Source organism: Mugil cephalus, chromosome 4 (assembly GCF_022458985.1).
Source record: "Mugil cephalus isolate CIBA_MC_2020 chromosome 4, CIBA_Mcephalus_1.1, whole genome shotgun sequence".
In the NCBI taxonomy this organism is placed as follows: domain Eukaryota; kingdom Metazoa; phylum Chordata; class Actinopteri; order Mugiliformes; family Mugilidae; genus Mugil; species Mugil cephalus.
Genome location: NC_061773.1, coordinates 22,601,841 through 23,086,056, shown reverse-complemented (window position 1 = coordinate 23,086,056; position 484,216 = coordinate 22,601,841). Strand labels below are relative to the sequence as shown.

Genomic DNA, 484,216 nt, shown 5'->3' with positions numbered 1-484,216 from the left:
CATACAGCACTGCGACCTAAACTATACAGAATTTTTTCTTCGTTAAATGTAAACATTTGTATAATGTACTTCCTTGCACTCAAACATGGGTCTTCAACAGGGGGTCCGCGGACGTACTGCAGGGAGGTCGCAAAATCTTTGGTTGATTAGACATTTATATATATATATTTCTTTTAATTTTCGCCCACAAATTTAAATTTCTTTAAATATACATGAACATGAATGCAGCATATTTTAGTTAAGGGATAAATGAAGGGTGAAGACGTCATCTTTCTGTACTTTACTCATTCAGCGATGCAGGAACTGTCTCAACAGTGACCTCTAAAAGCCTCCTGTGCACAGTAGGCCCCGCCCCTATCGCTGCTGAGCCAATCATGAGGCCGCATATTACCCTGACTCTGTCAGGTTCCCTGCAATTGGCCGAGAGCCTGTTCAGTCCCCTTGTGAAATCCAGAAGCAATATTAGCAGAAGAGAAACTAACTGCAACTCGCTTTCATCAGTCAACTAGTGAGGCCAAAATGGATTTAATAATTTATTTAACACAGTCCTTCACATAGGTGAAAATGCAATACTGCCCCCTACCGGACTGGAGAGTGGATCAGTAGATCAGTAAAACAACTCAAGGAGAAAAACGCATTTATCCATCTATATATACATACAGTTATATGTATGTTTATGCCAGTTGCACGGCCACCATACTATTGCATGTTTTAAATAAACCAAATGAATATTTGAACCAGTGTATTATTTCATTAGCTTAATATTGAATGCAAAATGACAACAAATAATGTATATTTATAAATAGCATTAGGCCTAGTTTAATATAGAACACATATAGCGGGTAGGGAGTCCCTGCTTAATCTCCATAAGTCTGTGGTCCTTGACCTGTAAAACGTTGAAGACCCCTGCACTAAAACAAAGAGAAACATTTGTAATTGTCATTATTTATATGTTAATACGTCGTTGTGTTACTGATTCGGCCACCATGAGATCAAACTCACTGTATGTGGCCCCACTGAACTAAAATGAGTTTGACACCCCTGGTCTAATCTGTCCTTGGCAGGAATTTGCAAAATGGGAATATTACATAGAAGATTGCAATTTTTCAGAATAACTCCCTTTCCTAATCTGTCAGATAAGTGGACAGAACACAACACTGAGACCCAGGACTAATCAGCAGAAAGCAATGTGCCCAAAGGATAATTTATTAAATGTAAACATTCTTCTAATTCACTTGGTATTCTTGGCACTTAAACAAGGAGTTTGTCATTACTTATCGGTTATTATTCTGTTATCTTACCGGTTCAGCCCACTTGAGATCAAATTTGTTCTGTATGTGGCCCCCAAACTAAAATGCGTTTGACAATCCTGGTGTATTATATCTGAGTACTTACAATCAGTAACTTTTTCATACTTCAAATTTCAAATTTAAATGGTCCTTACTGATACAGTACAAGTACAGTTTTCAGCCATTCATTTGGGGGCCACTAGAATATGTTTGTTCTTGGAAACCTTCCATGTGTCATTACGGTGTGACAAGTTGCTCCAATTTGATTACACTGGCAGGTCAAAGAAACCTTATCGGTCGGTCTGACTTTTGCAAGTAAATGCTGAGAAAAAAAAAAACTCTCCCACTGTGGTTCAAACTTTCACATTATAGCATGAGAAGCATCGGATCAGTATACATGAAATGATGAAATCAAAGAATGTGGGCTCAATTTAGCAGCTTTCTGTTTCAATGTTCTGGTTTTAAAGGTGTTGAGTCACGATCACACTGACATTACTTTCTTAAACAGAGCTATCATCCGCATTATTCATAGCACCTTTTGAAAAGAATTAACAGTCACTCTGAAACCTGCCAGAGCATAAATGCATAAAAGCATTAAATGTCTATACAGTAAGTTTATTTTTAAACTGTTTGTGAGAAGGGGAGAGATTAAGTAGGATCCCCTTATCTACTATATGTGTTCATATTAAACTCAGTCTAGTGCTATTTATAAAAACACATCATTTTCATTTTGCATTCAATATTAAGCTATTCAAATAATACACAGGTCCAAATATATATGTATTTTTTTTTATTTCAAACGTGAAACAGTAGGGTGGCTGTGCTGGAAATTTAAAAAAAGTATAATTAATGTGTTATTAACTCAATATTTTTGCGACCCTCCCTGCAGTACCTACATGGACCCCCTGTTGAAGACCTATGGACTAAAAGGAAGCAGAAGCCACCAATAACCTACGGCATGTATGAAAAAAAGCAGAGATTTTATTGGATGACATGGAGACGCACATAAAACTCAACATGCTTCACCAGATGATGCTTGTTGGGGAACACGAAAATAAATATGTGGCAAGCTGAGCTTGGCGGAAGTCCAAAAGTTGACATCAGCAGCCACATGCGGTGCCCACCATGAAGCATGCCGGGGCAGAATCTTGCCGTGGGGATTTCTCTGGGGGGTTTTCTGTAGCGGACTTTCGGAAGGCGCGAGTGGTGAAAATGATAGCTGCTGTATTTTGTTGGTATACTCTGACATGAGACCTGTGTTGCTACAGAAATAGCCTAAAACTTTAAAATATGTATATATATAGAAACCAGTCTTTTGTAGAAGTGGAGTTTGAAATTTTGTCAACACTGGTGCAACATCATCTACTTGGTGAATGGAGGAGGGAGAGAACGGTGTGAAGTGGTCACAACTCCAGCTACATCAATAATAAATGGCACAATTTTAGGAAAACACAGCCCAATAAAGTTTCTCCAGTGTTGCTGGAGTTTTGACCACGTCAGTTCTGTCTTTTATAACTTAAAACAAGTATGAAAACAGCTTGTGACTTCAGGAAGCTCAAGTTGGTTTGAACTACCTAGATGAGTAATGCTAATCAACATGTATCCCCATACAAGACTTGGATCATCTTATAGGCCATCGAAATTATCTAAAGCCAAAACTATGAAACTCTTGAAAGAGTCCGAACTGAATGTTTTATATGCACTGAAACTTAGGTCGTACATAAAGACAAAAACCACAGACACTGTATGATCAACATTTTAGTCAAAATTGCATCGCATCCCCTCCAAAAAAAAAAAAAACCAACCATTTCTTCTTTTAATAATACAAATAATGTCTCAGAATTAAAGTCAGGATAACAGTACGCATTAGATAAAATGGCAAGAGAAGCACCGTCCCTGTTTAGCATTGGTTTTAAAATCCAAGACGTCCAATTTCCTCGACTGAAGTTATTACTCTCGTCTCTGTGACACAGTCCTGACGGAACTTTCTGACTTGCCGTTCAATAAAAACATGTTATCTGTTGTACGTTTGGATGACAAAATATATACAACATACCCCTGTACAAAATGTGAAATTCAAATCTAAAAAAAAAAAAAAAAAAGCTTAAGAGATGACAGACAGCACTGTTAAGGAAAGAAAATAGTGTACACAAGGACACCTTTATATATTAGCTTTGTTCATCTTTCCCTCCACCATTCAAAGAAGAAAATAGCACAGCTGGGAGCAGGTTGGACCAAACATGAACTATAGCAAATCTGTATAATTTTTTTTCCACACATATATACAAGCTAGGCTAATATTGTGTCATATACACATATATGGTATAATGCACGCACTGCCCTTTGATTTTCTGCATCCTTCAATATAAATTATGTGGTGTGGAAGGACAACAAACGGTATTGATCAACAACAGAATGACGACATGTTAACCGGGTGGTTCTCTCCGTCGTGGGCTGCGGAGTAGATTTACGATGCCCTTCAAGTCTGTAGTGCACACGTGTTATTAAAGAAGGAGTAATGCACCCACACATCGAATGGGGGCAGCACTGGCTTGGCTTTCGCATTGGGTTCACACAGGCCCAGTGGGGTTTCATCCATCACATAATCCAAGTGGTGTCCCGCAACGAGGATTAACGTGTGGCAACGTAGGTGAGTCCATCCACCGCCCGCGCCCATCCGGTCCCCTCGAGGTCCAGTCCGACTCTCATTTCAAGAAGACGACGTAGAAGGCCATGGTCAAGCAGGACACGGCCACGGGGATGTGAAGCCTCGTCCCAATTATTGCAGCTAAGCGGGAGAGATGAGGTGAAGGTTACAGGTCAATAATATTATGAACAGATGTGTAACACTTTTGTAATTTATGCAACGTTCTCTTCCAAAGTTTGTCTCTACTCCAGGGAAGGACAGAAAATCAGTAAACAATATATAATTAATTAACTAAGTCGTATCAAAGACCACATTCCTCGTGAGAATTATGCATTTTTCCATTTTCACATGTGCAGTGAAATTTCCCTTTTTATTTAATATTAACATGGGAGCTCAGTAGTGCAGCTGAACGAAAGTGACACGTAGTATTTCATAGTAGTTTTTGCATAAACTACTTCATATATGCAAATGACTTCTTCTTGTCTGAGACGGCCGTTAAAAATTAATGAGATTAAATAATTAGGGAACCACATAACCAGCGATCTTTAAGATGATGATGATATTTAGAGACAGTCCTGCAAGCTACTGTATATGCACATCAAATATGTAGGTCTGTGCCTTAAATTTACTATGTGTAAAGTGACTGAAGACCTCTCCATCTAAAGGTCTCTGCAGACCCCTTTATTCTGCCCACCAGTGACATTCCTACAAAATAAAGTGCAGCTTCCAATGAAGAGTAACTACTGGAAGGCCCCAGAGGCTGCAGCACAAGAACAGATGGTTGTTAGTGTGGGTGTACCCATCTGCTCTGCTGCAAGACAAAACCGTATCTGTATATACACCGATCAGGTATAACATTATGACCGCCTTCCTATTATTGTGTAGGTCTTTATCCAAACCAGTTGTGACTCATCAGAGAATGGACATGGGCCGTTCTGAGGGCGTCCTGTGGTGTCTGGTAACAGGATGTTGTTAGTGGGGGTCTAAGTAACATCCACACACATAAATGCCAGGTCCAAAAGTTTCCCAGCAAAAAACTGAATTGAATTCACAAGATAGGCTGCATTTTATGTATGAAAAGTGCTCTATAAATATTGATTGACTGATTGATTAGCATTCGTGTCCATATGCAAATGCCTGATCACTTTTTTTCAGTCATGAGCTGCGACCATAAAAACTCTGATTCTGAAGAAAGATAAGAAAACAGAGAAGTTTCTGAGAGCCAAACAGCACCAAAGGTTCTCGACTGAGCATGTGTTTGACTTGATAAAGCTTAATTTACATTTATGTGAAAACTATTTGGTTCTGCACGACTGAGTCAATAAATATTCCCCAATAATACACGGGTGGGGATTTCAAATTTTTCTATGACATCATACCAGAACTAGACGGTAGCTCGGTGACAAACTTCTGCTCTGTGTGACATTAACTGCCCCCTGAATCTGAATTTTGAATCTGCGGTTCATTCTGTACTATATCTGTATCTGCACATATTAGACATATACAACGTCATATTTGGTGACATGTTGGGAACCACGCCGGTGTCAACATTACTTTACACTTACCTTTGTAGAAGACGCCCCACACTCCTTTCTTCTCTGATAGCAGCCAGTTGTTGAGGCGAGGCACCTTTTTGAGGTATGCACAAGTGCAGATGAACAGCAGCCCGAACACCAGGATGCCATCGAACGAGTACACTATTAAAAGAGGATGAATGTCTGTCACTTAGTGGCACTTAGCTCACTCAACTTTTTCAAACATGCTCACCAGTCCAGGGTGCGAATCTAAATGTATGAGACAGCATGGACTCATCCTGCTGTAGTGTAGCACAGGTTCATATTTACAGTGCCAAGACGATGATGGTATTAAAATAATATTTGTACACGTCTTCATCTCATGGTAATTTAAACATGAGCGTCATGTGTACGTTTGTAGAAGACACCGGACACTAGTTTCAATCTACACTTTCTCCAAAACAGAGATAATGAGATCATGAGAGATCATGTCTATCTACCTGCTGCCACAGATTAAGTCATGATGCTTGGAGTGAGACAGCGGTGATAGTGATGGATAAATAGGGGAAAAGAACAAGTACTCAACCTAAACTGGGTCCTGGAGAAAGTTCTGACCCAGATGAAGGAAAAAGCAAAAAAAAAAAGCTGAGCTCAAGACAATAAAATGAAAGTTCTCTTTCCTTTGGATTTACTTTTACTGGGGAACCAACCGAGCTGACTCCATTATGCTTGGTGTGTGGGGAAAAGCTGTCTAACAAATGTTTAATCTCTAAACAAAACACCCGTAGATGATGGGTACATGATCATTATGTCATGAAACATACTTTTTGTGACATTTTTTTGTCTCATATATAAAATATGTGCCACGGCTCAAGAAAAGCTGGGAAACACTGCTCTAAAATAATGACATCATCAGTTTATGTCAGTGCTGTCTAACTTTGAGACAAATATTCACGGAAGTGCTGCTTTAAGTCCGATATTTAAATGAATTTAAACAGCAGCCTACTCTGTGATGGTGAACTTCCCCTATATATACAAATATAAACAAACACAGGCTGTGCTGTTGACTCTGGTAGGTAAATCATTTCATGCACTTGCAGAAATGTCAAGAATCTGAAGCTGGTGTCTTGAAATAAGCAGTGGTATGAGAAAACGAGTTGGGTGGATGTGTTAAGGACTAACTTCTGGTTTGCCTGAATATTTAGCCACCCGAGGCAAAGCTAGTTAGCAGAAACAAAAACAGGAGTATGGAGAGTTTTACGCCAATTACGGCACAAAAAAAATGCTCGTGAATCCGTTCTCACAACAAACAAATAATGTTATGTTGTTAGAAGGCGTGAAGCACTTGTTTATGTGGTGACAGATCGAGAGTGGTGCCTAGGGCCACGTCTACAGCTAGCCTAGCCTCCACTAGCCTTCCTTCCTACAAGTAGCCTAACTTACATGTTCCGGTTTCAGCCCGTGGGGAAACGCAGCAAACTTACCATTTGTCATCTTCGCAGTTTGCTCTTTGGCGACGTTATGCGACGGTTTCTTCCTCTACATCAGTAATTCATGCTAAATTTCGAAGTAAAGACAGATCTCAGATCTCGATTCGCTTCGCAGTCACTCGGCTGACATTTCTTCTTCTACGCTTTATTTTTTTGTTGTCGCCCAGCGACCGCTACTGCCTCCCACTGGAGCGAGGCATGTGCAGCACCCCCAAGAATCAGAAGATAACGACATTTTGCAGAGACTCCTCGCACATATATAATACACTTAAATAAAACACCCCCAGAAAAAATACAGAGAAAGTGAATAAGGTTTAAATAAGGTGCAGCTTAGAGCAAGTCCTAGTCTGTGAAATGTTGCCAGAGTGTCGTTGTTTTTTTCCTGCTCTCTCTCTCTCTCTCTCTCTCTCTCTCCCTCCCTCTCTCTCCCTCCCTCTCTCTCTCTCTTTTCTTTTATCATGGCAAGGGAAATTGCTTGGTCACAGTAGCTTAGTTGCGCATAACAAACTCATACCAAACACTCTTACACTCTACAAGTAAAAAAAGTAAGAAAAGATTTAAAAAAAATAAGATTAGAAAATGAGGTAAGGGAACAATCTAGTAAAATAAAATAAAAATGGTAAAAGTAAAACAGAATTAGCATGCAAATGTACAAGAAATAGAGACAGAAGCATATATATTATATACATAGGGATAATAGTAAGGTGCAATAGTGTACATTAAAGTGAATAACATGGAGTTGTCTAAGTTGGATGGAGTGGGGTATGAAAGACGTCCTGAAGTGTTGAATCAGTCTGATGGAGAATGAGCTCTGCTGCCCCTCGATAGTCTGATGTAGTGGATGAGATGGATTGTCCATGATGGACGATCCGTGATGGATCCAGCGACACAAAGTCTCCAACTCACTGCCAATAACGTGTCCAGCCTTTCGATACAATATTTTCAGTGCAACGCAGCCAAGAGAAAAAAACTAAGATGTGTCCGTAAACATGACCTTGTGGTTTGCTTTTAGATGCCATTTCTCCATAAGCTCACCACGAATCAGAAACGCGTTGTGTGCAGCCAGCGCCCGTGGGCCGAATTAACAAACTGTTTCAAAATACTGTCTGCGCCGCTGCAGCCCTGAACCTGGCCACGCATCAGGCAGCAGCAGAGGGAAGGATGAGGATTAAAGTGAGCTTCCACCTACACCACAATGAGCTGACACCGTTACACAGCTGAGCCACCCCCACCTTGTTCCCAGGGGGGGGGCCTGATGGAACAAACCGCCTGGCCACAAAAAAAAAATAAAAAAGCCCAGACAGTCATATATTGCTTCAGAGTCCTTTATAGATTTTTAAACAAGTTCTTTTATTGTTCAGGCCTGTGTTTGATAAACCACAACACATTCAAATGATACAGTGAACTACAAGATGAGAAGAGAGGTAAAGATATGAGTAAATACTGGAGAGTTATTGGCAGGGGCAAACAATAGGCTTTTCATCCATTCATTCATTAATTTTCTGTAACCGCTTGTCCCCTGGAGGGTCGTGAGGGGAAACAACCACATTCACACCTATGGCCAATTTAGCATCACTGATTAACCAAACAACATCATGATGTCATTAGAGGCACAGTGAGATTGGTTCAGAGGAACGTAATTACTTTAGTCATCAGTGACAAAACAGATGTTTCAATAACAATGTAATGCACATAATATATTTCAGATACAACTCTGATATACTGAGTTGTGAAATGTACACACATAATCTCTATATTTCTACTTCTTCAAGGCAAAATGTCATGCCACTATTTCAGATTTTTAATATATTGGGTAACAGACGTGCAACTTCACAACCGAGAATAATCTAAAAGATCATCCACAGGCAGATGGATTTAACCATGAAGCGAACAAACACCGTATCTGTTTGGTTATCACTTGGCTCCTTCCTGTGGCATTAGCCTAAATCTCTGCATATGCCGCTCGCAGACAACAGAAGTTTCTCTCCTGGGAGGAAACAAATGTGGAAGAAAGGATCTTGGCGCAGGTAATGAGATTTGATCGCAGGATGGTGCGGCACACCTGTCGTGATCCGGCACGACGCAGCTCAGCGTGCACGTCGACAACAACGGAGAGCTTCCCTCGTCTCTGTGGGGACAGACTTCAGCATCTCTCTCTTCGGCAATGCGACTCTACAAGTGCACGCAGGTAAGAGCAGGCAAATTATCCTCATCTTACACACGAAACACAGCACATGTGTTAAAATGTGTCCAGATAACCAGGGTTTGATTGTCCGCGCCTCTGCCTGGATTTAAACTCTAAACTTATTATTGTTATTAAATTAATAGTAAGTTTACTTTTTATTTACTGTATGTATTTGGAATTACAAATGTTATATGCTGTCACTTACTTTATTTGGGAATTTTGTTCTTCTTGTTGCTCTGACATGAATGAGCAGAAGAGAAATAAAATCCATAAAGGCTCATTTTAAGCATGTAGTCCAGTAATCCAGCTACTGATTTTCATTTGAATTATTTGAAGATATGCTGTTTAACAGAAGGCACAACTAATACTGTACTAATACAATACAATAATACAATACATTTAATACTAATGCAAAGAAAGCGCTGAATACCTTTTAATTTTATCTGCATAAAAGCATCAGTGTACAACATGGATACTTAAATGTGCTTATGACTGAATATATATGCATACACATTGTGTCTATTTGCACATTTTTGTATAGAAGTGCAACTGATTTACTTCTGCTCTTCCTTCAGGTATCACAAAAAATGGGCCTTCGAAACCGAAGAGGTAAGATGGGAGCAGAAAATAAGTCAAAGTTCATGTCGCTTCAGTGAATTTAAATAAATAAACTGACAAGAAGTCTTAATCCGTCCCATCAAAAGCTGCTGTCATGATTATTATCTGAATTTATTTGAGCCGATGACGATCTTTTTTCTGCGAGCGTGAGCTCCGGTTACTGAGATACGCCGGGTTTTATTCATGTGTATCAGACAGACACCACGGCTGGATGCTCCCATGTCGCCAGGTGATGGAAAATCAACAACAGGAGGATGCTGACCTCATCAAACCCAGGAAGCTTCCAAATCCCGTCCTGGCGTCCCACCAACGCCGGGCTCTTCATGAAGAGCTGCTGTTCTGTCACAGGCGGTGAGAAAACACAGAGTTCTGTACCTGTTAGTCCGTGATCAGGTCACAAAAAGCTGCAGGGGGCACACACGTGACATTAGCAGGAAGTTAAATGTCTGAGAATCTTTCTTTATTTACTAGTTCTATTTTATTTTTTTATTTTTTTGTTTGTTTTTCGGGGGGAAAGTATGTGTAGTAAATTTCCCTCAGAAAGAGGAAATATTTCTCCAGGTCAGCATTTGAATTGTCCCCTTACTCAGTCGCTGAATCCTCTTAGGATTCAGCAATGCTGTTGACCTGGGAGGTGGCCGGGGATAAGCAACATGCTTGGGTCGTGTTTAACACTAATCGAGTTAAAGGCACAACACCCGACTGGAGATCACTACTGATCTCTCAACAGGGGAGTTTTGTCACTCTCGTGGCTGAGAAAGCAGAAATTATGTTTACAACTACAACACGGTCAAAGGAACTTTATACAGAAGCAAAACAATCAATGATCTTTCAGGTCAAGAACCCCAAACTGATGAGAGATTAAGTAGGAACCCCCTATCTATACATTATGATTATCATATTTGCATTCAATATTAAACTATTCAAATAATACACAGGTTCAAATATTCATTTTTTTTAAAATTTATTTTGAACATGTGCAACAGTATGGTGGCCGTGCAACTTCTGTAAACCTAAAAATACCTGTGTATTTAAACAGTGTGGTCTGTGATTTCACCTGGAGACTGAATAGGATATCAGCCAGTTGTGCAGAACCTGACAGAGTCAGCATGTAATAGGTATAATGTAATATGCTTACTAAAATATGTTGTTTCCATGTTAATGTGTATTTCAAGGAATGGAAATTAAAAGACCTCCAGTTGAAGGCCCATGTTCTAATCTATGTGCATTTCTCGGCGGAGAGCACTCCAAGGAACTTGTTTTATTTTATGGTTTTATCGTATTTTCTTGTGTCCTTAGTGGTGTGCTGCCACGACGAAAGCCAGAGCTACAGAGTGTCCTGGAACACAAACAGAGGGAGCTGCACAAGCGGAGGGAGCTGGCTCTGCTCCCTCCCTCTGACCTAGAGCTGAAGCTACGCACAAGGCAGCAGAGAATACAAGTTGTAAGCACATGAGTTAAAAAAACAAACAAAAAAAAACCTGCAGCTTGTCGTGCCTGAACATGGATGTCTTCTATGTTTCAGTACGAGCTGGAGGAGAAGAAGAGGAGTGAGCGTCTGAAGAATGTACCGGAGTTTGTCCGGGTGAGACAAACCCTGAGGCATATCTCAAATTCCTCCTCGTGATGGCTACAGCAAAAGGTGCAAATATTAACACAGTCCACGAGTTCCTTCTGGGCGCCGCTGTCGGTCGTACATTATTTTGAGAGTAATGTTTGAGTGTGATTCAGGTAAATTCAGGAGGCAGTTTGGGAGATTAAAGGCTTCATATAAGCCTCGACTAAACTGTTGACCTCATTTTCTTGCAGCAAATATTCGGGACCGAACTGGGAATTACTAACACAACTCATGAAATATTGTACCCATGAAATCAAATATATTGGTGTATATTGCTTTCGATGTATTATACATCTGTATGTTGCTTTCTTTTTTACATGTCACCTACCGTATATGACGCTGTACAACATATTTATAAAACTAAAAGGTGTTTTGTGTTGTGTAATACCCATGTAAGAGATTTTGGAGTTCATAATGTCCTGGAATACATTCTGATGACTCATCCTGCACAAGGGGGCGTATAGTAATTTAGTAGCCAATGGCGTGCTAGCTTGAATTCTTATGTCCCTCCCTCTATTAACAGACAAACAACATCATGTATTTTTAAAACCAAACTGATGGAGAGATTAAGTAGGGACCCCCTCCCCACTATATGTGTTCTATATTAAACTCGGCTTAGAGCTATTTATAAATATACATTATTATTAAAATTTTGCATTCAATTTTAAGCTATCCCTTATCCTTTTACTAAAATATGTTATACATTAATATGTATTTCAAGATTAAAGTATTTAAATTTGTGGGGGAAAATTAAAAAAAAAGTATAAAAAATGTCTAATCAACCAAAGATTTTGCGACCCCCCTGCAGTACCTCTGCAGACCCCCTAGGGGTCGCAGACCCCCTGTTGAAGACCTATGTTTTAAACAATTAACTCAAGCAATTATTTGGGATGAGAATACATTTAAGATTTTTAATAAAACATCCAGGGCGGCAGACAACGTATGTAAAAACAATGGAAGTCGCATTAAATCAGAATCCGCTAGCGATGACAGTGAGAAACGAGTCACAGAAATGTAACAGCAGTCATAAAAACAAACGTGGATGTCGCTCATGAATTCTTTTCAGCTTCCATTGTATAATACCCCTTTAAACAAAGCTGCTCTAAAAAACAAAAAAAATAATAATTCAGAAGTTTTTGGGACACAGTTGGTGACTTCACAGTGATGGAAATCCTCAAGTCAGAGAAATCAAATGATCGCTGGTAAATGATTAATAAACTTAATCTAGAAGAAATGTTGGGTTTCTCGCTTTAAAAAAAAAAAAGAAAAAAAAAGTGACCAAGTGCCAGTCTAGTTTTATTTTGACCTCAACGTTAGAGTGGGACTGTTGTATAGACATGTATAGGCTCCAGTTTGAGGAAAAAGAAGGCCTGTAGAAACAAAAGACATTCATTCATTTTCTCTTACACATTCTTTGCACCTCCACATTTAAACTTACACACCATGGAAACCATGAACAAAAGTGAACATTACGGCAAATTACACTAATTTCTTCCAACGTGTCCATAAATACAAACTGCATCCAGAAGCAGCCACCACATCCACCGCAATCCGTCCCAAGTCATTACCAGTGTGTTGTGTGTTGGCTGCAGAATAAATTAACAATAAATAAAATACAAAAAAAAAAATAAAATTTGTAGACATCATGGCAGGTTAATTATCTCCTGTCTGTGTCCCTATTACATTGAAATAACTTTAATATACGTCTCTTAGTGTTAGACTTAGCACAAAGTACAGCAGAAAAAGCACAGACAGAGGAGGAGGCCACCAAAGTGGTAAACTTGCAATACGGAAAGCACTGAAAACATGATGAAGGATCTGGAGAACAAAAAATGAGAACTTAAGTGGGCTACTGATTCAACAGGTGACGGAAAATATTTTCCAGCCAATTCGTATCTGTGTTTTGTTTTTTTTTTCCTCCACTCAGGAACTGGGAACAGCTAGGATGAGGAGCACATGTTTACAGGAATATCCTCCTACTTTTCCTTTTCAGATCCTACACCAACGCCTCCTGCAACCAGAATGTAAAGAAAGCTGTGGAGCACCCTACAAGTGCCTGTAGTGAAAGGAAAAAATAAAAAGCCCATTGGCATTTGACATCATAAAATACGCTAAGGCTCTGTTTGAAACTTTTTGTAATTGTGAAAACAGAAAAATAGCGGCTCAGGGTTTCCTTCCACTACATTACACCAGGGTACTGGTAAAATTACACAATTCTGATCCACCAACACTAGTGGCTGCCACTCATTAGACCCAATAAATATACTGATGGCTTCTATCCGACAATAGTATTGAAGTACTTGAAAAATAAAAGACCGTGTGTATATGTGTGCTTGAAATGTGTACCATGTTGTATTCATGGTTTGAAAAGTTGCGGTGGCCAAGAGGCTGATCACTGAGAGCGAGTACGCCGTTGTGGACGTGATTTTTGAGTGTGACCTGCTTTAACCTCCTGAGACTCGAGCTTTTATTTGGTCTTATTTGTTTTTTCATTTCCCTAAGGTATTTGGGATCAGTAGGACCTAAGATGTATAAAAACTAATTATCATCTTTGAACAGGAAGTAGCAGTTTTTGAAAAATCCTCATATGTGGAGACTGAGATTATTTCATTATTAATGTTATAATAACGTCACCCAATGTGTGAGAAAATATAAAAATGTACTGGACATTATAGCTTATTGCTGTTGATAAAATTTCCACATCATATCTATCTACAAATGTTGTTAAGAATAAATAAATAATTTTCAACCGTGAAATTCAATGTTTTCTACCTCGTCCACTTTTGTTCTGTGATCATCTGTAGAATGAATCATGTTTTTACACCGACTAGTGTATTGACCCTTTGCTACCATTAGACTAAAGCGTCCACTAATGAGGACAACGGGTTTAAATGAAGCAGAATAAGCTGCGATAAAACCTTATGTCCCCATATGAGGACCCGGGGTCTCAGGAGGTTAAGTGGAGGAAAAGCAGTGATGTAGTCGCCTTTTTTCTGTTTTCACAAGAAGTTTCAAAAATGTAAATTTCTGAAACTTAACTACATCCTGTATCAGTTTCAGAGCTTTAAATGGTCTAACAATGGAGATTTAGAGGAAAAAATATCCTTTCACATTCCTGACTTGGATAATAAGAATATATATTATGAAAGTAAACTTCAGGCGTGTTAAAAAGGACAGAAGTTATGGAATCCCATCTTTTCTTTGGCAGCACTGTGAAGGTGGCACACTCCAGTCATATATGTAGGACAATCGCAGCTTCACTTCCTCCTTGCAGAGTCTCCCGTCACGTTGCAGAGTCTGGTGTTTCTCCAGCATGTCCTCCAGGCTCTGCTTATGCGTCACCAAGTATTTGTTGTTGCAGCCGCGCGATTTGTACTCCGTGTCGAAGCGCGGATCGTGCGTCCGCCGGACGTCGACAGGTGCGAGCCAGGCGCCCAGTGACACATCCTCACTCTGCCAAGTCTTGAAGTAGCCTGCGTTGAGATGCACGTAACGCACCAGGTCGGCGGAAAGCACGTAGCCGCCGCCCAGAGCGTAGGGCAGGTAGTAGTCGCAGAGCTCCCAGGAGCTTTCGCGCCACTTCCCGGCTGTTTTCACTCGGCCTCTCCCCGAGAAGAACCCCCAGTACAGATGGTTGGGCTCTTTCCCCTTCAGCTCTTCTTTCAGGAGGTCCAAGCGGGCGAATGTGTCATCGTCTGCTTTAAGGACAAACTTGAACTCCACATTCTGGTCCAGCCAGGAGTACATGTGCAGCAGCTTGAGGGTCAAGTTCTCGTAAGAGTCTCTCAAATCAGGCAGTAAGAGCAAGTCCTTGTGCCGCCCTTGCTCTGTGTTGAGGTTGTCAAGGTCCTCGCTGGAAAGGCCCTGAGTTCCTACAACAAACATGGCCAGAACGTCGGAGTCCCGCTTGGCAAGCCAGGTGCTCCGGATAATGCTCCTGCGTTCTGTGTACTTAGGTCCCGTTGTGATGAGGACCACAAGGAACGCTGACAAGTCTTTGGATGTCGAGGGGGGATTATGCTGGTCTGGACGGGACTGCAAAGCGTTGGCACGGGGGGCCAGGCCCGGGGGATCCGGATGACCCTGCTTCAGTGTTTCTGAGGTACATTTGGCCAAGAAGACGAGGACTACAGCAAAACTACAAACGGTGCCAATGACCAGAGCGGTCTTGTGACGGCAGATCAGGCGGAACAGATTCATGGTGCTGGATCTGGGGTAAAAAAGAAAAAAAAAATGTGAAAGATTGTTAATAATAATGTAAATTATGACATGGGTTTTATTCCATGTCCAAATTATACTCCACAACCATTGAACGCATCATCAGAAACCGTGCATTACATTTTACAACACTGCTTTTTACAAACTTTTGCTACAGTGTCTGTTGCTGCGGCGTTCACGGACATCACACACGTAAGCAAACATTTAAGAGCATTACAAAAGCGAACATTTCTGCAGCTCGAGCAGCAGCTCGCCAGCGGTTTTGCAGCAGCACCACCTCCCTGCCGAGATTTGCAGCTGAACTGAACTGTGCGCCGCAGAAACGTGCCAGAGGAGGAAGCCTGTGGGAACCGACGAACTGAAGAGGACTTGTTCATTTACCTTCAGCCGAATGAGAAGATGAAGAAACACAGCCACAGCGGGCCACTGAATGCAGCTTTGCGCAGCTAGCCTTAGCTACCGAGATGAAACCATCTGCGCACTTCGAGAGCTCACTCCGCTGAATGCAAACGCGCACAGCCTGGTCATATTTATCTAAACAAAAAACAAAAAAACAGTGGGTTTAATGAACTCGCCCAGGCAGGTTATAGCACACACGTCAAGTCGCTATAGCTGTGTGATCCTGACCGGGTATCAATGGATTCATTTTCTGCCTCCTAGTGTAAAGCCCGTGAGAGAGGGAGAGGAAAAAAACGAATCTGTTCTGGGTGGCCGTGACGAGGAGGAAACGGAAGAAGAGCCCCCGAGAGAGCGGAAAAACAACTACACAAAAGAAAACATTGATTTGGACAAATATTTTATTGGTGTTGTCGTTATTGTTGAACGGCTTCACCATGATTAGCGACACGGATGAACAAACACCGAAAGATATTTGCACACGTATTGATTTGACGCTGCAATTACGCATAGAGAAACGGAACAGCCGTGTGAACCACCTTCTTCCACGGGCCACATTTTAACACGTGTAATAATAAATAAATAAATAAGTTACTAAATAAATAAAGTTACCAAAAAAATGGAAATTAAATTGACAGGGAACAACTGCTGGCCGGAGCATGCGTATTAGCCACTTTTCCCGATCGTTGCCAATCCTGCCAGGAAAAAAATCACCGGATGTCCGGGTGCTTTTTTTTTCTTTTCAAAATTAAAGCACCATTCGGCTTGACTGCAGTAATTTAAATGGACTTAAGAAGATATCCACAACTCTGACATGTTTTTTGATGGTATTTTGAGCTCAGCTGATGCCAGACGTTGATGTGGTATTCATAAATCTTCATAAAAGACTTTAACCATATGTTTGCAAATAGACTTGGTACTTTATATGCACATCTTTTGGAGGTAAACTGTAAACAGCATGTCTTTCTGCAGTGGGTCAGCTGTCTTACACATGTTAACGGCATGGTGTAAAGATGCTTTATGGAGAGCCTGATATTCCTTTAATTTTCTGCCAGGGCTCATTTGTTTTGGGGTTTTTTTTGTTTGTTTTTTGGAATGAAACTTAAAGCCAAATGTGGAATTTGTCCATATACAGTAAATAGCAACATAAATGAACTGTTGATGACTTAATTCAAATCGTATCACATCAAATCGAGCTTTACTGTAATTTTCACATAGATATAACTGTAATAAAGCCAGAATGAAATTGCATTTCTCTCAGAGATCTGTGCAGACTCAGCAAAAATAGGTAAAAGCCACAGTTCAAATCAATTAAATGACTCGCGTAAGTTAAAATAAAATAGAAATAAAAAGTAAAGTGCAAAACAACATTACAGAAGGAAGCTATATGTTATGAAGCTGTGGTGGCCTGATAAATCCAACATTCAAACTCCTTCATGCACTGATTTGATCTTTAAGACAAATACAGTTAGTTGGATGCACCTTGCCAGTTTGTTGTGATTCAATGCAACAAATTTAATTGAAATTTAATCATAGGTGAAGCCAATTATTCCAGTATTGGGCTGTGTGTGATTGAATACTACAGTATATTTGTCATTGAGTTCTTTACCAGGTAAATGCTCTTACTGCACAGGTGTCAAACATATGGCCCGCGGGCCAAAAGGCAACCCACCAGAGGGTCTAATCTGGCAAAAATTACACAGAAGACGGCAATTTTTCATTGCTAATTTGTCCACTGTTTCAGTAAGAGAAAATAAGAGACCCAGGACTAAACAGCAGCAACTAAATAAAATGGAAAAAGTCTGGAGTTGTTCTTACTTATAGGTTATTATGCTGTTATGTTACTTCTCCAGGCCCTTTCGTATCAGATTGGGTTGGCACCCCTGCTCTACTGTGTTAGTTTCTACATTTTTAATTCAGCACCAATTCATCTCAAGCATTCGTAGGTAAATTAATAATAAAGGAAACATTTAGGAGTAGTTTATTTTGAAAGTGAGATGTGGAAGTTTCGTGTGTTACCGGCAAATGACTCCGACGGTTCGCCAATGTCCAACATTTGCTGGAGAAGTAATGGCCTCGTCGAGATAAAACACCAGTATGTCGTCTATTTTTAAACGCAGCAGTCAAGTAGCTGACAGACCCGAACATGTAAGCTCCTAGCTTGAATAAACTAGTCCCCCTCTAAATATCTTTTTTTTTTTTTTTTTTTTTTTTTTTTTTGTTGCGGTGACAGTGGATGATAACGATGACGGCAAAGCGCACCAGCCGGGTTCCTCGGACCTGTCCATCTTTGCTCGCCATCTTTCTACTAACGCTGAGCGTGCATCTTGCAAAAACGACATTCGAGTATGACCCGTATAAAATCCTGGGTGTCAGCAGGAGTGCAAGTCAACCAGAAATCAAAAGGGCCTACAAGAACCTGGTCAGAGTGTGGTGAGTGACTGCAGCCATTCACATCTCCTTCACTTCCCTGTGGAAGACCAGGTCTACCCAGTGAACAGTGCACATTTGACACCTGGCCTTTGTGTTAACTCATCTCCTACCTGCCAAAAGCTGGTGTGATGCAAAATGTTATTAAAAAGAGAGAAAGCCTTTTCCTCACCCTGCGTTAACCTACTTCAGTAGTAATTACTCTATAAATTACTACCGTGGTCTTTTTTTAGGCATCCAGATAAGAACAAGGACCCCAAAGCTGAGGACATGTTCATCAAGATTTCCAAGTCATACGAGGTGGGTAAAAAAAAAAAAGAAAGAAAAGCTTCACAGCACATGTACTATATTTTATACAGACGATCGGTTAGTGTTAGTAATTCAGTGGGTTTCGCTTTCACTCTTAGTCTTACGATAAGATAGTACTTTATTGATCTCCATTGGATTTCCCCAATTAGTCCATATCTTAGTCCATATCCTAAAATTTAACATCAACTGCTGTGTTGCAAGATTTAATTATTTCCATCCGGTGTTGCATTCACTTTTCACCAAGATCTTATACTCATTGGCAATCACTTGGGCATTGAAGCGATGTGCTGGGGCTAAGATGTGGATGAGCCTGTGTGGTGGACAGCTTCTCTTCTCTTTGCTGTTGTTTAACTCTGGCCACCAGGAGGAGATCTTCTTCATGGAGGGTGGCTCCTTCATGTAGAGTTTTCCTCCAAGTCAGTCATTCTCTGGGTGTAACGTTGCTGAACCTAGACCTGAGCAACTGCAGCAACTGCAGCAACCCCAGATCATAGCACTGCCCGCACAGCGTTGCACAGTAGGCACTAGGCTCTTCTTCCGTTATTTTAACATTAACTTCAGAGCTTCCTCTGCCCACAGATCCTGTCTAACGAGGAGCGGAGGTCCAACTTCGACCGTTACGGGCAGATGGATGAAAACAGCCACGCGCAGCATCCTGGTTTCCGCAACTTCCACAGGAGCTTCTACTTCGATGAGTCCTTTTTCCATTTCCCCAGGTACATTACGCTGTTCGCAGCGTGTCTCTTAGTGCGGAGAAATTCAAGAATTAATGTGTTGATTGTCATTTACAAGGAAGCATGGTCCAGTTCTTCCTCCCTCAAACTGAAAATGTAATCAGTCTTTGAGGACGACTGTATGGCAGTACGAACAACAACATCAGACATCCACCTGTCACCTGTGACTTTAAAACCCTCCCTGTTGTCCTTCCGACTCTCCTCCAGGTCCAGGGACTTTTCCGACAGCAAGTACATGCTGCACCATGCACAGTTCAACAGCGACGTCCTTCCAGACAGCCACAAGAGGCCGTACCTGATAAAAGTGACCTCTGAGTGGTGCTTTGCATGCATACACATCGAGCCTGTGTGGAAGGAGACCGTGCAGGAGCTGGAGCCTCTGGGTGAGTCTGTGGTCAGAGGGCTCCTCTTAATCTGGCCCAACTCGCCCTCAGGAAAAGGGCCGATTTTCCTGCAGAGTTGCAGATCATTAGGAGAAAATGTAACGCAAGTGTTGAGATGCTTTCTTTAATTATTCATTAGGACTTATTTGTTTTTTTGGAACAAAGCTTAAAGCCAGGGATGGAATTCATCCATATCCAGTAAATGGCAACATAAATGAACTGTTGTTGCCGTAATTCAGGCCTTAATATCTTGCATATTTGTGTAACGCATTGATCTTTACTAAAACTAGTTTCAGTTCTCCTTTTCATCCTGGCAAATCGCAGTCTCATTTTCTCTGTCGCTGTGGTGTACAGAATACAGAAGCAGGATTATACGGGAGACTAAAAGCAGATGCATGCATCTTTTATGAACCCTGTCACCAGGCCGTCCCTCTATAATGACGCAAGTTAAAATCCCAGACGAGAGTGAGACGGCTTCTTCTTTTTAGAAAAAAACATAAATAAATCTCTTCTCCTTGAGCTTCCCACTGGTTGTTTAAGTGAGAATCTCAGATTAATATAAACAGCAACTCTGTCTGAATTCACATTCAGGCAAACTCAACATAATTATATCCTGGCTTCAGTTTTAGCACAATTACACCAACTTTCGATTAAGACTTTTACTCATCGCATTTTACTCGTTTTTTGTTTGTTTTTTTTTAATCACGCCCTCTTGTTGTTGTCACACCAGGCGTGGGCATTGGGATAGTGGACCTCGGCTACGAGCGCCGCCTGGCAAACCAGCTGGGAGCTCACCGCGCTCCCTCCATCATCGGGCTGGTGAACGGCAGAGTGACCTTCTTCCATCAGGCGGTGGTACGGGAGCACCTGAGGCAGTTTATTGAAGATCTGCTGCCACATAAGCTGGTGGAGAAGGTAACAACAGCTCGCATACAGTTAAAAAAAATATAAAAAATACCACTACTTCATTTAATAGGGATCCGACTCACCCCTAACCATGATGGTATAATTCATTAAACTTACTTATATTGTTTGTTTGTTTTTTCAGATCACAGACCAGAACTACCTTTCCTTTCTTGATAGTTGGCAGACGGAAAACAAGCCCAGCCTTCTCTTATTTGACCAAGTCCCCGTCGTTCCCCTAATGTACAAGGTAAGAGATGCACCTCACATTGTTACTTATGGGCAGTGATGATGCCGCTAACACGTTACCTAGTAATTTAGTTGCTTAGTAACGCGTTACCTAGTAACTGCTCTAATCTGACTACTTTTTTACTGTAACGAGTAATCTAACACATTACTATTTCCAAACCGGTAATCAGATTAGAGTTACTTCCAAGTTACTGTTGGGGGCGTTACTTTCCCCCCATTTTATTTTTTTGCTTTCCTCTTGCGTCTCTCGTTGGTGACGACATGTATGCTACGAGTCACGTTTTCAGCACGAGGAGAATTCACGTGTAATAACCACGTTTACGGCGACAGAACCGTAAACTACGGTGGAGGGAGGAGAGGGACGAGGGTTTTCGAGCTGGAAATACCGCTACTATTTTGAGTTTGTGCCAGCTAAAGAAAAAACAATATCAAGTTTCGCCGTCCGCTCTGTGGCTTGGAAGCCGAAGGGTCAGAGGTTTGCCTCCCCCCATTCTCTCCCTCAGTGCGACTTTTTTTTTTATATAAAAAACATGTATTTTATTTATTTTTTGTAACTAATAAAGTGACTTTAAATCAAACTTTGATTTTTTTGAAATCAAGTAACTATGTTACCTTTTAAAGGAGTAATCAGATTACTTTTTCAAGGTGGCAGCACTGCTCATGTGAAACCATGTTGTTCAGTCTGAGTCCGGTCTTTCCTTCTGATCCTGATGTAGAGGTCTCTTTTATTTGGTCTTCGGTGTATCTGTTTGAACAGATATAGATACGTCTTCTAATATATTTTCTCCTGTATTACATGGACCCTTTGTTGGCCTTTCTGATTGATGTGATGACCACCAACCAGAAGGCATCTAATCTTTGTCAAGTCCTCACATCCTATATTATCGTTGCTAGGTTGCATAAACAATAGCAGTGTAAGAGTCAATAAAAAAGAAAAACTGAAACTCTGTAATAATGGAGTCGAGAGTTAATGTGGGGAGGAGGCAGCTAACGTTAGCAGCCGCGCTAACGCTGACAGACATTGCGAAATGACTCGTCTTTTCACCAGTTTTCAGTCTATTATTTCCTCCACAGTTGTCGACTGTGTTTGAAGAATCCCATTTAAAGTTTCACTTCTAACTCAGTCTAAATACTTCAGTCTTTTTTTATTGCTTATGTAACAGGAAGTTGTCGCGTAACAAAAGGCAGGAGCTCCCTTGTTTGTGGTCAGAAGACCAACAAAGAGATCAGTGAATATGTTGAGTTCCTTCGTTAGTTCCAACTAATTCAATGTGAGGGCGTCTTTTAGTTTGTGTTGTATGCGTTTTTCTGGCCTCTCATTTTCCCGCTCCTCTCTCCAGTTAACAGCGTTCGCCTTCAGAGACTACGTTCGGTTCGGCTTTGTGGTCCAGGACGACACACACAGCGCTAAGCTCCTGCGACAGTTCAACATAAACAACTACGCTCCCACCATGCTGCTGTTCAAGGAGGACACCGAGAAGCCTGTGGACGTCATCCAGGTGCACACCGCATGGCCTCCAGCCTACACCTGCTCCTCTGTTGGAACAGCAGTAACACGTCACCTCCGTCATGTCGGAGCAAAGCGGCTCGTTTTAATCCTTGCTCTATTCTTTTTTTCTCAGGCCAGAGGGATGAAGCGACAGATCATGGATGAGTTTGTCTCCAACAACAAGTTCCTCCAGGTGCCGCGGCTGGTCAGCCAGCAGCTTTTTGACGAGCTGTGTCCCGTCAAGCAATTCCACCGACGGAGGAAGTAAGACATTTCATGAGCGTTTTATGAGTGGCCGATGAGCAGCGTCTTAATATGTTTAAATTGGGCTCTTGTGTAATCACATTTGGTCAGAGTAGGCGTCTTTATTTTCTCATGTCTTCTTCTTGTCCACTTGTACTGGAGTGGTGTACTGGAGGACATGTGACATTTTTAAGAAGCTGAAGTCCTAACAGAATAACTGCACACATGTTACAATTGTGTTCACTGTGAATTGATTCAGATTTGAGCGATGAAGCCCATGTTGAAGTGCAAAAAATTGCGGTTCATCGAGTGGCTAGTTGAGGCAAATCCCCATAGACCCCCATGTTAAAAAGCCCAACTTCACAGCATTATTTAACATGTTTACATCCTGGTACAAAAAACGTTGTGTTAAGGTTTAAATTTCTGCCTAATTAAGGGCGTTCCCTCTTTGAGTGACAGGCGGTAGCTTGAGCTAACAGGTAGCGGAGAGTTATGTGGGCGGGTCTCAACGTCCAGGCTGCTTTAGCTCCACCCCAACATGACCGCCACGCCCATATTTGGAGTATCCGAGTGTGGGCGGAGTAAAAGCTCATCCAACATGGCGACCACAGGCTCCGCCCACTTCAGGCTTTAGTTTTTGAGTTTCAGGATCCAATAGGTGGCGTCACGATGGGTTTGTTCGTAAACATACTTGACGTAAACATATCTATATGCACTGTTAGCTTCTCTTCTGCTAATGTTGCACCGTACACCTGGGATTTCCCCCTGGGGACTGAATAGGCTCTCAGCCAATTACGGGGAACCTGACAGAGTCGGCGTGTAATATGTGGCCTTGTGATTGGATCGGCAGCAATAGGGGCGGGGCCTACTCTGTACAGGTGGCTTAGATTGACAGGTCTAGGCTAGCGAAGGCGCTCTGTGTGAAACAGGTTCTGTATCAATGAATGAGCGACTGGAAGATAACGTCTTCTGCCTCCATTTAGCCCTTTAACAAAATATGTTGAATTCATGTTAATGTGTATTTAAAGAAATTTAAATTTGTGTGAAAATAGAAAAAAAATGTCTAATCAACCAAAGATTTTGCGACACCTCTGGTTTCGCTTACTGGGATTTTATCTTATTTTTTATTTTTTTTTTCGCAGGTACTGCGTGCTGCTAATCACAGGGGAGGATCAAGCCTTTATTCCAGGCAACAAAGCCTTCCTGGAGTTTGCCTCGGTTAACAGAAAAGATGTGCTGCGGTTCGCGTACGTCTACCAGCGCCAACAGCAGCCTCTTTGTCAGGCGCTGCTCCCCAACCAAGCTGCACTCTCACCTCAGGTCAGGGATCATATTAAAAAAATAATAATAATAATAATTTGAAATCAAAATGTTCTATCTATAAACTTTGAGGATTAGCCGCACATTTTTTTTTTTTACAAAGTACAAAGGGTACAGAGAGAAACGGAGGTCGTATCAGATTTAACACGTGTCAGGTTACCGGGTGTGTGCAGTCTTAGACGCTGCGAGGCCTCACTCTACAGTAAAAGTGCTCTGTAATAACGGCGACAGGTGGTGATTCTTGAGAGGAGGAGCCAGGCTGGCAAGGTCCTGTACCGCTCTGTGAGTGGTGGCTGGAATGGCAGCGAAGAGGACAAGTACCGCCTCCACGAACAGCTGGAGCTCCTTCAGAAAGACCCCACCTACCTGAGCTCCGATGCCACTTTGCCAGAACTCAACAACGAGATGGCCCCCGTAAGTTACACACACACACACACACACACACACACATATCTTAGTTTTGAGACTCCTCTTCTAACTCAAACACTTTTTTTTTTAAACTACTTTCCAGATTTTTATCATTCAGTGGATGAATGCTGCATATGATTACATCGTCCAAATATATGACGACCTTCTCTACTCAAACTGGTAAGACGATACTCTTGAAGTCTGCAGATTGTGCAGAAGCTACAGCGCCGTATGCGGATATTTTTTTTATATTGATTTAGAAGCTGAATCGTGTGTCCGCATCAGGATCGGTGTGTGTGTACTTGGTGGGGGCTCCGAAAAATACGTACTTAGCGATGCTCCTCTGATAGATTAAATGCAGGTAGAGGTTAAAAGAGGTTAAATTAAAGTGGAAACTGCAAACTACGGTAGTATTTTCACCTGTCTCAGTAATATCGTGTTTTGTGTTTTGAAGGCGAGAGATGATGCCCATCCTGTCCTTGATCTTCTCTGCTCTCTTCATTCTTTTTGGCACCGTCATCATTCAGGCCTTCAGGTGAGAGGAGCTTGATCCTTTTTTTTATTTTTTTTTTCCTGCATTTTAATCAAGTGCCTGAGCATTTACTAAGCATTCAAGGATTTTTATTCGTTATTCGCAACCATACAGGAGCAGGAGATGGAACAAAATTATGCACTCGGGTCCTTTTTATTTCTCATAAGTAACTATAGTATATAGGCACTAGCATCTGCTTCCTATTTTACTGACTTCTTTCCTTTCCGTGACGCACAATCAGCGAGCCAGGTGAGACCAAACCCAGAAAACCGAAGCCGAAGGAGCAGCCGCAAACTGAGGACGATGCGTCGAGCAGAGCGAGTTCCTGGAGGTAATGTAGTGGCTTCAAACAGACACAAGATGGAGACAGAGCACTAAATCTGACTAAATCTGTCACGTGCGGATGTTTGTCTTCTGCGAGAAAAGCTGAGGTTGTTTCTGGGAAATCGAAACTATGTTCTGTGGTTTACAAACCGTGTCTTCTCTCAGTGTTTTCTGAAACTTTGAATAAAAACAAAATTCAAATATTTCCAGAAAACTGTAATGCAGCCACGTTTATGCACATCCATAGTGTTTTACTGTGAAGATTAGATTTTCTGCTCGTTACATATCATTTAAAACTCTATATTTTTGTTCACTTAACTCTATTAAGTTCATGTATCTTTAAGACATTGTGTTTTTTTTTTTTTTTTTGGATATTTTCAATTTTATTGAGTGAATGAACTTTACCTGCTGCAGATACAACATAATCTTCTGACAGTCGCTGTTTGTTTATATAATATGGATGGGCCATAGTTCTCGGCCCAGTTCATCTGGGTCTGTGTTTCTTTTCAGTATTCCATTCATGGGTGTTTTAGACAAATTATTCAACATCAGAAAAGGGTTGACAATACAAAAGTTTAGTGTAATTTCTGGCGTATTGTCTGATATGATATAAATACAATAGATAACGTGCAAAAAACAACAGAGAGAAACACAAACACAATGCACAGAAACTAATTGGATGCAAAAACACAGCATTTCAGAAGCCTGTTTAATATTATATGGAGGATTGTGGCATCCCTCGTATGTACACATCGTTTTAAGTGATGGACACATGCGGCTGTGGACGCTTCACGTCGTATATAAAACACTGTGTGACGCATTGAACACTGTGCATTTTGTGTGTACTCCGCAGAAACAGAATTCACGCTTCTCTTTTCTTTCCTCCTCTCTCGTCTTTCCCATTGTTTGACGCAGCCGTCCTCCAAAGAAGGACTTCGTGGAAGTGACGGAGCTGACAGACATAACGTACACCAGTAACCTGGTCAAGCTGAGGCCCGGTCACGTCAACGTCGTCCTGGTGCTCACCAATGCCTCCAAGAACGCTTTGCTCAGGAAGTTTGCCAAGGAGGTTTTCTCTTTCTCTGGGTGGGTATATTTGAAGACTTGGTTTTGTTACTTCTTCTTCTGATTTTGAGAAAATCTATCTTTTAAACACCTTTGTGTTCTTGTGTCTGACGTTTTGGTCAATATGGACTGATACGGTCTTTCTGAAGGCGCTTGTTTCGCCCATTTAAGTCCTAAACCTCTCTTCTACTTTCCTTCAGGACTCAGACCCTCCACTTTTCCTTCCTCAACGCCGACAAGCACCGTCACTGGATGCCGTCTCTCCTGCGCTCGGCCAGTGATGCCGCATGGAGTGCGAACCACTCGGACGAGGACGAGGAGTCCTCGGACTACTCCGGCCACGTCCTGGCCCTCAACGGCCACAAGAAATACTTCTGCCTCTTCAGGCCCGTCTTCACGGGAGACGATCCCAACGACTCCTCGTCCGAGGCCTCGTTCTCCTCCGACACCAGGAGAAAGTCCCGGTCCAGGTCCAGGTCCAGCTCCCACTCTCGGTCCAGGTCCCACTCCAGGGAAGACGGAGCCGGCTCCCGGAGAGGCTCCGGCAGGGCCACCAGCATAGACGTCCACCACAAGCTTGACAGGCTGGGACTGTGGATGGAGAGGCTGATGGAGGGGACCCTGCCCCGATTACACGTCCCCACGTGGCCCACGCTCGACGACACTACCTCCAAAGAGAGCTGAGGTCGACGCGACAAAGTTACGCCACGTGGTCTTGCGGCCTCTTGAGGAAAATACTTTAGCGAGGAAACCTGCAGACCAGCTGCGGTTTGTCAAATAATTATCTTAAGTTCCCCTTCTCAGATGTATGTTGCCGCCGAAACCGCCGCAACCTGTTTGCAGAATGTCTTATTTTCACGTCGAGCAGATGGAAATTGACGACTTGGAGAGAAGTCGGCACGGGCCTACACAGTCGAGCTTCACACACACACAACACAGATGGTGGGTGCTGTTGGCAAGCAACACCTTTCACATGAGTGTTACGGTTGCACAATGCAAATTTTCATATTGCTTTATCTGCTCACATGAACACATAAACAGAGTCTGAATGCATGGCGGCACAGGCGTCAGCTCTAGCTAGCTGTGTGCATGCACTGTGCGCTCAAAGTGACACCAAGTCGACCTCTCCTTTAACTTCTGCCTCTGTCATACAACCTGGGAACATGAAGTTATGTTATTTTAGCTCCACTCCACAAGATTTGATGAGATTGATGAAGAATTATAAGATTGATGAAGAATTCTCCTCCCCTCGATCACACCTCCACACGGGCTTTTCGTCAGCTAACAGCTAGCAAACTCAGCCCGTCGCACTGAATTGTTTCCTCCCGTGAGGTTTAAGGAGCCTTCGGTTGAACGTGATTATTGACCTTTGTTTGTTATTAATAATCGTGACGCAGCTTTGTAATGACTCATGTACTAACAGTCAGCTCAATACCATTTACATGTGATTCTTCCCGGTGTTTTGAGTTTGGTTTAAGTCGCCGCGTCTCGCTGCTATTTCGTTAAGGGATTTAATTGGTACTTACTGCCTTTTTTTTTTTTTTGTCTTGCTTGTTGCTTCTTGTTTAGAGTGGATTTCACATTTTCTTCAATTCTTCTCAGGGAGAAATGATAAATCCTACCATAATAGACTTTTCTTTTTTTTTTTTTTTTTAGGTCTGTGCCCTTAAATCACAGCAATGCATGAGTAGACAGATCACTAATAAATGAGTAGCAAATATCCACTGGAAACTCCTTTTCACCCCTTCTGCTGTCTAATTTTACTTTAATCACTCGCTGCTCAAGAAATAATATATGCAGTACACTGCGACTTAAAATGATTTTTGTTTTTCTTGTTTGTCTATATCTAACTGTCAGAAACCAAGTGTAACTTTTTAAAATGGTTTATTTATTAAAGTGTGTGGAAAGGTAAAAACATGCTTTTTAATTTCATTTCTTTCATGCACCTTTAAACCAATACATATTGTTATCTCCAACTCCATGTTACCCGTATATATATATCCACGATCAGCCACAACATTAAAACCAGCAACAAAGTGAGTAACGTCGATCAGTTTTAGTTCCCTCTCTTTAGCCTTTTTTCCCCCTGAGTCTGTCAATATGTTGAATCAGTCGGGGTCTTAAGGGTCCCCTGAGACCGGGGTGTTGAATAATTGTCAGTCTTTGTCTGATGTCATATTGTGTAGTGTTCTTTTGTTATGAGAAGACACATTTCAGGAGGACTTCCGATCAATAGAGTTATCAATCAGTCAATTTTGCTGCAAGGCAGTGTTCTGCTCGGAAAACTGGCATTCATGTGCATTTTACCACCCATATAACAATACCCATCCCCCCTAAACGTTGTTGGACAAGCTGCGGCAAAGAGAAACAGAAACTCAGAGTTGAGTCATTGACTAAACTGATTGCGTAGCTGCAGGACGTGCTTGAAGAAGCCTCGTCCATGTCCACACACACCCAACATCCTGATTAAAATGAACGCGGCCAATTCCTAGAACCACTTTGGAGGTGGTTTCAGTGTTGTGATTGATCACTAGTTAAGGCACGGTTAATCCTCTAGTCTGGTTTACCCAGACTTAGAGTTTGTTAGCATCAAAGTGTAAATAGAGTCAGTTTAAATACATTGTTTACGATTGGCGGATAATACAAGAACAAATGGTTACTATAAAAATAGCTGCTGCAGAAAGGAAAAAAAAAAAAAACGTGCGCATGCATACATGGCACGTACATTAAGCACAGTGCAACAAGTCATGGCGGTTCGAGGATAGCGGCCCCCCCGATGGTCAGTGCTCTTCAGCTCTTCACACTTTCTCCTGGCTCAGGTCGTCGGGGCCGAAGGAGACGGGCAGCAGCTCCTCCACGGTCATCTTCTGGTACGTGCCGTCCGCCCTCGACATGTACACATCCCACTTCACCCCAAACTGGAAAAACGAAAAAACGAAAAAAGTTTATGGAAGTTTTGTTCTTTGCTCGTTTTTTGACACATTAACAAGTTTAGTCACGGACCGTCAACTGAAGTTTGCCATAAAACCACTAAAAAAATACTAAAACCCTGACGAGCAGAAATAATCAACCACGGTACCTCTCTCATGAACTGCCTGCAGCCTCCACACGGTGAGATAAACTGGTCACTCATGTCACTGCAAAGAAGGTAGAAAGAGAAATGTCTCAGGTGGTTAATGTTTGAACTGAGGTCAAACCGATTGATCTTTGTAGCCTCTGCCTCTTATATCATTTCATTATGACTTCTCCAGCTGCTTATGCTGATATTCCAGCCACCGCCCAAGACATTAACGAAAGGTTTTCACGATAACCTGTTCTTGCCTCATCTGATGACCACACAAAAATGTTGTGCCAGTCAGAGGTTACCTGGCTATGGCGATGGCCTGGAAACGGCTGTGGCCTTCGGACACGGCCTTTGCCATGGCGTTCCTTTCAGCGCACACTCCCAGATTGTAGCAGGCGTTCTCCACGTTGCAGCCTGCCAAAGACGCAAAAGCGAAAGTGAAAAAAAGTGAACATTTCAATCCTTAAAGGATTTCTCACAACTGTTTGCCCCTCAAAACAGTTTTTTTTTTTTGTATTGTTTGTTTGTTTTCTACAGCATCCTAACGCCGACGGGACAGTTGGTGTATTTGCTTTACTTCTGGCAATGATTAGACAAACTTGTCTACAGTACGGTGCTGTTGACACAAGTGATGCAACAGCAAAAACTTCCACCGAGAGCACAGGAAAGTTACGACTTCCCCCATCCTGAGGAGGGATGTGTTAGGGTTCGGCACATAAACACATGGTGGGCGTTACAGCGTCGTAGACCAAAACTAAACCGTGCAATATAAACTCTCATGTATAATTTAAAAAAAAATAAATAAATAAAATAAAATGGCTCAGATGAATAAAATTGGTTGATTATTTCACGAGAGGGTTTAAAAACAGATCTGACTCATTTTCAAGTTATAAGGTAATATTTTTAGCTGTAATAGTTTTCATGATGTCCCTGGTTTCAGTGTTATTGATACTCAAAGCGCTTTAAAATATCCATGCCCAGCGCTGGTGTGTGTTGAGCGCGTTTGTCTGAACCAGTGAGTAGATGTTCTCACTGTGTGATATTTACCAGAGTTTCATATGTAACTCACCTGTATACACAAGGCCGTCCACAGTCCGTAGAGCAGCCCCCACTCTGAATTTGCTGTAAGGACAATAAGCCTGCTCCTTTGCCTTCTGGGCCTTATCAATCAGTTCTTTTACTTCTTGGGGCTGCATTGCATCCATACTTGCTCCTGGGGTTCGCAAGGTTATTTGTGAGCCTGTTAATGAGTTGTTGTGGCTTTAAATATGAAGGATGCAGTATGAAAGGGGAGAGGACCCGGTCAAAGCCAATCACCGAGCAGGAGGCTGACACACTGCTTTGAAGAAGGAGGACGGGGCGGTTTTTATTGTAACGGTTGGTGAACATTTTATGCAGACGTGGCATTAAAGGGGTGTGTCACCTAAACATTTGTGAAACTGAAACAAAACCAGATAGGTTTCGATTGTTGCCCCGATCGATTCAAAATAAAATTAAATAAAAACAACAAAGAGGACAGTCTGAGAAAATACGCATCTTTATTTTTTAAGTCCATAGTTTTTATTTTTTATTATTGTGTTTGTAGAGAAACTGATGTTTCAAATGGTAAATAGTCCCAGAAATAAATGTAGTCCAAAATCTGGATTTCTTTTTATGTTACATCCTCGAACCCCTACACTGGGGTGTGACAATATATTTATTGATCCATCCGAGGTAGTTTCTGGTCTTAGTGTAGACACCTGGGTAGAAAGCGTAGGCGCAGCCGATGCCCCAGGACACAATGCCCTCAAATTTACCGTTACACATGAGAGGTCCTCCTGAGTCACCCTGAGGAGGGAAAAGTCACATCTGGGTAAGTGGTGGCTTGATCAAAACTGAAGATTTGTGCTGCTAAATTGACGGCGCAAACGCATTAAAGCTGTAATGAAACTCTATTTTTTGTATTCTCAACAATATAAAATGAGTTGCTTCTACTGAAAATGTGAGAGAATTATCACAAACCTGCATTTTATCATGCCTGCTTGAAAATAACTATTTAATAGCCCTTTTTTAAAAATAAAAATATTTAACAGGTAGCTGAAGCATTTGGTTTCTAATCAAAAAAGAAAGAACATCACTATCCCCTACAAAGCTGATGTATCAGAGAAACTAAGGAGAATTTTTGGTAAACACCGCATCGCAGTTTATTTCAAACCTGGAAACACACTAAGACAGAAACTGGTCCAATCCCAAAGACAAAACACTTAGACAGAAACAGAGCAATGTAGTGTATGCGGTTCAGTGTAGCGAGGAATGTACAGACTTGTACATTGGGGAAACCAAACAACCCATCCACAAACGCATGGCCCAACACAGGAGAATCAGCTCATCAGGAATATATATGATATATGAGGATAACAACGTCAAAGTCCTGGCCAGAGAGGACAGATGGTTTGAGAGAGGAGTTAAGGAAGCCATCTATGTCAAAGTGGAGACACCTTCTCTAAACAGAGGAGGTGGGCTGAGATTTAATTTACTAACTATTTATAATTCAGTTTTGACTTCTGTCCACCAAGAAGTTTCAACAACATTCACACATTGAGCCTCCAGGTTTCCATGGACAATGGCCTCGTTAGAGCTCTATTCATAGGATAAGTTAGCCTAGGCACACAGTTCCCCCCATTCAAGGACAGGTAAGTATCAGCCATTATGGTAATTAGTGACCACAGTTTCTGGTCAAGCAAGTTCCTGGTGGGTGCTACCCACAGAGTTTATTCCTATTTAAACCTCAATTTCCCACTAGTTTATCAGAACTGAAGAAGCCACTCGGATGAGTGGCGAAACGTCTTCAAGAAATTCTACAAGTCCAGCTGACCTTATTCAACGCTTTTTTGGATTACCATGACCTGGATGACTGAGAACCTTCACAGACATTTGGTTTCTAAAGATGTTTTTTTCAGGCTTTTCAGAGTTAAATTTTTCAGGCAGACAGTCCTCCAAATAAATACCATCGCTAGTCTTTCCTAACATATTTACCTACGTCATATAAAACCTGACCTGTTTGTTTACAGTTTGTTACTTTGCTCCCGTGTGCCTTAAAAAATCAATAAATTCACCTTAAACGGTTAAACAACTAAACAACACATGGCCTCTTCCTCGCACGTGACTTTACGGCTCACCTGACAGGAGTCTTTCCCACCATAAATTGATCCCGCGCACATCATGTTCTGCGTGATCCTGAAGGGATAATAGCTCCAGCAGTCCAAGAAGAAGTCCACGTCCACGGACTTCAGCTCAGATGAAAGGCTTTGACCGTAGAGCCAGGTCACGCCCCAGCCGCTGACCGTGCACCGGGCAAAGTTTTGCAGGGGGGGTGTGTCCTTGTCGGGTAAGGTGGCTGGTTCGACCATGGAGTTGATGACGGCTGGATGCTCCAGCTGACGCACAGAGAACACATCCTCCGGTTAGACTACAGCAAAGTCTTATGTCTGTTTTTGATTCACAGGAGGCCTGGCGGCTGATTCAGTCTACCAGCTACAATCTAACACCAGTGGGAACCTGTTAATATTTTGTTTGTGTCACACATGCATGCGTGCGTTCGGGGGTGAAAGGTGATAGCATGCTCGGCTCTCCCTCAGGTGCATAGTTAATGTGACTAACAGGATGCCTTTGTGTGTGTGTGTGCGTTTTATGTGTTTGTGACAGTGGTGGTGAGGAAGATGCCTTGCACAAAACTGTACGCACAATGCAGACACAGTAAAGTGCTGCACGTGTCACCGTAAGAGCGGTCAGAAGACAGAGGGGCTGGTTTACCCGTATGCACACTTTTGTGTTCGTGTAAAAACACTCGGCTGGTTTGATATTCAGGTTCACATTGTGTTGACAGTTTACGACAACGCATGAAAAATAAAAGTGAAAATGACCAGATTGCGGGGCAGCACTGCCAGCGAGAAGGTCCAGGTTCGGGTCCAGCTCGGGCCTTTCCAGGTTTCCTCCCACCTCCAAAGATATGCTCGTTAGGCTAATTGGTGATTCTATTAGTGTGAGTATGAAAGGTTGTTTGTCTCTGTATTAGCCCTGCAATGGACGGGCGACCTGTCCAGGGTGTAAACCGCCTCTCGTCCACTGACAGGTGGGATAGGCTCCAGCAAATCCTGCAGGATAAGAGGTAGTAGAAGAAGATGGTTGCATTACATTCAGAGAATATAAAAATTCTGAGACTTCTTCTGATATTTGTAATTTTCAGCCGTTTTTTCTTCTGTTACATTTTGACTTACTGTGGTCTCATTTTTTATTGTAATATAAAGTCCTGCGCGTCTATAGGTCAGAACAAGCCCGGCTACAGGCTGATATAACTCAATAATGTCTCCGAAGAAGTATAAAACAATCAGAATGTAAGAAAACGTTCTTTCACACTTCGAGGGTTGTTTATTCCCTGTAACTTGCATTATAAGGCACTGAGGGCCGGCAAACGGAGCCTGATCATTGGTTCTGAGCGGCTCTGACCCGGATGTCGCGTCTGTAAGGCATCACCCAGGGAAGAAAGGTTCAGCCAATTGTTGAGCGATCACAGGCTGTATGCAAATTATTCAGGGCTCGCTGGAAGCAGGAAAGACCGTAGAGTTTATGCCTTTTTACAGAATTAATCTAGAGCAAAGGGTTAATTTTCTGCGGATTTTTAAAGATGACGTTATACCGAAGCGATGTTGATGAAATTTCGTAAAATTGGTCCGTTTTCTCCGTAAAGTTTCGATATTTTAATGACTTCGCCTCTGAGGTATTCAGGTACCCTCGGAAACTTCAGGCTCGCGATTGCGCCAGTCTTTACAGCTTTCAGATCGGACAAAGGGTTTGTAAATACGAGTAGTTTAAAAAATAGTAGTTTTTGAGCCCGCGGGCGGGCTTGGGATTCAGAGGGTTCAAAAAAAAAAATATTTAACAGGTAGCTGAAGCATTTGGTTTCTAAATATGTTTTTTTCAGGCTTTTCAGAGTTAAATTCTTCCGGCGGACAGTCCTCCAAATAAATACCATCTTTAGTCTTTCCTAACATATTTACCTCCGTTATATAAAACCTGACCTGTTTGATTACAGTGTGTTACTTTGCTCCCGTGTGCCTTAAAAAATCAATAAATTCACCTTTAACCGTTAAACAACTAAACAACACATGGCCTCTTCCTCGCACGTGACTTCATGGCTCACCTGACAGGAGTCTTTCCCACCATAAATTGATCCCGCGCACATCATGTTCTGCGTGATCCTGAAGGGATAGTAGCTCCAGCAGTCCAAGAAGAAGTCCACGTCCACGGACTTCAGCTCAGATGAAAGGCTTTGGCCGTAGAGCCAGGTCACGCCCCAGCCGCTGACCGTGCACCGGGCAAAGTTTTGCAGGGGGGGGGGGGTGTGTCCTTGTCAGGTAAGGTGGCTGGCTCGACCATGGAGTTGATGACGGCTGGATGCTCCAGCTGACGCACAGAGAACACATCCTCCGGTTAGACTACAGCAAAGTCTTATGTCTGTATGTGATTCACAGGAGGCCTGGCGGCTGATTCAGTCTACCAGCTACAATCTAACACCAGTGGGAACCAGTTAATATTTTGCTTGTGTCACACATGGATGCGTGCGTTCTGACTGTTTTGAGAGTTGTTGTGATCTAAGTCAGTGTTCCACTCAGCTGTTTGTGCAGATTACACAATAGGGATCAAAGTTGTAGGTTGTGTCAATTTGGTTAATGTGAATGGTGCAGTGTCAAAGGGGAGAGGGCCCAGACACACACACTGCCATGGAGGAAGTGGCGGTTTTTGTTGTTGTCACGGTCGGTGAACATTTTGTGCAGACTTGGCATTAAAGGGGTGTGTCACCTAAACATTTGTGGAACTGAAAACAAATCCAGATAGCTTTGGATTGTTGCCCCGATCGATTCAAAATAAAATAAAATAAAAACAACAAAGAGGACAGTCTGAGAAAATACGCATCTTTATTTTTAAGTCCATAGTTTTTATTTTTTATTATTGTGTTTGTGGAGAAACTGATGTTTCAAATGGTAAATAGTCCCAGAAATAAATGTAGTCCAAAATCTGGATTTCTTTTTATGTTACATCCTCGAACCCCTACACTGGGGCGTGACAATATATTTATATATATGTAATTAATATTCTGCACTTTCAGGTTATACTAAATCTGTGAGAAAAAGAGTACATGGGGTGTCGGTTCCAGGCAACTTTTTACAAATAAATTCATAATTGATATAAAAGATAAAAAAATATATATATCCATTAGGATCCATTCAAATATTTATACCATAGCATAGTCTTCTGTGAGAGAGTCAGTATCATTAGCTGTTCTGGATGACCCAGTTGATCCATCCGAGGTAGTTTCTGGTCTTAGTGTAGACACCTGGGTAGAAAGCGTAGGCGCAGCCGATGCCCCAGGACACAATGCCCTCAAATTTACCGTTACACATGAGAGGTCCTCCTGAGTCACCCTGAGGAGGGAAAAGTCACATCTGGGTAAGTGGTGGCTTGATCAAAACTGAAGATTTGTGCTGCTAAATTGACGGCGCAAACGCATTAAAGCTGTAATGAAACTCTATTTTTTGTATTCTCAACAATATAAAATGAGTTGCTTCTACTGAAAATGTGAGAGAATTTTCACAAACCTGCATTTTATCATGCCTGCTTGAAAATAACTATTTAATAGCCCTTTTTTAAAAATAAAAATATTTAACAGGTAGCTGAAGCATTTGGTTTCTAATCAAAAAAGAAAGAACATCACTATCCCCTACATAGCTGATGTATTAGAGAAACTAAGGAGAATTTTTGGTAAACACCGCATCCCAGTTTATTTCAAACCTGGAAACACACTAAGACAGAAACTGGTCCACCCCAAAGTCAAAACACCTAGACAGAAACAGAGCAATGTAGTGTACGCGGTTCAGTGTAGCGAGGAATGTACAGACTTGTACATTGGGGAAACCAAACAACCCATACACAAGCGCATGGCCCAACACAGGAGAGCCAGCTCATCAGGAAACGACTCAGCAGTCCACCTCCACCTGAAGGACAAAGGACGCTCCTTTGAAGATGACAACGTCAAAGTCCTGGCCAGAGAGGACAGATGGTTTGAGAGAGGAGTTAAGGAAGCCATCTATGTCAAAGTGGAGAAACCTTCTCTAAACAGAGGAGGTGGACTGAGATTTAATTTGCCAACTATTTATAATTCAGTTTTGACTTCTGTCCCCAAGAAGTTTCAACAACATTCACACATTGAGCCTCCAGGTTCCCATGGACAATAGCCTCGTTAGTGCTCTATTCATAGTAAGTTAGCCTAGGCACACAGTTCCCCCCATTCAAGGACAGGTAAGTATCAGCCATTATGGTAATTATTGACCCCAGTTTCTGGTCAAGCAAGTTCCTGGTGGGTGTTACCCACAGAGTTTATTCCTATTTAAACCTCAATTTCCCACTAGTTTATCAGAACTGAAGAAGCCACTCGGATGAGTGGCGAAACGTCTTCAAGAAATTCTACAAGTCCAGCTGACCTTATTCAACGCTTTTTTGGATTACCATGACCTGGATGACTGAGAACCTTCACAGACATTTGGTTTCTAAAGATGTTCTTTTCAGGCTTTTCAGAGTTAAATTCTTCCGGCGGACACTCCTCCATATAAATACCATCGCTAGTCTTTCCTAACCTATTTACCTACGTTATATAAAACTTGACCTGTTTGTTTACAGTGTGTTACTTTGCTCCCGTGTGCCTTAAGAAATCAATAAATTCACCTTTAACGGTTAAACAACTAAACAACACATGGCCTCTTCCTCGCACGTGACTTTACGGCTCACCTGACAGGAGTCTTTCCCACCATAAATTGATCCCGCTCACATCATGTTCTGCGTGATCCTGAAGGGATAGTAGCTCCAGCAGTCCAAGAAGAAATCCACGTCCACGGACTTCACCTCAGATGAAAGGCTTTGGCCGTAGAGCCAGGTCACGCCCCAGCCGCTGACCGTGCACCGGGCAAAGTTTTGCAGGGGGGGGGTGTGTCCTTGTTAGGTAAGGTGGCTGGCTCGACCATGGAGTTGATGACGGCTGGATGCTCCAGCTGATGCACAGAGAACACATCCTCCGGTTAGACTACAGCAAAGTCTTATGTCTGTATATGATTCACAGGAGGCCTGGCGGCTGATTCAGTCTACCAGCTACAATCTAACACCAGTGGGAACCAGTTAATATTTTGCTTGTGTCACACATGGATGCGTGCGTTCTGACTGTTTTGAAAGTTGTTGTGATCCAAGTCAGTGTTCCACTCAGCTGTTTGTGCAGATTACACAATAGGGATCAAAGTTGTAGGTTATGTCAATTTGTTACATGTGAATGGTACAGTGTCAAAGGGGAGAGGGCCCGGTCACAGCCAATCACCGAGCAGGAGGCTGACACACTGCCATGGAGGAAGTAGCGGTTTTTGTTGTTGTCACGGTTGGTGAACATTTTGTGCAGACGTGGCATTAAAGGGGTGTGTCACCTAAACATTTGTGGAACTGAAAACAAATCCAGATAGCTTTGGATTGTTGCCCCAATCGATTCAAAATAAAATAAAATAAAAACAACAAAGAGGACAGTCTGAGAAAATACGCATCTTTATTTTTAAGTCCATAGTTTTTATTTTTTATTATTGTGTTTGTGGAGAAACTGATGTTTCAAATGGTAAATAGTCCCAGAAATAAATGTAGTCCAAAATCTGGATTTTTTTTTATGTTACATCCTCGAACCCCTACACTGGGGCGTGACAATATATTTATATATATGTAATTAATATTCTGCACTTTCAGGTTATACTAAATCTGTGAGAAAAAGAGTACATGGGGTGTCGGTTCCAGGCAACTTACTTTTTACAAATAAATTCATAATTGATATAAAAGACAAAAACAAAAAAAATATATCCATTAGGATCCATTCAAATATTTATACCATAGCATAGTCTTCTGTGAGAGAGTCAGTATCATTAGCTGTTCTGGATGACCCAGTTGATCCATCCGAGGTAGTTTCTGGTCTTAGTGTAGACACCTGGGTAGAAAGCGTAGGCGCAGCCGATGCCCCAGGACACAATGCCCTCAAATTTACCGTTACACATGAGAGGTCCTCCTGAGTCACCCTGAGGAGGAAAAGTCACATCTGGGTAAGTGGTGGCTTGATCAAAACTGAAGATTTGTGCTGCTAAATTGACGGCGCAAACGCATTAAAGCTGTAATGAAACTCTATTTTTTGTATTCTCAACAATATAAAATGAGTTGCTTCTACTGAAAATGTGAGAGAATTATCACAAACCTGCATTTTATTATGCCTGCTTGAAGTAACTATTTAATAGCCCTTTTTAAAAAAAAAATATATATATATATATATTTAACAGGTAGCTGAAGCATTTGGTTTCTAAAGATGTTTTTTTCAGGCTTTTCAGAGTTAAATTCTTCCGGCGGACACTCCTCCAAATAAATACCATCGCTAGTCTTTCCTAACATATTTAGCTACGTTATATAAAACCTGACCTGTTTGATTACAGTGTGTTACTTTGCTCCCGTGTTCCTTAATAAATTAATAAATTCACCTTTAACGGTTAAACAACTAAACAACACATGGCCTCTTCCTCGCACGTGACTTCATGGCTCACCTGACAGGAGTCTTTCCCACCATAAATTGATCCCGCGCACATCATGTTCTGCGTGATCCTGAAGGGATAGTAGCTCCAGCAGTCCAAGAAGAAGTCCACGTCCACGGACTTCAGCTCAGATGAAAGGCTTTGGCCGTAGAGCCAGGTCACGCCCCAGCCGCTGACCGTGCACCGGGCAAAGTTTTGCAGGGGGGGTGTGTCCTTGTCGGGTAAGGTGGCTGGCTCGACCATGGAGTTGATGACGGCTGGACGCTCCAGCTGACGCACAGAGAACACATCCTCCGGTCAGACTACAGCAAAGTCTTATGTCTGTATGTGATTCACAGGAGGCCTGGCGGCTGATTCAGTCTACCAGCTACAATCTAACACCAGTGGGAACCAGTTAATATTTTGTTTGTGTCACACATGCATGTTTGCATTCTGACTGTTTTCAAAGTTGTTGTGATCTGAGTCAGTGCTCAGCTGTTTGTGCAGACTACACAACAGGGATCAAAGTTGTAGGTTATGTCAATTTGGTGGCATCTCAAATAAACAGCTCAGTCAGTGAAAATAACCCACATTATGATCGGTGATTCCACCGGAGGCTGCAACTAAACAGCAGCATTGTGGGAAATGTAGGACACGTACTGGGCGAGTGTTCCCAGTGTGATGCTTGATATTTGGCTTACGTGTCCCTTTCAGCTTTCAGAAATCTCATCTGTCCCTTGAGGAGCATTGCAGAGGTGGAACATGACAAACCGGTCTTCATTCAACCTGATCTAAATCAACCTGGTGTCACATTCCCAAGACGAGCTTTACCTTTAGCAGCATGATATCGTTGTCGAGCATCCAGTAACTGTACTGGTAGTGTTTGATGACCAAGGAGACGTTAAACATCTGCTCATATCCCTCCTCCTCGACGAGGTTGTGCTCGCTCAGGACCACCTGGATCATGTGACTCCTGCGAGAAGGCGAAAAGAAAAGAGTCTGAAGCAAATCTGGTTCTTAGGTTGTGGAGGGTTGCAGGTGTAAAGCAGCAGTGACTTACGGCCTCCAGCAGTGGGCAGCAGACACCACCCACTGAGGGTGGATGAGGGTGCCTCCACAGAAGTGGGAGTTGCTGTACAAAAGGGAAGCCTGATACTTGATGGAGTAAGGTTTTACCACCGTGCCCCCGATGATTCGGTCCCCGTACACACCTTAAGGGAAGACGAAAAGTTTAAATACGCGGACGGCGAGATGTCGAGGGTCATATTCTTTAGTTATTTAGTCTTTAATTAGCTTTAAATTTAACATGAAGCCAGTTGCATGTACCAAAAATGTTATTTTATTGCATTCTTTGCAGTCAGTGCCGCTGTACCTCACCTGTCAGGTTAACAACAAGCAGGAGGACCAGTAAGAGGTGACAGGATACGGCCAGGTTCATCATAGTAGCAGCTGTAAAGTAATAAATAAAGAAACGGTTAACGGAGTTAATCGGTATCGCAGGTCTGGAAATGTAAAAATTAACCAAATTACTTTTTATATTCTTGTACATTAACAATCATGACCAAAACAAGTAAAAGTCGAAATTCTCTCTCATATATAAATCCTTGCACACAGCATAAATAAATACTGGATTCTTGTTTTAATTCGAAATATCCTGTATCTCAGAGCGCAGGATAAATCAGTGCTATAGGGCAAAATGACACTTAAACGCTTCATGAAACACAGAAGATTTCTGGTAAAAAAAAACATCCAATCTACCGGTGAGAAAGCGAGGAAAACGTTCTGTTTGTTGCATTATTTCTTACCAGTCACTTGAAAAAAGAAAAAAGTGGTTTGAATAGTTTCAATTGACTCATTTGAATTTTAAATAAATATGCTAAATAAAGCTTTTACACAGTGCCTCACCTTATCAAGAGTCAAGTAAGAATCAGTCCAGCATCCACACCCCGGCGCACACACTCTGACACGATCCTCTCATCCCAGGACGCGCTTGAGAACTCTCAGGCCTTTTATACTGTGTCCATGGCTGCCACTCTTATTATTCCCGTCCATTATCCACCATTTAGCGAAACGTCTCTCACACGAAGAAAGGAAAGAGTCTGACCTAGTACAGGAAAAAGAAAAAAAAAAAAAAAAAACAGCAGCAGCCTTCTCTTTCATTACACCTTTCTTTCAAGGGCCTTTGTTCTCGTCGCTTCAGCCTATTGTGCCGCTCGGAGACAAAGTAAATCTTTACAGAGATGAAACCCAACAAGCCAGAGAAATGATAGAATATACTTGCCAGACATGTTGTTGGTATATCCAATGATGTTAGAGAGCGAGGGACAAAAGCACGAGGCATGATGTCTGAGTGTGATATATTTGCCCTGTAGCATTTATTAATACCTCGGACAAGGAAAAAAAATATTCTCAGAGAGCATGTTAGGGCAGGAGTGTTTGAAAATGTCTTTTATTTTCTAGTCTTGTTTTTTCGATTCGACCTGAATGAAGTCGTGTTTGAGGGAGGAACGGTGCTAAAGCTGCGCTACGTCCTGGTCTGTGTTGATAAGCCTGATGCTGCAGGGGCGCACCGCGGTGTAACCGCTGCCTTCAGTGTGTTTCCTCTCCTCTCCCGGCCTCCTCCATCTCCCCAGGTGTCAAACGCATTTCGGTTCCCACACATGGGGGGCGTTTGTAACTCATAGCCTCCGTATAGAATCTAGTGTCAGGGCAACTGTGAGGGCGAAAGGTGATAGCATGCTCGGCTCTCCCTCAGGTGCATAGTTAATGTGACTAACAGGATGCCTTTGTGTGTGTGTGCGTTTTATGTGTTTGTGTTTGACAGTGGTGGTGAGGAAGATGCCTTGCACAAAACTGTACGCACAATGCAGACACAGTAAAGTGCTGCACGTGTCACCGTAAGAGCGGTCAGAAGACAGAGGGGCTGGTTTACCCGTATGCACACTTTTGTGTTCGTGTAAAAACACTCGGCTGGTTTGTTATTCGGGTTCACGTTGTGTTGACGGTTTACGACAACGCATGAAAAATAAAAGTGAAAATGACCAGATTGCGGGGCAGCACCGCCAGCGAGAAGGTCCAGGTTCGGGTCCAGCTCGGGCCTTTCCGGGTTTCCTCCCACCTCCAAAGACATGCTCGTTAGGCTAATTGGTGATTCTATTAGTGTGAGTATGAAAGGTTGTTTGTCTCTGTATTAGCCCTGCAATGGACGGGCGACCTGTCCAGGGTGTAAACCGCCTCTCGCCCACTGACAGGTGGGATAGGCTCCAGGAAACCCCGCAACCCTAGTGAGGATAAGCAGTAGTAAAAGAAGATGAGATGAGATGACCAGATTGTATGTGCTGTACACATTTCACTGCCAGGAACAGCGACTTCCTGGAGTCATGACTTAGGAATTTGAGAGGGGCATTCATTTTCTCACGGCTCTGTTCAAGAAAGTGAGTCTTCCCAAAATATATCAGCATTGTTTTGGTGCTTCGGTGAGGAAAAGCTGATTGAAACATTTGTGACATAAATGTAGCACAATAAAAGACAGAACCGGGACATGAAACAGACACGCAATCTGAAATTTACGCAAAAAACAGTTGAGTAAATAGAAATAAGGTGCACATTAAATTAAATCCACGGGTCCAGGAACATGCCTTCCCTGAACAAAGCTTTCAGAGTCACGAGAAGTAAGAGGTGTGTCTCAGTACATCTCATACCTTTCTAATGCGACAGCACCAAGCTCCTGTCTTCTAATTTCTTATATCATTTCATGGCCAGTCTTCATGGCCTCCTGCGGTTATCCACTCCTACTTGAATGAACAATTCTCCAACCTGCCCACTTCCTACATTTTCAAATTGTCATAACATCTTATATCTTGTATCTGTATCATCACCAGATTCTGCATGTTTGCTTTTTGTTTTTTTGGTTTCTTCCTGTGCCAGGATCGCCTTCAGGTGATGGGTGTTTCAGAGCGGATTTCGTAAAGTGTCTTGTATTGTTATTGACGATATAAATAAAGTTGAATTGAAATAAAATTTATTTCTATTGTACTTCCAATTAACAGCAAATTTCCTTGTGTTAATCATTCCTTTAACAGCGCCTTTGTATTGACATTGTAAAGACCACCTTTAGGTTATAAATTAAAATATACGGCACACCACCTGTCAAAAGTTTTAGAACTGCATGCAGTGTCCTCTGGTGTCGTCGTCGTCGTCCCCCCCCAACATACTGTGGATGATGCTGACTTGCCTGAAGTCCGATGATAATAATGATGATGATGAGTTATTATCATTGCTGACATTGGATACAGTAATGGCTGTCACTCACACAGAGAAACGCTTGTGTGTAGAACGCACGGCAACAAACACACAGTCGGCCACTGAGACATTTCAACGGGGATAAGCCCGGATGATGACACAGACAGAGCGCGCTGATACAGTATAAATGAACCTTCCCCGGCACAGTACCGCCGCAACCACCCCCCGCGTTGCCACGGCAACAGCGTAAGGCCTTTCGACAAGTCGGGATGGTCAGAAGAGAGAGTTGTGATACTCCCTGAATGTGAACTTTGTTGCCGTCTCTCCCTCTCTTTCCTTCTCAATCAATGCCACGGCGCTCGGCTTGTGCTCCTGCACCAAGATGAAATTAAAAACTTGCCTGTTTTTTTTTTTTCTTCCAGAGGAAACTTGAGGATAAAGGTTGATGTGACTGACTCCCACTATTCCCACAGAGGGATGAACGCCCGGGCTGGACCGTCAGAGGATACAGGTCGTCAGGCTGGAGAGGTTTCGCTGCTGGTCTGCTGCTATGATGAACTTGCTCAAGTGTTTGTGTTGTGTGCTCCTGGATCTCTTGGCGGTGCGCGGTGAGTACAGATTTTTTAGATTTATCTAACAAAAGATGTACAGTTTTAAATGTTGCGTTAATGCCCTTGGCAGTGACAAATGTAAAAGCAGTCAGTTTCATGGTTTTGCTTATTGGGTTATGATATGTCTATGTATTAATTTTACAAAAAAACACTCACTGGGTCAAAATAAAAAGTTATTTCTATGCAAATTCTCATGTCTGTAGGTAAATATGAAGCTGCCGCCAGTATCTGGTTAGTTAAACATGAAGCCTGGTAACAAGTTTCACCTACTAGCACTTTAAGTGTGTTGTGTCTTATTTGTTTTCCGGTACAAAAGCATCAGTATTAACAATAGCGAGAATCATAAAGGGGCCATGCTGTGAATGGCATGGATGGTTTCATCTAACGGTCAACAGAAACCACCTTCACATTTGCCGAGATGTTGCACTATTCCTTGAAATGGCTTCCCTCTAATTTACAGTATCAACTGTTACACTTGCGAGGAAAACGTTCTTAGTTTTCCCACCGCGTCTCCGACTGCGCAGCCTAAGGCCAGGGTACAGTAGTTGAGTGGTTGCATAAGGCAGACGGGAAGAGTCCCCACTCTAATGTTTCAGGGCCCAGAGTGAGGTGGTGACACTAGAAGGTCAGGCAATATTGTGTTACCTTCATTACGCAGTGGCCTCCCAGGTGACAGAAAACCACTAACTGTTCGGGTCAAGGTCAGTGGGATGTTTTTGTTCTGTGAGGGCCCTCTGTGGTTTATGGACTTCTTAAGAAGTGTTACCATACACGCAGATGCAGGACATCAGTTAAGAGAAGAGCATGAAAGAAATGCTACGGAAATTGGGAGTGTTTGCGGAGAAACATTTGTCACAGGCCGCTCCACGGCTCGGATCAAATGTCAGTGCGTTCCAGGAAATCAGAGCGGAACAAGCTTTTCAGATGTCAAATGAAGACGTCCTCAGGACTCTACGATGTCACTGACAAGAGTTGATATGAAACCACAAGTAAATCTTCAAAGGCAAACTTGTCACAGCCCATTTTACCTCCTCACCGATATTTGTGTCCCCGCACAGGCCGCGTGCTCCCGCACAGCCGTATAGTTGGCGGCTACCCCGCTGCACCGAACTCCATCAAATACATCGTGTCGCTGCAAAGCACCAGCGGCCAACACTTCTGTGGAGGATCGCTGGTTCACAGGTACTGGGTGCTCACCGCAGCACACTGTAACATCGGGTAAGGCTGATCAGTCTCTGACGTCAATAATCATTAACCTTTGTCCTGTGCATTGTTTGCAGGATCTTACAATTGCATGTCTCTCGCTTCTTGCATCAAGGGGATCTACATTAAAAATGCCTTAGGAACAACCATGAGGCTACAAAAATATGTTTTTTATTTTTAGTTTACTGGATTGGAACATTGCACATTAATCAACATTGGTGCATTCACTGAAAAAAAAAAAATGCAGTGCTCCTTTTACTTAAAAGTTGCTTACTTTTTGTAAGGCAACTTTTTGCATCATTTTTTCCCATAGATCAAACCAGAGTTGTCTTTGTTGGTACAACATTAATTCTCTAAGTAAAGTCAATTTAATTTTGCAGAAGACACTGAGACACTTTGGGACTGACACTTTAAAATGTCTCTATATCTAATGTCTGTACATAAATGCCTTATATTCCAGGTAAATGGGACTGTAGATTGGACTGTATATTTTTTGTAATTCTTACTACCTCATTCTTATTCTATTTGTTAAGATTATTTTGTTTCATTTTTATTTTTGACTCTTATTCTTATGTCTGGTACACATATGTTCTTTGTTACCTTGAAACTCTTGGACAAAACAATTTCCCTGTAGGGATCAATAAAGTGATCTTTAATCTTTAATGTTGAGATTCTACAAATTGACTTTGCTCACAAAAGTGAGTTGAAAAACTTACTTTTAAGAGTAAAGTCAATTTGTAAAAGTAAGCTGATATCATAGTAAATGTATTTTAATGTATTTTTATCACTGCATGGCCGACTTACAGCTAAAACCCCTTGCTAACGGTGTTAGCTAACGGCTAACTTGTCTTAGCTAACGGCTAACCGGTGTTAGCTCCGTAAGCTAACGTCACATAGAGGGAAAAAAACACATATTTGCTTACTTCTTACTTTAAATTATAGTCATTTTGTAAACGTTAGCTTGAAAATAAATTTGAATCAAGTATTTTAAAGTATTTTTTACATTAGTTTCATATAAAAAGTCTTTTGAGGCCACTTGCTATCGTTAAGCTTCCAGTTATTTTGTTTCTACAACAATATAAAACCAATATATACCAACTTAACTCAACTTAATTCTTACTGTAAAGTCCAGTCTCCCACTTTTTCCATGTTCTTCTTTTGCAGAGCTGGTTAGTTGGTAGCATTTGCCCAGAATTCAACATGCAAATTGAGTGTCTTCATAAGATTTGTTGAGCCACTTACATACAGCTTGTTAATGAAAAAAAAACTATTATATTAAGTCAAGAGACAGACTTTTTTATTGTTACTATCACAGGCTTACTTTAAATTAGTTAAAATTACATATTCTTAGATCACCAGGGTAAATGCAGCGTACTTAGCACAAATGAGTCCCAAGGCAGGTACTTACTCAACACAAACACAGAAGACTTTAAAGACCTCACAGTCTCAGATCTATGCTAATGCTTTTGATTTCACTTGAGTTCTTTTTAAGTTTAATCTTCTAGCAGCTTAACCACAAGCTTTCTTGTTCCCCAGTTTATGAAACCTAAAAACTTGGTTAACCACTTCAGCACTGTCACCATATTCTGTCTACATTTTCACTTTGGCTTCTGACAAAATACTTGCTAAAAAATTGCCATCAGCACGCTATCTGATGGCAACTTAGGATCTCAGATCTTGCTCGTAATGATATACTTCGCTTTCAAACCATTTGGAAAAGTGTTCGCGGCAGTTCCAGAGTGAAACGCTATCATCTTGTACCACACGGAAAGTCACACAAAAAAAGCTGCATAAAGAAATAAGAAGATAGCTGTAGAGACAGACGTTCAAACACCACTTACATTCTCACCTCCGATTGTGGTGTGAAGTAGGTGTGAACGTTACATAAAATCACAGAAAGCATACTGCTCTTGGTCGACATATTACCCTTGCATTTTCACCAAATTTCCATAAGATGTCATCTGTGCCTAATTACATCCACTAGAATAAATGTAGCCTGTCTTTTATGAACCCAAAACCAGTTGGTTATAGATTTTTTCTTGCATACCTCCCTCATAAATGTAAAGTGTTGAGCACCGTTGTGCTCAAGCTAAAGATCACATTGTCTCTGAAATGTATGAACTGATCCTCACGTTGCTGAGGCATTTTTCAATCTATTAGAGGTCGATGTATATAATAAGGTAACTTGGTGTAACGTTATGTCAAGATACACCTAAAACCAAGCAACCAGTCTGTGCACGGCTAAGCAAAAGGAGCCTGATCTCAATTTATAGTGAATCTCTACGCAGGCCATTGGGAAGTCAAGGAGCACACAGATGCAGTTGAGTCAGCCGACCTTGGCGTATCATCAGTGTGAGTGTGGGGGCGGGGGGGTGAAACAGAGAGAGAGAGAGAGACGGTGAAGTGTGATCTTGTCTGAATCCAGGAAATTGGCCATATTTCTGCTCTACTGTCCCAGCCCTGCCAGCTCACAGTAAGCCATTGTTCCCCGGCAGACAAATAGTCACTCCACAGTGGTCCGTATAAACCTCTGCACACACTCTGGCCTTGTCAATGCCTCCTGTGTGTCATTCAGCACTTTAACAAACTACACATGTAGCGGGTCTGTTTGGTGCTGCATCTGTCAGTGAGTGTGATGGAAAAATGGAAATGCTTCGTCTTTTAGGGCAGAGCAGATCATGATAGTGGCGGGGGACTACAGAGTAAACTACTTCGAGGGCACTGAGCAGTACGCTAAACCCAACAGGCTGGTCACCCATCCGCTGTACAACAGGAGCACCAACAACGCAGACATCATGCTCATCAAGGTACTGCAGAAACAGTGCAGAGATTTAGCTACACAGTAATCCTATCACTGTCAATACTATAATGTTATTATATGGTATAATTAGAGTATAATATGGTTGCTAGATTTATCTGCAAGCTGCTACTGGTCAGGTAGTGTACAGTGACCGAGAGAATCTGGCAAACTTGATTCATGGGCGCCATGTTTGCTACCTCGGAGAGAAGATTCTACAGTGTAACCCTATGGGGCAGACGTGCTATGCTGAAATAAATGTCTTATTTTCACCATTAACGTGCCTATAAATGTTATTGCCAACATCTGTCAATAACCAATTTTTTTTTAAAAAGGGTTAGGGTTAGGGTTAGGGACAGGGTTAGGGACCTGGGGAACAAAGATATGCTCCCCTTATTGTTATTTAGTGTTATCATTATAACATTAGCACGCTAACCATAAGAACTTAGGCAACCGAGGCAAAGTTACATTTTAATTAAATTACATGCACACATGGGTTTCACAGTATATATGATGGTAGCTGTTATTTTGCTAAGCCTTTAGTCTAGATAACTAGCTAGCATGAGGCTAGTATAAGGCTTGGTTAACTTCAAACTTAAATAACTTGTAAAGAGAGTCATTGACATTTACCTCGCATAAGGGGGAGAAATCAGTTGGCATCCAGTTCTTCCTTTTAATCTTCTTCTCTCATAACTTTTTCCGTTTTTGTTCACTGCCGAAACAGTGGAGTTTCCCATGGGTTTTCCTGATCCCGTGCTGTAGCCGTAGGTTGAGCACTGTGGAATATTTTAATTTTTAATCCAGTTTTATTCCCTGTTATTGCCACTTCTCTATGGGTGAATGTTGATTACATGTATTTAACATGGCGCCCACAGAACACGTGACCAGAACCAGTCAGGATCCAAAATGAATTAAAATATATTGCACTGTGCTTTTTGTTCTCTCACTTTCTGTCCAGTTGCGGGCCCCAATGGTCCTGAACAAATACGTGTCACTGGCGCCTCTTCCCAGGCAGGGGACAGGTTTGTTCGAAGGTCACGTGTGTCGGGTGTCTGGGTGGGGCTACAACAGTCTGGGTGGAGGCCAGGTCCCTGTCACACTCAGGACAGTCGCGGTGCCCATTGTTTCAACCGCAAGGTGCAACAGCAGCGACTCCTTCGATGGTAACATCACAGCAAACATGATCTGCGCCGGCTACAGGACCGGGGGGAAAGATGCGTGCAAGGTACAGGAGACGAACGGACCTTCTTCTGCAAAGAGGTGTAAAATAAGTCGTGCAAAGGCTGTTCAGTCTCGCACATGACAAGCGTGATTATTTAATCAAGAAATACATTTTTGAAATGATAAATTCTCCAAGGTACCGACCTTGGTTCCCAATGTATATCAGATAACGTGAGCTACTAATCCTCTCTTGATCATCTTACATCAGAGCCAAACAATAACACAGTTTTGGGAAGTTCATCCCCCCTGATAGGATGCAGTTCATGGTGTCTGTATTGGGTCGACTACGAGCTTTTATTAAGCAGGCGTGGCAGTCCATCCTCAACAAGGATATTAGTTATGAGAGCTGCAGCGGAGGAAGAACAGCAACCCAAAAATAGCGCCGGGACTGAAAACCTTACTGTAATTTTGAGGTAAACACGTTCGTAGCAGCATGCTTGGATAGATGAAATTCAATGTGTGATATACCAGTAGGCTACATTTCGCCTAGGGTAAAGAACCGAATGACTAATTAAAAAGTGCTATATTTAACGCTGCAGTAGGCAACTTTGCGTGTTGGCTTTTACAGGCATGGGGAAAGATTCCATGGGAACCTGATTTGAAATCATGAAACCGTTTGTGAGCTTTAAATCTCACGTTTCTCACGGCAGTTCTCTTATATTTGCTTTGTGTAAGAGCAAACAGCTTCAGGAAACGACGCTTCGCGTCTGACACGTCTACGTAGCAGTTTTTCACATCACCTCAACTTACAACGATAAAGGCGCATGTTTTCTGGCTATATGTAAAATATAGCAGTTCACATCTGAAATGCAACTTTAAAAACATTTATTTCAAGGACGTTAGGAAGTAAGGAAGACTGTGTATCAATACGATGGTCTTGGGAAAACTCAATAACTTTATATTGTTAAATCCTTAAAAGAAAAAACATGTTATTGTGCTTTGAGATACTACTGCAATATCTTTTAATTGTTCTGACTTATAGAGAACAAAGAAGAAACCTTAAATTGCCGGGATATATGATCTACAAGAACAGTAAAAGATAGCTGCCTCCGAGGCCCGAGTCCTCCGAGTCTTTGTATAATCCTGTAACACCAACCAAGTGCATTAAAAACAGCCGTACAGTAGCATTACATGAAACTGAAAGCTTTCCCATGAGGCACATTGTCACATGGTAACTGATAGAAGGTGCGGCCTTGTCCTTGCAGGGGGACTCCGGCGGGCCCCTGGTGTGTGCGGGACGGGTCTATGGCGTGGTCTCCTGGGGCAACGGCTGCGGTGATGCGAGGTTTCCTGGAGTCTACACGGCCGTGTCCAGATTCCGTCGGTGGATTGATCAAACCATCTACGGGTCATTCCTACGTTGCTCCAGACAATGACGACGCTAATGACGGGATGATGAAAAGAATCACTGACGAGGTTTTAATCAGAGGTAGTTCTGTTGAAAACCTGAGGAGTTCTGTTTTTACTACTAATTAAATCGTGATGCAGTTTATAATCTCACATGATCTAGCTGTGAATGAACTGGCTAGCTCCTGTAGCTGTGGGATCCTCAGCAGTTGTACACTTTATACTGTGCATGCAATTCCAATAAAACTTCATAAATGAAATGACCATTTTATCAAAATAAATGTAATGATTTAGAGTTGTGTCAGAATTGCGAATATCTAGAATTTTTACTTTTGCAGGACATATAAAAACGATTCATTTTCCGTTTTGGGAAGCTGTGCATTTGTTAATTTAAATATGACGACATATTTTAAGCTAAAGAAAAACAGAATGGCTCAGCTGGAAAAGGGGAATGTTACTTTCATGCAAAAAAATTCATTGCATGAAACACATGGGCTTAATTACATTAACAGGCCTCTGTCATTTTATTTCCTTTTTCATTTAATTTATTTGGCACCTTTTAAATTACGTTAAAGCACAACACGCCATCAAACTGGTCCAACAAAGCCAGATTAATGGTCATGAATATTTAAAGTTGCAAAGAAACATTACAGATCACTTGGTATACTGCATAGGTCTTCAATAGAGGGTCCGCGACCCCTAGGGTCATCCGGACATTTTTTAGACATTTCTTTCAAACATTTTTCCCCACAATTTTCCGAAAAGTTCAATATATAACACATATAGTGGGTAGGGGGTCCCTATTTAGTCTCTTCACCAGTTTGGTGGACCTTGGGCTGAAAAAGGTTGAAGATCCCCGATATACTGTATATACATATATGTGTCCAAAGACATTATGCACGAGTCTTAAACCTGCAAGTCCACCCATGTATGCAAGTACTGCAGCTATTAAAGAAAAATAAAACAGTCCATTCATCATCCTTGGACACTTCTAGTAACGCCCACTAACCTTTATTAGCAATTAGCTCGTGTTTGCAGTCTTTATGCAGCATAAGTACAGTATGAATAGCACAACTGAGTCAAACTGTCCTCCACTGGCTGCTGTTATTGTACATTTGATTAATTCTCCCCTTTGGCTGCAGTATAAACACAGTTGTACTAATCTTCAATGCTCACTAGCTCAAAACCCACAAACCACTTCAGATGACACCAAAACAGCAGAAGCGAACGAGCTGCTATTGGGAAATAAAAGGTGGCTCCTGTGATAAAAATCATGGCTGCCTTAAGTCTAATGGGAGTAGGTTAGGTGTGTCATGAATGCGCCTCTTCTGTGAATAGTTGACAGCAAATAAAAGTTAGCTCTGCTGCAGGCTCACGTATCATCTTTCATTTCATTGTCCGTGTAACGATATTTGGTAAAGTTCCTCTGAGAGATGATAGTCCATGTCAAGATACCCGTCTCCAGGCACGTACCTGTTTTGTTCAGATGTCCCTTTGTGATGTGCTCTAGAGGACAGATTGATGTAAACATTGGAGAATTAATTTCATCCATTTACACAAACCCCAGCGGGATATGTTTGAGCAAACCAGTGTTAATACCCCTCACTGATCTTGAAACTTTACACCTTTTGTGCAAACTTTACACCAAAATGTTCTCGAAGTTGCACCCTGTAACCCGGCCTGTGGTGACATTATCAAAATAGCCCTGTTATAATCTCATAATCTGCTTCGTGTGTTTCTGTCACGTTTTTTGAAGGGTCCATCTAATATTTAACTAGAGTCTGAATCCGATGACAACAACCGATGAGAAAACCTGGAACCTCGTCCAGTCTGGAGCATGGATTGCACTTTAAAGCGCACCTACTCCGTGCTTTACGCAGTGAAAGGCACATTCAGTCAGACCAAATGATTGTATGCAGTTTTCCAGAAACTACTGAAAACAGCGCGGAACTGAAAGTGCGCCACGGGGCCAGAAGTCACGTCTCAGCCCATGAAAATACTGCCATCATCCGGCGAGCTCTGTCTCGGCGAATAGGCAACTTCAAAACCCCACCAATGCGTCGTAAATTTGGTGGAACTGTCAAGAGAGGAGCCCGATCAGTTAATATCATTGACTCGTCGAGTGGTGGCGCGAAAGCAACGTTTTGTCCTCCCCCCCCCCCCTCTCCCAGAGATCTGAATTGGCTGGCGTCTATGTGCCATCTTAGAATTTAAAATCGCCGTTTGTTTGATTGGTTCTAGATCCCAGAGAGTGAGGCATTGGAGCATCGCCACTACTCCAGCAGGACGCGTCTCTGGGCTGCACCAGAAAACCCCCCGTACAGCTCCCTCGCCTGGTCTCCCCGGGATCCGTGTTTTGCATCGCTCCTCAATTTGCATTTCTTCCTCAGATTTTCCGTGCGACGGGTTCAGCTGCTCGAAAACCAGCGGGCGCTTCACGGCTCTATTCTACGTGCGCCTCCATTTCCAAAGCAATACGCGCACAGGGGGAAAAACCTAAACTACAAAAAAAAAAAAAAAAAACCTCTGGATTTTTATTTTTATTTTTAATAATGTTGCCGAAGCTCCACGAACGGGGAAATTGAGGACATTTTGATTTATTGTTATTTCTGTTGCGTACCTACGGAGACAGACACGTGTCTTCGGGGTAAACAGAAAGGGCTAGGTCGTGCCAGCAGATTGCATTGTTTCTCTCCCCCCCCACCACCACCTTTTGTTTGGTACAGACGACCAGGTTCAAGCTTGGCGACGAGCTATACATTTCAGTTTGTGCGCCTTGTTGATAAAGACGCATTTGGAGATGTCGGAAGTGCTGCCTTTCACCGAAGAAAAAATGAGTCATTATGGAAATGAGGGCGACGAGGGACACCTTTCCTTCACCTGTCGTCTTCAAGACACCAACAACTTCTTCAACGGCTCACAGAATAAACGTCCGCCGAAACTCGGACAAATAGGCAGGAGCAAACGGGGTAATTATGTAATTAAGGCGTTTTCACTTGTATGGTAATGTGGCGAATGCGCACGTAGGGTTACCAGTGTACCACAATTAAGACTATATATCCTTGAGAAGCCAGATCGGCGACGCTGTTGCCTTGACCTGGTCTTCAGTAGAGCGTGAGATCGGATGAAAAGTCTATTGTTTGCATGCGTGTGTAATGTATGGGGTTTTAAATATTCTATTCGCATTGCAACACAAGTTGGATGCGCAGTGCGTGCCTTCTGAATGTTAAATGCCTGAATGTTGCTCAACAGAGTTGTACTGAATGCCCCCTCCCCAATGGATGGATGGATGGATGCATGGTTGCTTGCTTGCTTGCTGTGTTATTCAGATTTATTTATTTATTTTGGTTTGCATGATAAATTCAGGTTGGTGGTGCTGTCCTCTCTGTGCGCCCTGCCTTAATGAGAACACCCAGGGGCTTTAAAATGTAAGATTTGCAAATACGTGTACAAACAAAGCTGCATGTGCAGAGGAGCACAGACGTGGATGAACATGGCAAACAGGCAGACGTGTAAGGGTTACACCTGTGGGTGCACTGGATATTCACACATGCACGTTCCCAAATGCGCATCTGATGCACAGACACACACACACGGTGTCTCTCATGGTTGTCTCCTTATATGCATTGGCTGTATGTCTCATGCGTACACACACATCACTTCTGCTCACATAGTGCAGCGCTAATGGCTCTGGGCTTAAATGCCCTCCTGTCAGTCGTTTGTGAATTTTCAAGACGCCACACCAACATGAGTCCCCCCTCCCACCTCCCACCCCCCCCTTCATTAACTCTCTCCTGTCATCCACAGTTGTGATCGAGGATGAGAACGGTGACGACGGAGCGCTGAAAAATGGAACAGAGAAGACCCCGGCTGAGGCTTAGAGCGCTCTGGCTCACCAACCCCCCTCCCTCCCCCCCTCCCAAAAGACACTCTTGAAATTTTTTATGGCGATATTTACCAGTTTTAATCCAAAGACACTGTATATAAGCACTTTCTCTCATGTGGCAGCAAGCAGCACTTCCACACCCTCCTCTCCCAGTCGGTCATGGCCGTACGGATGACACCACACTGGCAGGGGTGGGAGATGGCAGCAGAGGAGACCCCCAGGTGGACCCCCCCCCAACACACAAACACACACACACACACACACACACATACACACACAAACAGAAAAACGCACAAACAAACACACCCTCGATTACAGGGTTTCGCCATAAATCCAAATGTAGGAGAAGACAACGAGGAGGGGGGTGTGAGGTGAAGGAAGAAGGCGATGCTGTCGAAATGCAGAAATCAGGGACAGGAAACCGAAATAAATCTAATATAGAAACTAAAGCACACACTTCTCCTATATCTATCTTATGAATCAAACCTGCCGTACCATTCTTTCTGCTCTTCATTTTGATCGAAGACAATTGAATATCAGAGTCTGTAAATATGGAAAGGGTAGCCCATATTTTCTTGCACAAAGTGGGAATTGGTAAACTGGTTCGTTCTGTGTTGAAGACTTTATTTATTGATCCTTTGGAATACAGTATGTCTTTTGCAGTGACTCAAGGGAGCCTGAGGGAGTGTTTTGTTTTTTGTTTTTGTATGTTGAGAAAACTGAGCAAATGAGTGATGTTTTTTTTCACTTAAAAATTCTTGATGTTGCCTGAGTGTTTTTTGTTACCATACTTTGCAGCTAACGAGTCATTTATATACAGTGTACCTCTCACCTGTTTGTAAGCTTCCCAGGCTTTCACCTGGATTGGTTGATACTGTAACTTGACTGTACACACCCTATTGATAAATCTATTTATATTGCATTGTGCATTATCGTGTGTGCCAAAATCTCATGAGGGATATACTGTACCGGACTAATTGTTCTTTTTTGTGCTTTATACATTTACTCATTCAGTTCAGCTGTTTTGTTGGGTTGCCATTTTTTAGGGCTCTTTCTTAAAACATGGAAATACAAACTCATGCATGGCAAATATGAAATCATGCATGCATGGCAGAATTTCTGGAAACTCTTGTGTATTCTTGAAGCACCTCGTATACAGCTTTGAATGACAAACCTCGAGAAACAGTCTTAATTCTGCGTTGTACTGTACGATTCTCACTGATTTGTACAGTGGCCTAATATCTTGTAATAAAGATTATGACAAAGTACTATTTACTGTTAGTGTTGATTGTGGTTTACAAAAAGGAATGATGTACTTGATGTTGCTTTTTTTTTTTTTTTTTTAATGTTTTGAATCTGTAGCAAAAACACAAAAATATAGTTTTGTATCGGAAAGATGAAGACAATAGCGGATAGCTTGGCTTCCTTTAGGACATGTTCCTTGTACAGTTTCTCCTGTTGTTGTTGGGTCGCTTGTCTGGCTGCCAAGGAAGGTCAAGTCAGCATTTTCCACTGTGAGGAAGTAGCATCCCGTTCCTTGGGCAGATCAGACGCGGAAGGAGGCCGAGGTGGAAATGCCATCGAGAATCTGAGACGCGCACTTTGTCCCGATTTGTTTAAATGAAAGTTGAGGCACTCGGCACGGACAACCGCACAACAGACTATGATCTTATTAAGTGCTACAGTACTGCAAATTCTTTTGTGGGGAAAATGTACACCACTGCTTCCCAATGCAATAAATGTCTGTTTGCATTTAAAATCTCAGCTTCTCTCTTTAATCAAATCTGCCCTTACACTCCATTGCCAGGGATGTAAATGGTGCAGGGGCACCAAGGCGTGGGGAACGCTGATGAGACGTGACATTTCCAGCTCTGCTGTGGTGACTAAATGATTCATGTTGTGTGACGAGCCTCTGTCAGCGTGCCGCATCTCAAACCTGGATCACCTGGACGTGTGCTTGGGGACGCATGCATGCAGGTCCAAGAGCGCGCACGCAAAGGCGCCCGGCACGTCCGTTTTCAGCTCCAACTGCAGGCGAGACTAACATATTGCTAGTCTCTCCTCCCTCCCGTCTTGACAGACATGAAAGGGGTCTGCCTGCGCCGGGTACCATGGCAACAGATGCACCTTGCACTCGACGGGTGCTGCGGTGGGCTTCGGTGCAGAATAGTCTTCCCTGAGCCTCAGCTTGATACCATCGCTAGCTTTAATGGAATGTTCTCCGTTCTCTTATCTCTGCCCTCTTCTCTCAAGACCCCCTATTCACTCAGTGGCGTGACCGCATTATCCTGCCAAAATAGTCCCTTCTTCCAAGATGGCAGTCAACCATGACAGCGGTGCTTACCGCAGTAACAGCCTCGCACAGGATCAGAGAACGTTACATTTAGGGAGTAATGGTTCATGATTCGTCCGACCCGTTCATCCAAAGTCAGCGAGGGAAAGCTGGATGCGAGGAGCGCACTCGACACAGACCCCCACGCTATTACCATCCAACCACGACATAGGCTGCATACAGAATATGAACCAAACCTGCAGGGCTAATGAGTTAAGCTGCAATTCAAGGCCACAACTTCAACAGGACTGAGGGAAATAAATGGATGAGATGAGAGGGGTCAAATGCGGAGACGGAGGATGGTCTTGAGACGTGGAGGAACACAGGGAATGAGAGTCAGGGTGGGGGCTCGTCACAGGAAGAACCGGCTCCTCGTCCTCCAGGATGTTGTGAAGAAAGATGGAAGAAGGAAGGGTTAGGCACACTGTCGTAGATAATCACGGGAAATACTTAAGATGTAATAATTTATGCTACGTGCAGTCCAAATATACGGTGTATTGCTCTTTTTGTGTGTGTGTTTGAAGTTATGCACCACGAGTTTCTGAAAATGTTCTCCTTCCCACTTATTGAATTTTGCAGTGGTTGCAACAGATAAACCGGCAACACAGACGATGAGCGCTTATCGTAAATTGCACCTACAAAGGCAGCTACGCCTGTGACTCATCTGAAGAACACCAATTACAAACGTGTGTGTACTTTAGCAGGAGTCAGGAGAGGACTCGGACTTTCCGCAGCGATTTGAGGCGGTCAGCAGAATTACAAAAATGCCAAAGAGTCACGATCTGAGCTTCTGAATTGTAGGTGCACTGGTTTAAACAAAAAAAAAAAGAGAAGAAAAAACAGCAAAAATTACAGCACATCTCAGTAGCCATGACAACAAAGTGTCTGATGCAGAGAGTCTACACGAGCAAAGAAGGATCAGGTGTCACATTTGAACCACAAAAATAATAGGATGTTTTCCTCAAACTCAGGCATCAAAAACAACCGCCAGCACTTTTGACATTTTCATCAAACATTGTTTGATCCAAGTTCAGAGTTATACAATGTCAAGATTCTCCTCCTCTAACCTACTATATCATTTCGCTGACATGTCTGATAATACAGCTATTTGTTTTCAAAAACACAAACCAGTCGGTCTCTTCTGATTAGTGGATTATTATTCATTTAAACGAAATGAATTAAATGAAATGAAGTTAACAGCAGTCAAGCTAACTTATACCTGGTTAACTCTGTCAGCCCTGTTTGTCTCCTCCTACTCAGCCTCCCCTCAACATCCATTCATCCCTTTATATTCCTACCTCTTATCCATTCATCCTCTATTCCCTCTGTGCCTTTTTCTTTTCTGTTTAGGCATCATCTGGGGTCCCAAATTTGCTCATCTAAGCAACGCTAGAGTCTGTACCCCAACACTGGGTCTCCTCCCCTCTGACCACTGATGCCAAACTGCAGCTAAAATGTCCCAGCTGCCTAGACCCCTTCACAGTTTGTAAACAGTGTGACGTTTTTTGAGAGGCGGGGCTTAGCTGGAGGTAAAATATCTCTAACACTACAGCTTGTAAACGGCGGTTAGCATATTTCAACTTTTTTTGTTTGACAAGAAAAGGTGTGGAAAACACATATTTTAGAGAATATACAAATACGTTATTTTAAAAAGACTCTAACTGATGGGACTATGTTCACCGACCCCTTCACTTACTGGATGGACGATTTGACCAAAGGAGGACACAGAGGGGACAAAGTCAGGTCTGTCTTTATCAAAGCCTCTCCTACAAAGATATTGCAAGAAGTAAGTGGAACCACTGTGGAGGGTAATGTAGTAAATACAACTAATGCTAATGTTGCCTTAACTAGTGGTTAGCATTAGCATTAACGTAACAATCCCCCAAATACTGATTAACTTTATGTGATTTGTCAAATCATCCATCACTCAGTGGATGGACGTTCGTAGCCTAGGTCGCTAATAGGAGACAACCCCTCACTGAAACGTTGATCAGTTAACTATACAAATAAAAATGTTTAATCTCATCTCCTGTGTGACTGGGAAAATGCTACAACATGCGGCATAAAATTTATCAAGAAGCGTCCAAAAGTCTATTTCTGTCTTATTCTCTTTGCAATATGTCTCTGACAAGTATTTTGATGTACATGAATATTAAGATACTGGATGAGTCAGTATTTATCATTTCACAACTGACGACCTCAGCGTGTCTGTCAGACTCAGAATCACAACCAGCTTTATTGGCCAAGTGTGTCAGCACATACAAGGAATTTGACTCGGATAAGTTTTGCTCTCGTACAAAAACATAGAAATTAAATAAGTGTATTTAAATCCTGTGTGTCATCTCAGTAGATATCGGTGTATATTGAGCTAATTAAGTTAACAGCGTTTTGTTTCCCATCTTAAGACCTTAACAGCATAGCTTGTTTATTGTATTTCGGCTTTAGTACTTCCGGCTGCTTCTCCTTCTCCGTCTATGTGCCACCGTTCTCTAAAAGAGCCTTTAATAGTGTCTCACCCCCGCCTTCCACAGTCACTCACTCACCACATGCCGCTGCAAACGAGTGGCTTGTGGCCACCCCTCACACCCCTCAGAGGCGTCAGTATGTCAGGCTGGGCAGCTCCACATCTGGGACTATCATCAGCAGCACTGGAGCACCACAGGGGCCCGAGCTCTCCCCTGAACCATTCAGACTGAACGCCTGGGACTTCAAGTACAATGCAGAGTCACGTCACAGGGATGGACAGGAGCAGGAGTACAAGAATCTAGTGATCATGTCGTGGTGCTTCTGATTAATGCAGCTAAAACCAAGGAGATAGTAGTGGATTTGTTGAGGTCCAGGCCCCACCTGCAGTCTGTCACCATCAATGGGGAGTGTGTAGGGACCTTTGAGTACCAGCTACCTGCAGCTTATCATGTCATAAACTGGACTGGTCGGCTCAGTATACAAGTATATACGTTGGCCGGAAGCTGCTGGACATGTTTTACCAGACTATCATTGTGCTTTGTTGCACATCCTTTATTGCCAACCATATTTCCTCCTGTTTCTGCTAGTGGACACCGGATATCTATCCATCTATCTATGCTGCTCAATTCAGAGTCAAACTCAGATTAGGTTTCTCAAAATTAAACCTAATATTAAACAGATCGGCCATTACTGCAGTGGGAAGTGTCATTTGTTCAGGTACCATTTGTTATGTTACTGTGGCAAATGGGTTTTACAGTAGTGAGCGCTCATGAGAAAGTAATCACCAGCGCTGTGAAAGGAGGCAGTCAGGAGAAAGTCAATCTCTGGATAGCAGGTTACATAAGCTCTGATAGGTGTAGAAGACGAGGGAGAAAGAGCCAGAGTGCCGTGAAGGATTGAAAAAAAAAAAAGGCAAGTGTTCAAGCAGGGAAGACGCCGCACAAACCTGCACAGACACTCTGTCCTGACAGATTCTCACATGGGTGTCCCTGCGGAAACCCAGCGCCGGGCTCCTCTCCACTGGACTCCTGCATCTGACCTTTGTCTCTGCAGGGAAATACCGGCCTCTCATGCAGAACCACTCACTGGAAAACTCACCGTCTCTCTTTCTAGGTGTGAATCAATGGCCTTTGTATGGCGCAGTGATGGAACGCACACGGCATGCAAATGCCCGAGGCAACATTTGCATTTATGTGCGTTTATTCCAATTTCTCCCTGGTTTTTGAGTGCGCGCAGTAAAGGTACCTGTGTGTGGATGTGCCTGTGTGGCGGCGGCGGCGGCGGCAGCCTCATTTGGCATTGGGATCAGGTATTCTCTCGCTGATTGAGACTCTGCTGGGGATTCACAAGGACGACTGCTGATAAGAGGGAAAAGGGAAATGCAGTCCTGGTCGGGAAAATGAATAAATATCCCGTTAGACGCCACACCAGAATGTTCTGTTACATCACATTTTGGCGGGGGGAGCTCTAGCCCTTACTAAAATCATTTTGGTTGCATTTAAATCGTGATTAGAGATGACGTCAACCTTTCAAGCAAGTTTCCCCTCAGATGTCCTTCCAGCTTTCTCTCAACCCCCCCAACCCCTCCAAAAAAAAAAAGTCCTGTTCAGTTTCTGGCACTGTGGATGTTGCCTTGTTTGGAAAAGAAAGAAGGTCCAGGTTTAACGGGCCGGAGCGACACAAAATGGACAGACGACCAAAAAAAAAGAGGGAGATAGATAGAGGGGCCGCTCCGCATTAACATTAAACACCCTCTTTTCAGTGTTTCAGTGTTTCAGTGCGACGATGGTGAGGCGAGATGGAGAAGGGAGGAGGAAGGAAGGACGGCAGGCACGGAGGAGAGAGTGGAAGAGCGGCACGAGATGAAGATGAGGAGATAAGAGAGATTGAGAGCCAGGAGAGGAGGAGGAAAAAGAGGGGGATAAACAAAACTGAGAGCGGAGGAAGAGAGAGGAAGAGAGACAGGGGCTCAATATGATGAAATGAATGCCAGGGAGAAACAGTTCAGACCCACCAGATGGTTACTATAGCAACCACATTCCCCAGTCTCCCTCCTCTCTCACTCTCTCTCTCTCTCTCCCTCTCTCTGTCTCCCTGTCTAGTTGCTTTGTTGCTGCTTTAAGTACGTGGAGAGAAACCAACGGCTGAGAGAGACAGCTTTCTACATTTTGGTGCAGTGGCATCATAAAGCTTTAAAAACCAACTTCACGCGCTCGTGTTCCCGCTTGTTTGCTCGGTTTCATTCCTACGCTGGCTCCGTTTTTTGATAACCGATTTCTGTCTGAAACACCAACTTGCGCCAGGGGTTTCCTGGGCGTAGGCGCAAACCCTCCCCGCAAACGCTGGTGCACGTTTAAGAGCCGGAAAATGATTAGCGATGCTCGACTGCGCAGCGCACCGGGGTTCAGGGTCAGGAACAGTTCAAGAATAAGACAACCTCGGGGTGTCTCTTTTGGCCTTAATAAGCGCCGCGTTGCACCTCTGACCCCTACGTGCTCGCCAACGCACCGGATTCTACTGTGCGTTCAAGGGTGGAGGGTGTGGATTGCAAAGCGCGCGTTGCTGTAAACACCGCAGGCGGATTGCGATGCTATGGGTGTTATCCTCAAGCTCAGCAGCAGCAGCAGAGCACTACAGTTTCATACACAGAATGGGCATCGGATGTCTCCATCGAGATCGTGTTCGCCTCTGCATTGAGCAAAAAAACAACAAGAAAAAAAAATAAAAAAATGTTAAACACGCTCTCTCAAACACAAACACATGCACGCGCGCATGCACACATGCAGCCTGGCACCGCAACACGCACGCCACGCTCACCACGCTCACAGACACCATCCGGGGAAATATCCAAACTGGGATACACAACAAAGGAAAGAGCTTGCGGGCCCCCCAGCTAATCTCATGCATGGAGATCATTTTCAAAACAGAACAAAATGGTGGGCCATCGCTCAGTGGCAGAGTGGGTCTCTGCAGGGCCCCCGGGGCAGGATGGCATGTAACTGTGTACGCGTGCCTCCTGAATAAAAGATGCTGACCTAGATGGAAATACGCCATTGGTCACTTAATTTGTCCTACATGTGAGATTGGCCCGTGCCCAAATACACAATATAGATATCGAACCCACCGAGAGCTATAGCGATCATGTATGTTCACGCAATTTTGCACGGGAATATTGTCCTAAAGACAGAACGTTTTAAGAAATTTTTAAGAAAATATATTATTATTTTAGCTTATGTCCGTTTATTAGCTCAACAATTAGTCCTTGTTCTTCAAATAAACGCCTTTATCCATTTTCAAAGGGGTGAGAAACCCTATTTTTAAGTATTTTTAAACTCTATCAACACATAAGAGGATGATCACTGTTGCAGATCGTATTCAATGTGCCCGCGCTGGACCACGTGGGACCAAACATAGTACTTTTGTCTGCAGGTCTGTGAGCATGAATGGGCCTGACTGAAAGGGTATTTTGTGTCAACATTGTACTGAGGCCTTCTACATTATTGATATGCAATTTGACTGCTCGCCATCGATAAATTATTAAGGAATCGAAAATTGTTGAGCCGGGGCTTGACAGCCCCGAAGCTTTTTGGCCCCTGTAGATGAATGAACATTCCTGCATGATCGCCAGTGACTGTTGAACTCCAAATTGCTCGAGCGAATGAGAAATCGGCTCAATGTTTTCTCCGGGTTTTTTCAAAGAACTCGGGGCTATTTAGCCCCTCTCCCTGTTCTCTGTGATAATCCAGCTGTTTATTGAGTGAACTGGTTGGGTTCAGCATCTGTATTTTCATATGAAAAGATGCTGGTCTGATCGGTTACTGGTTCGGATGGTCTGCCTTATCTTGGTATTTACGTGCCAAACCAGAATCGGGGACTTATAATAACTTGTCCTACTCAGTGCGTTTTGCACAAGACAGAAGACGGACATTTTTCAGTCTACTGAAAACCTTTAACACTCCGTTTCCCCCCATTAGTTTATTTCAAGAAGCTTAAAACTTCGTCTCATTCTGCTCTGTCAGACAATGTCATACCTTGTGCTGGAGTTCTTTCAACTCCTCAAAGATTCATTCATTCATTCGTTCATTCAATACACAAATCAAAGACTTCTTACCTCTGCCTGAAGGGAGTTGACCAGCCTCAACATTAAAACCACTGACAGGAAAAGTAACTCCTGTTAAGAAACCTTTGTACTTGACATTCGTGCGGATGGTACTTAGAAATGTACCACTCAAGAGAAAGAAAGACTTACACTGTGTCCAGGAAACGCATGCCAAGCCCCAATAATGTTTTGAATATCATTAAAGAAATAGAAAGTGGGCCGTGAATGGTCGTGAATGGTTTAATAGTCTCTAGATATATTTAAAATGTGTCATGATGACATCCATAGTAATCTGACTGCATTTTAATTGATCAAACAATAGTTTGCAGAGCAGCCAGGCCTGACATAAAGGCTGTGACAACAGCAAGCCATTGTATCCACATTGAAATTCCTTGGTGATGTCCACTCTGCACCATCAGCCTCTCTGGCTAAGCCTCAGGAATACCAACCAGCTGAAAGCCCCCCTCACTTTCTCTCTGTCTCTCCCTCCCTTCTTTCTCACCCTATCTCATGCTATCTCACGTTCTCTGTCTTTTTCAGTACGCTCCCTCTTGTTGACAGAAAACAAGTGCTGCATCACCATTTTAATTCTGGTGTGGGTGTGCAGGTTCGGATTTTTATTTATTTTCTCCTTGCTCGAGATGCATAGAGCGGGCAGCGAAGAGCCGCACAGAGCAAAAAAAGATCAGGGGTATGAATCTTAATGACTTCGACCAGAAGAAAGTGGGAGGAATCTGCCCTTAATCTCTCTTTCTCCGTTCTCTGCTTGTATTTCTCACCTATGGGCCCGTGCTTACAGCTTGTCTATATTTACAGGATTTGTCTGCCTTTGATTCTGATTAATTAGCTGCTAATAGAAAAGCAAGAATCCGAATGCCGAATGAAGACAAAGAGAGCGAAGCAGAGGAGACAGATTCCTCTCTGGTGCATAGTTTTAGATGTGTAGTTGTCTTTTCTACAAAGTAGTTTCACAGCCAGCCCTTTTTGTCAATAGCTGTTTTCAGTGTTGTAGGTATAAATTAGACATCTTTTAAAGGAAAACTTGATACTCCCACTGCTTAATACGATATTTTTGACACTAGGTTGCTTTCAACACCTCACTGCACAAAGCCTGGTAAATAAAGACCATGGTGGAGGAACTGGACCATCCTGCACAGAGCCCTGAGCTCAAGTCCCTCCAGCACATTTATAATGGGCAGGAATGCTAAAGGAGAGGTGGACTTTAACATGGAAGCACATAGACCTCTTACCAGTTTGTAAACAGTGTGACATTTTTTGAGGGGCGGGGCTGCACACTGTAGCTTGTAAATGTCAGGTAGCATATTTCATTGAGAAACCGAGCATCTACATGAAAGAAAAATTGAAGACATACAAACTTCTAGACACCTATAACAATGTCGTGAATGGACACGTGCAAGATTTGCAATAGAAGAATTTGAAGGATGAATTTTGTCCATACGAGGGTCTGTCTTTAAAGAAGTGGAACCACTGTGGAGGGTAACATAGCAAATGCAACTACAGCTTGGACACCCCTGAAACACACAACTAACGTTGTGTTAGCTAGCAGTTAGCATTAGCATTAATCTGTAACAAGAATTCCTGAAATAAGGACGTAATAATAGTAATGTAATTTCAGTCACAATTTAGTCTAACGCATAACATTATTCAAGCTGAAACTGATGATGCATTATCATCTTGTCTGATATGAAGTGTACTCATTGGTGATTGTATCACTCCAATCCTTAATCAACAAACTAAAGTTGTCTATGACTGGCAGGGGCTGGTATGTGATGCAACTTCAATTTTGGGGGGGTTGTCTCCAAAAATACAGCAAGACGACATTTTTAAGGTTGACAGTAACAGTGTTCGCCTCAAGCTTCCCCCTGTTTTGCCTCCAGCTAATGCTGTGATGTCACAGTGACGTAGACCATGAAGGGGTCTATATAGTAGTAGTTATTTCACCCTATATAGTAGTAGATGTTTCACCCGATCAAAGGCCCAAACCCAAAGATATCTGATTTACGAAACATGTTTTAAATTGGGAGCATGTAGATTGGACCTGGTTGAACAAAATACAGCGCTGCATAATGTTGCTAGCATCTGTGTAAACATTAATAGCCCAGCTAGATGCAAACGTTTTTGAGGCAAATGGAAACCTACTTTACAGTATCCTGTCTTTTCAGAGTTTCACAGACTCAGTATGCATACTGTAGAAGATACAGCTACTTTCACCAACATTGGTTGTAGCTGAGTTGATTCAAGCCTGACACCTCTTTTTTGGTTCTGCATGTCTGTGCTTGTCACAGCTTCATCATTAACATTTGTGTTTTACATTACACGCTAAACAGTTTGTTAGGCACACAACTAAACAAAATCTATTATAATATCATAGTTGAAACAGCATAAACATGTGGTGATTCAACTGTATGACCATTATGGGGGAATGTATTTTGTGATGCTGTTTATTGGAATGAATTAATTCCTGTTACTTATCCCAGACCGCTGCCTCAAAAATGAAAACACAGTTGAATCAACCTGCTCTCTCAGTTATTTCAGTGTACCTAATGAACTGGCAAGGGAGTGTAAATCAAATGTGAGTCATCTCCTGTGCCCCTCCAGTAGCCTCCTGAGACCCCGCGACCTCATATAGTGACATTAAGTCTTATTCTGCTTCATTTAAACCTGTTGTCCTCATTGGTGGACGCTTTGCTCTGCCATTTTGTGGTAGCAAAGGTTAAAACTTATGTGCTTATGTAACTTGTTTATGTTTAAACTTTTCTAGTTTGATATTACGGACACAATTAACAAATTTTATCAATAGTAATGAGCTACAACGTCGCTAATAACGCTTTATTGTTTACAATCCTGTCTTTGCTCAGTCATAGATTTACATTTTGTCATACATTGGGTGACTTCATTATAAATAAATAATGAAATAATCCCAGTGTCCACATATGAGTACATTGTTTTTTTTTGACAACTACTACTTCCTGTTCAAAGACGATGCTTAGTTTTTTAACTCAGGTCCTACTAATCCCAAATACATTGGAGAAATTAATAATACAGACCACATAAAAGGTCTCAGGAGGATAGTTTCGGTAATGGATAAGTCATTTTGTTTCATTTGTGGTAAATTTTATCTAACTTTTTTTGTATTCTTTGTCATTTTTGGGTATTCAGAATATCACTTGACAATCACATGACACAATCCCGCACATTAACATTCACCTCCAAATCAGATGAGGCCACTTCCTTGTTCACCCTTTCACAGTTTGGAAACACAGTGAGGCTGTGTGTGCATGATTAAATGAACAACTGAATAAATGTTTTATTTTTGTGTCACATCACCGAAACGGACCGTCTCACTTGGGATTACATAACTAGCCTGATAATACCACATGGAAATAAACACTCCCAGCAGCTGACATTCATCCTCCTGCTGAATACCCCATCATTTGAATTTTACATTTACGATTTTTTTTTTTTTCTTTTTGGTGAAAGCAACAACACTTAGCTACACCCATACAGTATAAAATACCTATGTAATACAGGTTTTCCGATGCAGTGACTAGCAGTCTTTTGAGTTTTCCACTAATGCTTTTATATATATATATATATATATATTTCATACTTAACTGGAGGCAGATCTCCTTTTACCCAAGGGTAAGTGTTGACACATTGCTGAAGTGTCCCTGTTTAAATTCATGGAGAGCATATGAGTGTACATTACACAGTATATACAGCCTACGTGAACACACTGGCACACTGGAAATGTGCGGAGCAGCGTTCGAGTGATCCTACCGTTGTGTATTTGTGGGTTTATCTTTCCTCAGATTATTCACACTGCGGCCACTCTACAGTACTTTGATGTTCTTTCTGTCATATTCAGCGCTTCAAATGAGCCCTTCTGTAGCAATACAAAGTCCTTCTCTCTGTCTCTCCCAAATTCTCCGGAGACCTCAAACCTTACTTTTACTCTTTCAGTTGCCATGGATACCTCCGGCAAGGCAGCTGATTGGAGGCAACAATAAACTCTGCTCTTTCAAGCCTTTCACAAATTTGTCTCCAAACTGACTATCTTGAGAGGCTCTCCGCGTCCTCTCCCCGCTACCGCATGCACACACACACACACACACACACACACACACACACACACACACACACACACACACACACACACACACACACACACACACATGTTAAACTTCAGAGCGGTGAAGTGACCGTTGGATGACGGCGACACAGAGATCAATGTAATCTCCTTCAGCACAGTCCAAAGCCACTGTCATCATCTATCTATCTATCCCGGTGGAGCAGACGAAATGTGTGAAATCAATTCTGCATTCAATTAAGGAGCAGCCAGCCACAGCAGTCCTGCTCCAGAGGTGACCCCGAGTGCTCCTGCATGGTCCTTAGTGGAGGACAACGCTGGTTAATAGCCTAGTTTCCACTGAAGCACCAAACTGGGATGGAGCTACAGCACTATACATAATTGTGTAATAAAGAGAACGTGTCATGACTGAAAAGTTAGTCCCACTGGACCGGAAGAGGAGTAACGTCCATTCTGTGCCTAAACAAATAAAAAAGAAAATAAACCAGTTTCAGATCAATAAGACAGAACCTCTCATCTAATACGAAGCTACAGCCAAAATCAGAGTTAGCTTAGCGCAAAGGATGAAAGAGGCCAACTAGACTTCCTTCTGTGCTTGAATCTCTTCAGTGTGTCTTTCTGACTTTTGTGTAGGTTGAAGCTCAGTTAAATTCTTTATACCTAATCTGTTTAATTGTTTCAGGAACCAAAGTGGAACCAAAAATGCTGCCGGTTATGGTTAAACAAATCACGAAATGTTGCCTTAATTAAGCACTGATGAAGTTATTACCATTTAGTTTTTGCAAAGTGTTGTTTCTTTCCTGTCTGTATCTTTGTGTGAAACTTACCTTCGTTTATAAGACAAATATTAAGACATAAGACATAAGACAGCATTTAGGAAATTACCTTGTCACAGTAGCACAAAATTAGTTAAGAAATATACACAAAAAACAATAAAAAACAACATCAACATATACAAGAATATAACAGCACTCTGACATTAAGTATATACAGTGTGGTCTTGGAATAAAAAAATGCTACAATTGGAATATAATTGCAAAGATATTAAACGTGGACTCAATTGTCCTAAAGCTCACGCTGCTACATCCTTAAACTACATCAAAATCCTAATACAGTTGGAGTCCTTCCTTGAAAACTGACTGTTTAAAAACACAATAAATCAGGTTAATCCCGTGTGTCTCCGTCTTAATATACCCAATGTACCCAGTCATTAAAGTATTTCGGGACCATAATAGACCACCAAAATAAAAACTGCTGCGGTCAGAATCAATCTGCAAAACCCTAAACTTTCCAGGGGAGTTTGTTTTAAATATAGTTTCTCTCAGTGGTTGCATCACGGCCATTCATTCATGGTTCTGGCGTTCTTGATTAGGCAGTCTTGGTATCTGGGGTATCCTCCCTGTTTATTCCAATAAGGCTGCCTATAATGAACCTGACTCAGTTTGATGAACACAGCCAAATCAGGGATAATAAATCTTTTTTTTTTTTTTTTAGATTAAAGGAGCTACTGTGATGGGAATCACTTTATTTTGGAAAGATAGACATGGTTTTAGCAATCAACAGTAGATATACAGATAGAAATGTGTACTTTATGTCCATACACCACAGGGAAACTATATTAAAATCCAGCACCAGTCTGGTTTTAAGAGCTCCAGGGAACTGTTGTTCCCATTGTTCCTGTTCAGGTCGAAGGCACATTCCAATGAAAAATGTAGACACTGTGAATCACCAAATAAATGCAAATTTAAATGTACTGGGATACAGAAGAAAGGGAGACTGCTGCCTTTGGGCTCCAGTGGGTTGGATTACAAATAAAAAGACACCACAATGACTCTGTTGTCAGTATATGATCTTGTCGTTATTAAGTTGTGGTTGTTCTGTCTTACAATGAATATGTAATGTGTTCTAGGGACATTTTGTCATGGTGGGTTCCCGTTTTGCTGCTGTTTTTCCCTGGCACGTTGAGAAGTATTAAACAGGAGCGGAGCTATGGAGATTGTTTTCATGCTTTGGCTCCCTCCACAGGTTCAACAGAGCCGTATGTCTATTAATTCAACCTCCAGACGGTGATTTTCAGCGAAATAGTCGAAGACTATGTGCTTTAGGGATTCATCACAGTTAATTAATTCATCAGAGCACATGTTGAATATGAGATTAATGCACCCAGCACTCTTGTCCCAGCACCCGTAAGCCTTCAAAAGAAATACTAAGACGTCTTCTTACTATCTAAAAATCATTTATTGATATACTCTTGTATATATGCATATATGTATATATTATATATAATGTAAAGATTATAGTTATTACTATTATGCTGACAGGAAGAAAAGAATACAATTATTATTGATCTATTCAGAAGGGATGGGATAAAATAAGTCTATACTTCCTTCCACTCCTTTTCAGACATGTGGAAGATAGAATATTTAGTTTATGTTTACTTTATTTTTTTTCATTTTCTGTTATTTATATTCATTGTGTCCATTACTGTATGTATTACAGTATTGCATACTGTATTATCTTGTTTGTATTATTTTGTTTGCTTTTTTACGTTTTCGAACTAAACTAAACTAAACTAAACTAAACTAAACTAAACTAAACTAAACTTTAATATAGTTCTCACACACCACTAAAATAATATATATATTTTTAAAAGTATTTATTTTTAAAAAAAGGTTTGTATGATAGAATGGTGTTTTCTTCTATCTTTATTGACGTTCATAACTTTTAATTTGTTTTGAACTTATTGTTCCTACCTCGTCTCGCTCTCATTTAAATACAATTTATTTTATTTTATTTTATTTTTTAACCAAGTGATAGCTTTGTGCCACCATCCCCAAAGCTCTGACCCCCAGAATCGGCCCCGTTAGGCGGGAACTTTCAATTACATAGGAACTATTATTTGGGAGGCTCTTGTATTCCACCCGGCGTCGTAAGCGGTTACACACTCGTCCAGAATCTGGATCTGCACGCCATTGTAGGAAATAGTTACTTTCTCATTGTCGCCCATTCAGTTTGAAGTAGCTATCCCAGTTGGCTTTTTCCAGAGTTTAATAACTACAGAAGAGACTGTCACACGATGGCTACGGACTCCTGGGCCCAGGCGGTGGACGAGCAAGAAGCCGCGGCGGAATCTGTAAGCGTGAACTTACGCAATGCGAGCTAACCTGTAGTTAGCCTGTTGAGAGGATGCTATGCTGTGGCCTGGTCTGGTACAGTGCTGGTGGAAAATTAGGGTGCACATGTTTAACGCGGAGAGTTAAAATTGTTAAGTGTCAGTGAATGAAGTGGCTCGTATGGTCGTCTGTCTTTCATAAGGTTTCCGCTTGAAAGCACCGGCTTGTCGTCAGGGCTAATTTGGATTAGCCGAGGTGCTGTGTGCTACCTCATTGACCGGCTTTAGCTGCTAGCAGGCAAACCATAGACATAAATACAAACTCAGCTCTATTCACTAGGGATATGCGACACCATTATGTTTCCTTTCTACCCGATACCAAGGCTAATATCCCGATGCTTTTAGACGTCTACCTGTGTATGTGATTTTTACAATGAACATTTGTGAATGTAATTATGAAAAAATGTGTTTTATTCACCTCCGTGTACGAAGTTAACAAGCTGCTAAATGGCAGACTTCTCTTTAATCAGAGCAATTAAAGACAGTCTGTACAAATCAACATGTCGACTAAAAATCTTAGCAAATCACATTTAAAAGAAAAAAAGACAAAAAATAAAATAAGAACAGTCGCTCTGATTTGGATATATCTTATCTTATATCTTATATATCTTTTTGGACCAGACAGACTGGTCTTCAGGCTATAACTTGACAGAACTTTGACAACAAAGGTCTCATTCTACATCTGTCATTTATATGATTTTGTTAAGAAACAACAGCATATTGACATGTCATATTACCTTCCTCTCTCTCTAGAGGTCTGTTCACCTCCTCTCTCTCACACATTTGTAGTCATGAAAGTATTAATATTTCTTGTGGAAAAACGACTCGCTATCAATGTTTTGATATGAAGATCGATTCTAAAAAACACGTCTAGATCGGAAGTATCGATATTTCTGGATCAATACGCCCGTCCCTACTGTTTACACATATAAATATCATACTGTGCTTATTAGACTACATTCAATTTATTGTGTTCATCCTTTCAGATCGGCAGCCTTCAAATAAAAGATAAACCAGAGGAAAATGGTAGGTACACGCAATTGAATTTGGGCGGGGGGGTAAGGTGGCGTTTTGTGATAACCAGCGAAACCACAAAATAATCATTAGAGTACTTTACTTTAGGTCGGGCGGCAAACGCAACGGACTCCACCAGTGCAGCTGCAAAGTCAGAAGGAGATAAACCTGCAGATGAAGACGACAAAGGTGGCTGTTTATTAATTTATGCAGAAATATTGATCGTTTCTCGTTGACTTTCAGTGAAATGCACGTCTGCCCCTGGAGTTGTTTTGACGCTTTGCTTCGTAACTTGTTATTTCAGACGACAAAGCGGCACAGTCGTTGTTAAACAAGCTGATACGAAATAATCTCGTCAATACAACAAATCAAGTGGAAGTCCTTCAGAAGGATCCCAACTCCCCGCTCTACTCGGTCAAGTCCTTTGAAGAGCTGCGGCTGTAAGTGACTCCTCACGTATATAAACCTTTTTTCTGATCCAAGGTTGAACTCGTCTGTTGATTCTTTTAGTAGAAACTCTGTTAAGAAACGTGTAAACACCCGAATCCAAAACGAGTTCACTCAAGCGGAAAGATCTTCTAGCCCAAAACTGAATATTTAACTGTTTTCTTCTTTCTTTGTGCAGCAAACCGCAGCTGCTTCAGGGAGTGTACGGCATGGGTTTCAACCGGCCCTCCAAAATCCAGGAAACTGCCTTACCTATGATGCTGGCTGAGCCGTGAGTGTACTTCATGTGTGAATATGTGAATAGTGCTGTTTCTGAGCTCTCCCACATTGAGGAGCTTTAGAAAAGTTTCACTGCTTGCACCTGTCTGTGCTCTAATCCTCTGTCTTTCCCGTAGTCCACAGAATCTGATTGCTCAGTCGCAGTCAGGAACAGGGAAAACCGCTGCCTTTGTCCTGGCCATGCTCAGCCACGTAGACCCCAACAACAGATACCCCCAGGTTTGTATTCTCTGCCCTCACAACTCCGGAAAATTTATATTTTTAATGCTCGTACTTTGAATTAAATACGGTAATTTATCTCCACCTAAAACTGTTTTTGTTTTCTTTTCTCCATCAGTGCCTGTGTGTGTCACCCACTTATGAGCTGGCGCTTCAGACTGGCAAGGTGATCGAGCAGATGGGCAAACATTATCCCGAGGTCCAGCTAGTCTACGCCATTAGAGGAAACAAATGTAAGGCTTCGCTACTTTCTGCTTGGGCTGCAAGACCCTCGCTCAGTGATCGGGTTGTTGATGTCGACGGCTTGGCGTGATTGTGATTGTTTGTTTCTTCTGCTCCAGTGCAGCGGGGAATGAAACTGCAGGAACAGATAGTTATTGGCACACCTGGCACCATGCTGGACTGGTGCAGTAAATTCAAGTTTATAGACCCCAAGAAGGTCAAAGTCTTTGTGCTGGATGAGGCTGACGTCATGATCGCCACACAGGGCCACCAGGACCAGAGTATCCGCATCCAAAGGTTAGTCGAGACGAACCGAATTAAAAATAGTCTTGTAAAAGTCTTTGCAGGCACCTCCAAAAAAAAAAATGGCTGACCTTTCACTTTCTCGCTTCCTTTTTTTTTTTCCAAACACAGGATGCTGCCAAAAAACTGCCAGATGTTGCTGTTCTCAGCCACGTTTGAAGAGTCGGTGTGGAACTTTGCTCAGCGCATTGTGCCTGATCCCAACATCATCAAGCTGAAGAGAGAGGAGGAGACTCTGGACACCATCAAACAGTACTATGTGCTGTGCAACTGCAAGGAGGAGAAGTTCCAAGCCCTGTGTAACATCTACGGAGCCATCACCATTGCCCAGGCCATGATCTTCTGCCATGTGAGTTCATTTTTTTAAATTATATATATATATATATATTTCCACTAGGATTGGTCATCGATCATGTTGATTTAAATGTTCATTGTAATACAATTTATCGCAGTGTTAATTAACTAAAAAAAACTCTTCATCCAAACGTCCAAAGTGAGGAAATAAATTAAACTGAGAGCCAGACGCTTGATAGATGTTTCTCGTTCATACGACGAAAACGACGACAAAAGTTGCACATTTACTTAATTTAAACGACTCTCAACTGTAGCGGAGTCACTTGCATTTAGACTGTTACAGTGAATTCAGACTGATTGTTAGTTGGGGGTCAGAGCCCAGCGGTTCGTTCATGTTCATGTACCTTGTTGTGTGGAAGTCGGCTCTGGGAATGGTGTCACACCTGAGTTATCGGCGTTCCAGTTACAGAAGTCGAAAAACACGATGGACGGGTCCATGAAAGCTCTTGTCTTGTCTGAATATAACTTGGTGGAAACTTGGTGTGTTCAGTATTTGGATTTTTCAAGTGTAAAGCGAAATGAAATTTTATTTAAAAAGAAATTCTTGATATTAACTAGATAGATGGATAGGTACTTTATTCATCTCTCTAATATTATTATTGCTATAATGTTAAACTACATTTAGGTTATTTAAGTTACATGAATTGTAAATCGAACTTGAACCAACTCATGAGCTTTTTTGCTAGAATTATTTCCAGTAATGAAATCTACAAGACCACACGAGGCAGACATTTATATAAAAAAAAAAAATTGAATTGTTTAATATAAATGTAGAGAAAAATACACTATTAAGCTCAATGGTGTTTCACACTGTCTTGGTTTTACCAGGTTATTGTTTTTAGCCGTTGTTAGTGCGACATGGGCTTGTAGTTCCCATATAACACATGAAAAACTATAATGGTAAAAAAACAGTAGCATTTCAACATATGTGTGTGGAAAAATACTGTCTGTACAACCAATTTAATGCAACAAAAACTAATCAGAAGTGCTAATAAATGGAATATTACAGGAGCTTCTAATTACTGTTTACACACGGGACGGACTGAACTCAGGGGATAGTGTGGATCCTACGACTTTCTGAGTAAAAAAATCCAACTTTGGGGAACGTTCCAGTTGAAAATTCTGACTTCTGAGTACAAATAACGCACCATGTACCAGTTAGTTTTAAGAGAAGAACTCAACAGAGACTCAAGAGCTGATGCTAATCACGTCAGCGCACAAGCAGAATGTTTCTGCACATGTGGACCTCTAAAACTGAACGACGTAAACATCCCGTGGGTGTCGACCACCTTTAGCTGATGTTATCGTCACAGCATGAAGGTTTTTCTTTATGAAGTTTCCATGTTTTCCCCGTGTCTGTTTCCTCTCAAGTTGATTAATGTTAGTATGAATGGTGACGCTCTACTACATGATAATGCCAACACATTTCCTATTACGATCAGTACAGTCAGTATTAAACTAACTAATGACTGAATGTAGTAAAAACATAACAAATTACTCTCAATAAGTCTGAACCATTGTTGTATACAGTCATTTCGGAAAACTTCAAGTTTAAAAGGCTCTTCATCCATAGATATTGTGTTTAAATATGTTGTCATTATGTTTGAATTACATCTATTAGGATTTAGGTTTAGGTACATTTAAATACTACAATCAACTACTGACGAAAAACTGGACAGATTAGTTATTTACAGATGAATTGATTGAAAAAAAAAGTGTTTCCTGCATCTTAAATGACTCATATATCAGGATTAGGACTAGGATATTAAAAACAGCGACTCCCACTTTGACCCTGTAGATGCACAAATTCCTTTTGACGTTCATCAGACCGAAAAAAATAAAAATAAAAATAACCTGGCAACGTTGGTCTTCAGTCACACATCACTGCCGGTCTTTGTTTTCTTTAATACGCTGCCTCATCTTGTGAATAAGATGCCGCGTTCAGGTTGTCATTGTCACAGTTGATCCATTATTACACAAACCTCCTAGTTGGTTGGTAAAGTTGGTACAACGCACTGTTTCCTCCTGTGTGATCCAGACAAGGAAGACTGCAGGCTGGCTGGCTGGGGAGCTGTCCAGAGAAGGCCACCAGGTGGCGCTGCTCAGCGGAGAGATGCAGGTGGAGCAGAGGGCCGCCGTCATCGAGCGCTTCAGAGATGGAAAGGAGAAGGTCCTGGTCACTACGAATGTTTGTGCTCGAGGTAATGATGGTGTTGAGTTGGACTTCAGCTGTTACATGTGCACTTAGGGAAAAAACAACAACACAGTTTTTAACTTGGGATGTCCTCACAAATTTAGAGCAGCATGTGGGCAATGTGCAAACTTAAAATTATGTAAGATATTCAGATTTTATTTGAAGAAAAAAGCTACGTTGATATTAAAAGTCGTATTTGTTTTAAGAAGAAATCTGTGAAGACAAGCATCTTCATCTATACAAAACTGGAGCAGATATCACACGATCATTCACATATACTGTGCACGCACAGTCTAGTGTTGCTAGTCCAAGTAGGGCAGACGATACTAACTTGATAACTCGTCTCCTCCCCATAAATACAGAATTTAACTAAAACACAACTGCTTGTTTAGTCAATGATGTCTGCAACGTAGTAAAGTTGATGTCTGTGTTTTCTTCCGGGGGAATAAAAAAAACATGTGATCCAATTAAAAGTGGACCGTAGTGTTCAAACAGGTTCTGAGGCAGCATTTCCAAAAGTCTCTAGTGTGGTTAAGTAAGAAATTCTGCAAAAAAATGTTTGTTTTCCATTTCAGAAACAAAGTGTGTTGACATGTTAAATCAGCCAAAGATGGTTGCTGTGATGACTCGATTCCGTTTTTTTTTTAAACATCTGTTGTTTATTTGGTCTATGCTTTAACTTCAGAGTACAATGAGACAACTACATTTGGATTAAATTCCTAAAGTAAATTCCAAGTACACTGCAGTTAAAGTTGTTGCCTCTACTCCAGGGGTTTGTAGTTGCTGGAGAACTGTTGCATTCATGTTGAATCTGTGTAGGAATTTTTGCCTCTTTGTCTACAAAGAGCCACAGTTTCTTTCTGGTTCAGTTCATTTGCACAGAAACACATTTAAATGAACTCCATACTTCTCTTTTACTTTTTAAATACAGGAATATAGAGTTAATTTCTCTGTTTGTGGTGCATTTGAAGTGAGCTTAAATAATTTGGAAAACAAAATGGACAATGTTCTATACCGACACAGGCATTTCCTTATATTTCAAACGAAATTCTTATTTTACAAAGGAATAAAATGTGAATTGTACTGCGGTTAAAATGAAGACGCCGCTTAACTTTTCCCCTCCCGTTTCGCATCCAGGCATCGACGTGGAGCAGGTTTCCGTGGTGATCAACTTTGACCTGCCGGTCGACAAGGACGGTAACCCTGACAACGAGACGTACCTGCACAGGATCGGACGCACGGGCCGATTCGGGAAAAGGGGCCTGGCCATCAACATGGTGGACAGCAAGATGAGCATGAACATCCTAAACAGGATCCAGGAGCATTTCAGTGAGTTCAGAATCAAGTCTCTCGTTGGCAAAGTTTAAATATTTAACCATGTACTTACTAATTCAGAAAGATGCCGGCTTCCAGTAAGCATCCCTCCTAACGACCCACCAACCCTTTTTTCTTTTTTTATATCCTATGATCTCTTCCTCTGCAGATAAAAAAATCGAAAAACTAGACACAGATGATCTGGATGAAATTGAGAAAATTGCCAGCTAAAGGAAACGACGTGATCGCACGAAGGAAGATGGCCCAGCGTCCCCTTCCCTTCTTCGCTTTCTAAGGACTGTACGCTCCTACAGTGTTTTATGCTTTTATTTTTATTTTTTAGCTGTTGGAGAAAAGAGCAAAACCACAGACACAGCATATGTTTACATGTGGATATGTCTCCTCTCAGACAAGTGTTTTTTGTAAGTCTCTGGAACGTGACCCAATTTCACCTCTTTGTACCTCTTTAAATAAAGTCTATGAGTTCACTGCTGTGTGCTGTGATGCAGCAAAAGCTGACATTTTTAAAAGCGTCGGCTGCCAACGGCGGCATGATACTGAACAGTTTGCAAAGAGATTCACAAAGACCCTAAAAATAGAAAAAAAAATAAAAATAAAATAACCATTTATGTGCCACAAAGTTTTTCATTTTAAAAGACACAAAGTATCACTGAATGTAACCGTATCATGTGGACCGTTGCAGCTTTTAATGTTACTACTACCAAAATGAATTCAAAGGGTGAAGTTGGGTTTCTCTGTTCCGAGTTGGTAGTTTATTCATTGAGATGCGTATGTTTTTGAAATGGTGATGATTTGGGGTTCAAGGGTCTATGCAAAACTTATCAACCTGTGATAGCTATTGTCAAATACTATCAAACATATATTCACATGGGAAATAATAATAATTAATCCTGAAATAACCTCAGTTTTTAGCATCAGGGTGTGTAGTCAAATGCCAAAAAAAAAAAAAAAAAAAGGCTGCCTAGAGTGATAATACACTAACTCCGAGTCATTGACATTTAGATGTTTCTGTGTTTAGCCAGTAAAAGCAATCATCAGCCGACAACACGTCTCACACGCATGCTATTAATATCATTTTAAAAAACACCACAATGACCATTATCAGGGCGGGCTTGGCGCTACGGCTGAGCATTAATCATTCATCTTTTTTCTTTTTTTTTCTCCCCCTTTCTCCTTCATATTCCTCATAAAATCTAATTTTAATTCAAAAAATGTGGCCGTTACGGTCCGATGTGATCTGTTTTCTTTTTGTCTCGCTGTCCCACACAATCTTTTCAATCAGGGTCTCCGGTTTGAATTTTTTTTTTTTTTTTTTTTAGCTCAGCTGCATTCTTCACCCAGACTGTGCTGTTATTATAAGGATTGTGAGTTGTAAAAAACAAAAACAACAAAAAAAAAGAAACACATGCCTTCCTCAAGTGCATTATATATATATATATACATACGATTTTGTTATTGATATGCTAAGACATTGGGCTTAACATTCTGACTAACACTTGAAATTTTGATGATATATTGAACAATGGGCGTCTCTAGGATGTGTGAATTCTCTTTTGAAACCAAATGGTGAATTGACTTGAGGACCTATGCTAATCAGATTCACTGTGTTGCTCCAACATGGTCGCGTGAATAGTGAAAACATGTACTTGTGTACATATTTAAAATTTTATGTTAAAGAAATAGTACTGAATTATTGAGTTTGTCACTTCTAAGAAGTGCAAAAAAAAAAAAAAAAAGAAGAAAAAAAAAAACATTCCTCATGAGGTTCAATTGTGACACGCAGCACTTCTAATACAGACGAGATGAAATCCGCTAACCTCGCATCAGTTGGGTGACTGCACAACAAAATCACGGAAAGCGTGCGGTGTCTTGATATTCGATCGGGGCGCTGGGGCATCAAAACCAGCGACTGGTCAGCCTGAACCTCCTTCAAACCTCATCTGGCTCCCAGCGGCACAGACGACGAGCCTGCCGGTGGTTGTCCAGGTTTTAAATGGACTGTTTATGGACAAGCTTGCTGAAAATTACTCCGTGAACAGATGCAGCCAAATTAGTAAGCAAGTGACATTGTGCAGAGAATCCACAAGGACAGTCTGTGAGGACTTTTGGGTAAAGAGGCGGTGTATGCAGTTTTATTTGGATGTATACGTTTTATCAGTGAGAGCGTGTGCACTTTGTTGATCCATAATGTAACGCCACTGTACGAGCGCCGTGGACACAAAGCAGTTTTTTTTTTTTGGCTCTGGAACTTGCCACTCTTTCCCCACATGTTGTATACCCCCGTCTGATGATTTTAAGAACCTACAGAATCCAGTTCATAAATGTATACATTGCCTATTAAGATTTAAAGCAAGTTGTCTGTTGTAACCTGAAGGTCATGTGTAGACAATGATAGGCTCAAAGTGTGTGATCTTCTGTAGCTGAGCTGCGTTCATGGACACAGTTATGTATTCTTAATATGTTGAATTAAAAGAACATGTAGATGTTCATCTGTATGTGGTTCAATGATTATTTGTACACACGTGAAAACGAGGTCATGTTTAAACAAAAAAAAGAACTTTATTAGAATCATTTCACACAGTCGTTTGGAAACATATCAACATGAATGGACTTATTCAAGTGACATTAGCCTTCTGAGTTCCTGGTGGAGGAAAGCTGCTCCTCTGACAGTTGTGGTGAAAACTGTAGGTCTGTAGGAAGCAGAAACAAAGAGCGTAGTCAGAGCTGTCCTGGTACAGCGTGACATCCTTAAAAAAAAGATGAAGATTTAAGACGACAGCTGCCCAATGATTCACAGATTCAAGCTCAGACGTTACCTTATGTCAGGAACACTGTCCCACACTCCTTACACAGCAAAAGTCTAATCAAAAGTGTCTGTGGGATGATCCACAGAGGCCCCTCCCCTCAACCCATAGGACCCAAAGACCCCCACTAATTATGTCCCGGTTCTACCACAGGACAGGGTGAAGAGTGCGTAAAGGCTGTTTCACTCTGGTCAACTCAACTTCAAATATCTAAGAAGAGTAATGTTCCCTTCCCATGAAAACAGAGATTATTTGCTTCTTTGACTTCTTACCAGCAACATTAACGCTTTGTCATGTGACCCACAGGGAGACATGACATGGATGATTTTAACTTTAATACTTTCAACTTTAGTATTAGACTTACTTTGTGTGTTACTTTAATAAGTAATTATTGTGATAATAATAAAGAATTAACATAATAAAGCAATGTGACCACAGACACCAACTTCAAAACAATGAAAATACATAAATACTGCATGCAATGTCTGCTTTGATCAGTGGGCCGCACTCGCCTTTGTGTTACCTGATTCTGCAATAGATTCAGTGATTTAACAAACATTTATTTATATGGGGGAAAAAAAAAATCAAGACAGCCACTTTAACTATGATCGTGTTTGTTATAGCAATGCAACATGAAAGCCTGAACACATTCAGGTTACAGTTATATAGTGGATACAAGTTTAAAGTGCAGTGACTGTCAGATTCAGTTTGAGAGTTTTTACATTTAAACCAGAGGAAAAGTGCACGAACAATCAGCACGTTTATACAAAGTCCCCTATTTTAAGTTCACTTGGGAAGTGATTATGATCGTAATGGTCGTGGTGTTATAGCTGATCGAGGTTCATAATAATGTGATACAGTTTGATAATATCACCGCTAGTATAGTGCACTGAGTAAACAAGGGTGCCACTGTTAACTATGCTAACACACTGACTCAAAATGTTTTCCCAGAAGTAACCGATGAGCTAAATTCTACTTCCTCTCAGTCCTCACAATTAAAGCTGGTTCTTATTCAGTCCTCACTCACCCGTCTCGTTGTAGTCCACCCTGGTGAGGAAGAGGCCGAAGGGTGGAGCAGTCAGGCCCTGTGGATAGGCCAGACTGTCCCGAGCCTCCAATACTTCTTTGAACTGAGGCACAGACAGTCGCCCCTGTCCCACTGCCACTATGGCCCCCGTCATCCTCCGCACCTGGGGGGGCCAGAGCAACGACGTTTCACTCTTATGCTTACTGGAAATATCACACAAACTTATGCAATCATTTACAATGCTTTATTATCTGTTTATCTGTTCTATAGACCACTTCACGGTTTGTAAACAATGTGACATTTTTTTTTCGGGGGCGGGGCTTAACTGGATGCAAAACACCTCAAACACTATGGCATATATATATATAGCATACACATTGTAAACAATGTGACATTTTTTTTCGGGGGCGGGGCTTAACTGGATGCAAAACACCTCAAACACTATAGCATACATATATAGCATACACATTGTAAACAATGGTTTGCATATTTTAATGGACTGTTCGGGCAAGAACGGACGAGGAAAACGTATATTTTAGAGAATATACTAATACACTCACTCTCCGGGACCGTGGGTGTTATTTCAGAAAGTTGACATATACCAACACTACACCTGGAAGGAGGATTTGACCAAAGGAGGACACAGAGGGGACAAAGTCTGGTCTGTCTTTACCAAGTGAAGCCTCTCCAACAAAGACATTACAAGTAGTAAGTGGAGCCACTGTGGAGAGTAAACTAGTAAACGCAACTTTAGCTTGGACGCCCCTGAAAAACGCAGCTAACGTTGCGTTAGCTCGCGGTTAGCATTAGCATTAACATATAGCAAGAATCCCCCAAATAATACTGACTAACTTAACGTAATTTCAGTCACAATTTCAATTTATTCTAACCTATAACCCATTGTCTCACCCCAATTGTTTATTTTAATCGCCAAAGCCAAACCAAAGTTGTTTACAACTGGCAGTGGCTGGTATGTGATAAAACTTGATTTTTTTGGTTTTGGCCCCTTAAAATAGAGCAAAACGACATTTTCATGGTTGAAAGTCACAGTGTTCGCATTGTGTAACATTGTGAGTCACTATGCCACAAGGCCATGATGGGGTCTATTTATCCATGGGATTTTTAAGTTATTTATTGGATTTTTGTTACTGATTTTATTTATCTTAATCAGCACTGATTTTATGGTCGATCATAATGTGCCCACGCAGTTATTGTTTCCTTGGCTTGTTTGCTTAATTAACTGTGTGTGGGATGCATGTGGAAAAGCTGCAAATGAATTGCCCTGTTTGTGATAATCAAAGTAATCTGAATCTGAATCTGAAGGCGCAGGTTTCCATCAACGCCACCAGATGGCGCTGCTCACACACAATGGACACAATGACACCTACAGTACATTTTAAAGAGATCACAAGGAACAAACCTGCTTATAGAGAAAAGATCTGCTGGTAAACGTCAGCTCCAACATTGGTACGTCTCTGGAAAATAAAAGAAATCAAGCGTTATCTCTTTATGGAACGGACGGAAGTCTTTAAGGCACATTGGAATTACATTAATAACAGCTCTACGTGAGGGCAGATCAACTTATTTCATGAAACATAACAAATTTAATTATTCTTTGACATCTCTTCTGTGTAAGCGTCCCTCCTTTATCTCTCCTTTGTTACACATTTCAATGCTCTCTCCGTCTGTGTGGACAGAGCTGGAGGCAGATGTGACTTTCATGCCAGACATCAGATAGAGCCGGGGTACTCTCCTCGTGCACAGATCTACTTAAATGTCACACACTGAACGCTGCAGCTGCAGGATTATGTATAAGGCCACACAAAGAATTTTGACCTGCAGTGTATTTTCACTATGTTTATTAATTCAGCATTTAAGTCATAGCTGACTTCTTATTTTGGGGAGGAAAGAGTGAAGTGAGGACAAGTGGAGAATTAGGTCAAATGCAAATTTGACACAGTGCTCGCTGTCTGATTATATTTAACATTTAGAGTAAGAAATGCAGAGGCAGATTTATAAGGCAAGAGTGTCAGCAGAAGAGGACTGTGTCCAGATGTGAATAAGGCACTGACTTAACAAACAGACACAGGTGTAAACCTTAAAGTTTGACACACTGTTTCCTAAGAGACTCCGGTCTCGGCCTGAACCTAAACTGATCAAGTATCTGTGGAATAATCCACAGAGGCCCCATCCCCTTAACATCATAGGACCCAAAGGCCTCCACTACCAACATCCTGTTTCCAGACACCACAGGACACCCTGAGAAAACCCATGTTCATTCACTAATGAGCCACATCTATTTTGGAGACACGAGGGAGCCATACATAATATTAACGTGGTCATAATGTTATGCCAAACTTTGTGATATTGCACTGAAACAGCAAGAAATTGCGTGTAAGTTCATCGCAGGCTCAGTCATCATTGTATTATCTTATTTGGAGATGGTGACCGAACGAGTATTTATTCAAATTAAAATCTTGGAGAGTGTATTGTCATGGCAGCAGCTGTCTGAGGTTGCACGCTTCACGTTAAAAGCTAACACGGGCGTGATTCCAACAAATACATGCAGTTATTAGCCAAACCACTGTATAAATACGTCACTACAGGATACGATAAAGCATCCGATTTCCATAACAATCTGTCTAATAGCTGTTGAGGTGTTTATAACAGAAATTTCAACCTCATGGAGACACGAGAGAAAATGTCAGTGGCTCAGCAAAGACGTCCTCTAGGATCCGTGGCCACTGGATTCAAGATACAGACGTGGCTTAAATTAACAGGAAACAAGCAGAAAATAATGCCAAGATGCAGCTACAGAAAGAAAGACAGACAGTCGGTGCTATTTTAATCTTATTTCCTACTACAAAGTATTTACAGTACATAGTAGGACTCATGCCACCCAGACAGACAATTCATTCCTACTCAATGACTTCTCCTAGTCACCAGATTAGTTTAATAATAAATACAAACCCAACGTGAACACGTTTTGACAGTATGGCCCCAACAAATCTCTTTGAATGAAACATAGATAAACTATTGGGACAATAAAAATGTCTTCTGTGTCAAACGGAGTCCAAAGAACTCAGCCTCACAAACCACATCTCCCTGTTTTAGGATCAAAAATTTAGTTCAACCTTTGGCTTCTTGATAATTCATGCCTCTGCTACTTCCCGTTTTAACTCTGTTACTTATAATAGTGACACTCATCAAATAGTAAACACACGGCTACGCTGCAGGCTTTCGGTCGGACTAATGTTGAAACACACCGAGTCGTCTGTGGGAATTCTGTCGAGTAAAAAAAAAACAAAAAAAGGGTCACAGGTACAGTCACAGATCTGTGACCCTGGTGCTGACAGCATGCGAGTGCACCACATGTGTTGGGGTTCCTGGAGCTGTGTGACATTTGGGAGCTGCTAACAGTCTGTACATGTCCATATTGTGCACCATATTTTCAGGGCAAATAATTAATGTCCATGAAAGTGGTATTTGGCATGAACGTGTAATCTCCCATAGCCCACATGGCCCCTCTCTGCCTCTCATTCTCTGTCTCCACTCTGAATTATGATGAATCCTCAACATCTAAAGTACGTTAACCTGCTTGACATATAATAGCATCTCAGTCAGTTTCCTATTTCCTCATATTATATTACACATTATTACAGATTTTGTTGTTTTAAATTGCTTTATTAGATATAATTCTATTAGAATAAGTTCAGTTGATATGCAGATTTTAGCTAGCCTCTGTGCTAAGCTACTGCAGCTCCAGCTACATATTTACATATTTTCTCATCTTCCTCTCCTCAAAAACATTTTCCAAAATATCAAATCAGCACCTTAAAGAACCAACGAATGAGTTGTGAACACATCATTTACATCATCCACTTTATGTTAATAATGGCAGCTCTGTCCCTGTTGCTGTCACACAGTTGAACAAGCTCTAGAAATATTAAGTTTTAGATTTTATCACAGCTTATTCTTCTTCATTTAAACCCCTTGTCCTCATTCATGGACACTTTAGTGGTAGCAAAGGGTCAATGCAGTAGTCGGTGTAAAACATGATGGCGGATTCATTCTACAGACGATTGCAAGACAAAAGTTGATGAGGTAGAAAACATTTTAGTTTTCTTGGTTGTAACTTATTTATTTATTCTTATTAATGTTTCTAGTTCGTTATGACGCGCAAACTTAACAAATTTTATCAATAGCAACGAGCTACAACGTAACTAATTAGCAGGTACTCGTTTGAGGACATTGGGACTTCATCGTTCTGTCTTTGCTCAGCCGTGTTCAGGTATTAAAATTAACAGTTTTATATTTTCTCACACATTTGGTGACTTTATTATAATATAAATAACAAAATAATCCTAGTGTCCCCATATGAGGACATGCTTTTTTGTTTTGTTTTTTCAAAAACTACTACTTCCTGTTCAAAGATGATGCTTAATGTTTTATATATCTTAGGTCCTACTGATCCCAAATACGATGGAGAAATTAAAAACGCAGACCACATAAAAGCTCAGGAGGTTAAACTTCTTTTATCACAGCTGTTCCTTTACGTATTTTATTCACCTTTTTATATACTTATTAGTGGAGCCTATACTTGTAATATTTTTTTGTACTCCACCAACTCCTGAGGGAGGTGTTTTTTGTCCCCAAAGTATTCAGTCACTGCATTGAAATACAAATTGTTCATGTTCATGGTGCTGGTTGCCAATGTGACCTGAATATATACTGTAGTCTACCTGTGGAAGTGTGCACTTGCGAAGGAGTTTCCCGGTTTTACGGAGACGACGTCCATAGTCTTCACCGGGTCTTTAAAAGGCATGTCGGAGCTGACTGCCCTGAAGGTGCTGAAGTCATGAGTCCCAACCAGCAGATCTGCAGCCTCGTGCATGGATTTCACATCCAGCTCCCTGATGACACAGATTTTTTTTTTTTAATAAGAATCAATAAAAACTGTATATTTCTTGTTAAAAAAAAGGAAAATTATGAACAAACTTCCAAAATCAGCACCCTGAGCCAAAAGTGACCTGCCTGGCAGAAGGTCACGCATTTAATGTGATGTGTGCTCCCAAGATTCAGGTTTCAAAAGAGAATTATTCATCGTCAGACTTACATAATCTGAAAAATCTTGACGTACATTCCACGTGAGAGAGCAAAGCGTGGGCCCTGCTACTGTCACTGTCACGTAAATATGATCTGAGAGAGAGAGGTGGTGGGGAAATGATAGACTACACCGAGTGACTCACTCATTTTGGTGCAACTAACTCTTGCACCAATTTAAAATTTTGAATCTGAACGCCCTTTTATTTAATTCCTGTATTAGGTTTTTATTTCCCCTTCCCATGTAGATGCAACTGCCAGAAACATAAACATACCTACATAACGTAGCTAAACATAGCTAAATTATTTAAACATTGCTAAATTATTGACAGTTCCAGGATTTAACTTTAAACATAGCTAAATGTCGTAGGGACCCAGGTCATTTTGGCGTCAGTAGTTGGCCGATAGGAGTGATGTGCACTGTTAGCTTCTCTGCTGCTAATATTTCACCCCGGGGACTGAACAGGCTCTCGACCTGACAGAATCAGCGTGTAATATGCAGCCTCGTGATTTGCTCATTAGCGATAGGGGGCGGAGCCTACTGCGTACAGGAGGCTTAGATTGACAGGTCTCGGCTAGTGTGGCGCTCTATATGAAACAGTGTATCACTGACTGAAAGATAACATCTTCTTCCTCCATTTATCCTTTTACTAAAATATGTTGGATTCCTGTTAATGTGTATTTAAAGAAATTTAAGACATTGTGTAATTCAGGGGAGTCAAACAAGCTAAAGCTTGAGGGCTGCATACCCCCCAATTTGATATCGGTAACAGAATATGATATTAACCAGACTAAAGAAGTACAAGTATGCTATAAAAGTGTTTATATTTGTACATTTCTTAAGAAAAAGTGTAATTTCTGAATAGTTCTAGGTCAGTTTTCTGTCATGGCCACAGCTTTTACGAACAGCAGTTGATTTCTTCAATGTAATTTTTGCTCTTGATGAATTCATCCCGTGGGCCAGATGGCCTGCAAGCCATATGTTTGACACCTGTGGTGTTATTCATAGCACAAACCAGGAAGGATTAAGAAAATATTTGTTTCTTGCCACTGACTGTCATGCATATTTTATCCCAAAATAAAGGTGTGGGGCGGGGGCTCGGGTGGCCGGTGATGGGCAGATGATTTGTTCAATCAGCAGCCAAGAATTTTTTGAGCGTTTTCCCAGGCTTGGTGCGACAAACCATCTGGTGACTCAGGCTAATACGCATCAACCTGAGATGACGAATGCGGCAGATATTAGAGCTGCTGAACATTAGTGTGTTAAAGCGATAAAGATAAACCAAGCAAATGCGGTAGAGAAGAAAACGCTGCTTTAATGTAACATTTTGTCCCTGTTTAATTAAAGTTCTCATTTTGTATTTTACATTTTTGTCAAAACAATTAACTGAAGCATTTCTCTGCGTTAGTTACACAAAACAAGTGACTCAAAATAATTTAGTCTTTTCTGACACTAAAGAACATTTTTTCCTCTTTTTCTAAGTTTAAAACCCCGACATTAATTTATTCTTAGAAATCTGCGAATAGACTGCTTAAATTATGCAATCAGTCTTTTGGTAATTTCTAAAAAACCCGGCAGCAGCAGCGTGATCTGAATTTCAACATTAAAGCATCAGCAATCATGAAAAAGTAAAATAATCTCTCCGCTCTTCTTTTTTTGCAGTGGGATGGTGAGATGGGAGGAAGATCAAACAGAGAGAGAGAGAGACGCTGCTGAGGCAGAGACGCTCAGGGGCGGAAAAGAGATGAACGCCAAACATGAGAGAGAGGATAACGAAGAAGCGGAGGCGCCACAGAGAGAGAGACAAACTAGGGAGGGAAGGAGAATGGAAAGAGATGGTGAGAAAAATAAACACGGCGGAGACGAGGAGAAAGGAAGGGAGAGGAAAGGTAGAGCAGGAAAAAAAAAAAAAACAGGCAGGGTAAAATGCGTGGGTGTTGTTCTGCATGTGTATAAGCCCGCAGCTTATCTTGCCCTACTTTTGCCCAAAAAGAAAAAAAAAAAGCAGACAAATGCTCAAACATACACTCTCTGAAACGTACCTCCCTTCAATCATAGCTGAAAGGCCGTTTCATTCATTTCCCTCCTTTTAAAACGCGTCCACCCGTCTCTTCTCTCTCCCTCCCTCCCTCCTCCTCCTCCTCCTTTCTTTGTTTGTTCTTGGGATGTCAGCTCAGATAAAACACTTCCTCCCAAATCTGCGGTTTTCGGCGTGGCGCAATGTGGATTATTCATGTGTTTAATGTGGTCTTGTTTCTGCTTGACATGAGCTTACCGAGACGCCCCGCGTTTGTTCATGTGTGGCTTTCGGCCCGAGCTTTCATGTGAGGGAAGGAGGATAAACGGATGGATGAATGAATGAGTGAGTGAGTGAAGGGGAGGGCTGGCGTATGAACTGGGATGACTCACGTGTTGGGGAGGCTCCAGCACAGATAGCTGTCCGGGAGGGGAAGCATGGAGCTTCTGCCGAACCCCAGCGCCAGCCTGTAGACGTAGGTTCGCGACTGGGCACGGAAACGGGCGCTGAAGTCGTTTGGAACACGGCGCGCGTGGGTGATCCTGGAAAAGGAAGCGAAAGAGAAAGAGTTGGGAGTTAAAGCCACGAGCCCGAAAAAGCTGGAAACTCGCGGTCTGGAGCAACAACAGGGAGTAATTTCTAATTTATAGTGCTCATTAATACAACATGCAGCACATGTTCGACCACAGAGTCTCCTGTTACATTACCCTGGTTATTTAAATAGCTCAAAAGTAAACATTTAAGCTCAGCTCCACATAAAAAAACATGTTTTGGTCGACGTTCACACGCTTCACTGGACAGAAAAGATGTTTGTGCACAAAAAGTGTTTTAAAATTTATCTGCTCACAGTGGATTTGTGACCTCGTACACGAGCACGATGTTGAAACCTGAAGCCTGCGATGCTCAGTCACTGAAACTGTGCAGTGATATATAAAGATATGGTTCAGATAACAGGTCTTCAACCCCTAGTGGCCTGCAGAGGTACTGCAGGGGGGGGGGGCTGTAAAACCTTTGGTTGATTAGACATTTTTTATATATATATATTTTTTATTTTCCCCTACAAATTTAAATTTCTTTAAATACACATTAACATGAATCCAACATATTTTAGTAAGGCACAATATATAATGTATATTTTACAGCAGTTGCATACCCACCCTACTGTTGTGCATATTTGAAATAAGAAAATTAATATTTGAACCTGTATATAATTTGAATAGCTTAATTGTGAATGCAAAAATGATAATAATGATATATATTTATGAATAGCACTAGACCAAGTTTAATATAGATCACATATAGTAGGTAGGGGGTCCCTACTTAATCTCTCCATCAGTTTGACCCCTGACTTAGATCCTGAATTTGCCAGGAAGGCGTGAGACGTATAGTAGAAGCCATTTCAAGAATTACTAACCCAATCAAGAGGGTTTATTATGGAATCACATCAGACAGAAACTATTTTTCAAAGCAGAGTATTTTTATGCATCTCAGAACGAGCCTGGAGGGGGACTTTAGACACTCAGTGTCCGGTGGATGATCTTTTGTTTCTTACGTCCCCAAACACAGTTGGAGTTAATACTCTCATTTGTACTGCCAGCAAGAAAAACTGTGTATAACTCATTGTCCAAAATGCCAACATTGCAGCTTTTTTTTTGTACAAAGGCACAGTCTCTGTCAGAGATTCCTAAAAGGGCAGCCAAGAGCCCTGAAAAGCAGAGCTTATGGTAACACAGTTAGCCCCACAACAGACTCCCAGGCCGAGGCTCTTTGATGTGATTCCAGATTCCGGATAACACGGGCCACTTCCTGTGTATCTGTGCACAGAGGCAGGGATGGAGGCAATAACTCTAATGCATTCTTATTGATTCATGACACTGTGTGAGACGTCGGAGCAGAATGAAGGAGGACATTTCTGGTAAAAGCTCCGCGCTTTAATCGACCGCCGGCAAACAGTGAACCAAACTGTGCCGATGTAATAAAACATCAAAGACCTAAAGGCAACGAGAACAAAAGGAGCTTTAAATATTTTTGGCTTTTTTGATTTTTTTTATGGTTTCAGGCAACTAATAATAAGATAATTGAAAGAAAGTGATTGAAGGAGAAGTCCAGCTGCCAGTAGATGTGTGACGCTACAGTAATTATTGAAAATGTTTGAGTCTGTGCATGTCTGAGAATGTACCAGACTGCAAGATCCTATCTATCTATCTATCTATCTATCTATCTATCTATCTATCTATCTATCTATCTATCTATCTATCTATCTGTAATGTGTTACTACACAGCACAGATCGCTCCTTCTAGGCTTCACTCCAACATCAGAGTCAGTTATGAGCTCGGCTACTGCGTTTGCAACGAAATTAAATCAAATGTAGCAGTGCTAACATTAGCCTGCTAACCTGCCCCAAGGTACCGTTGATATTTTGATGTTTAACAGATGCTACGCTCACCAGATTCACCAATTCAGATGCTGTATTGGAATGTTAGCATTTGCCTTTTTGCACTAAATGCAGAGTACATTTAAGTCGGATTGCATTCATTTTGCATTAATTTCTGACGTGATTATAACACTAGCTGCAGTGTTATCACTCTGAGGTTGTTATAAAGGTCTGTATCAAATCTTAAATTAGTCCATTCTGTATTTGATAACATGTTTAAGTCTCAGCCTGACAACACGAGAAGCACGGCTAAAAAAAGCTAAATTAAAGCTGCGTTGACACTTAATGATAAACTAAACATGCTTAATATTACAGTAAGGCCACATAAATTGAAAATATATATTCACTTCCCTGCCATTAATCGAACTCCCAAAGAGGATAAGAAGGAAGTGTAATGATACATGAAATAATGATGATATGTTATCTTTAAAAATGATTAAAAAACAAAACTTGTCACTGTGCTTAATGTAAACTAAAAGAGTCAGATGCAGCAGTATAGTCGTGAGTGCACAAAACACACCCTACGGTGTCGTCCACACGTTTGTGCCTGCACACAGAGTATGAATTCAGTGCAGTCATGCGTGTGTCTGGTGATAGAATAAAAAAAAAAAAGGCAAGTGGTGAAGGTGGTGGTGGCATGTAAGCATGCCGGAGTTTAAGGAACAATGGAGATCATGTACACACATGTTTGTGCATGTGGTGTCTGTGCACGGTCTAGAGAAACTAGGTTACGTTTCCAGGGGAGGAGACTGGGTGTGACACGTGGCAGAGGAACCCCTCGCGTCTGCTTTCAGCCGCTGCTCAGATGCGAAGTGACAGCGTTCACCCGGCCTCCAAACCACACACCCATAAAATTTTCATAGGCGGCGCGCGAAGCACGGCCTCACACATTTGGGAACTGGAGCATTGTTTGGCACGGCGTCGTTTTGCTGTTCGGCAGTTTCCTCTTATGGGAAAGGAGCCGTTCGGTTTAGGCTAATTGGGGCCCGTTTTCACAGCGCCACAGAAGAGGAGACATTTTTTACAGTGTGCAGTCTATGTTTAAATCTTGCCTTGGCTCGTTGTCTCCGGGGGGCAGCAGACCAAAGCTACGAGCCAGGAGACATATTGCGATTGTTGCAAAAGAAAATCCTCTTGATTACAACTTTCCTCTGTGACGGATGTGAAAAGATAGTTCGGGATGCCAGATCTGACAATCTGAAAAGATCAAGAATAAAAAAAAAAAAAAAAGTGACGTTTGTGCATAAAACACTGCTGATGGTTGAATATTTCAGCAGCCTCTGTGTAAAGCAGTTAAGAGGCGATAGATATTGGTGTTTTGTGAAGGGCGCATAGATGAGTGTGTGTGTATTAATAGATGCTATAGAGCAAAAAGGAGATCAGGGATAATCCTTTCTAACGTACTCTCTGCAGGTTTTGGGGATTAGCGGGATGCTGGGAGCTTCCCTTTCCCCCCCTCCTCTCTCTTTTCTGTGCGTTTCCCCAAATGGCTTGTTCTGTTTCACACTCACACATTTGTCTTTCGGCACCTTCTCTCACTGACACCGACTCCCTCCATCCCTCGCCATCTCCACCTCCATCTATCCATGTTTCTCGAATTCGCTTTTTGTTTCTTTTCTCTCTTTTCTGCTGCTGACTAAATCAACACGCACGTGACAGCAGCTTTGACCAATGTAGTTAAACGGCTCTGAATGATGCATATGTGTAACAAAGGGATTACGAACGGGGGGAGACGGGGACAGGACAGAGAGGAGGTCAAATCCTCTATCTGAAGATGCACGTTTTCCTTTAAACACTCAACAGGTGAACTTTTGGCATTTCCTCAATGATATGCGTCGTGCTGTTTAGGCCACCTGTTGGAGCACATGCTAACCTTAGTCATGATTTTTGCGTTGTGATTTATTCAAAAAGAACATGTCCTCAGGAGGCGCCTTCAATAAATGTATGCATGCATGTTATTTTATTGCCTGTGGCCTCGGGGTTCTTTACATCGCAGCTCCCTTGTGATTTGGCTGCAATGAGAAATTCCATTTCACACCGTTTTATGAATGAGATCCGACACTGTTGTTGCATTGTACATCGTCCATATGGTGGTATGGAAGAAACACTTCATCACGGCGCGTAACTCGAGCTATTGTTTTATGTCTTCTGTGTGAATGAATTTCTGTCAGGTATTTCTAATGAATGTCATACAGATCAATATAGATAAATCACAATTGAAACTTAAAGTGCCTAAACTCTGGCAGAGAAACTGACAGCGAGCTTTCAGACGCAAATACTTTTTAACTCATCACAATTTGTGTTTCAGCACATTCGATCTGAAATAAAAAGACGGATGCAACATTTAATCGCCAGGTGTGTGAGTATAACACATAGTGTCCAAATTGCCAGGGTTCAAAAAGTAATTAAACAGTTACTCACAGCTATTTAGGTATTTAACCTGCTGAGACCCTGCGTCCTCATATGGGGACGTTAAATTTTAGGTTTTATTGCAGCTTTTTCTGCATCATTTAAACCCACTGTCCTCATTAGTGGACACTTTAGTCTGCCATCTAGTGGTAGCAAAGGATAAGTATTCAGGTACACATTTGAGGACAGCCACGTTTACGTATTAAAATAAACAGTTTTATAATTTATCACACATTGGTGATTTTATTATAATTTAAATGATGAAATAATCCCAGTGTCCACATATGAGGACATTAGGCTAAAATAGAAGGTTATATACACTTGGATGGATCACAGTTTGACGAGAAAGATAAGAGAATTTAGAAATTCAAGTGCATGTTGAAGAGAAAAGTGCTTTAATTTTAACAGAGCAACCTTTACACATGAACTTAAAATAGGAAAAAATATTTGTGGTTTCTGAAGATTTTCAGATTATTGTGGCAGGAGAACGTAGACGGCCCTCTCGGCTCTACCCATTGAACATTTTGGATTATGTCTCACCTGACGTGCTCCGTCATTAGATGGTCATTGAGAGCCTTAACGAGGATGTCTTCAGTAAATGGCACCTTGTCGTCTTTGCGCTGGAGGTCAAAGTGGGCCGTGTTGCAAAGAGCGTGGACGCCCGTGTCTGTCCTGCTGGAGATCCACAGACGCACCGGGTTGACCGGCTTCAGCCTCTGGATCGCATCCTGCACAAAGACAGAGACGGAGAGATAAAAAGTTTGGGGTGGACATTCTGTATAAAAAATTAAATATATATAATATATAATAAAAAACACTAACGATGCAGTATTAGGTGCTACTGAAAAGATATTAGGACTCTATGGCATTAAGACATGATCATTTTGTTTTTCAGTCCATCGTGTCACAAGGTTACCAACATGCTGAATAATGCACTGTAACAACTGAACACAGGTTGTCTACAGCAGTGATTTGTGTTGTCGTTTGTGTCTTAAGAAAAATATGTGCAATTTGGGCACATTGCTGTCTGCTGTTTAGTCTCAGTGAACTGTGTTCAGTCCACTTCTCTTTTTATAACAGTGGACAATTTAGGAATAGCAGTTATTTTCATTGAAAAAAAAAAATTACAAATTCAAGAGTCAGGTTTGACCCTTCGAAAAGCAGGCTGCTTTTGGCATAGTCATAAATAAAGTATTTATCTATCTATCTGTAGTGGCTATTTGTCCCAAACTAATAACAAAACAAAACAAAACAAAAAAACTACTTCGTAAACGAACCAAATTAAGATCAAACTGCCATTGGGGCACTCTGGGATTTAGATCATGCATGGATTGAGAGAAAAAAAGTGCAAAAAATGACAATTGGTGTGGTTTATTTAGGCAGGCAAAGAAAAAAAAAACATACATTAACACAAACATAATGCCTTCAAAATAAAAGCACTAACAAATAATCAAAATAAACAGAAATGCTAATGTATTTATAAACCTACTCATCTACGCTTGAAAAACAAAATAAAGCAAATGACTAATATTTAAACAAGATTTCAAAAGAATAACAAACTGCTCCAAGACTATCATCCCTTTCCCCGTTTTCATTTGTGTACCTAATGAACTGGCAAGTGCTTGTAGATAAGTGACACGGAGGAGAATAAACATATTCAGCCACTCACACGGACTCGGAGCAGATTACAGTATGTGATTGCATGATACAGGTCTCCAGACACTTATGTGTGTAATAACAAACGAAAAAACAACAACAACAAATAAACGTACCTCCAGGTGGTTCTGCACCCCGGTCTTGCCGACTTCATGTGGAGGGATTTTTATTACACCTCTGCAGAAATGATTAAATAATCTGGTAAGAATGTAAACAGCTAAATGGATTAAAATGCAACAATAGCCCGTAACCTACTTGTATTTGGTTCCAATGTACTGGAAGAAGATGAGGTAACGTGCACAGTTGTGCATGGTGTTGAACTTTCATGACACTGCTTCAAAAGAAAGACACGACTCAGTGAAGAATCATTTTTACGGGCCAAGCGTGGACAAAACTAACAAAGAACCCTTTACTTGACTGACGTTTTAACCTTTAAAGCGTGAGTAAAAACCTTGACAGACCTGACAGACCCAAGTCAGAACATGTTTGGTACTGCACTGCAGACAGACAGACAGGACCTTCACCTCCGTTTGTAGTCCGGAAGTAGAGCGGAGAGGAGCACTGTTGTGTTTATAAGATTAGTATTAATTCGATAAAATACTTTATTGACCGTATCGTGTCAAATACACGCGCCGTGACAGGTAGGGTGTCACAAATAAAAACCGCACGTGCATATATCCCTCTTCTATCTATCTCAGGGGACACGTTTGTCCGCGCGCACACAGTATAATTTATATGCTATCTGTTTAGATATGTTGAACACACGCATTAAAAGAAATACAAAAGAAAGAATTAAGCGGAGGCAAAAAAAAAATACCCTTAACGCCTGTGCGTCCCCTGCTGTACTCGACTCTCGTCGGTCGCTTTTTGATTGCGTCATAGTCAGCCGCAACATCTCCGTTCAACTCATCGAGACCAGAGACTTTACACAATGGTGAGACGGCTCAGCTGCAGGTGGATAAAGTCCGTCAACAGAAGCAACCGCCTCAACGTTAGTGGGGTGAAGGATGAAAACGAGTCAAGCAAGAAGGGTTAGAAATAAAAGAATAATCCAGACAATGGCGAAGATTTCTCTCTTTTCGTCTTTTATTTCTCTTCATCATGGATAAATACGCAGTCAAAACGATATAAAAATAAAAAAGAAATCTCTGATTTTCTCGAAATCAATATTACGTTCACTATGCTCAGCTCTTACATTTCTATTTTACATTTCTATTTTAATGTGTGGGGAAATTGAGGAAGTAGCCAACACTGGAGCTGAGATTATTGAGTTTTTCTATTTATTATAGTCAAAGTTTTGACATATATGTGTGTTATTATTGTTAGTAGTAGTAGTAGTAGTAGTAGATTTATTCTTGTATGAAACCTTGTACTTAAGCCTGGTTCCCCATACTCCACTACAGTTAAATAACCTAGTTCCTACATTAGGGATGAAAAAGCTACTAATCTAATTTAGTTCACATTAATACACTTTTGGAGACGAGCATCATAACCTTTATAAAAAGGTTTTTAGAAGAGACTTAAGATCACTGTAAACAATAACAAATAAGTAATAATAATAATATATTATGACTTGAATATGAAATTAATAAACTGTTTTACAGTGGCCCTAATCCTCTTCCAAGGGCGTACTAACGTGAAACGAGGAAGAAGTTCCCATTTCCCATGATTCCATGTGTTCCTGTGGGTTGTTACTCTGGGTTGTGTCTAGTCGCCGCTCTCCTTTCCCTCTTGAAGCTCCGCTGTGCAGCTACGCCTCTCGCCTGTCTGTCGGTGTAGTAGTAACTATAACCCGCCCGCCGCGCGCTCAGCTCGCATTTTGTGTCACGGTGCCACCGGGAGAGGTGCGACAGACTGCTGCGCGTCAAGGAATACCAGTCACCATCCGCACAGTTCAAGCGACATCCCGCCGCGGGCAATGACATTGGCAGACTGAAGTGGGAATACACGAGTAAACGCAAAAATGACGGTGGACTTTGAAGAATGTATAAAAGATTCACCCCGATTCAGGTAAGGCTGTTCCTCTCAGGCACATCACATCACAGCGGTGCGCAAAAAAAAATGGCACACCTTCTCTGACATGATTTTTTATTTATTTATTTATTTATTTATTTATATTTAGACGGGAAACAGCAGGCTTCCCTCATGCGCAATTTGAAGCGGCATCAACTGTGTGAATTAAAACATGTGGCGTTTAAAGCCTGATTCGCTCATGTGTTCAGCAGCGGGATGACGTTTGTCTGTCTGTCTGTCTGTCTTTTTCCCCCCCAATTCTTATTCATATTTTCAGTCATTGCTGAGATTTTATTTCACGTGTCAACATCTGGATGTTTATTAGCGCTTTTATTTGCTGGAAGACCATGAGTGGTTTATGTGCGTCGGTTTGATTTATTTTTTTTTTCTTAACGTGGGTTGTGAAATTAGTGCATGTGAGAGGAGGGACACACCGCCACGCACAGTGAGGATCCATTTTGCTTGAATCTAAAATGATTCATTTTTGGTCCTGGCATCAGGACTAAAATCAGTTCGTAGAATGGCATTCTTGTGTGTGTGTGTGTGTGTGTGTGTGCGCGTGTTGCAGCTTGACACATGGGTGCAGTCCATTCATTTGGCTGTAGAGAAAGGCCTGCGGTCACCCAGTGTGTCCCTGTGTGCACACTGTAGAGAAGATGTCCTTGCAGCAGAAGCAGAAGCAGCAGCGGCAGCAGTGTAACCCGCTGGAAAAGAGGCAGCAGGGAGAGGAGAGGAGTACTCGCTCTCTGCGGGATGGGAGCTTGTATCCTGGACAAAGATCCAGCTGTTTGGCGCCTCGCCTGCTCGCTGGAGGGTTGTAGCTTTACTAAGTCCACGTGCCAGTCTGGCTGCACTCCTGCCGGCCAGTTGGCAAAAATCCCACACCATGTAGGCCAGGCTCTACTTCAGTATTTAGACAAAGGCATGACATGTTTCTCCATGTCAGCGTCTGCTGCCTCTTTGCTCTCCGTCACATTGTTGCTTCCCTCTTCCTCTCGGCTTCTCATCTCATCACGTTTGCGCGATGTTGCCTACATCCACGGGCTGACAGGTTGTCGTTTGAGTGAGCAAACACAACGTAAAAGAAAGAGAGCGTGGCACCCAGAGACGGACGACCTGCCCCTTAAAATCCCCACGTTAATGATGATGGGCGGCAAAGACGAAAGGTCACGAAGAGACAAGAGAAGCGGGACGCGTTCAGACACTTCCCCTTTTTCCTCTCCGCGTTCACTTTAGCTTAGATTTACGATGAACGTCATGTGAAACATTCCACCACAGCTGAGGAAGCTGATGTTAATGTTTGAATGCATAGGAAACAAGTGATGTACAATACAATTATGATGAAGGAGGTTCTGATAAGGGCGTTTTACATACATATCATCAGGTGCTTTCATGATACTGTAAAGTCACTTTGAGCATATTTCAGACATGGTGACCTCTACACGGAGCAGGGGAGGTCTTATTGCTAGATGTCAGATGTCTGATTGTAGTTTGCAACCAGAGCCGAGTGTCATATTACGATATAGTGATGCAACCTGTAAGGACTACTGAAAAATCCAGGCAACATCATCCATGTGACAAAAACTGTCAAAGTGAAGACAGTGACAATGCTCTCCGAGGACACCGTGAACCATCGTGGGCGTGTGTGGCGCTCCTTTTAAATAGCTGCCTAATCCTAATAAAAACTGAACCCCGGCGTGTTTTTAAATGAGCGGTTCAGGTCTTTAGTCAGTGTTGAGCAGGTAATTACACACAGTCATTGTAGATTTTTCCATGGTACTGGATTGTGCTGTAATCCAGCCAAAGAGCAGAAATCCCGTCCTGTCTGCCTTCCCACACACACACACACAAAGCAAGTAAACAGACTCCCTGCTCTCTGCAGGTCTTAACCTGCACCGAGTCCTGTATTGTGTACGCGTGAATGGGTCAGCGTGAAAGAATTTTTAAAGGTTTACCTGCGGAGCTGTAACGCACACCGTTCAGTTCAACCTTTTCTCCGAGCCTGCTGCACTCGAAAGCACGTGACGACGCCTGAGCAGTGTGGACATGCCAGCGGGTCCTTGGTTTAAATGGGTGTAATCTGATTTGCATGAGACAACGCTTAGCTTGTTTGCGCTTTCACTTGGTTCACTGAGCAAAATTTTGTGTTTAAGGAAAGTTATGACACGATGTTGTGATAAGCCGTCGCAGTCGGAGCACGTTGCCAAACGAACACACGTGACCGCGTAACGTATTCGGATACTGGTTTTGATTTCTGTGAATCAAACTCCCCTGGAAACGGCTTTGTTTTGTACCAAGTCTTCACTGGTTATATAACTAGATCCTTTTTTTTTTTTTTTTACAGCTTAAATTTAGCCTTCTATTCATTGATTGCATATAGGTGGATATGGGTGGGCGTGAGCTGTTGCCTAGCAACACTTGATGTAAGAGAGCTGGGAGAAATAAGGACAGAAAATTTAAGAATGGAGGATGGAGTGGGCACTCTGAAAAGACATCGTCATTATTATTATTTAGAATTTTAACTCGAAGAGAATAATTTGATCGGGACGAGTATTTTCTCCTGTTGCCTTCCACTCACAAAGAAATCTGAGAAGGTTGAGAAGGTGTCTCTCTGAAACATTACTGAAAGTAATCAGTCACATAATTAGATTTCTTTCTGTAAAGTGGAGTTATTCTAAGTGTGGCTGTCGGTCTAGTGCCCGAGTCTCCTGCTGAAACCCGCTTAGAGGTAATATGGAGCCTACAGCTGTTGTGTCCGTCTCATATGTAAACCAATGAGAGCCGCCTGCACCTGTTTGCCTCCCGCTCTCAGTCTGATTCCTCCTGTCTTTCTCTGTGCCACCCCCGTGATGCATCATGAGGCGGTCCCGACAGGTTGAGTGAATGAGTCAGCAACGTTTAGAAAGTGTCGGGATGAGTGGACATGGCAGATGGACTTGTTCTTTTGCAAAAGCGTCGTGCGATTTCACTGCTTTCTGCTTTATAAGCTCCTCATGTAAAATACCCTACACAGTCTTCAGGTGAACACCGTATGCAGCCAGAAGTTAATTAATTAACTTATTCTGCTATCATATTTATTCTGATGGCACGTGTTTGGAGCGTCCTTTTTGTGCTCCACCTGTTTTGAATCTGCTCTGTGGCTGGTTGCTACGGTTACCTGCAGGAATAATAGGCGAGGGGTCACAACCCCATATTCTGTGAGGAAAAATACGTGGCGCGATTGTTTGTGCCGCTGTGCTGTTTTAGGTTCTCCATAGGTGTTGAGTTAACATCAGTGCTCGTCTTGTGTAATAAAATGAACGGTACATTATATGAGATTTCCCACATTGCCTTAAAAGCATATCTCCATTTATTGGCACATTAAAGTGTCCTGGTTTCTTTTAACTGGATTTTTGGTCCCTTACCTGCGTCATCGTCGCCACATCATCACTCGAGCATCACATTAGATCATGAAGTCCTATTGGTCTGCCTCCTGTGAAAGGTGTAAATAAGGGAAATTGTTGTACTTTTGGTAACAGGAACTTTCTTTCCCTCTGTTTTACTCAAGGGTAAAGAGAGAGACTCTTATCTGTTGTATTCCACAAGAAAACGCAGCGTCAGCCGCCAGTGGAGAGAGTGTAGCCATGTTACCTGCAGAGTAAATGGTAAACAGAAACTTCTACAGTGCGGATGAATTTAAAGTGGGGGATGAAATCTGTTAAAGTGCTGAATAAGATTACCTGTGGCCAAAGTAGGTTGACACTGATGACACTGCGCCTTGGCTAAAGCACTGCTGCATGGGAAGTGTCCCAGCGTGATGGCGTGGAAGTAGGAGAGGCAGGGGTGGGTACTGGCAACGACTTCACACATATCATGATACTTGAGTCACGATACGATACGTTATTGCAGTATTACGATATATTGCAAAATTCACTGAGAAACTTTAAACGCAGCTTAAAGTACATGTTGTATTTATGTACATTAGATGACAGTGATAATTCATTGCACTTTTTCTTCTTTTTTTTTTAAATCGGTATTGTATTGGAATAAAAAGTATCGCGATATATTACCATATCGATATTTTTTTTCCACCCCTAAGTAGAGGTTCCCAGCTTTTAACTGTACACCTTGTCTATCTGTATCTTATTTCACCGAAAACATCTTATGTGACCCTTAAAACTGCATCATCAAGTGTAGAGAAAGACTCCAAAGAGAGGGAATGGCCAACTGGGCTGGAGTCCCTATCCTCTTAACCTCTCTCTATATATTTATTCATTTTAAACTTCTATCAGTCGTATTTATTGCTATACTAAAGGCAAGTATTCTCCTTTTTTCCTCTAAACCGCTCAGTCCCAGTGCGTCCAGCTGCGTTTATTGGCAAACACCATGAAATGGCAAGCAAATCTCCTGCCTTCGACCCTAATCTTGAGGGATTTGCTCTCTAAGGCAGTGGGGTTTCATTTGAAGGTATAGAAGGTCAGGGACCAACGTACTAACCCTTGACTTGGGGACAATCTATTTATGTAGGTTTAACATCTATATTGTGGCTCTAATATATGAGCGTTTTTAATCTTTATGTTGTAGTTAACTGCAATTTGACCTCAAGTTGCATTGTTTTTTCCACTCTGAGCTGCAGCGTGATTCTCTTGTGCAATGTGAATATTGCATGGCTGGATTTCCTGTCTGAAACTGTAAAACCTGAATTATTCACAAGTGTCTAATGCAGTCCTTTTATTTTAAGCTTTGCTAACCGTTTCACACTCTTATGTAGTTTACAGGGGGGGAAGCGGTCTGAACGGTTCGGCCGTAACAAAGTGGGGATTGTGAAACGGCGAGCGACTGTTTTTCTTACAATAATGTTACAGATGAGATCAGAAACTGCTCCCTGGGATTCAAGCATTTAACTTCCCATTGACCTTTCAACTGCTTTTAACCTGCGAGTGTCACAAAAAGACAATGCAGGCCACCAGGGACCGTTAAAAATACCCAACGTCCGCCGCGAGTTCAAATAAATATTTTAGTTCCTACTGCGTATGTGTAAAGGTAGAGGCCTTGGTGGATGCTCCAACTGTGAACTGCAAAAAAAAACAAGCCTGTCATCTCAGAAGCATGAAAAATTGCGGTTACTTCAAAGCAGTGTAGATGTGGTGTGGGAAGGGTCGGGGAGCGGGTCGCGTTGGTGCAGCAGCATCACTGCGTCGTCTAAAGATCTAATGTAGAGTTGTTGGTTTTTTTGCCACAACAAAGGAAAGTCGCCATAAAAAAGACGGTGGATCAGGTGAACAAAGCAGGCAGATGTTTGTTTTGCGCTGAATTATGCCCTTACGTAATACAAAATAAAAGGAGCACACTCCTTCTGTAAATTAGAGGATGACAAAATGCGGCAGCAGAGGTTGAACTCTGTGTGCAGAGGAAGCAGTAATACTTTTTCAGGAAGTATTATAAGTAATTGAAAGTCTCAGACGTCACCAGAGGTTGGAAGCTACATGTTTGCTCACATATATATTTTAGATATCACACTCAGATAACCTACCAAGAGAATATATATTGGTAAAGGATTTTGAATTATTCTGATCCAAATCTTATCCTATGACACTGTTTATGCACCTTAAAAATAAAAAACTAATTTAGCTACTCTTTGAAAGGAACAGATCCACAAGATCCGCCTCCCTTCAAAGAGCCGTACATCTCATCTCTTATCACACAGCATCTTACCGGCTGTTAAACTGAACACTTCAACCCTACTTCTGTGTTTCATGTGGCGCATTCACACAGGATAAACACACTCTACTCTTTAGTCGAATTTACATTGCGTTGTTGTGGCTCTGCTACTTTCCATCATGTTCCATTGCATGTCAGAGACAATTTTTATTTCCTTGGATAATAAAAATATATTTTTGATACTATTTATCACGGGGAAGAATTTACCAACGACTTGGTGGTATTTTAATCAGAGACACCTTTGCTGATGAACACATTAATGGTTGATTTAATGATTTCATCAGATCTAAACCAGTGAACAGTTGATCTCGACTTCACACTCTAATATCTGTCCAAACTTTGAATGACAAAACATTTTATTTATAATTCTTAAGTGACGAGAGGCAGAAAAAGTTGCGAAAAAGTAAAAACTCGCCCATAAATCACAGAGATATCGCTTTGCTCTGGATTGGTATTATCAGAGGACCTCTGTGTTATGAGAATAATGGTTATAATCACGGACATGGACAATTCACATGGGATTAAGATCACAGACGACCTCCGTGATTATTAGAAATCACCGGAGGTCCCCAGGTAAAACTAATCCCGTGCAAATAGGGTTTCGTTTCCTTGGAAACATGATGTGTGCAGATCACAGTTGCTTCTCTGCTCACAAATCCGGTGTTTCCACCTGCTTGCCTGCACTTCTCACAAATCAGACTTCCCATTTCAAACGAATGTTAAAGGAAATAAATCTGTGATAAATTGATAATGATGGTTTCGGTAATTGACTCATAATGTGGTTTTAATTGTTCCTATCTGATTTGCATGTGCGCCACGTGCGTGCTCTTGCCTGCTGGCTAGCGCGTAGGCGAATCATGTTCTCATTTTGCTCTCTGCACCGGCTTGTTCGGGGGAAATGGTAGTTCGGCGCGTTCACGTTCATTTCGGCACGTGGACACTGAGTCCGCGGCGAAGCAGATTTTCTGCCGCTCTGCCGCACGTGCTGCCCGGGGACCCATATATGAAATAGGATTATCAGGGACCGCGCTCTGATTAAATCAAGTGGATAGCCTACACACCCTATTAAAGCTCACACACTGTCAGCCTCTTACCCCGAGAGCCTCAATGCAATTTCTATAGTGTGTAGGACATAGAATTAATAATAAAAAAAAAGGGTTTAACTCACGTTTACGTATGAGTGGAGTTCAAAAGGACGTGTGGGGACCTCTGTGCTCGTTGACAAATGTAAAATATTTTAACATTTAACGTGTATTTGCTGTGGCTTTGTGGTCCAACCTTTAACCTGTCTAGTCTCTTGGTTAAGTTGATTTAATACCTAAAATATTGTAATATAATAAAATGGTAAAACCTAATAATATAATGTTTTACCAGGATTATTCATGATCTAATACAAGTGCAGCAAGGCTGTAGTTTTAATACAAATGCCCTAAAATTGCGTATTAGCTATATTAGGGCTTATTGCAGCTAATACAGCTAGTATGCTAATGCTGCCTAAATGCCAATATGATTAGCCAATGTAAAGCCAAAGCTGGTAAAACGGCAGGACAAAATCACACAATACACACTTATTTAGTGTCTCGCCTTGGCTCAAACACATTGGACGTGTCACCAACGAGTCGTTACGTCTTAATCCATTAATAAAATGATTTCTTTCGCTTGGCTTTGGAAGTAACTCTGGGTAATCTACCGCCACTCCACGCACAATGCGCGGCCGGAGAGCAGGGAGATTAAAGTTCATTTGTGTGTGTGAAACCAGCACAACCAGAAGTTTCACGGCGACTGGATTCCAGTTTGGACAAGAGAGCGCGATGGGTCTTGGCAGTTATGACTGAACTAACAATATTTCATGGGCGAGGTTTAGCAAATGGTTTGTTTAATCACGCACTTTCTGAAGTTAGTTATTTTAGTGATTGGTGGTGTCTAGGTAGGCAAAAAGGCACATATTTAAAACTCAAAATGAAAGACAATCAGAAGGTGTGCAAAGGGAAGCTCAAGTGTTTGTGGCTAATCTTCCTCTTCTCCACTTGGGGACATCCGATAATGGTGTCGGATATTATTTTAAAAGGGCCCAGTTGTGGTTTGTGATGGAGATACAGTATCTTTGAGGAGATTCCTCATAGCGGGAAGACTCAGAATGGATTCAGTCGTGATTTACAAGAGCGAAGAATGCGGCACAAATCGACCCACCTCACATCTTCCGTGCTGTCTTGTAGTACATAGTAAATAACTTCTCTGCGCAATCGTTCATCCCCCAACCGAGCTCAGCGTTCGGTTAAAATCCTGCCAAGGCTTGTTGAAACTCGAATCAGAACTATTAAGTAAATTGCCTGCGTCTTGTTTCTGCTTTCTTCATCTTGGCAGCGCGCGGTATTTTCTCAGCGAGAAACATTTGTCTATTTTTGGGGTTCCTGTCCAGTGTCGAGTGTTGTGTTTGCCTTGACTCGACTGCAGATTTCAAGGCTTTTCTGCTGCAGGATACCCAGCCTCGTTACAGGTTTGTTGAGTTGTTGCAGTTGTACCTTTTACCAGGGCCGCTGACGGGGACGACCCAGCAGACGGACTTTAGATGGAACTTTCAAGAAGGAGGCCGTGTTTGAACTGCGAAAGAGTTCAATCCCCAGGAAGTCGTTAAATCACACGAGGGGGAAACCAGCCAGACTGGCCGGTGTGTAGTGTGTGGAATGCATCTGTGGTGGCCAGACCTCAGTGCTGACTGCCACTCTTTTAGGCATGCATGGATAAAGCCTCAAGATGTTAGTGTGTGTACGCACACATGCATGAAGCTGTTAACATGTAGCAACATCTGTGCGTGAAGAATGACTGGCGGGCGACATATGGCGACGCATTGCGACATGACCAAGGTGAAGGGTCGATCCGTCGGCTTCCCGGAAGAAAAAATAATCCCACAGCAGTGAGGTTTATGTCAGCAAGAATGAACTTTTAACTCCACTTTGGCTTTTTTTTAATTGTTTTTGGTGTTTCATACACAATTTAGTGTTTTTCATATATATATATAGTTGAAAGAGGATCTCATCCTGAAGCATTTCCCGGTAAACCACTTAAAAAACGAAACCAGTCCATGAAATATCAACCATAGTCCCCAGTGTTTACATCCTGTTCAGGAGACTAACGTCAAAACCCAAGTGCATTAGGGCTAGCCTGTTCCACAAGGCTGTCAAACTCACACCCAAACACGCACATAGACATTCTTCCGTTGTTTATCTAAACATAATTCAAGACCATGGCCAGTGAAATAAATCCCCTCCTTTGACGTTGGTATGAGTAATAGTCGTGTTCCTGTAAAAAGAGACATTTAAGCCCCGAGTGGATGTTTGTCATCTATACACAATGTGGGAATTATGTGGTGCTGCTGTTTGCTTTCAAAAGACAACCCAACTGGTTTAACCGAGTGGCAGAGGAAAGAAAAAAAAAAAACCCAGAGACATAGAGAGAGACGGAAAGACTGAGATGTCTTTTGTGTCAACATCCGCCATGTCAGTGATCTCTTTTGTCGAGGCAGTTGCACGCATCTGTCACAGGTTTTCTGTCATGTCGTTTTGCTTGTCTTTCTCTTCCACACGCTGCTTTTATCTGTACTTGGGAAAGCAGGTGTGGGGTGGATCTGAATCGCAGCGGCTGCAGCAGTAAAGGAGTTTCAGTAGCTGAGTGGGTCGGTGTGTTTTTTGAACTCGGTGCAGTCAGGAGACTGCAGGAAGTGGCGCGGCTGTGGGGATGATGGATGGCTAACGGGAACGCAGAGACGATTGACGGACAGATGTCTGTGGGTGAGAGCGGGCGTGCAGAGAGGAAGATGCACTGGTCCGAGACGTAGGACGTCGAGGTCAGAGGAAGGAAGATAGAAAAAGAAAAAAAAGGAAGAAGAATTAGGGCTGAGCAGTATGACTGAAAATGTACCAGGGTATTTTTCAAAATTCTGACGGTATCACGGTATATTAGGGTATTTTTTTCATGCATAACAACGTGTTTACAACATTTTCTACTGGTTTTACTGTGAGGATGAGTAAATTTTGTAGAATAATCCCACACTAGTAGTAAAACATGGCCCTGTGTTAGAACTGCCTGCTGATGTGGAAATCTGGAGACATCCAGATTACAGCTCGGACATAAAAACAAACAAAAAAAAATGTTATCAAGAAGAAATAAAGAAATAGGGACAATTACGGTTTCATTTACTTTGACATTTTTATTCACATTTATTCATCTTTAAACTGCTATATCTGAAATGTCAATAGCAGTAGCGACCGGTTACCGTAATAACTGTAGTCCGCGCGCAACATATTTTTTTCTCATTTACAAAAAGCTAAAATCGGGGACATTTTTGAAGACCGCTATAGCCAGGGGACAGGTCATCCAAAACAGGGACTGTCCCCAGAAATCTGGGACATCTGGTCCCCTTAAAAAAAAAACAAATAATCGACACGGTATCTTTTTTTCACCATGTGTGTTTCGAAGCGTTATATTGAAAATGGTCAGTGTCTCACAGCGCAGCGTTCTGAACGTTGTTTAATATTAAAAATTCATATTAGGATTACTAGGATGAATAGTCCCCATCGTTACCGCCGTGTGCTGGAGTCCTGCTAACCTGTTTTATATTTCGTACAATAATACGCTGCATGCGTCATGATTTATGCTCCGGACTGACCACACACCCAAGCAGCTAAGCATGAATGAATGAAAACACGTGAAAACACAAATTTTTTTCTCCCCGAGAATAATGTCACAAAGACACAGAAGACAGAGCTGGAGTCCAGGGGAGGAAGTGGACGGCCGCCTTGTCGAATGGCGGACGCTGCTCTGACACAGCTTCCCCCGAGGTGACAAATGAAATAGTCATGCGGTTCACGCTTGGCTCGCAGCCACCTCATGCGAAGCCGGGCGAAGGAGACGGTGTGTGTTTATGCGTGTGTCTTGACTCTCGCTCTTTCTCTCTCTCACATCTGGGATCCACTTGAGCAGCTGGTTCAGATTTGGACTTTCTCCGCCTTTGTTTCGATGTGTTCCCCTGGTTTCAGGAACCGTTGTTTTCCTTTACATCTTTTCATTATTCTCAGCTTTAATTTGCAGTTTGTTCTTCCTGTTTACTCTTCTGCCTTCCTCAGCTTTCCCTCTCCTCCACCTACCTTCCTGTTGTCTCCTGCCGAATGGATGAGTCTAAGCCAGTTTGCGTCACACTACTCAAAAATCTGCCCCTGTAATCTCGGCCACATTGCAGTGAGGCACTTCACCCTCCTCGTTCCCTCGCAGGTTGTTGACACAGGCTCGCTGTGCGTTTGGCAGCACACCAGCCCTGATCACCTCTGAATCCAAACACCCCTGCGCCGCGGGAAAGCACAAGCGTGATTGACAATCTCTCGCAACGAGATACGAGCACTGATTGCCCTCTTTAGAAACCGGTGGATTTCCCCTCTTTACGCCGCTCAGCCGGCGTCCCTCCTTCGGATCCCAGCGGAATTCCATGTAAGCAAAACGAAAACATTCCCATCTGCCTTGTCAGCAGTCCCGCACTTTCCTGAATCCATCATTCCCGCCCCCGCAAAGTCACCCACACGTTCGCTCTTTCACAAGGATTTGATACATGGAAAAAAAGAAAAAATCAGAACAGCTGAACCGCAGTCACGGGGAGATAATGGTCAATATGTCAGAACATGAGCAGGAAGGAAGGATGGCTGTGTTTTATATATATATATACATACCATTGCTTTGGAACGTGGGTGTAGAGACGTTGTTGCGGGAATTACTGAGTGGAAGTGTGTGCATGTGCCATTACAGACAGATGCAGCTCGCCGAACAGGGAGGTTCTGTAAAATGAAATTTTGGCTGGCGAGAAGGGAGATTAAGAGTCAACGGTACGTGGAACGAGCAATTTTGACGGTGACTGGTGAGGTCTACTGTGGAAAAGACATTATTAAACCAGAGCGTGGGCACTTAAGGCTCCACTCAAGTGTTATTTTTTTTTTTACGTTTTTACAGAGAAGTGTTTGCCTTGCAACTTTGAAGCGTGCAGTGGAATTTCATAAATGTTGAGTCACATCACGTCCTGCAATTGAAATGCTACCGCCATGTCAAGAGCAGCGGATGGCACGGACGGAGCGGACGCAGCAAACGGCCGTGACTGCACACAAGCTAACTGCTAAATGCTAACTGTCCATAAAACAAGCTGCGTTTGAAGTAGTTAGTTTTAAATGTCCTCTTTACAGTAACAGTAACTAGTCATGTGTTCGATACCACCGATTTCCTTTCCGATCCGATACTGAGTAAAATTACCGATACTTATACTGATACTCATGCTTTGTGTAAATATATCCTAATGTGGTAAAAAAAAAAAAAAAAAAAGTAGTGTATTTCAAATCATGGCTTCATAAACAATAGAAGACGTCAGAGAGACACAATCATACAAAATGTGTGAAAAAGAAAATAAGTGAAATGATAAGAGCATTAGAATAAACGATTGTTTAACTATTAATAACAACTATAACTATTATAATCACTGTAATTCTGTCCTCCTCATCATATTCTGTGTTGTTGTTAAACCTGAGGTGTTTCACGAGGTTTGTTGCGTTGACAGAACTCAGTAGTTTAGTTAATTTCCACTGTGTTTCTACATTAACCTCGAATGACTGAAGTATCAAAAATAATGATATAATAAAGACCTGGTATCGGAAGTATCGATATTTCAGTATCAATCTGCTCATCATTAGCGGTTACGTCAGACGACGATTTCATTTTCCCAATTCCCCAGAAATGAAGCAATGACTAACATGTAATTCAGAGGAACGACTGATGTAATCGAGATGTGATGAGGTGGAAAATCAGGAGCTTTTCAGATATACGTGATAAATCAATAATAATTGGCTTTAAGTTGATGTATTACTTATTTAGTCTGTTTAGAACTTCATTAGCACCTTATTATGCAGGTATACAACAACTAAAATTAATATCTTCGCCCATGTTCCCCCTCCAGGCTCTTTCTGTTTCATTTCCTTAGCTGTGCGAGTGTGCAGGGGTCTTGCGTAACACCGCTTCTTGTTAATATAAACCTGTCTTTCACAACCCCTGGATTGTCCCTCCACTTTGATTCCACTTCCATTTCTTTCCCACCGCAGCAGCATGCATTATCCCATGTCACAATTCTTGGCACATTCACGCTACATGTCGTAGCATGTATGCTTGGTAGCTGTCATAGTCTGACTGAGCAAAATACTTTAAGAGGTTCGGGTTTAGAAATGAGAGCCTGGTCAAATAGTCCCATCACTGCCTCCCAGTCAACCAACAGATTGACATATACAATGATGGAAATTGCTGCATGGACCCCTTGTTCATTAGATGTATAAATGTTTATCCCAGGCTAAAATTGCCTGCTCTGTGAGCTCACATTGTCTCTGCATGGCCTCTTCAGCAGATTCCATTTCCTTCCTTATCTCAGAAACAAGGGACCGAGCGCCGGAGAGAAAGACATCCATTCAAATGTGTCCTGATTAAACATGTCACTTTAGGATTTTGAGGATTTGAGGATATATTCACTGGAATCGAGAATGTTTGTTTTGCCGACAAAAACGGGGGGTAACTGTGTGGGTTTTCAGAAATGTAGGTAATGAGGTATTGTTCCGTATTTTCTGTGAATTTCAAAACTAATGTCACTGTTGACGCCAAGCTACAACCTACAAATGTAGCCAACACTGAGGTGCGGTTCTTCTAACGTCCGCCTAAGGCCTGTTTAAAATGCATTTAAACCTCCCTCAGACCTTCATTTTTAAGGCCCAACATTACTGCTGAAATAAACTAATTCACAGCTTGGTACAAAAAAAAGGATTTTGCCAATGGCTACCGTAATAACCGTTGTTGTGGTCTGCACGGAACATTTTGTTCGTTCTCATTGATAAAACGCTAAAATTGAGAACATTTTCCTGTACAGCTTTAGCCGGGGAACAGGTCATACAAAACGATCCCACTGGGAGGATGTGGCTGCTTTCTCATGACGCATTTGTTGGCTCTTGTTGTACTCCGGCTTGTGGTTGTACTTCAGGTGGTGGAATACATTTGTTGTTTTGCTATCCTTAGCCATTATTGTTTTTTACAAACCTTGCATGTGGGACATATGATATCCAAATCAGTTCCATGTTATTGATGAGGAGCCTTGTTAGCCGTTAGCAATAGCTACAAGTTAGCTATGTTGAGTACGTTGCACAAGCCTACGTCATCAACTTCAAGGCCATCAATGCTAAAAGTTAGGTTAGGCATAATTATCTTTGGGAATCCTATAGGTGACATCTTTACATACAGTTCATGATTTACCTTCAGTGTAACAATGAAACATTTGCGGTTGTGTTGTCTGAGAGTTCAGGATTAGATCCCATTATAGCAAGAACTACACCGATGCATGTTGACACGTGTGGAGAAGCAGCAACTGGTCGAAATCCAGTCCAGATGGTTTTTGCCGTGAAGAAACAATTCATCCATTTTCTAAGCTCCAACACATTAACAACAGACTGGAGAAAATCAGTGCATCAGTAGCTCTGTTTCCATTACAGCTTTTTGCGAAATAAAAGCGATATTTCAGAAATTTCATTCAAGTGCAATTGCTCATTGTACGTGTTTCCATTGAAAAGTGTTTTGCGAATGAGCTGTGACTAAATTTTCATGGAGGCTTCACTTTGAGGAAGAAGGACTTAAAATGAACTGGTCGCATGACCCCCTGCGTCATCTCCAGTGACGCCGGTGACGGGGAAGTGTCTCCATTGCACTTTTACAATAAACGTTCATATCAATACATCTGAAAAACCACCTCATTTCCATTACCATTTTTTTTATTGCAGTATTTAGGTTTTGCGCATTTCTAGGAGTCAAAATCAACCTGATCTGACCTCATGTGGGTCCAAGAGCATTTCTTTGACGTTGACTCAAGCGACTTTCAATACATTAAGAAATATATGCAGGCAGTAAATGATACTTCCTGCCATGTGTAGAGGTGACCAGACAGTATTTTTTTGAATGGAGTTATTCTGTGACACTCGCGTGCGTTCATTTGCGATTCCTGTCTTGTATATTCGAAACATCAGTATTCCACAGCCAAAGCCAGCTAAACTAAAACCAGACCTCGGGATGCTTCTTTGGCCAAGAGCTGCTCACTTTGCGTGAGTGAGATGTCCATGATCGGATGATTACTGCCAACCTTCGCAGCGAGTTTGGCGTTGACGGCCTATTCTTAGAGGGATAAAAGTGTAAATCTGTGGTTGTTTCCTCTTTGGCAGATCTCACTGTGGTGTCAGCAGGAGGCTCGTTGTGCTGATGTTCGGCGAGCGCTGCCAAAGATAACAGGAGGGAAGCGGTCTCTGGTGCGCAACTCACCTCATCTCTCTTCTGGTGCACAGCTGGTTGAAGGCAGCAGCTCTCCTCTTTCATGCTTTAAAACGCACACGCTCGCATGTGCGCACGGCCATAAATAAATAAACGCATAAATCTGCTCCCGTCGGTCAGTGTGAGCGGAGAGACGTCATCAAATATTAACACACGATGTCACGCTGCTTTACCTTACAGCTGACTCCAATGTGACAAACCTCAACACCTCGGAGGATCCCTGGCAAGAAATCTCTGGTTTGAATCAGACTAGAGACCAGTCTCTCACTTCCTGTGTCCCTAAATTGTATTGCATTGTCGAATCAAGTCAAACTAGCATCAATGATGTCCACTTATGTAGAAATATAAACAGCAAAATTGATTTACGGCTAAAACACGTCCGCTGCGGGGACATATCTGATGTCCTGTAGTTGTCACCAGGGATCAGATTTCTAACCCTGACATTCAGCCAGGTGTGTGTCTGTGTGCAAGGAAATAGGCGGTTTATACTTCTGGGTTAAGTTGACTACGCAGAGACTATGGCGACAACGCGCAAGAGCTGTGATTGGTCCGCTTGGTATTAGCGTGTTTCCACTTTTTCATTTCCAAGTTTTTCCTCATCTCCTTATTTTTTGAATTGATTGTTTAGGATCAAGAAAGAATCAGAAACGTTAACTGGGAAGGTTTGGGGATACAAATGTGACTTGTGGTAAGTGAAAGTTTCGGCAAAATGAAAGTTTCAGTCGCCATTGTGAAAAGTGAAGCAGGAAGTGGATCCAAATAACAACTGATTGGCAAAAAAAGACACAGCGCCTTTGGGTGGCCTTGTTACAGATTGAGCCCGACTGATGAGTGCACAAGTATATAAGTACTATAAAAAACGCCTTCAGTGTGTTAATGCAGTACATACTGTTTGCTTAACCATACAGGCATATAGGCATGTGTGTGGGTGAAACAAAAGGAACGCCTTATCTGCGCCAGACATTCTTTAAGAAAGAAGTCATGCTCTGTTCCTCTTAAGAGAAACAGTAGCTCCTTGTGCCCAGCTAATTCCAAGGAATGTGCATGTATCTCACCTGTGGATCTGTCTTGTGTTAGCCCTTTTGATATCCGTATCGCTTCCTCCTCCGTCAAACCTGGACGTTTTACCGAGGAGTCGGGGAACGAGCGACGATGACAGATCGCAGATAGAAGCTGCAGATAGGACAGTTTCGACTTCCTGTGCGGATATTTGATGATACAAAATGTTAACAGGTGCTTTGTAGGCGTGGCATGAGTCCAGACTTTCTGTAAACTTCAGACAAGCTGGCGGCTGACTACTGTTGCCTTCGGTTTCCCGCTGCCGTCTCAGTGGCCTGAAAATCAAATTTTAGTGGAAAGGAACGGGCTGGAAAATCCTCAAGCACAACATGCGCTTTCATTCTGATTTTAATTGCTCTTTCTTTCTCTTTCTCGGCTCAAGGCGTGATACTGGTTAGTCATTGGCGTCTGTTGATGCTGTATGGTGAGAATATTGGGTCGTATTACATTATATAACTGTGCCTCTTAGAGGATGTTACTCCTTAAAACAGAAACCAATCAAGCTACATATGAGTAAATACAACAATAAGAACTGACTTCGTCTTCCAATGTGTAGATGCACGTTCAAAATGTGTAGATACACGTGGCTCAATGCCAGTCTTTTCCTATAGCTGACACAACTGTGTATATAGATACTGTTCTTTCATAGGATTACTGAGCCGCTTGTTCGTTTTTCTACAGTGAATAATAGGGAGCTACTATATTCCCTGAATACTGCCTGTCTGAGGAAAAAAAGCCTTCTAAGAAATCCTTACATTTATCACACTCTGCCCGCGTCCATCCCCTCCCAGACAAATAGCCCCACAGATAGATGATGTAAATATTTAGCCGCGGTCTTAACACACGACTCGAGATACTGTGCAGGCCGTCGTAGCTGTCTGACTCACGCCTCGCCCGTTATTTGTGACTCTGCTGTAGAGAGACTAAACAGGTATCGGTTTTGGTTTGATATGATCTTTCGGCGTGGCCATCTACTCTCGCGCTTCTCCCTCCCGTCATCAGCTGCCAGCTGGCTCTGTGTGGGATAGATGCAAAGAGGTCAGAAGCAACAGTGTCCTGGGAACAAAATGCGTACACACCACAGGGGTCTTCTTCCTCCTCTGCGTTTCTCATGCAAGCTGCATCTGTGTGTGTGTGTGTGTGTGTCGGCCGGCCGCTGCTCACTCCCCACTGGGAGATCAGCCGAGGTTAAGGAGGTTACAGATTTTGTGTGAGCCGTGCAGTCCCAATTTTTTTTACTGTTGTTTTCAGGCCTCTGCTGATTTCACTGGGATGTGGGATGTCTGCTGTAGGGGTGAAGGGGTATCGGCAAGGACTTCACATACGATACGTATCGCGATACTTGATTCGATACGTGATATGATACATTATTGCGATATTATGATATTGCAATATTCTACGTAGTTCACTGAGAAATTTTAAGTGCAGCTTAACCCTTGAAGACCTGAACATCCGCCTGTGCATAAAAAAAAAAGAAAAAAAAGCCTGTGGTATTTGAATTAGCGTAACTCGCAGATGGAGACTAAGAAGTTTCGCTTTTTGGGGGGGAAAAAAGCTGCTATTACAGTAATGATGATGCACCATTGCTGATGGCTGCAGGTTGGGGAGTGACGCAAGACCGGAGAGCCCCAGGAAGAGAGAGTTGTTTGGAGGAATTTGTTGGTTAAAAACGAGGTTAGTTAACCTTTGAGATGTGTGATGGAAAATTACATTTTTATTCTTAGTTCTGTGAGCTTTTAGTCTATGTGAGGTCATAACAAGTTAAAATAAGTTCAGCAGAAGTTCACCGAAAGTTCATAATAAGTGTGACGTTATGTTATATTTTTCATGCGTATATGTTTAGACGTAAGACCTCTAACTGTCTTGTTTGATTTCGCTTCCACTTCCTCTTGATCTTCTCACCTCCTGTCTAAGGAGAAGTAAGACTCGAGAAGTGGAGAGTTCATGGAGAGGATGCGCTCACATGTTCCGTATAATCATCATTTGAAGATGCTTTTGCACTACTACAAAGAGACGTCAATACGGAGGAGAGACAGAGTTGTTTCCTGTTGTACAGAGAGCTGCTCTCAATGGGTGAGAATAAACCCAGAACAACTGACTGGACAGCCGTCATTTGAACAACACTTTATTGAGGAAAACCAGAATTGCCATCACAGATGTCACGAAGGTCTTCCAGACAATAGCACACAAAGTGGTGGTGGAGGTGTTCACAACTGGCCCAAAATGTGACCTTTTCTTTTTCTTTTAAAATCAATATTAAGAAATTTGGAAGAAAAAGTGATAAAATCGTGATATATTTCCATATCGATGTCTGATGTGTCTGTTTTGCAGAGCTCTGCCACCGCCGTTTCTCAAAACACAAACCCCATAGGGCTGGTTCGTACCTTATTAGACTCTTTAATGCACGGAGCGTGTTGCTGCCATTTGTGTAATCAACCAACGTTCGCGTGGGTGATCACAGAAGTCCGCTCATCTCCGTCTTAATTCGAGGAGACGGGCTGTCATTTACAGTATTTGGGTAGGGAGTCGGTAAATGCGCATTCCTCTGTGAGTGTGTGTGTGGAACATGATCAAACTTGCCGAATGGTTCACCACCGAAACTGGGTCAGAGGGCTGACTTGTGCCATCTTTTGGCTAACTTCACGGTTGTCAGGGTGTTGGCGTGTGCTGTCGTCAGTTGTGTTTTCATAAGGCTTTTAAGGTTGCGTATCATGTCTTTGTGGTCACTTCTGTTCTTCCATTCTTTCCACCCTTTATAAATGAAACTTTCTGGTCATAGAGTAATTGGCTAAATCTACATCCATTTCCCTGGTAAATAATCAGGAAATGCACTTTCACGACCTTCTGTTTCTTTCTTTCACACAGGTTAGAGCAATTAGTGTCACTTGATGATGATGATGATGATGTAACACGTGTTGCGTTTCTCCAAGTCAGCAGAGTGGTGGCTTCCTGTGGGAAAACTCTTGCCCAGTTCTCCCTATTTTACCCTCTTTCTCCCACAGCAGGAAAAAAAAAAAACCCTCCAAGAAATAGGAGTTCCACCTGGTTTGAGTTGCGGTTACAATACATTAGAGAAAAAATATTTCTGTCTGCTCCGTGCTCCGGCTTGAGAAGCTTTCCAGCGCACTTCCTGCTGGCCTGCAGCTGGAATGTACTCTGGAATGAAATAATGACGTTTCGACATCGCAGGCCGCTCCACCGGAGATATTTGGAAATGCACTTTGTTGTGTTACAGTGGGTGGCGTGGAGAGCGACTGCTCGTGAGTAATGATAACAGAGATTTCATTTTATTTGGACCAATAGTGCGCTTTAGCTGGGCCAGCGGGCAGGTGGTCCGACAGCTGGTGGGAAGCAGAGAAAGTTTCTCTCTTGGAGTGAGTTGAATCAAGCAGCTATTACACGGACTGACCCTGCATCAAGGAGTAAGATCCTACCGCCATAAAAACGTTCCCACAAGTTCAGTAAAAGACAGATGAGGAAATATTAATTTGACAAATGGTGTCAAAGGATACGAATTTCATGAAGGAAACTGTAATGTTTGTTGTTTTTAATCAATAGTAGATGCTTTTGGACACACCTCTTAAGCTCATTATTAATATCATGTCTAATTTCTGTAAACCATGAATCAGAAATCATAGAAATTATGTGGTGTTTTTATTCTAGGTTGCATTAATTACAGTTTTTTGTAGGTGGTATTAACCTCCTGAGACCCTGCGTCCTCATATGGGGACGTTAATTTTTAGGTTTGTGGCAGCTTCTTATCCTGCTTCATTTAAACTTTTATCCTCATAACTAGATAGATAGTTGGTGTAAAAACATGATAGCGGTCACATAACAAAAGTGGACAGTTTGTTTATGATTATTAATGTTTCTAGTTTAATATGACACAAATTCTATCAATAGTAACTTGCTATAAGTTCGCTTATTAGCAAGTACTCGATTGAGGACGTTGGGACTTCATTATTTGCAGTTCTGCATGACATGAAAATGAACTGAATGTTTTATGTTTTATTAGACATTGGTGACTTTAATATTGATATTAATAATATTATATAAAATAATCCCGGTGTCCACACATGAGGACATATTTTTTTCCACAATCTTCTTCTTGTTCAAAGACGACACTTAGTTTTTATAGTTCTTAGGTCCAACTAAAAACTAAAAATACAAACCGATGAAAAGCTCAGGTCTCAGAACGTTAAAATCTATAATTATCTGGTCTTTTTACAGATACTGTTTTTGTCTTCAGAGCTGTTAGTACACTTATTTTGGACAGAGACAAGCTGTTTGTCTCTGTGTTATGTCTTTATGAGATTAGAGAAATGTGTCAGACGTTTTTTTTTTTTTTGCCTAAATCTCAGCAAACAAGCACTAAAGCACACAACATAAAATGCTGAATTATGTCTTTTTGTTCCTAGAGGAACAGTTCAACGAAATGCATCCTGCTCTCAGTCGTCTCTTTTTTTTCTGCCAGTCCTGCCAAACTCGAGCTTCAAGGCTGCGAGTAATGGCCGTCCTTTTTGTCAGCATCGTGTTTGGTCTCTTTGTCTCGCCGGCCATCGGCGCAGTCAAATGTTTTTTCAGGGAATGAGTGTGATACTTGTTGTGTGTTTGGAGGTGGGTTTAACGGGGAAGCAGTGAAGGCATCTTTGTTCGCCGCACATAAGATACTAGTGTTTGGCTTGGCTGGTTATTGGTGTGAAAAGGCGGTCTGTTTAGACACGTGTGTGTCTGTGTGTGTGTTTTTTGTGCGGGGATCATTCACTGGAGGCTCTTTTAATTGAGTCTCAACGCGTGTGAGAGCCTGGTGTCAGGAGTCACACTGGACTTTGTGTGACTGCACGGATTTTCAAACGGCGTCATGAAAAGTGAGCTTTTTATTTTTGTAGATTTAATCATAGTTTGCACGCATAAATATATATATATAAATATATATAAATATCTTTATTACCTTTTGTTATATTTTTTTTTTCTCAAATCTTAAAACACACAGAGCTGCTCAGACATAAAGGGGAAAAAACAGCGTGAAGTAAGCAGGTAAATAGGAAATAACTATGAAAATAAAAATAAATGACAGTGACGACAATCTCCACCCCACTACCTCCCTATCAATCTCCTGCAACAAGACAAAGCAAAATCCAGATAACAATTGATACAGAGCATACAAACATAAGGTTGGAAGGGGCACCTAAAACAAAGACAGGCTTGACTGATATGGGAAATTCACAAAATAAGGAGGAAGAGGGCGTGGGCCCAATATGCTGCAACTCCCAGACCTTAAAGAACATAGATCTTCAACACGAGGTCTGTGACCCCTAGGGATCCGTGGAGGTACTGCAGGAGGGTCGCAAAGTCTTTGGTTGATTAGACATTTTATATGTATATAATCTTTCAGTCAGAACTTCACTCATTCAGCGATACAGGAGCTGTCTCAACAGCTGTACATCAGACTGTACCTCCTGTACACATTAGGCCCCGCCCCTATACCTGCTGAGCCAATCACAAGACCACATATTACACGCTGACTCAGGTTCCCCATTATTGGTCGAAAGCCTATTCAGTCCCCAGGCGAAGCAATATTTGCAGAAGCAGCTATATATAAAAATTAATATTTGAACCAGTGTATGATTTTCACAGCTAATAATTTAATGAAAAATGTTAATAATAAGATATATTTCTAAATAGCACTAGTTTGATATAGAACACATATGGTAGGTAGAGGGTCCCTACTTAATCTCTCCAATAGTTTGGGGTCCTTGGCCAGAAGAACATTGAAGACCCATGTTCTATGTTATAGAAACCGTCAACTTTGGAGTGAAGCATGCATGTTATGTAGTCACTAGGAATGTAGTCCATAATAATGTTGTGCCATGATTTTATTTATTTTTTTGGAGCAACGTCCTTGATCCAGAAGAGTAGAGTGTTCTTTCTGGCAGCTAAAGTCAGTACATTGAAAAGACTATCGTCTTGCATCCTTGACGCCTTCCTGAATACACAAAAGAAACGCACACCGCCTTCGTCTTTGTGCCATCAGCTAATGAAGGAGTGTTACAGACGGACAGGCAGATTGTCAGCTGGACAGAAGGAGGCGTGCACACATGAAACAAAGAGAGGAAGGGGACTATGATTACTTCGTGAGGGAGGGAAGGGGGGGGCGTATAGCCATGGAGGAAAATTTGAGCAGGGGATGGGCTGCAGCTACTGTCCCCACCCCCCCCAAAAAAAGAGTCTGCTCACCATCAAGAGACAAAGAAAATTACACTGTACTGACAAATAATCTCATTTTAGGATCTCTTCGAAATTTTAATTAGTATAAGAGATATTTTATGACCCTATAAAAGTAAAAAGAAAGAACCCACACTGACAGTTTGTAGAGAGCAGGACTGCCCACAGAGAGAATGAGAGGGTATCCTTTACAGAATAAGTATGCTACTCAAGGGCACTTTGCCTGTGGCGGCGGGCACAGCAGATGCGCCACAAGACCACACTGCAGCCACTCGCTGACCACTAGCTCGCCACTGCTGAAGATCATATGATTTTCTCTGAGGAGGAGAAGATGCCCATGTATGAGCGCATATCGGTAGATAATGTGCAATTTTAGGAAAAGCAGAAGAAGAAGGAGGAAGGAAAACGACGGGGTGCAGACGTACAAGGACCAGGGACATCAGACAAAGAGGAAACTGATCAGTAAAGGCAAAAAAAAAAAGAAAAAAAAAAGAAAGCGTGAGTAATGCTGATGCCTGTTGCCATGGTGATTGGGGTCAATGGACGGTTGCCATGGAGCTTGCTACTTGGAATTCTGGGAAGGGATATTTTGACGCGTGTCTGTGTGTGAAACATGAACCCGTCGGTGGAGGATAATAAAAGCAGATTCGTAATAGAAGGTGCTACGGAGCAACACGTCACAAGCAATCCTGCACTTCATACGTCTGGACCGTCGCTAAAACGTGTACCTGGATAAAGAGTGGGAATAACTTGTGGCATCATTTTTGTCAGAATTTTAAATTTTCTTTTCAGCCTCTTGAAAGTTAGAGATTTACAGTCGGTATGAAATGGTTTTAATTCATTATGTCTTCTATCGTGCACACAGTACATTGTGCAGTATGGTAAATGCATGGTAAATCATATTTTTTGCTTTATCATGACACAGTAAATTTACAGCCTCTAACATACTTCTCGCAGATGTTACACACATTGACCTAATAGAAACATCAACTCGGCGGCTGCCACGGCGTAAATATCATGTAAAAATTTCTCACGGCTGACAAATTTGCATGTATCTACATATCATCCACAGCCACTATAGCGTGTGAGGGTGTGCCATGTCTGACATGTCTATTCCCACTGTCATGCTAATTAGTTTCTCGTGAGACCATGAGGGCTGAGCACAATAAAGCATCCACCTCTAGCTATGATGATGTCATTTATTCATTTTTTTTTTTAGGCCTGAAATTGTTGCTTTATTTGAATGTTTCACCTTTTCGGCAAACAATTTTTCACATAACAGTAAGAGCCCCATCACATATTCATCCTAAATATTTATTTAGTAGAAATTTAGGAACCTGCATTTGTGAATAAAAAAAAAAACGAATTTGTCAGGTTAAGATTTATGCCTGATTTTGGCATTTGAGTTTTCTGACGAAGCCTCGTACTTGGTATGTTTTTGGGTCACTGCGAGTATTTTTCAGTTCTCATATACTTGTGACTCATTTGTTTAATCCCATTTGCCTACTTTTTGTGTGTGCATGCTTTGTCAGTCACGTTTCATTCATTGCATTTCCAATTATCTGAGTGAGCGTGTGCACCGTGGATTTGTTTTCTACACCTGATGTCAGTCGAAAATTTAGGTCATCGCCCATCACGGCCCTACTCGCTGAGTCAGCTCGCAAATAATCTAGCAAATAAAATCTGTGTCAAACTGCTGATGATTGCTTGTCATGTATTGCTAAAATATTTTGTGCTTGAATGTGAGTAAAATAAGTGGAACAGTTGTCATGCAGATGCACAGATGCACAGACACGCATGGATTTTAGGTCAGTAGCTTAGATAAGGAGGTTGCCCAGGTTGACCTTAGATTAAGATTCAACCGGGACACAAATTCATGCACAGATGTCCTGTTAGACTGGATAAGATTCTGCATTTTCATCATGCAACGCTTGTTTATCAGGTTAACCTTTTGTGCCTCACTCTACGTTTGTTTTCCTGAGAGCTCGTAATATGAGACCCACGTCGTTCCAGAGAACATATCTGTTAATGTCTAGTTGGAGTAGTTTACATATTACATACTGCCCCTCTGGTCCTTGAAATGATCCTGATGTGCTTATGATGCCATGTGGCACATTGAGTCTGGAAGACATGCTGGCTGGGGGGCTCGGACGTGTTTTACATATAGACTGTGTATGAACAGCGTGTCCCCACTTCCTTGCTTTGGAAAAACTGACGCTATTTTCCTGGGGATACGGGTGGGGCCATATTGCGATTTTGGAGCCAGAGTCGCAGAGCCGGCATATCTTTCACCCGACCACACTTCGCCAGATTCACTTTTCATTTAATTAATACTACGCTCTGCTCTGTGTCCAACAGTTGTAAGGAAATGTTGGATTATATACTGTGATTATGTTTTTCATTTGACCTATTCTGCCTGTTCTACTTTCTTTGGCTTCACTTTTTTGGGGAGCAGTTCCTCCGTCCATCTTTACACTGACTATGGTTTTACACCATTGGAGTGGGGACATTTGTGCTAGGTGATGACATTTTGGCTGGTTCTCACTTTTTTTAAGGATGTTTGAGGGTTAAGATTTGGTTTTAGGACAAAGGGTACTATTATGTTATGGTTATGGTCGATTCTAGCGTTTACGTGCACATGAAAAAAACAAAACAAATTATTGCCTTAATACGACTTTAACGGGACAACTTAAGTGCATGTAAACACATTACTCCGACTAAAATCTGAGTTCTCTTTATCTGATTAAGACGCCCAGATAATGTGATTGGGAATTGATTTTCTGGAACAAAAACATCCTAGAAAGCCAGTCGCAGAAGATCAAGGTGAACAGAGCCGGTAGAAGAACCGCCATCTTGTCTGCACCATAAGTAGCATGCACATTACGTATGACATTAAAAAGTTGTACTATTATCCATCTGGTTGTTGTTTGAAATGCCATTCTGCCGCATGAACGTTTCTTGTTTATTATATATGACGTAATAGGTCAACTGGCCATAACATGGTATTAACACGCTGAAAAGACACGTATCGCCACCTAGTGTGGAGGAGGAGGACATGTTCCCGTTAGTTATTCGTTTTTCTCCGTTGCATGTAAATTGGTACAAGGACCACATTCAGAAAGTTGAATTTCGAACATAGCTTGATCAAGCTGTGCATGTAAACGCACCGACTGAATATCCTCACAAACATGAGTGTGTGCACTCGCATCTCAGGGGAAGAGATGCGAGACGATAGCGAGGCATGCTTCATTGCTAAGGTACACCCACTGTGTGGGGGACAAGAATAGGCTCTGCACACTAGTGTAGATAGTTGTCGGGCCTGATGGGAGTGCATGTGCAGCCCGTGCACGTGAAGTTCCCCTCCCCCCTTTGCTGGTGATGTCAGACCACGTACAGTATGTTACCAATGGCAGCTCATACGAGCCCATCCCCCCCTGTTCTGACTGCGCTGCATCATCAGCGGAGCTGCTTTGGGCTGTTGCTTCAGTGTTTACACGCACACACTTGGAAGAAAGTGTTGGGATACAATCCTGAAAAACGCACATACATTTTATATGCATACCTTGCATTTTCATGTAGGCGTCATGCTTTTGCAGCAGTGGCCATAATCCTTCGTCTTACTCAGTTTCACTATAATCCCCCAAGTGATGCATTCAGTTAGTGGAAAAGCATTAATAGCAAAGATACTGCAGGGAAGGGGCTAAATAAGGACAAGCATACAATGTGCTTGCAATCTTCTGGAAGCAAACTGTCCAAAAAAATCTCTCCAAAGCTTCTCCATCCATATCAGTAAACATGTACAAACACGTGTGTGAAAAGAATGCTGGAAAAAAAACGAATATCAGCAACACAAAGCAGATCTTGTGCTGAACTTGAACACCCAACAGCGCATCGAACGCTGCTCCATTCGTCCTCATCTATGGATCATCATCAGATGTCAGTCAGTGCTTATTGGCGGCGCGTGTCGCCAGAGACACAACGCTCTAGTAATGAGCTTATCCTCTGGATTTGAACAGCTGTTTGACATTGAATGTGTTCGGTTGAGAGCGACTTAATGGGGAACGCGGATTTGACTGCAAGGTTGGAGCTGACATCCAGCAAAACGAATGCGCGCCAGATTTCTTTCCTCACGTGCAACAAATTACACTGAATGTAAAGTCTCATCCCTTTTTTTTTTTTTCCAACGTAAACGCACAGTATGGATCAGCTGCCAGCGCAGACCACACACGCACGCCCGTTTGCCGTTCGAGAGGCATGTTGTGACGGAGAAAAGTTCAATCCTGTATAAACATCGCGAGACAAGTGCACGACAGGCGCGAGTCAAGAATTAGCGTCTCCTAGCATTGTTGCAAATCTCGGGAGCAGAAAGGAATTCTGGGAATGTCGTTGTGTGGAGCAGGTGCTGCTTAAGCCGCAAACCTACTAACCCCCTGCCAACCCTTCCGCCCTCCCTGCGGTGTGTGCGCCGTTCCCTCCGCAGCAGACACAGGTGAAGTTGCAACATTTAAAAAAAAAAAGAAGAATAAGAAACTGGCTGGGCAGGTGCTGCTCGCCCTGTCTGCTCTGCATCTCCTGTATGATGCATGAGATCAGCTGTCAGGGTGAAAAAGAGTTGAGGGTGGGGTTGAGCTTGTGCGGTGAGATCACCATCTCCCAAGGCTTATAGCTGGCGTGTTGCAGCACATGCAGGGTGTGACGCTGATTTTTTTTTTTTTTTTTTTTTTTTTGGCTTGATCGCGCTATGCAAACAAGCTTTAGCTAGAACTTGACGACTGGGAGAAAATGATTAGATTAGATTTGTTTATTTGAGGAGTTGTTTCCTTCCTTTTCTTTTACATATTGGCCTATTCTCCTTTTTTGTTTGGTGCATGTAGAGCTCCGTCTCAGAAATAAGAGCCAAAACATTCGGTATAGTGAGACCTTAAGTCAGCATGTGGCCTACATGCAGGGAATAAAAACTGACCCTCTGCATGTGGTCATGGGTGTGTGTTTGTGTGTGTGTGTTTGTATGTACTTGCACACTAATGGAAGAAGACCCCCAGGGGAAGGATGATGAAGGCTCCTCTTTGCCGACCCAAACCACCTGACACACACCCATTATCCATTACCTTCATATCTCATGTGCATTAACAGAACTTTCTTACAACTTGGCATCGTTTTTTTATTTATTTTTTATTAAATGCTAAATTTCTGATATTGAAACGCGTTGCCTCTGCCTCTTTAATCAGCCGGCCTCATGGTTACTTGGGCGCCGGCCTGCGTGCCTCTGCTTGATGTCATCCATTGATTCTGCAGCTCGGCCGTCGCCACAAATCTTCCAGAGCGATGCCTTTGTCAATCTCATCATCAGGATTAATGGTTGAGCCTGCGAGGCTATGATGTGTGGTTACTGATTGCAGCTTAATTTGCTGTGAAGTAAAAACACGGGAGGCTGTAAATGTTACGACGCTGCTCGAGTACATTCTGCCGTAAACTCACGCAGTGGGTCATTCTTCTCCTTTTACCTCCGGTCCATCCCTTCTCTTCCATTTACTCCCCACACGATTGTTTTAAGACTGACCCAATTTCCGTGTTGTTCTTATTAGTCACCGTGATATCGTGGTTTACCGCCAAACCCAGGAATCCCTTCAAAACAAGAGTTTGAATCTCGTTCTGACTGTGATGTTTTTCATGTGGTTCCTCTTCTCAGACATGTCATTACTGGGGAGCAGATCTAATTAACTGTGTGGCTGTCTCTGTTCTCTCTGCAGGGCCGGTATCGATGATGTGGAGACGGATGTGGTTGAAATTGAAGCAAAGCTTGACAAGGTATGAATCATGCCTTGTTGATGTTATTTCCGTAAACTCTGCTGTCAGATCGGAACAATCAATCCCTTATAGGCAGTTTATACCTCTGTGTTAAGTTGACGCAAAGCCTACAGCGATAACACAGACCCCTACACCGAGCCTATGCAGACCTAGGGCCATAAACATTGTCTGTATAAGGACAAACCCATCGTGATGTCACCAATTGGATTCTGAACCTCGAAAATGAAGCCCGAGGTGGTCGGAGCTTTACTCTACCGGATAGTCACTCAAAGCGGGAACGCCCTTAATTATGCAAGATTTTAGACCTTAATAAAAAATAAATACATCCATTTAAAAAAAAGAATTGACCCCCTGTACACTTGTCATGAATAGTGATATAAACTATTAAGACCAAATTTGTTTTTTGTACCAGGCTATAAACATTTTTAATAATGCTGTAAATTTGGGCTTTTTTAACATGGGGCTCTATGAGGATTTGCTCTCTTTTGGAGCCTCAAGTGGCCACTCGATGAACTGCAGCCTGGAGGTTGCCGCCTGGCCGTAACCGACACCTGCAACGCAGAACGCAACAGCTGTGATCGGTCCACTTAGTAGCGTGTTTCCGCTTTATTTATTTCCGGCTGCTTCTCCATCTCCCCATTTATTTATTGGATGAATAAAAAAATCGGTACGTTTAACTGAGGAGGTGTGGAGATACAGACTCGTATTTCAGCTGACATTTCGGAGAAAGTTTTAGTCATCGTTGTTGAAAAACGCATCACCTGCCGGTGTTTGGGTGGGGTTGTTACAGAGTGAGCCAGACAGATGAGAGTGCATGCATAAATGTCTCGCTAAATTATTGTGATTATTTACGGAGACAAGGTCCCACATTGCTTTATCCTTATAATATTTTGATCTGTCTTTCTTGCATAGAATTTTTCACTTATTATTATTATTATTGTTAATTCTTCTTATTTCTTGCTCATAATTGCAGTCCTTAAAAAAAGCAGAAGTATTATTTTTGAGTGACATAGTTTGCATGCAAAATGCCTGCACATGTCAGAAGTAGAGGTTGTCTATGAGCTATAAACTCTCTGTGTGGTTGTATTCATTTCCTTTGTCCTCTGTCACAATGCAATCTAAATGTCAGTGCTGTTTGAACCAAGAAAAAACGGGCAGACCGGGGTTATTATATTTAATAGGTTCATGCACCGCTAGATAACACACACACACACACTCATACTGCATATACTGTATGTGGGTGTTGGTATAATAAGGACTCTTATCAAACACTGATTAATATCATTGAGGAAGCTTTAAAATATGCGGTATGAAAGCATCGCACAGGACAGTCTGTTATCTGAGCGTGCGACGGCTGCGATGCACCAGCACTTTATTTGCGAGCTATAAATGGATGCGATATGAAGCACTTCAATTCCCCATACACACCTTACAGTACCTGTGAACGTCTGTCTGCTCTCATTGCACCTGGTTCATTTTCACTAACAGTCTTATTTTTAAAAGTGGCCACCGTTACCAAAAAAAGACGAGTCTCATTTCTTTGTTAGTGCGCGTGTGACAGCCGGTTCATATTCGTGCGTCCTTCACCTGGTCGTGATCTAGAGCTGTTTGAACAGTGGGAGGTGAGTGGTTTTGAGTTGGTCACGGTTAGAACTGTTATTGATGAAGTGGCTGTGGTGAACTGAGCTGAACCTTTTTTTCTAAAACGTTGGTTTTGTTTAGAGACAGGCAGTAAAGGATGGAGGTGCCTAGAGGGAGAGAGCTGAGATAAAGCAGCTTCTGATGAAAGAACAGACTCGTAAGTCACAGGGAGTTTAGATGAAGACGCAGTGTTAGCTCTGGTTTTTCTTCTACATGAAGACTTCAAATGGAACTTGTAACTGGTGTTTAAGTCATGATAAGTCATGTACATATAGATATATAGAAAATATACATATATAGAAAATGTCAACTTAGCTCTTCAATGGGGGTACGCGACCCCTAGGGGGTCCGCAGAGGTACTGCAGGTGGGATTGAAAAATCTTTGGTTGATTTGACATTTATTATATATATAAATTTAAATTTCCCCACAAATTTCTTTAACTACACCTGATTCACTGCCCCTACTACATTTAGCCATGTTTAAAGTTAAAACCCGAATCTGTCAGTTATTTTCTTTATCTGTCTGTTATATATACACACACATACCAGTTAAAAATGAGTATTTGAACCTGTGTATTATTTGAATAGCTTAACATTGAATGCAAAATGATAATAATTATGTAAATTTATTAATGCTACTAGGCCGAGTTTAATATAAAACACATATAGTAGGTAGGGGGTCTCTACTTAATCTTGACATCTGTTTAAAAACCATTGAAGACCCCTGACTTAGGAGTTACCAGAAGCTCATTCATAGTTTACTTGTGAACAAGGGAAACACCATTTAAAGGAAGCAAGCGTCTATAACTAGGTCTGTTAAAACTGAGGAAGCCACCATGAAGCACTTGGATATCTCAAACAAATACCAGTGCCCCCCTCCCCATCATACAGAGACCCTTAGATTGGCCCTGCCCCCAACAGGTCATGACCCTCCATTGAACTATGATTGAACTATGTGATTAGTTCTGTCCAGCGGGGGTCCTCAGACTGCTCCGTCAGGCTGATCTGAACACTTCTGAAGGGGAACATTTATGTGACAAGTGTGAAAACAATCAGTGTTTTCCATCTTAATGTCTTACACTTATGGAAATACAGTTGTTTTGCAGTTCATTACCATTTGTGTATTTCTTCTTTGTGAAGACGAGCAAAACACCAGCACTGCCAGACACCGTCTTATAATTAGACATTAAATGTTGCACCTCATTTCCCAGGAATTGGAATCGTTTTGGTCCAATAAAACATCTGTCGTTTGGTGCCACATGTGGGATTTTGACTCCAAGTACACCCCCGCTGTTGTTCCAGTCCATTTCTAAAGAGTATCCCGACACATACGGGCCTCCGCCGGCCATGCACAGTCAAGTCCTCCGCTTCACGAGATCGGATTTCTCATACGAGCTGTTTTATTGACGCACGTTTTGTCGGAGCAGTCTGGGGGAGCGCCGCGCTTCCTCGTGTTATCTGCGAATGCAAATGTGAGCATTAATACTGTATGATGCACTTCAGTAGACGCGGCGACATGTGGAGCCCGTACACACTAATATATATGTGTGTGTGTGTGTGTGTGTGTGTTCGCGCTGGTCGCAGATTGAAAAGCAGTAGAGGACTTACTGTCAGCCGCCCAGTAAACCGCACTCATAGCGACAACCTTGGGAACCTCGGCACCAAATGAGATAATTAAAGGTTTACTGTACTTTCTCTTCTGCACATCCCCCCCATACCACCATCCCTCGCCGGCACGCACACACACACACACACACACGTACTGATCCTGACGTACACACAAGCGAGCATAAGTGCGATGGTAATGACAGTGTACCACTCTGTGGCTTATCATATTACCCGTAAAGTGGGGAAGTGAGGCGGTCGCCAGCTCATGTGGTGTTTAAAAGCGTACATACCGTCACTGTGAACTGTCTGCACCTGGTAATATGCATACACTATTAGGTTTTTTTTACTCTCACGGCTGAAATTACAATTTGTGCGCCCAAATGCCCCGGTGTTAAATGCGCGGGGCACGTGGCGTCCCGTCATGCTCTGCGGTCAGCCCGTCGGTCGAACGATCCTCTGCAGAAATATCTCAATAACCATTACGTGGCTTTCATTGAAAGTTTATGCAGACATTCATGAGACCTTTTTTTTTTTTTCCATTTTTGAGAACATTTCGCAGAGAACGTTGCGCCCAAACCGCAAAACCTCAACCAGTGGCAAACAAGGTGGAAATGGTGAAAGAAACGTTTGTGTTTTTACATGTGGGGAAACTGTTCTAATGGGATAATCAGACGGTTATCTAATAGATGTGACAAATGCAAATGTTATGATAATGGGTTTAAAATGATCAGTTAATAAACGTATGTAAAAGTATGTAATTCTTTAGCTTACACCGATCAGCCACAACATTAAAACCACTGACGAGAGACTTAAATAACATGGACCGACCTGACATTCCTGTGGATGTTACTTGACCAGACCAGGCACCCCCCCACCCCATAGCAGTGACTCTCCTGGATGATGCAGGATGCAGCCTGACACGTTTAAAAAATGTTTAGGAACGACTAAAAATACATGAAGAGCAGCACAACGTGTTGACCTGGCCTCCAAATTCACTGGATCCCAAACTGATCCAGTATCTGTGGGATGATCCATCCGTGAGGCCCCTCCCCTTCAACCCATAGGACCCATTTTTTTGTCTTCATACTCTAAAATAAACCCCCCCGCTTTAATAGTCAGTTTTATTAGAATTAGAAAAACCTTTATTTGTTGCATAATGGTGAAATTGCATTTTATGTCATAATAACAATAATAATAACAATAAAAATTGATTCATATTGCACCTCTTGAGACACACAGAGGAAACAAATTAGACAGAACAGCACAGGGTGATTCACCGCATCCTCCGTGCTGCTTTTAACTGAAATCATAGCGATGACTCATACATACGATATATTTACAGTCTCAGTATTAGACTATATACTACATAGGGAGTTGAGGTGGGTGTGATTCATTTTAAATGCAGCTATAGTCATACCTATGTAGCTACTGTATGTACCTCCGATCATTCACCTGCACATTTTAATTTGCACTTTTGTTCACATTCTTAACGAGCCTCTCTTTCGGATTCTGGACACAGCAGCTTCGGTCACTTGCCTCGGTGCAAAACTGAGGATTATTCTCATGTCGAGTGCCGTCTCAAATTGTGCGACTTTGAATCATTTTAAGCTCCATTTGATTTGCGTCATCGCCACGTCTATTAATATCTCCGCAGAGCATCGATGAAAACATTTGAATCTTTAAATAGACGTGCATTAAAAGCGATGTTTTTTTTCTTCTTCTTCTTCTTCCTCTTCTTCTTCTTCTTCTTCTTCTTCTTCTTCTTCTCCCTATTAGCTGGTGAAGCTGTGCAGCGGGATGATTGACGCCGGCCGGGCCTACGTCAGCGCCAACAAGCTCTTCGTTAACGGCATCAAAGACCTGTCCCAGCAGTGCAAGAAGGAGGAGATGATATCGGTGAGGAGAAGCGACGGTGGCTTCAAAAAGCCGAGCTGTAGATCCGCGGAGGAATGTCCGCCCCTCAGCGAATGCCCGCTCGTCTGTCTTCGCTGGGACATTCCAGCGATTCCCCACATGAGTAGTTACAGTAAAGCAATGTAAACAGAATTTCACAGACGCAGCCGTCCAGCTGTTGCGAGCACGAGAGAAGTGGCCACATGCTGACAGGAGATGTTTATGCCGGTAGTTTACCGTGGCTGCGAGCAGAGAAATACGAGACCTGCTTTATATTTTTCTCTGGCAAAACATTCGGACTGGATTTCCTGTCAGCATGTGTGTGTGTGTGTGTGTGTGTTTGTCACCCTGGCTGCAGAGAACAGAGTCTCCAGAATAAATGCTTTGCACGTTTTAAGTGAAGGGCACAGACAGCTTCAAATCTTCTTAATGTGAAAGTGTGTGTTCATATGGAGGCCCACACTCACTCAGTACGTCCACATTGCAGGAATGCCTTGAAAAGTGTGGAGAGAGCCTCCAGGAGATCGTCAACTACCACATGGTAAGACAGTTTTACACACACACACACACAGTTTTAGCCAGAGGCGAGAGGTCGAGGTAAGAGGGGGCTTTCGTCCACGCCCAGGTCTTCCTGGCATGTTAACATCAGGCTTTATAGACGCACACTTAACACTCACTCTGCTATAGTGATTGTCCTCCACGGCCAGTGATTCAAACCACGTGCTTCACCAGATGGAAGCTATATTGTACAAATATTCACTCATATACAAAGCACACATACACAAACACTCATGACTCATGACTTGGTGTCACCAGTCCACTGAGATGCTGATGGAAGTTCGGGACGCCCGCAGGCAAATCGGGATTTAAAGAGACAGTATGACATGTTTAGAAGTGAAGATTTAAAAAAAAAAAAACAAGAACAAGAGCATAACAAGAAAAGAGTTGGTCTGAAATCGGTGGTTGTCACTTTGAGGAAGGATTCGAGGGAGGAATGGACAAAGAGATTCAGGATTTACAACTGGAATCGTTTATGAGCTTGGACGTGCAGTCATAGATGGATGAATGAGGATATTTAAAATTCACCACAGTTAGATGAACTATAGCTGATGTTCCTGTTGCTGTCCTGAAACTTGTTGTGCTGTAGTCATACCAGAGACCGACCTTCATTCATCTTCCCCATTTCACGCCTTTATTGCGCTCTGACTTCCTCAGACTCTTCTGCTTTTTTTTTTCACATTGTCCTGCCTCGTTTCATTACTTACTGTTTGCATGCTTTTAAAAGTCGTTACCTGAATTTTATTGAGGTTTCACTGAAGGTTTATACTTTCCCCTTAAAGCGTTTACACAGTTAAACTCTAAAACAGCTTCAATTTATTTTAACGATTGGAAACGGATCACATATATGTATATTTAATGGTCGCAGTCAGTCTCTACTAGAACACAGTTGACAGTTTAATGAAAGTGTGATTTATTTATTTATTTTTTGTCAATTTTGGTTAAAATTAAGGTTAAAACCCCCACAGCCGCTAAACTCAAGATGTCATGAATCATGCTCATCTCAGGAAAAAAAAAATAAAGTGAGACAATGATTTCATTAACACTTATTAATTTGAATGCATATGAGGCACAGACCTTTCAACCATGAGTTGTCCTTGGAACAAAAGACAAAAGACATCCCTCTCTTTTGAGAATTCTGTCCAACGTCGTGTCCTCTTGGGCCTTGTAACATATATAACCGCCATCCTGTCCCCTGGTTTCCCTGGGTTTCCGGGGTTGTAAAGATGGGGAAGTTGATCCTACACGGTGCTGCCAACCAACAGGTCTTGATTCCCACTTGTCACATCTAACGATCCTTGAGAAAACATGAAAATCTCTGACTCCTTTCTATCGACTCCCCCTCTTGACCTGTAGACACCAGCTAGGATGAGGTTGCATCGTGTCCACCTCTTTCCTCCGGTCGCTGAAAACATGTCTCAGGATTGGTCAGAATAATTTTGGACATGGACAACACTGGACACGGCTAAAGCTCATCCTGTCATATAATCCTTCTTCTCTGGTTTCACTCCACCAACTTTAAGCCTGTTTAACCTTCCTAAATCAAATCAGAGCACTACGCTAGACATCCTCTCCTCTGTCTTTTTCTATGTCCACCCATTACACGTACTAACATATTCGTCCATTTCTGCTGTGCTGACTTTTCTTATCACATAGCCATCCACCTCCGAAGAGTCCAGGCAGTTGAAGTTTTTGCCTGGCTGATTGGCTAAATCGCGTCGGCCATTGTCACCAACCTGTTTCTCTTCCTCGGCCTATCAACTCGTCCTCCCTCTCGTTCCCTTTTTCTTCTTACTCACCCTTCACCGGAGGTGTCCCAGTCCTCCACTCTAACACCCAGGAATTACACTAATAGCTTGTCTGGCAGACGGTATGAATGGAGGCCTGGAGCAGAGGGAGGGATGGGCACAGGGAAGGGAAATCTGTCTTTGTTCGAGCTCCCGCTGACGCCTGTTTCTGCAGCTTTTCTCGTCAGATAGGGAAGGAGGCAGTCGACCCGAGTGCCTCCCAGTAAATTACATGATGAGCGAATGTGTTTATTTTCTATCTTGCATAAATCCCATCTGGTATCAGGTAGATGTTTTTTTTTTCCATGTATATCCGGCGTGTTATACAAAGTGTTAAATCTAAATTTACACAACATAAATACACATTTTCCATCTTTCCATCTTATGATGATGGAATCAAACCTTGTGACTGGTTACTAAAAGAGTAATACTTTATTTTATAGGCCTAACTGGTTATTTCCTCTTCTTTTTTTTATTCTTAATCATTTTGCTCGCCACACTTTACTTTTACTTTTTGAGTGTAATTTTCTGACAAGTTACAGGCCGAGAGCTGAGAATTTAATTGTGACCTCTCACGTATTCTTTATTTCTAAGTATTGTTAAGAGTACAAAGCTGAACGTTGGGTCTATATTTCTTGCAATTAATGCAACGTTTTATAGTTCTTTGCAGGAAAAAAGTCCATCTTTACGAACTCATAAGGTGCGACCAGTAAAAGGAGACATTTTTTGTCTCATTTGAACTTGATATCTTTTGATAAAATATCGGGAATGAACAAAATGTGATAGACAACAACTTCTATACATTAAGAATATACTCCATTTGCAGCGTGCACATGTAGACATGTACAGGCTCAAGCAACACATCTTAGAGCCAAGACCTGATCCATCGATGTCGCCAGGCTCAGCGGAGACCTCCTGTGGATGGAGGCTTATACATAAGCCTGTAATCCTCAGCATGTATGTTTATGAACGAGGAATTGCTATAGAAAGGTTAATCCACAAACGGGAAATAATGATTGATGTATGCATTGTGCGTATGATTATGAAGCAATCGCAATCTAAATGTGTGTGTCATGTTTAATAACATAGATGGACGCCCTGTTTACCAGCAGCCGCCGTGTTTTCACTATAAACCAGGAATATGGAAAAGGAAGAAAGACCTCTCCCACATGGGGAGAGGAGTGGCTCGTGATGCAAAAGACATGGAGGGGAGATGCATAGAGGGAAAGAGCTGGAGGACATGCATGGAGGAGGAGGGAGGAGGAGGAGGAGGAGGGGGAGAGAGGAGAGGATGTGGATCTTGTAGTTAACAGGAAGAGAAATGTGGGATGGTGTAGGGCTAAAAATCTGTTGAGGCAGCAGCTGAGTGTGTGTGTGTGTGTGTGTGTGTGTGTGTGTGTGTGTGTGTGTGTGTGTGTGTGTGTGTGTGTGTGTGTGTCCTCCCCCTCCTTCCTCTGCCTGTGGGAGAGTCTGTCACCGTTGGTACATGAAAGGGTCTGTGTCGCCATCTTGTGGCGAGATCTCGCAACTACATATGTGACAACTTACCTGAGTGAGGACAACGGGGAATAAAACTGCTTTACAAGGCTAAAATAACACGGAGATATGGGTCAATGTATAATTTTTGAGTTTAACATAGTTGACAGGTATCATAGTTGATCACATTTCTGCTGTTTTCAGGCCTAAAATTCAACATAACCAATCACCATCATCTTCTAAATATTATATACACAATTGAGAAAAATTGAAATTAAAAGTTATTTATGAATATATCGAAGTAACACTGTTGACATGCAATGAATCCACACTTGACTCACACACTTCTTTATATTACATAACTAAGAGGAGGAAGAACATACTTTGGAGCAGGTAATTTAACGCACTTCCTTGAGAGGTGTAATGTAATATGTTTGTGATGTGTAACATAGTTGAAAGTGATTTCTCAGACACAGATGCAATTTGTTACTTTCCATATAAAATTTGAACTATTGCCAAAAAATAAAAGAAATATCTGTCGTGATTATCTCAAGTTGACCAAAATCAAAACTAATTTTGAATAAGCTCGTTTTATTTTTGTTTAGCTAATTAGAAGGTGGTTCTTATTAAATCCAGACGCTTATTTAGTGACGTTTTAGTGATGTCTAGTCATTTTTTAATTAATAAGTGATTGTTGCCATATCAAAAAATTATGTGTTTTGTAAGATATGATCATAATGAACATAAATGATTAATAAAAATGTATGGAAGACATATCCCAAGGACTTCAAAAGTCCCTCAGTTACATATTGACCCATATAAACAAGCATTCATGCTCACATTCACACACTAGTGTATACATGTATTTAACAGCACCTGTAAAAATCCCTGCACCATTGCCCCACCATGCTTAATCTTATACGATATGCCCTTGTTTTCACCTCTCCTGCCTTCTCTGCCCACAGATTTTGTTTGACCAGGCTCAGAGGTCAATCAAACAGCAGCTTCATACCTTCATTAAAGAGTGAGTATTTCATCGCACTTGAAAATGGACTTCTCAGGGGAATTAAACTACCGCACTTTCACTACGATATTGTGCCATTCTACCAAAAACATAATGTTTACATACTGTTTCAAACCGTTTGCTGATGTCTGTGTATGAATTACATTTGAGATGGTCTGGATGCTCTCATAATTTGGCGCCTCTTTCTCTCCGTTTGACTCCGCCTCCGCCTCCGCCTCCACCAGGGATGTTCGTAAGTTCAAGGACACCAAGAAGCAGTTTGACCGCGTGCGCGAGGACATGGAGCTGGCCCAGGTGAAGAACGCTCAGGCGCCCAGGAACAAGGTGCACGAGGCGGAAGAGGCAACGCAGGCCCTCATCCTCAGCCGCAAAGCCTTCAGGCACCTGGCCCTGGACTACGTGCTGCAGGTGAGAGACACACTCCAGGTTTAATTACCAGCTTTGTCCGACAGGTGGCACCGACACTCAACAGTTGCTGAGTACTTGGCTCCTTAAGATCAGTCAAGTTAATGCGGCCTAAAGTCAAGGATTTGCTTTTTCTCTTTTCGTTTTTGTCAGATTAATGTGCTTCAGGCCAGGAAGAAGTTTGAGATCCTGGACGCAGTGAGTAACTCACATTCATCCCCTTTATCTTTGCACGAACATCTGGACATAGTCAGACATGTCCTGTGTGTGTGCGCGTATACGTCCCCCCCTCAGTGTGTTTGGACAGGGGTTAGGGGCACAGTCAGTCGTATCACCGTTTTGTTTTCTCCTGCAGATGCTGTCCTTCATGCGGGCCCAGTACACTCTGTTCCAGCAAGGCTTCAACATCTTGGATGAAATTGACCCCTACATGAAAAAACTGGCTGCACAGGTAGGACGCAACTAACAGACCCAGGACGTGAGGACAGTTTATATGTTTGCTCTCGAGTCTCATTAAACTCCTGAGAGCCGAGCTTTTGTTTGGTATCCATGTTTAATTATTACCTAAGACGTGTAAAAACGAAGCATCATCTTTCGACGGGGAGAAGTAGTTTTTGAAAACAACGATGCCCTCATATGTGGACACTGGGATTATTTCATTATTTATATTATAATAAGGTCACCTAATGTGTGACAAAATATAACACTGTTTATTTTAATACCCGAGTATAGTTCTCACCTCCTCAAACGAGCACAAGTGCTAATTAGCGAGGCTGTAGCTCGTTGCTATTGATAAAATTTGTTAAATTTGAACATCATATCAAACTAGAAATGGTGATAAGCATAAATTAGTTTTAACCGCACAGTTTGATGGGGGTTTCTTCCTCGTCCACTTTTCCTGTCCTGTGATCTTCTGTAGAATGAAAGCACTTTCGTGATTTTACCGACTAGTGTATTGACCCTTTGCTCCCACTAGATGGCAGACTAAAGTGTCCACTCACGAGGGCAATGAGTTTAAATGAAGCAGGATAAGCTGCAATAAAACCTAAAACTTAACGTCCCTTTTTTTTTTTTTTTTTAATCTAAATAGCTGAACCAGATGCTTTGACTTTCATCTCAGTTTTCCTACTTCTTGTTGTTGTGTCTTTTTTATCTCGTGCTCCCTTCACTGACTGCTGCTCCTCGGTGCTCTTGTCTTCTGTTGCGCGCAGCTGGATCAGCTGGTCATCGACTCGGCCATGGAGAAGAGGGAGCTGGAGCACAAGCACGCCCTCATCCAGCAGAGAGTGAGACGACACTCGCACTTTCATAACGCTCCTTCTCCTCAGGGGGAAATAACAGCACAAATTTACTTTCCTTTTTCCGTCCTTTCCTTTTTACTTACTGCTACTCATGAAAGCAGTTGCAACAAAAGCAGGCTCTGGAATACATTATTTTTGTTGCACATTAATAAAACTACTTTGAAGGCTGCAGCATGTTGTTGCTGTTTATAAACCTCAGCCTTTTTTTCTTAAATGCGCACTGCTTGCTCTTGCTCCACTTGTTTTGCTTTGCTCATGCAAATGAGAAATTAGATAAGTTTCTCCTAAAGCTGCTTAACTACATTTTTCTGACAACATTTTTCAGTCACGCCAGCTGTGACAAGCTCCTCCTATTTCAGTAGAAGCTCAAGATAAATGCCGGTTTGAAGTAGCTATGTCTGGAATTTGAATAGGAACCTTGTAACAACAGAAGAACAGAGGACTTATCACACCATGGCATCAAAAGCATTGTTGGGAGTAAAAATAATGCTTTCCAGTGGCCTTTGATGTATTTTTATCTTGTCTTTTCCATGACTTGAGCTCATGTGTATTTTGTTGTTTTTATGGAATCCGCTGAAGCACTAAGAACTAAGGGGAAGAATTAATATTTTTTTTCCTTCCTGCTAAAATTAGGAGTTAAAAGAGCATGGCTGGTTGACATAGTTATTCTGCAGACCACTCGGCTGAATAAAAACAAATGCATCAACCCCCTCGCGTCCGTCCTCCGCACTAATGCACAGATGCACAAAAAATCATCCATCTGTTGCAGGGAGACAGGCCAAAAAGATGTCTGCCATGTTTTCTGCCTGACTTTGCGCTTGGCTTCGCTCTGATCGATTTAGTTAGTAGCCAAGTGCGGGCATCCTGCCAGACTCCTGCAAAACACCCTAATGGCCTTTCAGCTATGCTTTCTCTTGAATCTGCAAAACCTGCTCCGACCGACGCTGCTCTACTCAATTTCTGATTGTTCCAAACTCAAACAACAACGTAAACACACTTCACGTCTTATGTGCTACGGCAAAAACATCAAAGTAATGAGATGGGAGTACTCACTGATATTTTAAGCTAATTTAGTTGCATTTGGTGAAATAAATGCAATTATGATCTTTTATTAATACATTTCTCTCCCTCTCTTCACTGTACCTTTGGGTGACCCCCGTCCTCCTCATCAGACTCTGATGCAGGTGAGTTTTTTTTTGTTGTTGTTGTTATTTGCTAACTGAGGCATTACATTCATCAGCAGCTTCCTGGTGTTTTCCAACTTCAGGCCCTTATTTTTACCTGACCCGCATTGGTTATTAGCGTTGGGTTTATTTAAGCGGCTTAGATCAGATGTTTTCCACTGAATTCTCCATCACAATGTCTGCACAGCAGAACTTTGTATATTTATTTACAGCCAATGAAAGCCACGAAGCCGTAAGTTTGTTGACATAAAAATTTAAGCTTCCACGTGCACATAAAATGGTGCCCCGTGACATGGATGTGAAGCAGCAGAGGCGGAAGTGTCAGCCATCATGTGTCTGTGAGTGAGTGTGTGCATAGCAGGTTGGTAAAACAAATGGTGTGGCTGAGCACTGTTTTTGTGTAAGTGTAGACTGATTTTGCTTTAAATCGCCTTTGTCTGGATCATTGAAAGTATATAAAGAACTGGTGTCAAACATACGGCCAGTGGACCAAAAGCGGCCGACCGGAGCACCTAATCTGGCCTGCGGCATTTCCAAAGTGCGGAAATTGCACAGAAGACATTAACTGCAATTTTTCCAATAAATTTATTGTTAGTAGCTATTTTGAGGTTTCACACTGTGTTAGTGAGAGTTGTGGACACGACACAACAGTCAGTACGTTTACATGCACGTGAAAAAAACAAATTGCCTTACTCCGACTTTAACTGGACAGCTTAAGTGCATGTGAACACGTTACTCCCAACTAAAATCGGAGTTGTCCTTAACTGATTTAGACACCCAGATAATACGATTGGAAATCAGTTTTCTCCGGCATGTATACGCTTAATCGGACTTTAACTGGACAACACGGGTGTGCATGTGCCACAGCCAATGTGCTGGTGTATGACCCCCGGATCAAAAACATCCAAGAAAGCCGGTCACAGAAGAAGAAGGTAAACAGAGCCAGTAGAAGAACCACCTGAGGGATAGCGCTCATCTTAACTGCACCATAAGTAGCGCACACACCACATACGAGTTAAAAAAGCTGTACTATTATCCATTTGGTTGTTATTTGAAATGTTGGTCTGCCGCATGAGCGACTCTTGTTTATTATATGACATAATAGATCAACCTGAAAGGGCACCGTATTAACGTGGTATTAATCGCTGAAAAGACGCTAGTGTGGAGGAGGAGGAGGACATGTTCCTGTCAGTTATTCGTTTTCTCCGTTGCATGTAAACTGAGACAAGGGCCACATTCAGAAAGTCGAATTTCAAGCATAGCTTGATTAAGACCTAAAGCTACCAAAAAAAGAAAATCAATGAAAACAACTGCTATTTTTTTGAGAAAGTTTTTTCCTAATTTACTTCTTCTTTGCATTGAAACAAATGGAAAAAAAATCCTGAGTTGTCATTAGGTAATTATGTGTTTATCGTACTGGTCTGGCCCTCTTGACATCAAATTGGGCTGTATGTGGCCCCCCGAACTAAAAAGAGTTTGACGCCCCTGATATAAAGGCTCAACTTGTTGAATTCTGCTCATGTTTGTGTAGACGGCTCAGCAGGAGTATACCTACGCACAATAGTGTTACTACAACTGGTCTTTGCTTCAGCCGCTATAAAAATGGATTAATGCAATAAAATTAGTGTTCATAAACAGCTGCATAACAGCTGGCTCGGTCCTCTAAAGTCGCCCTCCACTGTCGTTCCTTCTCTGGTTAACACTGATGTTAGCACTGATGTTAATCTGATAATGTGTCACCGTGGTTGAAGGGATCTGACTGAACATGTTGGCGGCATCCAGCCGCTTCCTCTTCCTTGCAATCCCAGCTCCAGCCAAAGTCAGCAGAAGGCATTACGGCACACAGCAAGAGGCTTGAATGTGACAGTGAGTGGCAGAGCAAAAAGATAAAAAAGATAAGGACACATAATTAGAGGGAAAGCTTTAAAGATTCAGACACGTATTGAGCATGAAGGAGAATAAAACTGGAGAGGAAGCAGTTACACATCAAGCAAGGAAATTTCCTTAAAATCTGTGAAACAAGGTGTTGATCATGTGACGTAAGATAATTTAATGACTATTACAGCAAATGCCATAATAATCCATATATAATAATATTCTTCTGCCGTTTTGTTTTGTAATTCCTTCTATAAAAATAGATCTCATGATAATACAGAATAGACAATAAGACAGAAAAGGCTCATAGCCTGAAGAGATTAAAGAGATTTTCTGATTGTATTTTTTCCATTCACATGCAAATGTCATGGTGCAGGACACAAAGCCATGAGGCATCAAAGGGTATTGATAGTAGACGGTACATATTCTTCATTAATAGTCCATTAAATAACTGCTGTAGACACTCTGAGTAGAAAATAAGAAGTTTAGACTAAACTAGATTCGGCGTTTTAGCCAGTCATCGGTTAAGAACTTTAAAAACAGTGACGCATTCTTGTGAACCTAAAACTCTTATCTCTTATCTGATGTCTTCGCTGAGAAGCCAATGATTACATCTCTGCACTTTCAAATCTGCGTGTTTTTTTTTCCCCCTCCACGTTCTTTTGTCCATCTCACCCATCCTGTCTTTGTCACACCACAGATCTGGCTCTACCTCCTCTTTTCATTCTTTCGCAGCAGTCCTTTCTGTGTGCAGGACTTCGCCGCGGCTCTCAGGGGAACCATTGTTACAGCTGTTGACGGCCGTGCAACATTTTAAGCCCGGGAGGGGGGGTAAACAGAAGGAATCTGTAAATTACGGGGTACATTTTATTGCTGTGTGCCTGTTCCACTACAGCGCCGTTAGCTTAATCTGCACTGTTCTACACAAATCACAGACACTTCACAGATTTCATCCATCTCCACTGTCAAACTAGAGTAAGGGAAATATATATGTAAATAAATGCTTACAAACTGAGGCTTCTTAGTATCCTAAGAGAAGAGTCAGCAGACGGCCTCCCCTCCCACAAAAAACATTCAGAAAGACAGCATCTGTTTATTTGTATTCTCTACACTTCGCAAGAATCTTATTGTGATACTTGCCAAGAACCTATTGTGTTCACGTGTGTGGGCTTGTATTAACACGTTACACTCTGTTTGACAGGTGATAGTTTAACCCCTTCACAGAGGAAGGTTTTGTGATACAACAAACAGGTGCATGATGTGTTTCTCTTCCCATAGACAATTATAGACACACCCTTCGCCATAAAAACAAGTCCTCACGTGCAGACTAAGGCTCAAGAAAGGACACTGACCCACATGCTATTATTGATGCACCTTATTGCAGAACAGGTTCCCCAACACTGTACCAAGGAATCGAGCATGTTTGCCGTAATCTCACTGTTGTGTTGCCGTATACTCCCGCTTTAGATCAAGGTCGATTTGCGGTCTCTCGTGCCTTGGGGCACTTGTGCGCCGCATTCTTGCACAAACCCGGCAGATTTAAGGTGGGAAGGGGGTATCCGGGCTGGTGTTAGGGGAGCAATAATGTCAGCTTGATTAAGCAGGAACAGTTTTCCGAGCCACAGACAGATGGAAAGCTGACTCTCCCAGAAAAGCCGGGGTTTCGGAATGGTCGCGGGGGTTAGAGGGGAGCCTTAAATCCTGGGATGTGGTGCGAGGGGGAGGGGAGGAGAGGGGCGCGTCCTGCACATGCCACCGGCCCCCGCTGTAAAAATGAAATGTTTGATCTCCGGCAGCAGGGACCGGGGTCAGCGGGGCACGGGGACACCGTGACAGCTGTATGGTAATGAGCGCTCGCGCCACCTCCACGCGGCCGGGGCATTGTGCAGGTGGTGGGGACCGGAGGAACGGCACGAGCCTGCTCCGGTTCACTGACAGTCTCTCATCCGGACTCGCGTGGGAATGGTCGTCGCTCCGCCGCGTCCTGTGGGATTTTAGAGACGCGCTTATTTCATTTTACTTCTAAGTTATTTATTATTTTATTGTCAAACTCAGAATGTTGTTGGATGTCAGTGTGGTGAAGATGAAGATATTTGGCAGGCTGCACTATACACTGGTGAGGCGTTATTTCCTTACACTTTGGTGTTTGCTTTTGCGTTTTTTTCTGTTTTGTTTTTGTTTTTTGTTTTTTTATAACCCTGACGCCACTTTTCTGAATACATTGCGTCCCTCGCGTGACAATATCTCTAAAACACAGCTGTCAAACATACGGCCTGTGAAGTGGGAAAATTACTTAAAGCCTGCAATTTTTCGATGAAAAAAACTGTTGTCCCGTATTTATCAACTGTTTTACTAACAGAGATGAACAGGACGAAACACAAGCTGTGTTTCCGTCGCACTTTTTCGCGAAATAAAAGCGACATATTTGAAATTTCGATAAAGCGCAGCTTTGTACGTGTTTCCATTGAAAGGTGTTTTGCAAATGAGCTGTGACCGTCGTAAAGTCTTATTGGCCAGGTATGTGAACACATACAAGGAACTTGACTCCGGTCATTTTGCTCAACGGTACAACAAAGTAAACAAAGTGATACCCCATAATTCTTGTAAATTCTCATCTTGCAGACTTCCCTTAGAGGAAATGAACTTCAAATTAACTGGTTACACAGGGAGTTGCGAAAGGAGTGTTTCCATTGCATGTTTGCAATGAGTCAGAATAAATCACCTCACGAGATCATAAAAGTGATTTAGCAATATGTGAGCGCTTTTTTGATAGTTTATTAAATGTAAACATTTTCCTAATTTACTTGTTCTTATTTGCACTGAAACTAAGGGGAAAAAAATGAGTTTGGCACCCCTGCTCTAAAGTTTTTACATCGATAATCAGACTCAGACCAGTACAGAAGTTCAAATGCAAGTAGTGTGGGCCAACAGATGTTCATAGGCCAATATTGCACCTCATATGCTGCATCCTTCTGCTTCTTTTTCCACCACAGAGTGGGTGAAAATGAGCCCCCGCTTGTGTGCATATGTACACACAGGGCCCTTGTGATTGAAAACACCTCCTGCATTTAATGCCTCAGCGGAGGCAGCGGAGAGACAAGCTGTTGTTGTTGTGTCACATCCCAGCATGTTTTTTTCTTCACGCACCCTGAAGGTTTCCCCCCTAAACTGAGAAAAATAACACCTCTTGTTACTGGAGACCAACATGTCAGTTTTATTCTAGTATATGTCTCGTACAATGTGCCGTCTCTTTCTCTTTTTTTCTTAACCACCAAATAATCTAATTGTCACGTTTGGGATGATCAATGAAAAGCCCTCAGTTCTTTTTACACAGTCAGATATCAACAAAGGGGCAGAGTGTCGTCTTTGTTATCATCTAATGATAGAGTTTGGACAGATTTCTGGGGTGGAGGGTGTGTGTGTAGTTGGCTGCCTACATGTGCTGCTTACCATATGCCCAATGTTACCTTAGCGCATGCAGAAAACCCTTCAGACAATAGTGGAATGTAACCTCAGCCTCAGCTTTCAGTGCAGACTCTACTTATCTTTCACTTGGCAGAGCCGATGGCATCTGTCTTTAAATGACTTTTGTGAGAAATCAAAGAAGTTAGGAGAGGTTTTAGCTGATAGGTAAAGAGGTGGAGAACAATTAATATGACATTTAAATGTATAACTGTTGTAAAGAAGATAATCCTATTGTGAAGAAAACAAAGGCAGATTTCTGTGGAAGTACACACGTGCTGATAAGGCCCTGTCTCATGTTTCCTGTTATGTTCAGGTGGACTTTCATTCATTCTCTCACCATGTCGTCTGACGTAATTGTTTTTGCAGTGGATTCACTGAGGCTTTCCAGCTCTGAGGGATTTTGTCACTAGTTAAAGCTAATAGAGTTGTATAATTCTGGCTGTTTTTGGTTGTGACTAAAGGTTGACGCTGAGTTAAATTTACGTCGCTGGTTCAGTGACGGCCAGACCCTAAAATTTCTTTAATTTATTCTCTCTGCAGGACTTTTCCTATGATGACCCGAAGCTGGAGTTCAACGTGGATGCACCCAATGGTGTGGTCATGGAGGGCTACCTATTCAAGAGGGCTAGCAATGCTTTCAAGACCTGGAACAGGTAAAATGAAAAGTGATAACTACATAATTAAAGTGGATAATTTAACAGTTTTATTAGTCTCCAACTGACTTAGACCTTGGTTAGGTTTCCAGACTTTTCACCTCACTTTTGCGTGCCCTGATGTTTGCGTAAAAGATCCTACAGCTTAAAAAGTGGTTTGTCTAAGAGGGAAGACTTTGTACCTTTGGCCTTCCAATATTCATCCAGTTTCCAATACTCATCCAGTTTCATAGAGTTCTTAAACACCATGTGTCTCTGTCACAAAACATCTAATTTCGTACTTTCTGCCCCCTCCAGGCGGTGGTTTTCTATACAAAACAGCCAGCTGGTCTACCAAAAGAAACTCAAGGTACCTTTTGATTGTTGTGTGCTCCATTGTTACGCCCTTGTTTCACAGTTTAGTGTTTTTTTTTTTTTTTTAATCTATCTTTTGCATATTGGCAGAGAAGAAATGGGCGTGAGCAGTCTTGTTGTTTTTGTCACTAATGAGTATAGGTTCTAATGTGTTTACTCTAATCAGGTCAGTCTAAACACACAGCCCTCTCTTCTCATGACAGGACTCGTTGACAGTGGTGGTTGAAGATCTGAGGCTTTGCTCGGTCAAACCGTGTGAGGACAATGAAAGGAGGTTCTGCTTTGAAGTGGTTTCACCCACTAAGTAAGTGTGCTTGTCCTGCCAAAATAAACCTCGCTGATGGCATGAGGCAGCGCTGACATTTTCTGCCTCCTGTAAACCTGTAGGAGCTGTATGCTGCAGGCTGAGTCTGAGAAGCTGCGCCAGGCTTGGATCCAGGCGGTCCAGGCTAGCATCGCTTCTGCTTATAAAGACATCACAGACAACTATTACATTGAGGTACACGCAGCCGCAGCCTTAGGATTCTGTAGCACAGTTATTCCGTTTGTTTTCTGGCGCGTCAGTTCTCCAAATCTAACCCGTCTCTGAATCTTTGCAGCGTTTGGACCGGACTGCATCGCCCTCCACCAGCAGCATTGACTCTGCTAGTGAGCCCAGAGAGAAGGGGTCTGAGAGGGGAGTTCGGGGAGGAGGAGGAGGAGGAGGAGGAGGAGAGAGCCTCCTCCAGCGGGTACAGAGCCTTCCAGGCAATGACCTGTGCAGTGACTGCGGCCAAACGGCTCCCTGCTGGGCTTCGATCAACCTGGGGGTGCTGCTCTGCATTGAGTGCTCGGGGATCCACAGGTAACTGCTAGAAGAACGAGTGAGCTGATGAACTATGTATAGCCATACTGGTTTTGTTTGTAATCCGTAGCAAGATCTTCCAGGAAATTAGCCGTCTAAAAACATCAAATACGTTTTTCCTACGTGAAAACAAAACAACAACAAAAGTTTGTCATACCTTCCAGATAAACAAAAGGGAGATTCCTATTTACACAAGTCATGGCCTTCATGAGAAACATGGTTCCTGTTCAAGAACACACAAGCGACCTGCATTAGCATGTCACTTTATTATTACTAATAATAATAATAATAATGATAATAATAATTATAATGCATTGATTTTACATAGCGGCTTATTATAAGTATATAATAAGTATATTATATAGTATATTGACACTCAAAGCGCTTTAAAAGTTCACACTGGGAGCGAGGTGGACACTTTCACTTTTAACTAAGGCTCTGCCGAGGACAGGGTATAAAATTAAAAATTTGACCTACTTGCAGTGGGAAGTGTTGAAGTGAAGTAACTATTTGATCATTAGTTCAAAAACAATGGTTTCAATCACAAAGATATTGTTTCTGTCTGGCTTATTATCCTCTTCTTCATGATTTACTGGAAACAAGTTCCTTACATGTAAGAGGAGACACCGACTTAGTGTTTGACGTCATAAAAGGAGTCATGTATTATCACAACAGGAAACAGAAAACGTGTAGGTGCTGACATGTTGTAATGATCTCTTATTGTGCAATATGCTCTTTCAGTTTCGTGTGATTGTTTATGTGTTCAGAGTTCTATCGTTTATTCAACTTCCACCACAGAAGCATTGCTGTTGGCTTTCTAACGTCACTTTTAAACATTTTTTCTTCTTCTTCTGTCTGACAGATGTTGATGTTGGATTTGAAGTCTCACTAATGTGTTTTTTAGGCTAAGCTTAAAAGACTTTTTCCAGAGTCTCTTGAATGTAGAAGAACACTGAGTTTGCCTCAAGTTCTAAAGGGAGTTTAAATAGCAAATGTGAAAGTGAGCAAAATTAAACCGTCAACACACCTGCTTTATAACGTGTCTTTGTCTTGTTTCCTCCAGGAGTTTAGGCGTCCATTGCTCTAAAGTTCGTTCACTGACATTAGACTCATGGGAGCCAGAGTTACTCAAGGTGCGTCTCTTGCGCTGAAGGAATATCAAAGCAAAATGAACTGCGCAGCTTTAATATAAACGTGCTCCCTTATCTCTCTCCTCTCCGTCTCCTTTCTTGTGACATTCAGCTGATGTGTGAATTGGGGAACACTGTGATCAACCAGATTTATGAGGGAGGCTGCGAGGAACTAGGAGCCAAAAAACCGAGTCCCTCCAGTTCAAGGTAATTGTTATTCCGCCATTGTTCGACTACTGGGATGCACTGAGGAAGCCGTCTGATTATGTCACCTCTCCAATTCTTATCTCCGTTCAGACAGGAGAAGGAGGCCTGGATCAAGTCTAAATACGTAGAGAAGCGCTTCCTGAAGAAGATGAGTGGGAGCGACGCGTTGGTGGAGGGGGAGAGGAAGTCTCGCACCTGGATAGTGAAGAAGTGCCATCGACACAACAGCTCGATTCGAGCCCCCAACAAGGCCCGTAGGAAATACCACCGCTATGAGCCTGGCAGCGCCTCGCCTGCAAACCTCTCAGCAGGTCAGTGCAGAACTAACTTCTCTGAATTTATAACACCCACATAGAGATCACATTAGTTTACTCCGAAACACGAACTGGAATCTCGTTCTGATCTTTCTGCAGCAGCCGCCGCAAAGTTTCGCCGGGACTCCTTGTTCTGCCCAGATGAGCTGGACTCGCTATTTTCCTACTTCGACACCGGCTCCGGGCCTCGCAGTAAGTCCTCTACACAGTCAGCTGTTACGAGTACAACGCGCATTAATTGTATTACTGCGAGAGTTTCTTTTGAAGCTCCTGTTGCAGTTTCTCTAACGGTGGTGTAATGATTAACGTGTCCGTGGCTTGGCGATGCTTGGCCCCGCAGGTCTCAGCAGTGACAGTGGCCTGGGAGGAAGCACCGACGGCAGCACAGACATACTAGTTTTTGGCTCAGTGGTGGACAGTGTGACAGAGGAAGGTAGGTGTGCTTTGAGATGATTCGGATTCAGGTTTGGGCAAGTTTATTAATCCCACCAGGGACAGTTGGTTGGAATCAGTGGTCAGTAATAGAATAAATAGACTAAACTAACTAAAAAAGTGCCAAAGCCAAAGGATTGTATAGACATTAATAGATTAGAGTGAATGCAACAAAAAGATATGGGAAGCCAAAAAACAATTATCATAAAGAACCCTGGTATTATCCTCTTAAATTAAATCCTCCTCAAGAGAGTTTCGCAAGTCTAAAAAATGTTCCATTGTTCTGTAACTTTTCTTATCCGCAGAAGAGGAGTCAGAGGAGTCCTCCAGCGGGGAGGTGGAGATTGAGCAGGAAGTGTCTTCAGACCCCGAAGACCCGAGGGAGCTCCACCCCGGGGCGCTGCTCTACCGGTCCTCTCGTCTGCACAACCTGCCGCTCATGGCGGAGGCGCTGGCGCACGGTGCCGACGTGCACGCCGCCAGCGAGGAGGAGGAGGGCAAAACGCCTCTCATTCAGGCCGTCATCGGGGTGAGGAGCTTTGATTTGAATTTATTGTTGTTCAATGACGGTAAAGTGTGTTGGGTTCAAGCTTTTAACTGATAACACGCTGAAGGTGCTATGTGCGCGTACTGCCAGTCATAAAATCTAAACCTAAGCTTCTGGTTTTTTTTTTTTCTTTAACTGCACGCTTCTCATCCACTTGAGATGGAAATGTTAAACCAATGAAGAGGCAATACATTTTTAATTGGAGTCATTAAATAACCGAGAATTGAACAACCCTTTCTTTGTGTGTGCGCGTGTCTCTCTGTCAGGGCTCGCTGATAGCCTGTGAGTTCTTGCTGCAGAACGGGGCTGACGTAAACCAGAGAGACATGAGAGGCAGAGGACCGCTGCACCACGCTACCTACCTGGGGCACACTGGGTAAGGAGGGGGGAGGACGAGGGGGGGGGGGGTGGGGGGGACAACTTGCAAGTTGTTCCTGTTAATGTTCCATAGTACGAATGACGCAGTGTAAGTAAAAATACCTCGTGCTGATGCTTCTTCCTGCCAAACCGTTTGTTGAGTAATCTCTACAACTGGAAATTCAGTGGAAATAGTAACAGGTTGACACAGTTAAACATTTTTCTTTGTTATTTTAACCCATTAATTCTCTCATTCTCTTAGACTTTTTATCCTGTTTCAGGTGCTATTGACATGAGCATTAAGCTCTTTCTTTTCTGTCTTCGCCTTGTTTGTACAGTCAGGTGTGTCTGTTCCTCAAGAGAGGAGCATCACAGACGGAGGTGGACGAGCAGGGCCATGACCCACTTAGTATCGCTGTCCAGGCTGCCAACGCGGACATCGTCACCCTGTAAGATTATCTCACTTTTTCTAGGTCACAAAATGTTTGATTGACATTCACACACTCGTCAGTTTAAGTTAGTGGGACCAAGTATTATCCTTATTTGTATACGTGCTTTAATCCACGTATTTACTTTCTTTTTTCACCTCTGGTCCAAAAAGATTCTTTGGAATAACAAACACTGTGCCCTGTCACAACTATTCATAAATGTGATTTACAGCGGATAAAATAAATATTGAACACGTCACGTCAAATTTTTCATAGTAAACCTATTTCTGAAGGTGCTATTGACATGAACATTTTCATCACTTGTTGGTAACAACCCAAGTAAATCATGCATAGAAAGAAACCAAAACAAATAAGTTCATAAAGTAAGTTATAGTAATAATATAAAATAACTGATATTTATTTAATACTTAAAAGCCCTTGTTGGTAATGACAGCTTCAAGACGCCTCCTGTATGGAGAAACTAGTCGCATGCATTGCACATGAACAGTCTTTAAATCTTGAATTTTACGTGGGCCTCTTCTATGAACTCAGATCTTTAGTTCTTTCCATAGATTTTTTAATTGGATTCAAGTCAGGGCCATTCTAGCAGCTTTATTTTCTTTCTCTGAAGCCAGTTGAAAGTTTCCTTGATTCTGTGTTTGGGATCAATGTCTTGCTGAAGTGTCCACCCTCCTTTCATCTTCATTTAGTCTGGTAGACGGCAGCAGATGTTTTTCGAGAATGTCTGTACATGTTTGCATTTATCCTCCCCTCAATTATATGAAGTTTGCCAGTAGCTACCATATGCAGAAAAACAGCCCCACACCACGATGTTCCCACCTCCAAACTTCACCAACACCTGGTGAAAATTTCATGTCAATAGCACCTTTGGAAATATGTTTACTATGAAAAACTGTGATTTGTTCAATACTTATTTTACCCACTGCATAATATGATGTCTGCTAACAAGGATTTAGTAGCACATAAAAACCTTTATTTAGTTGAACTTGCATGCTCCAACTGTTAGGATTTAGTTTTTTTTTTTATTATTATTATTATGAAAGCTGACGACTTTGGTGGTGAATTAATTTTGCCCTTACTCTCTGTTTCCCTTTTCCCTCCTATTTCATTCTCCCATCGCCATCGTCACCTCCTCCCCTCACCTCCTTTCACCCCTGTGTATGTCCTTCCTCCTCACTTCCTTCCTTCCTCCCTCCAGGCTGCGTCTAGCGCGGATGAACGAGGAGATGCGGGAAGCGGAGGTTCCACTGGGTCAACCAGGTCAATACCACAGCAGCAGCCCCACTGAGCAGCAGTATAGGAAATGCATCCAGGAATTCATCTGCCTCACCATAGACGAGTGCTAGTGTTCAGACCCGGGAGCGTAGCTCGTTGCTCTATTTATATATCTTTTCCTCCTGACTGAGAACCCAATGCAGTCGTGTGGAAGTTGCCCCTAGACTTTGATCTCAAGTCTGTTACTTCCGTAGATCTAGGCTTACCGGCAACTTCTTGTAAACAGGACGTCTGAGGAGAAAGACGACTTTGGGACGCGCCGCGTCATAGGGAGACCCCTGATGGACCTAATAACTCTACTGACGATACAGTCGCCACCTCCATTTTTCCTGCATCGCCGCTACGTTTCTGCTTGTCATTACTTGACGCCGCCCATGCTAAGCTAGCTTCACAACACACACACACATGCACACACAGTCTAATGACATCTGCCTCTTGGTGTTTTGCTAACAGGGTTATCCGCTAACTCATCACGATGCGGCGTGACCTCTCGTACGAGGGAGCGGGTTCGTCGTTGCCTAACAGCTCTTACCTCTGGAGATTTTCGCTGCATTAACCCTCTACACTTTATATCTATCCAGACCATCTGTGCGACATCCAGCGGCTTTACCCATCTCTTCCTGACCAGAGATGTAAATATACATATTTAGAAGTTTAGAAACTGTGTACTGTGGCATGAGGTGAAAAAAAAAAAAAAAACTGGTATTTGTTCCATTACTAAAAGATAAAGAGTAACTGACAAGCTACAACAGGAAAGGTGGTCGTTTGCTGAGTTTGAAGAGGGGTCAGAAAGGGAAGTTTAATGTAAAACTGTGACAAAAAAAAAAAAAAATAAAAAAAGCCTGACTTGTAAGATACTTAGTGATGAGTGAGTGAGTGAACAGGAGCGTTAATGAGCGCATGTGTCAAAGAATACTGAGAGAGTTAAATAATATGATATGGTACATTATGTAAAGTAAAAAAAGAAGAAGAAAAAAAAAAGAAACTGTGCACTTTTCCCATATACAGTATTATAATTTTGTTTATTTTCAGCTAGTGTGTGCATCGGTCTTGTCCAGTTACTGTCTATTTTATATATTAATTCTGTCTTTTTTATTTATGTTAATCTCCCCAGAGGACCAGTGCAATGCATTCCTTGATGCAGTTTTTATTTTTATTATTGTTTTTTTAATCTACATATATGTTGATGATTGTCATTTTGAAACTAAAAGCAGTACATTGAATTTGACCCGTTTGTTGGAATATTATCAGTCATATCAGATATTGCTTTGGAAAGGCCTTAGATTGCAACTGTTCTTGCAGGATTTTACATGATTATGTCGGGAAATTGTAGTTGCAGTAAAGAGATGAATTTGCAGGAAATCACTGACCCACTTATTGCAGACAAAACCGGTGTAGCTTGTCGTCTTGCAGTGCAGTGAGAGGTTATACAGAACTTGATTTACGTCTCACTGGTCACGTCTTTTATTCACTGATTTACAAAAAACAGGTGACTCATGACAGGCACCTCCAGTTTTATTTAGAACTCACCCAGATAACTGGTGAGATCATAGGGCACATTCCTTCTTACAGTTTACACACGTGCATGGTTAATAGCCTTATGATAACTTAATCGCAATAGCTTCCGCTGTGTGGTTTCCCCAGAATCGTTAATTGGTATTTTTGGGAAGTTCAGCATTGTTTGCATCCTGAGCATGACGACGTACTTTTCCATTGTTTGACCAACATTGTGCAGTGCCGTTCTGTGGAATAAGCATGTACCGATGTGACCCCTTTGGTGCCAGACGTGTATGCACCTCTGTGCCGTTCTTCAAACGTCTTCATTTCCTCATTTCAATTATTATATATATATTTTTTTTTAACGTCGTCGTTTTATTTTCCTCTGCCAAAGATTTTTTTTTTTTAAAGGGAAAGTGTCTGACACTGTTGTATAACATCACTTTTTTTTTTTCTTTTTTAAATGGAAACTGTTCCGAGTAGATACAGCATAGTCTTAACAATCCTTTCTGCAGTGACAGAGTGGTGGTGGTAGAAACACTGTTGGTGTACTCACGCGCTCACAAGAGGTCACGGAGCTGTGCCTCACCTGATATGTTTCGATATGACAGACGATGATTCTGCGGTGGTTTGATGTGCTGCAAGTAGAACCAGTCTAGGGGGTGACGTGACGCTGCTGTGACCAAACTGTTCCGGGCCGTAGCCCTCGCGAGAAGTATTAAATGTTGTGTCCATTATGTGTGTGTTGACATGAGAGTGGTTCAAGGTGCCGTTCAAAGCAAACATGTTGTAAATAGTACACTTGTGTAATTTTAACTCGACGCCTACTGCCTGCCGGTCAGCATTCAGTCACGGATCCTGACTGTATGGTCTGTTTTATGTTTGTCATTTTAATTCTCTTCCAAAAAACAAAAAAACAAATCAAAAAAAAAAAAAAACAGCCTGTCAGGCAGAACTGATTCACAGTTCTGGACTATTTCAAGGTGTTCTTCTGTTTACTGGCATACATTTGGATATCTTTGGAATACTTTCCTCTTTGTCTTTAGAAGCACTAAGGGAAAAAAAAAAGCAAACAAAATACATACAATAAAACTGAGAAACTCTTGATGAACTAACCCTGCTTCCTGCTTGTTGCTCTCATTACTGGTCTCTGTCTCATCTCTTCTGTGTAACATTCTCCCAACATTTCAGTGAACTGGCAAACAACTATTATATGTGTTCTATAGTGCTATTTATAAATATACATTTATCATTTTTCATTCAATATTAAGATGTCCCCTATCCCTTTACTGAAGTACATTGGGTTCATATTAATGTGTATTTAAAGAAATTTAAATTTATGGGTGGAAATAAAAAAAATATACAAAAAATGTCTAATCAACCAAAGATGTTGTGACCCCCTGCAGTACCTCATGTTGAAGACCTATGCTCTAAACTATTCATTTGATATGATAGTGGTAGTTTTGATTCATAAATTCCTAGATGTTGGGAGAATGTCAGATCTGCTGTGTCTTTTTGGTGACTGAATAACTTTTGGGTAGCACTTGGCTTATTCAAAGCAAACCACATATAAACAGACAACACACTGTCAGGGTTTGGGGTCTTACGTGTATTTAATAGTACTTCAGTCCCAGAGCAGCAGCTCTGTGCCTTGAATAATTCAGTGCGTCCAGGATGCATAACATTATCTTACCACAAAACATGTCTTCACATGTCAGAAATTCCTAATACCTCAACTTACAAGTCGAACAAAGACAAAATAAACCGCTGACTGACATATCATTGCTTCTGTCACCACAGGGGTTGCCACCGGCAGCAGGAGAGCTAAACCCAAGGATGTTCGGGATAGAGTGAGTGAAGCATCCTGGGTCGTCTTACTAGCGGGTTCTCTCTCTGCTCTGGTGGCTGCGTTCATATCGAAGGTGTCTTGGTCTGTCGCGCTTGCGGCCAGGCTTACTTTCTGCAAAAAAATGTTTGGAGCTGTGTTCATTTTCTTTTTGAATCTCTTAACATCTCTTTTTTTCCTGAATGAGACATTTCAAAGTAAAACTTCTTTTTAGAATTGTTTTCTTTTCGTGGAGGATGCATGCAGTGTCTACATACAGTTTAAAATATGAAGATTAATGAGGTTAATGAGACTAAGTAAGTTAAAAAGTTGAGTTCATATTATGAAATGGACAGGGTGGAAAAAATTGAAAGACGGTTAATTGTATGTGTCCTACCACCTTCTACTGAGGTTTTTTTTTTTTTTTTTTTTTTTTTTGCACTATTACGAGGCTTTGGGGGCTTTGTTCTTTCATGGGTTCATGTTGCAAAGCTTTACGTGCTCTTTCACCCTGAAACACTGGACTGCGGGTTGTTGGAGACGGCAGGTATTTCCCCCGACTCTCCTGTAATAAAAAAAAAAAGGCTCAACTCGCAGACCGGTCCAGTCTCCAGTCCCCTTGACTTCAGTGTTCCCTGTTGCAGGTGGCATCTCCTGTGTTGATGTCTTTCGCCAGTTTTCTGTCCTCGCGTCTCTCCAGCCCGAGAAGTTGAGGAGAAGGAGCATTCAGTTCAGCCGCTGCGAGAAGCCGTAGGGACCACAGCCGAGCAGCACCTCGTCTTGATCGCCCTGCGGTCAATAAGGGCACGAAAGAGGCGGCTGCACGCTGATGAAAAAGACGCTTTGATGCTGGGGAGTTAGTGCTGGAGCTACATAACACCCAGCGAGCACTAGTTAAAACTAGGCTTGTCATTATTTGTAGTTGCTCTTGTCTTGTTCAAACGGCGCCATTGCACATTTGTCGTGTGTCAGAAGATCTGTTGACAAGCAGTAAATGGAAAATCTTTTTATTTTTAAATGCAAATGTTTCCACAGTCTTAATCATACTCTCCGTGATGAGTAAACTGAACTTGGTGTTTTAAATCAGTGAAGTAACCCTTTGATGTTTGTTCATAATTTAATTTTTTTTTTTTTTTTTTGACAAAATTTGTCGTTAAAAATCTTTCTATGAATTTTGCAGGTGGTGGCGTAAATAAAATATCCTGAAGTTGGGAAGAAAAAGCCTTGTGGAATGTTTTTGTCTTGTGTACGTTTAGCTAACAAACATGGCAACAACACATGCTTCATAGAGATAAAGGGACTTCACAGTGGACACTTTGGAGCGTGTCAGGTCTGATCTGGTGATAAACCTAAAAGCAGGGGATTGAGTTGATAAAGAAATATTTTATATGTCGCATTTATTAGATATCACTTGACTATTATGGAGGATTATAATTGGTTATAATATTCCAGATCCAGAGGTGGGAAGTACAAATACCTGGTTACTGTATTAAGTAGATTTTTCAGGTATCTGTACTTTACTCAAGTATTTATTTTTAACTTTTAGTCCCTACGTTTGTACACAAATATCTGCGATTTCCACTCCTTACACTGGTAAAACAGACTTGTTTATTTTTTTAACCTCCACGGATGACATGATGACATGATCAGGCATGACTACATCACTGAAGTAGAGGGAAACTGCGGAAAGGTGTTGAGTGAGTGGAGAGTGTACTCATCCAAGAACTTCTTTCAGTTTGCAAGATTATCACCGGCTGTATTGTTTCATTACTGGAAAAGAGAAATAATCTTTACTTTTTACTGAAGTACATTTCAGAGCCTGTACTTTCTTACTTTTACTTAGACTTAGACAGAGTTTAATGATCCTCTAGGGAAATTAATAGTAGTAGCTCACAGTAGCTCAATTGTCACAAAAATATGAGCTGTTATACAGCTGGGTGTAGTATTTTTTCCTCAGGTATCCGTGCTTTCACTTAATCAATCTTAATTTCTTTTTATAGAGTGGTATCAGATAAAACTAACAACAGCGTGGTAAAAAATCAGTCAATAAATAGAGACTCCAAATTGGTAGAAATGGACATAACAGACCAAAAAAACTGACTAAAAAGAGAGATAAGATTATAAAATTATGCTAATAACGGAAAAACTACCAAAACAAAACAAAACAACACAACACAACACAAAACAACACAACATATTCTTATGTACAGAATGTGAATACTTTTGCCACCTCTGTCCAGATCAACTGGTGACAGTAAAGCGCCCTCAAAGCCATTAATTCATCTGCTACGGCACCCACGAAGAAGAAACCAGGAAGTGTTATGTTTCTTCCTGCTGGCGATTGCTAAAAAAAAAAAAAAAAAAAAAAAGAAGCTACGTTGGTGGTGTCATCGTCTTATCCGTTTTGGGTTTGACAACAGAAACAACAACCCAATTTCGTGTTCAGCCACGAATACTTATTCTCACTGGGGTCTCTGGAGAGGTACGTCCATACTACACGGCCGTGAATTAATAACTGTTCCGCTCTCAGACATGGACAGACATGTTAGCAGCTTTAGCACTGGCCTCCGCGTTGCTAACTTCGACTTCGATGGACTTTAATGATCCACGAGCCGATCGGACTGTGATATAAGCATCGCGTGATTTGAATGTGGCCCGTGGTGTTTGTTTCCAGGCAGTTGTTGAGTATTTTGAAGGACACGGAGCTCGCTAATGTATCGATCTGTTCGGTCGGTAGCTTCAACATTAGCCTAGCTGAGCCCAGTAGCGGATTATTAGCCTCCACTCAGTAAGTTGCGCTAAGTAGCCTCTTGTGTATTAGGAAGTGACACATTTCAACACAGTTTCGGTCCACGCACTACTCGTTACATGTCAGCTGTCCTACACGTGACAGGAGGTCAGTGAGCAGAGGTGCAGTTTCCTCCTTTCGACTTCAGTGGAATCCGGGAGTGTTGCACGTACAAAATATTACTGTTTGCCTTTTCCCTTCACACGTGATAGTTTGAACCCCAACCAGTCAGTGACTGCAGCTTTGAATGGAAAGAAGACCAGTCACAACACTGATGTCATAAGACGGCACCTAATTACAGTTTCGTTATTTGTTTGTGGTGTTGTAATATTGTGTAGTACTTGATGACGTCCTGTTACAGGGAAGCTTTTAATCCCCTTGTATGCACACCCTCTTCTGTTATATTGTATATTATGTCAGAACCACGTTATTCACGTTTCAAATATTATGTTCTGGTTAATGTTTTGGGGACATGTAAACAAAGCTTTTCAAATGTCTAAGCAGAATTATATCACTAGACTTGAGGAAGTATTGACCACGGCCACTGACTCACATCATTGTATATTTGGAGCCGTTGGGGAAATTATGTATGAAGTAATAACAAGCAGATTGTCAGTCAAATGAATGTAGTGCGACAGTGATTTTAAATCATCGCTGATGCCAAAATTAATTTCTCCAATTTGCATGTGCTCCCTATCTTCAGATGAACAACAACGGGAATAAGAGAGCTCCAACTACAGCCACTCAGCGTCTTAAGCAGGATTACCTCAGGATTAAGAAAGACCCTGTGCCTTACATCTGTGCAGAACCTCTTCCCTCCAACATCCTAGAATGGTAAGGTCCAAAACCGGTCCAGAAACTGGAAACGAAATGGTCTGCGTTTCAGCTCTCTGGTTTGGAATGAAACTCTAAATCCACAATAATAACATGTGGATCTTTAGCGAATATAGAAATAGTCGACGTTTTTACGGGAGCAAAATTGCAAGTGATGAATGTTTGCAGTCCAACCGTCACTACAGTAATGAACCTGGACGCACTCTTAACTTAACAGTCCAGTTTTAAATGTTAGCGCCATAAAGTTTATAGTGTTTAGTATTAGTTCAAAAATATCTGACAGCTGTTGATTCAGCAGTGTTTCCATTTTGGAGGCTGTGTTGTTGCCGGACTATTGACAGTCCAGTTTTAGTCGGTGGAATGGGCTGAATAACAGAAACACTTAGTTTAACAGACCCACAAACAACATCCTTCTAAATGATCGCACAGCTGAGACGAGTTCCGCTTTTTATTCCGCCTTGGCCTGTCACGGTGACAAATTTTGCTGAATGATGCATCGTCCCACAAATTAACATTATTTTGAGATGGTGTTTGTCACGAATGTAACGATAATATGGCAAAGGTAGTGCAAGTACACCCTTTCAAAAGCAATAAACCTTTATTTCTCTTAAGTATTTGACATTGTAATCAGACTGGACCCCACCACCCCTGAGTCAAAGAGGCTGGATGACTGACAGGAGGGTTCACTCCATTCATTCCTCTGCGAACCAATGCGCCCAGTTGCTGAGACCAATGCACAGAGTGAACCCTCTTGTCATCCAGCGTCTTCGGTAGAAAGAGAGAGCAAAAAAAAACACACATGCACATGGCAGTCTTTCCAGGCCAGCAAAATTGCCATGTTTTCATTTATCGTGCGATTAATTCATCTAATGCTGCCCTGTTTCAACACATCTCATTGTGAGACTGAAATGAGAAACCGCATCACTGAACAACTGTCATCAGCTCATCAGGGCTCATCAGTTGAAAAACTGTGTGTTTTATGGGGATTACTTTCTTGAAAGACAAGCACCTTTGCTAACTTTATTACTGGTTGTTGTAATTTTTTTTTTATTGTCGTGACTAAGTTGTTTTGTGCAGAGGTGGTTAAGTAAAAACCCCATTAAAAACCTAAATGGCTTGATAGGCACAAGCACAGGGGGGTGGAGGTGCTGTTCACGTATATGACGGCCATGTTTGATAACCGCCAGTTCCATGGAAGCTTGTATACCCCTGGCATGCGCACCGTGTCACAATCATAACATAACAAAGCAGTTTTCACAATCTTATTTTCACTTTAATCACAGACATAAATTAATATTTACCAGATAGGCACAAGTCCATGAATGTATAACTGCTTATAATAGTAAAAGCCGGTTCTGTTGGCTGAAGGCTTTTATTTCTGTTGAGTTATCAAACAAAGGTCGAAAGTTTTCTTGAAAACAAATCGTGGAGGATGAAAGCAGCGACCGAGCTGTGTCTGTACTGATGCAAGCTCATTGAAATTAAATCTACCTGCTCGTTTCATAGCTCTCAGCATTTCATACCGTGTATATTCATGCACTGTCACAAATGCACAAATATTCTGCCTTTTATCTTTTTATTTCAGATCATTTTGGACTCTTAATATATGTACATCACAGTATTTTTTTTCAAAATTCTGACTGCATCACGGTATAGAGGGTTTGCACGTGACGTCACAGCAAGCGGAGGTCTCCATGGTTACGGCCACTGAGTTGCAAAAAGTGACAATTGAACATGGAGATTAGCAGCATTAGTTTGAATCAAAGGCTTTAATAGCGTCTAAATTGTAAAATGAATTTAAAAAAAAAATTGACCGGCCGACAGTAACTGTTTCAGTTCCAACAGAACAAGCAATCTTTCATTGTCACTGTCAGAGTAAAACAAGGAAATTTTGTTTGGAACATTCATCCGCTGCACAGCATGTCATGTAATAACGTGCACACATCCTTCACCCTGAGGCGTTAATCCTGAAACCTCGTCACATGCGCACTCATGTGTGTTGACTTTGGCTGTTTGGAGATCATCGCGATAAAGACTTATTTCACCATAGTCGACCAGTTGAGTGGGTAATCTGTGCCAAGATGGCAGAAAACATCGCGGCAATCAGGATGGAGCAAAAAGTGACTGTCCCGCTGTCTTGAAGCTGGACTGGCTTTTCCCATTATTTTAAATGTCACACAGTCAAATTATTTAAAAAGAGTAAAAATTGCATGTACACACGTGAGGAGCAAATTGTTTTATTGCACTTTTATTTACACAGGTGAGTGAGTTGGCAGTTTGCAATTACGACCTGGGCGAGCGGCAGTACACATGGACACACAAAATTGTCAACCTTTTTTTTTTTTTTTAAATGATGTTCTCCAACTGCTTTGCACAGCTCAGACGCGTTGCAGGTTACAGGTTACAGGTTACGGCCTGAAAATAGAAATTGGGTGAAGGAATGTCTTTGATATGCACCTGGAAAGTGGATGGCATCAAAAAGCTCCTGTTATTTTTATACGTGGTATTACAATCTAGTCCCTAACTTTTTGTTTTCTCTAGGCACTATGTCGTCAGAGGTCCTGAGAAAACTCCATATGAAGGTCAGTGATGCTGACAGTTGACCCACATTCACTACGTTGGAAAACATTAGGACACACCTTCTCACTGAAATACATGAAAACTGAATATAATGGATGCTTCACAAGTAGCTCGTGTTCGTGGGCACGTACTGATCTGATGACGTGACATAGTGTGATTCATGTTTTCTGAGCTTTACCAAGTTACCAAGATTTGTTTTGTTTTTTTAGGAGGATATTATCATGGAAAACTCATATTTCCCAGAGAATTTCCCTTTAAACCACCTAGTATCTATATGATAACGCCCAACGGGAGATTTAAGTGCAACACAAGGTAAGAATCTTGTTTCTTATTGCTCAGATGATTGTTAATTTTTACAGATTTTTTACAAACTTTGTTCTGTCTTTTTTTTTTTTTGCTCCCCACAGGTTATGTTTGTCCATCACAGACTTCCACCCGGACACGTGGAACCCCGCGTGGTCCGTCTCCACCATCCTCACAGGTTTGCTCAGCTTCATGGTGGAGAAAGGACCCACCCTGGGCAGCATTGAGACGTCCGACTACACGGTGAGGAAACCGGACAGAGCGGCGCAAGTCGCGCGAACGAGCCGAGAGTCACCAAATTGCTCGATTAACTTTTTATTGTCTTTCCAGAAAAGACAGCTGTCAGCCCAAAGTCTGGCCTTCAACCTCAAAGACAAAGTGTTCTGCGAGCTGTTTCCTGATGTAGTTGATGTAAGTCGATCGCTTATGCTACTGAGCTTGTAGGATTTGCGCAGTGATTATTTGGCATTTGCTGTTAGCAATTTCCCAATACAATTTTGGAAAATGTGGGCCGTCCTTCCCCGCTGACGATTTACGATTGAACGCACAAGAACACTTGAAAGAGAAAACATATTCTAGACGTCTATACTAGTGGTTTACAGGAAGAGATCACATGGGGTGGATGCATGGATGCACCTGTTACCTGTTTCACCAGTCATCAGTTTTTAACCAGTGGGTCTCCCTACATGTACAATATGCATGATCGTGATCTTAAAAACAAATAAAAAACAAATGTTGATGCAGGATATTGTCAGGTTCAAGCAGTCGATTGAGTTCGCCCAACAGTGGAATGACAATAACGCAGCTTTCACTCTCTAACTAGCATCGCTAGCCGATCAGAAGTTGGGTGGGGTGGGTCTTGGAAAGTATGATTGAGATCCAGCTGCAGATGATGCTGCATTCAAGACAACTTGGGGAAATATGATCTCTGAGTTGTCAAACTCAGAAATGACTGCCTCCGAAATAAAATAAAGTAGCTGCTTCACATTTTTTAATAATTAGCAAACAGCGACAATATACCAAACTTATTTTTTCTCCTCCTGGAACCTGCAAAATGAATGTTATGATATTGGAAGTCTGACATTTCCGCCTTATTGTGAAGGCATCATCTAAGCCAACGATTTTTCCATGGAAGTCACTATCTGTTGAGAGCAGATGTATTAAGCTAGTAGAATGTGTCCTAACTACAAAAAGGGGCTTAAAAATAGTAATAATAATAATAATAGCTAATATTAAATATTAGGATGTAAATTTTGCAATTTAGAGTTGGAATATGATCTACAGTTGTTTTTGTGTAAATCGATAAACCCTGAATGTGTTAGGATTTTGGAAACCACCGCTCTAGGCTAACAATAGCTAGCATACTGCTGTCGAGTAAACCATAAATGTCGCCTCAAGACTGAATATCCCAACAATTACTCATCTACAGCGGTTGAGATCTGATTATTTTTTTTCTTGCCACAAAGTGTTACAAACCTGCAGTCATTTTTTTCATTGTACGGTTAAATTTGCCGTATAATATAGTGGGAGAAGCATGTTCCTCTGCCACCTTCCTGTCTGGAGCGTGGATCAGTAGATTTACAAACTTTCTTCACTGTACTTTGCAAGAGTTTGGATTTTTAAACCCCTGTACACTGGGGCTGCACGATAAATCGTTAAAAAAAATCGTGATTTCGATTTACACATATACGTGATCTCATTTCGAAACACAACCATTCGTAAGCGTTTTATTTCATGGGCGGCATCACAAACAAATGCTCCCATTTGTTCCCGGATTTTTTTCGAGCGCCCCTAAAGGCAGCACTGCCGCTGACTCCTCCCTCGACCTATGGTAAAGCGTCTTTATACCACGTGACTCTGTCAGTGGAGGAGCCGCCGGCAGTTGAGTGTGTGGAAACAGTGAGATAGAGTTAAATGGCGAAGAAACCCCAGGTGTTGGTGGCGAGAGTCACTCACAGAGTTGAAGTTCATCAGTGCACTAAACATTTTATAAAAAAATAAATAATAATAATCAAAGAATCGTGATCTCAATTCTAAACAAACAAATCGTGATTCACGTTTTTTTTCCAGAATCGTACTCTGAGCCTAATTATAAAAACGATGAGTGCCACATTTGTGGCTTGGACGTATGTGAAGCTGTGCCAGATATCGCTGCTCACCTTTGACCTAATATTCTCCCACCGTGTTCCTTCCCTCTCCTCCCCCCTCCAGGAGATGAAGCAGAAACAGAAAGCCCAGGAGGAGTTAAGCGCCCGCACCCAGCCCCTCCCGCTGCCCGACGTGGTGCCGGACGGCGACCCTCAGCACGCCCACTACGGCCTCCCGGTCCTCAACGGGGGCGCCGTGCCGTTAGGCGGCGCCAACCCCGCCCCCGGCCTGCAGCAGGCCAACCGCAACCATGGACTTCTCGGCGGGGCCCTAGCCAATCTGTTTGTGATTGTAGGCTTCGCAGCATTTGCCTACACAGTCAAATACGTGCTGAGGAGCATAGCCCAGGAGTGAGAGGAGCCGGGCGTCGTAGGGGCCATGTAGTGGACTCCACATTCTACAAACACACTACGTGGGGGGGGGATGTTCAGTCCTGGCTTAAAACCCGTCCACGACCACCACCACCACCACCACCACTACCACAACCACCATGGACTTTGGAAGACAGATACTCAAAGCCCACCCACCCAGAAAGGACTGAGAGGAGGAGCGGGGAGGTGGGGGAGTGGACATGAGTGGCAGCGGGGGCCGGGGGGGGTTGAAGGGGGTTTATTAAAACGGTTGTGATCCACTTCTGTGCTTTCAGTGGTTTATATCACTTAGAGAATCAAACTTGGCTCATGGGTTGTGGATAAATGTAAAACTGTTCACATGCAAATAGGTAATAGTGTGTCTCACTGTGCCTGAGGGTGATTCCAGACGGTCACATGTTTTATAAAAATACCGCCGACGTTGTGTAACTCAAACTTTATGCAACTAAGGGACTCACTTGTCATGTAAGTTGATCATCCGTCCCGTCTCCCACATAGTTTTTCTCCCCCGTCGGGTTATTTCTAATAATTCACGTGATCACATTACTCAGGGCGTGGATTGTTGCTTAATGGTGATAAAAATAAAAAATAATAATGATTAAAAAAAAAGAAAACGACCCACGTCTGCCTTTAACATTCGGGACTGTGAACATTTGAAGCCTTTAAATCAACTTCAACAGCTTTAGTTTTGTTTTCGTGTTTAACAATGAAAGGCGCTCGAGGGCGTTTGGTGTCACTGGTCCTTGACTCCAGAACCGGTTTGTCCTTCATTTATTTCCATGACCCTGCGCAGGAAAAATATTAGAATATGTGAGTCAACGAATGTGTGCTCTTTTTTTTTTCTTCTTTTTTTTTTTACCCCACACAGGAAACAATAGCAGACCAACAGACAAACGCCTGCAAGACTAAATATATTCTAAAGTATTACGGTGACACACAGAAACGTGGTGGAAGTTAGGATTCCACGGCCACGTCATGCACTTGTCAGTACTTGTGCGTCTCATCTTCTGTTTTCTGCAGCTGGAATGAGACCTGCATGTCTCTTCAAATGTCGATAAACCGCATCAAAGCGTAACACGTGAGCCCCCCCCCCCCGAGTTTTTTCCCATTAACCCATGAGCCAAGCGGTGTCTGCACAGACACGAAGAGACCTGTCCCTTTTTTTAAAATTGGCTTCGTAGACCAGTGTGGCACCAGTCCATGTAGGTCACCACAAAGACACACATAAAGAGAACCAAGTTTGTTTTTGTTTTTTTTTTCTTTTTCTGTACATTACAAATTTTCTTTTTGATATATATATACATATTTTCTTTGTGTTTTTGTTCTCTTTATTTATAGAAACAGCCGGCTTGCCTGTTGTGTTTGCTAAGCAGGTCAGTGCAGGTGAACACACACACGTACAGGCAGACAGACAAACAGACAATGGCCCCGGCTCAAATAATTGCTGGTAATTTACTGTCGTGCATTGCATTTAGTAAAGATGGTTCCACTCTGTATCTAATGTTGTAACAACGGCCTGAAAGCAGCAGATATTTCTTGTCTTTTGCTCTTCGTGTCTTTTCTCTGCACCATCTCCAAAAATGTGGGAAGGAGGGAGGGAGGGGGTTTAAGAAAAGGAAAAAAAAAAATGATGCTGATGATCTGATGATGGGGAGCGTTTGTGCGATTGTACAGCAAATCCCCCCAGTTTCCATGCTTCAGTTAATCTTGTGTGACATTGTATGTTTTCATAGTAAATGCTAAATAAATTCCTCTGCGCAGCAGGGCATTTAATAAATCCGTTCCTTTCCGCATATTTAAACGCGTCCAATACCTTGTGTCAATTTTATTTCTCTCCTATGAATGCGGGACAACTGAAGGGTGCGCTGCATGTCTATGCGCACAAGAGGAATTCCGCAGAAACTTGTTTTCCTGATAGCGGCGCTTCCTCAGAATCCCACGTGTGACTGCACTCGCGTGGGAGTGTGCATTTAATAGGGCACCGACTAGTAGGCAAGCCATCACAGTAAACCTGACAGTCCAACAGCAAACTCGCAGAGTTCACAGCTCTCTGAAACAAGTGAGTATCTCAGTAGCTGCGTTTGGAGCTTTTACCGGCTTCACTTGTCATTCGTGGATGTTTGAGTTGACTGAACTGTTACCGTCATTTTCTTTTTAATTTATTCATTTATTTATTTTTTCCCCTGTAGCAAATCCTCGGAGCTCGCTCGTCCTTACACTACGGAGATCACCATGTCTGCAACCGAAGAGCTCGAGTGCGTCATCTGCTGCAACGAGTACTCCCGCACCGACCGCATCCCGCGGGTGCTCCACTGCAACCATACCTTCTGCGCCCCGTGCCTGGAGAGGATGTCCCAGCTGTCGGGCGCCATCTGCACCGTCTCCTGCCCCCTGTGCCGCTGGATTACCTGCACGCGGGCCAGCCTGACGCTGCCCGGGGCCCTGTGGGTCAACACGGACATCTGGGATCAGATCGCGGAGGAGCGGGTGAGCCGCGACGATTCCGCGGAGGAGTGGAAAACTACTCAACAACAGGACAGCTCGACGATGTGAGTAGCTTATTCAGTCAAAGCTGCGCGTTTATTAATATTGTTGATAATATTTCATTCGTTCAAAAACGAAGCAATGCGCGCCTGATGACTAATGAAAATATCTTTTTGTGCGTCTTTTCTGCAGGTTCGTGCCAAGGCGCCCGGGTGTCCCGCACATTTTACTAAAAATCGTGCAGTGCCTGCTGCCGCCAAGAGAAAACATGGAGGCCTGCTGAGGGATTAAAACTGCACAAACATTTGTCGTTGCACTTTTGTCTCCGCATTTACGCGCCTGGAGAAGGAGCCTCTGAGACTTTTGCACTGTCCAGTTAAGGACAAGAAGACGGCGCCCGGCCTCGGCGTCCGTGTCCCGTCTGGAGCGAAGGGTTGAGGAGAAGGTTCCTGGAGTGTCTGGAGTCCTTTTTTTTTTATATTACTATCCGTGGGACCTTAAAACGACACCTCCGACCTGAAGCTCGCGCGCTTGGATCTGTGAATATTTTCTAGAGCACTGGTTTGTCCCGTATCCATCAGTAGAACGAATCGTCTTCAAATCTGTAAATATGTCGCGATTTCGAAGCTGGAAGTGAAAGGGGTTATTCTTGTACATTAAGTTATATGTTGTAAATTATTAGCAGATTTTGATTTTTTATTTTCTTCTTCTAGGTGTCACTAACATGAAGGATTTAAATCCTCGGAGTTGCTCCAGATGTATTTATTTGACATGAATTACACTTATCAAGTGTCTGGATCACTATCTAAGAAAAGAAATTCTTAATATTTATTATTTATCGCTGTAGATCGACTTAATCTGTGAACTAAGCGCATCTGTTGTGGAAATACTGGTGGCATTTTAATAAAGTTTTTAACAAGAAACTGAAGCTGTGCAGCTGATGACTGGCTGGTTTTATTTATGGTTGCAGTTCTAACCAGACTTTAACCAGGACGTTTGCTTTAAATTGACTCTAGTAATGAAAATCAGGAGGCCGGACGGGCCTTTTATTTATATATTCAAAACAGATTTTATATTTATGTTCCAGTGTGATGGAAATACGTTACACTGATTAAATTCCTGCTATTTGTTTAAATAGTATAGAGTATTTTAATAGTACAGTAAAAGAGGAGACCTAGAGGTTTTTATTAGTTTAGATTAGATACTTAATTTATCCCCCGTGGGAAATTCGGTGTCCAGCAGCTCCATCGCATAGAAGCAGTCTAGATATAAAGATATTTAAGTTATATAATAATATATAATTCTGCGTGAAAAATACAAATTACTGGAAGCAATCGAAAATATGTAGATTTGTGTGATTTATTTAAGCATAAAGATAGTTGATCATTAATGGTAATGATCTTTTTTTTTATTGTGCTTTTTAAACACATTAATTTGTGTAAGTGTAGATAGTTAGATGTGGGGGTTTTTTATTGTCCAACAAAATTTGTTGACAATAAACAACCAACTAAACTATATAAAAAATGAAAATTCAGTATTTCCGTCACCTAACATATAGATTTTCTTGAATTTTTTTTAGTTTCTTGTTTGTGTGTAGTCTCCTAAAGTTGACATTTGGTCTCGTGGCTGCACAGGATCCTGCACAGTCCTGATTTCAGGTGAAAGTGGTGGAGGAGATATTGCTCTTTTGCATTTTTCATTCATTGTGTGTAACCACTGGAGCTACACCACAGCTGTGACCGGGCATAGAGGTGCACCCTGGACAGGGTTGTGTTACGACAGAAATTCATCCACATTTAGAACCACTTATGAACCTAACGAGCTCGTCTTTGGACACACACATACAGTGGTGCATGCATTCGTGAAATGTTGCATTAAGAATCACTCTTAGGTCTTCGAGTGCAATTTCTTTTAGTGCAATCACAGACGAGATACAAAAGAAATATATATATATATATATATATATATATATATATGTCATTTAAAACTTTATACTGATCAGGTCCATAAAAATACATGAGCATTGGGTGATCTTTTACCAGTGATCCACTAATGAAAGTCACGCTTCTTATGGCGGATGTTGTGTATTCAGTTTGAAACAATAAAATAATAAATAGAACAAAAACTTTGACCCACGGACCATCGTACACGTCCTGGATTGTTTTGTTGACTCCAAACATTATTGCAGATCTTTTTATATTCCTCTGCAAAGCTTACGACTCTGTAAATGTTCAGTTGGCGCACATGTCAGCAGCCACTGTAAAAATCCGAGAGGAACAGTTTCCCTGCAGTTCGGCTTCTCGTCGAAGCCAAAATCCACACATAGAAAACAAAGCGAGCCGCCGTGTGTTTGTGGTTATTTTATTGGAAAACAGTGACAGTGGATTATTGGAGCTGAAACCTTTTTCCCTGAATTAGTTCTACCGAATAGCCTCTTAACTATACTATGTTAAGATGAAATACAGTTAAATATTCAGACAATACAACACAAAACTGATGCAAACACAAGGAAGGGTGTAAAAAAAAAAAACAACGAAAACAAAATGCTTTCATGAACCCCCCAAGAAACCATCCGGAGATGAACCTGCTTTCAATGAAAGGCAGGAACAGGTACAAGTCTGTTCAGGCCTCGAACGGAGGAGCACCTCCGACTGGCACGGATACAACACTCGACGATGACAAGGATTTGCATACGAATCTGCCCTCGAGCAGCACAGTGGGTAGTTTAGTACAGCCTCCTCGCGAGCGTTTCCAAAAAAAAAAAAGAGAGAACGTGGGACAAATTTCAAACAAAACTGGCCAGAAATTCAATTTAATATGAGCAGGTCCTACACAATCAGGATTCACATATTCATGTATATAGAGTTTTTTTTTCAGTCCATATGAAACTGATTTTTTTTTCTTTTTTTTTCATATTTTGAAAAGGAGAGAACAGGGGAGGGGTTTTTTTTTTTTTACCTTTAAAAACAAAAGCTTTTCATTCCTCAGGATCCCACTCTGAACTTCATAAATACATTCAGCACTCAGTTGTTGTAGTATTTAACAAAAAAAAAAAAAGGTTCTATTGCATAAGGAACATGGTCGATCGTGCCTAAACACTGTCACTACATTAACAGACTATCACATGTGCACTTAAATTAACATGTATCCATCACAGTTTTCACCACATTTCTTTTCCACATCTTCTTTTGTGAGCGTTCCTCTTCCTACCTCACACACGAAACATAATTTAAAAACAGTTAAAAGACATAAGTGAGAGTAAACAGACATGGGTAAGGTACAGTCATTATTATGGTCACTAAAAACGCCTCGGTGGGAGGGGGGCCTCAGTGGGTTAGTGTGAATACTTTGTGAGTAAGGCTCGTGACAAACAAAGAACTTTCAGCTTCTCTAGTAACGTAGAAGCTCACCTGAAGTTTGACAGGGCTGAAATCTCTCTTCGCACAAAACCTCAAGATAAACAGGTGGAAAAAACACATTTACCACGACGCCGTAATCAGGGTACGATGTGGGGAGGAGGGGGGGGTGGGGGCAGAACGTGGGCCACGGACGAAGTTTTTAGGAGAAAAATCATAACATGATACGTCACAAATAATACGAACAAACAATTCAAAAACAGTCCAAAGGAGCATATAAATGAGCTAGAGGTGAAATGCTTTCTTGTAGTTAAAAGAAGCAACTAAAAAGTGACTGACAGTTACAGTTTAAATGTCCCTTTGTGATAGTATGCCGGGAAGTAGATTCTTTTTTTTTTATTATTCTTTCCTCTTCCTACAAGTAGGGGTACTGCGTGAGGCGCCGAGGGCTAAGCTGGTAGGCGGTGTAGGCCTCGGCGCGCGGGGTCACACTGACGTAGGGAGAACCAGTGGCGAACTGATGCTGGTAGGCCGCGGGGAGGCCGTGCAGCAGACTACTGACTGAATCCTTCCGACTGGCCGAGTCTCTCCTGGAGGAGGAGGATGAGGTGTACGTTGCTGCATAGGCGGAGGGGGAGTGTCCGTGGCTGCCGTGGCCGCGGCCCAGCAGCTGCTCCATGGCCTGAGAAGCTGAGGAGAGGGCGGTGGAGGCCGGGTAGGTGTAGAGGCCCGCGGCCGAGCCCGACGCCAGGGCGGACACCTCGGGGAAGCTGTAGTGAGAGGCCGAGACGGCCGGGGGGAACGTCTGCTGGCGGCGCAGAGACGAGTCGCCGTGGGACGCCCCCGAACGCTCCTGAGATGAAGAAACCACCGGCTGGACCTGGGAAGAGATGACGCATTAGACCGACTTCTGCTTTTAGATCAGACAACTCACGTCAGCCATGCAGTGCTCATGACAATAGCTAGGGCGGCGCAGTGCACCGGTTCATATAATTATGTTATGATGTGATTTTTTAACCCTTTAAGACCTGAACATCCACCTACGCATTAAAAAAAAAAAACAAAAAACCTTGCAGTATTTGAATTACCGTAACTCACCAATGGACAAAATTCAAAGTGTGGCTGAACACTGGGAAGTTGACACAAGATCGAGGAAGAGAGAGAGTTGTTTGGAGGAATTTGTTCCTCAAAAACGAAGTTACTTAAACGCTTGAGATGTCACGAAGATCTTCCCGACAAAAGCACAACTTCCTAGTGTGCCACACTCTGAATTTTGTCAATAGAGCAATTTACTGTGTGTGCCACTGCGAGGCTGGTGAAGAGGGAAAGGTGATCAGACCTTCCTGATTTCTGGGGACATGCCCCTGTTTTGGACGACCCGTCCCTGAAAATGTCCCCAATTTTAGCCGTTTGTCAATGAGAAAAACAATGTTGCACGCAGACTACACTTATTACGGTTGTCGGGCACACTGCTGCTGATGTTATAGACATGGCAGTTGAAATATGTTTAATTATGAACAAATGTGTAAATTAATAAATTAATAAATAACGAAAGAAAGGCATCAGCTACAGGCCGAAGGATTTCAGTGTCAGTCCAGCCACCGTCGCCCTCACGCTTGCTCTGGAGGTTGCAGGCTGGTTTTTGCGAAGCGTCTTGAGATGATTTGTATTGTTATTGGCGCTATATAAATAAAACTGAATTGAATTGAATTGACAATACAATGTTTCCACAAACATTCGTGAGAATATGCTTATGTAAGATCGAGTACAGTATCGGGGAGTGAATCTAATTTATAGTAAACAGGGTTTCTTTCAGGAGGAACTGGAAAAACAGCTCGAGCATAAGATAGTCGGTGAGCGCAGCGTCGTTTGAAACAAACATACAGAAATATTTCCGTTTTCGTTAACGAAACGTTATGGCGGAGTAAATCAGAACCTGGGTGGGCTGCCATGGTATTTACATGGTGCATGGTATGGGAAGCACTGCACACAAATTAAAGTATGAAGACAATTATACCATGTGTCCAGCAGGGGGCAGTTTCTAATCAGCAATAATAAATTCAAACCAGGGTTTAAAAATCAGAAAATGTTTTAAGATTAAAAGCAGGAAACAAACCTTATGACTGGTGCTGCTCTGAGTCTGCATACGTTAACATACTTTTTTTGTTTTTAAGCTTTTCTAACCTTATTGGAACTCTCTTTGTTTTCTCGTGTTGCTGACATCAGATTGTTTAGCAGCAAAGCTGCAACCGATGAGTCAAATATAATTATTCATCAGCATGTTGAGTTATTCAAAATACTTTTGTGGGATTTTCTTTTTTATATATATTGGGAGAGCGAAGCATAAACTGAAGGCAAGATTAAGTTAATTTCTGGGAATGTTAACCTCAAGTCAACAGCCTCATTTAACTTGATCTGACTAAAAGACGGAGGCATCTTTACCTGGCTGAGGTTTAAGGGGTGCGACTGGCTCGCCACCAGTCCGTGACGCTCCACGCTCTCCCCCGAGCTGCAGGGCTGTCGGTTAGATGACCTCTTAGGCTTCACGTAGTTCACTGCAGAGTTAAAGGCGGTAAGCTTTAATAGATGACTTCACACCAAACACGACACTCGTTAGCGACCGGACAAACAAAGCCGACTCTCACCGGTCTCTTGGCGCCCACGTGAGAGCGCGCCCCTCTCGGACGCCTGCGTTTTGACGGAAGGAGCCACCACGGCCAGAGACTTGGCCTGACGGGAGGAGATGCTGCTCGCAGGGTTGAACGTGCGGGGGAGAGGGGTCAGGGGGCTGGCTGTAGAGGAGTCCGAGTCGTGCACCGTCACACAGCTGATAACGTTGGTGCGCTGGCTCAACCCAACACTGTGTGAACGGAGAAAAGGGTCATTTCCCAGAAAGCTAAATGTGTAGATGAAGCCCTCCAGCAGAAAATATGTACAGTAGCACTAGTATTTGAAAGGGGTGGAAACACTTAATATGTTTATTAAATCCCAATAACCATCGTGTAAACACTGGGGTCTGAACCCAAGTAAATCTATTCCGATTTAGTTTTGATTAATTTTAATCACATCATGAAATACTGTCCGTGTTAATCCGGTGATGTCTCAAAGATGATTTGAAATAACAGAGTAAAGAGAGGCTCAGTAATCCAGGAATGAATTCATTTTTTAGCCTTTTTTGTAATAGTCTTTTGTATGCATTTCTTACTGAATTCTGCGCTACTGTGACAAAGTAACTTCCCATACATGGGATAAATAAACGTTTTCCTATGTCTTGCTCTCACCTGGCCGGATGAAACTTGCGCTCGTCCTCGGTGTCGGTGTCGCTGTGAATAGTGATGATGCTGACCGCTGGGCTGGGCGTGTCGGAGATGATGATGGGCTGAGACAAGGTGGCGCTGGAGCTCGGTGGCGTCACGCCGCTGCTGCTGAGTAATGAGGCGGTGGATAGACCCCTACGCAGAGAAGCACAAAATTTAGTGGGATTTTTTTTTAGCTGGGGTATAACGAACAAAATGAGGAAAGAAGACTATTCTAGTAATCTAGAAAATGCACCAACAAAGGGTTCTTTAAATAACTTTATTGAGATTATTTGCACAGACGACTTCTCTTTTTACCCAACTATAAACAGACGAGAGCTTAAATCTTGACAAAATCCATCTTAGATAAAAATAAGTAACTCACCTGTTCCTGTTCTCTCCACGTCGGGGTTTCACCTTCTTCCTCTCCTGCTGAGTCCTGGTCTGAGTTATGCTCCTGTATGGGTCAAAGGTCAAACCAGTCAGTGGTGAAGACAACAGGGAAAAAGAAAACATGATGAATTTTCTATCCTGAAGCTGTGTTGGAGGTGATCACAAGGGTATTTGCCGTTTTACTTGAACTTTTGTCTGGGTTGTATCTTCCTCCCGTCAATGATCAGGTTTGAACTTTAGTTCAACCGACAACAAACTTCAGTATTAAAAGCCCTTATTTTTATGGCTTCATTTATTTGTATGTAATTTGGAACTAATGAGATGATCTTTTAAAGTCATTAGACATAAATACTGATGAAAAGGAGTATTTTTCATCAGGGACGGGCACCGACAACATCGCGTGACGACGAGGAAGACGTGATGGCAGAGAGACTGAAACAGTCGTTAATGTGGTTTCCCTTCTCCAGAAGAAACTGTAACAGCGCAACGTGCTATCAAGCAACGGCTGCAACTCCAGCAACAAGCTGAAGCATTTGTTTGACGACGCACGGCATTAAATACCGAAAGTGCCACGTGTTCAACGATCTCCAGTCAATGAGTGCAGCTATTGCTAAGTCTCAGCAGAGCAGTGCTAGTGATTTCCTATTTGTTTTCTTACATGAACTCTTATCTCTTGTTTACACGAATCCATGAACGCCTATTTTTTGTAGAGCCAAAAAAATCACAGTAGGAATTGATAAGGGAATCGATAGAGAATCAGATCAATTAGCAGATAATGGCCTCGGTATCAATAAACATCGTATCGATGCCCATCCCTAAAAATACGACGGAAGATTCTCAAACTGCGCCGCTACGCTCCTCCAGAACACTACAGCCAGTGTGTCGGCATGCGCCTGGATGCTGCCGATTGACCCACCGCCAGCTGTGTCCCTGCTGCATGGCAGCGTCCGAGTGAACCGCTTCCAGGGGCGATTCATTGATATTCGACTGATGGGCAGAGCTGTGGATGGCCACACCTGGGACCTGCTGCCATGACGACGGTATGAGGATTTGTTGGGTACCAGTGGGCCAGGCCTGCTGAGGAGAAAGAAAGAAAAAAGAAAAAATAACACACTTCAGCAAGTGTAAAAGAGGATTGACACCGTAAAACTATCTGACTGCTGGAACGGGCCACACAGATTGAGCCATGCCGAGAAATAAATCCAAAGACCGAGTACAAAAGAGGCAAGCCAATGGCCGATCTCTTCTACAGGCAAAAGCACAAAGCTAGATAAGCGAGCAACCCTTCCCAAAGCCATTCCTTTATTATAGCATTGCCCTGCAACAGATCCACAAGATGATGTCATGCAAAGCACAAACAATGAAGGACTGTAAACAGTCGGATCAGGTATAAAGACAGAACCGTGGTGCCTGTTAAAGGAGAAACGCTTAAAGAGATTAGTTTTATTTCCCTGATGCCAGCCAAACAGTCTGCTGATAATGCGTCTTGGGGGAAAAGGCATGCCACATGTTCTGGGGCTGAAACAAAAGATGTGTGTCAGAGAGTCAGGCGGGCTGCCGGGGAGGGGGTTTCCCCTCCGCTCTGCGGCTTCAACCTCCTGAAACCAAGGAAGGACAGGACGAGAAAAAGCTGCAAGCAAAGCGCAGACAATTCAGCAACACATGCGCTCCATGCCTTCAGCACACCTATGGGGGGAAAGACTGGGGGATGAAAGTGTGTGACCGGTGAAGGGAGAGCGTGTCCCTGGGAGTAGAAAGAGAATGGAAAAGTTTGCCAATTGTTACCAAATGTCAGTAATAATAATACTGAGAAGGACAAAGATGCTGCCAGACCAAAATACAGTTTGGTTTCCTTACAAAAAAAAAATAAGCACTGACCGACCATGATTCTCACAACCATGACAAGTCTACAAGTGAAAGGGGGGAAAATGTTGAAATACGATGCGTAAAACGAGGCTAGCCCCATACGACGTGTGGCACAGAGGGAGCAGGAAACTTGCAAACGAATGAAGAGAAGAGGGAGAGTGGGGCAGGAGAGAGAGATGGCGTTGTTAGTGGTAGAGGGAGAGTGCATGTGCATGTCCGTCTTCACGGATGTGATCGTTGCTTTACCAGCACTGTGGCTGTGTGCTCCAGTAGGGTGGGCCGACCCACCCCGGCGCCCAGCCCAAGGGGCAGAGAATACTGGGAGGCTAAGCCTGCTGGGGGTGGGTGCAGGGTGGCCACCATCAGGGGTGTACAGGAACCCTGGAGGGAGGGAGGGAGGGAGGGAGGATAGGGGAGGGCAGTGTTAGGTCATGATGAAAAGTAATGCCCCTTCCAGGCTGATCTAGATTAAAAAAAAAAAAAAAAAAAAGGGACAGAGCAGATACAACCAGCTGCCCCCACCGGCCCTCAGGAAAACCCGACTTCTGCAGCGCGTGGCAATTGTTCCTCATATTAGCAAACAGCAAAGAAAAAGCCCTCGCTACGAACGTGACGTATGAAGAGACTGAGGGGATAAGAGGCCCGATCCAATCAGAGCGGAAAGTAAATCTGAGGCGAGGTGCAGAAAACAGGAGGAAGATCACGGACACATCTTCTGTTATTTTACCATTCGTTTGATGTAAAGGTGCATCAACCAACATCTCTACTGAAAGCAAAACTTTTTTTTTTTTTTTTTTTTTTTTTTTAAATAATCTACTCCACCCTTCTCCCAGCAGCAGCTCTACAGGCAGAATGGAGGGCAGCATGAAAGGAGAGAACCTCAGCATGGAGCCTTTGGATGCACTCGGTGGATTATCTCCATGAATGAGTAAAGTTCTCCAGCAACACAGAGCAGTTATTAAGTTATAAAATGGCACATCATGTGCACTGTGTCCACATTTTAGCATTGACTTCCATCTTTAATTTGAATCAGTACATTAACCATGATCACGACTAAGATGTTTTTGAAAAATAGTCGTTCTATTGTCCATAACAATCCAAACCAATGTGACTGGTAACGTCTTTCCATTTGAAACGACAGACAATGAGAACGTCTCCAAACGTCTGTCAATATTCTGACAGACAAAAAGGCAGAAGTGTAGTTCCAGAGAAACTTAACTGAGGTTAATTTCCAGTTAGACTTGACTTGACGCTCTCCAAGCGTTTGCCCCTTCTGACTTTGTGTGTGCTTATTGGATTAAAAAAAGGGTTCCTGCAAGTCTTTATTCGCACACAAAGAGCAGCATCATTCCCGAGTAAAACCTGCTCATTTTGCCCCCAAGGCCACAGGCCACAGGCAGGAACACTCATCCAACATGACAACGGGGATAAAGAGCAGGCAAACACACCACACCGTGTGGTCTTGTTGGATATTGACAACCACAAGAAGTAACTGGTGCGTTCATTACATAAAAACTATTAGGAAGAATGAGTCATTTCATGACAATGCGACAACGCGTACAAGCACGCCTCGCTGCCTCTTACCTGTGTGAGCATACTTGGCTGGAGCTGCAGAGGCTGTGCAGACTGGTTCTGAGGTACTATGGGCACAGAGTTCTCCACCCTCACGGGAAAACTCGAACTCTTACTGGTTGGCTGCAGCCCTGGAAGACAAAGGAAAGACAACTTTGATGAGTTGCTCATTCGTCAGGTATCTATTAATTATCAAGATCTAATTAACGAAAAACATTTAGGCAACGGTGTCGCGTATAAATGCCAACAACTGGTTCCAAATAGTTTTTTTGTACGAGCACAGATATGCATTTGATTGTTGGATGAAAGGGATAACCCGACATGAACCCTCTGGAGTCAACTAGTGCTAGGGCGCATCCAAATCACACAACTAATTTAAGACGAGGTAGCAGCAAGACGCAGCGTCACTGAATCTCCGTTTCAACTTTTAGAGAAACTGCTAACTTCAACCTATATATCAGTTTTGAAATTGTGCCGATAGGCCAAGTAAAACTAGACTTATTAAAAATATGTCACGCCTCACTTTTTCGCCGTCATGTTGGTAGGCGTCTGGTGCACAGAGAAACAGTAAAAAGCAAAACGCTAGAAAGCAGAGATTGCTAGAAAGCTTTGAATGCTAGAAAGCAAAAAAAAGCAAACAAACAAAAAAAAACATGACATCCCCTTTCCTATTGATGGAAAAATGCATCTCATCAACCAATCAGGAAATGATGGTTGCTAAGAAAGAGGAGTGATGTCTATGGAGTGACTGCAGCCAGAGACTTTTAGATATTATCACTTATTGTTACGCCTGATAGTTTTGTAAATACTTGTGTGATGCATTTTGGTTGTAAATAGCCTGGTTGTTTGCTAAATTTGTACGTGAGCTTTTGAAATTTACACTTTAGATTTAGACATTCCAAGTTATATTAAACACGTTTGTGGTTTTCAGTTCGGTTTTATAGTTTCAGTGTAGTTTTAGGTCCAACGTGTTAATACAGTTGCCCAAAATTAATTGTAAAATGACACACGAGAGGTTATGCTGATAAGAATGACACCAAACAAGGCAAAGTAAACCGGTTTTTCAGATGAAATATAAAAGTAAAAGCAATTACTTTAACAGCCAATTATACTCTAGACTCAGAGGGTTAAAGGTTTAATTAAAACAAATCACAGCACAAACCACCTTTTGTGTCGTTTCTAAATGTTTTCATTCTGTACCTTGAAGCGTGGAGGGTGGGCAGACGATGAGGGTCTGCTGGAAGGGTTCAGTCTGGCTACACAGCCCAGCAGGGCGCGTTGGAATTGGGACACTCTGTTGAGTCAGCCCGGGAATGTTGATGGTCGCCTGCTGGTACAGAGCTGGCTGATAGTTTAGCAAAGGCACAGCGCCCCCTGCAGAAGGCACCTGTTAAAATAACAAAAAAAAAGTGATCAGCACTGGGCCGGAGAACTCGCCTGTAAATGTGTGTGAGAACTTACGGCGAACGTGCAGGTCGTACCTGGTTATGCTGGTTGAGTTGGCTACTGAAGGTAACGGTGAGGTTGCCCGCGGCGGCGCTGGGGACCGCGTTGGTGGAGTACAGGGACTTGCCGCTGTCGTAGGCGCTCCGGCGCTTGCAGATCTCCATGTTCTGGAAGCACGACTTCACGCTAGAGAGGATTGAACGGCAGCGTTTCAGTAATTGCATTTACAGTCTCAGGCCAATCTGACAAACGTGCACGCCGTCGCGCACTCACTGGGAGCTGTGGGGATAATCCATAAGGTGGCTCATCGTGACAAAGGGGTGACCCAGGGTTTTTGTAGGCGTGATCCTTTTGTCAGCATCCAGACGGAGCATTCGTTTCAACAGGTCTATAAACTCTCGTCTGTCAGCTTTCTCGGCCAGCATGTCCGTGCCCTCCAAATGAGAAGACAGGTTGACCTGGAACGCACAAAATGCACAAATGGTCAAGAAAACCACACGTGCTACAGTTAAAGTGACTGCCTGGGTTGTGCGCTTGTTGCCACGTACCTGCATCATGTCATCTAGACAGTTGAAGATGTACTTCCTGGCCTCCTTGGATTTGATGCCCATCTCCATTTCATGCTCTGACGGGGTCTGGAAAAAGAACACAATCTCTCTTTATCCTTCAACCATTCTCCTAAAACTTAAATTAAATGCACCAATGCTTGCTTATAGTTTAACAAATTCGGCTATTTTAATACAGCCTGGCTAATGCCTTACAAGCCTGCTTAATAAGCAGACACCCAGCAGGATTTTATCTGAGCGTATATATTAACCTTAAGCCTCCACAGTGGGTAGCTGGAGTCGGAGCCGCGGTTGAAGAAGCGGCTCGTCTTGGTGCCGGCGCTCAGTAGGTACTCGGCTGGCAGGCCTTGTGTCTGAGAAATGTAACGGATCTGGACAACGGGGGGGGGGGATAGAAAGGGTGAAAAACCAGGATGAGACAAAACAGTGAGTGTCTTATAGAGTGGATTCATAGGGTGTTGTCAGGCCTCTTCACCTACTGCATTTAGTTTCAATACAAATACAAAATGTGTTCATATATTTGCAAATTTACTGAAGTAAAGTGGCAACAAACAAAACAAGACACATTTGATTGATAGTACTGAGGCTGCTTTGCTTGGAGAAGACAGGTAAAGGCCTCTGAGAACATGAAGAAACTTTGCCTGATTCTAAGATGTGATGAGAAAAATGAGTGTATAATCCATACAGTGACAGGTCATAGAGCAGGGGTGTCAAACTCATGTTGGTTCAGGGGCCACGTACAGAAACAATATGATCTCAAAGGGGCCAGAACTTCAAATGTTTCCCTTTGTTTTAGCACAAACAAGTACATTATGAAAGTGTTTACATTTAATGAACTATTACAAAATCTTTTATGAACAACCAGATGTTTCTGCAATTTCTGTACGTCTCCGTGTTGTGTTATGTCCACAGCTCTCTCTAAAATTGTGTGAAACCAAGGAAAAGTAGTTACTTTCATTGGAAAATTTGCAGTTAATGTCTTCAGTGTAATTTTTGCACTTTGCAAATTCATCTCGCGGGCCAGATCAGACCCTCTGACGGGCCACTTTTGGCCCGCGGGCCGTATGTTTGACACCCGTGTCATAGAGTGTAGGTGAAATGACATTTTTATACATTCACCATCAAAAGGTGTAAAAAATAGCACTGACCTGGTCGTACTCCGAGGCTCCAGGGTAGAGAGGCCAACCCAGAAACAGCTCAGCGATCACACAGCCTAAAGACCACATGTCAATGGCCTCACAGAAGGGGAGGCCCAAAATGATCTCCGGAGCCCTGCGCGGTAAAGATAAGTTTACAGGGCATGTCCATTCGTCACCACTCGTCTTAACGGGATTACAAAGAAATGTGCGTATCAAACGGCCACAGCGCTTGCCACCCACCTGTAGTAGCGAGACTGTAAGTAGGTTGAGCACACCGCTTTGGACACGTGACTTGCCGAGCCGAAGTCAATCACCTTCACCCTGTAGGGCTGTCGGTGAGGGTCCACCAGCATGATGTTTTCAGGTTTTAGGTCTGCGTGGATCAAGCCCAGGCTCTTCAGTTTCATCAGTGCTGTGGCCACCTGAACATACAAACACGCAATTATTAGTCTACAAATAAAAATGAGAACGAAATCAGGGAAGTGCCTGCTTTTAACAGTGTATCGTGCGCCAACCTGCTGCAGGATGGGTCGGATGTGTCGTAGTGGGAGGGGGCTGAACTTGCTGTGCTTGAGGAAATCGTACAGATTCTGCTCTAGCATTTCGAACACCAAGCAGGTGTGACCCTTGTGTTGGAAGCATTCGTACGAACGCACAAAGTTATATTCATCTGCGTTCTCTGCGCTCAGTCGGTTCAGGATGCCCACCTGTATAAAGAAATAATAAAAACAATGAACAACTCCATATTAATTATTAATAAAAGCTGGTTTGCTCTTGTTCCATTATGAAGGAAATGAAAGTGAATTTTAGTTAACAGTAATTCTGATTTGTATGATCTACAATTACAATAATTACAAGTTTAATACTGTATTAATTTATTCTAAGATAATGAATACTGCTGGGAGACAGAAGTAGAACTATTGCAAAAAGCTTCTGCTACAACTACTGAGAGGGGAACATCATCATTTCCCATTTTTTGATCTCAATATGATTCCTTTAGATTACACATCATTAAACATTCATATAGAACACATTTGCAAAAATTGCGTCTGTTCACCTCAATTTGACCCTGGCGAGCATACGACGGGTGGTTTTTCAGAATCTTGATCGCTACAATCTCATTGGTGCCCCTCTTCCAGCACTTGGCCACTTGTCCGAACGTGCCCCTTCCCAGGAACTCCAGCACTTCATAGCTGCAGGACACGGAGCAGAGGATCTCGTGCTGCACAAGCTGATAATCCCCTTCCCCGTTGGAGCTGCTGCTCTTGGTGGTTGGAGCCGAGTGAGGTATAGACTGGCCCGTGCCCCCTCCTCCGCCGCCCCCGGTACGGGTGGAATAAGCTGCTGCGGGAGCCGAGAGCTCCTCCAGTATCTGAACGCTGCCGCAACCACTCCCGCTGCCCTCGCTGGCCTCCTCGATCTTCCTCTTCTGCCCGTGTCTGTGCCCCCTCGTTTCGGAGGACGTTTCGTGGGCGTAGGAGGAGGATATCGCCTGCTCGGTGACGCGTCGGCTGGACCCCCGGGGAAGACTGCCGGTGCTGTCGGCCGCCCTCACCACCACCTGACCCCGGGAGCCGGGCGCTGCGGGAGGGAAGACGAGGGACGGCGCAAAGGGCGGCACGGCCATGGCGGGGGTGAACGTGTACGCCGACTGGCCTGCTATGGAGCTGTAAGCTTCAGTGGTGGACACGTCCCAAACATTGCTCTCCACCTTGAGCTTTTTGACGCGGCAAAAGGCACTGGAGGAGATCGATGGGGGCGAGAAGACCTGCAGCTGAGAACTCATAGCTGAAAAGAAATTAAGGAGGATTAAGTATATGGATACAAAACATCTTGTATTATAATACATCATTAGAATAGGTTTTAATATATTGTTAATGTACACAGCATACAGCTCATTAAAGGTAATGCAACTGTACAAGAATAATCAATAAATAATAAGCAGACCCACTAATAATGTCATTCATAGTTAGTTGCAGTCTTACGCTGGTATTATAAGTAATAAAGACTGGGGCCATTGTATCATAATGCATTTGGTTTAGTAAGTACTGGTAGTACATCTCAGTGCTGGCAACGGAGTGAAAAAAATCTAAAACATTATCAGATCCACAACCACCAAGATACATTAAACTGAATTTCGCAACTGTGATTTTATACTAATTAAAACACTTAAAACGAAACACATCAACGATGAGCACGGGACATGAAAATGTTCTCGAAACGCACAAGCAAAGTGTTGACAAGGAAGCGCGGCGAATATCTACGATCTCCCAGGACTCAAGTTTGTTTTCTTGCTATTTTTTGCTTGTGTAAGGGTGGAGTGGTAATGTGAGGAAGTTCTGTGTTTGGAAATAGGCTGTGTGTGTTTTTTTTTTCTTTCCATGTTGTCAAGGGGTGTCATAATATTTCACAAGGAAATCAAGCAAGCCTTTAAAAAAAAAAAAAAAAAAAATGAAACCAAGTAAACAAACAATCTCTCAATTATCTGAAAGCGCAATCTGGACGGCTCAACCACTAATAGCATGCAAGTACAAACCGAAGATCTTAACATTTAAAGGGGGGATGTTTACCCCTTTATGGGGCAAGGCATCCTGTACGTTAACATGTTTGCATGTCTGTCCCTCCCAGTGAGGTTTAGGAGGCATCACCCAGCCAATCAGTAAAGATCAATGAAACATTTCCAGGCCAAATCCTTGGCAAACGTGATCTGCTGAGTCCACTCCTGCATGAACACTGGGCATAACCGCTTTATTAGGTACCATAAAGAAGTGGCCCAGTGTTTTCTAACGTGATAAGGCATGTGTTGACAAATGCCTGATGGTCTAGACACGTGTTTACATTTGTGCACCACTTTAGGAACCTTATATATTCAATCATCTTGAGTTTCTCCATGAAAATGAGTAAATTCTCAAAAGTAAAAAAAAACAAAAAGAAAACTTGCGATGCCCTACAATAACACACTGGGGCCGAAACTTTGAATTTACAAGTATATCAATGAGTGTAAAGGGTTAAGAGAGTTTAACCAAATTACTGAGCAACATTTTCCAAAAAAAAAAAAGTTTTGACACAAGAGCTGACAGGATATATGTTGTGTAACTTGTGTTTGGAGCAGCGATTGTCTCCGATGTGGAAAAATACCCACATCGCTCTCAGAATAGGCATTTTAGTCACCAGCCTGGTCGTCTCTAGCCATTCACGTTTTAACAATCTGAACAAACGAAGCAGACTTTTAAGATCTAAATCAACAGGGCAGGATTAAATAACTCGCTGGTGTGGCTAACATGCTAATTTCTGAAATTATAAACGGATTCTTCAACACAACAAAGGTCGGTCAGGGACATGACGCACAAAGGGAAACACACAATCGACAAACGTTTATAACGTACCGCATTTGGTGTTATTTCAGCTTCGGAAACACGGCTTCGTCCGAGGTTTAAATCCCACTCTCGCAGTCTGCAGGAGCAGCGTTATCCGATGGTGAACTAAGGCTGAATGCTACCTAGGCCTGCATTGTTTCTTCAGGCGGTGGCGAGCCGTTACAGTGCCGAGTATTTAGAGTAAAAACGCAACGGTCTCATTGTATTCACAAATGAAACCGTCTAGTGCTAAAATATGTACATTTGTTGCCTAAAACATGATAAAAACCTACTCTAAAAACCGTCTATCTCGGAGCGGCCAAATCCACTTTTCACCGGAACAAACCACGTCCTTATATCAGCTGCGAGGCCTACGTCACTTCCGGGTTCTACCGTAATTACCAGGAAATGAGAAAGGCACACTGAGGGGGAAAAAGGGGGATTAGCGCTGTCTTTTTAAGAATACTGACAAATATCATGCGTTTACCGATATGATTGGACTCCAATCGTGTTAAGGTTGGTCTGTGATCGGAAAAAATGGCCCCCCTTGTATCATTTTAGCCATCAAGGAAAAAAGGTAAGCGACAAGTTTACGGTAAAAAGAAATTTGCGTGACGTAGTGTAGAACATGCTGGTAATTTTCTGGTAATTTTCCGGTAGGAGCAGATGAGCCACACATGTAAATTGTCTAACCTTGAATCTGCACGTGAATCATTCAGTTTAAATTTGTTTAAAGATGTTTGGAGCTTCGAGTTTCCTGGAAACGACTGCAAGTCAATGTAAACAAGTTTAATGCAATAGATATGTGATCGTTTGTGTTGTTCATTTAATGTTTCCACTTGATGTGAAACTTTTATTTTGCAGGTGCACTTGTACCACTTCAGTTTACTTTATTTCATTATTGTAGTATTACTTGTAACAAGCCAACATAAAACACATACTAAATAACAAACATGCCAGAGGACTTCATAGTCCAGATGCTTTATTATTATAATTATTATAAATTGAAGGTCTGCATGAAGTTTTCCATGTATTCCATTAAAGTGCCATAATGCTTTCTATAGAAGCTAAAATATATTTTAAAATAAAAATATTTTAATCATCCATGATGTTACATTCATAAACATATTTTGCGTTCTTCACACTGGCATACAAATACACTGTATTGCCAAAGTATTCACTCACCTGCCTTTATATGCATATCCTATCCCATTCACATCCCATTCTTAATCCACAGGCTTCAATATGACATCACCACCCTTTGCAGCTATAGCAGCTTCAACTCTTCTGGGAAGACTTTACACAAGGTTTAGGAGTGTGTTTATGGGAATTTTTGACTATTCTTCCAGAAGCGCTTTTGTGAGGTCAGATACCGATGGCTTGGCGTGGCTCGCAGTCTTCATCTAATTCTTCCCAAAGGGCTGTTCTATCGGGCTGAGGTCAGGACTCTGTGCAGGCCAGTCAAGTTCTTCCACACCAAACTCACTCATCCGTGTCTTTATGGACCGGGGCTCAGTCATGTAGGAGTAGGAAGGGGTTCATCCCCAAACTGTTGCCACAAAGTTGGGAGCAAAATCTCTTGGTATGCTTAGTTTCCCTGGAACTAAGTGGCCAAACCCACACCATAACCACCAAACTTCACACTTGGCACAATGCAGTCAGACAAGTGCCATTCTCCTGGCAACCACCAAACTCAGATTGGTCCATCAGATTGCCAGATTTGCACCACTGCATCTAATGCTTTGCATTGCACTTTGTGACGTATGGCTAGGATGCAGCTGCTCAGCCGTGGAAACCCATTCCATGAAGCTCTGTACGGACTGTTCTTGAGCTAATCATAAACAGCTCAAACTCTGCAGAGTTGGGTGTATTAGAGACTGAGGTGGAGTACAGGACACTGATCAGAGACTTTGCCGAGTGAGCTCAGACAAACCATCCTGCTCCTGAATTGGGACAAGACCGTGGAGGCGGTCCGGTCGTCAGAGAGTTGGAGATAAATGTGTCTCCATTATGGACAATCCACCCCATCCACTACATAAAACTATAAAGGAACAGCGGAGCTCATTCTCCAGCAGACTCAACCAGCTCCGTTCCCACAATGAACACTACAGGACTTCATTCATAACATTCTCAGTCCAGATGTACAAAAACTCACCGTCATTATAATGCACATTAATGCACCTTATTAATCCTCCCCAAGTGTGTAATATATATTTACTTCTTACATTTTAACATTAACCTGTATGAATACTTTTTAATAAGTACAGTCCACTTACCTACCCTACTGACCTACATACAAAATACTATTAGTCATGGCATTAAATCCACAAATATCACGTATTTCAAAGTGCAAATTTTTTTACATAACACACGTTTTTTCAAGGCATATCTGCAGAAACTGTTCTCAAAAGAAACTGTACGTCTGTTAAAGTTGCAAAGTTTGCAGTTTTCCACTCATCACCAGGAACCCAGGGGGGGGAATAAACACGAGGCAGAGAATAAGTTAAAGTGCAAATTTTCTTTTTATTCTGATTTCATTTTACAGCAGAAATTATGTAAAGCATTCAGAAGACATTTTTCCACATATAAGGGCAATATTCAAAACACTTTGCATGGCCTCAGCAACAAAATATTCTTTTTAAAAACATCAACAATTTTAGTGATGCTTGTGCATGCATGTTCGTAAAACAAAAGAAGTAAAAACTAGGCTACAAAACAAAAAAAGAGGAATGAGAGACTGAGATAGGCATGGAGAACACAACAGCAGGCAAGGTGGGAAGTACAGCAGGAAATGAGGGGAGGGTGGGGGGTCGGGGGTGGGGGAGGCGGTTTTGAAAGAAGAGGAAGGCAAGGAGAGGTTTAGCCATAGATTATCTATAAGGGTCTACCATTCTAGCATGCAGTGTGGTGTTTGGCCACGCCCTCTCGAAACAAGGCCTGAAAGGTTGTACCATTCATTTTTAGGCGGACTTATGAGAACAGAGGCCATCTCTGCGCATGTCTACCAGCTGTCTACTATGGCAACGCTTCTTTATTATTATCATTATTATTATTGTTATTCTCTTTTTCTTTTTTTTTTCTTCTACTCTACATACTCTTTTTACAGTCGCCATCTTCTCCAAAAACATGACAGATTTTCAGCAGTCTGTGTGTTTCGTTTTGCGTGTTTGAGTCCATAAGTGCGAGCATTTGGATGCTGGTGTGTGTGTGTGTGTGTGTGAGTACGGTATTAAACTGGGTTCGGAGGAGCAGTTTTCTTTAATTGTGCTGACGTGAGAGAGAAAGGGGCAGTTCGAGAAGAGGTTCGAGCAATACCGCAGCATTAATGCTCCTGACAGCACTGCCCTAACCGTAGCTAGATAGATCCAATTGCAGATCTTTCAATCTACTATCGCTCTTAACTTTTGTTGATAAGATGGAGGGTGGTGTTTTTAAAATACTTATGAATCGCTATACTGGCTCGTTACTTGCTTTTAATATTAATTTTTATCAATTTTATAAAATAAGATTTAGTTGCTTTTTTTTTTCCTCGTAGAAAAATCGACGAAGCAAAAAGATCAAATTGGCTGCTTCACAAAAACAGGACTGGAATATTAGAAAGACGACGTCAATCGAAAAAACTGCCTAAAGGTCTGCGGATGCTAACTAGTGAATGAACGGCCGGAGTATCCCCGAAACGCACACACGAATATGTGCACGCAACATGTGCAGACGCACACACGGACACCAGTAGTGGTACAACCCTGTGCCAGCAGTCGTTACATTCCACATGCCATCTCCCTGTTCTTCAACCCTGAGTAAAATCTAAGGGAGAGATTTCATTGTTCCCAAAGACATAAGCACAGAGAGAAAGAGTGTGGCCGCTTGTTTTGTGTGTGTGTGTGTGTATTTGTGTTTGTGTGTGTTCACATGTGTGCCCATATCCGTGTGAGACAGTGAGTGAAAGACAAAGAAAGAAAGCACGTATGAACGTTTTTTTTTTTTTGTTGTTTGTTTTTTTTGTCCTCTGAAAAACTGCCCAGTTACGCTGCGTTCACTTAAATGCTGCAAAATCATTTTCTGGAAAGAGACAGACACACACATCCCCCTCCCTCCCTCCCCCCCTCCACATCCCGACAGCGACACTGGGGGCAGTGAATAGACCGGTGACAGTGCCTTTCACACACATAAGCTGAATTCGATGGTTTTCTTCGTTCTGACACACAAAAGTGGGGTATAGAGTGATACTGTAATTATCGGTTTGTCTCATAAAGCAACACATAGCATCAACCAGGCCATGATCATCCATTCATACCACTGACAAATCAGAGCTTCTAACTCAGACTCAGATCAACCTGACAGATCAACACGGTCAAGTCTGTTTTTTTTTTTTTTTTTAACACACAATTTAGGAAAATAAACAGGTAACCCGGAAACCTTTTTTTTTTTTTTTTTGGAGGACATACAATAGATATTTCCTGATATTAGTTTGCACTTTTCTGTTATTGAGCAGGCACTTTCTAAACAGAGCTTTCCAGAAGTCTAAAGTACATGTCGTATAATTATGGCAGTGACAATGAGGAGAAAAGAAGAAAAAAAGAAATCAATCAAATGAAATGTAAAAAAAAAAAAAAAGTGGGGGAGGAGACATTCCTTTTTAAAGATGGAAAGCTTTGACTGGAGGCCAGGCTGGATCCGCTGCAGGTAGGTGTGATTAATGGTCTTAATAAAAGCTAGTATGTTGCTGAAGCTCAATCACATGTAAAGAATGTAGCACCCTCTTCCCTTTTCGGGTCACCAGTCATTGCAGTCACATTTAAACCATCATCATCATCATCACCATTAGAATCATTTTCACACCTGCATCATCACCAATACCATCATCACATCTTCAGAACTTGTAGGAGGTCTACGGCTGAGTTAGTACTAGATCTCTTCTACTGGTTATCGTGTGTGTGTGTATGTGTGTGTCTGTGTGTGTGCGTGCGTTGCCTCTGTGGATCTTGCTGATATCTTTTGGGTGTTGGGTTCCCCAACGTAACATATTGTTAGGCAAAATAGCATTCATAATAATTGGCACTACTGGCAAAAAGGGTTTAATTTTTGCTAGCCAAGAAACAAAAACACAAAGTGTAAATGTTTTGTCTGAAAGGTCGTTGTTTCAGCTAACGTTTGTTTTTCCCACTTAAAATTCTAACATTAGGTTTTTCAGTTGCATGCTTTAACAAAATGTTCTTTTCAGTAATACTTATACTGGATACTCTTAAAGTGAAGCAGTTAAAATCCTCTCACAGTCCATAGCCACTAACATGTTCTTTTTGCTGTTTCTTTGTCTTAAATCTCATGCACATTACTCCGTTTGTAATATCTACATTATTTACAAGCATAACAGCCATCCTGTGTACCCAGGTCTCTGTCTTAAGTTCTCATTATGGGAGTAAAATAATTTATAATCTTAAATACAGTCCTCTTATGAAAAAGTTTCAGGGTCCTCATATCCCCTTACCTCGTAAGTTTATATACAGGAATATGCAATAGTCCAAAATATGGATTTGATCGCCCGTATGGGCTAATATGGGGACCAATGCCCTGTATAGGGGCAGGTATAGGACCCATGTCCTGTACAGAGCAAGCATAGAGACCTCTCAGAGTCAAGAAGAAGTCAAGGCAATGGTATGTGACTCTCTCCTCAAAACCACAGGTGGGATTTAGAGGTTCACGCAAAGAACAAACTAACAGAGACATTTAACCATTAGAACATGTCATAGTTTATCACACGGGGGGGAGAAAGCAGTCTCAAGCTAAACCACCCTTGAGCCAATTTAAATAAATAATCAGACCCTTAAATAAATAAAATTTAAAAAAAGAAAAAGAAGAAGGAAAAAAAAAAGCACCCAAAATAAGTTATTTGTCCTTACACAGTTCACATTACACAGGGCAAGGATAAGTTGATGAGGACGTAAGTGAGACACAATTACACATAGAAATACAAAAGAAACAACACTAAAGCAGTTTGGCAAGCATGCAGGAGCCCGTAGCTCAAACACATGCATTGAATTGAACAAACACGGACACACCACATCAGGCGAGCAAAGTGCTGCCTCTGAGAACGACTCCATACAAAGTCCATGTAACAAATTAAGACATCGTTATTCAGACCCCATCCCTTTATCTAACAATGCCCCTCTTACATTCAAGTGCAGTTCCTCCCCTTTTGATTGGGTGACTGATTAATAGGTTTGTAAGCCTGTGAGTCATATTGGTTGGTGACGTCGTGATATACTGAATCAGCAGAATGATTTTTGCCACTGTAGTTCTTCAGGATGATGGAGAGGAGGAGTACGTGAAAAAAAAAAAAAAAAAACTCTTGCATGCAAATGCAACATAGAAAGAAGTGAGTTTTTTGGTTTATGTTTTTCTTATTCTTTCATGGATCTCTGTTTGGATGTAAAACCCAACAGGTTTTTTTTGTGTATTTTCTGCATGTGAAAGTAGCCTTTCTCTTGAGCCGGCCGTTCGTCACGGGAAGCCTTTTCGTCACATCCGGGGGGCCGCTGACCTAAACGGCAGGGTGCCGTCGCCGGGGGCGCTTCCTTCGATTTCTCGAGTTTGACTCGTCGACTTGCTCTTGCAAAGAAACATACCCATGAAGAGTGCAAAGAATGCCATGAGGTTAATGTGATGGCCTCCCAGTGAAACTGTGGAGGAGGATCAGTGCTGTGGGCAGAGCCAGGTCCCTGGGCTCTGCCCAGCAGTCTGTCTGTCTGAGCTGCCATGATGGACACCTATCCTGTCCTCAGTCTGTCTGGGAAGAGTTTTCTCCCTCTTGAGACAAGAGGGGAGAGAAAGTGAGAGAGAAGGAGGGGGGGGGGGGAGGAAAGGAAAGGAAAGGAAAGGAAAGGAAAGGAGAGGAGAGGGCGGGAGGAGGAGCTGGCGAATGGATAGGGAGGGGGGTTTGGGGAAGATGAATGAGAGGAGAAAGAAAAAGGAGAAGATGGAGGGGAGAGGGTGTATAGATTGCTCACAGGCTGAGGGGGCTGTGTGCGGGGCCTGACGGAGGGCTCTCAGGACCCCTGGCCTTTCTCTGCTCTCTGGCCCTGTGAAAGACCAAATAAGAGTTTAGAGAGAGCCACTCGGAAAGATTTGTGTTTGAATTTGTGCGTATGTAACTTTGAACTTCCATTTTTAAACCCAAAGGCCGTAGGAAAGTTACTCACACACGCACACACACACACTCTCACCATCCTGTTATCCTCCCCCACCCCAACGAGACACAAAAAAAAAAAAAAAAAAAGAGAGAGAGAGAGAAAGGCAGGCCAAGCAAGACACTTAAAAGTTCCTGTGGTGACAGTCAGAACATGCCTCTCAGAAAAACCGTACGCAGGTTTGGCTCCTCTATCTATTTGTCAGTCATGCACGAGTACTGACATCATTCAGCAGTCCTCAGAGGGAGACAGAGAGAGAGAGAGACAAGGAGAGAGGTGGGAAGAAGAGAGAGAGAGAGAGAGAGAGAACGAGAGGGGAGGATGATAATCTCCTCTCTCCCTCCCTCTGCCGACATGCAAAACAGGCATCAGCCATTGGGAGGGAGGGAGAGAGGAGACAGTGAGAGAAGACTCACCCGTTTCAGAGGCCTATGGTCCATCAAGGGGCTTCACAGGAACAGTAAAACAACACCAACTATTAGCACCGGTGAAGTGTGTGCACGTGCGGCAGTGGGTTGTGTGTGTGTGTGTGTGTGTGTGTGACGTGTGTGTTTCCTTAGATGTGTGTGCAGTTATGTGTCACGGTCGTAGGCCTCACCTGTGGCGGCATCGGAGCAGGAACCTCAGGATCTTGCGAGCGGCCTGGTTCTGTTTTTTAGTCAGGAGGTTGCTGTGAGCAAAGACATGAGTATGACACATGTCTGTAATGAGTTTTGTGTGAGTTTTTTTTTTTTTTAAACAGGAAAGTGAAGTCTGTGTGTGTTCTTGTACAGCCGACTTTTCGAGGACCAGTTTGAGTTTTACACCATCGGTGGGGGGATTTTAGCTGGTCCTCACTTCTTTACAAGGCTGTTTGAGGGTTAAGACTCAGTTTTAAGGTAAAGGTTACTATTACATTATGGCCAGAGTTAGGTTAGGGTTAGGGTTAGGCATTTAGTTGAGATGGTTAGGGTTAGGGTTAGGGGTTAGGTCCTAGGGAATGCATTATGCCAATACGTGCCTCTACAAAGACAGCCATATAAACATGTGTGTGTGTAAGAAGTACCTGAGGGAGTGTCTGTAGGAGCGGTAGTATTGCTGGATGAGGACCGCTGCTCTACGACTCTGCTGGAACTTCCTCTGTTCGTGGAAACTCCGGAAACGACTCTGGATCAGGATGGCTGCCAGGGTCATCCTCTTATAAAGTGCATACTGAGAAAGAAGACAGTGGCAGCTTAAATCCTCTCTGACAACAGTATGTAATGTTGAATTTTGCGGTTGTAAAAGTCCTTCGGCAGTTTAATATTAGTACAGACTCAGACTCATTACGGCCCAAAAGAACATTCATCATTCACAGTTTTGCTAGTTAACGTCCATAATCCATGTGAATCACTTTCAGACTTTCCACAATAAACAGAATATACGTTTGGAGCAACTTTGATGCTTCCTGCTACTATAGAAGCACAAGGGTGACATGATTACATTAGGCCGAATTACTTAATTATAGATTACGGCTCTCAGACAGAGTGGCTAATGCCATTACAAGAAAGAACAGTAGTACACAATGTGTATAAGTAGCTTAAGTGTGTAAGTGTGTCACCATATTTCAGAGAACTGAAATCGACACAGTAAAGATTCAACTGCGCTTTAGGCTACGTGTCTAAAAGAAACACCTATGTTGTCGCTGTCTTCATCCTCAGCACTGAATTGTCGGGCTGCTTGGGGTCACTTAACTCTTACCTGCTTATATCTCTTATAACAGCGTTGAATCACTGCTGCAATCTCTTTGCGTTGTTCCTGAATGGGACCCTGCGGTGGGCAACAGTGAGAGTTTGTCAAAATATTGTACGGTATATGTGAAATGATACGTGGAAACAATGAGCTTCCTCAACTAACTGTGGACAATGCAAGGAAACAACATGAAGGGAGAATAAAAGGAGCCACTGCTGGAAGCCATCTCTCTATAGGTAACCTGTTTGTTTTTGTAAAGCTCGTGCTTGCCTTATGTTTTCTGAGGGAGTGCAGAGCTAGCCTGATGGTCTCATACAGCTCGCCCTGCTCTGCCTCAGTCATGGCTAGACAGGAGGAGTCTGTTTTCAACCTCTCCTCTTTCATAGCTGCGCAGAGGAAGGAGCTCCACTCCAGCGGGGAGGGTGGGGCCAGTTTAGCCTGAGGACTCTGCGTATCCTCTGGCCCTGAGAGAGAGTTTGGTTTGGGGCTAGGAATCAGGGGCTTGGACTTCAGAAACCTGAAGATAGTGAGACAGTGAGAAAACAAACCAAAAGGAGTTAAAATAAAATAAAAAAAATAGGTAGTTAAATGTGTGAGTTTTAAGTCGTGTGGTTAAAGTCTTTAACTAACCTCTCAACTTCACCGAGATAACCAGACAGTAACCTGACATCACTGCTGATCCCCACCTTCCCGGAGTCTATTTCAGTCTCCATAGCTTCCTGCTTAACCCTACCATTCGAAGTCTCCATGATGTGATCGGCGAGCATTGTAATATCCATCTGCAACACAAATAAAGCAGGCACCAGCTGAATATTAACAACACTCATTGCCATTTAAACAAAAATGTACCTTTAATTTTGGTTTTAATCTTATCTTAATTAATCCCTCTCCATTACAAACAACATGTCTTCAGTTCATACAAAGTAAATGATCTCCTGGGAAGAGAATAAGAGCAAAACTGTGCCCACACCTGCAAGTCTTCTGCGTTATCCTGATAGGTCAACAGTTCGGTCTCCTCTCCCCTGTCGGACAGCACACTTTGGCGCAGATGGATGGCCAATCGTTCCTTTCCTAGAATCCTCCTGGCTAAGCTTCGCTGCCCCAGACTCTGTCTCAGACTCCACCTGGTGCCCCCTCCAGACCCCCCTATCCTGGCCTGCAGGTGGGAGAATTGGGCACTGGGGAGCTGAGGCTGGCCGGGGCTGGAGCTGGGAAGAGGTGTGTTCTGACAGCTGACGCCGGAGGGCTGAGTTTGTAGGGTCTTGGGGAGGACAGAACTCTGAGGATTAGGATTTGGAGGAGAGGTGATGCTGTTGGTGCCAGGGCTCGAGTTAGCTAGCTGTTGCTGGGTGTCGGGGCTGGGTTTGAGTCTCTTGGCTGGAGGTGGGCCCCCCTGCTCTCCCTGGGTTCCCTGTGAGGCTCTGTGTCCAGTTTGGCTCCAGTTCTGGTTCTGGTTGCCTGGTTGGCTGTCTGCCCTGGTCCTTCGCAGCTCTGTAGAGAAAATATAACGTTGAATAAGTACAAGTCTAACAACGATGGGTCATGCATTCCCCAGTTATAACTAGAAATACGCCCTACTAATAATTTCAGTTTATTTTTATTTGCCTTCTTGTCGACAAGGTGTGAGCTCATCTGTCCAGTAAATACAGCACGTAGCTGGAGCCCGGAGCTAGTTACCTTAGCTCAGCAAAAAAGCAACAAAAGACAAGAAGCTCGGCCTTCCAGCAACTTTAAATCCATACAAAAACCTGAACAGCAAAAGCAAGTTTTTATGAGGTTTTATTGAGTTGGTGCGCTGAGGTAGCTACTGAATATGTCTCACTATTCTCTCCTATCCTCTATCTGTACTTGTCACTTTGCAACATGCCAGTTATTATCGGCATGTTCGGTCGGGCTATTATTATTGTTCCCTCAGGTCTCAACTGCTGAGTGTACAGTTGTAAATAGTAATTTAAGTTTTTTTTAAAGTCTATTTTAAGTATTTTTAGTAGTCTACCTTATTTTTAGACTGTTCTGTCTATCTATCTATAGTTCTTTTTATGTTTCGGTTTAAACAAACAAGATATAATCTATTCACTAGTGAGCTTTATATACGGTTATATATGCTAGTAGTTGCATCTTGTCTTCTTAATATAATTACCAGTCTCTATGCTAAATTAAAGTAACAAGTCATACGTTAAATCATTCACTAACCACATTGAAAAGAAATGAATGAAACTCATGTGCTTCCATAATTATAATTTGGAGTTTCAATCATAAGTCAAACATGGAAATTAATTCAACTAAATCTACCGGCCTGGTTACAAACCCTGAGGGTAAGAGAGAAACTCATTTGTGATTTGACGATAAACACAAAATGGAACGCCTTTGCACCTGAATTTGGGTTAGGGGTGGGGCTGTTGCTTATCCCGCTGTTCTGCGACTCCCCTCTCCATCTGTCCATCCAGGTGTCCACAGGCTGGCCCTGAGTTTGAGGACTCTGTTGCAGCTGCTCGAGAAGCTCAGCCAATCGGGTGTGGCCTCGGGATCGGGCTATGTTCAGCGGCAAGCGCCCTAGTGAGTCAGGAATAGCTAGGGCTCTCGGGTCCCACTGGTAAAGCACCAACGCTGCCTCGGTATGACCAAGAGCACATGCCCACATCTGTGGAGAGCAAAAGACAACAAATGTCACACGCCCACAAATGGGCACAAAGACACATCTGTGTGTTGTAGTATTGATTGCTCACCAGTGGAGTGCAGGAGAAGTGGTCCACATTGAGAGGATCCACCTCCAGCTCGAGGTCAATACTGTCGGCATGCTTTGTACTGTAGAGGAAGGACCGCGAAAGTGAGAGTCTGGCACGGCCCGTGTCTTCACAGTGATTTCAGTGCCACGTTTACGTGTAACTCACCGCCAGCGGATGAGCGTCTGAATGAGCCCTGCGTAGCCCTGAGCTGCAGCCAGATGTAGTAAAGTCATTCCCCTGGAGTTCTTACTGTGGACGAGCTGATTGGAGGAAGCCCAGCAAGGCTGAGACATCATTTTCTCACACACAACCACCACACGACCCTCGAATGAACCCTGATCGGGAGAGATCTGGTAGATGCAAAAAGAAAAGGACAATCTCGTGAAGATGTGCCAATATATTCTACACAGTTACCGTTAAAATGTATATAATGGTTTCATTAACTTCAGCTTTAATGAGAAAATGTTGAATTTTCAGAAACATCACAGAGCCTTTGACCTCTCGCATAGCACCATGTACAAAAGCCCTGCAACAAATATATATCTGGCAGCTTTTTTGAAAATAAAATAAAATTACTATTTTAGTTTAATTTTTGCTGTAAAGGAAAATTCCCCCCCAAACAGAATCACTGCCTTACTTGAGACTGCTGATCAGCTGTTCCTCCTCCTCCTCCACCACCTCCTCCTCCTCCTCCTCCTCCTCCTCCTCCCTCCACTCCTCCCCCCTTGGTTGCCATGGCTTCAGAGCTGGGGTTCTGATTGGTTATTTCAGCCATTCTCTGCTCCATCTGCTCCAGACGCTCCAAGATGGACATCCTGAACTGGGTATCTACAGAAACGGAGGTGGGACATGTAAAGCTGCAGGTGCTGGCTAGTTGTTTGCTGCTTTTAAGCCAATCAGCATTGTGTTTCAGTAAATCCTACTTAGAGAGGCTTAAAAAGGGGAAGCTCGTGCAAGCAGCTCTACACTGGAGCCTTAACCGAGGCTGAAATCCAATAAATCAGCTTTCTAACAGAGTGGGCAAGGGAGGAGAAGTGTAAAGTGCGCGTGCTGGTGAACGCGTGTGTGTGAGAATTTCGCGTCTAGTGACACATGTAGATGCACCTCTGTGGCACGGCCGCACGTGATTGTGACCCTTTGTTTCAGTGCTGCTGCAGTTTTTGCTGCAGTGCACATTATGTCATCCCACCTGCTGCTCTCTCACTCAGTCCCTCTATTTTTCTCTCCTCTGATTTCACTCCTATTTTTCTTTCTTGCTGTCTGCAGCAGGCAGACCGAGCAGAAAGGGCGGCGCCACGGCGGTGACACGGAGGCGCAGGCTCCTCCCTTTCCACTCCTCCAATCAGAGGGGGAGTTTCCCAGAACACCTCAGCTGAGGCAAAACAATCCACTATTTTAGCCACCAAACACAAAGGAAGCAGATGTGTTCAAATGTTTCAGATGAAAATGCAGCGTGTTAATTAGGAAACACTCATAAACACACGGTCAGGAAAAGTGAAGAAGATTCCTGGTCACACAAAAACACCCGCAAGTCAGTGCAACAGAAGCTGCCATCTGCCACTCAATTAATAATAGATAGATATATCAGTAGAAAGTCAGCAAATATCCATATAGGGAGACGTGCCGTTTAATTACTGTTTAATTACCTTTATTGAGTAAGAAATTCATTATTAAATTTGGCATCTTTATGTCTTATCACAATTAATTTATTGATCTGCCATCCAATAGATGTGTGAATTAGAATATGGAGCCCATATAAGAAGGGCCAGCTGAACACAGGAAAATTAAAACTGATTATTAAACCACTTCCTTTATTTGATTTGTACAATAACAATAACCAATATTAAGGGAATGCAAGTGTAAGATAAGATTACTTATTTACTGATCTCCATTGGGGGAAATTAAAATGCTGGCAGCATCCACAAAGGGTCAAAAGATTACACATTGTCCTCCCTTTGAATGCAAATTCAGCCTTTGTTTGTTTATATATCTAATCTGGATTTACTTTTTTTGTTTTTGTTTTTAAGTTTCTTTTACACCAAGTAATGCCACTGTCCCATCACAAGGCTTTCTATAGTAAAATCACCAAACTCTAATAGCACATGATTGCATTTCAAACCTACATTTCCCTGCATTTTTAAGCAAAAAGCAGCAACACATACTTGAGACTGTAAGTTTGCAAAGGTAACAATGACTTATTTAATTTCAAGTATTTCATATTGACTGTTCTATTTTACTGTTTTCTTTAATTCAGATCAGAAGTTCTACTCAAATTCTTTTGGAAATTATTCATTAAAACACAAACACTTGGCAAGTGATCAATCTAAAGTAAGGTACAGTAGTAAATACATCTACAAAACATAGAAATGCAGAATATACAGCATCTGTATTAAAGCATCCTCGCATGTCTCAACGTGTCTTGTTATTAACTGGGCCCCCAGGCACCATGCATTTGTTGTTATTGAGTTCACAATCCTCTCCTGGAGGTGCTGAAACTGAACAAGCCAAACCAAGAACGCACAAACGAGCTCAATCATCAGGTCTGCAACAAAAAAACGAGGATAAGGCTCCAGCGTCTTCCACTTCAGGTATCTGACACGCACAACACAAACAACGCGATGACTTGTGGCATTTCCCTGGCCCCTTTGTTTGAAATCGACCGGCTCAGCAAAGCGCGTATCGCAAATATTTAGACAGAAACGTGGAAAGCAAGAGGAGCCCGAGCACGGCAACTGTGACTACGTGAAACACGTTTGTGTCCATCCACGGCAACACGACAAACACAACTGCAAACAACACAAAATCGATACAAGAAGTTACCGTCGGGTTAAAATCAAATAAGCTACGAACCCAAAGTGCGCGCGTCTCTATCTGCCGCTCGCTTTGCTCCCGTTCGCGTTTCTGCTCAACCCCGTTAGTTTGAAGTGTGCGAATTGCTACTCCATCCGTGCAAAACACAACTAAGTGCAGAGAAAGAGAGCGAGAGGGAGAGCGGGGGGGGGGGGGGAAGGGGGGAGAGGGGGGGGGAGAGGTCCACTTGTGTCTGGAGACGTCTTCAACCCCGAGTTTGAGTGCAAGTGCTCTCATCTGCAAAGACAGCACAACAAAGCAAACGGAGCGGAGGAGGTGGGAGGGGGGGGGTAGGGAAAAAGGAGCGGAAGGCGTGGTGCTCGTGAAAGTCAAGTTTTGAGTCAGAGCGGCTGCAATCCACCCGCCAGACTTTGAGCTGCAGGAGGCTCGCTCGTCATCTGCACAACGGACAGCAACAACAAAGCTAAACTGGAGCCGTGGCACAGTGACAAAGTCGTCCCCCGGTTCGCGTTTGATTCAAACGTTCCCTATTTTGTCAAATATGGCGCGCTCGGGTCTTCATTTGAGGCCAAACAAAGGAGCGGAAAATGAGCACGTGCGAATCAAAGTCTCCCTACTGAAAGTCAAAGCCTATATATAGAGTCTACGGGGCTGCACTGCACACTGCCAAGCATTGTGACTGTCAAACGGCGGTTTGTGCCACGCGCGGTGCCCTTGCGCCTCATTCCAGCGAGCAGCCAGCCTGCTGTGACTGGAGAGCCGCATTGCCGCATTGCGCAACGCAGAGACGGGGGCGAACGCAGACACCCAGGACATGCCTCGCCGAGGAGAAGAGAGGAGACCCGTGTGTTTCCGAGCCGCAGTTGCATCAGGAGATATATTTGAACACATGCGCCAACCTTCCTGGAGCTGTGCTGACATTTTCAGATAGTCCCCCGGATCGTAATTAACTGCATTTTGTCTTAGTTTTAGGTTGATTCATTCACACATCTCCAGCTGTAATTAACTTCCCCGCATGCAAACCCCACAATAAACAGTTGTCCCTCTAAATTAGTCTAACAAATCCACTCAAAAGTCTTTATAAAGATATGCTCATCCCGACAAAGCGCAAGGAATCAAAAGAGTTAAAGAGCTTAGATCCTTTCTGAATAAATTTGTATGCAGGCAGAGTTCGACACTTTCGACACACACCTGCACATGCAGACAAAATATATCACAACATGAAATGAGAATCGAGAAGAACAGAGCAGAGCAGCAACACACACATCAACAGGTTTCCTCACATTTTCAACTAATTAAATGACGGAGGACTGCATATAAAGAGGGAAATGGACATAGCAACAAAAAAAGAAATGCATATTTTTTTATGATCTCAAAAAAATCAGGTTTATATTCAGTATTCACGGAGCCACTTGCGCATCTTACTCTCCACTGAGTACAAAACCACATGGCCATAAGGTGGCTGTCACCATGCTGCTGCTGTCTGATCAAAGCTCAAACGTAACTGCTCTCACCATCCAGGGACAGCCAGTCGTGCTGAGAGGACGGCAGGGCAGGAAGGTCACGGGCTTTGTATTCAAACACCACAGAGGAAGAGATGACCTCACCGCCCATAGCCACCTGCAGCATCACCAGTCCTGTGTCATGGGCTGGAAACAGACAGATGTGCAGAAAGGAATAAGTGACGGTGATTGCATGTATACTGTATTAATCTTTCGTTGAAAATAAAGACAAAATAATTTCAGGTAATTCTATAAAGTTTCCCTCTGATCACACTTTGCAGGAGTTGAGTATTACTATAGCACACTATAAAAAAGCCTAAGCAGGACAGTGATTCAGAGAACATTGTTATATTACTTCTGTAATGAAGACAAACTTGTGTGTGAACTTGTGTGCATCGTGTGCATCCGCAGGTGTGTTACCTGGACAGTAGCAGCGCAGCACCCCAGGCTGGATGAGGGCAGCGGGGACACTGATGTGGTCGAAGAGACAGCTGTACTCACTGCTGGACTCTAACCACGGACCCGTGATCAGCACCTTCACTCCACCCTGCGGCACACAAACGGAGGCCTCAGTTTAACATCTCGCCGTTCTTTATCTGCCGGAAGATACTACTGAGCACAAGTTTATTTACAGCTGGAAAAAGAGGTAAAGAAGTGATAATGAGACACATCAATGAATGGATACTACAAAGTCATAAAAGGAAAACTTATGAAGATGTGTGTGTGTGCTAAATGTCTCAAAGTAACAAGTGCAACAAAGACATATGACGGAGACACAGTGACCTAAATATATTATATATGTGTTATATAATGTAAACTGATGGGGGGTATAGCTGGCTTCATTTGCAAATCCACAAGTGTAAAAGGAGCATTAGCATCCCCTAGAGGCCGAGCTTCTCCACACATCCGAATAGAACAGTAGTTTGAACAGCTCTAATCACACACTAAAAATATTTAAGTTATTGTCCCAGCAAATAATGTGTCATTGACTTAGAAAATGCAACAGCAAAAAGTTTCTTTATTTATTTTGTCATTTGCCGTTAATCTGAAAATTAAACCTTGAGCCATTTTCCTACAAACATAAAACCTGGTGTCTGACATAGTAGAAGTGGTGCATGAATTTATGAGGCCACCCGGGAGAATCGGTGAAATATTGAAATTTCATTAAACCCCAGTCAGCGGAGTTTGAAATATTTGGGCTCCTTTAAGACCACACAACCGGGCCGGCAGTACAAATTGTGCCGAGCTCGATTTGAGTGTTTAACGTCGATGCGAGCCACCGTCAATCATGTGGTGCGATGACTAATTTTACTGAAGGGAACCGTGATGAATAAATAATGATAATCATGCTGTGTACACTAACCTCTGGATAAGACCACTCTGGGGAGTAGTCCGTCACACCGAACAGCCTCCCAGTCTCCTGGAGCAGCCCCAGTGCTCCCTGCTCCACCTCGGAGCCCTGCAGATGGCCCGCTCCTGCTCCCTGCTCCTCTCCCGCTGCCCCCTCCTGGGGCATCAGAACCCCGGTCACTGCCGCACCCACCCCGCCCCCAGACCCCTCGACTGAGATGAAATCATTGATGAGATCAGAGAACTGGCTCCCAAATGAAGCCTCAAAGCCTTCCAGACTGATGGCTGCGCCTCCTGCCCCAGCTGTTGCGGCTGCCACCCCTCCACCTTGCTGAGGAAGCGGAGAGCTGTAGAGCGCCCCCTCCATGTTCGCACCGGTAGCCATTGACTGGGGACTGGTCACCACTGAACCGTTGGCCCCTGGCAAGCTTACACCGTTACAGAGAATCTCATTTTCCCCTCCTCCACCTGCACCACTCCCTCTACCTTCCTCTCCTCCTCCTCCTCCTCCTCCTCCTCCGTTGTTGTCTGTTGGCTGGAGGTAATGTTCTGAGTCGGCGCTCGCGTAAGCCTCGTGAGGATTCCCGTTCTCAGGAGGTTTGTCTAAGCCGCCAACCTCTTGATGCGCCCTGCTGACTGACTGGTTGACGGTCGCGTCCTGTGGCGTCAGGGGAAAAGAGCCCATCGGCGCCCCTTGCCCGTTCCTTGCGCACAGGGCCTGCTGGTCTGCGCTGGCTTGGTGGAGGTGTGTATGTGAGTCTCCATTGGTGACTGGAGAGTCTGTTGGCACCGTGGGCAGGCCTGCGTAAGCCTGGGCCTCGCCGGACTCCTGGGTCGCCTCAGCACCGTTGGTCTGCAGCTGCGAGGGCTGGCTGTTCTGGGGGGAGGCCTGGAGAAAGAGGCTCGGAGAAGGGTGGTGCGCGGGCTGGGTCAAACTCGGGACGCAGGCCGACGACATGACAGCGCTGAAGTCCATCTGCTCCAGGGTGGTGCTGGGGCTCAGGCCAGCTCCTTCACCCACGTAGCTGCTCTGAGAGGCCAGCGGCTGTTCCAGGGGCGTCGCTTCTGTCTTGATGTTGTTGACGAGAGCCGGGTTGTAGACAAAGCCGTTGGAGGAGCAGTGGAGTCCTCCGTCATCGCCGTTGCACCCCTCGGTCTTCCCTCCGCCTCCTCCGTAAGTCTGGCCTTGCTTGGGGTTGTTGAGGAAGCAATCTGGATCAAAGGTCATGGTGGTCTCAGGAAGGCTGACTCCTCCACCAGAATCTAAAGAGCTAGACAGAACCAACTCCCCTCCCTCCCCTAGGCCTACTCCACTTGGAAACGATGCGAACCGCTGGTTTTCGGGGGCGACGGCCAGCAGGATGCCAGCAGTGGTACTCTCGTGGGCGGACGCCAGCAGGTGTGTGTGACCGGAGGAGTAAACCGAATCCCCGGTCAGCGTGGTGACCTCAGACATGAACACAGCTGTGCTTTGCGATAAGCCAGCCCCAATGGCGAGAGCGGGACTGTCAGCCATGTCGCTGGTGATTGACAATGGGGAGCTCTGGGTGGTGTCGGGGACCTCCACCTGGTGGGTGGAAGTAGAAGAAGACACCTCCATGCTGCTCTGTGGGAGTAAGGAGGGTTTGGCTATCCTGCCATTCCTCCTTTCTCCTCCACCTGCCCTGCTCCTGCCCCCTCCAGGACTGGGCTCTGTCTTGCCCTCTGATACATCACTGTTCTGGACCTCTGCGCCATCTGCTTCCTCAGCTCTCTGGCCTGCTGCTACCCCAGCACCGACTGCCGTTCCCCCTCCTGCTGCTGCACCTGACTCCTGCTTGGATGAGATGATGCGCTGCTTGACACTGGAACATTTTTGGTGCAGGCTGCTTCCAGCACCTGGCACAGAGGAACACCAAAATAGAAAAGAGAAAGCATCTACAGTTACTGTATGACATTGCCATCAGATGTTGCCCTTTCATTTTCTCGGGCATTACCTCACATAGGTTTCGGTGTGTAATGGCACCCTCCAGTGGCCAGAAACTATACCGAACTCATGAATAATTTGATATGACTACAACAGATGCATGAGCACACACAGGGAAATATGCAATTTAATTCAAATATCCAAAGGTGTTTTCAGTTTCTAAACTTTAGGACTCAGCAACTTTACTTTCAGAGACAATAAAAACTAGTTTTAGTTTAAGTGTCACAGGCCTAAAGCCTCCTGAACCCTTTGTGATCGCATAGGGATCAAGACAGAAGTGCTGAGCAAAAAAAGCAAGCGAGGTGTGAGGACAAACAGGACATGGGGAGTCAGAGTGAGAGTGACAAGTAGTATTTAAGTCAGCGAGCCACTTTGTTTTGGGGAACCATCCTCAGTTGTCCTACCAAACCAGATCAAAATGTGTGATGTGTGTGTGTGCATGTGAGTGTGGAGTTATCAACTCCCTGATGCTCATTTATGAATGACACACGTTGGATGTTCTGTCATGTAGCATCATCAGATTCTACTTGTACACTATAGTCAGATGTGTATTTATCTAATTTCTCCTGCTGTTCTCTCCTCTTTCTGTTTCTGTCTCTACCTATCTGGTCTCAGATGGGTCCCTCCATATGAAATTAAGGTTCTGCTCAAGGTTTCTTACCATGAAAAGGGAGTTTTTCTTGCCACCGTCGCCTTCATGCTTACCCTAAGGGTTTCAGACCGGATCATGTAAAGCATCTTGAGACAATTTGTATTGTTATTGATGCTATATAAATAAAACAGATGGACTGAATTGATACTTCAGGCATGGGCAGCACAGCTGTGCGGTGGTTAGCACTGATGCCTCACAGCAAGAAGGTTCTGGGTTTGAACCAGTCTGTCGACTGGGGCCTTTCTGGGCAGAGTTTGCGTGTTCTCTGTGTGTCTGCGTGGGTTCTCTCCAAGTACTCCGGTTTCCTCCCACCGTCCAAAGACACGCTCGTTAGGTGAATTGGTGATTCTAAATTGTCTGCCTGTGTTAGCCCTGCGATAGACTGACAACCTGTCCAGGGTGTACCCCTCTCGCCCATTGACATCTGGGATAGGTTCCAGCCCCCTCACACACAGCCCTCCAGAGGAGAAGCAGTTACAGGAAACGAATGATTCAATGAAACTTCAGGCACTTCTGTCTTCATTCCCTTTATCTAACCCTTTGCTAGTTGTAATTTGTATCGTCCTCTAGGTGGCAGCATAGCCTGGCTGAACGGTACTGAACGCCTCTTAAGAAGGTGCCTATTTAAAGAATGATGCTGACTTTTAATGTGTCACCACTTTGTGATGTGATGTGTTCTTATCACTTCATGTTGACAGAGAACATGTATCATAATTTTCACAATTTTACCAGTAATAAAGCCACTGTTTATACGTCTCCTGGCAAGTCCACTTTTCCATTTTGTCTTAATGATTTACCTTTGCATTCAGCGACAAAGCAAAGAGATATCTGGGTGAGATTAGATATTTCATTTATGAGATTAAATTTTAATATGATTGCCTCTGAACCGCTGGAAGCGACTGTCTCATTTGATAACGGATAGAGTGTCAGTACTTCAGACCGGGACACGTTCTGCTGCCAAACCTAAAAAACAAGCCAGTGAAATAAATTAACTGTGCTCGAGATGCTACGCTAACTTCCTACAGATTCATTTCGAAGCTTGGCGAGGTTCTCGAACATCTTTTTTTTGTTGTTGTTGTTGTTGTTGTTGTCATTACTATGACAAGCCGTTGACCCAATGTGACTCATATTCTCACAGAGGAAAGCTTGAGGCTTGAAACACGAGAAGGAGGAAAGGAGATTTAACTCACACATGGGTTTGAGTTGCCCGATGAGCTCCTCCTTGCTCCACTTGGCCCACTCCTTCCGATCCGTGTTGATGGAGCAGAGGACGGGACCGCATGGCTTCCCGCTATCGTCCACTGCTGGTACATTCAGGTAGTGCACCAGCACAATGTCTGGGTTCTAGACAACAAGGACACAGCAACACAGATGTGCACACATGGTGATAGTTTAATGTGAAATTTGTCCATTAACTCATGATTTTGTTTGTTTGTTTGTTTTTTTTTACCACATAAGGGAAAGAAAAAAAAAACGATATTTACAAAAGGAACGGAGGAAAGAAAACTGAGAGGGAGAGGGAGAGAGTGGAGGGCAGGGAGAAGGTCGGACTTAGCGTGTCAGATACGATTCTTTCACCTGCCCATAAAAGATTTAACAGCTTGAGCCCACTCATCACTCTCTCTACCCCTGCAGTGTCTGCATGCGAGTCTGTGTGAATCTGTCTATATATATACACTACCAGTCAAAAGTTTGGACACACGCTTCTCGCTGAATTGAATGAGAGGGATGGGAGCGAGCGGCGGACCGGCTCTCACTATAGCGCAGGTCACCAGAAGACCTATGGAATTTCTGTCGCATGAATGATTCAACAAGTGTGCTCGTGTGCACGTGTCAGTGTGTGTGTGCGCATGTATATGTGTGTGTGTGTGTGTGTGTGTGTGTGAGAGAGAGAAGCTCCTCTTGATGAAAGATTCAGTAGACAGACTCAGGTGAGGGGGAGGACCTGCTGAGGTGGAACACTTTTCTCTCCAAAAGAGGATAGCACTGTGGGCTGCTGCAGCCCCACGCTGTGCAACACTCACCAGACTGATTTATGATCATATTCACTGATGTGTTCTGATGTACGCGTACATAGCATAAAATGGCACGTTACAGATAAAGCAAGTCCAATTCCCAGTCATGACTTCAACGGTCTAATGCAGCGGTGGGCCGCGCTGAAAAAAAGAGAATAGTTCACGGCGAATTATGCAGGGGGGCTCTGGCGACGAATATATAAACATGTGTTCATTACCATATTTCCGTCGCACACATAGGCACAGGCGTTCAACATTTCCTTTGAGATGAGCACACGGGGGACGGAGGGAGGGAGGCGCGGCGTGAGTGCACGCGGACGCATTTAAGATTCGTCATGTCACCTGTCTGAAGATGATGAGGTCCTGGTGACCATGTCTCGCATGGTCAACAGAGGGAGAGTGTGTGTGTCTGTGTGTGTGTGCGCGCACTGCTCTTTGTTGTCTCTCACATGAGCAGCAGAGTGAGTCCAACATTTCTATGAAAAGCAACATGTTTCCATACACCTGAGACACCTGCGCACGTGCATGCGTGTGCGTATTAGGTGTGTGTGTGTGTGTGTGTTTGTGAGGGGCATGTTGTGCGTGTGCTGTTTGTAGCTTCGGGGTGTTTTCTTGGAGAGGGCCACATAGAGAGAAGAGCCTTGATGCTCAACATACGCATTGAGAGTGCGAGTTAGATAACACGCCGTGTTCAGGAAGTTACAGCCAACTTTGGCAACTACCCCGTACAGTATAGCGTTGTGTAACCTATACGTCTATACGTATACGTCTATATATACGTTTCCATGCTCTGAATGTGAACCCAACCGTCGGCTAAACAACATAAAGTTTCATTGTGAGCCCAGGTTTTCTGGGATCTTCAGTCGTCTGCCTCATTAATTTAAGAAGAGGAGGGTTTTTATTGCGGGTTTATGGTTCAGCTCGGTGTTTTATTTTTGAACGGTTAACAGCTGAGGCTTTGTGTAAAACTAGCAACATGCTATATAATTTCCGTCTGCCCTGTTTTTGGGCAGAATGTTAAATAAAGCCCAACACAGCTGAAATAAAATGTCACGGAATGGCCGTAACGCGAGGGAAAATGACAGCGCCGCGGCGCTTTAAATGACATCTAATGACGCGCCACCGGCTCCCTGTAAATTCTGTTGGAATCCTGCTTCGTGAAAACGTGTAAAAAGTGCGTGAGAAAAAGGCAAGTCGGAAGAGGGTGGCGGGCTTACCTGCAGCAGCCAATAGCATCTACGATGGAAGGTGGGGATGATGGAGGAGTGGACGTAGCAGCCATACAGACACTAGAGAGAGGAGAGGAGAGGCGAGGAGAGGAGGGGGGGGGGAGATTGCCATGGTTAACGAGAAAAGAAAAAGGGAGGAAGAAAGACAAAAAGGGAAAAAGGAGAAGAGGACAGGGGAGGAGAACTTAGGTTATACCCACTTAGGTTGTATTGATTGCGGCGCTAAAACTGAATTGCAAACATGCTGTATGCGGTTTTATTTATTTATTTATAACGTATTTTCTCAAATAACCTAAATCAGATGTTGACAATTACAGTAGGAGAGATCGTGAAATTTACTGCCTCTGCAGGACTAGACATCACCCACTTGGAATTCACAAAAAGTTAGAGACAGCTTACAGACATCACAAGAAAAATCAGTAAAGAGGACGAGGAGGAGGAGGAGGAGGAGGAGGAGGAGGAAGAAAAAGGCAAGGAAAGCACAGAGTGAAATAGGAGCGTGGACAAGGTGATAAAAAGGAGGTTCACTATGGACTTCATCCAGCACAGGATATGTGTGTGCGCGTGTGTGTGTGTGTACTTGTACAGCCATCTTTGCGAGAACCAATTTAAGTTTTATACCATCAGACTGAGGACGTTTTGGCCGGTCCTCACTTTTTGGCTGTGTTGAGGTTAAAGCTCAGTTACAATTAGGTTAGGGTTAGGGTTAGGGTTAGGCATTTAGTTGAGATGGTTAGGGTTAGGGTAAGGGGCTAGGGAATGCGTTATACCAAATAGTGTCCTCACAAAGATGGTCATACAAGAATGTGAGTGTGTCAACCAACTATATGATTATAATGACTGACACGCTGTGCAGCTTTGCAAAAATCAAAACGTTGTTGCGTGAAGTATTGGATAAACAATACTTATACCAGAGTTGAATTAATACCAAGGCTAAATGATTTTTCAACACTTGGTTTCATGGAGGGTTACGGTAGATTGTGTACAGTAGGGAAACACGAGTCCAGTCAAGTTTTTTAACATTGTGTGCCATGAAAATGTATTAAAGTTTGAAAACCGGGCCCTAATGAAGTGAGTTTTTGTTGTGTGCGACAAGCAATAATGGGATGATGAGAGAAAAAGCCTTCTACCAAGGTCACCGCTGCCACTTTTTGTCGAAATGCTGCGAAATCAATAACCACACGCAAGACACATTCACGCGCGCAAAGTGGCTGTTTTGAAAGAAAAACATTGCAAATACTCAACAATCAAGGCAGTGTGTGTAATCTACACTTAAAACTCGCCCTGTTTTCTTTCTCACCCCCACTCACGCGCACTTATATTTTCTCGCCATTTTGCCTCTTCTCAGAAGTAGCCCGCCCTCTATCTAAAGTGTGTTTTGCCAAAGGCAGAGTGCATTTCCATATATTTCCATTCGATATGAGGAGGCTCTCCATCCAGGGTTATGTTTTTCTCTCATGCTTCCTGCCTCTCCCCGTCCTCCTTCTCTCCCTCTGCTCATCTAGCTGCTCTGCTCATTCCCAACCGCTGCTTTACACACTGCTTACTTGCTCGCTCGCTTGCTTGAGGGGTCCAGGGAAGAAGAGGTGACACAAACAATTACTGACCAAGTACCAAGGAGAGGAACATTTGCCTTTATACGTGTGCGCGTGTTTGTGTGTGTGTGTGTGTGTGTGTCCATGCACAATTGCAGAAAATTGCAAGAGGAGATGAATGTCAATGTGAGTGCGGGGTTGTAAATAATAGACGTGCAGATGGGAATACTTGATCTCAATTATTCCCTTTACGTCTGTGTCTCTCTCTCTTTTTTTTTATTTTTTTTTATTTTGCCCGTCTCCAGCTCACCTTTAATGCAAACTACCGAGCCCTCGGTAAACATCCGTGTGCCTCCTCGCAGGCTCTCCTTCGCCCTCCTTTCCACCTCATTCTTTCTGTTTCTGACACTCGTATGCTCGCTCCTCTCACCTCTTGCTATATTCCTGCTGAATAATCAATTTTTGAGCTGGCTGATGTGACTCAAGCACGCTCGCTCTTACGCGCGCGCACACACACACACACACATGCACAGACGCTGCCTTGAGACTGGATCGATACCCCTCTCTGTTCTGCTGAAGGAGGCATTGACATCATTCCTGGCCTGAGGCCAAACACACTCTTATCCTTCAGAAAGAGAGAGAGACGGAGACAGAGAGAGGAAGGGGAAGAAAGAGGGGCACCACTCACTCTTAGGTCACAAATTGGCCCGTAGCTTCAGCGTGTGTGTGTGTGTTTGCGTGGTCATTCGTCTCACATGTGTGTCTCCTCAGAGCGTAGGGTAGAGTAATTTAAGGACAAGATTGGCAGTGAAATCATACTCAGCGGCGAACTAGATCATCGACTTGTTTTTCCAGTGCAGCCTCTCACCTCAACTCCCTGGACTTTCAGCTTCATGTGATCCTCTCGGGTGGTCTTCCCGTCTTTCCTTTTCTTCCAGCAATAGCCATCTTTCCTGTACTTCACCTTTTTACGGTTGTAGAGGATCATAGAGCCATTCTGAGGCCTGGCGGAGCACAAGATAAACAGACACGCACCGTTATGCTGATGACGCATGATGTTGATTATGCAGAATAAATGTGATAATGTCTTTGAAAGTGAGAGGCGGGCGGCCCGCGGAGACCGGGGGTTTTTGAAGGCTGCTGTTGTCGAGCAAGCGCCCGAAAAACTCTCCCGCACCGCTCGTTTTTAAACAAGCGCAGACATGTTCTTGGGTTTTTACGCGGTGACGTCACTGGTTGCTCAAACAGTCGAGTTCCACGCGCGCCCCCCACCCTCCCTGCCCTCACGCACACATAGACTCGCTCTCCCACATGTTAATATTTTAGTAGGGTGATTTATTGACACAGCAGGAACATGGGCCTCTAAGCTCCCATTCTACACGCTCCTGGTGGGACGGACATGCACGCACACACACACACACACACACACAAGCATGCAGACGCACACCAGGAGCTATACAATGTACAAAGACAAGAGATGCTACAGCGATATCGGAGGATGGCAGGACCTACTGCCGCGTGTTCTCTGGGCTCAATGTCAACCCTGCTGCTCAGCAATCAATCACTGCACTTTAAAACGTTACGGACAGGTGTATGTATGCGCGTGATTGTGTGTGTGTGTGTGCGTGTGTGTGTGTGTGTGAGAGGGAGAGAGGAGGGAAGGAAAAATGCTTCCCTGCCTTATCTCGTGACAACAGAAAGAGAGCAGACCTGTTAACAATCAATAAACTAACATATACTCACAAATGCTCTCTCCGTCTCACACAGTCCCGCTCATGCGTGCGCACACTCACAAAAACAAAACACGTTCAAACACACACCCCCTCCCGCTGTCCTCTTCCTGATCACACCCCGGTCTTTATCCCTCTTATCGCACTACTTCATTTTTTCCCCCTTTACCGCTTCTCCACCACTTCCACTCTCCCCACTCTCCTCCTCTCCTTTACAAATTTGACATAGACACGTCTGTATGGACTGAGATGATTGCAATTTACCCAGAACGCCGTGTGTAGTGAAATTGAATTTACTTTGAGCTGATTTTCTTTGACACCTTAAATCTGTTCTGTTTTTTTGGGGGTTGCGAGCCTTGCCAGTTTCTCGGCGGAGTGGAGACCCCCACCCCTCCGATCAAAGCCGAGTTTAGTCTCCGTCTCGAGCTGCGTGAGTCATCTTCGGAGCTGCTGATTCTAATTATGTTATGGAGAAGATGGATGAGATCAGATGTGCGCTCGCGTGTGTGTGCGTGGGCGGGCGAATAATAGCGTGTGCGTGGTGGGACGCGCGCACACGCGTGCGGTGCCCATGTTCCTCTGATTCAAGCAGACATAAACGCTATTGATTGTAACTAGGCTGTGATGTGTGGGTTATAAAAAGCTTTTCCACCGTTCCACAGTGCAGCAGAGCAAAAAAAAAGAAAAAAAAAAAGAAGAAAAACAGAGAAGGGAACGGGAGGAGAGCGGGAAAGAAAAAAGACAAGAAGGCAAGAAGATAAAGAGACGGAGCGGTGGGTGAGTGACTGAGTGAGTCCGGTAAGGGAGGAGAGAAGGAGGAGTAAGTGAGCAGAGATAGAGAGGAGGAGGTAACGGTCATTAGTTTGAACTGATGAGGTATTTCAGTCAGGGGAGAAATGAAGGTCATTGATTGTTATCTCAACATTGCCCCAAATGTGCGACCGCACGGGAACATGTGGCATACGAAGGTAAATGTCGCCGGCTCCGTTAGCTGAGCTCCTTTCCATCTGATGGGATTATGTGTAATCTGTTCTAATCGTGCCTCGTGTCATGTGTAAATGGGATTATATCTAACTGCTGCTCAATAACACCAATATGACTGCTGCTGCTGCTGCCGCCGCCGCCACCGCTGCCGCCGCCGCCGCCACCGCTGCTGCTGCTGCTGGGAGGCCGAGGCTGTACAGCAGCACAACCAATCAATGAGAAATCCATCCACAACATAAACTGTGCTGCTGGCCTCCGGCTGCTCCTGAGAAGAGTCCTTCAGCTCGCACAATAGGAGAGCCGAGGCATCACTTGGGGCTTTCAGCAATGTCAGTAATCAGAAATGGGGCCACGAGGTGACCGCTTCACTTTACTTTACTTTTCTTTCTTTCTTCTTTTCAGTTTCATTTTTTTTTTTTTTTTACTACAACTGTATTAACTAAAGAAAATGTCAATAAGGTGATTTATCAATTATTCACGCTGCCCTTCTCTCCAGTCTTCTTAGATTTTCCCTTCTCCCTCTTCCCACCTTCATTCCTGGCCACAGCCTCTCTCCGTTCTAGGAAAAGAGCTACTTATGGCTCATTCGGATCGATGAATATTCAGTTCTGGCATGTGAATCTCTGTTCGCACCCCATCTTATATATACACATACCCTACCCCCGCCTTCCTTTAAACCACCCCCCCGTGCCTCCCCTCCTCCTCACCCCTTCCACGTCTGAATTATACATCACTTATCCTAATACATTTACATTCATTAATACTCCATTTCCAGCTGACGAGGTGCTTTACAGTCCGACCATGTTCCAGAGTGTTCTCCACATGTGGAGTGGGCCGTCAGCGGGACCCTTTGGAGACGGCCGACGTACATCGCTAATGTTTTAATCAAACACGGGGCGCTGCGTCGTCGAGATAAACCAATGTGAGTCGCTAACTGATTAAGCGATAGCGTTGTGCTTGTGCGTGCGGGGGGGAAATTATCGTCTGCTCTCTCCTCACCTGGTTTTTGGCGATGTCGTCAGCCACTCATCATGCTTCTCGAACGTGATGAGATACGCCGCAATCTCCTGGAGATAGCAAGACAAGACAGAAAGGTTATATTGGTGTTTGTGCATCAGCGTGCGTGCTTGTGTGTTTGTGTCTGTGTGTGTGTGTGTCACGGGGAGATAAAACATAACAGGTATTTCCAGATGACCTGCCGATGCCCACGGAGAGTGTGTCACTATCTGATTGCCACGGTGAGGTCCGGGCACTCGATTGGTCACAGAGCAGCCAGTCAGGAGGCAGATATAGAGGACGGACCCTCAGGGCCAACAACCAATCACGCTCACCGACACACTGATGTCTCCCTCCGCTAGGGAGGAAAAGCTATCTCCTAAATACACACACACACACACACACGCGCCAACGTAAACACACACACACCCATACACACACACACACACACGGGGGGGGGGTGGAAACCTATACACTTGCCAAGAGAGTGCACTGATAGGAAAAGTTTTCTCGTACTTTGCAGTTTCATAGTTTCTCTCTCGTCAGATAAAGCCTAACTTGATTCTTAATTCCTCCGGCTCTCTTTTCATCTCCTCGGCTCCGCTCCACACTCCTTCTATTCTTCTCAATCGAATGGGGAAGCTGGAATCGTACAGGTGCATTCCAGCAAAGAGCAAAAGGAAAACAAAACGTCCATGTACAAGCGCAGACGGAGACACTCAGAAAATGCAGCTAGGAGAGACTATTGTTTATACCTTTTTTTATAGTCCCGCTACCTTTTCCCTTTTGCTCTGTGAACCCCCTCACCTCTGGCTTCCTTGAAACATCGTTCTCTCTGTACCTATCGCCGACTCCCATCTCACTTGTTGTGAAAGACTATGAAATGTAAATTGTCCTCTTAAGGCAATCAGCGTTTGAAATGTGGCACAAAGAAATAGTGAAGAAGACATCAACACTCCAGCGCTCCTTCATCTGCCCCCTCAGATCAACAGTCTCTTCTACCTCTTTTCCCTCTCTGGGTCTTTCTCTGTGTGTGTGTGTGCGCGCTGTGCGTGGTGTGTGTGTGTGTGTTTTAGGTATTTGTCCCAGTTTGGCATGAGAGCACTCCAGCTTCACGCCGATCAGACGAGACGGAGGGACAAAGAGGGTAGATGGGAAGAAAGGCCGGTCGAGACGAAACGAGAGAGCAGCTGGAGGGTGCTGGCACTTAACTGGATTGTTTTTTTAGTATCCTCCATTCGATCCTCACGTCCCAACCCCCCCGCTGTCTCGTCCAGCATTTTTATGTGTGTTTATATATATATATATATATTTATATATATATGTGTGTGTGTGTGTGTGTGTGTGTGTGTGTGTATGCGTGGGAGGGACTGTTATCACACCCTTAATAATTATCGCTGTCAAGCTGGCCGCTATTAATGTCTGTCTGTCTAAGGCAAATAAAACAGCTCAGAGGCGTACTCGCAGGCACAATTTTTAGCCATAGCTTGGCACAACACACACGCACATGCACAGACACACACACACACACACACACACCGGAGAGCCTCATTCATTTATGCATCTATTCATTAGCTGTGACAGGCAGCCACCTCTCCTCCTCCCAAACCACTCCGCAGCAAGTCAATATCCTATACGGCCTCCACAGCTTTGGCCAGGCACTCGGGCTCCCCTAGTGACTGTCAGCCAGTGGGAGGAGGAGGAAAGAGGAGAGGAGAGGAGAGGAGAGGAAAAAAAAAAAAAAGGAGACCAGGGGCTGGGAGAGACAGAAGGATGGGAGGATTAAGAAGGAGGGAGAGAGACTTGCAATTAAAGGCCTGCCCCATAAGAGCCATTAAAAAGCCAGAAACAGAAGAGTCAGCTGAAAAGGCAGGCCTGACACACACACTCTACAATACACCCACACACATTCGCGCTGTGCGCACACATACACACACACACACACACTGCTGCCCGTTCCCTCACTAGCACATACGCACGCCCATGCGAAGAGTGACAGAAGTGAGATGGTGAAGGTCGATCCTCAGGAAGTCACAGTTATTGTCCCAGCGGAAAGTAGTGATGGAGTGCTTTGAGCATGCCTGGCGACACACTGACCCTTCAGGAATACCGCGTGTGTGTGTGTGTCTGTGTGCGTGCCTCTCTGTGTGTGTGTGCGTTTCTGCGCGTGTTGTGCGAGACACATGGACAGGGACACAAGCATCTTTCTCCGGGGATCTACTCCAGAAACCCAGACGTTCTGCATGTCTGCGTGAGTCCACGTAATAATACGTTACGACAGGCCCGGCTGACTGCGAACACACACTTTTTTTTTCTTTTTTTTTTCCCGGCCGCACACCTATCCCTGTCAGTCTGCGTGCGAGGGGAAAAGCGAAGGAGGGTTACTTAAGAGATATCTAACAAAGCAGAGGGTGCGAGTGGGAAGTTAGACCGGAGTGAGCGTTGCATTTGGGGAAATCAGCCTCCCACTCACGCATCACCGAGACCATCTCCCTAAAAAGAAAGCGGTGGCATGCACAGGAAAGTAGACACACACGTACTGTATATATATATATATATATATATATATACAGGCTAACACATGCAAACACACTCAAAGGCCTCGGGGAGACTTCCAAAGGAGGGAGGGGAGAACACTGAAACAGACTTATCCAGGAGCTTTCCCCAGGGAGATTCCCTTATAGGGTCTGGCCACAGGCTAGTACGTGTGTGTGTGTGTGTGTCTGTGTGTGTCTGTGTGTGTGTCTGTGTGTGTGCGTGCGTGCACGTTTGAAGTCTAATGATGAGCATCACCCCGACAGAGATCTGGGGGAAAACAGAGCCGTCTGTAAACTGGAACTGTCACATGCATTTGAAGTGCCTCAAATGAAGGCTGCTGCCGCTGGTTCTCACCACAGAAATCATTTGGCATTGAGCGGTTTATTTTGTCAGCGCAGGACGCAACAAACTCAAGTGTCCTTTTCAAGCGCGGAATCCGTATCTGCAAGTCTTCTCGTACGCGCATACATGGCGGTGGTGGTGGTGGTGGTGGTGGGGGCTGCATTAGCATTACCACGAGAGGTCTGTCGATGCTGTAATTTGTTCCCAAGCACCTCTGCCGGTTCTCTCCTTCCCAGAACAACCCTATCAGTGTCTGATGTTGATAGACACTACATCCAAATGTGCCTCCTGTTATTATTTCTGGCTCCTCGCTGCTGTTTTATTTTTATTTTTTTTTTATTATTTGAGATACAGAAAACAACACTTTAATGATGATCCACTCTTTCGCGCGCCTCCTTCGACGTCTCACCGTGTAAATTAAACACAACAATGGCAGTTTTATGTTGAACCCGCGTTGTAAATATAATTTAATTGGAACGCTAATGATCAATAATCCGATATAATTGAAAGGTGCCCGTGGGTATGTCATTATCCGGAGTCGTTGGCGGATATGTGACAGGCCGATCCCTCTGCAGCCCTCTTAGTTGTATTTTAACAGCTCAGGCCGACCTCTAAAATAACCAATGTCAAGGAGCCGTGGCTGCTTTTCCTGAACACAGCCGAGCCGGAGATTATGTCACACAAAGAGACCCCCTGAACACAGACAAAGTTGCGTTTCGCTTTAAGCTGACATAAATGATGTGAAGTCTATTGTAAACCAGACTAATAACGTCTTGTTTGCACTATGTTCCTCTAACCTGGCTAATTAAAATGTGTAGCCCTCAACACGGAGGCAGACAATGAGTTATGACAAGGATAATTTCGTTCTGTTCTAGCCACACAATAAAATTTCATCAAGTCTATTGTAAACCAGAGCAATAATGTGTAGTTTGTATTATATTCCCAAACTGCCTCGCTCCCCACTGCGTGTTACTTTCAACAGCCTTTATATTACCTCCACTGGCTAATACAACTGCTTAATGCTGTTTCCATAACAACTGTTGCAAAGCCCCTGATCAGAATTCCTCTCAAGCTCGCCTTGTGTTTATCATATAAACACCTCGTCACACACCGAGCAACACACATGCACGGGCGTGGACATAAAAGACTTGTACACACACACACACACACACACACACACACACACACACACACACACACACACACACACACACACGTGCATACAAATGGGGCGCTAATACACAAAGTCACTTGTGACTGGGGGGAAAAAATAAATAAATTAATAAATAAATAAAAACTTTATCCTGGCTTTCTACCCTGTCCCTCTTCTCTTCCTCGCAGCCTGCTGGACAAACACGCTGGTAGGCAAACACACACACACACACACACAGGCTAATGCTGGTCTGTCATTGGAGGATAAGGTCTGACCTTCAGCGGGGACCCGCTCCTGTCACCTGGTTTGGAAAGGAGACATGTGCATCACATTCATCTCCGTCCCGCCGCATCCCTCACAGTATTATGCACACTCAAGACACAGATGCACACAACGTGTACCTCCCATGTCGCGAGATTATGCATGGTAGGATGCCCCGGCATGAACGAGCGTATGTACACACACACACACACACACACACACAGAACCAGAGAGGCTTGGTCTCTGAAGAGTCTACGTGGTGGCTGCTGCCCATGTGAGTGATGGCTTTATAATGAAATAGTCACTCTCCCCTCTCCTTCACTCCTTCTCCTTTTGGTCTGACCTCTTTACATTCCCTCCCCTCCTCCACCTCACCCACTTCCCTTTTTTTTTTTTTTTTCTGTCTCATTTCACTCTCATCTCCCTTGTGCCAATTTACAGAGGTCCAAGCGGTGAAGGTGACGCGCACGTGCACACGCGCACACGGCAGGTAGCACAAACTCTTTTGGCAGAGACCCGAGAGCGGGGAAGAGTCGGCCTCGATCCGCTGGGGAAACATCAATCACATATTTCTAAGACTCCCCCTCTCTCTTGCGTACTTCACCTGTCCTCTTCCTCCTGCCTTGTATTTGCATTTGAGGAGACGCCCCCCCCCCTCTCTCTCTCAGCTGTGGAGGGGGGAGTGAACACATCAAAGACACCAACAGGTGTGTGGTGTCAAACACAATGCTGGGACCCCTGCCGCGCTGGGTCGTCTCGGATAAAGCCCGTCAAGAGTCCTCAAAAAACTTTGAGAAAGTGAACCAGGAAAAGTAAAAGGGTGCTCTCTCTCTCTCACACACACACACACACACAGACACACACGTATAAGCATATATATTTGAAATTTCTGACGATGTTTGCAAGCAGAGGGAGACACAGACGGCGGCGGCGGGAGAAGCACTGTCTGCGTCTCCGTGTGTGTTTGCGTGCGTGTCTCAATGAAGGACTGATTGTGTTAACCCCTGATTCCTCATTTCGCTGTGAGTCACTCTGCCCTCGGAGGCTCATCTCTGCTCCGCTATTGTTGATGTTATTGTTATTGAGGAGGTCTGGTATGCCGAGGAGAAAGAGCAAGAGGGAGAGAGACACTGAAAGACCGAGAAGGAGTGGGTGGGGGGCAAAGGAGAGCGTGTGCCACCTCTCATTGGCATAAATACTTGTTTACAACGAGACATAAATTGGCACCCTGTCAGTCAGCCTCTCTACTCCTCTACCCTCTAACTCCCTTACTCTATTTCCCTCTCAGTCTCTCTCTTCTTCTTCTCTCCCTCCGTGCTGCTAAGCGTATTATAACACTCCCTGGTTCAGCCCTCTCTCATTACCATATTCTAATTACATTCGTTAAGGGGAGCATTTGGGAGTTTAATGAATAAATTTGAAAGATGGGTCTCTGTGGCGATCTTTAGGTTTGTCTCCTCCTCAACCAAATAAAGATGGGAACACGTGTGTGTGCGCGCATGTGTGTGTGTGTGTTTGCGCACCTGTTTAGTGCATGCTCTCAGTAAATATCACTGTAGCTCAATTTCAGGAGAAACAAACAAATCTAGTTAACTCCCGAAGCTTATGTGAAGGCCTCTCTCTCTAAAAAAAAAAAAAAAAAATCAATTCAGAATTCAGTTTGTTTCTGCCAAATAAAGATTTCATGTCATTTGTTTGTTGTTCTGGAAAGAAAAAAAAATATATAATAAAATAAAAATAAAAAAAACGCAGAGCCACCCATGTCGGAGCCATGCATATTTAACTCTCCTCAAGCCTCAAAAACAAGACAGCCGAAAACAACCATCAATTTACAAATGTACAAATTGTCTGCAATCTCGGGCGTAGCTTTTCCGTTGACGGGCAGACCCGGAGGCTTCATTCGGAGGAGGGGAGAGGGAGGCAGGTGGAGTTGGAACGCTCATAAGCAAAAGTAAACATTAAAGGTTCTCAACCCTGCTACCGGTGACTGGCTTCCGCTGTTGTGCAGTTTGATCTGTCTCTGCCTAGGACGGAGCCTTGGGCTGTGGACCTGCACTCGCTCTTCTAGGGGTGTTGCGGGAAAAAAGAAAAAAAGAAAAAAAAAAGCGATACACCTTTCACATGGTTTAATAAAACAGCCCCAAATGCCTTCGCAATTCTGACGATTGCTAGCTTGCGTGCTCCAAGGAAGGTGAAGGATGAATAAGCAAACGTTACCTCTTGCTAAGAAATGCCAAAAGATGCACTTTTACTTGGACTAGTGCTCGTATTTAATGATAATTAAACGCAACCACAAGCAACAGAATAAGTTTTGCATTTTACTGCAACTGTACGTGATTATTGCTATTACTTATTTAACACTCAGAAATAGTTTATTTGTTTTCTTATTTACTCGAACAGAGGCCTAACCGCATGGTAGTCAGCAGCCTGTGCAGGGGCTGGAAATTCTTCATTGCATCTTGTGGTAAAAAGTATGGATTTGAATCATTCCGAATTCAGCTCGATCCTTGGGCCGATCCTTTTCTGAAATTTTCTGCAGAATTTTTTATCTGACTGAAACCGGTGCGTGAAGGACAGCCTGCACCTATCTGTGTATGACAAAATGCGTGAGCTGCGAGATGCCGTAAGTGATAATATTTGACGAGCGTATACTTTGCCCTGAATGCTGTAATAAAAAAAGAGTGCCGTGTAGCCTAACAGTCGATCCAAAGGGGCTCCTCTTTGCAGTATATTTGCAGTGATGATGCACAGGGTAGAGCCCAGTGTCATCACCTTCTCTTCAAGTACTGTGAGTCATGCAGTGGGCGCCCAACAATGTTTGCTATCTTTAACTTTTGCTTCTATATGATCTTGAATAAATGCATACAAAAAAATAAATAAATAAGAGAAGGGGATACATTTTTATGTGTTAGATTAGCAGCAGGCATATCCACTCCCCCTATGGGAGATGTTTAATTTGCTGTCCGTTTTCGTCGATTAATTGCGCACAGTTGTTAATTTAATGCACTTTTAGAGATCGAAAACGGAGACAGACATACGTCATTGCCTTCCAGACCTGTCCTGGTAACTTTCCACCTCATGTGAACTGTAATGGACTGTGACTTTCTAGCTCAACATGCAATGACACCTTAGAGTGAGCAGGGACTGTAACCTGGAGTCTCGCTGGGGAAAGTGATGCTGATGCTGTGTATTGGACAAAGTTAAGACTTTCTAGCTGGCAAGCCACCTCTAAACATATTGCCAAAATGTATATACTGCCAACAAGAGGTAATTGTGCAGTTAAGGCTTCACACCAGATAATACCTGTTTGGGGGCTGGGAAATCTTCCTGCTGCCATGTTTTCCCTGAGGTAGTAGTAGCAGTAGTAGTAGAGTAGTGAGGGAATACTTGCAATCGGTAATAATAACATTTTAGGGATTTTGCACCAAGTGTTAACCTGCAATATTGTTAGTAACTTTAGCCTGTCAAACATCCTGATCTCACCTGGAAAGGATGCAACGCTCCGCCCGCACTCATCACTTTATTCTGTACACAAAAAACAATTAAATACATGCTCTGCTGGTATGCAAATACAGCCTCGCTATTCCATATATAGTTGCCTCCTCAGAGTACAAGATGATGGATGATGTATTACAGCTGAGCTGGTCTTAGACTAATGACACAGCTGCATTACAATACACAACTTAGTGCGCAGCTAATATTGTGTACGCAGACGGAACACGCGCGCGCGGACACACAAATGCCACCTTGTTTAATCCCCCAGGAATCAGTGAAATTTGATTACCATGACTTTCACAAACACACTCCATATGAGAGTAGACATTCTATACATCAATGAGGGTGAGGAGGGAGAAGGGGGGGAGGACGGGGGGAGGACGGGGATAGAGACAGGGAGACGGAGGAATAAGTGAAGCGAAATCGAACTGCAGCTTGATAGGAGAAAAGACCGGACTCATGCCGCGGGCTCCTGAATGGAATAGCTCGTATATCGTAACTTATGCTTTAAGTGCAACATACACGCACAAGATTGCTCACACTGTGTAACAGTAAATGCGGGAAACCTTATATTTACCGCTAAAGGTATACCTGTCCCAGGGTAAATCTTGTCAGGGTGTACATTTCCAAGATAATGTTAGTGGAAAAGGCTAGTCACAACACCGTGAGATTTACAGTTCTCTAATTGCACCGCGTGTGTGATCATTATATGTTTCTTGTGGGTAAAAACGGGAGAATAATCTAATGCGCATTTACAAAATTGCAAAAAACACACATTGAAATTTAAAAAAGCGTTTCTGAAACAAACAAAAACCCGCAATGAACACTGCTCTCAGGTTGCAGTAAACATGGCAGGAGATGGCAAGACTTCTCAACTCATTAACAATGTATCGCGCACACTGACACGTTATCTTGACAAATAACTACCAGAGAGTGTTAAACATTAACCACCTGTGTGGTTTTTAAGTCACTCGAGCAACTAAATATTCATATTAACCACCATCCAACACACATCTCAATAATTAAGCTAAATAAGCTACAAGCAAAAGATAAGGAATAAATTAAAGTGTTCTGAATGCATTGCAGCAATGTGACGTTTTTATTAATATGTTGGGTTTTTTGCGCCGCTCTCAATAATAACATTGATCTCAAGTTGGCAGTCAACTCAACAACAACAACACAATCTCGGCCGTTATAATTAAAAGCAGCGCTGCCTCCTGCAAGCGGCCATTAGTGGGTTAAAACTTATGAAGCCAACACAGTGAGATCCATATCGTGTCATATTGACAAATCTGACAATTTGACCGCTCTGCAGCTGCAGATAAGACGGACAAATATGCTCGGCCGCCCCTTCCAATCACAGCTTTATAGAGGGTATGCAGTGATGTCACTGCCGCCCGGGGCCACGCCCCCCTGACTGGCAAAAACATGGTGAAATGTATCAGTAAATACAGAGAGACCAGGCAAAAATGTGGATTATCGGATCAAAATAAGGACGACTGGACTCGATAATGATCCATACATGTATACGTGGATTAGCCTCAGTTTGAGTTAGTTTCAGTTGGTTTTAGGCCATTTCAGTTATGATAAATGTAGCTGAATAAAATAAGTTAACGCTAAGAGCTTTACTGAGAAGTAAAGTTAGGCATATAATACTGTAGCGTCTGACATTAAAAGGGTAATGAGGAGTGATCACAAATATTCTGTTTATTGTTTTATTGTTATTTATTGTTGGAACTAAAATAGTTACTGTCAGCTGTAACTACACCACGTCGACAAACTTATCCGACAGCCCTCCAGAACGCAACTTAAGAAGTACCTTAAGGTATGACTTCATCAAACAAACACAGCATAAATTAATATTACCTGACACTACATGTGCCTGGATTCCAGTTGTTTCTTCGTAATGCAGCGATCCATTTACTTCAGGCTTTCAGGAGCCTGTAAAAATATATCTCTGACTGCTTTTCAAATCTGTTGGTACAGCACAACAGCTCTTCACCATTTTTTAAATTCATTTCACAATTTAGACGCTACTAAAGCCTATGGTTCAAACTAATGCTGCTAATCTCCATGTTCAACACTTTTTGCCACTCAGTGGAGGCCATAACCGTGGAGGCTTCAGCTAGTTGTGACGTCACGTGCGTACCCTCTATTCTTCTTAGATGTTGTGGGTAAAATTTTGCCAACACCATCACAGATATTTCTGCAAATTCGCTAACATCAGACACACACACACACACAAAAAAAATGCAGTAATAGAAACATGACTGTAATCTGTATCTGTCCAAACGAGAGGTGCGGAAAATCTGCAGAGACTAAATTAACATTTTGCCAGAAATGGCAAATCTGCAGATAGTCACTACAAGTGCAAGAAATGAACCTGGCGAAATGCACGGCGAGGGAAAGAAATTAAAGACGAGGCGCTTACTGATCCATATGTTGTTTTGGGTATAGCACGAATGTCTGGCTGATGTATTTTCAGAAAAGCCTGGCTGAGAAGTCGGAGAGAGATATTTTAAATATATCAGCCAAATGTGTGACATAATATAAGAAAAAAAAAAAAAAAAGCTGTTGACCGGTTTGAACAGAAGGTAGGTCACAGTTTAGCACGTATCTATCCTTTATTTTTACACAGCTCCAGTCCACTACCGCCGAACACCTCCATAATTGTTACACAATGAGGAAAGAGTGTTAAATGTTGGTAAAAAACAAAACAAAAAAAAAACTCTCAAATGACTCATGTGAGACTCATGCAGTCTTAGATGCTCGGTGCATGTGAATTTACAATAGATTATTGCTGAATAATTGTGAGCATCAGCAAAAAAGTGGGCAGGGTAGCACCACCTTGTAGCTATGGATCTGCAGACCATAACATATGTACCGTATGTAGATATGCCAAGAAGCACTGATTTATTTTTATTGCTCATTCATGTAGATATCATTTTATGCATTCTAGATTTTGCAGCGCTATTGACATCAAACCTGAGAATATGTTGAGTCAAATCTGTCTTGGTAAACATGAGCAAACAGTATGAAATATGTATTGACTTCAGAACTCCTGAACCAGGCATATTTCTTACAAGTCCTATAAGCTCCAGATATAACCGAGCTGACAGATAAAACAGAAAGTCATGAAAAATGAAAGGGTTTCAGCGCCCGTGCTGCTTAATTTGCAGTGTGATTTTTTTTGTTGTTTTGGCTTCTCGCTATTATTTGGGAATGTAAACACTCAAAATTAAAGTTAGATAAAGTTATGTAGTAGACAAAACTTTAAACATTCAGAGCGAGTTCTCGAAATAGGAGCACGGGGACCGTGTTGGCGCGCACGCACATGCCCACACGTACACATTTTAATGCTTTATCTGTCTCCAATGAATTAAATCTAATTTGTACGAGACTCCAATATTACGGAGGGTCTGCGCGGGGATATTTAAGGATACAAAAAGTATTGTCTCCGCTGCGCAGGCTGGCTGCTTATTGCAGCAGACACTGTTGGTCATTCAGTTCGTTTTGGTTGGGCTCGTAATCTAACAGGAAGTTAAAACTCAAAGACACGCGCGCAGACACACAGCCCAGGCACGTACACAACACCCCCACACTCGCAGTCGCACAATCCCACTGTTTAATATATTTCTGTGTCTCCAGTTAACAATATTTTGTGTCAAATTATAGTGGGCAAGATAAATAGTGGGTCTGTGCAACATGGAGAAAATAGAACGGAGGGAAAATGCGGGGCTTCCAGTTGGGTAGGAGGAGGATGGAGGAGAGGAGAGGAGAGGAGAGGAGAGGAGAGGAGAGGAGAGGAGAGGAGAGGAGACTTGGTGAATCCCAGCTCCTTGTAAACCGAGTGTGCTGACCCATATCGATACGACGGAAACTTGCCGACACACTGCTCCCAACAATCAAAGAAGCGTGAACGCATGCGTCCAATTTGCGGTGCACGGTCCTGTTTGCGAATGAAAAGCTTGCTGTATAATTACGTTTATCAAGAGGGAAAGTACATCTATGAATAGACGAAGTCTAATTAATTCCCTGCATTTCTTTTCATTTTGTCAATATTGCCAGTCTGGTCAGTATAGATGTCTCGGATGTGAGTCGAAACGCACACACAAAATGACGCTGGGTGTTAATTGGGCTGCTCTTGGCTCGAGAGATAGACAAAGAGGAGGAGAATAAGAGACAGAGAGAGGGAGAAAGAGGAAAGAGAGAGCCTCGAGGACTAATTAGTGATTATAACTTGGCGCTCTCCAAACATAAAATATTTCTCAACCCAAAAGACAGAGGAATGATTAAAAATAAAAGAATAGGAATCAAACAGAAGGAACCGCGAAACACTCCCCTAGTACCGCGCGTGCGTGTATACACATGTTCTGCATGCATGCATGTGTGAGTGTGCACATTGGTTTCTTTGCCCCCTCATTAAACTGTGCTTTACTCTGGTAAACGGCAACAGCACAGAGCTCAATGTCAACCAGAGAGGTTACAGCCATAGGCAGGCTCTGGGACAAACACACACACACACATACACACACACACACTGGCACGGTCCTTCTCCAACATGTTATCTAACAAATGAACACCCATTTCATTTAAAAAAAAAAAAAAAAACTTTCAAAAAGTTTGCAATAGCATGCTACATTTGTCTCTGTTTGAGTATGAGCCTCTATCAGAGTCGTGCCAGTGCACGCCGGACATTAGCAATTCACACATCAAAGTCATAAATCAAGGGCACCCATCGCCACGGTGTAATTCCTGCAACTGGTTGGTTGTCTGCTAACTGTACCACACAGGGAATCCACCCATGATGGATTCGTAGTATTTTTTTTAATATAGTCTGGTAAGTGACATTTAACGCCATTCCCTTGTGCAAATTGTCTCCCAAATGGTTCTACCTACATGAAAAATATCTCCACAAAAAAAGGAGGAATACTGTGCGTGCATATTTAATCCGATGTCTTTGCTTAATGGCTCACAAACAACAGTAATGACATGAATAATATATTAAACAAGCACGCACACTCAAACACACTCACGCGGGGCTTTTGTTTTTAGTCTGAGAAGTCTGGCTCCCACAAGCTGAGACACTACGGCACGCACAGGTGAGTGCGAGCGGGTTCTTGACATTTTTGTTTTTTTGTTTTTTTATCGGAGATTCAGAGCTTTTGTCCTTCGCCAATTGTTCTTGTTTTTATCCGTCATACACGATCGGTATCGCAAGCCGACACAACAATTGCCACCTCTCTCTTATCTCCTTCAGTGTGCTGAAAAATCATGAATGGCATTTTGTGTCAACACGTGCGCCATCGATCATGCCATTAGCACGCACAAGCGCGCGCACGCAAATCTGTTACCATGGCAACTACTCCTGATGAACGTACACACAAGGAAGCAAGCCGGGGCAGCGGTGTGAAATGTATATGAATTCTGACCCATCTCTCACTCAACCGGTCGCGTTAGTGTCGTGCAGCAGGACGAGCAGACAACGAGCGTGCGTGAACTGCCAACTAGCCTGCCGTCACTGCCTTCGCTGCCTCCGCTGCCTTCACGCCACGCAGCTACCGACCAAACCGCCGCGTGATGAGACGAGAGCGCCACAATAAAACACTGCATGTTTCATTGCCGTGGTGTTTCATATCATTAATACCAAAATAATACCAGCTTCTCACGTTCGCCCCTCATTCAGTCGAGCAACACGCCGAGCGGCGTCAAAATGTAGACACGAATGCTGCCTCGTGTGTGTGTGTGTGTGTGTGTGTGTGATGTGCTGAAGTCTGTACGAAGCCATCTGACAGTTGCATCATTTGAATGGTGGTGGGGGAGATGCTCTGATGTAGAAGCCTTTAAAACGCACATTAGACCACATAATGACATGCACATTCACACAGCGTTGCGCGTGCGTCGCGTTTTGTAGTTTGAATTCAGGCTTTCAAAAAGACATTTGACTCAGTATTCAACTCAGTCTGGCTTCTTAAAATATGAGTGAACCGTATCATTTCAGGAGGCCCGCATCCCTCGACCAGACTCTAAACTTTGTCCGCATTTTGGAAAAAAGTTTGATAGCGGATAGCCCTGACAATTTTGCTGAAACCGAACTAGGAATTTCGTATGGGTGGGTGACACAGGTTCTACCATGAGTCTGTTATCTAAAACTAGTCTATAGTCTAATACCATGGACAGATACACATACACCCCCAATCTATTATTGAACAAAAGGCTCACGCCTCCGCTCAGACCTTCGGGGAGGAATCCATCCCTCCATCCCAGAATAATTTCACACATCAGTAGATGCACAAAAGAGAACGGAGAGGGAGGGAGGGAGGGAGGGAGGAAGGGAAGGAAGAGAGGAAAGGACAGGGAAGAGGAGCGGATGGGTTAAAAATGTATGGGGTCACAGCTCAGTGCTTGTGAGAGGCCAAGGTGTCAGGGGGAGCCATGCGTGACAAAACAGAGATCAGAGGATCATATGCAATCTCACACACACACACACACACACACACACACACACACACACACACACACACACACACACACACGCGCGCGCGCGCAAGAGAGCAAACCCACACACTTGGGCCGACACACAAATGCCAAGGAAAAGGTGAGACTAAGGACACATCAGGTGAAAGCTTGTGAAGGCTGAGCCCGACTTAATCAGCGCCATTTCCATCCATACGCTGAATGTTAATCTCTTTATCAATCACACTCTGTTTATTCACACAATCGCGCACACTATATACAAACCGAAAATCCCAGCCAGCGAGGATGAGGAAACACCAAATAAATTCTTGATTTGCTTTTGGGTAAGTATATAGAAGAAAAAAAAAAATCAATAGAAGCCAACAATGCAAATGCGTCTACACACTGAATAATTAGTGGGTATCTTCAACATTTGTCAATAGCACTTTGCCACACTCCATGAGCAACATCTGGACCAGAACAGTATATTATTAAAAGCTAATGCGCATACACAAACATACACTCAATTGCCACTTTATTAGGTACACTTGTTCAATCGCTTTTTAACACAAATAGCTAATCAGCCAATCACATGGCTGCCATTCAATGCATTTCGGCATGTAGAGGTGATCAAGACAACTTGCTGAAGTTAAAACTGAGCATCAGAATGGAGAAAAATGTGGATTTAAGTGACTTTAAACTTGGTGTGGTTGTTGGTGCCAGACAGGCTGATGGTCTGAGTATTTCAGAAACAGCTGATCTACTGGGATTTTCACGAACAACCATCCCTAGGGTTCACAGATAATGGTCCAAAAAACAGAAAATATCCAGTGAGTGGCAGTTGTGTGGATGAAAACACCTTGTTGATGTGAGAGGTCAGAGGAGAATTGGCAGACTGATTTAAGTTGATAGAAAGACAACGGTAACTCAAATAACCACTGGTTACAACCAAGGAATGCAGAATACCATCTCTGAACGCACAACACGTCCAACATTGAAGAAGATGGGCTACAGCAGCAGAAGACCACACAGGGTGTCACTCCTGTCAGCTAAGAACAGGAAACTGAGACTACTGCACACACAGACTCAGCAACACTGGACAATAGAAGATCGTAAAAACGTTGCCTGGTCTGATGAGTCTCGATTTCAGCTGAACATGAAAGCATGGATCCATCCTGCCTTGTATCAACGGTTCAGGCTGGTGGTGGTGTAATGGTGTGGGGGACATTTTCTTGGCTCACTTTGGGCCCCTTAGCACAAATTGAGCATGGTTTAAATGCTCACAGTGAGTATTGTTGCTGACCATGTCCATCCCTTTATGACTACAGTGTAACCATCTTCTGACGGCTACTTCCAGCAGGATAATGCACCATGTCACAAAGCTCATATCATCTATAAACTGGTTTCTGGAACATGACACTGAGTTCACTGTACTCCAATGGCCTCCACAGTCACCAGATCTCAATCCGACAGAGCACCTTTGGAATGTGGTGGAACGGGAGATTCTCATCACAGATGTGCAGATGACAAATCTGCAGCAAATGCGTGATGCTATTATCTCAACATGGACCAAAATCTCAGAGGAATGTTTCCAACACCTTGTTAAAAGTATGCCATGAAGACGTAAGGCAGTTCTGAAGGCAAAAGGGGGTCCAACCTTTTACTAGCAAGGTGGATAAATAAACTGAAAGCGTCAAATTTGACAGCTGACACCTGATCGACCAGGAAATCCCACGCCTACCAACGTCTTACACTACAGCCTGTGGTGGACACAGAAATTCGATATGAATATAAACTTTGATTACAGTGATAATTTTCTATATCCTGCTCGTGAGCACAAGAAGAGGTTACAACACGTACAGTTCTGGCTCTGATTGCGATAATCCAGGGTTCTGCATGTCCTGAACTCACAGGACCGTAGGCAGAAACACAAGCACTCACCAGGCCCACAACGAGCGTGCACATGTCTCCCGCTAAGAAAGCACCAAGCAAGCAGAGCTGCCGACACAATGAAGTGTTTAAGTATGCGTCAAACTTTATGGCTGTGCGGAAGAGGAGCTTTGAAGGAATCCGCTGAGGGACACCCAACCTCCTCCTGAACTGAGCCTGTACCTCCTCATCAGAAAGAGACAGCCGTGGAGAGGTTGGGGTGTGTATTTGTGTAGGTGTGCTCTCTACGGTAGAGAAGGCTAGAGAGGAGTAGATCGTACGTTGGAAGGGAGATTGATGGAGAGAATGAGGAGGAAGGGGAGCAACAACATATTCATGTCTGTTCCTTGAACCTTGTTCGCAACAGTGCTTGGTTATAGGCTGATGTGTGGAAGTCCCTAACCGGCAGCGGTCACACACAAATACTGAGATACACACACACACACACACACACACACACACACTGCCTATTCATGTGAACACACTGTTCAGTAGGCACCGTGCTTAACTCCCAGTATGACCTTCATTGAGATGGATTGCATGAAAAATGTAATGACTTTCCTGAGAGAAAAACCACAAGCCAAATCAGCTTTGCATTGCATAATAATGCTAGACTTGGTAATCAATAACACAAACACACAAACACACATTCATAATGGAGTGCACAGCCTGCACATGGAGAAAATGTCTCAGCAGAGGCCAACCACATCACAATGGATGGAACAAACCACCAGTGGAGAGCTGTGCAATGCATAAACAAGGCGCTATCGACGATAAATGCCTACATCCATTTCCACCCATCAAATACTTTCCTAAGCTAACCGCTTAAGCCTGAAAGAACATGCAAAAGCTTTTCACACCCCAAATGTTTAGCTCGTGGCCATTTTTGGACTCGAGTAAAGAGATGCCCCGAGATAATTTGGCCCCAATTACACTGTACTATGTTGCTCGCAGTCAAGCTTAGGTTATCTGTTGTACAGGCTGCAAATACGATGCTAATTTGGCTGAGAGTAGGGCAGTCTTTATTAATGAGTGGTAGCCAAGCGTTTGTGGAAAAACTTCCAAGTTCTAAAATTTGGTGTAAACTGCAAAAGCCCTTAGGTTACTTAGATTTAAGTCACTTTAATGATCAAAAACCTTCTGGGTGCATGGCCACAGCTTATGTTGTTTAAACCGCACAAAGAAAGCTTTTCAGTTTATCTACACAGCAAATAAAGCATAATTGCCACATAAAATGCACAGTGGAAAAGGCAAAGAGGAATGGAAATATGCCACAGACTGAACAGGTTTCTCAGGTCGTACAGCAACAATGTTGGGATCAGCTAACCATCTTTATCCTTCTGACCACAGATTTCTTTCAACCCACCTACACGTAGCTGTGGAAATATTCAATCTGTAGCCTCATTCCTTGCTTCTTGGCCTCTGTATAACTTGTTTTAGACCCAGGAGCCCATGATTCATAAGCCTTAACCCAGAGTTGTTTCGATTACAAAGGGGAAATTGACAGCAACATGCCAAATTGAACATATAGTGGGAGTCAGTGGGACTTTGGCTATGGGCTCGGATTGTTGATTTTTTTTATTTTTTTTTATTTATAAGTGTCAGAGATTTAGGGTCCCACAATATAAAAAAGCTGCCATTGTGTTTGTTTACCTCCTCTTCATCTCTCAGTGTGACATTAGTTCAAGATGAGTCACCAGCACAAAAACAGTCTCACTGTCACAGATATTTCCCTCTCGAGTGTGTCTCATTCTCACCTCGTTGGTGTTCCAGCGATGGCGCTCCTTGGGCAGAGAGGAACATTTTGGTAGACACTCCAGCAGCTTCTTAGGAAGGTAGATCTTCAGCTGGCCCGGCTCATCTGGAGGGGAAGGGGACGCGGGGGGGAGGAAAGAGACCATAAGGGAAGATAAATGAGGGACCAGCAGGAAGAGGAAAGAAAATTCACATCAGAGAGACACCGTGAGTGGAGAATACCAAACCTCTGGAGCCTGGCTGAACAAAATCATGTCGAAATTTTACTGTGTTGCAATTTGAATGTCTTGATGTGACCTTAAGCAAGGGAATTTGCTTTGTTGTCTGAAAGTTTTGTTCAGGTCTATGAAAGACATAAGCTTTAATACATTTTTTGTCCATCTAGTACTTCAGTGATTTATCAAGAACAGAATCCTTGGCATTGCCACAAAAAAGAGATTAAAGTGCAAATGGCCTGGAAAGTTTGTTATTTCTAATAAATGAAACGCAAGAAAGTTAGCACATAGCATATTATGTTTTGCTTAGATGCGTCGTAACATTTCTCAGCTGTGGGACAAGGAACGTTGATAATTTTGTCAATCGAGGTACAAATTATGGTTCACAATAGTGGACACTATGCGGAGGGAGGGCAGCACACTTACGTTTAGACAGCAGGTGAAGGTGCACCTGGGGCTCACCCAGAAGCATATTTGGATTAAGAAAAATCCATTATCATACATTATTACTGCATTTGGGATTGGTAAAAATCTCAGTCAATCACCTGGGCATTACTTATCCCCTTTAAAAGCAATGCCCTCCCCACAGTCTTTTACAGACAGTTTTGTAATGGATTGGAAAATCCGAGAATAGTTCTTCCTGTGAGGAAACTACGGGAGTTGGAAAGTCACAAGCTGGGAGCAGGTGATGTTTAATGTGGAGTTTAATGTTTACTGAAACATGCTGAGGTCCCGAGGGGCCACGATGCACCATTTTATCCTCATCATTTAGTGCGTTTACATGCAGAGCTTAATCGAGCTATGCTCGAAATTCGACTTTCTGACTACAGTCCTCGTCCCAGTTTACAGGCAGCGGAGAAAATCTAATAACTGACGAGAACATGTCCTCCTCCTCCACACTAGGTGGCAATATGTGTCTTAGAGAGTTAATACCACGTTAATACGGCCCCCTTTCCGGACGGTTGACCTATTATGTCATATAATAAACAAGAGCAGCATTTCAAACAATAATATGTAAAGATAAGACGGTTCTTCTACCGGCTCTGTTTACCTTCTTCTTCCTCGACTGGCTTTCTTGGATGCTTTTGTTCTGGGGTTATAATCAGTGCAGCGGTTGTGGCATGTAGCATGAGGACACGCATTGTCCAGTTAAAGCTCAGATTAAATGTATACATGCCAGAAAAAAACAATTTCCAATCGCATTATCTGGGTGACTTAATCGGATAAGGAGAACTGTGATTTTAGTCGGAGTAACATGTTTACATGCACTTAAGTTGTCCGGTTAAAGTCGGATTAAGGCAATAAATAGTTTTTTTCACGTTCATGTAAACGCACTGACTCCAAACCACAGATAAGTAAGTAAAGTTGTGTTGTTTAGGTTTCGTAGATGCTATATACACTTGTATAGATGTGAAACACATCAGTATACCACGGCGTTGTATTGGTTGACATGTTCCTTTATTGCACAGGAAGTGTAGTCAATCCCACGAACACAGCTCTGCTGCAGGAAATACTCACTCACGCACCAAATTCACAGCTGAAAATAGGCTCCAACATATGCACTATTTTCTCCTGACTGAGTAATGTTTGCTAAGAACTACAGGGCCCAGCTGCTTTCAGGAAAATGCTTGGCATTTTTTTAAAATACGTAACCATGTAATTGCGACCCATTTTTTACAAAATGTAAGTCTTTAGCATAGGAGCCAATGTGGCTTGAGGCTGACATTTGTAATAATGTGACGTAACTTATAAGAATTTATGATTTGGAGAAAATTCTAAGAGAGTATCACAACAAAAATGGAATAACAGAAAATGATTTGGTGGTGCTAAATTACAATTAGAACAGCCATTTACTAACTCTGTCCTCGCCATGATACTGAAAAGGTGCAGGTAACGTAAAAACGAAACGACAAAAGTATTGCACCTTTGGAAAATGCTACCTGACCGATGCAAAGCTGTCGTGTGTGCGCCCCCATTTGTGAATGCATGGCCAACGGATGTGCTGCTCAGACGTCAAAGAGACGGAGCACTCAAAGGTTATTGATAAGCATTTGAGTAGAGGGCGTCCATTCATGACTCCCCTGGGGAGATACGAATTATACTCTACCTGAGGGCAGACGACAAAGCTGGGGAAAAAAAAGGCAGATAGGTATGGTTGGAGGATCAGACTGAAGGAGAGGTGGCTGGGAGACAATGAGCCAGAGAGACGGACGCAGCTAATGAAGAAAAAAGCAACTTAAGGACAGAGAGAAGATTCGTAAATTAAGACATTTGCAAGGACAGGAGACGGACAGTTTAGAGAAACAAGTGTTGTAGCGGGACAGGAGTGGGGTCTATATGTGTGTGTGTGCTCATGTAAGTAGGTATCGGAGCATGTGTGTGTGTGTGTGTGTGTGTGTTTGTGTCAGTAAGAAGTGTGTTCAGGCACGTATGCTCCCCCTAATCAATTATGCATTTATTAATAGAAGGCCTGAGAAGACAGAATTTCAAACAGCTGAACTGTGCAGCAGCTTAGTTAAACAGCTGAATGGTGCAGCTTAGTTAAAGCCTAATTTCTTTTTTAGCAGCACTCCGGCCTCTCTGCTATGAATGCCAATCAGCGTTTAAACCCCACCCCTCCTGGCTATAACCCCCTCCCTTCCACTGCTGTTCTGAAGAATTCTCATCAGAGCCCTGCCTTTGAAATGTACCAGAACCACCACATCAAACAAGCCGGTTGCACATGCGCAGGCATATAGATAGTTGTACACACACACACGCACGCACACACACACACACACATATATGCATACTCATACATACAGACAAACACATACACACACAGTGTCTGCCGATCAAAGAGCACACATCAGAGTATTTGTCTCAGAGTGGCTTTTTTTTTTTTTTTTTTTTTAACCGGTGACCTTGGTACCGAAATCCCTTTCAAAGCACACCTCCACGGACACAACCATCCTCTTAACCTTTCTCAATATTTACTCTCCCTGCTAACAAAGAACATTAGACCGCATTTGCAGATTTTGTGAACCTTGATTAGCTTTTACTTTTTTTTGGAGAGCTGTGTCTTGTATTTCTAACAACCCCCGAATCACAGACTGTGTCCCTGTCTGTTTTTTAGAAAAAAAATAAATAAATAAAAATCTCTGCCCGGGTACTGTTGCAATCGTCTTATCCATCTGTTCCAAATGACTCTCAGCGGAGCTGTACTGTGGTGTGACATGGGGCAAAAAATTATTTTTTTTTTTTGTTTTTTGTTTTTTGTTTTTTTTGTTTCTACCCAGGAAAATGAACCATCCTGGGACGCAATAAAAACACATCTAAATATGGAAATTTCTGTGCACTTCGCATTTACATTTGTTTTTGAAATAATAAAACAGTTTCAATACCTGCACGTTACTTTATGTGAGTCCCTCAGCGGCAAGTCACAAATTCTGGCTGTACACAGATCACTCACTCACTTGCTAATCAGTTAAAAAAAAAAAAAAAAAAAAAAAGAGAAAGTCCATAAGAGTGACAAAGCTTGAATGCTAATGAGAAACTGATGGCTCAGTAAGTCATCCGGAGGTACGTGTGCTAAAAAGTGGAAATGTTCGGCCAAAGTGAAGCATTGCTTTGGTAGCCCTGTCGAATGCCATAATTTAGCCAGGAATCACAGAGAAGAGCGGCCTCCGACTGATGAATATTTTACCTCATAAAACTGTCATCTCCATATTTAACACAGAAACAAGCCAATGCCCTTGTGAGATGGCTGTCAGTTAATTATAAAACTCTCCCCAGTAAAGAGAGAGAAAAACGCTCCAAATGCAACTCTTAACTCTCCCCCTACTGATATTAGGAGGCGTCAGGGGAAATTTTCACATTTTCCCCCTTTTCGGGATGAAATTAATGTGACAGAAAGAAAGGCTCATTGCACAGCAGCTAGATAGAGAGATGGGGAAGGCAGGCGGGTGTGAGGGCAGAAGGGAAGGGAGAGCCAGGGCACGGAGAAGATAGGGGGGAGGAGGGAGGAGTGTAGCAAGGGATGAGGGAGAGCGCAGGGAGAAAGAGGGAGAGACGGGAGAAAAAGAGGGAGAGCGTGGGGCGGGGGGGTGGAGAGATGGGTGTGCATGCTAATTTTATCATTCTGCTGATAAACTTTTCCTCCAGTAATCCTCCAGCTGGGACGTGAGAACAGATAGGAGACAGGGATCGGCTCGGGAAGCCTCAACTTATATTAAACAGTCTTCCCTGACAGAACCCTCTATTCTATTCTATTCTATTCTATTCTATTCTATTCTATTCTATTCTATTCTTTAGGGTTAGTGCAGGTATGAGGCCATCTGCTCCCTTTGAAATGAATAATTGGGTTGATTTGTGGGCGGGAGGTCTCTGCCGGGTTGGGGGGGGCAGTTCACCACAGCCCCGTAGATCACCAACCACCACACACCCCTAACCCCCTGCCACCCCCCTCCCCCCTCCCACACTAAACATCGCGTCCGTCTGCTCCGCCTCACATCTGTTTATTTTCCTCCAATTTGTCCCACGAACACACACTCGCATGCACGCACGCACACACACTGAAGCACAGACGTGCATCTGTGCCATGTCCTCTCGAATCAATAACCAATCAAAGCAATCATTGCTTTTATAGTCCCTCTAAACGCACCACAGCAGCCACACACACATAACCGCAACACACTTTGCGCACATACACGACCCCAGATTACACACTCCATCTCACTTCTAGTTTAACAAGGCCCATTGAGGATTATAGATACATAATGCCATGTGTACAGATTAGGTATGACAATAAACTACTGATAGCCAAAGTAAGCCCTGCCTTCTGCATGGCTATGTGCAGCAGTGTGTGTATGTGTGCGCCCGCTAATACTGTACTGGCATGCTTGAATAAACATGATGTGTAACAGAGCTCAATTGGAATGACGTCTCGGTCGGCACAGAGACACACAGATAGTGCGTGCGGGCGTATATGTGTGTGTGTGCGAGTGTGTGTTACAGAGAAGATGAGAAGGAGACCTCAGTTCCCGCATCACATCATTCTGCCAGAAGGCTTTTATACTTGCTCCCAGAGTCACCCTGTGCTACAGACAAACGCGCGCGTGGCACTTAAACACCCTCGCGCGCAGACATGTGCACAACGCGCGCGCGCGCGGGCGTTGACAGTGTTTGCGTGTCTCTCTTACTGTTGGCGTCAGTGTCGTCACTCTTGGGAGGGGTGTGTCCAGTGTAACCAACAGCAATCCTGACCATTCGCTCTGGATTTCTTATCTTCTTCAGTCCTGAAACAGAATGAAAGAGGGGCGAGAAGCATGTTTAAGGGATGCTCCAGAGTCTGGTTTTCCTTGGCAGTCGCGCGCCTCACCTCAACCTGACTCCTCTGGAGCCCGGAAACAAAACTCTGAGTGATATGCATGTGGGCTGATCCATTTTCTGATCCACTAACTTGCATCCATTGTGTCCCCTGATCGATTGGCCACAGTAGATGCACTGCCTCCGTGTGTGTGACTAACTTGTACCCAGCTTTAGTTTCTCTTCTCTCTCATCATTTCTCTGTTTCCCTGACCACTGTTGCTATGATACAAAGTAGACCAACCAGCGCGGAGGGAGATGGTCTTCCAGGCTATATGTTGTTTTCATGCCCATTGGTGTACTATGCTGTTTGGCGCCACTCACATCTGCCGGGGGAATGGAAAGAGTGGATAGCTGTCTCGTGCCTTCGTCGCTGCGATTCATTTGGCTTTCATTCAGCACGGCTGAGGCTTGTAAATTTCACTGAGGGGGTAATGGACAAAAATCCCTCATGCTGAGAGCGCGTTAGTCTGTTTGCATGACTTTGTGTAGGTTATAGGAGAGTATGGGTAGGGTGTGCGGTTCTTATATGTATGTGGTACAGCGCCTGCTGATCTGCCTGTGGGCCTTCTGTCTCATCCACAGCTCCAGTCTTTTCACGCAACGGGACTCTCAACCCACGGCCTTCCCTGCGCCTCTGGCTACACACTGCATGCTTGCCTGCACGTGTCTAAGTATGTGTGTCTAACTTTAAATTCTGTACGCCTGAAATGTTCTCTGGAAATGTGCGTGTGTACTTCAAGTTAGCCAAAAATTGCCCCCGAGAGAAATCTTGCTCAGGATTGCTCCCTAGTGGTGAGAGCGTAAAAGGCTCTCCTTGACATTTCCATTATGACTTTGCTGAGGAGCATCAATCAATTAAAGAATAGTCCAACAATGAAAAATCGGTGTGCCTGGCAAAATTTTCTTGGCTGTGTGTGTGTCATTTTGACTCTCGAGTCACCGATGAACTGTGTCATCTGTCACAGCACAGTCTGCCGTTGTGTTTTGTCGGTTTAATAAGCTTCTTTAGGAAATGTAATCAGCAGCACTTTGATGAGGCAATGAAATTAAACTAACTACCCGGGGCATGTTTAGGAACACAGTGAATAAAGAATAAAGAAGTCTTTCTTAAACCATAAGTTGAGAGAGAGAGACAGATAATATAGCCAAACTTAAATAATTCATGAATGAATGAATTGCAGTGTGAATGAAATGGTGGCTGTGTGCGATGATAACGACCCCAAGAGTTTAGTTAAGGGAGTAGAAAATTAAATTAGATTCATACATGATATGACCTGAAACTGACACACATACACGCCCCCCTCCCCATCCAACCCCCATCCACCCTCCACCCGCACCCCCCCACCACCCCTTCCGCAGCCTAAATGCAGCCAGATTCTCACCTTCAGTGCCTTAGCAACCGTGAGCACACACATCAACACCGAAAATGAACACAAACATAAACACACCGAGGCTAGATTGTCGGACTAAATAAACACACAGCTGGTCGGAGACGCTGTGTGCTCGTCAGGAGAGGGAAATCTGCAATTCGGTGGTCTATTTTATGCTTAAAGAGACACGGAGACAGATAAACACGCAAAGGCGCACACACACCGAGGGAGAGCGAGAGGAGGCATCTGAATTCCTTCAGCGTGAACCACTCTCATCCTCTCTCATCCTCATCCCTTTATGCCAAACGCTTAAAAAGCTCCTCGGTTGGAGGAGGTGGGGGGGATGAAACGCTGAAAGCATCGGACGGTAACAAAAAAATAAATAAATAAATAAACTATCACCCCCCCTATCCGGACTCACTCGGAGCCCCACCGACAGGACAACTCTCCCTCTGTTATTTATTTGCTGTCGGTTAACCGTGCTCCACACGGACGCTGGTTCAGCACCCAAGCGTCCGTGTTTTCGGGACGGGCTGCAAGAGAAGAGGGAAAGCCCCGCCGCTATGTCTACCCTCCTCCGTGCCTCGGTCCCCTCATCGCCTCGCCTGAACCCCGCGAAGCAGGACTCTGCCACCTCAAATAGAAAGCCTTATTTCTCTCTTACCTTCCGGCTTGTTTTCGGCAGCCATTTCCCCTCCGCCGCGCGCCTCATCCCTCCTCCTCCTCCTCCTCTTCCTCCTCCTCCTCCTCCTCCTCGACTCGACCTAGTGGTGGTAGAGGGAGGGAGGGAGGGAGGGACGGAGGGATGGATGGAGGGAGGGAGGGAGGAGGGGGGGTGCTGGTGATGGTGATGGTGGATGTGAGGGAGGAGGGGAGGAGGATGAAGAGGGGGGGAGGAGGTGGAGGGGTGGGTACCACGCGCGTGAACAGAGAGGACAGCTCAAGGAGGGGGGCGGGTCTGAGAAGAAGGGGTTGGGGGGGCGAGCCTGCCGTGCTCCGTGGGACGATTGGCCCGGGCGGTGAGGACTGACAGCGGGGCTCCGTGATGGTGACTCGCGGAATTCTCCATCCTTCCGATTATTCTTCCCGTTGCCCACGCCCCCTTCTCCCACGTTCACGCGCACTCTTCCTCCCGCCCTCTCTCTCTCTCTCTCTCTCTCTCCCCTCTCACGTCACCCAACGACGTCTGTATTCGAGGACACCTTGACAGCCTCCCACAGCATCATCATCGCGCTTATCATCATCCTCTCTCTCTCCCTCTCTCTCCCTATCACGCGCGCGCGTAGGCCTACACGCATACACGCTTACACATAGCTATATGTCACACGCGTGTAAATTTCCTCGCACGCGAACCCAGCGGACTGTGGAGAAAATGCGACGTAAGGTCGCGTCTCGCCATAAATTATGAACCTCCCCACACGCACTCCTGAATTTAAATGACTGCCTTAAAGAGAGTTTTTTTTTTTTTTTTCTAAAATGCGCGTGGGCTGGCGGGTGCTGTCATTCGCCGTGGTGCTGAAGCTCGCGGTGCTGAAAGGACAGCTCCACGCGCGCCTACACAAGGCTGTAGGCTACGTACGCGCTCACCACCTGCTTTCCCATCTATGAGGCGTGTTATTAAACTGAAGCGATGACGGGTCAGAGGGAAACTTAGAGGATGAAATGAAAACCGTGCCCTCCGCGTCCTCCTTATTTTGGCTCGAGCAGGAAAATCACTGTATCGCCACCGCAATAACACCCCCGAGGGAAAGTTAAGTTCATAACGAGCCCGTAACACAATATCTTCCCTCCTCTCGGTAGGCTATTTATAATTCTAGCCCTTTACACTAGGTTATCCCTTCTAAACAGTCGGGCTTAACTGGGACCATTATGTTCTCGTTCCCAGCCCACACTGTCACTCGGTGCCTCGGGGTAGAATATCGCCTTTGCACCAAAGCCGTGTCTTTGACAGAGACAATCCTCTTCGTAGACACGCTTCACGGAAAACAGAGGTTTTGAATGGTCCGTCCTCGGCTACGTATGCGTTGCGTAGCCTCGGAGTGCAGAGGCACGTCGTGTACTTGACATCACCGGAATTCAAGCAGGATGAATAATAACGAGGAACGTGTACCAACTGAGAATATCAACCCCAAAAATAAAACGTACATACATCTAAGGCATGATTACTTGTGAAAGTCGTGGATGAGCATAGGGCATAACTTTGTATACATCTGACACCTGGTTAGTCGGCGGTTAGAATATGAATATCGCTCAAAATGCAGTTGAACAGGCTAATAATGCAGTCTGTATATAAAATTGAGAAGAGGAGTTTTGCAGATCACTCACTAAAATATTAAAAAAAAAAAAAAAAAAAAAAAAAAACTTGAAGGACTCAGGCACAATATTATCAACCAAATAAAGCTACCAGCAGTTTTACAACATTAAAAAACTATTCATGTTAATACACACAATGCATTAATAGATGTATATAATTCAGGTTTACAACCTCTCTGTTATTGACGCATGCATGTATTGTTCATATATATTATGATATACCTATATATTTCCTAGGTGGTATGAGGCTGAATAAAAATGTAAAGTACTTTTTTTACACTCAGTCATGAATGGTTGCTAAGGTTACATGTGCATTTTTTTGTTTTTACTTTTAACTTTATTTTATTATTTATTTTAAATAACACACAGCATTAAATTAGTCATGACTAAATACCTCAAGGCAAGTCTTAATCCAAAGAAGCAGCCATGTTTGTTCCTAAATTTGTCCCATTGGCCTGTCCTTGACCTGTCCTTCATTTGTGTTTAGATGTCCCCTGAGATACAGAGAAATAATAAAGCAAGGTCATACTTGCCTGCAGCAGCTCATTTTGATGGTAAACCTAAAGCTGAACTGCTTGATAGTGACACTTGCTGTTTTCGAGAGAAGAGTTTGCTTTAAATATAACAGTTAACATAAAATAAATTATCATTTATCTTGTGTGTATCATTAATGCTTAAACTGTAGCAAGGCTAGTCATTTAAACGTATTTGTTTCCCACTTTAACAAGCTAAACCTTTAATGAACAGCGCCATCGAAGAAGACCAAAGTTAACTCTTTCTATAAATTAAAAATTGCTGTTTTTATATTTTTATTTGTTTACTTATTTGTTGATTGATTGGTGTCAAATGCCGTACCTTGTAAAAGAACCAACCCCCCTCACAGTCGCCTTTCCCCGTGTTTGGAGGTGCCGTGTCTCCATGTTTCCAACAGAAGGCGACAAAGTAACTTCCGCTCCCGGTGACGCTGACCAATCAGCTTCGAGTACACTGAGCGGGTGGGCGGGACCGAACCGGGGCCAAACTCAAACATGGCGGCTTCCTTGGAGGATGATTTAGAGTTAAACAACCAGGACTTCTATTCTCTGCTCAACGTCAGGAAAGAGGTAGGGGTTGTTCCGTGATTTGCATTGAAGTTCGACGATCACGGGCCTTTTGCCGTGGCCGTGGGTCATATTGTCATCGAGACAGTAGTCTGCAGTCGGTGTATCATCTTCCAGTCGGATGACGGTCCTCAGTCAACACCATCATCGGTCGAGGTTCAAACCAGTTGATGCTGCAGATACAGATAACAGGCTATGTAGCCGTGTGCTGTATACACATGTGTATTAGCTAAAGTGTTCTGATGATCGAAAAGCATCTCGGATTGGAGTGTTTTGGAAACGGGGCAGGTACGACTTTGACCTGCTGGATAAGGCAGAGCCCAGAGGAGGAACATTTTTATACTTTTATTTTCATGTTAAAAGCATGTTGGGCAAGGAAAAAATATTTGGTAAAATTCAGCCACATTTTAAATTGCATCCCCGTGTCTCTGTGAGGTTTAGAAGCATGTAGTTTTCATTCAGCCAACCAGTAAAGATCAAGACAACATTCTCAGGTCAAATCAGGGTCAAATGTGGTCTACAAGGTCCACCTCTGCATGTCGCCTCATATGTTTTAGGCAGGTGTGGAAAAAAATGCTGTAAACTAAGAAAGTGCTCAAAAATATAAATAATCGTTTATTTTTTATCAATTTACAAAATGCATGGCACTTTGTAGGATCGTAGATGCAGTGGTCGGCCGAGGAAACTTAGTGCAGCGGATGAAAAACGCATCAAGCTTATTTCTCTTCCAAATTGGAAAATGAACAGTATTGCCATCAGCTCAGAACTGGCAGAATCCAGCGGCACCCAGGTACACCCACCTACTGTCTGGAGAAGTCTGGCCAGAAGTGGTCTTCATGGAAGAGCTGCAGCCAAAAATCCATCGCTCTCAGCAATGCGTGAAAAAACACAGGAACTGGGGAGCAGGAAAGTGGCAGCAGGTGCTCTGGACTGATGAGACAAAATGTGAAATGTTTGGCTGTAGCAGAAGGCGGTTTGTTCACCGAAAGGGCTGGAGAGTGCTGCAATAATGAGTGTATGCAGACAACAGTGAAGCATGGAGGATTTGGTCAGGATTAATGGTGTTTAAGAACTGTCTTCAGTGTAAAGAAGAACAAGAAGTCCTGGAAGTGAGCATGGGGGCGTGTTGATCCCAACATCATCTTGGATTACACGAAGAGACAGAAGGATTTGAGGAAGCCTGCATCCACAGAGTGTCCGTGGTTAGTTCTCCAAGATGTTTGGGACAACCTACCAGTCGAGTTCCTTCAGAAACCGTGTGCAAGTACCTAGAAGAATTGATGCAGTCTTGAAGGCAAAGGGTTCACAGACATATTAACACTTATCAAGCATTTTTAGTTTAAAGTGTTTTTTTCACACCTCCCTATGAAAACCAAGCAAGAAAAATAAGGTTCCAGCCCCTCGTAATCATCTTGTGGGTAAAGATTAAGGACCTGAACTTGTTTGGATAAAAGCCACTTATCTGAAGAACCTCCGTTTGTTCAGCCAAACAATTAATAAGCCACTTAACAAAGTGCGGTGATGCAACGATGTTAAGTAATTGTTGATTGCAGCCCTGCTCAGAAGTGGCGCCTGTCCTCCCTCTTTTCCCTCAGGCCACCTTAGAGGAGCTGAAGGCGTCGTACCGGAGGCTATGTATGCTCTACCACCCCGACAAACACCGGGACCCTGAGCTGAAAAGGCAAGCCGAACAACTTTTCAACCAGGTTCACCAGGCTTACGAAGGTAAGAGCGCTCACAGGTACAGAAGGTTTTTACTCAAAAAAGTCTCCCAAAAGAGGACCTGAAAACGGACTAAGCATCTGCATGAGCTGACCAGTAATTCCTCCCTCTTTCCCCTCAGTGCTGAGTGATGCTCACTCCAGAGCCATCTATGATATTTTCGGGAAGAAAGGGCTGGAAGTGGAAGGCTGGGAGGTAAGTCTAAGCTATTTATCTTAACTTTGAGGAGTTTTGCTGCCACCTTACCTACCTTCATCGCCCATATCTTGTGATTTTGATACTGTGCAGGTGGTGGAGAGGAAGAGGACACCGGCAGAAATCCGAGAGGAGTATGAAAGACTACAGAGAGAAAGAGAGGAGAGGAGGCTGCAACAAAGAACGAACCCCAAGGTTTTCTCAGTCTTTTTACTTTCTAATAGTTTTTTGTTGCTATGTTTACTGTTGTTGTTGTTATGCACCAAACAAAAGAAGATAAATTGATTGTATGTGGAACGTACTTGACAATAAAGTAAATTTAACGTCACCGCTTCAATCTAAATATTATTTAAAAAGATTGTCTCATACAATTTGGATTTTATTGCGGATAGTTTCCACATCCATGTTGCTGTGCCCCCGACTGTTTTCCTTTTTTCTTAATTAATCCTGTCAGTCTCTGTTTATTCTCTCCATCATCAATCAGGGCACCATCAGCGTTGGCATAGATGCAACGGACCTGTTTGATCGCTATGATGAGGACTTTGAAGACATGCCAGGAGGAGGCTTTCCTCATATTGAAATCAACAAGATGCATATTTCACAGTCCATTGAGGTGCGACCAGACGCACTCACTTTGCGTTTAACGTTCACCCGCTTCCTAACCTGGGCCGGGTCCACTTTGGTGTTCTGTCATTAATTTGCGTGCCACTTCCCCCCCCTGTCTTTTCTCAGGCACCTTTGACAAACTCTGACACAGCAGTGCTGTCAGGTTCGCTCTCTACCCACAATGGAAATGGAGGCGGCAACATTAACATGACCGTACGCAGAGTTATGTCGGCCAAGGGCTGGGGAGAGGTACACACAAGTGCACACGCTGTTAAGCGCGCTGTAGCTGCTCGTCCATTTTTTATTTAGCAGATTGAACGGTTGGCTCTGTTAGCTTCCTTCCCCTGTGCTTATGTCTGCATTCGTCTTTGCAGGTGGAGCTGGGTGCTGGAGACATCCTGGGACCTCTTATTGGGCTGAAGGTGTTTCGCAATCTCACTCCGCGGTGGTACGGCATAACATCTCGATTATTATGATTATAATTATTAAGTACCATATTAAAATATGTGCACCAGTCTCCTTCCCTTAATATCCTCTTTCCGCCCAGCTTCTTAACAGCCCAGAGTGGATTACAGTTCTCTCCTCGAGGTCTGCGGCCGAGCTGTTCTCTGATGACAGCTCGCCACCTGGATCAGAACACCATGGGTTATCTTCAGTGGCGCTGGGGGCCCAACAGCGCCATGACCACCAGCCTGGTCCGAGACACAAAGAGCAGCCACTTTACTCTCGCTCTGCAGGTAGGCGGGAGTGGATGTAGCATCGATGGCTATCTCAAGATTTCTCTAAATATTTTGCTTAAATTTACCTTGTCTTTATTTATTTTTATTCTGCTCCGTCCAGCTGGGTGTGCTTCACTCCTACCTGATGATGAGCTACCAGTACAAGTTCCAGGATGAGGACCAGACTAAAGTTAAAGGCTCTTTCAAGTATGTCTGTATATATATATATATAAATCAAACAGTTCATAAGACAAGAATATCAAGTAAAATCACCTCAATGGAAAAGATATATTTAGTTGATAGTGAGCTAAATACTAAATACTCATACTAAATTAAATACTGTAAAATACAGGCATTGGTGTAAAATACATTTAAAAATATTCACATTGTTAAAAATGAATACACTTTATCGACTGAAATTACTCATTGTCTTAATTTGCTGCCTAGCTCCATTTGTCCAACGTCCTCCGTTCACTTTTGCGTTCCTCCCTTTGCAGGACGGGCTGGTTTGGCACGGTGGTCGAATACGGAGCGGAGAGGAAGATCAGCAGACACAGTGTCCTCTCAGCCACCGTCAGCATCGGCGTCCCGCAGGGAGTCACGCTCAAGATCAAGTACTGGCAAAAAAAAGCGTGTACCCGTCGCTCTGCGTCATTACCCGATGGCCGTGTTTAAACCTCTGCTGGGTTTATTTTGTTTTCGTGCAGGCTGGCGCGCGCAAGTCAGACGTACCTGTTTCCAGTCCACCTGACCGACCAGCTGCTGCCCAGCGCTGTCTTCTATGCCACCGTGGGGCCCCTGCTGGTGTACATGGCCGTCCACCGGATGGTCATCATCCCGTATACACGAGCACAGAAAGAGCAGTAAGTACATGTCCTCTGCCTCAACCACCACTTTATCTCAGTAGCAGATCATCTCGGTTCCCAGCTTGTCTTTAATGTAATTGATATAGACTTGTCTTTACCACACACCTAGACTTGCTAAGTTCTCCTATTACTGATTTTTGTTTTAAATATAATTTAGTACGCTTAACCCTTTATGGGGCAAGGAACCACATATGGTCACACATTTTAAATTGCATCCTTGTACCTCTCAGTGAGGTTTAGAAGCATGTAGTTTTCATTCAGCCAATCAGAGAAGATCAAGGAAACATTCTCAGGTCAAATGTGGTTTGCACCTCCGAAGAAGTGGCTTAATGTTGTCTGATGCAATAATGTTGACAAGTGCCTGAATCAAGGACCCCCAAACTGATGTAAAGATGTGTGTTCTATATTAAACTCTGCAAATGATAAATATACATTATTATTATCATTCTGCGTTCAGTATTAAGCTATTCAAATTATGCACCAGTTCAAATATTATTATTTTTGGTCTAAATATGGTCTAAATACATGTTTGTTTACCACTTAAGGCCAAGGAACCGTATATAGTAAATTCTTGAGTTTCCCCATGGAAATGAAAACATTTTAAAAACGGTTTCTGACAGTTTTCTGACACTATTCCGTACACGAGTGTCCCATAAAGGGTTAAATAATAGTTAGATCTCTGACTATGTCCATCCGTGCACACACCTCTGATATGGGCAAAAATAGGATTCCAGTTCTGGGTGTCGTGAATACTAGAGGGGTTTCTTTCACACTCGCGCTGTCGTCAGATTGAGGCTCCGCGGTGAATCCCAGTGGGCGAGTTGTTGATGTCTGCGTTGTCTGTCTCCGTGTCTCTCAGGGAGCTGGAGCTGCAGAGGAAGAGCTCCGCCACAGACATCGCCAAGAAGAAGCAGGAGGCAGAGTCTGCTGTGAGTGCTCGCTGGCAAAGACACAGTTATTCGTTGTGTGTTGTGTGTGTGGGGAGGGATAATTGATCATTGTTTCTAAGTTCAGCTCTTCCTCATTACGAACTCATGACTGAGTCTCGTCTGAGAACCTCTCTACCATCCTATCTTGTTTCGCTTTCCTCCTCCATCACCCCTCCTCCTCCTCCTCCTCCTCCTCCTCCTCCTCGTCTCCATCCATTCCCTCGGCTCCTCTGCAGGTTCTGCTGATGCAGGAGTCTGTGAGGAGAATCATAGAAGCAGAAGAATCCAAGATGGGTGAGACACAGACGCACGCACTCACTTTCGGGCATTACACCTGGGTGGGAAAGCCTTTTTTTCAGTTTGTAGGGAGTCCAAACCAGGTGAAAAACCGAAATTTTTAATTCAAATGCACTCGTCGGCGTAGCTGTCAACACTACATAATATATAGTAGCTTCAGGATACCTGCTTTTCTGATCACCTGCTTATCATCTGTGAGGCAAGTCATGATAGTGGTGGTGGTGGTGGTGGTGGGGGGGCCCATCTCTAGGTTAGGCTCCACGCAGAACACCACAGAGCTTTGACATAAATCCAAACTTTGATTTTCGGTGAGCTGATGTCAGGTTTATTAGATGCTTTTGCTTGAAAAGTTCATTTCTGGATGCGTCCGCAGCACTTTCTAATGCTCAGGCGAAGCGGGTAGCACTGATATCAAGGTGCCATGGCAACAAGTCTGGTTTCCATGCAACATATTTTCAGTTTTTTGTGTTTACACAATTGCAGCGTCAACCGCAACCCACTCGATAATCGAAACACTCTTTCACCGGGTCTCATCCGTCACTGTCCAGGTCTCATCATCCTGAACGCCTGGTACGGAAAGTTCGTGTCAGACACCAGCCAGAAGCAAGAGAAAGCCAAGGTCATCGACGTGACCGTGCCTCTGCAGTGCCTGGTCAAAGACTCCAAACTCATCCTCACCGAGGCCTCCAAGGCGAGTCTACTCAAACCGTAGCGCGTGTTCAAAGGCGAGCGCTGTGTCTCTGAATGGTTTCTCTGTGTGCAGGCGGGGTTGCCCGGCTTCTACGACCCCTGCGTGGGAGAGGAGAAGAGTCTAAAATTACTGTACCAGTTCAGAGGTGTCATGCACCAAGTCATCTCCGCAGACACCGAGGCGCTACGGATACCTAAACAATGTTAGTATTCAGAGACTCCACGTAGGGCTCGTGCAGCTGCATGCTAATTACAGAATTAATAAAGCTTATGAGCTTGCAAGTTCAAGTTTTTTTTCTTTTTTTCCTTCCTTGTCTTGTCTCGTCAGCTCACAGGATTGAGTCCGAGTCTTAAGAGCGACACCGATCCTGCAGCGCCAGAAGGCAAGTGTGGATAAAACAGACTGTAAAACGGAAGAGGAACCCGAGAACGAAGGGGACGCGTCAAAAAACATGAGTTTGTTTCTCTCATCTGGCCTTCTTCTGGCATGGTGTTAGTGAATCTTTTTATCCATGTCCTCCACTCCCCCCCCCCTCCCCTGTTTTCCCCCCTGTCCGGGTGAATGCAGGAGTCTGCTCTGAGTCTCTATGAGCCGTGACCCTTCGTGTCCCTTGCCGGCTTACACCCGACAGAGCTGCTCCGATATCCGTCAGTCGTAGGAGATCAGACTTCGACCCAGAATAGAGTTGTATATCTGCACTACACGGAGGGACCGATTGTCACTGCGGACGTGGTGGTGATTTCCTCCTTTAAAGAGTTACATGTGCACAGACGCATTAATGCCGTCAGAAGCGAGCTGTAAATTTGCCCACATCACTGTATCCTGTGCCCTGTATGTATAGCGTCCTGGTAGTTTTGAATCTAATAATAGTGTAGCGTAGTCTCTGCAATAAATCCTACAAATGTTGTTATGGTAACACTATGCAGGATCACGTCTCGGTAACCCCCGAAGGCTGAGGGCTGAGGAGTGACTGAATCTCATCCCGAGTTATTAGACGTTCTAGTGACGTGTCTGCTGCTCGTCGTGGTGCCCGTCAGCAGGTGTGAACTGAACTGGTGCTGCAAACTTAACATCTGTGAAGACTCTGATATGGAGGGAGGGGGGGGAGGGGGGGGGGGGGGGGGGGGGGGTTAAGAGCGAGAGCTGCCCTTCGAGCTCGAGCTCTCCGTATCGATTTTTAATATCTCATTCTCGACCGCAGTTTAAAGGCAAGAAATGCAACTTGGATTTGACTTGCGTCAGTGTTTATTGATCATCTTGGTGCAGTTGCAGCCAAAACTGAATTTTCTGTAATGATTTTTAATACGCTGAAGGTTATAGTTTGTACCTCGTTGATGTGTGTCTGGCTCCAAGCCAGCGATAACAGCAACTACTGGTATGGATTTAGAAAAAAAAAAAAAAAAAAAAAAAAAAAAAGGGGGGGGGGGGGGATATGATTATTTTGTGGCAGGATGCCTCATGTAGCATGTTTGATGCAACTGGGCCTGGCTGAAACCTGTGCTGCTGTTCAATTATGACATGCTAACATGGCTACATTCCTTTGTCTGCATTGGGTAGGTTAGAGTGTGTGTTTAAGTTGCACACCAGTCCTGTGCCATATGTTTCGACCCGAGACCGGTTTAGATGATAATTACCACACCTACGTACAAGTAGCACAAGTATTTTCCCACTCAGTCGCACAATGCAGCGTTCGTTGAATTCGATTCTACTCCTCATCCTGATCTGTTATTCGTGTCAGTGATTCTGATGGTCCAGATGAGAGTATATTGAACGTGCGACTACAGAGTTAGTCAGGTATTCCCTGTATTGCTTGGGATATGTCTATCAGAAAGCATTTTATTGATATAGAACACTAATATTTTGCACAGTATGCACAATATTTTGAATTAGTATCGGAGGCTAATTCGCTAAATATGGTCAGAGTGGCATCCGAAGCCTCTAAATCAGTGTTGTCAAACTCAGCCCAGTTTGATCTGAAGCGAGCCGGACCAGTAACACAATAGCATAATAACCTTTAAGTAACTGCATTATTTTTTTTTTCTTCATTTGTTTTAGTGCAAAGAACAACAAGTAAATTAGGAGGATATTAACGTTTAATAAACCTATCCTTCAAAAATTTATTAAGAAAAGAAAAGTTAGTGCAATTTGGGCTCATTGCTGTCTGCTGTGTAATCCTGGGACTCAGTGTTGCGTTCTGGCCTCTTCTCTGACTAAAACAGTCGACAAATTAGAGATGTCATTTTCACACTTCGTAACTTTGTTCCAGATTTGACCCGCGGGCCTTATGTTTGACACCTGTGCTCTACATACTAACTTGAATCTTAAAAGTTGAAATGGGGTCCTCCTTTGAGTTCAGTCTTCTCCATTGCTGTGAAAAAACCTTCACGAGCACAAGGTGTGTGTGTGTGCACGCGTAGGCTTAATTGTAAAAAAATAAGTAAATAAATTGCCCATGTCTGCAGAGACGGGCATCAGTGAGATCCGTTAAAGCGTCCTCGGGGGTCGAGGTAACGGTTGCGTCAGCCATTTTGCACCGACTCTTTCTTGCACACGTCTCACCTTTTACCTTTTGTTGTTTAAATGTGCCGTTCAGCGTCCGGCCTGGCCGGGTCACCTCTGCTCCAGTGCCCCCGTGAGGCCGACACAAAGACTGCTCCCTGCTGTTACATTCCTCATCTGAGCGGACTCGCATTAGTATGTAAATGTTATGTATGTTTGAGGAACCTCTGTCCTGTCCTGTAATGACTTCAATAAATATGAAAAGAAAAAAGAAACGGATGTGGATTTTCATTACAAGAGCTTCCAGATAGGACACAAACGTAGGGGGTGGGGTATTACGGAGACGCACAAATACAAATTAAAATGGTAACTCTTTATTTACAATAGTTTACAATAGTTTCACAGAAACAGTTTGCACCACAGTACAGACAACGCTTTCTCAGTATGGGGATAGGACGACCCGGGATCAGAATAAACAAGCTGTATCACTATGAGCATTAACATTAATTACACAAATGTCTTTAAGACGCAGACTAAAATTAAGAATTTGTGCCTGAAGGTGTCTTCAGATTCTCTTTCAAGACATGCGTGTCATTACAAAACAGCAAATGAAATTATTATTTTTTTTAAGTCATGGAACATCACGACCTACTTGACGGTGGTTGCCGGGCAGAAACCAGTTAACCGACATTTGTAAATACCAGAAGACAAGAGTGCACAGATGAGCTTAACCACTTTAAACTCTTGGAAAGTCTTGTGTTCTTTACAAACCAAACATTCATCGCGTGTGTGTGTGTGTGTGTGTGTGTAAATGTGGGGGTCAAAGTCTTTGATTCTGCATTGTAAAACCTCATCCTGGACTAAAATCCAAAGTTCTGAGTCTAAAAATCTGTCGCTTTACAGTTATGGCTTTTTATATATAATCAGGTACACGTAGCCTTCGACAGACAGGCCCAACAGCAGATGGCACATGAATAACAAATCTTCCTTCTCCAAATCTTTCTTCTTCTTAACTGAAGTAAGTTTTATGGAAAAATGCTCAAAAATACATTTTCCGCTGAACCTGCTTCTTTGTGTGAAACTCAATACTGCGGCTAGTGAGCGTTGATAAGGGACAGAGATCTGTTCTTCTGATCTGAGGCTCCAGAGACAAAACAAACAAACAAACAAACAAACCGTGACACTTGGCAGATGTCTTTTTTGTCCTTCTACAAAAGACCTAAAGCCACGGAGCTTAGTCAACCCATAGCAGCACATGCGTCGCCAGCGCCCTCGCTCGGACAAAAACCGACATGCATAACTTCCACCGGACTATTCCAGTTCATCGTAGCTTCCTTTTTCGGTGATACTTCCAACCGGACGGCCCAAAGAGTTCCCTTTTTATAAATACGTTTGTCTCTGAAAACTCCGAAAACCATTAACTAAAGGAAACGGCAAGTGACGGTTTTGAAAAGTAAAGAGTGCTCGTGCACAAATCCGCCGCTGAAATTCAAACGCACCGAGGCAACGGGAAATACATCATGTTCTCGTCCATTAGCTTGTTTTTTTTTTTGTTTTTGAGCTTTTAATTAACAATTTCTTCCTGAGGAACGAAACTCAGGCGAGATAAGAACACTGTTTTAACACTTTATCGTATGAGGGTGAAAGCTGCGGTCGAGTAACATCTTGATTCAGACGAACGGACGAGGTTGGAAGACGGCTCGTGAAGTGAAAAAAGGGAGGAGAACAAGCGCTTGGTTTAGTAGCACGGGCGTATAGCCTCAATGATATTCTTTCACAATGTCTTAAATAACAAAACGGAACGACAAACAGATGAAGCAGATGCAGACTCTAGTCTCTTATCGTACATCTTTGTTCTATTGGATTATACCTCAGTTTAATACTATAGCACCGTCTGAAGCAATCGACACAAGGCTTAACTTGTTTAAATGGTTAATTATGTAACATTAATAGAGGCATCATAGAGAAATCAAATCCAGTTTAATTAGAAAGACATGCCTGTCTCTATGACAGACAGGCCATAGGTGGATCCAAAAATAAAAATTAAAAAAAAAAAAAAAAGTGAGAAAAAGTGCAAACCATCTTGCCCACGGATCCCAGCATGCACCATAGTGGGTGGCAGTTGTGAGGACATTCTCTCTAATATGGCAGTTCAAATGTTTCCAGTGTTCACGAGACACCGAAGTCCCAACAGTAGCGGTTTGCTGCTATGCTAACGTCGTCTACAGACAGATATCCAGTCAGTGATTGCCTTACGCACTTACGAGTCTGTAGGAAGCAGAAACAAACCGTAGTCATCTAAAATAGAACTGTTTTCAAATGGGGAGAGGGGCTCGGGATAGGTCCATCAAAGTGTCTGTAGAAAATGTGGGTTCATGGGGGGGGGGGCAAGAGACTGAAGGGGTGCAAGACCTGAATGTGAGGAAGGGTCAGTCCGGGCAGGTGGAGGGGTGAGAAGGAGGAGCAGTGGGAGATGGGGAGGGAGGGGAGGGGGGGTCAGAGTTCAGGGTTTTGGCCTGGGATCAGTCTAGCAGATGTTTGCGCGGGCCCACGCGCGAGCGGTGGGAGCGGCGGGCGTCCGGGGTTCCGTGCATCTCCCTGCAGCTCTGGCACACGTACGTCTCCGGCACGTGGCTCTTGCGGATCTTGGCGCACGACAGGTGGATCCAGGTGTTGCACTTGTTACATTCGATCATAGCCCGGCCGGCGAAAGGCTTCATGCAGAAACACGTCACCAGGTCCCATGAGTCATCGTCTGAGGAGACGGGAGACGCGAAACAATCAGCAGTCGCTCTTTGTGTTTGACTTTTTTTTTTTTTTGTGAGTAATGACCAAGATAATAATAATAATAAACATTAATAAAACAAATAGTATTCATATGTATATAAATATATAATCACGTTTGAATGAGCAAAATAAAACAACAGAAATAAGGTGGATATCATGGTTTGTTGGGTTTTAAATTCTGGTTCTGTTGCTAAGTGGGATGTGGCACATGTTCAGAATACAGAGGTAGTCATCTGTTGTATTAAGCGTACAGTGAGTGCATACGCCTGCAGTAGCTAATCACATTTAAACATGTGTATCGAGGCGAGATCTTACCCGAGTCCACCATTATGTCCTCGTCCTCTCCCGACCCGTCTTCGTCTCTGAACACCACCTGTTTCCCCTGGCGGAACACCGTCCTGTTTCCTGAAAAGCCCTCCACCTTCTGAACCTTTACCACCCCCTCCTCGAGGTCTCGGCCGTCCCAGTGTCGCCGCTCCTCCTTGGGCTCCTCCTTAGGTTCCTCCTTGCAGGGGGACGGGCTGGGCAGGCACGGGGGGTGGAGGGGGATCCTGAAATCATCCTCGGGTTCTTCTTTGATTGTTCGGCCGCCGAAGGACAGAGGGCACGGCAGCGGAGAGACTGCCGAGTGAGGCTGCTGCGCCCCGCTTTCCTCGCCGGACTGATGCTCCCTCTCCTTTTTCCGCTTCTTCTTCTTCAGCTTGTCGACTTTTCTGCGATCATCTGGATGCAGCGTGGTGATTGTGTGCTGCGGAAGAGAAAATAGGCATTTTAAAATGACGCCAGATCCGCGTGTTGATCGTATTTTGGTGGATGAACGCGTCGATTCAACCTACATCCTTTTTGCCGTGACTGGAGAGCATGGGTCCCGGCTGGGGACGTTTCCTGCTCCTGTCCTGAGGGACTTTGGGAGGGCGCTGGGGGCATGAGGTCGGGGGTCCTGGGGTCCAGCCGTCGCTGTCGGCTGTGCTGCCCGTACTGTTGGGGGGACTGGAGCTACTACGCAGAGGAGAGTCCTGTAACAACAAACGGAGATGCAGGGGGAGTTCAGACTAACAGAACAGAACTGAGATTCAGTTTCAAAATTCTTCACAAACCTTTAACTGGTCATTCATATGATTATCTAAAGCTTCAGAGTAAAAGAAATGGCGCAAAATCTAGAGAACCCTGTTGCTGACGGCAAAGAAGTAAGTACACTTTAACAGGGGGGAAAAAAAGGGACTCACGGTTTATGTTTTCAAATAAAATTATATTAAGGGCGAGGAACTGTCGGGCAATGTTCTGTCATACTTGCAGAGTAGCAAAAACACCCAGTGCATGAATCACATCTATGAGACTTTGAAATTGGAAAAAATAAATAATGTGTGTAACAACAGACAGAATATCCAACACCCTGGTTAGAGGTGCACAGCTTCAGTGTTTTTATTAACTATAACTGTGTGGAAATATGACATAAGCTGGCACATGGATTGAAATGAGTTGACATTGTGATCAGATTTTTTTTCTTACGAGTAAAGGGTCGAGTTACGAAGGTGACAAAGAGCAGTCGAGGCTGATGTGGCTCTAAATCATCTGACAGACGGCAAATGAAAGGCAGCAAACTAGACAGGAGGCAACGGAGTCATAGGCTACACCATGAAAGGGCGTGAAAGGGCGTGCAAAACTTTAACACTTTAAACTCCAGAGACCAAAGAACATGTTTAACTTAATCTCATTGTCTGCATATCACCCTCCCTGTATCCAAACAGAAGATTAACTTCAAAGGAAGCTTAACGCTTCATATACAACTTGCCAAGCAATTTAACTTGAAGACAAGATGTCAACAAACAGATTCACAGACTGAACAACTGTATCAACTTTTATCCACAATAATTCACATATATATATATATATATTTGTTATTGACTTCATCAGTTTATCAAACGCATAATGACTCCAATGAATAGAGTGTGTGGGTTTTTAAATGAGTCCTTCTACATAACCAGGGTGTTACTTTTTCTTTGTTGGTTTGTGTACATGTGGAAACAAACATCAACTGTGTAAAACAACAGTAGCTTCCACAATAACATTAAAAGAAGCACAAACACAGTCTAAGAACGCAGGTGCTTGTTTGGTGATGTGTGTAAGGGCACTGAGGGTGTTGTTTACCTACCTCTTGGGGGTATGGGATGTAGCCGGCATAGGCCAAGACAAAAGTGCAAAACTTGTTAAAATCCTCTACTGTCCTCCTCCTCCCGTATGGCGGACTGAAGCCCTGAAGAAAACAGTCAACACGTTAGCTGCATCAGACCATTCATACTCGGGGTTCGCTCAATGTCACGAAACAAAACTGAACTGTGTAACACTAAATAACATGTCGACTAACACAAGAAAAAAGTAAGTAGTGCTGGGCGGATCGATCCGAATACCGATAATATCGATACCAACGTTGTTATCTATACTGATCGATATGTATGTAATGAGATCGATACTTAGGTTTCAGCTTCTCTCCTACGCAAAGTCGAAATGTAACGACAGCAAGTTATTTGCGAGTTGTAAAAAAGGTTGTAAGTTACAACAAACTTGTAAAAGCACATGAAAAATCAGGGAAAAGAAAACACAGAGCTCATTGGATGAAGCCTTTCAGTTTGGCAGAGAATATCCAGGTACATAAAAAGATAGTGATGAAAAAATTTGTTTTACTTTTTTTATTATAATATTTCTTCTGGAGGTAAAGTTTGGTACACTTTCAGGAAAAAGAGCAGAAAGAAAGGCATACTCTGAAAACTCTACCTCAAAAATATTTTTTTTTCAAGTAATAATTTTGTGTTGTTTCCAAACAAAAACATTTACTGCGATAATTAATTATTTTGTATTTACTAGTTATTCTTTTTTTCGTTTTTTTTTAAGAAGGTGAAATGAGTCCATATCTCTGCTCTTTCAAGCGTCTTTATTATCTAACGACAAAGATGAAACAATAACAAATAATGATCCGCTTTACCTCCCTCTAGGGAGCCCTTAAAATGTGGATATAACACAGATACAAATATTTATGTTAACCGATGAAACGAGACCCAATAAAAGACAGGAAAATGGAACGAGGAAAACTGGAGAGTTTTGGGGGGTACAAGGTCCTTTAAAGAAAAATGGAGTGTCCTACAAATGAGAACTCAGGGATTATAGGCTAATTAAAGTTCTGCCTGAGAAGGAGTAGCTCACAACCATCAGGCATGCAAACAAATATATAATAAAATAATTTATTATCGCAGTAAATGTTTTAGTTTGGAAACAACAGAAAATTATTACTTGAGAACTTATGAAAACAAACGCTTTTTGAGGTAGAGTTTTCAGAGTGTGCCCTTCTTTCTGCTTTTTTTCCTGAAAGTGTACCAAACTTTCCCTCCACAACAAAAAAATTGTTTTTCATCACCATCTTTTTATTTACCTATATAAAAAAAAACATTTTGTGTAAATATATAATCGTAATGCATGATCCGTGTTACACTTAATCTTTGAACAAATTATGTACTAGATTTTAACTGATTAATAATCCAAATCACAAAAACATTTAAAGGTCTTGAAAATTCATTTAGATTAATTAAAATGAATGATACATTCGCCTGAGGTGTTTAAAAAAAAAAAAAAAAAAAAAGTATCGGTGTCGCTATCGGTGATATTGGTCCTGTATTTACTTGGTATCGGATCGATACCAAATGTAGCGGCATCGCACACCACTACTACCAACCCCCACCGATTGACAAACTAAAAACGGCAGCTAATGGTAGCCTGGTGGGCTAGCGGTGTACGGTAACTAAGTGACTAGCTGGTGCTAAGGGGCTAGCGTCAGTATAATTCAACGAGCAAACAAAAACAGCGGAGCCACAATTGTGTTATCGTTTACAAAATAGTGACAGAAATCCATAAAAGCATCAGTGACTGTTAAGTGAGGACCCTCGGAGATGTCGTGAATACGAGGGTTAATTAGCCAGTACTAATGTTAGCATCTCCCCGCAATGGTGAAGGAATGTTTTCTCTATTCTTTAAAAAAAAAAAAAAAAAAAAAAGGCTTTTATTTAACTATTAAAAATCTGATTTTCAAGAGAGACCTGGCCAAGATATGCAGCAATGCATCCAAAACACAAAGTTACTGACAGAGAAACAACAAAAAAAAGCATACAGACAACAGGAAAACACACACAGCAGGAATGCAATTCACACACACGAGTCACTTGATGATCACGCTAAAAGGAACCTACACTAGTTAAACCATGACCAGACAGTTAAATCAACCCATCAGATCTTCTACATAGATTTAAAAAAAAAAATATCAAATAAGATCTGCTCCTCGAGTTTTAGATGATTTTGTAACATATTCCAGGCTCCCATGAAAGTCGAGCCATTTTACCCTTTCCTGCTCTAACTTCAGGAACAAATATCGGTAAGATGTCCTGTGACCTCAAAAAAATATTTCCCTTTTTTTGTTTTTGTTTTTTTTTGGGGGGAGAAATGTGGATACAGAGGTACGATGGACGAAGGCCAAGATTTTTTTCTAGCTAGCTAGCTCGAACCAAGTGCACTCTTGAAGTAACATCAATGACTCACACACCCCAACTCAATATCAGGCGTCTGGGCGAAAAAAACTTTGTAGTCTGACCAGAGCTCGTCTGAATGTTTAACGTGTTTCAACTTTTTTTCTTTCTATTTTTCCCCCCACACGTCTATCGTAACGTTGTGTCAACATTAGCTTAGGGGGCTAAGGCTAACCAACCAACCAACCAGCTGCTGCTGCTGCTACACCTGCAAAACCGCTCACTGCCAAAACACCCACATAAAACACTTACCTCCGACTGGAAGGCACGGGATGTCGATGGGTCTATGTCACCCATCTTTACCGAGAGCCCGACCACCTGACGTGTTGTTGGTACCCTGACAGGTTGCAGAAATCGGGGCTATCCGATGGGGTGTGAGGGGTGGTGGTGGTGGTGGGGACCGTAAACACTCGGTGTTGCTTAGCTTTGCTCGCTAGGTGTCCACCTATGCTAAAAACTCGAAGCAACAGTGTTAATAATAAGTTTTGGCTCCGACGATAACAGCACTCGGAACCAGATCCACACAGCGTCGGTTCAAAGTAGCGACACGAGCTTCCTCCCCCCTCTTCCTCGTTACCAGCGGGTGTTTCACAAGCCTAGTCCTACTACGTTTCCATCGACTTGTCCAGTAATGTCTCCGTTTGATCCAGTTTACTGACTCTGCTGGGGGAGTGTTTCACTTCGGCTGTCACCCAGCTGCCTGCTCCCACCCCCTCCTCCTCTTCTTCTTCTCTTTGTTTATTGGCGGGTAGCATCTAATCGAGGAAGGCGCATTACCGCCACCTACTGTGCTGGGAGTGTAGGGGGGAACAAAACATAAACAAAAAAGTAGTGAAAAACTGTTTCGGACATCCGTAAAATTGTATACAATCTCAAACATTATCATGAAATATTTATGGAAAAATATTAACTTAACATATTTTCAGTCAAGAGTTATTCCAATTCATAATATCTCATAGTTATCAAGGCTGAAACTGATGATTCATTACATATTAATCTTATCTGATAAGAAGTGTGTCCCTTGTTGACTGTCTCATTCCATTCCTTTCTTTTAATCATCAAAGTCAAACCAAAGCTGTCTACAAGTGGCAGTGGCTGGTATGTGTAGAAACTTCAAGTTAGTGTTTTTGATTTTTCGGTTTTGGCACCAAAAACTACAGCAAGAGGACATTGTCATAGCTGAAAGTGATTGTGTTCACCTCAGACTTCTCAGGCTCTGTTTTGTCTCCAGTTAACAACGTGACATCACTGTGACGTAGACCATGAAGGGGTCTTTAAGTCAAAAAATAACACAGAATGTGTTTAAAACTGAACAAAATCTAATAAACCATCAATTCCTGAATTAGGATCATATTTTTACACATTTCCGTCTAAAACAAGAACTTTTTAAAATGTGCTAGTTTTATATAATAATAATTTGTGTCTTTTAATAAAACCAGCACCTTCATTAGTGGATCACTGGAACCAAAATGGCCCAATACTCCAAATGCCTTAAGTATTTTAATGGAACCAATCAATTTTATTTTTTAATGGCTTTGGTACTAAAAGTAATTGCCCTTGAACAGTGATTCTTAATGCAATATCTCACATGGGGTGTCCAAAAACTTTTTTTTTCCCACCACTGTAATTCTCTTTATCACTCCCATTTCTCTTAAAAAATTGAAACAAGGCTCTATATTTTATTTCTTCTTTCCTCAATACATTTTTGAGATTAAACACTGCAATTCTTTAATTTTCTTTAACTCGGCCCTGTTTTTCCCCTGCTTGTTTTGTACATCTGATACTTGCAAATAAAATGTTTAACACTCTCCTCCTCTTCTCCAGATTCACACAAATCTGTCTCATGTTTCCCAATTAACTTCTTGCTGAAATATACCACCAAGACCTCCCCTTGTTGAACTGCGTGTTTCTCCACCTCCATCTCCATCCATTCGCTATTTCATTCCCCTCTAACTCTCCTGTGTGCTGTTACCCAAATGAATTTGACCTTTATATGTAATCTGTGCAACCTATATAAGTAACAAATCTGGTATGCTTTGTGATGCCATTTTCTGTGAATGTATCAGTGCAGATGATGAGTCTGAACACACAATAACCTGTTTGAGCTTGTTCTGTCCACAGCTTCTTCTGCTTCTTCTTCTTCTTCTGAAGAGGGCGCTAATGTAACAAATGCCAACCACTAAAATTCAACGAAGAAGAATCGCCATACCCGGCTCTGTTTTTGTAGCTCTGTCTGCAAGAACCTTTTTTTTTTTTTTTTTTTAATTATTATTATTACCATAGTTTATAACATTGTTGGAAATGGCTCGTCGCAGGGTCCAGCATTTAAGGGGCATTTTAACTGAACGCCTCAACGCCGTGTTCGATGAGATATTTGGAGAAGTTGAAAGTATCTTGGAGGATTGCTGTGAGGAAAACAAACGCCTGAGGAGCACGCTGCACATGGTGATCAATCCCGAGTTAAAGCTAACCCGCATAGGTTTGTCTTTTCATTCTTTACCAGGGTTAGTTTAATGCTGCACATGAGTTTTAGAGTCGCAACGAAGTCAAACACTGATGATGATGGTTTATCCTTCCTCTGCAGAACAACTACTCATTTGTTACCCAACTATTACTTAAATAGTCTTAAATTAAGCAAATAGGGTGCATGGATGCATTAAAACCCCAAGGAAATAAAATATTCTGGTATAAGCAAACCAAATACTATTAAACCAAACAGACTAAATGACGATTATAACAACTCATAAATCCAACATGAGTGTAATTTAGCATTGTTAGGGTTTATCATCTTGCTTTACTGCTCCATTAGTAATAATCATCCAAAGCTTATTTCTCTGGTACCTACAAAGAATTACAGTTTAATGCGCAGGTACTACGTCTACAGACATTTTATACTCAAAATAAGGCAGGAGATGTGTAGTTGATTAACAATGTTTTCTTTCAATAGATGACGGTCGACACACTGGAGCCCACGCAGAGAGGCCGTTTGAGAGAAACTCCCAGTTTGAATTCGAAGTATCTGAGCCACCGACTAAAAAACCCAAAGAAGAGTTAATTGAAACAGAGGTAAAGTGGGAACCGGAGCAGCAACAAGTACCCGGGGAGGCCGTACTTGACTGTGTAAAAACTGAACCGAAGGAAGAAGACACAAGCATCGCTGATTTATACCAGATTAATGTAGTGGATTACAGCACCGACTCTTCAGCCACCCTCTCAGATGAGGAAGAGAACAGTGACCAGAGGGAGAGTTTCTCAGAGCTTGGAGCAGGTTCGGATTGCTCACAAGCGTTCAGGGGCGATGAAGCAGAAGCTGAGAACCAGGAACGTCAAGCTCGTCCTGCATCTTCAAAGACGAATGTAAGTTTAGGAAAAAATGCCCTAGAACATAGGTGTCAAACATAGTGCCTCAAGCGGCCACAAAAACACAAAGCAATGTATCCCCCATATGACAAACGCAATGGAAGAATACATTTTTGTAATGTTTTTGTGTGTTTTCCTAAAAAAAAAGTAGAGTTTTGTTGCATTAAGTCCAACAAATAGGTCCGTCAAAGTTAATGTCGCTTGTACCTCGGCTGAAGACGCTCCAGCAGAGCTCTACAGAAATGGGCCGGTCATCAAATCCAGTTTAACGTCATTTATTCCTCAACAAAAGACTGATGACTCAGGTTTATCCAGATGTTGCTTTGCAAATCTCAGGCGTTGGCTTTTGTGAGAAGGTGGAAGGTAAGGTTTCTCTTTGATGACCATGTAGAAGTTCTCAAAAGTTAATCGAAGCTCAGTTCAGATTGATTGAGACCAAGCCCCTCACAATGCAAGTCTGAGTTGTTGTTGAAACTGTTAGAAACATACTACATGTGTTTAATATATATATTTTCTTTCCTTGGGTGGAAATCGTGCCACACAATAACAGAAGAATAACCCGTCCCTGCAGAAAACCATGCTGAAGTTTCCTAGGTAAGGGCGGTGAGACTCGGAATGTGTCGTACCTGTTTTCTTCCACAGATAAAAGCACTAACCTGTTTCTCTTCACAGGATCATGCCCTACAAACCTTTCATGCCTCCCCCACCTGACTGCCAGTCATTCTTTGAAAGTCTCAAGGAAGCCTTTATAGATTTTCCCGATGATAAGAAGCCTCTGATCACAACAATTGACCTGACGTCCAATGTAGAATTGGTGGACTCTGCTCTTGGTCAAGTCCCTAAAGGTTGCCCTCTCTCCTATCATTTCCCTCTGCCATCAAGTCAGGACTTTAAGGCTTGTGACGACGCTCCCCCTCGGCCGCAGCTCCCGCTTGCTATTAACAACCTGGAGCTTGCGGACCTCTCTGTGCTCAGTGCTGAGGACCATGAACGTGTAAATAGCATGCAGATCACCTGGGAGGCAGCACATCATCTGGAGCTCTCGACACGTGAATGCAGGGAGTCTATAGAAGAGCACCGGAAGATGCGCTTGACCTACCGCTTCAAAGAAATCTGCAAACTTCAGCCGGGACGTAAACATGCAGAAGACCTGATATATAAGCTTCTGAAAGGACCCCCCAGGTCCAAGATGGCACAGATAGAGGAGGAGCTGAAGACCGAAGCACTTCGGGAATACTGCCGCCATTTGTGTGTGAACTGGTATCCCTGCGGTCTGGTTGTCCACCCAAACGCCCCGTGGCTTGGGGCAGCGCCTCACGGGTTGGTGTACGACCCCAACGAGCAGGACCGCTTCGGACTGGTGCACATCAAGTGCGTCATGCTGCCGAGCTTCGCCGACTCCAATTTCGTGTTCAGCAGGAACGGAGATTTACAGCTGAAGAGGCACCACCTGAGCTACTGGCACATCCAAGGAGAGATGATGGTGACCGGAGCGACGTGGTGCGATCTGCTGGTGTACTCCAGAGAAGACATTCTTGTTCAACGCATCTACCGCGACGAGGCCAACATCACGGACATGAAGGAGAAGTTGGATGAGTTCTTTTTCAGCTACTACTTGAAAGGTTTTTTCACTAGTACGACCCAGTAGCGATATCATCACACCCCTGACTTATGGAGGGGGTTTTATTCTGGCTGTGAGACATGCCTTTTTGCCATATGAGACAAACACATCTTTACCTATACCATTCATCAGTGTCCCTGTCACAAATTGTGAACTGTCCATTCTAAATAAGCTGTATATGAACCTACATAGGTTCCCCTCAGGTTTTCGGATGTGTGTTTTTGTAGACTGCAAACGACTCGAAGTTATATTTTCTGACCTCTACAACACCACTGATAATAAGTGTGTGATTTTTTTGTATTAGTTTCACTAAATTTAGAATTTCCTTTTTCTTATATATATATATATTTTTTTTTTGTTATTTGTCCTTTTGTCAAACTGAATTGTTTTTTTCCTGCATGTTTCTCGTGTTACTACTCTTGTTCTTATCATGCGTAGTTTGACATATTGATTAATCTTTGATCAGTCATTCACTGAAAGAAAGACAGAAAAAAACTTACAAATAGAGCAGTGTTACAGTTTCAAGTGATGTTTTGTCTGTGTTTCCCCACTTGCTACACATTTCAATCCCCTTTCAGATCTCAGAGCTTTATCATGTCTGAAGGTTCCCAGTCATCCAGGTCGGGGTGCATCTAAAACCAAAGCTAAAACGCAGGCAATAGGAGTTTTGGTTTTTATTAGGAATATATTTATGTGGGTCGAGCACATTTCTGAGGACACTGATCTCACCTGCAGGATATTCTGAACAATTTCTCAAGTTGTACGAGTCTCTGGTTGTTAACTGATTCTACAGCTACAGCTTTTGAGTTTCAGGTGAGCAGGTGTTCAGCTTCATTTTTAAATAAGAGGAAACATGTATTCAGCACCTTTATTTCCTTTAACTTCCACTTTTCTTTAACACTAGAGTCTTTCTGACATTGTCTTTGACATTATTCACTTTGATGTGAACTTAAGCTGAATGCCAACATGTATTAACAATATTAATTAAACAGAAAAATGTCCTTGGTAGGCACATGTGACAGTAAATATTATTTATAAATGTGCTTTCTTTCTTCAGTCTTTGTGTGTTAATATCTTAAAAGGTTGCGATAAATTGGAAATGCTCTATAAACTACCAAAGCTGATGTAGCTGTGCTGCTGCTTTATTCCTGACAAGTTTTTTTTTTTTTTTTTTAATTAAAAATCTTCTCTGTAACCACACTGAGTCTGCGAGTCTGTTCTGTCACTGTCTTACTGGCAGTGTAACATTTAGAACAGGTTTAAACCTTTGATATCTGAGCCAAAGCCGAAGGATCATTTAAACCCTATTTGCAACGTGTTGTCAGAAGCTGCTGTGCCGTTGTGGTTTACTCTGAACCAGCTGCTTCGACCTGCAGAAAACATCCAAACATAGACCGCAGATAAAGATGGTCTACGGAACTGATACTCTAAAGTGAAGCCAAAGCAAGTAGAGCTCCCCCTGGTGTCTGGCTGCAGTATAGGTCATAAGCTCCACCATGTTAGTGGAACTAAAATAAGTTATTTTCTTTTGTCGAGCATAGTTTAGGCCATTCAAGGCAGTTAATATAATATTGATGCATACGGAAATGTAATTTTTTTTATGATATATTTCGTTTTAGTCATTTGACATTAAGTCAGAAAGCGTCTGTGGCAAACATTGTGCTGACTTATCCAAAAATGTATCCAAGGGCAATTGGACTTGTAGACTTTCTAGAAGACGTTTCACCACTCATCCAAGAAGCCACTTGGGGATAGAAAAGGAACATCCGTGGGTGTCAGAAACTCACTTGACTGGTCTGTTAACAGCTGGATACTTACCTGTCATTGGTGGAGACTCTTTGTCCCCGTCCCGGTGCTCTGACGAGTCTCCAGTCTCCAGGCGTGCATGGGAGGTGAAACTTCTCGGGGACAGAAGTTAAGACTTAAATGTGAATTGATGGCAGATAAATCCTCAGTCCACCTCCTCTGTTCAGAGAGGGATTTTCCAGTTTTACATATGTTACATGGCTTCCTTTACCATCTGCGTTCTCTGGCTAAAATGTAGACGCTAACCCTCTGCAGAGGAGTGTCCTTTGTCCTCCAGGTGAAGGAGTACCACCGAATCGTTTCTCTGTGTGTTTGGACAAGATGGAAAGGCCAGAGTAGATGCTAGATGCTACGATCACTTACTGAAGATCACTTGCCCTCTTGAGTCTGTGTAGGTTATAGGTGATGGGGGGATGTGATGGAAAACCAGACTCACCTCCTCCATGGCACTGTAACAGCACCGGGCAGTGGCGCCTTGAGAAGGAGTGTTTTTCCTTCCTGCTGCTGTGAGGCTGTAAAACCAGGCCTGATCCCAGGAGACCACATATGTTTTTCTAATTACTTAATGTTTACTTGTCTTGCGTGCACTGTCCTTTAAACTGTATGCTGCTGCGACACTGTACATTTCTCCACTGGGGGATGAAGGATCATAATATTTTTCTTTCATTCATTTATTTTCTGTAACCACGCAGAGCTAGCATTCATTCACACTCCCTAATCACCAGTTAACCTTAAACAAGCGTGTCTTTGGACGATGGGAGGAAGCCGGACAGAACCCCACGCAGACACAGGGAGAACATGCAAAGTGACAGAAAGGCTGGATCGGTGGATTTGAACCCAGTAAACTCTTTCTGTGACTGCGAGGCCTCAGTGCTAACCACTACACATTACTCTGGTTTAGCTTTTTTTTTATTTTTTGATACACTATACCATGAGCTGGACGACTGAGCACCTCCACAGACATTGCATTTGTCTGCATTTGTCCTCACAGTTCAACACCACAGGATGTCAGCATTATATGAGATTGATGCAGTTATAGTCTTGCAGCTGAATCTTTTATTATTTCAGTGCATGTGAGTGAGGGCACTGTTACACCTCAGTGAATATAGGAGGGAATAAAGGAGAGAGAGGATGTGGAAGGATGGACAGGGGAAGGGAAGCAGGTGGTGTTGATAGGACTGTACTTTTCATGTCACCTCACTCAGGATTAAGAGAATCCAGAGGGTTCCTGTGTGTAGATTTCTGGAGACATAGGAGTCCAAGGTAGGTAAAGGTGTCCCAATAGAGGAGCCGAGTCAAAGATAGTGCACACAGTGAAGGAATGAAAAAACAGCTCAGCCCATTTTAGGCAGGATTCATCAATTCTTCATGACGTGACCCAACACGGGCTGGCAAGTGACACCACACGTGCATGTAGGCATGAGAAGGTGGTTTTACTTGGTTGTGGACAGAAAAGAGAGGAGGACACCAGCAGAATTAAAATTTTAAGAAACAATTTAAAATAAATGCAGTGTTTTTGTTGTGTTTTTTTTTTATATATACAAACAGTTAATTCACAAATAGCACATGATTCTAGGATACTGGGACACAGCTTCCACATGAATAAATTAATTAATGGATAAATAAATTAAATAAAAAAAGCACCATTTTGGTTCAACTATGACATACTTTTGGGTCAGTTTATGCTAGTTTTTGGCAAGGTTAGGGGGATTTGGCCTATCTTTGGGGCAGATCTGGCAACATTTTGGAATTCCAAAATTAGTTTTGGCTCAGTTTTAGTTGAGTTTTGTTCTCTGGGGCACACATTTGTGCCGGCAGTGATTCCAAAGCTTTGGCAAAACGGCAGGCCACATTCGGTTCATAACATTTTGCCACGCAGGGCTAGAGATGAGTGACATGTCATGTGTTGTGACTCCCGTGCAGCGTTGAGCAATGTGGGGACAGCTGTCGGCTCCCCGTCGTCCTGCGGGGGGCGCTGCGGCCGCTCGGAACCTCGCCGCTGGGACCGAGCCGTGTTACTTTGGTCGGTAACGTGTGACGTAAAGTGAAGCGATATGTTTTGCAGCTGGGCGACAGAAAAGAGAAGACAACACGGCGAGTTCGCGCTAGAAACGCTTCGTCATGTCTCAGCCTGGCGTGACAGAAAGCATTAGTCAGCGGGACGCACGCGTTTAGCCACGACGAGACCTCCGAGCGGATGCAGTTGTTTTGAAATCCTCACAAATACTCGGCTCTGCTCCAGGTCGAGATCCAGCTCCAGGTCCTGCACCACCTCCAGCTCCAGGTTGTGCTCAGTCTCTCGCTTTGACCCCCGCGCCGCCGTTATCTGTTTTACTTAACAATGGCTGTCAACAAAACGTACATTAGTATCGGCTACGCGGCGTTTGGGATGATAATGGGCTTCTCCGCTTTCCTGGCGTGGAACATCGCGTTCAAACAGCCGTGGACTGCAGCCATGGGAGGGCTGTCAGGTAAAGTAAACAGTCTGTCCTCCACGATCCACTCAGAGCATGACACGGATTTAGTAATCACAGCTGTCTGTCCCTCTGTCTGCGTGTCTGTCTTTTCCAGGGGACAGCTCCTAGTTACAAAACCTGCACAGCAGTTACAAAACCTGCACACTTTGTACACTGTAAAATGATCCTTTTATGTAGAGGTCACTACTCAAAACTTCTATTTGAAGGACACACAAGTCAGTTTAAAAATAACACTCATGTAGGAAATAATATTTTTTTTCACGTTTTCTATGTGGCACATTATTATCATCATCGTAATTATTTATTTTATTTTTTATTGCTCATTTTGCGTTTTTCCTCACCATTCACTTTCTCCTAAAATAATTTATAAGGAAGTGAAATTCCCAGTCACAATGTAAAATAATTACATATATTATTATGTATATATAATAATAATATATATAATGATAATAGTGCAAACAACTAATATGTTCTGGTGTTCAATATTTTACAATTGTGTTTCGATCTTTTCATGCAACTGTGCATAAATTAGTTTATATAAACTTTAAGTGGCTGGAAATTAAAACAAAGCACATGATAAAAATAAGTAAATAAATAAAATGAAAAATGAAGGGAAATGTGGCATAGTGGAAAAATGTAATTGTTCTCGATCAATAGCTTTTCCTTTTTCTATTGTGTTTCTTTGAGTTCAGACTCCTTTAGTCTGGACGTCAGTACGGACAATGCAAGGATTTTGAATTTGTAGCTTGTTGGTTTATAAATAACAATGTTGGATCGTGCTAATTCTGCCAGAAACAACGATTTATTCACAGTTATGTAAACGGTTACAATAAGCGCCGCCTCCCTGCATCTGACCTTTGATATATAGATATAGAAAACTTAACAAGTTTCTATATCTGTGACCTCTGCCCTCATGGTGTTGGCGGGATGTCCTGTATCTGGTGTTAGCAGCTGTTAAGTCAACCGTTTTAGCCAGAAATTCAACGTTTGTCTCGTTTATTTTCCATACAACTAACATTCATGATAATTCCTGATGAACTGCTACTAATACAGTTTTCAGTGTTAAAACTAGAAGCTGCATTTTCCCTTCTCCAAATGGCTGCAAGCCAAAAATACAAGTACTGGAAGGAGTAAAATCTTGCATAGAAAACAAACGCCTGACTCCCACAGAAACACATAGAAACTGTAGCTGTCACTTCCTTCTGTTAAAGTGAGAGTGAAGAAAGAAGCGTGATCTATTGACTCAGCAGTTGGGAATATGCTGCGTCATGAACCGAAAACGCACATTCACCACTCGTGAAGAACAGGAATTCACAACCAGCTAAATTCAGTTCGTATGAACCCTCACCGCTCATATGCACTAATGGAAACGAATGCATTCTGCACTAAGTCTTAGCTACATGACTGTTTTAGTGTTCTCTTTATGTTGAAACTCGACTAATGTTATTTAGTCTAACCCCAGAAGACATCACTGCTCGCAGATAAATCAACCCTAGTGGCCTTAACGTCCACAAGAGTAAGACAAAAATCATGAGGAGCCAGTAAAACTCGAAGATACACAGCTGGAAGAATTGGAGTGTTTTACCTACTTGGGCGGCGTCATCAACAAAGAAGGACCCAAAATAGGAAAGACAAGGGCATCTTTCCCCTTACTCAAGAATATATTGCGCTCAAAAGACAAACAAAAATAAGAATCTCTCAAATATAAAGACCTCGAGAACAACAAATTACACAACCAGCAAAGTGCAAACCTTCACAAATGGATGTCTGAGAAGAGTTCTGAAAATACATTGGCCAGACGAGATCACCAACGAAGACCTGAAGACGAAAACAAAGCAAGCAGCAGCTAGAGACGAAATCGGACGAAGAAGATAAGAAATGGACCGATATCAAATACCACCAGACAGACTCTGGGGAAGAGAAACAGAGGTCGGCCTGGAAACATCTGGAAAAGGGAACTGCAGACGGACATCAAAAAGATGGGACACACCTGGTCACTGATAGAAAAGAAAGCCAGCGGTCCACCTCTCTGGAGGTCCCTTGGGAATAAGAGGAAGAATTTCAGAGATGCATGAAACTTACTTGAAAAGGGTTGAAACTTTTTATCTATTTCGGGAACTGAAGGAATCTGTGTTGCATCAAAGATTTGAGAGTCAACCAACTGATAATATGCCAGGGATGCTCCTATTAAATGAATCAGGTATCAGCCAGATGTGAACAACCAACAGTAAATGATGATCCTCAGTTGAAGATTTTAGTTTGTAGGTCGATTCGTGAGTGTTTCTTTTTGTTTGTGTGTCTTATTCATCTGACCTGCTTTTATCATATCAGCCCTCACAGTCCCTGAGGTCCTTTGGCACCGGCTTTTTAATTATCCCCAAAGACAGATCAAAAACCCACTGGGAGGCTGCATTCAGCCATTACGACCCTAAATTATGGAATAATAATAATGGTAATAATACATTTTATTTATGGAGCGCTTTTAAAAGGTACTCAAAGACACTTCACATTTACAAAAATAATTAAAAACAGCAGAGACAGTATATAAAACACAGAACGGCCTGCCAGAGAACATCAGGACTGTTGATGTTTTTAAAAAGAAGCTCAGGACTCATCTTTTTAATCTTAATTTAATTTCTTTTACTCTTTTATTTGTCCTATTTTACTATTCTTAATCTCTAATGTTTTTTATATTTATTTATTTATTTATTTTATTTAAGTCATTATTAAATCTTTTACTTTTCCTAAATTTATATATATATTATAGTTATTAAATGTATTGCTCATCTTTATCCCTTTATTTTACTCTCTTTTATTCTCAGTTTTTAATCTCCAGTGTTTCCTCATGGGGGTCCTCCACACTGGGAGGTTTGGTTTGCCTGGTGGACTAGGGGGCTCTGCGTCTTGTGTGGGGTCTATCCTGGTCTCTCCGGGTCGGGGTGGGGTGGTCCTCTAGTGCTCTAGTGTGGATGGCCCGTTTTTTGTGTTGCATTGTTATTGCATGAAAAGTGATATATGAATAAAGTTTGATTGATTGATGAAAAATCGCGTGAATTTTTTTTTTTAAGACTAATAATAATAATAGATGTCCTCTGAAAGCTAACGTTGCAGTCGGCCGTGTCTCCTCCCTCAGGTGTGCTGGCGCTCTGGTGCCTGATCACTCACACCATGTACCTGCAGGACTACTGGAGGACCTGGCTCAAGGGCCTCAAGTTCTTCTTCTTCATGGGGATTTTCTTCTCTCTGCTTGCAGTCGTGGCCTTCATCAGCTTCTTGTCCGTTGCCATCAGCAACCATGAGTGTAAGTCGCCTTCAGTTATCACTGAACATATTTTTATAATGTAGTATTTACTCTCATTCAGCCACAACATTAAAACCATCTGCCTAATAGTGTATAGTTCTTTTTCCCTTTGGTGGAAAATAAATGAGCCCTCTCAAAAATGTAATATTTATTATTACATTTTTGCTTTTGACTGACTTTGTTCCTGACTTCCATTGTTTTTGCGTTGTTTATATATTTTCATAACATTGTAACTTTCTTATCTTATTTTGAGCTAATGATTGTTTTCTAAAACAATTGTGTGCAGTAAAAGGGGACTTTTTATTTTTTTCTCACTGTTTAATGTTATAATTAGTTTGTTTGCCCAAATATTTGCCCTGTATTTTATCATAATCACAATCAACTAACTGAAGGGAAAATTACGAAGTTATTCAACAATCATGACGTTTCAAGAAAAAGTATCGGTATCGGCAATACTAGCCCGGTATCGGATTGATACCAAAATTCCCAGTATCGCCCACTCCTACTGCGTCGTCCTGCTTAGACTGGCTGCTGCCACAGTGTGTGTCTAAATAACACTGCATTGCAATGAGATTATTAGTGTTATTGTCTCCACCTGTCATTGGTGTTGATGTTGTGACTGACTGACTATATGATCACACAAATTGCTTGTAATCACAACAGACGCACATTAACTCCCAACGAATGAAAGGGTTAATTTCAGAGTCAACACCTACACCCACAACAGAGAGTAAAAACAACAGAGTGAGTAATATGAGTAACATTAACTAGGTAGAAGTTCAGCAAACCTTTACTGCAGCTAACAAGGAGACAACGAGACGATTAATCGGCTGCTACAGAATATTCCAGTTCTTTACTTTCATAAACTCCTGGTTTATTGGGCCGTTGTCCGTCTGCACTGTGACACAACATCATCTTTCAGTCATCTTTGCCTAAATCTGAGCAGACAGTAAATACCAGATCCACTTTGTGAGTCATCCTGCTGCTTCTGTTTTTTTGTCACATTATCAATAAATCATCATCAATAAGCACCCAGGGCCACTGGAAGCCGTGCATAATCACCTTTTGTGCAACGGCTCATTTGCAAAGAACACAAACTCAGCACAGACTGGAAAATGTGAGAGAGCTGCTATGATCTATAAAAAAAAAAAAAAAAAGGTGTGCCATATCGGTATACAAGCTGTACATAAACACAGTCACACCAGGATTCCCCGATGGATGGGATTTCCCCGTTGACACGTATATGTGTATATGCATATAGGCCTATGGGATTTCCCAAGCACGGCGTAGGTTTAAATTCACGTATGCACTTCCATTAAAGATCTCGGTGAGCAGCTCTCGCAGCCCTGGAGCTTCTACAGTGACAGCCTGGGAGACTTCCCAGTGACAAAATCATAACGAAACAGGCAGGTGCATCAGCGTCATCGGGTGACTTAGAGGGACAAAACCTTTCACACTAAAATTCCAGCTTGATTGCCAGGAAACCTGTGGAGACCCAGGTCAACGCCACTCAAACGATAGTCGGCCCTTTGTCTTTTTTTTTCCATTCGCGTTAATTTTTGTTAATACTTCCTGCTTCAATTTTCAACAACTGAAACTGAGAATTTTGGCTCAACTTTGCTGAGTACAAGTCCTCAGTTAACCTTACCTATTTTTTGTTACTCCAAAACAATTAAATTAAATAATTGCGGAGACGGAGAAGAGGCTGGAAATACTAAAGCGGAAACACGCTACTACAAACAGGACCAGTCACAGCTCAGTGCGTAGCTACATTTCTGGGGAGGTGCATGTAAATTATGACACTGTGTTGTCACCGTCGCCTCTGCTTCAACTTACCACAGAGGTCTATTCCTAAATCATTTCTCTAATTAGGAGCTGAGAGTCAGCACTTTGAGCCCATATAACTTGTATGTTTTTTTTGGTAAAAACCTGTCTCACCACGAATGGAGAAATTCTTCTGTTCTCTCCATCAGTCACAGTGGATTCATTCCTCCACTAACGCTGGAATAGCTAGAATATCAAATATGATCATCTGACAATACATTTGTGTCATTTTTTTTCCACCACGCACCTCTTTGAAGTCTTCTTGACCGAAACTATACATCTAAAACTAAATTTTGTGCCTCAAACCCGGTGGGGTGAAAACACTCCAGTGAACAACACAAGTTTTCTCCGGTTAGTTTGGAAAAAACCTGCCTGTTCTGCACAGACTTCAACCCCGTCCCGATCTGCTTCTTAAGCAAAAGATAAAAAAGCGAAAACCTCATGTCCATGTGAACCCGTCACATCACGTTTATTGTCACTGTTGCAGAGCTGTCGTAAAAATCCCTATCATTTATTGACATTTTTCTGTTTAGAGGATGATGATTACGTGCGATAACTTGCTCTCAGTCGAAGTGTCTTAAAGATTTACTGGAGAGTTATCTAGTTCTTGTTACGTGCATGCATGTGATTGGTTGCCTGTGTGTCTCTGCTGCTATAGCCCTGACCAACCCTCGGAGTCTCTACCTGTCCTGCGTGTGGAGCTTTATGAGCCTGAAGTGGTCCTTCCTGCTCACCCTGTGCGCTCACCGCTATCGCAAGGAGTTCGCCGACATCAGCATCCTCAGTGACTTCTGAGGACACCGTCCCCACATCCTGCAGTGACTGTTCAGACTTTTGGAGCACACACGTCGTGCTGGGTGCTCCGTGATTACTGAAGGGATCACAGGACAGTTCAAAATACTTTGTATTGTGGATGACCACACTAGGTGACACCCTCGCCATTCTTGGCCAGTGTCTCCTCTGCACCTCCTCCGGATTTGTCGTAAGCTCCTCAGCTTTTCAGATGAGTCCGTCCCAGTTTTATATGATTCTTGCAAGCTTTTATTTTCTTACATTTTCCCCTCATCTCATTTGATTGTGAATCCACACGGTTTCCTCTTGACAAAACACACCGAGTCATGTTTTAACTCGCGAGCTCGTCTGTAAGCTGCAGTTCCGTTTCGCAACCACTGGAGGGCACCGCGCTTCCAGCTATGACTGAAGTGCAAATTTAAATGAGCAAAGAAGCAAAGGCATTAACGTGAAGATGAATACTGTGCTTTAAAGTTGATTAACATTCAAGTAGTGTCAGTGTTTTTCAGAGGCCAAAATGAACATGAGGGATTTTTTTTTTTTGTGCAATTTGTAACAAGCGCCACATGTCCTGGTACCTGAATGGGCATTTTTAATCACGAGAATGATTTTTGTAATGTTTTTTTTTTGTGTGTGTGTGACAACAATTAAGATGAATCTGAGCTTTGATTTACCAGTGATACCAGTAATGTGCATGCTTCTTTTATGTTGTGTTGTCCTTATCAAACGCATTTGTGATCATTTATATTGATGCATAATAACATTATTTAGCTCTATTTTCTTCAGGTGTACACTTTAAGAAACAAAACCCCACTGCGTTGTGTGTCCACATGTGTCACTCAAGGTGGGCTTGTACGTGTGTGCGTCAGAGAGTGATGTGAATAAAAAATGTGGTTTTGGCGTCTACTTCGCACTAACTCTTCCTCTTTTTTTAAAAAAAAAAATAAAGAATTGGTTAGCCTCTTTCGCAGTTTCTGTTCCTCTGATGACAAATGTGATTCCTCCTTTTTAAAGAAATTGTAACAGCATTATATTGTTCATGTGACTTTCATATGAGAAAGTGTCACCCGGTCCTGCTAAGCTCTGGTCGGGGGGGGGGGGGGTCAGCATTGGGCATTAGCTTGAGATTTTCACCATAGGACGAAAGGACCTCTTTCCCCAACAAACCGAGCCACATTTATGAAGAGAAAACACCCCACAGCATTGCAAATGCAACAGTGAATGCGGGCCAATAACCTGCACTTTGAAGTCAGGCAATTATTCCATCCATCCACATTTTTTATATTGTCCCTCAAAGGAAAAGCGAGGGGGTGTTTTTGGTGTATGATTTTGTTAAGCCGGCCGCCTGATAGAAGGACTTTGAAGTTGATGCGAAAAACGTGACTGAATTATTACAGCTCTATCAGAGTCTGGTCTTCTAAAACTCCTTAAATGATTTGCTTATGGGGCAGTATCTGCTGTTTCTTACATCCATCCTACAGAACTTAAGGAAACAAGAACATCTAACAGCGCCGAGTGGTTATAAGGGAAGTGAATCCCGCATCATGTTTCAGTATGCACCAGACTTATCAGTAACTTAGATCTCCACGAAGCCACTATCATTATTTCACTTTCTTTGTTGCTCTCCTGCATCCTTCCTCCGTGTTTTAAGGACTTTTTTTTTTTTTTTTTGCGGTGCTTATATCTTAATTGCATTATACTGGTTTGTTTGTGAGCCCCCAGAGTCTCGCAGCATCAAGGTAATTGCGATGTTGTGGTTAGGTCGCCATGGAAACGCGCCTTTTCTCTTTTTTTTATCTGCCTCTTATAAACTTCGACATTAAGAGACTGAAAAACAATCCGGCTCACTTTCCACTGAGCAAGCTGGGGGCTTTGGAACCAAATGCGTCCCATTAAGTTTATACACCAGCCCGTAAAAACGTGTGCGTTTGCGTGTGTGTGCGTGGAGTATGTAAAGAGAGGGAGGGGTCTCGTTTTATTCAATTATGAGCCTCCTTTCTACCCAAATCAAGGAAGGAAGTTGTCCTGACTGGCAGTCTGGCAGAGTGTGGCTAGACTGGAAAACATAGTTTACACATACAAAAAAAAAAAAAAAAAAAAAAAAAAAGGATCCTGAACATCCTGTTCAATTAGAGGCCGCAGAGCAAACGAGAGATGAGTCCAAATGTTCGATGTTTGCACATAGTGTCCTATTTAAGCTTCTGAAACGCACATGTTTTCCTGTGTTGCCGTGCAATTAAATATCAGTAAACAAAAATGTGCATAATTAGATGGTGATAGAAAAGCATCAGCTGCAACTCCACTGCTTTGTAGTTGCTCTTTAGTGCATATCCAAGAAGATATATTTAGTTTACTGCAGTTAGTCGACAGCATAAGATACTGTTTACTATAGATCGAGATATTACATAGAAAATATATGAAGACTTTACAAAAATCCCTCTTGAGTTGCCTTCAGTGGTGAAATCCTACGCTAAAGTATCAGCAAAGTATCGGCCCACCAGGCTAGTTTTCTTTTTTTTTTTTCTAAAGATACTTTTATGTCAATTAAATGCATTAAAGGCCTCATCAAGGAGCCACATGAGCAAATTTCAGAGTATTAAATTACGAGTTGATGCGTAAAATGCCGACTCCGGCTACATTACATAGTGTCTTTAATAGCAGCGCATCCTATTTTATACACTGATCATGTCGCATGCGAGAATTCGGGCAAACTGACCCCACTCAGTGCAGCGGCGCAGGTTCGATTCCAGCCTGCGGCCTTTGCTGTTTGCCGTCCGCTACCCCGTTGAGCTCCATCACTTCTTGTCTCTCTCCAGTGACATATGCCAAATAAAGGACATAAAGTTCAACAGAAAGAAACTGTGACTGAGCAAAGCAGGAAAAAAAACAGTAATGTGTCCCTCTGAAGTGCAGCAGAGCAACAAAAAAATTTTTTAAAAAAGTAAACGTTACCTTGAACGACTGATAAATAGTGACCGGTGATTCATTTTTTCTGTCTTTCCACTGCCAGGGATGAATAGCGGTATTATTAATGTCAATGTCGGGCATTTGATCTAAAATAAGAAGCATCATGAGGAAGAAAAAGAAGAAGAGGGGAAAAAAAAAAAAAAGCTAAATGAAAATCTAACATCTTGAATTGGTCGAGAACCAGATGGCCTCTTTGACATTAAGAAGTCGCTCTGGCATTTTAAGAAGGCAGTCCCAGAATGATTTCCGAGGAACTTCCGCAAAGCGTGGTACAAAGCCCACAGATATTTAGGCAATATCCATAGCAATTTACTGTTTTATTTACAAACTGAAACATATGTTTCGAGACCTCGGCGGCCCCCTCCCCTCCCATCTCTCCCTATTATTACCACACAGATTTACTGCTGCAGCATTTCTCCCACACTATTTGCTTTTTTCCCCTGCATCTGTCTGCCTCCATCGTCTTCGTCCATCACTCATCAGTCAGTCGGAGCCGAACCCACCCCTCCCTTAGCCGCCCGGCCCCACCCGAACCCCTGCAGACGTGCCTGCTGACAGCACAGTAGATGCCCTCCCCTCGCCCTCAGAAATCGATTTTACCTCTTCTGACTCTTGCGCGATGCTCTCCGTGCCTCTGGGTGCCCCGCATCTGAAACGTTTTACGGAGACACATATTTGCTGTTTCAGAGCACAAAGGGATACGCCATGGCAGGGAGACGTTTGAAGTGGCTTCACAGGGGGAACCAGAACCAGAGCGAGGGATTTGAGAAACCATAAAGAAACGTTAACGCAATGTAACTTTGGTTAAGGCCATCTAATCTAATGGAAGTGGGGACTGATTCAATGTGAAGGCAGACCCCTTTGAAGCCGGCCCTGTTGATGTTTCTAATGCAATAGCTCTGCTGGAGGAACGTAGCATTCCTCCGCACCTCGCAGACACTGCTTCACTGTGCGTTTTTGACAGCGCTGGCTGCGTGATAGTGTGTAATCCCGGAGATCCCAGGTTGACACAGCTTCCAGGAACCAGCATTTTGAAGTGTGAGGCTGGAGACAGCAGCGCTCCCTGACAGGCTGCTTATCTTCAGAAATTATTGCTCAGCGTGATTCGGGGCGTGAGTCTTTTTTGGATCCAGAAAGGTATTTTAATATCGAGGCATTTAAAAGGAGCGGCGGCGGCGGGGAACGAGCAGGGAGCACGCTGCGCAAGCTGCGTGTGTCAAAAGCGCGGGTTTTTTGGGGGGGGGGCTGAGGGTGCAAGTCAGCGAAAGGCCGTCTGTCCGTCCTGCCGCTGGGTTCCGGCGGTGGAGTGACTCGCGGCCTGATTTCTTGAAGTTCTTGTGAAACGGGGCCCACGACCCAGCTGTGATCTGCTGACTCACTCAGACGCTTATTTGTGTTTACGAAGGAAGTGAACATGTTCAATTTCGAGCGGCTGACTCAGCAGCAAAAATGGCTTTCTGCTAAATATAGAGCCCCATCACGTCAGCGCCTTTCTGCCTCGCCGCTCAGAGTCAGCATTACAGGCTAAAACTGAAATATGCAGTGTTTATCGTTGATGGATGATCTGATAGAAATCTATTCTGTATTTATATCTGATGAAGCCTCGCTCCTGCATCACATTAGCTCATGCACGACCTGCACATGTTGCATGTTACGATGTAACTCTGAACAAATGTATTTTCTTTCTGTGTAAAAAAAAAAAAAAAAAAAGTGAAATGAAAGCACCACTTTAACCTGTTATAAAAAAAAAAGTCCTCCCCTCCACCCACCCACTTATTTTTATCAGGCAGTTTGAGAGGAGCAGCTGCATTTGACCCGAACGGCTAGTGCATCTCAGTCTGGTCATCTACGTCTCGTAACCGTCACAAACGAGCCGTACGAATCTTGCTTCAGTCTGACCCGGTGCTCAGCTGTGAGCTCCACTGGGACTGTTTGTAATGTGCCGCGGACGGACCCCAGCACTTAACCACTGTAATCAGAGCCAGGGCAGGATATTGGCTAAATTACACATGAAAGCAGCTACATTTGAAGGAAGCTTGAGCGCTAAATATTTTGATAAATTACAGCCTAATACGAGAAGATAAGTCACCGCTAAACAAGAATAACACGGGCCTGCACGCAGTGAAAAGAAGGAAAGCTTTTTTTTTTTTTTTTTTTTTAAATGCAACATTTCACCTACTTTCAAAAAAACAAGCATCTATCCAGAGACATTTGACCCACAAAAAAAAGTAGTTCCTTAATCTCTGGGTCTTTTAAGCTGTTGTTTCGGAGCTTTCTATCGAATCACAAGGCCGTCGTTAGAAGAAGGAGCTCACCAGATGTTAATTTGCTAACATTTTTTGACCTTTCAGGATGTTTAAGATTCTTAATGAATTGGATGTGGTCATTTCAGATCGCAGATTTCACAGAAGATATGTTTATTAGTGGAGAGGAGAGGAGTTTTAGCTTAATTCAAACCACAAACGTGGGAGAAACAGATGCAGCCCAGTAGTTTAGCTAAAACTAAACCGGTTTTACTTTACTGTTGTTTTCCTTTTTGCTTTAACTGTCATGCCACGTAACGTGTTAAATACGTGTGCTTTTTGGTGGAGTGGTTGCGGCTTCTCGCACAAACACACACATCTTCACATGTGACTTTCCCGCAAAACCACTGCAGATGATTTCTTCAACATCATCGACAAAAGGTGAAGACTTGATCGACGTCTGCAATCGTAATCCCCGCCCCACGCTCGGACATCCTCCGCAGCACACCTCTCGTCCTCATTATTAGTCCTCCTCCCACGTCCACCCCACCACCATCCCCCCACCTACCGTACACCTTCGCCCCCTGCTCCTCCCCCTCCGCCCTGCTTCTCCTGAACCCCTCTAAGTGGATACCCCACAGGAAGGGCTTCTCCAGGGGGGAAATGGGTCCCAGATGTCTGCCTTTGTGTCGCTATAGGCTCCTCGGGAGAGATGGAGCCCTTGAAGGATGGGAATGGGGTGGCGGGGTTGGTGGTGGTAATGTGTGGAGTGTGTGTGTGTGTGTGTGGGAGGGGGGGTGGAGGTTGCATAGTGTGCTGTGTGCAAACATCAATAACAGCAGCCAGGAGGGTGAAGAAACTCCCAGGGTGAAGGTGAGGAGGAGGAATTTAATGATTGGTTCCTTTTGTTGGGTCAGCGCGGATTTCCAAACACATCACTTACGATTGGTCACACCACCGCTCTCCTACCAGCTGCGTACGTCAGCGCGGAGCTTCGACCTTTCCATGCGTGACGGTAATTGAATTGACTGCATTACGAACTTAAAGAAACTCCTCTTTTTTTTTTTTACCCAACTTCAAAGTTTCAGCGTGGCTACTCCTCAGAGCCGTATTCCTGTCAAGACGAAACCATATGGAGACAGAAACAGACAATACAACAACCGGTTTTGATATCCAAGCCGTCCCGCGTGTGTTTATGAAAGCCTATACGCTGTATGTATTGATGTGTATGATCTATTTTCAGCTCCACAGAGGGTTAATTATGACCCCTGTGGAAACAGAGCGAAGATGAGAGCAGGGCCTAAGTGTTTAGTGAAACATTATGTCAAGACTCTGACAAGGAAATGAAATGTGCAACATCAATCAGCCTATGAGGATCGAGATCAAACGAGGCTCCACACTCCTGCATCTGGTTCTGTTTGGACAGCCTCACTTTTTCCCCCCTTCTCCCTCTCCTTTCTTCTCCTTTTCTTTTCCCCTTTTCTTATTCTTCTCCCCTCTTTTTTTTCCCCCTTCCTTTCTATTCTTCTATGCGCCACGACATTCCTGTTGGCCTACCCGCTACGTTAGCTCATTTTTTCCATGATGGTGGCACAGAGCCACGCTTTTTGCTAAAGGTAAGCAGCGGCTTCTGAGATTAGCCTCAGCAACAATGACTTTCCTGTCCTTCCCCTGAGCTCCCAATAAGCTCTGCATCTAATACCAGTTAATCCCGGGGAGGACTCGGCACGTTATGTAAAGTTAACCTCATACAATTGCGCGTCTCTGTCCGCGGCCTTGCTTTGATGGCCATTTTTTTTTTCCCTTCCTCTTCTTCTTCCTCAAAGTTGATTGAACCCAACTGGGATTGAGCTACTTTCCGCTCAACGCCGCTCCGTGAATGAAATGTAAACCAGTGCAATCACGGGGCTCATCAAAAATCTTCTGAGCCGCTCCCCCGCTCATACGATCCCTCAAACGCCCCGACAATCACACCCAAAATCGCTGGCTATGAGCTGTCAGGCACCGTGTACACGGTTCACACACAATCCAACGAAAGTTTTCTACGGAAACAGCACCAGTTCCCGAACATCCGCCTGTGGTCTATCTGGACGGGGTGAAGCAGGTGAAACACTAACCCTGTGACAAATTTTGCGGACGCGAAGGTGTCGAAACGTAAAACCTGCCTTTAAGTACACTGTCATCAAAAAAAGTACACAATTTCTGCAGCGGAAAACTCCCCCACGAGATTTCTCTGCAGTGATGCACGGATGAGTCACCGGGGTCGTGACGCATGAAGGTATAAATGGTTGCTGTTGTGAAACTGATACAAAGGAATTCAAATGTAGATTTACGCAAGAGCCGGCCGTTAGCCCAAATTGCGGGTTGCGCCGATTAAACAAACACAACCCGTTGTCATTTTCTCAGCGGGGCCTACCTGCTGTGTCACGACTGCCGATGTGAGGAAAGCGTTTAAGTGGCTGCAGACCCAGATGGGTCCGCGGTGTGGAGGTGGAACATGTGTCGGCTCTGCCTCGGGGCCATGGATGGCACAATTAGGTGCTCTCTCACCTCTGCAGTCTGAGGTCTCTGGGCCACTGAGGTCAGGGGTTGTTTAGGGTCCCGCCAGCGCTCCCATAACCCAACATATGAGACAGCTGACGTTGGAGGCGATATTAGAGGCGCTCTGATGTCAGAAGAGCTTTTTCAGCGTGTTTGCAGACATGGTGACATAAGAAAAACTTCTTTTCCAGGGTGTACTGTGTGTTGCACAACATCACTTTTTTTTTTTTTTTTTTTAGTTTTCAGGACTTTAAAATCAGTCTTGACAGTTTTATTGATCATTTATAAGTTCTTCGTTTAACCTATAAATCCTCCTCCGTTCTACTTAGTGATCCCCGGTTTTGTGAGGAATCTGCATCAGCGTGTGTGACTTGTGGCCTCTATGTCGCAGGTTTGTTGTCGCAAAACTTATAAGAATGTTCACCGTGAGCGCCACAAAATATCGTGAGCATTAAACACCGATGCTCACACGTGGTGACTGTCAGAAATACAAGGTTTGTGTGAACATGAGGATGCAGGCTGGACTGCCGGTCCAGGTCCAGCCCAAATCTGGAACCCATAAAGCCTCAGACATCGCTGCAACATTAGACACGCCACATCTTATTGGCTGGGAGCGCCACTTACCCCCTTTCTCTATCACCCGCCCAGCTAATGCACACTTCCTGCTTTCCGTGCCTGTCTTAGGCCGGACCACACCCTCTGGAAGTCCGCTGAGCCAATGAGAGCCGCCCGCAGGCCCCGGGTTAGCGTTCCGATATAAAAGAGTCGGAGGTGGACCTGCCTGTCAGATGGTTTGTTGTTGTTCTGTCTGGAAGTTTTAGAGGGGAATGGGAAAGCGAGAAATTTAACAAGCTAACCAGGAAACGGGATACTCAGGCGTCCAGTCCGATGGAGCTTCAGCAGCCGTAACTTTGCCCGACGGAAGAGACAGCTTTTGTTGCACAAGCTTGTCGAGCTCAGGTTTGTTGAGCCTGCCAGCGAAGTGAAGAAGAGCCTCGCAGCATCCTGTCTTCGCAGTGGAGGTTGGAAGGTCATCTGTGGAGAGTACAATGAGAGAAGAGGTGTGCACCAACTCCCCTGAAGGAGGACTGGGGGCCAGTGAAGAGGAGCTGGAGAGGGGGTCGAAAAAGAGCCTCCAAACAGGGAATCGAAAACGCTCCCCTTATCCTAAGAAGGACAGCCTCAGTCAGGCGGAGGAGAGCAGCACCGGCAGCCCCAACAGCCTGCTGCCGTCCGGGCCGAAGAGGGTGAAGAAAAGCCCCACGACGATCGTGACGCTGGCCCCCACGTCTTTGGGGCCCAGGTCGGAGCCGCCGTTCGAGGAGCTGCACTCTCAGCGGGTTATCGCCAACGTGCGGGAGCGTCAACGCACTCAGTCCCTGAACGACGCCTTCGCCTCCCTGCGCAAGATCATCCCCACGCTACCTTCAGACAAGCTGAGCAAGATCCAGATCCTGAAGCTGGCCTCGCGCTACATCGACTTCCTCTACCAGGTGCTGCAGAGCGACGAGATGGACGCCAAGCTGGCCAGCTGCAACTACCTGGCCCACGAAAGACTGAGCTACGCCTTCTCCGTCTGGAGGATGGAGGGGGCCTGGGCCATGTCCACCAGCCACTAGGACCCCGCTGAACCTCTCAAACACCCTCTTGTGTCCACACGTCCAACCTCTCTCTCCCCCCCTTCTCCTCCCCCTCCAACCTCTGTCTGTGTTTGCACCCACTTCCTGACCTCTGAACCTTTAAATTCTTCCCCTACGGTCTGATCTTAACCTTTTCATCTAAACCCTTCGCATACATTTCTCATCCCACACGACCTCCGTGTCCCGAAACGGTTCAGTCACGCTGAACGTCCCCGATACCCCTCCACACTCCTCCTCCCTCCCTCCCCCCTCCTCGTTTACCCTCCACTCTTTCCACTTCGCTCCCTTGTCTGTCCCACAGTTTCGTCCAGTGCAACAAGTTGCTCCACTGCAGCCCCTCAGGTACGGACAAATCGTGCAAACACACACACACACATTTACACAGGCGCTAGCAAATGTACGTTTAAAACGTGTACATGTGGTCGTAAATATCAGTGGTTTGTGGGGCCTTCTTTTAAAATAGCGTGAAAATGGTCACATTATTCGAGGCCTGACAAACACTAGCACTACGCAAACACATGTATGTGTATGTGCTGTTCAAACGTTTGTAAAATTCAGCTAAATTTTGATTATTCACATTACGTTATTATGCATGGACACAGTGTAAAGTCAATGAAAACCTTTTATTTGCAGACATCTACCAAGTAACTTATATCACGTTTGCTTCGGGGAGCTGAATTTAATTGTGGCAAGGCTGATTTATAACTCAATTAAAACATTAAAATGTTAAATTGCTCTCAGTTACAACACAGCCGCACATGGTGAGAGGGCCCACGTTTATTAGCAACGGCTTTTTTTTTTTTTTTTTGCATTTGCACGTTTAAATACAATCTGCTCATTTTAGCTTTCTGAGCCTGAAATTTGGAAAATGAACAGGCAAAACACGGATCCCGAACGACATAGTGATGACTGCAGGAGAAGGCCATTTTAAATAAAAACGTAAAGATCTGTGACAGTGTTTAGTTTATGCCTCGTGTCTCAGATCATCTCCAGTAGATCTACGTAAACATGTTCATTTTAAACTTATCGCGCAAATTTAATGAGTGATTTTTGGTTCGACAAAAAAGTAAAAGATCAATGAAATTAGAATAAATGTTTTTTAAAAAACAAAATCAAAAAAATAAAAAAAAATAAAAGCAACATTAATATACAAAGCCACAAGACCAGAGTCCAACAATCTGAATTTATACGTTATTGACAGGATAAGATAGGAATTTGCAGAAACGTTGAAGTTTGTAGTATATTCCAATTAAATATAAGGCAAATGCAATTTAAAATGAATTATAAAAATAAGAAATAAAAACACGTAAAATCAATGGCTTTAAACCTGTGCCAGTGTGTGATTCAGCCATAAACAAGCCTCTCTGCCTACATGCACACAATCATTTTAATAAACCTCCAGGAGTCCTGAACCCTCATCAACAGAAACAACTCCTCAACGTTTCCTGGCTACAATAAATAACATGAGCGTGATTAGTGTGTAAATTTAATCTTCCCTCTCGGTTGTTCCATAAAATTAAATGAACAAACTGCATATTATCATCTTCGTAATCTAAACTCTGCAGCTCCAGTGTTTGACAGACCTCTGATGTACTTAAGACAAATGTTTTCCTCCTCGATCTCCAGGGTCTGGGGCTCTTTTTTTTTTCTTCTTCTTCTTTTTTTTTCTTCTTCTTCTCCAACCATTTTAACTGACACCAGATTCCTGCACAGGTACAGCATGGAAGGAGGGAAAGAAAGGGAGAGTGGGGAGGAAAAAGTGGAAGCACCTCTTTCTTTCTTTCTTTCTTTCTTTCTTTCTTTCTTTCTTTCTTTCTCTCTCTCTCCCCTGCAGCCTTGCCCTCTCTCCTCAGGATCTTGTATCGTGCAATCAGGCCTCGCCGGGGCCCAGACAAGCAGGAACCTTTAGATTGGAAACAGTTGTGTGGTATTAGGAAGGTGTGTGTACCAGGGTTAGGGTCAGGCACACGGGCCTCTGTGTGTGTGTGTGTGTGTGTGTGTGTGTGTGTGTGTGTGTGTGTGTGTGTTTGTGCGTGTGTGTATTCGTGTATGTGTTCGCAGTGAGCTTTAATTAGCTGTGCAGAAGTGTGTGTGTGCGTGTGTGTGTGTGTGAACATGTGCATATAAGTAAACAGGAATACACTCGCAGATGTTGTTTCAGTGATTTTTATCTCCCCCGTCTCCTGCTTTTAGTTTTCAGTTACATTTACCCTAAAAGCCCGACAGGAAGTCCCTCAAAAATAAAATGACAACATATAAGCTTTTAAATGTGACGGGGAGCAGAGGCTGTGTGTGTGTGTGTGTGTGTAGAGAGAGAGAGATGTGTCTGTGTTTCTGTGCTGCACACTTTCTCATCAGCTCAGGTCAAGGTAAACACACACACACACGCAGATCTCTGAGCGGTCCATGATTACAAACATGTGCAGAATTCAGCGTGCAGGAATGATACTACAAGGCGATACGTATATACAATACACTGTCCAGACACGCACGCCACGCAGCTCTCGGGCCATGTGCACACTCCAGGTGTTCAGCTCTGAATTACTGTTAAAACCTCCAGCGGCCTCAGCAGCAGTCGTCGAACGCCGCGGATGAAAAAAAAGCCAAGGCCCCCCCACACCACCACCCCAACCCCCCCTTCCCCACCGTACGGACGAGCCAGCTGTCCTTGAACGCATCGCTGTTGCCATTACCTACCACTTTGCACGCTCTGCCTGTTATCATCAGCTCTGCAGGGGCCGCCGCAGAAAGTGCTAGAAACTCCTGCAGCCGAGCTAAACGTGCAATTTTAGGAGGGAGATGAGGCTAGAGGGAGAGTCAGGGAACTTCAAAAGCGGAGCGTGCACGCATGTGTGTCTCGAAGCCGAGCGTGCTGATGAGGTCATGCGTGTGGGCCTTAAATAACACATGTCACTCGTACATGTAAACGTGCTCGGAATACAGGCAAACTTTTCCGAAACCTTTGAAATGACCCCTCAAAACGACGCTTTAAACTGCGGGTTTGGGCGCAGGGATCGGCTCACTGTTTTCGTCTGGGTTCGGGCCGATCCGTGCATAGCACAGAAATGCGAAAGTGTCCCTAAAACGTGGTGCCCGCCGCGTAAAGAGAAGCCCTTCGTGTTTTCCTTGGAGGTCCATGGCACGCACGCACCGACGAACGCGGGCGCACCGCAGACGGATTTCGGTGGATTTTTGATGAGCACGATCCCGAAGACGTGTGGGTGTCTGGCTCAGCATGAGACTTTCAAAATGAGAGGATTGTTCTGTTTGAGTTGGAAAAAACAATACTCTCCTTTCTGTTTATACAATAATCACAATGCCTGTCACTGCTCTTCCCTCTGCCGGAACCCCTGGCTCTGCTGCGTCCACGCATGTGTGTGTGTGTGTGTGTGTGTTTACAGCTGTTGGATGCTCTTCTGTGCATATTAAAATCTCTGGCTTTTACTCCTGGCTGATCTGGGACCAGATGTAAGGTCCTCTGCGGCTCATCTGCGTTTTTTTTTTTAAAAGCCTCATCCAGAAGTTGTGGCTTCTGATAGTCATCTTTATTTTTAGAGATCCACACAGAGAGCTGGGCGCAGGTGGGAGGGTACGTTGTGTATATATATATATGTGTGTGTGTGTGTGCGTTTGACATGGGCTCGTGCATATATCCATATGTGTGTTTGGCCAGACAGCTGCAGGGATAGAGGGCCACGGGGGGAAAGGCCTCTGGTTTGACACGTAGGCAACAAAAAGACCACATGACTGGAGCTCAGGGCGCATCAGGATCTGTCAAACTGTCACGTGCCGTTCGCAAAAAAAAAAACAAGAGTTGAAATTAAAAAAACAAAAAAATTAAAAAAAAAGTGTAGAAGAAAAAGAAAAAAACTAAAAGAACTTCTAAACAGAGAGGTGATTACTGAAAGTAAATACGGGACAAACATCAGCGACTACAAACAGTAGGGTTTGATTTACAACTTCAGCTCCACCGCCCCGTAACGTGGAAAAAATGCACCTTTTGCTTTCAATTTACGCGTTCACGCTTTTGTGGCACGATTAAAGTCATGTGACGGGGACAACACCCGCAAACATGCGTTTAACTTCTGCTCCGCGGGACAGATTCTCTCTCTCTCTCTCTGTCTTTATGTCTTTCTAGAAGCAAAGAAAGGAACGCTGTAATTAGGGAGAGCTGCAGATGAAATGTTTGCTTGTTAAAACAAGAGAAGTTGAGGAGCTGTAGGGATTTTTCCACTTTCCACTAAACAGAAGTGTTTGTTTGCGTGTACACACATTTTATAACCTCAACACACATCTCCGGTCTTTGAGCTTGGGCGTTGAGGCTTCAGACTGGCGCGCGATGAAAAACAAAAAGAAAGAAAGAAAAAATCTCTCCTTATCTCAATGTGTCGACTCTCCTCTGTGTCCCTCTCTCCGCAGAAAATCGACAAATGGAAAATTCTCTACACTCGAAGACGTCCGTTCCCGCCTCACCAAGTGTCTTTTTTCATCTTTGTCCCCCCTTTGCCCTCCGTCCTCCCCCCGGACACGTGCTCAAGCCATGACTCTTAAGACGTCGTCTCACAGCCTTCACAGCGGAGCATTTCAGAGACTCTGGTGAGACGCTGAACTCATTAAATGATGAAAACGAGAAGAAAACAAAACAGCTGGCCTGCGGTGACAATGAAACAAAATGGCTGCTGGTTCGAGTGCCTTCGGTAACACCGTAATAACCACTGTCAACCTGACTCTCCACGTCGGGCGACTCCCTGCCAGACAGACATTAGGATGACTAATGATAATGGCGCAGTGATGGTTAGAGGGCGGTCACAGCCAATGAATGTTTACAGCTAAAATGCTAATAAGCTAATCGCTCTGGATCTCAAGGCCCCGTCTTGTGGGAAGAGGAAGAGCACGAGGAATCTGACGCAGATCTTTGTCGTGCTGCAGTAACTGGATAGCCTTCTGTGTATTTTGGGGTTTTTTAAAAGTGTTTTCTGTTTGCGAACGTGCGCTGCTTAAACCCTGCTTATGCGTTACTCTCGGCTTTAAAGAAAAATGTTTTAAACCACTGATCAGCCGCCTGTTTATTTTCACTTTTTTTTTTTTACTATAAGTGAGGAAATTTTATTTTGTATTTGTTTGTTTTTTTTTACATAAAAGATGCTTGTTTTCTTGCAGCTTTAAGATACCTTAAAAAAAAAGTATTCTCAGTGAATAATGCAAAAAAATAAAACAGCAGCGAGTTCCTTGTAAAATGCGCTAAAGTGGCGCCTGCAGCCTCTTTAGAGTAGATTCATTTGTATCCTGAGTTGCTGTGTGATTGTGTTTTTGCTGTGTTGTGTTTGCTTTTGATATTTTTTTTTTTCTCGTGTCATCTCCTGTGGACAATAAAACTTTCCTGGATGTTGTATATAAGTCTAATATTTTCATTATTCACGAGTAGCGCGGCGATGCCTCGCCGGTTGGCATCCAAATGTGAGCGGGCGCAAGTTGAGCTTGTTAAAATATACAAACATGTCATCAGAAATAAATGAACAATCAGATGTATATAATTTACCTTTATTAAGGTTTATTTTTTTTTTTTGGAAAGGAAAATAGTAGAAAAAAAAAGGCAGATAAAACAAGACGTTATTATGTACACTGTACAGAAACAATATCAGACAGTCAGTTACGATCAAACTGGACCTGGTCTGTAGTTTTAGTTAAGCTCCAGTTTTGTTTTTTTTTTGTTTCTTTTAAGGCTACCTTCACACAGGTTGGTCAGCATGATATGTCAATTGATAATTTGGTCTCTAAGAAGGCACGGCGTTCATCGCTTGAACGCAAAAATAAATCATTCGCATGATTTAAGACAAAGAGATAAGACACGATGTATGTCAGGTCGACGTCACGGAAGGTTTCTCTTAAAGTATTTCAAAGCTACACTCCGCTGTTTTAAATGTTTGTTTTTTTCACATTCTCGTTACATGAGCAAATATCCAACAGGTTTTTTTAGCTGCAAGCACACACACACACACACACAAACACAAGTGCGCGCGCGCACACACAAAAACGCGACATAAAGGAAGAAACGCAAAAAAGCCAACATACTGTATTAGCACCATCATAACTGTGTTAGTCATGCAAAGAGCACTTCAAAGGCACGGCATCCGAATGTATAAATAGAAGTCGAATGAATCTGTTTATGCATCCGTCCTGTGCTTTCGGTGCTTTTCGTCTGTTTGGATGGAGAAGAGAAACATTCACAAACTCCTACAAAGTCTTTGAAGTTCTTCGGGCCGTGCCAGTCCAGGGACAGCACATTGTTCTCATATGCTTTGGTTGCGCTTAACCTGTGTCCAATTGCACTGTGTGGATTTTCAACTGTCTCAGTACTATTGCTCCACTGCTAAAATGCCATTGTTTGGTCCGGGAGCAAAACATCCCCGGCGCTGACAGTAAACAGAGCGGCGTTACATAAATGATGAACAATGGGCACGCCAGGCTGTCCTTGTTAAGAGAAAAAAATAAAGTATATTTAACTAATACAGCAGGAATGCTCATCCACAGGTAGAAACACTGGTCCACTTAAGTTCAGATTCTGACCCTCGCGCCTGAGGGCGGCGTTAAGTGCACTTTTGTGTGATTGTCGTTAAAAAAGTCTTTGGATCTTCATCGCCACATGTACAATCATGACTTGAGTGGTCATACTGCACCGAGGCATCATGGGTGATTTCTGACTTTCTGAGTTCCCCCGACGCCGATTCTTGTTCATGCGCGTCGGGGGAACTTTTAAGGCTCACTGCCATCGATGCCCCAGCGACCAGAGGTATTAGCTCTTCGCTGTGACCAGTGCCACGGACGCAACTACACTACGCAAACGCTTACATATTTAAGATGCATGGCTTTGTCAGAGGCTGACGTGTCGTCTTTTTATCTGTATATCGGGAGCATTAACAATAACTGCAGCGCTCGAAAGCCTTGCTGCATGTGCTCGCCCGACAGGCCAAGAAAGAAAAAAGGTTTAAGAAAATATGTGGACATACAAAACAATATGAAACACATGTCTCTCAGACTTCATCGTAGCTTCACTCTGGATTACTGGATCCCGCGGAAAAAAAAAATAAAAAAAAATAATAAAATATATCTCGCGCTGACATTCACAAAAATGTGTGTCGCAGATCAAATGAACGGGGTTTTCAAATAAACCGAAACCATGAACAAACAAGATGTTTGATTGTCAACGCGCGTCTCGTCCTTCTCGTCCGGCTTGCGCTGCGGAACGATTCAGTGCAAGGTTGATTGGGAAAAATCTCTTCCTTCATTGGATTCTTTGTCGCACGCAGGCGACTGACGTCATCGCAGCCAGCGGGGCCCGTTTAAACTGCGGAGGACACGCCTGCTCCCCTTCACCTGTGACTCCATCGAGCTGAGGCGACCCCTGGTCCCACCTCTGAGGTGAAGGCCGTCAGAGTGGTCTCGTGCCAAAAACACAAAGTCAGTGAGTGAGGTGTGTGAGTTCGTTCATGCTACGTCATGTTGCCGCAAGAGATCCTTCATTAATCTGCTTTGTGTCAAGTTTTTTTTTTTTTTTTTGAAAACTGTCTCTTGGTCCAGTGAAGGACGTCCCCTCCAGGAATGAAAAGATGACTGTGGTCCAGATGACTGTTCTTCCTCAGTGTGTGTTTGAAATCAGAGTGGTCAGCCAGTAGTCATGCAGGTGCGGTTATTGTGAGGTTTTGTGTCTCTGCTTCCAGTGATGGTCCGAAAGCACAGCTTTGCGTGTGCGCTCACTGAAGGCAACCGTCAGGAGATTCCTCCTTCAGAGAGAATCGGGATGTTTCCTTAAACGGATGAGAGAAATGCAAACGTTTAGATGCAATCGGACACGTGACTGCAGCGGTGCGCGAAAGAAGACGCCGCCCCGTACCTGTCGGGTGCGAGGGATCCCATGGACAGCGAGGCGATGGCGCTGACCGCCTCGCTGTCCGAGTCTCGCCTGTGTCTCCGTCTCTGCGCCTGCAGGTAGGACAGATCCAGCGTGGCGGCCGAGTCCTTCACACTCTGCCAGTATTCACCTGCAGGAAGCCGAGGGATGGAAAATAGAAGGAGGAGGAAGGAAACAGGATGGAGAAAGATTAATGGCCTCAGTCGCTGGTATTTCACTGCTGTTTTCATCCTGAATGGTTCCTTAAGGGCGAGTGGCTGCATTATTGAAAAGCACTACCTGATGTTTGATCTGAATGTAAGCACTGACTATGACACAAACAGCCCGCGGGTCTGAATTAAATATCCGCATTGATCATTTCAGAAGCATAAACTCAAGTTCAATGTATTCTCTCAGGCCTTGTCTCGCACACCAGAGGAAAAAAATAAAATAAAATAAAACCAATCAGTGTTTTTAAAAAGTGTTCATCTACGAGTTTGTGTGTGTTCTGCCTGCGCACGCAACTCACATATATTTCACCCCGGGCCTAAATTATGGGCTTAACATTCTTGTGGCTATTCAAATATTTTTAATTAATCTAATTTGGTTGGGATAACATTTGTGTGCAATCAGGAGGGGATGTTGCGAAGGTCGTGTGCCAGAGAAGTGTTTGAAGATAATTGGAGCCAGGGCGGCCGTGTGCGAGAGTGTGTGCGCGGCTGTCTGTGTGTGGGACGGCTGGAGGGAGGGATGGGAGACAGGGATGTAAAGGAGGAGAGGTGGTCAGAGAGCAGGAGCGACGGGGAGAACTCGGCGGATAGAGAATAGATGTCGGCGGGAAAGAGGGACAAAAAGCGGATGCTGGATGGCTTTTAGACGCAGAAAGGGAAAAAAAAAATTCTTTTCATTTTAACTGATGGAATCGTCAAACTAGACTAAATAAAAAGATTTTGATGTAAAATGAAGAGGCAGGCCAAGAGCAGGAACAGATTTTAACAGATTTTTAGAGGTTTTCCTCCTTCTAATTGAGTGTATGAAGACAGATTAGAGGATGAAGGGGGATCTAGACGGAAGAGGACGTTGTGATTTGTGGGCAATGTGAATAAAATTCGATTTGACCTAAAATCCTCCCACGTGTGCAGTTGGTGAACTTGGAGGTGTGATCATCGCAGCAGCTTATTCCTTTGATCTAGTCTTCAAATAAAAACTACGAACATACAACGACACCGGAGGGAACTTAAACATCTCTGGTAGTTGATGCGTGAAGGCCTGTTTATTCACTCAAAACCACTGGAGAGAGGCGCGTACAGTATGTACATGGCGTTGTCTCGTTTCGAGTTGTTTGTAACTTTCAGCTGTCAGTTGGAGCAGCTTCTGACCAGCCTCAATGAGGGTGGGATAGTAAAGGCAACTGGGAGCAGCGGAGATATTGTGCAGTTCCACGTTGCAAGTCAAAAAACAGTGGGAACATCTGCAACGGAACAATTGAAGCATCAAATGCAGGAGGTGCCAAATTTGCTCACACCTGAGAACAACTATTTAAACATGATCTGGATTACATCTTGGTGGTCTATTTTTTTTTTTTGTACACCCAACTCATTACAACAGACAGATTTTCTGCACATATTTTCCACAGAGGTGCAAGACTTGATATACACGACATGATGTTGATGACCGGACTGCATTCTCACCATGAACCTGGATGACTCTCTGCAGAGACAGCACCGCGTTTTCACAAGGCTTCTGGTCCAACACAGACTGGGACAAAGGCTCCACCTGAGCGGGCGGCAAAGAGTCAGTGATTAGAGGACGGGACGTATGCATCGTCCGAAAGACACGCGTAGTGCGCGCAAACACTTTGCTCACCTCCATGCCGAGCAAGGCGCTGACGCAGGCCTCTGAGGCGTCACAGATGGCTTTGAGGTCGTGCCCCCCTTCCAGAGCCAGGACCACGCGACCCCCGGCTAGTGACATCAGCTGACGGGTCAGGAAGCCAAAACCTGGAGGAAATCATACATAGATGCAAAGATTGAGCCAGAGAATTTCTCAGCAGATGAATATTTGAGATTCACTGATATATCGACAGATACAAATATCTGGTAAAACTGGTATCGGCCAATATGCGGGAGCGTTCGCCGATACATATATATATATATATTTCTTTTATGTTTTTTTTCCCTGGAAAGATGTAGGCCCGGTTCATAGTCAACGCGAACGATCAAGCTTTGCGTGTATTGCAATCCGTCACCGTGGGAGGCGCTAAAGCATGTAATGAACGTACAAGCTCGCATAATTTTTCTGCCTCTTCCAATAGTCTTCTTCTGTTGTGTAACAAAATGATTAATAGGTTTATCATATGCACATTACATGACTATGAACCGGGCCTTACAGACGGGCGCATCCACAGGCAGCCCTGTGGAGATGCTGCAGACCCGTGCAGCCCATACATTGCCCCCCCCCCCCCACTAACACGGTACATGCAGCGAAAATAAGAGTTGAAATAAGAAAATGTAGAAAGTTATTAATTTACTTTATTTTTTCTGACCCTAGAATCCCCTGTTTGTGCTCTAACTCTTTTTACCTGTTTCTTTTGTATTTTTTATGCATTAGAGCGTTAAATATCCTTTGAGTTCAATAAATGTTTGTGTGTTTGGTTAAACGGAGACTTTGTTATCATTGTGCCATCAGAAAAATCGGCAGTGTGTATCGCCCATAGCAATCTGCTGTAAAAAAAAATCGGTATCGGCCCTAAAAAACCCATATTGGTATTGAAGTTTTATGATCAGCAGGTTTCTCTCAGGCTGATACTTTCCCACCATGGTAACAATAAGTATGTTAATGTGTACGAGAGGCTGGTATGAGAGACATACACTTGGCCGTGACCTTGTAACCTCCCAACGACGACGAATGTCCTTCGACGGCATCGAAGCCAGCCGACACCAGCACCACATCAGGGGAGAACTCGTGGGCGATGGGCATCACCACAGCCCTGAGGATGAGAAGAGAAGAGAGGAAACTGTAAACCAAATACTGTACGTTCCGTCATATTAACTCGTCCCTGCGGTCCACCTGAAATTAGATAGCATGTTTAAGAAGTCGTGTTTTCAACAGGTGTTCGTGATTTGGGAGAAAATGAGACCTGGGAGGATTGAATATCGTTTAATAAAGTGAGAAGGGAAGTCATGGTGTGACTGAATTAACATCAGAGCAGGCTGAAAAGATTAATTGTTGTAACGAACAGACTCTTGGTAGCCTGCAACATGAAAATAAAAACTCGAGGTGATTGATTTTCACTGGAAGACTTGTACAATGTGAGACTTTTTTTTTTTTTCCTGCATTATTAACCGCAAACATTTACTTAATTGTAAACTCCCTCTGTTTGAAAATGATGAAAAGAGAAATTATCAAAGGCAACGCTCCAAGAGCTTGATCTCTGTTCTTGATCCACTCCTGGTAAGCAGCCAGCACTAGAAGGTGGGACCGCTCCCAGGTGTGAATGTGTGCAACTGTTCGAATGTGAAGCGGTCGGAAAAAAAAAAAAAAAAAAAAAAAGGCTCTGGAAACCTTTCCAGGATATATATTAAAGAAAAAGTCAGACAGGTGGCAAACACTGAAAAGGTTTTTTGTGAGGGATGTAAACAGATAAAATCGACACCTTTGGCATGTCTGGGTTGAGACGTCCACATACTGTGTACTCTACTCAGGGGGGATCACTTTCCCTGCGCCTATGCTCTCCTTCTTACTTCCTCTTGTCTCCCGCTGCCAGTTATTTAGCAAGAGCACACGGCCCATGCCGCGTTTGATTCTCGCTCTCTCCTCTCTCTCAGCGGCAGTTCAAAGGCGTTTGTGTGCGTCTGGTTCCTATTAGGAGCTCGTCCCTCTTCTCACGTCACTGACAGCCAGCCATCTGGGATCCATTGGGCCTAATTACGCCGCCTTTGGATTCCCTAACAATGCACCCCCCACTTCTTCTCCTCTCTCCTCTGCTGTATTCTCCTTTGCTCTCCTCGATAGTTCATCATTCGTCAGGAGCCACTTGGAAACGTATAAGAAAATATGTACGTTCACATGCACGAAAACGGGCTAAATTACCTACGTACGCGTGCTGCTCCTTTGAAAGTGGAAGTCGCATGTGCGCCACGCTACCGGTGATTAGGCTGACCTTAAATTCTGACCACCTTAGTAATCCTCCATACATACACATACTACGTCATGACACTTAATCTCGGCGCAGCTGAGCTCTCTTCTGATTGTGCTGGAGTCCCACCGCTGCTCTCGACCACAGTATTTCCCCTGTCACTAATACACACCCAAAAACAGAGACACGCATCATCGTCGACCGCACTCTGGCTTAGCTTTCTGTTCCATCCCGAAGAGAAACACACGGAGCCTGGAACACCCTGTCGTCTAAACCGAGTATTCAAATTGAATTACGGAACTGGCACCGCGCTACGTACGACTTAATTGCATAAACACAAATTCACGATGCATTAAATTTTGACTGTATGGCGTGTTATCGCGACAGTTAATTCGCAGAAAACGGTAGAAAAGAAAGGGCGCTGGAAGATTATTCAATCGGGAACCATCTTTGTTTTCCCCGGAGCCAATCACGGAGGTATTCACGGTCCCTCGATTATTATGAGCCACGACAACAGTCTCATCCTGGACATGAGTTGAGCGCAGGACCACCAGGACACTCCTTCCTTACAGGGTTTCTTTGGGTGACACACAACACAATACAGTACAGTACTATGCTGCGGTTAACTGAGGAAGGTTTACACATGAAAACACTTGCCATTTCTCATACTGGATGAAAAAATACCCAAACCAGACGCCTTCTCAGGAAAAGGACCAGTTGTTTCTTAATTAGCATCCCGGGCTCCAGTAAACACTGGACTTAGTGTTTCCGAGCCTGCCTATTGGGGCTAAGGATTTTACCAGTATGGGTTAGCTCATTAGCATCTTTCCTTTGACGAGGGGGCCCACCCACTGAGTCTGCTGCATGCAGCACCATGTAGAGCTCACATACGGTTTAATCATCTGGTGGCGAGCCAGTGTTGCTGACAGAAACATTCTGAGTTCATTACAGTGGAGTGCAAAACTAAACTGTATTCATTCAGGGGGGAAAAAAAAAAGAGAAAAAAAAAGCTTGAATGAAATGAAAAATGTGTTGAGAGCAAAGGTGTGTCTGGGTAACACGTTGATGTATGGTTTTGTGTTCAGCTCAACGACGAGTAATAAGTGCTATTGCTGATGCCATAAAAGCTTTATTCCGTTTCACGCTAATTGCACTGACTCTCAGCAGCGGCTTCAGATTTATATTCAGCACGTGTAGCACCGATACTGGGGTTTAAACACTCCGGCTCTACCTGTGCAGGAAACCTGGGAGCGATGGACCTACTGCATGTGGATCAGGGATCTGTGCACGGAGCGTAGAGGATGCTGATTGGCTGATTGGCTGAGCTCCCTGCACGCTGATTGCTGCTGATATGACCCTCGACATAAAGTAGGAGGTGATGAGTGTGTTTTGTGTTTGGCAAGCAATATAGTCCATGCCGAGCTTACGGCTAGACCTTGAAGGCACCAGTTGCTGCACTGCAATGGCACAAAACTGAAAAATAAAGATTGTAAATGGGGAAAAAATGGTTGAAACCATATCTAATTTGTGGAAAACAGATGAAAATCGCGATGAATCACCAGCTCGGACGTTTCATTTCCGATTTCAAACAGCTGAGTACGTTATTTACCTGAATGCAGCCAAGTACTCCGCGTCGCCCATCGGAGGGTTCAGACCTCCCGTCCATCCGACATTCACATTGAAGCCCTCACCCGCATCTGCGCCCACCTGGATATAGAGAGAGAAAGGGCGTAAGAAAGGTACTTCATCTGAGAATGTCAAGAAAGTTAATGAGTCCCAGCGCAAGTTGGGAAACTCGCGCGAGGATGACAGATTTGTGTCGAATGTTCACAAAATCTGCGCCGCTGTTGCAAAACTTTGCATTGCAGCAACTGAGAGAAAGTGGCTGCATCTCTTTAGGGCAACACCAGGGAGTGATTATGATTCCCAAATGAAAGACGGATGGCTGTTAATTCAACACCCCTGTCTCTCCATTTTGATTTTGATACAATTTGTCAAATGGTCTTATAAATCACTCTGAGCCACAACAGAGTTACACCCGTTTACGGTTCCCAAGCTTTAGGCTACGGCGAAAACCGGGAAGCATTTTTTCATCTGGCGAATTTATATACTGAAATTATATAGAAATTCAGCAAATCTGTGTGTTTTGCGATCCGAACGTGGACGCGTCGGAGCGGTATATACGACATGTCAAATAAAACACACACACGGTGCGCTACTCTATTAACGCCACTAATCGTTCGCATGTTGTAAATGATTTTCGAGGGCTGCTTAAGCCGCACTGAGACTGGCATGTGATGCTAAAATGCCAGGCAGATGGGATGGAGGTCGTCCGATTCTGACCTCACATATTTGGGGCAGACAGTGAACTGAGGCCCGGGTCTTGGAAAGAAGGTTCAAGGATTCCTGTGTCTCTCTTTGTAGTCCTGCGAGCAGCCATTTAGCTGTTCTCTGAGCCCTTCACCATCAGTCAATGTGTCAGTTTGAGGGGAGTTTGAGGAGGTTGATTGACACGGTCTTGGCAACGGCGTATGGTAATTTCCTTTGTGCGTATGTGTGTGCGCGCGTATGGGTGTGAGAGGATGCTTGAAAGAGAAAGAATGCTGATGAGCATCGCAGAGCGTCTGTCTCCATTCTTCTCTCAGTGGACGGGATGTTCGCAGGGCAAACGAAAAACACATGAGGCTTCCTGTCCTCTGCCAACTGGTAATGTACCCGCGCGCATGCGCACGTGCACACGGACCCACACACACACACACACACACACACAATTCCTGCTATAGCTCCAAGTCTTTTGCACTCCTCTTTCTCTGTCCTCTTTCTCCCTTTCATGTTTCAAGAGTTGCTGGACTGGATTAGGCCTTCGCTGGTTTCTGTGAGGTACTCGGCTCTCTCTGTTATGGCTATGACATCACACAACTACCCCATGGTGTGTTATATACCTACACGGGGGACAGCGAGACTCCAGAGGTTTACCACACAGCTCAACAGAGGTTCAGAGGCCACTTAAGGCAAAGCCACATCCAAGCCAACCGAGCGTTTTATGTACCGTCCCTCATCAGGGGATTTTATGGGAAAACATTGACTATTTTATCCTCATTATTGTGGGGGAGGACGGGAGAATAAGAGGGGAGGGGGGGAGTGTAGGGGTTTTGAATGGGCGGTGAATGCCAGCGTGGGTTGGGGTCAGTTCATCTGACTGGGGATAGTCATCACACTTGGTTTCTGGTAAGACCACAGGCAGAATTCATAGGCATCTCAATTTCCTGTACGCAAACACAAGCATGCAATTCAACTGTACACATCCTGTTGGGAAGTCTCGACATTCGAAGCCCTGAAGTGTCTCAAATAAACTCAAAGTGTGGAAGTAAACCAACAGTACACAACTCCAGTACACAATGAGACGTGCTCACAGCAAGTCCCGTGGATAAACACATCGGGAAACTCGAACAACTTGTCAGTGGACAGATAACAGCGTTGCATGTCGTGCAGCTACAACTAACAGAAAGATTAAGTGTGAGATTAAACTTTTTTGTTCTGATTTATATAATAACCTGCTCAGATTACGGGGTCCACCGCTCACGTTCCAGTCGTATCAGTTAATATTTGCTCTGATTGTGATAGCTCCGCGTGCTCAGATATTTTTATCCTGAACACTTGTTGAATAACATATCCAAAACAGCCGCTCCGATTCTTTTTTTTTTGTTTTTTTTCTTGTGCAGCGCTAGACTAGATCCTGAAAGTCAGTCATCACGACCAAACGGAGTTTATAACCGGATATTTATATAATGAAGATTATTCATTGATTCAGTGTTACAATTATTCTTCCTGTTTTGACAAGTAAATGCGAAACACAAGGCTCTTAAGCTCCCTAATGTCCCATCGGAATCGCACAATAACCAAATATTTCCATGCCAACGTATCTGTCTTCGTGAAACATTGGTGGCACTGTTATAAACTTTGTATTGGTAAAGAGAAAATATCTTATCAATATCCAAAATTCACTCCGCAACAAGGAACCGTGATCTAAGCATCTGAGGGCTCCTCATTTGTTGCTCTTACTCGCTATTTATTTACAAGAATCTATGAACCGGCAAAGACGCACAAATACCCGAGGGTCACCATGACGACGCAAACAAAGGCAGACAAACACTGTCTGTGTTTGTCTGCCCGTTGCTTTCGAGGGCTGTTTTGCACACACCTCACTGGGATGTCCACTACCGGGGAAAAAGTTGCCGTTGTCATAGCGATGCAGGGAGATGTACAGCACGCTCGGGTCGCTGTAGAAGGCCTCCTGGGTGCCGTTGCCGTGGTGCACGTCCTGGAAAGTGATCGGAAGACAGGGTTTGAGAAAAGGATTCACGCGTTCAAGGCGTGCAGCAGGTAATAATTACTGTTCGATACGGCAACATGCAAGAGAGCCGCGGCGCGACTCCTATACACACATGTTGAGCAGACACGGCCACATGTATGGGTATGGGCGTGCGTTCTTGTGGCTGTGTGTAACTTTGGCTCCACTCTAGGGATTTGTTATTGTTCAGCTCACACATGGATACCAGAGATAAGGGTATCTAAATTATGTATAGGAGTGCTACTGTACAGGGCTGCTCTTGCACCTGGGAACTTTGTGTGTACCCGCGACGCAGCTGTGCATTTTGTTTATTCCCGTGTGAGTGGGAACCAGTGGGTCCTTACCCAGTCCACGATGAGGATCTTGCTGACGTTGAGTTTCTGTTGGAGCTGCTTGGCAGCGATGGCCACCGAGTTGAAGAAACAGAAGCCCCTGTGGACAAAGAGACAGGAAGAGTGGCGGCCACATGTGTTTATGAGGACATCTTCAGCAAATTAATATCACAGAACCACCATATGGACCTTAGGAACCTCTAAGACATGTCACAGTTTAGTTAGACAGTTATCTGGCTTCGTGTGATGGCTATTCAGTCCAGGACGTGACAGTCACAGCGCCGACTTCAAATGTGCAAGTCACAACTCCTGCCACGTTAACAATTACTGCAAATATTTCAGAAATGAGCATGTTTGATTTTTTACGTTGTATTTCATTGTCCTCGGCTGACAAACAAAACCGTCTTTTTCACATCGGGACATCACGCCGAGCCTGAAATCGTGCACTCCCGAGACACAATTTTGTGACAAACTGAAAACCGAGCTAATCATAAAAGGCAGCGAGGGCGGCTGGGCGGGACGCTCGAGAAGACGGTTTCGGAGAAATGAACTCCCAACCCGCGGCGCGGCAGTTTTTTTTCGCTGCCTACGATAAAGGTATGCAAAAAAGTGTTGACGTATGAGGAACAATCGAGGAATGCTGGAAGTGTCGGCGTCAGCATGTGTCGTAAAGTGCGCGCGCGGGTTTTTTTGCGAGCGCGCGTCAGTGAAGAGTATATATTATGTGCTGTCTAAACTTTGCTCATCAAGAAAAGTCATTATCATCCCATAAATAACCAGCACTGACAAGCACTGCTGAGCACACACACACTCACACACACACAAACGGCCCCAGCTGAATGCGGTTACTTGGCTAATGCCTCCTATCAAAGACCGAAACACATCCACAAATACGCACGTACCGCACAAAAATACACACACACGCGCGCGCGTGCGCCCGCGTGCGCCCGCCCGCCCGCGCACGGCAGCTCTTTTGAGGTGCTTTGCTTTGTGTCTTGAAAGCTTAAAAGAAACTAAGCGGGGGAGGTAGTTTGCCTCGGGCGTCGGGCAGGTAGCACACATCACACAACCTCAGACACACACACATACATTAAGATAGAGAGACACAGGCGGGCTCTCCCCCTCTCTCTTGCTCAGAAGTATAGCTGATCTGTAATAAATCCTTTGAAACACTTTGCAGGCCTCCTGGCTCCTGGTGTGTGTGTAAAGTGTGTGTGTGTGTGTAGGTTGCTGTACTTACAGAGGGGAGGAATGGTTTGCATGGTGTCCAGGGGGCCTAACCACCGCAAAGCCATTCTGACAAGAGGGTGGAAAAAAACTTTATCACCTTGCTGCGTTTATAACATCATATTCTCAAACATCACAGTTTGAAAAAGTTTCCAGACTTTAGACTTTGCGGCGTTTTGATCTTCTAGAACAGGAGTCTTCAACATTTTTCAGGCCAAGGACCCCCAAACTGGTGAGATATTAAGTGTCGACCCCCTGCCTACTATATGTGTTCTATATTAAACTATCATTTTGCATTCATTATTAAGCTATAATACACAGGTTTAAATATATATTTTTTTGATTTCAAACATGTGCTACAGTAGGGAGGCCAACTGTGCATAAATCTAAACACACCTGACACAAACACAGCAGCGTGGGTCTGGGATTTCACCTGGGGACTGAATAGGACCTCAGCCAGTTGCGGGGGAACCTGACGGAGTAGTACGCGGCCTCGTGATTGGCTCAGCAGCGATAGGGGCGGGGCCTACGTTTTCTGCCTCCATTTATCCCTTTACTAAAATATGTTTGATTCACGTTAATGTGTATTTAAAGAATAAAAATTGTAAATTTGTGGGGGAAAATTAAAAACATATATATAAAAAATGTCTAATCAACCAAAGATTTTGCGACCTCCCGGCAGTACCTCCACGGGCCCCCTATGGGTCGCAGACCCCCTGTTGAAGACCCGTGTTCTAGAAATAGTTGCGAAAGTGTATAGCTATAGATAAGGTGTTTGCTTTTAACCCTTGGACTGGAATCATAACCACACGGTTGATCTTTTTTTGTAGTAGTAGTAGTAGACATTAAAATGTTTAATTTCTCATTTTGTGCACATTTTCTAACCATTGCTAGTCATTCAATTTGTGAGATATACAAATTTGCCTATGGGTGAACACATTATATATACAAATATCTAAGCTGTGGCTTTTATACTTTTTGAGATACAGTGATTTTGAACAGATGATCATAGCTTGAATACATACATCATACAGCTACAGTATTTATATTGCATCAATGTGTACAGTCATGTACATTTTAATAATGATATGTCAAAATACTCAGTTTGGAGTGCACGCTATTAATATAGATGAAATCAAAGGGATAAAGACCCACCTTCAGCTCTCCTTGCGCCACCTTGAGTGCCAGGTCTGTGACACATCCAGCAGCGATGCGCGAAGCTGCCGATGTGTGATGCTCGTTCCAGACCGTGTCGATATCTACCTGTGGGTTAAACACACGTAAAGTCAGTGGAAAAGTCGGCTTCATTTATTAAATGAAGTTGGATTTAAAAATCAACTTTTTCCTTTCGTTGCACATCAGTGTAAACCATGTTGTGTTTCTATGCTGCTCTGTTTTTGTTTTTTTTGTTTTTTTTTAACTCGTCTCTGGTGGTATGCTGCTGAACTGCTAGGGAACAATGAAATCAGAGGAATTTCTTTTATCACAGACTTTGCCATCTTGTTCCAATCACCGCTCTTCACCAGAGCAGCCAAGGGCCGGAAATCCAGGCAGATCTGTCCCTCTTATCAACTGACGCCCAACCCCCTTCAGCAACAGTTATTATGGGTATTATTATCTGTTCTTTGCCAAAGGAGGAAAAATGTCTTGTTTACCCTCTTCGTTCTTTCCTCCCTCATTGTGCTTTGTTACATTTCGTAAATAGCTTTGAATTTTCTGTTGGTTTTCTTCTTCTGTCCCCCCCCTAAAAGAATCATCTGCTGTGGTCTTTATGTGTATCCTCTTTCCTTCCTCCTTCCCCTTTTCCTTCTCCCACATCTCACCTTTGTACAGCCTTTGATTTCTGAGGTTTTGGAGTTATTTTAGCCAAAAACAATAGAATTAGCAATTTGTAGTATTATTAGCTTAATTGTGTAATGAGGCATAATCAGCCATGTAATGTTTGCTGTTCAGCAGTGCAATTAGATAAATGGAAAGTTTCCCACATGACTTGTGTTTTAAAGGGGCCTATGGTGCATGTGTGTGCGTGTGCCCGTGTGTGTGCGTGCGTGTTTGTTTGTGCAGCGCTTACCCCGACTCCTCCACATGGCAACACCACAATAATCTGTTGCGATAAGATTCCTGTAGGAAATAACATATGTCATCCGACTGACGTGGCTACGTGATATTGTTATTATTACGCTATTATCGTTATGTTTTTCATCCATTATCGCCGATCTTACCAGCGAGCTTGCGGTTGTCCAGCTTGAGGCGGTTGAGTGGGTTGGTGCCGAACAAAAGCACATGTTTTTCTGAATGGACTGACTGCAGCTCCTCCAGGGTGGCCTTTCTACTGCGAATACGCTGCAAATACGCACGCAGATACAGTGTGTTTATAGCAGCCCTGCATACACAACACATATTGGATACAATGTGCATTTGTCAGTATAGTGCGCAGCTTGAGTAATGTACCTCGCACTGGCTCCTTAGACCTCTTTCATGCAGTCTGGACCAGATGCTCTGGACCCTGCCGGCATGCTCAGGGTGGCGGCTGTTGTCCCCGCATATACACTGGTGCTTCTGCATCTGAGCATCATACACCAAACCTGGACACGCAAACACAGGCACATGTGCAACTTATATAAACTGCAACTAAAACATGAATTTTTAATTTTTTTTTATCAAAAAGGTGTCACCCACCTGTGGTGAAGCGTAGCTGGATGTCTGTAGCAGGGCTGGACAGCGACAGCGAAGGTATAGTGGAGGATAGGTGCGAAGCGGGAGGCAGGGTGGTCGAGGCCGGGGAGGACTGGGTCCGAGCCAGAGGCTGGTGAGGCCAGATCAGGGCAGGCACACCCAGAGGATCTAGCTGGCGTCCTGGTCTGAGGATCACTTGCCTCTGTGTTTCCCACGAATGGTGGGTGAAGAGAAGAGCAGACATTTAGGGAAAAGAGAGTATTTCAATTCAAAACAGCAACACGGCCTAGCTAGAATACTAATAATAATAATAAAAAATAAACTAATCAAAGTGGCAGTCCAGTCTCTTTCATCAGTAGATTGCAACTATTCATTATTTGGTTAATTAACCTGTACTTCTCCAGTACAAAAAAAAAAACTGATAAAGAAAAGCCAGCTTTGCCAAGCATACTGTAACAACAATGTAAAGTCTCTTTCCAGCTTATAAATAAAACAACAGCGCCTCCTGTTGGCAAAACCTGGGAATTTAATGTACTGTACAACACACACTAGGGATACAAATATAGAACAATGTACTCTGTCAATGATTAACAAGCAAAAGAGCAAAATCAATTTTAGCCTCATGATCTGTTATCTGATGTTCATTACCATCAAGGGGCAACATGTTACTACAATAAAGCGCTGAATAATAACGTTCATTAGCAGAGATTCTTTGTCAGCATAATTTCCCCCTGTGCCAATAACAAAACTAAAACCACTGAGAAGACTTTTCTGTTCGGGAGAGGCCGCACATCAGAGCATTATTACCTGACCGAAGGAATGGGAGGACTCGATCAAGCTCTCTCTGGACGAGGTAGTGGACTCTGTGTCGTAAACCGAGTCGGTGCTGGCGTTGCTCTGTCTCCTGGGGTAGCCGTCCTCGCCGGGCTCTGACCCGCACAGCGACCCCGTCCCCGAGGCTGGCCCCGATCCGACGTCGTCCAGGTCCATCTCCTCTGAGGGGATCTGCGTCAGGCGGGGCTTCTCAACGGACTTGCTCGGCAGCTGGTGCAAGGCAGAAGTTTTACAGAACCAGTTTGAGTGTCAAAGTTGCTATTGAGAGTCTTTTTAAGACGATATGTGCAAAACATTAATGACTCCAGCCCGTTTAATAAAAGGCCTTTTACTTTTTCAAACCCATTCGAGCGCCTGGATCTAGATTTTTTTTAACGCATTTTTCTGCATAATCTTTCACTTCAGTTCAAATTCCACACCAACACTAAACACTAATTGAAATGAACCAGTTTAATTGTGAGCAGCATGTTTTCTGTGTCCACGCCCGTCACTCCTCTCACCTTGCCCAGGTGTGGATTCTGTTTGATCTCCAGCCCGCTCTTGTAGTACTGCAGCAGCTGGTGCTGGGCGTGCAGGGTATGCATAGACAGCGAGTGGCTGTAGGGCGGCGGCTCTGAGCGCGTTCGCTCCAGCGGTTTGTGGGAGGTGCCTGAGCTTTCCCGTCTGGAGGAGGACAGGTGAGGCTGCTTCTGCCCATGAAAGGAGCTCAGAGCAGGAACTGTGAGGAGACGAAAGGGCGGGGGTAAAAACCAGGAGTGAAGATGAGAGCAAAAATAACTGTCAAAAAAGCAAAAATAAAGACAGCTGGTTATAATAATTAAGCTCAAATAAATTAATCCGACATAGAAATACAAGGAAAAGCGAGGAGCCGCTGTTGGAGTACAGTATTTCAGTATATCGCCAGTGAGTCAGCATCACCGTTAAGAGGTCAGTAGAGAGCGCCCTTGTGCCATTTATCCAGACGTGAACGTTCATTCAGAGTCTGATTTAAAATGAACACATATTCTGTGTTGTTTCAGCAGCTGCAGCACAGGTGTTGTAAGTAAAAGTAACAATGGATACGTTTCATTTAGATATCTCCACACAAGACCAGGACCCTCAGCATCTAAATGGACCACAGTTGTTGCTGATGTTCACATTTCACTCTTGCGATTCACCCACTGTGTCAAAAGGCCTGCAAAAAGCCGTGGATGAGCACACGCGCTTTATGTCACGGTTGGTGGGACTTTAATTAAGCAGGGGAAAGTTTAGGGCAAAACAAATGCAAATGAAAATATTGTGTAACGTTTGGCAATGCCTCTCTCACAAGCGAAGCCAAGGTGCATGCAACACTGCATTATCAATCATGCTTTTGTTTTCATAAAACTCCGCAAAACAAACAAAACATTCCAGCCCATATACTTGCACTCGCATGAGCCAAGGCAAGAGAAAAGCCATTAGATGCCGTCATTAATCAACGGTGTCTAAAAGATAGGCTTAGATAAGCCTCCGCCGACCGCAGTTACATCACGCAGGTTTTTACTTGTCTGCAGCAAGTGTTGCAAAGCACAAATGGCAAAATAAAACAGTTAAGCTGAACTAGAAATAATATAATAGAAGTATACACTGATCAGGCATAACATTATGACCTAATATTGTGTAGGTCTCCCTTGTGTCTCTAAAACAGTTGTGACTCAGCGGAGAATGGACATGGGCTTTCTGAGGGGGTCTGGTTGAATGAATGTTGTTAGTGGGGGTGCCTTTGTGTCCTATCGGTTGAGGGGAGGGGCGTCTGTGGATCATCCCACAGACACATGGTCAGTTTGGGTTCTAGTGAATTTGGAGGCCAGGTCAACAGCTTGTGCCGTTTTTTTTGTGTGTTTTTTGAGTTGTTGCTGCTGCATCCAGCTGCCATCAAGGAGCGTCATTGCTATGGGGTGGGGGTGCCTGATCTGGTCTAGGTGGGTGCTACATGTCTATGAATGCTGGGTCCAAAAGTTTCCCAGCAGAACACGGTATTATGACAAGATGGCCAATGTTATCTACTTCTCCTGACAGTGGTTTTAATATTGTGGCACCTTTGTCTTGTCGCTTTTACATACAAATCCTCTGTTTGAGCTCTGTTTATATGCATGCTGAGAAATTTCTCAAATGTCAAGAGTCATCCAACTCACGTGAAACGAGCTGCGAGTGCACCAGCCCAGTGTGCGGCTCAAGGATGAACACAGGCTGCAGGCGCTGACCCAGAGCTGGACCGCTGCCATCTATAGGCAGGTAAACCGGCTGCATGGCAGAAACTGCCAACGGCCTCGCTACCCTCAAGTCGTCCTAGGAAGAGAGGAGGGGTGATGTGAGAAGCTCTCGTCACAGCTGCAGCTTAAACATAAATGAAAAAAAAAAAACACGCAACGCGGAGGTGTGGACTCCTCACCGAATGTGTGAACAATGACATCAAATGAGTATATTAATGAGACTGATTCACAACATACGAAAGTAGCACATAGTTTAAGAGGGAAGTGAAAGACTGAATATACCACATGTTTGGTGTTCATGTGTGCAAAGCACCATTTGCAGCATTGACATTTACAGGACACACACAGCTAACATGGACACATATTCAGGCAATTAATAGAGAGTCTATTTTTTTTGTTATGATATGAAATATCGGAATATTTACGTATTAGCTGGGTTTACATGGAGCCATACATTCCGATTGCAATCGGTTTAGAAGCCCACGCCGAATGGAAACGCTCCATATAAATGCCTCAATCGGAATAGACGGGCCCACGCCGAGTGACGTGTCCTCAACTGGTCTGAGGTGCCGTGGAGAGGTTGTTTTTAATAACAACTGTGAAAGAGCTAGACGTTACCACACGCTTAGATGATGGAAAAATAGATATATTTAGTTCCATCAAAAATTAATTGGAGCCGTGATAGACTGAAGCGTGGAACAACTTGAACTTCAATCGGAATGAGAAAGAAGCCTCCGCGTAAACCCAGCTATTGATTCGGAAGGGGACCACGCTACGTTCAGGTTCTCACCTGTGCTGGGAGACCTGCAGTGATGTTGGGCATGGCAGTGGGGTTGGGAGGCAAGGCGAAATGGGCTAAATTGCCATCCCTCAGCAGCAGCCTCTGTTAATGAATGAGGCATGAAAATGATCACAGCATCCAGAGTGAACACAAGAACATGGCGTTAATTGGTGTCATTTGACAAAGTGTCACGCACCTTTCACATCATTAATCAATCCGATGTAAAGCGTTATTATCCGTGACCTGAATGTTTGTCATTAATAACTGATAAACCCACGCGAGCATTACAATCAGAAATAATCACGACAAAGGAAAGAAAGGGTGTGCTGTGTTTGTACAATCGGCCGCCAAGCTTCCTCTGACTGATCCCGCTGATCACAGTATTTAACACACCTCCAGGATAATACTAAAGGTTTCTTTCTTATATTCAGCAGCCAATAACATGAAGCAGGGGCACTATTTGTCCCCGTAATGTGTTTACGTATGCTTAAAGGAGACACTCTACGCTTTGTGCTCGTTGTTAATGTGCATGAAACGGTTCACTAAAGAGCCATAACGACGTTATAAATAATCGGTCTCACCTCGTGGGCCAGCGGTAGAGCCCCGGTATCTGAATGGAGGCTGTCGTTTGGCGAGCTTCCCCCAGACGCTGGGTTGCTGCTGCTGCTTGGGGAAGAGTCTGCTGGACAGAACGGACAGACACGCTATAGATATATGACATCCAACACTAGCATGACAAAACTGGAACAATGTATCAGTGTGTTGAGAGGATGAAATGAAATGGCAAATGGACATAAAACAGGAGCCTAAGATCATGTGTATGATGCAACTTAATGTTAATACTTTACCCAGAGTTTCTGGCCTGTGCTTGACAGCAGGAGGGGCGCTAATCTTTCGTTGCAGCGGGTTTGGCCTTGTGTTGATGAGTTTCTTCAATTTTAACTTCAGTATGGGCTCAGAGACTGCACACACACACACACACACACACACAAAAACACGCACGAGTTAAGACGTGCATGCGCACACATACGCACAAAGACATAATCATCCCTGTGACATTGATACCTACATCCCTCGGGACTTATGAAACTGGACAACAAACTGTCTATTGCGTTGCCTACATCAGCAATAAAGCAGTGACTCTGTAGTTCACACACTACAGTGATGCACTCAGTTTCTATCACAGAACCCAGTCAAAGCAATCTTAGCTGAGCAAATACTTCTGCCCTGGACAAAAGCATCAAAAAGTTCCATGTATACATTGGCCAGGCAAACAAAGCAATCAATCAGTGGCTGGCTTAGAGCAGATACAAAGTAAATTTGTGTTGTCGCTGGGCCAACAAAAGCACTGGAGGGTGTGTGTGTAAAAAGGTTCTAGGACAACGCAAATAAATAATGGTTAGTATACTCGCAGAAATGTACGGGAAGGCAGAACCACTCCCATTCTCATTCACACACAGGGGTAGACCTGCTCCGGACTCTCACGCGGTTCATTTTACACATACCTTGCTTAAAGTTATGCAACTACTTTAATCTTCGCGTCTCACTGTCACTGTTGTTTTAAAGGCTGTTCAGCAGTTCTCTGGCCCTGCAGGCGTGATGCTTCATGAGTCTCCTTCATAACAATACAGAGGACACTTCTGTGTACGTTCATTCTCTCCCTCGCTGCCTCATTCTCTGGTCGAGAATGTGTAACATAATGACAGTGCACCGGGGCGCTAAAAAGCATCGCACTGAACAAAATATTACGCTGTGCTATGCAGCAGGGTGACTTTGAGTCGAACTCAGATTACAAAGGACACAACACAGTAGAACAGACCTGAAATGGAAAATCACCAGTGACCTTCACAGCTATAACCTCAGGGTAGAAACCTCAATCGCGGACACAAACAGGTGTCTCACCTGTTCTCCGCAGGGCGAGGTCCTTGCGCTGGTCACAGGTTGTCGGCTGGGGCTTTGGGGACATGTCAGGAACTGGTAACCTTGGTGATCAAAACAATATCTATGATTACTTCATTTGTGTGCGGGTATTAGGACAGAAGCTCCATTTATTTCATTTTTCAGTTCAATTATATTATATTACATTGTATTGTATTGTATTGTATAATATTATATTATCTTACATTGTATTGTATAATATTATATTATATTATATTGTATTGTATTGTATTGTATTGTATTATATTATATTATATTATAACTTTCAAAGAATAATTTATTTTTCACTCAGTGTGTTTACATGCACACGAAGAAACTCAAATAACTGACGGGAACATGTCCTCCTCCTCCACACTAGGTGGCGATATGTGTCTTGTCAGCGGGTTAATAAGGCCTCCTTTCTGGTTGACTTATTGCATCATATAATAACCAATGGTCATTCATGCGGTAGATCGGCATTTCAAACAACAATTAGAGGGATAATAGTTCGGCTTTTTTTAATCTCGTGTGTAATGTGTGCGCTACTTTTGTTGCAGACAAGACGGCGCTATCGCTTGGACGGTTCTTCAGCCGACTCTGTTTACCTTCTTCTTTTTCTGCGACTGGCACATGCAGCGTCTAGTTTAATTCTGATTAAGGTCGCAATCGCAATATCTGAGTGTGTTAATCGGACAAAGAGAACTCGGATATTAGTCGGAGTAACGTGTTTTACATGCACTTAAGTTGTCCGGTTAAAGTTAGATTAAGGCAATAATTGATTTTTTTTCACGTGCATGTAAACGTACTTGTCATTTCAACACAATTTGTGAAAAGTGATGAATGTCTTTCACACCTGTATCCTGGGGCAGGACTGCTGTGGTTGGGAGTGACCCTGTCATGGGTAGGCTGGTTCTTCATAATTATATGGTCCCGAAGTTTCTGCCTTACCAGTGGACTGGCTATAGCACCTGCCAGACGATAAAAAACATGTCCATCATTCAGTCAGCCATACAACGTTTTGAATTGTAATGGTGTAATATGTTGAACCATTTTTATACAGTAAAAACAGGAACTTTCTTCTTTAGAAGGTTCTGTCATTGTGTGAAAGCACTCTGACTTCATAAGCAGGATCCAGCATGTTTGTCACTTTCCTCTAAGCAGGCTTCATTTCCTCTACTTGGAATAAATTAGCACAGCAGCAAAGTGTTTCCTTAAATAAATGTGTTTGTTTGACTTAGGCTTAATATGACTGCAAAATTTCCTTGGAATCTAAAAATACGTCACAGTGTTAATGGAAATCCCCTTCACTTTTTTTCAATGGTTGACTCATAGCTAACTGTAGAACGCGTCAACAAGCCGATGGTCTTTCAAAGAACATACGCACGTACTCTAACACTGTTGTGGATTAACAGAAACCACTCACTCTGCTCGTTTTTGCCCTTCCGTATCAGCGGCTGTAGCTCCTCTCTGTTCTCCTCCATGGCTCTTTGCCTCGATTCAATGTTGTACTGAGGGAGGAGGGATAAAGAAATAAGGGAGAAATATGGACAGTGAGCAATCAAGTCTGTGTGGGTTGCACATGTGAGAGACATGCAAAAAGGGACGGATGCCGTTTGTGTTAGCGTCTGACAATAACATATCTGTATACCTGGTATCTTTCCTTCTCTGCGCTCTGTTAAGTGTATGTTGGGATTAAACGCTGACACTGTCTGATTAGACAGTAACCTGGCCTGCTTCTTACTCATTTCCTCTGAGCACTGTAACTACATGTAGTAAACAATAGCTGTGGCTTATGTGGCAAGAAATCTGACTGCCATATTCTCAGCGCACCTTACACAAAATGTTAATCTTGTGTGGTGACATCAGGTTAAAATTCGTGAGCATGCTGAGTACTAAATGCTGATAAAACAGGTGATTTTAATCATGTTTAAAAAGGGAAACTATTCGCTGCAGATTTACATCTTCGCTTCAAAGCCAATGTTTTTATCCGATCACTCGACCATAACTCGACCTCAGTCATCGGAATATTCCCGCTGCTGCTACTTTACAGTCACTTTCCGTCTTAAGACTGACACCTGAGTTACGCCTCACCTGCAAGTGCGGCTGGGAAAACTGGGAGCAATGCTGAGGGGTGAGATGTCCCAAGTAGAACGGAGGGTGGGGGGCCAGCATGGCCGAATCTGGGCCTGGAGGTAACAACCTGTGTGTCACACTTAGGTCCATGGGCTGCTTCCCACTGACGGGTAATGAAACCGGATTGCTGAGGATCACATCCACTACACAGGGAGAAAGAGAAAACGTGACACATCAGTTTGTTGAAGGGTAACAGTCAGTGTAGTTTACATGCAGAGCTTAAACGAAATGCTCGAAATTCGACATTCTCAAAGCTGGTCCTTGTCCCAGTTTACATGCAGTGGAGAAAATTGAATAATTGACAGGAACATGTCCTCCTCTTCCACACTAGGTGGCGATACGTGTGTTTTCAGGGGGTTAATACCACGTTAATATGGCCCGCTTTCCGGTTGACCTATTACGTCATATAATAAACAAGAGTTGTTCATGCGGCATATCGGCATTTTTAATCTCGCACTTTTGGTGAAGATAAAATGCACATAACCCGTTTTGGTGGTTCTTCTACCGGCTCTATTTACCTTCTTCTTCTGCGACCGGCTTTCTTGAATGTTTTTGTAGCGGGGTCATACACCAGCTCAGCGGTTGTGGCGCTGAGTTAAAAGTCAGATTAAGACTCAGATTTTAGTCGGAGTAACGTGTTCACGTGCACTTAAATTGTCCAGTTGAAGTCGGATTAAGGCAACGATTCAGTTTATTTAAGTGCATGTAAACGTGCTGACTGCCTACCCTCACGAGTGCAATGAGTGGGAGGAATTATGAAAGAGATGGAGATGAATGAATTATCCCTCCGGGGGGTTTTTTCAGTGTCCTGCATATCGCAGTCGATATGGAATATGAGATCGTATCTTTGTAGTTCATAAGTATTTACCAGATATTCACAGACATAACAAAAGAATATTTGGAGAGACATATATGGTTTCACGTCAAAACCATAAAAAAAAACACAAAAAAAAATTACTTAAGACTCACGTAAGGCAGCAAACTAAGACTGGGGATTCATTACTGATATTGAAATGAGTAGAATTATTATTATGATAGTGGTGACTGAGGTAGTTCACCAACGTATAGTATTATTAGCAGTGTTATAGTATATTTGTATGATTATAGTGTTATTAATATATATGTATATATATTTTAAATATATATTATGCATGTATATACACAGAGTGTGTGTGTGTACATGTGTGTATCATGATTGTGTTATTGTTGTTGTTATTACAATGCGAGAAGTGTATGAATGTATGACTGTTTGTATGCTCATTTATGTTACATTTTAAGTCCTTTGTGGACCCCAGGAAGATTAGTGGTGATCCATACAATAAACAATAAACATAATAAAGAGTGCACCCAGTTTATTTAGCATTAGTTAAAGCCAGGATGTCCACTTTAACTCTGCACGTTTGCCAGTCATATTCCATTTCATTTAAGTCTCCCTGCCTCCAGTCAACTGGCCATTGTCCAACGCTGCATTCAGTGCAGCAAAAAAAAAAGAAAAAAAAAAGAGAGGGATGTTTGTATATCTTGGGGCTGGAAGTGCATGAAAGAAAAAAAATAATAAAAGGAACGGGGTGGAGAGTTGGATTTGAACATTGTGTGGTTAAGGCATTTGGGTCAGGCACATCAATATGTCAACGACCTTCCAGAAAATAAAAGTAACAGAAAACTAAATTTAGCAAGATAACTGAGCTGAGCTTCTGTGTCTCAACCAAAGACAGATGTATTTTTACAGGTGCGACGTTTTGAAGGGCATCTGCAAATGCCTCGGAGCGACCTTTGCTTTTCGCTACGAATGATTTCACTGCAGCGTGCATGGCAGCGTTCGGGGCTGACGCCGTGGCCTACACGCACACACACGCACACACACGCACACACACACACACACGCACACCATAAAAAAAGTGAAACAGACAGGAAGATAATAATAACTGCTCGTGAGAAGACACCGGCCCAAAATGTTTCTCAGGTGTTTTAAAAACAAAAACATAAGCAAGCTCACAGGTACAGTAATTTGATAGCGTTTTCACGTGTGAATTTGCGACTGACACCTGAAACCAATAAACATGGTGAGGAATGTTTCGGTACTGATACAAAAGAGAAGACAGATACAGAATGGAAGGAGACACCTTGCTCCCTTTAGGGTAAGAGGACAGTGGGAGGGAGGGAAGCATGTGGAAATTTACTGAACGCCAGAACAACTGCAACCCAAAATATTACTCAACATTACTCACATAATTCCTGTAAGTGGACATTTCTTTACTGGCACATCCTGCTGAATTACACTAACTGTTGTGGATACCGCTGTAACACAGTAACAATTTTTTTTTTTTGCATTAACAACACAGCATTGCAGTTATTCATTAAGTTTTCGAGCGAGCAAAATGTAAGATTGCATCACCGGAGCATCTCCGCCGATGAACCGCGCTACGTTGAGATAGCTGTGATTAACTCGGGTTTCCTGAGTTAAACGCAGCGTTGCGGTCTTTAATGTGTGCTATTAAAAGCTCCAGAGAAGAAAAGAAAAAAAATGGCGCGCGACATAAATACAGGCCAATGACCCCTATGTCACGGAGAGTTATAGATGTAACTTTTCAAGGTGCAACAAAGCGGTCCAAAACAAACCTCACGCACATGCACACGAGCTCTACTTTACTGAACTGTCTGAGGCGTACAGCAAGTTGTGTAAAGGCCCAGCGATGTGGTTTGGCTCTCTTTTCTCAAATGCAGCACCGCCTCAGTGAGGGAGACATTCATGTCCGTGAAGGCATTCATTCTGGGTCCCCTCGGGAGGAGAAAACGCTCCCACACTCTTATTGCGGCAGGTTGCGCGAGAGCTCGACGCGACGGTTCAAAGATAATATCGCGCAGTCGGAGCCGAGTGATTCCGCGGCTCTGCTTGATAGCAAAATACAGAGCCTGCATTAATCCTGTTTGTTCAAAGGGACAGGCTGCTGGGTTTTTCACCTTTTGCCAAGTGTGACAATGAAAGAGAGGCAAGCTATTGTGCGAGCTCGGCCTGGCACGGCTTAAAATAGAAACACGGGATGACAAGCCTCTTTTCAAAAATATGCCTGCGATTTACGCGCTTGCTCAGCGGAGTCCTCGCGCGCCGATGGAATCCTGCCTCGCCAGGTAACCTTAAAGACACAAATATTTTCAGTCTATCCCGCTCTCAGCTGCCGTGCGAACGTATTACATGCAGCAACTGTTGAGGTTTTTTTTTTTTTAAGCTGCGTTTACTGTAATAAAAAAAAGTGAAACAGGAAGCGCAAGTTGCAGGCGCACAGTATGTATTACCAGAAAAAATGCCTGTGTGTTTTCAAAGGAAATCAAACAATCACTGGAGACGCGGGACGGTGGTGGTGGTGGAGGTGGTGGTGGTGGTAGAGGTAGAGGTGGTGGGGACGCGCATAATCTGCAAACGCTTTCACACAAATACACACACACACACACACACACACACACACACACACACACACACACACACGTCCCCAAACAAGTCAGCTCCCCTGAGAGAAAGGAAGTTATCAGGAAGTCAGCCTTACTGGTGATCTAAACAGAGAAGAAACACCTGCGTTATGAATTACCCATAAAATAGCAAAAGGCCATTCTGCCACAGACACAAGTATGTGTCAATGGCATCCATTTACTTTGAAAACAGCGTTATCCTGAACGTCTTCCCAGATGCGCGCGCGTTGTCAATATCCGTCGACGATTTAAAGCGAAAACCGCCCGTTCACCTTAAATATATATATTTCAGCTTTGTACTGACACTTACGGTTTTACTTTGGGCAATTACAGTGTGACTCAAACCCAGCTCAGCCGCAGCATTGCGCAGTCAAACTAAACTAAACAGTTTTCTACTCTCCTGACCCTGAAGGCTTTCAAAAGCTCCTGATTACTTCCTATCACATTACAAAGAGTTCACTAGGACAGAATACACGCAGCACACGCTTATTTCGACATCGCATTACAGGAGAAATACTGCAACGGCGCAGGTATCTTCTCAGCCCACATTGTTTGTGATGGTCCGCCACTTATCAATTGCACTCTAAAAAATTTCGAGAAGCGCATTATTGTGCGATAAAATCTTAAACAGTTTAAAAACACAGAGAAGTGCATGCTGATAAAAGTCTGTGTGCGTGCTTCTCTGTCTCCCTTTTGAGCGTCGTGGTGCTAAAAATAGGCAGGAGACAAACTTCTGGTTTCTGTAATAGCATATTCGTTTCACAACCATCATCCTCTTTCTGCGAGCCCTGTGCAGCAACACACTGAAGCACTAACGCACGAGCGCGCACGACACACACACGCACGCACACACACACGGGCTGCGGACACACCTGCACACATGCAGAGACATCAGCGGTGCACGCGCACAGACACACACTCACAAAGAAACAGTGACTTCCTGTTTCTAAAGTTAGTCTGCACCATAACATCCTCTTGGTTCATTTAGGCAAGCGCAAGCTGCTATTTTGGTTGAATGGCTTCGGTGGCTCTTTTGTGCAGATCGAGAGGGCTGCAGATGTCCTGCAGTTTTTATATTCACGCCGTGGTTGAAATGTGCAAAAATTGTTTATCGCCGGGCCGGGGCGAACTCCCACAGTGGTGTTGGTTAAGAAGTCGAGCAGTCACACACATCACAATAACAACAGCAATAGTTGCTGTGCACATAAACACCTGCAGCAGGTACGAGGTTTATATTTGGACAGATGAGCAACCATGCAGAAACGGCAAAAGACAAAATGTTTAAAATGTAACTAACAAATTTCAATGCTCAATGCAAATTCGCTTGGGTTCATTATTAATAGACGTGGACTAAATAGCGATTGTATGACAGATACCCGCGGGCGACGCTCAGCCCGCCACCTATCCCTCCGTCCTCCGCTCCGTCCCTCCCCTGTCCTCACATTTATAGGAATCCACAGCTGCCGGGCACATTCTGTCCCCCCGCTTCCGAGCAGCTGGAGTATCAATCCTCCTTTGGCGTTACCCATGTGCGTGTGGGCGCTTTTTGCGCGTCCATCCTATATGCGCCCCGGGATATTAATAGCTTGCAGTTGTTTCTCGCGAGTATACACAGCAGGTCTTTGTGTTTGCATAAGCGGGGTCTGCCTGTGTGACAGTTGAGGGTGCATGTGCACATGCATCGGCGCTGCCGTGTGTCGGTGCCGCCGTATTAATAGTGTCCATTTGCCTCTTCTGAACTGTGGCCCTCTGTGCAAGTGTCAGTGCGGCGGCGGTGTATTTTTAGCGTCACCTGTCGGCAAACACTCGTGTTATTGTGTGTAATCAAGCGAGGGCGCACGTGTTTTGCCGTTTCTCGCCGTGCTAATAGCATCGCACCACTTGTTTTTGTGTGCGTGTGGCAAGTGCGTGTCCCTATAAGTGTATTAATAGTATTCCCAGTGGCCTACACATGCTTTTGTATGTGTATGTTGTTGACGTCAACCTCATATACAGTATATAAGCTCAGGATGATACTGTGCAGTTTGATTAAATGTGGAGAACAACTCCTTGTGTATGCGTACACGCGCTAATATAAGGAGAACGAGTTAAAAATTGTTGTTGTGCCAATATATTTGTGATCTATGGCATCATCAGATGTCTGACATGTGTTTACTGTTACCATAGTCTACTGCACACGACTAACCGAGGTGTGCGTAATACGGCACGACGTGAACCATGCAGCCCTACTCTCGACTGCCAAGAGGAAAATGGCAAACGCGACATTTCGTCATCATCACAATCATCATCAACGCTTTTCCTTTCTGTCACGGCCGTCAGCACTGTTTTGTGTCATTCCCGCCGCTCTCTCCGACCGAAGGTTCAGAGGTCAGAGCGATGTAAGACCTCCCTTCATGTCGCGTCCTTGAGGCCGGGTGGGAAAAGGTGAGGGGTCTCCGGCTCAACTCGAGAGTTGTGCGTACATGAAAGAGCGTCACATCGCTAGCGTGCTCTTTCTCCAGCTCGATTTCTCACAGACAAACAGACCGGCAATTGTTGAAATGGTTTCATTATTTCTCTTGTGGGTTCCAGGGGAAGGGAGGGAAGGGGGGGTCATCATTTCTTTGTAAGGGGGAGCTAAATTTAGGCCTACAGTGCAATCAGAAGATTGGCCCAAATCCAAAGCTTTGTCTAGCCTAAGGACACGCAGACAATATGTGTTACTTGCTGGAAGGATCGTCGCTGATGCTTTCATGCCCCGACATGTGCTCGTCATTCATAACTGAAAGCGGTGACGCGGTGCATTACCCCCACCCATTCAAGACACATTATCGCATTAACGCTTGCGCACAATTATGCAAATTTCAGCATTGGGCACCGTTCGACCTGATGGGAAATCCAGCTGACTTCCTTTAGGTGCTTCAAAAGAAAAACAGTCACTGATCATCTGTGTGCGTGGACCGACTCAAAGGTCTGCGCACTTCATCTCCGCCCACAAACATCCACCCCTGCTCCGTGATCCTGATATTACCAGATGTCACCTGAGGGAACGTGGTCTTTCCACGCCCACGCATACGAAAATACTGGCATGCATTTGTTTTTAAACGTGTAAAAACCCAACACCTGGCGTAAGTATGATTTGACTGAGAAAACAGGTTTTCATGTCGACTTCCTACTATAAGTCACCAGTGTGTCTGCAGCCTGCTGCGTCCCACCGTCTGTTATTGCGTACTAGGTAAGAAGACGACACAGAAGGGCTTCTTTGTTTCCAATACACCCTGCAGTCGCTGAGAATAAGGTTACTGTCTCCTGGCGCAAGTCAGCTTTTACAGCTAGATTTGATAAAGTCACTGTGTTTTTTATGAACTTTTATTTTTCTAATAGTCCCTATATGTTGCCCTATCTCTTCTCTCACACACACAAATACACGCTCACATGATACAAAGCAAAGAGATGGTCCTGTTGCATTCTTTTTTTTTTTTTTTTTTTTTTTTTTAGGAGCACTGTGTATCAGTAGTCAGCTGAGTTGATCTTAAATCAGGAACAGGAAATGTGATCTGGTGCTCTGGCCGGTCCAGAACACTGTCCCTATTGTCAGTGCGCTGCTGTGGCTCACACTGGGAAAACACTGGGGACTTTTAAAGGTTATCTGCACTGGGAAAAGGTTGATGTTCCCTTTCACAATTCCCCTATAGCACTAAGGTATATCCAAATGACCCGGCGATGACACGATCGTGACGTGTGCCTTTATCTCTGCTACTTTAGTATAAATTCACAGCGGGAGTCGATGTGGTCACTGCAAAGGTCAAAAATAAGCTCGTCCGTAACTGGTTACACAACCAGGGCAGAATCATTGACTGAATATACTGGAAGTGAGTGATTAATCCTGGAAGGTCCCTTTCTGGTCAACTTAGTCATCATTAAAAATACGGCATTAAAAATGAAAATAAAACTGTCCACTGAACTCTATACGCTCCCAACTTAACACAAATAATCTGGCTCAAATACACAAAAAAAAAGTATTTCCTCAGTCTTATGTGACAGTAATAGGTAAACAAGCAAGCACAATCTTGGGCTCTACAAAAAAGTACAGAAACTATATTCGGCCAGATACTGAAATAAACAACTGGCAGGTAAATACATAATCTTTATTAGTACCCCCCCTTAATCATTTTAAGATGTACAATTTCACCTCGTGAGACCCTGCGTCCTCATATGGGGACGTTAGGTTTTATGTTTGTGGCAGCTTATTCTGCTTCACAGAGAATCTTTATTTTATTTTTATGGTAGAAACATGTTTATGTATGCTTATTAATCTCTGTAGTTTGATATGACAAATTCCACAAATTCTGTCAGTAGTAACAAGTCACGGTGTCACTAATTAGCAAGTACCCGTTCGAGGACACTGGAATTAAATCTCAAAGATTAGTTTTTATAATTGTTACACACATTTCACATAAAAGCCCGGATTTCAGGAGGTTAAGCGTTTAAGGGTTATTGAATCATAAACAATAAATGTTTGCTCAAACCCCCACGACAATTATCAGTTATCTGTATCTGTGTTTCTACTAGAGGTTTGCCCACTACACAAAGTGAAATCCACACCTTCATACCTCAATCATTAAAAGCTGACCGCAAGCAACCCCCATCACAATACAGCTCTCTGATAAGATCGACATGAATGGCATTTAATGTACACAATGTTAGGTCAAGGTGTAGCTGGTAGCTGATGGCAGCTGTTATCCAACTTTAGTGTATGTTGACACCAGAACGTCTCAGTCTAACAAACACGGACAACAAAATGGGCACATTTCCAAACAAAATTTCCAGATTTTCAGGGTAGTGGTGAGCAATTAGCTTTTACTCTAAGATGGTGGCGATAGAATTTCACATGAACTTTTCACAGACACGTATCAGCTGGCGATTAAGACAGTGACAAAGCCAAACACGTTGGCATCAGCAGTTTGGGTAAGGTGATAGCTTGCTATAAATGGCTGGTTAATACGTGATTAGGGTCTTTATTTAGTGCACAAAGAGGTATAAAATGATGGGAGGGGAAAAAAACAAAGGATCGGGGGAGTAATCTATAAGGCAACAAAAAGAGGCAGAGGAGTGCAGGTGGTGTTGATTCCTTTGGCATGGACCACATGAAACTAATGTAACTGTATCTGTGCTACAGCACTAAGGCTATGACCTCATCCCGAGCTGAGAGAGCCAACCTGGACACATGAGAACGCGAGGCTGCTATGGGCGTGTATATGAATGTGTGTTTTCATTTTCTAGGGACTGAAGGGACTTGGGTGGGATCAGGCTCATTTTTTAATACGACTTCTGTGATAAGACACACTGAAGCAGAGCTCCCCATCCCGGGGCCGGTCAACTGTACCGTCGCTTTAGATGTAGGATGTAGATTATGGTGCAGTTAAGAATTAAAAACTAAAGCGTTTCTGTTATTTAGCCTAGCCCGCTGACTACAATGGGCTACAAACAAACACAGTACAGATTAAACCACAAGTCTCCAAAAATACAGATGAAACAACAACCCTCTCAGTTCCGTTAAACCGACACTGAATACCATCATTAAGATTTAGTAAAAGGCTGTTGTCCTTTCTGACCATTATTCCTAGTGACAGTGGTCAACTCTCAGCATCCACATTTGCATATGAACATTTGAAAGAAGTGCCATCTCAACCTCCGTGACGCAAAGATTTAGTGCAGGACTGTCACATTAGAGTGCATTTTTCTTTTTTGATACGCTTTTTCAGTGTTCCTAATGAACTGGCAAATGAATGCATAGTCCTGTTGTGTGTCACATGAGGACAATTACCAGGGCACGTGTGTTCAGTTACACATGCAATTCGTTTAAGCAGGTGTAACCACAGGTAAATATTAGGGCTATTAGAGAAAAGAAAAAAACAAAACAAAAAAAAAACATACACATACACACACTGACAAACGCTCAAAAAGCTCAGCGCATTAAGACCTGTTGATCTGAGCAAAACCCTGAAGAAGAATAACAAGGAAATATTCGGATCAGGCAGTTGAATTAAATAAGAATAATAAAAAAATAAAAAATAAAAACTATTTTTTGCCAATAAAGTTATTTGAAAGCAAATAACCATCGCCTACCTTTTGGAGGTGAAGTTCAAGAGCGACGCTTTTTATTTCATGCGACAACGTCCGCACCGAGAGTCGCCTTAAAGGCAACGAGAGCACATCAGACAACAGAAAAGACGGATGTAAACGTCGTCGGACCGTCTCTCCTGGTCATCTTCGGAGCTTTTATTTATTTATATATTTTTTTGCTCTCTGGTCCGTCCGCGCAGAGTTAAGCTTCGACAAAGGCAAAACGCAGAGGAGAAAGCCTGTCCGCCGCCACCGAGAGCTTCATCTGTCTGTCTCCTCGTCGCCGAGTTTGCGTGTCGGCGGTGAAACTGCTGATAAAACCAGCTGGAAGTGTCACTTTCATCCGCCTGCGTGCTGCTGGTGCGAGGGCTCCACCTGGTGAACTGTGCCGGGTAGGGATGCTTATCACATCTGGCTCCACACAAAACTGTTTGTTCCTGTAGTGGATGGGTGTCAAACGTACAGCCCGCGGCCCAAAAGCGGCCCGAGAGAGGGTCTAATCTGGCCCAATTTGACTGCGTGAATTTGCAAAGTGCGAAAATTACATAGAAAACTGCAAAAAAAAAATTTCCAATGAAAATAACTACTACTCCACTGTTGTAGAAAGAGAAGTGAACAGAACACAACACTGAGACCAAGCAGACAGCAATGTGCCCAAATTGCACTTATTTTTCTTTTTTTTTTAACAATGCTTTCTATCATGACAGTCCTCTCATAAATCTTAGCTTCATAAAGGTCATGGTATTTAGCGTTAGCTTAAAATAACCGTGAGAGCTGTTGATTGAATTGGTTGTTCACGTTGAAGACTGTGGTTTGTAGCACTATTGAGTTGTATTGTGTTGTGTTGAGACAGCCCCATTTAGACAGTCCCGCAAGCGACATCCACCAAAAAGGATCATACAGTTGACTTACCACATTTCCTCAGATCATTTTAAAAGAAACTGAACGTCGTAACAGTCGGGTAAACAAATGCGGTCTAATATAGCATAAAAGAATGCATTTGTTTTTAGCAAGTGACGGTATGTAAATAGGGCCAAGTCCAACTGCATATAAACTAGGTTGCCAGAGGTGACCTGCTCCACAGGTTGAAAGAAAGATCTTTAAACTCCAGTACAATCCAACTAAAACAAATATAGTTTTAGCAACTGACAACATGAATGAACGCGTGAATGAACTCTGATCGCGCAGGGGCGTGAACAACACACTTGGACAGCAGCTGTTATAAAGGGAAGTTTTTTGAAATTCCATCACCATTACGTGACAAAATGTCATGTATTAAAAGGCCTGTAGCTGCAGTTATCAGATAAAAAAAAAAAAGAACAGAGGCTAAAAACAAACCGATATACTGTATAAATACACACGCTTAGTTCCGCTTCCAAAAATGCAGAAATACAGGTACAGCAGGAGGTAAAAATAGACTCAAATACAAGTTCAGTGAGTCACTTCCGATGAAGTTATGACGGACAAAGTGAAGCAACCAAAACCTGGTACAGAAATGAAACTTAAATACAACACAAATTAAATACAAGGACTTTATCTGCCTGCTATGTCAATATGCTGATAATATGAGATTACCGAGGATAGTTGCAAGTTGATTAAAGGGAGCTGGACTAGTTGGATCGTTCATAGCACACGGCATAAACACCATTACTCTTGTCTACTTGTTTTGTTTAATGATCGTACTGTGCAGACACTGGCGTAGAATTATTTCTACGGATGCTTTTTTTTTTTTTTTTTTACAGCAGATAGATCTTTTCGCAATGCAACATCTGTGTGTGTTTAGGACACTTTTATGGCAGCAGACAGGATATTTTTAAGTGAAGTGCTGAGCTCAGAACAGAAACAAACTGGCCAAAAATGTAAATATGGCCTTCAAAATGATTGGGAAACCACAGAGGCCTGCGTGAGACACACAGCATGTAGGTTAGGCCAGGAGGAAGGCCTCAAATTGTATATGTTTCTGAGCATCCACTCTATAACAAATTCAGCCTGTTTCTTTCGGGAGGGTAGGTTCGGAAACTACAAGAATTGGTTTTGATACCGAAGGTAAATCTTTTTGCCATGCAAACCAATAGATGCTAATTCACTGTCGCCCCTCGTAGCGTGACCTCTTGCAGCCCTCCCCCCCCCCCCCCACACCATTTGTGGGTAAAATTCCACTCAAATAAGGTCAAGATCCATTATCCATGAAGATAAACCAATCTCAGAGAATAAAAGTAATAAAAGACTCATGTGACTCACACTGGTCCTGGTCCTGTGAGCCAGTCAGTAGATCTGTAGTTGTTAAGTTTAATAGTGTACCTAAGGGGAAAATTGCGGCTTGAGTGAAAAAAAAAAAAAAAAAAACTGCTATCAACAGCACAGTCTAATTTCAACAACAGTACGTCTCTTCCCCCTGTATTCTTGGCAGCACATAACAGTCCATCCCTCAGTCACGGGGCTGACTGTGGCCTAAATAATTTGAGATAGGTTCAAGCAAATTGAATTTTATAGCATTCCATTTTTGAACAGGGCACGCTTGACACAGAGCCTCTCCTATCTGCAGATGCAGAGCGTTCCTGGGAACTGTTGCAATACTAAAAATTATGTTTCCCTCAAATAAAAAAGCTCTTTTAATACAATTATTTGTCTAAGAGTAGGGGGCATGCATTCATTTAGTAGCATGACTTATAGAAGCCCATTTAGCGGTCACTGAGCAGACTGAAGATCGGGGGCCTGATGAAGTTGCCGCTAACGTATGAATTTCTGTTAACACGTCATCTCTGGATATCAATAGCACTCTCCCTTCTTATCTTTCGCCCTCACACTGTCACTATCCCGCTTCTGTCGTCAGCGGGCAATGCTACTGTTGCCAGTGTTCGGATGTGCAAGAGGGCATGTGAGTCTAATTGCGTGCATAATTAACTGGTTCACAGCGAGAGGGACGGTCACGGGACCCTGCAGCAAACACATCCCCACCTTGAAGTAAAAGGAGAATACGAGCAAAAAAAGTCATTCTAGCTTGATTTTTTGCAAACAAAAAACAAAACAAGCAAACCTTGAAGAACTGAAAGCCAGAAAGGTGAAGATGAGGACAAACATATGGCATGCATGGGTAGGACTCCAAGGTGGAGGTTTGTGGCCGGTGGGGCTCACTCCTCTTGCAGTCACAGGAAGCCGGTAGGAATGAGAAGAATGCAGTCAGGCAATACGGTGATGGAGGGAGCAGCAGTTGCAGGGCAGATTGCCAGAAAGAATAATAAAAAAAAGAGTAAAGGAAAAGATATGGAGAGTGAGAAAGGAGTGGTTGAAGGTAGGGACGTGAGCAATTAAGACGCAACAGCCGACACTGGCGCGCCGCCAGAGCCAAATGGACGCTCTCACACAGCGAGAACAAACGCCCAGCGGCAGCTTTCGTAGCCGCTCGGGTGTCATTTTTCTCCGCAGCATCGGCGGCCCGATGTGGATAATGTGCGCGATAATAGAGGGGGTCAGTGACGGAAATGCCACAGTGCATTGTGGAGACGTGTGGAATTTGTGGAGTTATCAGTCGGACAGACTTCCTGGTGGGAACTGGTGATTCACAAACAAGAATCTGTGTTTTTTGTTTTCCCAATCCGTGGGGTCATCCCACCTTGCAGGCACACGCGGCGCGCGCATACAGGAACCCGCGCTAACACGAAAACACCGTGATATCATGGGAAACAGCACGCTCAGACATGAAAGCGCGCAAGTTTACTGTCCGTCTGTTTTCCATTTCCCCCTTTCGCTCTGCTATCTAATGCTTGGAAAGGTCGACTGGCCTTTCTCTAAAAGCGGTTTCTTGTATTTGTGGTTCGCTCTGTTCGAGTGAAGAAAAAAAAAGTGCAGCGCCACCGTGCTGTAGCGTTAATTAGCTCAACAGACCTACTGAAGTTCAAAATAAAAATCCCCTGTATGAGGTTGTGATGTCTTTTCCTTTTTTAGTCACCTCGCCGCTCATTTCCAGCTCACTGTTTTGGTTTCACCGCTCACAACTTTGTTATTTTGGTTCACTCTCACCACTCTCATCGGCCACTTTGTCAGCCACAACAGGCGGACGAATTTAGCAACTAGCTAGTGAAAATAGTAGCAGCTGAAGAGCTACGTCGTCCGCAGCAGCTTTACAAGGCGGCCTCTGTGTTGTCTTTTTAGAGAGCGCCCAAAGTGGCAAAACAACACAACACTAAGGATGAGATGCTAGCAGAAGAGACGCCAAACTAAATATCTACAGATCTCACAGATGCGCGACAACCAAAAAATAAAAAACAAAAATGTTCCATGTCATATGTAAAGCTGTGGCTTTGGAAACACAGAGCTGGCTCAGGTAGATCCTACTACAGCAGCTCGCAGCTGTGCGGTGACTTTGAATGGAGGAGGCGCTGGAGGCTGCACGCGGCGGTGGGTAGCCTCCAAAGCCTTTCCATTCCCAACAGCTTAGAGAAGAGAAACCACAGAGGGGAGCGATGGCACTCGGCGCTCGCCTAGTTTCTCTGGAAACCGAGCGCGACGCTGGAAAGCGCTGCTCTGCGACGCCCTCACATTCCCGCGCTGGCACGTGTGGAAAAAAGTTCAAAATGCAGACTTTTGAACATCATGCGAACCTTTGAAGTTTGCCTGCGACAGGACTTTTTAGCGTGGTGCACGCGTGAGGCCGAACGGCCCCTGAGAGGTGGAGGTGGAGGCTTTAACCGAAGTGTTCACGTCTTATGATGTAGGATTACATGTCTAATAGGCGACACGAGAAACGCATTTCAGAAAGTCTCCTGCTTTTGCTGGCATTATAACGTAAACACAGAGGAGTACAGAAAGCATATATATTAGTGTATTATATGCGGCGCTCATAGGAGTCCACACATCTGCACTTTATGGAGGTTAAACTGTTTCCTGCTACTACGGATCAGATTCTTGCAATAAAAGTACTGTTCTTGTTAAGAAATAAGTGCGCTAACTGAATCTGGCCAGTCTTTTGAACGCTTGGCGGTGCTCTCGTGACCTCAGCGCGCAGCCTCTCCTGTCATTAACAACCCTCTTCAGGCCACCTTTTTAATGAAAGGTGATCCGCTTTGGATGCCTGCAATCCTGGCCCCGCGACACAGCCACTCAACTGCCCCGTCATCCGTCAGCAGCAGAAAATCTGACGGAGCAGAGCAAAATCTGAAAGTCGTTTTGGCAACGGAAAACAAAAGTTCTTTTTTTTTTTTAAAGTTTTGTTTGGACTGACAACTCGTGTCATTGCCGAGGTCTTCCAAAGATAACCTTTTTTCAAGGATGTAATTTAGACAATTTGAGAACGTGAAAGACAAGGCAGATGTTGCGTCACTGAAACTGCATCATGAAGCTTTGTTCGAGGAGTGGACGCGCGTTCGTGTATATCCTGAGAAGGGAGAGGGAGAGTTGTGTCCCAGCGGACCACTTCAGGGCGACCGTGGCCTCTTAACCTGCTGCCCCTCGACCTCAAAGAAACCAAACACACCAGACGTCTGATGATTTATCGCGACGACAGCAGAAATACAAACCGCCGTCACGTTGTCCGTACAGTCTCACTGCTCAGACAGATTGCCCATTAACCACAGGACCTTTATTTGTCTCGTCTAATCAAATCAAATGCGGCTCGAGGTTTCAATATCCTCTCAAAAGGCATTCAATTATCGGCTAATATTGATCGATATCCTCATCATTTCCTCAGCGAATCTGAGATAAGGTCCTCCAAAGTCTCGTTCGATCCGGCCAAAGAGAACATTCACGATCACAGAAGAAGTTTTTATCGGTGCTAAACTTCATCATCATCGCTGGGGCGAGTCCAAACAAAACCATCAATGTCGCCATTATAGCCCCATTATTTTTGGAGAGGACGCAGAGTGATTAAAGTCTGATTTATTGACCCCGAGGGACTGCTCTCTAAAAACGGAGCAGCTCAAAAGAGTAAAAATAGAGCAAAAGTCCAGTGTTTTGGGTCGAGAGGAGTTTTATCTTGTGCAGCGGGATTTACTGTACATACAGCGCACAAGACTAGCGATACGCAGCCGACTTTACACCCTTTTTTTTTTTTTAACCCACTTTCTACTAATGCTGTTTAAGCATGTTGCGGCGGAAATGTGATGTACGGAGTTGGCCGAGTTTTCTATAAAAAGATGTGTTTGTGGGTGAAGAGAGTATGCGTAAGCAAGAATCGACTTGTCAACACTTTCTCGGTGTTTTCTCTGCGCTTGCAGTGTCCTTGCTCGAGAGGACAGCTGTCCAGCCAGAGGACAGCGACAGGAACGTAATAAAGTCTCACTTTCAACCAAAACCTCTTTCACTATCTCCCCCCCCCTCTCCCTCCCTCCCTCCTCATCTCCGTTCATCTACGCTCGTCTCTTCTCAGCAGTTCATTTCATTCTTTGCACTCTGAAGCCAGTCATGGACAGACCGGCTCTCCCGGGGTGGGTGGTTCTGTTTTCAATTTTCTCCCCTTCCCCATCCTGAGAAACAACACTTCCCAAACCAAACAAATAAAACCAGAGAAATGAAGTACGACTATTCCTTTCTGTTTCCCCTTGTATATTTTATAAGTCTACATGATTTGCAAGCGCTCTTTGCACAGATCACATTGTGTGTGTGTGTGTGTGTGTGCGCGTGTGTGTGTGTGATAGCCGCTACACAGCTTCTCATCGCCCGCAAAAAACCAAAACTGACCACTTCTCAGGAGCAGCAGTAAACATGCACTAAAAACAACCACTTAAATAACAAAAAAATAAGAAAAAAAAAAACACTGCTGCAGAAACGTCCAGAACCTCCAGACCTCCACATTCCTGGTTATTGACAGCCACTTAAGAAGACAATTTTTTTTTTTTTTTTAATTCCTTCACAGATAAGACATGCACACATGCACAAAGCTCTCACCGGTCTTGGGCGCTGACATCCAGCGAAGAGGTCCCTCGCCGTGGTCCCACGGTGGTCCAGTCCAATCACAGTGGGAGGCAGCGGTGGGACAGGGTAGTGGGAGGCTCAGGGAGAAGATAGCTCCTGCTCTGACAGGGGAGTGGTGCTGCGGCGCTGGAGCCCGGCGGTGCACTGACAAAGAGAGTCACAGTCAAACTGCTTTTGACACAACGAGCTCCCTCTGACTTTTCTGTGTCTCCTACTTCCCCCTCTTGTGAGCTAAACTACCTCAATTTAATTTTTTCCCTCTCTCTCTCTTTCTTTCTCTCTCTCCCACTTAATCACTCCCCCTTTCTCTCTCTCTCTCCCTCTCTCTCTTTTTTTTTTTTTTTTTTCTCAGAGAAGACACAGTTGCTCTGCCCTATCACCCCCCTGTAACTTTTTGGCAGCGCTGCCCCTGCACCAGAAGCCCCGACGTCGAGGGAAGGGAGCGAGAGGAGGCGGCTGTGGAGACTCTCTGTGTGTGTGTGTTTTGTAGAGAAAGGGAGTGCGACAGATTGTGTAGTCGCTTGTGTCTTAACAGACAATAGCAGGAAGTGTTGCTTTAGGATGTAAGTACACAAGAGCGAAACAAGAAAACTTGCACCAAGCACGAACCAAGTATTAAAAACATATAATGGCGCTTTTGCCTGCTAAAGTGAGGCAACGGGCGCCAAGGTTATTGTTTGGACTGCACAATTTACACCATGTTGTGTACTTGGATGATGGTTAATTCGCGTGCAAGTCTTTCAGGTCGACTGCACATCCTGTTTAGTAGCTCTGTCCTGAAATATTCAGGGTTCAAGCATAGAGCAAAAACGTATTTTTGCACTTTTACCAGTCATTCAAAAGCACCAGTGGACTCGTGGTGCTTATCAGGGGTAGATAACAACAGTATTTTGCGCTGAGCTTTTTCTTTTCTTTCTTTTTTTTTTTTGACCTAGTCGAGCCTCTGTGTGAACACACAAATGGAGCATTGAGCGTGATTACGTACACAAGGCAACAGATTTCACTCTGGCGATATCGTTTCTGCCTGAGTGAAATTAACAAGGGAGGCAACAGCCAGGAAGCTGTCGATGGGGGAGAACAGTTCCACAGTCTGCTAAACATGTAACTAACCGTAGTTTAGACGTGATCTTATCACCGCTGCGCTCGCTTAAACGGCTTTCGCGTCAGTTTGAGTGACTTGTTCAGCGGCAAACACGGGATATAATTACACGGTAGAAGTGTTTTCATTTTGCTTTGGTGCTGTAATTCGGGCAAACGTTCATTTCCCCGGAAACGGAAAAGGCAAGTTACTGCGTGTGGTTTTGTCAGATTTGTCACCGCTGAGATCAGCGAGGAGCTCTGCATTCATTCATATAAAACTGCAGCATCAGAGAGCCCCAAAAAAGCCCGACCTGTGTCGGGTGCGATTTCACACGGCGTCGTGATAAGTCACGGGAGGCATCCAGCGCACATCGGGCTGTAGACACGAGTTGAACAGCATCGCCCCCGTGAATAGTGAGCGGTAACGCATGGGCAAAATCATAATTTCATCAAAATCATTGAAAGCTGAGTTGCACCTAACGCTCGCTCATTATCAGTTCATCAGTAATTTTACCCTGCATTGACTGAATCAACACGTGGGCCACTGCCAACATTTCGAGCAGACCTAACAATGCTGCGGACAGACATAACAAGTCAGCAGCAGACGGCGTTCTGCGGCTAAGCACATTAGCCGCGTTAGGTTGAATTAACCTGTGTTGACGTTAGGGAGGTGCACGGCCGCACGATTTCCTCTGAAAGCGGAGGAGAAATGCAGCTGAAAGGTCGACGGCTCGTCTGACCTCGACTGCTGTGTGGTCTGGCTCCCTCCGCCACCGCGCTAGCAGCTATGGATTAGCTTTCTGGTTCAAATGTAACCTCATCCTTTGGGAAAACACACTGACCAAAGGAACTCATGTTTGGGGGTTGCGACCCTTTGTCCTCGTGGCAAGCGAGAGAGATTCATGGGCCGTTTTTCCTCGGTCTCGGTTTCCTCCTCAAACAAACTCTACGAGGAGAGGAATCGTGCCAAAAATGCGAGCAAAACAAAAAAGCAAAACAAAGACAATAAATTGATGCAGAGAATCCAAGTACTGCATTTGCAGGGATGCTTTCGTCACATGTTATTTACCATTTCCATTTCCACCGCAGAGCACGTGGGCTTTAATATGCACGAAAGAAACAATCTGCATTAGATGAGCCCGCTTTTTCCCAAGGCCTCCGAGCACAAAACGTCTCACAGTCTGTTGCAATCAGTGGAAGTCGGGCACTCGCGGCCGAGTTGATACAAATAGCTAACCTGTTCCTTTTGGAGAGCGGAGAGGAAAAGGAGAAAAAACTATGTCAAGGCTGATAAGAAGCAGGTTAGGAGTCCTTGAGGAATACAATGGGATCTGCATCACGTGGAAACATGAGGTGGACGCGGGCCGTTAAAAAGTCCCTAAAGAAGAGTGCGTGGAGGAGCCGTAGGAAAGCAGGGGGTGTCTTTGTCTGCCACAGCAGTCGAGACTGATCACAAAAGAGGAAAATACTGGATGCGTCTAATCAGCCTGTGATTCCTTTTATGGGTTTAAATGTAACGTAAAGAGTTTCTCTTTCAGTCGCGTTTTGTCTCTCGGGGCATCTCATTTCAAATCCATAAACGGCATCCATAAAAGAACAATTTCAGGAACCAAAACCAAAACAGGACTTTCCTTTGCCCTGTCTCCTTCCTGTGCCCTTTAAAATGTTTTTTTTTTTTTTTTTTTTTTTAGTAACTCCTGAGAAAAACCAACCGCACACGAAGTTTGTCAACTAATGTTACAAAGCAAGAGCATTTATCAGTCTGTCAGTAGCTGCTGACTTGTTACAACTGTGGCTGTGTTACTATGCTCCACTGAGCTCTGTGGTGCAGCAAAGCTTAGTTGGAGTAAATAATGTAAATGTTGGGCGCTCCTTTGTGCTGTGGACGCACACATACAGTATGTTGTGGCAAGTGAACAAGATTAACGATTAACTAATAGATTCCTACACACGTTTCGACACTTAGCAGAACAAGAAACATACGCATCGGGTGACACTTCACACATGGGTCGTGATGACCTCTCGAGCAAAACTGCGTCCAGCCGTGTCACGTACTTCAGAGAGCGCTGCTTGCTTGTTGTGCTCCTCGGCTTTCAATCGGCCCGAGCGGCGAGCCGACCCGTCTCCCGCAGGAAGGGGGAGTTTCCTGAAAGGTCACGGTTGCTCCAGCCAGACCAAACACTGGCTAATTGCTTTGTTGTTTGTCGGTCCGGTGCCTGTTTTTTTGTGTTGCGCTTTTTCCTTTGTTTAGCATTCCCGAGCATATTACCTGAGCCCGTGCCTAAGAAGATGGGGAGGACGGTGAGGGGGGAGGCTTGGGGGTGGGGTGGTGGTGGTGGCGGGGGGCAGAATGGGAGAGAAAAGGAGGGGGGAGGTCAAAAGCTGGAAAAGCAGCGGTTGCACGGTGGATGCCGTGATTAGGCCGTGAAGGGGCCCCCCGACTCCCTCTCCGTCTCTCCGGCTAAAAATAGCGTGAGTAGGAAGGTGCTTATGGGACCTGGTGGGGGGGAGGACTGGAGGGGACAGGACACGCAGGGGCCGCGGTAATTGGTGAGAGACAAACAGCTGGGGGACTCTGTGTGTGTGTGTGTGTGTGTGTGTGCGCGAGGGCTCCGCTGCATGCAGCTGTACTCTGTCTCTCAGCCTCTAGATTCCTCTCAAATTATTACATTGCCTCTTTCTCTCTCCCTCTCTCACACACACACACACATACACACACAACGCAGGAAGGAACGTAATGGGTCCCTGACAGCCAGAGCCCTAAAGAATGAAAGAATGTGCAACATGAGGCAAAGGAACAGCTGTATAGAGGGGGGCGAAACAAGAGGGTGTGGGACGGAGGAAGGGGGTGGGCAGTTGATTCATAGAAGAGGGGCGAGGTACAGCCGTGGAGGAGATGATGAAAAAAAAAAGGGGGGGGGGGGGTGGCGGGGGTGGTGGTGGTGGTGGTGGAGGCGACTTTCTGAGAGTAATAGTTTGTGGAGAGGGTGGACGTTTCTGGAAGTGGAATCAACAGATTTATCGGTTTATGTCAAACGTTGGTCTAAATCAACTCCAGAGCGTCCTGGCTGGGACTCGGAGCCCGGCAGATGTTTTGCTCAGCTGTTGCAGAACCGATTCGCAGTTGGGTGGACGTGCCTTCGATTAAGCGTGCTCTCTGTAATGAAACAGCCTTGGGAACTTGAACGGCTGAGAGAGGCCGAATGAGCAGGCCCAGAGCAAGGACAACAAACTGCAGATCCCCTCTGTGTGTGTGCGTGTGTGTGTGTGTGGGAGGAGGTGGGAGGTAGTGGAAAAAAAGATGAAGTAACTCCGACTAAGAGGGTACTGACTATTTAATTACGTCTCCGGACTGCGATTTGACATTCATCTGTTCACTTAACGCTCCTCGTTTTCGGGGAGACGCGGCCAAGAAATGCATCTGCACGTTGTATTTCTTTGTCGCCGTCACCGTCCGTATTTTTGTGCTAGAAAGCATCTGCGCGCGCGGTCGCACTGCGGCACTCCCATTTTTTCAGAGGACGAGCTGCATTTTTTTGTTCACACACAACGAGGGGAGAGAAAATAGCAATAAAAGAAACATGCACGACAAAACCGCAAACATCTGAGGCGCAGCCAGAAGAACGCGGCGCCCCACGTGTAGTGCAGCAAGAAAGAACGAAGATGCAAGGATTTCAGTTTGTTCAAGATCAGACGGATCTTATTTCTTCTCTCTGAGCCGTTCCAAAAAATTTGCCATCGCACACCTGGATTACATGCACGCACTACTATGTCTAGAGAGTTTTTACCTCTGAGCCATTGCTTCTTGTGAAATCCCCTCCTCCTCCTCGCAACTCTACTGAAAATACCACCATCGCCGTGGTTGGAGATGACACCTATCGCAGCATCTGAAGTGTGTTTGCTGGTGTGTGTCTGTCTGTGCACACAAGATCAAGGCCGCGCAGGGGCTACATGTCACAATGCACCTGTGCGCCGGCGGAAGTGGAGCCCCCCCCTCCTCCTCCCTCCTCCCTGCACCGCCACATCACCACAGCACACACACATACACAGGAGTGCACAAATACACACTGGCCACCTGTACCACCTATTGTGTGTCTTCTAACCTTAATACGCGAGCGGTTTTCGCGCTGCAACCGTGGATTTCTTGTTAAATGTCAGTAAAACTGCAGGCGGCGAATCAGTAATATGAAAGAACAGAGGGCCTTAATGTTTGTTTTATTGAGTAACATGCTCGTTCATTTTAAGAACGGTGCGTTTCTAAAACCTTGCTGCGGTGAAACTGGCAACAAACAACAAAACAACAAAAAAAAAGAACGCAACATAAGCACCGAGGTGAGAATATGAAAGTCATTTTACACTGTAATAAAAACTATTTCATTGAATATGTTTTACTACAAGTTCCCCGTGTGTTACACACTGTGTTAAACTAAATCAGGCATAACATTATGACCACCTTCCTGATATTGTGTAGGTCCAAAACAGGCCAAGCCAGGCCAAGTCGTTTCTGGCTGGGGATGGCTGCTGGCTGCATGGAGGAGTGTCAATGCTATGTGGTGGTGGGGGTTGGAGGGGGTAGAGGAGGGGGAGGGAGAGAGGGGTGGGAGGGATTTTTTTTTACTTACAATAGTAGGGCAACTGCTGTAAACATAAACATACCTGACGTAGACATACATACATGGGATTTCACCTGGGGACTCAGTAGGCTCTCTTTAAATGTGAATGAAAGTTTATTTCAACACAGAATAAAAGAAAAAAAAGCAAACATACAAACAAATGACAATAACAATGTATGCTATATAACTATAACATATACCTATACACATACATGCACAAACATAACTACATATGCAGGTATAATTATAGTGTCTTTCAGACCGCATTTCATCCCTGTACGTCTTTATACTTTACTTTGAACTGTTTTAAATTTGGACATTGTTTTCATTCTTCACACATACCGTTCCATATCTTTACTCCACTGAACAAAATGACTTTAAACTTATTAGACCCCCTTCTCGACCCTTAAAGAGTTTTGTATGTTTTTCTGGTATTAAGTTATTTGCTGCTTTGTACATTATTTGTGGGGGTTATTAAAAATGGATCCAATGTTGAAGGCCTATGGTTTAAGGAGCTAATGCCTGAGTAACTCGATGAAGGAAGTGGAAAGGCCTTTGGGGATATCTGTATTCTACTCACACTACAAAAGAACCTTAATTCTACTAAACTGGCAAATATATGAAATCACAGTCCTCGAAATTTACAGCAAACATGGTTGTGAATGTTGCCACTATTTGAAGCTAAAAAACGAAGCTCCCACTTAAACTCTTACTTTCACGACGTTTCGGGCCTGCTTTTTATGATCCAGCGCCCTGCTCATTACTTGTTTATTTGGATGTGTGCGTGTCTTTCCAAACTTCTTTCACCATTTGAAGCTAGTACAAGTATTAGGGTGCCTAAAAAAATATGTGAGATCAGTTCAGTGTTGGTGGATCAGAGACAGGGTCACTTGTAGACAGATGTCTAGAGCACATTCGGGTGACACCCAGCTCTACTTCACCGGCAAACCCACTCTCAGCCTCCCACCCTCCTCCCTTATTGACTGCATTGCAGAAATTAAATCCTGGTTCACGTCAAATTTTCTCACATTAAACAGCAATAACACTGAGGTTATACGTTGGTATTAAGTCAACACCTTCCACCTTCCAACCCCTCCCCTCATGGGTGTCATCTTCGACAGCACCCTAACTTTCCAGTCCCACATCAGTAACATCACCCGGTCAGCATATTTCCACCTACGTAACATTAACCGCCTCCACCTCCCAACCCACAGCTATTCTGGTTCACTGTCCTCTCACTTGTCACCTGGATTATTATAACTCCTCTCTGATCTCCCACACAAATCTCTTCATAAACTTTCCAACTGGTCCAGAATTAAGCTGCACGCATCATCACCAGAACCCCCTCCACCCATCACATCACCTGCCGTCCTGCAGCAGCTCCACTGGCTCTCGGACCAGTTCCTTATTGATACTGAAATCCTCCTACTTGCATTCAAGGCCATCCATAATCTCACCCCTCTGTATCTGTGCAACCTCCTGCATGTTGCCATTTCCTCCCACACTCTTAGGTCCTCCTCCTCCATGCACCTGTCTTGCGACCAGTGCTGGAACTAGCTGCACATCAAGTCACCTATTCATAATTCCCTCTGATCGACTGCATTTATTCATAAATTTTTGCTATGTTTTTATTGCTTGTTTTAACCTCCTGAGACCCAGCGTCCTCATATGGGGACGTTAAGTTTTAGGTTTTATCGCAGCTTTTATTCTGCTTCATTTAAACCCATTGTCCTCATTTGTGGACGCTTTAGTCTGGCGGTAGCAAAGGTTAAAACTAGTCATTTTTTGAGGGTGTTCGCTGTCATGGCAGGTATTGAAATAAACAGTTTTATATTTTGTAATAAATCGGTGACTTCTTCATAATATCAATAATGAAATAATCCCAGTGTCCACATATGAGGACATTGTTGTTTTTCAGAAACTGTGCAAAGATGATGCTTAGTTCTTATACGTCTTACGTCCTACTGATCCCAAATACCATGGAGAAATTAAAAATGAAGCCCAAATAAAAACTAAGAGTGCCAGAAAGGCGCCCTAAAATAAAATGTTTTATCATCATTATCATTATTACATGTACAATCAAAAAAGTATTATCATTTTTATTAACTGAGAATAGATCAGATGAAAAACTCCAGCACCATTTTTATCTACAAGTGGCTGATGTTTTCGGAGAAACACTCTAAAAACCCGTTACACACAACAATGCTGAAGAGCCAGGCATCAAAGTGTCAGAACATTGTCTTATATTTACCTCTGGAATAAAGGGAGACTTACTGTGTGCCCTAAATGGATGCTGGCAATGCCTTGTACCTGCTGGATGTGTAAATGAGCTGTTTGCCAACAAGTCGATAATCTGCTTCATAAGATGATACTCAACTCAACTACGATCCGATCTGGGCAAACCAGTCGGAAGTGACCAGCTTTAGGTACGTGTGTTCAGACCTGGCATTAACCTGCGTCTCCCAGCCAGCAAAGATCCACTCTAAATAAACCCTGAGATAATCAATATCATAACAACTCCCAACTGTAATGGCAAAACTCAATAACTCAATAACTATCAATAACTCAGTCATTGAGGAAATAGTAACTAACCCACACACGGCTTCTCATGCATTAACATTATTAGCACGGAATCACACCTGTTTACTCATATTAAATAATTTAATTTGTCAGTTTTGCTCAGATTTATTTATTTCTTAGTTCTTTATCAACTACAAGGACAGAACATTGTAAAGCGCTCTCATTTTTTCTTTTCAGGCCATCATTACAGTGGTCGTGTGTTTTTTTCTTTGTTTCTGAATGAGGTAAAACTAGAAAAGAACTGATCTAGGAGCACCCCATGTTGAGTAAAGGTGGTCTTTAATTTTGCATGCACACTGCCGAAGGGAAGCGGACGCATGCGACCCAGACCACCTACTAATGTGGCCAGAGATCAGATCCTTCAAATGCTGCGTCTCGCCTGATCAGATCTTAAACCAAGGTCTGAACAGGCCCCTCGTGTCTTCTTGTGCTGCCCGCCGAAAAGAAATGTTGTCAGTTCGTGTTCCGGTTGAAACTACAAAGCGAAAAAACATTCAAACCTTAATACGAAGTGCGACCTCCTGCAAAAAAACCCACAACAATATCAATCCGCATTTGTCTTCTGTCACACGCCTCTCAGCGTCCAGCTTTGCAAATTGTTCCTCCTACGCTAGGTTTTCCAACCACACTCGTATTCGCTGTAGGCTACCCCCTCTTCATCTGACTGCCGCTGCTGACCTAAAACATGTTTTCCCTCAGTCGATTGCCTTATCAAAGTAAATTGCCACAAAATGCCACACCATAGCTTTAATAAACACGCTGATGGATGAAGTCAGGCTCACTTTGAGTTAGATTCCATGCCTTTTTTTGCAGCAAAACATTGGACGTCGCGTTTGTACGTCATGACGTCTACAAGCCAGAGCTTCTGTTCACCCTCCACTATGTAAGGTGTCTTTTTTTTGTTTGCCTCTGTGCTGTATGTAGGGCAGAGTGACCACAGGCATGATGAGGAGGTTGACAGGTGTCCCCCGGCTTCCAGCTGCAATCAGAAACTGCGGTTTTTACAGAGAAAATGCCCCCACTGCAGAGGTGTGAACTCACAGCTTCCGAGCCAGAGAGCTGCGCACATGCACGGGCAAAAGACAACTGACAATTAGAGCAACACACACACACACACACACTTTTTTTTTTAGCTAACATGACGATGAGGCACACGCACGTAAACATCACAACAAAAACATATTTGGCAGGTGGAGATCCCATAAATGCAGCCAACCTGTGTTTTCACAAGTGACCTGGTTTGCAATACCCCTGCAGAAAAACCCATGAGCAGAGGCGCAATCGCACATCTAGTAGCAGGCTTTATTATGAAACCCGTACTTTGGTTTATCCACCGACCTGCTCGTCTGACTTGTGGCTCATTTTACGGCAATGTTTTCTGTGCTCTTCATGTGTATGTGATCTCAGAGCAGCCTGAGATGTTAGGTGTTCAGGAAACCACAGAGACGTTCAGCTGGAGCACCGCACACTGACATTTAAGATCACACACACTCACATGATGAGCAGTAGTCAGCTCGGCTACCTTTCTCCACCAGCCTGAAAACTCTTTTTGAAGGTTTTGAACAGTGTTAAACTCCTAGACATGCGTAATGAACTCACAGAGCTATCGGGGAAATATGTTTTTTTTTTTTTAACTTTTTAACACTAATTAGTGTTTTTTTAAACCTCTAAAACTTTTTGTGCCAACATTTTGAAGAAACCAAATGCAGTAGTTCGTTTGTGCTTTAAAATGATACCAAATCTAATATTGTAAATGCAAATGTTCTTCCAAGGTTGTGAGCTAAGGTATTATTTGAATAGCCTAATACTGAATGCAAAACGATAATAATAGCACTAGGTCGAGTTTACTACAGAACCCAAATAGCAGGTAGGGGGTCACTACTAATTCTCTAATCAGGTTGGGGATCCTTGGGCTAAAAAAAAATGTTGAAGACCCCTGTGTTACACGTTCACCATCATTCACCATTTCTTAATTTACACTGAGCATTTATTGAGAAGACATAAACATGAGCATGCAGCGTAGTAGTTATAATAGGCTAATATAAGACTGGCTGGAAGAAGGCAAGGAAATAGTTCATCGGATGAACGTGGTGACGTAGCAATGGAGGATGGACGGATATATACAGCGTGTATATACACAGCGTGGGGAAAATGGCCATTGGCCACATTCATCAGAGGAGATCAGAGTGTGTGCAGACAGGGTTTACTTATTGAACTTTGATTCTAAGTTTAATGCATTATCCTGTGATACGCTATGTAACCAGTTATTTCACGGTGCAGAGAAAACCATCTTCTCATCAATACAGATAAAACCAAAGATGGTAGTGGAAGTTCCGAAGGTTCATGCCCCATTTGCACCCTGTAACCATCAAGGAGAATGAGGCTAAGGGGTCATTTAATATCTGCTGAACATGTTCTACCAGACTATCGTTGCCAGTTCCCTCTTCTGCGCTCTGGAAAAAGTGCTGGGAAGGCAGCACTAAGAAGAAGGAACCTCACAGCTGGACAAACTGATACAGAAGGACGGCTCTGCGGTAGGGGCAGAGCTGGAGTCGCTGACATCAGTGGCAGAGGGAAGGACCTTGGAAAAAGCTCCAAACCATTATGAACAATGTCCACCACCCTCCTCATGACACCATAGTCAGCCGGAGAAGCTCGTTCAGTGACAGGCTGCTGTTTCTGTTGGCGCAGCTGTGCAGTCATTGGAAGTGAAGGTAGGATCATTTCTATAATGAGCTAATGCTAGCTGCTGTAGTTTGCCATGCCAAATCATTACACAGCTTCTGATGTCTAGGGCCAGTCCTAGAATCCGACCTTGCATTAAAATCCGATCTGGTCGACCTGATCGCGAGTGACTACCTTTAGGTATGTGTGTTCAGACCTGACGTTAACATGCGTCTCCAGATGCGGCCCAATCTCCAGATCCGATCTCAGTTTCGCGCCCTGTAGGCAAATAAACTCTGATATCAGCTACTGTAATGGATCTCAGGACGTGTTACGTTCACACTACCAATGGAATATGGACACATTCGACCCAGAACACCTCCAAATGTGGCCAGAGATGAAATCTCTCAAATGTGATCCTTGGAGTGATCACGGTTGCTTTGGTGTTAACGCAAGGTTTGAAGAGGCCCTATGTGCTTGGAGGTAAACACAGATGTATAAGCTTTATATGGTGCAGTGTTCACACTTCCAGCAAATGAAAACGGATTGGTGGTCCCATCCGTTGTACTTCATATCCGAGACGGTGATGGTGGCGGGTGCTTCAGTGTTCAGTGGTTCAGGCAATGCTGTATACAGCATCTGGGTACTTGTCGTTGAACGTATGCAAAATTGCAAGCTAGTGTAAATACGGAAGTAGACATGGCTTGAGGCCGGCAACGACGGCTACAGTCTGTTGGTATTTGGTTATAAATCAGTTTTGGATCTGTAGACTCCACCACATGAAAGGGGCCAGTTGATGCTGAGATATTTGACTCAGCTGACTGAGTCAGTGGTTCACGAAAGCCAGTCAGAAAATGTGAGATGTTATGTGTTAATGTGAGTAACAAGAGTTTGTGACAATAAATACAGAGAACCAGGAGGATAAGAATAGAAAAAAAAAACACAATTGTCCAACAATGGGGAAATTGCAGGAAAATAGTTTAGCACTGTGCAGGGGGCATCCGGATTTGAACCGGAGACCTCTTGATCTGCAGTCAAATGCTCTACCACTGAGCTATACCCCCTTGGGAAAAGAACTTCCTGACAGAAAAGTGCGACTTGCAACTGATTTCGTCATTAAACTTCGAGAAATAGATGATTAGACAGGAGTTGGGGTGATGAAACTGAGAATGATTCTGATGGAAGGGGAGCGGAGGTACAATTATGCCCCACAAACTGACTAGAGCCACAACTATTGGTCATTAGGATTCATCATCTGTGGAACATTATTGTCTGCAGAGAGACGGGATGTATTTAGTAAATACATTTATGGTTATACCCACTCCCAGACAATGACTTGGATGATGATGTAGAAAGAAAAAACCTAAACAAACTGAAGGACTAACTCCACTCTAAGGTGGCTGTCTTTCCAGGTTGGGTGCAGAGGATGGCAGGTATTTACAGCAAGATGACTCAGACACCGACTGTACTGTACGCTACGATCGGTGTTAAAGTTGTGGTGCATCCGCGGTGAAACCTGTGAGAATCATGACGCTCGTAAAAACTTACAACTGACAACCTGAAAAGACCTAAATAAGAAACTTGCTCTCAGTTTCAGAGTTCGACACGAGAACTTTCACTCTTTTTTTGTAAACGTCTGATAGGTGCTAGACCTGCTCTGGTTCTCAAACCAAGTAGCAATTCATTTTGTTACTGCAGGGATTCTTTTCAACTGTCGGCTTTACACAGAGTGACAGTAAACAGCACGCTGCAGAGGGCAATGCTGAGAAAACCCTCAAAAACAAGCTAACTCTCTTCATGCGTTTTCATGCGTGTGCTCCATCGTGAGAAATGTGAACTGAAACCTGTCGGCGAGCTGAGGAGTTCGTTTTTCACTCACACAGGATTTTACCTAAACTCTGAAATGTTAAACAGGTTCCAGAGCTGCTCAGATTACAGTAGATCCTTTTTGACCCCAGTCATTATTACTCCACAAAAGCTCTGAAATGACTTCACGATCTCAAAACCATGCTGTTCTGCAGTAAAAGCCTGCAACTGGGTCGTGCAACAGCGGAGTGTTTTTTTGTTTTTTTTTTAAATGTTTCTCTCAAGAGCATGCCGGCAGCAGCTTCACTTTCACCGTCAGATTTCCCCACTTCTTCTGGAGAATGAAACCAGCGACCTTTCGTTTGTGTGTCGCCCTGCAGCTTCGGGACGAGAGCCGAGAAACGCGACAAGTTGACTTTGAAGTCCAACCGAGAAATTTGCATGCCGAGCTCTCAAAAGCATTAGCATGGGGGCACCTCTCAGCTGAAGATGCGCCGAGCTGCTGGGAGTCGGCGTAACCACAGAGACACGATAGTTACGCAACATACGTAGATGTAAATCAAATTAAAGCAACTGAGCTCATTTAAATTCGGATTAACGCTGCGACATTTACGACAACGAATGAATAATCAGAAACTGCAAGCGCAACTGACAATGCGCAAGGGAACAAAAAGAGCGTGTCTTGGATTAGGTTAGGTCTGGGCACGGTTCATCAGCAACTTTGACTTATTAACTTATAAATGCCTTCATGGATGGAAACCACCATTTAAGTTCAGTCTCTGTTTATGGACAACACCTCAGCGCTCCGTCCAACTTTCCACCCGAGCTCCACTTATAATAAAATCAGTGCCGTTATAGAAACCACATGACTCAAGAGGCTAAAAAGTGAATAGACACAGTGGTATGCTCTGTGTCTGTGTGTGTGTGTGTGTGTCTGTGTGCGCTGAGAGTATAAATATAGGGCACAGGAAAACATGGAGGAAATGTTTGGCCATTAATGCGACATTGCAGCCATTATTTTCCAAGGAGAACACTTCCTTACACACACATACACTTTGCCCTCTCCTTTGCCTGGAAAGTGAGGAAGGCACAACAACAACCAAGATGTTTTTCTTTCCTCTCTGGAACAATGTCCAGCTCAGAGATGGTGAAAATAAACATGTTTAAATCAACTTATCCAAACGTTTTTTTTCTATGTCTCTCTCTCTCTCTCTTTTTTTATTAACACCATGTTTCACACTGACCGAAAGGAGCGGCTCAACGAGTGCAACATCTGGGTTTATTAATGTGTTGTGCGTATGTATTTTTTCACCTCCACGCCGCTCCGTGAGAGCGGAGATAGTTATTTTGCCCCATGGAGGGCCTGAGAGGAACATTCATGGTCCGTGCATGCGTTCCTCGCATTCTGAACCGAAACCACATGGTGGGTTTAGCCCTAATGATATGTGGATGACTTGCATAAAGGGCATCCAACATCCAGGCTAGATAAGTGGGCGCAGGATCTCTCCAAAAGAGGAAAAAGAAAAGGGCCGTCTCTCTCTCTCTCTCTCTCTCTGTCTCTCTCTCGTGCCTCATCCAGATAGGCAGTCAATGGACGCGTTTAACTGATCCCACCGCATCGTTGTTGTTTTTTCTTTTCTGTCCTCTCGTCGGGACCCGCTGTTTAGTTTGAAATGAAACTCTCAGTCTGCCTCTCTCACAAGAGATATGCGCACAGAAAACAACACGCCCTTGTTATTACTGGAAAGTCACAACTGACATCCCCCTGCAGGCGGCTATGTGGCAACTGAACGGCTATACCCCCCCACCCACTGACCCCCCTCCCCTCCAAAAAAGCCGGGCCACAAAAATACAACTCTCGCACTATCAGCGTGCACATGTGCCGCTTGGAGCTGCGGTATCAGCCCTCGGACGAGGGCACCACCCGTCAGTATTAATACCCCCCCGGCAGACAGAAATAAATGTCGCTCAGGAGCCGGATTATTGTGCCTCGGCGTGTTGCCGCCGAGTGTGTACATAAGTGGGTCTTTATCTGGCGTGCGTGACTGGCGTCCGCCTCACCCTAAAACCTAACGAAGTCACGTAAGTGCCGTTCCAAGAAAGTGTCCTGGGGCAACCCTGGCCACCGAGCGCACGCTAAGATTTTGGAAAAAAAAAAAAAAGGACTTTAAACGTGCATTAACTGATTTTCTTTCTTTCCTTTTCTTTTCGAACCGCTGCGAATACTGACACGGTATCATCTCACGCAGTTGAAATGGAAACCGTGTTGGCGAACGGCGGATTATTGACACATCTGGCAGACAGCGAGGCATTAGCATTTGTTTTCGAGATGTGTTTCGCTCCTGGTTAAAAATATTCCCTCTCATTTTAGCTCTTGGCAAAATATCTGCTTCTTTTTTTTTTTTGTTCGTTTTGTGTCTGTTAAATGTTCCACAGTTTTTCACAGAGCAGAGACACAGACGTGGGTATGAACAGTGTGAACCACACTTTACACATATACCTTGTTTTGACCATTAATAGTGCAGCTTTAAAAAAAAAGATGGGAGTCAATGGAAGTCCCCGAAGTGATCCAGAATCAAGTAAATCAGCGCCACTTGAGTGTAATACTATGAATCCAGTTTAACTTGGGCCTCAGAGCCAGGTGGAGTACTCGTGGCTCACTTTTTAGGCTGCTTTATGCAGAAAACACGCACGGACGCGTGTGGAAAAAGCACAGGATGTACATTTTGACGTCGGTTCGTTACACAGCGCAGCCAGAGGGCCCTCACCTAAGGGATGTCGCTGCAACCAGAGCCTCCCTTTTCCTTCATCTAACCTCGCGCTCAGACGCAACGGCTCAGCAGACCGCACGAGCGCAACCTTATCAGCAGGCAAAAGAAGTGCTTCTGCTCCGTACCAGAGCTGACAATTAACTGTCGAGCAATGACTGGATTTCTCTGATAACCTTTTATTTGTTCCCCCTGCGCGGCGTCGCTCGTGCAATCTCGCCCCGCGGCCGAACAGCGGGGGGAAGATATGAGCTGAGGTGAGCTCAAATCTCTTCCAGCATATTGTACATATGTCAGATAGGTCTTGATAAATGTCTGCGCTGGTGGCGGTGGTGGTGGTGGTCGGGGGGTGGTGGTCACAGACGGCACAGTTGTGTTGTGGGGTCGTTCCACTGTGACCTAAATTATCTGAACTGTCTGGCGTACCTCTGGGTTAAATCAGAGAGGTCAATAGGCCAAAGAGGGTGCCGAGGCAGATGTAATGAGAGACAGTGCCATCTGCTGGCCAAATGGCGGCATGTGCAACATTGGAAACGTCCAAGGTGGAATAAGGAATCGTCACTGACATCGTTTTTCTTAGCACACTACTCAGTTCTGTAGTGAATAGTCTTTTTTATCCATTGTTAATCTCCCATGTGTCATGCATCAGTTGTATTTTACTTTTACAATCATGTTTACATTCTCCAAGGACAGTTTTGGAGAGTTAATACATTCATGGCATCATTTTATCGTCATGCCGCTCGTTTGTGCCTCAAATTGATTTGATCCCTGGGGACAATAAAGTTTTCTGACTCTGGATCTTGTAGTCTTGTACATGTACGCATTTATCTGACTTCTTCTTGTTGTCCTGCCCCACCTCCTCCACAGCCACCGTCGTCAAAGTGCCCCGCCGTTTCAGGTTTTTTTTTTTTTTTTGCCGCTATATGAATCGAGCTTGATTCAATTCAAAGTACAGAAAGACTTAAAGACTAAAGTATGAGGAAGAAGCTGTTAAACTCTGCGTGTAATAAAATCAGCAGCATTATGAAAACCACATGATTCAAGCGACTAAAAAGTGAATAGACACAGTGGTATGCTCTGTGTGTGTGTGTGCACTGTGAGAGTAAATATAGGGCACGGGGAAGCATGGAGGAAATGTTTGGCCATTAACGCGGCTTTGCAGCCAAGCAGAAGAATTTAAAGGGTTGAGTGAAGTTGATGTACACGGCAGAGTGAAAACAGGCAAATCAAGTCTGCTAAGCAGCGCATATATTTACCAGCTGTGGACGACCGGTTTGAACTTAGCGACGGTGCTGCGTGCACGAGCTGTGGGTGGAGAAAACGAGTCTCCCCGCGGGCCGATTAGTTAAAAAGTGCAAAATTGTTGAGGTATTTGACAGCGTATATCACTGTCAATAGATTTACACAAAATAGGAAGCACACAAGCTAATAGAGATGGGAGTGGAGTCACATCTCACCTCTCAGTGGAGGTGGAGTATCACTTCATCTCATGGTGTGGTGTGAATCAATGCAGCTAAAACCAAGGAGTTGTGAGTGGGTTTCCAGTTGTCCAGGCCCCACCTGTGGCCTGTAACCATCAACGGGGAGTGTGCAGAGGTGGTTCAGACCTATAAGTAGCTGGGTCTACATCTGGATCACAAACTGGACCGGTCGGCTAACATAGACTCAGTATATAATAAAGGTCTGAGACGTCTCCATTTCCTCAGAAGGATGCGGTTGAATTCATATCTGCCAGAAGCTGCTCGACTTGTTCTACCAGACTATTCGTTGACGGTGTCCTCTTCTACGCTGGTAAAACAAAGGACCTGGAACAAACTCCGGTCCGTCAAGAACAATGTCCACCACCCTCTAAATAAGGGTCAGGCAGAGAGACTCATTCAGAAACAGGCTGCTGTCTTTGTCCTGCTGCACGGACTGGCCCTTAGGACAGAGGGTCTTCAATGTTTTTCCAGCTAAGGACCCCCAAACTGATTAATTAGAGACCCCCTACCTACTATATGTGTTCGGCCTATGGTCATTTATAAATATATTATCTTTTTTCATTCAATATTAAGCTATTCAAATAATACACAGGTTCAAATATTTCTTATTTCAAATACGTGCAGGAGTAGTCTGGGGCATGCAACTGCCATAAATATAATAATTAAATATAAAATATACATTATATATTGTTTGTGTGGAGCCAAAGCCTTTCTGCAAATTCTATGTTGAATATTATGGAGAAGTGAGTAAAGGAAGTTTCTCCTGCTGGGTGCACAGCAGAGATTTTACTTAAGAACAGGCCGTAAACCTGGACCCTGGATGTGACGACTGGAGGAGGAGGAGACATTTGAAATCGAAATTTACGTACGGACGTTTCAACATATAAATCACTCAGAAGCCCACTGCTATGTACAACTGTTTATTTTTGATTTGCAAAACATCAGACAAAAATAACATTACATAAACACCAATTTATAATAGAAAAAAGATCTTTGAAAAAAAAAAAGAGACAAAAGATAAATTGCAATTACATTAGAATTTAGGCAACTGTCTTGATAATTGGAGCCACATCATGCTGACCTACACAGGCAGTTTATGGCTAGTAGCTTGATCAGTATACATGTGTTACAAACATTATATTAAGTGCTTTTGTTGGTTCAGGCGTTTAAATTGAATGTGGCATGATTTGGGTTCACAACGCAGGGCGAGAATTCAACGCCAAATTCAGATTTATTCCTCATATATATATTTATATATATATATATGAGGATAAAGGTCGATATATACGTGGCTTGACAGAGTACTAAGTTAGAAGCCAATCTCACACTCAGACAACCGATCTCCCCACTCTAATGAAGCTTGGGAACACGTGAGGCCGGCTTTCGCAGACGCCCTCCCCCTGCATGAAAAGGCTCACGTTATGGCACACAGCTCGGGGTAGACGTGACCGTGGCCACACTGTTCCTCGCCAATCAATAAAAACTCTCTAATTTTCATTCAGTGTTTACCTGAAGCAGATTGACATGAATACAAAAAAAGCTTGGTTTGAGTTCACCAAAAGTGAGTAGTTGCTCCATTAATGATACTAGGATCTAACTGGAATATTTTTTATTTTTTTTTTTATTTCCCCCCAGTGAGCAGCACTAAGTTGAGTACTTTTCAAAAGACACTCTCTTCCGGTGAGGCTTTGCCGCGCTGCTTTGGGGCCGACACTTTGGACGTTGCCTGTGTTACGTAGTGTCGATTGAACGCAACTTGGTGGCGCTCGAGATAAAAAGCAGCATTGCATGGACACTGAGGCTTTTACACCCCTCCTAATTCCCCTTGTTTGACCAAACGTTGGCAGGGAATGATGAAGTTGCGCGAACAGACTTTACGACAGAAGGAGAAGTGAAGACACAAAGAGGATATGGGTTATAAAAAAAAAAAAAAAAAAATCAAAAATCAAATAATTAAAAAAAAGAAAATGACAAGAAGACGTACTATAGGCCATGCTAAAAGTACCAAGTGGAGCACAAAGCACAGCTCTCGCTTCTCCTGCTGCCACAAAGTCTTCTACTTCTTCACGGCTGCATTCACTCAGAAAAGTTCCCCTCTTCCGGTCGCCCCTCGAAGAATACGAACGCACCGTAGATATCAGCAACGCGGCGGCAGAAAAGAAGCATCTAAACGTCGCTGAGAACTACGTGGATATAAAAACGAAGGGGGTGGGGGGGGACAGAAAAGGACGCCGCTTCTGGAGTGAGTGCAGCCTCCTCATCCTAGCCAGAGCCCCAACGGTCAGAGTGGAGGCACTATTTAAAAAAAAAAAACAAAAAAACAAAAAAAAAACACTCCTGGTATTTGTGCGTTAAAAAAAAAGAGAGAGAGAAAAAAGAAAAAGAGGCATTGCTAAAAAGAAAAAAAAAGAAAAACTGTACACAAAAACAAAAAAACTATGAATGACTTCATTAGCTGGACTCTCCCAAATCTGTGAGATATCTCTGAGGTAATCATTGAAGTATGACTCATTAGACAGCAATAAATACCAACATGAATACAAATATTATAAAAAGTAAAAACAGAGGCAAATGCTTAATGCTAAAGCAACATCTGAGCTAAAAGAGGTAGGTTTTTTAGGTAGATTATGGTGTACATACATTGTGGACACTCCTTTTTTTTCTTTTTTCTTTTTAAAGAACTACATTAAGTTGATTCCATTACAATCCCTGTCCTAAAGGGAGGAACAAAATATAAAGGAGTTAAAATGCTTCGTTTGGGAGATGGCCAACAGTTTTCGGTTGAATGGTATCCTACATGTTTTCAGACAGGACTTGTAATGGCAACAGTTACAGAAAAACTTCAAAAATGTCTGCTAATATGAAGAAGCTGTAAAGCTTGCTGGTGATAGTGTACCGTGAGTAGTATATTGCAGGTCACTGGGTTATGTTGCCGATATCGCGGAAATCTCAACGAGGGTGGATCCGTTTTTAATGTGTGGTGGATTTCCGTTGACGTATGCTTTCCAGTATTTGACAACCACAATGCAGAGTTAAGAACTTACAGATACTGAGCAGCCTACCGCGGTAAAAAAACCAAACAGGAATCTTTGGGGGATGCTCCATATTTTTTCGGATTTAACCGCATTCACATGTGCGCACGGTGTTTCGGGTGAAACGGGGATAAATGTGGGATGAAGTTTTAACCAGATATTCGCAGGATGAAACCTCCCAGCTCTGAATTCCCCCTCGCGCCGCATGACACTGATGCAAATCTAATTGCTCAATTTAGGAGACGTACTAAAAGATCCTCAAGAGTTTTCCTGTTTGGTTTTGAAATCCCCAAGCGCAACTCCTCGTTTACCCTGTTCTTGTGTGGAGGGAACTCTCCCTGTGGCACTTACGTATTCACCAAACCTCCCACTGTATTTAACATACACAAATCAACACTGCACCTCTATCTCGAAAAAAAAAAAGAAAGTACAACTAAATCAAACCCACGTCATACATACCGGAGTATGTATTCAGAAAAATAAAATCAACATGGAGACGTTTCAAAACTTCAAAAGTCAGTGTTCAGTAACCAAGCACATCATACCCCTCATCAAACTGACATACTATACATACGAGTGGTACTGCCTAACGACACTCGAGCTTCAACTCCTTTAAGAGTTCAATCACAGCAGGGTATGGAATTATATCTATATAATCCCAAGGATTTTTTTTTTTTTTTTCCAATACTTATCGTGATTATGGGAATATGGGAACGTCCGAATGTGCTATCCAAGCATCAATCAAGCTCCGGCTGTCGTCTGGTGTCACAGTGACTAAGAAGAGTTAAAAGAAAGCCACAGTAACGTAGAGTGGACCTTGATTCCAATGGTAGGTGTGAAAATGAATGACTCAAATTAACGTCTTCTCACGAAAATCAGCGAGAAAATGTTGCGTTTAACCCGAAAAAAAAAAAAAAAAAAAAAAAAAGTCCTCGCATCTTCTTTAGAGTAACTCTGGTCTATTGAGATGAAGGAAACTCTACACAGATGGCCAATCCCAAGAATCGTTTGAACGGTAGTCCTCCGTCACACAGCAAACAGAAGACCAAAAAAAAAAAGAAAGAAACTTTAGTATCACCTCTGCGAATGATTTCCTTTAAGCGAAGTTGCCTCAAATGAAATCTTTTTTCACTTGGCAGGAAGTGGAACGTTTCTTTGGAGAATTGTCTCAATATAGAAGACACGTCGTCTCGTATAATTTTACCATAATCCCACATGCAGCACGCCATATATTACTGGCCTGTAAACCTAAGCGTTTAAAAGTCTCCTGGCAGTTTGGGTTATAAGCCATTAGATGCTGTCTGATGAAGCAGCAGCAGCAGAGAGAAGTCATTTAAGTTCTTATCACATACAAGCTCATGTTCCAAAAGCCACAGATAAATAGCGTATACATTTAGTAGATGATGAAATGAGAAATGTCCAAGGCTCTGGAGTCATTATTTTTGATGTACTGTAATGTATCGTGTGTGTATAACTAACTCGGTGATCCATATGGCTTATAGTTGAGAGCAGCGCGACATGTTTAGTTTGTCTTCTTTCTGAAAATGAACCTTGGAAATCATTAACCCACGACTAAACAAATAACAACCTGACTGTCAGATATACAAGAAATCCCCATTTACCCCCCCCCCACCATCCAAACCCCAATGACAGAAGTAAAAACAAAGAGCATAGTGTTTCAGAACATGGTGATAATGGATCAAAAAACAAAAAAGGGTCCATGGTATTTGCATATATATCTTTGAAAAAAATAGCCTTAAGAATCTATGTAGCCCTATGTACAGCGGCAGACACATATATTTATACCTGGTATTTACACATTACAGCCACTAGAGGGCTGCGCAGCATACATCATCAAACAGGAGGGCCGGGGTGTAGAGGTGTGCAGCAGAAGCAGAAGCAGCAGCAGCAGCACCACCACCACCACCACCACCACCGCTACTACCACCAGGCCCTCAGACATTCTAGAAAATCCACTCCCCAGTCAGAAACGAAAGGGTTGTAATATCTGTGGAGGTTTGAAGCAGCTTCCCAAGCTCTCCGCCCACTGAGCTCACGGTGTACTGAAGAGGAACAATTCATGGAATTGTTTTAAAGGGGAAAATGACGTATAAAACAAAAGCCTCTATTGCAATTGTATCCACATCTATGCCAATTCCAAGTATGGTACGCAGCTATATATTAAAAACAAAGGCCCCTTGCTTTGGCCTTGATATACTATTCCAGTTAGATTTGGCATTGTAGCCCTTTAAAATCTGTGATAATATAGATACTGTATAGCAATACATATGCTCGAGTAAAAGGTGGTATAACAGTGCTTAGGATACAAGTGATAGCAATTAACTATTTACATGGAAATAAACAATTAAACAAAAAAAAAGAGAAGAATAATGAAAAACAATTTTGAAAGAGAGTAACAAGCCATAATGCAGGCTTGGTTCGATTGACAGTTAGCAGTGTAAAAGTAGCTAACACATTTAGTGGCTAATTCTCACCTCAAAATCAGGTCCTATTAAAACTTCACTAAATTACAGACTAACGCTCTGTACTCCGTAGTAGAAACCTCTATAATGACAGTTTTTTCCTTCATAGGCTGTGAAGCTAGACAAGTCGCAGAGTGGCTGCATGAGCGAAGCGAGCCACGGAGCAGCAAAGTTATTTTTAGGTACTGGAAGCTTTTCGAGAGTAGTTGACCATACCTTTGGTGAAAAGGTGAAAGGCGTGTGTTTGATTTGTTTACACAGTCATATACATATGCTGCCTTGGAGAGAAGCAGATAAAAAGAAAACAAATGGAAAAAAAAAAAAAAAAAAACAACAAAAAACACAATACACGCTTTTGCAATCATCAGAAGTTCGAAGTAATGTGCAGGCACCGCTTTTGCACCGGTAAACTGATACGTAATCCGTACTGTATCTAAACTGTTCTGTGTAAAAGTTACTGTTTCACGTAGGTGATGTAAATACAAAACAACCCCGGTAAAACAAAGAGGTAGCTCAACTGAATGGCTAAATGAATAACTGAGTATGTTTGTTGTGTTGGCGTGTGCACAACATGTGCCCACACGAAATGTCCAGGTATTTGAAGCAGCTGTTGGTTGATTTAAATACAGACAAAAATACTGTATATAGGCAGAAGTTATATGTATATACTATATAAAATTCCCTTGTTTACTATGTCTGTTAGCATCTGCTTGCTCTCCATACAACCTTGGCCCTTACACCAAGAGTTAGACGTGATACATACATAGAGACACACGCGCACACACACACGTACACACACACACGAACCTCTTTCTCTCCTCCATTTGCTTCACACCCCACACCTCCATTTAGTCCATCCAGCACATCCTCAGCTCCCTCCGTCCGTTTTTTAACCCCTCTCGGGGGTTTTTTTTGTCTCCAGCTTCCTCTCCACCGCTGAGGTTCAGAAGGTGGCTTCTAGGAGACCTCACTGCCAAACACCTCCAGCACCAGCGGGGTGAGCTGCATGCTGTGCTCCGGCTGGAAGGACAGTGAGCGGTACTGTTTGGAGTGCTCCTCGTTGAGGCTGCGCAGGTCGGCCAGCTTCTGGATCATCTTGGCGTACAGCAGCCGCCCGCCCGGGTGGTGGAGCTGGATGTAGGCCTGCAGCGTCTCCGACAGGCGGTCTTGGAGGGCTTCGATCCGCGCGTGATCCTGCACACCTGGCCGGTCTGCGGCAGTGGAGAAGACAGACTCGAGATATTTACGGCCGTTAACGCGGTGTATATGGAAAACTGGTGCTTGCAATTTGTGTACTTTACTGAGGACAGTATATATATATATATATATACACTGGAAAAACAACCACCATGGGAAATCATTGTTGTTTGTTATCTCCACAATTCTGGTCACATGGCGGCTAATTTTAGATCAGAGAGAGCACGTATGCATTGTTAATGAGGTGCCTCATCCACACAAAGGGATGCAAATATCCCTTTAGTTACACATGCCTGCTTACATGTATAATGCATGCACTGTATCCGCAAATGCATACCGTACACATGAATGGACGCTCACATAAGGGCTGTTGCATAAAAAAAAACAGATATAACACAGACTTGCATCTCAATGTCATCTACGCCCAGTGAGGACTGTTCACGATGCGCCAAAATCTCTTAATCAACATTTTAAGATGAGATTTACCGAGTCATAACGAATATATTATCTGCTGTGGGAAAACGAAAAAAAAAAACAAAAAAAACAAAACACAAGTCACACCAGATCAATCATCAACAATTCATGACGAGCGCGTACGTGCGTCCCTTCGGAAGCGCGGCGAAGGCGTACGGTACCTGGAGAAAGCAAACAGATGGCCATCAGCAGCACGTGTTCCTCCTCGTGCAGGTTGAGCTTCTTCAGGCCCACCTGGAACTTTACCAGCGGCTCCAGCAGCTCCAGAGTGTGGCCCGCTACATGGGATCGACACAACATGAGAATCTGTGCAGCTCCAAACTGTATTACAGACGAAAAGCCATCGGGGGGGAAATGTAATACCCCTCTAAATCTAAATCATCGCAGTTTCATTTTGCTGTTTATTACATGTTGGGATCAGTGTAATGCTATTTATTGCATGTTTTGTTTGTAAGTAGATCCATAAATTAAAAGCAACACAATACTTAAGTTTCCCCCGATTGTCTTGAGTGTGCTTCCTTATTTGCTTTATTGCCGGGTTGTGTATCAAACCTCGGTGCTCTTTTAGCTCTTGACAAATTTTCTGTACAGCCGAAACACTTTGCACCAAATGCTTTATCGGATTAATTAATCCTAAAAATGAAGAAAACATTATTATTCAATCCTTGAACTTAAGGCGGTGGTCTCGTATGGATTTTGTGCTAATGCATCATTTAACAGTGATACATTTTAAAAGGTCTGTTAGAATAGCATTTTCAATTACAACAGCCTCGACACACAGAAATGTTTCCAATAAGCCGCCATAATGAGGCTTTCAGGGACAAGATCCCATGTGGAAGAGAGTTCTTACACCCTATTGATTGCTGCGTAAGAAAACACATCTGTATTCCAGTCGTGTTTGTGTCAACTACTCTGTGATATTTTAAGAAGAGCACAACAGAGCCGCTTCTCCTGGTTCAGACAGTGGTTGTTTTGTGTGGCGAGCAGGTCAGGAGTGACATTCTTTAGTTGAGTCCAGAAAGAGGGGGTCTTGTTTGAAAGGCTAGTGAAAGCCATGCCTACAGGGTGCTTCTGCAGATATGCACGAACGGCTCTGCAAAACACTTGCGCATATTTCGCCTATAGATACACATGTGCGTTCAGAGGGAACTGTCAATAACTTGTCTGCCTTCCCCCACTAATAAGGTTACCTCCCCTAACAGACCTTTACCTTTACTTTAAATGAGAAGCTCGCATACACCCGGCCCTGAACGGTGACTTGTCTCAACAGCAGTCAAACAGCGTTTGGACTGACCTTTGGTGACATCGCTGATCTGGTATTTAAAGTCAGGGGCACCGCAACTCCAGGACATGTCTTCCAGGTTGAAGCTCTGATTTGAACGCAGCATGATCACCTCAATGGCGCTGGACTTAAGCAGAGCAATCTGGTCCTCTGCAGTCAGCTCCCTACAGGGAAAGAAGCCATTATATTACTAATAAGTATTAATAAAAAACATTAAATAAGCTTAATCATTCTGTTAACGTAATGTAGCTGTGTATCACCTGTAGAGTTTATTTCAGCCCTCCTGTTATGTTTGTTTGTTTAATTATTAAGATTTTTCTTTTTACATCTTTTGGATAAGTGTTGTTAACCTTTCACTATTAACTCCATTACTAAATATTCTAACAATATTTAGTGTAATGGTGTTCCTTACCCCTCACAGATATGGTTCAATTAGGAAAATTCACTTGTTTGTTTGTTTTTTTATTTTAAAAAACACAATAGTTCTACATAACTTGGATGTTTTACACGAACCAGAACCAGAAATTAACAAATTAACGAACGATATGAACAAGGCGTGTGCGTATTTACACTAATGTAGTCAAACAGAGGGGGTTTCATACCAAAAACGAATACTATTAACTATTTTAACTTTAAAATGGATCAATTTGACCCAGAACATAACAGGAGGGTTAAAGGAATTTCCTTCGGTGCTTTATGGCAACGTGTTAAAGGCCAGTCTTTTATTAGATACGTGGTATGTAGGAAGAAAATAACATGACTTCCTCCTACGGTCGCAGTTAAAATCCTGCCTCTCATAACGCTAAATGTAAGATGAAGAAGTGGTGAACTTGGCAGGAGACATGAGCTGAGACCTGCAGATCTTTGGGGGAGGTCTGCGCTGTTTTCCACGGATTAGAAAGCAGTCGGTAAGTGGACAAACATTCCAAGGTAATCCTTCATGTCCATCACTCAGTGCCAGGGGGGAATGACAACTTTCAGGAAATACGGGTCCCGACTTGTTTCGGGCCTTGACTTTGAAGTGACCTCCCCTTAGACACTGTGTGTCAACACACTGAGAGACAAACACTCTGGAAGGCTGCAGCAGTTTCCATGAGTGGAAGGTGACACAATTATAAGACCTCAGACGCAGTGAGTCTGGCTTTGCAGTCACAATGAAACGGGCCGACTTCTGTCTCCTGCAGGCACAATTTCTAGTCAGTCTCGTGAAACCTGTTTCAAGGTTAATATATTGTATTCTCCCCCGTGTTTTTTTGTTGTACATTTTAAGTTTCACAATGCAATTTTCCTATCAGTCGCCCACGATCAAGACACGCGACCGGCGAGTGTACGTGCAAGAAACACCTCTGAGCGCGGGAGGAGGAGCGTCTTCCTCCGAAGTTGGGCAATAACCTAGTGATACACTTAAAAGGGCTGAACTTCATACTAACAACACGACCGTAGCAAATGTGTAACCTTGGAAGGGCCAGCACAACACACAGGGTTGTCCAAAATGTGTCAGCCACCTGTAATACAGTATAAAGTCTGTCAGTAATCTATGGCCTTTAGACTGCAGTCATCACCGTGGCACGAAACCAACTGATCGCATAGAAGGAAAAAAAAAAAGAAACGAGTACGCGTGCAAAGTCTACACACATTTAGGTAACGAGCAAATAAGAGGAGCAGCCAGGGTTAGGTTAAATATAATGTGACCATTTAAAAAAAACAACAACCTGGAAACAGGAAAAACAATTAGATATTTCTCTGGAGGGACGAAGACTTGGGTTACGCAACAGAAGAAAGCAAAATAAAAAATGAAAGTGAAAGATCCAACTCAAAGCAGCAACGGTTTATTAATGAATAGGAATGCTGTCTAGTAATTATTTCAGGTTTAACTGGAATTATTCAGTATCTCATGACCTGGTTAAGCTTGGTGTCTAGAGGACAGGAAGACAGATTCTACAGAAAAAATACTTTCTTTTTATTTTGGGCACCATCAGTTATTCACAACTAATGCGGAGTGACAAGCGGGGCAGCTGTGACGGACGTGAAAGAAGCTCTTGACGTGCACACACACAAACATACCTGAACCCGGGGATCATCTTGGCAAAGCCGATGACCTTCTGGATGCTATAGGAGACCAGGTCAGCCAGGTGGGGCAGCATGGAGAAGCTGGAGCCCTCCTCCTCGCTGGAGTCAGGGCTGCTGCCCTGCTCCTGGTACATCATCAGCAGGTTGTTGAAGTTCATTTTGGTGTCAACAGACTCTGCGGCGAACAGCGAGAGGGAAGGACGGGAGTAGGTTAGAGGAGGAACGAAAAGGGGACAGATTGTTCATATGACGCATGCAACAATTTCACAGCATTTCTCCCATGAATATACGGAAAGTATCCGGGGAGAACAGGCGGCAAACTCGGAACAGAGAAGACTTGTTGAGCGTAAGGATCATATGAAAATACATGAGTGTCAGGTCGGTATAAAGCGGATGAAATATGAGGGAATATCCCCTTCCCAGAGTTGTTTTCAGTTATCGGCCTCTTCTGAGTGGTGGTGGTGGTGGTGGATGAGCCACATGACTCCGTCCCTGACTGTGTTCACTCCATTAGTGACGGGGCGCATTAATGACCTGATGTTTACTAGTAGGAGTCAGGTGTCTGCAGGCCACAGGTTATTCACAGGATTTCCACTGGATTCTCAGTAAAGAATGTATAAGCAAACATGGAAACAGCTGTAATGGAAACTGGAACCGTTACGTGGAGCCGTTATACTGTGGGTTCTCGAGCGTGAAGTTATGGAGATCATTTTCCAGTTTTGACTCAAGTAAATTTACTTTAAGGTGCGTGTTCTTTCTGGTTTCTGATAATGACTGTTGATACACACACACACACAAAAAAAGGGGGAGAACGCACTATAAAAACTGCTCAATTACATAACCAGCCAGTCAGTTTTGGCTTTTACCTGGAGAGTGACTGAAAGAATCAGAGGACGCGTCCGACAGGGAGTGGAGAGAGGCCGCTCTGCTGGCACTTCGTGTCACGGGGCCCTCACGCACCGGAGGCTAGACAGGAGAACATAGCACATGTAAAAAAAATCTCTCTACTTCTTCTCCTTCTTCATCTCCTATTTTCAGGATCCAGGACACATTTTTATGCTATTTTGATATTTTTCATAACATGTAAAGACTCTCCTCATTAAAAGTCATCTGATTCTTAAACACTGTATAATAAATAAAGTGCTAAAATGTTGTGTGGTGTCCATTTGAAGAATTCATTCTTGCCCTGTCTCCTTCAGAAATAACACGGTTGGTCATATTTATCACTGCTACACTAGCTATTTATCTGTCGTCTTAATGCCGAGCGTGCTCCATTTCTTATGCTGGCGTAGATTGTTCTGTGCTAATGTTATTTCTTATGGAGGATGTACACACACTGTACACATTGGTCAAGATTAGAGTCGTGTTCTCATAATTACATCCGTCTCGATGTTCAGCTAATGAGTGGCCTCTACTGTAGCAAATGACTGGATTGTTTTTTTTTTTATTTGTTTTTTTCCTCTTTTCAGTGGGGGTCCTAGGGTGGTTGGGGTTTCTAGTGGTTTTGTCTGTTGTATGTTGTAAGTTCATGCTTCGTGTACACTGAATTTACTTGATTAAATTTCGTCACAGTTGCTTGTTGTCTCAGTAAATGTTAACTCTATAATTCCAGCAGACCTCTTTTTTAGTGAAATTAACAGATGAACCAATAAATATCAGAGCACTCTTTTGACAGTGATGCCAATATAACATTTCATAGTTAAAACGAAGTGACAGAAGGCGCTTGACCACTCTGACTGTTGTGCATAAACCAAATAGTCTCTGTCTCTCGTCATATTCTTTAATTTACTTAACTTGACAATGTCAGATGCTGTTAACCCATTTTGGATGTTGTTTTTTCATGTGTTTACTATTTTGGTTATACATAAGAATGAATTGAGAAAAGATCCTCAGTTTCATTTTAACATTGAATAAAAAACTAAAATATGTGTCTGACTGTCTTTTGCACATCTACAAACCCTACTCAAACAGAAAAACCTTTTGCTGCCATGTCTACATATACACCGTGAGCTCTTTATTTTATTTTATTGCTTTTTTAACCCTCGTAATTGTCTTCATCTGCTCTGCACTTCAGTTATTGTTTACTTTAGTGTTAGAATAATGTCTGCCTTTATCTGTTGTGTTCGTTCACTTCACCTCTTCACCGATGGATAGTTAGAAACTTTTTCTGTTAGTTTTTGGTACATGCGGAAGAAATTCACAACAAAGCCAACTTTGACGAGATTGAGCATCGATGCACGAACCCTGAAGCGGCAGAAGTCAGAGTAGGAGTCGTCATATGTTTTATGGTGCGCCTCCACCAACGTGGTGATGACCTGACTCTGCTCGTCGGTGAGTCGGGGCCTCCGCGCCTCCCTCTCCGCTTCGCGCTGCGCCTCCTCGTCCTTCCTACGCTGAATCAGGTCCTTCTTCCTCTGCACTTCCTCGTCTGTCAGAATGACTGGGAGGGGTGGGCAAGACGTGGAGGGGAAAAAAATAAATAAACTTCCAAGAGAAACTATGTATGGATACATGGATAGCACAACAACCAGGACAAAAGACAACATGCACACCATCAAAACCGTCATGTTGGTGAAATGTGTGTGTGTGTTTGAGGGTTGGGGGGGGGGGGGGGGGGGGGTTGTTATTCTCCGGAGGAAGAGAACGGGAGGGGATGGGTCCATATGGAGACCCCTGCTGCACCAAACAACTGAAAGCATTGTCTTTGTTCTGTTCGCTCCTTGTTGTTCTAGCCACTGAATTAGCTCACAGAAACAGAGAGAAAGGCAGAGAGCTGGGTCTCAACAACATGCTTCTGTTTTTGCAACAGCAACAGCGATGCCATTTGCTCCCGCTCATACACTAAATTGCTGTGCTGTTGCCGCCATTTTTTCGTGGTATTTCCGGAAACTCGAGGGAAAGAAGAAAAAAAAAAAGCACTCGGCCGGCGGAGCTGAGGTGTTTTCGTAAAAGTGGACAATATGCGGATATTAGCCGAAAAACAAGAAAAGATGTACCTTCTATTTACACGCTGTGAAAACAAACAGTACTGGAAAGAAGTGGCCTGACTATATTGTACGTACGGTGTTTAAACTTCAGATGGGGTATACTCACTGTACACAATGTGGGGAGGCTCTATTAGTTCAAACAGAACATGTCAACATGCTAATGGGGCAAAGACCCCGAGATACTTGACCGGAGCCCAAACATTACATAATGTTTACGAAAGGGACAGAAGCCCCCCCTCCCAAAAAAAGACATCAAACACCATCACATTTTACAATCAATTAAACAAAAAGAAACAAGGACACCCGAGAATATTAATGAATAAAGTGGAAATCTGGTCTTGCATCAATCAGGGACGTAATATTTATTCATATTCAGCAATTTAGTCTGTGACTCAATTATACAATCCAAGCACTTTGTACTAATTAGTCTCATGATTTATGATAGGGAAGCACGGAAAGGGCCAAACTACAAATGCATGCACGCTTGTGTAATGCCCTGAAGAGATATGGGTCACCTGTCATACTTACACTCTTTCATCATGCCAATGTCCACGCAGCGTTTGAGCCGGCATGCCTGGCAATGGCGCCTGTTGTCCTTGGTGATGGTGCAACTGCCGCTGAAGGGACATGTGAAGGCAGCCTTGCGCTTCATGCTGCGCCTAATGCACACATACACAAATGTATTAGCTGTAAAATAAAAGTCAAATGATTCCCTGATGTTGCTATGAATTTAAAAGGGGGAAAAAAAGAGACTTGTTTGAACATATTTTAACTATGTTGATAATAATAGTTAAGATATGTGGCACGTTTGACAGTGTTTTGCACAAATAATTATCATAACAGAACTGGAGAAATATTTTCTCTATAAGCCTGCGGCTGCATGAAACTGAAAAAAAAAAAAAAAAAAATTGTGGACGGCCGCCAAACACTAAGGGGGTACAAATATGAGTCTTGCCAAAAGTGACGCAAAGTTGTAATGATTCAGTCCACGGTGGACATTTATGTATGAACGTTTATACACAGACATGAGCGAAAACACACGGAAACAAATGCTTGGAGAGTTCAAACAGGGGCCCGCCTGAGAAGGAGGAAGGAGATTATTAAACATCCGCCTTTTTTTCTCCTCTCGCTTTAAATATCAACACGGCGGAGGGGAACAGACGCAAATGGATGGGTACATCAAACATACACGGGCTCACGGAATCATGACTTGTTCTAGTTTTGTCTTCGGTTAAATTGGAAACTCATGCCTGCATCAGTGAGCAAGGGAGCAGCCAAGGCTTTAACTATAGGGACCGGGCTCATTAGTATTCTCAACCTGCTGCTGAGAATTAGAGCAAACACGAATATTGTCAGTGTTTTTGTGTGTGTTCCCGTGTAACTGTAGGCGGCAATTACTTTTTATGTGTATAAGGATGTGGGTGGCCATTACATATGCAATTTCAGCCTCGACCCGTGCCAAAGCGTGCATGCGTCAATAACTTGGTCAATATGGGTCTTTTTTTTTTTTCTTCTTCTTCTTCTTTTCTTCTCCACCTGGGAGGTTTGCGCTGGCTACACGAGGCATCGTTAGTGTGCATATATCGTAGAATTAATGCGTTTTGACTTTACATACTGGGGCGCGAATTTGTGTACCTGAAAAAGCCCTTGCATCCCTCACAGGTCATGGCGTTGAAGTGAAAGCCAGTGGCTTTGTCGCCACACACACCGCAGATCCGTGGCACGTTCCTGTCAAACTCATCAGGGGCCAGAGTGGATGTACTCACAACTGTGGGCTCCATCACTAAAAAAGAAAAAAAGAGAAAGAAACAGAGAAGAGAAAAAATATTTTAAAGGAATGATTTTAAATTGCATTTCAAATATTGTCCTTGTTCTATTTTACAGAGTTTCCTACACATGGTGTCTAATCTGTGATTCACATCTCTTTTCATCCGTCTCCTTCCTCCCTTCGGACCAGATGCACTCCCCGATCGAGCCTTTTGGGGGTGAACTTAACTGTAGTTAAGAGTTTTTGTCCTGGGTGAAGAACCGGAGCCAAATAAATCAAGAGGAAAAACCCTCGTTTCGCTCCAAAATACTGGATCTGGGTTACATTTAAATTACATAGTGCTCCGAGTATCTATTTCACTTAACAGCCTCGTGAGAGGGAGAAAAGAGGCATGTCACCGCAAGGCTACCATCCTCATAAACAAACAATCACTGTCCTTTTCACAAAGCTCCTTTCTTGTTCCTTTCTTTGCTTCCACTGCAGAGTGAATGCGAAGCAAATGATGGAAGGGTGGGGAGGGAGGAGGGGTGGGTGCGGGGGGGGTTACTAAACCAATACAAACCACAACAAGCTCACAAATCAACAGTCAATGAGGTAAAGGCCCGGCTGAATAATTTAAAATAATTTGACAGAGCTCTTCATCATTCAAGTCTAATTAAAACACACCGTTCGAGGAGAAAAAAAAAAAAAAAAAGTCTCGACAACTTTTTGTTAGATTCAACTTTGGATGTGAATGTTTTCAATCCGAGTTCAGTTTTTGCCCGTTTTTTTTTTTTTATCACCGGGGCGTGTTAATTAAAACAGGAGGTCAAGAGAAGACAGGAAACAGAGGACCCAGTCTTTGCTTCACGGCTGCAGGCGTCATGGGTCGCAGTGGCTCCAGCTTTTTACTGAAGCTACAATACGCACCACATGCTTCGACCAGCAATATCTGATACATCTGTTGCAGCACAGTAAAACATGTGTGCAAATACATGTCGGGGGAATTCGGCAGATGGGTAAAACAGAGCTTGGACAGACAACGGACCACAGAGAACGATGATTTGACCTCGCTCCTTAAGCAGTAATCTCTGGCCAGGTAATGCAAAAGAAAAAAACTCAAAGGAGCGCGTTCAGTTTTCACATCATCCATAAAGAAAAAAAAAATCTGTTATTGTAAAGCCTGATAAATATATAACGTAATCTACATAGCCGCCGTGCATAGGCTTCTATAGTCAACGTGTTTTGTGTTGTTAGGATTGCACAGGGCCTCCAGGGCTAAAACAGGCACGCGTTCCAAATTGTGTCAATCCAAAACTTGTATTTCTTTCCCTCCCACTCACTCTCCCATCCCTTTATTTCTGAGCGCAAAGTACAAATGTTGATTCAAAGGTCCTTCAGAATGACATAACAAGCTGTAAAGGTTCATCAATCACGTTAAAAACAAATTACACATATTGTGACGGCTATTCGAGGCTTTACTCGTGGACACATCACAGTAAGGCCCACCGGGTCAATTACACTAAGTCCACACTGGATATCCAGGTGACGAAAACACGAAGAGGCATAGGTTTTATATTTCAGGCACTCGGAGGCTCCGTGGAGTTTGTATGCAAGCTCAGGAACGAACCAAAACACAGCTGAACAATGTGTTCCCAAAGCAAAACCGAAGAGACACATGTACGTATTATTAATGCAGTTACGGTTTACCAAACTTCCTCAGTCAATTCCAGTTTGAGACCGTTCAACAATACTGTCGTAATTCCTGTGTCTGAGTGTATTCAAACCCCCTTATGAAGTTTTCCCGTGCCCCTCAACCATAGCTGAGACATCCATCATAAGAAAAAAAAAAAAAAAAAATAACTGCTTACTGATGGTGTGAGTAGTAACAGCTGACAATATGAGAGCAATACGAGAGGAAGAAGTCAGATGATACTGAAATTCTAACACATAACAGAGCAAAAAGAGGAGAGGCGACACATTATGTAGTAGTCTATGATTCATGCTGTAACTCAGTAGGAGAAAATCACAGTGTTTATGGTTGATTTAAATATATAATTAGTACTTTTGGCAGGTCCGACATAAGGACCACAAATCCCTAATTGCTTTCATGTAATGTTACACAAGCCTAACTGGTATAAATGGCACAAATCTTCATAATAAGGAACAGAATAAGTTCTGCTGCACGAAGGCAAACTACTCCCAGCAGGCATTTACACTCATCACTCACTGAACCAAAACACCCATTTACCTTACATCATCGAATGATCACTGAAGTCACTCCTCTGTGATTGCATTCAGCCTTGACAGGCCATTACACTAAATGCACAGTAGAATTGAGAGAGTCCTAAATAATGCATCAGGTTATTAGACCAGATCTGTACTCATTCCAGTCTCAGACACGCGAAGCTCGGGGACAGGTTTTCAGCTTGAGGCTTCTACAGAACGCCACGCTCTTTAATGATATATATAAATATATATATTGTGCGTATACCATTCAACAGCATAAATCAAATCTGTCGCTGTGGTAATAAGGCAAATTATTATTATTAGAATAACAAAGGACTAGGGATGAAACACTCACTCTGTGGTTTCTGATTTCCTAACATGAGTCCAGCTCAACAATAAAGAAACAGAAGCCTAGTGAATGATTGTATGCATTACAATATTTTTATAGTATCTGATACTTCTACCTTGCACCTAACTGTTTTATTTTACCGGTTGCCGTGTGTTTTGATTGGGTTATTGAGACAGTAGGGACCCTTATGCATTATGCCACTGATTGTATCACTTTAACAGCTTGGATTACAGCAACTTCTGGAGCGAACGACGTCGAATTCCAATGTGCTGGAACCGAAAACCTCTAAGGTGGTGAGCAGATTTGTTGGTCTCTTTAAACAGAAGCAGCGTATTATTGGCAGAAATAAGATCTTAACAAACCACTGCAGATGCGGATGGAAAGCAAGAAACACAGGAAGGGCTAAAATATTTCTGTGGCTGTCTTACTATTGCACCTCATCAGATTTCACATATTTTCTCCCTCCAGAGCAAAACATGCTGTGCATTTACTAGGATGCGTCTTCTGTTGATTACATTCCAATCAAACCACCTTGTTAATCAAAGCAAAAAAAAAAAAAGACGTCTAGCGCTATGGAGATTTAACTGAAAAAGTTGCGGTTGAATTTGGCCGCAGTTCACAGGGACTTTAGAGGACCGTGGGACATAGACGCCGAAACCTACGGACATAGCCATTTATTGCTTGCTCTGCGAGAGCGCCACACTAATACTAGTCGGCACGGTTTCTTTTTTGCTTTCAACAATGCCGACAGAAACTTTCAGCAATATAAATGTCTTCATCTCCAAACCTCCTCAGTAATCCTTTTCTCCAAAGTGCGTGGTCAACTTAAAGCAGAAGTCTAAATATCTGGTCATATCTGGTCCATCCAGATGTGTCTCCAAGCTCCAGACGGGCTGCGTGCAGCTTCTGTAATTATTTAAATCTCCTGATATGGTGTACTGATCCTAACGTGGCCTCATTAACCTACATGCTTTTACTGCACAGCAAACAAGTGTGCAGCCGAACTGGTTTTATGCGATTAAATCACTGGGGAAAAAAAGAAGCTGATAAGTACCATCAGAGATGTCATAGTAGAAAAGTATTATGTTTTTTTTTTTGTAACTGTACCTATGGAAATTTTCAACGGAATTTTATTCCATACTTACAAGGTTTTTTTTTTTTTTTTTTAAAGTTAATCCGTCTGGCACCAATCAGTTAATGTATTGATGATCACGTGCCTGGCGCAGCAGCAAGAAACTAAATTACAGACAGACAGTCTTATGTTCTGGACTAGTGCGTTTCATCCAAGGGGAAGCATTGCTACGAAATTAAACAAAGCAACGGCAGAGCTGCCGTTCGCTAATAACCGTGGTGATTACCCAATACACAAGGTAAAACTATACGAGCAGAATGCCAAATGCACTTTGAGGAAATGATAACGCTAGCTGGATTCGCATTTTTCAAAGGTGAAGTGCTTCCTTTTGACATCAGTGGAAGGCAGCTAATGGCTACAGGGGATGTTTAGCTCAGAATTACAACAGTTGGATCGGATCGAATTAGGATTACGTTCCCACCGCCACAAACCACTCTAGAGTTCATTTGGGACCGCAGTTGTTTTGGTGTGCAGCCAATGAGATTACTGTATTCGCACCTGGCCAAACAGAGTGAGCCGATGGGGTCAAATGCACCGCAATTCCCTTTAAACAGAATATACCGTGCAAGCACTACAAATTAAAAATCCATAAAACTACAGCGTATTTGGTGAAGCTCTGCAATATTCAGGTGCAGTATTATCTCCTTTGGGACTGTTTTCTATTATACCCATTTGGGCAAATTCTGGGACTTTTCCTGGAAAGACTTAATTCGAGAAAAAAGTCCCTGTTACATCTTATCTGCAACGGTTGTTGTGGTAGAGCATTCAACTCTGACGGAGTGCATATTTCTCACTTTTAATGGTTAAGAAAAAACAAAGTAGATTGTAGTGCCTTTCAAACTCTTTCCTATCAAATGCATTTCCTTTAATCAAAGCCTTTAATGACGCTGAATAAATTCAACACAACACGCCACATTCTTTAATGAATGGCTGTCATCTTGGGACATCAATTAGTTGGTGAATGACAGTGAAAGTTACACATGTTCCATATGTAGTGGAAGGGAACAGAGGGTGATTAAGGGAGCTCATCCCAGCCACATGACTAGTATGAGCAGGAGTAATCTTACAGCGGCCCGAAGGAGGCAAATCTCTTTTCATTCTCAACTTCTACCTGATTTTTTTAAAAACCGCTTCACCAGTTTATGCAAAGTCCTTTGAATATCTCATGTTGCCCGGGTTGTTCATTCAATGCGCTGCGTCTCTTGAAGCAGTGGTTTCAGTGCACATGCGGGACTCGTCCTTGTCCTTCACATTACCCCGTACTTAGCTTTAAGTGTGAAAATACTACTTCAATGCCATCGGATGTTTGTTTTTCTGTGTTTGTTTTTTTTTGCCGTAGCCTTTCCTCAGACCTCTGTAATCTTCTCAATATATTTTCACTGCGCTTACGAGTCCATTACACCTCGCTACACAAGATAGTTCAGATCAGGTCCCGTCTCATACCCTCTCAATGGTTGTTAGCCTCCAGAGAGAGGAAATGCCAACCCACAGAAGCGAGCAGCGAGAGTGGTGTAGGAGGGAAGAGAGATGTGCAAGAAAAGCAGGCCAGGAGGAGTGTGGCGTGGTGGGGTGTTGGAGCAACGGAGTAAACACAGAGATATATGCTTGGATGCAGGCAGGGGCAGGGTGACCTCTTTGTTACAGTGACTTACTGTGTCATAACATCCTACCGTACCACGCTGGCACGTGGGGGAAACGAGGGAGAAGTAGTACGAGGAGCAGGGAAGCAGAGGTGGCCCGAAGAAGGCGATCATCACAAACAGGCTGTTTTTGTTATTTAGAAAGCCGGCTAAAAATACACAGACACAAGCCACTTCAATTACTGGCTAAATATAAATACGCGTCTCATCTCCGACGGCCTTCATCTTGAGAGGGAAATGGGTAAAAGCGATTTGCTAGTCATGTAGGAATCACATTTATAGTCTGATTTATTTCTGCTTGGTTTTAAAACGTGTTGTTTGTATGTATTTATATTTATGTGTGCAGGCCGACGGTAAAATGTCCTCGAAAGAAAGAAAAAAAAACAATTCTAATCTTAACACACATTTCTTTCAGGCTGGAATTGTGACTCAAGGCACTGATGTGTTGGAGATAAGTGGGCAGGGTTTAACCACATGTGACTAACACCACACCCTCCTGCTCGACCAGTGAGGGAAGTAGGCTCGTCTACGGTATCTTGGAACAAAATCAAATGCGTTTACAGATGCTCTAACCAGCCACACTGGAATACATTTTTAGAAATTCTCTGCAGGCAGGAACTTGATACAGTGTGGCATTGACACACATGGTTACACATGACATTGCCGCAAATAAGCAATAAATAGGGGGGAAAAAAATAAATTATAAAGTACAATTAAGCCCCCAGCTCTTCTTTCCTATGTAAAAACATATGGGTGAAGTGGATGTAAATGTCACATCGTCAGTTTCACAAAGTTATGACAAATGATCAGAACAGACACCCTTTGCCACGTATCGGAAAAGTGTGAGCAGAGGGGTTTGTGGACCATAAATTCCGTTTATTAGAGAACAACATGATAGTCCTTTGTTTTTAGGGGTTGGTCAAGGATGTTGAACAAAAAAAATCTGATGACTACTTTGGTTAATTAATTATTGTCCTTAAATAGTGGCACAATTGTTCAATTTAGCAGAGACAAACGTCGATTTAAACGACATTCAAACACACCGAACGGCCTGCATGTGAGAGATCAAATATGAAAAATAGGGCGAAGACGTGGGGAAGCAAAAGACTGGAGTTTGGAGGTCGGAGAGACACGGCAGCAGTGGTAGATGAGCAAGAGATGAGGCCTGCTGTAATTATGCACAGTACCACAAACTGTCTCTAACATGTCATTTTAACTGGTTGGTGAAAGATGCAAAATAAAGACATCAGCCCAGTTTTGGTAAAGCAGCTGGAGGAGAGGCCAGGGAGTTTCCCCTTCCTTTTGCCCAACAGACTAGCCGAGGGAGAACAAGTGTAGCATGCAGTAGAGCGGTGACTCATCTTTTCCCCCTTTGATTTATTCACAGTATGGCTGAAATGACACGCATGTTTCTCATAATCTAGGGACTAATGTTATAAACGGCCAGGTTAGATTTAAAGATATGACGCCGTCTGCGGAAGAGTTAATGCTCAACAGTTGAAGAGGGCATCAATTCTAAAGATAAATTGGTCTCGTGCTGTCGGCGGCCTGGACTGGATTTAAGATCAACATGTTAGAGAAAACCGCTTCTCGTCATACAGCCCAACCTACATTACGGAGTGATTAAATATTTATTAATGAACACCTGGCAGGGTTTTAACTCAGCCGAGTCGAAGAAATATCCAAACAGCGTTTCCATCCTCGGAAAAACGACACGACCCACATCGCATTTCTTCCGCGCAAAAACGCCTGCACCATCTGCACCCCTGCGTCCCAAATGAATACCGCTAACTCGCACCTACTAATTAGTTGACATCTAATGTCGATCGATACAACATTAGGGCTCGACTACAGATGGTGTGAACCTGAGGAACAGTGGGTAAAGACTTGTTAGAAGCCAACACGAGACTTCGCAACACTTTACGGTGACAGCTATGCACAAATAAGCGCAGAGTCGTAAATGTATGAGTCCTTTACTGTATCTTCTGGAAGACTCTGTGAGATATTCATACAGGGAAATGCACGACCGTGGCAAGAGTCCAACACCACTCGTGGTAACTTATTCCCCTTTGTTCTACTAGGCATTTGATTTCCATCTGCGTCACAAGTATGTGATTACCAAGCAGGAAGGTTGTTATTGCCCGTCGTTGTCAGGTGCCCTGCTACTGATAGAAGAAACATAAACAAGACCTCAGCCGTGAGGAAGACTTGGAGCACGGCCCAGATCTTAGATTAACTCCCATCAAAGTCAATATCAGGTGATTATAACACCCATCCTATACCCACGCCCACAATCTAACAGACCTAATTAAGTGCTGCCATTAGGGCCGGGGCGTCGAAATGAAATGAGACCGAGGACGGAGCGAGGCATAACAAAGTGAGTAAATGGGAGGTTCCAGACAGCGTTTCAAGGAGGGATCATTTTAAGTGCACACAGACGTGCAGAAGAGAGAGGGGAAAGCGGGAAATAAAAAACCCCTGGCATCACGTCCCAAGAATGTCAGCAATGAGCTTACAGACCACATCCCAACACATAAGAGTCAGAGTCAGAATCACATCCAGACCTATAACAGCACTGGTAGACGGAGAGGGACTGCTGAGGAACGCGTGAGTGAGAGAAGGAGGCCCCGCGCGACGGGCCAATGAGCGGCCTCCGTCCGCATCATGTGACGCAATCCCACAAATGGTTCTGAAATTGTTCCATGCTGCCAAAAGTTTCTCTTAAAGGGAAAAAAGACAGCGAAGGAGTGGGAGAAATATATAAAGGAGGAGAGAGACGAGAGAGAGGGAGATGCTGAGAGCTGGAAGGAGAAGGGAGAAAGCATAAGGCGATGTGTTTTACTGCATACCTCGGCCTGGGTCACTACGAGTACAGAAGAGACATAAAACAAATCAGATCTGCAATAGCCCCGGCTAGAAAGAGAGCTGGGACACAATGGAAACACGTGGCCTTGTGACTCACGCATACAAGCAAATATAAGCCAGTAATACCATCAAAAACAACAAAAAAAAATAATAAAGAGGATGAAGGGGGAAATTCAAAGGAGGAGGAGGAAGATGGAGATTAAGAAAACAAGCACGATTAACGGGGGAACATGATCTGGGATTAGCGACGGAAAAATAAGTTTAATTCAAAGCGGTTAGGGCATTTTCTCAGGGAAAAGACAAACAATGCACGGGGAGTACAGATAGAGTAAAAGAAAACAATGGACAACAAGAGACAATGTGGACCTAACAACAACAACGTAGGCAAACTGAGTCTGTAATGCCGCTAAACAACTGGCTGAGCAGACTAGTCCAGTCCTGTCTCGTCCCTTCCCTCTTTCTCTCGTTCTCCCTCCTGCAGCCTCCACGGGTCTATCTCATGCTCTTTTCCTACGATCACAGGGAACATGTTACAGCAGCATTAATAGCACATGACAAGGTGACCTGTGCCCCACACAGGATGGGCTAAACCGGGGGTGGAAGGGGTGGGGGGTCCCGTGTCTCGTGTCCGAACCTATGGTCTCTGGAGCCCCCCCCTCCACTCCCCTCCTCTCCTCTCCTCTCCTCTCTCCCCCAACGCCGAGGCCCCACTGCTGGCCAGCGAAGGGAGAGCGAGAGAGAGGCAGTGACGGCAGCCTGCCCCCTTATGCTGGGCCCCTTGCTGGACTCTGGAGAGGGGAAAGAGACGAGGCAGGGAGAGGCCCACTCAAACACACACCAAAAGTCCTGTTTATGTCTCTGCCGAATTTGACAGAGAATGAACATTCTCTGGCACACCGAGTCGGGCACGCAGAAAGCCAACTGGACAGGCCCGGACAGACAACACACATGTGGGTGAGGTGGGTGAAAAAGCACAAAGCTGACAAGTCACGTTATATAACCTCCATAAAATGTTGTCTGTCTGTCGGGAAATACTTCTATTAAATTATAAGAAATGGCTAGCGTTTGTGTAGTATAACATCTGCTCTTGAAAGGTCAAAAAAAAAAATAATAACAATAACACACAAGCGGGTAAAATTTCATATACGATGCATTTACATGGTAAGATTTGTTTCAAAAGAAATAAAACGGGATATCACATTTGCTTTCCGTGAAGATTTTTATTTTTTTTTCCCCCTGCACGACTTTTAACTGCGTGTACGACAAATTTTTTTACCTGTGTGGTGTGTTTGGCCTAGAAACCATCAACCACAAGAGGTAACCCAGGACCCGAAGACATTAGGGAGAACTTAACACTTCATTAGTCTCAAAGGCAACTGAACCCGTGATGTGGCACGCATCCACGGAGGTACACACAAGTGGGTCTATACTGTTAAGTACAGCAGCCTGCTTCTTTCTATAGGGTCACACGTAAGAGGAAGCAACCAATTACTGTAGTCACGAAAAGGGGGAGGGCGTCTCAGCGTATAGGAGACCTAATGGACTGTACCATCATCACAGCCGCACCGCTCCATAAACAACCTGCTACAGTTACAGTCAATAATGACACAAAACCAAGTCCCCTTTTCGCAGCCTCCCGTTGCAGTCCTACATCAAACTTGATTCGAAACCTGAAACCCACTTTGTCCTCATTTGGGTTAAGTTCGGGTTCTGCACCTAATAATACTTCACAAATTTGTCACATCGCTGACATTTAGGCCAAACAGGACCACTGACCTTACGGCAGCTTAGACGGTGAAGAAATATTTATTTTTCCTGAAACAGAAAAGCAACCAATATATATATATATATTTATATATTAAATATTAAAAAAGTATACATGCTATTTTTCAGCAGAAATATATTGGCAGAAGAAATCTAACACTGGGCTCACCAGGAATAGCGATACAGGCAAGGAATGTATAAGCCTTGCCGTAAATTAGCATTTGTTCCTTTCAGATTTATCTTTGCTGATAAGCAGCAGAGAGGGTAGAGCTGGAGTTTGTTAAAAAAAAAAAAAAAAAAAAAAAGATAAATAAAAATTCCAAACTCAAAGAGATACAAGAGGCTGGTAATAATCCATGATATCACACAGAGGCAGAGAACTGACGAGGTGGAAAATGAAATTAAAACATGCAAATAATTCTACCGGGCAACAGTGGTTGTTGTTTTTCTGGAACTGACAGAGACGTCCTTCCCTGGTCAGATATGATCTCGCACAGGAAAAAGTGTAACAGCGCGTTACATGACGAGGGCAGAAAAATAGCTGAGGTCAGAGACGTTTATCTTTACCCAAGTGTGGCTTCATGCAGGGACTAGGAATTTTAATTAACATTAATCATTACTTACTACTTGTTATTAAAGGTAACAATTAAGGGAGGAGTCAATATAATGATTACAGGCTTTAGCTGTTCTTCTTTGGACCGAAAACCCCCTCTCTGTACTTAAAGGGACTGTTTTGGCAGTTGTTCTGCAGATGTCATTACACATCGCCTACAGCCAGGCCTGACTTTTGGTGTTGGGAGTGTCACAGATTTAGTTTCTTTTAACCACACAAAAATGAAACAATGCCGTTCGAGACTTAACATTGGTATGTTAACGATGCGTTTTAATAACAGAGGGACAGCCGAGAAGTGAGCACAGCAATGCAAAATGTCATATTTTTTATTCACGTGAGAGTAAGCAGACGAACATTGCATCAGTACGCGGAAAAGAACATTTCCAGGTGTGAACATGGAAGCAAATGAGGAATGGCTCACCTGAGGTTTAAGCATGCCCTTGCACAACAGGTAAGAGAGGAAACCTTTCTTCGGTTTGGCCCAAGTTGTTAATCCTGTTTAATACAAAGAGGAAAAAAATTGCATGTCGCAAGTCAGTGAGTGGGCCTTTACCCTAGTACCTGACCTGCAGTTGCTCTGTTTATGTAACGCTGAACTATTTTCAACGACAACATACACGCTCGGTGGTAAGCACACGGCGGTCGGGCAAACACCCCCGATAAAACGTCAAAGTTTTTAACTGCGCTAAAAAATGTGCAACAAAAATCACCACAAACTGAACTCCAGACTCGAGCTGCCGCTCCTCCTCCCCGTGCACGCCGAGTTTCGTACCTCTGCTGAACTTTTCCCCATGAAGACCGAGTTGCTTTTAATCCCTTTTTAGTCGTCGTTCGCCGTCTTCATGCTCCCGTAAAGCGTGTCCCCTCCATGTTGTTGGGCTGCGCTTCGGCTGAAAGGAGGGAGGACCGCGCCGCGCCGACACTCGGAGAAATGTGAGGAGAAAAACGTCAAACTCGTACGCCCTTCCAGACGCTGGCTCGCACGGCGGCGGCGGTGGTAGTGGCGGCGGCGGCGGCGGTGGAGGAGGTGGTGGTGGTGGTGGTAGTAGCTTAGCGTGGCTAGCTGGCTGCGTTAACCCTAAAACGCGGCACCAAGTTCAGCCAGCGTATTAACCTTTCTGAGACCGCACGCCGCGCACAGCTAACGAGGAAACGACCGAGGCGCAACGCGGTACCGCGGAGGGGCGAACGCATGCGGGAACGGGGGGAAAACTCAATCACACCTCAGCTAGTCCGACGAGAAATACGCTATCCCTCCTTCTTCAGGACCCAAATAGATGGCCATTACTTTTTTTTTTTTTTGTTGTTATGCACCGCCCCCTCCCCAGGACCTCTACGGGAAAAGAGGGATTTCCCCCCCAGCCCCTACGGTAACCAATCACAGGTGGGCTCTGCGTGTCTCTTGCGCTGTGGTTGGTAACGTCTCAGCCCCGGCCGGGCGTGTTTGGTCGGCGCCCGTGCTCGTAACGCGCAGATCCGCCCCCCTCAAACAGGGGTGTGTCGTTACGTCAGAGGTAACGAAGAGGTAAACAACTTTGACCGCGTGAGGTTTAAAGCAACATCGTTTCACTCTGATCTCTGAATCAACGGAGACCCGGTGTGGGGATTACCGTACTAACCGCAGACGCGGCGCGGCGCCTCAAATAGGCGGAAAGAGCCTCACCGAGGCCGCGGGTTTCATCCCCACCGGAGTGTCTTTGTTTGCGGAGCTACGTGCGCGGGGCATTATTAAAATCACACACGCGAACAACTCGCCCCCCCCTCCACCCCCCAATCCCACTCCACCCCACCCCGTCGCAATCGATGCCACGCAGCAAAAACAATAACACGAGTTTAGCGAGCAGCTGCATATTTCATTTTGTGCGTTTTTCTTTGTGGTTTTCTTTGACACTTTGCAAATGTGTGCAGTGAGGCGTGCGCTTCGGAGGGGTGTGTCTACTCTGCAGTACAGTGGTAGGCTGAGAGGCGATGCCGCTGCATGGCGATGTTGCCATACATTTGCAATGCATGAGCGATGGCCGAGAATGCTAAAAATAAACGGCGTAGCAGACCCTCTGCTTTCATCAAATGCCCATTAATTAAGGCAATCCGCGTGTCTTATATTAGTGGTCCTGTGCACGTAAGATCTCTGGTATGTGTTTGAAATGGTGGTGTGTGTGTGTGTGTGTGTGTGTGTGTGTGTGTATGTGGGTATTAAGGCCAGCAGAAGGGGTCTGGGCGAAGGTCAGAGGTGTGTCTATAATGTAAACACTGTAAAGGCCTCGGATAAGAAGGGGAGAGGGAAGGGGAGAGGAGGGCCCCATCCGGTCCCACACATCCTCTTCCAAGCTAATCCTGAAAACAAGGGCAGATTTGTGTAGGACGCTGAGAGAATACAGACCTCAACGTTGCAAATTATTGTGAATTTCTCAAGATGCAACGCAATCCGCCTTTAAAGAAATATACAATCATTTCGGTTTTGTTTTACCACGACAGAGCAGCTTGCAAAGAGTTGTAGAAATTTGTTTTTATAATTATTACCTAATCTCTTACATAATTTATTAATGCTGCACCACGTTTGCTGAACACTTCATCAAATCACGTATTTTGCCGCCTCGCCAGCCCAACTTTTTTGACATGTATTGATTGAAGAGTGATAGAGGTACACTATGATCCTCACTGCTGTTCTGCTCTGCGAAATTCCCTGCAAGGCTTCAAAACAACAAGAATTCTCACAGCAAATATTCCACCGAAATTCTTGTTTACACAGATTTGGTTTGGTTGTGCATTTTGTACGTACTGTCCAGCTAAAGAGTACAGGCCACTCAATAATTAGGCTCCAACCATAAACCCCAAGGACACATGTGCAAAGTTCACTGTCAACTAGACTTGTTTATGCCAGCTTTGCATTCTATCTACATCTCAGAACAAGCACATCCTGACCCATGTGTCACAAGCCTATTAACTCTTGATTCATGCGCAGTAGCTGGTAGTAAAGCGTGTGGGTGTTAGGTTCATACTCACGGAGAGTTGATCCTTGTCCTGTGGCTTGGAGCGTTTCCAAGTCTGGCACCAGTGCTGGATCAAGCCTGGATTTATTTGGCTCCACAACACCCATGTCAGACATGTATCCTGGCCCGGCCATTTTGTGTCCTTAGATGCTCCTCTTCTCCACAGTGAGCTGGCTTGCTGTTTGGAAACCAGGAGAGTGGAAATCATAAATCAGAAACACTTGACCCACTAAAACTATGGGAATTAGCATTCGTGGCACTGGTGCAGAGACGTAAATAACTTGCATCCCAACAGAGCTCGTGCTGGAAAAGTTAAGGACAGCCGGACTTGACTTTGCGATATTCCTGTAGGGTAAAATTGCGAAACAGGACATTTAAACGTCAGCTGAACATGCTAGCTGTTGTGTGTCTGCATATTTTTAGAATGTGTAAATTGAGGGTTGTAAGTGGAACAAACAGATGAAGTAAAACATTTCAGATTTTTTTAAAAAAAACGCTAACTGCGCAGAGTGTACAACAGATGTGAAAAATGCTCCTACTCAGATGTGTCTGCTGCCTCTATAACAAACTGAGCAGGTTTTTTACAAACATCTTGAGAATTACACCAAGAGCCATTAAGTCTGAGAGCACTCACCTTGCTCACAGCTTATGAGAGCGGAGCCCTCAGGTGCACTAAATCACTTACCTGAGAGCATCTCACCGTAGATCTGCCTCTCAGTCTCCATTTTGAGCTGGTTCAGTGCAGTGCATCCATGTTATGCCTATGTAACTCTGAATATTATGCCTGAGGCACCGCTACCATGTCACATCTGTCACCACGAGATGCCTCAGGAGGCTGGTCCAAACCCCCCACTTCCCCTCGGGCAATGTAGACAGAATGCATTTTGCATTCGCCCCCAACCCCACAACTGCCCCCCCGTCCCTCTCAGACAAGAGGAACACGCTGCAGGTGAGAAAATCCTTGACTATGACACAGCAGTCATTATATTTCGTTTCACCCTCCTCCGAGTGATACCATGTGCAACTGAATCCAGGGCTTGCTGACAGGCAGGCCGCTGGTGGTGAAGATGGACACTTCCTCCGCTCTTACTCTCGGCACTCTAAAAACTCAACGCCGCGTGCTGAAACAGTGGCACTTCCCACTGATCACACACAAGCGTGCGGCACAGCGGAGTCCCGTTTTTATCAGTCCGAGAGTGACCGCAAAGCCATCGTTACACAGATTTTTTCACGGAAGAGGATGGGCAGTCTGATCGGCCCTGGCTTGCAGCTGAAGCCTGATTTCTGTTTTGCAAACTACTAAACTATAGACAAATGCAAAGTAAGGAGTCATACGATAATCAATATTCAGAAACTTACATTACAAACACAAAATATATATTTTTTTAACAAATGCTCGTTTTGTCAGCATTTAAACCTACAACAGAGATATGCAATTTTTTTTTTTTTACTTACTCTGTGGTTTCATGCGTGTTTATAAACATGGACAGTTTGGCGGTGGGCTGCAGGAAGGCACAAGGAAGAGGACGAAACGCTCTGATCAATAAAGCAGAGAGAGTCAGCAGTTCTAAATTCGTCTGGATCAGTATTACTGGGTGATGAAAACGTGGAATTTCAACATGGCTCCAAATACCTTTTACATGTGCTGGACTGAGAGTAACTGCGGCAGCTGCATCACTGTGTGGTGTCCAAGCTGCACCGCCCTGCTGGACTGTAAAGCTATACAGCAGGTGATGTAAACAGCGCAGTTTCTCACAGGCAATAAACGACCACCCCTCCAGGACATTTACCATGGGAGACGCTCGAAGGAGACCCGTGAAATCATGCAAGACTAAACTCAACTCTGGAAAACATTACCAGAATTTCATTTCCAGAACAAGTTCAGGACGGCACCGTCCTCCTTGCCATCAGACCGTTGAATTAATATCCTGCCTTCCTTGCTTCTGTCACGCCGATCTGTACCATTTCTAACGTAACGCATAATGCACATACTGTAGTTGTTCTAATGTGCGGCTTGTCTCAGTCTAGGAGACGAGTCATGCAGGCAGGTTATGAAATTTAGGCTACTCAAACAGATATGTCTTTCTTGTCAGTTTTGCATTGCTGCAAATCTTTTACATTGCAGGGATTCCTGTGTCTTCTGCAAATATTTACTCAAACGACCAAAGGTTATTTTTCTTTTTACCATTCTCCAGTAGACAGCCAAGAGGGGATAGAAGCTGTTCCTGGACACTTACAGCTCTTAGACTTTGTAAAGTACAGAAATAACATGGCTTAGGTATTTCAGTTGCCACATGACACATTTGTGAAGCTGCAGCGCAGCTGATTGTGATCTTTTATTCACAAACAAAACCTCACTCTTCTTTTTTCTTTTCTGTTTTTCTCTGCAGAGGGTCTTACCAGGAACTGCAATCCAGAGACCTGACTGCTTAAAGGACACTAGAGCAGTTTATTAAAGTTCCTCTAGTTCCCTCTACTGGAGGAATACATATCTATCTATCTATCTATCTATCTATCTATCTATCTATCTATCTATCTATCTATCTATTAGCTTCTATATGAAATATCTATGACAGGGTTGTGAAGCTCATTTTAGTTTGGGTCCAACATACAGCCCAATTTAATCTCAAGTGTTACACACTAGAACGACAATAGCATAATAACCTATTAAGTAACAACACTTTCAGATTTTCTCCATTTGTTTTGGTGCAAAGAAGAACAAGTAAATTAGGAGAATGTTTACATTTAATAAACTATCTTTCAAAAAAAAAATAATAATAATAATAAGGGCAATTTGGGCACATTGTTATTTGCGGTTTAGTTCTGGGTCTCGGTATTGTCTTACTCCTCTTTTTAAAACAGTGGACAAACTGGGGATATTTTCAAATGAATTCATGCCGCAGGCCAGATTAGACCCTCCGGTGGGCTGCTTCTTGCCCACGGGCTGTATGTTTGACCCCTGTGATCTATATACTTGCTCAATAGTGGCGTCAACGTAGTATACCTTTATGCTAATTAATAAAAACACAAGCACGTTAAAGCTAAATTTATGAACTGGAACGTTTCAAACTCAAATATCAAATTCGAATTTTATTTTGAAAATAAAGCTTTTATTTTGCGACGCCGAATCGGATCAGAAGCTGATAGCTAGCTAGAGACAGACTACACAAGTGAAAGTAACACGACGTGACTCCCCAGTTTTATATTGGTTGTATATCGATCGCTCTCGGTTCGGATAAACTATGAACGATTTGCACCTTTACGTTGATTCCTATGCTATTGACGAGCTAGCTGCTTCCGATTTCACACTCCGGCTTTAACACAGCGCGTTTGCCTAGCTATCATTGTTAGCCGGGTTAGCTTTAGTTAGATAACCAGCAAAGCCGAAACACGGTGTAATCGCGTAACTCAGCAGCGGGTGGTTTGCTATGATATAACCGGAGATGTAGGCTAACGTCCCCGAGCACAAACAACACAAGAAGTCCAAATGACCCATATACATATATGTCTGTATAGTAACTAAGTACGTATATTGCCTTCCATTAGGCGTAGTTGGTCCCATGGTGTAATGGTTAGCACTCTGGACTTTGAATCCAGCGATCCGAGTTCAAATCTCGGTGGGACCTCGTCCTTTTAACCTCCGGAATAAACGAATTTTTGACATACTTTTGGTGGCGAGCCACCACACATATGGGAAGTCCTACAAATAGAACATTTGAAGGTCAAATTTTACCGTATCTCTGTGCCTATATATATTTATATATAAATATTTCAATGAAGAGGCATACACTTGCATTTGCTGTGAATTTCATGGTTTAATTCTTTTGTCAAATATGACATAATTCCACCTCAGAGGCCTAAAATATATTACTTCTTTCACATAAAAATCCTATATGAAAAATAATAATTGTGCTTAAGTTGTCTAAATACTGACAGTTTATATAAAACACACCAATAATGCTAAACAGAAAGATATAGATATATAAAACAATAATAATAATAAAAAAAAAAAACAACAACTTCAAAATATCTTTACACAACAAGTCTTTGGCTTAAAGTGAACCTTCTCTCCGAAACATTTCACTCGCGTTTCCATGAACACTGGTTGAAATCTAAAACAGGAACAATGCGATATGGATAGACTTTTCTATGCATGCCCTTTTTGTAATATCACCGCCAAAACACTGCAGACTGACATCGTAGATTTCCCCTTACATCTTATGAAACTAAGGCTTTTTTTTTCAATCTTCAGTAGCTGTTAAAAAGTTGTCACTGAAATTATGTTTCTTATAGGTTTTCCCATACAATTGTTTTGTGAATGAATCTGTTTTTTTAAATGGTACACACAGTCATCTTCCTACACTATGACTTGAACAAAATACATTTGTATGAGTATTTTTAACACTCTGTACTGTATATAACCGGTGCCTTCAAATGTAACCAAAAAAAACCTTTCACCTTATAATAATCAAAATACTTTCATTAACTCACTTGCTTTGCCCTTTTTCTTACATTGCATAAGGAACGTAATGGTGATATACGCCACCTTAAATGCCTCCTTAAAACATGACGTTTACTTTCTAGCGCATTCCTGTTAAGGCATTCCTGCTCCTTCCTTCCTTCCTTTGGCTTTGAAGAATGAAAATGAAAATGACAGCGTGGTAAAGAGATCTTTGCTCATGCACTTTGTGATTTATATATATATATATATATATATATATATATATATATATATATATATATATATATATATACATTGTGTGAAAAAAATGGCTGACCTCATCAACAGCAAAGAGAACAAAACAGATGAAACTCTCACATCAGTCGCATTCTTGCCAAGGCCACCAAAATTAGGTCACTCTTTGGCCTGGACAATTTTTTTTCCATGCAGCCCAGCACCACTGTGCAGCCTTTATTATAAAATGTGTAATGCGTCGTATGAATATCTACCCCCACAGCTCCTTAACAACCCAGAGTTTTTTAAGGCTCCACTGTTTCTTCATCTGCGTTGCTGGGGCCCCAGCATGACTTTGTTGATAAAGTTGACAATTGCCACAGCTGGCTGCTCGGGATCCACCTCCGCGAACAGGTGACACACATTCTCGGTTGCAGTGCCTGTTCGTCTCGCCACGAAGCCGAACATCCTGCACCAGAAAGAAAGACGAGGCGGGTCAAAAGAACGGCGATCAAACTGGGTTAAACTCGTGACAGAAACCACATTTAATCTGACGGTAATCGAGTGCCATGCATCGCTGTACCCGGTCGGTAACAGCACTCGCAAAGAAAACCACACGGGTGACACAAGCACTTACTTGCTTGGCGTGCTATCAGAATTAGTCCACCTGAAGCACGGGCACACACACAGAGACACAGAGACAAAACGAAGAAGTGCGTGAATAACAAGCACGATAAGACCGCATCAATCTACTGTACCTTCTGTTCTTAGAGTGAAGGAGCCCACAAACAAATCACAAACGGGAACTTATATTGTAAAAAATATAAGCCGATATTGAAGAGCAGCAGCCAGCACACATTTATCACCACCTTCACTCAAGATAATCAGCTTTAACGTGTACGAGCAAGTGTTATTTTTTATGCCTCAGCGACCCACCTCTGATCTTGGGGGTCAAGACTGCTGAAAGTGACACTGTTGATTGGGTAGTGTCTCCTAAAAAATATCCTGTGTGAACAAAAAGATTATTATTACTCTTTTTTTTGCTTTAGCGTGCTCCAAGGAAGGCCGCCTCTAAATTAAAATGCGATGCGCTTCCTCATAAGAAAACTGCGGTGTCCGAGAAGTTTACCGTCTTTTGCTGTCGGTGAGCGTGATGCCCTGAGAAGACACTTTGAAGTGGACCACTGTAGCCACGGGACGTGGGCTCAGAGCCAAAGTGCACTTGGTTGCCTTGGAAACCGCCTCCGGCCCCGTTAACGACTCGGTCTCCACAGAATTCAGGTAGAGGACGTTGCAAGCTGGTTCATTGGAGAGATAGATGAACATTTTAATATTAACCTGTGTTCTCAGAGGCCAACACTGAAACAAAAAAAAAAAAAAAAAAAAATGTGAAGCTTGAGCAGTCTCAGCTGGTCACACGTGAGAACTGCAACTGCATGACTTCATGTGACGGATCATGTGACAGAGGACGGAGCCTCCAGCTACCTGCTCCTTGTTTGAGGAGGTCAGCCGCTGTGCTGGTGTTTGTTGCGCTCTGCATCTCCTGAAGCTCGCCGACCAGATCTGAAACACCGCAAACAGTTACAGTTACAGAAATATCATCAAAATAAACAGGGGTTGCCAAGTAACCAAGTATATATATATATTCAAGTACATCAAGTACATTCTATTTTATTTTTAAAATAGCACTTTGTAGCTTCCGCTCGTCTCAGTACGTGAGTAAATTTAACCACATTACAGGACATTTAATACATTAAATTAGTGACACTGGCCACAGAGAGACAGCATCCCGTATACACAAAAAAAGAACAGCAAACCTAGACACCAAGGCAAATTCCTTGTATGTACAAATATACTTGGCAATAAAGTCTTTTCTGATTCTTTTTCATATCGCTTTTCCTGAAATTTGCAACTCAAAAGAACCCGTAGACCTTGTTGTGAGCAGTTTTGTGTCTTCTTAACTATACTCGCCATCTTACATCAGTGTACAGAGAGGAGAGTGCATCAGGAACAATATATTTGATTTTTATCTATTTACTTATCTTATTAGTACTGACTAAGAGCATTTGTTCTCTCATAACTAATACTGCTTACTTGTAAAATGCTTAAATTCATTCTCTCACCTTTTTCTGGGATCCGAAGGGCACATGGCAGCGAGATGGGAGTAATCGAATGCTGGTACACCAGAGCCGATAGACTTCCTGACGGACAAACGGATGAAGCAGATCAGAGGTGGTTAAAAGGATCACCTCAGGAGGGAGTAGATAAACAACATTTTCTCTAGGTTTATCGGCGCAAATGACACGTTTCCGAACGTCATGCATAACTGTACGGTAAACGTGAAACTTTCAGCCACAGTCATGTCTGCCACATGACTGACCGAAGTAGGATTCATTCTGACAGCCCTTGATCTTCACTCCCCGTGGCCCGGTCTCGATGAGGAAGTGTCTCACCAGCTGTTCCAGAGGGTCCCCTGGGAAAGGAGAGAGGAGGGAGAGAAGGGAAGATGATAAATAAGGCAGGCTGTCGAGGCTGGTGGGTATAGTCTCTGAAGTTGGGTGAACAAAATCACAACAAGAGTGTAATGAAATGCTCAGAGAGAAAGGATGAAATCCTGATTTTAAACTATACACCATTTCTTTGGCATATCTACAGTGGTTTTAAAAATCACAGATCCAAATCGCTCTTGAAATCCGATTCCAGTCGAATTACATGAAGTGGAATTCAGAGCGCCCTTCTGTGTCGCTCGCTACATGAGGCCGAAGCCGAGGTGACGGAAGTGCACAGCGGAGTCCGTGCCGCTAATAGCCCCGAGCGCCACATGCAAAACAACATGGAGACAAACTGTCTGTGAACAGGCGCCAAAATAAATTGTGCGCAGGCAAAGCTGGAAGTTACCGACCAAAACAAGACAATTTAAAGCTGCGTCCCATGTGATACTACATAGTTAAAGCCGCCTACGTCCTCACCACAGTGACCCACGTAGATAGGTTTTGTAATGTCTGGACGCGGTCCTAAACGTGTTATTTGAGGAACGTATTTGCCTACAGTCTGAACATAGACTCACCAGTGTGAATAAAAGAGAATAAATCTGTAACTCAGGATGTTTCTCTTCTATATACATACATCAAATTGCAGGATTTTGTGTCTGAGGCTCATGATGGCCCCCTGCCTGATGTCTTTCCATTCCAGGTTTTTTTCTGTGTATCTGGGGATCTTGTTTCCCCTCTAAGCTCCTTTTACTATTTGAAGCTATATTTTCGTATATTTAGCACTTAGAGGTTTTTGACATTGTGTCTTTCTTTTACTGTGCCACTAACATCTGTTGTTTGTGTTGTAGGCCATTTATAGGCCTCATAGCAAGAGCCTCAAGAACTTTAAAGCTGCACTTCCCAAACAGAGTGTGCACAGGTGTGCTGCATTTAGTTTCTTAAGCTTCTTCTAACGTCTTCTAAGCCTGACATTAAAGTTATACCATTGCACAAATCCAAGTGTGCAACCTAGAGTGAGAGCTTCCTGGTAAATGATTTAACAGCTAGACCTTCAATTAAAAATATGCAGCCTCCTGTCTCAAGTCAAGATAAGATGCATTCATGATTATTATTAGTGATTTTATTACAACCGTCGACACTGGCAGACAAATATTTGCCATGACCATATATATATATGAAAGGACTGTGTAAAAGCATTCACTGGATACCTTTGCCCCCGGAGGTGTTGGCGTTAGGAGGAGGGGTGGCCACCTTGAGGGCCAGGCCATAGGCACCCTGGAAGGAGTTGCTGTCTCTAATAAGGAAAGTTCCTGTCTCCTTGTCCTTCAGCACGGCTATAGCTGTAGCGGAGAAGAATTGGAGGAGAGCAGTGTAAAATAAGAGACAGCGACAACACATTTGTTGTGACATGGTCAAAACTGAGCATCTTAACGTTCGCTACGACACAAACACCCTCACCTTGGTCTCTGGAGATGCCCGGTTTGTACCAGTACTTCGAGCTGTCCTGGACGAACTTGGCATTTACCCGAATGTCCGCCTCCTGTTGAGCAGACCCCCTCCTCTGCTCTCCCACGGCGGGGGAGAAAGTGACGTGGTGCGTGGGCGAAGGAGCCGACGAGACACGGAGGACGGAGCTGTGTCCGTTCAGGGATCCCGACGACGAGGAGGAGAAGCGTTTCTTCTCCGGGAGCGGCGGCTGGATGGCGGGAATAGTCACGGCTGTGTACCCGGTGTAAGGGACGTGAGGCACGTTGAGTAATGAGTAGTAATAGGACGCTAAGGGAAAGGTCGGCGTCTGATATCCGTCGGGCACAGGAGATGGAGGCTTGGCGTCGGCTGAGCTGTCTCTGTCCGGGGTCAGTCTTTGTCCTGCCGAGTCTGAAGCAGATGCGGAGCGCTGAGGAGAAGACTGGAGCTCTGGGGAGCCGACGGGAGAGTTCGGGGAAGTGCTGGAAGGGCTAGAACTTAGACTGGTGGAAAGATTCAGGGACACCCCTCTGCTGGAGTCGGACTGTGTATCTGCAGGAAGGGCAGACCCATTCAGTTGCACTTGGACTTGGGGGATGATAACAGTAGCGTAGCTTGAAGAATGAGATTTGCTAGATGCATGTGCGCCTCCCGTGACCTTTGATGCAACGAGCTCGGCATCAGGACCCTGAAAAGACTCAGGTTGTGTGGGATTCACAGACACGACTGAACCGCGCGTCTCTGTTGGCACTGGCGCGGTAGTTTTGTTGTTATTTATGTTGGACTCCTGGTGAGTTGTAGTTTTTTGGCTTTGGGGAGGGCTGTCGGCATTTACACTAAAGAAAAACAAAGAGAAGATGAAAATAACGATTTTCTACATATCTGGGTGAACGTAAATGTCAATAAGCAAACTTTCACCCACCTGTCCTCTGTGTGCGTTGGGCTGCTGCTGCCAATGAGTGTGTAGTCATGATCAGAGTCCAGTCCAGGGGTGCTCGACTGACCGTTGGAGTCCGATTTACTCTCTGAACCTTGGGATATGTCGTCCTCTGCGTTCGCCTTGGGCTTTTCCTCTTTGATAGAACAAGTTAAAAGAGATAAAGATGAAACTAAATTTTTAAAAAAAGCAGCAACAAAGACATTTCTCTCTGGAAAAACAATCATAAACACAATCCTCCCTCGCTCACCTTTGTGCTGCTCAGTGTGGGGGTGGACCCTGGATCCTGAGGGGGTCTCGGGCAGCTTCCCCCTCCCAGGAGACGGGCTGCTGGCTGGCAGAGGCGAGGCTGATCCAGAGTGATACCCGGAGGCGTAACCGCGACTCCCGTGGCTCTCAGCTGGGGACGACTGATAAGGGGAGCAGGGGCAGGAGTTGCGGGGCTGTGGGGGGGTGTGGTACCCGCTGCTGGCTCCGTCCCGCACGTCGATCAGGGACTGGGGGACCGGGTAGCTCTGGTGAGGTGCGAGGGCAAACCGGGGCTGCTCCGGGACCTGGTCCACAGAGGGGTGGCAGAGGTGAAACGGGGGCAGAGCTGACTTGCACTGCCAGAACTCGGCCTCGCTCGCGATCTCCCACGGGTTTTCGGTTTCCCACTGCGGAGGCGCCTCTCTCGTTCGCTGTAGCCCCACTCCTTGGGACCAGTGGTGGTTTTCTGGCTGGTCTGGGTGCAGAGGGTGGAATGTTCTGACGGAGGCCGCCTGGTGATCTCGCCTGCTGGTACAATCCTGGCAGGGGCAACCGGACGAAGGTGCAGGGGGGCCGAACAGCATCTCCCTGTAAGGGCTCGAGGGCTGTGACTGATGGGAGAGGTGAGATCCCGGGTAATGGAAGAGGTGGTACTCCTCCCCAGAGCAGAGTCTGTTCGCGGCTGGCAGGGTGCGGCTGCGCTGGTGCGCGTGTTCAGGGGTGGGATAGGGGTAGCACGGCCTGTGGAGACAGGGCAGCGGTGGAGGAGGGGGTGATCGCTCCCAGGGTAACTCTGGCAACGGGTGGCCGCTGTGGCGATGGCAGAGTTCCATGTGAGCCGAATGAGGAGGAGGGGACATGGATTTGGATGGTAAAACCGGCAGAGTTTGGCTCTTCGGGTGGTTTTTAACGCTGCTGCAACGTCCAAGGCAGTGACCGTTGGGAAGACAGGGCTCTCTGTCCCTCTCCCACCCGACATCGCCACATTTCGGGCCCGTTCGACCGCAACACGAGTGCTCTCGCCTCAAGCCGCCGGGACTCGATGGGTCCCCGTCATCTAAAATTGCAGTTTCCCTGTCCTTTTCCTTTCCTCTCGTCCTCTCCTTTGCCCTGTCCTCCCCATCTCCTCTTCTCAACGGGCAGTTAGGGGCTTCACCCTCGGAGCATTTCCTGGGAGGAGACGTGTTATCCGAAGGGACGGAGGAGCAGCTGGAGTCAGAGGCGTGGGAATGAGGCTGGGGCTTGATGGGAGTTTGGGGCTTCACCGTCGGGCTGCTGGTGAGGCATCCGTTGGGCGACGGGGCGGTCGCACCTGGCCCACGTCGCTTTTTCACCTGGGCGTACAAGCTGCCGTCCAGAGGCCCCCTCGTATGGGAGATATCTGGTGGAAAGAAAGCGCAGAATTCGCTGTGACGTTTTACAGTGAAGCGAACCTTTTACACATGTGCACACGCTTCTTACTCTCTACGCTGTCCTGATGGCGCAGGTTGAAGTTCTCGTAGGAATCCCATCTGACCACGTGGTCCGCGGTGTTGTAGTCCACTCTGATGGATGCGTCGTTCTTGCGGGACTCTCGACCTTGTAAAAGAGACGTTTTGATGTGAAACATGTGAAGCGGCGAAACTAGAGATTAGGTCTGTGGAACGTATCGATCGATTCGGTGACAGGATGACAGATTAAATATACCTTTCATTTTTTCTGGTCCACTGGAGAAGATAAACTCGACCGCAGCATCCGGAGGGAACCTGTCATCTACAGAAAGACGAGCATGGTATATAGTATAAGGAAGTGACTAAAATATCCAGATTGTTACTATAGACAGTGATAGAAACATCTTCAAGAAGGTGGAACCTGTGAAGTGGAAAGTTACTGATTTTCTTCTTTTTAACGCGACTAAAAAGGTCAAAGAGAGAAAACGACTTTAGCAAACAGAGCAGAACGAGTCACAGAAAGATTTTTTTTTATTCGCATGCATGACTGTATTATTATTTATGCGCACTGTATGTATGCGTCAGCGTGTAGCACTTACAGCAGATGTCATAAGACTGCTGCTTAGTGAGCTGCGCGCAAATATTTCTGTTTCATCCAAACTGACGCTGTCGTTTGCAATTTGTCTCAAAATAAAACACAAACACCGCCGCGGCCTGAGAAAGAAGCGGGTCTTGAATTATACAGCCGTGTAAACAATTTCAAAGAAGCGACGGAACTGTGGAACAGGAAGATTTCCCATTTATTCTCGCATATGTTTTCAATATATTCAAATTTTATTGTAGCGAGGCAATATACTCTAAACAAACAGCCATGCTGAAGTGATGATTTTCCTTTCCTCTGCTCCGCTGTGCAACGCCTTCATGGCTGTTTGAAAAACAGAAGAAAATCTTCCTTGTTATTCCACGCCGTTCCAAACAAACTATTGAGCCTGTGTTTTCATACCGGTGCAGGCCAGGTCCAGCTCGGTCTTGCCAAACCACAGCTGGGCTCCGTGAACGGTGCAGGTGTGGAACTGGACCCTGAAGACCACCTCCCTCTCTGCTGCACGGCTCCTCCGGTGGTAGCACTTCACCTGAGGAGACAAAGACGCGGGATGTTGGATTTACAGGCCTCACGTCTCGTGGAATTTCTTTTTGCATGAAAAAACTGTAAATAATATGTAATAAAAGTTTGCTTTGCCACTGTATTTTATCATAAGTCTTGACAGCATGTTGCTGCCGTGGCAACCAGTTACACTGAGATAAAAAAAAGGCATGCAAAACTGTGACAGAAAGAATTTAAGCATGCACGTTCACAGCCAAGGGAGGATTTAGAGCCTGAGTGGTTATAATCAAGCACATTTTGCAACCAAAATTACAAAAGTGCATCAAAGCTGAGGAGTTTGGTGAGTGAAAGTGGAAGCCACGGACCACAGCATCGCAGCTATCCCACTGATATTACTGTACGCATGTGTGGACACGGAGGGGTTTTAAATCAAAGCAAGCAGGATACAGTTCATGATTAGATATTTCTCACCATGATGTCCCCCTTTAGTAGTAGCGCTGGCTCCATGGTTACGCACAGCTTTCTCGCCCTGGAGCTCTGGGGATCACTAAACACACACACACACACACACACACATTCGTCAGCTTAAAACATACATAAAGCAAGTCCAAACATGTCTCAGTTGGGTAAAACACTTGTAAACAACGGTAAATTTAACATAAGCACAGACCAGGCAGCACCTAAACACAGACAGTGGCCTGTAGAGTCAACATCTGTCAAAGGGACCGAGGGAAAGAACGGGCCGAGCGCCTGCCTGCAGCTGAAAACACTCACAGTGATACAAGTGGACAGACTGACCAGGTACTTACTATACGCCTGAGGTGTAGACCAGTTGTAAAGACTGGTAGATTTTCAGGAAAGGGTAAAAACCTGCAAATAAAAAAATACGGGGAGAACGGCAGTAGGTGAGAGTTTGCAGACAAAGGTTTCATTGTTTTGTTTTTTTTCCTTCGACGCTGTAAAACACTTTCTGTTCACTGTTCCACACTCCATTAATGCACTGCAAGCCATTAAACCAACACCAGTTTGCGTAAAAAACTGACCTCCCCCTGCCTGAAAGTTTGGTAGCGAGGGAATGAGGATCTGGTGAAGGAACAGAGGGCTGCTGTTCATTTTGATGGTGCTGGACAACAAACCTCCAAAGTAGTAGATGTACCTGTCGGGATAGAGGAAGAGAGATGAAGAGACAATGTCGTGAGAGAGGAGGGAACGTGAGCCAGAAGCAGCTTTTTTTTTTTTTAGTGATTTGTGACATAGGAGGAAATGCGCAGATGTGCGTTGGACCTGTTCTGAGAGGGCTGCAGGGAAGAGGAGATTTTGTCTTCGCAGAACTTCCTCATGGCCAGTGTGGTGAGAGCCTGGTCTGCTCTGTGGACACAACCGGAACTGCATTAATAAAAGTACGTTGGCAGAGACATGTCTAATAACATACAGACATACTATTAGTGAGTCACCATGTTTCACTTGGTAGGTAATGAGGTTTATTCTAAGAGGGGAATGTTGCTAGTGACTTTGTCCATAAATAGATAGGACAAATAGGACAAATTAGTTTGTTGAACATTAAGTAATAACTAATTAAAAGTAAGAAGAATGAAATATAATTATAAGAAGAAACAGAATAATATGTAATTTTCTTACACATATTTTTCTTTCGGCTATACTGGTTTTCAAGAGTTAAGTGAATAAAGTATGTCTAAGTCTTTAAAAAAAAACTGAATTGTTGCTCTGAAAAGTTTGTCTGCACTTTTCGTCATTGTTCCTTCTGCAGGTGTGCCTAAAAATTTGAAGCGGGCCTTAGCGTTTACTGCCCGTAGGCCCTGATTTTCCTCAAACTCCCCAGTCCCTCATCACGTTCTCGCTGGATTCATGAGACGCTCTTTAATTTGAAACTTGAGAAACTCAGGTTTACACTAAAAATGCTCTGTGAATTAATTTCACGTCACTTGAAACCCTTTTTTGAAATATATATATATATATATATAAATATATATAAAAAATGTCTAATCAACAAAAGATTTTGCAACCCTCCCCCTGCAGTTACTCCTCGGACCCCCTAGGGGTCAGCATTTTTACTTGCATACATATAGATTATGGCAACACGACAACAAAATCTAAGTGTATTAGTCCATTCGTTGTGTTTTGTTTGATTCCAGGTTTTTATGATTCCCATTCTCCTGAACAACAGATCATTCCACATGCTGGTACACTGAACGTCTCGTAGACTAATAACAATGCAGATTACCCAGCTGATATCTTGCTGTAGTGCATGTATGCCGCCACAATGACCCCCGTCTTTCCTTTGTGTCCCTGTCAGGACACAGAGCAACAGCACTATGAAACTTTGTTTTTTTTCTTCCTCCACTGTTTTGATTTTCTTCACTGCAAAGCAAGCGAGCAGCTTTATGTTCAGGCCACACTTACTTTGCAGTGGAGGACTACTACATTGTTGGGGTCGGACGTGAGCCAGGTCTCCATGGCCTTGCAGACTGCGCAAATCCTGTCCAGGGGTGGGGCGTGAAAGTCCGGCCAGCCGTAGTCCTCCACCTGAACAACAGAGGAACCTCAAATATATGTATGCTGGATGCACTGCCTGTATAATACGTGATTCATGCAGTGGTGTTTGGCAGCCCAGGCTTCGTGTCAACTGCAATATTTTTGGTGTAAATACTAGTACCTTTGGGTTCAGTCTGGTGATGTCATGTCTCTTCTCTGATAAATTCAGCAGCTGCAAAAGACAGAGATGCGAGAGAGTGTCGCAAATCAAACTCTGAGCATATATATAGCAACATGACAAAAAGAAAACTGTGAGAGAAGTGATGTGGTAGCTTAATAGTATGAATCCATCACAGGTGAGGACTGGAAGAAAAAATCTTGGTGCGTAGCTACTCAAAAATAAATGGACAAATATACCGATAAGCCACAATATTAAAACCACTGACAGAAGAAGTGAATGACATTAACCATCTTGCGACAATGCAATGCTCTGCTGGGAAATAGCACAGGTGTTAACATGGCTTCCAAATGTACAAGATCTCAAACTGATGAAGTATCACTTTTGGGCCCCTCCCCTCTACCCATAGGACCCATTCTGTTACACCTCATGTCCATTCATTCTCTCCTGAGTCATTTTGGAGGCACAAGGGAGACCTGCACAGTATTAGGGAGGTGTTTGTTGTGGAATGTTATGCCCGATCAGTGCATGTTATACATGTTTTTCCGGACTAACCAGAAACTTGTCTTGGTGCTTGGACTTCAGCATGGAGGCCACCTCCTGCAGGTTTCTGCGGTAGCGCTGCTCCTCCAGGTCAGGCAGGAAGAAGACCGAGATGATCCTCTCTGTGATGTAGGTGAGGTCAAAGTCGTAGTGTCGCTCCATCACATGCTCCATCACTCCTTCCATGCTTTTACTCCTGGACACAGTGAAAGTAGATTCTCGTGGTGCATTGGACGGTCACAGTTAAAGACTGCAAAATGTCATTCTCATCCATGTGGATGTGTTAAACTCCGGCTTCGCGGCACCTTGGTATGGAGCCTCTCTTCTTCTGAGATGCTGATTTTGTGGATCCGTGCTGCAGAAACAAGAAGAAAGGAGTAAAGGAATACTGCAACACATAATATAAAGCTTATTCGTAACAAAAAATATGTACAGTCTTACCAGATCTGACGATGAAGCGCAGGTTGGAGTCACCTGAAAGGATAGAAGCATAGGGTAACTCCTTGAAACAATCTAATAAGCACACAGACACACACACAGAGAAACTGGGAATGAATCAGCTCGTGCCAAGTCATGTGTTTGGTTTAAAGCTCTCGGTCCCACTCCATCAGTTCAGCGCAGACGAACGGATGGAAGCCTGTGAGCTGAGGAGGAAGGATGAAGAGCTGACGGAGGGGATGGTGAGATTCATCCTCATCTTCTGTCGTCTGCAGCAGCTGCTTTCAAGACTGTCAGCGCAGATTTAGACGTTGCACATGATGGACCAGCGAAGCACGATGTCAGATGACACACACACGCACACGCTACGCAGCACACAAACTTAGTCACACAGAAACAAATAGAAAAAAAATACTTGACAACATTGGCTCCGTTTAATTTGCTGTGTCTGAGTCTGGAGTTTATTGTGCTGACCAGGCAGTAAGCGGGAGTGCGGTTAAGGATATCAAGAAGTGCTCAATAAAAATGATTGATTATCTTCCTTGGCCTCTTAACACGGAGGAGAGGATAGAGACAGATAAAGTTTGCTGGAGGAAGGCGCTACATGTGGTGCGCAGTCCTTGTTCTCTGCTGATGAGCCAGTAACAGTGACGTGCCAACTGTTAAACGCATACAGAGAGAGGGAAGCTGAGGTCATCTAAACGGGGTACTTCTATATCAATACACTACAAACAGGTTTGCAGCTTCTATCCCGCAATGAACTAGTAGGAAAATGGTATTTCAAGGCGTGTGGTATTTACTAATTTAGATGCATGAGATGAAATAATTCATGATGCAAATGAAATGAGAAAAATGCGCTAAAATTTGCCCCAATTACTCCACTGATAGACAGAATAGACTAGTGAACTAGGTAAGCGCCACAAGTAACGACATCAAACATTGGGTATTCCATTGCGGCTACGCTCCGGCAGCGAACCTTGACAGGTGACACAGTGTCAGCTCTTGACCTTTACACTTTCCCATGAGATTGATTGGCAGCTGAGCCACCGTCTGCGAGCGGGCGCTCGCACGTGCTGACAGGCGTCTAGGCAACAGGTTAACAAGTCAAATGGCAGCCGTGATGATCTACAGCTGAAGAGGTCTCGGGGGGGAGAAAAGCAACGCGGGCCGCGCAGGAATGCGTTCACCGGGTGGCAGGACGAGCCGAGGTACGACCACTGCAGATGTTTTCACGGCTGAAATGGGATACTGACTCCACCCCAGCTCAAACTTTGAAGCTAATATACAACCAATGCATTAATGTAAGGCCACTAGAGCTTGGTTGGTTTTGTAGTGCGTTCCATTTGCACTCAGAAGAAGTCGGAATTTCCGTTCCGAGTTGGAATTTTTAACTGGAAAGTAGCGGCAAAGTCAGATTTTCTACTCAGAAAGTCGTAGAATCCTCACTACCCCCCCGAGTTGAGTTTCCAAGATGGCCGTCCCGTAACAGTAGTTAGAAGCTCCTGTAATGTTCTGTTTATTAGCACTTCTGATTGGTTTTTGTTGCATTAGGTTGGTCATACAGATGGTATTTTTCCACATACACACCTTGAAATGCTGTTACAGTGTAATTTAAGGTTTTCAAGTGTTATACGGGAAGTACATTCCATGTCGCGCTAAAAACAGCTTATAACAAAACCAAACCAAAACACTGCAAAACACCATGGCAAACTGTGACTAATAGTGTATTTTTGTCTACATTTACATTAAACAATTACAACTTTCTGCCTTGTGTGGTCTTGTAGATTTCATTACTGTAAATAATTCAAGTAAAGAACAAGAGTTGGTTGAAGTTATCTGATCCATTTACTATTTGTGTATCTTAAATACCCTAAATTTAGTTCCAGGCCAGCGCTTCCATGGAAGCGGCCGTCTAGTTTTCCGACTTCAGTATAACTGGAAGGCCGGTAACTCAGCTGTGACGTCATCTCCAGAGCCGAATTCCGCCCTCCGAGCTAAATGGAACGCAGCATTAGTCCTCGGCGCAGAATACCGGCATGCTTCGTGAGCTATCGCCGTGGCAGAAGCATCAACGTAATGATGATGAAGAAGCGGTTAATCCGAGTTAATTGCATCATCGCGAGGGGCTGCCGCAGCTGCTGCATCATGACCCTCATTCATCTTCACGGGGAAGAGAATACACACTGCCAAGCACGTTACGAAACCCCCAGCCACGGTGGGTTGTTGATGCTTTGCGTGCTGCCAAAATAGGGCCAAGCAGTCAAGGCATGGACTCTGTATGACCTTTGCTCCATTTGGCACTAGATGTTAGCAGGCAGATTATTTAAGTTCTGTGAGGTCCCCAGCCCCCTGACATCACTTCACTCTGAGCGCGGTTCATTATTTATCTCGGGGAATGTCCTCATCGCCCCATGAGCACAAACTTTCTTATTGCATGGCACAGACCGTGTTGCAGAGGGGGCACAGGGGGAGATTGGCAGAAAGTTTAGGTGAGTGTGACAGGGAACAGGAGGGGGGCGGCCACGCACAGGCATGTGATTCAGGGAAGAATGAGTGGAAGGAGGGGAAGAAGAGGAAAGGGCCAGGCTGTAATTGGCAACTGCACGGCGGAGAAAAGTCAAAATATGAACTAACAAGATGATGTCATTATGTGATTATTGTCATGCTGGCTTCGTACAAACAGACAACATGCTAACAGTCGTGCTAACATTTTTTGGACCTAAACCGGATTGCCGTATTCCCCACAGCAACATGTATGATGTGCACAAGGAAATGAAAGAGCATGGAGATACAGCCCTCAGGCGGGGCTTCTTTTCTTAACAGGTTTAATAACGGTAGTTAACTGGATAAAGAGTTCAGTTCCAGGAAGGAACAGTGGGAGACAGACGCAACACACACACTCATGTATAACCGTGCACACACACACACTCACATAAAGACAAAAGGAGAACCTAGAGGCAGACGGCATAGAAATGTAGCATTAAGGCAGAAGAGCAAGACACCAGAGTCAACAGGAAGCAATTTGCTACAGGATGTAGCTGCTGGTCGGCCTCAGTTCACACATACGAACACGCGCGCACACACATGCACACAAATACATGCAGAGTATACACGTGTCTTTGGTAGCTCGGGCCAGCCTCGGGGTCTTCATTAATGCATGTGGACTGTACTCCGGAGCCACTGGGACTGGAGCCATCTGGTTCAGTTTGTCTTGTCCATCAGTTAGCATTTACTGAGGTGCCAGTGACAGCACTCAATCCTGCCCCCAGGGACTAGCTGACTGTTAGTGCACTGGATCTGTTTAATGGTTCAGATTCTACATGAAAGAAAACTTTGGGAAGAAATTAATAATAGTGATAATAAAAATAATAATAATAATGATAGAAAAACGAAAATCGAGCTCACGCTGATTTGCTGCTTCTCTCTGGCCTCTTCGGTAAAAAGATAAGACGAAGAGTTGAAGAGTTGGGTTTAAGGGATTAAATGAGGATTAAGACAGTTATTTTAGCTGCATCCGAAGGTTTGCAAATGTGTTCAAAGCCATATTTTAGCCTTGCAAACATCAGCCGCTGCCTCCCACGCGGCAACCTCCTGAAAAAACTGCAGTTCCTCAACTGACCACTAGAGGATGACTCCCAAAGCAAGCTTCATAGCCTGGTAAAAAAACAGTTTTGGCTCTTTTAGCTAATCTCCCAATTTGTGACAACATGCAAAATGAGTTTTTAGCCCTTCCTCTATGCTTCAGTGAGGCTGAGGTGGTAAATTGCCTCTTTGCCCGTCTATAAATTAACCAGGAGCTAGGAGGAGTCTGGCCAAGATGGCGACCACCGGTGCCGCCCACTTTGAGCTGCAAAACCACTACTTAGGAATCCTATGGGTGACACCATGGTCTACCTTTGTAGCCAGTCAGTGCAAGCTCAGACATGTGAACTGTTTTTTTTAAAAAAAAAAAAAAGCTGAACTATTACCACTCTGGAAGGGCGCAGGTTTTAATACGATCGCAGTCCTCCATTAAATTTTCAGACTTTCCCTGTAGTGTATCTCCTGAGTGCGGCGGGGATCGGAATCCGATCTGATGTCTGTCACATCTCGAATCATCTGTCCTGTTCCCGGGAGAGGAAATCAAACACAGAAATCCGCCAGAGCAAGGAGGTGGGAGCGGGAGATAAATGTGAGCGTCTGAGACGCAGGCGTCAGTTTGCCATCCAAGAGGACCGGACCTTATTTTGACATTCAGCTCAGAGCTGACATCACTCTGGAGAGGGAGAAGTGAGTAAGCCTCCATATCCGAAAGTGGAAAAGCGAAATAATTGCAGCTTCATCCAAGTTTCATGGCTTCCCAAAAAGGCATTAATGGTAAAAGCTAAAAAAGAAATCTGAGGGTTTTTAAGTTTCTTTTTTTAAAACCTGGGGCACCAGAAAGCAAAGAGGAGTGGCAGCAATGATTTACTTGTACTCTTTCTTGCCTCATTATCACTCTGCCTTTCTTCCCTTTCTCTCATCTTTGATCCTTCACTTCTCATTTCCTTCCCCCACAACTTGCACTCTGTAAGACACAAGTTTGAGCCCCCCCCCCTGAAATACACAGCATCAGATGGCAAAGGACACCTCGATAAGTATCTCGCATCACTAACAAACCGGGAGAGCCGACGAGGGCTCAAAGCAAAAAGCGGAGCGTCTGGGGAGCAGAAAAAGATAGGCGAGGCTCAGACGGGGACGGGACAGGAAGATGGACAGAGAGGAGCCAAACAGAGACGGAAAACGAGAGCGGGCGCTGGACAGGGGAGAGATGTCAACAGCTGAACATGCCTCCTGACCACAGACACAGAGCAGAGAGATTTCACCGAGCTATTTTGATAGAGCTCCTTATTTTAGATGCTATGTCCCTCAGATCATTTAAAGGCTCATTTCATCTAGTCGTCTGCCACTCATCACATGAATCCCCTTGCTTTTCCTGCAGCAGCAGCAGCAGCAGCAGCAGCAGCGTTAGGCAACTGACTATGTATTATGCACATGCACAGTTGGTCCAAATGGATCGACAATAACTAAAAAACAGTAAATGCACGTATCAAAACCTACTGTCTACCTCTACCAGACTCAATTAAAGAAACGGTTTAAGGCCCTTGCAAAAAAAAAAAAAAAAGAGTAACGTTGCAATAACTGGGATATTAAACAAAGCTTTCTGTGCACACCCGTCGCTTAGGCTCTCAGGAAATTAAAAGCAAAAGAGAAAATATAAAGACTCCGAGCGCGCATCTGTGTGTGTGTGTGTGCGTGCCCTGCAACACTTGAATGTTGATAAGGCGAGCCGAGCAGTAAAATGAAATCAGCCGCGATAATTATTTGTACATACTACATCATGTCGGCGACGGTTATAAATAGCAACGGCAAAGTGACAGCGATAAGCCGCCGCCTTAATTGAGTTACAAAGATGCTCATCTGGCCTCATCCAACATCCCAGCTTTCCGCCCGCATCTCTGCTTTTATCCTCCCACTGATGATGTGCCTGGACACTTTGTGCTGGACGGCGTTTTCCACCACCGAGGCCTCCCGCGGTGCTGCAAAAGGTCGAGAGACGTGGCTCAAGACGCCGGAAAGATCCGGAGCAAAGATCTGCCTCCAAACACGGACGCTGGAAACTTTGTTGAGCCCCGGGCTGGCACTGATTAGGAAAAAAAATAAACAACACCGTTCATGCATGGATATTATGCAAGCCCACAGAGCGCCGCGACGTGAACTATACGAATCCATAAATCAGTATGAATGTATGAGCTCTGTGACTATTTGTATTTGACTACGCAGCGTTAGGATCCATCAGATGATGTCAGGACAGCTGACTGGGTCTGCCATACGGCCATTAGTCTCCGTCAGGTGTCCTCTGGTCAGAGATGTTTGTCTGTGCGTGTAACACAACGAAGCAATGAAGAGAAACAGACAGGCGTAACAGAGGGAACAAGCCTTGTGATAGTAATAAACTTGATAATGAATTAGAGACGTTATGCAAGGGAGTCCTGGACCGTGGAGGCACAGATGCAGATAAACACAGAGGGATGCCCACAAACCCCAACTCGTCAAATCTACGCAAAACAACACTTATTTTACTTTAAAAGCACATACAGCAGCATCTAGAAAGGTAGTGACCTTCGCTTCAAAACACCAACTACCTCATTAAAAAGTAAATCATACGAATTCATTCTCCGGCATGAATAATTCAAATCTGTGGGGTTCTTTTTGTAGGTCACACCAAGAGTCTCCTCTTCAGTTCCTGCACTTGCCTCGATCACAGTAAACAAAATCCTCTTTCCGGGCAAACCAATAACACCGTGGACACAGCTTTGATGGAATAATGTGCACAGTCACACGCTGCATTAGCAGCGCCCAACGCCGCGGGAGGATTTCAGATCAGCCACTCAAATGAAGACACGGACACACAGCAGGCACGAGAAAAGTTGAAAGTGTGACATGCCGAGGCGAACTCAAACCCGAAGCTTTACACAGCAAACAGAGCGCGGAGCGTGTTTTTTTACCTCTCAACAAGCAGCTTCAGTCTTTCCCCTCTCCCTCTGAGCAGCCCTGTGTGTGGAGTGTGATACACTACCTCCCCTTCCCTCTCTCGCACACACTAAAACTCTCTGCTCACTCTCCCTCGCCAACTCATTTTTTTACCTCCCTCCCTCTCTCATGATAACACACACTCAGAGTGCCAGCAGCATAAGAGACACTGCCTCTACCCCCCTCACCCCCCCCACCCCTCTCTCTATCTCCGCCTGTGTCATACGCACAGAGACGGCAAAGCAACTGTGTAGTACTTTCCCTCGCGCGTGCATCAATACGCGTGCGGACCACAGGCGGCCCCATTGCACGGGGTCAAAGGGTGCTGACGCCCGGTGACCCCTTGGCTGGCCCGAGTCTGAGGAAGCGAGATGACAAGAGCCGGAGTAAAAGTGGCAGGAGGGAACCCACGGGCGGAGGGAGAGGGATGCAGCCGATGAGGACGACGACGGCAAGACGATGCAGAGTGGAGGAAAGAAAACATGGAAAACGTCACATGTCACAGTGACTAAAGCGCTGGGACTATAAACATCAGAAGAGAAAGGGGGATAAATCTAGCAGAGATCGGGGTCAAATAAAAGAGATGATGACAGTTATATGCAAGACATGAAAGAAAATAGAAAAAAAAAGAGAAAGGGACTAGTGTGCAGTTAGAAACACGTAGAAAATAGATGCGGTGGCATGAAGAGGTTTTCAGCCTTGACCCAATGTTCCTCTTTATTTCTGAATACCCCCGAATGGGACAGATTACACGCACACACACAGATTCTGCCTCCCCAGCTGCCTCCCACTTATTTGCGTCCCCCCCTATGATCACTGACTGGCAGGCATCTACGGCACTCTGGTTATTTTCTATATTTACCCACTCAGACTTCTCCTACCCAGACTGATCATCGTCCTGTGTGACGATCTCCTCTCTCTCGCCCGTGGCACCAGGCTCTCCCGCAGCCTCAGAGAAATGTTTTAGGCTATTGCCGTGGCGACCGGAGGGGGGTGGTGGGGGATGAGCATGACAAAAATAATAACCCTCTTTTAACACATGTTGCTAAGGCACAACAGCTGGTAGTGCCCCGTCACGCAGCATCATGATGTGTGTTTGAAGGAGGAGGAGGAGGAGGAGGCAGGCACGCTAACCGCACACCTTGGCAACCTCAAGAGAATATAAATAAAGGTGATAGGTCCTCCTTCATAAGTGACACTGAGGTAAAGCCAAAGACTGAAGCTGTGGGCAGAGAGACTCGCACATAGTGGAAACACGTCGTCTTAAAATGAAACATCCCCCCCTCCCCGGTGCAAAAGCCGCAAAGGTCAATCACCTGACTCGGAAGAAAATGTCAAACTGTCTGTTTAAGTCCTGCGCTGACACACGTGGTGCATATTGGCCTCATGAGTGTTTTCTTTGGGCTTTCTGGGGATGTTACGTGAAAAGTCAGTGGACAAGGCAGACACTGAAAGTATTAACTATTTCCTTTCTTACGACCAACATACATAAGACGCTTCAAAGTGAGCCCTTTTGTGCAAATGCGGTTTCAAACTGTCCCCACCCATTTCCTTTATGCCCACAGCGGCTGATCCACAGACGCACAGGCAGCGTTTATTTGCCGAGTGCATCATCCCTGAGCTGCGCTGCTTCTTGTGCTTCCTCCTCCTCCTCTGATCCCTCGCTGAGCGCACAGCCCGCCGACGGCTCGCTGCTGCCCTCACAGATTATCTTTGGTCCTTCTCACATGGCTAATGAGGAGCAGCGTACTATATGCTCGTCCACGAGCGCAAACGCCTCATATCAAGCTGTACTAATAAATCACCGACACTTCCCAGGTGCTTGATAACTCTCAGGAGCTCCTGTTTTGTCGCTGAATTACTCATAGCAACCTGGCTGGTTGCAAAGTGAGGGATATGGCCTTCTTCAGCCAGACATCTAGGTCAGTGCACATGGCTTACTTCACTTAAGACTCACTTCATATTAACATCTCTCCCCGAGACCCTTTGACACGGGGGAAAAAAAAAAAAATTGCTCATAACAAGAAGAAGGTCAGAGATGTGCAGCCCGCGGTGAATTTAAAGGGGAAATGTTTGGCTCACCTTGGCTTCGCATGTCTTGTGAACTGCAACCTTGCACTCTGTAAACAGTGGACAGACAGGACACACATTTAAACCAGGTTCGAGTCGGACAAACGACAGCAAAGGCGTTGTGTGCATCTGCTCTGGTCAGCTGTGCATCTAGATGCGCCACCTGACCTGAGTGAAGCGCGGACTCACCCTTGCAGAAAGCCGCGGGGCTGTCAATGCTCTGCTTACACACATCGCACGTTTGTCTCCTCTTGAAGCTCTTCACTGTGAAGGTGTGACTCCCCGCTTTGGCGAGCTGCAGACACACAGGGCAGTCGGTGCAAAGAATTAGCTGAAAGCAATGAACGCCACTCCTCAATCATGCAGCAAGTGTGCGCTTACTGTGAATGCCCTCGCGATCATATAGGACAAGTGTGGGGTTCTCCTAAGGCGTCTGAGCTCAGCATTATTCCAGCTGAAGCGCTGGATGTATACTGTCCCCTGTGTAGCTGCTGTCACTACAGATAAGTTCTGATTCAGTGACTCACCATCATGAGCTGATGTACCTGCTGTACATTCAGCTACCTCCACTAAAAATACCCACCCCATCACGCTGTCTTTTAATGCATGCTGTCTTTTTAACTTGCCCTTATTCTGTCTCGGCCTGTGAGGCAGCAAAGATGATGAAAAATCAACAGCTATGTGTGTTGCTGGTTAAGGCAACACTGTGTTTTTATTGTTGCAAGGAAGGTAAATGTTACAGAGCAGATGATTTAGACAAAGTTTTAGACATTTCTGATGTTTTTACTGACGTGAAAGTCCTTATTTTATCTATCAGCAATGTTGATTTTACTTGACCCAATTTTATTTGGCTGGCATTTTTATCCAGTCTTTAATATTTCAACAAATATTAATTAATGATCCCCAGAGGATGAATCCTACAAACTTTGGTGATCCCTTGATTTTTCATTATAGGGGGAAAAATATATCTCAGACTTTTAAAATGGGGTTACAATAAGTAACAAACGTCAGCTGTGCAGGAAGGTGGCAAAAGTAGGCGGTGAGAAAGAAGACTGGTGGCAATAGACCCCTTCATGGCCTACGTCACTGTTACGTCACGGCATTAGCTGGAGGCAAAACTGAAGGAAGATTGAGGCGAAAACACTGTCACTGTCAACCGGGGAAATGTCATCTTGCTGTATTTTGAGGGGCTAAAACTGAAAAATTAAAAACACTAACTTGAAGTTTTATCGTATACCAGCCACTGCCAGTCGGAGATGACAATCAACAACTCTCTTGTTTGCAGGGCACAGTTCATATCAGGTAAGATTAGTATGTAATGCATCATCGGTTTCAGTTTGGATAACGTTTTGAATTGGACTAAATTATGACTGAAATTACGTTAAGTTAATCATTATTTGTGGGATTCTTGTTACGTGGTAATGCTAATGCTAACCGCTAGGCTAGCTAACGCAATGCTAGTTATGTTTCAGGGGTGTTCAAGCGGAAATTGCATTTACTACGTTACCCTCCACAGTGGTTCCGTTTACTTCTTGTAATATCTTTGCTGGAGAGGATTCATTTGATAAAGACAGACCAGACTTCGTCCCCACATGTTCTCATACGGTGAAAATGTCCAGTGAGTGAGTGACAGTGCAGTGGTCATTGAATATCCCATCAGTCAGAGTCAACTTTTTAAAATATCCCTCACTGGGAGTGAGTGTATTAATATATTCTCTAAAATATGCGTTTCCCTCATCCATACTTACCAAAACAGTCTGTTGAAATATGCTAACAGGCGTTTACAGGCTATAGTGTTTGAGATGTTTTGCTTCCAAAGAACGTGTTTAAGCCCCGCCCCTCAAACAACGTCACATTGTTTACAAACTGTGACGGCGTCTATAGGCAGTTTAGCAAAGCTGTTAGTGAGAAGTGCTGCCAGTTCAGTGGCCATTATTCTGCATTATCCTGCCCCTGCCTGGAAGACATTCAGATGCAACTCAGCCAGCCTATGAAAAGCCTCCAGTGAGACGTGCTGAACCGCAGGAGTAGCTAGAGGCATGATGGTGCAGTGAGCAGAAGTGGGGCTGTGGGAATTTTTGGGGTCTGAAAAGCTCCCTCCTGGTCACCAGTGGACCCAGACACTGTCTCCTTTAGCTCCGTTTGAGGAATTTACCAGAAGAAGTGAGCTCCTGTTATCCAAAAAAAAATAAATCAAAACAGCGTAGACAATCTTCGAACTGTGCAGTGACACGGAAGAAAGTGTTGTACCTAAAGTTGGACAAATCAGGTAACCTGGGTTGTAACTAAACACTGTGTTAGTCTAAAATTAACATTTCCTGTCTCTTCACGCGTGGCTGATGTAATTGGACTTTCTCGTCCTTGATGACAGGCTTAGTTTCAACACTGCAAGGTAGTAGTGACAGTAATAGCAGCTGTGAAAAACATGAGCTACTGTGGGTATGGGAAGAGGTAAACCTGACATAGTCAAACTGTCTGCTCCCTTTCTCAAAATACTCAAATCAAAACTGATACACTGTTGGCTTGAAAGTTTAATATACTGGCATAAATGAGATATGAAACTAACACCATAACACACACAGTCCCGATGGGTATATGTGCTCTAAAGCCAAATAAAGCCACTGCCCTGACTCATAATCCATGGATTTTTTCTTTGTATAAACCAACACTCAACTGTCCCAGTGAGGAGAAGTAGGACAGTGTTTATATAAAGTTATGGTAACGCCCTCCCAAAGCAAAGCCTTCTGACAGCATGTGAAGCGCATTAAACCATTAAAATTTTCCTTGAGCGGGAGAAGAAGGAGGGACCTGGAACCACCAGGAGGGAGATGGCGTTCGTATGATGCAATGGCAGAGGTGGGCGGCAACAGACACCGTACAGTGTACCTGCACACACTGCTGTTTGTTTTCCAGTGAAATAGCTCAATGCGTTCCTCCTCCTCCTCCTCCTCCGGTTGAAAAAACATTTCTCAGCTTTTTTTTTTTTACTTATTTGGATGCCTGATGCCTGGGGTCTCCAAACAAGAGCGCCATTGACTTTAGCTCTGGAAGGTGGCAGCGCTTGCACACCAGGTTGGATGGTATTACAAGTACTCACTGATATGCCAGAGTCCCACTCCTCCCACCGTCTTAAATTGTAAGCGGCTGCCAACTCATTCACTTAACCGCGATGCATTATAAAGCAGCTATGCCTCTCGCGTTGTCTAATCCTTTATGACTAGAAAAATAATGAATGCATAATGTGGTTGATTAATGTTTTATGTAGTTCGTCCTTAGGCCTTGTGTCGTTACATAATGTGAACATAAATGCTGCCCTCAACAAAAAAAAAAAATATATGAATTACTAACTGAAATTTGCATCTATTATTTATTATGTCAAATGGCTTTTAATTCGTTACAAATTTCGAATGCTACTCATTGAGCAACAACATTTAAAACACTTCAGCACATCCAGATCTTTTTAATTTAACTCACCTTTCTGGCTGCGAAATATGATGTCACAGCCAAGAAGTGGCCAAAGTACACAAATATGACAATGAGATTTACCTGCATTGTCACACTATCAGCTGTTCAGTTATCATGGCGAGCAGTTGCTTATTTAAACACCTTAATCTCCTGGGCCCGAGCTTTTGTTGTCGGTTGGTTGGTGTTGTTTGGTATGCATTTTTAATGTCTCTTTATTTGGGATTAGTAGTGCCTAGGAGCTATAAGTGTTGTCTTTGAACAGAAAGTAGTTTTTGTAAAAAATTGTGTCCTTGTGTGTGGACACCGGGATTATTTTATATAACATTATTAGATTAGATTAACATTATTTATATTCAGTATTTTTTTTTAAACTGTTAAACTAACTTATAAATATTTCACCATGTTCATTTGTAAGCTGCTAACTGTGTCTGTCAGAGGTCTCTGGGTAGGTTCGATACTAGTTTTTTTTTTTTATTTGTTTGTTTTTTTACAGCCTTTTGCTACAAAATCAGTTATAAAACAGCTGGGATGTGTTCATTTTTAGCAATGCTGTGACGGCCGTGACATTTCAAACAGCAAAAAGCTCTCTGAGGTGGAAAACAGTAGGTTTTTGAGCTGGACTGATTCGGCGCTTCCAGGCATGGATGGAGCATACCACCATTACGCTGTACAGTACGTATCGATCTCATAGCCGAAGCATTGGATTATTGACATGTGTCCTGTGCTGTTATGATGGATGGTCGCTGCTATAAACTGCGGCCTCCACCGACTGCGATGAATCGGGGTCAGCGTATGTGTGACGCCGTGTAATTGGAGGGGGGGGGGTTTATAAAGAGGGACAAGCTGATGAAAGAGAAAGTGTGAGTGGTGAGGAGGATCATCCTCCTGTCCGGCCGTTTACATTTTTTATTTCATTACATAACTCATGAGCACTGGAGATTGGATCAATTGGACTTATGTAATAGCAGATCGAGTTGCTGTGCAGATAACGGTGCGCCTCCCCTGATTAGTGAACCCTAACCCTGACCTTACTTCACCCACAAGATGAAAAGTGTCTGTGACAGCAGTGGCACTGAGGAGTCACTTTAATCCACGCTGACAGTAAAGGAGAGCTACCACTTCTGATCTGCGCACATGAAAAATAAGACGGAGACACAAAATTTAGTTTAACTAAATGTTAAGCATACAGCAAAAATATATCATTTCACCTTAAAGGACCATCATTTCATCATTTCTGTGCTGAAAACCTGTCGTTTCTCATCTTCTGATGACAGGAAATCAATCAGTTAAGTTAAAACTCGGGATGAGTCAAGACTGCCACCTGCTGGACAAATCTGCGCACTGCAGCTTCGTTGCAAACAAATGCACAAACTTTTTGTGTAATGATGTAATGGAATTAGCGGCGCTTTATGTGTCCCTTACTCACATTGCTCTCAGGTGTTATTGACACAAGAGATGGTTAAAACCATGCATCTAAAAGCATTTTAGCCTGGAACAAACAACTTAGTACAGTTTATTCATATTTGACCGAAGGTTTAATATGAAAAAGAGATTTAAAAGGGGTTCTAATGTGTTCAGGGAATGGATGGTCTTTTATTTTATGGTCTTCTAATGCGCTGGTAATCTTTGCTCTCCCGATAAACAGACATCTAAAAACTCTGGCAGCATACGCTTAATCACAGATTGTGACCAGATCTCAGTCTGTGAGCTTTAGTGGAAGCAGATTTTTTACGGTCATCGTTTGTCAAGTAAGGACGTGGGATAAAGAACACATTTAAATCTTACGCAGACTCACAAATGGAGCCTTATTTTTCTTTCCCCCCTTCGTTTCTCGGTGTCTGCACATTTCCGAACGTCGCAGGAGAAGCAAGGTAAGGCTGAGCAGCGCGTTAAGCACATGAGTCAGTAGAAAGCCACCTAATAAAACAGTGGAAAAGAAATCACGTTAAAAACTCATTTGTTTAATGTTCCATAAGAGACTTTTGCTGAGTCTTTTCTTTTTTTTTTAACGATTGGAACGATTGTGAACTTTATGAGTGTGAAGGCCCAGTCGTGTTTTAGATCATGATCGCCCTCTTTGTGCGATCCGATGCCAGTGGGAAGGACCTCTGGCCGAGGCGGACGCTCAGTCTCCGGAGGCTCCCGCGACTATCAGCAGCGTTACAGCATCGCGTTGCAGCATTAAAGAACTCCACCCTGCTTGTTTTTTTGCAGCCAAAGCGTATGTCATCCTCCAAGCATGTCTGACCACTGCAGAGAGCCTGAAGCACTTCCACATCCAACATGTAGATGAAGGAGAGGATCAGGCACCAAGCGGAGGCATAATGGCTTTCTTTATGGCCGTGCCTGCTGCCTGCACGGGCTTTTTTATTTGTTATTATTTTTTTTTCTGCTACTGGAGGAAAAGGCAGCAGCAACACTTCAAATGAATTCACCCTTCAGGTGGAAAAGTTATCGGTGGCGCACTGTACACAGAGCACGGTCACACTCGCTCGCGCCCCCCTTGGCACTGAAATGCCTCCCTGCCTTTTTCTTTTTCAGTGACACCTCGCTGGTGATGACATGCCGGAGCAGGAGTCACAACCTCTGGCGCGCACACACACACACGCACACACACACACTATCCGCTCAGGAGGGAAGGGACGGGAGCAGGTGGCTAGAGTCAGGGGTATGCTCCCATTCTGGCTGGGTATTTATAACCTGCGTGAGTACGGGCCGTCACCTCTAAACAGGCATGAAAACGCTGAAAATAGAGACCTGACCGAGGAGGAGACACTACAAACAACATAAAGAACTCCCGGTCTGTTTGCACGTATGACACATTTCATTCCTCTCCGCTGCATTGGAGTCCACCCATTCTGCAGGGACTATGTTATCATTATTTGGCCACACACACACACACACACACATAAAAAAAAAAAAAAAAGACAGACACAATCAGGGCTTTAGGGGATGTTGAGCTATGTGCGATGTGAGCGATGCTTTTGTGAAACGCCACACGCACGCTTCATCATTTAAGAAGTAATTGACGCGAAACGTATATCTTCTCGCGCTTTACGACTCCTCTGCGCTCCACTGACATGCGGCGTGCCACAGGGTGATTTACCGCGACGTGCGAGGACACATTCTAGTGCGTAGCCTCCGAACGGGCACCTTTTATTTTAGATCCTGCAAGCGTCCTCCGAGAGCTTTATGCACGCTCCTAAATCCATACGTGTTCCTAAATAGAGCCGGCAGACAGGCAGGCGGAGGGGGTCAGTGCCAGACGGTAACTTATACCACTTCCTCCTGAACCTTGACACCCGAGCGACATCATTAACGGGAATCAAGGCGGATTGTCCACCCTGCGGCGCATACCTGCTTCTTCTTCTTCTCATTCATTGCTTCCTGACTCTATAACGCACCAGGAAAATAAACAAGGGAAGTCAACTGAAACGCTTTCAGCACTTCTAAAACGGACCTGCGAAACACAACTTTGTCCCTTCGGCACGCGAGCGGGTGCCCGACATGAGATGCCGCTGTTCCATTTAACTCCCTAAACGCAGAGCGGAGGAGGAATATTTCATAAGACAGAGCAGAGCCGCGTTGGAGTTCTTCTAATTTGGAAACGCAGTGGTCATTCTTTGGATTCCTTTGGTTGTGGTGCGGCGTAAAACTATTAAAGTTCAGCCAAGTCCCGCTGAGTCAAATGGCACAACACTGCAGCGACCGCGTACATCACGTCTCAAATGAGGATCTGTAGGGGCCAAAGAGGAGGAGACGAGGCAGCAGATGTCCGCCGTGTCCTCCCTTGAGAGCACTCACCTCGGCAAGTTGCAGGATTTCAAGATGCAGCCCGGGGTCTGCCTTCGCGGGGACGCGTCCAGAGTCGGCGCCGTGCGCCCTCTTTATCCTTCCAGTGCTGTGGACGCAGCCCATGCTTCCGGCTCACACCTCTCCCACCTCGTATCCGTAATTTATCCGGCGTGGGGGGCCCCCCACCTCTCCCCAACTCCCAGGTCTCTTCTTCACCTCCTCTCAGCGCCTCGCGCTACGTCTCCCTCAACATTTCCCTCCTTCTCCTTCCCTCGCAGTGACTCCTCACACCTCTGCCCTTCGTTCTGACAGCTTCTCCTGCCTTCAAGTCCACCCCGGATGACTTTTTTTTTTTCTCTCCCCCCTCTCCCCTCCACCTCCTCCTCCTTCCCTGCCTCTCCTCTTACAACCCCCTCTTCCTCCCCTCGGAGAAGTGTCACCAAGGAGTGACCCTCCACTCTTCTTACACTCTTCCCTGTCCCACTGCCCACACCACCACCACCACCACCACCGCCACCACCAGCACCAGCACTCACTGCTCTCTGGCTACCCTTAACTCTGAAGGCACGCGAGCCTGCACTCACCACCTCTCTCTTCCCTTCCCCCTTTTTGCATTTGCGAATACCTCCTCCTCCTCCTCCTCCTCCTCCTCCTCCTGTTTGGCCCCTACAGACCCTCAAACGTCCTCTCTCTCCCGCTCTTCTCTCACAGACCCTCCAGTCTTCCCCACTCTCGCTCCATCAGGCTCCTCTTGCCGTGTCTCCACCACGGGGGAGAAGAGGGCAGCTGTTTTGGCTTGTTGATATCAGGCCCTTCCCCTCTCTTTTGGCTTCACTTCAGCCGCCCCCCCATCCCACCCCGCCGACCCCTCTCACACGCACTCCTCTTCATCATGGGGGAGTGATTACACAGAACTCGGTCCACGCACGTCATCCCTCCGAGTCTCTGTGCAACTTTAAGCAAGCGTGATTGCGCTGATCCCACTTCTTCCTGCTCGCTCGGCCCGTGGAGAATAACGCACTATTAACCGTCATTAGCTGTTTTTTTTTTTCTGGGTTCTGGACGTATCTCGGGGTGCCAAAAGTGCACGAACCCCACCACCCAGTTTGACAGGACGCATGACATCATTAATGCACTCTCTTCATTCCCCCAGTTGCATGCGGCTCTTTCTGCTGAAATGAAAACAATGACAGGCTCTGTACTCAAATCTTAGATCTGCCCTTCCAGATGAATTCCTTCACACTACAGCTCTCTCTCTCTCTGTAACACACACACAAATGTATTTCCTCAAACTGGGTTCCCCAGACTGCTTTAAGCTGGAGGCTTCAGGGCCCTGAGGGGAAAATCTCCCAACAATAAGCTCTTTCTGAAACTACATTTTTAGCCGTCGGTCAAGTCCATACAAAGCAGTCTTTGGCTTAAACGTGAGACAAATCTGCAGCCGCGGAGCCAATTTAGCCGGCGCAGAGCATCCACGTGCTTTTTTTAAGCGACGCATCCGCGCCCACGCTCCCATCATGACGGATCGTAGAGGAAATTAGTCCTTGATTGTGTGGGATTTAATCTAATACATAATCCTGACATGTTGTGGCTCGAAGAGGAAGAGTTAAGGACGCCTCCTGCTGCACGGGCCAGCTGCTGATCCACATGGTTAGAGCCCCCCCCCCCCCCCCCCCCCCCCCCTCCCAAGTGTACACATGCAGCCCTCTCTTTTCATTGAAACACACAGCGCCACGGTGAGGAGGTAGTCAGATCTTTACTGAAGTAAAAGCAGCAAATACTACAACGTAGAAACATGGCGTACGAGACATCAGGCAGGGTGGGAGTTTAATCCGAAAGGCTAAGCGGAGACTTTATGACAACATCTACGTCTAAAGCAGAGTGGAAAAACTTAGAGGCTCTTCCTCTTTTCACGTTTTCCCCAATATTTATTTCTTTAGATGAGCGGTGCGGTGGTTCATCTGTGCAATTTTAACACCGGTCACAGACATGAGATTCAAAACACAAGGCTCAAATCACAGAAATGACGTTTGTCCAAAAAGAGAAAACGAAACAAACTCCGCAATATTTAACGTGGACCGAAGTCTGCTTCACAGCCTCGGCGTCGAAACTGTAGACGCGGCCAACACAAACTCTCGAGGTCAGTCTCTGTTCTTACGATCCTGACGTCCTGACACTGTATCTGCTGTGAAGAACGGCTTGGACGCGCTACCATGCATACCTTCTGAGAGCACGTGTGTGTGTGTGTGTGTGTGTCTGTGTGTGTGGGTGGGGAGTAAAGCTCAGCAGGATCCCAAGCAGCTGTCGCCAGGAGTCCGGCCCTCAGCTGGGGGGCCGAGACTGAAGAAACACCAGGGAAATTTTCTGGCTCGTAGACCACACCGGGAGAACAACACATTTAAAAAAAATAAATAAAAAAAAAAAACTCAAGATGATCCAACTCCTGGGAATGACGCAGGTTTCACGGGTGATTTAAAACCCAGCGCTGTCACTTAAGTGTAAAAAGCCAATTATTAAGAGCCAAGCAAAAGATCTGCTTGAATTTGTATTTTTTTTTGACTTAACTCCACTAAATTAAATAAACAATGACCACATACTATTTGAATGTACATAATGACCCCAATTTATTGGAAATCGGAAGACAGGTTCATGTAATCCCATGGAAATCCTCACAACACTACTACAGGCAGGTTAAGACTCACCTTTTTTTTTTTTTTTGCTTGTTTGCATTCGTGACATGAGGAAGTGGTTAAGACGGTTGTAGATAATCGAATACTGCTCAAAACAAGATCATTAGAGGCCTCTAAGTGACGCAAGACTTCACGAGAACGTCTAGAGATAGAGAACATCTGTACAACGATGGCGACAACAGCAATGGCACTTGATTGATCCTCCTCACTGAGAACGTCCAATAAATTGGACGACACTTTCTTATAATGTTCGGCTCAATTCTATCGAATTTCTTCAATGGACAATAAATGATCGTCATTGAATTAGTAAGTCTCCACATTCCTGACCATTGGTAATGGAAGACAGGATTTTCTCCACTAAATTTCCTCAATGGCTTCGCTAAGAGATTTATTTCGTAATATCAAATTACAGCATCTGCTAAGGAATAGAGAGCTCGTAATGAAATTTGTCTACAAATCACACAGCAAGTCAAAAACGGATAATAAAAAAAGGTTTCCGCTAAGCTAAACCTTCCGTCATTACACCTCGTTAACACCTGTGATCCACAAATATACAAATACATTTTTTTCCCCACTTTTTCCATTTATTTATTACAACTGATTCATTGTTATCCATCACTTTTTCCATGTGTCAGCTATTCTTCTTTAAAACAAGTCCAGTATGTGACTATTTTTTTATTTTTATTTTTTTAATTTTTTCTTAGAACCTGAAGTCCTGAACGGCGAAGGTGGTCGGGGGAGGAAGGGGGTGGAGGGGGGGTGGCGATTTGAAGGTAAAGGACAGGTATGTAGGAGGGAAGGAGGGCAGGAGTGATGTCCTCCCAGGAGCCACCTTCCATGTGAGGAGATTTTTCATAAGCTATGTGAGATTATTAATTTTTTTTTCCTGCGGTCGTCGTTCTCTCCTCCGCTCGCGCTCTCGGGGGCCTCGTCTCGTCATTTTTCCTCTCTATTCGACGTCCTCCGCGTCGTCTCCTTGGTCTCCGTCCATTAGCAAAGCGGCGTACTTACTGGCTGAGCTGAATTTCTGAGGGGAGGAAGAAGAAAAAGCAAAAAAAAAGTAAAAAAATTTAGAACAGCAGCTCTGGGTGTTTCAAAAAAATAAAATAAAATTCATCAGAGGTGAAGAGGAGAGATCTTGCAAAGGAGCATGAAACATCTTGAGGGATGTTGAGTGGCGATGAGCTGTTTGTCCATTGTAAAATTGAAATGTTTTTAAAGCTACAACTAACAGGGGACCTTCAGTGAGGGGTCTGACACAAGTCACCCGGTGAAGGACTTACGGGGGTTGGGGTTTCTTCGTATTTCTTTGGCTCTGGAGGTTGTCTGGAGTCTCGGTCTCTTCTGTTATCTTTTCTACAATCAGAAGGAATATTGGGGTTTAAAATGTTTTGACACCGGAAGCCTCGCTGTGAACACACAGATCAAAAGGCAATGAACTGAAGGAACTCTACTTAAGGAACTGAAGTTCAACAAGTTGGTTGGCACCCAGTTCACACTGTGCTGCTCAGTCCACTTTGTCAGAAGACAAACATCACATGAAACTCAGATTTCAAGTTATTTTTTTTCTCTGTAAGATTGAGGTTTCATGTCATCAATAATTTCCTGTGCTACGTTGTGGAGACTGAAAAGGTTTGGAAAAAAAAGTTAGAGCATTAATGTGCACGCCAGAAGACTAGGACTAGCATTCCTGGTGTCCACAGCACCAGAAACAATGATCTTCCGTTGTGTAACTGAGCACAGGCCACTCTTTACAGATGCCCAGAAAATAGTCCCTCCCTGTCTCATTTTGAACTTTGGAGTTGCTAGCTTTGGATGGCTGACCTGTCTGCCTCCTTTCTTCGGTCTCTGTTGGGCCCCTCTCCTCGGCCCCGCCCAGCTGCAGGCCCTGCAGGCCCCCCTCGTGCCCGTGGGGGCCCCCGGTCCCGACGCACACCGTCAGCCTTGTTCTCATCTTAAAGGAGAAGCCAGACAGTTGAGTAATGGGAGTTTGGTTTGGATTTTGGACAGTAGACTACACTCCACAACACACTGCAGCGTAAAAAGCCACTGGGTTGGATTCAAAACGTGTTAGTCACTGACGTGGGGCCAAATGAGAGGCGCAAACTGCTTGATTACAAGTTCAGCTCGTACAACAGAAACTTTCTTTTCAATTTTTTGGCTTGCGGAGTGCGCTAAAAACTGTTTTTCGAAACAATCTGAAAAATAAACGCCGTCCTCGGAGAATATGAATTCTCGCTTTCGGCAGATTGCTCGAGTCGGAAGCTGACTTTTCTTGTGGTGCATTTGCATGTACAATTTGCGCAGGAAGACGAAACCATGACTTCCTCCTGCCAAATATTACGCCCCATCATCACCATCATCATCATCATCTATTGGAACAATCCAGATCTATGATCTCATGCAAACTCCGCCTGCTCAAGACCACTCAAACGTCTGAACCCGGTTCAGTGTTAACAGTTAAAAGCGTGTCCTTTAGTAGCTTTAAGCTGGTACAGCCACACTTGACTTACCAAACAAGTCCACAATGAAACAGGAAGGTCAAGGATCTTTGGGTTTTGGACAGGAGGGGGAGTGGGGGGGGTAGGGAAGGGGCTGGTTTTAGAAGAAGGCCGTCAGATGTTACACTTCGAGAAACAGTCTTCAAAATCTTCCTCATAATATGAAGCCAATGTTCAATATTCAAATTGCAGTGTCGACACACTTCGTACTGATCAATCACATTGTTGTGGAGATGCTTGTTAAATGCTCATGTAGCTTTTAGCTCAAAGCACGGATGAGCAAGCACAGCAGCGGAGGCTGATGAAAGCTGAGCAGACAAAGTAAAGCAGAGCCTGATAAATAAGTCCAACATGCCCTGAAACAGCCGCAGTGACAAGGACAAACAGCTTTTAATAGACCAACAACGTGATTTGGCTCAATGCAAGATTCTATGAAAAACATATTTGTCAGGATTTTTATTCGTCAACTGCTCTTTGGTCGTTAATTTGGCTACAGATTTTCTGGTTGAGAGTCAAAATTTCATTACAAAAATGAGCCTGTTGCTGATGTATGTGGGGTTTTTTTTTTTGTTTCATTGAAAAGTCTGTAGGTTTTGGTTTGTGGAAGAAAACACTCACTGGCAGGCCTTACCCTTTCCAGATCCTCTTTCATCTGCAGATGTTGAGGAGCTAAAGTGAAAGAACAAACAGTCAGGAAAGGGACACACTAATGTTTAACTTAAGTACTGCGAGCTAATTCTGAGTATGAAAGTTTCGTTCATGCATTTCAGCTTAAGAAAGGGACTTTCTGAACGCATTCTTGTCAGCTGTGATCTCACCTGAACTTGGGGGGAGTCGAGCCGCCCGGGGAGACCGGAGAGACGGGGGAGACGGGGGGTCGCCCGTCGCCTTCACTGGAGCCTGTGCTGACGGCACTTCTCTTGGCCCACGCGTTCTCCTTGGGAGGAGGCGCGGGCATCACCTTCAGCGGCTCTTTGGAGGAGCTGGTGGAAGGGGGCCGCGACGCGGGCCCGGGGGAAGTGTTGCCTTCTCTCGCGCTGAAGACCTCGTTGTCCCCGGAGCGCTCGCCATCTCGACACCGCGACCCTGGAACGAAATCACAGTCACCTTAAGAGCAACGGTGCAAGAGAAAGAAGTTTAGTCCTGAGAAAATCCAGCAGTTTAAGAACAGAAACAAATCACAGGGAAAAACACAACTTCAGAATTCACAGCGCTCGTGCAAACAGACAAAAAAGATTTCCATGCATTTCCATCTGTGGTGTGAATGTAGAGTTGAAGCAATGTTCAAATATCCACCAGTTCAAGACACAATAAAAATAAAATGGTATCAACGGTCAGGAACTACTTATTTACTTATTATTCATCTCTGTCGGCACTAAATACGTGTTCATCCATGTGTATGTATATATTTATATGTGCATGCATATATTAACATTAATTAATGAATTAAGGAAGAGGGGTGATATTTAAGTTAATAATAGTAATTTTGTGTTTTACTTTTAATATTTATTTTGCATTTTGTTTATTATTTGCTTCAACTATGTGAGCTCTTATAACAGTATAAAAAAATGTGCATTTTCTATTATTTCACATACATGTTCAAAATAAACTTCTCATTCATTCATTCAAACTTTAACCACAAAAAAACAGATAATACTACATTTGCTTTTGACTGATGAGGTAAAACCAGATTCTTCATATCTGAATGAAGTGTGAAAACCCCTCACCTCTTCCAGAAGAGCTTCCATGCTGTGAAGACTCACTTCCCGTGCGGGATCGCTCGGTAGGAGTTTCCTCGTTGCGCCAGCTCGGGTCCCTGAAAGAAACGCAAAAACGTTTAGCATCTCATGGTCCTCCTCCAACAATAAATTATAAATAACACTAAATCCGTAAAAGCTATTCGGATCACTTGGCATGCACAAGCACAGAGCTATTTAAGTAATTTATATATTTATTACAGTTTTGAAGGGAGAAACAGTTACATTTTACTGTGCAAACTTTAACAAGGGAAAACAAAAAACAGTCTCTGTGCAAATGTTTCGAAGCACCGTTTGACAGATTTAAGAACTTCATTAACTTGTTGGCTGTTCATCATTAGGTCTCGTTACACAGATCAAGCACGACATCTGGGAATTCAGGATGCACATGCCGTGCACTCAAGACCAGAAACCTAATGCCTTGGATCCACTGAAAGCGTCTGCAGCCGCACTCTGGAGCAGAGCGGCTCGCTGCAACTGGACGAGATCACGCGAGATTCAAACACTGCGTGATAATCAGTGTTGGTATTTAAAGAGAACAATAGTCAAACAATTATAATAAGACGACCCCTGTGCAGGAACCTGATTGGCTGGCAGCCAATAAAGCTATAGACTAGTTTAAGAAATTTTGATGGAGAAAAAAGGAATAGCCTGTAGGAGCCTTAGTTTGTTTTAGTTTAAGAATTAAAGTGAATTTTACTTTATTATTTGGAAAAAAATTCAACAGCAGAAAAAATTTGCAAGCTGCATTAACTAGAAAGGTTTGCAGGCACTTACTGAGAATTAATGCCAACATTTTTTTATACCGGGCAATTTTCTGCAGGAGTTTTATCTACCTCTTCAAAAACCAATTAAGTAATATTTCATCTGGGACATTCAAACATTAGCAGTCAATCCCTGACCTGTCTCTCATCTTTCTGTCAGGTCCTCTGCCTTTGTCCTCCTCGAGCTGCCTCTGCAGCCTCTCTTCCTCTTTCTTCAGCCTCTCCTCCACCTCCCTCTCCTTTGCTGCCGTGTCCACTGGCTTCGCGCCACCAAAGATGGAGGAGGCCCTGCTGCCGGAGCTCGGAGCGGCAGCCGGGGAGGCGCCGCCGCCGCTGCCGCCGCCACCACTGCCGCCGCCGCCGCCGCCGCCGCCACTGCTGGGAGCTTCCTCCTCCTTGGGTACGCTACGGGGCTTCAGGTTCAGTTTGGGTCTTTGCTGAGGAGCTGGAGTGGACACAAGAAAGGAGGATATTAATGAATAGTGAATGAACGCTACCAGTCAAACGTTTGGACACACCTCCTCAGTGAATTGAGAACATGTGTTCAGCTAAACACCGTTGTGACATTGTGACAGATTTTACTACAGATTCTGGTAGTGAAAGTAACAAAATCTGTGTATGCATGTACTTAAAGGGGTTCTATAAGTAGATGTGAGTACTAATCATTTGCATACGTCATATGTACATATGAACTGGGCTGCTTCCTTGGAGCCAACAGACAAGACAAACACTGGCTGTTTATAAATACCAGGCACAAGAACTTTAGACTTGATGCCTGCAAACTAAGAGTCTATGCCTGCAACCTCCCTATGCATCAAAACAAGCAGGTTAAGGACTAATCTGGACATTTGGGGTGTACTTGGTCTCATGGAAACACACTAGAAACACACAAGTACAGACAAGAAGGGATTTTAAGTGACACCCTGTGAGTCTAAAGAGGACTTTTCATGTTTAAAACTAAAGTGTCAGGTCTGGAGGGTTATTCAATTTGTTGCAACCTGCACCTCAGCGTCCCTACATCTCACACTAGACACAAACACATTTCATCTAATCAGTTAAGGAATTATGTCAACCAACAGCGTTTAAATTCTGGACTCTCACCTCTCTCCTCGCGCCTCTCATCACGTCTCTCGTACCGGTCATCGCGGTCGGCGTAACGATCCCGGTCCCCGTAGCGATCGCCGCTACCTCGACTGTCGTCGTAATCACGGCGGAAGCCGCTGCCGAAGGCGCGACGGCCTCCTCCGCCTCCACGAGAGTCAAAACCTAGACAGACAGGAGGGGGGGGACAGGAAGCCAGACAGTTAGGAGACAAAGAGAAGGAAATGCAACCACGCGGGGGGGTTATATAACCCAAACACCCAACTACAATGGGAGTGTTAACAAATTTATATCAGGGTTTCTACACATGTGAAATTACAAAATTCCACACTTTTTCCCTAGACACTAATTTCTAGACTTCTTGGTATAAAAAAAATCTAATTTATGGCTTTTGAGTGAATAGTATCATGTAAATGAATTATGGAATAAATCGTTTGTTTCATTAGTTTGAATATATATGCAGTGATGTCACCAAATAATTTCCAGAAGATTAAAGGGAAGTAATGTGGGTCATATAAATGATTAAGATGAAACCCAGATAAATTCAGTGCACATTTTGTTTTTATTCTAAGTTGCAAATGAATCATCCTTCTATGATCATCTGTAACCGATTGTGTGCTCTCACATTTTAAGTGCCTTAAAAACCAGATCAATCCATTAGATGTAATTTTATGCTTTACAAAACTGAACAGTAGTAACAGTCTAGGATACACAAATATTTTCCCATACATTTTCCATACTTTTCCAGACCTGGAAATTTATTAAATCAAATTCCACGTTCCAAGTTGGAAAGTCAACAATCACATTTCCAACTACTCACCTCCTCTATCGTAGTCTCTGCGGTCTCTGTCGTCATAGCGATCCCGGTAGCGGTCTCTTCCTCCGTCGTAACGGTCGTTGTCCCGTCGTGGCCCATCTCTGTAGCGATCTGACTCGTAGCGGTCCCGTGATCCTGAAAAAGGACACAGTAAATCTGTCTCACATCTAATCCAGACCAGCTCATCTCCAGCAGACGAAGATTTTAGCAGCTAAAAATTAATTTAAAAAAAATCTACAATGCATATTTCCCATCATTATTATCTTTTAACACACATTACAAAATGCCTGGAAGACGTTTTTAAGTGTGAACTCACTCTCCCCAAAGGCATCGTCTCTCTTGGGGGGGCCGTCGTCGGCGTCTGAACTTGGCCGAGCTCTCCAGTCGCTGTCTGTCTTGTCCGGACCCATGTCTGCCATCCGTCCACCCCTGTCTCTGCCTCCCATCATTCCACTGTCTCTCTCTGGAGGAGCAGAACAGGTGTTAAATTGTGACATGAATGAACAAGAATCAGAGGGGACACTTGAAAAATGCAAAAAAAAAAGTTAGTAGCAAACCTTTATCATTAGACTGGTCTGCAACATCCACACGGATCCTGCGGTTCCCCAGGTTCTGTTGGCATGAACACATAGAAAGACAGGACTGAATGTCTCATAATAAGAGTGTAAGGCTCATGATTATGCCCTTTTTCTTTTTATTATTACTGTAAAGCACCCGTATGAAAACAATAATGAAGTAGTGCTCCCCGGGTATTATGTGCCTCACCTCCTCATTGAGACTGAGGGCCCTCAGGAGAGACTCCACGTCGTCAAATTCAGCATAGCCGAAGCCCTTCAGCCTCTCTGGGTTGCTGGGCTCACGAGGGAGACGCACTGCGCTGATCTGGAAACAAAGGTGATGTCAAAATACCAAATCAAACAGACACAGAGCTCTAATTAAAGCTGAAACCAGACTAAGAGGAGCGCAGTATGTTTAATTTAGGATTAAATGACAAATGAGTCAGTCCAATATAACACTGGCAATTATAAATACTTTGAAAATGTCCTGGATGAGAACGAATCTGGGACTTTACTCTGACAGATCATCAGCAACGATCTTACCACCTTTAGTTGCTTTGCATGGTTGCAAAACAGGTTGAGTAACATTCAACTGTATAGAAACAAGGTGGGAAAAAACAAAGCTGACCTGTATGTCCTGTTTATTTAATTTCTATTGCCTTTTCCTTCAGCGAGGAAACAACAGAGATAAACAACGGAGCAATAGAGCATATAGACTGAAACCTTGCAGACGTCTACATCTGTAAGGTACGAGAAGCTGAAGTGCAACCGAAACAGTTGCCAGAACTTCACGGTTTGCTGTAACCGAAAGCTAAACGTTACGTGCTCCTCTCCGTCTGTGTGCGCTCGTTACACCTACTGCCAATCCGCGGAAGAAGTCTTTGATGGAGTCCTCAGTGACATCATAGGGCAGGTTGCCCAGGAAGGCCGTGTAAGGCGGGCTGCGGGGCAGTTTGGACCGGTCGATGTTGGGCTCACGCGCCGAGCGGGGGGCTGTGGGCAGGATGGAGCGGTCGATGGGAGGGGCCCTGTACGTGTCCTCCTCCGTGTGCCATGAAGTCGAGACTGAAGAGGAGGGAGGGGGGGAGAGGTTAAGGTTTAAGGTACTTATTTTTAGCTGTTTATTTTGTATGCATATTATTTGAGTTCAATAAATGTTTATGCTTTATCATTATCGTTGTGTCATCTTTATCGTGTGAGGGAGAAAAAGCAGCATCAGCTCAAAAAAACGGAAGCAAAAAAAATAACGGTATTGGCCCAAAAAAATCCATATCGACCGATCTCTACTTATCATTTGCATGGACAGGTTTAAACTAAGTAAAAACAAGAAAAATATATGCATTAGTGCCTGTAACATTAATTCAAACAGACACATTATACGCCTGTTAGTGTCTAGTATTAAAACTGAACCAAGTCATCTCATAACAAACTTGTAGAAAAAACAACAATCTTGGAGTTCTTCGGAGAACCTGCAGGAAATACAAATAGTTGCAAGTCACATGACGCACACATAGATGTGTCATCAAGGCAATAAAACAAAATATCAATTGTGCAAATGAGTGTTGGTGGGAAACTAGACTATGCAAACGGAAACAAAAACGTTGACACATTATGCAAATTGGCTGCAATTTAATTTTCATAACTGCCATAGCATGTCCTACACAATAAGATTATGACTTTAAAAGAATGTAAATTGTAGCTGTGAGACCCAAACTTGGGTTCGAGGTCGTTTTTTTAAGTCTGGACAGAGTTCAAATTTACATTGTCGATAACAAACGTCACCGCAGGTTGAACAGTTTACCAGCATGCCACAGTTTTACGTTAGTATTTTGACATAGAGTCGAGTGATATGGCAAAAATAAATAAAATCATATGACACAAGATTGACAGACATGACCAAACATAGCATTCTAATATTTTTATCATTTTTTATTACCGTGTGCCAGTAACTAGTGAAACATGCTACGTGTGGAAAATATCTGCTGCTCCACGGTTCATACTTGGGATTAATTAAAACCCAGGCTTTTTGCCTGTGTAAATGGACACGTGTTTATGTAACTACATCCTGCCAGTGCATTGTCTTGTCTGCTGCTTTTGACCAGAGTGCTGGGGACAGGATGGAAGAACATATTTATAGACCACAAACGTGATGTGCAACAGCAGACTTTCAACTGCATCGATGCAGCTTTTATTACGTCTGTTCTGTCTTTTCCAAAACCCTTGTGCAATACGTGTTTACACTTTTACCACTGCTGCTATAAAAAAAAACAATACACATTTTAGAATTTCTGTATATTTTCAATATTTTTTTTAGTGATACCTAATTAAATTATACCCTTTTTGCACTATTGTGTATATACTTGTGTTTGCATTGAAAAGGAGATGCTCTCCAATCTTGTTGTACACTGTATAATGACAATAAAGAGCATTCTACTCTATTCCATAAACATAAAGCGCTTAATCACAAGGTTGTATGGCTCTGACATTAACAGACAATTTCAGTATATTAAACTGAAAAGCTCTGCTATATGTCGACCGACTGCCTCTTCTCTCACTGCTGCAGATGTGAAGGAATAAAAGCCAATGCAACGCATTCACACTTAAAAACAAACGCTCAGTGGCTTGTATTACATTCAGCCATCTGTTAGACCACATTATGTTGACGGCAACACTAGCTGGACCACGTTGTTTAATGCATTTACCTTTCCACCCACTTACATAAAAAGATTCCCTGTGCAGCAGAGTGGTGATACTGATTTTACTACAGGATTTAAACACTTTTCAAGTTTTCTCACTGTGATTGTGGGAGTCTTATTTACACCGTGTGCTATCAATGACTCTGTAATTACAAGGACAGCTGATGGTTATATAGCTAACCTGAAGTCCTTTTGTCTTTCACTTTCTTTCTGTTAACTGCAGCCCTGAGCTTCAAATTGAGTGTAAAAATAAAATATGATGTCACTCTGTGGTATCCGGAGCTTCTAATGAGCTTTTAAATACCAGAACTGCCTGTGAATTTCGGTGCGCTCTCACCATCTCCGTCCAGATCGTCGGTCTCATCGGCCCAGCTCGTGGACTTGGAAGGGTAGCTGGGGGGCGCGGGGCTGCCTCCGCTGTCCTCTGCTAGGAAGTCAGTCAGAGTGAGGGTCTTCCCCTTCTTATTCTTCTTCTTAGCTGGAGAGCAAGTGAACACAGGGGACAATCAGCAACTGAAAGAGCGTCATCTAGATGCAGTGACCTATGTACACGGCAAACGCCGGCGCAAGTCACACTCGCTTTACACTTGTGCGCTCGTCAGTCTGTCTCACTCAGACTAAGAAATGCTAGTCTGTGCTGTTTTTTTTTTCTTTTTGTTTCTTTTTGCCACTACATTTTTGCTTCTACTTCCTGCTTCACTTTCAACAATGGCGACTGAAACCTTCACGCAAATGTCTGCATCTCCAAACCTCCCCAGTTAACCTTAACGATTCTTTATTGATCCAAAAACAATCAATTTGAAAAAAATCGTGGAGATGGAGAAGCAGCCGGAAATACTAGAGCAGAAACACCAGTCACAGCTCTTCTCTGCAGTGCATTACATTTCTGGGAAGGTGCACGCCAGTTACAGCGTTAGTCTCTGCGAAGGGTTCTGCGTTGCCACCTTAGCCTCTGCGTCAATTTAACGCATCAGTATAAACCCCCTATTAGCTACCTTTATGTCTAGAAAGTCTCCAAAGCCTTTATAGACGTACGCAGAGTCTGAGTCCAGCTGCAGATGTTACAAAAAGCGTGTATAAATACCACAGGCTTCGCAGTACTAGAATCGATCCGTTATTCCAGTCAATTGCACCACTCATTCAAAAGACGCGCAGACAGTAACTTCTCTGTGTGGACGAACACTAGTTTAGCAGCTGGGCCAGATAAGGGGGCCGCAATGCATGCGCGATAACAAATACACTGTCTTATTTTCATATAGGATGGCACACAAGCAGGGAGTGGTCAGCCTCCCCAACTGTCACTATGCTGCAGAGGTTTGCCTCCGTTAGTCGAGCCTCACAGTTCAGGTGACGACTGTGACACATTCAGACCACCCAGACTGCAGGTTTTAATATAACTTTGAGAATATTCTGCATAGAGGTTGAATGCAGCAGTAGGCACCACCTGCACAAGGAGCTTCACACATAGATCATGAAGCAGGTTTGGTTTGTTCTGGTGTTGATGTGAAAATCCCAGCTGTCAGGGCATTCTTTACACGCACACGGTCACACAAAATCTACACATATACAGCAGCTTTCTCAGGATATCACATCAAGCCACTGTTTGCAATCAGCCAGCCTTAACTGCAAAGACTCGTTAACAGCGGCTAAGTGAGATACCGAGTGTTGCAGCTTCCTCTGTGTCCTGCACTAGTGTGTCATTAGCTAACTAACAACTTAATTAAGTTTAAGCAGAAGCCTTTCGATAACGTAGCGAGATGGAAACAGCAAACAGGTGTCAAATATACGTTCCACCTCCGATCTGGCCCACGCGATGAATTTGCAAAGTGCAAAAATTACATTAATTAGAGACATTAAATGCAATTTTTCCAAAAAAAAAAAAAAAAAAGTAATTGCCATTCCAAGGTTTCACACGGTTTTAGTTTGAGTTGTGGAAATAACACAACACAGAGATGTAGAACTAATCAGAAACGATGTGGAGGATAAAAATTATATTTAGATCCAGTTGTTTATTACATATTTTGTAATAGTAATGCAGTTCATTAAACACTTGCATAATGTGCTTTCCCCCCCTCACTAAAACAAAGGGAAACATTAGGAGTTGTCGTTATTTATAGGTTAACACGCTAATGCGAAACTGGTCCGGCCCCCTGGAGATCACACGGGGCTGTGCGTGGCCCCCCCGGACTAAAATGAGTTTGACACCCTACCCTGCGGTAGGCTAACCATACCGGCTTGCTGACTTGCCATCTATTATGATCGCTTTTGTCTTTGCGCCTATGCGGGCTTAGTCAGCAAAGGACTGCTGACGAGGGAAGTATCCCTGCTTAGCTGGCTAGGTTTTAGGGCCTAGCGCACATCGCAGCGCCAGGATCCAAGTGCGCCATTAACGGAGCAAGACATGACCGGCTGGAAAAGGTTGCGTAAAGTTACGGAGCCACCAGCGAAAGCGTTCGGGAAGCGACCCGACGGGCTCGGCCGCCCCGTTTTCATCTAACGAAGACACCAGGGAGCCACGCCGCACACGTGGGGAGACTCCACGGGCGGCCCGGACTCCTCGGCCCAACCCCTCCTTCACAAATCGCGCTTGCGCCACGGCGAGCTCTGCTACGGACACACAATGTGCCAGCCCGGGACGCAGTTAGAAACATTTCCTAGCACGTCACCCACGGCCCAACGCGTCCCGCATCGCATGATATAAGCTCAAAAGCGGACGCGGCGCACGCCGCGGCAACAATTTCCACGAGAAAAGCCTCGTGTGTGATCTGTAGGTTAAAATGTTTTGTGTAAGTCGTAGCTTCGTTCATTCGCCTCCACCCGCAGCTGCGTTTTTAGCGGGCCAAAACACTCGACAAATGCATTTATGCAGGCGAGACAACGTCGCGGGTCGACACACCGAAGGAATAACGACCCTCGAACTTCATGCGCTGCATTGCTCTGAGGTATAACCCCCTGAAATCACCCTAAACCGACCGGATCGTTCACCCACATAAACCTCACCTGACGCCGCCATGTTTGGAGAGCGAGTTCGGTGTAGTTCCCGGATGAAGGCGTCAGAGGTTTATTATCGGGAGCGCGCATCGGCGTTCACGGAGCTCTGTCTCCTCCCTTGTTTACTTACTGACCCACATCTGCTGTTAGTCAACGACTGATGTGTCCTCCATCCCAGGGGTGTCAAACTCATTTTTAGCTCGGGGGCCACATTCAGCCCATTCTGGTCTCAAGCGTCGCCAGTAACATAGCAGCATAATAACCTCTAAGTAATGACAACTCCAGATTTTTTCCATTTGTTTTAGTGCAAAGAAGAACAAGTAAATTAGGATAATGTTTTCATTTAATAAACTATCCTTTAAAAAAAAAAAAAAAAGACTTAATGTCTTAAGAAAAATAAATGTAATTTGGTCACATTACTGTCAGCTGTTTAGTTCTGGGTTTGAAATAAAAATGATCTTTCTGAAATTTAAAAGTACAATTGTGCTTTGTACACATTCCCATTGAAAGATATTTTGCGAATACAGCATAAAAGTGTATTTGAGAGTTTTTTTTGAAAAGGAAGGTGTTTCCATTACCAGCTTTTTATTGCGATATTTAGGATATTTGGGATTTCTAAGGGTGATGGAAATACAGCAAGTGTTGCGTTCTGTCCACTTCTCTGAATAAAACAGTGGAGAAATTAGGGCTAACTGTTACTTTCATTGAATAATGACAGTCTTCTATGTAATTTTTACACATTGCAAATTCATGCCCCAGGCCAGGTTAGACCCTCCCTTTTTCCTTGCACGCCGTATGTTTGACACCTGTGCTCTAGGCTGAATTTCTGTCACATGTGTCATTAAACTAGTTGGGCGATCATTTATTATCCTAACAAGTGGATTTAAAAACAACTACATCCCATATATATATATATATATTTTAACCAGAGAAAGTGTATTATCAAAGTTAGTGGTGATCCTAGATTCTGGGGGCACCAAAGCAAAGAGGCAAGGCAGGCGAGTGGGGAACCCATGTTGGCTGACACACTTTGAGTTACAGAAGCAAGTGGCACAAAACTCTGCACTCTCAGTCCTGTTACATGTCGTGTGCGTGACTTTTTTAAGTAGTAACAATTCAGAATTAAAATGGGTTTATTAAGTCTTGGCGTTAAGAAGGAAAGAAAGAGGAAGAGGAGAAAAGAAAGCAAGTGGATTTTCCACTACTTTATTAAGAATGTGCTATTCTAATCATATAACGTCCCTTCCTCGGGATCTTTACTTTTAGTTTTTGACACCAGCAACAGAGGATAAAGTCCCACCTCCCGACTGTAAGTTCAGTGTTCAACATTTAATTTGTTACTGTAATGGTATATACAATTCTCTAAAAAAAATCCTTGTGAGATGATATGTAATATTTACTCTTTGGCCATTATGTCAGTCCAGGGGTCTACATAAAGCAGACAGTCACCTCACCTCTGCTTATCATGAATAAGGCTGTTCCAGAGCCCCCTCCAAACATAGTTTATATTGTATTGAGTACTGAGCCAATTGTAGACATCCCATCATAATATATCAGGGCTGTATAGCTGCCCTCTAGTGTCTACTAGTGGCCAAACATGATATTTCCTGCACCATAATGTGCACTTAATGTGTTTGTGACAGGCCCACCGGTGGCATAATGCTTGTTTTGTAGGCATTCTTCATGGTATTTCATCTATTATTTTAATATTTATGGAAGTTACCTGTAGGAAGATGTCCGTGACTCATCTGGTACTTGTGGGCAAATACTGATTTTGTGTCCAGTGAAAGGCTTTCTCAAATATCCCCTGTGTTTCTCTGTCACCAGCAGCACTGCAGGTTTCAACTCTCAGCTTACGACCTGCATGGGCGGTGCTTGCTTTAGGTTATTGGAGCCAATCAGAGCAGAAGCTGCCCCATGAGCTCTGCTAGATGTTTCGCGGGGGCTTTCATAAGTGAGGCAAAATGAAATCTTGTGGTTTCCATTCTCCATGGTTTACGATTTATTTATTTATTTTTTTTATCAACAGAAACTGTTCAATATAACCTTTTATAGACTTTTTAAATCAGCAATGGTGATTGCTTACATAACTTACCCACTAACCAGACTTGTAGGGTCTACAAGTCCAGTTTTTTAAAAATGCCTTTTGGATAACCATGACCTGGATGACTGAGAACTTTTACAGACATACATGATATAGCATGCATAAGAGGAGGAGGAAATCACAAATGCACAAAAGCCATCACTGTTGGTCTAAAAGTGGTTTTATTCATGTACATTTTGCTGTCAGGTCAGGCAGTGGTTGCTTTTGAAACATCTCCGTCTGTCTCGCTGTGTTGTGCAGGAATGCTTTTATTTAGAATTGCTTAAATTGTTTAAGCTTTACGTGGTATGCGGTCTTGCTGCAAAAAAATATGGCTTTGGTTGATTGGGCCGGCATGACATTCCTTCCATAATTCATAGTTGCGGGCAACTGTGCTTTCACTGTTGGGATGATTCTTTGTTCCAAATTACATTGTTGCCAGCTCGTCCAGCGCGTCCTGGAACCTGTAGAAAAGGCAAATGGAAAAATTCTGGTGACCACTGCCAGCCGAAACTACTGCTAGATTTTACAACGTAATTATACTCAACCATGCAAATTACGATAACAAGTAACGTCTATATTCACCTCCACCACCATCATCATCTAGCCTTGACTTGTTTTTATTTTTTCTCCGCCATCTTTATAACTCTTACTTGAAGTCTCCACCATCCAGGAGAGTCTTGTAAGTGCTGATCTCAGCCTCAAGTTTCATCTTCATGTTGAGCAGCGCCTCGTACTCTTGGGTCTGATGCTGTATGTTTGCACGCAGGTTGGTCAGTTCCTCCTCCAGGCGCATGATGATGTCGTTGTGCTTCTCCATTTCCATGTTGTTGCGTCGCTCTGTGTTTTGTAGCGTGTCCTCCAGAGAGGCTTTCTGATGGAGGGATTAAAAAGAAGGAATGAAACCAAAATTCTAATGTGTATTTAAGTTTTCTAATACGGAGTTTGTAGCAGTGACGATAAAAATACATTTGCAAGTACTTACTAAACTCTGTTGAGAGGCGAGTTCAATTTCCAGCGTCTGTATCTGTCTGGATAAGTCACCCATCTCCACCTGGGCGCCCTGGAGAGCTTCTGTGTTCTGTGATACCTGTACTTGCACTTCTGCAATCTGAGAGGGACAAAATATATCAGCAACAAGTGTATTTGTTTTCATCACAGCTTTAAAGTAATTTTATTGTAGCATTACCTGATTTTCGTGCCATCGTTTCAGGTCTTCTGCGTTCTTTGACGCCATCTTCTCGTAGTTGGCTCTCACGTCCTCCATGATCTGGGCCAGGTCCTGGCCTTTGGGAGCGTCCACGTCCACTTGCACGCCCGACTGGGAGATCTGACTCCTCATCTCCATCACCTCCTGTGGGATTAACAAAAAACAAAAAAAACAGATGAATCAACACACAAAAAAGCTTTGACTCCATGATAAAGCAAAAAGAGCTGATTGGTCTCCATAATTCCAACTCACGTTCTCGTGGTTCTTCTTCAGGAACTGGAGCTCCTCCTTCACGGCCTCGATCTCGCTCTCGATGTTCATCCTGCTCATGTTGGTGTCGTCTATGACTTTCCTCAGCCCGGCGATGTCGGCCTCCACGGACTGGCGAATGGCCATCTCATTCTCAAATCTGTGGGAAAAGCACAGACACATGTTCTGTTACAGCAACAATGAGCTCCTGTTGACGCGAAAGTCACGCAACGAATTCCCGAAACGGCGATGCCGCAAAGAAGACACGTTTCGCGTACTTCACTTTGAAGTCGTCGGCAGCGAGGCGGGCATTGTCGATCTGGAGCACAAACCGGGCGTTCTCCCCAATCTTATCGAAGACCTGCACAGATGGAAAAAAAAGAACAAAACAACAAAAAGAGAAGCAGTATTAGAGCAGAGTTTTACCAGAGGCCTCTTTATCAGTGCACTGTTTAGTGAATACGCATGTGCTTTCTCACACAACTGTTTGGCATCACTTTGTGCAGCAACAGAAACCCGATAGCCAAATTACACAACAAGGCCACAACACGGTTGAATCCATAGTAACATTAAGCCGTTTTTTCTTTTCCTTTTTTTTTTTCTTTTATGCTGTTCAGTCATAAAAGAGGAACCACAAACTGAAGAACAGGAAAAGGGGATGTTCCTGTGCCAAAACAGAATCTGGTTTGTTTTAGGGCTGGAAAAATTGGTTTCCTGCCTGCCTCGAGAGGAGATTTTCTTCTCTCCAGTTTCCGCACAGCTGCGCCGTCTCCCTCCGCCGTCCGTTTGTATATATCTCTGTGCTACGTGTTTATGTGTGCAGAGAAAGTAAAATTCTGAATGAGCGGGTGCAGTTGTGAGTTCATAAATTGTCCCGTGTCCACTGTGTCCCGTCACAGAGGAAGTAGGAAATACTTGTTCACTTGTGTGTCAAAAAAAAAAAAAAAAAAAAGAAGGGGCACCATCAATGTGTCATCATGGGGTACTGAAGAACTGGTCTTGGAGAAGAATGTGACATTTGACTCCGCCGACTGGAGCTAATTGTTTTACAACCGTGGCGCTCACACACATCTGTGTGAGCGCTCTCCACCAGTCTGAAATCCTTTTGTGTGTGTGTCATTACCACACATCTGGTTCGCATTCCCTTCCCCCGGGTCCCCCACCACCAACAGAAAGCATGCTTGTAGAGTTCTGATCTAACAAGCAGAACCATTTGGAAATGCTTTTGTTTGCCGGTTGTTTGAGAACTTTTCAGTGAGTCTCTCATGATGATACCCTCGTGCTGGTGATTCATCAGAGGAAGTTCTACTCAGTTTATGGCACTGAGGTTTTCCATAGGGGGGGAGGGACACAGCCACACCCTTCATTCTGTGGCCAGACATTTGATAACGCACAAAGGAAACGCTGCTCATCTCAGCTTTCTGAGTTTTAAATATCACCCTGAGCCATTATGTAAATATGATAAAATAGGTCAGCGTTTGGAACAGATGAATGCCGTCACATGCACTCACTAGTTCTCGTATCAGAGGCCCGGTGCGTCCAGTATGAAGCGTTTAAAACAGTCAAATCATTCACCGGCTCATCAAGATATGTCAACGACAATAAAGTAAAACAGCATTTCCACCTTTTCAATTTGAAGTCTTACCTGTCTGCGCAGGTCCTCTATGATGGCTTCATACTTGCTGTAGTCTTTCAAGTCGGGCCCCCCCTTCTCCAGGGCCTCCCTGATCTTTGCCTCCAGCTCCCCGTTGGCCTGCTCCAGGTTCCTCACCGTCTCCAGGTAGTTGGCCAGGCGGTCGTTCAGGTTCTGCATGGCTCCCTTCTCGTTGCCCAGGATCCCAGCACCTGTGCCACCCCTGGCTGCGGCAGATGCACCGGCGCCACCGAATCCACCACCGAATCCACCGCCCATCCCGCTGCTCAGCTTGAAGGAACTTGAAGAAGATGCGCTTGGAGCGCCGGAACGCAGGGAGGATGCGGAGGCAGAGGAGATGCGGGCCCCATGCCCACCGGCGCCGCCGTAAACGCTGGTAGCGCGGGACTGCGGCATGGAGCGGGTGAAGGATATCCGGGAGGATGGTATCTGCTGCATGTTGGAGGTTCTGTAGCTCATTTTGGAGGAGATGAGGCACGGCAGAGAGTGAAGTGAAAAATGAGATGTGGAGACTCGCAGCTAGGCCGGCTTAGAAAGTGACGCTGGCAAAGGGAAGTGGGAAACTTATACTCCTGCCTCTCTCTCTCTCATAGGCAGCTGGACTAACAGACCCTGCCCACTTCAAAATCGCCCCAGTCTGTGTTTCCTGTTCGCTCTCACGGATCTCTCAAACTCAGCCTCACTTGTGTGTTCCCTTTTTTTTTCTTTTCAACCTACCATGTTGTCCCATCTCCAAGGAAACGCGTGAAACATATGTTGCTATGTGTAAACTCTTAGATTCTAAACTCGAATTGCAGACGTCACACAGCTCAGAGCAAATGAAAGAAAGCAGTCACACAGAGCCACATGTCCTACCCATGTCTGTGCACAAAGTATGTACTTCAAAAGAGACAGGCTGAATAGAATTAAAAGTTAAGGGGTAGAATATTCTGTGCAAATTGAGTTCTGCTTTGTAAACATGCAGCAACATTCTTCTGGTTTGCCTATAAAAGGCACAATGTCTGCCATGCTGCATAGTTTCTGAGTCTGTGGTCAGCCTGGCCCCAAAATAAACTGATTTTGCCAACCGCCCTATCTACACTAAAATGAGCACAAGATATAACAGCTGCAGCTAAAACGGAGGGTTATGAAATGACTCATTCCCAGAGCAACTGGAATAAGTATGCAGAGGTGATAGCTGAGGTGCAAATGAACAGGATCATATTTCAACGCAGTAACTAGGCTGAACTGCATCAACAACGAAACCTGATTTAAACCTTTTAAAAGGAAACCTAAATACACCTCAGCTTCACATACATTCAAAGACTTTACAGGAGATGAGACACATGAAAGACAATGGTTAACTGATACGTGGCCGTGGATACAGTTTAAAGGAAATAAAAGCTGCCCTTTCTCACCGGTCACACTATAGCCAATTATCTGCCTTATCTGTGCTCGCTGTCATGAGAACCACCTTTGAGTTCTCGTTATGAAAAATACTTTTTTTTCCTTTTTCTTTTTACTCATCTTTTGTGAAACATGTGGAAAAATATAACATCATCTGTAGTGTTCCTTGTGATTGTCCCAGATGGGAGTTTTCATGCACTTAGTGACCACGTTAGTTGGTATGTCGGGATGAGGCACTGCCACACACTTTCCACAGAGAAGAAACAAACTGCACAACCTTGGAACGGTTTCAGTGACCCTGAAGTTGTGGCTAGAGAGAGGTTTTTACACTGAGCCCCAGAGAACTGGATAATAAAACCAAACAAACCACCTACTGGGAGAAATTCCAAAGAATCACATAAGCTTCTGAGGCCCCACACAACATAGCTCTTTTCTTTCCTGATCTTACTGCGCCATCGTGGATGATCAGTTTTCACTGTTTCTCACGCAACTGACTGTTTTTATCCTTTATTATTATTAGTTTGGCGGCCATATGCAATGCAGCAAATACTCACAACACCTGTAATTATACCTGCATTTGTTGTTAAACGTGCAAAGCAAGTAGCACAAAGCACAGTGGAAATATTTCCAGGGAATCCAAAAATAATGAAACTGGTTTTTATGACATTACGGGTCGTTGCAAGTACACATAGTACGGATGAACAAACAATGAAATGGCAGCCGACATAAGTATTGTGTTACTGTTATAAGGGCGTGGGGCAGGTACCAAAGGACTCATAATTTCAGGTTTGGACCTTCAGGGAGTTAGAAAAGCACACCTGTAATTACTGTATATCACCAAAGGTGCTGCCAAAAACAACAAATCATATATTGTTGAGATTGTCACTAAAGGACCTTAAAGTAAAAGACTCATTACAAATAGCTTATAATTAAAGATTTATAAGTGTGTATATTACTTTAATGTTGCAGCTTGAGCTAATCCAAATTAGTTAACTACTACACTACCACACTATTACACTAGCAAAAGTTTTTATTTTTTATTGAAGTTTATTCTGTTTAATGTCTCATTCAGGAAAAGAACAGAAGACTTTTTAAGTTTGACTCATCAGTCCATTTCAACTTCTCCCAGTCTTCAGTAGTGCATTTGCAGTGCAAGCCTCTTTTCCTTATCCTGACATCCAAACAATGGCTTTATTGCTGCAACTTGACCCGCCAAACCTGCAACTCGAAGTCTTCTCTTCGCAACTGAAAGTGACACTTGTTTACTACGAAAACGATTAAGCTGGACTTGAAGCTGTCCCAAACAAACTTGTCCTCTGTTTTTGTTGTGGCTTTGGAAACGGCCAGGCCTCTTACTCACAGAGTTTCTGAGGGCCTTTTGATGCTGAAGGAACTCGTGCTCACTGACACCCTGACTTTCTTCACAATTTCTCAGTAGGATTGATCTACATTTTTAAGTGTTATGATTGTCTGTCTCTATTCCATTGTTAATCGACTTTTTCTCGACATTTTTAAAGCAACACACTACTTGGTACCAGTCATGGGAGTAACGGCGTTAAAATAAGCGCATTAAATCATCTTTATAACACCATTTCCGTTACTGAAAATCAAATGGGGTGTGTTTTCTCTCTGACTCATATCTGCCTGTTACATTCTGACTCGACAGCCTGACAGACTATATCATTGCAGAGGCTTCAGCTCAAAAACAAGGTTTGACCTACTCTCTACTCTCTGAAGGGCAGAGATTGTTGTTCCTTTTTTTCCCCAAAAAAATCAAATGTGTTGTACACGATCGTTAATGGAAGTGCATAGGCGACCCGCGACTGTGCCACTGTGTTTATATCCAGCTTGTATAAGCGATATCTCCCACTGTAACGATCATGGCAGCGCTCTGCATCCGAGGAAAAGGGGGGATTTGGCGGCAGATATTGGGCTCTGTGCAGGATACAGTGGTTTATTCTAATATCAGCAGCCTTTTGAATTCTTCAGGTCACCAATAATTGTAACTTTGTCTGCAATGTACGCGATGACGTATGAGGGGGGAAAAATAGGCACGCAGCTCTCACAGCGGGAGGTCCAACCCGGGACTTTTGCCGATGTGAAAGCGGTTTATGTCTACCAGTTGGGGTCTGAGGGGCAATAAATATTAAAAGTTCTGTGTAAGTACGTGTCTATACAATTCTACTCCATGCAACTGGGTTGTGAAACATGGTAAGAAAAAATTCAAATTATTAAATATATTTAAACTTTTTTTTTAAAAAAGGAAGAGTAACGCAATAGCTACTTTCCCTGGTCACTAGTTACTTTTATAGTGGAGTAATTCAGATACTAAATCAGTTACTTTTTGGGAGAATTAACTAGTAACTGTAACTAATTACTTTTTAAAAGTGACGTGCCCAACACTGCTTGGTACTGTACAATACTCTACAAATACTGCTCATGAGGGTCTGGTACCTGGGGCTGGAAGAATTCAGTAAAAGTTGGGACACATGTAGGAACCGGCAGCACCGGCTTTTAAGGTTTTTTCAACTGCAAAGAAGCTTTTAGTTACTAAGCTATTTCTTGCTACCTGTAGAAGGGCTTTCTGTATAATTCTGACATTTGCATTGTGTTTCAATTTCAGTTCACCTTTTTTTTTTTTTTTTTAAATCTGTGGCACTTCACTTACCTTTGTGTCACTTCAAGCTATTCATATGACTCACACTGCTTGAATTTCAATTAAAAAATAATGGGATGCTATAAAAACTTTTGCAGTAGTTTAAATCATATCACGTCATATCAATATAACATCATTTACACATTCTAAATAGTCTAAACGATTTACTAAAGCTGTAAAATAAATGTAGTAGAGGATAATGCTTGTATTTTCCTTAGCACTGCATTTAGTAATACTCAACAACAAGACAACCAAGAAAGTTCGTAATGTAGAGAGAAGCGGAGAATAAAAGAAAAAGTATGGTAACCCCCATTTATGAGTCAGATTAGAGGAACGATGAAATCTGCATGACTCATACCTCATGACAGAGTCACAGCTTGTTTGTTTGAATGTGTGTTGGCAACATTTTTGCCTCGCCAGCTGAGGTCAAAACTAGGAAATGAAATATTTAAAAAAAAAAAAAAAAGTTTTAAGCAACATCCCTAAACTGTGGTTACCATAGCAACTACCTCTGCCTTTAAATCAACGAGAGAATGAGTGTTTTTTTTTCCAGATGTAAAGAAGTGGATCTGACTCGCACTCTTCAAGGATAAGACAGGAAAACTGGACAAGCTGGAGTCTGTGAGTCACAGTAACACGCTGCAGGAGTCTGGAAACAGCCAGACGAGTTTATGGGCTTCACAAATCTTGGCCAACTGTCAGAAAAATACTGTTCTCTTCCTGGCCTTGAATGAACTGCTCTGGCCTCCCCCCTTCCCTATTGGTTTCCTTTCGCGCAGCTTCACTGCAGAGCGAGGGCTCTCACACACTTATATCCAAAGTCAAAAAATACGTATTTGCATAAATGCATATTTATACGCATGCAGCGCTCCCTGACACAAATGTGGAGGAATGCTAGCATACGTGTGAATGTGATAGACACAGTCCTCCTTCCCTTCTCTTTATCGCTCCCCCACTGACTCACCCGCGATTCTCACAAGCTCCAAAGTTGACAACGGGTTTAGATTATAAGAATCTGTATTTTAGTTTTATGGCTCAGACTGTTGGCACAGAGAAGCCCGAGGGTCACACGTCAGAGCTTAGTGAAATGTGTCGACTAAGAGATATTTTCTCTGCGGGACGTCATGTCCATTTCTAGCACAAAGACATTTCACAGGAAGACATAAAACCAGCGAGAGCTTTGAGCTTTTACAGCTGGTATCACCTGTAGGCCTCTATGTAACATGCAAAGATACTGTAAGAAAAGTCAAATGAATAAATGCACCTTTTTACATACAGAACAGAAGACTATTAAGAGGCTTTTAGTTAAAAGCTAATGTGAGATCAAGTAAAGATCGATTGATTTTGATACATTTAAGAAAATGTGATACACGTTTTGCATACAGTCATAAAATCCAACAGGATGACGCAATATAGTCGCATGACTTATTTCCATTGCGGTCCATGAAGTTCAGGCTTGTAGGCAGGCAGGAAAAGTATATGACATGTACGTGCTACTGATACATCACATATTAAAATAATAATAATAATACTTTAAAAAAGACACGTTCTGGCCTAAAAGATATGTCATTATGCTAATTAACTCCACTTTTCAGGTTTGTTTTAAAACTGAGCAGAGAAACGGCAGATTTAAATTCTTTTTTTGTTCCAGTCCCCTCCCCCAGTGTAGAGGAATCTTCCTACTTTACTTTTAATATCAGGTTGTTTCAGCTTGAATACACAGGATCTCGTATTCAAGCCATGAGTATCATGAATAAACTGAAAATACCTTATAAATTAATTTGGACATTGACCTTGTAAACTTTTAAGAACAATAGTGACTTTTAACTGTTGATAAATTAAGGCGGTAGCTTCGCACAGATCTGGTCTGGTGAGATCCAAAGCTATTTAATGAAAAGCTAATTCATGCAGCAGTTTTATAACCAGATTTCATTCAAAACCCCAAACTGTCAACATGACTGGGGCACCAGGAATGTTTGAATCAAATAGCACCCCATCCAGTAGTCAGGTCAATATATAATTGTGGGACGTCTTGAGTTTAACATAGTTGACAGGTATCACAGTTGATCACATTTTGTCTGTTTTCAGGCTAAAATCAACATGGCCGCATATAACCAACCACTCCATGGTATTTTTATAGATATATTCTTATAAATATTATATATTCAATAGAGTAAATTGTAATTGAAAGTTATTTATTAATATATTGTAGTAACACTGTTGACATGTGGTAAATCCACACTTGACTCACACATGACTTTATATTGAATAACTAAGAAAAAGGAGGAAGAACAGTCCTTAGAGCAGGTCATATGATTTGGATTTAATAAATTTCTTTGGGTGGTTATAGCCCAGGATCCCAGTGGTTCTTAGCTAATTAGAAGGCAGTTGTTATCAAATCCAGAAGGTTATTTAGTTGACATTTTAGTGATGTCTAGTCATTTCTTTTATGATAAGCAATTATTTCCATAATAAATAATTATGGGTTTTGTAAAGACATGATCATAATGAACATAAAACATTATTATTATTGTTATTATTTGCTTTTAATAAAATATGTATGCAAGATATACTCCATCTACTTCAAAAGTCCCGCAGTTATTGTTGAGACCAGCTCTCTCATTTCTTAAGATATTCCTATAATGTGACGACAAAATCAACAATTTGCTGCAACATAGACCTGGTTACACGATTTATCAAGAAAATTAAAGCTCAAATTAGCAAGAAACATCAAAAAAAGACACATGAAGAAGAGGAGAGGGGAAGTCAGACCCATCTGAGTTCATCCGGCCACAAATGATCTTTGATAAAATCCGATGATGGTGAAGACGATCAGCAATGGATTCATGTTTCATGCTTAAATTAAGTTATTGAAAATTTAATCTGATATTTTGATATGATAATATGATTATATGACATGTTTTCAATGATTTGAGTAGATGTGGTTTTGGTACATACTGGTCTCCAGTAAAAATATCCAGGATTTTGCAACATAAAACTTTAAAGGCCTTATCTCAAAATGACCTTTTCTGCAAACTCTGAGTCAGAAATCTCCACTTCAGTAGCACCAACACATAGCACACTTTCAAGATTTATTCCTAACTACATTCTGCAGGTATTTACAGAGGGGATTTTTCATCTATCATTCAGAGCCTGATTTATAGAACATTAGTCAGATTTCTGCTCTGGAAATATATGCAAGTTAATTCACAGAAAAGTTGTAATACAAAAAAACACTGTATTTATGTAAGTAATCAACTGGAGAAGTTTCATGGTGATATCTGTTAGTTCATTTCTTTTTCTCTGCTCAGCTGTAGTGTCTCGCCTTAATCCACCTCCATGATCCCGTCACTAGGGGGCAGGAGTCTGCAAGCAATGGGACCAGCATCAACGAGGGAAGAGGTGACATTCAGCACGCACTGTATTGCTGCAGAGTTCATGTGCATTTAGTTATCCTCGTCTCTGTGCTCCATGGTTCAGTGAAGCCTACATTTCATACCCGTTGCAGAGTTCGTTTGTCTTTTTTTGTTTTTGTTTGAACAGGCACGGAAGGTGAGGCAGGAAGTGACTTTTACGACGGGTACTTTGAGGGCTTGGCAGGACCCTGCAGAACACAAAGTCCATGTTAAAGACCAAACATAATACCATCACCCTGTAAAGAGATATCCACTTATATCGTTGTGTATTTTATGTAGTTAAAAGTTGTTACTTTTTAAGTTACTTTCCTTGTTTTTAAATGATATGCTTGTAATCTGTAGATCATTCATTAGGCACGACATGAATGAATTAATGTTATTTCTATGTGAAATGTATGCAGACCTGGTCATATAGCTTTCAGTCTTCTTTAAATTGCCGCACACTATCTTGCCTTCAGCCCAGAGAGTCTGTCAGTGGTTGTGAAATAAGTTTATTTCTTATCTTTGCTAATTGTCTTCTCACATACCCCACCAGCACATCTTCTCACCAGACCTCCTCTCCGACTTGTAGCATGTAAGTGTCTCTATCACCACATTCCTGTGCCGATGTGTCATATAGCAGCCTCGCACAAACCAAAGCATCGCTGGCCTCTCGGGAGACTTAAGGTCAGGGGGTTAGCTAATTAAATTACAGTCGTAACGTTTCATCACGCCGAAGGAATGAAGAAGTGCGCGCGGAGAAACGAGAAAAGCAACTTTAATCAACAACTTTAAGACAATCAAACGTGCACCAGCTCCGGCTTTTGTCCATCAGTTGGGGTTTGTTGAGAGAGGCAGAGCATGCCGTGCAGCAAAAACTGGTAGACCTGTACATATATGGCTCCCTCCAAGATTAGCACAAGAGCTCCATTGTGCAGAACGACGTCACTGTTTGGAACCAGCCAAGCAAAACATGCATTTTTTGATTGGCCTGAAACTCTCTGGCCCGAAACGTTGTTCTTTCCACAACAAGCGCCCAATGTGCCACATTTAGCGGCGTACCGAGGGATTTAGCTCTTTTCATTATCTGGTAAATAGGCACAGATTATTTCAGTAACATAAAAAAAAAAAAAAAAAAAAAAAAAAAAAGGAAAAGGGGGAACAGAGGTGTGGTGGAAGTGTTTGGTTGACAGTTGGGGAGGGGGCTCGTGTCCGGCTAAATTAGGCAACAGTCATTGAAATGCTCTGAAAAGATGGTGAGTCACGAATCCGCAAAGTGACAAGTGAATCACGATTTCCACACTGCGAGATGATATTTGAGATTCATGTTTCAAATAAAGACGAGGCCTTACCAGAAACATGTGTCCTGGGTCTGCTTCTATCTATGCGTCGATCTATCTATCTGTGTTATGGTGGGTGGGTAACGCTCTTTAAGACTAAGGTGGGGTCTGGAGCCAAAGAAAAAGACACCCTCTGTTTGCTCTTCTCCTGTCTGATATGGAAGGAATTTGTATCCATAGTCCCTGTGTGTGCATTGTGTGCATTTCATGTTTCAGCCCATCAGTCAAAGCTGATAGTGGGGACATCCGGCGCTCTGCACAACACATATTGTGCAATCAATTTTGCATGTGTCACTTTTGGACACATGCTTTCAGCTTTCAAGTCTTTTCTTGTCTTTTTCTCCCAACACATCATCGTGCAGGTTTTCTTTTCAGCACACATCCTAAAAAAAACAAACATCTGTTACTCCCTCGGCTATGAGTTTCAAAATCCTCCGTCCACCAGCACGTAATTGCCATCACACTGGCTAACCACAATTTACTTTGCAATATATCACGTCCATGAGAAGTGTTGTAAAGTAAAAGAGAAGGTCATAAACCAGGGTTTGACTTTATCCTGAGATGTTGTGTGTGTTAAGGTTAACACAGACTGCAATAAGGATGTGAACTGCGCGAGATGCGATGCACTTAAAGCCCTTTCGAAGTACGTGAGGTACGAAAAAGGTAGAGTATTTGTTACTGTGAAGTGTGGAAAAAGCAAGTTTACAATTGCTTGGAGGGGGATGTTTTTTTCCAGTGTTTTACAGTAGTTTTATAGAAACTAGCACACAGTTATTATGTAATTTTGACGCACTTTTCTTCCCCTGACATTCCCTCATCTCCCCCCCTGTTCCTCCCTCTCCCCCTTCATCCTTTACACCCCTGCCGAGGACACACCAGCCAATCGCACCTCTGCAGTGTCCCTCCCCTGCTCTGATAAATAGCACTGAGTACCAGGGAGGGTCCATCCGCCTGACTCTCCTTCCCTCGGCTGAGTCTCTCCTCTCACACCGCCTCCCGCGACCATGTCTGTCAGAGCCGTGAAGACCAGCACCTACTCCACCTCGTCGTCCTCCAGGGGCCCGTCCCAGGGCTTCAGCAGCCGCTCGTTCTCCGGCTATGGCGTGGGGGGTGGCAGGCAGAGCTATGCCGTCCGCAGCTCCTATGGGGGCGTGGGCAGCAGCGGTGCCCACGTCGGCGCCGGGGGGTTTAAGGTGGTCGGTGGGTTCGTCGCGGGGGGATCCGGACCGAGAGCGGGCGGAGCAGAGTTCGGCTACGTGGGCTTTGGTGGAGGTCTGGGATGTGGCGTGGCCAATGAAGTGATGACCCCCATCACAGCGGTGACCGTGAACAAGAGCCTGCTGGCTCCCTTGAACCTGGAGATCGACCCCGCCATCCAGGCGGTCCGCATCCAGGAGAAGGAGCAGATAAAGACCCTGAACAACCGCTTTGCCTCCTTCATCGACAAGGTCAGTCCACCCATACTGAGTACGATGCATGACAAAGATGAGTTTCACCATCCCGGCAGGAAATTATTCTGCAGCCTATCAAACAAACCTGTAGCTAAATCCAGCAGAAGGAACCAGCTGTCTCTGCGTTCCGTTGACATACCTGTTGGGATAAAACTAAATTCCACCCAGAGTACAAAAAGAGCCCTGGGGCTACAGAGACAATCAGTGCTCTGCAAGGTCCGACTTCCACGATGGAATCCGTGTAAATAAGAAGGGTATACTGGGCATTTTCCATCTGCAAATGTTTTTACAACCTGGTGAGATCACAGAGCTCGGAAAAGAGGATCAGCTTGGACACAGAGATCATATAACACTGGGATGGAGGGAAGGCCAATTTTGCTCAAGGGGGTGCATCCACCATATGAGCAACAATCTCGCAAAATTGAAAGCAGGAAAGTAGAGAGTATGTATATGTGGGAACGTCTGCAGGAACAGACCATATGTAAAGACCATACATATATATATAAACAGTGTTGTTTTCAAAGATGCCTGAATCAAGAAATAGTGGGAGTGGTCTGGGAAAAAAGGCTGCATGAGTTTTATAGATAATGACTGGATTATATATAACACTATAGCAAACGAAAACACCAGTAATCTGAACTCATTGTACAAGGCTTAATATTCATTTCTCTGGCAATTAACCAGACAGGTTTGACCTGACTGATCTTTATTGATCTGTCACAGTCACTTATTAATGGGCTTCACTGTTTAAGGAGGCGCAGAGGAGAATTGTAACATAGTTAACTTGTAAATCAATCACAGGCACATTCTTCCCATCAGAAAACACTCTCCTACATACCATCATGACACGAGACACACACACACACACACACAAAGCCGTGCGCTTCTTGCCTTGTTTGCTGAGTGGTGACGGGACACCACCCAGGGTCAGGATGCATGGAACGAAGAATGGGAACGTTGTAACGGGGCGAGGTCTGTCACAGTTGGGAAACAGTGCCACATTGTGTTGAAATGGGGCACGGCCGCTTATAGTTGGGGTGTGAGTAACTGATGTGACATTTAGAGTTCGCCGGAGGTGAGGGCTGTTGAATTAGTCAATTTTCTAAAGCCCGTTCTTCATCTTTGAGTCACTACCTCCCTCTTTTTACATGCATTCTTCCTCCATCCATGACATATCTCAGTGGCCTCCTCTCCACAATATAGAAATGTCTTCTAGAAAAAGAAAAGAAGTTGCAATATCCACTTCCCTCTTTTTTTTCTTTTTTTTTTTTTACTGGTTAATTACCATCTTTTCGTTCTCCAGGTGCGCTTCCTCGAACAGCAAAACAAAATGCTTGAGACCAAGTGGAAACTTCTGCAAGAACAGACCACAGCTCACTCCAACACCGATGCCATGTTTGACGCCTACATCGCGAATCTTCGCAAGCAGCTGGACAATCTGGGCAATGAAAAATTCAAACTGGAATCGGACCTGCAGCACATGACTGGCCTGGTTGAGGACTTTAAAACCAAGTGAGTGGAGTGGGGCTCTAAAAATGTACCTGACAAATCACTTTCTGATTTTATCTTTAGTCTGGAACCCAAAGTTACCAAAGGAGAGACAAAATTCTACTCATGTCATCTACGTGTGTTTTAAGAACAAGTTAAGTTTAAGCACTTCACACATTCAGGGAAGTGTCAGAATAAGCAATACAATACAATACATTACAATGTTCCTGACCATGTATCAGGCACCCCCACCCCATAGCAATGACACTCCTTGAGTCACCCTCAGCTTGACACTGGCACACACACAAAAACGGTTTAGGAACAACTCAAAAAAAACATGAAAAATTGCATGAGGTATTGACCTGGCCTCTAAATTGACTAGATCCCAAACTGATCAAGTATCTGTGGGATGATCCACAGAGGCCCCTCCCCTCAACCCATATGGCCCAAAGACCCCTCACTAACAACAAACCCTGGCTCCCTCAAAAGGCCCATGTCCATTCTCTGATGAGCCACGTCTGTTTTAGAGGCACAGGGGAGAACTGCACAATACTAGGAAGGTGGTCATAATGTTTTGGCTGATGATCGACGTATGTGAAGCAGTTGCAAGATTTGAATTTCCAGTTTTACAGATACACAGGTTAATGCAACATCTCACGAAGCGTTTGATTTTAAAACTGGGCGTGTCTTTAATCGTTATGGAAATGATTCTGATTGGCTGCCATGTGTCCATTAATTAAGCAATACTACCTGAGAGGGTTTGCTTTAACGTCATTTGAGCGCACGCCGAGGTCCGCAAGCATCACCAAATTACGTTTAAGCACACCCTCCAGGGTAACAAAATAAACAAAATAAAGCGTATAATTAAATATATATTCATGTTGATGGACATTTTGCCCTCAAAATTTAAAGTTTTTGGCAAGTTTGCTTCCCGTTTCCATGGAAATAAACGGGGTCTGACTAATAACTGGAACACAATCAGTCACGTCAGACTGATTATGTGTAACGGAACCTAGTTCACCACTACAGCAAATAATCCAAACCTTAGTGACGACCTATCAACAGAAATGATTTTTTAGGCCCAGATGAGTGAACTCTGAGCTGACGTTCATGTTTTAACGCGGTCTCGGACTTTAACAAACTAAATCAGTTGCCATGGAGATGGTTTCAATGTTGCCACAGACTTGGCGGAGCAATATTTTTAGTGATGAGTGAGCCATGTTCTGATTTGAGCCAATCTAAATGTCTTACTGACCAATCAGATTGCTTGGTCGGAACTACTTGTTGTATAATTTCTGATTAACAACTAGTGCATTTCAATGAAACTGTCTGTCAGTTAATGGTGCTGACTCTGCCTTTATCTAAAGTGGGCAAATGCACCACCTATTTACTAGAACCACATCTAATTAGTTACCAACTAATTATTCTGGCCTTCCTGTCATCCATTAGTTTCTGGTAACGTGCATCTTGACATTACATGCTCTCCCCTTTATATACCGTCTGTTATTATTTAGTGTTATGTTCGAAGACGGAGAGTGATGGAGGGTTCAGAAGGTGAATTTCTATGTCATTTTTCTTTCCAGATATGAAGACGAGATCAACAAGCGCAACGAGTGTGAAAACACCTTTGTCCTCGTGAAGAAGGTCTGTGCAGCCTTTCTGGCAAATGCTCCATCTCGAAACTACAATTGGTGCACAATGAAGCCCACACAAAGGCCTGTTTTTAGCTTAGGGTCGAGCCTCCCGTCAACAATGAATGTTCTCAATTTTATATTTATTTTTTCCAACCAAGGACACAGACGCGGCCTACATGAACAAAGTGGAGCTGGAGGCCAAAGCGGACGGGCTGTCCGACGAGATCGAGTTCCTGAGGCAGCTCTTTGACGCAGTAACAACCTCACCACAATAACGAACGGCTTTCACGCTGAGAGTCTGAATAATTGTTTCTCCTTGTCCATTTTTTTCCTCTGACCACTTTTTTTTTTTTTTCGTCCTGTGTAGGAAATCCAAGAGCTGCAGAGCCAGATCAAGGACACATCTGTTGTTGTGGAGATGGACAACAGCCGCAACCTTGACATGGACGCCATCGTCGCTGAAGTGCGTGCCCAGTATGAGGACATCGCCAACAGGAGCAGAGCAGAGGCTGAGTCGTGGTACCAGACCAAGGTTATAACTATTTCTACTATTTCACCACTGGTAAAAGCACAGTAAATTGGATGATTGCACACTAACTCTGTGTTGCAACTCATGTGCTTTTGTGATGCGGATGTCATATTAAACCTTTCTGGCCTTTGTGTTTTCTGAATTCTTGTCTGTGTTTGTATCAGTATGCAGAGATGGAGCAGTCCGCCAACAGATACGGTGACGACCTGAAGTCAACCAAGGCTGAGATCGCGGACATGAACCGCAGGATAATGAGGCTGCAGTCTGAAATCGACATGGTCAAAGCACAGGTGAAGACTAAAAAAAAAAAAAAAAAAAAAAAAAATTACAGTTAAATGATGGATCTTTTAGCATTAATTCATTCAGGAAATTGTGCAGCACCTCACTCCGCTTGTCTTCCTCCAACCTCAGAGAAACAATCTGGAGGCTCAGATCGCTGAGGCTGAGGAGCGTGGCGAGCTGGCGGTGAAGGACGCTAAACTCCGCATCAGAGAACTGGAGGAAGCCCTTCAGAGAGCCAAGCAGGACATGGCACTGCAAGTGCGCCAGTACCAGGAACTGATGAATGTGAAGCTGGCTCTGGATATCGAGATTGCTACTTACAAGAAACTGCTCGAAGGAGAGGAGCAATGGTAAGTTGTTCATCTCAAGGCACGTGTGCGTCTGTCTGTGGGAGTGATGGTAACTGCATCCTATATCGTTTGCTTGATTTTATCTTTGTGTGTATTTACAGGTTAGCGACTGGAATCAAGACCAGTGTGTCTCAACAGACATGTAAGTTTGTAAAAGGTCTCATTGTTTTATAGGTAGAAACTCGTGCCCCGTCATATATTTTGCAGACAGTAAGTCTTTACTTTAGTGTCAGAAAATGTCTGTCTTTGTCTGTTATGCCTGTGCACTTTACCTCATCACCGTGGGATAGAAGAAATGCTTTTCCGATAGGTTTGCGTGTCTAGTACATAGTTGACTCTGACTAACTATTTCCTCTGAAGCTTCATCAAGGAACTTGAGCGTCTACAGTCTGGAGAGGTCCCCCACGCCGACCCTAATCTCCTGCACCTTTGACGGATACGGGGAAAAAAGGAACGGCCCCGTCTCTTCCACCGAGAGCGCAGCAGTGGAGAGCACCACGGTCACCGAGACCGAAACGGTGGTGATCAAGACCACGCAGGAGGAGGAGCAGCTGCAGGAGGAGGCGGCGAGCGAGGAGCCAGCCGCTGTGGAGGAGAAGAAGCAGGAGCAGGTGGAGGCTGAAGACGTGGCTGAAGAGTGATGTTTCCATGATTTAAAGAAAATAAGTGCATTATCCACTTCTTCAATGATTTTGTCACCAAATAAAGTCACCAGTTGCCTTTAAGTCGATTTAATGGAGGGGTACATGTCTGTCTGAAAAGTTGCTATAAGCTCAGTCTGAGTCCCTGCATGCACCACACTCTTTTCGCCAGCAGGTGGCACTGATGTATGTGATTTCTCCATTCTCTTGCTGCTCCTCCTCTCGATTTGACAAACACTATTGACTGACTTGTACTTAGAAATGACACAGGGTCCTGTTTGGACAGCAATAAACTTTCTTTAAACAGACACGTACTGCTTTGCTGTGTTTGGATGACGTTTCATGTATTTGCACTTCAGCGAAAGACTTTTTCCATGTTTTTTTCTCGACAGTTCACCTTACCTTGAGAAAAAAAACAAAAAACATAAACAAACATTTCAAGATATATTGACTGTGAAAGCATTTGTACCCAGCTTGATATTGAGGTCTGTCAGCCAGGGCTATTACTGGTATGTGTAGTTTTCAACTTGTAGTTCAAGATCAACGTACACGGCCGAGGTAACCGTTGCTAATCCACACAATCGGCATTTTCTTTGAAACTCCTGACTAGTCCCAGCTTGCCTCGCTCCATGTCCGCGGATTACAGGTGTTACTCCCCGTCAAAAAGAACTGAAGGTAATGCATTCCCGTAAAATGCCAAATGTCATATTCCGGCTTAACGTCTTTAATCCTTTGCAGTTAAGAGTTGAGTATTTAAAGTTCATGCAAAGAAAGCAATAATAATTAAAAAAAAAAAAAAAAAAAAACTATCCAAAACACTGCCTCATTCAAAAAGAGATAGAAATACAGCCCAATAGCTCATGCAAAAGATTACGTGCTTGACAATCTGAGTGCACCGGAGTAATTTATCACATAAATTGGATGTTTTTCTCCTATGGCGATCGTGAACTTTCTTGAACCTTTTGAGACCACTGAGGAACAAGTTTGGACACGAATTGGGGCTCCACACAACCTCTCGTCAGGTTGAAGACAAGAAGACCTCACAAATACCACAATCTCTCCCACTGTTCGTTGTTTGCAGTGTGCTGCTTGGGTACGCTGGGACAGATTGGAGCATGTCCAAAGCTTGATTGGTTGCATAAGAAGCACACGGAGTAGACCCCAATATGTTCCGTAATAGCTCTGATTTGACAGAAATAGCTGAAAGCCCAGGCTCGTCCCCACAGAACACACGTCGTCTCTGACCGACTCTGTTTCACTGAAAGAGTCAAAGCATTTGCATTAGAGTCACGTGTATTTACCAAGTCAATTCTGATCTGAGTTAAAAAAAAAAAAAAATGCATTACAAGTACAAGACATTTGCATAGAATTTGTAGCCAATGTAAAATTACACAAATTCAGTCTGAGAACAAAATATTTATTTGTTTTCTGGCAAAGAGATACCACTCATACGTGTCTTAACTTCCGAGAGTGTCTCCTGGTTGCCTGGCAACTTCTCTGAGTGCTGAGCCAGGCTAGTTCACTTTATATGTAACAGTCATCTAATACAAATACGTGCTTGCGTGTAATACAAAGTGTCCACGGCATCTTATGATATTATTATGGTCAGAACAAACCAGAGTGCATTGCTTGGGTGTATAAATGTTACTTTCATATTGAAAACACATTAAACCTGTAGGAGATGTTCAGTTATTCGCTCTGCACAGGAATCTGCTCCAACGCACAGACTGGCTGAAAACAATCTAAAATAACCTGCAGCAGCAGCTCGTGCTTCTACAAGTAAGTCTGCTGCTCACCCTAAATCCAAAGCAGCAGAAACTCACCTCATTGATAAAATTCAATTACGCGAGTGTTGATTGAAATATTGCAGCACTGCATTCATTCACAAAACACGGTGCGATCTGGCCTAGAGGCACTACTGGTAGTCTGTAAATGGCACAGCACGACTCATGAGCCTGCAGCCTCCAAAACACCTCAGTTCTGATGTAGTAACGCGCTCAGTTCTTGTTGGAACATGAGGGACCGGCAGTGCTGCAGGCCACAGTGTTAAAGTGAGGCGGTTGAATGCAGTTTCATTTTCACATGTGTTACAAGCACATAACTAAAAATGAAAAAAAAAAAACTAAACGAAACAAAAAAAAAGAAGACATTTCTGTGATTGATTGGTATGCAACGTATGGTTCCTTTGTTCACCATAGCCCTGGGTCAACAGCATGCCGTGCTTTCACCAGTTTCTCCTTTAGGTTATGTAACGTATACAGTACGTCTCTGTGCACCACTGTATGCGAGGATTTCCTACAGATTTAACACGGTTACCCTTGAATGAGATAAAGTGTGCAAAGTGCTGCAAAAGTGCACTCCCTCGTCTTCAGACCGTATCTTGACTCTAGCGGGCGGCTTTAAGCAGGATAACAGTGTTTTGACAGTGTGATCCGAGTGTGATTCCACTCTGCAGGCTTGGATGACGCTTTATATGTTACATGAATGTAGGAACCCCATCCATAACACAAATACACACACACATGCACATTGACAGAAGGAACAGGTGAGTACACTGTGCACCTGAGGCAGCAAATGGGTAGTTTAGCATCGAGTGGTTTACTTAGCCTGCTTATTGTGCACGACGGCCACACAACAAGCACTTAAATATGTCCTCCAGTGATAATTCATCAAGTTAGGACACGATGACTTGATGCCTCTCCAGGCTTTTATGACTTAATCGTGTAAACCACCAGATTTAATAGTACATTAAAACTGCACCAGCGGCAATACACCTAAATGATGCATCAATTTGTCTCATTCAGAATGTGCCTGCACAAGACCTGATTAAAACAAGTGTAAGATTTACAGGTGTTTTTATACTCCGAAGGAAAAGAAGAAGAAAAAACGTCCTGTCATACAACTCGAGCTGCAGGTCTGAATTCCTCTGCATACTTGGGGGGGAGGAAAGGGGGAGATGGAGGATGAGCAAGAAAATCAGCAAAAAAGAAGGTATTTAAAATCCTGTAAGTCTGGCAGAGGTGCGGCCCTTTCCTTTGGCTAGAACCAAAGCATGCAGCAAATGCAGTTATTCAAGGCCCCTTACAATCGCATTTGAATGTAAAAAGACAAATGTATCCATGCTCTGTTGCAAGAATCAAGAGTGAACCCCTGTCAACCACATTAGCACTCAAAAGAAAATGCTTGAAAAGTGTTTAATGATGATGCAGGGCAGTAAAAAAACCACCACCGCTAACCACTACATCACATAAATGCAAAACTTTCTAAGCCTCGTAAATTTTTATATTGCACGTTGTTGGCCTAATAGCATAAAGTCAAAAAACGACTTAGGCTATTATGTAAATAGGTTAACGTTATGCAATGCATTGCACAGGTCGAGAAGAAGTATAGAACAGAGAGAAAAGGTTGCTCTTGTTGATTGATTGATTGATGCACTTGACGGTGTAAAGGTATAATTTTTTTTTTTTTTTTTTGTGTGTGTGTGCAACAATTCCAGCGTTGCACCCACCCAAACCATTCGAAGCATTTCGTGTTTACTTTCTGACCTGTCACGAGAAGCTACCCGGCTTAAGAGCTCTGCCATCTATCATTTTCCACTAACACTGATTGACAAGTGGCTCAGTCGCTGCAGGGCACAAGGTCCAGCCCCTGCACCTATCTAAGTTATGATCTGACAGATTGAGGCTGCCCTGCCCAAAGGGGTATGTCTGAGTAGGACTGGGCGTGTAGATTTAATGGTAGATGCTTCCAGTAGATGTTTCCAGAGTGAGAAGTTTGATCCGTAGAAGATACCGGCACATATCAGCGAAGTGGTTCGTAAGAAATAGTTGGGCATCCCACAACAAAAGATGAGACGGTTCACAAAGACACTAAACACAATCCATGTGTCGCTCTTATAAGTCAGTCGGCGTGTCTGTCAGCTGTGCACCGTGCAGTTCAATTAAGTTAGTTAACGAAACTCTCTCCCCACCGAAGCTCACGGTCGCCGATAATGACCGACAAGTACGTGTGGTCAGAGGTTTTGCTTCTGCTTGCCAGCCGTCTCTGTCGCATATTTACTGATATCCAGCTCAGATAGAAACGCTTATGGGTGTGCCCACTCACTCATACTTATCTCTGTCACCTGCATGTAACTTTCTCTCAGAAAGAATGCATGGGTGTGTCAAAATAAATTCTGCTGTTCGAAAGTAGCCAACGAACCAGCACAAGACTTTCAGTGTTATGATGATGACAGGGTATTTAATTCGCGATATGCTCTTAACACTTTATTTCATTTATTTATATTTATGTATTTATATATATATTTATATATATTTTTATTTTATTTCTCTTCCGTCCGCTGAAGATAAAACTTACATTTAAATTTTCGTTTCTGAGTGTTGATCTCTGGTGACTCCATGACCTTTCAGCTGGTGCCCCTGTTAAGGCCCAATAAACTTTCATTGAAAGATTTCTTTCCTGTGAAGTGAGTTCCTCTTCGGGGGAAGCATTACAGGGCTTGTTTTATGTGTTTGTTTTTTTCTTCAACGAATCCATGATCGACTTAAACGTCAAAAACAGTCAGCATTCATGTTAATAGCGTTCATGCTATTCGGAGAGGAGCTTTAAAAGGTGGGCATGAGATGGAATTTAACAGGTACTTTTTTTTTTTCTGAAAAGGGCATTGTCTTATCTGTCTGTCAGCGCACTCCACTCTCATCTTTAATAACTGTGTCATTCGTCTGTACCTGTTTTATTTAATCTGCCTATTACGACATCGTGTCAGTGTAGGCCATCTATCTATTGCTATGGCGACCAGAGTCCTGATAAGCCGCAAACTTCTGGCATCCTGTTGGCATAGCGTGGTTTATGAGCTCAAGTTAATAATTTCCTACTATGAAAAGCGCCGTTCTCTGCGTTTGAGCCTAAAAAGGGTGTGGCGGTTTTGATGACACATTCTCACTTTTCCTTCACCTGTTCAAACATGCATGTATGCAAGTACTGGCAGGACTCAGTTTCCATATGTTGCTTCCTTCTGTTGTTCTTACTGTATCGTTAGGGCTAGATGAACCGTCATTGCTTCTCGTCACACGTTTTCACTTTTTCCACTGTGTATGCACACACACACACACACACACACACACACACACACACACACACACACACACAGACAGATCATATAAACCACAAATATGGACTCACGGAGGAATGTAATTAGAAGACGGCGGTTGCTATGCAGCAACAATAACAAGAGATGGCTACACATCAGTCAGAGTGAACTGTGGGAAAACAATGCAGTGCGTTCGGCGAGATAAAACACACTGATAAGGTATTTATGCAATGATGTACTCTTGATTTAGGGCAATCCACCCATCTACTCATCAGATTTCCCTTCTTAATCCTCAAAATGCTGCTTGGGAATGAATAAAACAAACAGAGCTTACTCTATGTACATTCACCGCTCACACCCTGACGCGTAGATGACTACAAATTGACACCATTGTGATTCTAACAGTCACAAATCATCCCATCAGCACTCCTGCGACCTTATGAATGGGAAGCACAGTTTCAACATCAAACAGGTTTCACTCCCTTTAGGAGTTTCTTAACCAATGACTGTGTTGACTGAGCGGCTACCAAGCAGCTACGCCCTGCAGGAGTAGATGTGACAGATTCAGAAGGTTCCAGTGGACGTGAGGGGCTGTAAAAATCGGCTAATATGTAATGAAATACATGATCGTATAAGTGAGTGGGCGTTGATCAGCACATGACTTCTACAGCCTGCTGTACTGTGTCACTGCGAGGCCAGTGATAGTGCTGATCCTCTGATTGGATTGGGTGGATGGTGTCCAAGGAATGTCTTCATTGCAGGCGGAACAGATAAACCTGCTTAGACAAGTCGACTGGCCAACACAACTGCCTATGCACAGAGCAGTGTGAGGAAGAGTGTATATATGTTATCACATTATATAGATATTGACTCCCTTTCAGTAAATTTAACACTAAAACACCTTTTGGTTAAAATACTGTCAAAAATAAGACAGAAAGAAATACGGTGCATTAAGTCAACTATTAATCCTTTACAGGGCACTCAATGAAATACTATTTTACATTTCAACCCTAGAGTTGGTGCAAGGCATAAGAAAACTTGCTTACTTTTGTGAATTTTTTCAACTTTAATTTTCATCCAGAAAATCAAGATCAATGAAGTTACCATTTATAGTTCCTTGTTCTTAAGTAGAAAACAAATGTAAACATGCGCTTAAATCATTAGGACATAAGGGCTCGTCCAGGACCTTGTCAACATTATCACATTAGACAACATAATAAAGTAATAATAAAGTAGTTACACTCAGTTTTCATGCCTCGGTGGACCTTCTAGATCACATTGCACCCCGATTCGACATGAGCATGTCGCCTTGATCGTTGCTGACTGGCTGAGTGAAAACCACATGCTTCTACACCTCACTGAGGGGCACCCAATTTGAAATGTGTGCTGAAGTTACCAAATATGGTTCCTTGCCCTATAACGGGTTAAAATGGCATTGCGGCGACACAGACCACAAGAGCTGTGATTGGTCCGGTTGGCAGTGAGCGTGTTTCCGATTCAGTATTTCCGTCTGTTTTTCAACCTCTGCAATTTTCGTATTGATTGTTTTGGATCAGTGAAGAATTGTTAAGGTTAACTACGGAGTTTTGGAGATTGTGAACCCGACAAGAAAATGAACAAAAATTAACCCGACTGGCAAAAAAAGATACAGCGCCAACTAGCGTTTGGGTGACATTGTTATTGAGTGAGCCAGACTGATGAGCGAACAAGTATAAATGGTTCACACGAGCGTTAGCTACGTGTGTGGGTTATGGCGTCTAGGTCGGCAGTACTCTAACAGTGCCTTATAATCCTTCAAAAAAAAATAATAATAAAACACTTGCAGGATTTGAATTACCGTAACTCACCAATGGACATAATTCAAAGCGTGGCTGAACACTGGGAAGCTGTTTGGGTTATTTGGAGGAATTTGTTGGTAAAAACTAAGTTATTATACCCAGTGTACAGCCACAGTTTGAAGTTTGTCAAAAGCGCAAACCATTGTGAGTTACGTTAATTAAAAAACCACGAGCTTTAATGTGTCGTCGGCTAAAGGGTTAATTTATGCATAATTAAGGGGCGTGGTTACTCCGAGCGATGGGCAGGTGCCATAACTGGTCACTAGCCGTCTGCGTTGGCGTCATCTGCCTGCCTCTGCTGTACTCACACTCCACCTCTCTGCCAGTTTACATATTGGCAGGGAATTAGGTGGAGTCAAGCAATGACTAGGTCCACCACACATAGCTTCAAAGCGTGTTTCTTCTGGAATCGGGTGTAGTCACAGATGGTTTATGCGTTTTTTTTACTACGTCCATTTATGGTCTGGTTTCTTAGTTTATCTACACACGGTCTAAAGAGTTTGTTGCCATGTTAGCAGGTCTGCCAGCAACAGTCAACGTGACACTGCTAGCATTCTGATGCTTAGGTAATATATAGGAAAACGTTAGCTTTGTGTAACCTCATGCTTAAATTTGCTGGTTGGTTTGAAACACAATGTACAGTAGATGTTGACGGGGATTCAACGCACTTTGCATCCATTCAGTGGCCAAAGAATGTTACCACTTCATTCAGAAATGTGTACATTTGTCAACACAGACGGACACCACAGAGTATATTGGTTCTCACCACCACACAGACAAAACTGGAGACTATCAATAGCATCAGTGCAACGGTTGAAGCGCACAACACAAAACCTGGAAATTAGCGAACAACACAAATATTGCATGTGCTTTCAAAGCCCCACACAAACAAGCGGATGACTTGGTTGCTAGGTTCTTATTTGTCTAGACAACTTTCATGATCTTCCCTGTCTGACAAAGAGTGAGTCACTGAGTCTGTCTGCAATTTAGGCCAGCGTTCCCATGCCAGACTACGACTGTGTGTACGCAGTGTGTGTGTGTGTGTGCGTGTGGATCACAAGGACGATGTTAAAGTCCAGAACTGTAAAGTAATATCTCCCAGTGATGTTTTACCAAACACTGTAGATTGTGTTTGAAACCGTGTTTTCATGCCAACAGTGTGTTGCCACCGTGTGAAACGAGCCACTAGTGACGACTCAATGCAATGCAACCGAGCTTGTTAGTGTCTGGTTTTCATCAGCTACTCATTGTTGCCTTAGCTAGCATTTAAACATTCAACGCAGGGCAACCACATTCTCTTCACTTGGCCTCCCCAACACATTGCCATGCATGACTTAGTCTGTTGCAAGGGTGTATTCCTTTTTTTGCAGGTGGTGAAGTTTGTGACATCGTGACATCATCCCATAGCGATGGGCACACCCACAATTGTATGACAATGCCAAAACAAGCATGAAGGGGTGTGTTTATGTGTCCAAAGGTTTTTGGTTTTCTCTTTTGGAGTGTGAATATATTGTTACAGCAGTGGTCTCCAATTGTTACTTACCTCCTGACTTTTTTGAACTGAACAGAGGAACTGTTGCTGTGACAGCTTCAAAGCATAACTCAAAGTACACAACGCGTGCATTTCCATGCCACAGAAAAACTGTAAGACTGTAAGGCAAAACACAGGAGCTGGCACCCATGATGAAACTCGATCCACTTTTGGATGCGAGTCTGTCGCTGCTGCTGAAAGTATCTAAGTGTCACTGTGTGTGTGAAAGAGAAAATTCTCATACATAAGAATGAAGTACATAACAATATAGGACAATTTAATGGTCCGGCAAAATGTCCTCCTCACTCAAGTGCTACAGCAGCCAGACTAACCAGTCACTCTGTGCACATTTTTAACAGAACACTTCACACTCTATCAATAATCTTAATTAAAGTTTCCTCATAATGACAGGAAGTGTCTGATCATTAATTTCTATAGAGTTAACATTCAGGCCATTATTATACTACGAGACTAAGGATAGACAGTAAGGATTTCTACAATTTTTTGTTCATTCAGTAGCTTAGCTAAACATTTAATTTTTAACATACAAGGAGTAAAAGTAAACTGCCCCAAGACACGAGAGAGGGGGGGCTGGGGGGGGGGGTCAGGGGGCGGGGCTGGGGAGGAGGTTGGTGGGGATTGTTCGACAGGTTTCTACAGCCATAGGCCATGATGTAAATCAGCAAGAAGTGACAAATAAACTGCGACTCGCACTTTACAATTGGAATTTATTGTTTCAGGTAAAATCCTCTGTAGAATTACTTTCATTCTTTGGTTTTACTACCACACGCCCCTCATTTCACATGGAAGGGAAGCAGCACGTGGTTCGCTTTTTCAAGAAAAATGCGGTTGAATAGCTGTTTGTTCGGATTCATTTTGTTTCAAAAAATACCACATGCGCACTTCATTCAATAAAAACAAAAATAACCTACAACTTGGTCTATTTTCATTTTTTTATTTTTTTATATTTTAGTCAATAGAAATGGATGTTGCGCAGTGTACTGTACACAGGTGCAGAAGGATACCCAGGGCTACATTTGTGTCTGTGGGTTTGGTTAAAGCCTCCACGTATTAAAATATAACCCTCGGCAGCATTATTTGCATATCATGAAAGATGTGTGCAGCCTTATGCTGGACCGTGACATTAGCTATTACACGAAGAGAAACTGAAGGCCCTCGCTGCAGCTCTGTGTTTTGACTTGATGTCCACAACTCCAAACTGCGACCAGCAGGTTATGTGGCTTAATAGACAGTAACATGAGCTACTTTAAATGTCAAAATAAGTGCAACTGCTAAGTCAGACATTCCTCGTCCATTCACTTCAAATGGTGCCTCTATGCATCAATGAATCATATTTCTATTTTTCTACATGGCCACTCATTCAAATATTTAGTGTATTGAGCGATTGCTTTCCAAACCACACCTCAGACATTGTAAAGTGCCCACACCCAGTTTACACATGTAGAGGACAAAAGAAAAGTCTACAGAGTACTATGTCTTTTGACATTTTGTCTAACTCGAGGTTTGAAATCTCGTAGAATTTTCTGCCGCGTTGTCCGATCTTGTTTCTTTAAAAAAAAAAAAAAAAAAAAAATACGTAGTGCGCTTTTGCTTTGGCTCCTACTGTAATTTCTGACCATAACCAGCACTCTGTCACACGCCGTCAGGTCCGCAGCTCTAGTGACACGGTTGATAGGCCACGCATAAAATAATTACTGAAACTACAGCGTGTTCTGGTGCGATTAGTTTTTTGTGTTATGCAAGGTAGATGTGAGCAGGCAGCGTGGGTTGAGAGGCAGTGTGAGAGCAGGAGAACGGCAGCGCTGTAAGCAGAGGTGGTGACACATTCACTTCCTCCTGTAAACTTGTTTTCTTTTGCAGAGTTTGTGCTCGTTCAGGTCAAAGACAAATGTTACGCTTTACGTGAATGGATAAATAGAAGAACCAGTGTCAACAAAAGGGGTTGAAGTCAACTAAATATATTTTAGAGAGAGAAAGAGGAGGAGGCCACACTGTATAACTATTCTCTATATGACTATACTATACTATACATTACTACAGTATAGGCAGTAAAGTTTTCTTCACTATTCGTGACATTATTTGTTCTGTTCTGTTTTTGCTCGCTTCCATGTCTTTTGCCCAACACGCTGCACGACTTTAGACAATTTCACATCCCCATAAGAAGTAATGCAAAGACATTAACATATGGACGCAGCATTGTTACACACTGTGTGAACTACTGACCTCCACCCCGCCCCACCTACTGACACGCAGTGGCACATTTGAAAACTACCGGTCAGGATTTATGAACATCTGTGGGCCTGTTTACAGGAGCCACACGAGGTACGAAGTTTCCATGTTCAGCGGTTCCAGATTACTCAGACTTGACCAGGCTTGAGTTCGTTTAAACTGTGGCTGCTGTGACACTGACGACATTTCAAACAAGCGCAGACAAAGCCCGCAACATTTGTGGTCTGCGTCGATCCTTTCTTTCGGTTTCACCGGCGACAAGACTTTGTCTGGCCTCTGCTGCTGCCACTGAAACCTCGCCACCCTTAATCCATGCGTATCGAACTTCTCAGCGATGCAGCTGTTGACTGCGGGTGCCAGCGCCTCACCCTGCTTGCCCATCGCTATTGTGCGGTCTGATTTATGACTCAGGTATGCCGGCTGAATATTGCTGGAAAAATATTGCGGCGTGAGAAAACGAGCGAGAGGCCTCGGCGTGCATGTCTGGGCTGTGGATAAATAAGAAGGGCCACGTGTTGACTTTAGTGGACACCGCTCATTAGAAAACGAGGCTAGAACATAAATTTTCTCCGAATAGTTGTTGGACAGCGGAGGTTTGAGCTTTAGGGTAAAGTTCCACACCATGGTAGAAATTAAAGGCATGTGCATGTGAAAAGTTGGGGAAGAATGAAAAAGAATGCAGGCCTCACCTACACCAAAGGTGCAGAGGGACGCGACTAGTGGGCTTGAGTGTGAAAAAAGTGGGTGTGGTGAAGCGTTCCAAGGAAGGCAATCACTAAATCTGTGGTGTACATCTATGACTCATGTGCAACATTGTTTACAACAGAACAAGGGCAAAAATAAGCACAGTAGAATACGTATGTAGCAAGGAGCATTATAGACTTCTTTTTCTCTGTCTCTCCAACTAATGGAATAACTCTGCCTAAGGCATTCAGCTGGAATGGGTTTAATAATACCAGCGGTTTAGCCCTTTGTCTGTTTTAATCTATGCTTGGCTGAATATGCAGAATATCCAGAAGACACAAAACATCTCGTCTCAGAGAGTCAATATGAAAGACTGCGCAGACGTTTAAATGTTTAAATGTGCACTAGCAGGCAGCTTCACTGTCATTTGGAATGATCGTGCTTAAATTACAAAAAAAAAAAAAAAAATCCCCGAAGTGAGTTTAAACTGATTCGGGGTTAGTCTTTCAGCTCTTTCCAGTTTTTGTTGGTGATGTTGGCGTCTGATTGGCATAACCACGCTGCAACTTCTTTTGCTGTATCTGATCGAGCAGTGTGACTTTTATCTTGGGCAAACAGAGAAGTTCCAAATAGGAGAAAGGCTTCCAGACACCGAGGTGAAGCGATGACAGTATTCTAAATACTGTGTACACTGAAACTGATATGGATTTTTTTTGTTTAGGCGGGCCTTGTTTCAGGTGGCTGATTGCGGCTGACCGCAAATCTATTATAGGTAATACACCGACTATGGGCTGTGGAGTACCTTGCTGAAGGAATGTTTTGCTGCAAAAGTGAGAGTCACCTGCCTTTAAAACTATTCAGTTCCGAGGCCAAAAGTGAAGTGACATCCAGAACGTGGAGCAGTAGTCGTAAATAGCTGATCAGCACAAAAGAACAGGTTTACTAGGTGTCCCGTACGTTTGAATATGATTTAAGAAAACTTATAGAGAGGATTTATATGCTGTACTGACAGATTGCTATGCAACTTCCATTCCGTTTCAGCTGCCATGCAAGCTAATAGCGCACGAAGGCTAAATGTTTATCAAGAACATATTCCCTTCCGAACACAATGTTCAAAGCGACACCAAACACCTTAGCTCCTCCATCGCAGATGACCGCAATGATTTGAAGATTTTTTGTGCAATGTCCTCATATCTGCAATGCCTAAAGCTAGCTAGGAGTGGGAGTGTCTCAATATCTGAGATTCTTGGGTGTTGTTATGCCGAGTCCTCCAATCACAAGGTGGAAAACTACTACTTTAACGACCCTATATATTATTAAATCGTTTAATTTCTAACAACACTTCGCACTTCATGCACTGATCACATGTGTCGTGTCTGAAAAGTAACGGCAAGCAGTACCCCACTTCACTAAGCACAATCCAGCAAAACCTACAGAAAAGTACAAATTCAGTATATGTCTTTTGTTACATTGTGTGCCGTACACATTGTATCGGTACAAAATCTTATCAGATGTTTATGTATATGAAAGTACTTCATGCAGTTCTGTGAAAATCTGTCCCACTTACGTTTTGGGAATGTGTTCATTTAGTGTAGAAATCTATTTTCCATTATTTCCTAGAGGATAAGTTTTACTTTATACATGTGTGCTTCTCAAATGTTGTTATTGTCATAGTTGATACATTTACATTTTTTATTTTAATTTATATTTGATGCCTTACACGTTATAATGTCTGAAATGATCAAAACAAAAATTCCAAAACAGTAAACTAGGCCTTTTTTTTTTTTTTTTTTAATAGATTAGCACATTTCTGCTCTACTTGTTTCTGCTTTTTTCCTTTCCCTCTAGCTTGCCCTGCTGCAGGGTGTGTCACGGCTTATCTCCTGACAATCCCTCCCTACCTGTTATACAGGACTGGCCACTCCTGTCATTCAGAGCCAGAGGCGTGTAGGCTGAGGTGGAAGGGAGGCTTCACTGCAACAGCGAGAGAACAGGTTGAAGTGGCCGATGAAGATCCCTCCCCCTGGTTGAGCTATAAAAGCCGGCAGAGTTGTCAGTCAGACACTCAGAGGGACAAGGCTCTCCTTTTGAAGACATCTTCACTTCTCTTCTGCTCACCCAGTTGACAATCTCTATCTCTGCAAACATGATGATGAGGAAGGCACAGTCAGTCACCAGCTCCTCTGGCACAACCAGGAGGTCCTATGCCACACCGGTCTCCAGCACATACAGCACAAGACAAAGCTTCAGCTCCGGTGGTGGTTACGGTGGTGGAAGGTCTCTTGGCTTTTCTTCTGCTTCCATGACCTCCGCCCCAATGCCAATCACAGCCGTCCAGGTCAACCAGAGCCTGCTGGCTCCCCTGAACCTGGAAATCGACCCCACCATCCAGGCCGTCCGCAACCAGGAGAAGGAGCAGATTAAGACCCTGAACAACCGCTTCGCCTCCTTCATCGACAAGGTAGGTTCCCGTCAGCTCCGTCTGACTTCCTGTCTCGTGTGGAGTTTACCGTAGGCTTCATTATCTTATACAGCCACAGCCACATTTGCTTACAGCACCCGTGACAGGTGAACTGTCCCATTTTCCATTTCTGTACTTGAAATGAAAAGAAGTGGCAAGTTTAGCCTAAGGCATAGAGTTTGCAGTGTACCTGTAGAAACTGTTTTAAGGAAACCGTGGACACACACATCTTCTTTTATTGGTTGTGTGTCTTATCTCTGAGGTATTCGCCGGTCAGTTACGGCTCGTAGGATTAGCGAAGCTTATAAAAATTCTGTCAATAATTGTGACAGATCTTGCCGTACAATGGCAACTCCATCCAATATCTACCTGAAACAACAGTTGGCTTGCAGCCACGTCTGAGCCTGCTGGGGCCTCACTGCCCACTATCTAAACATGGGTGGCGATTACATTGCGCTGACTCGCCCTTTCCTCACTTGGTAGACTGGTAGGGAGAATAGGGATCTATCTGCGCCGTGCCCACAGAGTCCAAAGTCTAGCATTTGCACATTGCACCTATCACCTGGTTGTTATGGGGAACGTGAATGTCAAGTAGACAGCTGTGAGTCAACTTGCACTCGTTTCAGATGCTACAACTTACACGGATGCCAGGCGGTGTTCACTAAGACTCTTTGAATGTTACTGGATGAAACACAAAACAATGGATTCAGCTTGTGATACTGCAATGCTTTGTCTTCTGGGGTTTATCTGCCACACCTAGTTTTTTTTTTTCTTTTTATGGCTGAGAGACTGCGGCTTTCATAGCAAGCAGGCTGAGTCATAGCCAAAAGAAAAAGTACAAAAGGCGAAATACATAAGGCCCCACACACATGAGGGTGGAATATCTGGATAGAACATTCTGTTTTATTTCATGTTAAAAAAAACATCTGAAGATGGTCTATAATTAAAATGCCTTTGCTATCACAAAGTATGTGATGAAAAGTATGTTCTCAAAGACAGGCCCTCATGTGTTGCAATTGTTGTGACTAGGGTGTGGCAATACAGATAGATATGCAGCTGCTGTGTATACTCAGTCAGCTAAGGTGAGGCATCTTTACACCTGATAGCAGAAGGGACACACCCTTCAAATCTTTTTTTTGCGCCGACCCTACCCTTCTTTAAAAATGAAAGGACTTTTTTTTTTTTACATTACTAAGGAGCGTGCAAAGAATTCAGTTGAGAGTCAACGACAAGCTACCAGCCAAACCACAATAAACATTTACAGATAAAAACAAGCTTTTACAATACCATCTGATAATTCACCTTCTGTCTTGTGTCTCCGCAGGTCCGTTTCCTGGAGCAGCAGAACAAGATGCTGGAGACCAAGTGGAGCCTCCTGCAGGACCAGACCACCACCCGCTCCAACATCGATGGCATGTTTGAGGCCTACATTTCCAACCTGCGCAGACAGCTCGACGGGCTGGGCAATGAGAAGATGAAGCTGGAGGGAGAGCTGAAGAACATGCAGGGCCTTGTTGAGGACTTCAAGCAGAAGTCAGTGTTTAAAAGACGTGGTTTTTACACATGTTTACATACAATCTTGTGCTGTTGTACTAAGATGAACGTTGCCGTTCCAACAGGTACGAGGATGAAATCAACAAGCGTGCAGCTGCTGAGAACGAGTTTGTGCTCCTGAAGAAGGTGAGAAAATATCCCGTTTATTATTAATATGTATCGTGTGATTTAACCGCTGCCAGTTGTAACTTCATCTTATTCGTACACTATTTCCAGGATGTCGATGCCGCCTACATGAACAAGGTTGAGCTGGAAGCCAAGGTTGATGCTCTTCAGGATGAGATCAACTTCCTCAGGGCCATCTACGAGGCTGTAAGTACAGTTGCCAGTGTTTTTTCGATTTGACCAATTGACATTTCACAATCCTGCAAACAGTTCACCATTTTTCATCTGCAATGTTGTGTAGGAGCTCCGTGAGCTGCAGAGCCAGATCAAGGACACCTCTGTCATCGTGGAGATGGACAACAGCCGCAACCTCGACATGGACTCCATTGTGGCTGAAGTGCGTGCCCAGTATGAGGACATTGCCAACCGCAGCAAGGCTGAAGCAGAGACCTGGTACAAGCAGAAGGTGAGAGGAATAAAACGAAAAACCAGCTTTGATGATATCGTGCCCAAATGTCATCACGTTCTCAATACACGTTGGTATTTTTCATAACAGTATGAGGAGATGCAGACCTCTGCTGGCCAGTACGGAGATGACCTGCGCTCAACCAAGGCTGAGATCGCTGAGCTGAACCGCATGATCGCCCGTCTCCAGAACGAGATTGAGGCCGTTAAGGGACAGGTACATTTTGCGAACTTCATCGATCGAAACTCATTGATTAGAGAGACGTGCATTTTTTAAAAATAATGTGTGACCTTCCACAGAGGGCCAACCTTGAGGCTCAGATCGCAGAGGCTGAGGAGCGCGGTGAGCTGGCAGTGAAGGATGCCAAGCTCCGCATCAAGGACCTGGAAGACGCTCTGCAGAGAGCCAAGCAGGACATGGCCCGCCAGGTGCGCGAATACCAGGAGCTGATGAACGTCAAGCTCGCCCTGGACATTGAGATCGCCACCTACAGGAAACTGTTGGAAGGAGAGGAGACCAGGTGGGATTAACTTACTTATTTGCAGATTTATGGGTGCCAGGTTAATGTCTAAGCACTAACCATCCCCTATTCCTTCATTAGACTGGCCAGCGGTGGATCCAACGCCACCATCCACGTGCAGCAGAGCTCCGGAGGTGGGACATTTCGGATTTTCTACAACAAATATTGTACATGAACCAGCAGAAGAGGCAGAAAGATAAATAATAACACTGTCTCATTTGTTTTGCTTTCTCCAGTGTCCAGCTCTGGTGGATATGGAAGCTCCGGTGGATATGGAAGCTCCGGTGGTTACGGTGGCACAATCACCAAGTCCTCTGTGTCATCTCAGAGTTCCAGGAGATTCTATTAAAGTCTTTTAAAAAGGAGAGCCGTCCCCCTTTCCCTTCAGAAACTTTAGAATTTTGTCTAAATCTGTACCCTTTCATGGTGCTATACATTACGGTTAGGCATAACAAAAGCTGAATATCCACAAAATTTGCGAATACTGAAACTGTCAACATTGTCCTCTGTTCAGTTTAGCAACATTTAAGAGTTTCTGAAGGAAAGCCAGGCCTTAAACAAACAAAGGCCAGTTAGCGAGGCACATTTTCTTTTCTTTCTGCACTGACATCTAATAAACAAGAAAAGCGTTAAAACTAAGCAAGGAAAGCATTTGATAATCTGAACTATCTTGTCAATTTTTGCACTGTAGTCTGCTCTGAAAGCCCCACTCGGGGTAATAATGATTATTTTCTTCTTCACATATGAGCGCAGATATAACCGAGAAGAAGCAAGTGACCACATCGGATCAAAGGAGAAATATTTGTGTGACTTTACAGTTTTGTTTACAGTTAAACTTTGAACCGACTGGTCACTGGCTAACTTCTTTTTTTTTTTTTTTTTACTGTTCTGTTCAAAGTTTCCTTGCTTAGTTTTTCCTCACTGCCTTCAAGCTAACACTGTGTTGAGACCAGATTTATTTTTAAAAAGCCTTCTTGGCAATGTGACTCATGAATGTTGCCGCAAATTACATCAAATAAATCTGAAAAAAAAACTACATTTCCTCTCACTCATTATTGTCGTGGTTTTACAGCAAATGCAACAAATATCAGTTTTCTTACACTTAGTGATCAAACAACACGGAAGCAAAAGGGAAGAATTATTGATTATTACCATAAGCACTCACTTTTAGTTTCCATCCTCTGTAATATAACTGGGGAGCACCCAGTTACAGGTAAAAAGGCATCACAAGAGTTTTACTGCAACACTATCTCATTTATTGTTGCGCCCTTTGTCACAGCGGCATCTGGGTCTTTAGTGCAGCCTTTTTAAAGTCCACCCAGTGCTCCAGCGAAGTGGCATTAGAGCAGGAGGCGACAACCCGCGGCTCCGGAGCCGCATGCGGCTCCTTCGTTCCTCTGTTGCGGCATCTGCGGCGAGCGGTGCGGAGCAAGGACAATGATCAAAGCCGTTCACTTTTTTATGCTAACTGCCTCAGAATAGCGGCAACTAGTCACTCATCAGTGAACGAGCGAGAGCTACACAACAACTGGATGACACTGAATGCCACACCACACTCACGGTTGTAACATCAAACAACCAAATAAAAAACTGAACTCCCATAGTGCATTGCAGCACATTTATTAGTTGCTATCGGGTATTTAATTTAAATATATTTTTATTTTAGTGCGTTAGTTTTTTTTAAAATATAATTCTAAATTTGAATTGATGATGATCTTTTAACATTAAAATAAAATGTATTTAATTTTTTTTGTCGCTCAAAATATACGTCACAACTGCCGACGTGCGACACCCGCCGGCAGGCCCAGCCCGCTATTTATTGAACTTTTCGACCCCAGGTAAGCTAACCACGGATAAATACTTGTTATGTTACATAAATGCAATTTCGTTTTCTCTGTAGCAGTTATTTCATTTCATAAATGCAACACACTATAGGCCTAACATAGAGGTTTAAACGATATATGCAGTGTTATCTTCATTTTAGATGTCAAAGGGGTTTTGTGGCTCCCAGTGTTTTCATTTCTTTGGGAAACGGATCCAAATTTGAGTGTTGAAGGTTGTTGCAAGATGGGTTCATGAAGTCCAATGCATCCCAGACCACCTCCAAATATGGTCTGAGATCAGATGACTTTTTTTTTTTTATTATTGTTGTTTTGGGCTTTTTGGCCTTTAATGGATAGGGAAAGTAGAGATTGAGAGATTGAGAGGAGGCAGAGAAGGGGGGAACGACATGCAGAAGGGGCCGCTCGGTGTGGGATGCGAACCAGGGCCTGCAGGGGTGGGGTGGGGTGGGTGCTCTACCCACTGAGCTATACACCATGCCAGATCTCACATGGCTTTAATCAGTCCCTAAACTGTTTTTGTTTTGTTCAAACTTGTACTTAAAACTGGTCGCTTGTTATTTTCATCGCCCGGGACAGATGTGAATTTAAGATCTGAACAGGGCCATAGAAAATACAGAAAGAGGAAGGAGCAGAGGCAAACGAAAAGTTATGCAAAACAGTGATAAATTTGACTTATCACCTTTCGGTTTTAAAAGTTTAGGTCTGTAAAATTAATGATTGAAAGAATTAAAAAAAAAAAAAGGAATGTTTGTTGTCAGTTTCTCAGTTATTATGCAACATGCTGGTTAAGGCCAAAGCCTGTTTTGTGAAGATACAGGAACCTGTGAGGAATTTAGGAGAACGCTGTTGTCTGAGACATTATGTTCACGTGTTGAGTGACTGACCACAGTTGTGCGTTGTGTGAGGTCACACTGACTTTTGACCATGAAATTCTAACCAGAGGTTAAATCCAATCTGCAGACGTACCTGCTCCGCATCCAGCGCCAAGTCGAGTATAAATAATAACATCTGCTCTTAGGTCAGAGTGGAGACATTAGTGCCAAAGCACTTCTTGCAGGTTGTTTTTTTTAATTTTTTTTTTGTTCCAGGCTCAGGTTTGTGAAAAAACTCAAGTTAGTAACATTTCTGAACACACATTATTGTATTTTTTAATGTGCATCCCACATTCCAAGGCAGTATTGGCAGATTCTCAAAGAAATGTCTTTGCTCATCTTCCCTTGGCGCTCAGACTGCTGGCAGTGATCATGCATTTTATCACCAAACGTGATCCCAGAAGAATTAAAGTTCAGTAGACTCATAATAATGACGCTAGACACATGCCAAAAGTTGAAGATGCAGCCACTGATGCCTTCACCAAACCAGTTATATCATTACTAGAACAATTACGGGATAGCCCCGAGGAAGACAGAAGGCGTCCTCCAGCAGACACATCTCACGGTTATAAATACTTCATTGACGCCGCAGACAAACAAACAGTCTGGGTGTAGACTCGCACTTTCTATCATTCGAGCCGGTCATACACCTGTTTGTTCACTCTCCGCAGAGATGCAACATTTCATGTTGTGAAAGGGAAAGCGCCGGTTGTCACATCCACCTGCAAGATGGTACAGCCCGTGAGCAGCCTGTCCTTGAAGAGGATCACGATTCCTCTGTGTCAGCAGATGGAAAACAGGTGGCGTACCCCCTTAAAACAGAGCTACAATTTAAGGAAAGGATGAATATTAAAGCGTTGCTAAATCGGATTAACTTTATTACATAGAAGCACAGGAAGGAGAAGAAGATAAAGACGAACACAGGCTGACAGTATATCACATTTGATGTCATTCTGCAAACTCAGAATAATGTCACAGGTTTTGTAAAGAAGAGACCAAGAATACCGTAGCTGCAGATAAAACACATATTGTCTCAGATTACAGATTAATCAGTGATGGCACAGAAACAGAAACACGGTCCCTCGGCTGTCTTTAAACACCGTAATGTAGTAATTGATTTAATTAATCTGGGGTCACCAAGCAGACACCATGTCTTCTGAGTTGCTGTCGTTGTAGCACTAGAAACAGAACGCCATAAAGTGAAGTAAAAGAAGGCATATATCACACAACTGAACGCAAACACAGTAATAATCATGTGTCACTTCTAACAACACTATGAATCCCAAATTGATGTGAGTGCTTTACAAAGACATGGAAATTTTTCAGTTTTAAATGCGGACACATAAAACCGAGATAATAAAGACAACAAAGTAATACATCAAACATCTTAAATGAAATCATAAAAAGGCTCTTCAATAAAACTATGCTTTAAGGAGAGATTTAAAATAGATCAATGACTCATCTTATGCGATTTTATCAGGCAGATTATCACACAATGTAATTATGTCTAATTATGACTAATCTAATTATGTCAAATTATTTACAAGTTGAATGTGTGTGTTTGCGCGAGGACAGGGCACACACACACACACACACACACACACACACACACACACACACACACACGAAAGAGCTGGAACTCATAATCACGTCTAATAACTACTATGATGAATAATACTTTCAAAACCACTGTTCTGTTTAAAGGTGTCTTCCCATGTAAACCTTTCTTTCTGTGTGTGTTCTGGCTGTCAGACTTTCAGACCACACACCTATGAGCATGTGACCACTGTCACTGCGGAGCAAAGTTCGTCAGGAAACAGACAATGACCTTTGTTTCCGTTGCCAATAATGAAGTTGTGACATTTGTAAAGGAACCGAAGCTGTTAACTGGCTCTTTAAAACAAACTATGGAATCCGAGTTGCAGTAGTGAGCCGTTAGTACTTTTTTTTTTAATTTGATATGCAAATATCACATGATGTCATCTGAGCTGTCCACACTGCCTTCACGTGAGCGCCTGCTTCATTTGTAGTGAGTGGTTGGTGACTCAAAATGAGCCAAAGAAATGGCAACACCATCCGAATCCATGCTATCAATGGTTCAATTCCCACTAAGGTCGGTGCCAAACTTCCCACAGGATGAATATCTACCTAGAATCAATATTTCAAAATAATTCAAAGTCCACTTTGGCTACTTTATTAGGTACACCTTGCTAGTGAAAGGTTGGACCCCCCTTTGCCTTCAGAACTGCCTTAATTCTTCGTGACATACTTTCAGATTTTGGTCCATATTGTTGGACAGTTGCAGATTTGTCGGCTGCACATCTATGTTGTAAGTCTCCCACTCCACCACATCTCAAAGGTTCCTCTATTGGATTGAGATCTGGTGACTGTGGAGGCCATTGGAGTACAGTGAACTCATTGTCATGTTCAAGAAACCAGTTTGAGATGATATGAGCTTTGTGACATGGTGCATTATCCTGCTGGAAGTAGCCATCAGAAGATGGTACACTGTGGTCATAAAGGGATGGACATGGTCAGCAACAATACTCAGGTAGGCTGTGGCATTTAAACCATACTCAGTTTGTACTAAGGCCCAAAGTGAGCCAAGAAAATATCCCCCACACTGTTACACCACCACGTTGTGCGTTCAGAGATGGTATTCTACATTCCTTGGTTGTAACGAGTGGTTGTTCGAGTTACCGTCGCCTTTCATCTCCAACCAGTCTGCCCATTCTCCTCTGAATTCTCACATCAACAAGACATTTTCGTCCACACAACTGCCGCTCACTGGATATTTTCTCTTTTTTGGACCATTCTCTGTAAACGTTAGAGATGGTTGTGCATAAAAATCCTAGTAGATCAGCAGATCAATACTCAGACCAGCCTGTCTGGCACCAACAACCACACCACATTCAAGGTCACTTAAATCCCCTTTCTTCTCCATTCTGATGCTCGGTTTGGACTTCAGCAAGTTGTCTTGATCACCTATACATACCTTAATGCATTGAATTGTAGCCATGTGATTGGGTTATTAGCTATTTGTGTTAACAGATTCTTCCACAGCTCTGGAAGAAGAAATTCCCAGGAGTGATCGAAAAGCCCGACCTTACCCTTAACCCTAGACCATCACCACAATCAATAAACATTACACCTTTTACACGCCCCAGCACCACAATCAATATAGGTGAATATCAGGAGCCGCAGATGGGAACACTGATGAGCAGTTTGCTGCACATGGAGAGCGGGTCAAATCGCTTAGTGTCTTTGTCAGGTGATAATGGAGTGGGGTGAGGGCTGTGTGTGTGCGTACTTGTATTACTAATGTTGTGAGGACAAGCACAGTCACAATGTGAGGACATTGCTTCGAGGAAATAATATCAATAGGGATAGGGAATCCCTTTGAAATATTAAGCTACATGTCAGGAATGTACAGAGAATAAAGCTGTACAATGATGATACTTTGCAATTAACAACTGTCAGTTCATTTTAATTTGATTGCTTACATAAAAAAAAGGAAATGAAATTAAATAATTTTTTTTATTTTTATTTTATTTTTTTTGCACTTAATATATTCACCACAAGACATTTTTTGTATTTTCTTTAATTTACAGCCACCCTGCGATAATAAATCTTATCTGTGAAAGCCCATGCATGCACCTGCAACGTCCACACAGGTGTCTTCACACGCTGCATGTGACTGCACCTCGTATCTGTGCAGGCCATAGCTTGATTATCATCTCTCTCGCCATGCTGTCGTTGCACCTATTAGTTGAGACCGTTCCCGCTTTTCTGCTCTGTCAGGAGAAAATGGACTGAAACAAAATATGTGCTGTTTATTTTTAAAAAAATAAAAAATAAAATCAGAGTAATATCTTATTACCCAGCTTTAACTTGTGCAGATCTAATCAGCCACAAGGAGACTGGAGGAGAACGTTTCCTGGTTTCTTTTCTCGACATCCAAAGGCAGAAACACTGTTTTCTAACCATAATTGTTTATGTTGTGCTTGGTATGTCTATTCATATGTGTACAGTGCAGTACAATACAGTACTCTCCACTTAACTGTGAACTGCACTCATCAACATACATAGTGACATTCACACTATGTGCATTTTCCACCTGTGCCTTCAGCTAATTCATTTTCAACAATTAATTTTCCTCTGAGCACTGAGCCAGAAGTACTGCTCCGAGTTAGTGGACTGAAAGTGGCTGACAAATTCTTTTCCGTAGCTTCTAAGTTGCCCGATCTTTCTTATGTCCAGCTTTTCTTGAAAAGTCTGTTCTGAAAATGGCTTTGACCGTAAATTCTCAACCAAATCCATTTCTTCTCCTCCTTCAGCCATTGTGCAGTGACAAAACAGCTATTAAATCAACACAACTATATTTTTGCTAGTCTAACTAACAACAAATGTAGTTCGCTAGCTCTGGCCAGCTCACTCTCTGACTATCCAATCGAAGGGTGTGAATATGCTGACGTCACTGTACTGATTGGTTAAAGAAATCCGCAAACTTTTTTTTTTTTATGCGCAGACAGATGTTCAGGTCTTTAAGAGTTATTTATGCTGCAGGGCCTGCAGAACTGATTCTGAAGGCCTCCAGGCAGAAATATTTGACCCTAGCAACAAATCATGGCCGAAATGTGATTGGAAGAGAGCTTTTGTATGAAACCACACGTTTGGAAGCAGCACAACCAGGGGAAAAGCTATGAAAGGAAGTGAACAGACCCTTAGAAATTATTATCAGGTACTCTTGGAATATATAATTAAGTCTGTCAGATATTTTTTAGGCCAGCAGAGAAGGCCTTGCAGGCCCCGATGGCCCACCACTAGTGTAAACACTGATGTGGATGTAAATCTGAATTTGTCAGAATGACAGAAGGGTCAGTAGTCGATGGCACACACAGAGCACATGCCAAAGTGTCCTTGTGCAAGTGCTTGGGGCTGGTGTGTGAATCGGTGCATGCTTATACGAACGTAGGTAGATGTGTCATTATGACTGCAAAACACTTCTAGCACCAGTAGGTAGATCTGTGTTCTACATCAGGGACCCCCTACTATATGTGCTGTTCTATATTAAACTCTTGGTCGCGGACCCCCTGTTGAAGAGCCATGCACTACATAAATACAAGAGCGTTCACTATTCATCCTGAATATGCACTACTATATGTACGTTCCAGTAAAGATTGAAAAGGTCAAACAAACTAAAGAAATGAAAAGGATTTGTGTGACTGCAGAGCCAGTCAATAAATGAACCGTTTCCTTTAATAATCTGCATTATGAAGAAAATAAACAAACCCCTGAGTTCATCAAGGAAAGTAAAAGGAATCCACAGCCACCAAAGGAGCAGGGTAGTTTCAAATATGCAAATTGAGTCAAGCTCTCACATAACAAAAGCCACTTTAACAAAGACGTGATTTGAAAGGAAATTGCTTCGTAAATTGCATTTACAAATTTTGGAGCTCAGGTGTGTTATCCCATTGTCTAATGGTTCAATAAAATGAGACCATGTGTGTAATGTCACAGTATATTAACCCACACAGTCCACGACAGCTGAGAGATAGGCTGCTTTGTATCCGTGTTGCTGCTCCGCGCCCTCCAGCTGATGTGTTGTATGTCTTGTCCAGCGTTCAGACACCCCGGCTCTTAAATAGGGGTAGATTTATAGTCATGTCAGCTGTGCTCTTGCAGCTTTGGCCTCAAGTAGAAAGACACTTTAAAGGATTTCTCTTTTCCTCTCAGGTTCACTTTCAGTAGAATGAAATGTTGTCTTTGCGTTTTAACCAAAAAATGTGTAGCATTAAAGGATGTTTTTCATGGTTCTTGCCGTTCCTGTAGTTCTTAAGTGATTCAAACTCCTTGCTCCTTGCTTTCGGTTCTCTGTTGTCGCATGCTGAGTGACACTTCCTCTCCCAAGTATTGACACCCACTACGCCATGCATGAATGTAACTCCCTGAGTGTTTGCTCACGTGTCCTACTGCAACATTTTCTCCCATCCATGAGCACCGCCTTTGTCCTCCGTGACAGGGCACTGTGTGTGAGTGATGGTGCTGTGAGACGGGACGAGCTGATGTGTGGAGACAGATTGCCTGTGCCAGGGTGCCTGCCCCGGCCTATTCAGCCGGTGGGAAATGATAGATGTCCGGACTAATTTTAAACTCTGTGAACTAAATTCCCGTTACCACAGGCGGTGATGGGTAACTGGAGCACAGCTGGAGTGTCTAGATAAGACCTGCGCTCACCTGGGTGTCCGCGCCTTCGATGCTCTTTCAGCTGTCACGCGCTGGAAATTGTTTAATAAAGAAGAGCGGTTAATGATTATTAATTGGAGAGACGCGCTGGAGGGTCACAGTACGCTTACGTGCGCAAGGTGTTCCAGTTTTGATCGGAAAAAATGAAATATTCCGACCGATTCTTATCAGAATATGAGTGTGGTAACACATCCCTTGGATTTCCTTGTATCTCGGTGTTACTGCATTAAAGAGACAACCAATAAGAGTACTTTTTTTCAGTAAACAAATTCAGCTGGCATGTATGATTTCACTGTTACTCTTCTGTCCATCAACACGTACACCCTGCCCTAAAGATCTGACTGGCCAGGCAGATCTTTGCCGTGCCGCGATGCAGCAAAGTGATTGACGAACAACATTTGGGGCGGTGGGAACTTTGAGGCTTCTGGGCTAGTGGAGTAGACTTGTTTCCTCTGTGTCAACAGCCTTCCTGTTTCAGTCCTTCAGCCACTATTTGGAAAAGATTTGCATTGGCATATTTGCACAATTTCCAAAATCCCCTTGATACCAAGTCTGTTATTTGTAGGTGTGTAAGCTTTCCTTTCGAACGTGCATCTGTAACCCGACCTGCAACTCAAAGCGCTGATGGTACACATGCAAAGGGCACGATGCTGTGTTAGGGAAGGGTTTCGTAATTATGGGTGCGATGGACAAATGGCTAAACCACTAGGAGGTGGTTTTTATTCACGGCCGAACAGATCTGGCTATTAATGAAAAAAAATTTTTTTCATTAATAGCCAGATCAAATTTCCCCACCTCCACACAGTGCGTACCGACTGGTCAGAGACATGCATTCATTCACCCGTAAAGTTTGTTTTTCACGATCCCAACCTTTGTGTGCCTCTCTCAAGTCTCATTTTGCATGTACACCGGTTATAAATGTGGCCCTATGTAAACCCTTGAGGCAAGCAAGCTGGAGGCAAACAGGGCCAGTTTTTCAGGCGAGGGGCGGAGGCTGAGAGCAATGGCACGAGGGTGTGGTCCCTCCTGTAACTTGCAGTTCAACTGGACAATTGATTCCTTTTTCTTTTTTTTTTTTTATCTTAAAGCCGAGGAAGGACAAGGTATTGGGAAAGTAGGGCTCTTAGGGCTGACTGCAGGAAGCAGTCTTAATGATAGTGTTCATGACTATTACATATAAGTTATTAAGCCGATAATATTACATCACACAACACTGATGAAGCAAATCAGGGCAAGGTACAGTAAAGCTCTCAGTATTTGTCAGAGTTTTAAATCCGGCACAAGGAGAGAGATGAAGAAACCATAACAGCAGAGGCTTAGTGGCTGAAGTATGACTGGTTGAGGAGGAGTCAAACGCACGACCCAAGAGACGAGTGGTGGGTCCGCAGTCTCTACGTGACGTCCAAAAATCACAAAGAATAGATGAAAAGCACAAAGTGCACTTGGAACATGCTGGTACGTTTCTGGCACGAAGTACAAAGACGAACTGGCAAAGTCAGAAGGGACCACAGAGGCCAAATACAAGGGAGACAATGAGGCACAGGTGAGATAGGTGAGGGCGGGGCTAACAACCACAAGCAGGAAGTGAAGAGGTCTGAAATGGCAAAGAGGCAAGTGGCTTTCAAAATAAAAGAGGAAACGACATACAGGAAGTAGCAGTATGGCAGTGCATATGGTGGGAAAAAGTTATACATGTAACTAAGATTCTCTGAATTCTCCGTCTCTAGTTGTCAGGAAGAAATTAAATGAAAAAAAATTATACTTTAGATAAAAAGGAAACAGACATCAGGGGAAGGAGTTTAGTTTTGAAAAGAGTTCCTGTAGACTTACACTCGCGTTTTCGTTTAATTCATACTATTTCATGCTCTATCTGCACCAGTTACAAGGAAAAGTCAGATTATAGATTGTACTAGTTTATTAATTTTATTTAGACTCTTACGGTCCTATGGGGCCGCTTTACTGAGCGGCTGGCATGGCAACTTGTGGTCGCCATTTCCTGTTTCCATAGAGTCAGATTACTAACTGAGGTGGAGCTTATGACCTATACTGCACCCAGTCACCAGGGAGAGCTGTACTCACTTTAGCTTCACTCTAGACCAGGGGTCTTCAATGTTTTTCATGCCAAGGTCCCCCAAACTAATGACAGATTAAGTAGGGAGCCCCTACCTACTATATATGTTGTTCTATATTAAACTCGGCGTAGTGCTATTTATAAATATACATTATTATCATTTTGCATTCAGTATTAAGCTATCAAATAATACACAGGTTCAATTATTCATTTTTGTTTTATTATTTAAAACGTGTCGATAGAAGGGAAGTAACACAACAGTGGCTGTGCAGAGTGTAAATAAATTTACATTTGGGGGAGGAGGAAACAATGGGTAAAAATTAAAAAAAAAAAATAGAAAAATATCTTATAAACTAAAGATTTTGCGACCCCCCTGTAGTACCTCTGTGGGCCCCCCCTGGGGTCTCGGACCCCGTGTTGAAGACCTACGCTGTAGACTCTTAGGTCTCCTCTAAAGTTTAGAGGAGCAGTTCCACGTTCATCTTTATACAGGCTATAATCTGTACATACAGTATGTTTATTTGAACATGACCAGGTTCAATGTGGCACAGAACATCCCCCAAAAATCAGGTGTGATATCAAATAGCTCTCATTAAAGATGTTTTATATATAGCACGTCATGAATCACTTTAAACAGTTATCTACAGTAGCACTGGCAGTATGTCTGTTTAGAAGGTGATAAGGTTTGAGCCGTTAAGTTGGATCTTACATCAAGTATATTCCCTGTGATAGGCCTTAAGGGCCCCGTGAAAAGTGATGGGACTCATTATCAGACAAATTAATGGACTTGCCAATATTGATTGGTGTCTTTGACTTTGCAGTTTCTTGCATGAAAATCTCTATCAAGGCCGAGAGCAAAAGTGGTAACGGGCTGTGCATACGGATCAGTAAAGGTATCAGTAAAGGCAACTCAACATTGTTAGCCTTCAACAGCATCTCACTTAGGTTTTAAGACTTTTTTGGGACTCTCAAAAAAGTAATTTAGACACATTCTGTAGTTGTTTTGCCTCGGCAGTTTCTGTAACGTGACATATAGATCTGTCAGATAAGATCTGTGTTGACCTAAATTCAAATAATGAATTTGTCCTTCTGGGTATATTGACCCGAGAACAACACTGAACAACGAAACACGATCTGCTCGGTGCACTTGCTAGCTAAATTGAAGAAACGGTCTCAGAGTGGGGCCCCAGGTGAGTGCAGTCTGTCGTGGTGATGGAGGATTTCTAGCGAGTGCGGATAAAAACAGTCCCACTGTTCATTAAAGGCACCCCAGTGGTCACGCTCTGTCCAGTTCTTCCCCGTGTCTGATCATCGCAGCACAACCTCCCAGCGCGCCTGCCCACCAATGGCTGACGGGGTGTTTAAGAGAGACAAATGGTCACTGACTGTATCAGGTAATGGATGTCCCTTGGTGGAAGTTAGGTAATCGTTCCGGGTTTTTATTTCCCCGTCCTTCCCTCAGAGCCTTTTTTTTTTTATTTATTTATTTTTTTTTAATGGAAGCAGGGGTAAAAAAACTCCCATGAACATCACTTCATACACAGTTATTAAACACAAAGCGTCTCTTTGGAAAAGACAGATTTCTGTCTTATAGATTGTTTGAGTTGTTTCCTCTCTACAAAGAGTATCCTGAACCTTTGTGACAAAAAAAAAAAATAAAGTTTGTAGCATTAAGAACATCAAAAAAAGAGTTAAAAGTATTCTTAAACTTTTTTTTATGAAAACACCATTTCTCATCTGCTCGACAGTGAATATCCACAGCCCTAACTGAGGGCTGATTCCATCCATTATCTATAAACTCTTATCCCTCAGAATAGAAGGATGCAGTCACGGGGGGCTAGAGCCAATCCCAGGCGGGTACACCCTGGATAGGTTTCCAGTCCGTCACAAGGCCAACAGAGACAACAAATGCGCATTACTTATGGCCGAGCATGCATGGGTGAACACAAAACCACAGGCACACACAAGCTGTAGATTGAAAACTGGCTGTGAGAACAAACAACGAACAAAAAATATTCATACTCTTGTCTAATACCAAACTTTCAATTGAAAGTACTATTGTGGATGTATTGGTGTCACCTGGTTGCTGCCAGGTGGAGTAAGTTCAACACAGAGAACTGCTTGAGGCATTGTTTTGAAAGAATATGAAATATATATACATCAGTGAAAGCGTGAGACACATATACTGATCAGCCACAACGTTGAAACCACTTTCCTAACATTGTGTAGGTCTCACTTGTGCCTCCAACATAGTTGTGACACATCAGAGAATGGGTATGGGCCTTCTGAAGGTGTCCTGTGGTGTCTGGCTACAGGACGTTGTTAGTGGGGGCTAGGGATGAGCATCGATCAACAGCAATAAAATTGCTGTTGTTTACCCCTAGTGGGGGCCTTTGGGTCCTGTGGGTTGAGGGGAGCGGCCTCTGTGGATCATCCCACAGATACTTGATCAGTTTGTGCTGTTTTTCATGCTTTTTGAGTTGTTCCTGTGACTGTGTCAGGCTGCATCCTGCTGGGGATGGCTGCTGCCATCAAGGACTGCCATTGCTATGGGGTGGGGGCACCTGGTCTGGTCCAAGTGGGCGGTACATGTCTTAGTAACCAGCCACATGAATACCAGGTCCAACCGTTTGCCAGCAGATCGGCGTAGATGTCGCTCTTTGTCACCAACTTTGCTCTCCCTTATCTTTAAAAAACTTTCCTTTGTAGCTGAGATTAATCTCGACAGAAAAAAAAAAGAAGAAAACCAGATCACACGGTGTGGCGATACTGAGGCTATGCAAGACTAATGGGATGTCAACCTCTGTCAGATCCGCCTGGCTCATGACCCTGGGTCAAACCGAAAAGCTTTACAGAAAACACTGTCGCATTGCTTTCGCTGCAGCTTTCAAGATTTACTTCCCAGCTGTCTATAAAGAGCATGCTGGTTTTAACAATCTAAATTGAAAACCGCTGGAGGGGAAAATGATAGCGTGTCACAGGCAGGGAGGTGCCAGCGGTGGAGAGGGCCGTAAAGAGGCAGTGACGGGCCAACGTGCTGGCACCCATCGGGGAGAAATGATTACCTTGGGTAGTAGAAACCTTTAGAGAGAAGATTAATGTCAGAAAGAGGCATGAACGAAATCTCCAGGATGGAGAAACTTCACCTGCAGGGTGAATTAATGTGGGTACCATAAGGCAACATCACAAGGTCAGTCCAGTGAGTCAGGAAATTCACTGAGGACACCTTGTGGACAGGTGTGGTACAACCAATTATAGAGGTTAGATTCCCACAAAAACCCCGCTGTACATGCAGTATGTACCACATTTTTTATAGTAAGTCTTTAGAATTCCAGAAAAATTTCCCCAACAGCACACATGGTTTCTCCACAGAGCTTGTGTCTAAGGTTAATTCTACTTCATATCAGGTCAGATTAATATGTAATGCGTCATCAGTTTCAGCCTGGATAAGGTTATGGGTTGGAATAAATCGTTACTGAAATTATGTTAAGTTAATCATTACGTAGGGGATTCTTGTTACATGTTAATGCTAATGCTAACAGCTATTTAACGCAACGTTAGTTGCATGTTTCAGGGGTGTCCAAGCAGAAGTTGCATTTACTATGTTGCCCTCCACAGTGGTTCCACTTACTTCTTGTAATATCTTTGCTGGAAAGGCTTTAGTTGATAAAGACAGACCAGACTTCGTCCCCTCTGTGTTCTCCTTTGGTCAAATCATCCAGCCAGTGAGTGCAGTGTAGGGGTTGGTGAATATAGTCCCATCAGTCAACTTTTTAAAATAACACTCACGGTCTCTGGGAGTGAGTGTATTAGTATATTCTCTTATACCCATTCTTGCCAACACGGTCCACTGAAATATGCTAACCGCCGTTTACAGGCTATAGTGTTTGAGATGTTTGGCATCCATTTAAGCCCCGCCCCTCAAAAAACGTCACATTGTTTACAAACCTTGGAGGGGTCTACAGTGGAAATTATTAACCAACCTCATACTGAAATAGATAGTACAACAATGGGCTCGTGGTTTAATATCATATTAAACAATTATTAACAGGGAAGTACTAACAGTTGACACAGTTAAATGCCTTCAAGTGCCGGTTCGCATGCATTTACGTCATTTTAAGCGGCGCGAGTGAAAGGTAACTCCATTTGTCTGAAGCCCTGATTGCTGGAACAGCCACTCTGTCAACACAACGATCTACGCAATCTGATCAGGTCCTCCGAACTGCGCCGACCTGCTCCTTTGTGATCAGTTACAAATATAGAAAATCCATTTGTTCTCCTCCAACCACAGAACATCAGTCATACAGACAGTCCCAGTCCACCAGGAGTTCACCAGCCTCTGGCCAACTTTCTCGGAAAATAATTGCCCTCTCTACGTACTTGTTCCGTGCGAGTATGGGTGTGTGTGTATCATATCATTACAGTTGACTTTTGTTATGAGCTGTGTTGGAAAATAAAAAAATAGAATTAGGTGTTCAGCAACAAAATTATACCAACTTGAAATGTAGCCAATGCAGTACACTGGGAAACTGTGGAAGGAGTTTAATAAACTAAACTTTTCTCTGCCAGAAAAAAAAATAAAAAAAATGCTTTCATCTTTTTGAAGCTGAATTAGTGAATCAGCATTCAGCAATGCACCATTTTGGGCAGACAGGATATATGAACCCCAATAACTTTTTTTCACATAATATCAAAAATATTGAACTGTTGTTTACAGAGTATTTATTGGTAACACTGGTGGCTGACAGCATTTGTTTGTCTGGGTTTCTTCAAGCACCACTGCCCTATCAATCTATTAAGTATTATCTAACTATACTACAGTGATATCTGTCATGAACAAATAAATAAGGTTTAATTTATCTTGGTGATAAGAATATGACAAGTCATGACGGGTGCAATAAAAGAAAAGGAGGTAAACAGAAAAGGGGAGTGACACGGACTCAAGCCAGAGTTTAAGAATCGTGCACTGGTGTCAACCTCTTGAATGTGGAGGAAGTTTTCTCAAGTTCACGATCTATTTTGGAAGCACTCTGCAAACAGGTGCCCACCAATCCTTAAATTTTTTGACGCTATGGGATATGTAATTTAGTACTGAATAGCCAGTATGTAATATATGGCTTCATAGCAAAGCGGTCTCCATGCAGCCTGTTCTACACTTCCTCTAGAATTTCCTCTTGAGTTTGAACCAAAATTCAAAACTGCCATTAACAATTCCTATAAAAAAAAACTACAAAATAAATTGAACTAAAAGCCCTTTATCCATTCTTCATCTTTCTGGATTAGTTGGCTAACATTGACTCATGATACAAAAACAAGATGTCTCTATTTCCTTAGGAGGATAAGGTCATTAGGGTTGGGGCCGAAAGTGTCTGCCGAAAGCTACTGGACATGTTCTGCCAGACTACCATTACCAGTGGTCTCTTCTAGGCTATTGCTGGGGAGGCAGCGCTAATAGCTCTATAGCTATTCAATATTGCTGAAAGGGCTTTAAACGTCTCAGAAGAACCATGAAAAGGATATAGGTGAGAAATCCATTCATTCCAATGAGCACAGATCCATGTAACTCATCCACATATGAAATGGATGCTTAACAATGATAATAGACACAACACAGACCTTCTATCCAGAGATCAAAAATGAAACTGCAAATGTTGCTACTGTAAAAAGAAATTAGCACTACGTTACTAACCCCTCTTTGTCTTCAGAACTCCCTTATTTATACATGACACAACCTGATGGCGCTCTCTTGGATTGGTATCTGGTGACTGCGGAGGTCATTTAAGTCATGATCAGTTTGAGAAGATTTCGGTTTTGTGAGATCCTGCTAGATGTAGACCTCAGGAGATGGGTACACTGCAGTCATAAAACGATGGATCTGATCAGCAACAACACACATTAAAGGCATTAAAAAGGTAATTGATTGGTACTAAGGAGCCTAAAGTTACACCATCACCCCAGCCTGAACCGTTGATGGACCTGTGGTTTCATGCAATTTTATGGCAAATTTGCACCCTTCACTCTAAATGTTGCGGGCAAAATTGAGACCCATCAGAGCAGGCAACACTTTTGCAATCTACTGTTGTCCACGTGCTGTGTTCAGAGATGCTTTTCGGTGACCTCAGATTTAAGAAGAGGTTGTTTTAGTGACTGTTGCCTTTTAATCAGCTCGAACTCTCGATCTCTGGTATCAATAAGGCTGTAACCCCAAGAGGACTGTAGCTCACTGCATAGTTTCTCTTATACAGACCATTCTCTGTAAACCCTTGAGATGGTTGAGTGTGAAAAATCCCAGCAGATCAGCAGCACTCTGAACTAGCCCGTCTGGCAGCAGCAACCATCTAAATCACCATTCTTCCCCATTCTGATGCTGAGTTTCAGCAGATTCTCTTGATGTCTACACACCTAAACTTTCAAATGAGTTGCTGCCACGTGATCGACTGATTAAACATTTGCATTAATGAGCAGTTGCATATAAGCGTTAAGCACAGACTGCGACTTGATTTGTTGGCATGCGATTATTGGCGACAACACCTTGCTGACATGCACTGACAAATGATGTGATCCGTCCCGTCATTAGATCGATCTCCTCATCTCGCTAATTTATCGCTCTTTCTGGCTGCCGCATTTTCCATGAGTCAATTCATTTTAATTAGCCAGCCCTCCTGCCAATACTACAGGCGAGTGGAGGTGCATCTGTCGGGTTGGAAGAATCCTAATTGAGCCGTCCACTCAATCGGGTCGAACACAAGAGGCTCAAATTAGGTTGGAGATGAGTGACTATGAAATATACTGTACACGACGCCAAATACTAATGACATTTCTCTCTAGGTGGGGGTAATATTAAGGGTTATATTTGTGTTCAATGAAAGGTCAAAAACCCAATAAAGGTAAAGTTTTTGTTCTAAATCACTGTCTGCTGTCTAACCCAATTATCCCAGCAAGCCGAGGTAAAGTTCATTTGGCCCTGACTGATTTAGATTAATGCTGCTCTCTCTGCACACCAGCTGCATGCAGTGGACCACCTACTTACTCGTTCCACCCTCTGCTGCTTAGTGGGAGACAGTCAGAGAGCTTCCTCTGTATCCAAAAAATAGCTCTGTCCCTTGGAGCTAACAATCTAAATTGAGATAACTGACACAGAGCTTGAAGTTAAAGGATGTTTATTTTCAAAACTTAGCTTAAAAAAAAAAAAAAATCGGTTTATCCATCCTTCCTGACAGGCTTAAATTTGAATGCAAACGTGATGTCATGAATCATCATTAGCTTGCAGCTGTGATTTTGAAGCTTTTATATCAAAGCCAATGAAAAGGAATTTGAGCTGAAGCCAAAGTTATCTCAGCATCAGCTTTAGAGGGTATACCTAAAAAGCCACAACTTTTGAGAAACTGGACACAACTTGTTGATTGGTGTTAGGAATAAATATTATAAATGATAATTACTTTAGCTTTGTGACGAAATTATTGTTATGCTGTGCTTAAATAGTACTTAAATATACAGTCTCCAGAGGACAAGCGGTTGCAGAAAATGAATGAATGAATGAATATACAGCTAGTCACATTATTCCACATTGGCTAAATATGTAACTGTCTCTCCAAGATCAGTCTCGCCATTGAAAGTTCAATTTTTTTTAAATGCATTATCCCATTTCTTACTCATTTTCTTCACCCATGAAAGCTGATTTAAATTCCTCCTGACTGTACAATCCTATGATCCCATGATCCTTTCTTCTACTTGTAATGGCCATTTCTCCGGGCAGCTCAGCTTCCATTAGTGACACTGATTAACCCCGCTGTATTTTGCTGTTCGCCGCTTGATGGGGCTGCACAAGACGATGGATCTGTGAACGGGTTCACTGGGGAGAGCAGGTGTCTGAGTGGACTTGTTAAAATGTATGAGGTTTATCACATCTTACAGAGGCTGCTTCATTTGACGGTTGAAATCCAGGTAAACAAGAACGGAGCTGAATGAGATCTGGTGTTGAATATTCACTGAGGAGTTAACTGGGTTGCTAGTTAGTTGTAATTAGATGAGGCAGGAAAAAGTTAATCTGAAAATGCAGACATCTAAAAAGCAGAGACTGTTGACACTGTTTTCAGTATCTTGTGCGATAACAGCAACTAAACATTTCCGGTAACTGCTGATCAGTCATCCGCAGCATCCTGACTCAGTAGGACCGCTTCAGTTCTGAGATATTGACTGGTTTCCTCACATGTACTGCATACTTAACGTCCTTCCACGTCCGCAGAAACTTTTAAGCCGAACCTTAAGACGGATCTGAATTTTTCAATGACTGGAACGGCACCTTTTTGAATCCCAGGGTCAAAAAAACAAATTCAGAGCCTGTGTGGTTTCTTTTTTTTATTCATGTGGACACCTGATACAAACACGATGATGTCATTGGCTCACCCTTTGACTACAGGCTTGTAACGATGCCGCAGATATTGTCCCTTCGTTGGGTGGCTAGGGTAATATATATTGTTACTATATGGGTTGGTGCGCATTGTCCACCTTCTTCTTTTCTTGGCTTTCCAGCCTTTCTACAAGTAGATGTGATTTCGCAATGGATTCATCATTACAGAGAAATTCTCAAAACAACGCCAAGGAAATATGGTAAAAAAAGATTGTTTTGGTACATGTGGACGTGGCCTCAGTTCAAGATTATGGTCACGTTTACACAAATCCAATTTTTGAATGAAACCGCATAAGCATGCACGTTTCTTGCCGGCCATCCACGACGATCTGGATCTATCAAACGTGTGAACAAACACGATGATGTCATCACCTCGCCCCTCGACCCTCTAGCCTGCGACTTCTCACAACAACAACAAAAACATCAATGGTGGACTAAAGGCTTGAAACGGTGCTGCATCAGATATTGACCCTTGTTGGGTGGCCAGGGTAAAATGTTACTTCACCACTATGATGAGCTGAAAAGGATTGTGTGGGATTGATGCGCATGCTCCACCTCTTCTTCTTCTTCTTCTTTTTTTATTTTGTAGCGCCACGCATAGGCCTAGGACATGTACTACAGTCTTTCTACAACTAGATGTGGTTTTGCAATGGATCCATCTTTTCACCGTTCCACCCTGACCATTCTTTTGTGCAACAACTTGGGACTGGGGTCGTAGTCTTGCTGCAAGACTTTAGATTAGATACAGATTCACACCAAAGGCACCACACAGCTAGGTTTCTGTAATATATAGTGTAGAAGGAGAAACAGTGCTTTGGATTTCTCTGCTTTACAAGTTAAAACTGAAGACGTACCATTAGGAACTGACACTTTTATCAAATTATTGGACCAAGTTTCGAGGGCATTCAGAAAGTCCGTCAAAAAGAAATCAGGCTAATCACGTACACAACTTATATTGTAATATTACTCTTCATATAGGTTATTTATTTTTAATTTAATTACTTTAATTTGTCTCACCGTGGGATTAATTAAATTATCTTATCTTGAACTAATTTATTCTCAATAAAATAGTGATTAAAATTTCTTTTGATGGTCTTCCCTTATAATTATTACAATTATAAAACATATAATCTGGTAAGTTTCATACATACAAGCTTTGCATTAATCAAAAAGAGCCACACACATTTACGATGTGTTCACTTGGGTCTGCATTAATACATTTGGCTCTTTGCTGCTGTATTTCCTCGTGCACCAATAAGAATCACATGCTGGGGAATTGAGAGGTGGAGGGTGTTAGCTCCTCAGTGCCCTGGAGTGCTGGCCTGACTCCTTTTATCTCAAATGAGCAGATCAGAGGACTGCTGATGGATTGCTGACGGTGTGTGAGAGATTTTCAGCTGTGCTGGGTGCACGCTGGGTAACTCGTGTTGTGGATGTGCATATAAATAACACTCGCTTTTATATGTGCTTAGCCCGTGTGATTAAATTATATTCAGGTCTGGGCAATAAATATATTCTCAGCAAATGTTTGAAGAGCATTAAGTGGGCCAGCATATGTTGATGATTTTTTTTTTTTTCATTTATAGAGACTATAGCAAACCTGCTCACAGATATCAATTATTACCAGACACGCCGTATTCAGATTTCTCTTTTTAGCAACTTCTAATTTTACTTTAACAAGGATAATGGTTGTGCTGTCGGCATGAGAAGCGAGACCACAGGAAGAAAAGTATGGTGGAGTGAATCAGCAGCAACTGCCCTAAGTGTGACGTGTGTGGATTAAATCCAGATGAAATTTGTCAAAAAGTATACTATACTTTTTGGACACTTTTTTTTTTTTCTTCATATTCTTCCCTCTATCTTGCACCAATACAAGAAACATTAACTAACATATACTTTGAGTAGTGCTGTAAGACAAAAACATAGAAAACAATGTAAATGTTGGAAATATTATTTAAAGATGCATTAGTCAAAAAAAAAAATGCATGGTTGTATTCCAGAGAGCTGGAAAAGGAAATAAAGCAGTCTCATGTTAATAGTTTAACCTCATGCTCAGGATAAGTCACGACTCATTTGGTTAAACCAGATTAATTTAACTCTCGATAACTTTGTTTCTCTAACATTAAAAAAAGCAACAAGGCATTTTAATCCAAAGTTATGCAAGTTAATTTATTACCATGAACTAGATAGATAGATAGATAGATAGATAGATAGATAGATAGATAGATAGATAGATAGATAGATAGATAGATAGATAGATAGATAGATAGATAGATAGATTACTTTATTCATCCCTGAAGGGAAATTAGGTTGTCACAGCAGTCCGGTATTTGGGTACAATAAAATACAATACAATAAAATACTGAGGTATAAAAATAAAGGTAAAAACACAGAATAGGACAAGGACACTTAAAAAACACAAGATACATAGGTGGAAAAGGTGCAGTGGCAGTAGTCCTGATCATATGATGGTAGTGTTATTGTAAATAAACAGCACATAGTAGTAGTATAGTATGTAATATAATATATAATAGCAGTATAGTATATGATGGTAATAAAAGTATGTACTAATAATGGCAGCAGCATCAGTATGTAATGAACATAGTATAATAATAATGATAATAATATACACAAATATATACAAATGTGTCATGTGCAAGGTGGCCATACATGATTGCAATATATAATATGTAAACATGTATTAATGCATGTACATATATTTATATATACACACACAGAAGGGGATATAATATATATCGTATAGGTATAATATATGCATATAAGTACTTGATTATGTAAGATATACCTGAAGTGCAAGAGTGACATGTAGTAAAGGGTGACAGTTAGATTCAGTGCAGGTTTAGTTCTGTAATGGTGGATCTGACAGAGGTGGATGAGTTGTAGAGTCTTATTGCAGTTGGAAGGAACGATGGTTGAATGAGTCTGTTGCTGAAGCTGCTCTTCAGCTTGTCCAGTGAGGTAACTCTTGATTCTAGTGTGTAATGTTTTAAACCAGTGGTGTTGGAAGTTGTTGACAATAAGCTGGGTTGATGTGAACTGGTGCTTCCTACCACAGTGATGTTACTGCTCCAACAAGATGCTCCATTATATTGAAGAGTGTTACACGGAGTCGACATGGTGACTGAGCGTGATTGCACGGCCGCCTCTGTCGTAGCCGAAGCTCTGCTCTGTTCTGCATTCGTAATTACCTACTCTGACTTCACGGCAATTCTTCATCGCCTGAAATTTCATATGTTGAAAACAGTTTCCGCCGATTTTTTTTAACAAAGCGGCGCCCTTGCCCCTGATTGTCCTGACCTTACGAACAACTGTAATCACAAAGTGACAAAAACAAGGATCCTGATGGGTGAACCTGATTACAGGCGAGACGGCACCGCCGGATAATTAAAAGTCAGGAGCCGCTGATGGCAATGTTTTTGACGAGACGTATTAATACATAATATGATAGTGCTCCCCATAATAACAGATTTTTCACTGCCGTGGCCCAGCATTGATGTGACTGAAGTGTAATGCCGCTCACAGATTAGTCCCTGAAAGGAATAGTCACTTCCAGTTGATTTCTCTTGTTGACGATCACTCCCTGACACAAGCAGCTGCTGCAGTGACAATAGCCGAGGCTGTGATTGAAGCCTTTATGTGGGAGAATTCACTGGAGTGCGGCCCACAGAATTAGCTGCTTGGTATGCAGACAGACGCACTGTATTCCAATTGAGGCATCACACTGTGATCCTCAGCCCCTAATCTGTGTTGTTCATGGTGGCGACTGTGCAGGAATGTGCTTCTCATAGCAACTGGGTGATTAGGGTTTTTGAAACATCTCGGAATCGTATTCTGTGTCACGGACCGACAAACTCTCCATTTTAATCATGCTCCGGCTACTCTCCAGGAACCGAACGGAACGTGAGAATCTATGGTGTCCGGCAGCCGTTCAACACCGAACTCAAACTGCAAACTAATTAAATAACACAATTATTATTTTTTATTTTGCATCTTGTATGTTACATAGTAGGACAACGTCAATTTTATACAAGAACAGGTTTTAAGAATTTATAGCGTAATTGCTGGTAGAAGGAAGCTACATCTGGAAAATAAGAAAAAACAGTGCACGCTCATTCAGATGATCATCTGAAGCACACCGTAGGGTAGCAGTTGCATCATTTTTTCCCACATGAAAACTCCATTTTATACGGTGCTTATTTTCTCTAAGATGTTGTTTCTTTGATGTGTGAAAGGGGGGGAGAAAAAAAAAATGCAAATCGGTTTTGTAATGGGATCACAAACAGATGCTCGGTGTCCTCCAAGGGGATGATGTGTCTTTCCCTGTAAGCCTCGTGTCTCTTCTACTGTCTCGTCTGTTACATCTCGGCTCCCGGGGTTGACAAAATGGTATCAACTCAACTACAAAACACTATAAAGGACTCTGTGAAGGAGCTATTGTCATTTCTAGGCATAAAGCTAAACGACGTACAGGCGGCTCCACACAGCGAGGGCTAATTCATCAGATGAGACATAAAAAAAAAAAAAATACCAGAAAGCTGCCTCCTCTAGAGTCTTCTCTAGAAGTTATGATACCTCGATAAAATGTCTCAAATTTCTTCTCTCGTGGCAGAAATGCTCACGCTGTAGTCGCTCTTTTTACTGTACACATAATCCAAGGAGACTTGTTCCACTTTATGCTTTTCAACCTGGGATGTGTCCCAGTGGCTGCGGGCTGGTGAAGCTCAACCCTACCTGACCTCACTGCAGACTCGCCCCTCCCTCCCCCCCGGGACTTATGAAAACATTATACTCTGCTCATATTCCCAGAGCGGATCTGGGCTTTGTCTCAGAGAGCTGTATTTGCTCGTGCTCACACTTTCACAAAAGAGCTTTTTTTTTTTTTTTTTTTTTTCATATAAGGTTATCCAAGGGAATCATGAGAAGTATATAAAGTTTCAGCCGTTATTAAGTCAAGGAAAAGCAAAAGACGAAAAACTATTCAATAAAAAAACGAAAAACTAAAAGTATTATTCAAAATTAGTGATTAAATTGGAGGAGGAAGGGAATGTGAGGTGTAATTAAACTTCAATTCCAGGATAACTGACCGGAGATTTTACAATTAACCTTTGAAAACAGATGGATGTGATGAATCAAAAATGATCTATATTTGGTTTTTCACTTGAAATGCGGAGCTGGAATGTCATTAGTGGGGACCTCTGGGGTTGAGGGGAGAGGGGGGCGCTGTGTGGATCAGACTTATTGCAGATGCATCTCGCAGACACTTGATCAGTTTGGAATCTAGGAAATGTGGAGGCCAGGACAAAAACCTTGTGCCATTTCTCATGTTTTTTGAGTCGGTACTAAAGCGTTTTTTTTGTGTGTGTGTGTGTGTGTGTGTGTGTGTGTGTGTGTGTGTGTCAGGCTGCTTTATGCCATCAAGGAGTGTCATTGCTATGGGGTGGGGGCGCCTCGTCCGGTCTCAGTGGGTGCTGCATGTCTAAGTAACATCCACACGAATGCCAGATCCAAAAGTTGCCACAAGACGGTCAAAGTTATTCCCTTCTGCTGTCAGTGGTTTTAATGTTATGGCTGATCGGTGTATGGTGGTTACACTGTATCTCTCGGGTTCTAGGATATGTCACGTACAAATGAATGTAAATGCACCCACTGACGTGCTCTCTGCATCCCAGCGTGTAAGGGTTGAGAGATGTTCTGCAGCTTATACACAGTTCAAAGGAAAACATCCCTCAGTGCGCCCCACTATTTGATCAATTCCCTCTGTTTTGTGCGTTGGCCAGTGTTTGCACTGCCGCGCCATTTGTTACCACTGTCTCTACATCTGCTTTTTTTTTCTCAACCTCCTCTCCTCCCTACACCCCCCCTTTCTTTCTCTCTCTCTCTCTTCAGCGCCTCATCAATCTCTATTCTGCAGGATTATTTCTAAATCAGTTACCATGCTCTCCATCTCCTCCTCTGACCCCTCTCCTCACTATCTGCAGTTCTCTGGAGGAAACCACTTAAAATGATTTTTTATTACAACTTGTAGCAGACCAACTTTTCTTCTTTTTTCCTGACTACCTCCGCTTTGGGTGCACAGTACGGGCTGTTAGCTCAAGATACAAATACCCTTTAAACTTGGCAGAACAACATACGCACTATATTTTACCAAATATCTGTCAAGTATATCACCGAATTGTCTGTTCGCTGTTTGTTTGCGTTTAATTTTTTAGGCTCGACGGCGCGCAGTGACACGGTTGTCTTGTGGCTTTTTGTTTGTGTTTTTAATTATGTTCAACAGAAGTTCTGTGCGTCTGAGACGGAAACCACTTGACTGATTTTGAATTGAAACCTTTTTCGCTGGCACGATTTTATTCGTGCGAGTGCAAAACAATATAGAGAACGCATTTGTAATAAAGTGGGCAGTAAATTCAGGTTCAGAGAATTGTGTGTTTTATAATTGTGTACGACAATTATGTAGTGATGTAATGTCATGTTGCCAGGCATGACAAGCAAGAAACATACACAAAACTAACAGGAAAATAAGTCTCAATTCCATTAAAGATACCTGCATTCAAAAAGAATACTGTATACTGCCACATGCAATAGTTGAATGCTTTGTCTATTTGCGTTGGCTACGACATGTAACCGTCAAACCACTGTTGACGTAAATACATCAGAGTCAGTCCTCGGTGTGAAAGCTGTGCGCACACATTTCCACGTGCAAGTGAACGCATATATCTGTGACTCGCCAGTGCCCGTATCGTTTCTGTTGAACCTGAAAGGGCCATGTTTAATCTAAACAAGCCTTCCCGGGGTAATGGAGGATGAGGAGGAGAGGAGGGTGGGCCCTGCCTCTGCTGTGCAATGGATCAGCAGCAGTGGCAGGTCATTACATACCTGAAGGCAAAGGCTAATCAGAGTGTCGGCAGAGCGGCAGGCATTCAAGAAATGATCGCCTCTGTTTTACCTTTCAACTCTCCTCATCTGTACTAATGGTGTTGTCACGGCGCTGGCATTTTTATGGATGCTTATAACACTTTCCCAATGTAAACACAGCGAGATGGTGTCCATAACTCACGACTTGGCATAAATGGCATAAATTAAGCAGGGGAGGACTGGGAAGGCAAGCGCAAATCTTTCAAGCAAGAGAGATTATGCTTCAGAAAGAACCTGAGAGGTATATTGCTGAGCTATGTAGCATTTTGATGGGATTATAACGTGCAGAATTTAATGCTTCTTGGCGCCCTGTAGAGCTCTGCACAGTCCACATGCGCATGGATACATCTTAAGCAGCTCAGTTCTAGTATTAATATCAGAATTTCTTTTACCATATCAACTTGCACGCAAATTCTAAATTCCATTTCTGATTCTGTCAGTCGTATTTTAGATAATCTCCGACATTTAGGATGAATGGTATGTTGACAGACTTACATTTTCACAGACAGAAAACAGCGATAGATTTTACATGAGCTCAAACTCAAATGGAGTATCTCAGAAATTTTATATAGTTGTGTGGTTGATGTAACTATACCACAAATAGTCCAAAATAAACTTTCACGATAGGGATGGTCCGAGGCAGCCCTTCTGAAGTACCTGGCACTAAAACTGCTAGCATGCATAGTGCTTTCGACGCACAGCTACGGTCTGCATGCACATCAAGCAAGTTGGTTTAGTACGGTCCGGTAAAATGAAACAAAACAGATTAGTCCTGTCAAATTTCAACTGGTGAGTAATCCTAGTCAACTTTTTTTGTGCAGGCCACGGAGGCGACTTATGGATGTTGATTAGTTGACAGACGGCTGGGCTAATTAACGTGAATATACAGCTGCAATACATCATGTATTAGTAACAGCAGTAGGTTGAAAGGGCAAGTGTACAGTGTGGGTCGAGTCCATAGACAGTATAAAAAAAGGACAGTGGAACAACTAGTCAAAAGTGAAGCCAAAGCAAGTAGAGCTCCCCCTGGTGTCTGGCTGCAGTATAGGCCATAAGCTCCTCCTCCTCCATGTTAGTGAATGGGATTTGCGGCAAACGTGACATAATGGCAACCACCCGTTTCCATGCCAACCGCTCCGTAAAGTGGTCCTCTGCGGTGGTCAGAGTTGGAAAAAAAAATAATTATAGTGTATGATCAAATGTTTCTGGTGGAGGTAGCGCAGAGCAGAGTGTAGTATTACTTAAATGAAAACCAGGCGAGAGCTAACTGTTCTTGTGTCACCAGTCTCAATTTGAAAAGAATATATTATTTATATATATTGTGTCACCTGACGGGCAAACCAAGCATTTGGTTGGATCCTGATGAAAAAAAATCAGGCATTGCCACAAAGTGACTCTACAAACTTCCCTAGAGACTCCGTTCTATCTAATTTGGACTGGGGGGGGGTAATGCACAGAACCACAGAACCTCAGATCTCCACTCCCGCCATCATCATGTTGCCAAAGGGTTTCGTTGCCAGTCAGAAATACAAGGTTAGAAATATTCTTTACAGACCTCAAATGCTCTCCTTTGCAAAGTTCACTTTCTAGATAAAGTGTCTTTAATATATTCAGGTCCTGATATATTAGTTACACGTTGCCATGGTTACAGTTTTTACTCAGTTATAATAGTCCCACTGAGATCTCCACCAAACGTTTTCAATGCATGCGGTGAAAAGAGGTTTTTAGTGCCTGGATTCCTGCTCGCCATTCTCCCCCTGTCTGGTCCCAGTGGTTCCGCTGAGAACATATTGCGCCATTTATTTTCATTATTCTCGGACACCGCGACTACCGCCTAAAACCAGCATCTCATCATCACTCTTCTCTCTTTGTTTTCCCCCTCTCAGGCCCACAAAACTTTGTGTAATTTCATTTCATTCGCCATTTATTTATTGCCCCATAAAAGTTTTTGAAGTTTTTATTTTAAGATTTAAAGCGCATTCGGTGCGATCTAGTAAGCAGCAACTTTGAAGGTTGTGTCAAATCTTTAATTACAGGCAGATTTATTGGCTTTGCCAACCGCTCGCAGCGGAGGTAAACAATGAACAAGATCGTCCTTGTCCTTGAATTGTTCTTCTACCTTCTACCGTTTATTAGCCCAAGTTCACACATTTGGTCTTTTATGATCCTCCCATCTCACAATAATTCATGTCTCCCCGAGGCGTATCTGTAATACTGCATGTGTTTGATTTCATGCACAGTGTGAATGGAGCTTAAGCTTTTCTGTAAATGCTCTCAGCGGTCTGCTGCTTTGATCCTGGAGAACAGAACCACATCCCACAGAAAAGGAGCAGTCAGAGAACCAGAGAAATGCCACACAAACATCAACAACGACATCAACGCAATATTATTTGAGTAAAGACTCATCGATCACTAAGCAGACAACAACAGATGTTAATTAGCAAGGTTTAGCAATAGCCACGTTCTTGCTGAAGATATACTGAAAATAATTTGTTTATTTTTGATTCTAATTGATTAATATGGAAAAAGTGCACTCACATGCTTCTTGCATGCGAGTGTTTTTTCCTCAGTGTTGACACAATTTTATATTTATACAATATCATAAAGCAAGTTTACAGAGTAGCTGAATTACACACATGCTTCAAATTTAAATATGCACCTCATAAAGATATGATTTTTACGGCATGTCGCTCTGTCGTCATTATCGCGTAAATATAAATCTTTCACAGTGTTCGACAGGCTTAACGAACGGTCTGCTGGTACTGGAGTACTGGCTTGTTGGTAACGGAGTAGGTAAAGGTGAACGTAACAGTGAGTGGGAGGACAGCAGGACAAGCTTCATGAAGTAACCTTTCATTTCTCCGTGTCCAGGACCACAGCGAGTGCTTTTCATCCGCATTTACATTCAGAAGGCAGACACACAAACTCACCAACTGTTTAAAGTATTCTAACAAAATATGGAACGATGTTTCTCCTTGCAATCAGTATTATGTAATATTCCAGAAAGGACTGGAAATACTATACGAGTAGCGGTGCACGTCCAGAAACTAAAGTTTCCCACAGAAGATGCAAATCCATCACCTTTCAGGCTCGGAACAAAACAACCCCTTCCTCCTCTGCATTTTATTATCACCATAAAGTCACTGATCACTTCTCTGCGCTGCTGTTGAGGTGATTATTTTACAGCTTGGCATGCTACGCCACAACCCTTGTTGTTCATGAGGTGCATGAACTCGCCAGAGGGGAGGTTCGGAGCACATGCCGGTTTATTGGGTGAGCTTGGCACATTGGCACATGAAGCCGTAATAAAAACCCATCTGTTAGCAGGCTGACGGTGAGCTGGTCCACTGGAGCTCAAGCTTGTCCTCTGGACTTAAGGACTCTGTATGCATGTGTGTGTGTGTGTGTGTGTGTGCAAACTTGAGGCTGACAACGATGACTTCTTAATAAAACAAGATGTATGCTGTTTGAGGTACTCCACTGCTTTCTGTATGTATTGTATATAAAAAATATTTTTTCGTGAAGATTCACGTAAGACAAAAATCCATCATCACTGAACATCCTGTTGCAGTCCACGTTGTCCTTCACACTGCTCTCAAGTTACATACCTAATGCATTTCAGCATTTTTTTTTTCCTTTTGAAGGCGACGACATTGATGTTGCCATGGCAACAGAGTAGCCGCACAAGCAAAATTGATTGACTCAATACGCTTGGTGCGTCCTGATCGTGTGCTCTGTTTTTGGGGGGGGGGACGCTGATGAAAACGGGACGAGTAGTGTCATCAGAGAACAACAATTTACAGGCTCCTTCAATCTCTTGACAAATTAAATAATGTATTTGTAGCCAGTAGGCCAAAGGCAAGCGGAAGTCTGGCTGTCTTTGTGTGCTCCACATCTCACACACAGTAGTATTTATTTATTTATATTAGCTGTTGGGTGTCTTAAACTGTGAGTATTCAGTACCATAGTGAAGAAAAGATGGTAGCACAGTGTCTGAGCTGGGAGCGTTATGACAGGTCTGTTGGGGGTGACTCCAAAGGGAGAAGACTGGTTGATCTGCAGGAGAATACGTTGAAATGATTCAAACAGAATGATTGTGAGATATGTTATAATGCACTCCACACGGACATAGGCAGTTCAACATGTCTGCA

At 43.4% G+C, this 484,216-nt stretch overlaps 28 protein-coding genes, 1 long non-coding RNA gene and 2 other non-coding genes across 68 annotated transcripts; 16 read left to right on the top strand and 15 right to left on the bottom strand.

Annotated features, from left to right (window-relative positions):
• Positions 1–3,034: 3,034 nt before the first annotated feature.
• On the bottom strand, positions 3,035–7,102 carry tmem167b (transmembrane protein 167B). The gene is made up of 3 exons (XM_047584044.1): positions 6,935–7,102; positions 5,502–5,633; positions 3,035–4,077 (listed from the first exon to the last, which is right to left on the bottom strand). Exons 1-3 carry the CDS (start codon positions 6,942–6,944, stop codon positions 3,995–3,997), a joined length of 225 nt encoding a protein of 74 aa, XP_047440000.1. The 5' UTR covers positions 6,945–7,102; the 3' UTR covers positions 3,035–3,994.
• A 2,591-nt stretch (positions 7,103–9,693) lies between these two features.
• On the top strand, positions 9,694–11,856 carry LOC125007163 (protein FAM107B-like). Its single transcript, XM_047583791.1, has 4 exons — positions 9,694–9,734; positions 9,938–10,094; positions 11,043–11,187; positions 11,269–11,856. The coding sequence occupies exons 1-4, from the start codon at positions 9,713–9,715 to the stop codon at positions 11,368–11,370; spliced, it is 426 nt and encodes a 141-aa protein (XP_047439747.1). The 5' UTR covers positions 9,694–9,712; the 3' UTR covers positions 11,371–11,856.
• Positions 11,857–13,951: 2,095 nt separating this feature from the next.
• On the bottom strand, positions 13,952–17,049 carry b3galt6 (UDP-Gal:betaGal beta 1,3-galactosyltransferase polypeptide 6). Of its 3 annotated transcripts, none has more exons than XM_047584270.1 (3): positions 16,588–17,049; positions 15,961–16,113; positions 13,953–15,571 (listed from the first exon to the last, which is right to left on the bottom strand). In XM_047584270.1, the coding sequence occupies exon 3, from the start codon at positions 15,559–15,561 to the stop codon at positions 14,542–14,544; it is 1,020 nt and encodes a 339-aa protein (XP_047440226.1). In that variant the 5' UTR covers positions 15,562–15,571; positions 15,961–16,113; positions 16,588–17,049; the 3' UTR covers positions 13,953–14,541. The 3 variants fall into 3 exon arrangements, with proteins under 3 accessions (XP_047440227.1, XP_047440226.1, XP_047440225.1); XM_047584269.1 differs by lacking the exon at positions 16,588–17,049 and adding an exon at positions 16,207–16,571; XM_047584271.1 differs by lacking the exon at positions 16,588–17,049 and having other exon boundaries at positions 13,952–15,565; positions 15,961–16,572.
• A 990-nt stretch (positions 17,050–18,039) lies between these two features.
• On the top strand, positions 18,040–28,035 carry LOC125006627 (dnaJ homolog subfamily C member 16-like). The gene is made up of 16 exons (XM_047582852.1): positions 18,040–18,070; positions 18,209–18,408; positions 18,639–18,705; positions 19,294–19,430; positions 19,656–19,831; positions 20,562–20,746; positions 20,880–20,984; positions 22,324–22,482; positions 22,606–22,736; positions 23,858–24,035; positions 24,267–24,449; positions 24,547–24,623; positions 24,898–24,978; positions 25,217–25,306; positions 26,215–26,385; positions 26,565–28,035. Exons 2-16 carry the CDS (start codon positions 18,212–18,214, stop codon positions 27,046–27,048), a joined length of 2,421 nt encoding a protein of 806 aa, XP_047438808.1. The 5' UTR covers positions 18,040–18,070; positions 18,209–18,211; the 3' UTR covers positions 27,049–28,035.
• Positions 28,036–28,231: 196 nt separating this feature from the next.
• Positions 28,232–30,738, bottom strand: LOC125006629 (cytidine deaminase-like). The gene is made up of 4 exons (XM_047582854.1): positions 30,498–30,738; positions 29,731–29,842; positions 29,444–29,501; positions 28,232–29,282 (listed from the first exon to the last, which is right to left on the bottom strand). The coding sequence occupies exons 1-4, from the start codon at positions 30,631–30,633 to the stop codon at positions 29,163–29,165; spliced, it is 426 nt and encodes a 141-aa protein (XP_047438810.1). The 5' UTR covers positions 30,634–30,738; the 3' UTR covers positions 28,232–29,162.
• A 211-nt stretch (positions 30,739–30,949) lies between these two features.
• LOC125006349 (putative trypsin-6) lies at positions 30,950–33,051 on the bottom strand. The gene is made up of 3 exons (XM_047582305.1): positions 32,992–33,051; positions 32,587–32,865; positions 30,950–31,255 (listed from the first exon to the last, which is right to left on the bottom strand). Exons 1-3 carry the CDS (start codon positions 33,049–33,051, stop codon positions 31,085–31,087), a joined length of 510 nt encoding a protein of 169 aa, XP_047438261.1. The 3' UTR covers positions 30,950–31,084.
• A 5,145-nt stretch (positions 33,052–38,196) lies between these two features.
• On the bottom strand, positions 38,197–41,200 carry LOC125006628 (trypsin-like). Its single transcript, XM_047582853.1, has 6 exons — positions 40,945–41,200; positions 40,417–40,488; positions 40,100–40,250; positions 39,871–40,012; positions 39,073–39,330; positions 38,197–38,559 (listed from the first exon to the last, which is right to left on the bottom strand). The coding sequence occupies exons 2-6, from the start codon at positions 40,478–40,480 to the stop codon at positions 38,410–38,412; spliced, it is 765 nt and encodes a 254-aa protein (XP_047438809.1). The 5' UTR covers positions 40,481–40,488; positions 40,945–41,200; the 3' UTR covers positions 38,197–38,409.
• A 2,484-nt stretch (positions 41,201–43,684) lies between these two features.
• LOC125006981 (trypsin-like) lies at positions 43,685–51,792 on the top strand. 2 transcript variants are annotated; one of them, XM_047583532.1, is made up of 5 exons: positions 43,685–43,889; positions 44,951–45,074; positions 47,761–47,902; positions 48,851–49,117; positions 50,319–51,792. In XM_047583532.1, exons 1-5 carry the CDS (start codon positions 43,832–43,834, stop codon positions 50,487–50,489), a joined length of 762 nt encoding a protein of 253 aa, XP_047439488.1. In that variant the 5' UTR covers positions 43,685–43,831; the 3' UTR covers positions 50,490–51,792. The 2 variants fall into 2 exon arrangements, with proteins under 2 accessions (XP_047439488.1, XP_047439487.1); XM_047583531.1 differs by having other exon boundaries at positions 43,688–43,889; positions 44,951–45,110.
• Positions 51,793–52,624: 832 nt separating this feature from the next.
• Positions 52,625–56,105, top strand: camk2n1 (calcium/calmodulin dependent protein kinase II inhibitor 1). The gene is made up of 2 exons (XM_047583819.1): positions 52,625–53,429; positions 54,268–56,105. The coding sequence occupies exons 1-2, from the start codon at positions 53,261–53,263 to the stop codon at positions 54,339–54,341; spliced, it is 243 nt and encodes an 80-aa protein (XP_047439775.1). The 5' UTR covers positions 52,625–53,260; the 3' UTR covers positions 54,342–56,105.
• A 14,089-nt stretch (positions 56,106–70,194) lies between these two features.
• On the top strand, positions 70,195–79,388 carry ddx19b (DEAD-box helicase 19b). 2 transcript variants are annotated; one of them, XM_047582748.1, is made up of 12 exons: positions 70,195–70,487; positions 71,513–71,552; positions 71,634–71,729; positions 71,845–71,980; positions 72,166–72,258; positions 72,383–72,485; positions 72,604–72,718; positions 72,827–73,004; positions 73,122–73,359; positions 75,403–75,565; positions 76,696–76,887; positions 77,042–79,388. In XM_047582748.1, the coding sequence occupies exons 1-12, from the start codon at positions 70,431–70,433 to the stop codon at positions 77,101–77,103; spliced, it is 1,473 nt and encodes a 490-aa protein (XP_047438704.1). In that variant the 5' UTR covers positions 70,195–70,430; the 3' UTR covers positions 77,104–79,388. The 2 variants fall into 2 exon arrangements, with proteins under 2 accessions (XP_047438704.1, XP_047438705.1); XM_047582749.1 differs by having other exon boundaries at positions 70,201–70,487; positions 71,649–71,729.
• Positions 79,389–79,432: 44 nt separating this feature from the next.
• On the bottom strand, positions 79,433–95,236 carry pusl1 (pseudouridine synthase like 1). 7 transcript variants are annotated; one of them, XM_047582751.1, is made up of 10 exons: positions 95,163–95,221; positions 94,807–94,906; positions 94,601–94,679; positions 94,462–94,522; positions 93,230–93,417; positions 88,238–88,387; positions 85,467–85,637; positions 82,145–82,199; positions 80,725–80,887; positions 79,433–79,583 (listed from the first exon to the last, which is right to left on the bottom strand). In XM_047582751.1, exons 3-10 carry the CDS (start codon positions 94,654–94,656, stop codon positions 79,519–79,521), a joined length of 909 nt encoding a protein of 302 aa, XP_047438707.1. In that variant the 5' UTR covers positions 94,657–94,679; positions 94,807–94,906; positions 95,163–95,221; the 3' UTR covers positions 79,433–79,518. The 7 variants fall into 7 exon arrangements, with proteins under 7 accessions (XP_047438707.1, XP_047438706.1, XP_047438708.1 ...); XM_047582750.1 differs by having other exon boundaries at positions 94,601–94,676; positions 95,163–95,219; XM_047582752.1 differs by lacking the exon at positions 94,807–94,906 and having other exon boundaries at positions 95,163–95,236.
• Positions 95,237–96,059: 823 nt separating this feature from the next.
• On the top strand, positions 96,060–153,845 carry LOC125006599 (arf-GAP with coiled-coil, ANK repeat and PH domain-containing protein 3-like). Of its 9 annotated transcripts, XM_047582787.1 has the most exons (26): positions 96,063–96,355; positions 124,471–124,528; positions 129,554–129,673; positions 130,158–130,211; positions 134,457–134,515; positions 134,740–134,923; positions 135,074–135,118; positions 135,276–135,371; positions 136,132–136,206; positions 137,394–137,405; positions 143,286–143,398; positions 143,696–143,747; positions 143,956–144,056; positions 144,140–144,251; positions 144,352–144,596; positions 145,660–145,729; positions 145,839–145,933; positions 146,024–146,244; positions 146,347–146,439; positions 146,579–146,680; positions 146,985–147,208; positions 147,493–147,602; positions 147,922–148,032; positions 149,231–149,292; positions 152,605–152,654; positions 153,274–153,845. In XM_047582787.1, the coding sequence occupies exons 1-26, from the start codon at positions 96,309–96,311 to the stop codon at positions 153,340–153,342; spliced, it is 2,580 nt and encodes an 859-aa protein (XP_047438743.1). In that variant the 5' UTR covers positions 96,063–96,308; the 3' UTR covers positions 153,343–153,845. The 9 variants fall into 9 exon arrangements, with proteins under 9 accessions (XP_047438742.1, XP_047438747.1, XP_047438745.1 ...); XM_047582786.1 differs by having other exon boundaries at positions 96,060–96,355; positions 146,350–146,439; positions 146,588–146,680; positions 152,605–153,845; XM_047582791.1 differs by lacking the exon at positions 152,605–152,654 and having other exon boundaries at positions 96,061–96,355; positions 146,350–146,439; positions 146,588–146,680.
• A 1,101-nt stretch (positions 153,846–154,946) lies between these two features.
• Positions 154,947–163,448, top strand: ube2j2 (ubiquitin-conjugating enzyme E2, J2 (UBC6 homolog, yeast)). Its single transcript, XM_047583646.1, has 7 exons — positions 154,947–155,111; positions 156,121–156,251; positions 158,793–158,833; positions 159,041–159,143; positions 159,239–159,377; positions 159,465–159,545; positions 161,346–163,448. The coding sequence occupies exons 2-7, from the start codon at positions 156,121–156,123 to the stop codon at positions 161,634–161,636; spliced, it is 786 nt and encodes a 261-aa protein (XP_047439602.1). The 5' UTR covers positions 154,947–155,111; the 3' UTR covers positions 161,637–163,448.
• A 103-nt stretch (positions 163,449–163,551) lies between these two features.
• Positions 163,552–165,065, top strand: LOC125007075 (RING finger protein 208-like). Its single transcript, XM_047583647.1, has 3 exons — positions 163,552–163,712; positions 163,843–164,202; positions 164,330–165,065. The coding sequence occupies exons 2-3, from the start codon at positions 163,886–163,888 to the stop codon at positions 164,418–164,420; spliced, it is 408 nt and encodes a 135-aa protein (XP_047439603.1). The 5' UTR covers positions 163,552–163,712; positions 163,843–163,885; the 3' UTR covers positions 164,421–165,065.
• Positions 165,066–166,482: 1,417 nt separating this feature from the next.
• hipk1b (homeodomain interacting protein kinase 1b) lies at positions 166,483–181,484 on the bottom strand. 4 transcript variants are annotated; one of them, XM_047582978.1, is made up of 18 exons: positions 181,158–181,484; positions 178,829–179,559; positions 178,287–178,478; positions 178,012–178,193; positions 177,781–177,904; positions 176,884–177,003; positions 176,615–176,701; positions 176,340–176,524; positions 176,102–176,252; positions 175,821–176,007; positions 174,633–174,751; positions 173,295–173,429; positions 172,099–172,259; positions 171,175–171,246; positions 170,775–170,945; positions 170,139–170,353; positions 169,936–170,048; positions 166,483–168,373 (listed from the first exon to the last, which is right to left on the bottom strand). In XM_047582978.1, the coding sequence occupies exons 2-18, from the start codon at positions 179,555–179,557 to the stop codon at positions 167,909–167,911; spliced, it is 3,408 nt and encodes a 1,135-aa protein (XP_047438934.1). In that variant the 5' UTR covers positions 179,558–179,559; positions 181,158–181,484; the 3' UTR covers positions 166,483–167,908. The 4 variants fall into 4 exon arrangements, with proteins under 4 accessions (XP_047438934.1, XP_047438935.1, XP_047438936.1 ...); XM_047582979.1 differs by having other exon boundaries at positions 172,099–172,256; XM_047582980.1 differs by lacking the exon at positions 173,295–173,429.
• A 51-nt stretch (positions 181,485–181,535) lies between these two features.
• Positions 181,536–186,985, top strand: LOC125006674. Its single transcript, XR_007112608.1, has 2 exons — positions 181,536–181,704; positions 182,365–186,985. It is a non-coding gene; the product is annotated as an uncharacterized LOC125006674 (long non-coding RNA).
• LOC125006673 (calmodulin-binding transcription activator 1-like) lies at positions 183,631–235,159 on the bottom strand. 4 transcript variants are annotated; one of them, XM_047582943.1, is made up of 22 exons: positions 235,045–235,159; positions 232,842–232,937; positions 227,449–227,552; positions 209,521–209,588; positions 206,676–206,811; positions 204,261–204,332; positions 202,219–202,372; positions 198,424–200,288; positions 197,481–197,607; positions 197,073–197,207; positions 193,385–193,575; positions 192,913–193,097; positions 192,748–192,826; positions 192,395–192,662; positions 190,992–191,512; positions 190,652–190,800; positions 190,292–190,538; positions 190,031–190,099; positions 189,357–189,502; positions 188,910–188,981; positions 188,728–188,758; positions 183,631–188,203 (listed from the first exon to the last, which is right to left on the bottom strand). In XM_047582943.1, exons 1-22 carry the CDS (start codon positions 235,067–235,069, stop codon positions 188,171–188,173), a joined length of 4,773 nt encoding a protein of 1,590 aa, XP_047438899.1. In that variant the 5' UTR covers positions 235,070–235,159; the 3' UTR covers positions 183,631–188,170. The 4 variants fall into 4 exon arrangements, with proteins under 4 accessions (XP_047438899.1, XP_047438900.1, XP_047438897.1 ...); XM_047582944.1 differs by having other exon boundaries at positions 188,910–188,978; XM_047582941.1 differs by lacking the exon at positions 188,728–188,758.
• A 2,514-nt stretch (positions 235,160–237,673) lies between these two features.
• LOC125007429 (dnaJ homolog subfamily C member 11) lies at positions 237,674–244,937 on the top strand. The gene is made up of 16 exons (XM_047584260.1): positions 237,674–237,796; positions 239,389–239,518; positions 239,637–239,710; positions 239,804–239,905; positions 240,195–240,323; positions 240,443–240,565; positions 240,691–240,764; positions 240,864–241,053; positions 241,157–241,242; positions 241,533–241,649; positions 241,743–241,898; positions 242,761–242,830; positions 243,067–243,124; positions 243,676–243,818; positions 243,891–244,020; positions 244,146–244,937. Exons 1-16 carry the CDS (start codon positions 237,722–237,724, stop codon positions 244,169–244,171), a joined length of 1,683 nt encoding a protein of 560 aa, XP_047440216.1. The 5' UTR covers positions 237,674–237,721; the 3' UTR covers positions 244,172–244,937.
• A 1,738-nt stretch (positions 244,938–246,675) lies between these two features.
• phf13 (PHD finger protein 13) lies at positions 246,676–254,386 on the bottom strand. Its single transcript, XM_047584194.1, has 5 exons — positions 253,925–254,386; positions 251,257–251,358; positions 249,941–250,120; positions 249,420–249,852; positions 246,676–249,072 (listed from the first exon to the last, which is right to left on the bottom strand). The coding sequence occupies exons 1-5, from the start codon at positions 253,967–253,969 to the stop codon at positions 248,840–248,842; spliced, it is 993 nt and encodes a 330-aa protein (XP_047440150.1). The 5' UTR covers positions 253,970–254,386; the 3' UTR covers positions 246,676–248,839.
• A 1,473-nt stretch (positions 254,387–255,859) lies between these two features.
• Positions 255,860–259,839, top strand: LOC125006161. Its single transcript, XM_047581937.1, has 4 exons — positions 255,860–256,151; positions 256,620–257,029; positions 257,583–257,626; positions 257,705–259,839. The coding sequence occupies exons 1-4, from the start codon at positions 255,974–255,976 to the stop codon at positions 258,678–258,680; spliced, it is 1,608 nt and encodes a 535-aa protein (XP_047437893.1). The 5' UTR covers positions 255,860–255,973; the 3' UTR covers positions 258,681–259,839.
• Positions 259,840–262,452: 2,613 nt separating this feature from the next.
• On the top strand, positions 262,453–269,816 carry LOC125006056 (heme transporter hrg1-A-like). Its single transcript, XM_047581763.1, has 3 exons — positions 262,453–262,930; positions 266,070–266,237; positions 268,720–269,816. Exons 1-3 carry the CDS (start codon positions 262,801–262,803, stop codon positions 268,854–268,856), a joined length of 435 nt encoding a protein of 144 aa, XP_047437719.1. The 5' UTR covers positions 262,453–262,800; the 3' UTR covers positions 268,857–269,816.
• Positions 269,817–277,375: 7,559 nt separating this feature from the next.
• Positions 277,376–283,636, top strand: LOC125006342 (twist-related protein 2-like). Its single transcript, XM_047582290.1, has 2 exons — positions 277,376–278,586; positions 282,664–283,636. The coding sequence occupies exon 1, from the start codon at positions 277,654–277,656 to the stop codon at positions 278,221–278,223; it is 570 nt and encodes a 189-aa protein (XP_047438246.1). The 5' UTR covers positions 277,376–277,653; the 3' UTR covers positions 278,224–278,586; positions 282,664–283,636.
• Positions 283,637–283,769: 133 nt separating this feature from the next.
• Positions 283,770–323,812, bottom strand: LOC125006341 (histone deacetylase 7-like). 4 transcript variants are annotated; one of them, XM_047582286.1, is made up of 25 exons: positions 323,205–323,805; positions 306,711–306,895; positions 306,043–306,127; positions 305,473–305,587; positions 304,605–304,684; positions 303,551–303,664; positions 303,284–303,381; positions 302,712–302,804; positions 301,844–301,997; positions 300,191–300,408; positions 299,664–299,900; positions 298,860–299,058; positions 298,632–298,765; positions 298,403–298,523; positions 298,252–298,301; positions 297,336–297,443; positions 296,194–296,249; positions 294,966–295,053; positions 294,472–294,591; positions 291,880–291,977; positions 289,003–289,121; positions 287,999–288,132; positions 287,824–287,908; positions 286,136–286,283; positions 283,770–286,049 (listed from the first exon to the last, which is right to left on the bottom strand). In XM_047582286.1, the coding sequence occupies exons 1-25, from the start codon at positions 323,221–323,223 to the stop codon at positions 286,028–286,030; spliced, it is 2,880 nt and encodes a 959-aa protein (XP_047438242.1). In that variant the 5' UTR covers positions 323,224–323,805; the 3' UTR covers positions 283,770–286,027. The 4 variants fall into 4 exon arrangements, with proteins under 4 accessions (XP_047438242.1, XP_047438243.1, XP_047438244.1 ...); XM_047582287.1 differs by lacking the exon at positions 323,205–323,805 and adding an exon at positions 316,326–318,439; XM_047582288.1 differs by lacking the exon at positions 302,712–302,804.
• An 11,348-nt stretch (positions 323,813–335,160) lies between these two features.
• On the bottom strand, positions 335,161–335,232 carry trnac-gca. Its single transcript has one exon. It is a non-coding gene; the product is annotated as a tRNA-Cys (tRNA).
• Positions 335,233–341,129: 5,897 nt separating this feature from the next.
• Positions 341,130–367,812, bottom strand: LOC125006675 (vitamin D3 receptor B). 2 transcript variants are annotated; one of them, XM_047582947.1, is made up of 10 exons: positions 366,798–367,812; positions 366,509–366,582; positions 355,384–355,531; positions 354,277–354,407; positions 353,005–353,201; positions 351,628–351,727; positions 350,756–350,936; positions 348,704–348,855; positions 347,571–347,687; positions 341,130–346,949 (listed from the first exon to the last, which is right to left on the bottom strand). In XM_047582947.1, the coding sequence occupies exons 3-10, from the start codon at positions 355,527–355,529 to the stop codon at positions 346,696–346,698; spliced, it is 1,278 nt and encodes a 425-aa protein (XP_047438903.1). In that variant the 5' UTR covers positions 355,530–355,531; positions 366,509–366,582; positions 366,798–367,812; the 3' UTR covers positions 341,130–346,695. The 2 variants fall into 2 exon arrangements, with proteins under 2 accessions (XP_047438903.1, XP_047438902.1); XM_047582946.1 differs by having other exon boundaries at positions 366,860–367,811.
• Positions 367,813–372,631: 4,819 nt separating this feature from the next.
• Positions 372,632–372,703, top strand: trnaq-uug. The gene has a single exon. It is a non-coding gene; the product is annotated as a tRNA-Gln (tRNA).
• Positions 372,704–372,872: 169 nt separating this feature from the next.
• Positions 372,873–401,323, bottom strand: LOC125007177 (tensin-2-like). Of its 4 annotated transcripts, XM_047583820.1 has the most exons (27): positions 400,976–401,323; positions 393,896–394,001; positions 393,719–393,756; positions 385,088–385,120; positions 384,952–385,001; positions 384,659–384,842; positions 384,107–384,157; positions 383,854–383,976; positions 383,675–383,739; positions 382,717–382,800; positions 382,476–382,588; positions 382,242–382,302; positions 381,904–381,979; positions 381,331–381,460; positions 380,584–380,649; positions 380,359–380,475; positions 378,899–380,278; positions 378,634–378,784; positions 377,703–378,547; positions 377,453–377,584; positions 376,133–376,225; positions 375,876–375,953; positions 375,238–375,315; positions 374,882–375,050; positions 374,689–374,757; positions 374,390–374,419; positions 372,873–374,221 (listed from the first exon to the last, which is right to left on the bottom strand). In XM_047583820.1, exons 1-27 carry the CDS (start codon positions 401,087–401,089, stop codon positions 374,077–374,079), a joined length of 4,581 nt encoding a protein of 1,526 aa, XP_047439776.1. In that variant the 5' UTR covers positions 401,090–401,323; the 3' UTR covers positions 372,873–374,076. The 4 variants fall into 4 exon arrangements, with proteins under 4 accessions (XP_047439776.1, XP_047439777.1, XP_047439778.1 ...); XM_047583821.1 differs by lacking the exon at positions 374,390–374,419; XM_047583822.1 differs by lacking the exons at positions 393,719–393,756; positions 393,896–394,001.
• A 2,729-nt stretch (positions 401,324–404,052) lies between these two features.
• On the bottom strand, positions 404,053–416,972 carry eif4ba (eukaryotic translation initiation factor 4Ba). 6 transcript variants are annotated; one of them, XM_047582689.1, is made up of 15 exons: positions 416,850–416,971; positions 414,187–414,327; positions 412,013–412,218; positions 411,362–411,478; positions 411,154–411,208; positions 410,913–411,059; positions 410,600–410,731; positions 409,780–409,944; positions 408,817–409,123; positions 407,885–407,973; positions 406,976–407,264; positions 406,789–406,826; positions 405,481–405,610; positions 404,940–405,012; positions 404,053–404,683 (listed from the first exon to the last, which is right to left on the bottom strand). In XM_047582689.1, exons 1-15 carry the CDS (start codon positions 416,860–416,862, stop codon positions 404,606–404,608), a joined length of 1,980 nt encoding a protein of 659 aa, XP_047438645.1. In that variant the 5' UTR covers positions 416,863–416,971; the 3' UTR covers positions 404,053–404,605. The 6 variants fall into 6 exon arrangements, with proteins under 6 accessions (XP_047438645.1, XP_047438646.1, XP_047438647.1 ...); XM_047582690.1 differs by having other exon boundaries at positions 406,976–407,243; positions 416,850–416,970; XM_047582691.1 differs by lacking the exon at positions 405,481–405,610.
• A 2,114-nt stretch (positions 416,973–419,086) lies between these two features.
• On the bottom strand, positions 419,087–422,586 carry LOC125007207 (keratin, type I cytoskeletal 18-like). Of its 2 annotated transcripts, none has more exons than XR_007112663.1 (7): positions 422,028–422,586; positions 420,661–420,743; positions 420,386–420,542; positions 420,113–420,277; positions 419,909–420,034; positions 419,509–419,797; positions 419,087–419,387 (listed from the first exon to the last, which is right to left on the bottom strand). XR_007112663.1 is itself a non-coding variant. In XM_047583872.1 (7 exons), exons 1-7 carry the CDS (start codon positions 422,493–422,495, stop codon positions 419,351–419,353), a joined length of 1,257 nt encoding a protein of 418 aa, XP_047439828.1. In that variant the 5' UTR covers positions 422,496–422,583; the 3' UTR covers positions 419,087–419,350. The 2 variants fall into 2 exon arrangements, 1 of the variants encoding a protein (XP_047439828.1); XM_047583872.1 differs by having other exon boundaries at positions 419,577–419,797; positions 422,028–422,583.
• A 9,161-nt stretch (positions 422,587–431,747) lies between these two features.
• Positions 431,748–437,496, top strand: LOC125007233 (keratin, type II cytoskeletal 8-like). The gene is made up of 9 exons (XM_047583923.1): positions 431,748–432,261; positions 433,568–433,776; positions 435,336–435,396; positions 435,545–435,640; positions 435,754–435,918; positions 436,080–436,205; positions 436,327–436,547; positions 436,649–436,689; positions 436,908–437,496. The coding sequence occupies exons 1-9, from the start codon at positions 431,818–431,820 to the stop codon at positions 437,186–437,188; spliced, it is 1,644 nt and encodes a 547-aa protein (XP_047439879.1). The 5' UTR covers positions 431,748–431,817; the 3' UTR covers positions 437,189–437,496.
• A 13,128-nt stretch (positions 437,497–450,624) lies between these two features.
• LOC125006827 (intermediate filament protein ON3-like) lies at positions 450,625–454,568 on the top strand. Its single transcript, XM_047583244.1, has 9 exons — positions 450,625–451,041; positions 452,366–452,574; positions 452,661–452,721; positions 452,812–452,907; positions 453,002–453,166; positions 453,257–453,382; positions 453,466–453,686; positions 453,768–453,820; positions 453,923–454,568. Exons 1-9 carry the CDS (start codon positions 450,727–450,729, stop codon positions 454,033–454,035), a joined length of 1,359 nt encoding a protein of 452 aa, XP_047439200.1. The 5' UTR covers positions 450,625–450,726; the 3' UTR covers positions 454,036–454,568.
• Positions 454,569–484,216: the final 29,648 nt, after the last annotated feature.

Bases quoted from the DNA above. Each gene is read 5' to 3' on its own strand.
- tmem167b (XM_047584044.1), bottom strand. The intron at 4,078-5,501 runs GTAAGTGTAAAG...TCTCCCGCTTAG, and splicing joins GTGGGGCGTCTTCTACAAAG to CTGCAATAATTGGGACGAGG.
- LOC125007163 (XM_047583791.1), top strand. From the start codon at position 9,713: ATGGGCCTTCGAAACCGAAGAG. The intron at 9,735-9,937 runs GTAAGATGGGAG...CATGTGTATCAG, and splicing joins GGGCCTTCGAAACCGAAGAG to ACAGACACCACGGCTGGATG. The intron at 11,188-11,268 runs GTAAGCACATGA...TCTATGTTTCAG, and splicing joins GGCAGCAGAGAATACAAGTT to TACGAGCTGGAGGAGAAGAA.
- b3galt6 (XM_047584270.1), bottom strand. From the start codon at position 15,561: ATGAATCTGTTCCGCCTGATCTGCCGTCACAAGACCGCTCTGGTCATT.
- LOC125006627 (XM_047582852.1), top strand. From the start codon at position 18,212: ATGATAACGATGACGGCAAAGCGCACCAGCCGGGTTCCTCGGACCTGT. The intron at 19,832-20,561 runs GTGAGTCTGTGG...TTGTCACACCAG, and splicing joins GCAGGAGCTGGAGCCTCTGG to GCGTGGGCATTGGGATAGTG. The intron at 24,624-24,897 runs GTAAGACGATAC...TGTGTTTTGAAG, and splicing joins GACCTTCTCTACTCAAACTG to GCGAGAGATGATGCCCATCC.
- LOC125006629 (XM_047582854.1), bottom strand. From the start codon at position 30,633: ATGGATGCAATGCAGCCCCAAGAAGTAAAAGAACTGATTGATAAGGCC. The intron at 29,843-30,497 runs GTGAGTTACATA...CGTCTTTGGCAG, and splicing joins GGACGGCCTTGTGTATACAG to GCTGCAACGTGGAGAACGCC. The intron at 29,283-29,443 runs GTACCGTGGTTG...TCGTTTTTCCAG, and splicing joins GCAGGCAGTTCATGAGAGAG to TTTGGGGTGAAGTGGGATGT.
- LOC125006349 (XM_047582305.1), bottom strand. From the start codon at position 33,051: ATGCACCTGAGGGAGAGCCGAGCATGCTATCACCTTTCACCCCCGAAC. The intron at 32,866-32,991 runs GTGTGACACAAA...GTCTAACCGGAG, and splicing joins CCCCGAACGCACGCATGCAT to GATGTGTTCTCTGTGCGTCA. The intron at 31,256-32,586 runs GTGAGCCGTAAA...TTCCCTCCTCAG, and splicing joins GTGGGAAAGACTCCTGTCAG to GGTGACTCAGGAGGACCTCT.
- LOC125006628 (XM_047582853.1), bottom strand. From the start codon at position 40,480: ATGATGAACCTGGCCGTATCCTGTCACCTCTTACTGGTCCTCCTGCTT. The intron at 39,331-39,870 runs GTAAAGCTCGTC...TCTGTGCGTCAG, and splicing joins ACGATATCATGCTGCTAAAG to CTGGAGCGTCCAGCCGTCAT. The intron at 38,560-39,072 runs GTGAGCCATGAA...TTTCCTCCTCAG, and splicing joins GTGGGAAAGACTCCTGTCAG to GGTGACTCAGGAGGACCTCT.
- LOC125006981 (XM_047583531.1), top strand. From the start codon at position 43,832: ATGATGAACTTGCTCAAGTGTTTGTGTTGTGTGCTCCTGGATCTCTTG. The intron at 43,890-44,950 runs GTGAGTACAGAT...GTCCCCGCACAG, and splicing joins GGATCTCTTGGCGGTGCGCG to GCCGCGTGCTCCCGCACAGC. The intron at 49,118-50,318 runs GTACAGGAGACG...TTGTCCTTGCAG, and splicing joins GGGGGAAAGATGCGTGCAAG to GGGGACTCCGGCGGGCCCCT.
- camk2n1 (XM_047583819.1), top strand. From the start codon at position 53,261: ATGTCGGAAGTGCTGCCTTTCACCGAAGAAAAAATGAGTCATTATGGA. The intron at 53,430-54,267 runs GTAATTATGTAA...TGTCATCCACAG, and splicing joins AATAGGCAGGAGCAAACGGG to TTGTGATCGAGGATGAGAAC.
- ddx19b (XM_047582748.1), top strand. From the start codon at position 70,431: ATGGCTACGGACTCCTGGGCCCAGGCGGTGGACGAGCAAGAAGCCGCG. The intron at 71,730-71,844 runs GTGGCTGTTTAT...TTGTTATTTCAG, and splicing joins TGCAGATGAAGACGACAAAG to ACGACAAAGCGGCACAGTCG. The intron at 72,486-72,603 runs GTTTGTATTCTC...TTTCTCCATCAG, and splicing joins CCAACAACAGATACCCCCAG to TGCCTGTGTGTGTCACCCAC.
- pusl1 (XM_047582752.1), bottom strand. From the start codon at position 94,656: ATGCACAACTGTGCACGTTACCTCATCTTCTTCCAGTACATTGGAACC. The intron at 88,388-93,229 runs GTGAGACATAAT...TTCCTTTTCCAG, and splicing joins CTAATGACGGAGCACGTCAG to GATCACCCACGCGCGCCGTG. The intron at 85,638-88,237 runs GTGAGTCATCCC...CTGTGTCATCAG, and splicing joins TGCTGGAGCCTCCCCAACAC to GGAGCTGGATGTGAAATCCA.
- LOC125006599 (XM_047582783.1), top strand. From the start codon at position 96,309: ATGACGGTGGACTTTGAAGAATGTATAAAAGATTCACCCCGATTCAG. The intron at 129,674-130,157 runs GTGAGGAGAAGC...TCCACATTGCAG, and splicing joins AGAAGGAGGAGATGATATCG to GAATGCCTTGAAAAGTGTGG. The intron at 146,681-146,984 runs GTAGGTGTGCTT...TCTTATCCGCAG, and splicing joins GGACAGTGTGACAGAGGAAG to AAGAGGAGTCAGAGGAGTCC.
- ube2j2 (XM_047583646.1), top strand. From the start codon at position 156,121: ATGAACAACAACGGGAATAAGAGAGCTCCAACTACAGCCACTCAGCGT. The intron at 158,834-159,040 runs GTCAGTGATGCT...TTGTTTTTTTAG, and splicing joins TGAGAAAACTCCATATGAAG to GAGGATATTATCATGGAAAA. The intron at 159,144-159,238 runs GTAAGAATCTTG...TGCTCCCCACAG, and splicing joins AGATTTAAGTGCAACACAAG to GTTATGTTTGTCCATCACAG.
- LOC125007075 (XM_047583647.1), top strand. From the start codon at position 163,886: ATGTCTGCAACCGAAGAGCTCGAGTGCGTCATCTGCTGCAACGAGTAC. The intron at 164,203-164,329 runs GTGAGTAGCTTA...TCTTTTCTGCAG, and splicing joins CAACAGGACAGCTCGACGAT to GTTCGTGCCAAGGCGCCCGG.
- hipk1b (XM_047582978.1), bottom strand. From the start codon at position 179,557: ATGAGTTCTCAGCTGCAGGTCTTCTCGCCCCCATCGATCTCCTCCAGT. The intron at 178,194-178,286 runs GTTGGCGCACGA...TTGTATGTTCAG, and splicing joins TCCGACCCATCCTGCAGCAG to GTGGCCACAGCACTGATGAA. The intron at 176,525-176,614 runs GTACGTGGCAAC...TGTGCGTTCCAG, and splicing joins GTCTAGATGACATGATGCAG to GTCAACCTGTCTTCTCATTT.
- LOC125006673 (XM_047582941.1), bottom strand. From the start codon at position 235,069: ATGGCTGCCGAAAACAAGCCGGAAG. The intron at 197,208-197,480 runs GTAACACACCTG...GTCTGTTTCCAG, and splicing joins GCTGCGCTGCTACTGTCCAG to CCCATGACACAGGACTGGTG. The intron at 193,098-193,384 runs GTAAGGCAGTGA...TGCATCTACCAG, and splicing joins CAGCTGATCAGCAGTCTCAA to ATCTCTCCCGATCAGGGTTC.
- LOC125007429 (XM_047584260.1), top strand. From the start codon at position 237,722: ATGGCGGCTTCCTTGGAGGATGATTTAGAGTTAAACAACCAGGACTTC. The intron at 237,797-239,388 runs GTAGGGGTTGTT...CTTTTCCCTCAG, and splicing joins TGCTCAACGTCAGGAAAGAG to GCCACCTTAGAGGAGCTGAA. The intron at 242,831-243,066 runs GTGAGTGCTCGC...GCTCCTCTGCAG, and splicing joins AGCAGGAGGCAGAGTCTGCT to GTTCTGCTGATGCAGGAGTC.
- phf13 (XM_047584194.1), bottom strand. From the start codon at position 253,969: ATGGGTGACATAGACCCATCGACATCCCGTGCCTTCCAGTCGGAG. The intron at 251,359-253,924 runs GTAAGTGTTTTA...TGTTTTCTTCAG, and splicing joins CCCGTGCCTTCCAGTCGGAG to GGCTTCAGTCCGCCATACGG. The intron at 250,121-251,256 runs GTAGGTAAACAA...TTGTTGTTACAG, and splicing joins ACATCCCATACCCCCAAGAG to GACTCTCCTCTGCGTAGTAG.
- LOC125006161 (XM_047581937.1), top strand. From the start codon at position 255,974: ATGGCTCGTCGCAGGGTCCAGCATTTAAGGGGCATTTTAACTGAACGC. The intron at 256,152-256,619 runs GTTTGTCTTTTC...TTCTTTCAATAG, and splicing joins GTTAAAGCTAACCCGCATAG to ATGACGGTCGACACACTGGA. The intron at 257,627-257,704 runs GTAAGGGCGGTG...TTCTCTTCACAG, and splicing joins ACCATGCTGAAGTTTCCTAG to GATCATGCCCTACAAACCTT.
- LOC125006056 (XM_047581763.1), top strand. From the start codon at position 262,801: ATGGCTGTCAACAAAACGTACATTAGTATCGGCTACGCGGCGTTTGGG. The intron at 262,931-266,069 runs GTAAAGTAAACA...CTCCTCCCTCAG, and splicing joins AGCCATGGGAGGGCTGTCAG to GTGTGCTGGCGCTCTGGTGC. The intron at 266,238-268,719 runs GTAAGTCGCCTT...CTGCTGCTATAG, and splicing joins TGCCATCAGCAACCATGAGT to CCCTGACCAACCCTCGGAGT.
- LOC125006342 (XM_047582290.1), top strand. From the start codon at position 277,654: ATGAGAGAAGAGGTGTGCACCAACTCCCCTGAAGGAGGACTGGGGGCC.
- LOC125006341 (XM_047582286.1), bottom strand. The intron at 291,978-294,471 runs GTGTGTGCAAAA...CTCTATATCCAG, and splicing joins GTAGTGGACATCCCAGTGAG to GTGGGCGCAGATGCGGGTGA. The intron at 289,122-291,879 runs GTAAATAACGTA...TCTCATCCTCAG, and splicing joins GAGTACTTGGCTGCATTCAG to GGCTGTGGTGATGCCCATCG.
- LOC125006675 (XM_047582947.1), bottom strand. From the start codon at position 355,529: ATGGAGCCCACAGTTGTGAGTACATCCACTCTGGCCCCTGATGAGTTT. The intron at 354,408-355,383 runs GTACACAAATTC...TGTGTGCATTAG, and splicing joins GGATGCAAGGGCTTTTTCAG to GCGCAGCATGAAGCGCAAGG. The intron at 353,202-354,276 runs GTAAGTATGACA...CACCCCTCCCAG, and splicing joins CATTGGCATGATGAAAGAGT to TCATTCTGACAGACGAGGAA.
- LOC125007177 (XM_047583820.1), bottom strand. From the start codon at position 401,089: ATGGGCTGCGTCCACAGCACTGGAAGGATAAAGAGGGCGCACGGCGCC. The intron at 385,121-393,718 runs GTGAGCCAAACA...CTATCCTTTCAG, and splicing joins ACAAGACATGCGAAGCCAAG to GTGACTCCAACCTGCGCTTC. The intron at 380,650-381,330 runs GTATGAAAACAC...GTCTTTCTGTAG, and splicing joins GCTGGACCTGGCCTGCACCG to ATGACAGGTTCCCTCCGGAT.
- eif4ba (XM_047582689.1), bottom strand. The intron at 411,209-411,361 runs GTGAGGCACATA...TCATGCCAACAG, and splicing joins CCCTCAGTCTCAATGAGGAG to AACCTGGGGAACCGCAGGAT. The intron at 410,732-410,912 runs GTGAGTTCACAC...GTCCTTTTTCAG, and splicing joins AGACGATGCCTTTGGGGAGA to GATCACGGGACCGCTACGAG.
- LOC125007207 (XM_047583872.1), bottom strand. From the start codon at position 422,495: ATGAGCTACAGAACCTCCAACATGCAGCAGATACCATCCTCCCGGATA. The intron at 420,543-420,660 runs GTACGCGAAACG...CTTTTCCCACAG, and splicing joins GCCGACGACTTCAAAGTGAA to ATTTGAGAATGAGATGGCCA. The intron at 420,035-420,112 runs GTAATGCTACAA...TGTCCCTCTCAG, and splicing joins AACGATGGCACGAAAATCAG to ATTGCAGAAGTGCAAGTACA.
- LOC125007233 (XM_047583923.1), top strand. From the start codon at position 431,818: ATGTCTGTCAGAGCCGTGAAGACCAGCACCTACTCCACCTCGTCGTCC. The intron at 433,777-435,335 runs GTGAGTGGAGTG...TTTTCTTTCCAG, and splicing joins GTTGAGGACTTTAAAACCAA to ATATGAAGACGAGATCAACA. The intron at 435,919-436,079 runs GTTATAACTATT...TGTTTGTATCAG, and splicing joins AGTCGTGGTACCAGACCAAG to TATGCAGAGATGGAGCAGTC.
- LOC125006827 (XM_047583244.1), top strand. From the start codon at position 450,727: ATGATGATGAGGAAGGCACAGTCAGTCACCAGCTCCTCTGGCACAACC. The intron at 453,383-453,465 runs GTACATTTTGCG...GACCTTCCACAG, and splicing joins TTGAGGCCGTTAAGGGACAG to AGGGCCAACCTTGAGGCTCA. The intron at 453,821-453,922 runs GTGGGACATTTC...TGCTTTCTCCAG, and splicing joins CGTGCAGCAGAGCTCCGGAG to TGTCCAGCTCTGGTGGATAT.